The sequence below is a fragment of the Amia ocellicauda genome, chromosome 10 (genome assembly GCF_036373705.1).
Source record: "Amia ocellicauda isolate fAmiCal2 chromosome 10, fAmiCal2.hap1, whole genome shotgun sequence".
Classification (NCBI taxonomy): domain Eukaryota; kingdom Metazoa; phylum Chordata; class Actinopteri; order Amiiformes; family Amiidae; genus Amia; species Amia ocellicauda.
In genome coordinates, this window is record NC_089859.1 from 8,570,903 (window position 1) to 9,133,544 (window position 562,642).

Genomic DNA, 562,642 nt, shown 5'->3' on the forward strand with positions numbered 1-562,642 from the left:
GCCCACACTACCATCTTTTAGGATTCACAGAACTGCAAGCAGACTTGTCTGTGATCAAGGGTTACAGAAACAAGTACCATGAGGTTGGATGAAGGAACTTAAGAAAATTATTTTTCTCAGATATCTGCAGCTATATCCAGCCCTTTTGGAGAAAGCTCTTATTCTGCACTCTTTAACTTCACTGTTTAATCAGGTTATTAAATATTGTCCTGGGGACATACAATATACAAATGAGACATCAATAATGAGCTCTGCATGTTGTTAAAATGTATATATGTAAGTAGAGCAGACATTACGTTACAATGCAAGAATCATTATGTGCATTTATTGCAGCAAATCTGGATTTCAGTGCAACTTACTTGGTAGAAAGGAATTAAATCTACCTCAAGAATGTAAATCTGGTATCAAGGGCTTCCAACCCAGCATATGAGAAGGTCCAGTATAGGGTAACTGCTCACAAACAGACTGATAAAGTACCTTATCTTCACCTTGACCATTGGGGCCAAATCACACCAAGCACTAGCAGAAAAACATAAGCAGTGATTTTTTTTTTTTGGCATCACAGGGGGTGACAAAACAGACAGCATTAAGTGGACTTGGATTTTAGAAGCAAAATGCTGAATTTACATGTAGGGGGGCAAACACGTGAAGCAGACCAAGCATGAGATCAATTCAAGGATTTAGGGTCTGCAACTGGTGAGGTGAGCTGGCAGTGACATGTAGATTTTGGAATTATGAATGAATGAATGAATGGATGAATGAACGTACCAAGAACTATCAATAGCATACAAAGTCACCACTAAGCCATTAACTAGACAGGTAAGAAAGAACCACCAACCAACACGAAGATCTAGATTAACTGTAAACAATGCATGTATACATCCTGATGAAGATAAAGGAAAAGAAGGTTTCACATTAAAGTGTCTAACCTGGCTCACCTTGTAACTACAGGGTTATTTCCTCCAGGTGAAGACTACACAGGGCAAGAGAGATAATCTATCTATATATCCACAGATATACAAGTACATACATTATTGAACTGTGCAATCTATAAGCAAGAGGTCAGAAGCCAGACCTGCCTCACTGTGACAAGGAAACACCCCGACCCTGAGCTTCACAAGACAACATGCACACTCGCACACATTCACAGTATAGAGGTTCAAATTAGGTACATTACAAACATACATCTGTATTTGTATCTATTACAATGTAGCTTTCAGTTAGTTTTCCTGTATAAATCAGGCCCTAGGAGGCATTTTAACAAATTATGTATAATTCTGACTAGACACTCTTTTCACAAGTTCATGCTCCCATGCAGAATTACAAAGCCTTATATGGGTAAAATGTCTTTTACAAGAACAGTCAGGGAGAAGAGCAATTAGTAAACTAAACACGGAGCCCCTTTGAAAATCAGCACTGGTGCTCAGTTATCCAAAACGGCGTTTAATCTCCATTCACAGCCCAGTGTCATCTCTTAGCAGTCTCACGGTGCCGGGCGGAGAGAGAGGGCTGCCCGTTGTTTGCTCTCCAAGGCACACCTGCAGTACTGCCCAAGGACACCGCTATCTCAGCAAGAGCTCAACATAACAGCTGCAGGAGATGCCTGGCACCCATTACCCAGATTCAAAACCACATGCTTTCTTTTAACAGGGATTGCATTAGTGTACACTCAGTCATCCATATAACAGACTTAAAATCTATTTAATTTTAATTTATATACACACACACTATAAATACATATATACATACACAAGAGGATTGAATGTCACTAAACTTCTCAAAATGATTCAGCATTTCTTTCCTAAAGTTATATATTCAGATATGCATTTTGAAGCAGATTCCAGTATTGAAGTATATATATCAGTGGTGAATGGGTTGTCTTCCTAGTACTGCAAGCAGAGTCTTAACTATCATTAATATAATTACCCGTGTGGTAAGTGAATTACCAGTTGGACTGTAGACAAAGTAAAGTTAACCCTTAGGAAGCCAGAGTAACATGCAAGTCAGACTAATTGCAACTGACCAGTTAACAAAACGCATCATGAAGGAAATTAAGAAACTAGACCTTATCAAAACAAAAGTGAACAATTATTCTGGCAACAAAGGCTAGCATAGCACATTATTGCCTCAGTTCCACTGGCTTAAGTGTCCGTGCCATGCCATGCCGTGCGTCCCAGAGCTATTTGTTAAACCAGGCCATTGTCGGACGTCCGTCCCCTGTTGTGGGAGGAGCACAGCGATCGTGGGTTTGGTTTAAAAACAAAGACCGAAAACAACACTACGAGCGATAGAGCCTGATGTGGAAAGGACTTTTGTGTCTATTTTATTCTTTGTGCTTTACATGACTGGAGACAGCGTAATAACTACACTTTTCTGTTAAGAGATATTAAAAGCTAAACATGTACAGACAAACATTATACTCAGACAAGCATGACATTACCATGACGTTTCCATGTGCATCACTAAAATCAATTTGCTTTTATTATTGTTAATATTGTATTCATCATCAATATATGTGCTAGTAGATATGCATTTTAAATGGCACAACTTGACTCCCTTAATTTTACTCTTACTACAGATTTGTAACTGCAAACGACACTTTTTGCCGTATTATTTTTAATTTACTTAGCAGACGCCCTTAACCAAGGCAAGTTGAAACAAAATGCACACATTTCACGATTAATCATACAGTAACAGCAGCTACATTATAGCAGGTTATAATTTCACTAGTGTGTGCACGTCTCAGTCATAGCGTTTATGGATGTATGGATGCATTTATTAAACCAGTCCTTAATCTGTTAGAGGGAAACCCAGATCTGCTGTATTTATTCATTCATTCATTCATTCATTTAACTTGTAAATGGACACACGTTAACCGAATCGTGTTTGCCTTCACACTGATTGTCTCTGCGGGGCTGTTATACAACAGACCTGCACACCATTCACAGGACAACAGCCTGAAACACCATACAGCTGTTCATAAAATATGAATAAAATCGGCTGCTACCGCTCCGATAATTATCATTCAGTTTATTTTTAACCAGTCACGGCACTGCACTGGGTCCTGTGAAATGCAAGTTTTTAATACACTCGGATATTAACTGTAAGCAGTAAAACATTTAATTGTTTCTGTACGTGGTTTTCACTCCATGCTGCTAATAAAATTGTAATGTCTTGGTGATCCCACACAGCATTTGAGATTATATCTTCCGACATAAACTGATCTCTTCCCTGTCTGTCTGCAAGTCAAGCACACATCTCCGCTTCTGAAAGCAAAGTATTTCCTTAGTGGGTGTGACGGACGCTTACAGCACGTCTGGCATCAGATAGTTAACCATCCACAAAACCTGGACGCGTTCTGACGATAAAGCCAGTGGAAACACCAGTTTAAGTGTCCGGGGCCGAAACGGAGCATATGTTTTTGCTTGCTTTGTGTAAAAGATCTTTAAACAAATTGATAAAAGCAGCATAAATCAGTTTTCTAAGTGTATTTGTACTTCACAGCTCAAGCAACAGCAAACAAAACATTGCAAATACATAAATAAAGCTGGGGGTGGTGTAGTGAGATTTATTTCTATACAAAAATAGAATTGCAGTAGCTTCACTTGCTTTAATTAAAAGGATGTTAGTTTTAAGTGTCTGCTGTAAAGGCAGTAGGAAGATCTTGACCGCATTTCCACCGAGTTCTGAACACAGAAGTGGAAAGAAAAATGTTAAAGAGAAATGCAGGTGTTGTCTTGCTCACTATGGGAACACAGACATAGTCAAGTCAGTTTACCATTAAGCTCTGAACAATACAATGAAATTGCTCTAACACTTCTTAAGTTGTCCACCCTTTAAATCACTTCTATAAAGCAACGAACAATATGTCCCAATAGTTAATCCGTCAACTCCTTTAACATGCCTGGAAGTAGAATGGCATTGAAACCTCTGCTTGGATTATTTTTCTGAAAGATTTTGATTGCACCTCTGAAAAGATGCATACCAATGGAACGCAAAGATAAACCTGGTATTTGCATGCTTTTCTGGACAAACTCCATCTTGCTCAGATCACCCCCCAAATCCCCGCCTCACACTCAGGTTGTGATTCCTGTGTTGATAGCTTCTATGTGAATGCATGTTATGACTACAGCTCCAGAGACCTTGCTGACACAGAGAAGCATAGCCACTCTCAAGCAAAATGCTGTAGACAAATGTATGCCTCTCCTGCACAGCACTTCATCTCATTCCTGAAGGTCCCTTGATATGATCACCACAGTACGATGATAAAGGTTGCCAAGTTTAAGAACGAACACTAAGCAGTTACAAGGGGTCCTGCGAGCTAAATAACATACCCTTCAACAGGCAAGTTTAAATTAGAAGAAAAGAGCATACAAGATTTAAAGGGTTTGGAAACTGATTGTTCTCACACCCATCTCTGCACTGATCTTGGTATGAGGCAATAAAACTATATTCACAGACCAAACAGCCAAAAAAATTACTTTATATGAAATTGCACTTCTTCTGACATTATGGGGAATTACATAAAAAGAGTTCAGATGACTAAGACAAGTCGATGAAAATATGGGTTTCTAGAGGATTTCTTAAAACATGGGCTCCGCTATACCAGTTTCAAGTCAGGGATATTTACAGTAAATGGATTTAACGATGTTGGTTTGTAATTCCAGAACATGTGAATGTGATGTCCAAAATTACTTAAGGCTCATTCCAACCAAGACAAATAAATAAGATCTCCGGTCTCTCAGCATTGTCATAATCGGTATTTCCAATGTGCTGCCGCAAAGTCGGTCTGTATCTCACAACCATTTGTAATTTGTTTGGGATGGAATTTAATATAAGTCGCATCAATCTCTGTCACACATGCTTTGCTGCAACTCCTTTGGTACCGGATGTATTTTGTATTGCAACAACATTCATGTCTATCTTGCCAATTTCAATTAACAGGGAAGTATAACTCACAGAGCTATTGTTCCATAACGTTATTTTTCATTCCTGGATACTATTGCAATTCAGGTAAAGCATGGGTCTGATATTTAATAATGATGGCAGAAAATAAAATACATAAAAAGAAAACATTCTAAATACCAAGTGTAGTCAAAACTCTGAATAACTGCATGCATGGGAGTAGCGGTTAGGGCTCGGGAGTGGAGGGTCGTGTGTTCAATCCCAGGTGGGTGACGCTTTAGATTGCTCCAGCTGTATATATTGTAACAATTGTAAGTCACCCTGGATAAGGACGTCTTATATAAAGTATTCTAATGTATACTTGTGTAAGGTCACTCTGATGGTATCCACTAGGGGGACATCCAGACATCTCCACATAAAAAAGTAACCATGTTACCAGTGAATATTAAATCACCTTTTATCGATGGGATCAATAGATTGGCCTAAATGTAATTGATTGTCAGAACAAACTAGGTAAAAATTAAGAGAAACATTTCACCTAAGACACTGATATATTACAGCGCTGAGATAGATTGTCTAAACTCCATTAATAGATTAAAAGTTTGCATTAACAGTTTAACATGGATGAAGGGGCGTGGTCGAGTTACAGGTTATGATTGTTTAGAAAACCTATAGAAATGTGACAAATTTCCCCCATAAGGTTTTGTTTTTTTTTTACAGAGAAAACCTTAGGACAGTTCTCTGGTACACGTAATAGCTCCAAACAAAATTCAGAAACAAACGCAGCTATGAGAAACAGTCATGCGAGGTCCTATAAAGAAATTGTGGGTGCTTGTTATTTATTAACCTGCCATAGAGTACAAGTCAGCTTGGCATGTCCACAACAAGGATATTCAGCAGTTTATTTGGGAAATGTAAGGCTCTGGTGCAATTTCGAGCTTTACGGATGCCTTATTCCTCAAGCAACACAGTGGCCCTTACTCTAAACCGGTACAATAACTTTTAACTAAAAGGAACCCACTCATAACATATCTCCTATGCCGGCTTCTATTTACACTGGCCCTTTCACCACAAGAAATTAGGTGTTTTATAAGAATTCTTAAATTCTAAATTGAAGAACATATAAAAGCTTCAGATGAAGAATCAAAGATGGCTTGCTTGTCAGCTTATATCAAGTATCGCTAAGAGCAATGGCATGAGCCAGCTCCAGAAACTTCAGATACTTTCAGCTGCAACTGAACATGGCACTCACAATCTGTCTATAAAGCATGTTACTGTCACACCTATAGTAAGCCAAAACCCATAAATCCACACTTCCCTGATCTCTTCAGCACAAACAGGCACAATTACATTATCGGATCGATCAGCATCATGATTATTTACTAGGTCACGGACCCCTATGTTTTTCCCTGAAATTCCTACAAACTACATCACTGGGTAAATCACAGAAAGTGAAGGGTGATGTATTTGTCATTTGTCATCATGCATGGGGTTCCCATTTACTTGAGAAGCCTCATTATTTCAAAGGCACCCTTCCACCTTTCCATATCATTTGAATTTCAGGCCTTATCCAATAAGGTCATATTTTCATTGAGTCACTAGGTTTAAATTTGATATCTGCTGTTCCCAATATAGTTAGACAGTAAACGTATAGACCAGGTTTACTGATGAAAACAATGGCATTATGCAAAAAGTATGCCATCATTCCTCCATTTCTACTTACAGACTCAATGAAACTGCAAACTATAAAAGTCAGCTTCTTGACTCCTCCCTTCGTATTTAAGAGTAGTAAACCATTTTCTCATTTACCTAACAATTTATTCACAGCGGAGGGCAGATCAGCATTGCAAGACCAACTGACTGGAACAGAACAAAAACCTAATTAAAGCAACCAATACAAATGTTTAAAAATATAACGAAAACACTGTCCGTTTTATAGCAGCTTTTAATGCCATAATTGCATTTGCTTATCCCAACAACTTAATGTTTTATAATGAATAAGGAATTGCTCCAATACAGCAGTAAATTCAACAGTAGGAATAGGTGCACTTTATACATAGAATTAGCTTATTTGGTCACTGTCTGTGCCAAGGTGTAAATCGTTACACGATGTATGTAAATAACAATAGGCTGCAATATGACAGATTAGACTGAGCAAGTGGTCCTTACACATAATTTGATTAATGCAGGTGTTCAAGAAGACAACCCCTGGAATAAGAGTCCCATCCCATTGTTCCTGGTTTCCTTCTCTGTTTTAAAAACAAAAAATCACGTGTTTTGCCCTTCTAAGTATTTATTAATATAGGACGATTAAAAACACTTACCCATAGACTATTTTGGTTTCTATGCATTTAAATCGACCGATAGGTAATGAATGCAGACTGGGACTATGTGGGTTACAATGTTTACATGTACCTTTCAGTTATTTAAAGAAAGTTCGGCTTGAGGCTTGAACCATATTATAAAAATGCAATATAGCTGCATCAATCCAGGTGTAAGGTATGCGCAATTCTGTTGAAACTACTGAGATAATACATAAATCCGCCAACTATACATCTCAAAGCGCTTGCAGACCAGTCACAATTCACATCTTACTCAGTTTTGATTCGCCACAAAGTAAAAACATACCCACATATGCAATACTAAAATATACACAAGGGTTTATTCTCTTCTATTTTTTTCTAAAATTAGGCAAAAGCTGGTGAACACAATTAAAAATATATAAATGTTTCGCATAAGTAGATTACAAATGCAAAGCAAGGCGGCAATACACGTTTACTGACCTGGTACGGTTTTATTTCAGTTTGTACATAAAGAAAATGTTGAGATTTTAGTGCCAAAACACAATATATCTGGTCCATTTAGGTTACCCAACGGGGTTAAAACAAACCTTGTGTGTTTGGTGCGTTCATTGAAATGCGTTTGCATTATGAAATATGGAAACCGAACATTTTAAATACAGATAAAGTGACTGGAGGAATTCAAAAACATTGTATATGAACTCCAAGTGAATTTTTGAAGATGTCTCAGAAGCGGTTGGCAGAATCTTCTTTCAATAAAAAAAGAAAGAGAGACAGAAAAGAAACCGGCATGTTTCTACAAGTTATTAGTAACAGCACAGACCCTTAAAAAATGTGATGCGCGCTTTGGACGCCTGCAGATCTCCAGCCCGTCTGTGCTCAACTTCAGCAATACTTCCCAGAAAAATCCATTCATGTGGCTGCGGGGTATTGCATTGATTTCACAAGGTCCCAAGGAAAACATTTTAAAAATAAATGTGTATTCAACATCCCTTTCAATTGCAAAGTGATTCTTTATTAATAGCATCCAAGAAAAGCTACACTTGTGTTATAAAGTAGCCGCACTCTATTTTTAAACTAAAGCTGGGAGTCACACGTGGGACCCCAGTATGAGACCCTGCATTATTACAATCATTGCGACAGTAATCGCCGCTTCCGAGCAGGACAGCAGGTTTAAATCTTTACTCACCGCCGACTGCGATTTGTCAACCCCGAGGCACAGGACTACCAGCAGAAGACTCACTGCAACGTTGGGCAAACTCTGACACTTCTTCATCTTCATTTTCTCCGCAAACTGCTGCTCAACACTGACATAGACAACTGAGTGTGGAAGTGGGCCTTGTCATATTCTTCACTTCCCTAAGAGAAAAACACAACCGCTTTGAAAAGGGTCTAAATTGATACTTAAAAGACTTCCAAGCCGTCCAATACTGAGACCTTTCCTTTCTGCAAACCTGACTAACTTTTTCTCTCTCCACTTAACCTGCTGCCCGGGTCTACTTTCCCAAATAAGGAAACTGGGCGATCCTTGCGCCGACCAATATAGTCCGCTACATTTTTATAGTTATTTTAGTTTCTTCCAGCTATTAAGAAAATCTGTTTGGCTTGTTTTAATGTATAAACTATTGTGTTTTTTTCCTCGGTTTCTAATAAGAGATGCACTGAAGTATCGAGACTAGAGAATACGAATTACCGGTTAAAGCGGATTGTTTTGAGTTCGGATCAAATACCTCTATATTAATACGAACCGAAATTTGGAAACTGAGAGAGTTGTGCTGGTGCGACCCGGGTTATTGAGTCTGCGTTTTGGAAACTATAAACTATATTATATAAATATATATGTCTCACATTTAAAATGTATTCAGTGTCGACTATACCTTTTCAACTGTTAAGTGTGCTTTTATAAAACGAAACGTGAAGTAAAACCGAGTGATAAGACAAGTTAATGTGATTACAAACATGTATATATTATAACAGTAGAAAAATACATCAGTGTGCATATAACTGAATTGATTGGAATAGTGTCTGTCACGAAAAATACAAATTATCTTACACTTTGCGAATGAAATGAATGAATGAAACGGTAATAAAAAAGGTAAATTAAAGCAAAAAGTCCTCGTCACTATCAGTTATGTCCATATAAACAGCTTTATAAACTTTAGTGTGTAGCTCATTACATTCGTAATATGTCATTGATACACATCTTTATACAAGCAGCACTTTATATGTACCTACAGTAAATGCTAATGAGGTTTGTGAAGTGAACATTTGTTTCATCCGAGGCCTTTACAGTAAGGTGTAATTGAAATGACATAATATTATAGTTGTATCAGTTCATTTTCCTCTTAGAAACTTGCATTAGAAAAGGATGAAGACACCATCTCATAGACTAACTGTAGTAAGAGAATATATCAGATCCTGTTTTATATCACAGTTCTTGTGAGGCTGATGCGCCACAACAAGGCAGACATACAACGATTTATGACTTGGATAACATCATACACAGCTCTTGCAAATAATTCAAGTAAAAACACCAGGTATTATAAAGTGTTGTGGGATATATTTCTGCCCTGACCAGACGTGACACTAACTAGAAGGTAAAGACAAATAACTAATTTCAGTCAAGATGCAAAAAACGCATCATATATTTACAGCAAAATCGTCAGTGAGTTAGTGCTTATGCAGAAAAACGCAAAGAAAATACAGCACAGAAAATATACACCATCAACTTCATAGATTAACACTTTTGTAGAGTTATAAAATAGTTACATATTAACATTAAAATATCGATCAAAAGGCCGAAGAGAAAGGCGTTTGCTCTGAGATGCAAGCCTGGACCACAGGAGTATTTGCCTAACGTGTCCAAAAGCGTTGCATCCCTGACAGGCTGTTCTGTGCTTTCAATTAAATCGTTTAAAAATCTCATGTAAAGCTACTTCACTGGCTCTACCATATTTCTGGGGGGAAACAAGGCTTTAAATAGACAGGTGCGCTGCAGAAGGCAATAATTAAACCATTTGAAGCAGTAATCAATGGACCGGGAGTTTGGGCAGGGATGCGGAAGCAGTAATACCACACTGACAGGCTAAAAATAGCAAAAGTGATCAATATTTAAAGCTGAGTGACTAATGGTCGGAAACAATTAACAGTAAAAACGGAGTATGAAGACCCTGCTAATTGTAACTTATAATGTAAATCAGAATAGGCTGCAGTGTAGTTTTATCCTGTGTCATGCAAATCTGCTTTACAGTTTACAGTTCACGCAGCCAAAGCAAAGGCCTTTATCATTATGTCGTATATTTCGTGTTGTGATTTTCCTTGTGGTGCTTTCTCTTTTCTGTTTTTGTGTTGTTGTCTACTACACACCGCTGTTTGCTGCAACTACAAATACGACTAAGAATAAGACCAAGAACACACGTGATCCATGATAACGAAGGAGCAGCGCAGTTTAGGGGAAACGTCTCTTTTTTGAGATGTCCTCTGATTGACAGCCGACGCCCCGCCCCTTCCTCCAGTGCTTCCAGCGCTGGCCGCAGTCTGCATGGATTCGGGTCGGGCACGGAGGAGGCTTTTGAACCACAGCTGAAGTTTGTAAGTCTTAAGTTTCCTATCTTTTAAGGCGGTTATAACTACGTTTCTGGATCTTATGTTGAGCATTGCTGGAGTCTCAGTACCCGCCTTTCGATTTGAACAGTCATTTATTTGTCTGATCTTTTCCTTTCTTTTTTTGTTTTACTTCCCAAAGTGGATGAGCCGTGGACACTTCAATGAGCGCGTTTGAAGGTGCTGGTGCCTCTAGCTTTTGCTAAGGGAATGAGCTTTGCCGCTGCTTGGCATTTACTTCAAATAATCCGGGCAAAAATGAAATTCTGGTACGTATGGCCGATGCACTTATATAAATTATATGAGAGAGAGAGAGAGAGAGAATGTGGTTTAGTTTTTTTGTTAGGATTTAAAAGTGAAAAACAATCACTATTAGATGGATATGAAATGTCATCAGGTATGCAATATTATTTTATATAAAAAATAATAATGTATATCTGTTTTTTTTCAGCATCTTGTTAATACTCTGTGTGCACTTGGCAGCAGACCCGGTCTACGGGGTAAGTTGAATGCATTTATTAGGATTACATTTTTTTGATGTGCAATGTAATGGAAACATTTGTTTTTCTCCTACGACACACCTGGGCATTTATAATCACCTGCCAGTGTGGTTAAATATGTTCTATTGTTCTCTACTATATGTCTGTATAGTTCAATTAACCTGGAGGTTGCACACAAACGTCTTAGTTGAGGTGTACAGGACTGCAGATTTAAAAGAGCGCAAGTTAATGCATGCAATTTATTTGAATGTGCGGTTTATTATTAACTCGGAACACGTTCAGGCGTAGTTGTATTTATAGCAGCTGAACTCCTACTTGTTTTAAACTAAATGGTGGCCGCATGGGCTACATTACATCGAGTTATTTCAGCGAAACATAGTCAGCCTAGATCAGATGTTGGATTGATTCTGGTGGAACAAAACAACTTATTTATCGAGATAGTGTTTGATATGTAGGCGTTTATTGCACTGTGGATCATTGGATGTTTTACTTAAGAGCTGAATAAGAGAACTCAATTCATGTTCAATTCATGTTCTAGTATTACAAACAGGGCGAATGGATGCCTATAAAGTGCTACTGCCTTGAACACCTATGTTTGCCGTATGTTTCTAAAGAATACAACAGCAAATTAGATTAAATATGTCTTAACATGCAGTCAAGACATTCAATACGCACACTTACATGAATACTGCATACCAATTTTGAAGACGCATTACTGTACAGTACACTCATTCTGAAATTCCGATATAAAATGTATATGTCTTTATCATTGCACAGGAGACCCGTATACAAGTCCTTGTCGTTTGAATAACCTCTTAATATGTGAGCTGTTCAAATGTGGATCATCACAGTCATTTAGCTTTGCTCAAATTAATCGTAATCCACAGTGATAGTACCCATTTGTAATATTATGAAATGCATTGCTTTTAAAAATATTGCCAATGTAGAGAGACTCTCTAAATGGGACAGTCGTCCAAAACACTTGATCTGTTGAAGTGTGTGGGTAGATTGGAGTAATTTGGGTGAAGTTCCTGGTTCAGCAATATTAGTGTCCAGCCTGTTGGATTTGGACGCACAAGCCCACCACGCATCTCTGTCCCTTTAATGTCCTGCCAGCTGCCGCATTCTAATGCCCCGCCTACTTTATGAATATTAGAACACTATAATTAGATACGTTCATTTCCGTGGTGACTTACATTTCAAAACATTAGCTGTGTGTTGAATAAAAACTTAAAGCTACCAGAATTTCAAAGCAATTAGGCAATAATGGATCTTTTAGTAACTTATTTTCCATTTAATCCATTTGATATTAAACTGTTCAGTCAATCCATAGAAGTTCCAACTTGCAGATTTCAGGCTAAGATGGGGTTTTATTTGTTGCATGATTTGTTAATCATGTGTTAATGGTGTTAATCCTATCTCAGTTTCATTATGAGATTAATAATAAAGCAAGTCCAATAAATATGATGTCAGAGTGTCAAGTTTGCCTGCTTTAAGTCTCCTAATGAAGTTGCCTTGAAGAAAGATTGCTTACTGTAAGGCAACAGATGCTGCTGATTTTCTCTGAATGAAATACACACAGGGACAGTATTATTTGTAAACCTAATTTAAATACAATTTAAATAATTCCACATGCTAAGTTATTGTTTTGTAACTCAAGGGTTCTGAATACAGTCTGCTCACACAATCAAACAATTAAAGGTTTGTGTAGAGCATTATAGTGTAACTAGAGTATTTGTTTTATTTATAGTACAAATGCATGTGCATAACAGCCAGAAGAACACAGAGTAACACATTTGTCTTTTCAGGCTTTACATAAGTATGAACCTAAATAATAAATACAATAAAAAAGACTGATTAGAAATAGCTGTATGTAATTTAATACTATTTTATTTTGTAATGTAGTTAAAGTTTTCACTAACAATTTGTTCTGGTACTTGGTAATCCTAATCAGATCAATATATTTGGATTCAGTTCAGAGCTTTGCTTTGGCTGTATTGTTTGTAATGGTTATATAATACAATATATGTGTTAGAATGGTTTAATTTAAAACTTTTGTTTTTAAGAAGATTTTTGACATTTGTGGACATAGATGATGATTGCAAGGTTATTCATGTTCAACCATAGCAAGATATGACCAGAATGTGGTCCTTATGCTGTGCAGCAGCTACTAGACAACTGCTGAAGAAAATAGTTGGGACTTCATACCAATCAGAAAAGGATAAATATCAAAACCATTATTTGGGAATCTGCAGGGCAGAAAAAAAATACTATTCTTTAACTGTACAACCAAAGCCTATAAGAAGGTTTAGAGCTTGCCGTGTTTGTATGAAACTTGGTTCAAGGTGCACCAGGGCTGTCTCTGCCAACTGCACAGTGCCTCATCACTAGAGCGAAGAACTTCTAACATATTACAGTTTCAGAAAATGTTTTAGGGAGCATCATGGATGATCCCCATTGATCTCCAAGTGTTTAATCAGTGTAGCTGCTAAAAGAAGGCTAACATTTGTATATTGTTTATGCACCTGTTTCCACAACAAGCTTTCTATACTTTGTTTTAGTTGGTGATAACCCTTGTCCTCATGCAGTAAGGGATATGCATAGTTTACTCAAAGGGGGAGGAATCATCAGGAAAAGCCTATGTAGTTGTGTGATTTCCAACCCATTGACCATCCCCGAGATGCTTTGGAAGATCTTTTGCATCCTAGCAACACCCTGATGTAACAGCTCCACAAATGTGATCTTACAGTAATATTTGGGCAAACTTTCTTGATGATAATCTCTGCAGTTTTTTGTAAAGGCATTGTAAGTCCAATCAATTCATTTATGCATCTTAGACATTATAGAATGCTTGTGGAAACATCTTAACTCTTTACCACCTCAAGTTTTGATTACTGTGTGGTATGATGGATTTGCTGTTTTCTGTTGCTTTTGTCTAGGGAATTCCCTTCAAAGCTGTCCATGCTCATGTTCTAGAAAAGGGTTTGCCCATGTCAATATTCAGGCTGTGTGTCTTGTCTCATTCATGTATGAGCATATCCAGTTTCTGGTAATACAAAAAAAAGTGTAATCAAATAGAAAAGACTATAAACGTATAGTTAGGTCACTAAAACCTAAAAGATTGTACAATAAATACAATAAAAATGGCAAGCTACAGAGAGGAAATTATCCATTTGCCTGAAGAGAAATGTATTTGATTAATGCATACTACAAGGGCTCACCTTTGGCTCTGAAACCTACTCACTGAAAACAAAAATGATACAGAAATCAGAAAACACAAGAAAGCACAGAGATATGTATGCTTGGAATAACAAGAAGAGACAGAAAAACTTTCAAATGAATCAGAAGACCAAAACGTGAATGGGTTGGACATGATAGGCCGAACAGACCAAAGATGGACAGAAGAAGCTATATATTGGATCTGAAAGAGATTTAAAAGACCACATAAAATATGGGAAGATAAAAAATGTGACCTGGAAAAGAGATGTTTAACATTGAAGACATCTTGAGGAGCCTTTCACCCAGTAGTGGATTGATACAGGCTGCTGCTGATGAAATTTGAGTGTGTTTGGCTTTCCCTAAGTACCCAAATAACTATATTTTCTGGAAGAAATGGGCACAGCACATTAAAGGGCCTTACATTCAAATTGTAACTTGAACACCAAAAGATGTCCAATACAGAAAAGGAGGAAGGAGTGCATTCTGTTAATCTGTCCTGAGATGTTAATTTTTTGGTTATTTCACATTCAAAGGTAGTTAGTCACTGCTTCTGTTTTGTATGTTTGTGGATTATGTGTTACCAAGGAAGAGGATGTCTCTGCACCAAACTGATGAAGGTAACAGGAGAGTGGAAGGCACACACCTCTTTTTCTTCAGTGTGTTCATTCAGCTTGTGGGAAAGTGTCCAGCTCTATTTCTTGCAGTGCTGTATTGTTTTGGCATGTGCACTGTCTTGCTGTGTCTGGGGCAGACTGGCTGTGGAGATGTAGCCCTCTAAAGAGCCTTTCAGCTGACCAGCTGCTGTCTTAATTGCTGGTTGTAAATTCTCATATTTTTCTACCAACCTGTTTCCACATTCATTAACTACATGGTGTCTAATGACTCTGCAGGTGTGGATTGTTTATATCAACAGCACAGTGTCTTTTAATTCTCTTGCATTTGGATAAGCAATAGACTACATGACTGGACTAATATGTATGTGTGTATATGCATATATAATATATTAGATTGGAAAAGGGGAAATATAAAATCATTATAATCCAGAGCATTGATTACACCATATAAGTAAGATTGCAACTGAGAGAAGCCTTGGCCCATCATTTCGCATACATCATAATTTTAAACATAGGTTTATTAAACCTATATTTATCAAGAACAAAAACAAAAAGGTACATTGAAGGAAAGGTGATGCTGAATGTAAATTAATAAATTACCATTTTAAACCAATTCAGATGGAAAACTGAGATAAGTGTGGAATTTAGTTAAAACAAATGCAAAAGCAGGCCCTGTCTTTTTAGCATGGAGAGGGCACTGAGAGGAGTATGGTGATTTTAAAGAATGTAGTTTAAAAATACCTTTTTCAAAGTAGTGGGTTGTGAGTTGGACCCCTAGTGTGGTCATGGAGAGGTCATAATGGAGTTCAGAGGGCATTATGAAAAGGTTAAAATTGTATTGTCTTTCAATGCCCTACACAAAAAGAATAGAGAGAAGTTTGGTCTGCCAATTTAACGCTGTAGATTTTCTCAGTGCTTACAATCACCAGGTGTCTAATGTAGAAAAGATGAAGCATGTCATTAAAGTGCTATTCATTGAAACCAGTCCAGGCTCATAATTCGGCATTTTTCTGGCTGAATGAAACCCTAACCATTTAAAGGTCAGCACATTTGAGTAATTTTTGGCTTTAATTATTATAAATAAGTGTTGTGGTTGTGTGAAACTTTTTTCTTTTTGCTGTTTGCTAGAAATACAGCTGTAATTCAGTCATAGTCAAGGTCATGATTTCGTAGCACTAGAAAGGATGAAAACTTTACTTAAATGTTACCCATTTTCCCAGGCTTTTGTTAGCTTATGTTACAAGAAAATCACTCCATGTCCTTTCCAATCATTGTTTAGTATCTGGAAATGGGAAGACTATCTGCTTTAGAGACTTTATTGAGCTTAAAATGTCGACACCAGCTGTCATCTCGGATCGACTCCATCCTGTGGAAATTAAGCTTCAATAGAATTAGATCCGATTTGAAATGACACACTTTTATACATAGAATTATGTACAGAATAGTGTTTCGGTTTGTCTTTGTAAAACTAACAAATCAATCTGAATTCTTGCAAGAATTATGCTAATAAGGTCTAACTATATGTTGTACTTTTACCAAATGCATTTCAGAGGACTTGAGTAGTTATTATGTAGTAACATATTGTCCCAGGTAACATATTCTGAAATTAAGCCAACTCTGTGGAATCTGAGAGATTTTGCAAGAAAATCAGTTTGCTGTAATATTATATATTAACCAAGACATGTCATGGCAGATTGACTAAATAATGTTGAGTAACTCTACAAACTGAAGTACAAACTGCATACCTCTGGTCTGAAGTTCTTTATTCCTCAGAGCCTTTGTGATGCTAGGGGCTTTTTTTTAGAAAAAGCTGTTTTGTTCTTTAAGCATACCTCTGGAAAATTCCTGGTTGGCTTGGTGGAACTTGTTACAAACTTTTCCCAGCTGCCTATCTCACCTCTAGAAAATTCCTTCTTAGGTGAGGCAATATTATTTGCATTTGATTTGCAGTGTTTCATGCAGGTCTTGTAGCCTGAGGGAGGACATTTTAACAGGAGGCAACTTTTCTTTGTTGTCAACTATTAAAGCCAGAGGTTACATTTTTTCAAACCACGGTTGACGAATGCTGCACCTTTTCAAATTAAGACAAGTCGAATACTCTGTGCACTAAGATTGAGTAGATTATTTAACCTGCTTAATGAATAGCAAATTACACTAGTTTTGAAGTCAAATTATTTCTTGCATCAGTGTTCTTGTAATACACAATTTAAAGCCTTCATAATTATACAAATAAACCTGGCAAAGTTCTGGGTAACATAACAAAAGATTATTTGAGCAAGATCAATATGCATTTCAATTTTATGATTGCTTCTTAAGGCAATTCTAATTATAAGTGTAACTGTAAATAAATTCTATAAAATGTGATGTGTGCAGAAATAAATGGTTTCTGATATTGTTATAGTTGTTAACAACAACAATAGTTTGAGTCTTTTATTTTGACAAATAAAATACTGACAAGTTTAAATGAGTATTCCACCAAAACAGACTATGTGAAAAACCCTTTCACTATTAAAGTACTTGTACTGTTACTCAGATACGTAAACAGCTTTCGATGAATTAAAGGAATGTTAAAGCAACAACGCGATACCACTAAAAACCACAAACTCAGATTATGGTCTAGGATTACACAAAAAAGGAATGTGGCCAGTTCCCTGTCACAGGTGAGAAGGCAGTTTCTTCATCACATTTAGAAAAAATGTTCTCAGTGAAGCCTATTTATACAGTACAGGTACATAAACAAACAAACAAAAAATGAGATTTAGTTTCAAAGCAATTCTGCTAATACTAATTAGTAATTTTCAACAAGTCCAATCAGTAGGACTTAGTGTTCCGTGGGAGGGACTTAGTGAAGTGAATGTGAATGAACCTGGTCTCTATTATGTTAAAACCAACGCACATGTTTCCTTAGTGTAGAGACCTCTAGCGGTACGCATTGCCAGACTGAAAACATTATGCCCATGCTTTTGTTTGCATGTGACTTTTAGATAGTAGTATATAATCACACCACTAAAGCAGCAACATGAATCCCAAAAGGTGGAAAAATCACAGCTGGCTTATGCTTTCATTCTGTAAGATGATCCTGCTTCACTTCGTTTGTATAGCTGGAATCCTTTTTTTCTTCTTTCACCTCCCCACACCCCCTCCTCCCCAATGTAACAGATCTTGGAAGATGTCTGATACACTTATACTGTCATAGTCCATTTACCCGTTGAAATAAATCAGTCCCCTGAGGAGCATTAGAGAGACATCAGATCAGCCCTTTCTGAAGCTGATTTACCTGGCATTAAAGCGGTTCCATCTCTCCCTCCAGAGCTTTTTCACTGACCAATTTAGTAATGGTTACACCTGTCCCAATTTCAGTGATCATTTATTCATCCAGTAACAAGGAGGTGTCGATCGGCCAGTATCCATCCAAGGTACAGAGTAGTACAGAAACTTTTAAACTCTCCCCCTTCTGTGGGGCTTGTATGGTTCATTTTATAAAAGCTTCCACATCTGGCTTGACAAGTGTTTAGTCAGGAGTGGTCTGTTTAGTTTAACTTTGACGGTGAACTCTTCCAGGATTTATTCACTTTTTATGTGGTGAAGAAAGGAGGCAGACGATTAAAAATAAAATAAAAAAATTAACACTCACATTTAATGGCGATGCAGAGATCTGTGTAACCTTGGTGAACTGATGTAATTCACTGCTCCCAGGCGCTTTACTGTACAGGTTGTAATTAATTGCTATTCACAGCTAATTGTACTCCTGCACATTGCTTGATATACATGATTTTGTACTGTTTTGCTTAACTATTGTGCACTGTTGTACATTTTTATTTAAAGCACTCTGCATGGCTGGACTATGTCACGTACCTTTTCCCAGATCCTTGCATATAAAGTTTTTGAATGGGAGTTGCCTTGAATAACATGGACTAAATTTCCTCATTGCACTACCCCATCCCTTATAGCTTAAGATCTCGTCCCTGTATAACATTACATTACCCTTTGATTAATTTATATCCTTCAAAAATATAAAAGGCTCTGTATGATGTATGCCTGGTTAAAATACAGTAGGAACAATGTTCACAGATATTGTGAGAAATCCAAGCATTTTGTTGTAAACAAAAGGAAGTGACTGTAAAAAAAAAAAAAAAGCAGTCTTTCAATAGCAGTAAATAAGCGTTCTTTACACAGATTCATATGAAGGCCCTTCTGTCTAATGGGAGTTTAAGATAATGCCCTGGAGGTGTGTTTGTCTGCTTTTTATCCTGGGTTTGACAAGGGGGGATATTTTGCACTGTTGTTATAGTAGCCTGCTTAGTTTGAAGAAAAGCGAGTCCTTGAATCGTCTTCAAGATAGCAAGGATCCCTTGAAGCTATGCTTTTTTTTGTTTATTTTTTCTTCTGCTGAAGAGGATTACTGCTCCCTCCCTCTCTCCCTCCACCCTTGTCTCCAGGTGTTTTTCTTGAGTTATTATTCATTCAGCTCCACCCTGCCGTGTCTTGCATCTTCTTACCACAATGTGTGTGTGAGGCAGGGAGCTGGTGGGGTCCACGGCACACTTCTTAACATGATCCCAGAGGAAGCGCTGTGGCCTGTTCATTATCCTATTTGGTTAATAATAAGCCTTTTTCTTTGTTTCTTTTCTTCTGAATTCTTCAACGGTGATGTCAACATCAGTTGCTTTTTATAGCAGAGGAAGAGTCAAAGCATAATTGGACTTTGGTAAAGGTGCCAAATGTAATCCAATCCCAGTCATACCAGCCTGCTGTTTAAATACATACTCTTTCGAAATGGTGGATGGTTTAAGGACAGGTAGGAGACCTGGTTCCAGACGGTTATATATCAGTTTTGAAATTAAACAGGGCTTGACTAATATGTTTGGAAGTTTTACCTCCATCTGTACTCCACAACAACATTGTTACCCCTCTCCCCCCTTCCCCCAACAAAGAGTAGCTTTTGTTGGACTTGCACCGCTCCACACAATTTTTTTTTATTATTTGTCATCTTTCGAAAGCCAAGTTCACTTTTCTGTTCTTCTTCTACATATACATGATATGTCTCAGCGTCTTTCAAGTAGGGATCTTGCATCTCATACACCGGTGAAAAAGGAAAGGGAGGAAAAAGTATGAATGACTTTTCTTGGATCTTTTTTCTATTGGGTGAATGGTGTAGGAATTACACCAATTTTTATATGTGGTCCCCCCAATTTTAGGGGCTCAAAAGTATTTGGACAAACTAACATAATCATGAATTAAATTGTGAGTTTCAATACTTGGTTGCAAATCCTTTGTAGTCAATGACTGCCTGAAGTCTGGAACACATAGACATCACCAGATGCTGGGTCTCTTCCTTTCAAATCCATGTGGTGGCATATAGAGCCAAAATGATGACAATTGTGTCACTGTCCAAATATTTATTAACCTAACTGTATAAATGCTTTATTAGGCAGTGCTTGTGCTGTAGAGTTCCCAGAACTGTGTGGTCTGCCGGATGTATTAGACACCATGATACAGATCCCATTAGGCAGATTTTACAGAGCTTTTTCTAAACATTTCAAGACACTAAATCAAGATGCTAAGATGCAGAATTTTCATTAGCTGTCTCCTGAACTTTTTTTCCACCATTATAATTGCTGTAAAGACTGGCCTGTCCTACAGAAAGTTTCTGTAAGGAGCTTCCTCCACACAACACACCCTTTTCCCATTGTATTCATAATTTTGAAATGGCACTGTATTTAAGCTGCAGTTTATATTGAACCCAGTTGTGATTTTGTTCTTTGTGTACACATAATGAAGCACATGTGCATGGACTATAGCAAATGTAAATAGGAGAATAGTTTTTAGGTTTTCAAAATTCCTTTTTATTTTACACCACCCTGTCAATGATTTCACTTCAGTATTCAGCAGGAGCTGTGTTTGGAGTATACAACTGTCAGTTAGCACACACACACACACACACACACACACACAAATTTAAGGCAATCACATTTTGCATTTTGTACTGTACATTCCTTACTAACTGAGCTTCTGAAGGAACCTGAAACAACAAACCTAAGTAAAAATGTGTGTTCATGTCATTCCACAAAAAAATAGTTTTTGATGTACTTTTCTCTGCCACATACAGGTCTGTACTTAACACCCCCCTGGGGCTCCTGGAAAATGACAGCATGCAAATAACAGCCTGGCAGCTAATTTAAAGGTCACTTTCCCATGTTTGTATTATTTGCATGTATAAATTCCAAGGTTTAAATGAATACATAGATGGTGAAATAAAAATTAAAACTTTTACTGTCTGAGAAATGTTTTGCTTAATACAGTACAGTACCCCCCCCCCGACACAAACACACACGTACACACATACAAATACATCACAGTCCCTCAAATTAACAAGAATACATACACAGTCCCAGATCATTAGAGAGAGATAGCGATAGGTAGATAGAGATGGGTAGATGAATTGAGATAGAGATAGATATATAGTAACCATTTTGGAAAAGTATTTAAACTTCAGTTTGGTAACCCAAAAAAATGTTTTGGGAACCTGGCTGTGAATTGGGTGTAAAAGTAATTAAGAGTCATATGCATGATAAAATGCTACAAGCGTGAATTTCTGCAAGATAGTTACTCAGCAGGACACGGCCATCCCAAAATGTTAGCAAATCTTAAGCACGGCAATAACAGACATTAGTCTCAGCAGTTGAAAAATTAAGAATATTTGTAAGAGTTTTTATCTATTTAAAATAAATAAATATATAAAAACAATGTGGAAATAAATGGACAATAAAAAACAGAGATTAGTCATGGCTAAAGGGATTAAGAGCAGAACCTTGCTGGGATGCTTTAAGGCATTTTTAAAGCGGAGGAACAGTGAAGGAAGTAAAGGGGCTGCCAAAGAACTTGGGGCAACCTTTTCAAATTCAGAGAAAACGCTAGGAATTTTAAACAGAAATGCAATACAATGAGATTACAGGTGGGTGGTAGGACAGTTGAGAGAGTCATCCTCTTGTATTTTTGAAGGTGTTCAAATGGGTTCACATTGAGAATGAAGACCGTGTGGATAAGCTGTACAAACACCAAGATGTGGTCAAATGAGTTTGGATCAGACTGTATGTACAATTTTCTGGTTTGGCCATATTTGAAATGACTGTAATGACTTCTGCACATCAGGTTATAAAATAGGATTACGTACGACTTAGGGAAGATGCACGGAAAGGCAAAAAGAAGAGGTCAGAAGAAACTGAAAGAACTAAAGATGTTTATCCTCAACTATGCCTTACTGGAGACTAGCAGTTTTTGTATGCTTACTTCATATAGCAGAACACAGATGGAGCACAAATGGAATAAATATCACAGTTATTAGGTATGATGTTGTGGATTATTTTTTCTTCCTTTTCCTTGATTGTAATGCTCCAGGGTTTCCAAGGAATGTAATGATCTTTGACAGCTTCCAACACATTACATTACATGAGACCTCTGTGAAGATAAAAGACCACCACTATTCTTAAGTATTTATCCTGAAATAAGGGTGCATTATTTAGAGCTCTCTGTTGCTGTAGCTACAGAAGTCCACATCATGTATGTTAGGAGATGATGGAAAATCTTGAAATTTGACACTCATTTGTTTTAGAGCAGGACTTCATTATGGTTTATTCTGTCAGAGCTATGTTAGAAATAAGTTCTCCCTCAAAAATAATAATTCTTATTAGACCTAGTCCACTTGTATACTTAAACAAATTACCAAGTACTAATGTTGATTTTGGTCTATTTTAAAGTGAGTGGGATCTAATGTCATTACAGATTTGGCAAAAGTCCTTGTAAACTGATTGGTTCTGTTAAATGTATTCGATTGTCTGGAAAATTCTTCTCTCCTTTGATTCAGAATTGCTTGCTGAGTACAGTGCTGTGATTTATTTTATTTCTTCAAGCTTTTTCACTGGTGTTGGTCTTCTACCAAGTAATTCTTGTAGTAATAATAATAATAATGCCAATCCCTAAGCACTGAGCATGAATCTTTCATTTCTGTGATCTGTAAGGGCAGGGTTCAGGTGTTGACAATTAAGTTAAACACTGTAAAAGTGCAAAAGATCAGTCACTCGGAGCTCTGAACTGTGCTTTACAAGATGGCCACAGTGGGCTTGTGAGGACATGCTTGATGGATGGAACCATAAGTTCATGACCTACTCAACAGAATGTCAGAGAAACTAATGTAACAGACCAAGAAGAAATGGTCTTTGGTGAGATCCTCTTATTTTATTGGTCTGCGGTTTTTTGCACCGTTAACATTGTATTTCTGCACTGGCAACAATGTAAGAGTTTACAAAATGACAGGAGAACATATAGCCCCCTTCCTCACCTGTTTTCTTGTAGCAAATTGTTCCAAGAACCTTTGACACGAAATTGTGCTCTGATGTCAATTGTTGATGGATTGCAGAACATTCCTGAAGTCAGTATGAATGGGGGAAAGGAAATTGTCAGATTCAAAAAAGTTTGAAAGTTCTCCCATGCTTCAGTAGACAGATATGTCTGTCTAAGAAGTATACTATTTATAATCTAGATATCAGAGCTGCCTGTTTTAATAGATATGATGATTAAAATCAGGGGCTTATCATGAATGTATGTGTTCAGAATATTGTGTTACAGTTTAACACTCCTGAAAACCAATTAACAAGTATAAGTTTACCCAATAAATGTCTGTACCAGTGGTTCCTAGCTTTCAGTTTCACTGGCTGCCTAGTTGACTGCTAGGCCACACTTAAGCATAAGAGCTTGCCAGGTAATGGCTTCCACTTTACATGCTGGCTGTGAGCTGAGGCCTTCAAAACTAACCAGATTTTTATATAATGCGTGTTTCTCTTCAAGAGGCCAAAAACTCTACTGCTTACTTTTCTAATTAGGCTGGCATGTTCTGTGGTAAGCCATAATTTCCACAAATGTGTGGTTCTTGTAGTTCATTCCTTGTTTGAGTTCTGTAATGGGTTCCTGAATATATAATATTCCTGGAGAGCAATGAGAAGGAAATCCCAGACACAGCTGTTTTCAGGCAGCATTACATTTCTTTCATATGGTGCACAAACTACAACTTAATTCATAAACCATACTAATAGAAGACAGTTTATAAACTGTAATCGGCTTGAACACAACATTAGCTGGACGTCAGCAGAGCTTTGTAATATAGGAAGTGAATTCAGAGGTTTGTCTGGATTAGTTTGAACAAAAGTGGGTGAGGTGCAAGTGAATGACTCACAATTGCTGCTGGGAACAATTTAATAATTGAGTTCTAAGACTTACAAAGAGTGCATCTTTGTGTCGATGCTCAGGTGTTTCAAGTGATTATTCATGTGGTTTAAGGAAAATTGCTTCTGTTTAGAATGATAAAATACAGGCATATATTTTTGAGACATGTCTGATACAGAGGATGGCTTAGTCAGGACAGGCTTCTGGCCTAGTTTCACATTTGTACCTGTGGATGGATTTTCGTTTTCTTTACATATCTATGCAGCAGCTTTTTATCTGTCTAAATCGAGACGTTTTCTAGTTACTATAGCAAAGATAAAAAATAGCAGTATTCCTTAAATGCCAGATTTCTCGGAGCCAATCAAGTAAGGGCGCCATACATTTTAATATGCATAATGATTTTATTCTGACATTAAAATGTCATCTCAAACTGTTTACTTGATTTACTTCCTTTTTTACTGCCTTAATATATTTTAATTTAATTTACTATTGAGCCATGTAGCATCATGTTACTGAAAAATGTAAAAGGTGACCTGGTATTGCTTTTGCATTGTACCTGGCACCACTAGAACTAAAGTCTCCATAAATCACAGAAGACTCACAGGAAAATCAATCCTAACCAGATTGCGACATTCCAAGAAAATCTTAGTTAACCATCTGTTATTATGCAGGGTAACTACTTTTGCTTCTGTGGAAACTGCACATGCTAGAACAACCTGAATGGTATATGGCGTATGTTTTGATCATCATGAGTCAATGGCTCTGTCTGTGTTATTAACAAAAGAACATAATCAAGACTGCTGCAGATGCAAGAGGGGCATTTGGCCCAGGGTGCATGTATGATTGCTAAAGCTCTGATCCATGATTTTTGCGTGCTGTTTTCAAGCCAGCTCAAGTTTGTCAGAAACCAATGGATAATCTTAATGAACTATGGTGACCTTTTGCTGACTTGCTACAGTTTAAGGTAACTATTACACACAATAAAATTGCCTTTGAAGAAATGTCATTTGCTCAAAAGATACACAAACCAAACAACAACAACAAAAACACAACTGAACAAATAAATTGCATGCTTCCCATATTTGAGTACATTACTCGTACATTACATTACAAGTACATTGTGATGAACTTGGAGAGAAATCAACTCCTACATGATCAGTATTTGGAGATGTACAGTGAGGGGAAAAAAGTATTTGATCCCCTGCTGATTTTGTACATTTGCCCACTGACAAAGAAATGATCAGTCTATAATTTTAATGGTAGGTGTATTTTAACAGTAAGAGACAGAATAACAACAACAAAATCCAGAAAAACGCATTTCAAAAAAGTTATTTCCCTCATTAACATGCAAATCAATGTTTAAGTATTTGATCCCCTATCAATCAGCAAGATTTCTGGCTCCCAGGTGTCTTTTATACAGGTAACGAGCTGAGATTAGGAGCACTCTCTTAAAGGGAGTGCTCCTAATCTCAGCTCGTTACCTGTATAAAAGACACCTGTCCACAGAAGCAATCAATCAATCAGATTCCAAACTCTCCACCATGGCCAAGACCAAAGAGCTGTCCAAGGATGTCAGGGGCAAGATTGTAGACCTACACAAGGCTGGAATGGGCTACAAGACCATCGCCAAGCAGCTTTGTGAGAAGGTGACAACAGTTGGTGCAATTATTCGCAAATGGAAGAAACACAAAATAACTGTCAGTCTCCCTTGGTCTGGGTTTCCATGCAAGATCTCACCTCGTGGAGTTTCAATGATCATGAAAACGGTGAGGAATCAGCCCAGAACTACACGGGAGGATCTTGTTAATGATCTCAAGGCAGCTGGGACCATAGTCACCAAGAAAACAATTGGTAACACACTACGCCGTGAAAGACTGAAATCCTGCAGCGCCCGCAATGCCCCCCTGTTTAAGAAAGCACATGTACAGGCCCGTCTGAAGTTTGCCAACATCTGAATGATTCGGAGGAGAACTAGGTGAAAGTGTTGTGGTCAGATGAGACCAAAATCGAGCTCTTTGGCATCAACTCAACTCGCCGTGTTTGGAGGAAGAGGAATGACCCCAAGAACACCATCCCCACCGTCAAACATGGAGGTGGAAACATTATGCTTTGGGGGTGTTTTTCTGCTAAGGGGACAGGACAACTGCACCGCATCAAAGGGACGATGGACGGGGCCATGTACCGTCAAATCTTGGGTGAGAACCTCCTTCCCTCAGCCAGGGCATTGAAAATGGGTCGTGGATGGTATTCCAGCATGACAATGACCCAAAACACACAGCCAAGGCAACAAAGGAGTGACTCAAGAAGAAGCACATTAAGGTCCTGGAGTGGCCTAGCCAGCCTCCAGACCTTAATCCCATAGAAAATCTGTGGAGGGAGCTGAAGGTTCGAGTTGCCAAACGTCAGCCTCAAAACCTTAATGACTTGGAGAGGATCTGCAAAGAGGAGTGGGACAAAATCCCTCCTGAGATGTGTGCAAACCTGGTGGCCAACTACAAGAAACGTCTGACCTCTGTGATTGCCAACAAGGGTTTTGCCACCAAGTACTAAGTCGAAGGGGTCAAATACTTATTTCCCTCATTAACATGCAAATCAATTTATAACTTTTTTGAAATGCGTTTTTCTGGATTTTTTTGTTGTTATTCTGTCTCTCACTGTTAAAATACACCTACCATTAAAATTATAGACTGATAATTTCTTTGTCAGTGGGCAAACATACAAAATCAGCAGGGGATCACATACTTTTTCCCCCACTGTACATCCCTGTGGCACATTAGTATATGGTGATCTATGTCCACTTAATTCAATACTTGGAATAATATGTTCCTTATTATAATACATTTAATGTATTACTTAAAATGTGTTTCTTTATTAGCAAAATATGTTTTTTTTTTTTTTTTAAATCTGCAAGCCACTATGAAAGGAGTTCTCCATTCTCAGGCATGTCAATGTAGGGAAATGAAGTCTTGGTGCATGGTTGCACTGCTGAGCTGTGTGTATCCCTTTTCTTTGCCTGAAAAGCATTTAATTCCCTTGGATCTCCCCATCCATGCAGTTTATATACGTAGAAACAGGAAAGCACTATTAATTCTGAAACCTAAAACAACACTCTCCTTTTTGTTTTTTCTCTTCTTGACGTGCCCTTGCAATATTACTCCAGCTTTCATGTTCTTCCTTCACACACTTCAGCCAAGTTTTGCACATATTTCTGCAGAGAGGCAGGTTTTGAAAACAGAAAGAAGCTTACCCCCGTACCATCTACACTTCTCACAGGTTTCCCTTATGGCCTTTAAATCACTTGTACTTATAAGAATGCCATTTAATAAATTGCAGTGTTTGTTAGTAAGCTCCTATAAGAATTATTTGCATCCTACTTTCATGTATGTTGCTCACAATATATCAGTGTATTATAACATTAAGCTGGCCTAATTTTGAATAGTATTACAGGTATTATTGGGCTGGTGCTAAAAAGATTTCCAAATGCAGCCGATTCCATCAAGCTATTATTTTACTGTTGTGAAATGAATAGCATTAGGCAGATGCCTTGTCAATGCCCAATACATTTGATGAAAAAAATAAACTCTGTTTACTCCTAATGCTGGAACATTACAGATGCATTACAGTTGATCAGATGGATGTTAGCCATTGTTTTTAAATAATTTATAGGTTTTTCAAATGTATGTTTATAGCACTAAATAGTGGCAAGTTTTGAAGTGTAAAAAGGGAAAATCATCAGTCCTGAATTTATAATCGTTTCACAGTTTTCAGACTGTTGCACTCACTATTTTAACCAATAAATAACCTTTATTGCTTATATTGCAGACAGTAAATAATTAAAGATAATGGGAGTTTTGCCAGTTAAACTTATCCCAGGTTTAGGTGAATGCTTTGAAGACAAAAGACAAGACCTATTAATGTGGACTAATGCTGAGACACGTTACAAGAAGTTTGTTAGAATAGTCTTTGCTTAATTCCACTAATTAGTACCAAGAAATAACATGCTGTATATGCCGGCACAACACACTACCACATTCCTGTGATCTTCAGTTCTCAGTTCACCTTGTGTATCTGAATAGATAATAAGAGAAGAGAATACTTGAGTTGTAGGTGAAAGCAAACGCTGTGTAACATCTATTATAAGAAGTAGTGACTGAAAAAAAAAAAAATAGCATCTTAAAAGTGAACTTAATCATTTTAGTTTATTTTTTATGTTTAGTGATTATCATATTACAAAACAATTGTGTGCCAACAGCCTCCAGATCTAGCAGGCATTATCATTTGATACTGCCTGCTGGAATGGTGAAATGCCCAACTGTAAATTCAATAGCGATATATGACTGGGACTGTTCAGTAACTAACATTACTGGCCAGATCAACTATGAGAGACTAACATAGTTATAGTAATAATAGTAATTAAAATTAATTATATATTTTAGCCCCCCAAAAAATAATTTGCTGTATGTGTATGTCGTTTTTTTTCATTCGAATTATGTTGGGAACTGTTTGTCTAAGTGGAAGGTTACTGGACAAAATATCAAGGTAAATATAGGTTTTTAAGTTTAAAGTTAAAAAATAAACATAATTTTCTAATAGTGGTAGAGCCCTCTCGATCCAGGCTGTAATGTTTTATAGATGACCTCGACTTTTGTTAGAACCCTCGCCTTCGACTCCAGTTGCAGTAATTTATCAAACGTTCGAGCCCGCATCGACGAGCTCTATTGCTAAATTGTTTGGAACTTCAGTGTAGTGTTTTCAGTTGTGGTTACTCTTCACGTGTCATTAATCTCATGGTCACTGAAATGTATGTGGATACTCGTATGGAAGTTACGTCTAAAATCCATTGGTTGTAAACATTTATATTCATATGGTAAATTAAATTGCAGGAGAACTCATTAAGTGTCTATGTATGTTAAAAGAGTAGTTTTTATTAAGTGGATTTGGGGGAGCCGTTTTAATGTCCTCACCACTTTGAATTTGGCATCATGTAAATATTTAAAAAGAGGAGCATAAACAGTGAACAACTGGATGAGCTTCTACACTCAACATAACCATTTAGGAGACATTCACACCAGTAGTGAGTCGCCCTGCATAGTGGTAGGAAGTAATTCATGAAAATATAAGCCTCTGATTCAAAATGTACACACTTCTAAAAGCAAGCATCGCTAGAATGCAGTCTGAAAATAATATATTTATGTTTGTATATTAATTTGTGCAAAACTTTTATTTTATTTTAATTTCAACCTTTTGTGTGAATGTATACAAAAAGGTGCTAGGCAAAGCTCATTTAAGTCTGCATAAACAGGCTAGAATTCCCTATTTCCAAAAAATCACAGAGGGCACTAAAAGGATGATATTCAAAGCATTTTTATTGTATTGTAAAAACTGCTCTCTTCTCAGTCCAAACAAATTCCTGAATAACTTTCGGACCTGTATTCAAGAGGAGATGGCATCATCATTTAATTGATACATCTTCATGCCATAGTTTGTGTCTAGATTTGCATCTTTAAACCTCTGGATGCTTATCTTCACCTGACCCTAGGAGTGTAGCAGGAGAGTATTTCAAGATACTTTTTCAAGAGAGTTCATACCCATCTCTGAACTATATGATGTGGACATTGGGTAGTACTCTATATGTGCATCAGTGAGGAGAGAACCCCATTAGTTTTAATACTGTTCTCTACCTCACTTAAGCTTACAGTCCTTGAGCTAATTAGTTAGTCCATTGAATAGAATCCCAGTAACCATTCAGGCATGTGGTGAAATTCCGTAGACTTTCATATCCATGGGCAATTTAATTAAAATTGGTTCAGGGGGAATATTATTATACTCTTCCAGTAATACATCAACAATTTAAAAAGTGAAAAAAAGTGGAAGCTGTCACAAAATGTTGAAGATATGGACACATGCAACAATGCATGACTTGCATACCATTGATTTAAGCATTTTATGTGTTTGAATGTTATTTTGAATTATTATGTTATTCTATGAAGGGTATTATATCATTGATATTTTTAAGTGGATTCTGACATAGGAGTAGATGTAAGTACATGAATTCTATCATAATTAACAAACCACAAAAAAAAAGATAGTTAAATGCATCTGCTTATGCATGTCAGAAACTTTTGATAACCCTTAAAACCAAAAGCTTTGGTTCCCCATTTCACCCCCTGCCAGAAAAGCTCTTCAAATTGTGTGGGGTCTACTGTTCAGTGGACAGGGATATTTAAATCACCGTTCAGAGTTAAAAATGTTGTATTATTTGGTGTGTGTTTGTTTTAAAAAAAACAAGACACAAACAAGAATCTGCATGTTTTTTCGTTGTATAATGCCATCAATGGAGAGAACCACACACACCACCTCCTTCCATTCCTTTTCATGCTGCCAACCTGCTGCAGAAAAAAAAAAAAGTACTAAAGCTCTCAGATCCTCCCCTTTGTGAATCCTCATCGCACTCGGCTAATGACATAGCCCAGTTCCACTTCGGTGATGTGTGTGCTTAAGTAAGTGCAAACAGATTAAACATTAATCTCTAATGTAATACAAATGGAACCTGCATTTGCTATTGTGCCATGAATGGACAATCAAAGAGTAAATTGACATGCTCAAGGGTGTGCATGTTTCCTGAATAGGACATTGAAGAAAATTGTGATTTTTTTGTTTTTGTGTTGCTGTTGCATTTTCTCCCTAGCTCTAGATGTTTGGGAGGTCCTCAGCTCTCTGTTTTTGAGTTAAGAAGCGTGCTTGAGGATCAGTCAACCAAGCGTTCTAATTTTGCTTGAGGTATGCAGCACCAAGCAGACATTGGGCTAAATATATCTGGGTTATCTAGATTTATCCCATTGTTAGGGCTTCTCATTGCACATTATTTTTCACTGCTTAAGAAACCATTCTCATGCACCATTAATTTATACACAGTGTGTCCTTCAAAGTTTATGATTCGGTGCTTTGAATCTGATTGCACAGAAAACTAAAGTGTATTTAACAACCTGAAAATCTTCACCATTAAACAGCTGGAATCTTTGAAACTGTATAGTTGTTTACCTGAACTTTTCTGAGTAAAGACTCTCCAAAGGGTTTTATACACTGAAACTATGCTTTTGTTATTTTTAATACAACAACTTTCAATTTTCCAGATGAAGGTAAAGCAATGAACGGGGATGTACGATGTGAATGCTGTTTCAAACCTGTAATTCAAATGCTTTCTTGAATTTCTGAAAAAGCTGGCAATGGTTAACAGTAAAAAAAGTAGTAAAGTAAAAAATAAAAAAACACTATCAGAACCTTTTCAAATGTACATGAGTGAAGGTTGCTGAAAGAGTCTGCCTAATCTGACAGCTAGGCCGCCATGCAGAGACTTGCAGTGTTCTGCTTGCTTATATTAAAAATAATCAATGTAGAAATTGTACAGATACTTCAAACAAAAGTTTGACCCCCCCCCAATCCAGTGAGCACACATTGTCACGATTTGCTGTGATTTGATCAATGACTGGTGCATACTTCCAGATTTAAACCAACAGACTGAAACATGTTTGGTATGAATGATATAAAAGCAAAGCTGCCTTTTCAGGTCTATAGTCTCTTTAAAAACTGTAATGTTTAAGAATTTGTAACATTCAACTGTCAATTGACTACAACTGATACAATTTAAGCTTTGCAGAAACATGCCGTAAAAAAACAGATTCCTAATGACTGTAATTGAAAATAACAAGTTTATATGCCATTATTTAAAGGTTTGTTGGAATGCAGGTTTAAGGCACTATTAAGCTCTTCAGTGTAAATTTGTTCCCAATAATTCCTGTTATCATTTTGTGGTGTCTACAAATATGTAGATTAGACATAAGATACTAAAACATGATTACAGAACATTTAACATCTTTATTGTAAGAAAGCTACACACTGTGAAAAGATGAATTGCCATTCTAATTTTCATTGTGCACTGTTTGGAATAAGATGAATTTATAGGGATGTGGTAGCAAAAGCAGTATATCCTATCATGACCTAATGTATATGTCCAGACTGTTAAATGTGATGTATAGTTCATATACATATATACATACATACTCTTTATACCTCACTTTAAACAATGGTCTACATCTAACTAAGAAAACCATAATATAATAAGTATCATTTATTAATCGTATTGTAATGCCTCATTCTTGCTACTGCTACATTGTTACCCAACAAAAGCCTAACTGTGTTTTTCATGATTGTTCTTGACACTCTGATTTGATGTAGTTCTGAGAAAGAGTGGGAGAAGTTTTGATACCCAACTAGCTTATTCCATCAAGTGTCCAAAATGGCCTCCTTTTAGATTTCACTCATGCAGATTTAGTTAGAAGTCAGCCCATACTGCCAAAAAAAACATATCTTTAGGGAATTGCAAAGGAGGGAGTTGCAAGTCATCGACACCTGGAATCTGCTTGCAGAGATGAGATTAGATAAAGGTCACTAGGCTCTGATTGTAAATAACAGAGATGCTGGATTTCAGTCTGGTTTCAGCTGACTGTGCACTCGGGTTGTTTATTTGTTTTTAATTATTTGGGTTTGTCTGAAGAACACCCACAGTCCCTGCTCAGTCCCTCCTGTGTGGTCGGTCAGAGAGGTAGAAGCTACTCTCCCATCTTTTCCCTTCTAGGACTTCCTGTCTTTGGCAATCAGCCCATGGCGTCATTAAGGGCAACATGACCTGTTCAATTTGGTCACTCTTTCAACATACAGATAACACTGCTCTTAAAGAAGACCTAAAAAGAATCATGATCGTAAAAAAAGCCCACACAATTATAGAAAATACATGTCCATTGTATTGTAATTCAGATGACACTCTCTGTATCCAATGCACCACAATAAAGGGGTTTAGTTTTCCAAAGTTCAAGATCTTACAACAGTATTATTTTTTTTAGCTATGGCAAGGGAATCTGTTGGATGGCAAACTGAGTGGCATGGAGCCAGACTGTGAGTATTGCTTTGGAAGGGTATGTCTCACTGTGGTGCAAGGAGGATGAGTTTATTAGCTTTCTCGGTTAACACATTAAGGGCGTCTTCTGGAAAAAGCTCTACCTCGTACATGTTGCTGCTAAACAGAGCTGTTAGTGGTCTTTCCTTCTTCAAAGCATGAGTGGGGTGATCTAGTTGATGGGTGGATTGTGTTTATTCTGTTTTCATAGTGATTCAGGTGTTTTTGGTGAATAGAACACAGTAGTTTGCTCTCTCTCAGTAATTTTGCATTTTCAGAGCCAGAAAGTCAACACTCCCTTCTCTTCAAACTGAGTCCATCTGTCTATAATAGCTGTGTGGGGTGATATTTCTTGCAGTTGGCTTAGGAAGCCGTGGGGGAAGTCTAGTATTCAACTGATAATTGGGTTCCAGATTTCCAGCAGGTGTTTCAATATAACTCCTAAATGTATTTGTTTGATCAAGTAAACATTTTTTTTTTTAGAGATTACGCTGTTTCAAGATGTTTTAACTTTTTTTTTTTTTTTTTCATATACTTGTCTTAATTCTGTTATAACAGAAACATCCTGGAATGTATATTTAACAGTTGGGTTGATGTCAAATTTTAATGTGAGCTTCAGGTAATAATTTCAGCATTATTTTGTCCTCGTCCTATATATATGTATGTACAATTTTCCAGTCTGCTATTTAAACTGTGGCTGCTAACCCTGCTAGGTTGTCCTGTAGCCTAAATGTTAATCTAAATGCTTAATTAATAGGGATTTATATTTCAGCTGGAATTACCTCACACACCTAGGTTATATGCTTGTTATGTATCAACTGCTTATTTAGATGTCTAGAATGTTAAAAATGTTTTTGTATTACTTTTGTATTATAAGCAGTTTCCCCTAGCCAGGTCTGTAATGATAAATTTAAATATAAATAAATAAATAAATCTGAGAAAGAGACAGTCCCTACAGCTATTATGACATGTTATCACAACCTCTTGGACCACATCCTACTGGAATTGGCAACCCTAGATTAAATTACGGCTAATTTATGTGTTTATTTATTTATTTATTATTAGATATCTTGGAAGGTTGTTTGGCAATAAAATTCTCTTCATTTTAAGTGCTGCTGTATATGTACCATCATATGGTAATGCTTCAGTTAAACAATGAATGACAAGTAACCTGTATTTGGCACAAAATTCCTGCTTTATTAGTTTAGTATTTCCAGCTATCAACATCTAAAGAAGCTTTTGTGAAGTGATGCCAACATGCATTTCATTTCATTTTATGGTACATGTCTTCCCAATTTTGTCTGCACCTAGTTATAGGGTTTTATTTCCACCAGGAATGGTTTTGTATCAGATTGTTATTAAGATCCAAATACAATTATGAAAAATAAAATAGTACATTCCTGAAAACAATGCAGTTTTGCAAAATCTAGGCTATATTTCTAAAAGGAATTTACCGTTGTGTGACGGATGTCAGTTCCTGAAATTTGTGATCTTCAGCTGGCCAGCCTGGACATAGGATTGAAGCAGTGACTTCTGGGAGTGGGCTGGATGACCACCCTAATTGTGCGTACCAGCAGACAGCTGCTGTAAGGTTAAAAGGTCAGTCTGATGCCTTAGGTCATAAACTCTGCCCTGGCTCAGTAGCTTTGTTTGAGGAATCGAGATCCTGATCAGTAACTGTGCTTTAAAAAAACCTTTTTGTTTTGTAGTTAGCAAAGCATTGAGATTGGCATTATAATATGAATGCAGTCGCAGTAGTCTTTTGATTGTTACATGTCTGTGGTGGAAAAGGTATGCTAATGGATTCCTTATCTGATGTTGCACAGGCCATGAACTCGAACACTCGTGGAAAAGGAAGAGGATTGTTTTGAACTTCTTTGAAAGAAAGAATTTTAAAAAGTCTTGTGAAAAACCCTTAGTGGTTACACACCACATGGCTAGATTAGAGCTATCTATTACTTTTTGTATATCATGATAATGTTCATGTTTATTGATAAATTGTCTTTAATCTTGACATCTAATCCTTTCTGTTTACAGATAAATCTAAGATTTGCAGTATTGATCTTGCAATACCTGGAAGGCTGTTCCAGTAATTTCTTTCTGCAATCTCCCCTAAAATTAAGTTTAACATTTTGCAAACTGACACTCTGCTATTGCTTCTCTTCACAAGTTGCACCTTCCTCTTGGATGTTTAAGTTTTTGTTGGATGAAGACAGGATTTCTATAACTTTTTCCACCTTCTTTCAAAAGTTGCATTACAAAAGAATCTGCTTCAGGGTAGTAGGGGGGTGGGTTTCCCTCAGATTTCTGGGAGGCAACAGTCACTTATCTATTTAATAATATATTTGGACGGGCTGACTTGTAGTTGCCTTCAGGATAGCATATCTGATCTGTTAGGAATTTTGTGCATGCCTGTCAATTGTTAGTTATTGTAATGTGGAGATGATGTGGGCACATTTATATAGTGCATGCTTCTAAGAAGAAGAATTGGTTCTTAGGTTTGGAATTTTAAGATCTAAAGGTTACTGAAGGTTACTATAGACCACATATAATTTCCTTTTCTTTAATTCGTCCAAAATCAGTGTTTTAAGAAGGTGATGAAAAAGCCTTCTGAAAGTTGAATTGCAGAACATCCCAGAACTCAACCAGTCACATAAACGCACCCTCAAAAGTATGTAAAAAAACGTAGTTATTAAAAGTTACTATCATAAGCCGTCCAAAATCTGTTTTGGCATTCCCTTATCTGTTCAAGTATGTAGAGTGATAAGCTAAAAATATTATTTTATTGTAATTCATTACCATTTATTTACAAAAATGATTACATTCTGAGACAGTGTGGTTCTTTATTTAAGGAAGTCACAATATTGGACCTTACAGTCAAACAAGAATATCCCTGATTAAACCTATATAGAGCTCAATGAGAATACTTTTATAATCTCATTAGCATTGAACATATAGATCTGTATGTTGGTGGGTCAACATGGTTTTCTCTTAAGCTGGATAGTACCTTGCTTTTTGGAGAGCATTTATACATTGGTCACTTATCTTTTTAAGAATCAAATACTACCAAACCCTGAGGACTTATTTGTTTCAAGTGCCTGTCATCTTTTTAATGCATCAGTCTTCTGTAGATCACTTAGATCTTGCCCTAAAGCAGTAATTTCTCCAGAATTGCAGCCACAGCTTGGTGTCTTCACTAGTGAAAGCTGCTGGAAAGTACGTCATTAATCCATTAGTAATTATCTCTTCATATACACTATTTCTCATCCAATCTGTCACATTCCTCACCCCAGGATTACAGAAGGAATAAAAAAAGTGTAATAATATATACAGTGAGGGAAAAAAGTATTTGATCCCCTGCTGATTTTGTATGTTTGCCCACTGACAAAGAAATGATCAGTCTATAATTTTAATGGTAGGTGTATTTTAACAGTGAGAGACAGAATAGACAGAGAGACAGAAAAGTTATACATAGATTTGCATGTTAATGAGGGAAATAAGTATTTGATCCCCTATCAATCAGCAAGATTTCTGGCTCCCAGGTGTCTTTTATACAGGTAACGAGCTGAGATTAGGAGCACTCTCTTAAAGGGAGTGCTCCTAATCTCAGCTCGTTACCTATATAAAAGACACCTGTCCACAGAAGCAATCAATCAATCAGATTCCAAACTCTCCACCATGGCCAAGACCAAAGAGCTGTCCAAGGATGTCAGACCTACACAAGGCTTGGTGAGAAGGTGACAACAGTTGGTGTGATTATCCGCAAATGGAAGAAACACAAAATAACCGTCAGTCTCCCTCGGTCTGGGGCTCCATGCAAGATCTCACCTCGTGGAGTTTCAATGATCATGAGAACGGTGAGGAATCAGCCCAGAACTACACGGGAGGATCTTGTTAATGATCTCAAGGCAGCTGGGACCATAGTCACCAAGAAAACAATTGGTAACACACTACGCCGTGAAGGACTGAAATCCTGCAGCGCCTGCAAGGTCCCCCTGCTCAAGAAAGCACATGTACAGGCCCGTCTGCAGTTTGCCAATGAACATCTGAATGATTCAGAGAAGAACTGGGTGAAAGTGTTGTGGTCAGATGAGACCAAAATCGAGCTCTTTGGCATCAACTCAACTCGCCATGTTTGGAGGAGGAGGAATGACCCCAAGAACACCATCCCCACCGTCAAACATGGAGGTGGAAACATTATGCTTTGGGGGTGTTTTTCTGCTAAGGGGACAGGACAACTGCACCGCATCAAAGGGACGATGGACGGGGCCATGTACCATCACATCTTGGGTGAGAACCTCCTTCCCTCAGCCAGGGCATTGAAAATGGGTCGTGGATGGGTATTCCAGCATGACAATGACCCAAAACACACAGCCAAGGCAACAAAGGAGTGGCTCAAGAAGAAGCACATTAAGGTCCTGGAGTGGCCTAGCCCATCTCCAGACCTTGATCCCATAGAAAATCTGTGGAGGGAGCTGAAGGTTCGAGTTGCCAAACCTCAGCCTCGAAACCTTAATGACTTGGAGAGGATCTGCAAAGAGGAGTGGGACAAAATCCCTCCTGAGATGTGTGCAAACCTGGTGGCCAACTACAAGAAACGTCTGACCTCTGTGATTGCCAACAAGGGTTTTGCCACCAAGTACTAAGACGAAGGGGTCAAATACTTATTTCCCTCATTAACATGCAAATCAATGTATAACTTTTTTGAAATGCGTTTTTCTGGATTTTTTTTGTTGTTATTCTGTCTCTCACTGCTAAAATACACCTACCAATAAAATTATAGACTGATCATTTCTTTGTCAGTGGGCAAACATACAAAATCAGCAGGGGATCAAATACTTTTTTCCCTTACTGTGTATTTATATATATATATATATATATATATTACATTTGGAGGGAGAAAAAAGCTACGAAATGGTTGAAAAGGAAAGGACGGGTATATTCATACTACAATGCCTATTTAAGCTCCATATAGCCTTTAATTTGACTCTGTCGTCTAAATCTTTACATTCCCGAGACTTTTCTGCCATGCACAGCTGGCTGCTCTTCTCTGAGAGCCTGATCGCATCTGTTCAGATCACCCTCCCTTTAGGGCATCCTCCCAGCCAACTCCTTTAAACAACCATCCAAATTAGTCTTGAGTCTGATAGATGCCTGTGGAGACTATTTGTTCCATAAGGTTAAAACAAAACTGCATCTGTACTGATATTTAAGGTTTATCTTTTCTTAAGGATTAATTTAGAAAACTCTTAGCAGAAAATAGGAAAACCTTCTGTTTTGTGCTCATAATTATGAAAAACAAAGAAAAATATGATCCTGCTATCGTTTTTCTCAATGGTGCACTGAGCCCATAAAACATTCTCATTAAAACACTAGGCAGTCAGTTGTTGGATGTAATAAAGTGCTGGACTGAGGCATTACAGAAGCAAGTTTCTCACTATCCCATTCAGCAGTATTACAAACTGGTACTTTATAAATAGCTATCCCTCTAGCATGTAAAAGGGGATCATAAAAATGCCTTAAACTTTACAAAATTGTGAATTACTGCTTATAAAAAAAGTCTCTGTAGAGGACGAAATGTGAACTTGAAACCAGCCTTTTCAAGAAATCTCACATGAAAAACATAAGTGCCAGCAAAAGGAGAGGATGTGAATTTCACAATGGCACCAAATTGCTTTTCTGGCACCAGCAGAATTTTTGATTTGATTTATGTGGGTAAACTTGGGTATTTCTTGGGAATAGAAGATTTGAAATGCTCAAACTTGCAGAGCAAATATTTATCACAGAAAAAACAGGTTTTCAGTGACAAAAGCTAATAAAATAGTTGGAAGAGATGTTTTTATTATAAAAAAGGGACATGAAATTGAAGAAAAGCTAATTGGGAAAAGATGCCAACTGCAGCCTGACTTGTTTATGCACTTTCCAGGATTTATAATGGTCTAGCCTGGCAGTTACCTCGCTTTCAGAATGTCAAAAGGGAGTAAAGAAACATCTGCATGCAGTTCTTCATATTTGTTTAGCATTTATGGGTAGGATCTTATCTTGTTATGCTGATGATGGCAGTCTCTTCACTGATTATCTGAAGTTCTTGATGGATGGTTTTTGAGGTGAAGCGTGGGATACTACAAGTAAAGACTGACTTTCCTCCATATATCAGATACAGCATTTCATTTCAGAGTTTGCTATTTTCTACTAACTATGACATAAGTCATGAACCAAATTGTAAGATATGTGCGCTTGTGCAGTGGTAGGGAACTTTCCGCACCAACTACTTGCCGTCTGAAAACAATGCTTAATTACTTACGTTTAGGAAGTGCATGGTTCCATTGAGTAACTGAGAAGCTCGGATGAACAAAAGAAAATACAAAATAAAAAAAATACTGGATGCCCTTTGGTCTTCCATGACTAGGGTTCCCCACCTCTGGTCAAGTGTGCCTATGTGTCTACAAGACGAAGCAGAGATTTGAGTAGTTTCTGTTGGTGTTGAGTCCAAGGCACTTCCCAAGTAAACCTTGAACTGGGTTAATCCGGTGCGTTCTGTCAGTCACTGCACTGGAGAAGGTTTGTGTCTCTGCAAACAGCAGAATCCATTGTTAGTCTACATATATGAATCCCACCAGTCGTTTCACTACGCACTGACAATGCTTTTCTGGAATGTATGTTCTCGTATAAATTGTGGGGTTCTCATTTATCATCTAATAAAAATGAGCTGTACAGACTCCAGTACTTTTTAAATGAATTAACCACATCCCTAATGTTGCCCTCAACCATCTTATAACTAAACTTTTCTATGGTATCTTCTCAAAAACTGCTTGGAATTATGTCTATTTTATTGGCACTGTTTTTGTCCATTGCCATAGTTGCATTGCATATACAATTTAAGAGAATGAGTAGACTTTCTACAGCTGTGTTTTGTTTAAGTGTAAATAAGGAATGTGTACTTGGGCATCTCTGTAAATGCAGCTTGACAGATTGGTAGCATTCCTCAGAATATTTATTAGGTTTAGCAGAGTGGTCAGCAGAATGTCATTATTTAATACATCATTCAACTTCATCCGGGATTTGCGTTTCTGGGAATTCTTAGTGTTCATTAATTAAAGATGATAAGGTAATACAAGCCAAATTTATGAACATGCCCACCTGCAAAACATGGTAGGTAAATCACAATTTTTAAAGGTGTCACATGACATATACCAGTGTAGAACTATATTAACAGGTTTCTTTTTATTTTATTTTTTTTGTGGTTGGGTGAGTGACATCTATTCAGTAAAATTTTTAAAATGGTCATGTCTGTTTTTGATGTAAAACGTAGTTGCAGGATCCACACTGTTTTGACAGTCATGAGAGGAGGATATGGCAGGTTACCCTTACTACTGCACATGTCATTTATGTAGGGAAAATTATTTCATATGAAGTTTCTATCTTCGTTCATACTTCGTTTTTATGACATTACAAAAATATGATGTGATTTACAGTCAATGAGAAATTAAAAAGCAATCTAGTTAATGGGTATTTGGACATGGGGACATGGTAACTGTCTGAGCTGTAGGAGAAAAATGGGTTCAAGACGTGTAAATGTCAAGGATATTTAATTTCACTTTAGGGTCTAGTTGTACTAAATTACCAATGTTGGTATTACAGGCCCACACAGGTCTGTTAATCAGTAATTGCTGTGTAAAGCCCACACTTAACTAATTTCTTTGCCCTTCAAATTCTCTTGCAAGCCATGAAAGCTGCTTCTACTCAAGCAGAAATCCTCACTCCCCCCTTTCCAAATTCAGATATATTCCATTAATGTACTAGATAATGCACAAAAATAATACACAATGCATATACAATTAACAAAATATATCTAAACATATGAGGTGTTGTCCATCTTTGCGTAAGAAAAAAATGTAATTCTGGATCAGCGAAAGTATAGTCTTTTAGGATCAATGTAATATTTAAATGTGGGGAAGGGTGGTGTGCTTAAAACTTAAAACTTCAAGACAATTAGAAAAATAATTACCAAAAAATAATTACACTAGCTAAAAAGCCACATACTGGTACTGTGTCTAGGATTACTCTGTGTTGCTGTTCACCTTTTTAACAAAATAACAGGAATTAGATCTTATACCTAGTGCTTGTTATCATGTATTTGTTTAATTTTTTGAACCTCATATTTGTTGTGATTTTCTAAGATTATGGAGCTGTTACTATAAACACACGCCAGGAGTTTTGTTAATGAACGGGCCTCCTTATGAAATAAACCTGTAGTTCATGTGATATAGCCTACATAAAGAAATGTGTTTTTGTAGATCTTTTCAGATAATGTGCTTGGAAAGTATGCATTTCTTTATACATAATTTTCTTCCACAATTTCTTGTGTGCTCACCCATGGGGAAATGTTTTACATTATGGTGCTAGAGGGCTGATTTTGGCACTTATTATTACTAAGTAGTGTGGATTATTTTTCTTCTAAGTACATACTAATATCATGTTGTAGAAATAAGGGAGTGACGCAGGGAGTACATTGCTTCAATACGGTACTGACACCTGGAAAGCAAAATACCACACTTCCTCTGGCTCATGAAATGACTGGCTGTGTTACACCTGACTTGTAACACCCCACTTATGGTTGGCTTTGATTTGTGACCTTTCAGCAAATGGCACACCTGGGTGGATCTCTGAAAGCCTGAGCAGTCTGCTTTATGTAATAATGGACTACATGGGGCTTATCTGTACATTGTTTTGATATAAATAACATTGAAATAAATACATTTTGGTCTAGAGTAGACTATGCATATCTCCATATTTTCGCTTGAATTCAGTCAGAGAGATTTATAAAGTGAGTGTAATTAAATGCTAGAATAGAAATCTAGAAATCTGATCTAGAAATGCTTTGAATTTGTCTTAATTGTATATTCCCAAAATACACAATTTGTGAATTAACTCATGGATTTTAACATTGCATTGAATTACATTAAAAAATTAAAATCGTAGTATGCAGAAGTGCTTTATGCCTTCAAGAGCTTCACTTCTGTGGCAGGGGAATGTTGCCAGTGTGCATGGATTTTTTTTTTTTAAATTATAAAACCCTCTGTACAAAAGTGAGACTAAACACTGTATAAAGTAAAAGTACACTTCCAAACATAAGCAGGATAAATTCCCCTGTTACCTACTTCAGGAGGGTTACAAAGCAGGGTTACAAAGGCAGGCTGGTTGAATTTGCAGTTTCATATCAATATTTTTTTGTCATTTGTCAGCTTTCTGAAAATAAAAAAATAATTGGAATGATATGTGGCCAACAGTTTTGAGATAAAGTGTAATGATACAGTATTATTTTTAGCAACCACGTTTTGAAATTAGGTTTCCTGCATTCCACCCTGTGATGGATCCAGTTTTACATATGTACATGCATATACATACATGTAGGACCAGCACATCTGTGATTGTAAACTTTTAAAAACAATGTATTTATTATTAGATCTGATGTGTGGGCTGATTAGATGGAGGAAATGTCTGCTTGAACTTCTGATTTTCTGTAGAAGTGATAGACAAAAACATGGCATCAAGCTTATTAATAAATGTGGAACGTTGTTGTACAACCAGTACTTTAATAGCTTTCATTTCATTAAACCGAGACAGCATTTTAATCAATAAAATAACTTTTACAGTTTTTTTTTTTTGTGTGTAAAACAAAATTGTTAAAAACTCTTCTGGGGAGAAATATAATGAGACCAATATTTTAAATGGGTTCATCAAAGTATTCTTCTCAAGTGTGTATAACCTTTTCATGCTGTGCTTAAATCCACATTGAAATGTGTTTCTGCAAGTCCCTGGCTTATTCAACCTTGAAGCTCTTTTCCTAATATAATTTACTTCAAAATAGAATACGTATCAGTTATGCAATTTTGTGATGCAAGAAGCATTTGTGATTTTGACAACACCATCAAACATATCAATTAAAATTTGCTGTCAACCTGACAAAATGAAGCAACATGAAGCTGGTGTATACATGCTAAATGTTGTTATAGTTGTGCATTTGATATCCATGAATAGAACTGCACCAGAGTATGTGAACCGCAGAAAATATTTCACTTGCGAGGCAGAAAGATAAGGAGACTGACAAGTTGATTTGAACTGCGAACATAGTTAAAATGACTGAACTGTTATTTATTTATTTATTTATTTTCTGTTTCAGTTTTTTAAATGAATTTGCTTCCTCTGTGCATGTGAAACCCTGCGTTTCAGTATTTGGCTTATTTGAACACTGGAGATATTTCATATTTAAAATCTTGTCTTGGAGGCAGGTTTAGAAAGAAAGACAAACACTTATTGCACTTACAAAATATTTATGGTATATAGCTAGCAGTCATATATAATTGTTCTGTTTGTATACATGAGCAGTACACAATCCTGGCTAGCTGACTTGCTCATTTTAAATCCCTTCCAATATTTATTATTGTTATGCATGGCCTTCCTTCATATGAGTAAAAATGCATGCCAGTGATTTCTGATCATGAAACTGACATACATGTTAATGCAATTATAATGTAAACATGTTTTGCACCTTTGCATGCCTAGTAAATTATGGCTATCAGATGTGAATTTAGATAAGTGATCACACATTTTGGTTTGTAAACTGGGTGTGCAGACCTAGTAAGAATAACTAAAAAAAATTGATGGACAGGGTCGTCGCTAGACTTCAGCCCCCCCCCGATTTCATCTTAGCCCCCCTAACAATAATACGATTATGAAGTAACCGTGCAGACCAACAAAACACCATCAGCCACTCCATGTATTTTCTCTCAACCGCCCTATAAATAATACAACAAAAGAATCCAAGAATTAAGAAGTAACTCCGCAAATCACTATCAGCAATCCCCCCCCACCGGCTCTGACACCAGAAAAAAACACCATCAGCCCCCCCCTTAGCTCTTAGACCGTTAAACCGTTAAGGCATAACCTATTGGATATTGGCAGGCAGGTTACCTCAAAGGTTTGGTGATATTGTATGTTTTGTGGATTTCTGTTTTTGTTACTTTTTAGAGCCAAGGGCTTCTTTACTCGATTTTGAGGGCACTTTGAGTTAATGGCTTGTAGGTAGCTTTGCTGTAACTCATTCACTCTTTGAATAAATAGTGAAGGGAGAGGGGCGGGGGGGGGAGTTGGTGGATGGACAAAGAAAGGCCGAAATCTATATAAAATGGATCTTGGGGCCTTCTGAAAGGAAGCATTGTTTTAAGACGGGAGGTGGGTGAGGGAGAAACCTTTTGAAGGTAAGTTAATAAAACCTATAGTAATACTGTGTGTCTATTTCAAAGTGGAATTTCTAAAATTAACCCTTCATCCCCTTCCTAGTTTGTGTATTCTTTTGCTAGTTTACCATGGGATTTAATGAGTACTTATTGGGGCCTAGTCATTGGCATTGGTCGATTAATGAGGTGAGGAAAGATATATGAAGTTATTGGAGTCCTTGAGAAAGAAGTGTTAAGGTAAGATTCCAAAATAACAACAGAGAAATCAGGGATCCAAGTCTCCATGACCCTGTGATATTCTGATTAAATCTAATTTAATGAAGTTTGGGCTTGTTTAGTATTGTGAAGTGTTTGTTCCTGAGTAAAGTTCTCCATCCATGTAACAGGATACATTGGTTAAAGGTTAACTAGAATTAAAGAGGAGGTGTTTGAAACCCTTCTGTATTTGAAATTATCCTTTTATTCATGAAAAAATAAGCTCAGTACTATTTGTCAATACAGAACTTAAAATTTAAATTAAGCTGCAATAACTCCATTTGTATTGTCACAAACCAGACAGATATCAGGTAATACTGATAAATGCATGGCTGAACATATTTCTGAACTAGTGGAGTGGTTTGGGTCTTCTGGTCTTCGGAGCTGAGCAGAGGAGTTGCATCTGGTGGATAATTGGCATCAGTTGAACTAATTAGCAGTCCTGCCCGAAGAGAGTGAAGACTTGAGTATGTGTGTGTTCTTCAGATTAAAGAGAGAAGGTGACAGAAGCAAAGTGAGTCCTGGGCAAGTGTGGTAGAGCAAAGGTCACCCAATCTGTCTGCTTGTCTCTTGCATAGATCCTGCTGTTGTCCCATGCTCTGCATATCTTACACAAATCTTTTACACAGATATTTTAATCTCCTCCCACTCATCTTACTAATGCAACACATAGCCAAACTTGACAGTGTTTTGCTCCAATGCAAGACTTTCCTCTGGTTCTTTATCTGATTGCCAGCTGTTGAAAATGGACTCCGGTTTGCTGTGCTTCATTTCCGTTCTGGATGAAGTGGACCTCAAACTCTCGACAGTAGACTTCCTTACTTTTGTCCATCTCCCTTTGTCTGTGTTGCCTTAAAGACCTGAAGCTGAAGCACAGGAGATTTAAGTGTACTTGACCCAAGGACCTGCCCTTTGTACTGATTGATGATCAGAACGGGCCTGGCCAAGCTGGGATGTATGGTTGAGAAGAACACTGATAACCAACTTTCATTAGTAGTACTGCTGTTCAGAATCATTAATGACATGAAAAATGTTGTATTCCAAAAACACAGCATGTCCTATTGTTGTTAATATAATGGCACAATTGCTAATACACTGAAATAGTGAAATGAATCTGGTGTAACACTACACATTATTTAATGAAATATTTCCCACAGCTACTCTCTAATCATGAATGGCTGCTTATGGATGCTAGATTCTAGGCATGTCAATTGGGAAAACAAATGATTGTGCACCCTTTGTTCTATATAGCATTTGAAACACGTAGTGTGTAAATGCAGTTTATACTTCTCTAAACGCATTTTAAATTTGTCTTTATGGATTAAACCAGGACTATAAAACATGTAAGCTTCAAAGATATTTAAATTTGTATCTGAACTAATTCACCCTGGCTACTGCAAATGCTGTTGCTGTTTCTTTTCATTAGAAAACTAGAAGGTTCTCTTATTTCTTTCTCTGAGGAAAGAATTTATTTGACTGTCTTCACTTGTTAACCTGGCATCTGTGGCTGTGATTCATAGCTTGTCTGGTTTCTAGGAAATAATTATAGAAAAGAGACAGACACAAAGGAATTCATGGTTAATATTAGACTAATACATATGAGACTGGTCACCTGTAAATCTTGTCTGTCCCAGTACTTGTTTGCAGGGGGGTTTTAATAAAGCAGCTGAACTCAATACAAGAACAGAGTGAGTTTTGAGTTAATAAACCTAAATGTTTTTCTAAATGGTTTCAAAGGTGTGACTCATAAGGGCGTATAATAAGTTGAAACATAATCATAATGGAATAGGGCATGAATGTTGTGGTTGAAAATCAGAATGACTGATGAAAACGCATCCTTCGCCTTTAACCTGTGCCATTTTAGTCCGGTAATTTACCCTTATCTGTAATTTACGCTATCTAAAAAGATTCATTCTAAGGCCTTTGGGCTTGGGATTGCAACCCCTCTCTCTTCTTCTGTATGTCATTTTCTGTCTGCAATCTAAGTAGGCAATTCTAGAATTTATAAACCACCTCCCTCCACTTCTGTTGTGTGCACTGTTCTATGCTTACATGCCTCATTTTCTCTTAATTGATTTTTTCATATGACCCAGATGCTGAAACTTTATATTTAAATTCTAAATCTTTGTTTGTATGTACCGTTATGTACATTTGCAACTTAGTATATTTTACCAGGATTGTTTACAGATTGCTTAATGAGAATAACCGCTTGTTGAAATTACCAATAAAGTCAAATAAAAATCATGCCAAAATTCCCAATTCTGAATGTGTTTTGATTTGGAGAATGCTGAGCATTGAGCATGGTTCCACACAGGGGCGTCGCTATAATAATACTGTCATAAAGTAATGGTCCGGTCAAACAGTCCAACAAAACACCGTCAGCCGCCCCTTGTATTTTCTTTCAGCCCACCTAAAAATAATACAACAAAAGAATCTAAGAATGAAGAAGTAACTCTGCAAAACACCATCAGCACCTTCCTCCGAACTCTTACACCAGAAAAAAACAGTCAGACCCTAAATCCCCCCCAATCCTGGATGCCGTTTCGAAGCCCCCCTAAAATTTGAAGTCTAGAAATGCCCCTGGTTACGCACCAGATCTTTTAAACAGGTTCCGTTTTTTAGTTTAAAGGGAATGCAGTTCAGGGGGGAATTTATGCGAATAGCTTGTACACACACACGAATCTCTCCGGGGATTTGGAGGTAAATTTAAAAGTATGTGCTAGATTTATGTTAAGAAATCTGCATTTTAAAACCTGCTATGATAATTTGCATAATACATTCACACATTTTGGATGAAAGGAACTCCTTGGTCTACTTGCAGTTCCTGTATCTGTTGTCTGATCCTTATTTGTGGGTTCAATTTGAACTTAACATTTGTTTTAGACCAGAATTGCGATCAAGGAAATCTGAGCTCTTGTAATTTGTTTTATCCAAACATTCTCTTTTGATCTTGTAATCCTCTTTTTCGGAAAAGAGAAAATGAGAGAGAGAAAAAAACGTTTGGCAAATTCAGCCCTTGAGCTTATTGGTATAATACAGTAGTGTTTATTTTTATTTTTATTTGGCAACAAAATCTAGAAATTCGAAACAGATTTATTTTTCACTTAGCCACATTAATTGCTGTCCTTCTATTAACTGATGATGCAGCTTTATTTAATCAATCACATTCCACTACATTTTGAAAATGCATGTAAATTCATTCATAGCATTGATTTCATAGACTCCTATGGATCATTTTTAGATTTTAGATTTTAGATTTTAGTTTGCTAGTACATCACTCCTTAAAGCCAGTGTATTTCTTGTGTGGTCTACAGAGATCTTACCCCAACATTCACATGGACCACAATCAAAAAACTGAGAAGAACTACTTATTAATCTGCCCATATTTTGTCGACTTAATCTATTGCACAACCTGAATTGTCTTAAAAAATAGTCATGTTTGTGAGTGTGCTTTGTAGATCTGATTTCTGTAAAGCTAATGATTCCTTCCTTCCCTTTTCAATGCAACCCCCCTGGTCCCTCTAAGGTATCAATGAGAAGTAAAATGTCCTTGGTTAATTGTGAATGTGCTGCTTTACCTACCAGCCCTGCCAACACTATCCTTTCTTCCTATGAGCCTATTACATATTGCAAGGGTCACAGACCCCCCTCAGCCTTCAGCTAGGGTCTTCCTGTGGGCCAAGGTTCAACTAGACCCTGTTCAACGTATTGCTGTACAGGCCTTGGCAGACTTTCTCACAAGAGTTCCCAGAAGACTCTGCAATATGCCAGGCAATCCCCCGTTCATCTGGAATTCTTTCAGACCATCTGTGTATCCTATCAAACGAACTGCTGAAGTGAAATGAGACATTTTTTAAAAAGCAGCAAGCCTGGGCAAGTTCAGGCTTCAGGGTGTAATTTGCCACAACAGTCTTTCTTTTTGGGCCAGTTTTAATTGAGGTAAATTAAGTGTTCACAAGCCTTCTCATGAATGCTAAAGATAAGTCCTTTCAATAGAAAATGAAACTATTTAAAATGTTAGTACTCATTAAACGAGCCAATGGATGATTTAAACAGTTTAAACACATTGGGCCTTCTCTTTCACAGTTTGTAAATGTATCTTTTTTTTTCATTAACAAAAATGTTTCAGTAAATTGTCATTGTAATTCTGTTTACTTTATAATGACAGTATATGATAATCAGCCAAATTGAGGCTTTTTATATAGCTAAAAACTCTACAGAATATTAGTTTTGATGATTATGGAGATGACTGGAGCTCTTAATCTCTTCAATAGAGCTCTTTAAAAAATAAAAATAAAACACTGACATCTGCTTTGTGGTTCAAGTATCAGCTTTCAGTACACCTCGATGACTGCTGTTGAAATGGAGCATGGGGTTCTGGCTTTGGGGGATTTGGGTGGTCTATTAGTTGTGGAATTTCCCAACCGTCTGGCTCAAAGGGGTAAAATAAAATGCAGTTCCAGAGATGAACTGATTATTAAACATCTGAAAGCAGATGAGGCAGTGAAACAGAATACTCCAGCTATGTAGTTTTACAGTAATTCTTCTCTTTTATGTATTACCATTTCCAAATAAGAAATTAAGTCAAGATGACTCGATTAAATAAGTGTTTGGCTCTGTTTACCCTGAAAATAAAGATCTGAATCTAAAGCTTTAGACACAAGCCAAAGTGCCCTGAAAACCTCTGTTCTGTTGTTCTGGCTTTGCTCCAGATTGATCCAATGGGAATATACCGTTGTGCCGGGTGAAGTTCAACTCCCTGCCTCCGAGAACAGAGCAGCGCATGTGACATCTTGGAATGTGTTCAGTTTGAGGTCCAAGTCACCTGTCGGGAAAGCAGAGACGTCAGCTTCAGAACATTTGCTTGTTGGAGGAGGTTGGAGGAGAGGCCTCTTAGTGAAAAGATGTAGGATTTTATGTAAATGTTCTCACTTCACAAAGTTGATAGGTAGTTTTAAGTGTTCTCATGATGTGGTCACCTGGTGATGGGCTCTGCCAGCAAAGTACAGGTGGATTGGTCCTGTAAGGGTCTCCACTTTGTGCTGTTATGTCTTGTTAGACCATGAGTACTAAAACATCCTGGTGTTTGACAACTTTAAGGTTACTCCCTTCTAAGATAAACTTTAATACTTGTACCGTTAATAGATTTGCTTTTTCACAAAAAACAGCAGTAGTCTACAAAGTTTAAAATATTTATATGTATTCTCTCTTTTGGCTCAAGAAGGAGTGAAAATTCCCTTATGAAGGGATTTTATGATGTGGTGCTCCTTCATATTCTCCTGAGTTTAGTAGTTTTGGATAGCATGACATTTTCCAAAAGGAAGCTCTTAGTGTCATAAACTGCTTATGTCTGTCTTTCCTTTACAGCAGAGTTTCAGTGGATATAATTGCAGAAGTTCTGCTTGTAAGATAGATTTGTAAACTGCTCTGCATTTGTCTCAATATGGACCATGAAACCAGCATGATGTGTACACTCTTCAGATTTCCAACTTTTTTTTTTAATATGTGTTGAGCAAATGACAAGGGTTTGCTGTTGATAAGGGTATTTGATGTTCTTTTGAACAGAAGAAGAAAATGAAGAACATGAACTCTAAAACAATAAATAAACTCTCTGTATAATATGCATTTAGGCTACCAGCAAGTTAAATGGTAATTTACCTCTCCTGTCTGAAATCTGATACAATCATCCTTTGGGATCCTTTTGTGTGCAAGTAATCACTGACAAGTGAAGTATGTCCTGTGTTTATCAAGTACTGAAAGATTGGAGAAAAATGTTACACATGCAAACCGCATACCCACACAAATGCAGTAATAGACCGTCAATGTCAAAAGGTATCCTACGCAAAGACCTAGTGTTATTTTGGGCTTCTGTATTTCAATAGAAAACAAAACAAAAATGTTCATTCTTTAGTTTCTTTTTTCTTCAATTTTTGTAAATGAATCTGCTTCATGGCCCCAGGAAATAAATGTTCTTATTGACCAAGACAGGCCTATTGTCCAATTCCAAATACCTGTTCAGAGCCTAAACAAGCCCTGGCAGTTCCACAAGATCTGTTGTGGGAAGCTACATATATTTGTTTTCTTGGATTTCTAAATAATAGAAAAAATATCAGAGAAGATCCAATATGTATGAACACAGAGATCTAAACTATAATAAATAACATAGAGGAGCCTACTGTTTGTTGGCAGTAAATTCTACCTTTTCTCCAATTGCAAATTCCAAATGTCTAACTTGATTGCATCTTTCTATTGTCCTGAGGCTTCTTGCATCTACCAAAATGAATGTGGATGTCAAGTATTGTGTTTTTTTAATTCATTATTATTTGAATGATTTATACACCTGTGTAAGTCAGTGGCATATCTTCCATCACTCTTCTATTGTAGCGTTTCTATGCCTAACTTTATTTGCTATATACATGTTATAAGTTTATGTATAATGTGTGTGTGTTTGTGTGTGTGTGTGTGTGTGTATGTATCTATGTATATAAACAAAGGACAGAATATAATCATGTAAACCAGTTTCAGATAGCAACAATTGTTTAAAATGTTGTGCCAGTTTGAGGTTTTCATTTTGTAACCACCAATGAAATACAAGTGTTCCTAAACTTTTTAGACCAGTGGTGCGCAAAGTTGTGACCGCGAGAGGCGTCTGCTGTGCCCGTGATGTTTATTCTAAATTCTAAAAGTATATTGAGGGGACAAAGCACCAAAAGATTATAATTCTCTAAAACAATATTTTTAATTCCAATAATGCACTGCAAAAATGAAACAAAATAGTTGTGAGGCACACTCATGCACAAACATGAAATGTAGTGAGAGATTGAGCAGATAAAGTTTCAGAAAGATGTGTCTGTGGAACAGGAACAGTCTAGCAAAATAACGGACTTTTAATTACCAAAATAAAAATACAGCGGTTGGTGTCCACAGCTTCAAAGATCCTCCCATGTTCACAAGCACATATCTATGCTGGGACGCTGCCTTATTGGTCCCGACCACACCTCCCGCACCGCACCTCGTCAGCCTCCACACACTGCAGTTAACCCAATACCCCCCCCCACCAGATTGGTGCCCGTGGAAAACATATTGCGGAATTCTGCTTTAGACCATTTGCTGAGTTGTAATTTTAAATTTTGTTTTTCTCTTACTGCAGTGATTTAAAAGAAAACTGATTGATATTAAAGGTGTATTGTGTGTTATCCTGAGAAAACCATTCCTTTTGACATTGCATTGTTCTTTAAATTACAATTCACACAGTTTTCTTGCTCTTGTAATATTTGTCCCTATAATGGAAAAACAAGTTGTGGCCCCTTCTGTGATGTGGCATAGATGGTGTGTATTATTATAACATTGTGTAGACCGAGAGAGGGAAAGCCAGTTCATATTCAGGGAATTGTGATATGAATTAGCTGTGAACGAAGTGTCAGAGGCTATGCATTTTTTGGTATGGTCTTGGCGTGCTTGTGAGCGTGGCACTGACTGCCTGGTGCATTTCTCTCTTCCACTTCAGGCTCGACATTCTTTGCAGGCTTGGTGTGTTGTCAGTGAGACTCGGCTTCCTCTCCTCTCCTCTCCTCTCTCAGCAGAGTGCAGTAACCTTGTTCTGCTCCTGTCATATCAATTAGAAGAAGGGGGGAGATCAGAGGAGGGAACTCGCAGGACAAGAGGCTTTTATTAAAGTGGCAGCAGTCTCCTCTTTCCTCTTGTGAGATTGTCAAAGGCCGGGTCCGAGATTACGCGACCAATTGGAGCATGTGACATGCAACACCACCATGTGAGCTTGTTAAATCGCCTTCATTGGTATGCTTGCTGTGTGACCCCACACACAGTTCGTAGCAGGCCCAAACAGATTAGGACTTTTCCCCTTCGATGTAGCCAAGCCCGGAGCTTCACAATGATTTGCTTAGTTCTTTTCCACATGGTCCCACCCCTCCCCCTCTTCTCCGTATTCTAGGGTATTTGTATGTGAAGTTCCATTCTTTCACCTAATTGGATTGCAATGGCAACTATGAATCAATAGTTCACTGGGATTCCCTGTTGAGTGATAGTCCCCTGAAATCTAAGTTTGTGTCATGCTAGCAGGACAATAAAGACCAAGGGAACCTAACATTATGTGCAGCTAGACTACTTATCATTTTCCCCATATAAAAACTCTGCAGTTAATGAGTCAGCAGTTTTATTTGTTATGTACTACATAAGACAAACTGCTTTGCTAGGTGAGCGTGTGTGGATCAATTCTATCTAGCAGTCTGCCTTCAAGACCCTTTTACGCTTCTCAATACATCCCTGGCACACTGGCAAATGTTTGAAATTTGGAGATACTCATTGAGTATCTTTGGAGGAATTATCAAATATATTGTCGCTCATTCAGCACGGCATAGTAATGTAATGATATAAATGTGACGTAGTAAAAACATCATGTACCTTTTGAATATTTTTTGTAAAACTTTTCAATCCAGTTCAATTTGTGTTCATATTTAAAAAGTTTGTGTAACAGGATCTTTCATTGCTGTCTATTTCTGTTATGGAATATTGTGCAATAAGCTCTTTTCTTTGCCCTTAGTCATTTTCAGTTTGGTTAATCGGACACCTGGAGAACCTTTTTAATCGCCCACTGAAAGACAGGACTGCAAAATATCAGCCAATCTTTTCTCTGGGAATCTGATGCAGTTTCTAATCCCAGTTTAATGCAATCTAGTCTAGGATGTTAATGTGAAATGAAAGTGTCACCTAAAACCATGCGACTCCACAAGAGGAAATTAGGAAATGTAATTCTTTACAGTCGGGTCTTGGCTTGAGTATGTATCATGTGTTAGTAGAACAACCGTTAGTAAACAACAAAAATACTTGAACATGTCAGTGTGTCCTGGTGTCCATATATTCAATTACCCTAGTCGCTAGTGTATGTGTTAGTGACAATATAGAATATATTTGGGGTAAAGATTTTTTTTTTTTTTTTTTCACTGGCTTTCAAATCCAAAACTGCACCTTTACAAAAACTACAGTGATCCCCTGCTGATTTTGTATGTTTGCCCACTGACAAATCCAGAAAAACGCATTTCAAAAAAGTTATACATTGATTTGCATGTTAATGAGGGAAGTAAGTATTTGACCCCTTCGACTTAGTACTTGGTGGCAAAACCCTTGTTGGCAATCACAGAGGTCAGACGTTTCTTGTAGTTGGCCACCAGGTTTGCACACATCTCAGGAGGGATTTTGTCCCACTCCTCTTTGCAGATCCTCTCCAAGTCATTAAGGTTGCGAGGCTGACGTTTGGCTACTCGTACCGTCAGCTCCCTCCACAGATTTTCTATGGGATTAAGGTCTGGAGACTGGCTAGGCCACTCCAGGACCTTAATGTGCTTCTTCTTGAGCCACTCCTTTGTTGCCTTGGCTGTGTGTTTTGGGTCATTGTCATGCTGGAATACCCATCCACGACCCATTTTCAATGCCCTGGCTGAAGGAAGGAGGTTCTCACCCAAGATTTGATGGTACATGGCCCCGTCCATCGTCCCTTTGATGCGGTGCAGTTGTCCTGTCCCCTTAGCAGAAAAACACCCCCAAAGCATAATGTTTCCACCTCCATGTTTGACGGTGGGGATGGTGTTCTTGGGGTCATTCCTCCTCCTCCAAACACGGTTGATGCCAAAGAGCTCGTTTTTGGTCTCATCTGACCACAACACTTTCACCCAGTTCTCCTCTGAATCATTCAGATGTTCATTGGCAAACTGCAGACGGGCCTGTACATGTGCTTTCTTGAGCAGGGGGACCTTGCGGGCACTGCAGGATTTCAGTCCTTCACGGCGTAGTGTGTTACCAATTGTTTTCTTGGTGACTATGGTCCCAGCTGCCTTGAGATCATTAACAAGATCCTCCTGTGTAGTTCTGGGCTGATTCCTCACCGTTCTCATGATCATTGAAACTCCACGAGGTGAGATCTTGCATGGAGCCCCAGACCAAGGGAGACTGACAGTTATTTTGTGTTTCTTCCATTTGCGAATAATTGCACCAACTGTTGTCACCTTCTCACCAAGCTGCTTGGCGATGGTCTTGTAGCCCATTCCAGCCTTGTGTAGGTCTACAATCTTGTCCCTGACATCTTTGGACAGCTCTTTGGTCTTGGCCATGGTGGAGAGTTTGGAATCTGATTGATTGATTTGCTTCTGTGGACAGGTGTCTTTTATACAGGTAACGAGCTGAGATTAGGAGCACTCCCTTTAAGAGAGTGCTCCTAATCTCAGCTCGTTACCTGTATAAAAGACACCTGGGAGCCAGAAATCTTGCTGATTGATAGGGGATCAAATACTTATTTCCCTCATTAACATGCAAATCAATGTATAACTTTTTTGAAATGCGTTTTTCTGGATTTTTTTGTTGTTATTCTGTCTCTCACTGTTAAAATACACCTACCATTAAAATTATAGACTGATCATTTCTTTGTCAGTGGGCAAACGTAAAAAAACAGCAGGGGATCAAATACTTATTTCCCTCACTGTAGTTTCTTTCTTTTAAAGGGAATTTGAAACCAGTGAGGTATAATGATGCAGGTAAAATGTGGTATTTATCTCAGGGGGTCTTCAAGCTACAGCCTAATCTTACAATTGAATTCCAACTCGTTACCTGTACCCTGTACCTAGTGAATGTTTTCTGTAAAGTAATATTAACCTTTTACACTAGTTGCTCTCTTCTGTTTACAATTTTTTAGCATTCAAAACCTCTTCTATCTTTTAATTTCCCTTCACTCTGTCATGAATTACTATATATTAAATACATCCATACTAATATATAACCGTAGGAAATCAAATCCCTCAACATTGACAAGGAAAGGTCAGTATTACCAAAGAAGAGTGCAGTAAAGCACAACAAAAGCCTAAAAAAAGACATTGTTCCCATGATATCTATCTCCCTAAACGACCTCAGTTCCAGTAATCTTGTATTCCTATTTCATTCAAGGTTATGTACTCAACTTCAATACATTTTCAGCATCCAGGTCTGTTTTTGTTAGTGCCACCTTTAATGTGAAATTAACAAATTATTTTCTTGATTTGTCCACAGGGAACAAAGGTACAGGGACCTTGTGATGGCAGAGACTGCAGCCGTGGGTGTCAGTGCTTCCCGGAGAAAGGTAGTCGGGTAAGTGCCAGGGCAATACCGAAATGGTGTGCTGTTCATTGCGATACTGCATTTACCTATAGGATCATATTTTATTCCAGTAAGGAATTGAAAATAATGAAATGCACATTTTTTTTGATGTGCACAGCTATTGAATACCACACCCTTCCCTTTAAAAGATTTTGTGAAAGAAGGCGATCACTTAATTGTGTTACTGAAATCAGTTTTAAAAACACAGCTGTATCAATAGGTAATTGTATTTAAAAACAAATGATATTGAAACAACTATAAGTTGCCCTGGATAACAAGATACAATAATAACCTGTAGAGTTTGTGGACAGGTAAAGTTAATCCTGCACCTGCTTTTAGTTTGAATTCCATTTTAGTTTTCTGAAACTGTGAAACCAAATTTGAACATGATTACATTTAACATACCTTGAAAATGAATTATTTAAATAAAACTGTCACACATAATAACAGAATAAAAAAGTTAATCAAACTTTTCACATTGTACACTTTATGAAAAAAAAAGTCTTCCTGGAATATATTTATGCTATGTAAGTCCAAAAAATATAAAGCTAAAAATGACTAAATATGTGTGACATACTGGTCACAAGTTACTTCCCACCTCGACTTTTGGAGAAAGTATTTTGTGCAGAAGTGTGTTTGGGTGGCACAAGTCCCCCAGAGAGAACAACCATCGTAGCGTGTCTTTTGTAAATGCAGTCTCGGTTGTAATGAGAGAATGTACAGTGGGTTTTGGACAGACCGTGTCCAATATGGCTGCACATTCCAGCTGCTCAGAGTCTGGTTTGGTAAAGTCTGGTACACTGCTGACCTCCCCATATTCAGGCTCCAGTGATAACCTTTCTTGGCATGCCATGACCACTGTTTGTATTGGCAACCTGGGAACAGTGAGTGAGAGCAGTTCATGCTTAATTATTCACGACAGTGGCAGAATGGAATTCTTGAAAAACGCACACACATGCACACACACATGGACGATCGCATTGAATAACTTTGGGCCCAGTAAATCCCTTCACTGTATTGAGAAGCAAAACAGAATTTGAAACTTGCAGCCTATTTGATCTCTCATTTTCAGGTTCAACTGATTATAAGCGTAATATTACCATCACAGTATCTAAGGTCATCATACAGCAACCAAAATAAAAGAGGTGTAGGAATATAGCAAATGTAGATCTTGAAAATGAAATGGAAAGTATTTCTGGTCCCATCTTCTATACTTGACATCAGTCGCACTGCTAGTGCTAACAATTTGTAGCAGAAAGGTGGATGTGCAGACTAATTAATATGTATTTGGATGACGTGAAATTAGTATAAATGTATAACAAGACATTTGGAATCACAGAAATCAGGTGTTTCTCACTGGTTTGAATAGACCTCAGTCATTCTGGATAATGGCTTGGCCATCTCCCAGCAGTCATGTTAGCACTGTGTTTGACAGCGATCAGAAACATAATAATCTTAAATCAGTTTTCTTATTGAACTACATTTTTCCTTTCATACATCTTCAGATTAGCCTAGATCATCACTATCATTCCACTTTACAAAGATGGAGAGAGAGGTGGGTCTCAGTTAATCAAATAAAACATTTGAATAGCCCCATTCCTTATAATTAGTTAAAAGGTAACTAACTATTTTCTCACTTCTCTTTTCTGAAATGCTATCATTACCGTGTTTCTACTTCAGTCAGGGTATGTTGTTTTGTTGTAGAGAAAGAGTGTACATTATATCATTACTGTAGACTACTGTTTTTACTTTGTCAACTGGGGAGAAAATTGGGGGTTGTCAGTCAGCATAGGGGCATATTTGTTTTCCTTATCACTCTCAGCAGCGTGAACTATTTAGAATTTTTCAGACACCCACTTTTCTTGAATGCATCTAAAAATAGTCAAACTGGAGGTGACTGCTGTATCAGGCTTTCTCCACTTTTTCATTGTCTTATTACATCAGTTCAAGATACAAGCGTCACCCTTCCGTATTATACATAGATGAGGCAGAAATGGTAGATGGCTAAACGAGTAAGAGTAACAAACAAGTTATTTAGGAAAACGTGGTTTGTTATTAATGTTGATACAGAAATAATGCAGCATGCAGGCAATCTGCTAGTTACTGTAGAATCAAAATCATGTTGAGATGACATGAACGCTAGCTTAAACTAAAGCTAGCTAAAAGTGCTCATACTTCTAATTTAACATGTGCTCTTCAAATGAAAGTTAAGTAAGGAAATTTAAAAAAATGTTGCATCGAGTTCAATCCAAAACCACAAAAAAATGGAATGAAATTGAATTGTCTTAGCACAGCTGATTGACACAGGTAAGAGCTATGTGGCCTCTGTATGGTAAGTTTGAATTCTTGGATCTTGGAATTCAAAACCAGGGATCACTTAACATTGATTTCTGAACTTGGAGTGGTCTCTTAATTTTTTCCAGAGCTGTATGTGAAGATCATGTTAGTAACAGTATTCTGTTGGTTTTCATAGATTTTAGAAGTTGTGTTTTTTGGGGGGGATTCAATTTTTTTATGTTGAAACTATTTCTTGAACTTCAGTCTGTGTTGTTTTAGCCAGAGTAGTTGGTTTATGAGTATGTGGAAAAAATTAATAAATCTGTAATTATGACTTTTGCCTTGGGTTGTTTCTTTAAAAAATCTATATAAAATGAATAAATGTCTTGAGGAAAAGATTTTTCTGGTAATTGAAAGTTTTTATAGAAAAAAACGGGTCAAAGATTGTTTTGCTTGGGAAATGTGAGCAAACTCTCACAATTTGTTCTTACCCTCAGAAATGGAATGGTACAAAAAACACACATTGACAACAGGTTAGACTGCTAATATAGACATTTAAAAAAGAAATAAACATATTAAGAATATGCTTTTTTATTTTTGAATATTGGCAGTCAACCACTATTGTTCTTTCACAATGTGTAAAAAAAGTGCCACTTATTACTTAACGTTTGAATCGTCTTGTACTTTATTTCCTGTCATATTTAATGGTCCTCCTTAGCTTATAGACTTTGAAGTCATTGTCACTTTTTTAAACTGTCAGTCTCTTTAAGTATGTTGAATACCTAATCAAGGTCTCATTTTGTCTTTTGTTCATAGGCAAATAGATTCCATTATTTTTGTGTGGTATATGCCAGTTATTGTGGTTTACTCCTCTTTGAACTCTTTCAATAGGGCCCGTGTCATGTTCTACTATATTACGAGTTATATGGAATTTACACAATACCCCCCTTTATTTGAATTCAGCCCTTTCTGTTAAACTTTGTATGAAAGCATTTTGGTTTCCTTATTTTGTCTTCTCCACGTTGTTTGGCTTATGACATTGTTGAGTTTACATTATTATTATTATTATTATTATTATTATTATTATTTTTGTCATTTAGCTGACGCTCTTATCCAGGGCGACTTACATTTGTGTGGTTACATTTATTATAAATATAAATAAACATAAATTATCACCTAGAATTTCCACAACTTGTCCTTTCTGGTTCAGTACTACCAGATTAATATTAAATGTTTTCCCTTATTTTGCTATTATTTGGATCTGCTCCACATAACTTTTTCCTGTCACTTGAGTTCTGGCTACCTACGCTGCCTTTCTTTTGTCTAGAAATATGATACAGCTAGGTACTTAAGTGAATCAGATGTATTTATATTGCTGGAGGAGGGTTTCCATCAGCCCATATGGAACTATATATATATATATATATATATATATATATATATATATATATATATATATATATATATATATATATGGTATAAGTGATGTCAAAATTGACTCCCTGTTTTCTATATTATTTACTATATTTGTATTTGTAAATATATTTTAGCCTGTAATCCATAATAATTTTATATGTTGAAACATGGTGTGGAAAATTAACCTCACTATTTGCCATTCAACCTATAATATAATATATGGATTATAGACTCAAATATATTTTAAAACATCCCATAGTCTTTTTAAATATACAAAAAAGAGGCCAATAGGAAGATCATGCATTTCTACCATACATTCAATATATAGCCTATATTTGCTTCTAATGGGAGGGTTGAGCCAGCAATCATAAAAATATTCCTAAGATAAACAAATAAAAACTAAAATGTTCTGCTTTAATAGATCTTGTGCAACACGGACAAAACTCCAAGCACATAAGAGAGGAGATACCAACATAGCAGTATCTGGTAGCATTACCTCAAGTATCATGCACAGCCTATTTATGCCGTGAGTGTGGGAAGTAATGTAGGAAAATAAGACAGGTCAGCTAACTTTAATATTGGCTTAGAGCCAGCTGGCAGCAATTAATATTTTGTATATCAAGGTTGCTTGTTTGTGAAACTGGGCCCACAGTCATTTAAGATCTGACATATATGCACACTTAACTAAAAATGCATGGCAGATATTATTAAGGCCCGGAGTAACGCACCCCTATCACAAAAACAGAACAGTCATGAACAAACAAAACTACTGTGGAAATACATCTCTGTGAATTTGTTCTGCTGCACGTTCATTTTGCAATGACTTCAGATTTACATTCACTCCGAAGAATAGTCCTACTCTCAGTGTTTAACAAAGGGGAACCAAATTCCAATCATGTGTGAAAGATGCACATGCTTATTTAAATAGGACAAGCTACAATCTAGATTTATTTCTGTTGACTTTCTGGCGTTATTCATTAATCAAATAGCTTGTTGTAAACAGGGTAAATAAATCTTAATACAGCTTTAGATTTTCTGTGAAAGTGTTATTAACTATGTTTAGGATTTTAAACAGAGATCAGTTTGCTATCAATTCAGTTCCAAATACGTTTTCCAGATAAGCCTCTCAAATCACTCGCAGTCCACACAGTTAAGTGTGTGTCACTAAAGATAAGGTGAGTGAAAGGGCCTGATAAGAGACAAGCAAGTTTTCACTTTCACACTTTCTATTATCTTAACCTGACTCTTAAAACCACACAGACTGTCATGGTATTGTTACCATATTGGAACATTTCCTAGTCACTTCTTAGTATTTATTTTGCAACCTTGTGTATGCCTTTGGAGTTTTTTAATTGCATATTTAACAGGAACAAATAAAATATGCAAATGGTCACTGATACAAAAGTAACCGTGATGTACATTCCTGGGTGTTTTGGAGGGAAGATTGACACAGACCTATAAAAGTAACTTCAAGAAGCAGTGGATTTGAAAGTGTTCAGTTCTCAGCTATATGTTGTTTTCTCCCTCCAGGGATTACGCAAACTACTTCCTGGGCTCCTTGCTGATGTTAATTAGATTTTATGAATACGTTTGTGTCATGTTTCAGGTTATGTGTACTTAAGATTTTGTCTTTGTAGTCTTTTTTTTTTTTTTTTTTTTCTTTTTTTTTCTTGTGGAAAATCTTTTCTGTTGGGATAATTACTTCACTCTGTGCGGAAACCAGTTCCAGTCATAATTAGATCCCACATCTTCTCCTCCTCCTTTTGTATGAAAGACCAACAATGCAGGTTTAAATTTACAAATGTCAGGTTCTTTTCTTAACATTTAGCAGCTTGAAAAGCAAATCCTTTAAACCTCTGGGCAAAATAGTGTCACCATAGATGCCGCTGAACTGGGCTAATGAGATAATGTATTCAATAAGCCCACAGTTCTTCACATCCCAGAAATATAAAGGAATGGTTTGAATTGTCATTATGGATGATTGCACCTATAGATTGCAAAAGTGAAGCCTTCCAATTTCCTTTCAATCTTATCCTTAGATCGCCTGGATGATTGTATCACACACGTGTTCTGTGTTGAATCAAGCAAAAAAATAGTATTTTTGATGCAATGAAACAAGCATACAATGTAATTATTATTCAAATCTAGCAAATGTTTTTCTTTTAATTTCCATACTTTCTCCTTTTTCAATGGAATATTGGTAAATTACTATGTCAGTGAACATGTTGCACAAACATGAGCAGAGATGTTTAATCATATTACTAATTTTATGGGAAAACTAAATGGTAAATGCAATTTCAGTATATGGCATATTTTAGGTGTATAGTTATCATATTCATTTTAATCACAATTTAGTTTTTCAGATCTGCATATGCTCTGACCCTTAAGATAAGCAGTGTTTTGAAATTTGCTTTGCAGTCATCAATCAGTTTTATATATTAGCAATAAAATACCCTCAGATTAACACAAACCCAAACCCAAACTTTTTATTTATCACAGTTTGCCTTTAATGCTTCTTTATATAGATTTTATTGAATCTCCCCTTATGTCTATGAAGCTGACTTACCTGATAGTGCTCAGGTGTTGATTTAAGTAATACACAATACTTAAGGGCCAGGCTAAGTCTCACCAGAAGCTCAGGGATTTGCTGCTTTGTCGTGTGTCAGTTCCAGGATTTAGCAATTGTGGGTTGCTATCCGAATGACTGGTTTGGTGTTTGCTGGACAGACTGAAATGTTGTCTGCTGATTGTCATCCATTGGCGAGGAGTGTGATAATACACATTACAGCATAAAGAAGAGCCATTAAAGGCTTTGTGATTGGGGGTGCACAGCTAAAATACCAATTACATCAGCTGTACTTGTCCTGAGAAGGTGTATATTAACCAACACAAAGCTATTTTGTAAATGACAAGGTGGACTTTATGCACATGAGTGTCTTGGGTCAGGACTGTGCGTTAGTACTGCACCACATGTTTAGTGTTTGCACTATCCATTTGTAATTCTTTCATTTGTTCTTGTGCAAGTAGTCTTGGCACCGTAAAAACCTCTATTTGTATTTTAATCATTCTTATTTCGAACAGTAGAAGTATCCAATTCACAATCCTGCACAATAAGGTATTATTTTGTAAGTTGCTTCACTGGGACAAGTTAAATGTAGCCTTAAATACTTGTCTCTTCTGTGTATATGTCTTTAGGAAGTTAATGTTTTGAACTGCATGCTGGGAAAGAATGATACAGGTACATAATCTGCTATTTCACTCTGCTTTGTCCCAGTAACATAAATCCGTCATTTCCCCCCCCTGACAAGATTATGAGGGAGTGCATTCCTTTCTCACTTCTCTCGACGGTTCAGCATGGCCTTCAAATTCCCAGCCTAAAGGCTTATGTTACTCTAGCATGAATGTTGCCCTTCAGTGGCATCGGTGTAATTAGCAAGGTGATTTTATGGGAATGTTTAGCAGCAGGTGGCCATTACCTCCAGGCTGCACCATAGCCTGAAACAACTGAAGAGGGACAAGACTCCACATGAGAGAATACGGGTTAAAAGTCACCCTGCACATTCTGACAGAACATTATGCAAATAGCATTTTCGACATTTTGCCATGGGTTCAAGAGGGATGTGATGAAAGAACTGGGGGGAAAGGAACACCCCAAGAAAAGTCAGGTCCCGCAAAAATAACAAGTGATCATGTGGTTGAATAACAAACACGCTGAAGTAAAGATTAAACAGGTGTGATCTTCCTGAGTGGGCAGTGTGAAGGAGTACTGTACTGATGATGACCATTCATTTGCCGAACGCAGAGATGAGTTGTAGGGAAACAGGTGCAGCCTGAAAAGGTGATAATATAGTTGTAGTGCTTAGTTAGCTAGTTCCACTTAGGGGCAAGTTTTATCTTTTCTGTGCTGAACGTATTTAATTAATCGAAAGGCATGGGAAGGCATGCCGAATAAACAAGAAAAGTATAAAATATTATATCAATATTATGTATATCTTATATATATTACAGTCTCAAGCTGCTTTGATCTTACCTTGTTGTCCATCACTGTAAAATATTATAGCTGGCTTGAGAGATGTGTTTTGCACTGCTTACAACAGGGGCTTAAATAGTTGGATGATATTAGTAGTTCAGTGTGCACTGGTTGTAACCCATAGCTAAAGGGTTTGAAAACAAGAAACAGCACATCATAAAAGCCATGTCTCGATTACTGGGAATAGAAGCCCCTTTTCGTATTCCAGTGCACAAGTTGCTCATAAGAAAACATGACTGTGTTTCAAAGGAAATTAAGTATTGATGTGTTTTTTGTTTGTCTCCTCCCCCTATTCTAATCTGATACTCTGACCAATACTAGAAAGAAACAACAGGATTTCTTCAGAAGACCCCACCCCCCCTTGTCTGTTGTGGGTCCCTTACTACAGCTTTCAAAGCCTTTTCAAAGCCATGCAAGCCTCCTTCCTGAGCCCTTCTACCACCCACCACCAAGGGGACAGAGGTTCCCAGCATCCTGTTCAGACAACCCTTGTTCTCAATGTTTCACCTCCCTTAGGCTATTTAGATCCGTCTGTATCTTTTATGAGTTCCATGTGCGTATGAAACAGATCTTAAAAGGCACTAATTTGAAAGAAAAGACACAAACCAAAAAAGCATGTCCTAGTGCTCTACATGGGTATGAGAGTCTTCCATCTTGGAGACATTTCTTTCAATAACATCCGTATTGTGCTGGGAATTGGAGCAAGGGTCCCTGATACGGATGAAAGCAGTACAGGATGAAAAAGTGTCCACATCTCCTGTTTGGAAGCAGTGCACAGTAAAACAAATAGAAATGAAAACCTGAGGGGAAGAATACTTACATACTCACATACCCGTATCACTGATTTTCAAGAGCAAGGGTCTCATTAATACATTAAAACAGCAGTGTAATTTGCATCCTTTTATGCAAAACAAATGGTTGGAATACAGTAAATTCATACAGAATCTCAGTGGCTTACATTTGGATAGAGATACATTGTAAACACTAAATTGTAACTATGGTTTCTTAAATAGATTTTAAGGCTGATTGTTTCTTGGTAATTTAAGCATCATAATTAAGGTCTCACCAGTTAACCGCATATTCACATTTACTACCAATCTTTGTTGCCCAACACTGCTTTTACCACCTGGTGATAATGTGACCTAGATTACCAACAGTATAATCTTCCCTACTTGTGCAATCCTCACATCAGTTTCTAAGCACATCTCTTTTACTTTAACACATGGTCTTTCTCCCAAGGGCTCATTTTCATAAGTGTACCTTTTTAAATTGCTGAGGTTAATGGGGGTGTAATGCTTTTAGTACTTAAAGATGAAAAAGTCCAGAAGAACTGTACCCCTAGTGGTGGCTAATGAAAATCATGTCCTCGCACTTCTACCATTGCCACATTTGAAGTAAACTTTAGCAGATGCTGTGGAATTAAATGCTAGTGGTTACCCTACATTAAATTATTCATTTAACTTTTAGTTGGACTTAGGGGGAAAGGGTGATTTTTTTTATATATATATATATATATATATATATATTTATATATATATATATATATATATATATATATATATATATATATATATATAATTTTTTATTTATTTATAACTTTGAGTGATTCAACCAATACACAAACTGAAATCTGTTGTAGCTGCTGTTCTTTACATCATCGCAGGCCTGTCAAACCTCAACCTGCCAGGGCTGTAGAGTTCCCCTGGCTGAAACCTAACTCTCTGATTACTTAATTGTATATCATTTATAAGTTATTTGGCACATCATTCAATGTACAGCACCTAAAACTCATGTGGGTGCCTAGAGAAATATGTTAATATTATATAGTTGATCAAGGAACCAGACCTAACACACACACACACACACACACACACAAACGTGTTTCCTCATATTTCTTCTAAATCTAATATTTTCAAGTATAACCCTACAGTCAACTGGATGAGTGGGGTTTTAAATAACTTCTGGAGCCTAGCTTGTTTTTCCTTGTTTTTTCTAAATTTTGATGACCCCTGGAAGTCTCTCTTGGGTCGTGTGCTGAGGTTGAAAAGATTCTGCTCTTTCCAACTTTATTGCTTACAGAACTTACAGCCCAGGGATAGGGCAAATGAATCTTCTTTTGAACCTTTTCCAAAATATCTGTCCTTTCTATAACCAAATACAGTCTTCCAGATCTAAATATTGCCCTGTATAACTTCAAGATTGCCTACACCATAGCAGACACTGAAAACCACAGCTTTTTTTTCTTTTCTTTTTTAAACACTTCATAAAATGCATTTGTACATTTCCTTCAAAGTTCATTGATCTTTTTTTTTTTTTTTTCAGGTGTTTACTATAATTTACAAACAAATTGTTTGATATTTGAGAGTACTCAACATGGGTTATAATTTATATGGAATTGTTATTTTCTACATATAGTAAATTAGGTTTTAACAGAAAGAAAATTAATAAGGAATACATTTTTATGTATTCATACAGATTACCTTTATTGCAGCATTTTTTCTTACACTGTTGATCGGGACAGATTTAGTGTGGGTATTGGCCAGGCCCTGCATGGCACTATGTCAGTGTGAAGGAAGGATGTAGGTATTCTCAGAAAAAGAAAAAATGTTCATATTCTTAATGACATCCGATTTCTTGGTTGCTACTTTGCCCTTTTGATTAAAAAATATTTTAATGAGAGGTGAAATGTGGTCCCAGAAGGTATTTTTTTTTCAGCTTTGTGTGATTAAGGGGCCATTTCTGCTGACTGGTTCCCATTAGAGTGGAACTGAAGAATTGGGACTTCGGTTATCTGCGGTTTTCTGCTTTAACCCTGATATTCATCTCTAACATACAAAAAAAAAAAAAAGTTTACAAAAGCCAGATCCTACTGTCGGCACACAGATGAATTACATACACCTTCCCTTGAGCCTTTTCCCATCTCAATCTAAACACTAAGAGTTATTTATTTAGGTTAATGGACATTTGCCTAAACACTTGCTCTCTTGCACAAGATGTATAGGGCTGAAAAGTCTTACCTCCCACTTTGACTTTGTTAACATATGGGTGCTTTAAGACGCATCTGTAAGGAGTCAGCAGGGCAGTTTCAAGTCAGGTCTTCTGGGCTTGGAGAGGCATGGTTTGCACACAGGGCAGGTGTAATTTTCATTCCTAGGTGGGCTAGCTGCTGTCTCTCTATAGGACAACTCTTTATAGACTCTCAAGCTGCCTATTGATGACATACCTTTCAAGTCTTTCACTGGACTATTTCCAGAGCATCTACAGTTTGCTCTTTGTGAAACGTGTTGATCGAAGCTAAATGTGATCTAAATGGGATCACACTAGCAGGTTACACAATTTAAATTTGAACTTCCTTCATACGAGTTCCACAGATTTGTTTGGTTATTACATTATTAATAATGTACCTTTGTTAATCACTGCCCTGCGTTTTTATAATGCAAACATTGACTTTTCAACATTAGTTCCTAGGCCTTTCCAACCTGTTGGATATTGCCTATTTGATATTCTGTTGCCTGCAAATTATACTTTCCATGTATGGTATGTGCACTGAATTCACTCTTGTTGCTGTTGTTGTTGGGTTTCTTTAGCTTCCCTCATTGTTATCTTTTGTACGTCATTGTTACTGGTCTTGACAACCCTTTGAGACATGAAAGTGACCTACATAATGAATAGAAGCTTGTGAGTGTAATCAGTCTTTACTCTTTACTAAAATTCCTAACCTTATGAAATGATTTCTATTTTTTTTTAATGTGCTCTGACCCCTGAACTTCAGACCACGACCCTGGTTGACAGCTGGCGGATAGTCACTATTGTGGGGCCATCTCATTTGATTAACCGAACTTCACAAAGACAGCCACAGGGAACCTACAGCAATGTGGAAGACACCGGCTGCTTGTGGGTCTCAGTTCTGTCTTGTCTTCAGATGTGTTGAGGCTGTTGTCCATCAAGTTTGCTGTCTATATAATGATCTATGATTTCATAATTGGAAAACCATTTAGTTCCAGTGTAGCGGGAGATAGGTTGAGGTGGGGATGCAGCAGGGAAATATCAAAAGTATCTGTTTCAGAGGGAAATGCTATGTGTATTTCCAAATCTGAATAGACCATTTCATTGGGCTTAGTTTACGATGTCAAGGCAATGACACATGTTCAGATCAAAAGGTGATTATTTCACCATGATTTTTTTTGTTTTTTTGTTATTCTTTATTTCAATAAACACTACCAGACTAACGGATGTGTAATAAATCTTTCCCGACTGTGTTTTAGTACACAGTCTAAATGCATGTGTCCCACCACATAAATATTTGAGGTTTTTACAGACATTGCAGTACGATACACAAACACCAGCATTTTTTGTTTTGATGTCATGCAGACACATCATCCTACACATATTAGAGTGTAAACTATGGGTCTTTTTACATCTTCCTATTAACCATTCATAATAAACTTGAGGTGCAGCATAAGAGTACGACAACGAATCAAGGTGAAGCATGTCAATATGGAAAATTATTTGAAATTCAGATATTTAAAAAAAGTTAAAATGTATCCTATAATTTGTTATAACCATGCTGTACAAGACCCCAAAATAAAATTATGGAAAAACCAATTACCTTGAGATTAAACAGGCAATGTAACCACAAATAATTGGACTGCTACATCTAGGAAGTAGGTTTTTGGATTTTGTCTCACAACTAACTCATGTAGAACATGGTGCTGCCATCTACTGCCTGGTTATGTACATTTGCTGTTATGAATGAAGGAAAAAATACAGAGGTTATTAGGTTTGAAATATTCAAGACACTTGTGACTGGATCAGTATAGGAATTATTAGACTTCCAGAGTCATGTTTCTTTTTAAATCATACAACAATAAACAAACAATAACATTATTTTGTTTGTTTATATGCATGCATCAATGTGTATATTCTTTTTTAGATACCTTTTCTAATATCCTCAAGAAGTGATAAGCAGAAGGCTTGATCTTTCATCAGGCCATTGAATCCCTCCACACCATGTGTATGGCAAGAAATCTGAGTGCTACGCTTCAGATGTACGGGGAACATTTTCCCCACTTTTGCTTAATATAAGGTCATGCATTTTTGTTCAGTTTGTTGTACAAATGTGTTCCCTGAAAAACAAAACGTTGATATTCTCTTACAGCTGAGTCACCCAATTAAGGTCTTGTACAGATGAGCCGTCTCACCGTACCTGTGTTTTCTGTGGTTTGGCATCTCCCCAGTAGACATGTGTTGAGGCAACAGGTTTCCCCTCTGTTTTAGAATGGTGTCTACTTGAATCAAACCCCTGGAGTTACATTTAATTACATTTGAAAATGGCTTTTTTAAATATATATTTTTTAATCTCCACACCAGCTGAGCTCCAGCTGCAACACTTCCTTCATTATTATTATTTAATTTTAAAGCCCTTAAAATGAACCTTTTAAGCATCTGAGTTAGAAATATTCACTCTTTTAAACCCAAACTTCAAATTAGTCAGTGCTCCAGTCTTTTATATGTATCAGTTTCTCAAAACTGAAACTAGTATCATCTATTAACAACATGTTGTCTAGACCAACTGTCAAAGTGTAAAGTACTTTAGTGAAAGCAATGAAGTACTCTTGTTGCTGTCTGATTTTTTTTTTTTTTTCCTTTCATGGAGAAGTATAATTAAAATGTTCCTTCATTTGAGAAAAAAAAAAAAAGTTCTACAGCAAAACCATAAAAAGAACATTAGGGGTTTGGTCCTACTAGCTTTATAATTGACATAATTATTAAAAGTCCACACGTAAGCCAGTGTTCTCCAGAAACCTTTTCACCTTAAAAAATAAAGGGTATGAAGGGGTTACTATTGAAACGATTACTGCTGAGAGTAATTTCTTCCCTGTTTTGAAAAGCCTAACCGAGAAAAAGAAGGTAAAGGGGGAAGACTGTCTCAGTTTTTTCTCAAGCTTGCCGTACACTCCCCTCTTTGGTATGACAAACATATATTACTGTGTCTGAAGGATTATCAAAACATCCAGGAATTGGGATCTTAACCTAAACACAGCTGCAGGCGTCTCTGCAAAACATTGCATGGAAAGCCATTTGTCTCTTTTCGGCTCTAACTTCATCCAACAATTAAAGCAAGGTGGGACAGAATTCAAAGTGAATTCCTAAAAAGAGCAAACTGAACCGCTCAGATCCGTGCTGGGGGCAGGGGCTGGACTGATCTCTACGTATCAAGTATATGTGCCCTTGGCCATACTGACTGCAGGGATCCTGTTGATGGATGCTTGTGCAATACAGAAGTTGGTCACTGGTGTCTGATCATGTTTTCCCCTTCCACTTCATACTACAGGTGCTCTGTTTGATTGAGTTCTAGATGTTGCACTTCCAGCTTTGTGACGTGGTGCATATTTGACTTGTAGGTAGGCCCTCAAGAATAATTTGAACCAATTCTGTCAGTACTATGTTCAAAATATTACAATACATATGGAGGGTTTTGTAGTTTTTAAGTATTTTCAAGTCAGGAAGGAATTAGATAATTGAAACCACAGCTTAATTCCATCAGCTTTTTATTAGCGGGCTCTTCATTTCTTTCCCTTTTAGTGAATCGGTCTGTTTGCAACTTAATGCTCACCAGTCGTATGCAGACCTGGGTCTGTGGTGAAGTGTGTGCCCCTTTGGTTCCATCTTGAAATCATTGAATCATGCATCCAGTACCTAATCCTGCTACCAAGCACAACATACCTGAGATGCAACGCAGTCTCTCACATGTTACACAACCCTGGAATGCAGGCTGTCGTGCACAATCACCGGGCCCCAATCAAATTCTTCATGCTTTTCAGTACAGCTAAATGGTCTTTGCTGTCATATTAGGAGTTTTCAGATAACACCAAATATTTTACAGTAGTGGTTAGTGCTGGGCAGTATGACCAAAAATGTATATCACGGTATTTTTTCGAAATTATACCGGTTTCACGGTATATGACGGTATTTTTTTTTCATGCATGACTGGGTGTTAACCACATTTTCTACTGATTGAGAGGAAATACTGCAGTAGATTGACTTAGAATGCCCTATTTTACTGTCATGATGAGTGAATATTGTAGAAAAATTCCACACTAGTATTAATACAGGTTTGCAAGGCCCCACAAAATGATGCTGTTTACAAAGAGGTGGCACTCATGATTCTAATGAAGTGAAGGAATCAGAATGCATGACAGTTGCAGTCAAAATACAGAAACTTTTTATTGTGCAGATTTCGCAAACAACTTAAGAAAAACATATTTTGTAAACCAACTGGCAACTACGCAATGTAAACAATCCCCTTCCCCTATAACTGCAAAGTCTGGACTTCTGTAGGCGTCTTCGCGTCTTCGCGTCTTCAAGTGACATCTGACTCGACTTTTTTTTTTGCTTTTGCAGTGTTACCTGCTGATGTGGAGGACGCTGATCTTAGTTTCATGCATTCATTATATTCCAAGACATGTTTGCGGCTAAGGTGGTGGAGCAAATTGCTCGTGTTTAACAAAAATAAACACTGGTATTCGGTATGAACCGGTATACCGCCCAGCACTAGTAGTGGTTCTCAAATCAGGAGATAATGCAAGTGAGCTCCTTTGTAGAAATCAACAGAAAGTCAAATCAACATTCAGAATCACTGCCTGATCATTGGTAAAACTGCTTGTGCTAATTTTAATCAGGATGTTCCACCTGTGGTTCTGACTAATGTATTATTTTTATATGAATCTCCCTCACTACTATTGCATTCAGACAGCTGTGCCTTTTTAAATCCCATCCTGGGTTCGGGGGTACACAAAAACATGAGCTCTTTCTTAAACCTGCAGATGGTTTGGGTTATTTCTAAGTTATCTGTACTTGATCACAGCCAGAAAGCACAAATTCAGCTTTGATCATGGATATGCATTGTCCTCAGCATTGCTGGTACTTTTGTGACTCTCCTTTTGGTGTGTATTTGTGTGTGCTTTTGGAAAGATAGTAATCTCCTATTTATGTATTGAATGGAAAGCAGATAATATCTATCAACTAATTTGATTAGTTTTGATTAGATTTGATTAGTAAATACACATTTGTCATGTATAGTTATGAACTTAGAATTGTAAATCGTTATTGCTTATTCCTGAAAAAAATAAAAATTATATACATATATTATATGAGATTTAAACAGTCATAGTGGTGCCTCTATTCCACACAAACATGCAACCACAAAAGTTCTGTGGATTTATGCCAAAATAGATACAATAGCCCAATTGGGTTGTTCAAACAGAAAACCTACCCCAGGCCAGCTAATTAAATAGTATTTATAGTCCACTTCAGAACTGAATTGTTATCGTGACAGATTGCTTGTGATGTTACATTATTTTCAATGTGTTAACAGAGATAAGTTTAATGTCGTCTTCAAGCTATAGGCTAAGTACGATATACTCCAAATGTATTCAGACCCTTTATGAAGTGTAACTAAAAGTTACATTAGCAAGGTGTAAAAATAAAAAAAAATGAAATGTGTATCTATCAAAAATGAATGCATCAAATAGTCTATCCATAGGTACCTCTATTTCTAAAATAGCAGTGTTCAAATAGGTTTTTATTTTGCCGTTTTGCACCCTTTGGTGTTAGTACCCTTGTTAGAATTGAGGGTTACATGATTCTTGACTTTGTGATTTTATTTGAATATTAAAAAATACTGTGTGTAAAACCTGCTTTTTCCTGCTAAATCATCTTTTAGTAACACTTGATCACTGGTCTGAATACATCTGGAGGCTCCTGTATGTGTGTTAGTACTTTGGTATTGCAATTTTTTTCCAGTGATCATTGCTTTCCTTAGAACACAACATTAGAAAATAGTTTTGCTACACCCACAAGAAGTGCCTGCTAGTTCATCCCCTTCTGGTATTCCAGCTGACGGATTTGTATTTTAAGAACTGTGGCATGTATGTAACTTAAATGCACCTTGGGCCTTATGAAATCTATATAGCTTATATGCAGCACTTTTGAAGCAGCATGGGAATACCAGTCAGATCAGCCATTCTGATGAAGTGACAGGGAAGTTTTACTGTTTCCTGTGGCCAAAATGCATCACAAACTTAACTTTGTAATTGTAAGTACTTTAGTTAATCATAAAACTAACTGTATATACAGTGAGGGAAATAAGTATTTGATCCCCTGCTGATTTTGTACGTTTGCCCACTGACAAAGAAATGATCAGTCTATAATTTTAATGGTAGGTGTATTTTAACAGTAAGAGACAGAATAACAACCAAAAAATCCAGAAAAACACATTTCAAAAAAGTTATAAATTGATTTGCATGTTAATGAATCTCAGCTCGTTACCTGTATAAAAGACACCTGTCCACAGAAGCAATCAATCAATCCGATTCCAAACTCTCCACCATGGCCAAGACCAAAGAGCTGTCCAAGGATGTCAGGGACAAGATTGTAGACCTACACAAGGCTGGAATGGGCTACAAGACCATCGCCAAGCAGCTTGGTGAGAAGGTGACAACAGTTGGTGCAATTATTCGCAAATGGAAGAAACACAAAATAACTGTCAGTCTCCCTCGGTCTGGGGCTCCATGCAAGATCTCACCTCGTGGAGTTTCAATGATCATGAGAACGGTGAGGAATCAGCCCAGAAATACACGGGAGGATCTTGTTAATGATCTCAAGGCAGCTGGGACCATAGTCACCAAGAAAACAATTGGTAACACATTACGCCGCGAAGGACTGAAATCGTGCAGCACCTGCAAGGTCCCCCTGAAACATTATGCTTTGGGGGTGTTTTTCTGCTAAGGGGACAGGTCAACTGCACCGCATCAAAGGGACGATGGACGGGGCCATGTACCGTCAAATCTTGGGTGAGAACCTCCTTCCCTCAGCCAGGGCATTGAAAATGGGTCGTGGATGGGTATTCCAGCATGACAATGACCCAAAACACACAGCCAAGGCAACAAAGGAGTGGCTCAAGAAGGAGCACATTAAGGTCCTGGAGTGGCCTAGCCAGTCTCCAGACCTTAATCCCATAGAAAATCTGTGGAGGGAGCTGAAGGTTCGAGTTGCCAAACTTAGTTGCCTCGAAACTTTAATGACTTGGAGAGGATCTGCAAAGAGGAGTGGGACAAAATCCCTCCTGAGATGTGTGCAAACCTGGTGGCCAACTACAAGAAACGTCTGACCTCTGTGATTGCCAACAAGGGTTTTGCCACCATGTACTAAGTCAAAGGGGTCAAATACTTATTTCCCTCATTAACATGCAAATCAATGTATAACTTTTTTGAAATGCGTTTTTCTGGATTTTTTTGTTGTTATTCTGTCTCTCACTGTTAAAATACACCTACCATTAAAATTATAGACTGATCATTTCTTTGTCAGTGGGCAAACGTACAAAATCAGCAGGGGATCAAATACTTTTTTCCCTCACTGTACTTCGGACACAACTTTTCTTTTAACACGTGTGTGAATGCAGGGTTTTAGATGTTGGTGTTGCAGAGATGCTATACTTAATTACGAAATGGATCTGTCTGTGGGGGTTCCAGTCTGTCCTCTGTATGACAGGTGAAACCAAGCTCTTACTATAAGTGGCTCTACAGCACCATTGTTGATGCATTGTTCACCCCAAAAGCCTTTTCTTATCTGCTAAAAGACTTAACTGATCCAAAGTCTGATTCCTTGTGTCCATTCGTTTTGGAAATTAGCCATCCCAGCAGATCCCCTTCTCTAGTTAGGCCTTAATTACAGAGATAAGTTTGAAAAACTTGAGAGAGACCAGGATACAGGGCAGAGTGTCAAGGCAAGCTGGTCAACCAATTGCAGTTCTCTACAGCAATGTGTTTGTTCTCCGGAGTATGTGCAATACAGCTATTGTATTTCAGTGTTTAGTTTGGCCAAAGCAGAAAAACCTCAGTGAAGAAGCTGTATTAAAAGTAGTTGATAGAATACTTCATAATCTCACTTACAGATCTGAACAGACTTTAAATTATAATTTTTTCCTGCACACATTTTGGCAAGGGACATTGTAAAATAATAAAGGCAACACAGCAAGTTACTACAGAAATAACAGGAAATAATAATGGATAACATTTCCTTCACTGTTACATTTGTTTTTTCTCTTAATTTTCAAGACAGAATAGTATGCTACATTTCTCCACTTAAAGGCTTAAAGGCCAAAGTGGAATTGGCTTGAAGAAAAATGTGAGCCAAAGCTACAGCTTTGAAATGATTTCAGAAGGAGCAGCCTCCAGCCATCCTTGGGTGTTAACTATTTGTTTTTAATGAGATTCCTTTTGTTGATTGTTTTGGATTAAAATAATTGTATATTTTCATTTCACATACATTTTCTGAATAATTCTCTTTAAGTTACAGTGGTGTTTTTTGTTACCTTCTGATAATTACATGTTAGTCTTAAAGTGGTTAACCATCATTGAATTTGTAACCTTCAAACATTTATCCTTAGCATCGGAGAGAGTTGGTATGTAGGTGGGTGACAAGATGAGTGCTCTTCAGGTGAAAGTGTTGCACTCTGATAAAGTGATTGAATTGCTGGAGTGGAAAACTTTAATTATATTGCCTTTTATTCTGATGCACTTGCTTGGATTTCTCTCATTCTGTCCTCTGAAAGAAGCTTTCTTTGGTGCAGCTGCCTTCTCCTGAACATCTTCAGAAAGCAAAGAAACAAAAACACGTTGATGTGCATCCTGCTGTTATGGATCTATTCAACTGCAGTTCTAATTTACCAATTTACGTTTGTGATGCTTACAGAGTAAAGTGTATCTTGTGTCTCTCGGACAGTGAGTCACTGTGAAACTGCAGTCTTTGGATCCAAAACAAGATTCTTTTTAATCAACAGTACACGGGAGAGTCTCTTATTTAACACTTAGGACTAAAAGTGCTTGGCTTCAATAGTATCTTTTTTTTTTTTTTTCCCAGTTGGATGTTTGACATTTTTTCTAGTTGAGTCCCTGCACAGTCAGCTTAGTTTTTCTTATATTACTTTCCCAGGATAAGCTGGCAATGCATAGAAACCTTAGAAAGGGTGCATGTAGTGAAGTGACTGCAAGCTACTGCAGTTGACTGTGGTACAAGATTGAAATGCACAATCAAGTCAAATAAAAAAAGAAAGTGCTCAGCACAGAATCTTATCTTAGCACTGTATCATGACTTGTTTTCCACAAAAGTAACTTTTTATGTTTCTTGTTAAATTTGATTAATTTTGTATGTTTTGTAAGGATATAAAATTCTTTGGAAGCAGGATTCAAAAACAACAATATTGTATTAAATGGGCATTTCTACAGAATAAATACAAAGATGGAAGTGATTCTCTAAAAAGCCTCTTCTCAGTACACTTGTATACAATCCTAATCAAGGTCTCTGTGCATTTTCCCCAGGGAACCCATGGGATTTTCCTTCCCATGGGAACCAGGAAAGTAAACCATTAGACACCACATAATCACAATACCACCTTGGCCAAGAAGTGAAACTGAAAGACAAAGTTTACATTTCAGAAAAAGAAAAGGGAGAGGGCACATAGCAAGCAGATATGTCAATTTTAACTCCGTACAGTTTTGTTCTTATTTTCAATAACAAAACATCTGTCTGTTGTCAACCATCAGAAGATTCAATCAATATGAACTTGCTGCCCTTCACAACTCCCAGTGAAATTCCTCTCTGAGCTTCTGCCATGGACTAGACTGCCCCTTACTGATAACCCAATACAAGTGTCTGATAACACTTGGGACCTCGTTGCGGTGTCTGTCTGTCACGCTCGCCTTCCCAGAACTTAATTACAGATCTGTTTTAGTTTTTTTTTTTTTTTTCTGCTAACCCCACACTGGACCCTTGCCAAGGTTTCATAGTGCATTTGTATTTTCTTTCCCTCCCCCCCCCCCCCCCCCCCAAAAAAAAAAAAAAAAGCTGAGGCAGCCTGCCTGGTTGTGCGACAGTGTTTGGCTTGCTGTCTGTAGCCCTTCTCTGGGTCGGGAAAGGGGGAATTAGGTTATCAAGTCCAGATCAGTAATCATCACTGCCTGCGTGTCTCTGATCTTGGACAGAATGTTTCCTTGTGCTGTGCCTGTCAAAGCCAAATGAGCACGGAGTGTGACGGGTAAAACCATCCCCAGACTCTCGCTGCTCCCAAACAATAGGGCCCTCTAAATCCCAGGGCCTAATGGGCTGAGTTGGGGAATCTGTCTGCTCATGAATTCTCGGGCCATGTTGGCAGGAAATGTGGTGCATCTTGGGTAATTGTGCTGTAGGCCTGCAAAGCCTCGGACTCTTTGTTTCTTTGTGTGGACTGGGATTTGGGACACAAAACAAGTCAGTCTAGTGCAGATTAATGTGGCTGGAAGTCCACTTTGCACTAGCTTGAAAAAAACATAACAAATTCGGGCCTTATTAAACAGTACCGAGTTGCACCCTATTTTTTTCAGACGTGGGGGTGTTGAATTGCTAAATCAAATAAACACTTTAAATGATGACAAGGCCACATTGGAGTTAATCATTTATATGGCAGACAGGATCAGAGAAGGGGATGTTTGGGAGAGGTGAAGAGTTCCAGGAAGTTTACAAAGTGTGAGAGTCTTTGACTCATGGAAGACTTTGGAGTTTCATGACGTAGCAATAATACGCATACAAAAAGTGACGGACACACTTTATTTTCTGGAGAAATCCTTGTTAATAACCAGTTCTGCAAAAAACAAAAAGTATATAATATATGTATTTGTTTGTTTTCGTAAGAATTCAAAGATTTTCTCTTCTGCGTGGCAAGGCTCAAAATGCCTGAACCTCTGGATTTCCAATACACCCACTTTCATACATTTTTCAGTTTGACCATTTCCCAAATTTCTTAATGAGTTGCTCATTTAAATGGATATAAAAGGACTTAGATACCTGCAGAACTGGATGGCTCAACACTGGACAATGAAAGTCAGTTTCTTTTTGGGCCAGTATACGTTGTCATAACCTGTCAGTTCAGCAAGTCTAACACCTGACATGATGATAAAAGGCTATATTAGAACACAATGTTGATCCTTCAAATTTAGGAGAACTGTCTTGCTTTGTTTTGGGGGGTTGGAGGTGGGAGAGGGGCTAGGAGAAATATCAGAAAGGACAGAATTAAACGTGGAGGGGGTCTGCAATGCCCGAGAGGGAAAACTGAGGTGAACCATATTGTGTCTCTGTGTGTGGTGCATCTGTCTTTTGATGGCATCATACTGAACAAGATGATGGGTTCAAGAAGGCCCTCTCATCATTGCCCTGCTGAAATTGAAATGAGACAGTGTTATTTATCCAGGGGCCTGCCTCGGTATTCTTCAGCCTTTGATGAACCTAATCCCTCAATAGGAATTTCACCTGTGACTCTATTATTCTCCTGAAAGCCCGCAGACATAGCAAGAGGCCTCTCTTAGGAGTGAACTGTCATGCTGTGAAAAGGCCACTCGATGGGTATATTGAAAGGACGGCCGGAGCCTCCCTCCCACTCCCACCCTTTCTGTGTGTTCCTCATCAGTTTCCGCCCTGCCAGACCCCGATGCCCCCAGTGGGCCAGGCTTCTGTCTAGGCTGCCTCCCCCCTCCTTCCTCTGCTTGCCGAATGAAGATGTCGAGTCAGCCCAGGGACTTTTTTTTTGTCCCTGCTCAATGAGCCGTGCCAACTTCCTGTCAGTGAAAAGACATGAAACCCGCTCTCATGAGGATTCGGGCTGCAAAAATGGGGAATGGAAGCCATAAAAGCCCCCACACCAATTTCTGCCTCCCTGCTCAACCAATTTCAGTAATGCTCCATTTGTAATTGCAGCTTTTAATTAGCCCTGGAGTCTAATTGAAGTCTTTTTGCTCATTTGGTTCCTTGTAAATCCAAAAATCAAAATTGTTTTCAATTCTAAATGTAGTGTGAAGAACTGCATTTCTTTCCCTGTATGTTTGTGTAAACAAGGCCACTGTCTCACGGTCTTACTGTGATAATATACTGTGCCATAGTTCAACCCTGATACCTAGAAGAACAGTGTCTGATAAGAACCAGTTTTCACCAGCAATTTGGGCTTGATACATCATACAACCCCCCCTTAAACTGAGAAACCGAGCTTCCACTCATCACTGGGCAGACATGTGGGTCCTGTTATTTTTCTCTCCTGTCGGGTCTGCCTAAAAGTGCCTGTAGTTTGTAACTTTTTAAAGACTGTTTTTGAGATTGTCTCTTGAATCTCTTCCATGCAGCTGCTTGTAATAAAAACCTTTTGATTGGAGGTGCATCTCTCTCTGGATTTCTGCGACTCCTCACAGTGTTACTTCATTTTGTATGCATCTTCTCTGGTCCTAGATTCCTAGTTGCACTTAAAGTAGTTGTTTTGGTCAACTGACATGATTGTAAAGACCACTCTGACCACTCTGCATAATGAGGGTGACTGAATGTCTGTAGATGAGAATATAGGAAATGTATTTTACTCAAAAATGTAACATAAAACCAGTGTAGAGTGGTTTCTATGGTGACAGGGGGTTAAAATCCTAAAATGTTTCTTTCAATGGTAAACTTTCTGGTTCCCCCACAGTAAGGGCTGCTGTAAAGTGTTAGAAACTAAAACCACTACAGTGGTTGAAGGGACATGTCAATGGTGTTTAATGAGAGTGAAAATGTGATTTATTTCCTCACATAAAACCTTGCTGGGGAGCCTTTGGTCAGTTAGAGGGTCATCTGTGGTGTTTTATTGCCAATAAACATTTGGGATGGATGTCTTTTGTGCATGACTACGGAGAAAGACTTAATTGAGGGATGATGAGATTTTCATTGGCCAGCAGGAAGTTTATGACCTAAATGGCCCGTTACCTCCATCCAGCCCCTTTCTGTTTTGCAATTGAGGGTAGTTAAAGGATTGCCTTTTATTAAGAAGACATGCAGTGGGGGTTGGGGGTCTAGGCAAGACAGCTGCAATGAGCATTGCAATAAGAATAGGTTATTGTATAAAAATCTAGCGATTCTCATTGGACCTTTCTCTCCTATCAGTTTTCAAGTGGAGGAAGCTTCCGAAATGATCACCTGAGAAAAAAGGATTGCTACTTAATTTCCAGGTCCCAGTATGTCTTGAATGGGCTTATGGATTATGGGATAGGACTATAGCTACTATTCACAGGAGTGGATTTAATATTCTTAACAAATGTAAATGTAATTGCTTGCCATACTCTTTTAAAAATTATATACACTACATAGAGAAGGTACACAAAAGGGAGGTAAAACTTTGTCTAGGGCTTTAGGGCATGACCTGTGATCACAGAGCAAATGAAATGCAGACCTTACAAGATTTTCACTTCCAAAAAAAAAAAAAAAACTTGCCATTTCTGTCCCCTTAAATATTACTTTTACTTTTAGGATGAAGGAGCAAATATGATTCTCAAACAATAAAAGCTTTGGTCCATTCATAAGAGCCACATCCTGACTGAATTCATGTATAACCCTGAAGTTCAACTCAGCAGGCAAAAAGGCCAACCTTTTAAAGTAACTATGTTCATTCCTAACTTCTATTCAAGTTAATATCAGATTTAGACCTTCCTTTACTTGTGATCATACCTAGAAGATTTGATGCTGTTTTGAAGGCAAAGGGTGATCACACCAAATATGGCTTTGATGTAGATTTTTCTTCTGTTCACTCACTTTGCATTTAGTTAATTGATCAGTATAATCTATTAACATGTCTATTTTTGAAAGCATTCTTACTTTACAGCATTTTTTTCACACCTGCCTAAAACTTTTGCGCACTACTGTATATATCGCAAACATTCCCTCGCCATTAACAATAATTAATTTTATATACATACACACACACAACTTTATCTGCTTCTCCTCTTCTGTGATTCGTCTTTTTTGTCTGTAGTTTCTCATGTCTATAGGGCTGCACAGTGGTCTCCTAGCCTGAGGATTGATTTGCACTTTATTTGCCTTTAATGTTTAATCTCCTGCTGTTTTTACAGAAACTAAGGGCAGCTCAAAAGCTCATGTCATATCGAAACCTGCCCTGAGAATGTGTTTTTAAGGGTTTCACAGATGTTATGTACTTAACAGACACCACACGCAAGTTACCCTTCACTTTGACAAGCATACAGACAGTCCATGCTATACCCCCTTTCAGGACCAGAAGAGATTTTCCAATCGGCCAACAAGAAAAGAAGAAAAAAACTAAAGGCTGGCTAATGACAATTCAAAACTATTCTGCTGTGTGTGGTACAATGAATTGGGGATGTAATGCAAGATCAGTTTTTCAAAGGATCTGAATATCTTGCACACTTGGAGAGAAACTATCCCACAAGTCTGAGTGCTTTTGTCCTGAGAAGTATATAAACTAACACCAGGGTAGGGAATTAAAAAACAAACCAAAAGAACATGGCTATTAAAATCCCTTATGAATTAACACAAAATAATGTAGTTTATGCTTCTGTGGCTGGACAGAGAGAGGTACATACAAAGATATATAAATGCTTAATATCAAGAGATCTGGTTCCAAAGAACAGTTTCTCAGCATAGAAACCACTCCAGTGGTGGAATGGTATAAATATGTTACTAATGTTCAACAGCACATTCCTGTAGTTATTACATATTTGAAGTACAAAGAAAGGACAACGTGTACTGGATGCACGACCAGCCAAGGAGCAACGATGACTATCTTAGTTAAGTTCCCTTTGTCAGAGGCATTTTGTCTGTATTTTGCATTTGTATTTGGAATACGATTTGAGTCGGTTTGTTTTGTTTTTTAAACATTGTTAGGTGAAACCAATATTGTAGATCCATTTGTGAAGCCTTAGGATTTCAATGTTTATTTCAGATTTTGATTTTAATCTAAATAAATAGAGATGTTTTTGTGATTACTCACATGTTATCCTTGCTGCTGCTGCTTCATTTAAAGATGTAATTAAAGCATCTAATTTCTCTTCATAACACTGACTGGTGACCAATCCCTAGTAAAGGGAAGTTGGCTTGCTTTAACAGAGATTAAGACATTCATTTATTTATTATTTGTGTGAGTTCATCGTAGCATTACTTATTGGTTATGTAAGCCAGTGGTAAGCTCAGTACCCTATTATTGACCATTAAGATAAACAAACCTGAAAAAACAGGACTAACATCCCACTGACCACAGTTGGTGACCTTTAGCCCGGTTGTCTAGACTGTGAGAGGGCAGGCAGTCAAGTGCTAACCTGGCTTTAATTTTCCTTGGACGTTTAGCTATTTGCTGAAATGGTTTTAGCAGCAACTGTGGGGTTTTATTCAGATTACACACAGCATTTTGTAAAAACATTTAAGCAGACTTAATAAAGATAATACCAGCAACAACAAGGGTCTCTGCTGTGGGCTTTTGGCTTTGTCTCAAACTACCTTCATCTGAAAAAAACAATATATATTTCCAAGAACTGGTACACATTCATGTATAAATCATGTTAAGGAGTTAAATGGTGTATCAGCTCAGTGTCATTTCTTTCATAATTTTTGCTTGTGAATTGTCGAGTGAAATGGAAGGCATTAAGGATAATCATATGAGCTATTATTTGAATCATGCCAGTTTTAAAGTGTTGTGGAATTTGATTAGATTCTCTTCACTTCTTGTCTGACCCACTGTAAAATGTCCACGTCTGGTGAATATGTGCACATTTTCTAGCATTACACTCCTCGCATACATGCATTACAAATGTTGTGGTATTTAAATTGAGGTTTAATAACTTTGTAGCCAAATGTGTTTCCAGTGAATTGTTAGATAAAAAACAATGTTACTGCAATTTTCATATTTTATACATCCTTACTCTGTGCTGCCCCCAATTGATGAGCAGTAGGTATTACATGGACTTTTTCCACAGAGAAAACCCTTTGCCCTTCCTCTCTGCTATTGAAAAATCATTCTATAGCCCTAAATATTCAAAACTGGGAACATGTCAGTCTCGTACTGTTTGTAAAGTCTTCAGTCAAATCATCAGTTTTAATAATTTGCAGACTTGTAAACTTTAAATGTGCAGCTTTAATGGTGCCGGTGTTTGACATGGCTTACATACTGTTTATAATCTGTGACTTCACTAGGATCAACTACAGGCTTTTGAAATTATATTTAGATTCATAAATGAACAGCATATAAATGGACATTAACTCCACTTCAGAGAGGTTATCCCAAGACTGATAGGAAAATTCACTATTTATAGGTTGGTTATTTTAATGTATAGGTTACGGTGTGGCTTTTCTCACTTAAAAATAAAACAAAGTTTAGTCTTAATTTCTGGAGGCACCACAGTCAGTCAACGTTATATGGATTCATCTGCAAAAAAGATCTCTGCATTTGGGAAAATTGTCTGAAGTTGATAACCTAAAAAAAGTGCTTGGTACTTATGACATGTCATTCCAAAGAGAAGCTTTGAAGGTATTTTGGATACAGACTTTTTTTCTCACAACCTTCTTGTTTTATACAGGGTCGACCAGGACCTCTGGGGCTTGTAGGGCCCGATGGACCTGCAGGATTTGTGGGTAGCCAGGGGCCACAGGGACCCAGGGGGGAGAGGGGTAACGTGGGACTTGAAGGGTCATCTGGGCCAAAAGGAGACAAGGTGAGTTAATTTTTTACCGTTTGACATGTGTCTGTCAAAGTAATAATAAAGAGCAATAATAAGTCATACCATTGTGTTCAGAGTGCTGGAAAAATTATTGTTCACCAGTCATTGGCAATCACACCAGGCTATGATTCACTTCCATTATTTTTGGTCCAAATTCCTCTTTGGACTTTGTCTAATCTGGCCATTTTTGGTAGTTTAGGCATTTCAACAAAGCTTTTTTTTATTTTTAACCTTGCTGATTTTGCTCTTAAGTGTTGCCCCTACTTTGTAAGTTCCATGTCACCATGTTGTAACAACCATTCATTGAATAAAGCAGTTGTGTTCATGTGAATACGGGCTCACATCAAATCATCTAATGGTGTTTCAGCTCTGCTGCTCTTAATCCCTCTAACCCCGTATTTGCCTCCGATTGCAGGGACCAATGGGTGTACCTGGGTTCCCGGGATCCGATGGTGTTCCAGTAAGTACTGTTTCTGGCTTACCAGCTCCACCTCTACATCTCATACGCTGTTTAACTGGCCACTGTGTTTAAACTGACTGGTTTATCTGATGCAGCTGGTTTTCCTCGGTGTGATCAAGCTATAATTATTTATCACACAAAACCATAAGTGATTGTGGGATCTATCTCATAGCAAAGACAGTGGCAAAGTGAGTGATGGTTTCTTATCTGATCTGTATGTTATAGACATGGGTTAGAAGGTGGTATCTAATATATCCTGTCAATCGTTAACAGGGACATCCAGGTCTTGATGGCTCAAGGGGTTTGCCTGGTTCAGATGGCTGCAATGGCACCAGTGGGGATCCCGGGCTAAGAGCTCAAGATGGGTTACCAGGATCTTCAGGACTACGCGTAAGTGCCCGTGCCATAGATGCTCCAAGGCAAATCTGTAGTATCCAATCTTTTATTAAGCATTGATCTAGGTTTCTTATGACCCAGATATATTTTTGCAGTACTGTACATATTCTTCAACTCATCCTCTCTCTCTCTCTAATAATACAGGGTCCCTTTGGTCCGAAAGGACAGAAAGGAGAGCCATCCTATCCTGGAAGTGGCATCAGTACAAGGGTAAGGTTTAGCGTTTGTATGTGTAACACCCGTGGTCACATTTCATTGACACTGAAAGCTGAGAACATGAAATGCAACAATAAACTCTTGTCCATGGTGCCCTTGAAGCCATTTTAGCCACATTATTGCTACAGATGACCCATGCCATTTCCAATTACCAGTTACCATTTCCAAGCATCCTCCATACTTCTAATAGCAAATGGACCAAATGGAAAATTCTTTTGTTTTTTACTGATTTTTACAGAGGATTCTACGAAGTAGGAACTAGACTTATAAATTTAACTACAGTGCATCCTATCTATCTATCAATAATCTATTCTAAATATACAGCTGCATTTCTATCAATAATGGCATTTTCATATGAGAATTAATATCCAATATAACCTTAAAATTAATAATGTTTGATTCACAACTGTACTGTACCATTACAATTTTATAACATGAACTGGACCAACACTTGAGCTTTCACTGGAATTGTACTGTAAGATGAAAATGAGTATCCGTAAATACCAAATGAAATCTGGGTGGGGTAAAGAATGAGAATACTGTGCAAGGAGATATTTTTATCACAAACTGAGCCATGTCTTCACTTTTCCCCAATGAAATCAAAACCTGACTTCCAGACTCTTCGCAATGACTCGTCCGCTTGGTGTGACGCCAAATATTTTTAGCTGACAGACCAGAACTTGGCAGCCTAATTCTGTTACTGTCTAGCAGGAAGTCAAGTGGGAAACCACAGTGTGGTTAGTGTTTGGTGAGCTCATGACCGGCTTTTGAAAGTGAAAAAGGTCTATTAGGATAGAATCTGAGGGAAAAGGCTTCTCCTTTCTGGGATGCATTATTTAGCACAAAAATACAGAATCGAACACATTTCAACAGTGTTTTAGGGGGCGGTTTTGACAATATTTTCAATAGTCTTTACTAACTGATTATGTTAAACTAATTCAGTGTTCCAGCAGCTGTTGCTACCTGTTTGATATTATTTAACAACCTTTAAAAGAACCAGGCTGGGTAGAAAACTGACGCTAATATGGTCCCACCAGTTGTGATGGAGGGACATATTCATTGGTAAAGTTGTCTTAATTTGATCAGGGGAGGAATGTGCAATGTACAAAAAAGTATTATTTGAAATAATTGTGTTGCCATTGTATGCAGGTAGGTTGGCTGTGCTGTGTAATTGCATGTAGAATAAGGAGAGAAATTATACAATTGACAGACTATCCAATAAAAGAGAGCTAGGTATGATAATAAAGGGGTAATCTGAAGTACTGAAGCATGTAAATCCTACAGGTAAATACATTGTTGAAACCTTTAACAACTTGATATACCATTTTAATGTCACTGTTGATATAAAAGCCAAGTAGGGTTAGGATTGCTTTTGCTTATTTGTTTCTACACTTGGAAACTTCAAAGCTGTCTACTGTCTGATTATTGGTGTCATGTGTTTGGCCTTGAAATATTAGATACCAATTCCAGTTGCATAATATATATATTTTTGGTTTCAGGGAGATCCTGGTCTGCCTGGATTGGTTGGAATTGTTGTAAGTTTTTTCTTCTACTGCTCAGAATAGAGACATGAAAGTGAGATGGTTTCCATTTTTCATTGACTGCAGAGATGACTACATTAATATACAAAAGACAGACTTGATACGCAAACAATGTGGTCATATGAATCGGGTTTCAAAATGGTCAGCTGTTACACCTTATGATTTATCCCTGTAGTATTACAAATATGAGCAGCCACTTCATTTCTATTGGCACTTACATTTTAAAGGGATAAATGCACATTGACAAGACTTCAAGCAATAATCGTATTTCTCCAGTAGAAGCTTTGATATTGTGCTTTATTGAATGTTATGTTACTCAGCTATTTCCTTCACAAATGACATTACTACATAGACTTCATGTCCCTTTGGCAGGTCTCTCTGGTTGCCCCTCTTGCGTAGAGTGCATTTTTAGCTCATAAGCCAGCACCCCCCATCTTAGGACTGGTGGTCTGAGAAGTATCTGGACCAGTGTCACTTTCCGAACCAGGCCAAAACACCGAAAGGATTTGACTCTTTATTTAATTTTCTTTTTTGTCAGGGTCCCCGAGGTCTGCCTGGTCCAGTCGGTCCACCTGGTCCAATCGGTCCCCTTGGCAATACAGTATGTACTCCTGCTCTTTATGCACTCTGCCCCTGCATTGTGGAGTTTTGCTGTTCTTGACTGTCTTTAACAGATCCTTCCGTGATTTATCTGTATTTTCACTGAACTACAACATCTCTGTTTACAGAAAGTTTGTTCCAAAAACAAGTTGCTCAAATGAGCACGGTCCAGTTTCTAACTTCTTGAAATACAAATTGAACAGCTAGATATTTATATGCCCTTGGACATTATTTTAGGTACAGTCTGTTATTTCCTCCATCGTTAATTCGTGCCCCGTGAGAAAGTGAGACTGTTTGGCATGGGTTTCATATGTTGTCCTATGTTCTCCTCAGGGCCCCCCTGGTCCCCCAGGCCTGCCAGGACCAACAGTAAGTACTGATGATATTGTGTGTCGGACTCAGTGGTCACAATATTGAACAATAGCACAATGTTGGGTTTCAAGTCTACCGTATTACGGATACTGTAATATTGACATGATTTTGAAGCCTAATCAAGTGCCACATATCAGAATACCCTCTTTGGTCTCCCTGCCAGAAGGAAAAACTAAACAAAAACATATCATAACTTGCATCTGTTTTTTTGCTCATATTCTTTCACCTTTTTCACATTATGCTGCTGCAGCATCCTCTTAAAACTAAGACTTTGGTAAAGTATATGTATATGTCAGCGTTTTTTTTAGGGTAACAAAAAAAGACCTTTAAGCGTGTGCTCATCATCAACTGTAATCAGCAGTACATACATTAGTATATACTTACACATTTTTTTAATTAAGAAAACCCACTATATGATTCACTGCAGTTTGAATTGAGCCACAGGACAGTGAAGAAAATGAATGTCTGCTTAGGGCTTTTTATTAGGGGACATTTTGACTAAAATAACCATTTTTCTTTTGCAGGGAACACCTAGCCTTGGCTTCCAAGGGGAGAGAGGAGATAAGGTAAGAAATAAACAATCTGAAATCAGGATGATAAGTAAATTCTCTTAAAGAGTGTATTTTTTTCTATTTAAATTTCGTCTAAGGGCTAGTTTGCATCTGCACTCTATAGTTTTTTTCCCTTTTGTTTTATTATATGTATTACATCTAATTCTTTATTTTAGATTATTTATTTGCTATTTCTAGTAGAAATACGTTCTCGCATCAATTCCTCATAGCTCTCCTTGTAGTATAACAGTAAAATAAATGTGTATTGTATGAACATTAATCAATACATGTTTTCTATGTATCCCTGTACTTTTACATCATTCATGCACAGTATGTAATTTTAGCCTTTGGTTTATTTTCTTTTAAAAAACTAGATTCCAGCATCCCAATTCAGAACTTTTTAATAGGCCCGTAACACCTAGTTGTGGTTGTTTTACACTGTGGACAAAATTCCCAATCCACAGTGAGCAATTTAGTTGGGGAGTTAACCTACAATTTGTTTAGTCTTAAATCAATCATGCTGGGTATGGGTGCTTCCAGAGAACTATTTTTTGACCCCATTCACAAAGACAGCAGTGCTATGGACACCAAACAAGCATGATGGGTCGAATGGCCTCCTCTCGTTTGTAAACTTTCTTATGTTCTTATTGGGGCTGAGGTCCTACAATAGTTATCATTTCCATAGCATTGTGCATCAAAGTCAGATATTGCCTCACCTCAGCACAGCAGGCGCATATTCCTATAGCTAAATGCTGTCCATCTGTATTTTTCATTAATTGTTGTCATGCATGTATTTGCCAAGACATTTTAATCATATTTTGGCCCTAATCCTTCACACACCTATTTGGCAAGTCTTCCTCACACTTCTTGCATCAAACTTTACCGTATCCAGCATGAAAAAAAAAAAAGCTTCATGTAACATTGGGAGTTGTTTTAAAATATCTTCACACAATTTATTTTAGAATAATTTCTGTCATGTTATTTGTGTAATCCACCACTAGGTGGCATCTGAATACCACATCTGTATGATGTGAACAACATAGGTTAGGGTTTCAAGGCCTTTGTGGTACTGGCTGAAACGCCACTACATTATACCTTACATTACAACATGGGCAAATAATGGCTGCAGAGGCATTAAATAAACTTAATTTTACAATTTTTCCAAAATGCAGATTGATTGAGACAGTTGGGCAATGTTAATCTGAGGAAAACTAGATACAGTAGGGATAGTATTCCTGGAATACTGGAATTACTGAGGGAATGTCACTGTGTGAAATCCTTGATGGGGCAAAGGACTGTCAAGATGGGTCTAACCGTGTTGCCAAGCATCCTGCCATTTCTTTTTCTTTTTTCCCCCTCACTCATCTACCTCAGAATGTCATGCATTTCATCCACCTACTTAACATCCTTCTTCCAGAACACCCCCCACCCCCCACCCCCCTCTAAATGGTTGTTTTCTCATTTTTCTTTCACGGTGACAGTAGTGCCACTGTGATCAATGGAGCAATGTAAAAACAGGACTAATTTACTAACGTACTGCCCAGTTTAACTCCAATGCCAATGGCCGCCAGAGCGACGGAGGGTGAAGGTGGTTGAGCGGTATCATTGTAATAGAGTTTCAGCAGTGACAATATATTGTGTCCTCTTGTGGATTAAATACCCAGGTAAATACAAGTGGCAAATAAAGATCCTCTGGTCAGACTGCATTTGGAAATGCAGGCACTTCCTGTTTAGGCTTTTCCCCTGCAGTTTCACTGGCAAAGTTATTCCTCACTGCTAACTTTATTTTCTGTGTGTTGAGCTGCTGATACAAAAGGGCTGCCATGTGAAGCAAGATTAAGCTGGTATTTTTCAGGGAAACCCCAATCCACAGAGGTTGAAGATCTGCATTTTCCTCACATATGATTTCACCATTCTGAGACGAGGGCGAATCTTGCTTTTTATGTTGCACCTTTAAATCATGTGGCACCACTGCAATGTCTCCTGTTTTTTATTGTTTATGGCAGTTCAGAGATTTGTAACCTGGGGGGAAAAAAAGGGGATGACAATCAGGCTTTCATCAGATGGTATGGTGCAACTGGTTGACTTGTAAAAGCACAATCCAAAAGTTTCCAGTGGAATCCAACTTGATCTTAAAAGTCTACAAATAGCAGAAATCTGTGAGCTGCCATGCTGGATGATAATGTGACTGGATTGTGACTTGTGCTGGAATCACTTGCTCCTACCTGCTGTGTGGTTTTATTTCCTTTTGATCTTAATGCTCTGGGGAACACAAGCTTTGGGTATAGCATTCTGAAACTGGGTGGCATGAAGGGGAAGCATGGGGGAACGCTGAAATTTCTTCATTTGAATAATCTCTAACTTAACACACAATCTTTTCTTGCATGGATCTATTGTTCATCCAACACACTAACTGAAAGTGAAGGAAGGTTTTTAAATGGAAGCCTGAAGGGATAGCATTTAGCCTATTTTAGAGTAAAAGAAAGCAGCTTGAAATAATCCAGAGAGAGGACCATAGCCTACATCTTCACCCTGATGTGGGTCTCTTATCATTTCCTGAGGCTCCCTGTCATACAGTCCAAACCACTGTCTTTCTAACACATGCACTGCATTGTTTCACTAGTGCTGCACGCTATATCGAAAATTTTATCGAAACGGTTCGATACTAGCATTTGTGTTACGTTCGGTACTTCTGTGAAATGTTTTTCACATCTCATGACTGAGAGAATCAAGTTGATCTAATTTCTCTGAATCAGTGAGAGTGAGTTTTTTTCAGGCGCTTACATTTTATCTGTGTATTATTAATATTGCAGACATTTAGTGTATAGCATATAAGTGTAAATTAGAATATAATAACTGCTTTTATGTATTTAAATGATTACTGTAAAAAAATAGACAAAATGTATTGATGACAGTACAGTTTCTAGAAATAATAGATTGATAGAATACACTTTTTTTCTCCCAGACCCACACATCAATAAAAAACGACCACGGAACAAGTGTAACCAAAATTATAATACTTGTGTTTATGTGTAGCCTCAGTAGTTAGTTATTGAGTTTTTCCTACCAATTTATCAGCATATTGTTCAGTGTTTGAAAAATAAAGCCCAGTGGTTGTGACTGTTTATTTATTTTTGTCATGTTATCGTTTTTGGTATCTAGTATCATTTACAATATGAAGTATCATTTCGGTATTGAGTATTGTGATTCTAAACCCGGTATCGGTATCAAAGTCGATATTATTAACACTATTTTTCACACGGTAAACAAAAGGGCCGTGTATGACTGTTAGTCACGGAACTCTGAATATTTCATGAGGCAGTTACGTGAAGGACTCCCACAATTCATAGGATTTAGGCAAGTAAAGGGTAATGTGAGCTTTGTAGTAATTAAGCATCCTCGTATGTACTTTTGCCTTTGACACCATTGCAATATTCAGACATTCTTTTTAAAACCGACAAAAATAAAAAGAGCATCAATGCTATTGCTAAATGTAGATGTTTGAACCCAATATGACATGTCTGTTCACTGTGCAACCAATCTGTCTTTAAGATGCAATTCCAGACCTCATTCCTAAAAGACTTTTAAAATAGCCCAGCGACCTTACTTACAGTCGATACAGGTTTTCAGCATTCTCACTCACACACTCAATCACAGCCCTTATGCAACTGGAACGTGTTTTGGATGGATCCTAGCACAGCTCTAGTATGGAGCTCTCTCTCCCCCAGAGTCTGAAGAGGGGCCTGTATTCCTCTTCCCCTTCAAGAAACTAATGCCTAATTGTATTCCTCTGGATCTCAGGGTGATGTGGGTCTGCCTGGACCCCGAGGCCAGCAAGGGGGAGATACCCAAGTAGGCGGGCCAGGGATAAGCACTATCTTCAAAGGAGATAAGGTAACACAGATCGGAGCAGTGGTCCCAGCCCTGGGGATCGTGCGCAAGACTCTGGGCAAAAGGAACGCAGTGCAGGACCAAGGCATTGAGGATGGAGGTTTACCCAGCAGGCACTGCATTCTGTCTGTGGTTTACCAATCACACGCGAGAGGTTTAAACTACATGAGGGGGGATACCGTTCTCAGAAGGGATTCATTCACTTGATCGCAAGACAGGTCTTTTGATCGTCCTTTAGAAGGTGTTTTAGATCTTTTTCTTTCTCATGCTGTGGATATTTCAAATGATTGATCCTTAATACTTCATAATATGTCACCTGTTGGGTGGGTCTTGGTTGACCAATCAGGTTGCACCTATCAAAATTATCCTGTTTTGTCTGAAAAAGGTTTGAACAGACAAATCATATTTTACCTGATCCAGGCTTAAAAGAAAATCAGTTGTGCAAAGCTTTGACTTGGCCTGCTAAGTCAGAGTTACAGCCTTACTGCAGCATGAGAAGGTTATTAGTGGTCAAAGGTGTGGCCTTGGCTGTACTGAGACAGTACCTCTGCCTGCTGCCCTGCTGCTCTCCTTTCTTCCCCTCTGCCGCCATCCCCAGGGCCTTCAGCGTACCCTAACCCCCAGAGTAAACCTGTCTCTCCTTGGTTACTATATCCAGGGAGATGTGGGCCCACCCGGTGACCCAGGCCGCCCGCTGATCAATGGCATAGTGGAGTTTATGGGCTATCCTAAGGGGGACAAAGGAATTAAGGTTTGTAAAAGGTTTTAGAGGTGGGATCAATCCACCAAGAGGCCAAGTACCCAGAACCACTGCATTGCGTGAGGTTTGGGAGTAGGTATATACGAGTGACTGTATGCCAAATGTTTTTGGTCTCGCTCACAGGAAACCTACAATCAGCCATGGAGTTTCTACCGTGCATCTTTAATTTTATGATTTTTTGAATTCATATTATCAAACCCCTCACTGTGCTAAGTATTTTAAGCCTCTAAAAACATTAGTCTCCTATGAAACAAAGGGCAGTTCATGACAACTAAATAGTGACAGCATGATCGTCAGACCTATGAGTAGGTTTTCCTGCTCCTTTGAGCACTATGGAAGACTTCAGCTGAGTCTTTCAAAGAAAGACCCAGCAGCCTCCACTGATGACGACCGATTCTTGAAGTGGTCCTTTCCTTTGTGTTTCTGAGAACAAGCTCAAAGGTGAGATTTTATATCTGTTAGAATACTCAAAAGACATGTCCAGAGAATCCAAATTGTCTAGCTTTTTTTTTTTTACGTTGTCCATGCTATACATTTCAAACATGTAAGCTGCTTCAAACCAGTTTCAAATTGTTATACATTCTGTCGATGCACACACTGCAAGGCAAATTGATGCCATAACGAAAAGCTGTGCCTTTAAAGAGGTAGGCCAGTGTTGCTAAATTATTTAGTTCAGTTTTCCAGAAGTGTACAAATATCTTTGAGAAAATGAAAAATAGTGCAGTATAAACGTATGCCTATCTATACAATTTTGTCTAAACCTTAACAAAAGCATAGTTTCCAGCACAAAGCACATTTACAGAAGGCCCAAACAATGCCCGTCTATAAAGAGATCATTGTTGCCTTTTCCATCAGTGTTATCTTGTAAACAGCTGTATGAAACAAAAATCAAATTTGTCCCAGGAAGTGCTATGTCATGTGGCTAAAATGGGACTCTTATTTAATTTTCCACATTACTGCCTCAAATTGTCACTATTTTAATGGTGTTTGTGCACTTCAAACTCACTATTAACCACAAAAACAAAAAAAAAAAATTCAGTGTTGGTGTTTTTCGCAGGATTAATTTGAATGGTTTCACAGTCCGCTATGTAGAGTGGACGTAGTTTAAGTTGTTATACGAGAACAGCACAGGATTTTCCTTGTGCCTGCCCTCTGGTGGACAACAATGGTATTAATAATGATCCTTCTCTGGACCTTAAGAAAATTAGGAAAAAACCTAAACAAAACTTAACGTCATATTTTTGTTTCCTTAAGCACAACTTTTAGATGGCGGTCATGCAGCACGTGGAGATAATGGTGCCGAGTTAATAAGAACATTTCCACTTTTTCTGTTGACAACGGTCTTCTCTCGTTCTCTCTCAGGGTGATCCTGGATATAGAGGGTTTCCAGGTCAGCCAGGCTTCCCTGGACCTCCGGTAAGATTTTGTCTATATACAACTAACCGCTTCGCTAGGCCTAAGAAAAACCTGGGTTGTAGATTGGGGAGTATAATAATCAGGGGATTGGTAATTGCATACATTAAATATACGCTTTTTGTGGGAAAAGGTTATAAGGCACATTTACAGTGCCATTTCTGATCCGGTTCAAATGCAAAGGAACATTTGATCACAATCAGTGGTGTTGCGTTTACACTGCCATTTGATTAGGATCAGCTTTCAGCCGCAACAGGGGTCCTCACATGGGCACTAGCACACAAGTCCCAACTTCATTATATGCATATATTAAATTACTCCTTTAATATACAACACTTTGTATTGCGCTTATGTTTTGTAAGTCGCCCTGGATAAGGGTGTCTGCCAATAAATAAATAAATACATAAATACATAAAAATAATAATATAACACGGCGATCTCAAAAACTGTTGTTTTCTCTCGTTGCGGATAAAACCAACGCACTTGCATACTTTTCGATACCGATTTGATCCGGATCAGAAATGGCAGTGTAAATCCACATGTATTTTCCCTTATTTGCAGTGGTTGATTTTGGATGATATCAGAATTATTTTAAGATGGCCTGTTGTGAATGTGTTTTTTGCAGGGCCCATTTGGATTCAGTGGGGATAAGGGTGAGAAGGGAATCCTGGGGATGCCAGGACTGCGGGTAAGATGCAAAGATCAGGCTTTCTCTATTGGCAGAATAAGCACATCGGAGTGTCAACAGAGCATTGTTCAGTTACCTTGTGCAGTGTTACAATATGGTTTGCAGTAGTTTCTGTGACTTAAAGCACCCTCCTTCATATATATTATCTTTGCATTCTTCAAAGACAACAAATAAATAAAGCTTGAGATATAGTTGTAATTTTATCTTACAGTGCTAATTGTCCACTTTGTAGGCTAGAGAAGCACTAATTTTAAAGTGAACATCATATCTGATCATAGTATCTGATATTTTTGTTTTATTTCATAGGGTTTTCCAGGCCTAAACGGACCTCCAGGAGAGCCAGGCCCAAAGGTACATGAAAACTTTCCCATTGCTTGTATAACTATTTGCAGAAAATAAATTAGTGAAAACAAGCCTTTGTTTGTTTTCCCTATTGAATGAAGAATTCTGTCTCTTGGTACAGGGCTTTCCTGGAACCCCCGGACTCCCTGGAGAGTCAGGATTTACTGGACCTAAAGTAAGACCCGTATTTACTCTTTTGAAAAACTATTCAGAACAGCTTTCTATACATAATTTATGAAACTAATTTTCCAAAGGAAAGGAAATTTGTAAAAGCATTAAAGAGGTAGGATTATTTTATATTTATACAAGATCCATTTATATTGTAATTGTGAGAAAGTTAACAGTAAAGTTAGCGTTTTCGTGTCCTTTCAGGGGGATCGAGGGTATGTTGGCGCTCCAGGCCCACCTACTTATACTGATGGAGATGGAAATGCTGTAGCTGGTAAGCATGGGTCTAAGCCGTGTGTGAACACCCATGGCTTTCTGAAAAAAAGAGCTGATGTGAACCTACTCATCACCAAGCCAGCTGTTTCCCATCCATTGCAGATTCTATTGGTGTTGATCTATGGCATTGGTGCCAGTGATCTTGGGACTTTCTTTTGGTCTTTTGTTATAAATGTGCACAAGACCAAATTGTGAAATACTTTTTTTTTTTATATATATATATATATATATTTTTTTTTTAATCATTGCTTATAATGTAGGCAAAACCCATTCTTATTTCGACCCCTTAATTATAACATGCAAATGGCTTAATACTAGTAATCTGTTGACTTTAACCATTCACAGGTCCACCTGGAGATCCCGGGCAAGATGGCACCCCAGGCTTCCAAGGTGAAGAAGGGCCAGTGGGCCCCCCTGGACAACCAGGCCTTCCAGGCCCTCCAGCCTCTGACCTAGGTAACTCCGACACGAGGGAAACCACAGAAGAGCTTAAAGTTTACAATTACAAAGGGGCCCATTCAGCTGAAACTGTGCAATGGCTTCAGGCAAGGGAGCTGTGGCTGGAATAGGTCTTACTCTCACTGTGGGAGATGAGATGCTTTCTCTCTTTTCAGATCCTCTTTTTTTCTTCTTGCTCAGGTATACCAGGACGTCCAGGTTTTCCTGGAACACCAGGACCGAAGGGAGAGACAGGAAATCCTGGCAGTACTGTTTATGGATTTCCAGGCACCCCAGGAAGGCCCGGTTTTCCTGGGGCCCCAGGGCCTCCGGGTCCCCGAGGAATAACAAGTAAGTGTCTTAAACATTTGAAATTAGAAATTCAGTGTTTTTATCACACTGCAGTTGCTCATAGAGGGATTCTGATTTCCACCGGCTCTCCATCCACTTCTTATTCACAGGTGGAATAAAATACTACGCTTGTATCCTAGGCTGTATATTTGCATATACACTATTTGTACATTGATATTGTAATCTCTTAACATTTCTTGTGATAAAACAGGGACATTTTAATGTTTGGCATATTAGCCTTTTAGGGGAAAAACTGCCTGGTTTTGCCTGTTGAAAAGGAAATTGTAATACTGACTACACTGGAATATTTAGCATTTCATTGTTCATTGATCTCCTATTTTTATTTGAATATTAATTCTGATTGATGGTAAAAAAATGCTTTTCCTCTCCAATTGTATATAGGGGGCCTTAAGTAGTACTAAATGCTAGACCAAATCAAATTTTGACCTGCTCACGAATCATAAAGGACAAATCTGTACCCTGCTGTGGATTCATTTATTGTCAAGAAGCCAATTTATTCTATTTATAAATCAAAATGCAATATGGTACAACTTTGTAATTTGGGATTTATGGGTGCATCAAAGTCTTGATTTTGACTAGCTGTAAGTGTAAAGAAATTATACATAGTACATTTATATTAAGGCCCCCAGTAAAGAACTTCACTGTCCTTGTTGAGAAGGGCTGATACTAAAAGAGGAGCAGTCAAAAAAATTTTACTGACAGAGAAAGAGGGTGTCAGTGCTTACCTAATCCTTTCTCTTTGTCAATAAACTCAACAGCCTGCCAAATGGTCTTCCACATCCCAAAAGGGGGAATAATCGAAGGTATCCCAAATCAACAGAATATTGCTGCCTCTTCTGCAATATTCCTCCCAAATAAAGAACAAACAAACTGTAAACAGAAGACATGACTAACCCTGAGATCATGCTTTACAGGAAGTTTATCTGGCTTTGAGAAATCACTGGGTGTTTTTCTTCAGCTAAAGATACACAACTGTGGATGCTCCTAACTTCTGTCTAAAGCACGGTGCAAATTTTGTCATTCCATAAAATTACCAAAGGAACGCTTCAGCAATTAAATGTGCTTGCAGGCTGCATTTTTGAAATACATTTGGTGTTGCCACCATAAATGTTATCAAATGCGATTCGTAAACAAGTTTCCACATTAGGGGCTTTGCTGCTTTTAGAAACAATACTTAAAATAAAAGGTTAATGAACTATTCGCTGTAATGGCAAAATAACACCTTCCATTTGCATAACTGTGGGAAAAGAACAATGTACTTCATGCAAAGTGAAAATAAAATCTCTATATATATATATATACACTCACCTAAAGGATTGTTAGGAACACCTGTTCAATTTCTCATTATTGCAATTATCTAACCAACCAATCACATGGCAGTTGCTTCAATGCATTTAGGGGTGTGGTCCTGGTCAAGACAATCTCCTGAACTCCAAACTGAATGTCTGAATGGGAAAGAAAGGTGATTTAAGCAATTTTGAGCGTGGCATGGTTGTTGGTGCCAGACGGGCCGGTCTGAGTATTTCACAATCTGCTCAGTTACTGGGATTTTCACGCACAACCATTTCTAGGGTTTACAAAGAATGGTGTGAAAAGGGAAAAACATCCAGTATGCGGCAGTCCTGTGGGCGAAAATGCCTTGTTGATGCTAGAGGTCAGAGGAGAATGGGCCGACTGATTCAAGCTGATAGAAGAGCAACTTTGACTGAAATAACCACTCGTTACAACCGAGGTATGCAGCAAAGCATTTGTGAAGCCACAACACGTACAACCTTGAGGCGGATGGGCTACAACAGCAGAAGACCCCACCGGGTACCACTCATCTCCACTACAAATAGGAAAAAGAGGCTACAATTTGCACAAGCTCACCAAAATTGGACAGTTGAAGACTGGAAAAATGTTGCCTGGTCTGATGAGTCTCGATTTCTGTTGAGACATTCAGATGGTAGAGTCAGAATTTGGCGTAAACAGAATGAGAACATGGATCCATCATGCCTTGTTACCACTGTGCAGGCTGGTGGTGGTGGTGTAATGGTGTGGGGGATGTTTTCTTGGCACACTTTAGGCCCCTTAGTGCCAATTGGGCATCGTTTAAATGCCACGGCCTACCTGAGCATTGTTTCTGACCATGTCCATCCCTTTATGACCACCATGTACCCATCCTCTGATGGCTACTTCCAGCAGGATAATGCACCATGTCACAAAGGTCGAATCATTTCAAATTGGTTTCTTGAACATGACAATGAGTTCACTGTACTAAACTGGCCCCCACAGTCATCAGATCTCAACCCAATAGAGCATCTTTGGGATGTGGTGGAACTGGAGCTTCGTGCCCTGGATGTGCATCCCACAAATCTCCATCAACTGCAAGATGCTGTCCTATCAATATGGGCCAGCATTTCTAAAGAATGCTTTCAGCACCTTGTTGAATCAATGCCACGTAGAATTAAGGCAGTTCTGAAGGCGAAAGGGGGTCAAACACAGTATTAGTATGGTGTTCCTAATAATCCTTTAGGTGAGTGTATATATATAATTGCTCAAAATTGCTTAAATCACCTTTCTTTCCCATTCAGACATTCAGTTTGGAGTTAACCTACACTCAAAATCTGATATTTAAACATTTTAAGAGGAGGGACAACACTCAGAAACCGCCTCCAAAATGCTGCATAATGCTAGTAGAGCCTCTAAGATTGATAATTGTAATCTTTGCTCATTATGTCTTTCCCTTGTATTCTTTCTATCATTGCTTCTACTTCCAAACCCTTGAGCAGTAGGGATAGGGCTCACAGACAACATTTTGGTAGTGCTTTAACACTGGATATGCAAATGAGTTGTAACCCGTGAATAATTATATTTACGTGAATTACTTGTAATAGCTTACACAACTACCAGCTTACTGTATTATATTGTCTACAACCATAAAGGTGTGAATGTCACATAGCACTGTTCTTTGGAAGCCTTTAACAACACCAACAAGCAGAAGGAACTTTAGGTGTTGATAAGAGAATTTCTGCGCTCCAAAACCCCATAATACTCCCATTCCATGCTCTTTGTTTTCTTTTTACTGAAACTGGGGATGTAAATTAACTGAACCAATTTGAAGTTAACTTAGTAGCTTTAAATCCCATGTTTTCAATTTCTGAGTGGGGGATCATAAATGTCTCATCCAGGTATAAACAAACTCCCAGGGCAAGGGTGCATTATTGGAACAGTGTGTCCAGTGGTACTGTGTGCTTATATGGGCCCTGCAAATCTGGGTTTTATCAGTAGGGTCTGTTTCTAGACAACCAGTTCAAGAGTATTAGAAAAAAAAAAAATAGACGGTACCATTTAAGGGTTTATCATTTCAGCATTTTAACATTTACATCCCTAGTGTTTTCTTCGAGGATGTGCTGTACCTGTGTGTGTCTCTGGTTTGCTAATACCGGGTCTGTGTTGTGTAGTCCCGAATGGGAATGGAGGAGGCGAAGGTTTCAGACCGCCAGGTCAGCCTGGGCCACAGGGACCTCCTGGAAGTTTCGGGCCCAAAGGAATCAAAGGTATGTGGATACTCTCCATCAGGATACCCACAACCTGCACTGAAATGTGTGTCCTCTCCTATAGATAATATGACTAGTACAAAATTTGACTGGGGTGATGAAAGGGTATTCATATATATTTATAGTATATCTGTGTTCATCACTTATTTCAAGCATTAGTGGGAGAAGTGGTCATAACTTGCTTTACTGACCAAACAGCTTGGCCAGTATGTGGAGTATACATTCACATGCACAATGAAAGCATACACCATAGGGTGGCTCAATGTGACCACCATTCAGCCGGTGCACTTGAAACTATATGGACCCCAGCTGCACGAAGCTGGTCAGGGTTCAAGAAGCCATTACAATGCAGGATGGCATGTTCACCATGATGTTTATTGAGCTGTGCATACACTATGTATAACTCCATGGGTTTTTCTGTTTCAGGGGACATCGGAGACTGTCAGTGCCTAGGGGGAGGTGGAGTCAACAAGCCAGGCCCTCCTGGAGTCCAGGGCCCTCCTGGTCCCCCAGGATTTCCTGGAGCAGTAGGCCTGAGTGGTGACCCTGGATTGCCAGGTTTCCCAGGACCACCTGGCCCTCCAGTAAGTCAGATGCATGGTTTTTAAAAGTCACTACATTGGTTTTACATTTAATTTAACCCAAATGTGTTCAACTCAAACAATTGCAAGCAATTATTAAGGATTGGTGGGGCTACCATTAAACAGCTTTTTTGTGACAAATCCTGCTGCTCTAATATTATATATGCAAGTAATTTATTTATCTATTTATTTCCCAAATAGAACATTTCAGCAATCCATTTTTGTTTTCTGTTACTCAACTGATACATTTAAGCAGCAGTGATTGCACCTTCAGTCAGACAATATATTAAAAGGCCTGAATCTATACGCTGCTCCTTAGATTCAAATTGATTTTTAACCTCAAGAATTGTGTTTTCTTAGGGAATTGCTGGTGAACGGGGCTATTTTGGACGAAAAGGGGAGAAAGGTGATCCTTACATCCCTGTAAGCAGGGGGCTAAAAGGGGATCTAGGCAATGTTGGACCCAGGGGCCCACTGGGGGAATCGGGGACAATAGGCCGAGATGGACGTCCAGGTCTTCCCGGACAGCCAGGACCTCCTGTAAGTTGCTTGGTTTTAGTGAGTGGGAGATAACACGATAACACAATGCCTAGAATCTAAAAATCTAGAAATCTGAACATTTGAGCTCTTGAATCCAGTTGATACATATTTATCTTGACTGTGCCCTCCAAAAGCCACTGTACACTTTCCAGAACTGTGTAAGTGAAAATAAATATTACATTGCTCCATTTCATGGGATTTGCCATTGTACACTGTTGTGGTTACTTTCAGAAATATGGTCAACTGCTCTGGAGCAAGTGTTGAAGATCGACCTATTTGTGATTAAGGAACAACTAATACACATCACTGAATGGAAAATAATATATACTTCTGGTATTATCAGTCTTTTTAAAACCTACAAAATATCCATTAACATTTAGTTTACTGTTATTTGTTTTAGAATATGCGGGCCTTGTTAAAAAAAAAGAAGAAAAAAAAACTTTAGCCGTCACACTGTAACTTGTATTTTGTAGTGAGGAAAATAAACATAGAGAAGTGAGAAGTTGTCACATACAACTTTGAGCGACTCTTAAGTTCTAAAAAGTAATTTTAAATGCTCAGTTTTATAAAGTTTTGTACCATGAGTTAATGGCTTTTCATCTTTTTTAAATTTGGCCCATCATATTAAAACATTCTTTCCTGCAGGGAGATGCTGGATTTGGTACTATTGGAGATAAAGGTTTCCCTGGGAGCCCTGGGTTTAAAGGGCGTCCAGGAGAAGTGGGTCTTTCTGGCATTGGATACCCAGGTCCTGCTGGAATTAGAGGTCTGCCTGGTGACCCGGGCATCAGTGGACTTCCAGGGCAGCCTGGTCTGCCTGGACCCCCAGGTATGTCATGTTTGTGAGGCTTGAACAGAACATAGGTACACAGCCAACTTTGTTTCCAGTGTAGCCATTACCTCACTGTAGTCTTAAATTATTTTACCTTACCTCACATTGTTCCTGTAGGCTTGGAAATAAAAATGCATCAACTGTAAAGAAGGGCATTTATTAATCGTTCTTACCTGAACTTGGTTTGAGTAAACAGATTCATTTTTTTAAAGTGAGCATTTGATACCATAAAGTTAATCGCTAGAACAACCTAAGCCTTCTATGAAAATATCTGACCCCAGTGCCGGTGTAGTTTATCATCTTCGTATAAAAACAACTACTCTTTGACTTTTAGTGTACATCTCTGGATCTAATGCTTTGCTTCCTCATGGTGTGTCCCTACGAAGCTCAAACTGCTATCAACATGGTAGAAACCATATCCGTTTTCCCCATATCCACTAAAGTTGACAAAAGGCGGAGAGAAACTCTTGCTGATTTCTGTGAGGCAGCTTGGTAGAGTCCTGCTTTCATTTGATTGTATTTTTTTTGAAAACCATGAGTTTTCAATGAAAGGGAAGTAGATCAGGATTGCCGAAGTTCTCTACTACTAACAGCCTACTTTTCTGAAGGGCTTTTAAAATATTTTTAATGATTTCCCTTTCTTTTTGCTTACCCTCAAACTGCTATGACTGCTTTGTTGATTGAACTGGTAACTTAATATGATGTAATGATGTAATTACTAAGCTGTACCATTTCAAAAAAGAACAACTTTGTACTCACAACCGCTTAAAAATTACGAATGACCTTCTCTTAGCAGATGTCCCTAGCCCCTTCACCACATGTCCTGATGAAACCTCTGCTAGGGTGATTTTTGTGGAGATCTGCTAAGAAAAAATGTACTTGCATTTGCGAAGTGTGTAGTGGTTCTTTTCTGAAATAGTATTGCATTCAATTTTGCAGACTTTTGCACCTCTGTTTAAAACATTGGAGTGTGTGGATTATTAATTTGCAATAACTACTAAGCTAATGGTTTTATAAAATGAATACTATACATAAGATAATGGATGCTGGGTCAGAGATGGTTTCTGTTAGATTAAAGTTATTTATATAAATGTATGAAGGTTTCTCAGTTAGTTTATATTATTTTTGTCACCTATATCAGTGTAGTGTAGTAGTATCACATTTCAACTTTAAAATATACATCATATATTCTGGTTATATACATAATCAGCCTGTATGAAAAATATATGATGTGTACAACCATGTACATGGAATTTCAAATCTGCAGACCCATTTTGGACTGGAATCCGTGAAAGTAGCAACATCGATTGTATTTCCTCCCCCTCCCCTCTCAATCTTGGAAACTATATTTGGAACTGCAATATGTAGATGTTTTAGATCCTATTTTGCAAGTGATCTTCTACAATTCTATAATACAGGTATACCCCAGTTTGCACAGATTCTTATAGCAAGAATTGATTAAATTGCCCCTCCCCTTGAATAAAGTGTTGACAGCGGTAGATCCATTTAACTTCAATATGTGAGAGAGAGAGAGTGAGAGAAGAACCAAAGATAATGATAACAGGCCCAAAATGAGCTGGAAATGAGAGGGAGGGAGGGAGAATCTAATATGAAGGGGAGGAGCATCTATATGAAACTAACAATATCTGTCATCCTGTCATGGCTGCTCTGAGATGGAATGACCTTGTTTGTGTATAAAAATGGCTTTTGCTTTTTTAACAACATTTTCTGTAATGTCTTGCTGGGGTGATTTCCCCCCCTGTTTCTTCCAAATGAACTTGAGCCTTATGCATTTTTTCTTTCCATAACGCTGACTTTTTTTCTCAATCCTCCTCTGCATGTGTCTGAGCAGGTGACTGTTGCTGTGGGCAGGAGGTTGGTAATGGACTCTTACTCACAGAGGGAGGTGAGATGTCAGGTTGCCATAGCAATGATGACAGGGAGTCTAGAGCCTTTACGTTCCAAAAAACAATCCTAACCAATCAAATCGCATGCTCTTGAACTGGCTTCTTCAAATGGCTTCACTGCTGTGGGGTGTTTTAGCACGGGCAGGAGTGAGGGGTGGGTGGGTATGACTTGAAGTGGATCTTTCATATAAACACATAACATTTGGTTTTAGTCGGGGTGTGGTTGCAATACCAAAAGCACTGCGACCTTTAGTGATTCGTAAGTGACTTTCTTCTGCTTCAAATGCTGAAGTGATTTGGTTTTCCTAAGCAGGACACTACTAACCATTCCACACACAGTTGGAGAAGAAACATCATCATAATATAATCAAAATAGTGCCCTCTCTCCTCTGTATAAAATGTCAGTTTTCATCTTTCACTGGGTTTCAGATACTTTTAAATCAATTACAGCTAATGTTCAATTAAGTTAGTATTAAGTACAGGAAATGTATTCATGTGAAAGAAACTGCCATTTACATTCTAAAGGGCCTCTGGATGGATATTCTACCATTGTGGATTGTGTTTTTTTTAATGCACTTGAGAGCAATTTGTTTTCCATTTGCTGTACTTTTTATAAAGATTAATAATTTGTGATGGTGTTGAAATGTATTAAGTCTGTGAAAGTTGGGGACAACAGGGCATAATTGAAGAGAGAGACAGAAAATACATAGAGCTTCACTTAATTTACAGTACGTCTAAGGCACTTTGAAAACCTTGCACTGTGTGCCCTATGTTGCAACATCCTAGTATTCAATAACAGTGATTTAGTAGCCATCTGGGGGTGGAATCATGGTACATGTACCTTGTTGGCTCAACAGAAATAGTCAAATGAAAGGTAAGTATCTTAGAACGCAGCTGTTTCAAATTTACATGACTTTGAAAATGTCTATCACTTCTGTCAATCAGAATGATAAATCTTAAATAAATATATGGAATACTTGTTTAAACAGGGTTGAGAAGAAAAAACATGGTGAAAAAGCGGGCAGGATTGCAGGAAGTAGGTTACCAAATAACAGGCTCACAAATCAGCTTATAGTAAATTGTCAGTTTAGTTGTGTCACCTACTCTCCTGTTTTAAAAGTGCTCTGGTCTAATCTTCTCAGGCATCACACTACCCTGTAGGCTACCAGGAGATGATGGTGATCCAGGGTTGAAGGGCTATCCTGGAACGCCAGGTAACACAGAGTTAAAGGTTTTGTTTGCAACGATTATGGTATACAAATGTGCAAAGTTTGTGTTCATTGTTTTATTCTATCTTTGTACCTGAAACGTGCGCTGCCTAACGTGTCAGTGTACCATCTCGTATATCCTCAAGGTCTGTTAGGAGAGCCTGGCTTTCCTGGCTCTGTGGGGCGGCCTGGATTTGACGGACAGAAGGGCGAACGAGGAGATCCGGGCTTTGGGGGACAGCCAGGGCCACAAGGTAGGGTCGTCATCCTTCCACTGGGACACATGAAACAGACGAAGGTTGGATAGGTTAGGATGGAAAGCAGGATTGCTGCTCATTTCACTTGTTATGCTCCAAAGCCTTTAATTGCTTTTTTGGCTTATTATTGCTCTGTTAGTAAATTGGAAGAGATCCTTTACCAGGAATGTAGGAACTGTGATGGCAGGATTGGACTTTCCCCCCCCATATGATATAAATATATACATTTAAAACATTGCTCATAGTTAGATAATTGTGTTTACCTACCTGCCTTTTACAATGTAATTTCTTAATAAGACTTAATAAAATGAGAAATGCACTAAAACTTGTCTGGTTTTAACATTTTTCTCAGGGTGGAGCGTTCAGGGGCTTTTAAGTCTGATGTGCAGCAAAGCCTGCACATGTCTCAGTGCATGTTATTACTATTTTATTAATTTTCCTCCCTTTTATTTTAGATAAACATTGTCTGTCTTGAATAGGGGCTGATTAAGAATGCTGTGAAGAGACTGTGACAGAAGTAGTTTTAAAGCAGAATCTCTCACAGCTTGGACCACAAGACACAGCCAGGTTCAGTTTATCGGCCACGTACTGACCTTGAATTTCCTCTGCAGGGTTCCCAGGGCCCAGAGCCGACAATGGCTCCCCAGGCTTTCCGGGAGAGGAAGGTAAACCAGGAACTCCAGGGAAGAATGGCCTCCCAGGGTTACCAGGAGAGAAAGGAAGACGTGGAGAGGTGCTGGGGGCTCTGCCAGGACCCTCTGGACGGCAGGGCCCGTCTGGAGCCCCTGGGGACAAGGGGCCACCAGGAAGTCTGGGCCTCCCAGGTGGACCTGGTGAGTCAGACAACAGGGCCCAACAACCAGTCACACTATCTCTAATCTAATTCTTACTTATTTTTCACTCTTTTTGATGCTTTATTATGAATTGTACAATGTAAAAAATGATTGATTGTTGTATCAGCTTCTACTAGAAAATGGAACAGCTAGGACTCTCCTTGCTGTCTAGTCAGATATGTGTAATGATCACAGTCCCAACTATTCAATTGGTCTCAAAGGACACATGAATCCCTGTAGGCAGCATAGGAAAACATTTATAAATAAAAAGACAGTCAAACCAATGTGCATCAACACAAATGCCAATGCTTCTGAGCCCACTTACTCAGAAAAATGAAAGATGTTTTCTGATTAAGGTGTTAAAAATTAAGCATTAATCCTACTTCTGAGGTAGACTCAAGGTAGATTGCACTGACTCAAAAACACCAGTATTATGATTCTGTTCTTCTTCCTAAATGAATGGGTGAATGCCCACTTTACCTAGTATTGTTTACATCATACACATGCGCACTTGTTTTGTGCAGGATTTGATGGAAGACCGGGCATTCCTGGTGCCAAGGGGGAGTGTGGTGTTGATGGCTTTCCTGGAATGCCAGGTTTGCCAGGACTGCCGTCGAATGGTGATGGAGTTGGAATCCCTGGCGCTCCAGGTCCTGAAGGGATGAAAGGATTCACTGGAGCACCAGGTTAGAGAATTTGTACCTCTGCTCTCCGCACCGTGCACTGAATGGCTTTGGGATTGCCGCCTTGGCTCATTTGTTCGTACTGACTATTAACTTTGTCCTAACTAGGTACGAAGAAGGAATTAAAACCAAATAGAATATTACCATTACACATTTCCACTGTACACGAAGTATTCAGAATCCTTTATTCTGTTTTATTCTGTTTTATTTGTTTGTTAGGTTTACATTTGACTGGTCCCTACACTGTGGGCAATGCCATCTATACATTGCAGGGAACAGTGTTTGGATGCATCAAGGAATGCTTTTCAACGAGGCACAACATAGTTTCATCTAGTCCCACAATCTTGGAATTACTTATTTAGAGAAAACTGTAAATTATTTATAATAATTTTTACCTTTTACAACACAAATGTATAAATATGTGTGGGTCTGTGGAGGGGGAGGGGAATGCGGAAATAAGCTATATTTAACTTTTTTGTATTATTCATTTTCACCCTTATTAAAGGAGAGAACCTTTTATTTTCGGAAAGAAATTCTAAACTACAGTTTACTCTATTCAAATACCAAACACTAAATAGGGAATTTAATAGATGATCTTATATTCTTCATAATTCCACTACTTAAGGTTGAAGTAGAGGTTGTATTAACATAATTCAAAAACTGCTAGCACCCTGGTTTGTATGTCAAATCCCCCAATATGGCAAAAAACTCATGGTGTCAAAAGTTGTCTCATGAAAACAGGTACTGACTTGTTCTGTAACGTGCTCTCTGAGAGAGGAAGAAGTCATCGTCTTTTCGTGAATACAAATACACGCATGCACTTATATATTAATGTCTGTATGTTTTTCCTCATCATGCGTCTTTTTTAATTCCCATCATCCCTCCATTTCTGGTGTCACTCTGTTTTGGTGTTGGGTCTCTCCATAGGCTGCCAAGGTGAGAACTGCTGCTGCAGCATTAAAGCAAGTAGACCTAACAGCCCTGCTCTTAATGCTACAAGAATTGGATTAATGTAGATGTAACCTTGTAGACTGCCAACCTAACCCGACCAGTCTCTGTTGTGAGCATGCTCGGCCATAGGAGGTGGCCAACGTGTAAACACCCTCTTTTGAAGGTGTGGATGCTTTTCTATTTTATGTATTTAACTTTTTTGGCCCACCCATATCAGTTTATTCCCAAGATGCACCTTTAAAAAGTAGATCTTCCTTGTTGCGGTTCATAACAACTCATAAATGTTTGGATATAGTGAAGGAGAGAAAATACCCACATCTGGCAGGGCTTTATGCATCCTCGAACTCTTACCATTCCTTCTTCATTCTGCATTCTTAATGATTATGTGACAAGCCTAACTATGGGCCTTCTTTAGTGGTTTGCTGATGAAAAGCAGGTAAATAATATATTGAGGATAAAACCTAATGGAATTTTGATTAAAAAAAAAAAAAAAAGAACGGAGACACTTGTATTGCTTCCATTATTTGCTATTTAAAGGTGTATCACAACTCCAAACAAACACAAATGTTTCAATATTGAAACTTCTACACTTTCACGGAAGGGGGAATACAAAATAAAACAAATTTAGCACCCCTTTAAAAACAACAAGCCTTGGCATTCTCTTATTTGCTGTTCTGAGCATGTCTCATTGTTTTTCCTGTACGTTGTCATTCACGTGCCGTGTTGTAGAGTAGCTCTGTGTGCTTAGCCCAGTGTCAGCGTTTCTTTGATTGTAGTAGTGATTCACTGTGCACCTAGCTCCTCAGATTTGTTTTTTATGATTCCGTTATTAAAAATAAATCGTTGTGGTAGTGCTTGGAACCAGAAATATGTGTTGATTTAGATCTATTTATTGATTTTCTTTGAGTGTGTAAGTATCACAGATGAGAACTACAATTTTGGAGATTCACCTACTGCACAGTTGGTCTGATCAGTTCTGGTGTAATGCTTCTGTGGTGTTTTTAATATGTATGCACACACTGTAAGTAAGGAGACTTTCAGTATTATTCGTTATTGTGCTTCTTAACTAAAGTATTTATCTACGTTGCTCTTTTCTCTAGTAGCTGCAGTGGTCTTTGTCAATTCTGTCCTCCTGGTATGTTTTATTTGTTTTTGTTTTTTCATTTTTGTTAATGTTAAGAGGTGATAAGAATACAGAACCAGACAATTATAGGAAGCTGTATGTGGGCTTCCCTTTACAGGTAAAATACAATGTAAACACATCCTTCCCTAAAAATCACTTTTATTGCCCACTTTCAACAGTCTGATTCTTAAATGAGAGAAGTTAATTTGACTGCCAGACCCAGAAATAAATAAACTGATGTTTCACCAAATGCATTCTTTATGGGCCATGTCTAATTTGACTAAAATTAGACATTGGTTTTATATTGTGGTGTATCTATGTCCTAATTGGTGATTAGTAAAGGGTTTAAAGTTCAGATAGTCTAGTCCAGCTTTTACAGACCTTGATGAGCAATAATATTAAACAACCAAATGTTATTTTCATCCAAGACTGTAAAATCAGCCGTGAATGTTTTAATTCTGTCTAGCAGATTTGTAATCTGATGCTGACTAAGTAGAATATAAATTAAGATGCTGCAGAACAGGCATACCTGCAACTCAGATTCAGTGTGTAATGCTAGATTCCTGAAAGCTGTTAGTTTTAAATGTATAATCATAATAAGCCATTATTTGAACCTTCCAATATATAATAATAATAATAATAATAATAATTAAATAAATAATTAAATAAATAATAAAGTAGACCTCTATTTTATTGTATTTTTTACTTGATACTGCTTTTTATTAGTTACTATAGTTGCAGTAAACTAATCGTCTAAGTAGTTTAGCTTTCATGATGCAGTACATATTTATACAGCTATTTCTTAATATTATGGGATTCATATAATGCTAAACTACTTGAAAATCTGTTTTTGAAATTGAGCTCTTTTATTGAAGCTGTTTTGTTTCCTTTTTACATTTCATCTGTGTATTTGTTTTGTATGTGAAAGCTCTCTTCTTTCATTCCATAACACGTCCTTGTGTGTTTGATGGCATGTTCATGTTTCATCTCATTTGCATTGTGACATTTAATAACCTATTGATAAAATTAACCTATATATCCCCTGATTACATAGATTTCCAATTTTGTTAGGGAACTGTTCTGTTTTTTTAATGTTAACTACCAAATTTAGGATATTTTGATGTACATTTTTGGAAGAAGGATGCAAATCCTGCTAAAGCAGTGAAAAATTCCTACAAAGGAAGCAATGTTGATGTCCCAGATTGTCATTGACAAATGTCTTCTATTGTTTGCAGGGTTTCCAGGGCTGAAGGGATCCTCAGGTGACCCTGGTCCTCCTGGACCTTCAGGGATGAAGGGGCTGCCAGGACTGCCTGGATTCCCTGGTCAACCTGGGCAGAGAGGGCTACCAGGGCCCCCAGGTCCTAGATCACCTGACGGATTTCCTGGAGGGCCAGGCAGGAAAGGTACCAACTAATTACAGCTATGACTATTGTTCAGGCAATATACACCTTTTCTTTTATCACAGGATATTTTAATCATTAAATACAACTGTTAATGCTCAATAAAATAACCATAACATAATGAAAAAGACACAACACATCTTGTATTGGGGCTGCAAGTTCTTCTTACCCTGTACTTTACAATGGGGGGAATATATTGAAACTCAACAGCTACCCTGTCTTTAGCATGAACCTTTGTTCAGACTGTGCAGAAGAAAAAAATATTATGAAGCAGTGTGTCCTTATGTACCTATGCGAGTATTGAAAACTGTTTGTGTGGCAGGTGAGAAGGGACTGCCGGGCATGCTGGGTTTCCCAGGCATGCCAGGGATATCAGGACGACCAGGCGTCTCAGGAGAGAAGGGCCCACGTGGACGGGATGCCGAGGACGGATTACCTGGTGAATATGGAAGGACAGGACCAAAAGGTAAAAGCAATACAAACAATAGATGTTTCTTTTTGTTTCCTTGTTTAGTTAATTATAATATTAACATTATTAAAATATATATAAATATATAATTAAATATATATATATATATATAATTAAATATGAATAATGAAAAATTAAGAGACCACTGCAAAATTATCAGTTTCTCTGGTTTTACTATTTATAGGTATGTGTTTTGGGTAAATTTAAGATTTTTGTTTTATTCTATAAACTACTGACAACATTTCTCCCAAATTCCAAATAAAAATATGAATGGAATGGAATGGCTGCCATACATGTAGAGATGCTGATTTAAGAACAATTTGCAGTGTCTCTTAATTTTTTGTATATTATATTAATATTAAGATGAATGTCAACTCGCACAACCTCATTGTGGTTGTGTGGAAATTGCTATTCATCCTCAGCAATCACATAAGCACAAAGTTGAAATGTAATTTGAATTCAGTCTTAAAACATCTCTTGTAGATGCGAGTCCTAGCTAATACATCTATCATTAGGGTGAGAATCTCCTGACTTGTTCCCATTGGAACAAATCAGTTTAACATGTTATCAAATGCACTTCAACCCCTTTGGTGTATATACTCCAAATAACCTCTATTTATTCTATCCCATGACTTTAATAATTGTTTGCTAAATTGATGTTCAACCCACTTAAGATGAATTGACCTACTATCAATGACATCTGTTGTGGAGTTGGTTAAGGATACAAAATTAAAAATACCTATTGAGATGTTTTGAGTGAAAAGTTGATTATTAAGACCAATCACAATTACAATTGTCAATTAACACACCCATTTGTAAATGGTTTGCCAAAGTTGTTAAAGTTCGAAACAGCTCTGGATGTTTCTCTAATGAGGGCACAATTGTTTGAACCACCACTGAGATACGGGTCTGCTACTTTCCACTGCTTAATACTAAATACATTAAACACATTTTTATATGAAGGTCAAGACAAAAGTACAGCAAGTTTGAGTGTTATCAGTTTACAAAATACACGTTCTAAGTCTTTGTAGATCCAGGTGAACCGCTATCCAATCCTGTTCCAGTGGTATGCTGGGAAGAAAGAGAGAATGGCTTTTTCCTTTTCTTCAGTTCAACAGCCATGTCTCACTCACAAACATACATCAGTAGTTTCTTTCCTCAGTATTGTGTGGTTTGCCTGAGAAATACATAAGCATCAAATACACATTATATGAAGGTTAAAAAGAATGCAGTATAATTAAGAGTATTTGAATGTCAAACAATAAGGAAGGTCATGGTGTTATAAATAGCAATGGACCACAAATCTTAATGTATTGCAATGCCTGTTTCAGGGGATCGAGGGGACCCAGGACCACCAGGACCACAAATTATCCCTCCTGGATTGTTACAAAAGGGAGAGAGAGGGGATAGCGGGCCCAGCGGTCTGAGTGGTTTCCCCGGACCTAGAGGTACTGGTGTAAATATGGGCCTGTGGCAATCAGCTGGACAAGCGTCTTTTATAGACTTTTAAAATCAGTGCTAATGCTGGAGTTTACTTGAAATAAAAGACAGAGTGGGGATAGGATGTGCGTTATACAATGTGTTTTTTAAAATGTTTTTTGCTATTATATACACTCACCTAAAGGATTATTAGGAACACCATACTAATACTGTGTTTGACCCCCTTTCGCCTTCAGAACTGCCTTAATTCTACGTGGCATTGATTCAACAAGGTGCTGAAAGCATTCTTTAGAAATGTTGGCCCATATTGATAGGATAGCATCTTGCAGTTGATGGAGATTTGTGGGATGCACATCCAGGGCACGAAGCTCCCGTTCCACCACATCCCAAAGATACTCTATTGGGTTGAGATCTGGTGACTGTGGGGGCCAGTTTAGTACAGTGAACTCATTGTCATGTTCAAGAAACCAATTTGAAATGATTCGACCTTTGTGACATGGTGCATTATCCTGCTGGAAGTAGCCATCAGAGGATGGGTACATGGTGGTCATAAAGGGATGGACATGGTCAGAAACAATGCTCAGGTAGGCTGTGGCATTTAAACGATGCCCAATTGGCACTAAGGGGCCTAAAGTGTGCCAAGAAAACATCCCCCACACCATTACACCACCACCACCAGCCTGCACAGTGGTAACAAGGCATGATGGATCCATGTTCTCATTCTGTTTACGCCAAATTCTGACTCTACCATCTGAATGTCTCAAGAGAAATCGAGACTCATCAGACCAGGCAACATTTTCCCAGTCTTCAACTGTCCAATTTTGGTGAGCTTGTGCAAATTGTAGCCTCTTTTTCCTATTTGTAGTGGAGATGAGTGGTACCCGGTGGGGTCTTCTGCTGTTGTAGCCCATCCGCCTCAAGGTTGTACGTGTTGTGGCTTCACAAATGCTTTGCTGCATACCTCGGTTGTAATGAGTGGTTATTTCAGTCAAAGTTGCTCTTCTATCAGCTTGAATCAGTCGGCCCATTCTCCTCTGACCTCTAGCATCAACAAGGCATTTTCGCCCACAGGACTGCCGCATACTGGATGTTTTTCCCTTTTCACACCATTCTTTGTAAACCCTAGAAATGGTTGTGCGTGAAAATCCCAGTAACTGAGCAGATTGTGAAATAGTCAGACCGGCCCGTCTGGCACCAACAACCATGCCACGCTCAAAATTGCTTAAATCACCTTTCTTTCCCATTCAGACATTCAGTTTGGAGTTCAGGAGATTGTCTTGACCAGGACCACACCCCTAAATGCATTGAAGCAACTGCCATGTGATTGGTTGGTTAGATAATTGCATTAATGAGAAATTGAACAGGTGTTCCTAATAATCCTTTAGGTGAGTGTACATGTGGGGTTATAAAACAATTAAAATCAGGGTAGTGGGTGCCATCCCTTCTACTAAAATAAAGTAATTGTGCAGAGATATGAGGGCGTTGGGGGGCGTTGATTTTGAATATACCTGAATTCTAATACTGAAAATCACAGCACTTCTCCCTGTACTGTGATGTAGCAGTGTCACTGTATTATTTTCTTCTTGGTGTGAACATGGCGGTTGATGCTGTGTGTTTGACTGCAGGTGATAAAGGTTATCCTGGTGCATCTGGGCGCCAGGGACTGCCCGGCTTGCCAGGTTTCCCAGGGCAGGAGAAGGGAGCCCCTGGAGTTCCTGGACCGCCAGGGAGTCCTTCCAGCCCTGGTTTTCCAGGACCCAAAGGCTCTCCTGGCATCATAGGGTTCCCTGGCATGCCTGGACCAAGGGTATGCAAACCCCTCTCATCTTGTAGGCTGTCAGTTTTTAGTAATACAGTGTTTAATAAAGAATAATGTGTAGAGTACAATTGATATGCTCTGTATACTTTGAATGCTGTACATTTTTTCAGCTCATCATGTCTTGTTTCAAAGGGTGATGATGGCTTTCCAGGCAATCCAGGTTTCCCAGGAAACCCTGGTCCTGCTGGGCCGAAAGGTAAGGTTCTGGAGAATACAGCCAATGAAAAGCTCCTCAAAGTTCAAATAAACTTTTTTCACAACCAGTGGCTTTTAAAGTGGACTGATGTGACTTTGCATCATTACCAAAAACTGCTGAGGTGTTTCTTCCTTTAACACATTTTCATGTTCGTTTTCTCATTTATGAAATTCTGTGTATTTAGGATCCCATTTAGCACAAATTGTTGTAGAACCTTTCTGTCGTGCAGAGCGAGGTATGACGATATCGTTTTTTGTGCTAGTGCTTTTAAATAATCAATATTACTGTTTTAAGCAGTATGACTGAGTATTTCCTCATTCTTTGTAAACTGCACTTTAATTTGTGTGTGTGTGTTGGATTTATCTGCAGCGTAACAAATTGATGTTTTTAAAAATTAGGCCTGTAGAACAGCATTAATTTAGTAAAGGTTAAATGTTAATGAGGGCTGCTTACTTTTGACTTTTATTTGACTTTTATTTCTGCTGTCCCTCCCTGCCTTCAGCTGTAAAACTGTAAAATTAAAATAAGCTCCACTGTATATTAAACAAGTTGAGCATGTTATATTCTCTGAAATATAGTACATTTATAGAGATTGAAGCTGCATAATTTATATGATTATATACTGGTTACCGTGGTATCTTTGCTTCTGGTTATCATACCATGGAATTTGCATACCATTCCATCCCTAATAAGAATGTGATGTTGGTTGCTCATTAATCTTGCTTTTTCCAGGGGAACGTGGAGATTCCTTTAACACTCCTGGCCTTCCTGGAAATAAGGGATTTCCTGGAGACCCTGGACTGCCTGGTGAGTTTTCAGTAAGGCCAGATGGTTGGTCTTTATACGGTTGAATTCTGGAAATCAATTAATTAATCTGGAATTAAGTTCTTAATGTATCTTCATTTCATACTGAAAGTATGTATTTTCCATCGTATGGCTCTGCCTAGAGTCCATGCCTGTCGAGTTTAAAACTTGTGATTGGTTTACTGTAAGCATGTTTTGTATCCTTGATTGGATCTATTATGAAAATATCTGTAGTACAATCTAGTGTAGGCATTCAGTAAAAGTCCTTGAAGACCAACATTAGCACAATGCATCAGTCTGCTCAAAATGGTTCATAAGCAATTATTTGTGTTTCTTAGGTGGGAGGGGGAATGATGGGCAACCAGGAAATCCCGGCTTGCCTGGAAACTCTGGAATCAACGGTCAGAAAGGCTTACTTGGAGAACCAGGAAGGCCAGGACCAATGGGTAGGTGACAGATATAAAATCTAACTTCTTATCACTGAGAGGGGACTGTTCAAAGTAGCTTTGAAGAATGCACTGGGATAACTTTAAAAGATTTGAATGACACAATTTTTTATGTGAAATTGTTCAGGAATTTGATTTCCATACATTAAAAATTATATGCACAGGAGTTTGTTGCTGATGATGTTTTTAGGAATTCAGTGTGTTTATGTATTGGCTTTGCATTGTGCTCTTTTAATGTAAAGGCTGACTATAACCAAGATGTCTTCTGGGTTCTGTTGTTCAGGCACCCCAGGCTTTCAGGGCGAGAGAGGCTTTAATGGCCTACCAGGGCCGAGGGGACTGGAGGGCTCTCCTGGGATCCCAGGTTCTTCAGGAGTAATTGGGCAGAAAGGTCAGTTCACTGAAAATGTGAAGGACTTGATTGGACTTTTAACTAATTTATTTAAACAATTAAAAATAAAATGCTTACTTTAAGTGTGTTTGTACTGCAGTTTATACTGAATGATAATACAGGAATATTGACTTCAAATATTATTATATATATTATATTATATATTATTTCAAATATGTTTTGGTCTTGTTCCTTTTCTCACCCTCCTTCCTCTACAGGGTTACCTGGTTCTCCGGGTCTGGATGGTCTGAATGGATTGCAGGGACCTAGAGGGCCTCCAGGGACACCAGGTCAGTCAACACAGACCTGCGATAATATAGTTCCTTAATACACTAAGATGTGAACTCCCAGACCATTTAACTTCCACCACAACATGTACTTATTGGGACAATGTAGTCAAGATTCATTTCCATATCAACTCTCCATTGCAATGACTTTTCCAGCAGTTCCAAAAGCCAGTAACAAAAAATAGGTTTGATTGTTTTCCATTCTTTAAGTCCACCATTTAATGCGGTCTCTTTTCTTTTTAGTAATGCAGTGTTTTGTTATGGATATGTAGCTGATCACAAGGAAATTGAATGTCCTACATCCACCAAAGTGATGGATGTCCCAAAAGAACCCCTGTGAGAGCAACCCTTGCCACTTACTAAGTGTGCCCTTAGTGACAAGTGTGTTTCTGCCACTCTCTATCCAGGTCCATCTGAGCCAGGGGTCTCAGGAGTTCCAGGTCCTTCAGGTTTCAAGGGAGAGAGAGGAACGTCTCTATCAGGAAACCCAGGCTTCCCTGGAGAAAAAGGTCCAAGGGGCGAGAGAGGTGAGAGGCAAGGCAGGAAGGACACAAAAAGAATACCGGAAATTTGACCACTTATGTCTTTGCAATCATGTTTCATTATATTAATTTTTGAGATTATTAATTATTGTGTCGTGTTTGTCCTGGTTGCTAGGTTTGCCTGGTGTTGGGGGATTTCCTGGTACACCAGGTCCTCGGGGGATCTCTCTGCCCTCTAACATCCCAGGCCCGCCAGGAGACCCTGGACTCCCTGGATTGGACGGGGAACAAGGTATCAAAGCTTCTGCTACAAAATAGTATGAGCATAAAGTCCACTTCATTTAACATGGTCTTCCCCCGACAGGGCCATTTTCGGTCCTTCCATCTCATCCTGGAAGATTTTATCATGCAAGTTAGACAGTTAGCAAATGCACAAATACAGTAATGATAAAATGTTGCCTCTAGAGAGTTTTCACATGTTATTAAGGGTTCCTTATTTATTGTATTTGTGATATAACAGAATAAACATACCATATACTGTTAATAGATGATGAATGTCAAGTTGTAAAAGTATAAATATAGTTACTAACTGTTATTCATGTAATCATATTATAATCTGAAAAAGATGCAATTGAACTTCAAAAACTTGTTTGGTGTATAACAGTGTTCATAACATTATAGGTGGTTATAAATGTTCTATTAATAGCATGTAAATATTCTATGAACTTGTACCAATTTTTAAAGCTTCTGGACAATTTTGATGTTGGTCAGTTAGTATTGGTATCTGACTCTCCTTCTATTTGGCAGGGTTCCCTGGTCTCCCCGGCTCTCCTGGCCCAGCTGGCCCAGGAACCATCCAGGGAGATAGAGGAGACTCCGGTTTCCCAGGCATTCCTGGCCAACGTGGGCAACCTGGCAGTCCTGGATTCCCTGGCTCTACAGGAATACCTGGTAGAGCCGGATTTAAAGGTAAGAGAAAATTGGAAATTTCCTAGTTAAGAACTGATCAATCATGGTAAAATTAAAATAGTTATCTCACAAAGAAATGTTATTGATGGAGAACTGAAGTATTTTTTTTCCCATTTGTCCCCTCTAGGAGAGCGAGGAGACTCTGGCCCCATTGGAAATCCAGGTGCAATGGGCTTCCCTGGGGACCCTGGCTTCTTTGGCTTTAAAGGAGAGAAAGGGAGGACAGGTATGGAAAAACAAAATCTACTTTCTCACATGGACAACAACTGAAACATTATGTCAGCAGTATGTCAGAAACCGATGTAATATAATATTTTACTCTATTTGATTAAGGGGCAAGTACAATTGTTTTCGGCATGAATTTTACATTTGTACAACTAAGATAATATGATTAAATTCTTCCTGTGGAAAATATAGCATTGGCTGTGTGGTGAAAACCCTTGGTGTTGATGCCTACTCATTCTCCTGGTCATGATAAGATACATTCATTTCATTTTGCATGCCAGGTCGCAAAGGTCCCCCAGGATCCCCTGGAACTACCATTCCTGGTGAAGAATTAAGGACATACCCTGGGGACCCTGGCTTTCCTGGGTCAGTGGGCCCACCAGGGGATCTAGGACCCCAGGGAGAGAGTGCTCGTCCAGGGAGGGCAGGTAATGACTGCAGAGCTTATTGTACATGAGCAGAAATGATTAAAGCAAAATGTTAGTCCTGTGCTCGAGTTCAGTTCTCACATCACACCCTGCACATTTTGTACATAGTGTTATGTAATGTTTTATTAATCACCTGTATTATTCTAATATTGTTCACTTAAATGCTGTATTAAAAGCATTTGTTTAGCACAGTTCTTAGTTTATCTTCAGTTGTTGCGGTTGGAAGTGTTGTGCCCATAGTTACGAATCATAACTCATAATTTTTAGGTTTCGTTATTATTTTTTCGGGTTACATTTCTGGTACAGTGCATTAGTGGAAACATTCAAATACTTAACTTAAATTCAGATTCTTTTCTATTGTTTTAATCTTTACTTTTGTGTTTTGTTTCAGGCTCAAAAGGCAATGTCGGACCTCGGGGCAAGTTAGGGATTAACGGTCCAGCGGGTACACCAGGAGCTGTGGGAGATCCCGGACCCAATGGTCTTCCTGGTTCTCCCGGGGAACAAGGTGAGACAGTAGATGGTTGCAATGCAAACAATATTTACCATTACAAACTTACATAGTCATTTTTGCATTTTTACCAGTTATTGTCCTCCTTTGCAGTGATTTGCCTTCCTACTGTTTTGCTTTCTGATGGATTTGTGAAGTGTTTTTCAATGCTAGACTGGGTTAAAGCAAATAAATAGTTGGATTTAAAATTACATCACTTTGGGACTTTCCTTTCAAAATAAATTCCAGGACTATTCCCTTTGTGATGTGTGTGGCTCTTGTTAGCACCCTTCCCGCTCATCTTATCTGATCTTGTCACGTTTCAGGATCTCCAGGGAAACAGGGCGCCGTGGGGCGGCCGGGCAGTCCAGGGCGCAGTGTGAGCATCGGGTACACACTGGTGAAGCACAGCCAATCGGACCAGGTGCCCCCATGCCCAGTTGGCATGTCCAGGCTATGGGATGGCTACAGCTTACTGTATGTGGAGGGACAGGAGAAGGCACACAACCAGGACCTTGGTAAGAGTCATATTGTATCTTTCTGCCAAATGCAGTGTGACTTCCTCTCTTCTCAAAGTAGGAATGTGTAGTTGTCATTGACAGTGTCCACACCCTCTCTATTAAACAATGTTATTATTTTCCAACAGTTATATACTTTTAGAGTTTGTTGAAGACTGATAGAGAAAAACATTCAAGGACCTAAGTTAAGACAGGAACTGAATTAGTATTCAATAAACTGATACAATCAATATTAATATTTTTTATATTAAATGAGGGTGTCAAGACTCCAGTCGGCGGGGTGGGGGCACAGTGTCTGTTGGGTTTTGTTCCAGCCCAGCTCTCAGCTCCTTAATTGGTTTGAAAGATATGAAAGTTTTAGATAAGTCAATCTGATTAAATGATATTAATTAACTAATTGGGAGCTCCTGTTGAACAAAAACCAGCAGGCACTGTGGCCCCCCATGACAAGAGTCTGACACCCCTGTATTAAATTAAACACCTGGTTTTAAAGGAAGGATTTACAGTCATTTTCATTACCCAGATTGTGACAAAACCTGCATTACTGATATGATTGTTTAGAATGGTCCTGCAGTCCTATGTTTTCAGGTAGTTGCTGTCTGGAATAAAAAAGGTGGATCCAGCAGTAAAATATTGTTGATTGCCATTTTTATGTAGGATACAAAGTAGGAATGCAGCTCGACGTGTTTTTAAATAGTACTGTGAAGTTAATGTGTGAAATACTAGAAGCCTCAAGAGAAAATCTTTCCTTGCATGCCATGACAAAACCAGATGTACCCGACTTGCTTATTTGACCAGATTCCTGTTTTCTGAAGACTTACGCACTCCTGCAGACCTTAAACCCTTTAAACTATCTTCTCAACTCCAGGGTTGGCTGGTTCCTGCTTGCCCCGTTTCAGCACCATGCCCTTCATCTACTGCAACGCCAATGAGCTTTGTTACTTCGCCAGCCGCAATGACAAATCCTACTGGCTCTCCACCACGGCCCCCATCCCCATGATGCCAGTGGCGGACAGACAGATCCCCCGGTACATCAGCCGCTGCACGGTGTGCGAGGCCCCGTCTCAGGCCATCGCCGTGCACAGCCAGGACATCACCATCCCTCCGTGTCCTGCGGGCTGGCGCAGCCTGTGGATTGGCTACTCTTTCTTAATGGTAAACCTGAAGCATACACCTCCTGATTGTGTTTGCCACTGTCTGTTCATGGAGTGGATCTCTGAGCAGAAACTATTGAATGTTGTTGTTGTTGTTTTATGTGAGGACAGTTAACAGACGTACAGAAATCTGTAACCTGTCCAATTTAGGCTGCTATTGTCAATCTTGTCTTGCAGCATACGGCAGCCGGAGCTGAAGGTGGGGGTCAGTCCCTGGTGTCCCCTGGCTCCTGTCTGGAAGATTTCCGTGCCACTCCCTTCATTGAGTGCAACGGTGCCCGGGGGACCTGCCACTACTTTGCCAACAAGCACAGCTTCTGGTTGACAACCATAGAGCCCGCCCTTCAGTTTGTGGAGGCCCCCCAGTCGGAGACTCTGAAGGCAGGACAGCTCCGGACACGAGTCAGTCGCTGCCAGGTCTGCATGAAAACCTTGTAGCAAGACCTAGAGAAATTCCAGCAATGACTGAAACCAGAGCAGATGATTAAATTAAAGAAAAACAAACACTGACGGACTGCCAAATCGCAAACTGCACTCCACTCCACTCCTGTCCTGAAAGGATTAGTTTGGGTGGCCAGGTTGAAAGTGGGTCTGATATCATACAAAAGATGGAAACTGGGGCTTGTGAGATTTTTCTACATTAGTTCTTATTGAAAAATGGTGCTACACGTTTGTTTTATTCTTGTTGCGTTTATTTGAATTACTCACGGCTACCTCGGAAAGTGCAGTAAAAGAGTTGGAAATTCGCACTGAACCGTATTATTTTTTATTATAAAAAGCTTAAGATCAGTGATGCAAACCTTGAAACCATAAATAACACAGTGGTTAAGTGTTCTGCTAAAACTTAAACCAAATGTTACCTTTATATTCCCTCTGTAAATCTTGTGTTGAGTTTTAGGTTTTTAAATGAATGCTCTTCAGATAAGGGCATAATGTTTCTTTCTTGTACTTCTTGAGTTGAAAAATCTTTTACAGTATCACCTGCATTATAACATTAAAGTAAGTTAAAGTTTTACATAAATGTATTCAATATTGAAGATTGCAAAACTATTCACTTTAAGAACTTTATTAGGCATTAATTTGCATACCTATTAGTAATGTACTGATGTTCTATTTGGCTATACTAAATGTACCCAGTGCATTGCGATTGGAAATAATTGTTATTGGAGACTATAACTGTAATTCAGTTGACATTTCTCCCAAGGTTTTCTCTGAAGTATCACTCTACAATATTTTATATTTAAGATCAACCTGGTTATTTATTTGCTTTGTTGACCATAGACAAAATCTTTAATTTCTGAAGTATTTAGTGTGTCTGCCTGACCATTTTGTTACAATTGTATAGCAAAATTATTAATTGGATAAATCCTTATTAGCAAGAGATCATTGCACTGTGTTAAATAATGACCAAAAAAGTGGTATGAACAAAAACGGTTTGTTTTGTTTTTGAAACTTGTAGGTATATAGCACTACTAATGAAACACTGAATGGTACAACATAAAAAATAATAAGTCATTTTACACCCAGATTCTTTAGCTTTGCACCTGTTCTTTATATTTACTCTGTCATTTGATGATCTTAGTAGATGGGGCTGATGTGACCACTATATTTGTCTTTCACTGAGCATTTTCCTTTACAGGTAGCCATGGGTATGATTTCTGTGTTTCTTTGTAAGTATTTGATTGTGTATAATTATTTTACTATATTTTCACCCCCACTGACAGATTGATATCATAGAAAAGGAAAAAATGTATTCTGTGGGGTATATGTACATTTGATGACTAAACACTTTTTAAGTACTCGTGTAATGCAATTACTTTTAGGATATTTTTTGTTTCTTTTGTAATTGCAACTTATTTGTATGGAACACTAATAATATTATGTTTATATATATATATATATATATATATATATATATATATATATATATAAAGAAGACACTAATCAGGGTGGTATTAACACTGTCTGTACTAGTGATTTTACATTTCCCAAAAAAATAAAATATTTGAAGTCAAACTTTTTTTTTTTTACACACTATTGCAAGAAATGAGCCATGGATTTTAAATAATTAAAACCTGAAGGGCTCCTGAACAATGTTTCTATTGATTAATCTTAACTCTGAAGTTGTTTACTGTCAATGGAAACAAAAAAATTGTGACAATAAGGTCCTACCTGGGCACTGCAAAGACTGTCCTCCCCCTGACCTACTTGGGTCCCCTCTCTCTCTCATATACGAGATATGAGAGATTTTATATATATATATATCGATATAGATGTGTGTGTATATATGTATATACACACAATTATATATGACGCATAATTAAATCCTGAAATTACTAAACTCAGTGCAGCTGAAACTGCAGGCCTAATTGCATTTAAACTGAGAATTCTGCTCATCATGGAAATCAAAGTAATTTGACTGACCCAGTCTATACAAAGAACAGCTGCTGTCAAATACTGCTTTTTGTTAGTCATAGTAAGTCAAGGTTTAAATTTGTTTTGTTCTTTATTCTTATAACCTAAATTGGGCAGATTTGAAAATGTCCGAAGAACCCAAGAGTTTCAATGATTGACCCAACACAACCCTACACCAATGTCCCCAGCAAAGCCTGGATTCTGCATAGTCCAAGACCAAACATGGAATCTGTGAATTTACCCTCTTTTCCTTTCTTTCCCACCATATTTGTGAGTTTGGTATAATGGTGTCATAATAAGAATTTTAATTTACATTGTTGTAATATTTTATTTCCTGACTTATTTACAATGTTTGTAGGGACTGTGTTACCTTCTTAGACTAAAGGTACTCAGACTAACCACTCGGTAACATAAAAAGAGAATATATTTAGATGAGGCACTTTTTTTTTTTTTTTTTTTTACTTAACTCTTAAATTGTCTGCATATTTATTTTCTCCATTTTCAGGAGGTAGAGTCTGTCGATGGTACTTGGAGATATGGTTCCCATCTGCTTCCACAGTGTGTAGACCTCTTACATTTTATAGGAGACTTACATTGTGATTCATGCACTGAGAACTCCTTCAAAACATGCCCTTTTCATAACCAGTCTTCACATAGGCTGTCTGCATAGACTGTTCTCTATGGGGGCCAGCATGATACTGGTTTTCTCTCGTAAAACAGCAGAGAGAAACTAAAATACACAGTGCAAGCTTTCTTCCACCTTCTTGAAGTCCTTTCGCCTCTTACTTTTCCCCTCATACTTTTTTTGCAAACTGGTTACACATTGTGCTTTGTGTAAAGAGTGATCTGAGGCACTTCTAGAGTGGAAAGACTTGGAAACCCAGATGTCATCAAGTTGCTGGTAAAACAATTCATACGTTGAGAATTTCAAACTCTTCTTCCGATTCAAACAGCTTATCGGTTGATTCGATGAACTCTGTAGAAAAGGAACAAAAACGTTAGATTGTAGAACTGATTGTGTAGTGAAAGTATTTCATGGCCTTTAGGAGTGGAATATGAAGCTGGCACAGTGGTGGGGCTTGAGTAAGTAAATGTTTTTCATATTTTTCTTTCTTTTTTGTCAGTTGGTCTGGTTTGACAAATTGACAAATGTGCAATCTTTCTAAAGCTTATTGCCAATGTCACATTTCACCGATTTCATACTTTGAAGTCAAATCATCTCCAATAAACTCCCCTTAAGTTTTCTTCAAGCTTTCAGTATACCTGCTCCTGTTGTCTGGACATCTGGTTTGGTGGGAGGAACAAAAGGAGGCCAATGAGGAGGGTGTTTCTCCACCAACTCGAACATCCGTAAAGTTCTCTTCTTTAAAATCTCCTGGTGCCACAAGAAAGTGAGAGAGGTTAGACTGCCAGTTTTAAATTGCTGAACTAGATACAGCTCTGGAAAAAATTGAGACCACTGCACATTCTTCTTAAATCAGCATCTCTACATGTATGGCAGCCATTCCATTCCATTCATAATTTTATTTGGAATTTGGGAGTAATGTTGTCAGTAGTTTATAGAATTAAAAAAAAAGTTAATTTTATGCAAACCCATACCTATAAATAGTAAAACCAGAGAAACTGATAATTTTGCAGTGGTCTCAATTTTTTTCAGAGCTGTATATCACTTGGCCAAATACATTGAAAATATGCATTGAGAAATGTATACCAACTGCCCAAATCGTTAAAAGTGCAGTTGTATAGGAGATTGAAAGCAAGACGACAATGGATCTAAAACAAAACTACAGTGCATCCACCACAAGTGTGTGGAGAAAGAAGGTGGCAGAATACATCTAAAAAGAGAAAAAAATTATCTGTAAACCGTACAAGAAACAGCGGGTAGAATCTTCCTTCATACCTGCTGAACGAGTGTACACCAGCTGTCAAAGTCCACTTCGTTCTTGCAGAAAAATCCCTGAAATGCACAAGCACTGTTGGTATCAAATCATGTGGGACAGAGTCTGTTAGAGAGGTCCCATACCTCTCCTTGAGAAAAAAGAAAAGGAAAAAAAACAAAACAAACCTAGATCTGTTCTCTCATTTTGCCTTAACTATTACCTTTATTAAAACTGGTGAAATGTACTCCTGTGACTGCCTCTCTCATCAGTACCACATTCTTGGCTAGAATTCCAGGTTGCTCTGTTTTTTGTTGTAATTTTTTTAATGATGCATGACTGGTTTTTGAAGTGTTTAGATAGTGACTAGAGAACATCTCACCAATGCCACAGAGGGGTCAAGGTTCATGACTTTCATCCTGCGGGGGGTTCTCTGGCAGTGGTAACTCTGGTCATCCACACTGCCGTTCCCTTCTGGCTCCACCACTGTCTGAGTGGTGTGAGGGTCCAAATAGATCAGCTCGTCTCCTGGTGAGACAGTGAAGGTCACCAAAGGAGATGTGTATTTTTTTTCAACACGAAGCTGCTTCCACTAGAAGGTGGGTGTGACAACATCTATTCAAACTTTGAGAATGTTTATAGGGACTTACTTACCAATGTAGCCGATAAAGTAATACGCAAGGTTAGGTTTTCCTCCTAAAACGCCTAAGGACTGTGGCATCTTAAAGCACTCCTGTAAGAAATCATTCATGCAGATTAAATACGAACTGAAATCAACAATCTCTAAATGACTGGCAATATACTTTACTTCTATGTATGGTTAACTGCTACTGTATATTTGTTACATACAGTCCTGTACATGCCTGCATTAGAAGAACATAATATAAGATACCAGTGCAATAAAAAAAAATATATATATATATATATATTCTAGACAAGAATGTGTCCAATGTACTCACGAAACATTGAATGTGTTTGTGGTTGCGTTGTGGATCCTGTATCAATAAGTTAAAACTAAACGGATGAATAACTTCCTCTTGTTCATAACTTAGCCAGTGTTGAGATCACTGTGTTTGGCTGTGGCGGTGGAGTACCTTCAAGGCCTTGATGTAAACAGGGTTGATGTGGTTTATTCCCATTCGCAGAGGTATGATGAGCAGGAGTGGTTTCCAGCTGGAAGGGGGGTGTGGACACAACCCCAGACTACCCCCTGGTGACTGGGTGGCACACTGTGCCAGTGCTTCTCCAATGCCTTTTTGGTCACTGGGACCACAGGGGCTAGCCTTTAAACGGTTTCTACTGGAGAGCTTGCAAAGCATTTCTGAAAAGGTCAGAAATTAGTCATTCCTACTTGTTTATAAGAGAGCAAAAAGACATGCTGTTCTCTGGAGGGAGTTATAGTGCAGTAGTAATCAACTTCCTTAATATCTTATGACTAAAAATAATTCCATAAGAATTAATTATAGTTAGGCCTACTGCTATCTTAGTTTCCTTCTTGGATTTCATATCCTGTCACCTGTGAACTTTTAGTGTTCTGAAACTTAGTTTGGACAATAAACACAAATGTCTCTGTTATAATTTTTATCTTTTAGGGAACAAGGTTCTTGTCTTGTTCAGAGAGGCACAAAAGTGTGATTTCTAACCTTGCAAAAACTTGGCAGAAGGAAACACTTTTACTGGAGGATTTCTTCAAACAAAATTAATAGAGTAAAATGTACTGAAACAAAAAACATAGATTATATCCTAGAAAACCTATGGCTATTTAAACCTTTTTATATATACATATCAGAATACAACCCAATTTAACTGATGTGAAAAAGTGTAAAAACTTACTGATATCTTCAATAACCACAGTGTTGTCCATAGAAACATATACAGCCAAGGAATTCCAGTCGTCAAACAAGGCAAGTTTCCTAAGAAATAATAATTGTATCTAATAATTAGTTATTCTCCAAAACACATCAATCACATCACATCACAACTGATGCCAGCAGGGTTTACCACTACAATAACTATATCTGTTCTCAAGAAACTACGGAAACATGCATTATAAATAAAATGTAGGTAAAATTACATTTTAAAAATAATATAAATAATAGTGGTGCAGTACATAAAGAAAGGCAACCGAGAAGTCCATTAATTTGGAGGAAAAAATGAATTTGGTTAGAAGCAAAATATCAAACTCTGCTTACTTTAACACCTGAGCGACAGTGTTTGGTCCATACCACTCTCCCACTGATTTGCCTTCTCCCACTCCCATCTGAGCTGGAGAGACAAGAGCAAGGATAGCCTGTTGAGATCCAAAAGGTACAACAGAACCCAATACAGAATTCTCTGGATCCTTTTGGGAGCAGTCTGGGCTGCAGTCTGTCAAGTATCGAGTGCAGACGCCTATAGACGACTTCCCTCTGAAGAAGGAGAGAAGGCACTTCCAGAGTCCTATCTTTATGGAGGCCCTTACCCATCTGGTGGATGGAGTAGCAGCTATCTTTTCTATCCAAGAAGCAGTGCAGAATCTTCATGTACTCTTCTGGGGGGATTTCATCCTTCCCCCAGCGCCACGCTGAAACAGAGTCAGGACAGTGTGAGTTCACTGACAGGCTCCAGTCACTTAATCAAACCAAGAAACTTGTTGAGAATTATATATTTTTATATCACGTATTTAAATTGTTTACAGATATTACACAAAAACTTGTCGGACATTAAATAGGTATAGACACCCAAACTAACATCCACTGTGGGGGAATATGAACTTGTTTCTGCCTAGATTTATGTAGGTCCTCTTGTGAAGGTAGATATGTATGTGTTTTATTTAAATAATCTATAGTTTTAACTCTGCACATATTTTAACTGCACCCTGCAATTTATTTGGGAATATAGTATTTTACTCACCTCTGCCTAAATGCCTTAACACCAATGCTTGAGCTAGAATCATCTGTCCACAACGCAGCATGCACCCCCATCCGGCATCTGAGGAAGGACCAGTCCCACCTAGTAGGACATGGAGGAAAACAAAACGGATTGATATAGACTCATAACAACATAACAGGGTTTTGTTCAAGGTAATAAACATATATGACATAAATACAAATGTGTGTGTGTATATATATTTTGCAGGTGTGAATGACAATACAAAGATATACAAAACAATGTTTCCACTAGCATTCAACCAGGAAAATGCAGATTTATTTCTCTACTGCAATTTCCTGTTTTATAGAAAGATAACTTGTTTGCCCATCATACAATCTTATAGTTGTTGCTTTTAATACACAATGTACATCACCACTGCACCTTTGCTCTAAACTCACACATCTTCCCATGTATGCTGTCAGGACAGACACTTATTTTTCTACACTATGTAACTTTAATGTAACCAACACTGTCCAACTACATGCTCAAGAATCCCAGCTAGAACTTGTCTTGTTGAGACGACTCCAAGCCTGGCCCATCAGCTGGCATCAAGGCTAAGTGGCAAAACTTGTGATGTCCAAGCTGCGGGGCTCCTCCTGTATTCTAGAGGAAGACTTCTAACATATAGGTGGATTGCAGCATTTTCTCCCCCGTGTACTCACCAATAGGACAAAACTTTTTCCTGTATGTGAACCACAGTCGAGACCTGACATCAGATAGCAACTCTGACTTCTCTGTTGGCAGAAGAGGGAATATAATAGCTGGGTATGTTTGTAAACCAAATACATGAATTTTCTACATACCATGATGTTGTATCTTCTTAGCAAAGCAATGCCAAGCTTGGTGCCAAGTATATTAAGTGCATTCTGTTCCTCTATTCCATATAGGATAAAGAGAGATTGGCCCTGATGCAAACCTCTTAAATCCACACAGCATATAGTTGGTAGGAACTGACTGAGAAGACCAGTGAACATGGGCTCTTGGGGGAAAATGTCTTTATTTATCTTTTCCATCACCATTTGTATCAGTTAACTGTGGTTTCACCAAGCTTTACCAAGTTTGCTTAACTACACAATATTAATGTAGGTAATACTGAATAGTCCTAATATGCATACAGTCATCATCTGCATTATCCTCATATTCAAATGAAGAAATAATAATATAGAATGAGATTAAAAGGTAGGACACCATATTATAACTGAGGTGAATTGGAATACGATGTGGAGGAAATGTCAAAGCGAAGTTACCATAAAGAAATACCATGGTAAATAATCACGAGAGAGACTGTCAAAAAGGGAGAAGCCGATCACATCACCACATAATAACAAATCAAATCTAGGCAATGTCACACTTTTTAACCTAGCATGATATATCCATAAATACATCACAACAGACTCAAGATGTTGAAGACTTAAATACCTGTTTTGATGTCATAATGTTCTCCTAAAATCCATACAGGCTCTTCCGTATCAGGCAGGTCTTCTAGAAGGTCTGAGAACACGTTGATCTGATTTTCATACTTAGCTAAAACTACAACATTGATCAAATAAAAATATGATTACAAAATGATCACACAAAAACAGCATATGTAAAAAGCTCTACAGGTTCTGCACTGACAAACATACCACATACCGTCTTTATTTTCTAACAGTGATCAAAAATATTGACTTATTATCTACTGTTGCATCATCATCACTATTTGCTCCACCTCTGTCCATAATTGTAGGTGTACTTCAATCTGTACCTTTCTCTCTTTCTTATACACACACACACACACACATTTGACATGTATTAGTATTATATGAGTGTCACCTCTTTGGAGTTTAAATTTAGTTTAATTCAGCTGTAGAAAGAATCACTACTTTAGTTTTACACACTCAGTGATGGACTTGCATACACAATGCCAGGCAATCATCACATGGCAGCACTGAATTGGGTTCACACAGCTGACATCGGGCTGCTCCCTAAACAAACAACACTGTTGCAATCACGTCCTGCGAGGCTGGGGTTCAAAAGGTTTGGGTGAGGCAAGACATCTGCATCTGCATTGCATTGCACTGCACGGCGTAACCAATCTCCGGAGTGGTTACATATAATACACATGTCACATGGCGGGGAAAGATTGTTTGCTTTCCCTTTTGCTCTCCAGTCGTTGGTAAAACAACAATAGCACCATGATAAACATGTGAACAAGCCAGGACAGCCACTGCCAGTCACAGAAACTGCCGAGACCCCGCTAGTGTGTATATACTCCACATTCACACTGTATGAAAGGCAAATACATCAAACAAAGAAAACAGCTTTCTTTCCGTAATCAAAACTGGGCTATCCAATCTGCAAAGTTTACACTTACCAGGGCCAGAGAGAAACAATAGCAAAACTTACAACCCAGCCTCATTGTATTTCATTGAAGAGCAAGTTCAAACTGGGCGAGTGGTTTCGCTGTGCACGCACATTCATTACGGCCACGCGTCACGTCTGCGTTTAATCACATTATTATTATTATTTTCAACCTCATTAAGTGCTTTTTCTTACCTGCCTCCATCCTCCGGCTGTCATCGGGGTTTAAAAGGCAGTGAATAAAAATACGAGGCGTTGGTTGGTGGGGATTGTAGTTCTGAACCAACACATTTCCGTGCGACCTGCCAGGTGACAAACTACAAACCCCGAAATGCAGTCTTGTAATCCCAGCAGCGCACTGATTTTGAAAACAATGAAGTGCGTTATGGGTATTGGTGTTTTACAGGTGCTTGGACGTGTTTATTTGTTTAGCCTAGTTTCATTTATTTCATTTATTTTGTCGGCATTACTATTAAAATAGCATTTCACTCTCAGCCTTTATTAAATCAAACATTCTGGCAGCTTATATTGCTCGGTATTCATAAGAAAAGATGATCACAGCTGTTACTTAATTAGCAATGGCTAATAATTGGTGATGTAGGACGATACAGACGGTACTTGTGGAGACAGTACTAACTGTCGTAAAATGAACCGACACTGCCGTGAACGCGAGTCGCTTTACGGGTGGTCTGTTTTGCTCGTTCAACAATAACACAAGCGAGGAAAAGAGGCGGATATTTTCTGGTATTTTGTCAAACTTAAGCAGGTAATGTTTACACTTTTGCACCACCTGGGCCCAGTTTCTTCATGAATATAATGTACAGTATGTGTAGTGTACTTAACTGAATCGTTTATCTGACAAAGGTGCGTCAGTTATCAGGATGGCTGCCAAATACATACATTTTCTGCAGAGCTGGGATGGTTTAGTAATCTTGTCCATATTGTGTGTGTGTGTGTGTGTGTGTGTGTTTAATTTGCATGATCTTTACCAACTACAATATATATATATATATATATATGATTATTTTGATTAGCGATATTGTTCTGTAGTTCGCTCGTATTTCATGTGGTTATCAATAATGCATTTATATATAATTGGTAAACATTGAACATTTACTTAAATTCTGTCATTGCAGTGAGAACAGTTTCTACGTGTGTAGCAAAGTAACTAAAATGAGTTTTAGCTGTTGCAATATTACTATTGGAATTAGAGCTCAATATGAATACTGTGCTGGTGAGGTTCAGTTTATTTTCACAATTGCTTTTCCCGATTGTGCAGAAGATGGATGTTTGAAATTATAAACACTGCTGAAATTGTGCCTTTTGCACCCTGATACAGTCGTGATGACCGCATTGCAATGCAAGCATAGCATTCATTAAGATGTCAAATGTTGTATCTGATGTTTTTTTAACATACAATTCACTTAAACGCATCGTATAATTTCCAATGCTGTGACATAACCTAAGCCTACATCTGATCACGTAAAGCCCCAGGTCTCTGTGCTATATCTGTGGTAAAGAAGTGCTCACAGTCACATTGTGCATTTTCCCTTTGAATGTACTGGTAGTTATAATCAGCCCTGGAATGAACAGAGAGCATTTGGTTTTGAGTCTCAACAACAAACCACTTTGTACTTCAGAAAGGCAAATGTCCTTGCTGGTTTCCAACTATAGTTGAAGTGTTTGCTTCAGGCATTTAGAAGAAAAAAAAGGTTTATTTTAGGTACCTGTAATTGCTTCATGAATATTGATGAAAATAAGACTTCACGGAAAGTTAGAATGTAATTACCTTACTGATGTGTTGTGTGGTCTGTGGATATTAGTAACCACTAAGATTGTCTTTTTTTATTGTATGCATTTATTTTTGTGAGTTTGTCCGTGTATGTGCATTTGCTTTCCATGTAATTGAAAAATATTATGACAGAATCCTCCATTTACTGTCTGACCAGTGAACTCATCCTTTGGTGTTGCTTTCCTCTGTATTGTGTTTAAAGGTAATGTTGTAATTGTACTGTTTACATTCAAACATACGTAAAGCATTGAATACATTAAACTTGTGGGATATGCTAGTGTTCATTTGAACTGTTTTTATCTTTCAAAACTGCAGTATATCAAAAAGAATGGAGAATAATGTGTTTCCAGTACTAAGGTTAACATACCTATAGTGCCAGTAAAGATTCCTGTAATGAAATCTAGAATCCTGTGTTAGAAATATAGGCACTGTGTGTGTGTGTGTGTGTGTGTGTGTGTGTGTGTGTGTGTGTGTAATATATATATATATATATATATAAGATGAACCACTGGACCAGACATTACTGCATTAAGTTAAGAAAGAATTAAGGACCTGAAAACAAATTAGATTTTAAACATGTAATCATTTTACTTGAAATAAATTAATTTGGCTCTAATCTATGGATTGCAAGTTGTAGGTTTTGCACACTCCCTCAAAACGTGAGACATCTGTAGCATTGTGTGACAAAACGACACATTTTAGAGTGGCCTTTTATTGTCCCCAGCTCAAGATGCACCTGTGTAATGATCATGCTGTTTAATCGGCTTCTTTATATGACACATCTGTCAGGTGGGTGGATTATCTTGACAAAAGAGAAATACTAACTGGAGAAATACTGGGGTGTAAACAAATTTGTGCACCAGCTTTGAGAGAAATATGCTTTTTGTGCTTAAGATACATTTCTGGGATCTTTTATTTCAGCTAATCAAACATGGGACCAACACTTTACATGTTGCACTTTTTTTCTTCAGTATAAATATGGTACAGATATGGTTAAAATGGTAAAGTGTGATGTGCCATTGTAAAAACATGGTAATTAATGGTACAGTGTAGTAGAATTATAGGAAAGACACTATGATTTTTCTTTATATCATAATAAAGTGTACTTTAGTGTTGCATAGGAAAAATATGGTAACATAGTTACCATAGACCGCACTCCTGTCCCATACGAACGCCCAATTGTTTTGGATTTGCTGGATTTAAATTGTGCTTCATTCCTTTAAAAAAAAAAAAAAGCACATTAATGGGTCTTACTTGTTAGAAAGCAGACACCTAGAGCTATGACATAGCTGTATATAATATCATTATTATTAGTAATAATAAATATTACATAAAAATGTTACATTAAAAAGTGTTTATGGAATATAGAAAAAGCATACTTTTAAGGAAATGGACAATGGTACAGGGCTTATGTTTCTGATGAAGTTTCCACAACACGGTGAGAGGAGTGATAATTGAAATGGATTAATAATAACATACTCGTAAAACTTATATTATTACTATTTTAAGTAGTAGTAAATGATAATATGAAAAAATATATCTACGGAATACAGGATAAGGATAATTATAGGGAAATGGACAAAGGTATGTAACCTATGTTTCTGTCAATTTCATAGCACAAAAGTTGTGATTCTTGGAATGGAATAATAATACTTATCTGTACTTAAGCCGTCAATATAGTAATTTTATTTCACTATTAGTAGTAGTATAAGTATTAGAATTATATAGTATTATAATGTATGTTTTTTTCTCGCATGCAGACTAATAAATGCATATATATTTTAATTATTATAATCAGGTGGGGGTAAAAGGTCTATTCATTCTTAGGTCATCATTAAGATTGTCGTCTTGCCTTGCAGGTACGCTGGACTTTACAGAGACCCACTCAGACATGTCCTATGTCTTCATAAATGACTCATCCCAGACTAATGTCCCCTTGCTGCAAGCTTGCATCGATGGGGACCTGAACTACTCAAAGCGTCTCCTAGAAAGTGGCTTTGACCCTAATATCCGGGACAACCGTGGCCGCACTGGCTTACACCTGGCGGCGGCACGTGGCAATGTGGAGATCTGCCGGCTGCTGCACAAGTTTGGAGCTGACCTTTTAGCAACCGACTACCAAGGCAACACGGCCCTGCACCTCTGCGGCCATGTGGACACCATACAGTTCCTGGTCACTAACGGACTCAAAATCGACATCTGGTAGGCCTTGGTTTGCTCATTTTCCATGTACTCATGTACCAGCTTGTTTGTACCATATCCAGCTTGCACAAAACATTGTAGCCTTTAGGTGATGCTGCTTTGAAGCTGGAAGGCCCTGTGGAAACCCTGAATTGAATGGAAAATTACTGTTCATTAACAATAAATATGTTTGTACTTGCTGAAGGGTACTTTAGCCATTTGTAATATTCCCCATGTTATATTGCCACATGCATGTCAATTCCTGTGTTACCCATTTTGCCACTGCAACCACCGCCCCCCACCCCCAATGACCTGGAGGAACTGTAGACATACATGTGCATCCCACAAGATGTTTGATATGACCTATTCGTTTCATACTCTTGTAAGACTTTAATCCTTTTTGTTTTGTTGTATTCAGCAATCACAATGGTGCCACTCCTCTGGTGCTGGCAAAGCGCAGGGGGGTGAATAAAGATGCCATCCGGCTGCTGGAGGGACTGGAGGAGCAGGAAGTGAAAGGATTCAACCGTGGGACGCACTCTAAGCTGGAGACTATGCAGATGCAGATGGCCGAGAGTGAGAGGTGGGTATTTAATGACTTTTTAAAGGGATCCATAATTGCTTCAAGCAGAACGGTTATGAATTAAAAAATTTAATACAAAACCAATTATTTTCTCTCATCTTTCACAAATAAAATTGATTATTTTTGCATTAAATCATGGTTCACATTCAAAGGAAGGTCATTAAAATTCTTATGGGAGGGGGGTATCAGAAATGCATTTGTTTCTTCCCTGCAAGTCCCATATTTGTATTGTAATATAGTCTGTGTGTCCTCAGTGCGATGGAGAGCCACTCTCTGCTGAACCCTAACCTCCAGCACAGCGAGGGAGTGCTGTCTAGTTTCCGCACCACCTGGCAGGAGTTTGTGGAGGACCTGGGCTTCTGGAGGGTGCTGCTGCTCATCGTAGTGATCGCCCTGCTGTCTCTGGGCATAGCCTACTACGTTAGCGGGGTACTGCCATTCGTAGAGAACCAGCCCGAACTGGTGCATTAGAAGGACTTATTCACTCAGATTTTTTTTTCTTTACTTCTAAACATTCTGGCTGAATCTTTTGCTCTCCATTCTCTGTCCTTCACATTTAACAATGGCCACCACAAGGTGCTGCCTTCTCATTCCATGTAGAGTGGGTTTTTCATTGAAATACCTAATTACCTATGACAGCTTCAGGCCTTTCGAGACCAACTCTAGACCAGCTTTAGACCAGCTTGACTGGGTTTCTTTAAAAAGGAACGATAGAAGTAAAATGAAGAAAGTCAAGTGAGAGACCAGTTTTTGACCTTTTTGTTTGTCAGAATACTTGCCTCATAAACAGTTAAGGAGATAAACTGTGGTGATGAAATGAGTGTTTAAAGTTAAAATATATGTATGTATTCTTTTCGTTGAAGAACTGATTTCAAGATGTATAGTTTGTTCGTGAACCACCTCCCTCTCTATACTTAGCAATTTTGTGACTTGCCCTTAAGGAAACCAAACATTTAGAGGAAGGTGCACATATTTCATAGCAGTGTGAGCTACCACTGGAGAATCCTTACTGCATGTCTTTTATGTTTTATGCAGCCCTTCCAGTGAGTTCTGCTCCTTCATGATTAAATTGATCTTTATTCTGGCTCCGCTCAGATGATAAGGACGTGGCATAACTCTCTAGTCTGTAATGAACAAAACATGCACTCTTGCAGCTGTCAAAACAATGATAAAGGGATTGGAAAGCTAACTTTATACAGTGCTAGATAAGGAAACACTAAAATCATGTTTTTGTTTTTTCCATGTGTTATTTTTAGTTATTAAACCGTAGTCTAGTAATTGAGATTATATATCATTTCTCAGATACAGAGGACATTTGTAAAAGTCTATTATAAAAGAGGCTATCGGGACAGGGAAATACCACACTAGTCCTTGGTCTGGTCAGTTTGATAATCAAACATAAATTATACATACATTTCTGCACAGATGAAACAATGGTCTAAAGCCAATGATTAGAAAAATTGAATAATAAGCATAAAATAGTGTTTCTGAAAATACAAGTGTAAAAGCATTATCATGAAGTGTTAATACATCCAGTAATCCCTGATTTAAAGTTAGCATGACAAGCTATTGGAAACTGATTTCTTTTTGAAAGTAGAGAAGTAGAAGTATTGTAAAAAAAAAAACTTATTCTAGTCTAGTTCTCATTCAATGCTTAATTATGGGACTATGTAGTTAGTATAAAAAGGACCCATTCCACATTAGAGTTCTGAAATGCATCTAAAAGAATGAGAACCCATTTGACAGTGAATTTTACACTTCAAAAGAAGGTGCATGTTTTTATTAAATGCCCCAAAAGCTACTTCGAAAATAAAATGTAGCTGTGTATAGATGCAGCTGAACTGTATATATCCCTCATTTGGTACGGCTACTTATAAAACATTTTACAAGGTACTCAACAAATCGCTAACTGCTAAAAATATTTACTTTAGGTAAGCAGTACATCTTAAGAAATTAAAGGGGAAAGGGATAGAGTCAAAAATACTTACCAGATATCCAGCTGATGTTTGTAGCAGTCGGGTCCCACTTCCCTAAATGGTCCATCAATTAAAAAAAAAAAAAAAAAGCAGACCATATTTTGGGACAGAGCGCACGATAGCTGTAGCGTAGTTAACGTGAGACAATTACTATCCAAATGTCTACGAATCACAAAGAATTGAGATAGAAATACGTCTCTGTTCCGAGTCCTCTTCTAGGTGGTGACCTGTTCCTATGAAAAGGAAGGCAGTAAGAAAGGTAAAGGACTTAAAAGTTCACATTACTATTTATGGAAGCTTTTTTTTTTTTTTTTTTTTGTAGAACAGATTTACTGACAGTTTCTACTCTGATTATGTTGTGATGTGTTCCCATTAAAGACGAGATTTAATACATCAAACTTAGACTCAGAAAAACAACCCGATCGCTGTCAGGTTAAATCATCCTTAACCAAACGGAACTTCCTTTGAATGCTGTTTTTACCACAAATGTTTTTTGAAACAAGTCAAAAGTAGTACCAAAAAGAGCTCTGAAGATGAATGTTGGTTTTGTTTCCATTAAGTAGCCCATTCTAAGTTCTAATAGGTTGTCTAGCATGGCTACAGACGTTTTCACTTTTAAACCAATTTTGTGAAACATTTGTATAAATTCATGTCTTGTTTTGCACATACTTTCTGTAGTTAACCACAACTGCATTTAGTGCCAAGTGTTGTAGAGTTTATAAAGATATTAAACCTTAAACTTGTCTGCTTTTACTTTTTATGGTTTCTTTCATAGGTTGATTTATTTAACTAGATTTAGTCCCCAGGATGACTGTTGGAAAATTAGCACATTCTTAAAGCTGGTCATCTGTTTAAGCCCAAAGAAATGTGTATCTCATTGGGTAACACTTTTGTACATTAATACACTATAGCATACAGTTCTGTATGAAAAGTGTACATAAATGGGTATATAGTAATGCTTTGCTTTTCTGTTAAAATACTTGTAGATATTAATGTATACAACCTTGTATGATACAATATAAAGGATTAAAAAGCATTAAATCTCCACATTTTGTTTCATTACATTGTTGTAGGGTATTAGAGATTAGATTTCAATGAAGACAAAGAAACATGCTACTTTACCAGATTAATTTATTTTTTTCTGCTTCAGGACTGGTATTCCTCCACTATAAAAATGCTATTTTTCTTAAAAGTTACCCATGTGGTACATACTGATAATACAAGTAACTTGGTTTGAGGGAGGTAAAGGATTAAAGACAAAAACAAATTCAATCAAACTGGGGGTTTTGCTGCCACTGACATATATTGAATATTTATATGATTCGATATATCCCAATTTTATTATTCACATACACAGCTGCCTATTAATGTATACAGGTTTTGTTTAGTTTTGTTCTATATCTTGAAATTCTAGACAAATAAGTGCATATTTTACTTTGGCAGCTATTTAAAAAGATCCAGTATGCAAAACACTTGGTAAAAAGTCTCTGCCCCTCTTAACACAAGCAATTGAACAATCAGTGCATATGTATGTAAATAATTATATATACATATATAATTATTTTCTTAATACAAATGGGAGTTAATAATGTTAACCCATTTGAATGACCTCTTCAGTACACCTGCATCAATAAAGCTTTAGTTTCCATCATAGAGTTCTTTAGATTTCAAGGTAATAAAGCAAGCTAGGTTTTGAACTTTAAATTAATTTAATTAGAATTATTTACAGAGTCAAGGACTGTCTAACAGTAGCGCATATATATATATAAACTATATATATATATATATATATATATATATATAGTTTAATTTCACTATAAGAGAATAGAATCTCTTTAAACTGCAATACTAAGTAAATATACATTTTAAAACCAATAATGGACAATAGTTCGCTAAGTAACAAAGCTGGTGTTCCCCTCAAATACAAATCACTGGAGTCCAGCAATGCAATCAATTTCTAACCACTCGTGGTTGAGCGAGGGGGAGGGCTCATTAACATTTGCTATGATGTGTAATAATACAGATAATACACACCTTCCCCTTAAAAAACAGAAAACAAACGAACTTTCAAAGAAACCAAACCCGAAAAGTACTACTTTTCAATAACAACCTTTATCTCTTTCCATTTATAAAACTTGAGCTTTACACTACATAAAATAATTATATCTTACAACAATCTATAGAACTTCAAACAGTAAAATAGGCTTTCTGAGGTAATTACAGAATTACTGTACTTGTAAAAAACAAATAAAAATTCCACCAAAAACAGATCTGTAGAGATTCCTTCTGATGTTTAACTGCAGTTCCCCAATTTACAGTCTTCAAATGCTATCCATCTAAACTACTGAGAGTAAAAAAATTAAAATAAAAAGGGGGGAGGCAACAGTTAAACAGAGACAGCCTGTCTTGCTCATAATGCCACGTTCAAAAACAGTTCAATACAAACAATCCATTTAAATCGGATCCTACATAATCAAGGCACAGCATAAATCTAACCCAACTCCTAGACTTCTTTCAAATAAAAGCTGATGGCTCTTCGTATTAATAAAAATAGTTCCCAAGGATCAGTTTGCTGCAAGAAAAGATTCCACACTGTACTTTGGATTGAACTTTCTATGAGGAATAAGAAGCTTTGCTTGAATTTACATTGCTTTAACCTCAATGGACCAAAGGAAGATCATCCACACTAAAGCTAAATTTGAAGGACCCATTTTTAACTAAATCTATACAATAAATGAAAAATTAAATTGGACACTTTTTTCAAGTTATAAGAATGCTTGTAATTGAAATAAATTAAATGTCATTTGGAATAAACCAATCAGTGCTATTTTTTTTTTTTTTTTTTTTTTTTTTTTTTTTACACCTGGCGTATAACTGTATATTATTTTATGAGAGAAATTAGGAGAAATGTGTTCAAACTCTAGGAACTGTCCCTAAACTGATTTTCTGAATCCTACCCCAAGATCCCAACCACATCCATCCTGTGCAATTCAATCCAAATAAACTATTTCAAGCAGCACTAATTACATTATGTGTTGTATAAGACATAAGAAGAAAAAATAAAACCCATATATAGAAGCACCCTCCTTGTCACAAAGAAAACAGTAACTTGCCAAAAAAATATATATTTCTGGTCTCCCCCACCACTCCCCCCCATACGTTCTGCGATTACTGGAAGACATAATTCCACACTTCGAGGAGCGATGGAGGGACTGCAGCTGGGAACAGGCACTCTCTGCGCAATATGAAGAGCTATGAGCTTTCGCTTCAAGATGCCTCAGAGGAAATGGGTTTAAGGCTTTTAAAACTGTAAATGTGAAGGCTATGGTGTGATTTATTGCATTTTTAACGTATTATTTACAAACTCCCTGAGGATGGCCGGGGGTCTTCTTTCAGAATGGAGTCTGTACATGGTGGGCGATCTGCGTGGGGGAGGCCGGGGAATTGGTGGAGTTATTGGCGATGCGCGCCGAGTCCGAGAGCTGCAGCTCCTCCAGTTTCTTGAGGTACTGATCCCGCAGGGCCAGGAGCTCTCGGTAGCGCTGCTCCACCGGGTTCTGCTGCTGTGGAGGGCAAGACCACGCACAGGGGTTAGTGAGCACGAGCTGCTGGAACCAACAGAGAAGACGGAAGAGCACATCAAACACATTGTGTGACCAGGAGTGATGAACGCGAGAGTTCAAATGGTCATTATTTCAAGGATTTATTTACCATGGGGAATTTATACCTGTTTCAATATGAGACGCAGTATAGTGTACAGTAAAAGCTGTGAGAACATACACAATGCTGCTCTAAAATGTGCAGTAGTAAATGCAGAGGCTCACAAAGTACCTCCTCAACCATTTTGAGGGAGATCAAGACTACTACATTTCATGAGGAATTATCAGCCCCAAAAATGAATTGGGTGGCTTTTTAAATGAAGCCTTTGTTTAATTATTTAAATTGTTGTAATACTTCAGTACTTAATACACCCAAATTGAAATACATAGCTCATCAAAGCCTGGTAATTAGATCAGGATGAAAAAGGTTTTTGTTCTGTGAATAATATTTTGTTTTGTTCTATAATTAAACTGAGAAATGGAGGATTTTCTCATCCACTAAATCACTTTCTGGCAAGCGACAGCCTAGTAGGTTTAAATAGTAATTCAGACAAAATCCAGAGGAATTAAATTAGAGACTACTGTCTAGCAACAACAAAGAACAGTATAATGTAAAGATGGAACAAGTCTAATTAAATTATGAGCAACTCTGCAAGACTTGTCCCGAAATGTTTCTAATTATGTAACGGATGGTCTTTATGTAGAAGATAGCGCTATCCGTTTTCAATTGGTTAATTTAATCAAACAGCAGATCAGGTGTGTTGAGCTTGAAATGAAACATTTAACAGTACTCCGACAAATTAAGGAATTTACTCCAATATATTTTAAAATTATGCATTTCAGTCAAATTCATACAATTTAAGAACATTTCTATTCAAATCAATAGTGTCGAGTCCATCAAATAAACTGTGATTGCTCAATACATATGAAACCCAAGGCCTGTCCTCTGTACTTCTTGGGAAGGTAAACTGAAATATTAAAGGCTGACATTTAGTTTGTTTAGGGAGTTATGAACTCTCTCTGACATCTCAAAATAAGTTGTCACATCAACATATTCAGAACAAAGATAGAAATCTCATGACAGCAATGACTTCAACATCTCATCTGGTCTACACGTCACCTCCCAGCTGTAGTTAGAACAGACCATAGGAATAGAAATCAGTGGTGTTGCTAAATGAAACTGTACGTTTCATTTACTCCCAAATAAACTTTCATCCAAGATACCAGATTAGCATAGCAAAGCACTAACTGAAGGAGCGGGTGCTCTCTGAGGGTCCAAAATCACAATCAACACAAGTCAATAAGTTCTACAATGCTGAACTCACCTGCTGCCGGATTCGTGGATTCCACCGGATGTAGTAAGTTACCCAGAGCTCTAGGTGGCGCATACTGGCCACAGGATACAACACCCGACTGGATTCCATCGTATAGAACGGGTTTACATACTTCATCTTGTCACTGTTGATCAGGGACCAGAGAGAGATCGTCTTCGTTTTGACTTCCTGGAAACCAACAGATCAGGAAGTGAAGTTTGACAGAGAAACGGCTTCAGGCTTAAAGAAGAGTAATTACAGGTTTTTAACCGATTTCATAACATTTTGCAGCTTTCTGAAGCATATTTAAGTATGAAGTCCCTCAAAGTCTTTCTGTACTCACAAGAATGAAAAAGCTCATTGTTCATTGTCAGGAAACCAAAAGAAACAAGTTAATATAACCCGGTTTGACTTTTGCCTTCAGTCTATGATTGGCTCGTGTCTGTGAGCTGTGTGAACGACTGATGGACGTTTCTGGTGTGTATGAAATGCACTTACATTGTCATCTCTTGCACAGTCACAGCTGTACAAAAATGTTCCGAATCGACAGCTGTACAGATGGTCCAGGATAGTGATCAAGAACTGCTCGTTAAACTCGAAAGCTGTGGGAAACTGACAACAAAAAAAGAGGCATTGTTTTAAAGACAGACATACTGCAAGCAACTGTAAGACTGCTAAAAAAGAAATCCCATTTTGAAAATGCATCAACACCATGTTGGAATGTAGTGTGCAGAGTCACAAATGAAATGCATCTAGCTTTTTGCCATTTCTTTCAAGAAGCGTCTGGAGCAGAAAACCGCACACACACACGCACACACACGGGTTTGAAATTACCTGCTTAGTCATCTGCCAGACACAGTCAATAAACTGCAGGAAAATTGGAGACCTGTCAGCATCTGCATGGTTCTTGTCCCCATGACCTATTCTCTACAAACAAAACAAGGAAGGGTTTCAGCACAGTTGTTAGACAGGATCAAATGATGCAATCTTTGGTAGAGAAAAACTGAAAGTAACCCATTGATTGAAGATAGTTTGCACATAACACTTTACCAAAATCCTAGGGGATAAGAAAAAGTGATGTGGTGTGAGCTTCTCAACTGGGCCACTTCACTCATCTGATAAATCTAATATATTAACACCATCAATGTATCTATCTATCTTTCTATTTGGCAAATCCCTTCTTTCAGACAGACAACTGTCAGCCTTGACCAGGGATCTACGTAACCTTTAACAATACCAGGAGTGAATCGGATAATACTAAATGATAGTACGTCATTATAAATGATTTGTCAATACACAAACGTACGTCAGACAAAATATTTTGAGCAGCATCAGTAGTAACCGTCAGGGTTCAAACTCTCACAAACAATGAAGGTGAGAGCAGAAATTATGCATAGACTGACTGGTTGGCAATGCTGCTCATAATGGAATAAACTGGAGTTATAAAATGTACATATTTGAATTTCAGATTATTTTTCTTCTTCACACTTGTAGTTTAAATCAATCAAATATAACATCTTCCCATAAATTAATTTATCAAGTAAAACTGGATGTTTAAATGTTCTGGGAGTGTCTTACTGAAGCAAACTTGTGCCCGAAGCTGATCCATTCTTTCTGGACCAAGACCTCAAAGCCGCTCAGGGTCCTGAAGTAGCTGTCCAGCATTAGCATGGATAGGGAGGTGAGCTGAGCGGTACGGTCCCAGCCATCACTGCAGTGCACCACCACTGAGTTACCCGACGAAATCTTATCGGCCACCTGGATAGCACCCGACAGGACCAGCTGCGAGGAGTGGATGAGACAAAGCAATGCCATCAAAAACTGACACCATTTGAAAAAATATAAAGCGGTGTCACTTTAAAATGATATCTACACAACAGAATCAAGTGGAATAACTCCTTTACAAGGCTGTTTAAGATGCACAGGGCCAGGATACCATACACTACTGTGCTATTACTGCTTTTGGCGTTGGATCTCATGCATGTATTGTCTATATCAAGGCTGATTCTTACCTTGATGTGCTCCAGCCAGTGCGTAGACTCCAGGCTGGAGAGCCAGTGGGACTCCTCCACATTAGGATAGACAATGTCCTTCAGCTTCTTCAGCGACTCCCTCATGACGTGGATGTTGTGGATGTCCAGGAAGACCAGCTCAGCATTCTGATAGGCATCTTCTCCTTCATACCCTCCTCCCGTTGCCTGCGACACACCAACTCCAGTCATAAAAATGGCAAATTACAGAACAGAGTCCCTCTCTCGAAGGATGGCCTTAGAACAGGGGTAATCAGTCCAATCGATGTCAGTGAAGTGTCTTCGGTATAACCAGATTATGCATTGGCAATAAGTATAAACCAATGAGACCATTAACAAGCTGCTTCTGTTAAAACCCATCCAATCATGAATTGGACTGAGTCTCTCAAAACCGCTGGAAATTTCAGAAGGGAGACAGACGGTGTCTTTCAGATTACTAGCACAGACATGAGCAGATCTTTTGAGATTTTGAAGTACATATTCTGGAAAGAGGCAGAATACCTTGTTTGCCACAGCATTGACATTGGGCCTGGCGTCAAAGATGGTCAGCTTGCTAGTCTGCCCGTTGGCCTCTCGGATGGTGTCCAGGTATCTCTCGTCATCTTTGTTGCGCTTGCCACTCATTCCCACCAGGGGTTGGCTGCAGCGCATGATCACAGCCTGGTTTTCAGGGTGGATCCAGGAGAGTACCTGTAGATACCAAAGAGAAGGGCAAATAACCCATCAACAGGTAGCCATAGTAGAATACAATGTTTTACCCATCAACAGGTAGCCATTGATGCTTGGGACATCAATATTGGAGATTGAACACCCTTAGATACCAAAGAGAAGGGCAAATAACATCAAAATTATATGTATTTTTTTCACAATTCAGCATGTCAGAGCTAACATCTTTAAAGGGGAAAGGTTGTCATTAATTATTCCTGAACTGAATGGTGTTAAAGCCATGTAAGTAGCCACAAACATTTAAGCTGAAATTGTAACTGTGGAAGCAGTACAATAAGATCCTCCATTATGAAAGGAACCATGAACTTCCAGTGGACAAATAGGCAAGACGCTTACTGGTATTCGATTCCTTGACCGAAAAGCTGCCACTTTCCGCAAGTCTTCATCAGTGGCTTTGAAAGGCACCACCAGAATTGTGGGATAAGTATCGCACAGCTCATAGACCTTGTTCAAAAAGGTTATCCTCCAGGTTGTGTTGGGTAAACCCTGTTACGTTACAAAAAAAAAAAAAAAAAAAAAAAAATCAAGATTAAAAAAAACAAAAACACATTAATGGTGAAGAATTATTGGATCTATTTCTTAAAAAACATGGGTTTTATTGGAAGAATTGTATCCAAGTTTTAACCCCCACATAGTATTGCACAGTTTGGAGTAAATCAGATGGCAACATTTTTAACTTAACGCTATAATATCCATTAAGGTTGTTTTTTTCCCCCAAGGAAGAGAATGCCATAACTATAAATATCAATGTGTAAAGTAAGAACTGCATGAGTCCCTCTGCACATGCATTTCAGTAGAGGTCTTGTTTTACCCATCAACAGGTAGTCATAGTAGAATACAAAGGCAAAAACGTGCTTGGGACATCAATATTGGAGATTGAACACCCTGGAGGGCAAATAAGGCATGCAATCGGTTTTGAACACTATAAACACACCTGTCGTCTGTATTCTTGGATAGGACTGTAAACATTCCAGCCATTTTCTTCAAACTTTTCCTGGCTTAAATAGGAAAATAATGGCTGCAAAAGAAAATAGCAGATCAAAACCAATCAGGTGAGTGGATAATGGCAAGGGTTCTCTTCCATCATCTCTGGTGTTATGCATTTCAACTATTTACCTATATACACATGATCTCCACAAATCATCAAAAATGTTCTTGGGGAACTTTTTGAAGGTCAATGTCACAACAACTTTTCAGAAGAATTCAGATTTCACTTAATTCAAGTCCATAAAACACATCGAACAAATCATGACAACAAAAATGCTCAGTTTCTGTAGACATTAATTTATATAAAACATTTTGAGTAGTTTGTGAAGTAAACAGTTTTACTGCAGCATTTGTTTTGCTTGCTGCTTGCATTTGATTAAATACTTTAAAATCTCCATCTTTAATCTATTTAAAACAAGAAATATTACACTTTTTAGGCTATATAGCAGGACAACAGGATACAGATCTACTATGATGCAGTCCAGATGCTTTTGTCAGTGGGCACATTTATACTCGTTTTAATCAGAGCAACACATATAGATCTCATTAAGTTTATAATTTCATATCCCATTATAATCAGAGTTATTTGTATCCTACATTAAAAAATGAATAATGTTATTAAACCTGCATGAGTAAATAACTACCTTTGTAGATTCTGCATCAAAGTGCTCGGCAATAATGTCCATAACAGACAATTGCTTTTAGAGCATTGTTTTATGGGTATTTGCAGATATTGGTCTACAGTAATTTCAGCACAAAGAATGTTCTGAATCACACCTGTGTGCTTTAAAATAGTTTTAAATGTGAAACCATACAGGGAATGTGGAAATCAACAACCTGGGGCCTCCAGGTTCCTATTTAATAATGTAACCTTATTTGTACACAATCAGGTAGCATCTTCCTCCACTCCCATCCCTCCCTCCCTCCATCTCCAGAGGCTTTGAGAAGTGTGCATCTGATTTTAACTCATGTGTAATTAGAAAAGTTATCTTACAGGAAGCCCTGATTCACTAAATCCTCAGTAACTTAGTAAGCATCCCATACACCCCCCCACCCGCCACCAGGCTTTAACTATTTAAAATACAAACTCACCAAACCATGTGAGAGGGGAAAGGCGTATCTGAAAAGGATCTCAAAAATGTCTCTCCTGCTGTGTCCTTCTTGTTTCAGGGCAAATCTTAAGTTTCTCATATCCTAAAAGACACACAAATAATAAGCCACTGAGAGGCAAGAAAGCAAGATTACTAAGATAAAAACTAACAAGCATCTACCATAGAGTCCATTTCATATAGTGGTAGCATACAAAGCCTATAATTAGTTTGTGAGGGGATACTTCCTCTTCCTATTCACAGAAGAATGGTTAATGTTTTTCATTACCTATACAGTCCCCCTTAATCAGGCATGGTTTATAGAGAGGTCTTCCACTGTGGTTCATTTCTACCCAGATTAAATCTCTTGATCATTGGCGACTGTTTTATGAAACTTCCGTATACTTGCTATTCTTGAGAGCATTAAGATACATTTGATAGTGTATGCATTTCCACAGCACTTCCAATTTGTGGTAAATACATCAGCAAGACTGTATCAGACTCTACCATGAGGGATCGGCAACTTTTTGGGGGCAGACTGACAAAAAAAACCTGCATCCCCTCTTTTAAGATGCCAGCATCCCAAGTATATAATGGTCCTTATATATATAATATATAATGGTTTCTTAAAGTAAATGACAAATATAAGAAGAACCAAAACTAACTGTAAGGTCTTAGGTGTTACTTCACCACCAAATGACAACTGACCAGCTGCAAATAGAACTGGGAAATGACCTGAATGCAAATTCACTAATGAGGATCTAATCACTCAGCGTAATAAGGTTAATCAATCATAATAAACATTACAGGGACTACTTAAACCGATACAGAACATTAAGGGAGATTTCTTAAAAACGCTAAGAAAATGCAAACATTGCGAAATCTTGTCGCATGACGCATCTGGCACACATGCCAGGGATTGCCAACCCCTGCCCAACATAATACAAGCCCAAGCTGCCAGATGTGTTTATATTCAGCACAGTTCCATTAAACAGTTGTCCATGGCATCTGTAGGTCAAGGTTTATTATAGCAGGGCCTCAGACTATGGAGGTCCCTCAGGAGACTTGATGGAGATAAATCAAATTGGTATTAACACTGGACAATTTATCTCCAGAGCTTGACTAAGTTCATAGGTTGAAAAGAGGTCCTGGCTTTGTTCACATTTTAGTTACTGTAGTTAAGTGACAGTGACTTTCCAGCAGTGCTGGAAAAGGCAAGCACAAAAAAAGAAGGCAACAATACCTTGCAGGTGATGTCCAGGCCATAGGAGTTCTCTCCTCTACTTGATGCTCCACCCATCTTTTCAATGCGACTGATGACTCCAAGAGGCACATCAAGGTACACTGCAGGGTCCTGATGATAAACAAATTGAGAAAAACAAAATAAGTTTTAAAATGGGAGAGCACAACACACATGCCCAATAATGTACACTCTCTGAAGCAAACAAGTGTGAGAGGGTCACCTTCTGAACAAACGCTAAGCGGCTGCTTGTCATTAACCTCCGAGGTTCACTATAACTGTATACATTTTCACATCAAGCAACCAAAGGATCCCGCAACCTCTGGTGAAATGGTATGAATTGTCTAACGAGTGAGATTATCTCAAAAAAGCAAGTCCAATTATTATAGCTTTAAGGAAATCCTGGTATTCAATCAGGTTAACAGAAAATACTTCATGTTAGGTCTCTTCTGTAGAATCAGTTTAAATTACGATAACGGTGTGGAGAGCACTTGCTTATTCTGGGCAGCAGCAGATTCAACATTTCCTTTGGGATTTATACTGGATGTAGTATCAGATATTATTGCTTTTCATCAACTAGTACGAGCTCATCATTAAAGCTTATGTTTTGTTATGGCTCTCTGGTGATGTGGTGAAGGGATTTGGATCAGTAAAAACAAAATGATTCCTATTAGTTAGCAATAACTGCAGACAACCAGCTTCAATCACGTTGCAATGTTTTCAACATCCTTGTCAGTCAGTATTGAATACAGTATGAGTACATCTGAAAAGCAGTCAGTACCATGTGACCTACTCTCCACACAGATCTAATACCTGCCTGATCCAAAACAGCCTCTCCCTGGTTCTTCAGCTCATCAGCTCAATGATTCCCCCAAATAATACAAAGCTGTCATTAAAATGGTTTCTGATGGTCAGTCATGATCAAGGGGTTCTTCTCTTGGAAAATGGTCTTGGGCAGCAGTTATTCCATACCTAGAAGATTTTTAAGTTGGCCTGCTGTCCATCCCTATTAACTGGCCTACCAGATACAGAAAATTACAGTTCATTCCACACACAACAATTTAATCAAAACTATGGCTACAACTATGACTGCAGATTATTAATACTTTCCATCTCTGAGCACTTTATGCTCTGGCCCCTAACCGCATCACCTAAATATCTTCAGTGTTCTCGCAAGCCCTGAAATGTGCGGTCACTAACCATTAAGGGAGGGCTCCAACTACCTCCATTTGATATTCTGAATTCCCTGTTCTCACATAAAAAATGCAAAGAGATTCTACAGTGTTTTACCACAGTTACCTTTCTAGAAATTCCATACTAACACAAAACAAGAAAATAAACTACTTAATCCTAAAACAGTGCTATTAGTAATGGATTACAAATTGTCTGCAGGCCAGCTGTGCACCTAGGAACTCCCAGATGCCACAAGCTAGACAAGAGGCATGGTCTGATTTGGACCTAGATTCACTGTATACTACAAACAGAGGACCTTAATGGAACACCCATTTTAGAAGCATGCAATAGTTCATTTTATAAAAGATACACTTTGATCATTGTAAAGCAACACAATAGGTCACATATATGGGCCAACAGAATGAAAGAAAAAGTATGTAATTCTTTGCCTTAACACAAAATTAAAATGAACCTACTTTTCAAAGAGTATGTCCTTTTCAGAGTATTGATTACAGAAGGTTAGTCACTTTATGCCTAAAGCATGCTCTACCACACACAATGTCCAATCCCCTCAGCTCTTTTCACCCTTCCTTCAAATACCACATTGCAGGTCTCAGGTTTCCCTTTAGAACATACATTGTCATTCAAAAAACTCAGGAACTGGAAAACAAAAGAAAATGGCCACATGCTGAAGCACATTTTGCCAAACACTAAGCTGCCAAGTACTCAAGATGAAAGTGTATCCTTATGTGTGTTTGTAGCGATCTGACATTTGAGGCGGGGTTGTCCTTTATTTTATTTTTTTCTGTTTCTAGCAAGACAATTCACTAATGTTTCTATGCATTACAGGAAAGATGATAACCTAAAAATGAAATGGAATTACTCAAAGATGTCATTTTCCCCACACAACCAAATAACTGATTCATTAAATGAACACCATCTTTAAACTTGATACTTAGGAAGAGACTGGAAACCTCAAAGCCTCTAGCTATCCCATTTGGCTTTCATAACTAGCCAGATCAAGTAAAGGAAGAACAAAATAAAAATGCTGTGGCAAGTGTTTGCATTTCAACAGTCTCTTAACCTGTTCAGATGAACCTTTGTATATGACAAGTGATGTTTCCAACAGTAATTTGTGTGGACAAGATGTAACCTATAAAAACACAGAGCTATGTGCATTACTGCCATTTCTAATGAAAAGACTTTCCTTCAACCATAGCTCACAGCATGAACTTCTTTAGTAAAAAACTATACATTTATGACAAATCTAACCGCAAGCTGGTAATAGTATTCAAGCATTTTGCGGTCTAAGATTATATTAATATTTGCAGTTATGAAAGATGACATGTTTTGCATTATCCTCTTAATATGGAGCATCAAGCATGTTAGTCTATGGAGTTGTCCTTTTATTAGTTATATTCCACAAATGAATCAAAAGTCATTCTTGACACTGGATTTCAGGCTGATGCTTATGCACAATGCCAGGCAGTATAACAATAATATGATGTAGAAAGACATTACATTTTATACTGTGAAATCCTTGTTTAAGCACGTTTTTTTTATTTTATAGATGTACTTTGTGTAATTTTTGACTGTTTTGGTGAGTTTCTGATGCATGTTTTGGCATGTTATTTAGTCCAGTGCAACTTATGTGGTTTAAAAATAATTTACATATGATGTTAATCAATATCACAAGGGTAACACTGTAAAATTATTCAACATGTTCATAATAATTGAACAGCTGCATCTTAAGGAGGTGTGAAAAGGTGGCAAGACTGAAGTTGCTGATGTAGTTGATTTTCCTGAGCAGATCAATGAGACTAGATTTGAATGCTTAAATGTCTATTTTAACAAAACGCCACATTGCATTCAATTCTGAAGTGTGGTTACATGCTTGGCGAGTTCACATGCAATGAGTATTAGTCAAAGAGCAAAAGAAAACTATTCAAATGCATGTAGTAAGTTATACAATGTGTGTGAAGGTCGGTGTTTAGTTTACACTTCTGAAAAATCACCTTCAGAAAGAGAAACCTTTGTCAACAATGACTAGCGTTGCTGTAGCTGGTAATTGACATAGGGGTGGAAACATATTTGAAAGTATGGCCTCAGCAATTATAGCATGGCAGCAGATTACGGTGCAGAATGCTAAAAGTACTCTTATAAAACTAGTAACTTACCACTTCAATACTTCTGAAGAAAACCCTGTAATTTGTTATGAACACTTTTCCTTTTACAGCACCGCTGAATGGACAAATATAGATGATGTCTTTGTCTGTGGAGAGAAATGAGCCAAATGTACGATTTCAGGAACCCCAGTTTTCACACTCCTACTACTAGTAAATCTGCCCTTCCTTTAGAAATCAATCTTTGACCTAAATATGGAAATATTTAAATCATTTAAAAAACTAAATCTAATATACACCAGTCAATTAGTGTTACATCTCTATATTATTAAATGACCCTGTAGGCATCAATCCATTATGGAAACAATACAGCTTTTTGTTTTCTACCAAAAGGAGTGGATCAGCAAACAAAACATTGACGTCTCCCTAGACAGTGCAACGGTACTTGGACTTCGAGCAAAACCTGGCTCAGGATATGGACTAGAGTTTTACATGTGACTGTATCTTTCCATCATCCTTGCTTCCAGAAGGCTTAGTAAGAATACATTTATATTTTTTTATTTTCTGGCCTTTCAAAATAACCTGCCATAGCCTTAATTACATCTGGCAGCCTGAGAGCAGAAATAGCTGCACTGGAACATATTATAGAAAGGAGGAAAATATTCTCTCAAATATAGTGTCAAAATGTTAAAGAAGTATGGTATAGGGTTAAAAAGTTATTTTACACATTTACGGGGGATTACTTTAAGAAGTGGTTAATGTATAAATCTATGATTTACAGTAATTAAATGATTAACTATTCCAATACCACCATCACCCCTGCACACATACAAAATGGCAACATTGCTAGATTCATCAACATTTTTATCTCACTCAACAAAAAATAACTCCACCTAGATTCCACACTTGAGTCTTAATCTGCAGAAAGGGGAGAAAGGAAGAAACCAATCTGAAGACTTACCTATAATTCTTTCTTCTCCAGGCAAAAGGGCAACATCTGCCAGTAGTTCCATTTTAAGACTTTCCCTTGAGGCCTAAAGTTACAGAAAATAAACCAGACAATCACAAATGGGCTGAATACTAAAAATTAGACTTCATCAACTGTTGCCTTGTATGTTATTATTGGTTTGGCTACTAAACAACTTCAATCTACTTTCAAGCAAAAGACAATAGTGTACAGTACTCTAAAATCAAAAACTGTATAACATATATAGGAAGAATATATTTGTTTCACTTTTAAGTTCACTGAACCAGATTCTATGAGAGACTGGGGTTGGCAACATCATTTCTGCACTAACAGAACTTCCTTGGATTACTAATACTAATATTTGATCATTCATAATGGGTCCCATTATGTTGGTTTGTTGTTTTGTATGTTTAGCATTTCATATGGACTGCATGCACTGAAATATGCATTACCTTGGTCAAAATGCATGGCTGTGCACTTATGGGCGTGCTGCATTACCAAGTGTAAGTAGACTGTTCCACACTGTATGCAGATTACTGCAGTGAACAAACATGCACAAATTGCATACACATTGAAAGAATAAAGCTTGCTTATTTTGTATTTTAGGAGGAAAGATACTAAGCTGAACAAGAATTGCCTTCAGGAACAGAAATCCAGGTTGCAAGCAAATGCGTGTGGACTATTCTTTGGAGAAAACCCAACATCTTACATCACTTTTAGGACATTTTCTCCAAGAGAAAATAGTTGGTAACAAACATGAATGCATCTGGCTTCTTTATTGAATAATTTGTTCCCAATTAATTTATTTATTTTTTAAGTTTGCTGCTGCAACACTGGTTGAACGCTTTCACTTTTTGGAAAATGGTTACCGATTAATCATTCAGAACTGCATTAGACTACAGAGCTCCACACATGCCACGGTAAAGTGAGCAGGTATGATATTACCCAGTTTAATGCCTGATCTGACTATAGTTAACGGATACCCGGAGGTCTTGGAGTGGAAAAACTGCACACTGTAGCAGCAAGTATAGCATACTATTCCTGTCAGAACCCAAGGATATGAAACTTAAAGGGCAATTCACACAACACACACTACAGGTGCCATAGTGGCAATCACCCACAGCCAAGATAAAAATGGAAAATCAAAAATAAGCTATGATGGTGGAATAAATTTGTATAAACAAATAAAAATAATTATACTGCTACAAATCCATAAGTTTACAGCAACCGTTTGGAGATAGAGGCTCAACGTTGTGTCCAGAGAGATCAATCAAAATCTGTGAGAGCCCCTTAGTCCCAGTAAGAATTCAGATGGATCTTTGCTTGCCTTCATGAACATGTAGAGGGGGGGTGCAAAATATAAGAACGGAAGAAGATACTCTCAATTTTTGTCTCAATCTCCCCGCTCAATGTTGTTGTTAAAATATGCACACAGACCTTCGACCCTATCATTTACTCAGTACAAAGGCTACTTGTCATTTTTATTCCTTTCTGGCTATTTCCAAACACAAACAGGCTATTTACTGTATATATTAGGTGACCTATGCAGGCTCCCTACTAATGGGGCTTAGTTGGGAAAGTTTTTCATGTTATAACTAGAAGTACTGCAAACATGTACTGGACATGGCCACTGCAAACTTAAATTTACACCTAGAAAACTAAGAAAAGGAAGACTCACATTGTTGCTGGGATTGTTTTCCAAGGGGTTTGAATTATATGATGGTATAGAAGCCGAAGCCATTACTCAAGGTCTGCTAAGTTGACACTGCAATAAAAAAAAAAAATTATACAAAAAGGAAGACAAAATAACAGTTGATAAAGCTAGAGGCAGGTTCATTTGAAGTGACTGGGGAAAAATATAACACAAACAAAAGGGAAAGGGGCTCAGGGTACGCCGGTTTGACTTGCAAGCACACAATAGGACAGGCAATTCCCTGTTTCCTGTTCATTTCATGACTGCAAGCATGGCAAAAGTACTACAATAAATTTAATTCATCATCAAAAAACAAATGCCAATAAGATAAAATAACAGGATGCAATGGTACTGCAAACTGCATACTAATTATGTCAAAAGACAATTATAAATATGAGTAACTGAGGTAAATGCAGAGGAGGGGGTCTTGTAAATTTTGTTTAGGGTTAGGAACTCAATGGATTGAACTCAATTTATTGTTTTATATATATAAAAGACAAGGTATAAACTGCAGTAACACCACAAACACCAGAAACCTTCAGGGCATTACAGAAAGATTGAGAACGAATACTGTCTTCAAACTTCTTACTTTTTAAATTGTTAATATGATTGCCAATTGATTGTATTGATTTGAAGGAACTACTACATTTGGGTAATTTATGGCCATCTCAAAAACCACGTTACCCACAAAGTGAGGCTCAAAATGTACACTGTGCCATAACTATACAAGGTTAATGAACACTGCAAACCCCATACAAGAGACATCGACACAGTGTTGCCCAAATTTAGCCTCTCTGCTTGAGTTGCATACTGTGGAGTTACAACCTTTAACGCTTTCTAACCTCTGAAGTCCAAGAAAGCATTGTGGCTGAGAGATGCTCTATCAGATGCATTATCATAAGATGTGTCAGTCCTGGGAGTCCACAGCCCATTAGCTTGATACTAGTCTGCAGTGACAAGGGCTGAATTGATTTCTAAAGTGTAAGGTCCTTTTCCCATTCATTAAAAGGGGACAATTTGATTTAGGGGAGTGAAATTAAATATTTTTGGGAATAATAAACATCATGAGAAATTCTGACTCTAGTACCGAACAGGAAGGATTTATCAATACAAGGAGGGCATTACAGTTGATCCCCAACAATTATGTAGTCCCCGTGTGCACTGTGTCAATTCGCCATTTGACCTTCCACCTGTGTGCTTAGGTTGCAACTCTGAAAATGGAGTAAACCTTGAGAATAAATAAAATAAGCATACCATTGACACTGCTTTGGTCCTTTTGCTGGGAATAGCCCATTAGGTTTCTCCTTGTAGAAACTAACAATTGTATTACTTATGCATACAGCAAGACCACTGAGTCAGCAATCATAAATTAGTAGTTGCAATTTCTGCTGTGACACCTCTCTTCTACTAGAATAGCACCATTTTACATACAAGTGGAGCTCTTTTGTCATGTAAATAGAGAGTAACATGAAATACTTAGATTAAATGCACCTCAAATATTCACATAATGTGTGGAAGTAGCAGATTTAGAGTCTGCTTCATAAAATCTCAGCCTCCCAAGATACAGGCCTAGCAACTGCTATTAAATCAGCTATCATATTAAAAGAGCCAACAGGAACTATTTCAAGGCAGTCAGCTTTTCTTTTCCTCGAACACTCACTGATGAGGCTGTAGCTTCAGTAAAACACTCACTTAAGCTTATAGAATGCCGTTAACATTTTAAAAAGAAGAAGAGAGAAAAACAAAACAAAAAAATACTTTCAGTTCCCCCATAGTACAAACTATGATATTAGGAAAGTACCTAATTCCTTTACACTGCCATCCCATTACTGTGCTGTGCTAGCTAAGGTTTTATCTTGTGACTAACCTGATGTATACATATTAAGCTTTTGTCATACACCAAATACTAAACGTCTTGTTGACAATAAACATGTCACTGAAGCACACAAATCTGCTAGTGTGATTGTGTGATTCTCAAATGTGGAAAAACAGGAAATACTTATTTTTCTCTGAATGTTTATGTAAATATATTTTTGAAATGTAGGTAACCACAGAGACAAACTAATAATTATAAAAATGAAAGGTCTTACGTTTACTTTAAACAATAAATTTTAATTATACCTAATTTATCAGATTTCATATTGTGCTATTTTAATTCAGTACATTTTGGAAACAATGATAAAAATGCAAATACAAGTGATTCTGCACAAATCTCTCTCACTAACAATATTGAGTAATGTGCTACTTTACTAAAACATTTTCAGGGGCAATGCCTGGGTTACTGCCATAGCAGGTTTAACGATAATGTTGTTAGGGAACTCAAATTAGGTTGTATTTATGACAATAAAAGACTTTAATGTAATGTAGTTCGATAGAAATCTCACCCTAAAATCTCTGAAACCTGCAAAATATATGGAGATTAGTTCAGAATGAACTATCGTTGTGTGCAGTTCTAGATTTGCTTTCCTTTGTTTTACCATATCTATTCTGGCAAACTGTTGTTTTCTCCAAGTTATCAATGTGTCACACTTCCTGTACCCGTCCAAAATAATACTATACGATTTCCTTTTATTCTGCTACAGCATTTTACATTTCCGTTTATGTATTGTAACACATTTACATAAAGGTGCAAAACAAAAACAGTATTACAGTGATATGCTTCAATGCAGATCAGTTTAATCCTGTACGGTTGCCAACTTAAACTAATGGGATACTTTTCTTTTTACCGTATTAAATACATCAATACCCTAGTTTATAGAAGCAATTGCACATGTTTATTTTCTGTATTACTACATTTTGTTGACAAGTTAATTGTAATGTTACCACTTGTCATGGCATTCTGGATACAAAACTACCAATTTAATGCAACACTTACTATAAAGTCACCATCAGCAGAATACAAATAGTGTAAAGACATGGAAGCAACGTATGCTAAACCACTTAATGTATCTTCAGTCATAAATACTAAAGATAATAAATCACCTAATAATTCCAGTTTGCTAATAAGGTAACTACTGTCCATAGCATAATTAAAAATGTAGGGAAGTGACCCAATTAAGCCCACTTGCTCTTATTTTGAAATACAAAAAAAGACAGTAAATATTGGAAGGACGATCTGTTTCAGAGCAAATGCACAAAGTTGATCCTGTCGTGTTACTTTTTATTTGGAGCCAACCACATTTTTTGTTATTGAGTGATGTATGACTTTGTGCTGCCACTGTGCAGCAGCATTTTTAGAAGTCACCCCAAAACTTTACTTTATGAGGGGCCCTCCCAAGAAGCCATTTTTCTGGAATTTGGTGACCAAACGTGGTGAATATTGATAAGAATTATACAATTAAGAGATTCATAAATCAAATGAAACCTTATATAATGAATTTTCTTGGTATTTAAAAGCACTATTTTGTATTTGAAAATATAGATTTCATGAGTTTCCGGAGCGAGCGCGGGACACTGTCAGAATGATGGTCACACAGATAGATGGAGTCGAACAACAAAAATTGAGGAAAACTGTTGATGACCATAGTACAGGGGTGGCTAACCCTGGTCCTGGAGAGCCGCAGGGTCTGCAGGTTTTTGTTTTATCCTGATCGTTAACTGCTTAATTGAACCAATTATGGGTCTTAATTAGGCAAAATGTCCCTGTGTTCAAGATGTCTATTGATTGGTAATTAAGAGAGACCTGGAAATCCTGCAGGATTGTGGCTCTCCAGGACCAGGGTTAGCCACCCCTGCCATAGTAAATCAAAACATTTTAGAAGCTTCTTCAGGTAAAACAATATTTAAAGTTCTATCAATTATTATAATCTTAAAATGTAATTGTTTATGTCATATGGGCTTAAAAGGAACAGCGCCCTTGAAAAGCCTATTACCATATGGCTTTAAAGCAGATTATAGAATTTGTTCTACCAACAATAATAAACATGGTCTAAGTTGTAAAATATAATGTATTGTATGTATTATAAAGATATTACATCTTTACATTAACTCTATAAATAATTATTGAGGTTAATTTCCCATGGACCACTGTTGTTCTTAATAAGCCCACTAAGCCCAGAATCTCACATTAAAAAAAATAAATTAAATTAATTATTATTAGGCAGAATACATCCTTTTCATTCACAAACTTAATTACTTACGTTATTTTCATTTTTTGGGGGTAAAAAATGGGGGACAAAATGGGTAGGCAGAGAAAAAATTATAGGGACTGTAATAACGATGGAAGCTTGCAGTGAATTTCGTGCAGATCACAGATGGAGTATTTTGAGAAGCTGTTTTTGCCAAAGATCTCTGACATGGGACTGCCAAGAGTTTAAATTTTTGACAGTCATGCCTCAGATATTTCCCTGGCACTTGCGACCAAGGCCAGAGAAAATGGGGTTGTGCTTCTCCGGCTCCCATCTCACCTCACCCACATCCTCCAGCCACTGGACAAGACAGTGTTTGGTGATGTCAAAAGGATGCACCAATATGAAAACTCTGGGCCGATACCGATATTTTCCCAATTATTTACTGACCTATAAAACAAGAGCAGGTCGAGGGGGAACTGCATTGGATTTTGTTAAAAGTACAAGACTACAATAGAAAAAATCAGATGCTTAGTTAGATGCAATAAAAGCCGCACCATCAGACAGAAATATCGGTCAGAAATACCGGCCAATGGCCTAACACATTTTTTTTTTGCCATAACGTCCTGATATTGACTGATCGGTGCATCCCAAGTCAATTGGTAATGGAGGAAAGAACTGTGCATGTTATTCCTGTGTTAGCAGGGACAACATTTTGAAAGGAGGAATTCCCTGCGATACTTGATGTGCTTTCAAGTCAGGAAACATCATCGGTGGCTTTGAAAACACTGGAATATTCCCTGTGAGCCAGACAAGTGTCCACAAACTATGCTCCTTTTTCTGAAGCACCTGTGCAGACTTCCACAGCCCCAACAGCCTTGAAAAAGCTTTTTAAATTCATGAAAAGTGTAGAATGCCAAATGCAACATGCAAGACACAAAATACAACAAGCCATAGAAACTTTGCTTAACTAGGCTACAGTCTAATGTTACTACGTGCTGCGACACATTTAAAACCTGGTTAAAATAGCTTCTTAAAAATAGTTTTCAAGCAATTGGAAATCCTTGCATATGCATTTAAATTCAGCACTTGATGAAATGTTTTCTCTAAAAAGACCCTACTTTGCAGGGACGTACAGTACAGCACTCCATTTCCAGTCAGAAAGCTTCTGTAAAACCCCTTATGGAGGGAGAGAGAAATGTGGCACACAATAAAAACATGTTTCAAAAAATATTTCCAAGCAGTTCTTTAACCCTACCCCCTCCCCAACAAACAACAACTTCTGGTCACTCGCTGAAGGAATGACACATGGAAGAGAAGCCCAAAAAACCAAAGCAGAGATTTGAATTACCAGTTGATCTATATTTAGCACAACGGTGAGTCCACAAAACCTGAAGTCACAACCATGACAAAAGCACTACTATATTACACTCCTTCAAGCCTCTTTTCTCATCATATATGAAACTGTACCATATAAAACTAGAGATCATGAAACTGCAAACATACCGGCCGTGATGAAAGGAGCAGAAACATCAGCCTCGTTACAGTGGGACACTATTTATAACTTTGACAGCTCCTGCTGGGTAATGTGCATCAGGGTATTGCTTTGCGTGCAATAAGCACACGCCTGATTCAGACTGAACCTGCCCTGCGTCCATGGCTTCCCCAGAAGACATCCAGCCCAGCTCAACACTACACTTCATAACTGACACAAACTTAATCGGAGCCCATACATTCAAACCTGCACTGTCAGCTTTCATGCGACTGCTTTGCATCCAAAAGTGGCCTAATCCACAAAATACAAACATATTCTTCTGTCCTAAACACAGAAAGTCTAAACGAAAGCTCTAGATCAATAAGATTTAGGATGTAGCCAAGGCCATTACAATGATGCATTACTTTAAATCGAAAAGTTGCAAAGGCACAGAACAAAAGTATGTTGGTCATTTCCATCTTTACTTATTTTAATTAACGGTGCACCGACCAACCCCCCCCAAATTCATTTTTATGATGCAATGTTGCATTATATGGTATTTGGATGACGGACATGAAACGACCGATGATGGAGAGAGGTAAGTTTTGTAACTCCCATGAATAAGACGCATACATTTTAGATACAATTTTAAAAACAATAACATGCCTGGAGCCTCCTAAACTCACATCACTGCCACTGCAACTTCAAACCCTACACTTAGCTACAATAACAACGGAAAAGGAAAATACAAAAACAACACTTAACATGTATTATTACATGTTGGCGACGAACTCATTAGTAACGCGGGTGGGGGGGGCGGTTTAAAACGTCGGTTTAGAGATATAAAAAAGAGGCTGGCCTGGCCTCATCAGTTAAATGCACTGCCTTTACAACTCGTATTTTGTCAGAAATAAGCATGGAGTGTAGTGACTGAGTTTAAGGGAGATAAGGGCTCTTTTCTGCCCACTTGAATGCTCGTGAAACTTGTGCCACAAACACAACTTTAATAACTGCACCCATTTCGCCTGCCACCAGACTGCAGTGCTTGAACCAGGAAATACCATAGGCCCAACTAATGCACCTTGAGTTCTGGAGCACTTTGAAAACCGCTAAACAAGAGGGGAAATCACCAGTCGCAAATGAGAAAAAGAAAACCTGTCAATCATCTTCGGTCTCAAACGTTGCTACTTACCCAGAAACGTGCGATTCGGTGTTATGTCCCCGCTTCTGCTTCTGTTTCTGCACCGCTCCTGGGATTTCACTGTCCATCATGTGACTACAGCCATGACACCGTGATTGGGCGGCTCTGAGGTCGGCTTTGGCAAGGCACTCTGGGATATGTAGTTATCCTGAAATGTCTGCTGAATAAAATAAGGGTCGCGGTATACACTTTTCATGTGTTTGAGCACCGGGATAAGATTCGAAAAAGACGTCACAGTACCGTTTTAATGTCTTTAATCTTCTTCTTTCATGTTTTAACTACATTTTTTTAATCATGTGACTTGTCACTTGCCGGTAAAATAGTAAATGCTGCCACTTTCAAAACATTTATGTACATTTAGCCTTAGTTCCACATTTGTACTGTTGTGTTTACATCAGGCAATTTGGGCCTTAGAAGTTTAAAAGTGTGTTTAGGTTCACTATCTTTCAAGTCCATCTTCCTTGCTGGTTTTGTGTATGTGAATGGGCATTTGTTCTAGGAGAATTTATGTTTTATAGAATGTGCCTAAATTTACACATTTCCAGATTATGTAAAATATGGAGATTTACAAATTAGCAGCTACCATGAATCCCACTAGATATTTTTGGGCAATTCTCAACAGATCCCAAGAAAAACACCTCAGTAAATACATATCCCAGGTGACTCTCATTTTCAGGAATAGCCCACCTTCCCATACAAATAGGACTTCTGATTTTGTACACTGTAATGCATTTGTTGCCATGTGAAAGGCAAGGGACAGCAAAACAAAGTATCCAATCATGTTCTGCCAATGTTGTACACATTTCAAAACTTGGAGTTTACTTTCAAACTTTATTATTACTATTAAGTTACGTAAAGTCTCATATGCACATATGTGTAATCCCAAGAAGAAAATACAAGATACAAGTGGAAGGTCTCATATTTTACACTCTAGGACTATTTCTACACTTACTGTTTACTGATGAAAATGTATCAGCTCAAAGCAGCTTTCAGAGTGTGGGCTGTGTGACTGGGAACTTGGAGTAGCTGCATTCAGATCCACTCAAGTGGAAATGACAGAAAGCATAGTAAGCATATTTTCCAGCCTGAGGGGAAGTATGCAGTATGGCCATTACATTAATCTCATAATATTGTCAGAATGAAGCTGAGGTGCTAGCTGTAGGGGACAGAGGTAGCTGTTTACAAAATTCAGGTGGCTATATTCGAAGGATTTTCATATAGATGTACTACACTGTGTAAAGACATTTTCTTGCTTAATTTCAGCAGGCCCTAGTTTAATTTCTATTGATGTGGCAAGCCAGATGGGATTGGTTATCTCTGTCTTTCTATTGCATAGTCCCCCCTCCAAAATAAAATAATAAATACATACATACATACATACATACATACATACATACATACATACATACATACATGAATTAATTACAGCTGGGCTATCTCTATAGATCAGAATGACGAGATGCAGAAGGAGGGCAGACAGGTCGGGGTTGAAGTAAGTTTGCAGATAGAAACTGAGTCAAATCTCTGTCACTATGTGACTTTGTAGTTAGTGTTGTCCATGAAGATGAATTATGTTCTCCTTTTGGATTGGATAAAATCAAAAATCAAAAAGAGGAGGAGGTACCATTACATTTTTGTGATTATACTTGTTCCATTGAGGCAGTGTAAAATACACTATAAGATGTGGTATAACTACAGCAATGTCATAATACATATTACATTTAATACAAGCTCATCACACCTTGATTGGGCCACTCTGAAGTCACGTTTGGCAAGGAACTCTGGGATATGTAGTTATTTTGAAATGTCCACTGAATTATAATAAGGGTCGTAGTATAGGTTTCATGTGTTTGAGCACAGTGATAAGATTTGATAAGGAGGACACAATAATGTATTAAAGTCTTGAATTATCACGTATTTCATATCTTCTCACAATGTTAAACTAAATGATTATTGTTCTGATCATGTGGCTTTTTTATTTCCAACAAACAATGTAACAGTTACTTTAATCTCATTCTCACTTAATGGCTTGTTGGTCACGTTACTTCTAAACCAAATATTAAAAGATGAAGAACAATATTTAGGGCTACTGGAATCAATTTAAAAATAAAGCTCTCTAAATGCATTCCCTTAGAAACATTGCATATTATTATTATTCATTATCAACTACCACTTCATCCACTACAGGGGCTTAAAGAGCTAGAGCTCAACCCGGTGGGGAGAGGGCACAAGGCAGGGCACAAGGCAGGGTACACACAACACAACAGTCCGGTCCATTGCATGGCACGTTCACACAGCACTACAGGGTCATTTAGAGTAGCCAATCAACATGTACAGCATATCTTTGGGAAGAGGGATGAAACCACAGAACCTGGAGAAAACCCACACGGACACAAGGAGAACATGCAAACTCCATGCAGTCAGACACGCCAGGCCAGAATGGAATCAGGGTGCCACTCCCAGTAGCACTGCACCACCACCAATTAATACGTATGAGTAACTTAAGGTTTTTATTTAACATACCAAGTATGTTTACTGTATAATTATTATTACATCAGAGAACTAATGCACTCCACCGAGCACAACATCATATGAGAGAATTATGTAGAGGAAACTGTAGATGCAAAACCAAAAATATATTTGATAGTAAAATGTGTAACAGGTCTGTTAAGTGTAAGATATGTTAAATCCTGTGACACTGGATTTTCTCAATAAATGATTATTAAAATGCATTCAGATGCAAGTAGCTAAAGCATATATATTTCTTTCAAGATACTGGAACGGGATGAACCACAGTAAAACACCCATCTCCTCCTCATCTCCTCCTCAGCAATATCACTTCATTTCTGTGTGTGTGATAAGTGGGTTCAAAAAGTCAGTGTGGTTAACTTTATAGATATCCTTTAGGATTGTGAAACCCTAAATTTTTCAAACCCACTTGCACTCTAGCTGACATGGGTGCAGTTACTCCAGTGAGCATCACATGCTTTTTCCTTTTTGAGAATTATGTGGATGAAAAATTGACCACCAAGCCAAGTTCTTTTCGTAGTTGTTTTTCTATCTCTGCATTGAACATTTGTCTTGCTTAGTCTGTGTTTGTAAAAGCACAAAGCAGGACATTTTTAAAATTGAAATTAGTTTTACAGGTTGCTAGCTGGTTTTGTTTCTGGTCTAAATATCTTATTATATCCTGAGTTATGTTGAATATGTTGACTACACCCTTTGGCTTCAAAACACATTTTTCTCAGTTTGCTGAGTATAACAAAGTCTAAACATGTTTACTACACTAATGTCTGAGATGAAATAGATTTTTAAGAGGCAGTCTAAGGTAATCCCACAGATTAATATATGTACTGTGCTTGTAGATTTTTACTTTTGAGTTACAGATTTATTTCCTTTGTTTTTAATATCTGTTTGTGGATAGAGTAAAGATAAATAATAGGTGATGGAGTTGCTTCAACAAGCAACTGAGCAAGAGTTGTAGAAAAACACAGCATTCTGTTACTGTATAAAAATTAGCTTAAGGTAAGAGATTGATAATGTGATAAGAATTAACTTTGTACTGAAGTATGAATACACATTTTAGGCAAAATCAAACCTGAGATTTTGATTTTTATCCTATGTGGAAACAAGAATTATAATGGCCTAGTGAATACAAAATTCCAAATTCAACACATTCAACAGCATTTAAATTGTAAAAATACCATTCCTTTGTTCACATAAATTCACTACAAACATTTACAGCCTTGGATATATGCCTCCATAGCCCTCTGCACATACAGGACACATATTTGTAAAACGATGTGTAAATTTTTCCCTTATAATGCTCTCAGGGTATATAATAAACAACCTTTGGAAACATCCTTGTAGTACAATCATGTTCTTTAAAAAAATAATTGTACGACATTGGAATAGAGCAATGACATCCAATATGTTCTGCAATAGCACTCTAAAAAAGAAAGTGTGGGGGGGTCAGATTCTTGGAAGTTGTGTCCCCAGGAAAGTCACACAAGGGTGAGCTCTGACACTGGCAGTGGGGTTCAGAGCTGAGCAGTAATGTGTAGGTTTCCATTATTGCACAGAATTTGGCAAATATTCTGAATTCTGAAGATGTATGTATGTGCCTCCAATAGTTCTGTCCCTTCCCACGCAAGAATCGACCCGGTGGTGCTTTGTTCACTCTGTTAGTCTCTGCTGCAAATCTCTTGTAATGGAGAGAAATCAGCATAGAATGGTGCAAAGGATGGTATTCTTTTATCTTAATGTGGTGAAGGAGTGTAGCGGCTGGTCAAGTAGAAAAATCAAAACAAATGACTGGGAAAACAGGGAAAAGTAATCAGTGGTTCTAAATTTATCAAGCTACCAAACACACAGACAAAAAGGTACAAAGAAAGAACTGAAACAAAGAACCCTAGATGCAAAGAAGGGTGTGCGTTGGCTATTCACTGGAGTCATACTTCTTTATTCTGATTGAGGTGACTTGGCCAGGCTGCCGTTTTGAACTTCCTGTGGGCTATATTTATGTGCATTTATTTAACACAAGCTGTGCAGTGAAGCAGGAAATCAGGCAGGTCCCCCACCCCCCACAACAGCTTTGAAGAACCGTGCATGATTTCTTTTTTTGCAGCAAAAATGTTGTGGGGGGGATTCAAAAGTTGTCACATTGCAGAACAGCACATTTGAACCGGGAAGGGAGAGATGCAATGTGTGTGTCTATTACACATATATGTATATAACCAGGTCAATTTGCAAGTCTACATATACACACACACACTCAAAGTGTCTTGCAAAAGTATTCATCCCCAGCAGTTTCCACATTGTGTTGCATCTGAGTTTGCAATCAATCAGAATCTACACAATCTACACCAAATGGATAAAGCAAAAAATATATTATAAATGTAAATATTGTAATTATATAATATATATATATACACACACATATATATATATATATATATATATATATATATATATACACACACACACATACACAGACAGTACTGTGCAGAAGTTTTAGGCAGGTGTGAAAAAATGCTGTAAAGTAAGAATGCTTTCAAAAATAGACATTAATAGATTATATTTATCAATTAACTAAATGCAAAGTGAGTGAACAGAAGAAAAATCTACATCAAATCAATATTTGGTGTGACCACCCTTTGCCTTCAAAACAGCATCAGTTCTTCTAGGTTCACTTGCACACAGTTTTTGAAGGAACTTGGCAGGTAGGTTGGCCCAAACATCTTGGACATCTAACCACAGTTCTTCTGTGGATTTAGGCGCCTCAGTTGCTTCTCTCTCTTCATGTAATCCCAGACAGACTCGATGATGTTGAGATCAGGGCTCTGTGGGGGCCATACCATCACTTCCAGGACTCCTTGTTCTTCTTTACACTGAAGATAGTTCTTAATGACTTGTGCTGTATGTTTGGGGTCGTTGTCATGCTGCAGAATAAATTTGGGGCCAATCAGATCCCTGATGGTATTGCATGATGGATAAATATCTGCCTGCACTTCTCAGCATTGAGGAGACCATTGTTGCTGTGCTCAGTCTTGCCATGGTGTATGACTTTTGACAGTAAACTGTTTTCAGCAACCTCACCTTGTTAGCTGAGTTTGGCTGTTCCTCACCCAGTTTTATTCCTCCTACACAGCTGTTTCTGTTTCAGTTAATGATTGTGTTTCAACCTACATATTGAATTGATGCTCATTAGCACCTGTTTGGTATAATTGTTTAATCATACACCTGACTATATGCCTACAGAATCCCTGACTTTGTGCAAGTGAACCTAGAAGAATTGATGCTGTTTTGAAGGCAAAGGGTGGTCACACCAAATATGGATTTGAGATAGATTTTTCTTCTGTTCACTCACTTTGCATTTAGTTAATTGATAAATATAATCTATTAACGTCTATTTTTGAAAGCATTCTTACTTTATTCTTTACTTTTACCTGCCTAAAACTTTTGCACAGTACTGTACATTATATATATATATATATATATATATATATATATATATACACACACACACACACACACACACACATATGCTTTCTGTGACGGTTTTCACTATGAAATCGTTTGAAGTATTAATTTTCACATAGAGATGCAACAATTGCAAAATGTTCTATTTTCTAGTTTATACACACACACCTAAAGGATTATTAGGAACACCTGTTCAATTTCTCATTAATGCAATTATCTAACGAACCAATCACATGGCAGTTGCTTCAATGCATTTAGGGGTGTGGTCCTGGTCAAGACAATCTCCTGAACTCCAAACTGAATGTCTGAATGGGAAAGAAAGGTGATTTAAGCAATTTTGAGCGTGGCATGGTTGTTGGTGCCAGACGGGCCGGTCTGAGTATTTCACAATCTGCCCAGTTACTGGGATTTTCACGCACAACCATTTCTAGGGTTTACAAAGAATGGTGTGAAAAGGGAAAAACATCCAGTATGCGGCAGTCCTGTGGGCGAAAATGCCTTGTTGATGCTAGAGGTCAGAGGAGAATGGGCCGACTGATTCAAGCTGATAGAAGAGCAACTTTGACTGAAATAACCACTCGTTACAACCGAGGTATGCAGCAAAGCATTTGTGAAGCCACAACACGTACAACCTTGAGGCGGATGGGCTACAACAGCAGAAGACCCCACCGGGTACCACTCATCTCCACTACAAATAGGAAAAAGAGGCTACAATTTGCACAAGCTCACCAAAATTGGACAGTTGAGACATTCAGATGGTAGAGTCAGAATTTGGCGTAAACAGAATGAGAACATGGATCCATCATGCCTTGTTACCACTGTGCAGGCTGGTGGTGGTGGTGTAATGGTGTGGGGGATGTTTTCTTGGCACACTTTAGGCCCCTTAGTGCCAATTGGGCATCGTTTAAATGCCACGGCCTACCTGAGCATTGTTTCTGACCATGTCCATCCCTTTATGACCACCATGTACCCATCCTCTGATGGCTACTTCCAGCAGGATAATGCAGCATGTCACAAAGGTCGAATCATTTCAAATTGGTTTCGTGAACATGACAATGAGTTCACTGTACTAAACTGGCCCCCACAGTCACCAGATCTCAACCCAATAGAGCATCTTTGGGATGTGGTGGAACGGGAGCTTCGTGCCCTGGATGTGCATCCCACAAATCTCCATCAACTGCAAGATGCTGTCCTATCAATATGGGCCAACATTTCTAAAGAATGCTTTCAGCACCTTGTTGAATCAATGCCACGTAGAATTAAGGCAGTTCTGAAGGCGAAAGGGGGTCAAACACAGTATTAGTATGGTGTTCCTAATAATCCTTTAGGTGAGTGTATATAATAATAATAATAATAATAATAATAATAATAATAATAATAAAAAAGTAGTTTGTTAAATGTTCTATATATAGTACGCAGTGTAGAGAGTGTATGTGTGTATATATATATATATATATATATATATATATATATATATATGAAGGCAATATGTCATCTCAGTGTCATTTCCTCTTGAAAAGCCCATAACCACAAATACAGTGTTTTAAGTGTGCTATATTTCAGGGTGTCCGAAGATAAGAACATAAGACACATAAGAAAGTTTACAATGGAGAGGAGGCCATTCAACCCATCGTGCTTGTTTGGTGTCCATTAATAACTAAGAAAATAATTACAGAAATTGTAATAAGATCATCTGCAGCTCATGTTGGTCACTCAATCATACATTATAAGCATGTTCTTGTTTCAGAAATTCTGAATGAATAAGGATAATGTTATGCATTTTTACTTAAGTGAGCAGTTAATACAATCAGAGGGCAAAGCAGCACAACTCCAGAATTAAGCAGTAGGTGGCAGTAGCATTGAACCATCTCAGGACCTTCCATCGAAGAGGACAACATATGGAACGCGTTAGGGAACTGACAACCTCACAAAAAACTTGTGTACTGGCTTTTCCTCCCCCGCTCCCACCCGTGAGTCTATTTAGATGAGGCAATTATGTGCCAGAGAGACGGTCAGTGTAAGCATTTCTCATAATTTGACTCCCTTTTTAACTTCTGTTGATGTAATACAAAATATGCATGGACTCAGTATTGGCAAACTCCAAAAATAGCCGCAATGACGTCTGCAAACTGAAATGTATTGTTATTGATACAAGCAGTGATTGGTTGGCTTTGATTTCTGAGTTCGGAAAGTTATGTGCGTATCCTCTGTTGACCATTTCAAAAGGACATATAACTTGTACTTTGGGATTATTAAGAAAGGAAACCCTGTAGGAGCAACAGAAGAGCAACATGCAGGTGAGAGGCTGTGACACAAGTTACTGAGGTGACAAAAGGTTTTTGTTTTTTCAATTTATACAGTTTTATTTTGAAACTAAAAATATTAAGACAGAAAAACAAAACAAAAACAAAAAACAACAATATTGCAAACTGTAATGGCTTATAGTCATCTCCACAATAACAGAACCCACAAAATAGGGTGCCCACAGTCTGAGTATTTAGAACAAAAGAAATGAGTGCTTTTCTTGCAACCAGGCTGCAACAGTGCGTTCCAGATCCAGAAGGGACACAAAAGGACCCCCCAACCCCCATACACACACACCACCCCCCAACACCTCACATTTAACAAGCAGAAGATGACGAGACTGCAGAACACTTAGATTCAGGACTTTCTCTAACACTTCAACCAACTAGAAGCTGATACACTTTCCATAATGAGAGAAGACTCATGGAAAAGCGACAACCCTGCCTGGCCATTTTATTAGGAGGATGTGGGTCTCATACTGGTTGTGGCTCAAGGTAAGAAGCAAAGGTGAACTGCTCTGTTTTTGCTATTGATATTCCTGCTGACAGACAGGCTTCTCAATCAAACTTGAGATCTGCCATACAGAGTTTCTGTAGCTACAGCTTGGTCTGCCATGGCAGGATATCATCCTCTCAAGAGCAGCTCTGGCTTCCCAGTCTCCTGCTATATAGGCCTACTAACAACACCCTTGAAAACACCCAGCATTTTAAATTGAGGCCACTCTTATACGATGCTAAACAAAAGTGCAATTCAAACACATGATCAATCCGGTCCTTTAAAGTGGGCAAGGAGCATCTGTTTTTGTTTGTTTTATTCCTCGAAAAATACCAAAAATAAATATATAAATAAAAAAATACAGTAGACAAAACACTTTGTCTGAAACAACTTATTGGGTAGTAGAAATGTCTGTCGACCAAACTGAAATCGTTTCAGAGCAGGGAAGTGACGGGGCTGTTTGAAAGGACTTGTAGAACTATCGGCATAACCATCGGAACTAAGGCCGAGAAACTGCCGAGCTGTGCAGTATCTGCTTACACTCACAGCAGTTCAGCTGAGGAGCAGCTGGGTTGTTACGTACCGAGAGAACTCAGTCTGCTCATAGAGAGGCCAGTCAGGGTTGAGTGGCCCTTATTGGTTGGAAGAAAAGTCTGCTTCTGAGGTATTATGCAGCAGAGATAAGGCAGTTCAGAGTACTGTAAATAAAGGGAGACAATTTACTTGATAAATCCTACAAAAAAAGAGTATGCCTAAACATGAAAATAATAAGGAGATCAAAAAACAAACAGAAGTATGTTGGGGAGAAACAGAGGGGGTGGCGGCGGCACCAGGGTTTCAATTGTAGACAGCTTTTCCAGAATCTTCCACCCGTTCCATTACTCAAGCCTTTCAGCAGCGACCAGAGCACGTGTTATGTCAAAAACATAACAAATATATAAACATTGTAATACACAGTATTACCAAAACTAACAATATAGTCTGCATATTTAAAACAAATTAAAATAAACAAATTTCCTATTATAAAACAGATTTGTTTAAGCTATATTTTTTTTGTTGATTTTTCTTTTGTGTTTTTTTGTTTGTTTTCTTTAGATTTTTTTATTTACAAATCAATTTGGAAAAGAAGTATAAATATGAGTACTTCTTTTTTTTTTTTTCTTCCTTATAGCTTAAGAAAACAATTTACAAAATAGTTTACTATGTACAATCCCCTGTAAAATCCCCCACAGGAAAAAAAAAAAGCGTTCACCATGACAGCGCATGTTCCCTCCAACGAATTTCTGCCAACCGTGAAAGAACCTTGCCACAAATAAAACAGTGGTCGAACGTCAGAGAACCGAGCCAGAAGCCACTGTAAATACGCAACACCAAAACAAACAACTTTAACCCTTTCACCACTCAACATGTCCATTACCTCAGGGGTGTCAATTACTTAATGTAAAAGGATATATTAATTTGAAACCACAGGGAGGAGGAAAAGTGCATTCTGGGTTAATTTCCTGATGTGGGACAATTATTTTTTTTCAACCATTATGAATATGCTATTTAATATTAATAATCAACATGTCTAAAGAGCCAACTGGATCTATGACCAGCCTAAAAGGAAAAAGTTTGAGGAAAGTCTTAAATAAACAGGACAGGGTTTGGGTTTTTTGTGTGTTTTTCTGTTAACTGCCAACGGTAACCACCAAATGATCACCAAATATGAATTGTATTCCCATAGATGGCATCTCTTACTGACTACAGATTTCTATCATACTGAAAAATTGTTAAGAAATTTCTAAACCATAAGAAAAGGTGTGCCATCTTGAAGTGTGGACTTCAAACCTTCACCCCGTCTTGACAAAGATAGGGGCTGCAATGAGTTACAGTCGAATATATTTCATCACCATCTTTCTTTACAAGCACCTCTACTAGTTATTAAATGCTTATCCTCATAACCAAAAATAGCCCATCTCAGATTGCACTCTTAGTTCCCATTTTCCTGTGTGTTAAACGGTGCTGGCTACACTCTCTTAGACTGTAGGGTGTAGCAGTCCAAGACTAAACAAACCGAGTAACATATAGGCTTTCTTTAGTGTATAAACAGCTACACTTCATTGGTCTTTCCTTTCTTTAATGCAAACGCTTTACAACAAGATGATTCCTATTTACTAGAAGTGTGTGTGCAAGTGTGTGTGTGTTATTTGGATAAAGGGCTTATTTGGAGGGAGGCCCAGAGCAGTCTGTTTTGATTAAACAATGCCAGGCAGCCTGTACCAGAACAACTGGTGCCCGGCTAGATTCATTGTTGCTACGCAGACATAAGTCTAGGCTTTCTACCGAAGGACAGTCACACCACATGTTACGAAAAAAAAAGAAATATTAGGCAGTTTTTTAGATAACTACAGAAGTTCAGATTGAAACTTCAATTAAAAATGTTATTTTTAATAGAGGTTTTTCAGACATTCCTGGATAAATCAAGGAAGGTCAGATCTCAAAGATTTTACAAAATGATACAAAATAATGTATAATAAAAAGTGTATTTCCATTCGGTATTTCAGCAATACACCTTGATGTAAAGGTGGCCTTAAATAATCAGAAATTACTTGGTCGTGTCAATTATTTGGTTTGTTATTGGTCAAAGAACCAGTGCTGTTTTTATGTGTCGATAATTTGACAGGGTGGAATTAATATTATTAGACCAAATCTTTTCCCAATAAGAAATATTTGTGTTTCCAGATGCAGCTTCAAGTTACCTGGGATACAGACTGTGAAAGGGACAAACAGCAGTAAACATGTCAAAATCACTTTTCCTCCACTGGCAGGAAATCTACCTTGGGGCCCAACTAGACTCACCACTCCCAGTGAATAAACCATTCAGACTGTAGATGAAAGGGAAAGTTGCAGTGTTCTCATTTTGTGATACTGTGCCACATCAAACCTGTAAATTCACACAACGTTTAGTATCTGTATCTCTGAACATTCAACCCCCACCCCCCCCAAAACAAATGCTGTATATGGTTGTGTCTATGAGTTCTGTTCCAGGTACTCATCAATCATTGTCAGATTGTTCAGCCAGTCTTCATTGGAGCCCACCAGAGTTTCTATGAAGTCCACCTCACTACTGCTTTGTCCTGGCATTGCACCATTATTCTGGTGCTGGGCAAACTCATAGGGTGGCAGCTTCGGTCCAGGGTTACCCCCACTGTACCCCCCTGTCTGTTTGCTGGAAGAAGGATAGCTGGGTGGCGCAAGTCCTTGACTGGGGTGAACCTGATTCAAGCCTGCCATACTGGGGGGAATGGGTTTCATTCCAGCCATGGCAGACAGAGGTCCTCTGGTCCTCATGGACTGAGCAGCGGCCAGTGAGCTGAGGACAGGGCTGGTCTGGGCCGAGCCGAGTTTTTGCATTTGATGTCTGATTGGTAAGCCAGGGGCAATCTGGTTGGGTGGAGCCCCAGGCTGGTGGGGGTACGGGTTGGGCATGCCTGTTCTCATGGGCTGCTGGGAGAACATGGGGCTTCCAGGGAAGGGCTGCAAGCTGTGGTCCATCTGCGCATCAGAGCCCATACGAGGCACGCCCTGCTGTGCCGGCCACATCTGAGAGTTGACCAGGACCCGTGGCAAGTTAGCACTCTGCTGGCCAAGCGAGGGTCTCAAGTGCGGCTGCACCATGGCATTAGCATTGAAGGAAGAGGGGGGCATCCCTGCGCGGGCCGCTGTCTGGCTGTGTATTGGCTGCCGTGGGACTCCCATGCCCATCATGCCCTGCCCAGGCCGTAGGGGCATGTTAAACTCAGAGGGCTGGTGGTACATCCCTTGCTTGGTCGCTGGGTTGCCCGGAAAGGCTGGCATAGCACGGCTGGCTTGGTTGAGGGGCCCTGGCTGCATGCCCAGACGGTTTTGAAGCATGGTGTTGTGGGAGAGCATGGATGGGTTGGCAGGCGGATTGGACATGGGATACCCACAATCGGGAGGAATGGATCTGCCAACACCTAAAACAACAGAAAACAAAACATTAGATGAAGATCATAAACTATATTAATAATAATTATAATGAGTTTCTTGGGTATCTACATAATACTTATACTTAATTTCACAAATTCATGGACAAAGGTTTAATATTTTATTAAGACTTTTTAATACTTTTATAATACCAAGTCCATTTCATTTTTTAAATTCACTTTCCTTTCATGATTTGACATTCAGATGTTTAATACAGTATTTATTTGCATAACTAAACATTACAGTAGTGATATATGTTGAGGTATAGTAGAATACATAGACATGTACAATTCCTCTGTGAAAAAACATGAATTAAAGCATTTTTGTGCGAAAAGACAGGAGCCTGATTAGACTTGTTCCTAACATCCGTCTGGGCATGGAGATGACAGCAATTTAAAATCACTCAAATTAGTTTTTATGAACAAGGAAGTGAGACAGTGACAGGAAAGCTCCTTCTGCTAAAGGGGAGAAGTGACTAAGTAATTCCTTCCTTTCCTTTTCGGTCTGTGAAAGTGAACTATTCTGTGTGGAACTGGTGAGTTTTAATAATTAAAAAAAAATATGAAAAGTTTAATTTAAAACTAAGTTATTTAAAAGAATAGTTCAACAGAATTAATGATGACATACAAGGGTCAAACAATACCCAATCAATGTTTATTTATTCCTAAGATTTCCATTGTGACTGATTGTGGGTAAAAAGTTAAGTAGATACATACAATGTACATGATGTAAACCTCTTAAAACATTGGTTATATTTAGATGTTTATGCTGTTAGCAGTTGAATAAAAAAGCATAACATGTATAAGGGCAAGAAAGTGTAATTTTCCGAGCTAATAAAGAAAGGAGACATCACAAGTGTCTGTACACTGCCGGCACTGACTCTACCTTGAAATGGAGTAATCTGCTGGCAGTCTGACATCTGATCACTGTTCATCTGTTCCAACTGCCGTTGCTTCTCCTGAAATACACACATGGATTGTACAGTCACTTTGCACACTCCCAATCGTACAGTTTCATACACTGCTGTCACAGGCTGGTATTCTTTAATCTGTATTCGACAGGATGTACATGTCTGCTTTGACACCACGTGCTGCTTTCCCACAATTCTTGACCAGAGAAATAACTTGAACATAACTTGGTTTTGGCGAGACCTTTTCCAAATATGTTTTAACATCCAGTGTGAAACTGAAAGTGCAAGTATTAATATTTCAACTTTCAAAAGTGATTAGCTGTTTGAAATGTTCATTAGAATATTAATCAAAAGCCACACATTGTTTTCAATTAATAAGATGCTTGGCAGCTGTCACAACCCTAGTTCCTTTAAGGCGATCTGCAGTCATGACCAATTCCTCTTTTGGAAGGTACCAGTGGTTTTATGATCGAGCTCACAGAAACGCACACGCACACGTGTCCCAAACCACCTGGTACGGCTGGCACATGGGTATAACTGGCAAAATCTCAGGACCTCCTCAGGGCCCACACTACTGCCACTACCCACTCTTATCTTAAGTGCACAAAGGTTTGAGCATCTGAGTATGTTTTTTTTGTCATGGGTGTGAGTTATTTACCTAAATGGATTAAAATGTGAAAGTGTGAAACTTTTTTGTTTTAATCTAATCAGGACACTGAAAAAAACGAAACAGCCTGCCATGAAAAGTAGAGAAAAATAGACTGGCATCTTACACTGCATGGTCTGGCTTCATGCTTTAACGCATTGCCCAAATGTTTGTTAGCAGCTACTTTAGGGTTTCTAAGGATATAATTGGCTTAGAACTGGCATTTATCATGCCAACTATATGCCATGATCATTTTCCCTGTCGTTACAACAGAAAGAAAATCCCATGTAAGAGACAAAGAAATTAGAACACGGTTAGGCCAATTTTGACTATTTAGTTACAAAACTACAAAACTACAAAACTCAATACAGTCATTTCTACAGTAATGCAGGTTGTTATTCAGGTTCACACTCCCCAACCCCTCGACAATGACTGACCTGTAGGAGCTGCCTCCTCATGAGCTGGTTCTTTAAAAGGATGAAACTGCTGTTTCCCTGGACTTGCCGCTGGCCAGGGTGGGGAATGGATGAAGGGTCCTGCATTCGAGGTACCATGCCAGGTGTCTGTTCCTGTGAGAGAAAAAAAGGACAAAGTTGTTCAAATATGTAGAATAATTAACGGGTACATCAGACTGATGTTATCCAATCCCACCCCCCAAAAAATTATCTGCTTCTTAAACAAGCAAGTATTCATTTCTTATACTCTCATGGCCAACTGTTATTATTTTTCCATTTGTTTTTAAGATTCTTCGCGACACTACTTGCAACAAAGTAAGTGATAATAATTACATGAAAATAAAATACAAAATTGGCAAACTATAACCTGTGGAAGTGGTCTGTTGGGACCCATTTTTACCTCAAAATGAACATTCTAAAGATCTATAAATTAAGTTCTTCACAGGTATTAAGATTGTTGGCTAAAACACCAGCCCTGCACAGTAGAAGTGCTGACAGCCTGAAGATTAACAGGAAGACAGAACCTTAGGCATTTTTCTACTCTTTCTGGTTTGTTATTCTGGCTCAATTCCATCAAACAATATCTCGGTGCCACTGGCATCCTCTGTGTCATGGAATAAACCCTGCATCCTCTGCTTTTGGAATTTGTGAAGACGATAAATATATAACTCTGTCTCTTTGGCCTGTAACACTGAACTCTGATTGTAGCCTAAAAATGGAAACTGGGGAGGAAAAAAGAAAAGACAGGAAAACTAAGTTAAACGCAACAAACAGAAATGATTCAGGGCAGTTGCATTTTATTTAAACTGACACCTTACACTTGAATTACATTCTTCTGACAAATCTATTTTCTTAAGTCCTTAAGCAATAAAACTAGACATTTTGTTTGCATTTATAAAGGTTTAAATGCTGGGTATTCAGTCATGCATGATGATTTGAAAAGAAAAGTAAACGTTTTACATCTCAAATGTGAGTAAGCAAACGAATAATCCCATTTTATTTATGCATTTATTTTATTTTTGTCCAGTGAGTTTTCCTCCACAGATCCCAGAAAAGCACCCAACCACCCTCTGCGATCCCTAATCTCAAAATACTGATTCCCATCCCTGGAAGCTTTACTCTTATATTGGTAAAAGGATAAGCTATTCCAGTTTTTTTTTTTTTCTTCCCCCAGAGTTGGCTGACATCATAAGCTAAATGTGTCTGTTGGACTGACTGCACAACCAAAGAAAAATGGGTGTATGCAGTTAGACAATGTCCGCAATTGATCAAACATACCAGAAACTCTTTTCCACAAAATTGTCGACTCATCACATATGCTATATTTGATCTTGCCCTTTTTAATTTAACAATGAGAGGGGGCTGTTATCTTTGCACTCAAACTCAAGGGAGGTAAAGAAGGATGCCTTGAAAGCTTGACAAAGCAGTAGCAATCAGATCTATAAAAAGTCTACAATTAAAAAATAAAGAAGGAGAGTCCAATTCCAATGCTTCGGAGTCAGACAGTTGTTTTCTCATACTTCAGTCTGTCTGTAGTTCTATCTTTTGCCAGAAGCAAGAAGCTGGAGCTGGTGCTTCATGTGGACACAAGGGCAATATGAATCTGGAGAGAATAACATCTGACATAGAAACCTTGAGCCTCAAATGTGGGAATTTCAATGGCTGGAACTTCCTTCTAACAGCGAGAGAAGAAACCAGACAATGATAAATTTACCGCCCCAATTTTGAGAAAAGCAGGTGCAAGAGGAGTACAGGCACGTGACACCTGCAAATATTCAAACTGCGGCCTTTACATTTTTATTAATCAAAAGGAAAACCTCCTTCAGGTTCAGCCTAGCAGTTCTCCCCCTGTCGCCCCCTACATACTCCTGCATAGGATTACCATCCCTCATGGTGTGTAAAATAAAGCGCCTTGGGGACAGATCTGTTAAAGCAGAGGGAATGAGTGAGGTTGTTTGGCACACATAACGAGGCCTGGATCACTCCAACACCGCCCTGCTCTCCTCGGCGTGCTTTGTGTATGCGGCTCTGCCTGCTGAAGCGGAGGGGAGTTTAATATGACTCTAATTGTTCTGATGTTGGGCTCGGGGCTATTGCTCGAGAAGAGGCCCGCGAAGGAGGCTTCTCTTTCAATAATAAATCATTTCCTAGTGGGTCAGAGGAAAAATAAAAATAATAAATCCCCCAAAATAAAAGGCATACCTTTTTAGACTGAAATCAGCCATTTGCACACAAATAATCCCCACTCCTTCTAAGAATACAGTACAACACAGTGGCACAGAGTAGTCTGAAATCCATTACTAATGATTTCTACTGATTCTATTCCAAACTTGTACCGTCAAAGAAAACACAGCGTGTACGAACTTCTCCCTACACTTCCAGTTATAAGTCTTTTCGCTTGGCCGCATTACATAGATAGTCAATTGTAGAATACTGGGCAAAATGGCAACTCCTTTCCGTCCATATGATGAGTTGTCAGTGACCTGACTTGGATGACAACCATTAGAAAAGGGACTATTCCACTCCCTAGATGGCTTTCATGTCTAAGGTTTAAAAAAAAACTTTAAATAATAATAAAAAAAGATATTACTAGATAACTACTAGAATATAGCCTGTAGCTGAAACAAAATCCATTAAAAACAACTTCCCCCATAAAGAGACCTGTTTGTACAAAAGTGCTGGTAATGAGGTTTCCATGCAGTGCCAAAGTTACACTATGGAATCCAAAAGTTAGGCTGAGAAAGTGCTTCTTACAGGTAATGAACCATACATTTTTAGCATAAATTCACCACAACCACAGTTCATTATGACAGTCACTATCATGAATTCCTCTGCTATAGGTTACATCCTCAGAATGTGCTAATAGTATTTAGTATTTTAATGGCTTACTTTTTCCTCTCTTAACACCGGGCAGCTTCCTTAACACTTAATTATCACATTCGAAAAACCTTGTTAGGGTAATTAATGTGCAACAGTCTCTATCAGCTCTGATTTCACTGACCCTGATAACACCCCACCTGTTCCACTCTGCCTCGACATCACTTTAACCATTCTGCAAAATTAGAAAGTCAAAGGGGTGGTTTTTAATTTCACTGAACTACTGGCCCAAGTTAAATTGTCTGCCACACAGTAGCTAAGAAACACCTTGAAGCAGTCTGGAACACACAAGTGCATTCATCTTTGACTAAATGCTTATAAAGGACCAGGGAGGTGTGGCAGGTTTGCAACACATACACTCATATTTTCCAGTTGAAACCAGACTTCATTTGAAATGGAAGGGGTCCACAACCGAATGGCCTAGGCAACTTTCACATTCATTTTAAAGACGCTACTGATTAGAACTAGGGTTACGGTTCGTAGTTCTTGGAATTTGGAAAATCACAATGGAAACTCCAGTGGAACTACATTTTGGAAGTTATGGTTCAAATGATGTTCCAGTTACAATCAAGATAAGCTTTTCTTTGCACCATTTCAAACATGTTCCTGGTTTGGTGTACTTGTCACACTACAAAATAGACAGATCAAACTGCCGTTTCCTATCAAAGTTGAGTATAAAACTTCTGGTAAATGTGTGCAAATCATTATGAAATTAATGGTGCCTTAATATGATATTGTGCACATTTTGCTACTTGAATCCTAATGATCCAGACCAGGAAATCGCCACAAAAAAAAACTCCACTAGTCAGAGCAAAGGAGGCAATTCAATGCATGTACTATCACAATATACCAGAACCCAGGTAAAAGATGGATTAAAAATTCCTCCTCCTCCCCACCTCCCTTGTGTTTCTCCAGAAGTGACTGTTCGATGGCAGAGGGAGATGGAGGCCCATTAAAGACCAGATGAACCGGCAAGAGGCCTATAAACGCAACTGCTGCACAGAAATATTTACAGTCGCGGCTACCAGCAGTGCCCACGGTAAAATTATCTCCATAAATATTGTGAGCTTTGCATTTGAGCAACTGAGACTCGGCACAATAAACCTTGTCTGTGGCCTAAACAAATAAAAAGAAGCTGTATTATAAATGTCATTACACATCTTCCTGAGCTGATATTGACCATTTTCATATTGTTTTGGTCTTTTGGCTATTATTTCTTGCTTTGCTCTCATCTTATCAATACTTCAGAGTCAGAATGATTTGTGCGATCTTCAAATTTCCTATCTATTCACATTTACTGTCATGCTCGGTTTTAAAGGAAGAATAAGTAAAAATAATATCTCTATTTTGTATTTTTAAATGATATAGCCTATTTGTTGCTTGTGGAGTATCTTAGGAGAGAAAGGGGTTAACAATATAAAATCATAAAAAAAGAAGGCGATAGGGCCTACTTGTATAGCATCTCAGTAGACTGTCAAAGTGTTTCTTGTCGTTGTGCCGTGGATGCATTTTATCTACTGCACATTTTATGTACTTTGCATGCTGTATGCACTTTATGTGCTGTAAATACTGTGTGTGCAGGAGGAGGATGCTCATGAAAATACTAAAATAGAAGAACATTCAATTTGTTTTCTCTGTGTGTATAAAATGCTTTTCAATATGGAAGGAGTATGTAACTGCCACAGTGCCATCAGTAGCTGTCCAGGTTATTAGGTAAGTGGCTATATACTTTATTATATTTTATATATGCAACTTATATTTTACCTGCATGTCACCCCCCAACAAATTAAATATATCACAATGCACTTATATCTTTCAGGGGGTGGGTGGTAAATATTTGTGGTGAAATTGAATCCCTGGGTTTAGTGCTTCAGTTTATGATTGAATGGGGAAACTACTTTATTTTTATCAGCTTGGGCTCATTTAAATATTTGTCAGCAAACACAGCCCCCTTTAAGAGTTACTTCGATTCAGACAATGCAGAAAATCAACTTATCAAGTCGCACATTTGAAACAGAGCTGAAAGAAAATTAAAGTGTTGTTTAACCCTGGGATAATGAGGTAAACCACATGGAGCTAGAAGAGGTCAGGTCACCTCACAAGAGATAAGGGACCTCTTTTATTGAATAAAATTATATATTTTTTTGTCGAAATGAATGCCCTGACACGAGACGACTTTGTTGGCTTCTTCCAATTTTCTTCAGTGTTCCAGATTCAATTTTTTTTCTTCAGTGACGTTCTAAACATGTGCATGTGGGGAGCACGTCAATTCGTCCCCGTCATGGACCCGTGCGCATGCGCGAACTCGCAGTGTTGTGAATCAGTTACAGCAGCGACTGACACAGCGGAGGCTGCTTGAATAAGTGGAAACATAAAATTCTTCTCTGATTTAGGATTGTTTACACTTTAGTTACTATAACTATCGATTTTTTCACCTTCGTGCTGAACAGCAGCTCGTTTGTAATGTAGGCCCTTGCTGATTTTTCTTAATCTATCAGACAATTGTAGGTAGCTATGCTAACATTACTCAGTTACATGAAGCAAACTTCATCATTCTGAATTAAATTATTCAAGTTATTAATTTCTCCTCATTATGATTGAAGAGAAAAGAAAGCTTATTAGTCACTAATTTTTAATTTAATGTCAGCCTATTTGCATGTGTTCTGTTTGCGCTCTGCAAAGAAATGTTTTACCAACATTTTTTTTTTGTTATTGTCTCCTAAACCATATCTTCGTTATTTTATCACTGTGAGATCTAGGAACATTAAAAACAAATTAAAAATATATATAATTACTAATCAAACATTCAGGAAATGCAAAATTACACTATATTGCATAAGAAACACAGCTGTGATGTCTCTGCATGTTTGTTCAGCTAGGTCTAGCAGAGGTTAGACAATGGTAACTAGTTAAATATTGAATTAAAATGCAAATGTCCATTTCTGTGAAGACAAGGCAAAGGTAGAGAATAGGAGGGTAATAAAAAAATATATTGTCTTTTTTTATCATTTTATCATTGTAATGGTTGTTATTTTAAAGACAGATTATAATATTTATGCCCATAGTTATTTCTTGAAGGATAATGTCATTACAAAGAAGATCAAACGTTTTTTTTTTTTAGCCACACCCCCCACCAGGATTAGGGGACCCCCAATTCGAACACTGGGGTCAGTTATTACTTGTATTTAGTTGCAAAAACAAACAAAAAAACAGTTAAATGGCATACAAAAGTAGGTCTATACAGCAATGAGACTACAATGGCAATGGGCCAGAGAAACCACCCAAAAATAAACTATCACTGATGCAAAATGAAATGGAGATGTTACAAAACCAATATATATTCTGTCCTTCATTGAGGCCTCCACTAGTTTCTTTTACTCCCATCTCTAGCTACTCTCATTAAGCCAAACTTCCTCCAGTGAAATTCTGGATACAGTACATCTCTATGTACACCCCCACCCTACAGATTTATATTTAACACTGCTTCATCAAATTTCCCTGGGATTTTTTATTCAGCATTAAAGGTCAGATTTTATGACTGAGACTTACCTCACCACGCAAAGTAAATGCTTGTCTTTGTCTAATCTGCTTGGGTCATCTGTTACCATTTCAGTAAGCAACCTGTAATGCTCACCAGCCCACACTAGATGGAGCCCTTGACTCCTCTGCACACAAAGGCCAGTCCAAATACTGCTGCTCGTTATCCCCTTGAGCGTTGATCTGGGGTGGCAGGCATTGTGTGAGGCGAGGAGGGACAGCTTATCTGTGGCTGAGGTTAATGTATGCCAGTGTCTCCTTTCATCACCAAATGTGGTAGCCCCTACCCACCCTTCCGTCAACGCAGGTCCAAGCAAAACAAGGTGTAGTTCCCCAAACTTCCTCCCGCTGCACCGTTTCATTGTACTCACTGCTGTGCCAGCCGCAGACTACAGCTTTTTCTAAACAAATGCCGCACCATCACAGGGGAAAATCAGGTCATTTTTCATGAGTCTGTAGCATGAACCGTTTGTCACAAATGTCCTTTAAAGTAGACCGGCGGGGACTTTTTTCTTCTTAATTTCATATTTGAGAAAATAAGACATCTCTTGCCATTTTTACACTCCATTGCTCAATCACAAGAGGATTGTTTTGCAGTACGCACTGACCTGCCAAAACAAATAGAGTGTAAAAGTGCATTCACTTAGCCGGGTCTCTGTCTCGGTCTCTCGGTCTCTCTCTCTCTCTTCAGGAATGTGTTTCCGTAAACAGGAATTACATATTTAGGTGCTTCAGTTTGTACTTCAGAGTGTATACTGTACTTGCCATTCTGGACAATGAGGACTGACTCTATCTTACTCTATTATACATCAGTACTTTGTGGCTTAGAAAAAATATTCATCTATTTCAATTAAATGTATTATTGCAAGATAAGGTTACACAAGGGCTGGTGATATGATCAACACCTCTTTTTGTGCATTATGTACGTTCTTCTACTACCGTGATCAATCTGCAAACGACAGACATAACTGATCAATGGTACAGTGTAAAGAGAAATGACCGCCGTGATAAAGTACTGAGTGAACGGAGTGATGTTTCAGTTGCTAAGCGCTGCGACTGCTCACACCTAATTAAATGTGTCACACACACCTACTGGCATCGACTCCAGGGTGCCTTTTCCTCTTGTCCGCATATATCTTTCTCATGCAACTGTGCTTTCAATCACACAGCACACTTGGTTAGTTGCAATGGCATAACTAGGATGAATAACTTGAATTGCCAGCCCTACTTTTCTCGTCTTCTGCAGATCCAACTGAAATTGTTTTCTTCTTACTGTGGGTAGAAAGCCAGCCATGTAAAATACACCACTGGTTAAAGGCATCAACTGGAAGCTGAGCTATGGTTTCTCTTTAGGAAATCAGAGATGATTGTGGTAGATGGAGTTCACCTTACATAAAGACCACTTTTCTAACACGAACCACATGAACTTGCACTTCTACTGGTAAGATTAGAATAGCGTGTTCAGATTTCAGCCACCATGAAGTGCCGGTACAAGGAGGACACAAGAAGTGTTGCAAAGGACTCCACTTCTACTGCGTGTAAAAGAGTCCACTTATGTGGGGACTTGACTCAAGTCTCAACATCTTGAAAAAAAGTCAATCCTTCAGGCTGAGCAAATAACTATCCCATGCCTTGTCTATGCAAATTCATATTGCTATGAGCTACACGTTACACTAATTTACATTACATTGGGCATTCAAGGACGGGTTACTGCACTAGACAATGATAATACAATGATTTTAAATATTAAAGTGTTGAGCTTCAGAGCTGGGCCAATGATACAGTGTATCAGCAGTTTGGTATTAGGCCTATCCAGTAAAATCATAATCGAATTAATGCATAATCGAAGCAAGGTACATGCATGTCAAATAAAGACAAAGGTTAGACCAATCACATTGCTGTTAAGATTTATAATTGGTCAAGGTAGGATGAGAGGACACAAATGACAATTTAGCGAGGGTGTATATAAGACTGAATATGCTAAGAATATAGATAGGAGGCATGTTTCTACACAAAGAGTGACTGGAAACTACCTAACCATAGTGTAAGAGCTGATTCACTCAAGAAACACTTTAAATGAGCTCATGATAGATAGAATGGCCAGCTTTCATTTGTTACTTTTCTTAAGTTTGCAGGAACATTAAAGAAGCCTTGCAGGCGTGATGGCTCTAAAGCACAGGGAGTTTAGGTTAACAGACTTCTCCAAGGCCCACCTCAGTTTCAGACTCAAACAGCCTACTGACAATGTTGTTCCAGATGTTTGATTTTTCCTCCCCTCGCTTCACCTCCGAAGCCTGGAAAGCAAACATCATGCAGCCCACATCTGGCTCACCCAGCCGCATTCACTTTTTCCACAGCACTCTCCTCTCATAAGTACGCTCTCATAAGCCTCCTTGCTCCAAGAGGTGGATTGATTTTTATCTTGCGTTTCACGGCCTCTCATATCCCTGTCGCCAGAAGACTGGTGTGAACCTTGTGTGTGATGTAACCTGTTGAACTATGTTACTCTCCGGGGCACCTAAGAGACTCCGCACAGCTGGTGCAGAAACTAGAAATCAACCGCCAGGATGTACGGCTGACCCCTCTGTGCCTGGTGCTTGACTGGCACACCGTGTCATTAAATTGGAGAAACGCACACTTCCTAACAGCGACAGACGTCTTTAATATTTTCTGCTTTCAGCTTTGTTCAAATTCCCTACTTTTATCATATCACATTGTGAGTGATCATAAATCTCAAATAAATGACTGGCTCTGGAAAAAAAAAAAAAACATTATTTATTGGTCTCAGAAGGACTATAAGCCCTCTAAGCAACGGCCTTCCTCCTGGTTAAACTAAAAGGTGAAATCCAAGCCAAATAGACAGTGTGGTACTCTGGAGTGTGTACAACACCATTTGGTTGAGTAACTGTTTAGATTATTATTTCCTAAGCTGTGAAGATCCTATACTCCGTAAGGTCTACAGTACAGTACTATATGTATGTGCGTAAATAAAAAAATCTTACCAACGTCAATTTTACATTAATTTAGTATTCCTAACAGTGTTTTGAGGCATTTATTTAAGCTATTAATTAAAACCCAAGACACATGCATGACCAAACTGTGTTAGTGACTGCAATAAATATGACAAAGATCAGCCGCCGTCTTGAGGACAACATAACAAGGATGTCAAAGGGGTTTCTTAGAAAGGGCTCCATCAGGCCTTAATGAAGACGCAGTGTCTAAGGCGCGGTATGCATTTGCATTAAATGGGGGCTTGCGACAGAGGATCAGCACGCTGCCTACATGATTAAGATGCGAAAGCGTCTGGGACAGAAGGCGCTGCAAGTTAATGATGATTGTACAATATTTATCCGCATGAGCCCGGTGTGTCTCATCAGAGACTAACACGCGTCTGATGTGATGGGCTACAGAGATACGATGTGTCAGAAAACAAACAGGCAATACCTCAATGCCAAGGAGTAATTATGTCTACGATACTGCAGACTGGGGTAGCAGCATCAGTCAGTGACATTGGTGTTTTTGCAATGCAATGTCCTGTGTTACATGTAGTTGTGACATTCTGAAGTCTACCTTTAGCAGACTACAAGGTCATGTACATGGCGTTCAACTGTGACCTATAAGCACAGGAGCCAATTACAAGGGGGCAGGGAAAAAATAATCAACCCACACCTAAATTGACAACAGTACAATTTACCACTGGCATCCCACTAAATGAGAACTTGTTACAGTAAGTTTTAGTTAAGGAATGAAATGCTTTTATTGACATGCTACCGTGCGTTCTTGGTACCTTTGTTGAAACAGGACTGAGTAAACATCCTTATGATAAGATTGTACTACAGCCCACTGGTATAAATACGAGGTTTACGAAATGTACAATTTTCACAATCACATGTGTGGCCAGCCTCTGACAAAGCCTGTTATTGGTTATTCCTATGGGCAGGTGTCTGTGTTTATGTGTGTGTGGGTGTTGGGGGGAAGGTCACGTCTCTTTGATTACCTCATAGACCAAATTAAACTCAATGGTACACAGAGACACAGATGTGTTCCACTAAAATAGCAAGAGACCACCACTGCAGCCTTTTGTCAATATTCCAATGAATTTAACAGACAGAGCAGACTGGTTATGTTCGAGGTTCTCCTCTCATTTAGGAGTGTAATCCTCTTTTACCCGATTTTACTCTTCCAATATAAAGTTTTTCTTCCTCCATCTGCATTCCATTCACTCCCTCGTTCCCTTTCCCATATTGAAAAGTGTTGTTCAAGCTTTTTAAAAACAAACCCAAAAATACAATAAAGTGTTTGCAAAACTGTCATTAGCACTCCCAGGAGGTGCGGTACTGTAGCAGTAGTGGGGGGTTTTACTGATCTCCTCTGGTGGTCGGTGTTCAAAATCCAGTTAAGGTCAAAAATCTAATTAGGTTGTTCATGTCGCCCATTCCCCCAATGAAACCACTGCCTAATTTTGGACTACTTAAGGCTGTCAGGGGTATTCTCTAGTGGTTCACCATGTAAAAGCTTCCAAATTGGGATGCAAGTTGTGTCCCAGAGCTTACACGTTACTAGTTCAGATCCACACTGTGCCACTTCCCAACTGAGACCATAAACTCTGAGGGGTTAGTCTGGAATCCACCTTTGAATGGGTGGGGTCCTCGGCTGAATGAACACTGATGTTCCCTGCTGCAGATTGGGTGCCTGCAACTTCAGGACATTGTCCATGAAGGCTGTTTGGGTTCTTGACAAAAGTAGATTTGAATACTCAAGTGCCAGTAAATGGCAAGATCCCCTTCTCATCCATATTTTGTGTCCACTCAGCCCTCGCCCTGCACCATTCTGGGAGGCTAATACAATCACATGTCCCTTCCAACAATGGGATGAGAGAAGAAAGAAAAGCTTTAGCTGTAAACTAAGTGACACCAGAAAAGCTGGAATTTGTGTAAATAAGGTTTTCGTTGGAAAAAGGATAATGCAGGCCAATCCATCTCCCACACTGTCCACCTCAGCAGTCCCAGTGTCAGGTTACTGCTGCTCCTTAGTTCTGTCAGTCAGAAATCAGCCCAGCCTTTGAAGACTGTAAACGATCCTTGGGCATCACAGACGCTTTTGAAAGATGAGTTTGAATTCCCCTGCTGATGCTGGCATGCGCAATACTTCCCCTCCCAATTTACACACAACCCCACCACCCGCTCCTTTGATGGCGTCAAAGAGGTTTCTTTAAAATACACCTGGATTGTTGGATCTTGATTTTTAAAAAGGCAAGTTACACGAGAAGTATGTATTTATGTTCCCATTGGTGATCTAGTTGTTTTTTTATTCTCTTCAATATGGCAGAGTGAAACGGTTACATTTCTGTGTTGTTTACTGTTACTGCACTTGTCCAACGTTGGTGCTTTTTACAGATCCCGATATGAACAAATTTGGAGTACAGTTAGACAGTAATATCTGCCTAGCCTTGCAAGATAAATCTGTTCTAGGAGCTTCCTTGAGCCCACCTTAAAAAACTGTCTAGAGACCCTTCTTGTTTCTTCTCATCTCTCCTCTTTAGGGACATCCTTGCTGATTAAATCAGACATACAGATTCAATTACTTCCTTCACCAGTTTACTGAAAAACCCACTATTCACCATTATTCCCAACAGGGAGGGACTAGCCTATATTGGATTTTCTACAATACAGAGATACATGAAGGACACTACATTAATGCAAGATTGATTGATTGATTGATTAGAAGAGTCCAATATTTATATAAACAAAGATAAACATAAGTGAGTTAAGGATAAGGAACAGGAGGTGGATTTCAATAACTGAAGACATATGGGTGCATTGCACTAATAACATAAGCTGTATTGTGCAGATTAATAAGTATCTTTAATCAAACATCCTAATGGAGTCTTACCACCAAACCGATAAATGAGAAACTACAGAAACCCCTCCATATCTACAACTAATAATTCCCCAAAAAGGTAAGTGAAAGGAATAATTTTAACTGCTAATTAGAATTGATCACACCTCTTTTAATACATTGAGGATGTGGGAAGATAAAATTGTAAATCAAATGAATTGTAAGAACAACTAAAAAATGTTAATGAACATTTTTTTTTCTTCCTTTACTGTTTTTTTTCAGTTTAGTACCAGACAGATTTATGCATACATCTGCAGCACCATCCCATCAACCCTCCTAACCCCCCCCATACACACACACACACACACACACACACAACACCATGAACGGTGTCCTAGAGGCAAGGTTGTCTAGGACAAGATAAGGACAAGGCTCAAGCCACCACTGTCAGTCCCACATTGCTCAAACAAAAGCAGTATTCTTGTTACAACTTCGCCTGCCTTTTTGTAATATTATTTCTAGTTTTATATTCCAGTTTCAACTTGGCAATTGCTTCTCCACATCCCTCCTGTAAAGACCTCTGACACCAGAAAGGAGGAGTATCCCAAAACACGTGGTTTAAGGCTGATTTTGAACACAGAATGGAAATAGTGGAGATTAGATGCCAACGACATCTAGGGTATATCAAAGCTTGGCACAACACACAAAAAAGCATAATGTTTAACAGTTTGGCAGTGCAAGGTGGACAAAAAAAGATTTTACAGTGATCTTATTGTGATTTAGCTGTAAACATAAAAGCAGCGCTGATTGAGACATTATCTTTCAAATGCCATTGATGTTGGTTAACAAGGCTCAACAATATGCATTCTAGAAACCCTACTGCTGTTCAGCAGAACACGGCCTGAGCAGAAGTAATGTACTGATGTGAAAGGACTGTTTTGAAGGAGTTTAACTGAGGAAAACTCATTGTCTTATGTGTTTGTATACCTTGTTAATTGCAGCCTATTGATAAAACCTATTTTCAAAGCACCCACACTCTGTTTTGAATCCTATGGTCACTCCCGCATAAGAGTGGCATGATGGTCCTGCTCAAGCATGACAACTTTTAACTTTCAAGTAGGACTTTGTGGTCTTCAAGCTGAGTCACAAGCTGTTTTCTTGGTAATTGTAGCTCATGAGGAAAGTGTGATGTCCTGTTATGGATTTTTAACTGTGGGACTAACAGCCAAACTGTGCACTGATTTGAGAGGGGAAAAACTGTTCCAAAAGCTCCACCAAATACTAATTTTCTTCTCTGTGTGCTTTCTATGAAGACTGATTGTGATTGAATAAAGAAAACACTGAAACAAGACAGTGGAAAAGCATAGAAATCTGCAGTATTTTTCTGCTTAGCAACTTCAAAGCAACCGAAACACTGTAATTCACATCAAGTAATTTACTGAGTGACATTTCGTTATATTCTTTCTTCAGAAAATTGGTTCTAAAAATCAACAATACTGTAATCAAAATTTCTTTTACTTCTTCCTGCCCAAAAAAATCTGGACTGGAGAATAACATTTTTGGCTTGATCTAAGGTAGTGATAGAGATTTAATAGTGTACTTTGCTTTTATGGAGTGTGTAAAAATCTAAAATGTAACTAACTGCTGCCAGCCATCCACAGAGCAGTTTTTGCACCTTGCTTTGGTGTGGAACAAGCCAAAGTGAAAAGCAATTGCCAGGAAAGAATCTAACGCGTGTTGTATTTAACAAGTTGCTCAAACAATGCAATTCTGATTCCAAGTAGTTTGACATCCTCTTCAGTAAACAGCTCCTGCTACAAAACCAATCATGTTCTAGCTTCTTTAAGTGCTCCTTCTTTTTGGAAACATACTGTACATAGATGCATACATATACTGCCATATTCTCCCCATGATGTCTTTCAATTATAATTTAAATTCTAGTTAATGTTTGAAGACTGAAATGCTAAATCTTGTTTCTTTTTTCTACCCCAATAAACTCAACGGAAATTGTTAGTTGGTATTAAAAACAAATAATTGAACTGATTTGCAGGCAACTAATTCAGTTCTTTATTAAAGTTTACTACTTTTCAATTTATTTTTTATTTATTTTTGTCGACTGTTCAATAATTACCACCATAAAGCTGTAGAAAAATAAATAAATAAATACCCAGCTGGTGAAAAATATTATTTATTGTGAGCTGCACAGTATTTTTAATTGGCTGCAAAAAAAGTGCTAAATAGATACTGAACTGCCATTACCTGAGGCTTGCTAAATCTTATAAATCTAAGGTTTATAATGGCATTCACCAAATGCTCCAGACAGAAGAATTATACCCTGGTAAAGAAAGCTAAATTATCATGGATGAGGTTGAAAGCTGAAACCTTCCGAGTCACAGGGGAAAATGAGAAGCACAAAGAATGCTGTAAGTACATGGCAGAAAAAGCAGCTTTCAGGTATGATAGAGCTTACCCAAAGAGAGGCCAAGAGAAAGAGAGAGAAAGGGGGAGGGGGGAGGGAGAGAGAGAATTAAAGAAGAGCAAGAGGGAGAGAGCTGGTGCTTCTTGTTTCTGCCATTATCAACAGCTGTTGTTTCAAAGCGGAGAACCTCTTTGTTGTTTCTGGAGCTCCTCTGGGGTAAACAGCCATGTAAAACTGATCCGATTATACAATTCAGAAAACACCAAAGGAAAGATTTCAGCCGACTCCATACACGCATACACACAAACATGAAGTTATTGGCACTTAAGTCCGAGGTACCGAGAACTTTGCTATTGCAGACCATTAAGAGTTGCAGTCCAATGGAGTTTGCAAAGGTGATTATTTCTCTCGACAATTTCTGGATAAGCCTCACATTGACAACAGGGGGAAAGTGGAAAGGAAAAGCTATTTGCTGATGCACTGGGTATTAAAAAGAAACACAGTGACAGTGTATAAACTTCTGTACATCATTGTCATTTCTTCTCAAAAGTCTGTTTTCTTTGGAATAATAAGCTAAAAGGGCTGCCACAAAAACTACTGATTTAAGTTGGTATAACAGCATTTCCTAGAATTTGATCTTAGGCGTGTTTTAGACCACAAAGATGTTTCACTTTCACTAAAGGAGAAATGTATGTCAAGAGTGTAGCTGTGAATCCAAAATACTGGGGCAATTGTCAGTAACAGATCACAATCTGTGATGGAAGCAAGACAGACCTATACTCAAGTTTACAGTAAACCAGCAGAGCGATTTATTCCAGAACGTTTGGTAGCCTGATTATATATTCACCACCGTTACTTTAATTATTTCTCCTACCTGTAGTATATGTATTCCTTTGTTTTGTCCCTTTCTTTAAATTTACTTGAACTCATGTCAGAAATGCTTAGGAAAATCTCAGATCTGGATGGTGAAAAGTTGTATTTGAAGCATTTCTTCATTGGACCACATTTCCAGGACGTAAAAAAAGATATAAAGACACATGCTCCTAATTCAGATGTCCTGCTTGTTTTTATCATACACTGTGGGGACATCTGTTAAAATGTTATAAGTGGTTCTGAGAGCAAAAAGATGGCTATAATTTTATTATAGTAAATCTGGTGATTACACATTACTTCAGCCTGCACTCTTAATATTTTGATTTTGGAGGGCAGAACTGATGTTTAGCAATCTAAATTCTCTCTACTTTGAAACCAAATGTGATGCAAGTACTGTACTTATATTGGAATGTGTAAGAGGGAAGCCACAAGGCCTTTAAACACACACACCTAACACAAAAACATTCATACAGTCATGAAGCGTTTAACATTCAAATTATTATGGCTCTTATCATCGTCCATAGCAGTGGCTATATTCTTTTTATTTAATAGACAAAATATTGTAATTTCTTTATTGAGCTAGGAGGTTATCCCATTTCGACTGAATGCCAAATATGTAACAAGTTTAAAACAATGGCACTCACAAGGGTCATGACCGAGGGCAAATAAATCACAGCAGAGGAAAAGTCTAAAATACAAAAAGTCCAGAGGTGTGCAGCCCTATGTCTATGACTGGATCTGTCCCATCACAGCTGACGACTGAGGAATCGGGCTCTGGTTAAATTGGCCTTGATTGTGATCGTGATGATGAAACGCTGACGGAGACAGTCGTCGTGATATATCTGGACGTAATCCAGTTAGTATTAGTTCCCTGCCTGAAGCCTGGGGGGGGGGTTGTGTGTGTGTGTGCTTGCTCAGTCCCAGGGGAGTGAAACCTCCACACAAAGACAAAGTGACAGCAGACATTTCCAGCCTGTTACAATATTAATGCCTCACATTCCCGAGTTGACAGTGGGAGCCGAACCCATCTCTTCCAATTCCAGTTTAAGTGAGGAAATACTGCTACACCTAGCAATTGAGACCAACACAAAATCGAGACTCCAAAAATACATATTTTTCTAAACATTCTGGCTTCAGGCGATGGTAATGCAATCAACTTCCCTTTTCAACAGATAGGTTAGGATTGAGGAAAATTCACAGAGAAAATTAATTAAATATGTATATGTACATACACATGTGTGTATATATACGAGTATACAAAAAACTAAAAGGCCATGCTATAAGTAAAACATCTAATCCTTGAGTTTTATAGAAGCTGGCAGTGGGAAAAGGTTACCATGCCAGGATAACCTCTGCAAACAGACTGACGTGTGCAATTCACTGCTTCTTCCTCGCAAGACAGCAGACTCCTATGAAGGCAGGCAGCCATTGTGGAATGATGTCCTGATTATTTACAAAAACAGGACATTTTGACCATTCACATAACGAACACTAGGCAACAAACAAAACAAAAACCCAAGAACAAACACCAAACTCATCACAAACCACTGCAATGGACTATGTGACAAAGGAATCCAATCAAGCTCACAGAGATTGGCTTGAGGTTAGCCTGGGATCAAGAAACAGCCCTTCTATACCCAGCCCCCCCTCCGGTCAGCATTAACATAATTGTGTCGATCCCCTCTCTCCCTGCTCTGCCATGCAAAAGACAAATCGCAATCCGCACATGAAAATGAATGTCAACCAGATGCACATTATGCGCTGAAGGAGGTTACGGCACCATATGCACAGCTACAGGAACTTATTTAGCCCCTCCCACCCTTTTGTGGCCAGAGAACAGCGCCCACCCCAAGACTGAACTCCAGCGCAAATCAAGAGACCCCTTTACCCCCCGAAACAAGAGGAGCGAAGAAAAAGCCAAGCGCTCATCTGGAAACATTCCTCTTGTTCCAGTGATACAAGGCCCGGTGTATTAATTATTCATCTTCAATTTGGAGGTCGTTAAGCTGTACACACTCTCCAGGACTCGAACAGCAACGTCAAGAATGAAAGAGAGCAAGCGAGGGAGAGAGAGAGAGACCATTATTCCGTGCTCCTTCAAGGACCCATGGGGTGTAAAAAAACATGTTTAATTGACCTAAACCTCCCCCCCCCAACCCCAGTCACTTCTTCAAATACAGTCAACAGCAAGAGCTCAGCCTTCCACTAATATTTCCTGACACATAGCACAACAGAGAAAGGAGCCAAGTCAGACAATGCTACATCTAATTTGCCCGCTGCTCTCCTGTTGGGCCGTGGAGCAGTCTGCTGAGGTAGCCACAATTAACCTGCCGTTTTTTGTATTGACCATGGCTTAAGATAAAACGCGTCTTGATGGTTTCAAGCTAATTCTTCACCACGCTTAAGTTTGATGTCACAAATTTCAGGTGATGAGAAAACATTGGATGGGAGAAACATATAAAATGAAAGGTCAATTGTTTCTTGCTTTTCCACATTTTCAAATATACAGTCCATTAATGAAAAAGCCACTCCATACATAGATCTTAAACAAATGAAAGAGAAAAACATGAGTCATATAAAACCTTAACTGATTATTTCATCAGGGTGTATTTAATTAAAAATATGCTCACTAAGTGTTGGTGTGCTGGTTAATGAGCTAATGAACTTGTAACAGTTTCAAAATTTTTCACATTTTGTATTGCGTCCACTAATATTAGGTCTACTATTTAACTGTGTTTCCAGCCCAGCTATATAATTATGAGGTTAACGTAAAGTTGCACACACCCAGCACTGTCAAATAAACAAGACCATTCCAACACAAACCCACAATCTTATGACCGTCTTGGAGAGTTGCTGAAACTAGTTTCGTTTTGTGTCTAATTGACACCCATCTTTGCCAATTAACTGACCTATCTCAGTCAGTGGATTCAAATTGTCATTTAATGTACTTTACAAATGTAAAGTACATTAATGAATTTACCCAAGTGCTTAACTCAAGCTCAAGTCTCTGTCACACTTTAGGTGCACTAACTTCACAGCACCTGCAACAACTTTTATATCCACCTTCATAAAAAAAAAGAAAAAAAAAAAAAAAAAAAAAACCTCGCTTCATTTATGATTGACTACAAACACAAGCAATAGGCCATCCTTGGCATTAGATTTTAAAAGTAGGTTTGCTGACAAACAAGTAAATCACTTGCATACATTTTGCAAATCATGTGTTGAAGTCAGTCTGGGATGGCCAGCTGCTGACAAGGTTTCATCACTAGATTACTTAAATGCACGAATGACAAAATTAAATTGTTCCAAGTCTTCAGAAATGGGTGATTTGGGTTGACCTGGCTCTCAAAGGACCATAGGTACATATGGTCTTTAGACATTCCCACACAGGATTTCTATTCTTTAATAATAAAAAGCCCATAATATGCAAGAGTCAATGGTAATTAAACTCCGCCATGCTCCCTTAACTGCTTATAAAAGAAATAGGATTAGTGTGCCACACTTTGCTGACTCATGGCATCGTGCGCTGTAGTGCTGGGCTCCCTAATTGACTTCGGTGCATTCTTGAAAGCAAGCAAAGCTAAAGCTATCCGCGACCCGCCAGAACGGACTGCTCTCAACGCCAACTACACAAGAGGGGGTGGGGGGGGGGAGAAATCGTCACTTTGAAATAACTGTGTGCTTCAAAGTCATGTCACTGCTAGGTCTGTCAACACGTGTGTCACTGCAGAGGTCAAAGTAGAAAGCGAGCAACCCCAAAGGGCCAGCACAGTGTTGGTCACAGTTTAGTCGATGCTGTTGTTATTCCTCAGTGCTAGCAGCGTTACTCAACCACCTGCGTCCATGGACATACGCAGAATGACTCTTCAGGCTGCTATACATCAGAGGCTACAATCTCCATTTGCCAGTGATCCACTTGAAATTGTAATGTCGGCGTTTGTTTATTAAGAGCTTGATACAGTATAGAGCACAGTATTCTAAGCACATCAGAAAATTGAACAATAGTTACAAAGCATTACAAGCAACAAATCAGGTATTTGTGATACTGTGGAGTTTATCTCGTGCGTTTAATAGAGAAGCCATTTTTACTGAAACACACTGATGTGCATCAAATCTGCACAGGCACTTGACACTTTCCTTTGAATATGACCTTCAGAATGCGATTTATTCAGGGAAGAGCCAAACATTCATTCATTTTCATGCACACTGAATCAGGCTTTTGAAACAAGAAAGCCCTCGTGAAGTTTCTTTTTTCTTTTCTACTTTCATTGTTTCTTTTAAAACTGAAGCAGTCATGGAGAAAGTTGTGAGTACTACTAAGTATCTGCAGCTAATTTTGAACACTTGTTTCTTTTCTCTTAAAAAATAAATAAACAGTTTCTGTGTTTTGGAAAATGGGGGGGGGTGTTTTAGAATAGGACTTCATGCACTGCTTGCTTTGGATTGTCTTACATAAATGACTGCTGCAGAGTCTAAAAAATGCTTTTTGAATTTAACAGTTTGTTCTGTTTTTTTGGAGGCCTTTCAAATGGGTTTTACCAATATCTCAGAAGAGACTTTCTGACCACCCCCAGTCTCTCTCCCCCATTCTGTCTTGCTTGTCTCCTGTTTATCTACTAAAGAGCTATTAGTCACAGCTCCCTACCACAGACGCCCCAAACAAGAAGAAGCCGAGACAGGCAGAAACAGGAGCTTGCAAACATGGTTTGAATTTCCGAACATGCGTCCTCTGTCTTAGCCATGAGACTGTGGGTACTGCCACTGTCAGACACAAAAAAGTGTGAGGAAATGTGAGGAGTTCCCCAATATTAACATCATGCTAGTTTTTACCAAATATGAGGAAATCAATTTACATAAACAAGTCTGAGAGGTGATATTAAGAATTTGTGTGCCATCTTTTCTTGGAGCACCTCATTTCAACTTCAGTGCTAGTTTCCACCCAGCTTAAACAAAAGACTGATCCCTGCAGCACCGCAAGGTAATGATTCATATCAGCACCTGCCCTGTAACAAGATTTCACCTCCCATAAAAGTGACAGCTCCATCTCTGTTTCAATGGATTTGGTATCATATTGCTCTATTGGAATATTTTAAGCATTTGTCACAATGAAAGTTATACAATGTTGTATGTTGTAATGTTGTAAATTTAAACGGAAATACCCATTGTTTTTAATAACCATGTATTTAATCCTTAACTTATTATACCTTTTTATTTATGTTAGTTTTTAATCATTGTGCAGTAGTTATTCATAAAACACAGTGAATAGAGGTTATGGATTTTGTTTTTGATTGATCCACTCATAAAAAGTAGTATCTTTGGAAAGGTAAACATGCAAGTTTCATAAATACTTGTTCAGAAAATATATTTAGGAAGTCAGAGATATGAACAACATAAGGCACAGAAATAAATGTAATTATGAGGAAGCAGGCTAAACTGACATACATATTATGTGATATATTCATTGGTTTCAGATGCCAACATTTTTTTTTTAATTTCTGCTTGACGAGAGATAATTTCTGGTCTATCAATCAAAGTTATCCCCAATGGAAGCATTACTACAAACTACAAACTACTCAAAGTCAGTTTCAACCATTAGACAGTTTTATAATGAGAAAGAACCATTTAGCCCATCAGGCCTGACCATTTTCCTTCTGATGTGATCCCAGTGTCATGCTTAATTTTGAAAGATTTCATGTATTAGCCTCCAAAAACATGGCTTGGTAATTTATTCCATGCAATAACAATTCTCGGTGTGGAAATCGAGCATCAGTACAGAGTTTACAAAGTAAAACATTTTTATTTATTTATGTCCTACAAGTATAAACCATCATCATCATCATCATCATCTGGATGGATTGTCATAGCTTGGTCATACTGTTGTTTACATGTTGTGTACAAGTCAAATCAGATTTTATGCAGCAGACCCAAACTTGAGGAGGGCTTGGGGATTGCACTTAGATGGCTGTGTCACCCACAGAAAATCCAAGTTATGTTTGCTATGTGACCTTGTGGTATCTAACTCTTGCTCTTTTCTTTTTTTCTATCCCAGCAGCTCATGTAGACATTCAGTGCCCTTTGCTTGTACAACTACACTTTTAAGTGTATGCTCACGATTGCGTGTGTGTGTGTGTGTGTGTGTGTGTGTAATCAAAAGATGTCCACAAAATTAGGTCTGTTCTAGAGAAGGTCCCGTTGTGTCTCCTGTTAATTCAGTCTGGTGCCGGCCTTCCTTCAGTTGTTTGCAGCCAGAGCCGGAGAAAGAAGCCTGTCTGTCTGCTAACTTATCTGTTGCCGTCTGCCTTTCTGTCACTCACCCTCCCCCCTTTCAGTTGCTCTCCATCTCTCTCTCTCTCTTTTTTTTTGTCATCTCTATCCATCACATTGTTTTTTCTCTCTTGCTCACTTTTGTACTGAATCTCCATCTTCCTCAGCCTCAGTATGTCCCTTACTCAACTCCATCTCTTTCACCGGTAGAACAAGGTTGACATCCACCAATCTAATCCACTTCTACCTGTGGATTAGAACACACTCCTCCGCCTAGCAAATACTCATCTCCAACTAAAGCCAATCCTCTCCCTGCAAATGGTTCTCAGAAAATAAAAGGTTTAATTCAGCACTTTGTAGGAACAGATTAATGAGTTACTCACAGATTCCTTCTTTCCCACCCCCAAAATTGAAAATCAATGTATAATTAGCTTTCATTTTAATCCAGAAAAGTTGGATTGGAAAAGGCAATGGGAAAACAACCTGATGGCAAATATTAGAGCTACACTGTGCAATCAACAGAGAACAGAGTTGATTGTGGAGTAATAAAATAAAAGCGAAAGTAAATAGAAATGGGGACACACTACTTGTAGAGTTAATATTTCATATTGTTATCACAAGTGTAGCAATAGCGTATTTCTCTTAAAAACATGTAAACAGACCTTAGAGCAATTGAAACAGGGAGAAGAGCATGATTGTGTATGTGTGTGTGTGTGAGGTTAGTCAATGCCTAGCCCCAGCTATCACAGGAAAGAGTGCTCCGGCTGGCTCTGTCTTCAGGAAAACACTGGCTGGGATCGGTGGCAACAGCCAGCCCACCCCCCCTTTCCCCTTCCCTCCTCCCTTCCTCTGCAAATAAAAGAAATGAGAGCTAAAGAAAGGAGCTCACTCAGAGAGACAGGAGAACTCCACTGGAGATCTCTCGTCAGCCGTGCTCATAGCAACAAAATATACGAGCCACAGAGGTTTACTAAAAGAGGATTTTTAAAGAAATAATGACCCCATGAAATGATTTGTCCTGCATGTAAAATGTCACATTAGATACATACACTGTAACCTGTATTAATAGATAACATTCCAAAGAAGGGTAATGAAACAATGGCTTTTAAATAAGTAAATTCACACCTACTTAAAACGGTTTATAAAGCTATAACCGTACAAAAACATGCTCTCTTTAATTTCTCATGGGTGTGTCATCCAGAGAATGCCATTTCACAGATCAATGCATTCAAAATCATCTTAATGTTCGACAATCGTAGTGCCTCTTACAAACAATCACGAAACAGACGTACATATTTCAACTCATTCGATCTCCCTCAGAGTGCAGTATAAGAGATTTTCAAGATGTTGCAGATGAAAAAATGACTACTCAAAACGGAGTCTGGAGATACATTCTTTGACATCCTTCGTCTTCCCTTTAAAAGCAGCGTAGCAAGAAAGCAGACGCTGAGACACTTATTTCCAGAGACGTTATTTTTCGTTTTTACTGCCTTTATGGCAGACTATGAAAGTTATGGATCGGTCCTTTCAGTCACAGTACCTACTGGCCTCGAGTCTCCCTCATTTTTATCACTTTGGTTCCCCTGTTGCCAGCGCAGTTATAAAAGTGAGCAGGAGCAGTGTTTTATCACTTGAAAAGCAGCCTGTTAATCCTTGAGGCTTTAAAGGATTACTAGGCCTTTTAGAGAACAAGCCAAGAATAAGGGCCGAGTTCCCACACTCCACCTAGGCCAAGGTTTCAGGGGGGATTTGACCTCATTATTAGCACTTTGGTTCTGCCGTAGACCCCAAACTCCTTGTAGAGGTATTTGGTTAAGTGCCTCACAACCTTTCCCTGACATTTCTGAAGCAAGACAACTGCAGCTGCACTGGAAAGACATCTTTGCTCATTCAGGCCGGGAGGAAGGCTGCTGCCCTTCATTGGATTGGAGTGTTCAAGAAGAGAGCATCTCTTGCAGGTTCCCCTCAGTGTTCCAGCTCTATTCTTAATCACGTTGCATGTATGCGGCACAACTCTGTATTGCCCCAATCTGCGGATACAGTGTCCCGTTGAATGAAAATAAGCACTTCTGTTTCTGCCACACATGATTTTTGAAGCTGAACTAACAGATCAAATAAAACAACTCAATAACTCAAGAGTTTGTGTGTTTTTCTTGGTAATTCATGCTAATACTCTATAGAATGTAAGATGAGACACACAGATAAGCAGCCTACAAAGAAAAACTAAAGGTTCAAGAAGAGTGACATTGTGTATGTCCACATTTTTTTTTTCTTTGTTTGTTTTTCAAAAAAGGGGCTCATTAGGAGTTGTTCTCAGTAAAGGGCTGGGTCCATTCTTCGAAACTGGAGACCTGCTATGTGCGTCGCTGCCTCCGTGTGAAAAGAAGCTGTTGGGTTAAGGCAGAGACGGCATATATCTTTGTTTTTCCCAGGCCGGGGGCAAGGGTCGTGGCTTTGAGCTGGGCTAAATTGGCTATTCTTAATCTGTAGGTATAAAAGGGCACACATAATTGGCGATTCTAAATATGACTTTTTTTTTTTAGGAAGGGTGGAATAGGGTTTATGCACCTTTTGCAGAGGACACTGCTACAAACAAATGAAACAGGCCAAACTATCAAGACACTTTTGGGGTTTTTAAGGAATTACATTGTAGCGACTGGATCCCAGGTATTGAGTTACAAAGCAGGTGAAAGGATGGCATTCCTGCACAGCATGACTGAACTGACACTGTGTGTACACTCTTAACCGAATGACTAAAGCTGGTTCATGTAATTTTTCCTTTTCTGAAAATGACATGCTAAAACTATGATGCAGAGTGAGGGGGGGGAAAAATAGGGAGAATTAAGTCATCTTTCTTTTTACGTTAGGACACCCACCAAAAGCCACAAAAGACTGCAGAACCTTGAAAATCAAAGTGTTTAGTATCATTCACAGACTGCCAGGGCCCAGCTGGATTTCTCTGCACCTGGGCTGCATGTACGATGCCAGCAAAGGAACACAGTCTATGGAGAAAGGTCTCAGATTCGTCTTTGCAATTGATACAGCTGCATCCTCAAACAACCTTTAAGGGAGCATGGTTTACTACAACAGCAACTACTACTACTACTAACGTGTATTATATTGAATCATAAATATATTCTTAAATACCATGCAATGGAAAGTACATAAAAGATGTGCTACAAATGGAACAATGCTGATAAACTGCATCTCCAAGTCATAATATTTAACCTAAGCAGCAATAAAAAGCCCTGCATGTTAATCTAGTTTTGAGCTGTGATGTAAAGAAAGAAACAAACAAAGACAGACACTGAATCTCTAATAGCCTATGGAAAAGCATTCAATAACTTGTGTGCTTTACAACAAAATGCCTAATCAACCATCACACACAGCCTTCATTTAGGAACACGGAACACAATGAAATACATCTTTGACATACTACAAAAGAAATCTGTCGGGGCGTGACTTCAGTGGTGCCTTTTGGGGTGAACATGTGAGCAGATTCAAACACGGCCATCTCACACTGAAGGACTCCTACAGCCCTCAGGGCGAAGACCTTACCATAGGATACGTATTTACTTGTGTATGAATTTATTTCAGTTAAATGGGTTATCTTTTCCAAGCAAATCCAAGTGAAATTACTAATGTCATTTCTAATGGTGTCCTTGGGGGGAAAATAAACATGACATGTAGCCTCAGAAAAATGCATTCATTCATTTACATTTATATCATAAAAAAATATATCAGCTTCATTAAAAAACAATTGGCTTTGATTTGTTTTTGTTTAAGTATTAAGTCTTTCAAATATGGAGAAAGTACCGGTGGCGTCTTTAGAACAGAAGACCTTAAACATAAAAAAATGGAGGTGCAAAGCTGCTCCAGGCAGGGTACCAGGAAACCGTCTACGCATTGCTGTTTCTGGGCCTTGCGAGGACGCTCACTGCTTTCCAATAAGAGTGAGACGCTAAAGCAACAGGAGACCTTTTCATGAGGACACAAACAGAATCACTAATCTGTGTTGCAGGGGTTACCCATTTACATGAGAAAATAAGCAATGTGGTTTAGTTGAGGACAGAGTGAAAACAAGGTTACTGCCTCAATCCCTGTTGTTGATTTTGGTAAGGATTGAAGTGTATGTGTGTTTGTGTGTGTGCGTGGGTGTGGGTGTGCCTATTAAAACTTTAATCAGCTGTCTTCCCCCTTCCCCCTGCTATTTTTTCAGCCTTGGAGTAAGGACACCGTAGGGAGTAGCAGATAAGAGTCCGTTTCAAGGAGGTTTGACCGGTTAGGGCCATGGCTGCCATCTACCTCCCTGGTGCCACCTCTATCCTGAGGGCGATGGTAACCCAGGTGGCCTGACTGAGCTACTATAAATTCACATAGAGACACTGACTCACTGTGTATACAGGGAGGGGGGGTGGACCATGTTTGTTGCCAGGACAACAGAAAAATCCACGTCCTCCAGAAACCTAAGCACTGGGTAACTGGGGTCAGCTGGGTTTACACATTAATCTTTCAGTTTGCCTGCCTGCTTACTAAAGATGCGCAGCGCTGAAACGTCAACCATTCAGCTTACCCCAGACTGGTCGGGCAATGATAAAAGGATTTTGGTTTTAGGCTTATTTCATGCCACAAGGGCTTTTCGTTTACCGTCACAATATTGCTAGTCATTTTGGACCTGGTTGCCAAATCTTTGAAATGTAATCCAGCTGTAGAGAAGAAAGGTAACAGGTGTAGATAATGTGGTAAGCATTCGTGAAGGTTGACGAAGGATTGATTAGACTTTCCTTACTGAAGGCATTGGTACAATTTAAACAAGTTACCTCAATTGTTGCACCTGGCAAAAGAGATATTTAGCTTATAAATAGATCAGCACGAGGGAGTACAAATTAATCTGCAGTTTAGAAGCAACATACAAAAATGCTGATTCAGTAGGAACTTTTATATTTGCTCTATACATGTAAGCAACCCCACCCCCTGCCCAAGGCAATAATAATTACAAATTCAGCGGGGGCGACCTTAAAAATCTTGGAAATGGAAATGCTATAATTGAAGGAAGCGGGAGTTGTCCCTATAAAGCCTCTCGCTCTCTCATTCCAAACACAGATAAAGCTGGACAGCTTGAGTTACTCGGTTCCAGGGGAGAGCTAGAAACACTAACCTCAGCATTTACAAAGAAAAGCGCGCGAGAGAGAGAGAGAGAGAGACACACACACACACACATACATACAAAGACCGTCTATGTGAGCCTCTTCACAGCTGCACAGCCCGTCATTATTGTTTTTCCCCCAGCATTGCCACTCAGCCCCAGGGGATGGGGAGAGATCAGTCACAACAAGAAGGGGAAGGGAAACAGGCGGGAAGAGTCTAATTCCAGACCTAAACAGCCCCAGTGGGGTGTCAGGAGTGCTCAGCTGCAGCAGATCCTGAGCTAACCATGGAAGTAAAACTGCAACCTGTAAGAGAACCAGGCTGCGTTCAAATGTCTATTCGCCAACTCTTTGTGCTCTGGAGGTCCGGGCTCGGGTCACATGTGAAATTAGTTTGTCTGTGTCAGATCAGACTGCAGTGGATATTCATCTTCTTCAGAAAGGCATCACGTGACATGGCAAGTCTAGCTTAAGACACAATTCAGGGTGACAGCTAAAAGGAAGGCGGTGCTTTAAAACAGCCAGACTGGAAATTCAAATGCTTGAGAGAGGGGAGAGAGGAAAACAAACCAAAAAAATACAACAACCACCAAACCAAAAAATTATCCTTAGCCAAGCACGTACTGATAAACTATGTTAGGCTATATAACAATGAAGACTGTGTATTTTGCACCAAAATAATTAACCATGCGACTTATTACACAGAAGACAAAAGGTGGTGTGCAACAGCTATAAAGTCCTTAAACAAAAATAAGATGAACAACATAAGACTAGTCAGTATTCCATCAAGCCTTTTTTGGAAGGTAAAGTCCTGTCGATTAAATAATAAATAAATAAATAAATAAATAAATAAATAAATAAACAAACTTTACAACATGGACGGAAACAGCAAATGTCCACTGAATTTTGAATACATTGCCCAAAAGATTTTACATTCGAGGTGGATTTTTCATACGTCGATAACAAGTTATGAGACAAATGCCAGTGGAAATGGGTGTTACCGATTACTAATGCCTAATAAGTTTACAGCTATGTGATAAGTGCTTTTGCAGAAAATGTCAATATTTTTTATATTTGTACATGTTTTGTTTGCTACAAGTCAGTTGGATGGAAACGCACCTTGGCTTGGAAAACGCGCATATATTTTTTCCCCAAATTTTCAAACAAAACTTATTCGGTAAGTGGATGGAAACATAGCTACTGACAGACTTCGATAGTTTTTAAATATTATGTTAAACACTTGAAAGGAAGATAATTTTTTCACAATATGAGGTGAATACAAGTACTGTGGGACACACAGAAGGCCCATAATGGGATCCAGTCCTACTTTTCTCATTAATATTAAAATAATTTCCTTTACATTTTTTAGCAGCACACAGGGAAAGTGTGTATTACTTGCACATGCCCAAGTAACTTGAAATGGAACATGTCTTCAGTGTGGGTTTTAATAAACGAACAGGCTGCTGTTGATGGTCTGGGAGTTTCACAGTAGTGTTGCAATATGTCTGAGAGAGCTGCCTCCGTTTGGCAGAGGCTGTAATTGTGAGGCTTATTTGTGTTTTGTCTTGCTGTCTGATTATGGAATTGTCAGCTGTTAAAAAGAAACCACACAGTTCCCTTGACAAACACAGATAGTAAAGCCGTTCCACAGCTCCCCCGATTAATTAGCTCGGAGGAAAAAACTAAAAACTACAAAACTGGTAAAATAAAGTTGGTAGGCGTGATACAGCTCTAAATCGAGCAGTTTCCATGTGTGTCCCTCAAAATCTCTTATTAAGGAACATTTAAATGAGGTCAGTGATTTATCGGTATATTTTTGTCACAATGTGTTTAGGAAAAGAACAAATAAACCAAATACTGAACTGAACACAAAAGTAAACATAATCCAGAGACAATCTGGGACAAAGTTTGCAGATTGTAAAAACTACAAACTATTTATGAACTGGTTAATTAACTAAGGCTTAAACAAGCCTGTTTTGAATTTGCATTCATTTAAAAAATTATATGGCGTTGCAACTCAGTATCAAAACTATTTCTTATATTAACATTCATATGAAAGAAGCTCTGGATAATCTATTTACAATCCAGTATATATTTATCAATCTATTAATTCAGAGATATATGAAAGTTATCATCGTTGTAGCATACTATTGACAAAATGGTATCACAGTCTAGTCAACATTTTATTTGATTTTATTAGCCATACTTATTTAGATTTTAAATGAAAGCTAAATCCCTTAAGGGAACTGCTGCCCTAACACAGAGATAAATGTGCATTATTCTCCCAAACTAATTTTGGCTTTGCTCTCTTGGGTGCATTTCTGTTTTGGGGAAATGTACTTTCAGTTCTCTTTGTACTCGCACGATCTTTCCGATTTCACTCTTGCAACTTTTGTTTTTGCTGTTCTTTCAGTTTTTTTATTTCATAATGCGTTTTCTCTCTTTTTTTACACAAGGTTAAAAGGAGGCCCGTTTAGCTATACGAAATTGTCACAACCATGAAAGCAGTGACTCTGCACTTCTGACATAAAAGTACAAGTTCTCGTTAACACGACAGTTCACTTTTACTTCCTGCCCTGACTAAATTCTGGACTGGGAAATTCTCTATTACAAAGGCACACATGCATGCTGGCAACAGATTTCTATAAGGTTCCCTTCAGAAGGCTAGTAGGTTACAGTAGTTCCTGTTTACTTGAAATACAACCTCAACCACCCACACGCCTGTCTCTTTCCAAAATACCCTTCAACAACAACAACACACACACACACACACACACACACAAATCATCTGTTTTTGGTTACTGAAAACATCTTGCTAAAGAATACCATAAATATTTTAGAGTAACTACATAATTTATTCATAACAGCATGGCTGCAATTTCAAATGTGAATGTACATACAGATATAACCAACATATTCTTAAATTAAATAATTTCATGTGTAAGCCATGACCGGTAACAGACTATGCAAATACACAACTGCACAAACACAAGAGATCAAATGATATTTTAAAAAAATTGATTGAAATATTTGGAAAATTACATAGTTCTAACTAGCTTGTTTTGTGTAGGAGGCCCTGAAAGTATGCAAGGCAGTTTAGTGTATAAACAAGAATCAATTCTCATCTGATTTTTCAGGTTAAATTCAGGTTTGTTTTTGATTTGTAGCTGCCAGTTCATTTAAACACACATGCACAGTGAATAATTTAATTCTGAAGTATTCGGACTAGTTAATAAATTGAACAATTTCTTAAATCAATCGACTGTTTTGGTTTCCTCATTTATTTCATCACCTACTTCTGTAAGTCACAGAGACAAAAGACTCCTACATTCTTGACTCACTGATCTGTGATCGTGAAGCACTTACTCGCTACCATTTCATTATTCATCAAGGGATTCATAAAAACAACTCCATGGTTTTAAATTGCTTAGTTAATCCACATTTGACCGAGGAATTTCTGACTTTCATGGGGCTTTTAAGCCCTTCTAGAGGAAGACCGTGCTAATACCAAACAAAATAAATAGCTGAAGGGGGAGTAGAGCAGTTTGTCATGTGCACTCATTAAGGGTCTTATTCCTTGCACTGTATGATGTGTTTTTTGTGTTAGCAGCTTCTCTAGACATTCTCAACGTAAATAATCCAGACCCAACACTGAGAAATCCATTGGCAAAAACATCCAGTCTGCAGCCAAGCGGGCATTCCCAAGAGACTCATCTGGTACAAACCTCCACTTGCAGTGCAGAATGTGCCCTATAGCCTAGAGGTCAATGGTTCGAATCAGGGCTACACCACTCGCCATCTGTGGTTGGGAGTTTCCAGGCAGAGGCCATACAATTGGCCAAGAGGTTGGATGGGTTGAATATGGCTCACTACACTCTCACTAACAAACAGTACACCCCTCTCATGAACTGGCCCCTGCAAACACATAATTTTATAAGCTGAAGATGTAGCAGCCCTGTGTCCATCGAGAGTGCTCTGCGCTTTAACATCCCAGGCCTTGTATTGTGAAAGCAAGCAGATGGCTAGGCGATACCCATTTCAGAGAAGGTGTGTACGTCATCTGCATCTGTCCTGGTTTGGCTTGGTGCGGGGCAGAAGCCGCGAGACACACAAAGCAGCAATTAGTGAATGAAAATAGGTGGGTATAAAAAGGTAAGATTAAGAAAGAAAAAAAGAAAAAAAATATTTCACAAAGAAGTAAAACTATTACTGAAAATCTAGATAAAGATTTATGTCCAGCGCTGGAATGTCTTGTTTTGAAGTCATTCTTGATCAAAGACCCAGGGCATTGGAAACATAGGTTAGAAAAACTGGGACATTCGGATAATGCGACAACTATAACACTTAATAAACCTAACATCCATTAATCAAGACTGATTGACAGCATTAGATTTAAAGCATCTCCCCCTCCCACAAAGAATAAATATTTTAATATATGACAGAAATATGTGATCCTTATAAGTTCCATGAGTCAAATCAGGCCCTTTTTGTATATTTAAAACACATGGAACATTTTTAAAACATTACAATCTGTGATCCATATATTTATTTAAAAAGGTTTAACATTGATTGTAGCAAATTAACCTCACCATAGATCTGACGCCTATACCATAATTATATGTAGTTTACAGACTACAACACATCCCATATATGAAAACATAAGAATCACACATTTCTACCAGGTATTAAAACACAGATTTGTTCTGTATGGGCTCTTATACTACTATGAACATAACAGTCAATTTGGGAAAGTCAAATCAAATGTATTTGGACAATCAGAGCAGCAATGGAAGAAAAAGAGAAAACATGGGTTGGGGGGGGGGGGCAAAAGCATTTACTCTTCTGATGGAAAAGACAGAACTGGAGGGGAGGGGTTGGGTTGGGAGTTGGGTTGGGGGTTGGGTTGGGTTGGGGGGCAGACACGCATCTTAACTGGTACAAGGCTCCCCCCATCCTGAGCGATTTGCCACACTTCAAAGGAACACCGCCGACACTAAAGAGAGTGGGAGCAAACTTGAGTTTCTAAGAAGAAAAGCAGCCATTATACTAAAGGGGGGGGATGGGGAGGCCCCTGTGCCTGCAGCCGCCAAGAAGCCAACTTGAAAACCCAGAATTCATTATCCCTTTATTCACCTAATCAAAAGGCAGTTGATCAGCTGAAAGGGGGTTCGCCGGAACCCTTCAAAAAGTGCCGGCTTCCTCAAAGGCATGGGCGCTGGCACTGAGAAAGCCCCGGCTCTGTGAAACTAAATCTCCCTCTCCCTCGCTGGCCTGCAGTGTGCACAAAGTCTACCAAAGCCATCCCCCTTCTCCCCCCACCAAAGTAGAAGTAATTAGACAAGTAGGACTGAGAGATGTTTAAAAGCTGTTTACTATGCTGCAATGAAACAAATAAAAACTTAAAAGAGGGAAGTGGGTGGTGGTGGAAAAAAAGGAGTTCCTTAACTAATTGAAATGCTTATGAAAAAAACAAAACCGAAGAAAAAAAAAGTACCCCCGCCTCCACAAACTAGTAGAATTGTGGTTTCTCTCACTATCATTTACACATTTAATCAAATTCGGTGAAAAAGCAACGGGAAAGCACTTCTATGGAGACTATTTGTCGTGCTATGGGTATAGGCCTCTGTCTGATCCAAATGGCTTCATGCTATGTGACAGCCACAGGCATTGCGTTTCGGGTGTTTCTGTGGTTGTGAGTAAAGTAAGTGGTGTTGTTGCTACTTGGTTGACAAAATAAATAAATAAATAAAAACAACATTGAGGGTTATGAAGGAACACAAGCCCCGTTTCAGATTTCACAGTTATTTCTGTAGACATACCCTCCTCCATTTTCCTGTCAGACTGGGCAGACTGAGGGTTTAAGGAAGAAGTTTGTAAGTTTCCATATCATGTTTTTGAAGGGGGGGGGATACAACAACTGATATGTAACATTGTAAATTACTTTGCTGACATGCTCTCTTTTTGTTGGCGTTTGTTTGTTTTACTTATTCTTGCACTATCGTTTTATTGTTGTTGTCGTCGTCGTCTAGTCACTCGTTAAATCTTATTTGCTGTAGCGTCTCTATCTTCACATTGGCACTCAATCGCACTACTTCTGCTGGATCACAAGCAAAAAAAACTAAACTGAAACACACAGTATCGAATCTGCAATAGGAGCAGAAGGCACACAGGGTTAAAATATCCTATTTGCCTTCAGTATCCCAAATACATCTAGTGGAACTGAACCGTGCTGAAAGACTTTTGTATTCTTTGCTAACTGCTCTTGCTTCTCAAATTACCTAACAGGGATCATCCATTGAAATTAAGTATCAGTGTGAGATTACAGGGACTGGCAGTTTGCTTTTTAAAAGTGTCTGTTATGATTAAAACAACAAGACATGCAAATAGAGAAGCTGCATCCGTTTTTATCTTTATTTCGCTTACTTCAATAGCTCTAAGACTGACAATGAAAGTCTTCTCAATCTGGTCCAACAGCACAAAAAATATGATCAAATGCTTAAAAAAAAAAAAGCTATAATGAAAGCAAAACACAAAATAACAATAGGCACATTGTCCAAAATTGGAAAAGTCCGTCTTCTTATTTGTGAACGGGAAGTCCTTTTTGTTCCAGATATGATTTTGGTTTCAATAACTTCTAGGTTGATGTAAAGATTTTTGCAGTAATTAATTACACATAACAAGGCTGGCGTTTTTTATAAGGCCAAACATTAAAGCCATAAAATCCAGTCCCCAAATGTGTTCTTCATTAAACGAAACATACCTAAGCATGATGTCACACCAACACCACCACTAAAACCAGAGTTAAAATCATTTAGATGTTAAAGCTTGTTTTTGTGGTACTAACTAGGTTCTATGTAAATAAATCTGTAATTCCCCAAACAGTTATTTCTCTACTTCAACTTTTCCTAATTATGAGAGAGAAGTAACAGTAGGTGGAATTGCATGTTTAGGAATTTGTTTCATAGAACTGTTCTTCCACCACTTAATAACCATTAACAGTGTGGGTAGACATTTTATTTCTCTTCTCTAACAAGCTTCCAGACATAAAACACTGGATTTCACCATCTGACGTGACAGAGCTTCATAAGTCAGCCTAGCTTTCCCAGATTTATAGGTTGTGAAGGAAATTTTCAACTCAGTTCCTTGCTTAATATTAGGGGCTGGCAAAATTAACAGAACAACTTTGAAATCTAGTTGCTAAGGTCACTTGAATGCATTTGTAAAGGCTACAATTAGAAATGATTCACCTTTTAATTGTAGATTGTGTTTTTGTGTGTTTTTTTTTTTTGTAGCACTTTGGCAATATAAGGAAGTTAAATATTTTGCACTGCCAGGCTTTGCCATCTGCAAGGCAGTAAAATACATTTTTTGGGGCATGAGATAAACAATCCTGAACTTAGGGATCGAAGCCCATTCCTTGTGGACAAGGGAGTGCTGAGAAGTGGGTTTATGGACATATTTTCAAAGCATAGTTCACACAGGGATTAATGTCTGATGATTGATAGGCCATAGGAGAGTTGTGTGTACATATGTTTTCACCTACAATATACAGCTTGCAGATATAATGTATCGATGTTTCTATCTACAGAGATTCTTTTTTGAAATTAGAACTTGGTTGACAGAACGGAACGCAGCCTTCTTTTTCTCTCCACTCACAGAAAGCCTCCTTTCCGGTGCAGTACAACAGCAGCTGTGGTCTGTGTTTTGTGTGCAGCTACATGGATCAAATTTCACCCCTTTTTGTTCTCTTTCCAACTGGCCACCTTCCATCCTGCCCCCCCCCTCCCCCCTTCCAAAAGCAAAACAGCACAGGGTGAGAGAGCAGTGCCTTTAAACACCATTAGAGTGCTTTTCACTTTGGCCTTCTGGGTTGGACCCTGGGTCTTGCCTATCTGGGTCATCACCCTGTGCCCCTTTATTACTAAAATGAGCCGACTTTGATAGGGATATAGGTCAACATCAGGGGAGTGGGAGACACAGTGTCTCCACAACATACTGTACAGTTGATTTATGTTTATTATAATAAAGCTTGGTGGCTTTCACCTGCATAATCTTTGTTTACTGTGACATTGATGAAGGCCATTAATCTTTGATTTAACTTCTGAATAAAACCTGTTTGGTATTATGCAAAATAGTGTTGAGGGTGTCTCAAGTGTGGCAAAAACTTGATATAGGACCTCCGTTTGAATCCCTGAACTTTCAAAGGTTCCTCGAAACTTTCTAGAGCGGTTGTACATGAATTAACAGTGAATTTAACTCAGGAAGCAATCTATTAATAGAGATGGAATTATCTTTTGCACACCTGGTGCATAACTGAAAACAGAGAGAGGGGGAATACTCTGAACACCATCAGTACTCTGTACTTGACAAATCTGACCGAGAGAAACAGTCACTGTTGTGTAAGAACAAGTTGTGCTCATTCGCATGTGTGTGTTTTTGTTGTTTGTTTTTAAACCTGCCTTCAGTACGTCATTGAAATGTAGTTTAAACTATGTGCCCATAGAGAGCAAGCGAGAGAGAGAAAAATAAATTGTGTGCATCACCATGGTTGTTAAAGACAAGAAAGCCCAAATGAGAGAGAGCAGCAAAAAAAAAAAAAAAAGACAACAGCATTCTTATAGTGTGAATCAGGATAAATATTTTTCCTGACTTGAAACACTTTGGGCTCTGAAGCTCGTGTGAGGGGGGCAAGTTGGGGCTTGCTAGCTTCTATGTTGTGCACAATTTGAATGCCCGCCACCAAGCTGATTGGAAATCATAACTGAAGGAGAATTTTAAAAAGCTCACTTGATAGGAATGTGCTAAGTGAACAAATTTCACCGACCGCCACCGCCTACCCCACACCCCACACACCTCCGGCCCTCTCCTCCCTTCTCCAGTGACTTTACGAGAATCAAAAATCATTACAAATGAGGAGACAACAACTGTGAGGTCATCTGTTTGGCAACATCCCTCCATCCTTTCCCTCTGACTGTTGGCAAGAATGAAGGCTGTGCAAAATAATTAGAGCTGCTGCTAGTTAACAACATTCATGCAAAGAGGTGTTCAAATCTATAAAACAGCAGAGATGCATGACCTATTGGTTCATAAAAACAATTAGTTGACCTTCTGCAAAACAACCCCCTTGTTACACTGGTGCTTATTTTGGTTGACTCATAATGCCCTACGAATTTGGCAGCTTGCTCTCATAAAACCTGACAGTGAAAATGCAAATAGAAGAGGTTTTTTTGCGCACCATTATGTTTTTCGCAGACAGTGTTTGTAGACCGCTTTAAAATTGGATTATGTCTTAAAGGTATTTTCCCGTTACTTCAGATCTTACAAGCTGCAGATATGCGTTTGCACAGGGAAAGCTAATTAATGTGGAGCAAAATTAAGTAGTCTGCTGCTGGAGCACTGAAGTCGGTAATGTGTATCACTAATGTGTAACTCTAATGTGTAACCACTTTACATCCGTTCCCTCTGACTTGTAAATCTCAAAAAATTAAATCCAGGTAAGCAAGAAAGAAAGATTTATCTCTCGCTCCTCTGCAATTTTTGAGGAGATGTTGGAGAGGGCAGAGCTGGCCGGGAATGAATTTCTGGATTAAAAACCTTAAACACATTTAATCTAAACCTTGAAGAACTATTAGCATGTTTTGGAAATGACAATGTCGTATTCTGATATCTGTTGGAAAACATGCTTTCAGCCCTATCCATAATATACAGCTCAATTTCCATATAATGTGTAAAATCCTCTTAAATGATATTTATCCAATAAAGTTAAATATCTGCCTTAGAAATAATAGCTGGTTTATGTACAGTAAGTACTCCAGTAAACCAGTGGGGTGGAACCCAAAGTACTCACCGCCCTGTTGAGTGGCATCAGGCCTCCTGGCTGCAGGGCCCTTGGCATGCGTTGCTGTAGCTGTTGCTGCTGCTGTTGGATCAGTTGAGAGTGGCTGGCCGAGGGAGGCTGTGGCATTCCCGAGCTCGACTGCGGTGGCATGTAGTGAGTCAGAGAAGGCTGTCCTGGCCCACCAGGAATGGATGCCACCTTCTGAGCTGGGGGCGGGTCGGGGTCGAAGTGGCTGAGTGGCTTGGTGTTGTTGAAGGAGAAAGGGTCCTGGCCCAAGCCGCCCTTATTCATTAGGCCTTGCTGCATGGCGCTGGGTGGTGGGGGGGCTGCTTGCTGTGCCGGTTGCTGCTGTTGCTGTGGCGGCTGCTGCTGGGGCTGTGGAGCTGGTTGGCTTTGTTGTTGCTGCTGCTGCTGCTGTTGCATCAGCATGTTGAGGCTGGGCTGGCTGGAGGTCATGGCTTTAAACAACTGGCTGGTCATAGCACTCCCTGACCCGTTCTGAGGGCTGTAGGTGTGCTGCTGAACAGCCGGGCTGGAGAGCTTGTCCGGCCTGTAGGGTGGGGAAGGCCTGGTGCCTGAAGAGGGCATGTTGGGCATTAAGTTGGCTTGGGTGCTCTGCCCCCCTGTGGGAGCCATGTTGGGCAACAAGGAATTCTGTGGGCTGAATGGAGGCTGTGCCAGGGCTGGGCTTGCCAGCTTCTCGGGTCTGTAGGGAGGAGAAGGCCCAGTGGACGGGGCAGGAGCCATGCTGGAGATCATGGCGTTCTTGGGGCTCTGGATGCTGGTGGCAGGGCTAAACGGCTGCTGGTGCGGTGAGGAACTTGGAAGCTTTTCAGCACGGTATGGGGGAGATGGACCGGAAGATGGCATTGTCGGCCAGGAAGAGGCTTGGGCAGGTGGCGGCTGTGGTGGAGTGGAGATGTGTTTGCTGTTGGCCATCTGTTGCAGCTGCTGGGCCCGTGACACCTCATGCCAGTTTGTGCCCGAACGGTTCGACAGGGCAGCAGACAGCATGGGTGACCGCGCTTGCGTTTGACTTTGGCTGTTGGAGGACATGGGTGAGGGAACAGCCTTGGTAGGGTGTGGCAGGGAGTATGGAGCCCCAGCTGAAGGAGGTCCAACTTGTGGTGACCCCACCGGAGCTTGGCTGAAGCCTGGGGAGAAGTCCTTGTTGGTCAGGTGACTCTCCAAGTGCGAGGTCCTCGGAGGAGAGCGTTTAGGAGTGCCGTTAGTGTCAGGATGCATGAAGCCCACACTCACTTGCTCATCGCTCTTGTTCCCCAAGATCTTTTCGATATCCAACTCATTGAGAGAGGGATCAGGGTTTTTCGTGAGCTCATCGAGAATGTCTTGCAGCTCCTGCTCCACAGAGGGAGCGTTGCTGTTGCCATTGGGGTCAAAAGAAGGTAGCATGCCCCCATGTCCTGCTGTGCCAGGGCTGGGCTTGATCTCAGAGAAAGGGGAGCCCATACCATTACCATTCATCTGATTGCCATCCAGAAGCCCAGAGTGGCCTCCCACCCCAGTGCTTGAGGAGTAGGGTGAATTCTGGGACATGCTGGGCCCAGAGCCAGGTCCCATAGACAGGGTCACATCTTCCAGGCAGGGTCTCTTGCTGCTACCAGGGATCATCCCATCAGACACGCCGTTAACTACAGGTGAGCTATCATCCGCCAACTTCCTCTTTACCGATCCTTGCAACTGTAAAACAGGAAACAATGGAAGAAAGCAATTAAAACATTTGAATGAGGGTATGGAAATTCACATGAGCCCCAGAGGGGGAAAAATATTATACAGATATCTATATATAGATCTCACTACTGCAATCCTTCCAGGAAAGAATAAGACTATAAGCACTATTCTGCATTTTTATCACAAATCATGTTGTCAGTGCTAGTTGCCACAAGTGCCAAAGTACAAATACCATGACTCCTCACAATGACACACTGTCTTTGCAGGTAATTTTTGAGGCTGCAGTTTTAAAATGAAATGTCAGGATTCAGAAGAGGCCGCTGTTATATATATATATATATATATATATATATATATATATATATTGCCCACTTTACCTGGTAATAAATCTGAAGAGTGCCAATTCCAAAGAGTTTGTACTTATTATTCTAATTTAGTAAATAACTGCAGAATGTACTTAAGAAGGAATTGGATTCTACTACCAATCCAATCCAAGAGCAATAAAAGAAACAGGAAAAAAGTTCCTCATATGATCGCTTTAGTATTTGATCTTGCAACACTGCATCGTACAACATACATGCTCTATAAACAGTCTGTTGACTTATGCAATGGATTTTCAAATCATTTACAGCCTGTCAAAGCCTTGTTATGTAGCGCTAACAGCTCAGAATTATTGAATTCGTATGGGGGGGGCAGGGAGTTGTCAGCAGCAACTCAAAAGCAGGTAGTTATTTTTACAGATTAAACAAATTTTCATGGTTTATCCATTACACAGAAAATGAATTTGTGAGAAGAAAATTACTTTTTGCCAAGATGGAGCTGTATAAAATCCAATAGTTTCATTTTGTTTCATCACTTATTTTGTTGTTCTCATTTTGTTTTAAAAGCAAAAACCACAGGGACATATGCATGATTGTTTGAGGTTTACGTAGTCCAACAGAAGTTTACATTGTGGGAGTCAAAACTTAGAGAAGGTGATGAAGGCCTATTCCATCCTAAACCATCTATGACCTGCATGGGGTGTTGCAAAGAAGATCCACAGGTACAGAGACACTGCTTATTTTTTAAAGCATATACATTTCTGAGAGACTGCCTACAACAAGATGACTCTTGGCTTTTTGTTGTCTTTTCATGGCTGTTTCAACCTCTATCCAAATTCTTTCATCAAAGCATATTTGGAGCTGAATGGAAAGAAAATAATGTCTGTATTACCATTAGAGCTTGGTAGTTACTAGAATATAAAGACTCTCCATAAAGAAGTGTCTATACTGAAACAACAGAATGTCTCTGGGGTTTTTAAGGTTTTCTGTTTTTAATAAGCGATGCACAGATACCCCATCTTTATAGTGGTAGAGAAGAACAACTTTCAGTGAGTTACCACTAGTTACCAGAAGAGCAATAAGAAGAACAGTCTTTGCTCTTGTTCACAAACTCCACTTATACCCATAAGCCAAGTTAATATGCTCAATATAAGCTATACAAGGCAGACTATAAAAATGTTAGAGCAGCCAGTGCCTGGCAGCCAGTTATTACAAGAACTCTAAACAGCTGAAATGCTCCACATTCCACAGAGCTTAGCCTCACAAAAAAATCTTTGTTATTCTTACGGAATAGGCTACATACTTGACAGCATGAATAATTTACAGCACATTCTGCCATATAAAAATGCGCACTCTCCTGGGATATTCAATTCCTTTTCTATTTTATATCATTAGTCACGGCTCTTGTAAGACCTGGCTAGTTAGCTCTTATACCGGAAAAAAGACCTAGTCTGAGAGTGTGAAACTCTTTCCAAAGTGAACATGCCGTCCCTGTGCAGATAAACTGCCCAGGATCTAGATTTTTCTCCTGATAGATGGGCTTGGTACCTTTTGAAATTTCCTTCTGCGGTCCCTACCTGCCTGTAATTAACATTATTCTTCCATGTCCATTTCTCAATTCATTCACATGGGTCTGATGACAAATCAAGCATTTATGCATTATTTCTTGCCATTAAAAGGAGACTCGTTAAACTGCGACTAGGGGACACAGAGCTGTGCGCCGATTAGAGATATGAACTACTCGGTCAGTGGGTTTCTGTTGAATTGAAGAGAAAATTAAAAAGACTCATTGAACGCATATCATTATGTACATATCACGTAAAATAGTAGATTTAAATATATTTTAAAGGTCAGCGTATTCAAGGTAAGTAATGTTTTGAAAAAGAGGGAAAAGTACCACTTAGCAAGTCCTACTTACAGGTAAGGGTATGAATATACACAATGCATCTTGTAGGTTGTTATTGCTTTGTGTAGCTCCCTGTTTATCTATGTTGGATGTTCACCATTGTTCACTAGGGCAGACTTTGATTAGCCTCAGTTATTCATGGAAGTGGGTTCTTGTGTATGTAGGAGGTCAGTGGGTTTGGTTGGACCAGAGGGTTTGTACTTTGCTTAATTTCTTGTGAACTTTGATCTTTTTACTCCCTGGATATAGATAAACCATTGCCTCAACCCTCAGCTGGGAGCACATTTTTTAATTTGGTCTGTAAGCAATCCTTTTAACTTTTTATGGCCAATACAATAGTGTCCACCAAGCTTCATCTTATCATAGTGTACTATGGGTAGTCTTGAAGTCTGAGCCGTTCATCTTGCATGGATAGCCTCCACGGAAGGCAGAGGATACCACTGACTTTTCATTATCTGTTTATGGTAGCCTATTGGGTTTCATGAGCTGGCCACTACCAGCAGTGCATATAGCATATAATCGTATACATATACAGCACTGTACGCTTCCTATTACAAACATATCATACTACTCTTAGTCTAAAGTTGCTGTAGAAACAACTTTATAGCTTTTTGAGCTTTGCATTAGTTTGGATTACTTTGTTCTTGGAAGACTGAATTTCATTCTCTTTGGTAGTATATATTTTTTTTACATTCAATACCTAAAAGTAACTGCTACAGAACAATAACAATAATAACAAAGGTAACCACCAAAAAAACACACAAAAAAAACACAAAAACACAGGTAACCAACAAATTTGATTTGACTAAGTGATCTAGTTTGTATGAATTAAACTGTCAAACAAAACATCCGAGATCTTAATTAGTTGGCATCTGCAGAGGTTCAACACAAAATCACGTTTAAAAACAACCGAAAAGACAAATAAATGAAGCCACAGCAGTGTTGACTAAGGAAGGTGAAGTTCAAGGCAGCCTGTAAAAGTCAAATCTCATTTCAAGCAACAAGCAGATCTGTCTCACTCTTAACCTGCTTATCTGTGGATCAAATAAACAACTGTATTCCAACTAAAAGGTCTGGTTTAAGAGTGTAATACCTCTGAGAGGACTTGGACAAAACTGTAGCAGCCCAAGAGTTTTTTAAAAGGGTATGTGTGCCCTTTTCTTTGCCTTGTTTGTAGTTTCAGAGCTTGTATGTCCACAGTGAGCCCTCCCCCTGGGACCATGTTTCTGTGCCATACCGACAGCACTTGCATCATAACCACCCACTCCCTGGAACAGGATTCACTCTGGAGCAAATCTTCTCCTGACTGTTTACCAATTAAATCTGACCGTTGTGTCATAACCAAGGGGTAAAAAAAAAACACACAAAAAAAACTGACAGACAAAACTGCCTCTCAGACTCCCAGCAATAAACAAAAAGCTCTTGAAACACCAACTAAACAAACAAAACAATTTTCCCTGATCATACTTAAGAAATGACTTGGGCAAAAACAGTCAAGTAGGAAAGCAACATCCAGCAGAGAATAACGCAAGTCAAGATACTGAATTCAGCAAACTGGTTTCTTTAAACTTTGGATTTGCATGGCCAAGTGTTTGAACTTAAGGGCAATCCTGGTTTCAGTTTACATCAAATCCCTTTTCGTCATCTGGCCATCAAAAACAAAAACATTCTCTTCTAAATGGAAAGGGCTGTTGAGAAGAGTCTGTTCTGTATGAGGTCGAGAGTTTACAGTACATTATACATTATTGCACGCTTTTAACACTAAAGATTGTCCTTGTCTGACATACTTTCTATTAACCTGTCAAAACAACAGCATGTGAAATATCATATGGCATTTAGTGATAATGGAAGTATGCCCAGACTTGCTGAAAGGGGTTTAATCGAAAATATTGATTATTAATAAATAAATAAAGGCATACTTCCTGTGTTAAACTTAAAAAAAAGATGTTGCACATTAAGGTGTTATAAACAATTGTAAAATAAAATAAAATGGAGAATGGTCCCTATGTGTAGATATTTTGTTTTCACATTAACACTTACAACACTCAAAGGATGTTTTGTGAGGCAGTGTTTAAAAGGACACCGTTCTTTTGTTTCTCCGTTCTGTAGAAGAATGACAATGAAAAGGAGGGTGAGGCCTGGTTTCCGACCACTGCAGTAGCAGGGAAAGACCATGCCTTTGGGCTGGAAGAGCGTGGGGAAGGAAGGAAGAGTCAACATCCTAATCTTTGCAGCTCCAACACAATCCCATATTTCCACATTCACTCTGATTATTAACAATAGGGCTCCAGAGAAACCTCCTTCGGTTTGCTTGCCTGTCTGGCGTTTTCATTTAAATGATGTGTGGTGAGTGTTATGACAACTGTCTCTATATGCTCGTGACTAAGCCCTGATTAAAGCTGCTGCCTGAGGTTATACACAATTGCAGCATAGCAGCTAGCAGGAGTGAAAGGGAAACAGGAGGGGAAGGGGAGGGGAAGGGGAGGTGGTGGTGGTGGTGGGGGGGGGGGGAAATCGTCAGTGACCTATGCTGTTGTACAGACTGGACCAACACTGTACAGACAGAAGGAAGTGGTGCATTTAACGGCTGTCCTTAATACTGCACTAATTGTACAGTTGTGTATATGGGATATAAAACGTCTTGTATTACACTTTGAGGTTTTCCTGCTGAGATGTGTATTCTCTCCCCTCCAGGAATGTATTGAAGGTTATTTTTATGTAACTGATGGTACTTCTCATGCAAGTTACTGACAGAGAGAGAGAGAGAGAGACCGCCTGCATGGTAAAGCCACTCCCTTAAAGTTTATAATACTTCCTCACAGGTTTACCAGAAGTGTGTGTATACATTTCTTACCTTACCAGTAGCTTGTAGCTTGTTACAATTCTCTCAAGCTCAGTACAGTGAACTGCACTCCCGAGGGGGGGGAGGGGGTTGTGTAATAAGAAAAATAATGCATGTGCTTTGTAATCACCTGGTAGGACTATTACCAGGCACTTTATACTTTATCATACATTTGAAAGGATGTCAATTAAAAAAAGATAGATAATCTCTCACATTAAAGCTACAGCACAGTTAAGCAAGAGGTGGTTGCAGTCTGAGCTATTTTAGAAGTTCATAATTTCCACTTTCGTAACATTACCCTGCCATATTAACTTTGGCTTGTGTGGATGCCTTTCCTTAATCTTCTCCCAAGTTTTCTGACATCTGCCTCCTTCAAAGCAGTGCCCCCACAGCAGTCATCCTGCAGACATCACCGAGGGTGTGAATGCGTATGCGTGTGTACAGTCACGCTCTGAAAGGGTGTAAATTCAATTAACTCGTGAACTCAAATTCCACCCCCCCTCTCTGTCTTTCTTTATTTCCCTGCCACCCCTGAAGGCCCCCCTTCTAGACTGGATCGCGTGCCTGTTTGCTGGTGCGACGTACCAGAGAGCCAGGCAAGAGTGCTGTGCCAGTTCATCACAATGCCCAACAGGGAAACCAAGAGCCACACACAGGGCAGCCACCTGGCCTCACAATAACCAGAGCAACTCATGAGAAAGGTCAAGTCCTTTCAGCTTGTCTTTCTAAAAAAGATAAGGGCACAGAATTCAACCAGCACCATAAGATGTTTCAACTGCAGAAGTCTATTTTGGTCTTTTAAATCGGACTACAAAAGCACAATAAAAGGTCCTCATGCTTTTAGTTAAGTATTTTTGTTTTGTTTGACAAGTTAATGTTAAGTCAAATCCTATCTACATCCCTTCTTTCACATCGACTACTTTTACAAAAAATTGTGAGATTTGACTAGCCTACTTATGTAGCCCTTCCACAGTAAACACGAGCAAATCAAAATCCTAAAAAATGTAATAAAAAGACCAAGAAAAGTATGACTCTGGTAGCCTAGCCTTGGGCATAACATAAGGCCAAGCAGAAGGCTTAACATTTTAGTGGGAGCTCATTTAAATATGACAGGGCTCTGTATGGTAAAAAAACAGAAAGTCAAGTACAACAACAAAAACACAGGTAACAGACAAACCACAGAGACTCGATTCATTTCTTCATTTTGTAGTTGTGGGGTGGGATTTCAGTGAAGGCAGTCCCAAAGCATTCTGCAGTTCAGAACGTCTGTTTTAATTTGCTATGTCTGTGCGCCTGCTTGCAATGAAAACTGTTAAACAACAACACACCCAAAGCCACAACATTCCTCAGTCCCTAGTGAACAGCCAACAGTCTGCCTGGACAGTGTAGACTGCCAGCATCATTTGCTGGGTGCAATCTGCCTTGGCACACACTGACATGGCGACAGGCAGTCAGGCATTGACACGAGCACACAGGCAGTCAGATGCCAGGAATCGGGCAGTTGTAGAGAGAGACACTGTCACGCTTTCAGATGAACACTTGCTCGTACAGACGTATAACACAAAACTGTACATGCAGGAGACAGAAGATTTAAATGCAAGTAGCCCTATATACTTGAAGAAAAAGTATAGAGATCTGCTCACTCTTGCAGGCAGATCTATCCTCTGTGTACAAAACAAAACATGCTATATCCACCCATATCCTACAACTCTCTCAGTAGGAAGTCATATGCTAAAACAAAGGAATTCACCATCGTCGACAAATTCAGTCAACTGTAAACATTGGAGCTTTTTTTTTGAGAATTTTTTTGTCTTTTAAAATGAATGATGAATGCTCGTTGTTGGCTTGTTACTTTACAGTAGCTGGGGGCAAAACAATGAAACCATTAACGTCAAGTACTTAAAGTGCTTCCCAAACACTAAGTATAAAGTATTGCTATAAATAAAGGGAAAAAATTAAGGAAACTAGATAATATCCAGAATTGTGCCTTGGGCTGGACATTACATAAGACCCTAAGATGGACGGATACATAGGTGCATTGCACACATGGGAGAAATGGTTCAGACTCATTCCTTAACACATCAGACAATCTTTCATTTTTCCTTTTCAACTCGCACAGTTTAGATGACAAGATTTCACTCATTCTTATTTGTTCTTTCTATGCCGAGTGTGAAACCGAACAGCGTATAATTTAACACTCGAGGCTTGACATATTTACCAGTGGATTTGCTGCCTGCAACGTGGATTTGTAGTTTGTTTATTAATTAACTTTTTTTGCCGATATCTACCCCAGAGAATGTAGTGCATGCAGGAGCAGCGCTCTCATTAGAGCCGCTGAACAAAAACGCTGCTCTGCAAGACTGCTGAGCCAGTCCCTCTCCCCACACAACTCATTTAGCCTGTCTTTCATACACCAGGGAGTTCGGTTGTTGAGAAAAGCAAAGGTCTGTTATTATTTTTATTTTATTTTTTTCCTGCTGCTGGGTCACAATTCTTAAAACAGCCTCGGGCTTACAGTTTGAATTTCTCACCTGAGCCTACAAACTAATCTGAAAAACCGGTCTCCCAATTCCAGAGCAAGCCTGGAGCAGATTGCAGTGGCATTTTTACATTTTTGCTCTGGACAAGCTGCACATTGCTATTAGGGAACCTGCCACTAGTGTCACCAGAGGTTAAAAAGAGAATGGCAGATGTTTGTCATCAATTCACATATGCATATTAACTGAAGTGTGCTCCCTGACTGGTCCTGGAACGGCCCAGTTTTATAGGTGTCGTCAATCAAAAACTAAAGATCATGTTAAATCCTGACTAATTAAGCCAATAATTGGTTCAATTAAGAAGGTGGTTGTAATGAAAGCTATAAGATTATATAGTGCATTACAACTCGTCTTGGAGATTTCAGGTTTATGTAATGTATGTAATAAAAGCAGTAGAATCATGAATGGCATCCTTTAGAAAAACGAAATCTGGGCTAACTGAACTAGAAAGCAAAATTTGTCTTATTTGTTTAGCCAACATCATGGTATTGTTCTACTATGCCACATATTTGGTCTGTATATTAAACCCTAGAGTTTAGATAATTACATTTATAGGGCAGTCAACCCTAGATAAGGGAGTTGTGAACAGGTAATGTTTGGAAAATAATTTGCTTTAGAAAGTGATAGCAGCTGTACAAAAAGGACTGTAGCAAGAGCACTGTCCATTCCCAGCATTCTTCAAATGTCTGGAAAACAGTCCAAACCATTTGTCTAATCTACAGACAGCAGAATCAAGGCCAAATTGGGAGCTTTATTCAGAAGCAAGTGTATGTATGTATGTGTTTTTTTTTGCTTGTGTGCGAGTGTATTTTGTTTAACGTATCAGAGGCAGGTGATAGCTTTAGTAATTTCAACAAACAATACTTACAGGAACACCTTAGGGGGAAAGTTTCAGCACAAAACAAGCCGCATAGAGCTTAAAACAAACGCTATTGTGAAAAAGGCAGGAGGTCTATAAAAGATTCCAGAAAGGGCGACATAATAAACAACTCAAATGAGAACCTGATATATTTTCTTGATAATTACTTCCACCACCCTCCTCCTATTACAAAAACATGTATTCAGAATAATTATAAGAGTCACTAGAATGTTTGATGTATATATATTTTGTTCCCTGTGTGTTTGTCACTGCTGTATCAAAGCCATCATGGCCTAAATTTCCACCAACCCCCCGAGGGGCTTAGTGCAGCAAGGACACAGCTCACTGACACACAAATATTACAAAATACATCACCCAAATCCTGACGCAGAAATCTGTCCTAATTTACCACCACAATTTTATAATGCACCACTCGCAAGCAGATTGTGTGTGAAGCATGTCAAAAGTCGTTTATATTTTAAACGCCTTAAACCCCGAGTTGTTTCTAGGATATGTAAAACTGGAGATCTATAGAAGTCATTTGCAATTTAACCCAGCAGCACAAAGCTATAGCCCATTTCTTAATTTCTTAACTGTGAAGCGTCTGTCATCAGTTATGCTGCAGAACGGGAGGTGAACGGAAATACTTTATACTGTGCATCAATGCGTTTATCGCTGCAAAATGAGAATTATACGTTGTGCTCAGCCACGATCTGGAACAGAGGTTTACAATCACAAACAGCGAAGAGGCGTCATAGCAATCGGATTATTTACCCGATTATGACTGACATTACCATCTGTCATCAAGCCTGCTGCCATGTCTGTTACAAAAGGATCAGCTCGTCTCACACACAGTTGTACACAGGGGATACAAACTAAACACCTTGCAATCCATCTAAGACTGCTCCTGCTTTCATATGATCTTAAACATTTAATGCATTTCCACTCTTAAAGGTTATCATATTCAATTCCGACAATACAGCAATCTGAACAAAATTATACAAAACAAATGACATGCATATGGGGCAGATTCATTAAAGCTAGTTACTCATTCCTTTGTTCAAATACGATATAATACAATGTATACAGTTGCAATCTAAATTGGATTGTTAGTACGGGCACCCTGTGGGTAAAACAATGTTATATGCTTATTTATTATTTCATGTATGAATAGAGAAGACTAAAGAAAAGGAACCCAGATGACTAGCGGTTGTTCTTCTGCCAGTGGAATGAAAGCAGAAAGTCTCCAGAGACAAGTCTGCTGGGATTTCAGCTTACAAATCCGAAGTGACGTTAGTTTGCAAGAAAAATAGTCATACGAAAATATGCAAATATTGTATTATTTCGATATCTGTTTGTTTTATCTTGGCTTAGGCACAATGGCTTTCCACACCGGTGCCAAGTCAGAGAAATACGACGACCCTGCAGTGCAGTTCGCATCAAAAAGATATTAACGGGCACAATTTGATTCTGTGCCGAGAATTAACTCGGTGGACAGTCTTAGCTCACACACTGGCAGCGCAGACACGTCAACGCTGACCACACAGTCAGGCCCGGCCCAGTGTGACCTCTTTAAACACAAATTGAACGCGTCAAAGTAAATTATTGCTCATTTGGCACAGCTGGGTATTGGGTACGAGTGAAAGGGTCAAGATTAAAAGGAGCTATTAGGACAAGAAATGGGGAGGGAAGAAGAGCTGCCAACTTGTCCCCATTATCCTAGAAAATGTTCCCAAAAATATGTATTTATAAAAAACATAAGGTTAAAAAAGAAAAATGGGTTTGGGTGTTTATTTTAAAGACTATTGTTATGGCCCTGTAGCCATCTTACTGGTCAAGGGGAAGGTAGACAATACTGAAGTTGACAAAAATAAATAAAATGAAGTCATCCATAATGCAAAAACATGGCCTCAGTTACAGTCTAGAGGTGAATAAGGAAAATACGTGGAGGATATTATCATTCTGAAAAAGATAGTCTATTTTCCTGGCATTGACATTCTTTTGCCAATCTTCTTGTAGTACAAGTTCAATTGTATATGTCAGAATAGCATGCCCTCTCGCTTTCTGATGTTTCATAATATTGCCTTCACATCAGCCTTGCTACACTATGCATCCTTTCTTTAGGTGCGCCAAGGATACCACCAGGCTAGTCTCTCTTTCCACAGGAGGAAAAATATATGGGGATAATTAGATATTTTTTTTCTTCAATATTTTTATTTTTTTGGGGGGAGCCAGTTTGGAACAGACTGGGTCTTTATTCCAAGCATGGGATTGGCTTCAGAGTCCAGGCAGAATGACGTAGCTGGCGGGACTGGACTGAGGAATTCTGCCGAGATGGTGTATGAGATACTGGAAAAAAAAACAACGAAGGAAAATAAATACATTTAAAAAATAAACTGAACAGATGTACTGTCTATATTCACAACCTCCTCCAAAAAAAAAGGGGTCTCTGTGAGGGGGCGTACGTGCAAGCTGCTGCTCTCGGGTGGTTTTGGATCATGTTTAATATAGGAAGCTGTAGATTTTATAGTCGTACCTTTACTGTAAAAGCATACAAATTCAGTCAAGGCACATAATTCACTGTAGTACGCAACGATATCAGCAGAGAAAGGTGTGCTTTTCTTATCTGAAGATCTGGAATTAGCATAGCTTCGGCCATGCCCGGTATGTAGACTGATTTGAGAGCTTATGATACCAACTGTGAAATGAGCCAGCCTATTTTCCATGGACCGGCAATAAAATTCCTAGTAACCTAACTAAAAAAATAAAAACTATAATAATAATCATCATAATAAAGAGGAGCTTAAATACTTGACACACTACACAGAAAATAAGGAGGAGGGGGGAGAGGGAGGGAGAGAGAGAGAGAGAGAGAGAGAGAGAGAGAGAGAGACTGCTTATAAATCCCTGCATTACTAAGCTGAAAAGAATCCAACATGGATTGGAATCTATGTTGAAATCCAGCACTGACGAAAAATCTTTGTGACATCCTTGTAACCCTGAGTGGCCCGGCCTTTCTCAGAGCATAACTTGGAAAGACCTCTTACTACAATGATCAAAAACACACAAGAGGTCAGATTGATAGCTGACCTCTGCAAATTGAAAGAAGACTACTGCTCGGATACAGGCAGTCTGGATCCCTTCTGACAACAACTTACTATTCAAGATGGCTCATAACTAAGGGATTGCCCACATTGCATTTTCAGAATAATCCCCATTGATGTTATTAAGTCCCCCCCATTGGATTGTATTGGTGGGAAAATTAGAAAGGAGGAAAGATGCACTTGCAGCACAATTGATAGAACAGACTTGATTAAACAGGGTGGACTGGGACACACACACCTGGGAAAGTACCAATTTGATTTGGAATAAAAGTGTGATGAGCTCAATCATGTTCACTCTGTTAACAGTACACTGAGTTTACCAATCAAACCTGACAGCTCCTCTACATTTGTTGAGTCGCCCAACGCCAACACAGTCTTGAAATTAGTGTCATTAACAACGGGCTTCCCCAGCATGCACCATCAGAGCTCTACTAAAACCACACTGCTGCCAGCTGATATTCAAAATCTTCGACCCCTAAGATTAATTTTCTTTAAAGGCAACCTCAGAGTGATATTAAATGTTGTAGGTTCCATTTTCTTTCTTTGTTTTAATCCAATGTCATGTTATTTTGATTTGAGTGGATGCTGTTTTTACTGAACAATAATCAAAAAGGAAAATTGGACAAAGATTTTTAAGAAGACTTTAAATCTGAAATTAAGTGAAACATCAATAATTTAGAGTAAAATAAAAAAAAAAAAAAAAAAAAACATGGTGAAATTAAATTATTGATGTTTAAGGACAGATACAGTTTTAGATATTAGTTATTCATATTCTTCACTGGATATTATTTCTACCTCAACAAAAAAAATCCTCTCTGAACTACAATTTGAATATATTTTTCAAACGTTTCGGACATTAACACAATTTTTGTGTACCATTAACTCTGCATTTTATATCTATGTAGGACTGTGTATGTATGTATACACGTCCATTGCAAATCTAATACTTTAACAAGCCTCGGCCCAGCTCTTTCGTCTGGCGTTTTGTTCTACTGTAACAATTCAGAGCTGAGTATTTCTTGCACGGCAATATACAACTAAAGGACACTTGATGGGCTTTTATGTAGTGTGAATGAACCACAGCTAATGTATTTTTCATAAATCCATAAATCTCTGTGCACCAGAGAAGAAAACAATGTCAGGCGGCAAATAAAAGGAAACCCCCCACAGCAACATGTCTAGTGTGTCCGCAATTTTAATGGAAAAGCTGCTTTTTACAAAGAAAAGGAAAAAAAAGAAAGAAAGAAAAAAGGAAAACAGCTTTGTCCATGGAGACATTCTGCAGTAATTGAGATTTTGTTTTCCTATAGAGTGGAAAACCAGTGTTTCAACACTACACCGTCATCCTTTGGAAGATAATGTTACAAATATACAACAACAAAATGGTGACCTCAGTTATTTTCCTCCTGTTCGTTGTTCTTTCTTTCCTAAAAAAATTAGTTTGGTGGTGTCAATTTACAGAACAACTGTAGTTGAGTTACTATTTGTAAGTTAGGACCCTTATCAGGTAGAACGTCAGGGAAGAAAATGTGTCACAATCATTTAGTAGGTCATTATTGTGCAACTACTTGGGAGCTGTCAAAATTATCTACGGAAAAACAGTTTACACACACACACACACACACACACACACACACACACACACACTTTAATATCTCATACTTGGCTAATAGAAATTTTGAATAGGGCTATACTGCCACCTCACAATAAACTACCATTTACGTTGGGGTGTTTTCCTTTTTTCCAGATTCACATCCCTCAGGTTACGTTCCCAATGATCGAGAATTGCAAGAATGTTGTGGTTGGTCTCTGATGAACACATGAAAAAAGCAAGGGCTTATTAAAATATGATTTACTAAAAATAGATTAAACAACAACTTGGTAGATTTTAGCAAAAAGTCTTTGAAAAGGGAGTATTTATGGAGGTTTCTATTTATTTAGAATTTTCTTACAAATGGACAAACTATTCTTGGAAGGCGTACTGGTAAACCGGTATGTTCAACTGTTTCAGAGTAAAGAAGTGAAATCCCAAATGCATTTCAAATACAGAGCAACAACTCTGTGTAACGGACACTTAGAGGAAGTGAGACCTGTGCTTGATTCATAAATAAAATGACAACTTAAAGGTACATGCAGCTGGAGACATCACGAAGAGGCATTATAGAACAGGGAAGTCATTTTTAAATTATCGGAAAGTGTTTCAACTGAATATCACTACCTGACATTCCCAAAAGATCAAAATCACTAAAAATGTACTCAATAGTATACATATAGGGGTCAGATGGCCAGAACTGCAAGTTTAAAGCAGGTGCTGCTGCTAGTATGTGTTCCGAAGGAAGTAACAAAAGGACAACGGAGAACAAGAAAATCAAAAAGAAGCGTTGTCCCCCACTGGCTCTGAAGATGTAATTTGACAGGTGGGCATTGGTATCAGACAGTATAAAGGAGCTTAATAAGACTGTTCAACTTCTCTCCTCTCCTAATCCCAACCACACTAGCTCAGAAAAACCAGACAGACCTGTAACATAATTCAAACTGTACAATATCAAAACAGCATGGGTTTAAACCACTCCAAATAATTTATCACTAAACTACACACATCAATAATAAAACTAAAGTCTTCCAAAGTTTTGTAGGAACAAAATATTTGTAACAGCTGTATATTTACTAAAACGATGCCTGTAAAGCACACTGTTCTTCTTTACATAACCATCGTTAAAGTTGCATTATCTTTGAGTCTATTAGTCTTGGGTCACTAAGTCAGAGCAGGGTTTAAATTCACCTCTACACCAGTCCTCAAGTAATATTAAATATTGTGCGTTTTTAGAACTATAAACACATTAAAAAAAAAAAGCCAGTGAGCACAGTGCATGGTGTAGGCTGGAGGCTGATGGTTGCAGGTTCAAAGTCTTTGAGATCACAAGCTCCCAGGGATGCCAGATAGCTGCTGTTTTTTTTTTTTTTCTAAAGGTATAGTCTGCTGGGGAATCCTCATCTCACTGAACATCAGTGACCCTGCCTGTCTCTCCCAGAAAACAACAATCCTGCGGTTTGCGTTTGTGCATGTCTCTTACCACACGTCTCCACTGCAACGAAACTGGCGAGATAGTTAGCCCCAAATGTGTGCATATAAGGGAAGAATATAAATTGTTACTAATTTTGGCGTATATTATATTATGTAGTACTTCTTCCCCCGGGAATTCACAGATGTGAATACAGAAGACTAAAAGGTCCATTTCAAAGTGAAGACAGATGTTAGAAAATGCACACCAAACATCTGAGCATCAATTTTCTCCAATGCTGTGCAATGAAGTCCCATGCAGGGTAAAGCAGGAAATGCAAAGCTGCCATATTCATATCAACAAAATAAATTGCACACCCCTACTTGGACCATAAGACACAGTTAGAGGGGGAAAAAGAAAAAGAAAACTTACAGTGCTTAACAGAGACTACACTGCAGGATTTTGTAGATTTTACAGAGGATTTTACCCTCACATTTGCGGCAATACCACCTATGAACTGGAAAAAATTGCATGTGCTTTTTAGGCAACTAATCTGAACATGATGCAGGATGGCAGCGGCAAATGCTGCTTTTATCCACTATTTATGATAGAAGAATTTGACTGAGCAATGAGCTATTTATAGCACAGACCCACAAACGCTTTGGGTCGACTTGATTTTCCTGTGGCAGTAGAAGACCAAACAGGAATGAAGTGGATTGAGTAAGAGGCTCAATGGCATCACTGGCGAGATTGATTACAAAGGAATCCAGGCTGTGGTTTTTAACCTTTTAGCACTCAAGTAGCTCTCCTGCCTATTCTATCGGCATCTCCTGTCGATGCAAGAGGAAAATAAAAGGTTTTACCTTTCTCTAAATTGCAACATTGTTCTCCAGAAGCCTGTAACTTGTCTCTAAAACCCAGTTTATGCAGACAGAAATGCACAATTAGGTTCACAGCTTCTGGTTTGAAGTATTTACTTTAGATACCGCTTGGGGATTTTAAAAAGGAATACATTTATATCTTCTGCATTTCCGTTTCATTTCATCCACACTTCATACTCTGTAGTATGTGTTTTGTCTTAGACTCTTCTCTGTAGGTTCCTGTCTTCCTTACTAGCGTAGATTAATCCTGATGGTAGAATAGCCTCTGATAAGACATTGCACAGCTGAATGAAAGGAAATTATTTGGGAGAAGATATTAGTGGCGTCTTAAATCCATCTCTACAGATATTCAGATCTGTTTCAGATATTGTGATCCTTCTGTGAAATTACTTTAACATTGGTGGATAGGAGCACATACATAACCGAGCATCTCTTAACTGTTTCCCTATAGATGAGCTCTGGGCAAAGTCTGCTTTCTGACTCACATCAGAGTAGTCAGAGTGCGCCCCTGTTTTTCTTCATTTTTCCACCATGTATTAGTTTCCACCAACCACGGTCATTTTGCTGCCTGCCTAAAGACACATTTTCAGTGGGTTGCTTCGATCTTATGCAACCCAATAAGCAGTGGATAAAAGGAACCTGTGGTTACATCCATAGTCTGGTTACTAATCCCTCCTTCACCCCCACCATGCACCCCCCACCCCCTACTCTCCACTCTTCACTGTCCTTTTAACAATTTGATTAAGGCCAAATAGTCTCTTTGGCATAAAGAAAAGGACTATGGTCACTGTGTAAATGAGAAATGTGATCAGAATTAATCACAAGATTGATCTGTGTGGAAGGGAGAAGTGGCAGTCTGAAAGCAAAAGAGAGTAACGAGAGAGAGGGAGAGGGAGGGAGGGGGAGGGGGGCTGGAGAGAGAGGGAGAGAGAAAGAAGGATGCAGGGGGGAGATGGAAGGATGGAAGGAGAGAGAGCAAGAGAGAGAGAGCCTGCGAGAGAGAGAGTGGGATAGAGAGGATAAAAACTAAATTACAAAAAAGTAAGGAAATGGGCAAAGACAATGAAAAAGCAGAGCCAGACATGAAGGGAAGAGGACAGGCAAGGAGAGGAGCAGGACAGATTTAAATAGTGTGGAGAGAGAGAGACTAGAAGGGAATGAAGGCGTAAGCAATATTCTCTTTGATTTATTATAGAGGGGAGAGGGGTTCCCTCATGCATCATTTTAATGAGATACTATCAGGAATTAAGTAAAGTAATCTGTTTTGATTCAGTCACCATATTTACAAAGCAAAAACCATTACAGCAGTGGCTCAATGCTGTTCAAACTGCACTGTCTGAGGTCTGCAGAACAGACACTGCACCGCCTGCACGCCACCCAGCCCTCATACGCAGACTTAACCCCCGCAACACCAAGGTCACGCCGACTAGGATTCCAGAGTCTGCAGATCTTGCTGCTGAGAGTGCCGTTCATGCTTGGTGACGGTCCATGTTTTCGTTATTTTTTTTCCTTCTTCAATATATAAGCCAACAGTACTTTCAGATGTGTCAGAATGTCTGGATGTGCCTTTGTCGTTATTACCCTTAAATTTGAAAATAGTCTTTAAACAAGACCTTTGGTGTTCAGATCAGGTCTATTGATGATCTAACAAATGCATCTACACAGTGACATGCTCACATGCAATTTATGTTAAACATTTGGATTGTATGTTAAGTTCACCGTCAAATTGTATAATTGCAAGTTAGCAGGTAAATCTGGCACAGTGTTGCATGTAAACTGGGGATTACATAGTCTTGTATACATTTGTTATGCTCGCCTGAGTTTCTGTTGCCAAGAGTAAAAGTTGTGGAGCTTGAATGTGACCACACCCACGTCCAAAACACCACCCTGTGATCACAGAGCAGTGCTGACAGCGCTTTACAGTGAACTAAAATCGATTCGTAACGGGCAAGTGCTGAATAAAGTAACCCGTTATACAAACATCATGGTGCATCTTAAATAAACCGATTGGTGGAGACCAACATGACTGCTCTTTTAAATTTGAATTGTCCCCTATAACACCGACTATATAAAAGGCAAAATAAAGAGGAAAGAATGTAGGAACACAAAATCAATTTTGGATGAGATGTTTACAATCTAGGGAGCTACATTAGGTATTTGGATATACCAGTTGTAGAGCACAGAAACCTCATTGTTTTCTTGCCTATATTAGATGTGGGTTGCTGCCTTAATTGCAGGCCGACACTAGGGGAGTAAAAACTATCCACCCTCAGAGAAAGACAGCCTGTGGTTTACTAATCAACTCAAGACATCTACCACCTGAAAGGCAATGTGAGCCCCCACTACAGTACTGGAGAGAATCAAAGTTTTGGCCCCTGACTGAACCAGAATACAGCAAGGCAGCAACAGTGTACACACACACAATCCTAGCATTAAAACACTAAATGCCTGTGGGCTGAGGAAAAGTCTAAGAGCTAGAAGCACTGTTAATTCTGTGCAAATATTTGATGGATAGTTTTATGGACGTCAGTCCTCCAAATTGGCTCATGAAAAACAAAATCAATCTGGATGATCTTTATAATCTGGATGGTTACAATCAAGGCTGGCAATATTGAGATGCCATCATAAAACCAGATTGAAAACCCTCACATTCATGATGCTTCAGACAGGATAGGAGAACGCTGTGACTGGTCCGTTTAATACTCATCACTTTGCCTCACTGTCAAACCTCTTCATGTCTCGGTGGAACTGTTCCAGTTTATATGGTATGCCTTTTCACAACCACACTTCATAGAGGGGAACTAATTTTGTTATGAAATTCTCTTATAGGCCCTGCAATTAAATCTCTATTTTAAGAACAGGCTTATTCTCATTTAATATGCCGATTATTACAAATGTATTCTATGAGTTCAGGGGATAGATAAGAACCCTACAGTGCCCAGGGATAATTTGGGCATGAGAGCCACCCTATCCCATTCCCACATTTTCCTTCCCTCCTTCCTCAACCTTTTCTTTTACTTTGTGATAAAAATTATAATCTTGTCTTAAATCCCTGGGGAAGTGATCTGTGATTCTTTGCTACAAGTGAGTGTATTACGTTATTTGAACTTGGGGGGGGGATTAAAAACTATAGCTAAGCAGACATGAACCCAAATCCTTTGTCATAAAATCATCCTTCTGCAACAGGCCAAAAATTGCCTTCAGCAGTCACATCAAATTGTTTGCAGTATTACAGAATGAATACAGATACCTTTATTGAGGAAAAGCAAAGGCCTCTGTCTTAGTGCTTACATATTAAGTGAAATTAATGTGTGGGTGAAGTTCTAATTGTTAATTAGACGGTCCTTTTCTATTGCACTTAGGTGTGCTCAACAGCACTGGAAATTGAGTGGAATTGGTTCTCAGTGGAATTCCCTGCCATACACAGATTCAGTGTGAGAACGGGAAATATACACGGTAAGGTGTTCAGTCCTACGTAAATTGGTAGGGGGAAAAAAAAAACGTCAAAAGAGTGACTTTGAAGAGGCAAAATTTAATATTTACTGCCGATAATGGACCAGAAAGTGTACACTACAGCTCAGAAGGCTTCCCCCCCTCCTGACAGAAACAAACTAAATAAAAAGAGCAAGAACAAAAACACACAAAAAAAATCTCAGTTGTGGCTGCCCAAGTTTAGTTGCTCACAGAAACACTTGTCATCACTTTCCAAACCTGGCCCCTGTGATTTCAAACACCTGCTCAACACAAGTGTTTATCCCCCCCCTCCTTCCTAGCTGACCTGAATTTGAAAGCAACTTCTCCTTTGTTTCTTTTTTAGTTGTTGGTCTCCTTCATATACTGGCTGGCTGGATAACAGAAAAAGCCCCCAAAAATAAAAAATAACCATAATAAAAAGCGAGTGAAGTTCGCTTTCGGTTTGCTTTTGTGTTGAGTCAGTTATTGGATGGTCTCGGTTTTATGTCTTCACGTCAAAGCCGGGATGACCCTGTGCGCTTTATCTGTTGTCATTGCCCGTCTTTTTTTTTCCTTCTTTGAAATGTAAATCAGCAGTGTTACTTGAGAAGCTCTTTACAAGCAGCAAGTTACATCATGAAAGGAAACTTGCAGCAGGGGAAGTCCCCCCTCCCCCCTCATAATCCGAGCGTACACCATAAAAGGACCTTCCTCCCCAAAAACCACAAAGCTCATGAAAACCAGTTCACACTCTAAACCTGCTTCCTTCAAGATAAGACTTGGATAATTCCTAATATCAGAAAAATATATAGGTCTCACTTGAAAAATACATTGTTTTAATGAAAGCAAACTGTAAACTAAAAACAGGTGCATAATTTTGCTTCTTCCAAAGAAAACCTGGCACATTTTCATCCCCGTTTCTCTCGTCTGTTTAAACATAAAAGTTGTTCTATGTTGCTTACAAAATTATAATACCCACAAGAGTATAGTAAATGGTTAACATTTACAGAATAAGCAAAAACAGGATACTTAAAACATATTTAGCTCTTCCAGAGTATAGTTAAGCTTTTACGCAGAAAAAGACACATTTGCGTATCACAGTTTGTGTTTAGTGCAACACACTGGGTCAGAGTACTTCATTTGCTAATCGGTGCTGATTCTTGGTAATTTCATACTTGGATATATTGGAAAGGGATCTGATTAGGCCCTATTAGTATAGTGATTTTTCACTCGGGTGGTGTGAAGAGGAAGGCAGTGCAATCCAATTCTTGCTGGCAGTGCCTCTGCCGTGAGACAACACACTTTGACAATGATCAGCCAGCACCAAGGGTGTAGGAGACAGTGAGGCGGCAGCAATTGTACACCACCGATTTGGAAAACAAAAGCAATGTGCCATACTGCCTTAAGGGAGACTTAAAAAAAAAAAATGTATTCTGTTATACTGATTTAAAGCTGGCAAAGAAGGACAGTGTAATCAAGAAAGGAAAAACTGCATTCATACCAGTCCAAAAGGAATGGACATTGCAGAATTCTGCACAGAAGGGATTGGAGTGTTTGGTGCTGAAGAGAGAAATCATTTGAGGTGATTTTGGTCAATCGTGCTTCCCAGTCAAAACACCAAGGGAACAGATGTACTGCATACTCTGTCTCTTGTTAATGTGTCCATATCGTACCTCAGTTGTAATGCTTCAACACAGAAGTACAGCAAATAAATTGGAGAAAACAGCCCGGAGCAAAGTCCTCGAGCAGAGCACAGTTTTGAATTGTCACTCTGAGAGTATTGAAAATCCATTAAACTGTGTACAAAACAAAACAACACCAGACTGGTTGAAAAATACTATGATTCTAATAATTTCTTCAAGGTTTCCGTATGCCATTTTCCAGAGAATTAAGTAGAGATTTTTGTTTTCTTTTTTTTGTATCTAAAAACATAGAATAGAGGTGGAATCAAGTAAATACTTAATGCGGTGACTTCAACTTTGAATAGAGGTGTTTCATCATAACTCAGGAGAAGGATATGCACAATTAACCTTTTTCAGGAAGCAAATTAAAATCTGATGGAATTTGGTCAGCTTGTGATGCTGAATTTGAGCATAACACCTTGAAAATAATGAGACTGTTTATGAGCTCTGGATGACAATACTGTGATTCACATAAAATATCAATGCAGAGGCAATATAACAATGAAACTCATCTGCTCTACCTATGCCAATCTTTTCAGTCCGTTTTCATTAGGAACCAATGACAAAGCAGGCACTGATGTTCAGGCCAGCTTAGTTTGCCCTCATGTGCCAAAACCTTCTCCCAGATCATTCAATTCTGTTTGTGGATTGTGAAGACTCTGCTTTTCTTTCAGGGTTGGTAGCAGCTGCTGGGCTGTGTGATATACATCAAGGAAAAACCCCACATGACCACAAGGTGAAGGTCAAATAAAATCTGCAAGGTCTTGGGGGATCTCAATTAAAATGCATGCATGTTTTTCATGATATCTGCATCTGTAGTTTGTGCATGCATGTGCATATGTGTGCACACATTCAGTTCAGGCTCTGGGCTACAAACAAAGGGGGGCGCAATAGAAAAATTAAGCCTTTTCTCATTTATAAAGTACTATTCCAACTGCTTTATTAACCAACAGTTGTTCTTACACTTATTACATTATCTAAAGACATATCACAGTCTGTTTTGTGTGAGTGTGCATAAATGATAAGGATATTCTACAGATAATGGACACCCATCTGCTGAAAAACAAAAAAAGGAAATCTAAAAAGAAACAAAAATGTAAGATCCCATTTCAGTTCTTTGATGTACACAATGTGTAATTGTAAATATCAAAGAATTTGAGTCCGTAATTGATGTGGTTATTAGATTCCCAAAGAAAAATACATATGACGCTCAGATTGATCATAAAATTAAATAATGGCAGTTCAAATTCAGAGTTTTCCTTCAAATGGAAATGTGCATTGTTTGTGTGCATGCCTTATGTTCTTATTCATGTCAAGTGGCCACTTAATATACAATACATTTGTATGCACAGAAAAAGATCTTTGTCCATAAACTGCAAAATGAGACAGTTTTTTAAAATAAATGTATTTTCGGCATTGGCCGAATGGGAGACCATTTAGTTGGATCTGCTCATTAACTTCCCAGTCAAATGTGAGCATCAGTCAACCTTGACTCTAAGAGGAGATGGCCAAAAACCTGATTAGTTTATTTATAACATTATGCAGCACAGGCCTACAAACCACTTGTATCACATTCACTAACATAGCGTCTTTGCCCCGTCCTCTTTGAGTACTGTATTTAAATCCCATCAAATAATTTGGAGAAGGGAGAAGAGAGACAAGACACAAAAAAGCAAAACATGTTCAATTAAAATAAAATAAAATAGAAACCATCCCTTAACAAGAGCAACTGCATTGAACAGGGTAATTTACTGCCAACTCTCTCTCTCTCTCTCTCTCTCTCTCTCTCTCTCTATTATATATATATATATATATATATATATATATATATATATATATTTGTAAGATTCTGCATGCTTTTGAAAGGAACTCTTCCCAATTTACCAGAAGGGAAAAGTATTTGATTTCACTTACAGCTGTGAGACCTGGTCACTTAATTCAAAAATGTTACATGTACTTCTAATAACAAGAAGAAATAAAATAAATGAATGGATCCATGAACAAATCAAAATATTAAATGTGATGTAATTGAAAGGGCAAATGTTTAAATGGCAATAGGCCAGTCACACTGCAAGAAGAATAGATCAAAGATGGACAAAGGAAGCTATTGAATAGATCCCAAGAGATGAAAGATGACCAACATCTTGGGGAGGCCTTTAACCAACAGTGGATCAATATGTGATCGTGATAGTGATGGATATACACTCACCTAAAGGATTATAAGGAACACCATACTAATACTGTGTTTGACCCCCTTTCGCCTTCAGAACTGCCTTAATTCTACGTGGCATTGATTCAACAAGGTGCTGAAAGCATTCTTTAGAAATGTTGGCCCATATTGATAGGATAGCATCTTGCAGTTGATGGAGATTTGTGGGATGCACATCCAGGGCACGAAGCTCCCGTTCCACCACATCCCAAAGATGCTCTATTGGGTTGAGATCTGGTGACTGTGGGGGCCAGTTTAGTACAGTGAACTCATTGTCATGTTCAAGAAACCAATTTGAAATGATTCGACCTTTGTGACATGGTGCATTATCCTGCTGGAAGTAGCCATCAGAGGATGGGTACATGGTGGTCATAAAGGGATGGACATGGTCAGAAACAATGCTCAGGTAGGCCGTGGCATTTAAACGATGCCCAATTGGCACTAAGGGGCCTAAAGTGTGCCAAGAAAACATCCCCCACAACATTACACCACCACCACCAGCCTGCACAGTGGTAACAAGGCATGATGGATCCATGTTCTCATTCTGTTTACGCCAAATTCTGACTCTACCATCTGAATGTCTCAACAGAAATGGAGACTCATCAGACCAGGCAACATTTTTCCAGTCTTCAACTGTCCAATTGTGGTGAGCTTGTGCAAATTGTAGCCTCTTTTTCCTATTTGTAGTGGAGATGAGTGGTACCCGGTGGGGTCTTCTGCTGTTGTAGCCCATCCGCCTCAAGGTTGTACGTGTTGTGGCTTCACAAATGCTTTGCTGCATACCTCGGTTGTAACGAGTGGTTATTTCAGTCAAAGTTGCTCTTCTATCAGCTTGAATCAGTCGGCCCATTCTCCTCTGACCTCTAGCATCAACAAGGCATTTTCGCCCACAGGACTGCCGCATACTGAATGTTTTTCCCTTTTCACACCATTCTTTGTAAACCCTAGAAATGGTTGTGCGTGAAAATCCCAGTAACTGAGCAGATTGTGAAATACTCAGACCGGCCCGTCTGGCACCAACAACCATGCCACGCTCAAAATTGCTTAAATCACTTTTCTTTCCCATTCAGACATTCAGTTTGGAGTTCAGGAGATTGTCTTGACCAGGACCACACCCCTAAATGCATTGAAGCAACTGCCATGTGATTGGTTGGTTAGATAATTGCAATAATGAGAAATTGAACAGGTGTTCCTAATAATCCTTTAGGTGAGTGTATATAGACTATATACATAAACACACACATAAATATTAAATGTCTGATTATTTTTACATTTGTTGCTATTTATACACATTTGTTTGCTTGTGTGCTTGATTACCCTTGAGTGTGCCAGCCAGTTTCACAATATTTAAAGAAGGAAAACATGAAAATAACAAATAAATAAATAAATAAATCCCTAAAATTAGCCGCCAGCTTCCAGCTACGCACGTCTTCCCGGTTTAAGCAGCGTGACAGACCAACAGTGATTCATACCTCTGATGTCAGAAACCAAGCTCAACATTCAGCAGGCTGGGAATGGAGGGGGGGAAAAGGGGGAGAGAGAGTGTGAAAGTTAAATGGAAATTAAAGCTACAGAAAATGCAGAGAGGCCCAGTTCACTAAAGTTCACTACAGCCACCACAGGTTCAAACCATTGCAGGTGCCCTCTAAGTGCTGGTTTGTACAGTGAAGACTGGGGCTTCTGTCTCATGCAGGAAATTGCCTTGCGCTCTGGCTGTACAGTACTGTGGGATCCTGCTATTGCCAAGGACATGGGATTTGTTGATTTATCCATCAATACATACAGCATTGTGGATATGTACCTACTGCTCTTGAGCTTCACTTTTCAGGAATGTGCAAAAACAATGACCTAGAGGATAATATATGCTATACCTGACACTGATTATCACTGGAACATGTTAGTGGTGTTTGTTTTTAAAGCACACACTTAATTTAAATTCTAATGAATGCAACTCAGGAATAGACATGGATAGATGAGGTGACAAACCTAAGGAGTTCAAGCTAACAGTGTGCTCTTCATTCAAAGGTCAGAGAGTCAACGCCACATTTCCAATCTTTGGCCGAGTTTCCTGGATTCAGCTTGAAAACCAAGTTTTGGAGTTTAGACTACACAGTCATGAAAGGGCTTTATACACAGGGTGTGTGTGTGTTGGGGGGGGGAACCAACAACAACTTCACCAAAGATAAATGGGCTTGTAAGATTTATCTCATGAGATATGATCTTGAACTTGGCCTTAACCTGCGAGAGAACCAATACAAAGCCAATATGATACGGGAGTGAAAGCGACTGCATTAATTTTACACTTGGCAGCTCTGAAAAGGGAATAAAGGATGACAGAATATATGAAAAGAAGGACCGGGGAATCGGAGAGATTGATGGGCGAGCTAGTTATTGGAGCTGGGAGTTAACTGAGCCAAGTTGTGCACAGACAAGCTCCACTGCATACAATATTGTGTTGATTAATTGGAACTTTATCTCCATTCTCTTACACTAAACTTCCTGTGTTTCTTAATTAGAGTTGAGCTTTGATTTCCCCGACACACCTGGTTATAGCTCTGTCCCAAGTTGTGTACAATAAATACGCCTCATAATACAATATAATTTAATATGGCCTATGGGCCATATCCAGTCCTTTTATATCCAATGAGCATCTCCCCTGCTCCTTTTTAATATCAAAAACATAAATAAACACAAATCTTGTTGGATCTGCTCTAAAATTTGTGGCGAGATTACAGCACAGCAAGATAGTGCTCCTGCTAGTTGATGTATAGAGTGTCACTGAGTGGTCTCAATTATTTTTTAGATCTTACAAAATATCGCTCTTTAAGCATTTTTCGGTGAAGGAAATTGAAAAGACTAGGCAATATATTCTGTAGATATGCACACTTACAACACATATTTTCCGGGGGACATCAAGTTAGGCTCATTAATCAGTGTACCAGGAAGAAGCTGCTCAGTTTATGTTGAATTTTCAGAAGATTTTAAAGATTTTTCAGGTATTAGCAAGACCGCTGCAGTATTTTGATTGTGGTTAGCTTTGAATCGCAATATAATTAAAGGTGATTTTGATGGGAGAAGGCACATATAGGTGTGCAACTAAGAGGTACTTCTTTACTTTTAGATTCATAGGGGTCTGGTGGAGGGGACATTGTTCCTCTGGGATGAGAGGCAGGATTTGGCAGTATTCAAGATTCTGGCTTCATACGAGTACACTGGGCTGAATGGTTTTTGAAAAACACACTTCTCTCCTCTTGCTAAACCCACTAAAACTAACCCTTAAAGTCTCTATAACACAATATACTGTACTGATTTCATGTCATGTCCTAATTTCTTTGTGTGTCAACATCTTCAGATTGGTCAAGACTGCTGGCTCAGGTCTTTCTGGCTGCATCTTGATATAAATCAAAACTGCTAGAGAGCTGAACTGGCCACTATTACCTTAGTGATCTCTGTCAATTGAAGTGTGTGCTCTGTGAAGCGTGGAGTTCTGCGAGACTGACAGCGCTCACTAATGAAAGGTTCACAGTCCGTCATCTGTCAAGATAAAAACTGCCTTTCAAGAAAAAAAAAAAATGTTAGTTTTTCTTCTCTGGAATGACCAATATCACTGGAGCATTTACTTAATAAAGTGAGTTCTTGCTCCTCACCCTCCCACTTCTTGTCGGAAAGGTTTTCACAAGAAAGCAAAAAAGAAAGGACAAGACAAAAGTAAAAAGAAAATTACACAAATCTGGGGGTTTCGGTTGCAATTGATTCTAATGTATTTACAGTACCATTACATAACGACAAAAACTAAAACACCACCACACACCCAGCTGTTTACAGTAAAACTCCCCCGTGGGGAAAGCCCTCGAGCTGTGAAGAGAGGGAACTCAGCTGCTCAGGGCTTGAAGGTTGTTGTACAGGAAGCAAGGAGGCCAGTGTATCTTTAAGAAGCTCTTCCTCCCTGCTTTAATGGTTTAAAGGGAGATTACAGTTCAACAACAACCTCATTGTTACTGTAATACAATAAATGGTTTTTTAAACGCAAGCCCTCCCCCTCTCTCCCCCAGAGACATTAATGTCACAGATTAACTGATTTGAGGCACAACTGAATCGGAGATTAAGCGTTGCCTTCTGGGTTCAAATTTCTGAAGACTCGGAAAGGCCGTTCTCGGTGTCAAAGAGTGAAAACAACTCCCTCCAAACTAAAAAGTTCCCAGTCATGCTTACTCGACATGACACTACAACCTATTGTGCACAAGACACCAATTAAGGTTTGTACCCTGGATTTGCAGACATTTTCTTAAAATAATTAATGTGAAAACCATACCTAAAAAAAATTTGTGGTTATCCCTGTTTCTTGATTTCAACTCTGGTGCGATTTAAAATGAGCATCCCATTAATTCCGAATGGTTTTCACTCCCATCAAGAAAATCTGGATTAAACTACTTGAAATCAGACCCCCGTTAAAAAGGAAAAACATAAAACATAAAACTGCCAAGTTTATTTGAGAACTAAACCCCTGAAAACTAAACAAGTCTCCTATATATCTAATAAACTCAAAACCATTTAGACTTCCCAATAGGTTTATCCAATAAATAAAAACATGGTTGTGAAGTAATATACTCCCTGATACAGTGAAACTTAGTTAAGCTTACTTCCTGTGCTTGTTTCTGCAGAAACAACGCTAAACACTAGAATATCAGAAGAGGAAGCTCCCATCTTTGGACACTAACCAGTTTGCCATTTAAATTGTGTAGATACCAACACAAACACTTGAAGAGATTTCCAGTTTATAATACATTATAATCAGATTTTCTTTCCTTCACTGTAAACGTCTCCAACTTTACCACATGCAGCATTATTTTTAGGTTTTGTCAGGAGTTAATTTCTAGGGTGGCCAACGTCTAATGATGGTTTTCTTTACTGAAGGAGAAGAACTTGTTATTACCCTCAAGCAGGAGAGTGTAAACCTTGGGAAGGGACTGGAAAGCCTGTTTGGGTTCACAAATTCAAGAAGGTTTCCGCACAGATTTTAGTTGCCTAACCCATACAGTACTGGGTACTTTCTTCTCAGGAAAAAATTTAAACAACCAGTTCATGCTTCCTTCCTTTCTTTCCTTGTGTATTTATTTTGTAAATCATAAATAACTGCATAGATTAACAAGATGGAGCATTGAAAAGATCAACATTTATGGCCCAAAACATACAAACAGGTCTGAGGTAAAAAGTATCTCTGTACTTGACTTTGACTTCAGCCACCTCTTCTCAAGCCTCGCTGTAGGGGATAATGCAAGGGAACATCACATGTTTGCAGTCTAATTACCAGTCTGCGTGATTTAAACACCACCTTCCACCCCCATCCCCTTTAAAAAACAAAGCACAGTATAGCATTCCAATGGCAATGAGTTAATGCACTGGGACAAAGCATTAAAGAATCGCTCACTGACAGACACTGGGATGGCAACAATAAAGCCACTGTTACAATCAGCCTCCCTCCCCTTCATGGATCTACAGATAGAGCGCAAACAATCGGCACGTTCAGACGCATTGGGTTTCCCCTACAAAGAGCTCTCCGTTGGACCAACACCGCCCTTCTGCTAGTGTGTTACTTTCAGAAAAACTTGAGCCCCCGTCAGAATCAAATTAAATGAAGAATGAGGAATAAAATTGAAAACCAAGGTGTCTCTTAATACACTACCACCATCCTTTTGTTGAAGCTTCTGACCTTCACTCCTTGTGGAACACAGGGACAGGTTTAATCGTCCAACAAACTGCTTTCTTATCTATTGCCCTTTATTATAATTAATTACTTCTTTCCTGCCCAAGGGGGCGACTTACAGTTGTGACAAAATATACAGAATGTAATAACTGAATGTATTATAATTAGAGCAAATAAATAAAATTACAATATACAATAGAAGTCCTAATCAAAGTAAATTAGATGTAGTTATTTGGCTGTTTGCAGAACTTCCTGAAGTTATTTGTTAGAAGCAATTCACTGCCTTGAGCCACATTATTTCTAATTACAATACATGGTCTGATTTCAGATTGATTGTTTCTCCCATTCAGTCCTTAATTTTAAGAGAACCGCCTTATTGTTCACTGTAGATTGGCATACGGTGGAAATTGTCAATGACTGAAAGACAGGAGACAAGTTGCAGAAAAACATTCTTCCGAGACTAGGGAGCAAAATCAGATGGAAATGGCTCGACAGTAAATGCACTCCTTCCCATTTACTGGAACATGTATGCTTTATGAGCATTTTTTACCTGTTGTGGAATTGTCTGGAATAATGAGATTTTATTGTCGTTTCGCACTGCTTATAAATAAAAAGTGATCTTTCCATAATATATTGAGGGCCCTCAACAATCTATCTCGCATCACGGGCCTCATAAATTATCAGCGCAGAAGAATGAAGGGTCTTGTTCCAATTCAACGTCCTGTCAAAATGTTTTCTCCCCAGCACCTAGGTTCCCTAAACAGTGACGCAGGCAGATGGCTGTATCTGATCTCAGGGGCTGGGTTAAGTGAATCATGCTTCCTTCATTCAAATGAGAACAGATCCTCTGGAAACCTGGGCTGAAGGCCATCAGTTTTGTTTTGTTGGTTGTGTTTTGTTCTTTTCCTGGAATAAACCAAACAGACATTGAAAAACACTTTTTGGCCTTCACTTTGTCTTCTTACGGCAATATTTCTAAGTTAGGTGTCCATACAGTAGACTCACTGTAAGCTACGCAACTTACTGCTTATTATCTGCCCTATATTTATCAGCACAGCTGCAGCTGTAACAGCATGGCTTTGTGTGCGCATTATGCACTTACAGAGCATTTTAGACACCATTAATGGGGGAGGGTGATTGCAGATATAACAGTGCTAAAGCATCCACAATTATAGGGAGGGGTTGTCTCTGTTTCGAGGAAGGCTGAAGAAATGTGATTGTATAGAAGATAATGTTTACAGCGTAGCCTTCTGTGGTGTAAGCAGACATGGGTACGGTACACTCTTACGACTTAATTTAAAAATTATTAAGAAAAGAACAGTCCTTTTGGAATTTGTTTAGATGCAAAGGTTCACTTCTCACACCTTTTAAAAATGGTACAGTCCTTTGAAACTGCTGCGTTTAAGCAGAAGGAAGTTTAGCGAATTGTGAAATGTCTGAAGGAAGAATTTGGAGTTACTGGGTTTTGGAAAGTCTCTGGGGTTAATGTTAGTTATAATAAAGCACTTTTAAAGCCCCCCCATTTCATATTAGCTACTACACTAGAAACATCTCTGGTCCTTCATTCAGCTTACTTACTGATATCCTTTAACATGGGTATGTTTAGCATCGTCTGAAACAACATGTGGTCTCTGTTAAGTCTACTGCAGCCAAATTATAACAAATAAATACACCAAATATGACCTGACAGTACATGGCATGGTGACTAGGGATAGGAATAGAGGACTGTATGGGATTTCAAATCATGGTATGAGATTCTGCTTTTTGGTCCAGTGCCCTTGTAGATTTGCTCCGTTAAGAACTTCATACAAAATCTCGGAGGTAAAATGCACAAACACAGATTGACGTTGGATCCACACTTTGCTTGTGCTGCACTTGTAAACAGCAGGTGAAGGTTTAACGCAGCTATCTGCTTTCCCTGCTCCTGACTGTCTTGTAAAAGACAATTTTATTGCGGTGAGACTCAGCCTACCTAAATCAAAACAGACAGAGAAACATCTGTACACCTGCCTGACACCTTTACTGTGACTGGAGGACAAAACGGATTCCAGTCAGCACATTGTACCACAGGAGCAGAAATTAGTCTAATTCGAGACCATGCACACAACGCCCACATGGAGCTCCTGTGTGTTGTGATGCATGCAAGACGTCGAGCTTTATTGAGGATGTAACGAGCTGAAAGAGAAAGTGTCAGCATTTCACCGTGTTCAGGTTTCAGGTGTGTCGTTGGATTTGTTAAGACAGATTGAGTTTGCCAATTAACTCAAAGCAGATTAAATCTCTAGTTCTGTTATATTGGTGTATAAATCTAATGGCCCTCTGGCATCAACATCTAATGGGAAAGTTGCATTTTCAGCCCCAGATCCACTAGTGACTCATTACCACCTGCGAAAAGTATTGCGACTCGACAGAAGCAGCTGATGTGGAGTTTATAACTTATGGGAAAAAACTTGAGGGAATGCCTTTAAAGATTGCCAGTCAGACAATCTTTGCCACTGTTTTAATCTTGTATCCAGTCTAAAGAGGAAACCAATTCCTTGCAGCCAAGATTTTGTTCTCCTGTTGCTGTTTGTTTAGCTTGTTATCTGCCTAATGTTTTCAAAAAGGCAATGCAAAAGGCCCATCGATGCCTGCAGTAATGGTAGCTGGAATAGTGAAGCAGTCAGGGGGTCGGACAGTATAGGATACCGGTTTTCACTGCATGACTTAACATTTACAAGAGCCACTTAAAAGATGATCAATAATGGTGAAATAAAGAACTATGCTTATGCTGATTTATGGAACATTAAAAGAAAAGACAAATCATGCAAGTGAAGTTCAACCCTTCAAGAAAAAATTAGTTGTTTTTTTTCAAAAGTTGTAGGTTTGCTTAGATTTTGAAATGAAATAATCCAATGAAGGTATAACACTTGATTTGCCAAAGGCCACAAGCCAACAGCCAAAAGCAACCCACAGAACATGTTCCCAGAGTTAGCAAACCTAATAGAATCAGACACTTTTATATTCAAGTAAGGCCATGCCATACATCACCACTGTCTCCCTAGCAGATTTAAGAAAACAAGTAAAGAGCAACCAAAACAACTATTAAAATATTTCAGCAATTTCACATCCAGCACATGGTTGCCTAATGTTCCCAAATAGCCAAAAACTGTATCACAATGCCCCAGGGTCGAGTTCAGAATCTATGTCTATTTCCCATTCATTTGCACGCATTCACCCCCTGGACACTGAGCTTGAAGATGCATCAGAAATGACCTCAAATTAATTTACACAAAACCTAGTTTGTCTTTGTTCCAGTACGATTTAATTGAGTTTATAGATTATTTCCCATCTTGTTATAGGTTATGTCCAGTTATAAAAAAGTGCTAGGGGCCTACATTCTTTACTTTTATTTCCCCTCTCACAAACTTTAGAGCGCTGTATAAATATGCTTGCTACAATTCGTTTGAAGGGACATAATTAATTCAGTGTGTTTAAAGCCGATTAGTGGTCTTCCATCACAACATAGAGCCTGCATGTGCAGTCGTAAAATAATTCTGTCTGAAAATTATTAATATCACGTACATTAAGATAAGACCACGGCAATCGAAGAGGCCGATTTCCATCAGATTCAACAGCACGGATTTAAAACCAAAAACTAACACACATCCAGTCCTAAAGGCGATTCAAAGGTCTCAATTTATGAAGGCCTTTGTCCTAGATGCCCACATATTTGATTGTTGTTATACTTTCACTGTGTTTAGGGTTGCGTTGTGGGCAGCAGGTGAGTGAATGGAACAAATGCGCACACTCACAAATGTTGGTTCCCAGTGACACTGGTCCTGCTATAATTATATTTGAATTGGACGCGCAGCCCTGCTCCCTATGGTGGCTGTTTATTTCCGTCCCCAGTGCTCTAATAACTCCTGACAGGCAAGAGAGCTGAACGCATGGTGGTTGGTTGGCAGGGAGGAGTGGAAGTAGGTCAGGACAGAGAGGGATTAGTGGCAGAAGGCTCAACCAGACAGGTTTGTGCCGCTGGCTTGGAGGATACAGAGGGGATACACACTCAACTGTACTTACAGTGTCAGTGACACAGAACCAAAGAGACCCCCAAGCCCACTGCCCCAGCCTCACCAAGGAGCCTCTGCCACAAAACCGGCCCCGGGCCTCCACAACTACAGCACACATGGACACACAGACACACACAGCATACACACATTAACACAGACACACCACACATGCACCCCCCCACTCCGTACACATACAAAGATACACAGGTTCAGAGATGTTTCTGGAGTCATCCCACTCCATGCTACATGCCCACACATCAAACCCAAAACACGCTAAGAGACATGTTGTGCACATGGCAGCAACAGAAACAACAACAGAAAAAAGAGGGACAAACATAATTTCTCCTTTGCAGAATTAACAGAAAGGGACATTTTTCTCTGTGCTGAACCAGGACGCTTATTTATGTTATAATTCAGTTAGTAACATTTTTTTAAATTAGGAGGCGATACATTTTCACTAGAGACTGAATGCACAAAATTTAAAAACCCCAAAATGTATTTCTGTGATTCTAAAGCAACTTTATATATCATTGCCTTTTTCAGCTTTGTAATTTTACTGACAAATCAATTAATGCATACAGTAGGAAAGAAGTGTTCACAAACTAATGAGAAAAACAACAGTCCAAAAACATCTGTTCATAAAATGGCAATTTTGAATCTTACCTGTATTATACCTGCCTCACTTGTAAATTAAAAAAGGATACAAAAACACTTGCAATGTGATTTAGCACATTGTAGATTGAAAAATATTGTACCATCGCACATCAGTTAAAAGACTCCCATTCAAGAAAAGCCAAAGATGAAATGACAGGGCTTTTTTTTTTTTAATGAGTTCACAAATTAAAGGACATAGATCATATTTTTAAAAGAACATATGTATCCCCTTCAAAAATAAAGCATCTGTCTGTGATAGGTAAAAGCTGTAAATCAGTGAAATTGGTTTTTCCCTTTATGCAGAACATGCATTAAGGCTAGTTAAACAGGTTTATGATCTAAAAATAGGGCTGAAGAATGGCTTTCCAGATTTGTAACCTCTCCTCGAATAAATGGGACTTTCTTGAACTACAGTTGGAAGGTTATGCTCTCCCATCCATTGCACGCTGCAGATGATTTTGGTTTCCACTGGAAACAGGGGGGCGCTCAAATGTCTGACAGCTCATTGTCAGTCATACTACCCAGCGTCCCATTGTCACAGTTCATCAGGGTTTCAATTGAGTGACAGACTAGTAAACTGATGTCTGACATTTTGAAAATTGGTAAGTGGCACTTTCCACAAGATGTGAAAATAAAACAGTTAGGATTGCCAGAGGGATGCTCTGAGTGCCATTACATCGGATAGCTTTTTGCCATACTTGACGTTTGAAAACCATATATTAACCTAAACTGATAGTTTTCAACCACATTATATTGGGTATTGATCAATCCTGAAGTTGTGTTAATGTTATACAGTGCATTGCCATATTAAAGTAATCACTCCCAAATAAAAAGGTTCAGTTATAATAAAACCTTTCTTCATAAGTATCTGCCCTGGATGATACACAAGGCTAAGCTAATAGACACTTGCCTGCCTGAATCTGCTCCAATTTATGCTTGGCATACAGGTTTTTCATAGTGCGGGTCTCTTAAATGCTGTAGTACGGCAGATTTCTTCTCATAATTGATTCTCATTGTCGAGTAAAGGAGATATGCTGTTGGCTGAAATGCATGCGTTTCCGGTTAATTAAGATGTGAATTTGGTGCTTAAGATATTTACACACACATAGATTGTAAAATTCTGTGAGTATGTATCGATATGTTGGCTTCTCTCCCCAACATGGACCACACATGTTCATATATGACAGGACAAGCTTTAGAACAGAGCAGACACAGGGTATTGATCTGTTTCCATGTTTGCCAGAGTAGTGTGAACGACAGACTAGAATTAAGATGGTTGTAGACGGTCACAAGTGTTCCCCTTTGAGAATGCAATGGTGGAAACTGAAATAGCATTCAGTGATCACCAGCTTTGACCAACTAGATATACTAATTTTATCCACTCTTAAAGATCACCAAAGCTTTATCAGGGGATAGATATGTGCCTTCTTTCCAAGTCAAGGAATGGCCTTAGATAGCTGAGCTACCAACTTTCATCCAGCACATCACACGCAGCTTGAATAAAACCTTGTCTGTAACCAACACAATAACTTCACGGAACAGTGTATTTTGATTCACTTCGGTTTGAGCTTGTCTATATAACAGTATGAAGAAATACGAATGACTGCAAAAATAGGATTTGCATCCATCTAATGAAAAGCCCTGTAAAGTGCTGAATAGTGTAATAGAGGCATTCACCAACATGATCTCATCCATTTGGATTGTGCCTGTCAGGGTGCCTCTGTCTGTTTGAACGGGTCGTATTATCACAGACGTGGCTGCATTCTCATGGCACTGGGAATCACTAGATTAGGAGCCTAACAGAGGAAACCAGAGTGCATCAGTTTTGCCATGTCTGTTGTCACCACAATGACAGCAAGCGACCAAAAAAGCAAATATCCCTGAGGAAATTGGATCAGGGTCAATTGGAGGGCGAGAGAGGGAGAGAAAAAGGGAGAGAGAGGGAGGGAGGGAGGGAGAGAAGGGAGAGGAAATGCTCTCTTTCTTATGTGTTTCCTACTCTTTGAGGCATGCAGAGCAGCAATGTTTGCTTTCATTTTGTCTGAAGTCCAGGTCTGCATTTCAACCTCTTAACAGGCAGTCACATTACAGTGAAGACCTCTGTACATCTCGTGTTCACTGGAACAGAGTAGGAGTTTCAATTTGCACCCCCCACATTCTGAAATTCCTACCACTACCCTTTAATGCTTTCCCTCCAGAATAAATATCAATAAATAAGCCTCGTCTGCAAAACTCTCTTTCACTTCGAAGCTCGTCTTCTATTAGGATTCTCTCTGTCTGAAAGAGTCAAGAAAAGTTCATCTTCAGAAACTTAATGTAATAATTAAATACCAAAAACAATAAACAATTCAAAGGAAAATTATTCAACTGAAACATACTTAGTACATTTCTTCTTGTCATTCTCTTCAAGGATAAAAGTGTAAAAGAGCTTTTCTAGGAAATGAGATACAGCTTTCTGGTTTTCTACCATGCATGCAACAAGCTTGATTGGGCAAATGTAAAAAAAAGCTACTCAGAAGCAAATTTCTGAAGTTTTCATTTGGGTCTCTGGAAATGCACTACAATTACACAGTGATTCTAAACTGAATTTCATCCATTGTGTTGTATGTTTCATAAAATGCATCCTTTGATTCCAGAAAATGCTTGTACAGTAGTTTACATAGTTCTTGTGTGGTTTAGGATTAAAAACAACTGTGCAGATTTGTTGTTCTATACACACAAATCCCGTATCCCCATCAATTTTGATACTGTAATCTAAGAGGAAAATTGGTCTGTAAATAGGGGTACTACCATAACCTCAGCACTCTGGTACAGATCCCCCATTTCCCAATGATACATCACTAAAACTGCTCCTTTTCTTTCTGATAACTGACAAAATAATTTGACCGCAAGTGCTAAGAGACTGATGCCTCAGTACTGCATAAGATTCATTTCCTGACAGCCTCAAAAAATTTACCTGGAACATTAACCTTCAACTAGAAAGCATGCATCCAGATCCTACTTTAACTTTCTCATGGTTTCAGTTTCTCCAAGGCCTATGCCGCTATTACAGAGACCATATGCATCCTACTGCTCAAATTCCATTGCTAATTAATGGACATCTTGAGAGGAGAACATCAACTCCAATGAGATTCTGACCACGGATCGTACTTTGGCAGGAGGGTACGCAGCATTTGCAAAGTCTTAATTGTGCCTAAAGTTGGGCAAAAGAATTTGTACCGCAATTCAGTGTTATCAAGGTCCATACAACCTCTGTCTGCAGGACAGGGTGGGGGAAGGGAATGAAAAACTGCTTTCAAGGACTGAGCAGTGGTAAAAGCTTTTCTTTTCTTTTTTTTTCTTTTTTTTAAACAGAGCAGCACAAAGCACTGCCCGGCCCCCCCACTGCCACCACTGATCCTGCCCCCTCCCCCTGGTTAGAAGAATTGCATGCTGCGCTTAGCCATCGAGAAGTAGTGTAACAGTCATATCAAATATTCATGAAGATTTACTGTCAGGGTGTCAGTACTTAACATCAACACACCAGGCTAGAGCCAGAAAGCTTCCAACCGAGTTATTCAAAGGAATGTTGCTGGGGACCCGGATTTAGATAATTAAATAAAGCTTAAACCTGAGGTAAAGAAAAACTGACAGAGTCACTTCCGTTTTCATTTCATTCACAAAAATAAGAAATCAGATATGTACCAAAAGCAAAAATCCAGCAAATCCTTCTAAATACACCAGAAGCACTGCTTTTCCACGTACAGGTAACACATTTATGCCTGAAGCATGATCTCTGGTAAAACGGTTGGAATATGAACTTATGTTTATCTGAACTGATCTAAACTACATCTACATCCTAGATAGTTGTTGTAAGGTGATATGAGTCTATGCAACCTCTGCTTAAATAACTTTACTGTCCTCGTCGGCTTAATAATGGGATTCCATTAGTTGGATTTACTACTGAGAAGCGACCACGTTTTACTGGAGACGTGTATCCAAGCTAATTAATGTCGACTTAGGAAGACTGGTGGAAACTGACGGAGGGAGAGGGCTGGGTCACCGAGGTCAATGCCCACCTCTCTCCAAATGGAGGCCTCACTGTCGGGCAATAAATCACATGATACCGTGACACCGTCCTCTCCCCACACCCCTTACCCATCTCCTGGTGCAGGCTCTCTTTTAACATCACTGTAATTAAGGAAGGTCATAAAAAAAGAAAACAAAAGAAAAATACAAAGAGGCCACTTAAAACCACAAACCCTGCCTCATATCATGGCTCCAGTCCAGCTCATGTCCTTGGAAAGTGAATTGCACATTAATACAGCACCTCTACGTTTGATTTCCGGAGCTGCAGCAGCAGTTGAACACTACAAGACCAACCACCTCCAGCTAAAACACAGCGGCGGTTATTTTGTGTTCAACATATGCAACACAAAAGCCAGACCAAAGGAATCGCTGTGAATGGAAAAGAGTGGGGAAACTATAATTAATCAAGAGAAGAACATTTTGGTGGACTTAATTTGACCCATCTGTAGTGGAAAGAGCTGCCACCATGACTCAGCCCAAGCATCAGGACTTTTCCTTTTGTACAAAATCTCAGATGACTAACTCAATCCACAGAACTTCCCGTTGTCCGATATATACAGTGTGAAACCCACCTCATTATTTTAAACTACAAGATAACTTATAATTAGTATGTTAGTTCCCAGAAAATAAAATAAACACCAGTCAAACAAGCTATTTTTTTATGGTTTTCACAGACTTGAAATGTCACGCAAATGGGGCCCTCCTACAATCTTCTGACGAAAACACTCCTTTTTTCATTAACCATTAAATCAAATGAAGTGCTTATCAACATCCACCTCCCCGAAGCGGACTAGAAACAACCTTAGACTTAACAGCTAATGAAAAAAATGAGCAACTGGGAAATGCACTTATAAGAGCTTAATTTACAAAGCAATGCAGGGAAAATGCAGCAGCACATGAATAAAAGACAACCGAACAGGAGAGTGATAAAGACAGCAGGAGATCATCTTTGCCAGCTAAAGACAAAAGCAGAGAATGTTAGGATATTCCTAAGAGAAGGTGAAATAAAAATTAAAAAAAGCTCCCAAATTATTAAGTGCAAGGATTAATAAAAAAAGCAAATAAAATAAAAATCAAGCCAGCATCATTTTGGAATGTGGTCACAAATTGGTGCAGTTTCAGTAGCAATTGAGATTAGGTCTGCCAGTTGTCTCATTTATTTTTTAACGCTCTACTTGCCTAGTAACATAAAACCTAAAATCCTCAATTGAAGTTAGTCATTGTGGAAGGACATTAAAATGAAATGAAGAAATTAAACAAAATCATAAAGCTCAATTTAACCAGCAAGCCAACCCCACCGGAAAATAATTCTGTATCTATTAGTTATTGTTCAATTTATTTTAATTCAGTTATACATTAATATTAATAGAATAATACAACACTATCCAAGCAAATTTAATGTTTTCTGATATTCTCTGTAGATGTAATATGATCTCAAATAAAATGTGGGTTTCATATAGAACAAACAAACACCTGAATCTTATATATCTCAACTAATAACAGTCTTTCATTACTTTCACAAATAAAATTAAGATGAAAACTTCGGAGATCTAATTATGATAGGATGATTGGGGAGAAAAAAAACTGCCTAGTTACAGCATTGCTGTAATCCCCAAGAAAGGATTTTAACTTTACGTATTAATGCAAAGCATATAGGCACCCACTGACACTGACACGCTAAAACAGAACTTGGAGAGGAGCTGCCGATTTACATACTCAACTACATGTCAAATGTTAATAACCTTCTTGAGAAGATTGCTAGAAATTTCCATATCCACTCATTACAGAAAAGGGATATTTTAAGATTCTGCACCAAAGCTTCCAGATGCCACAATAATTTAGCATACTGTTAAAAAATATACTGTGAGACAGACACCCCCATGTTCCTAAAAGCCCATCTTCTGAGAGATGAATGTACTGCACACACACACACACACACACACACACACACTCTCTAGGCTTAATGTATTGTTTATGGAAAACTGGTTTGGTGCAAGTCTAAGGACACCCTTTAGTTTTGTGTGCTGAAGTCAGAAAGCAGCTGTGGCCAACTCTTGCCCTCCACTGTACTGAAGGTTTTACAGGTATCCTTAAATCACCAATGCCTAACGAAGTGGAGGACATGATTGAGTACATAAATAGTTCAAACAAGTAATGGAGAGTGTGAGCTGGGATGGAACTCAGGATAGTAAGGGTGGTGGGGGAGGGGGCAAGGTAAACCAAAATTTCTCTTCCCATTTAACAGTTAACTGCCTGAAGAGAAAGTGGCAGTGCCTTTTTTCTGGAAATAAATAAATACAAAACATATACACACTCTCGCACACACCAGTGATGTCATTTTCAGCAGCTGTGCAAACAAGCCAAGTGGAACTGATTTCTCTCTCTGTATTTATTAGATCCTGATGTTGGAGCGATTGCGTGTCGCAGCTGGGTTCAGCGCGAGAGTGAAGGGGTTATTACACTGTGTGCAAGTAGACATAACAGGCTCTTTAGCTGGCGTTTATCTCCCGTTTTGCGAATACACTGCCTTTAATAAAGCTCAAGTATTGGTACACAATAATAATGGAATAAAATGGATATCTAATAAAATCCTCGTCAGGCAGAGCACTTTTCCCTTTTCAAAGATTTTGAGGCTTGTTTATATAACAGGCATTAAAAGAAACAGGCCAGATACACTGAACAAAATATTTATTCTAGGAAGCAAAAAAGGCAGAGAAGTCTCTTCCATCCTAACAGAGAGAGAAAGAAAAAATAATACTATTTTTTGTAGACAGAAGCTCCAGTTTTGCACTTGTTTTGGACTCATCTGCAAAATATCAGTTCTTCACCAAAACTGAACTCTTATCTGTCGCAACTGCAAAGAACCCGTCCCTTTCCATGGTCAAAATAAAAATGTTTTCTGCTGGTTGAAGCTTACGATCCTGGCAGAGGAACAAGAGAATAAAACAACTCCTCTGTGGAGTGGGTTAGGATTAAATCAGGATGGTGCCTCATGCTGGACTGGCACACTTCAAAGCTACACAAAAACCTGCTCTGGGATGCTTTAAGCCCTTTCACAGATTGATACTCCACAAGTGAGCCTGGGTGTGGCAAGAAGTTATGAGGAGAGAAGTCTAGCACCTATCTTCAAATCTCCCTTTTGAACATGTCCAGGTTGCAGAAATGCTGAAATGGACACTGAAAATGGTTAACAGTTGGGTAATAGCACATTTTTTTTCTTTTGTAATGGAGTCAACAAAGCACTCTTTATAGATGTACACTGTGCAAACTGTCTTGAGATTCATCAGGGAAGACGACAAAGTTCCACAACTCCGCGGTCTAAGTTTAATGGCACATCCTCCCTCTTCATTGAGCCCTTCATTGGCTGTCAAGGGACACAAATATATAGTTGTCTGGAACACGGCCCATGTTTCATCACACCAAATGCTCTCCATATCCCACAAACGGACAGATTAACAACTACTGTTTAAAAAACACTGATTTACGAGACAATATTAGAATTTTGGAATTGGCGCCATAATTCTTGCAACTGACAGCCTCATATCCAGTGATTTACAGTGTATTGAACAATACTGTGATCATTACCATCATTAGTTAAACAACAGTAACAACACAAAGACAAAAGTACAGCCCCACCAAAATGTGTTTGTACAACCATAACTTCATATTTTCTGGTTTGAAAGATTAAAGGTATAAGGCACAACAAAACAAGACAGCCTAACATTTAAAGTAGGGGAAAATAATAAAACCATTTGCTGACATAATAACAGAAATGCATTAAAAACAGTAGCATCGGTATAAAGATAGTCAAAACTTAGGTCTGCTCTTTGTTAATCAGTAATGTAAACTTAATAAAAAAAGTTTATGCACACCATTTAGGTTAAGGATAGTGTGCAGATAACTATACAGTCTGGCCTGACTGAAGTACTAAGCAAACTCAGCCGAAATTCAAAACTGGAAAGGCAAGCCTAATTTGCCTAATTATCTTCCAGTCTTCATGTTACTGATACACAGTATTCTGTCATTAAATCTGCTGTTGAATGCAATTTAGTAGCAAACCCTTAATTTTAGATGGAAGACCTTAAATATATATATTATGTTAATCTGGCACCTTGAAAATATATTACATTTGCAAACTCTTTGGTACTATACCTTGACATAGTGAAGGTATTTTAGCGAAAAACTGCAAAGATTTTAAACCATAGGCTTACTCTTCTCAGCACTTATTTTTTAGGGGGAAAAAAAGACTATTCTTTTGTCTCAGGCTGCTTTGTTTAGGTTTTTTTTTTGCCAAAGGCATTTCATTCTGCTCTCTTAGGTGTTCGAATCTGGGTCTAGAATTGCATGAACCAATTACTGCTTCTTTCAAATTGAGGTTTCTGGGATGTTTTCTTTTTAAATGGAGCTGAGGGGGGCTGATTTAACACTTTGCTCTGACAGTTGTTTAAATTAGTGTCAATTGCCCCCTTGAAGGATGCCCATTTCCCAGAATTTCTTCACACCAATTCAGACAGTGAAATTGTGTTTACTCCATTCAGCACAGAACGGTTTTCAAGTGAAACAATGCTAATTTTCACATGTAGTAACATTAATGGCATTATTCAATTTTAAACGGCTCTTGCCTTTCACACTGTTTGTGCGTTAATCATAGTGTAATGATCCTTTTTAATGATTGGTTTGCTTTCCAGGCGCATCAATAGATCTGATACGGCATGGTGACATCACTCCCCATTACATAGTTAGCCAGTAAGATTGATATGCCATAGACAACGTAGAGCACCATAGGCATAATGTGAAGTTAATGCAGAGTAATCGGGGTCTTGGTAAAGTATATGGCTCTCACTCTGTATCTTAGAGATTCTAACAATGGATTAATAAAAGTGTTTTATAGGCAAATCTGAGGTTTTGGTCTATTGTTCTTTACCTTTGGTTTGGAAACCTCGTGAATATCAGACTTCCCATTATGAAAATGGGCTAGTGTGGACGCACAGCGGTTACATATCAATCACCATTTCTCACTCTCTAAAAACCAATCCTAAACCACCACTCTCAACTCTTTAATAGATTGGCTTTTCTCCCGTACTAATTCCCTTGTATATAATATTAAAATGACAGGCTATTCTTCCCTGCCTTCTCCTTGCACACTCCACACAGATTTAAAGTGCTTCACATTTTCAGAGAAAATAAGTTGTCTTTCCCTTCTTCGTCTTAATACATCTAATTTATCTGGAGAAGCCTAGTTTCTACCCATACTTACATCCTTGCACAACCACTATATTTAACAATCTTAATCCTCACTGAGAAACCCTACTTCCATAAAAAAGGAGGGCTGGATACAAGACACTCTCGAAACACTCTAATGCTCATATTTCCCTGAATGCGTATCACTCTTAAAATAATTCAGACTAATGACAACTCCTCTGCTCTAAATTCCCTTATGTATCATTTTCTGCATTGGCTCTCAAAATCCATTATATCAGGTTCTGTAGGTAAGCATTTCCAACACTTAAATCTACTCACACCGAAGGCCTACTGACAATGTCAATAAAGCGCAGCTCTGCTTAGCCATGGCGTCACTTCCCATTCGGTCAAATTTATTGCAGCCAAGACCTTCCCCATTGTCCTTCCTCCTGTTCCTATTTTATTTCTTTTTTTAACCATCTCATTTTATCAAGGCAAGTGCCTCTCAAACTCCTCTCCACTGGGGGGTTGCTGATCTCGAGAGTAGATGTGGATTAGCCCAAGTAACATCGTTCTGAAAGCTGACAAGGGTTGAAGTAAGGTGAACACGTTGATGAACCCCTTTCAGTCTGTCATACCCGCCACCGCCTACAGATAGTAGGAATGACTCCATCCTGACCACATCAATAACGACAATTTGCTACCTACACATGCACCGTTTTTCCTCCTTCTGCTTGCATTTAAGTTATAATAACACCCTTCCCTCCTGCAGATTAAAAAAAATGTATTGGAGGGTTCATTAAACAGCCCTTCAACTGGGTGTTAAGTGTCAGGCACAAAAGCCTGCGTTCTTGAGTCCTTCGGCCATCCACACGGATTAGTTTGTTATGGGAGATTTTCTCTCTCTTATTATAATTTTTTAAAGCAATAAGTCCACAGAGAAAATAGCCCATGTAAAAAAAATATAATAATTAGAACCATTACATTTTCAAGTAATATTTCTTATTGAGAAAGGTAAAATATCCACAGTTTTAAATGGATGACCTCTAGGAATCTTCCAGTGAACTTTTAATACTTTTTTGGCGATGTATCCCTTTCTCTAAAAACCAGTTCCAGGTTGTTAAGGAAACAAAGTAAAAATACACTTCAGGTCACTTGTGTAAAGAAAAATTAATTTTGCCTAAAAATACAGCAAATAGTCTAGTGCTAGATGTTTTACTGTTAACAAACTGGTTCATGTATCCCGATTCCTGACTAGTAATGTACATTTAATTATAAATTTAGAACATATGCCATTCTGTCCAAAAGTATTTCAGTCTGCTCCGTTCTTGTTTCTTGATTTGAAATACTGACAGAAATGCTTTCTTCTCTTCAGTTCTTAAATAACTACACAGCTGATGTAAAACTGCCAATATAAACTGTTCCCCAACCAACTAGACCTTACCTACAAATATTCAGCAATATGTCTGGGGGTTTTAATGTGTAAACAATTTAAAATATTGCATTCGATGCATCATCCCTTCAAATAAAAGTCAGCCACCAATGGTGTTTCAAAGTAGTTTAAGGGTCTGTTTACTTGGGTAAACAGACATAAAACACAGGGGAGCCAGACAAAATGTAAAGAGTGAATACTAATAATGAATGTAAGATACATTCCAGCATTCTGTCTGGCTGGGGAATTTAATCCTAAAAAAAACTGGTCTGACTATCACACTTAAATATGAGAATGAGGAATTATTCCCAATTATGGTTTACTGCATTTAGGAGCCTACATTTTATGGCTGGAAGTTTTGTTATTATTACTGGTGTTTAATTAAGAAAGAGTGGTTGCACTTTTAGTATTGTACTGGAGCATGAAGTTGTGGAAGGTGTCCTTTTGCGAATTCACATTGTGTTAATCAAATTTGAATTGAATATTTTAATAATTAAGAACACAACATGATTCAGCTGAAGGAACAGCTCTAAATGTGCTCAAGCTCAAAATGTACCTATTGCCGATGGTTTGCCTATATTTCCACCGAAGCAAAAGTCATGAGGAACAAGATGATGCCAGGACGCCATGTCTCCATTAAGTCCTAAGCAACTGTTTGTTAAACCCCTGTTTGGGAGCCACACTTATTTTCACGGATGCCTGTATTCATTGGTGTTGTTTCAGTAGCATTCTCCAGCAGAGACTTAACCGAATTGTGTAGCCTCTGTCTGGTAATGTAATCCTGTCCAGATCAATGGAACTTGCAAGTCTTCCCTAAGGCCCTTCTTCTCCACTGTATGTCATATCTGGGGATCTAACACTCAGCTAGAGGCATGAAGTATGGTACACAGGCTTGAAGCCCATATGCCATTTTCAGCAGCACGTTATCAAAGCCATGTTGTCACACTTCGCTAGAGGCATGCCTTTCGTCTGAAGGTGCCTTTTGTTTGGTTGAACCCAGAGCTCTTCCTGGAGCAGAGACAGTCTCCCATGCAGACAGTGTGGATAATCAAGGGAAGTGGATAAAGACTCCCATTGCACATCAGCATGTTCCACTTCATGTTTTACAAACTGTAGGGTCCAATATAAGCACACGCCAGACTGTGGATTTTTCTAACCTTTGCAGTAAATTGGCATAGACAGACATGAAGTTAAAATAATATTTAATATTTTACTTTTCTGCTTCACTAGTACGATTTGGTCAAGACTCGGCTGCTCATTAAAACCTCAAAATGCGTCAAGCTGCTTTAAAAGGTGAGTCTTATTTGTTTCCCTTGAGTTGGAGGAGGAATAGGGCAATGACTAGGAAAAAAACATATACTTTTTTTAGTGTGTCAATAACAAGAATTATTATTATTTTCCCCAGGATTACCCATCCAATGTTCCCATTCTTGTGGATTTATGCCTGATCTGATTCATATCTCGTTTTTTTAACAAGAATTTCTTGCAAAAACATCTCATCATATATCACCCAAGGAGCCAAGAACTACATAACAGGACTTCCAGTGTATGAGTACATGTCTTATTCCATCTAGGTATGATTTCACCCTTAAAATTCTCATTGGTCCTTAGGTGGTTTCAAAGGCATGGATGCAGAAGAAAAAAAAAAGAAGAAAACAGAAAAAAGGTCTCGTATCATCCCAAGAGACCTTGAACAGGTGAGGAACAAAGGAAAGAGGAGGGAAATCAGCAGTGGAAGGAGGCTGAAAGAAAAGGAGGAGAAGAGGGAGGGAGGGAGGTGAGGGGGGGATCTCATTAGAACGAGTTAGTTGATGGACTAGCAATGAAAGAGAGGGAAAGAACATGTGCTCCATCTTTATGGCCTCCCATTAAATGTGATCGGGTGTCTTATTTTATTCAAAACCTCTCCTTCCAAGCCCGGGGTAGGTTGTAGCTGCGTAGCCCACCTCATGCCATCCTCTCTCTGCTAGAGATGAATCCTGAAAGACTCTGCGGTGCTGCTCTCAAAAGAGGGAGGGGAGAGAGAGAAAAAAAAAAGTTGTTCCTAACAGGCATTAATCTAGCTGTCGGAGTCCTGAGAGGCCTTAGCGATGTGTGCAAAGAATAAAAATGCTTTTGCCTGGGTGACACTGTGTGTTGTGCTTTTGCAGCACTTTCAGGATTTTTGTGGCACCACCCAGGTTAAAGAAAAGCACCAAACAAACCACACACACCAACTCGACTGCACAGCTGGGACTGTTCACTCCAGACAGGCCTTCTAACACCCTAAACAGATAATGGACTTCCGCTGGAAGTAGCAGGCTGGGATTATTCTTTGGACAGTGCACAGACACACACACACACACACATACACACAAAGACACAATCTATTCACTCTCCATGGAAAAATATACAGAGCCTGACTGAGCTCTCCAGCATAAAATCTGGGGCAATCTTTTCAGAAAAAAAATAGAGGGGGATCCATGACGCATTAATCTCTACAAAAGAAAAAACAGCTAAATCGCAGTGACAGAATTCACTGTATGATGATCACAATGGTAATTATTAACACGATTATTATTGCTATGAATGTGGATGCTATTTTTGAGTAGCAACAGTAAACATTTAGTAAATAAATAAATCATAATGGATTGAAGTAGCCAGAGTCAGGCAGATTATACAAATTTAATTTCACAACAAAACTAAATTACCTGAAGCAGAAACCATGTAGGAAAACAAACAAACAAACAAATGAATGAGAGGAGCATTGCCATACCATGAAGGACAAGAGGTGTGACCCGATGTTTTAACCTGTCAGATTGATTTTAAAAAATAAAATAAAGTACCAACACCATATACACACACCATATATATATTATATATATATACACTCACCTAAAGGATTATTAGGAACACCTGTTCAATTTCTCATTAATGCAATTATCTAATCAACCAATCACATGGCAGTTGCTTCAATGCATTTAGGGGTGTGGTCCTGGTCAAGACAATCTCCTGAACTCCAAACTGAATGTCTGAATGGGAAAGAAAGAAAGAAAGAAAGAAAGAAAGAAAGAAAGAAAGAAAGAAAGAAAGAAAGAAAGTATGCGGCAGTCCTGTGGGCGAAAATGCCTTGTTGATGCTAGAGGTCAGAGGAGAATGGGCCGACTGATTCAAGCTGATAGAAGAGCAACTTTGACTGAAATAACCACTCGTTACAACCGAGGTATGCAGCAAAGCATTTGCGAAGCCACAACACGTACAACCTTGAGGCGGATGGGCTACAACAGCAGAAGACCCCACCGGGTACCACTCATCTCCACTACAAATAGGAAAAAGAGGCTACAATTTGCACAAGCTCACCAAAATTGGACAGTTGAAGACTGGAAAAATGTTGCCTGGTCTGATGAGTCTCGATTTCTGCTGAGACATTCAGATGGTAGAGTCAGAATTTGGCGTAAACAGAATGAGAACATGGATCCATCATGCCTTGTTACCACTGTGCAGGCTGGTGGTGGTGGTGTAATGGTGTGGGGGATGTTTTCTTGGCACACTTTAGGCCCCTTAGTGCCAATTGGGCATCGTTTAATTGCCACGGCCTACCTGAGCATTGTTTCTGGCCATGTCCATCCCTTTATGACCACCATGTATCCATCCTCTGATGGCTACTTCCAGCAGGATAATGCACCATGTCACAAAGGTCAAATCATTTTAAATTGGTTTCTTGAACATGACAATGAGTTCACTGTACTAAACTGGCCCCCACAGTCACCAGATCTCAACCCAATAGAGCATCTTTGGGATGTGGTGGAACGGGAGCTTCGTGCCCTGGATGTGCATCCCACAAATCTCCATCAACTGCAAGATGCTATCCTATCAATATGGGCCAACATTTCTAAAGAATGCTTTCAGCACCTTGTTGAATCAATGCCACGTAGAATTAAGGCAGTTCTGAAGGCGAAAGGGGGTCAAACACAGTATTAGTATGGTGTTCCTAATAATCCTTTAGGTGAGTGTATATACACACATACATGTATGTTAGTTTTTGTAAATCCAGTCATTTTGATTACAGGCACTAGATGACCTAATAATAATCAGAACAATCCTTGAATAAAAATAAATATCAGTCAGTAGTTAGAATTAGGCAAGATAGGATGTTCATCCCTTGCTGTAACTCAATACGCTCTGAATAACCATAAGGTTACACTGTAACATTGAATAGTCTGTTGGTCTAGTTCTTCATCCTGAACTTCACAAAAAAACGAATAGTGCGTTTCTGCCCTCGAAGGTTTTAAAATCTAACACCATCGTCCCCCATCTGTTTTATTTGAAAGAGAAGTTCTTTTGAGCAATAAAATTTCTAACAGAAGGCAAAACCATACATATAGCAGATGGAAAGGGACTAAATGGATCATAAAGTTGTATATTACTGTCAGGAGTTCCTCGTAAGACTTGGGGAGTAGGGACTTGTAAGTCACAAAGTCACAATCAAAGTATGTTGATGCAGGTAAGAGAGGAGGGTCTATGAATGTGCTGGGGTATAATATTAGCTTGCCTATTTGAGACTCATTTATCATGAGCTTAGTTAGTAAAACTAGAGAAACTGATCATTTTGCAGTGGTCTCTTAATTCTTTCCAGAGCTATATATATATATCACTAAATTGCAACATAAACGTGACTAACTTCATATATTCAGTACTCCTCAGGACAGGACCAGATACCCAGGGAAGTTTCTGTTGAAGAATAGGGACTCTTTTTGATAACATAAAAAGATGACGAGTAATCACTTTCTTTTCTTCTTGAATAATTGTTATCGGTGTCATAAGCATAATAAGACTCTGTGAGGAATGCGATCTTGTCTCGCGGAGCCCCCCAGCCGTGTGCTTGAACGGTCTAACCCATACCCCGTTGTGTCTCGCTGCTTACTTAGCATGACTGGTAGAGGAAAGTCACTTTGAAGTACTGACGGCGATACTTGATAAGAGAGAGAGAAGATTCATTATATCTGCAGAAACAACACTCCTAAACACAAGCACAAAATCTTCACGTCAACGTATTTTTAAAAATTAATAAAACTGGGTACCTTACTCATATGGTACACAGTGTAATGTGTATGCCAGTTCTGTGTCAGGGTAGCAATGTGTGTGTGTGTGTGGACATTCACTTTGCGGTGGCAAAACACATCTGCAGATTATTAGCCCTCACTATGCCATTAACTGAGCAAGCACCATGACAGACAGAGGCAGACAGACAGACAGACAGATCAATCAATCTGATGGGAGACTGAGATCACATCAGTATTGTCAGTATTCAATTCTCACCACTAATGTGTGAATTACAGAGGCAGAGGAAAAAACGGGAATTGTTTAATCAATCAGTCAATTGCTCTGGTTGGCTGGGCAACTTCAGAAATATCTCCCACAGTATTAAGTAATTAATAACCTCATACCCTAATGCAAGATCTTATGATACAACGACACAGGGAGTCTACAGCTAATGACACCTTGTTACAATAGTACAATGCTGCCAATTCTACATCCATTTACTGAACAGCAGGAAACAATGGTAATAGTGGAGTAAAAAAAGGTGGTTGCATGCAACATAATACAGACATCATCAGATTTACAAAAACACAAAATAAACAGTCACAGAAAATTACAACTGACTGCAAACTATTCGCCTCCTCCATCCCATTTTAATATTTAAACAAACATAATGAATTTGATGCATCATTATATTTGCATATCACACAAACATGCATGTATATACACACACACACACATTATATTATATATATATATATATATATATATATATATATATATATATATATATATATATATATATATATATATATATATATATATATATATATATATTACACACACATACATATACGCACACAAAATCCATCAAGCTTGATTAATAATTTACACATTCTTCCATTTGTATCCATGAGAAAGAAGGTTCACACTTGAGCGATGCTACCAAGGTTACTCAGCCAACTGCTCCTGGGAACAAGTGCATTATCTGGAGCAGGGCATGATGGGTAGTGGTATATTGTGATGGGCCACCATAGCTGGTGCTTGGCCATAGATCATTGTGTTCGCCTCAAAATTGGCTGACATATGGCATTGTCTGACACACTCTCCTTCACATTGTTTCTCTAGCTCTATGCATGCAGGCGGTCAGTTCGGCTCTAGCGTTTTATTTAGTTACAGTTTCCCTTAGTATAGTACGGCAACGTTTATAGCTTCAAGATAATTGCTGGAAAGCTCACAGGGGACTTGGTACTGTGAGCTGATTCCTAATGCACAATTCCACTGTCTGCCAGTGAGGCTCAAACCTTAGTGCAGACTAACATGCAATCGATTTGCTTAAAGGCGCAGTCACTAGTTTTGCAGAGTTCAAACAAAGGTTTCCATTCTGCTAAAATTGTGAGCAGATTTCACAGTGCTCCCTAGGAATTAGGACTCATGTCAAAGTTACCATTTTACAGCGACTCAATGGCATTACTTCTCTCTTGTTCGATATCCAGAACACTGATAAGGATGTCATGAGATGCAATCATATGTTGCCCCTGGAGAGCCAGATAAAAGTACCAATGTCTCACTATACTCTTCACTTTGAAATGAGATATATACATATAGGTCTTGTTTCGCTTCATTTATTGAAATATACAAATGACGTGGTTAAATAAACAAAACTTGTGATATTTTTTACATAACATACAGGGATTTGTGGATCCCACTGCTGCTCAACTTAAACCCATCCAAACCTTTCCGCTTCTGTAATAAAATCACATTTTTCCATTATCACCACCATAAGAAACAACTGGGATTGGTCAGACCTTGAGCTGAGTAGCCCTCTACGGACACATATTTAACACGGTCGTTGAATCTCAGCACGTCCCAGTAAGAAGATACCTTTAAATATTTCCAGGAGAAGAGTTTTCTGAATCCTAAAAGTATAGTAAGAAAAGAAAAAAAAAAACACTTGTCCTGGACCCAGTTGAGTTTTGCAAAAGACTGGTACTGCATTTTAGCCCAATTACCAGCCCATCCTTATGTTTGCATGAATAGCTCCTTGATATTAAAGCTAGAGTCTAGACTTTATTATGCTGAGTGCTGTCAGATCAGAGCAAGCTGAGCAAAAACTGATTTTCTAACATTTCTGGCTCTGCGCCACTGCAACACATAGCGTGATTTCTGGATACAGGGCTAGAGGGACATTGTAAAGTGAAAAAACAAATTACTACAGCAAACATCTACACATGTGTAAACACTGAGTTTGTGTGTATGGCTTCACGGGTTACAGCTGATGTCTGGAATGGCATAATTTGCCAATTAAAAACAGAAATGCCCATATCTGAAGCATTTAACTAGGTAATATGACCATTACCACATGTTGTAAATATACAATATTATTTATATTTATATAATGATTTATTTAACATTATTTATACATATATATAGATATTGAAATAGATATAATTATGGTAAAAGGTGGCATAGCTGACATGGTTACTAATTTGTGGAAAAAAATATTTAAAATATCATTACAGTAAGGGAGTGAAATAGAAGAACCACATGCTGTCACCATGTAGAAGACAGGCCTAGTACGAGGAAATCCTGAATTGCACAAAAAATACAATTACTCATTACAAATGACAGGCAGCGTGATTGATAATGCAACACAGTTCATAGTTGAAACAGCAGAAACAGCCAGAGTCGTGTGTTGAGAATTCATACAGCAATGTCAAAGCTATGCTTGCAGAGCCCAAATAAGAAATCTCAGTATTGCAGAAAATCTCATTTTGTTTTGCATGCATATGTTCTTATTAATTTTTGACACATGTAAAGAGGCCCTGGGAAGTAGAACAGATAAGACCATATCTACAGTTAAGGATTTAGTAGTTAATCTGCAAATGAAAATAAAAAATTAAACCCTTTTGATAGTTTGTTTTTCAAAACATGTTTGGGGTATGGATGCATAAAGAAAAAGAAAACATAAATGCATTGTGAATCTACAGTTAAATAAAATAAACTATATTAGTTAAACTATTATACTGAAACTCTATTTGCATGCATGTAATGTACAGTGGTCATGAGATTTAACTCCTGTAACCCTAGGATTAGTAATTAGAAAGAAAGAATTTGCAAAAAGAACAGAAAATAAACGAAAATATGAAACTAAATCTATAAATAAATTATATAAAACCATTTTCAGAATTTCATACTATAACAAACATGTATACAAACCAAAATCTAGAAAATACTCTTTTTCCAAACATTTGCCGTGTAAAAATCAGGATCATCCTAGAAGAGGCATACCCAAAGAACGATGTAAATTATGAAAATAAGATGCGGTAAATGTGACACTTGAACATTGAAATGCACCGTTTCAACTTTAATAAAGGGGTCTTTGTAAAATGGTCTTTTTGTGGGAATGCTTTGGGAAACAGAATACCATTTGAAGCACTTCTATTTGCGTTAACCACTGGAGTGTTGTTAGCAACCAAGGGAGAGCAAAGGAGGCCATTTGTGTTGCTGCAGTCAGAAAGACATCCTTCTGTGGCCAGGCCAGATGTCTTTGCCTTTTGGAGCTGTCTATTCCCGACTGACCGGGTACATGCAGTCTGTAAGAACACATACAGAAGAGCTGTGGAGCAGACCAGCCACCTGTCTAATGCACAGACAAATCCCTTTTAAAGACTGCAGGGGCCCGCACTGAGCCGATCAGTCCCAAGCCTCCTACTGGGTGGAAGGCAGAAACCTGGACAGAGGCCTGGACAACTGCAGCTCAGGCTGTAAAAAGCCACTAAGATCCCCTTTTCAACCTTATAACCGTGCCATTGGAACAATACCCAAGCAAACCAATCAAAAATGCTCCTTAGGCCAAATTAACAAAACTCTGACGATAAACCCCACAAAGCCCAACCAAAAGAGTAATTTCAGAGTAAATTTAGTCTTAAACGTGCTTAATATTAGTCACTCATATTTAAGTAGCCTACATCAAGCAAATGTTGAGGAATATGAGACAAGGTCTTAGCATTTGGTTTGAATTAAGTAATTTGGTAGTTAATGCAAATGCAGTTCATTTTGGTTGCACTATAACTAAATTCAGACAAATGTCATGTAAATGTACACTGCCTCTCCCACCATTTGACGAATTCCACGATTTACTATTCAGCACCATCTGCTTGACTGATGGCAACGCCACACCTTCACATAGGATAAAATTACACTGGATTCAGGAATTAGATTTGCGTATAGCTTTAACTGTTAAAATTAGCAATAAAATATAGATACAGCATTTGGGCAAAGCAGCTCTAAAGCAACAAATAGCTGCTGTTGTTCAAATAAAATGTTAATAGGTTACCATATTGTTTTGTTTTTTGTTTTTTTCCCCCTCACACAGTACAGACGTTACAAAGATTAGAGGAATGAATGAATTAACCAATCCCTGCATTCACAAGCAGCAGAGTTTACCCTATCCAGAAGAATTTGTAAGCTGTTTGGTACAAACAAAACAATTCTTTAGTTAAAGCTGACTTGACATTTTACTTTATTTTTCATTTTGCCTATCTGGCTAAAAATACACAATGCTCTGCCAAAAGTTGGAAGTGGCAAAACTCCACACATAGCAAAAGATCTTCAGGCCAAACAGTTTTCTAAATCGAACTTATACATTCTATATTAAAAACATACATCAACATATTGAACAGCTTCAACAATGCACAGGATTTTGAGAAAGGGAGCTATACTAATGCAATAGACAACTGTAGTTATTGGGCAGGGGTTGGGTTTCCTGTCTTCAATACTGAAAAAAGTAAACCCTTTTGATAGTTTGAGACCAGCAGAGGAATTAGCAGAAATGTAGGGACCTCCTCAGTAGCACAATGTACTACTGGATATCCCAGTCACTTCTGCATAAGAAATGGCTTGGTCTCTTCTAGTCCGGGCTTTTGCCGTAGTAGATGATGGTGCTGTCTATACACAAGGATTGTCACAAAGGGGTTCAGACAGGGCACGTCTGAGTAATAGGCCTGGCCAGAGTTATTCTGACCTGCATGCACATTGTTAAGTAGGAAGGTGTCTAGAAGGCAAGAGGCTCCCACAGATGGTAGGGTATCACATTCCCTCCATCACATATGGCTAGGAATGGTAACATTAGGCTCAAGTGCTGCCTGTCTGGTGGTAAGGTTTATAGCCTTCAAAAAGTAATTTGATGGCAGCGTAATCTTCCGACTTCACATGCAAGTAAGCGTCTGTCCCGGTGGCCTGTGACCAACTTCCAAAGTCACAATTATTTAAACTGCTTTATGTTTGCGGAAATCCGTACCTTTGCGTAGGCACAGTAGAAAATAGTTTGGAGTTTATTTATTCATGTATTTTTTATCTAATGGGATTGTCCATCCATATAATTACCAGAACATTTATTCGCTAATTGCAAATGGGGGAAAGAAAAAAAAAAAAGAAAGATCAGGAAAAAAGTGCTCCTGTACTGTAACATTACACAGCTGAGCAGTCAGCCTCAGAATACAACAGAGTAGATTGGGGAGAATTACATTTTCTCCAATTTCCTTTTCTTCTATTTTAAAGGTATCTTAGCGCTTGCTAGTGTATGACATCAGCCATAAAGTATCTATTGACTGTGCTTCTTGTATTCCTTCCAAAACAAAATAAAAGATTGGAACACACTGGTACTCTGCTTAGTTCAACTAAATTTTGACAAAATAGTATTTTATTGTACCCTCATATTGATAGCACACAAGCTTGACAAAAAGATAATTGAGGATTTGTGAAACAAACTTTAACTAAAACACAGTCGGATTTTATTCTCCTTTTTACTCACTACAGAGGATGTTAGATTTTCAGCAGTAGTATGACTAAGATCTGTCCTAGCCATCAGATAATCACAATACACTTTGCATAGTTTTCCAAAATAATGAAGCTTTTCTTTGTTCTGAAACAGTCAACAGATTGTTCAGTGTAACACAATAACTGATTGTAATTTGCATGCTCTGGTAGAGGTCTAATTGTTTCAAATGATTTATTTTTGGTGTCACTTTTTGCCCTTCAAAATAGCTTAAGATGTGTTTACACAATACTGTCTTTAGTAAGTGACCACTGATTGTGCAAGCAAGTATAATTAATTCAATACCAATTAATTGAATTCTTACCGTCTACTGTACAGCATGGAGCTCAACTCATCAAGGATCACTTGAGCCTATGGTTTTCTTTAATGGAGATCTTTGTTAGCTAAATGTAATGGTGAGGATTAAGTTACTAATTAAATGTCTGCTTCTCATAAATGCCTGACCTGGAGTGACAGAATTAAGTGTCACAGCACTTGAGCAGCAATTTTATTTAGACCTGATGAATGATGTTCTCAGCTCATCATAGATTATTCAGTAAAATACTAACTTTTCCTGTAGTGCTGCAACACTACCGAGAACAATTGTGATTTTCATCATATTATTTAAAAACTATTTAACGTTTAAGTAAGCATTTAGCTGGAAAGACAATGTAAAAATCACACAATGTCCTTGTAATCATGTGGATTTAAATGTCCTGCTGTCACTGATGCTATTAAATTAAACATATTGAATCAAGATACTGGAAAAAAAAAAAAAAAAAATTAGCTGGCTTTGAAAATTCTGTGAGACAGAGAAGAATTGGGCCAGAAAATGTCCCAAGTCTTCCCACAAAGACTGGAGAGAGCTAGTGTGGGCGAGAGAATCTAATTACTGTAGAGGTACATGGAATAAATGGAAAAGACAATTAGATAAAAGCTAATTGATGCAGAGAAATTAGATAATTTATTACTTAAAATCTGTAAAATTGAAACCTACGGAGAAACTTTCGGCAACTGTCTGAGGGCAAAAACCTTTGCCTCGAAGCACATGGTAATCTGCATAGTACTAGGTTATACCAGAACACTATAGCTGCTTTAAAACACTTCTCTAGTTGATTTCATTTAGTGAATTAGCTGAGCCAAAGAGCATCACTTCCCTGGTTTTGAATCCTCTTTAATGAACACCTCTGACAGCTGTGTTAATACCTTCACACAGGAGGGTCTTGGCTTACAGTACATGTACAATACCTAGAAGATGTTAGTACTTCCGAGTCTTGTCTGAATAGGTGTCAGAGTTAAAAAATCAAATGGCAAGTCCAGAAGAAACGGTTATTAATAAACACATTACTCAGACGCAGCTATCTGGTTGGTTTCAAACTAGGAGTTAGGAAATCGTTCAAACTGGTTTCAGCCAGACATTATAAAAAAAACGATGGCTTCAAACCTGGCATTAGCCATTACTCAGACAATTTATTTTTTAACATACCCTGATCTAGGTCTTTTATATAAATTAAATTACTGGGTATAGAGAAGCATAGGCAACCAGTTCTCACATTTCCTATATCGGATGACACCCCTCTGAGATGAACTTATGTTTTACCTGGAGACGTATCCAACTAAAGCAAACTGCATTCCAGCAGATTCCCAGTGGGCTCAATTGTAGGATTATTCTTTTGTGAGGTCATCCTGCTCAAACAATTTATGAAAATCTAAATACTATACATAATACATCACAAGCCCGAGGTGTATCAACTCTTTTGGTAGGTTCTGAAAACAAACAAAGGATGTTCGTCCTGGAAAAAATCTTCCTCACGAAATGAAACAAAACTAAACACCCCTCCCGCCCCGACAAAAGAAACATCTTTCAGACCCCTGAAAAAACAATAACAGTAGGTGTTGTTTCCCAAAGAGGCTTGTTGTTTTGCAAATGAGGAAAAATAAGAACTGATATTTTTCAAGCCGGCCAGTGGTGTATTTGTTTTCAATCCCTAGGCAACACTGTTATTTCCTGGTCAAGGCTTTCTGTAAGTCAATGACGTTAGTCCGCTATCCTGCCTGCCAACACAGAACTGTGTCATTCATAATGTCGCCAGCAGTGTCTGATTTCACAATTGTGTCTCCCCAAAAACATCCCATTTCCCCTGCCTAAAGAAGTCCCCTGCAGTGTCACTCCTTGCAGCAAAACTTCTGTTTAACTACGTGCAGGAGGACAATTTAGATATTCCTCCCACCCCCCCCCCATGGACCCCTCTCAGACAATTACAAGCCCTGGAGTGCTAGTAATAAGCAGCTACAGCAACTCATGAATGGGAAATGAGCACAAAAAGCAATTACAAGTACCAGAAAAAGTGTTTACATTCTCTGCCATTTTGTCCTGACAGAGAGAGGTTTTGTTTGCAATTGTTTTTTTTTTCCCACCAACTAAATAATTTTTTTTAATGATTCAAATATGCGAAGATGGCTTTGAGCTACCGTGTAGCGTAGCGACTGTGACTTGGTTGGCTGCTGAAACTGGCAGTGGTCAAGGGGGACGAATTAAACTGAAATAGTTTCACATTAATGCTGTTTGAAGTGTTACAGTAGGAGAGCCCGGGCTGGAGTCCGACAGTCCCTGATGTATAGCGCCAGGCATGAATTTATAGACTTCAAAACACTGAATGCCAATCTGCTATACCCCTTCACACTGATGAATGAAGATCACTCCTGTTGGAATTCTGCATGCGGTTTTGAGTCCCTGCCCTGGCTTCAGACTGACCTAGAGCTTGAAGTCCCTGCCAAATCAGGAATAAATGGATAATAGTCGTAAGTCTGTCCTATATCACTGCATAATGGCCACGGCTTAATAGAAGAATCATTCAAAGAAAATGTTATTTTCAGTGATGGCAAACCGACAAAAGGGTATCACAGCTGATATGAGGAGGTCAATTTGGTGTTGTTTTGTTGTAGCACCTATAAGGAATAATGAAACAAGTGATATCGAAATAAATTAATACATTAAATATATCATAAGATTTATCTTTTTTTTATTACATTATTTAACGGCTCTGAGGCACTTACATCTGGCACAGAGAGGTAAGAACATCCTTACCATCCTTACCTGGTCACATATTTTATCCTTGTTCTATGCTGAGGGCTTTGCCTTAAGCATTACTTTCAATTCCTGCCCATGTGTCCCATTCAGTTTAAACCAGGTGATGATGCTACCCATTCAAGTCTCCTTTACAAGTGCACTTAGGGTCATTATCTTCTTGAAATTGTTCTCCGTGACCACCAAGCTAGTCATTTTCTGCTCCAGTATTTCTCATTACAACCATTGATCCGCTATATAATGTATACAATATCTACTCCCCACACTTGTAACTATGCCATCTCCTGATACAATTGTACCGTCTCCAGATTTAATGGAGGGGATGGTTCAAGTAACATGATGTTCTCCTCCTGAGTTTATATACAGAGTCTATCATCTGAGAAGAAATCAACACAGTATCGTGCTTACAATGTCACTGTAAAAGCAACAGATTGCAGATTTTAAAATCATGTCTGGCAAAATGTAACAATTCCATTTAGTTTTAAAACTTATTTTCGCTAATAATTGTCCTCCACCAGTACTGCAATTTTCAGTCTTAACACAAATTGTAAAAATAATTATACATAAAAACTTCCTCTAGCAGTCATAGTAGGGACACCTAGAGCACTTTTTCTTTAATGTTTTGCTAAATGGATGTGACTTGAGGCATATTTTTCTTTAAGTCACTACAGATTGCATTCCTCAAAGATACTTTAACAAAATAAAAAAACAAGTAACCCGTACATCAAAAAAGGATTCACATCTTATCTATAAGGAGAAGGAACACTTCCTTCCTTAAACGGTCAAAAATGCGACAAAGCATAACGTTGTCACATCATACGAGGAATGAGATTGTTAAAGTGTGCCGTGTGCGTGTGTTGATGTTTCCTGAACACAAATGTACTGTTTAGCGCTAATAATGCACCACATTGTTTACTGAAGTATCGGTTATGACTCCAATTTCCAGCAATTACTTTAAGCCCATTTGGAAAATGAATGACGCAATTAACGTTGATGAACAGTGACACATCCCTTATGGAGCTCTTCTCGAAAGTAGAGGGGGAACTTTTTTAAAACCACTATTGAGTGCAACAGTCATTAGTGGCTCTAAATGCCAAGCAGCTCTGAACGAATAAGCATCTAATTGACTGCATGGGGACAGTTCTTCCAAGAACTATTTTAAGGTAGTGATAAAGGTGTTCAGATAGTGCCATGCGAGTCACTTCTGGTTTCTTGTGTTCACAGGTTTACAAGGAAATACGAGTCTAAATAAAAGGTCCTCTGTCAGTACAGTTGGCTTGATCACTGACTCATCAAAAAACATGACAAGTTATCCAGTTATTCTACTGGTCTAACCATTAAATTCCACTGGCATGTGAGACTGTGGCAAGAACAGTTTAATTTTGCAGACGAACACTAACACCAGTCAATATTGTGGTATCACAAATTTTGGATGTGTGGTGTGTAGTTTGTAGTGCACCATTACTTATATTATTTTAAAAATACCAACAAGTTTCTAAGTTTTTGAGAAAGCTTTAGATTTAGAGTGTGTATGTGTATGTGTGTGGGTACCATAAGACTACATTTTATGAGGAGGGATAAACAGGATGTGACCCAAATGCTGCATTAGTAAGATTGTGAAAAATTGTTGAACTGCAAAAACCTGCCTGGTAATGATGAACTGACAAACTATAAAAAAAAAAACATCCCGTCTGCAATACCATAGCACCGGACTTCTTTCCAGTTTGACATTGGAATAGCAGGAAATAAACTGACGGAAAACAATGACGCGATCCTCTGAAAAATCTCACAACATTCCTGGCAGAATTACGGCATTCCATTCACCATTTCTAATACAATATTGATGAGAACTTAATGTTTATAAGAACTTCATAACTTGATACTTTTTTTGGATGCTGGATTTAAAATTTGGTATCCATACTTTACTTTTTGGTTTTAGTAAGGAAAATAAGTGCTTTCCACCATGTCATATACAGATCCAATGTCTAGTTTCTTTAGGCCTACATTTAATAATTGTAAGTCCTGTGTATAGCAGTCGTGGTCCTGAGATTTATGGGAAAGCAGTGGTATATACAATATAGCAGAATAACTAACATACCAGCAATTTTATTTAAGATGAAGGTTATACATATTCTGCCGTAACCCACGTGGTGAGTGTCTTCTAGCTTTCTCAGGCTGATCATGAATAGTAATCCTGCCATCCTAGCTGCAGCGTCCCTTGGATGTCCTTGCCTGGCTGCAATAGGACCGCGTATGAGAAGCTTCTAATGAGCATTAGTGCACGGGTAGCTTGTTTCAGTGTGTGGTTGTGAACAGCTGGCCAGCCAAGCTCGTTCAAGGCCACTTCAACCTCTCTCTCTCTCTCTCTCTCTCTCTCTCTCTCAGGGAGGCACCATATGGCGCATCATCACAAATCAGCACATTTTCTTTTTTTTATCTTCACACAAAGCTGAGGTAAAAGGGGAGAGACTGATAAAACCAGAGCATTTGTCCAATTCTGTGCTTACAAAACCAAATGTTGCTCTGAGCAGAAACATCTAAGTGAGCAAATTAAGAAGTACACTCCACCAATTTCAGCCAGAATTAGACCAGACTGATTAAGTATATTAAAATGTTTATAATTGCTTATATTTTTCTTTAGATTTAAATTAAAACACCTTTTAGATTTGTAAAATCATGAAAGTAAATTGACAAATTGTTTTTGACTTTTCAGCACTCATGTTTACAAACTTCCTGAGAAACTACTCAATACATTTGAATATTTATCAGACTTAAACAAACAAAAGAAACCACAGCAATTGTAATAAATGATGTCACGATTTCAGTCATCTATTTTTTTCTTTACAGCACACATCCGGCTGTGTGGGTTGATGCAGAATATGAATGGGAAGTGAAAACTGTCAATGACTACAGTAGCATTCTTTACACAAGCAAAATTGTCATTTGCTTCAAGCTTGTATAAGTTTACATGATTACCCTGACTTTCCTTAAAAACAAGTTTCTAGTTGATAATCTTCAAAGGATTAAAATGGGAACCTTAGAGCATTTCACTTTTTCTTTTTACCATTACAAGTGTTAGTCCCAAAGAAAAGGGGACTTTTTAAAACTGCTCTTTTGGTTCCAACAGTGGAATCCAAAGTCAAAAACAAACCTCCCAGCTTGATTTCACAGGGCCGAACATGCAGGCATATGCAAAAGATACAATAAACTCATACCTCTTGGTATTCCACCTTATTTGGCTGACAATCAGAATAAACCAGGATAGACACTATGCAATTAACTGACAATCTGGCATGGGTCATTACCCACTTCTAGTCACCTAGGCAAAGATTCAACAGATATCCTTGTATAAAATCTTCTGTTACTCCCAACGGCTGAGGTTTGATATCTGCAAGGTTAAATACCAACTTCAATATTGTGTTCTTGAACACCCACATTGTTTGTCAAAGCCTTGATCCTGAATGTCTGCAAAGCAGTCAGCCCCCTAAATATATTATAAACAGTAAAAAACTACAAGACTACAAGACTAAAACTACAAGTTTTAGATGAAAGCTAAATCTCACAAACAGAAGAGTTGTAGCCGAATAAATATAAAATGTGTATACAGATGTACATGTGATATATGTACTATATGTATTATAACAGTATCTACAAGATGATTGATACTTTGAAAATTGCCCTTTCCACTTATAATAATAATAAAAAATCTATCATAATATGTAGGGTTTTTTTTTTTTAAATATATATCAGCTGCTGTGATCCTGCAGTTATTGAAATGTAGCAGAATCTGTCATTAAAAGAAGAAGCAACTCTTAATGATGCATCAAATCAATTAAAAGGAAACGAGTACTCTAGTATTTTAATCAAACAAAGGATCTGTGTGGCAGCTTGTAGTAGTTGTAAGATCACTTGAGTGCTCTTGAGTAAGGAAAGTGGTTATTGCATGTAATAAAACAGTGGGAGGAACAAAACATGTTGTTTCAACAAATATCTATTCAGCAGTACATGAAAAGCAATGTTACCAGTCACCAGCTAGAGGTTCTGGGGGAGAACATTAAAGTACAGCAATCGCTCTGTAGCACCACTGCTTTCTAACAACTATCTTAGGAGGGAAGTGAGGTTTTCAGGGCTTTAATATTTGTCTCAGTTAAGACCTCCTTGTGATACAAAGCAGAGGTAATGCAAGAAAAAAAAAAATTGCTTTCCTGAAAATGTTTCCTCAAAGACCAGTACAGACACAGGCTACTCCAGTAGAGCAGAGATTATTATTATTAATATCATCATCATTATCATCAGGTATAATTCTGTGCAGCAGTAAATGATATGATGCAGTCAGGGGATCAGTATGCATACAGGTAAATTAACAACCAATTTGTTTTTCAGGGAAGCAGTTATCACATACAAATATACAATAAACATGCTGTATCACAGTTCAAATGTATGGTTTGCAAATAATCTTTGGAAAAAGACCCTTAATGAAAATCCAGTCCAAACTGACTAAAAAACACTATGAACAGCACTATGTTGCAGCTTTACAACCTGCACAAAGCCTTGTCAATCAGGATTTACCCTGAGCAAATGCTAGTTCCAACCTTCTCCAATTTGCATAAATAGGATATTTTTCCCTCCCCCAAATGAAAAGGCTTGACCTTAATTAGCTAAATAACGTCTAAACAAGTAGCATCACTCCTGTAGTTCACATATTCTAAATGTACTGTACCCAATTCAAAAAAATACCACAATCACATACACACACACACACACATGCCAAATTGGGGGGACAGGACATGCTAATCTCTTGGCTGGCAGAAGCTCTGGGCATAGTATATATTTCTTGTCTTTACACATTTAATGGATTTCATCCCCGTTAAACAAAAGAGGGTAGTGTTTCTTCATTCTGCTGTTAATGTCACATTTTTAGGAAACCATATTTAAAACGCTACATAGAGGTAAGCAGAGAATAAGACCACAAAGCAGGTCGCACAAGAGAAGACATTTTCAATTAATTCATTTTAATTTGTCTGTGGCTAAACAGACCTCTCCTATTAGATGCAACAGATCTTACTAGAAATCTCTTTGCATAGAGTTTCTGTGAATATCTGAGAAAGTGATGCACATTAACCATCATTCATACAAGCATTACTCATGTCCTTCTCTCCCATGACTCAAAGGCGAGTGATGTTCATATGGGTGAGTGCAACATACAGAGTCAGCTTTCATTGGGATCCCAGCGTAAAGAAAGGCAGCCGCATCCCCATGCTCGCACAGATCACATGCGCATTCCTGGTCAGTGGAGCGCATTCCTGGTTAGTGAGCTGCCCAAACTTTGGGTCGTGTTCGTGTAGCGCACATTTGCGCACTTCTGCACTGATCCACCAGTGTGATCGCAGGAATTATGCAGATCTGCGCAAAACTGCGGAAATCTGCGCTACACGAACGCAAGCGTACGGTCTGTCGCCTTCCCAGATCTCAGGTCAATAGCGTGTGTCCGCACCAGAAACGAGAGAAAGGCTCAATCAAAATAATGTCAATATCTGCATTTAATTTCTACTTGCTTTTTTTTTTAATTAGCTACATGGAAAAAATCTCCTTGCGTTTGGACAGTCATTTGCTAAAAATCACAATGATGATACAGAGGAACCTACGCGCAATTACAGAAACTATCGCAATCTAGATCTGTGTGAACGTGATTGAATGAATCGCGACTCAGGTCACCAATGCAGGTTCAGTGTGGGTTAGGGTCGCTGATCGGGAAGATCGATATAGAACATAAAAAGGTTTGTCGGAAATGAATACACATGGAAATACACAGCAGCCACTCGTATGTTTACGTTGAATGCATCGTGCAAAGAAAACAACACTATATGTGGGGTTACCACTCTGTGTGCAAAGGGATGGAGCCGCTAAAGCCAGAGTTTATTGCCAGATCTCTAATCCTATTAGCCTCTCTGGCAGTCAGCATTAATCCTGGATCAATCACTCTGCGGCCACTTCCTGGTGTCAGTGTGATTTCAGCCATCATCTCTCTGAATCCTCAAATTGTTTAATAATTATACTACAGTCTCCGACATCCCGGTCCACACATGCTTGTCCATTACAATATAGATCCGTTGACTCTTCTTGCTGTGCGCCGTCTTTGTTCCTGCTCAATGTCCAAATAACTGGCTTTAAATGCCCAACACTACACTTTTATTTAGGTGTAGTTTCTTTTCACCGATCACGTTCAAAATGCAAACAATGCATTCGTTCGGCGGTGCAAATGCACAAGCGAGCACCGCCTCCTTATTCAAATAACAGCAATGTTACACCAGCGACTCAAACGAATGCATTTGAATGGAGTCCGCTAAAGCACATTCAAAGTGCCAATACAGCCAATTAAACAATTACAGACTCGTTTCACAGCCAGCTCCCCGTGCACACTGAATAAAGGAAGCAGCTTTTTAAGATTGCAAGGTATGAACACAAAACAAACACGGGTCACCGAAGAAACTTCCTCATGGGCAGAAAATCGGGTTAATCAGTTATTGACTGTACTTGTCTATCTTAAACCAGCGATCTGATCTAGGTAGCCTTTCACTGACACAGAATAGCCATTCCCCACTGTGTTTCAATAAGGCGAGGGGAAAGGGTCATTTATTTTAATGATCTCATCTAAAAAGTTTAAATGCCGGAGGATTACCAATTGGTAACGTCCCAGCCTTGTGTTTCCCAAAAGCAAACGCCAAGCGGTGCATGTAGCAATGCTGGATCTTGCCCTGCAACATTGAATATCAATTGAGGAGAAACATAAGCAACAATTAAAAACCATTAACTTACTAGTGGCTCCATGCGAGGTGCTTCTACCCGCTGGGACACCAGCAGCATCTTGAGGTGATAGTCAACGAGGTTTCTGTTAAATCCACTTTTGTTTCGGTAGGTGAAATGCCAGAGTACCAAAGAAAAATATAGGATAAAGAAAAAAAAATCAAATCAATCACACGGTGCGGGGGGGAATATTCTCTTTAGATGGCAGACAAGTTCATCCTAGTGTTGCAGTTTCAATGCCTGTCTCAATCTGCTCTCCACATTAGCAGCTGCCTGCAGCTTCCTGGCTTCAGAGGCGGAGCTGCCTCATAGAGGAGGAGACAGACTCACTCCATGGCTGTCTTGCAGGGGAATTCCGCCCCTAGCTGCTATGGCTGAGAAGAGACCTACAAAAAGTTACTGGAAAGACCAGAATTCAGTCGAATCAGGGTAACTGATCTGCCGTTTTGTGTCGTTGATGTTCTTTTCAGTATCAGAACCATCCTCCAAACAAACACTTCTCTTCATAAGTGAATGCTGGAGTGGAAAAAAGCTCTGATCTTGAAATAAGTAGGAGAAAAAGAGAGCTGTCTTTCTTCTGATCCTTTGATGTATGTACTCTTCATACGTTTGATGTGATTGTTAGTTTCTTATAGTTGATGTATGTTTTCAGCCATGAATGTCATAGGGGTTACAGGCCCCCAAAACAGCAATCTTGTTGTTATACATGCAATTCAGCCACACAGGATTCAGACATCTGTGTGAGTGTAGTACTGTTAGTCATCTAATCATCAGAAGAGGTTACATCAGTTCTCATTAACCATATGTGCCCAAAGTAGACCTGTGACCTAAGGGTGGTGGCTGAAGATCCTCATGACGTGTTCTTTCGCAATAGTTTCACTTCATCAAAATCACCACAAGTAACCTCCCTCCACCAACAACCTTGCCAGGTGTGATGGGCACTGAAATGTCATTGCAAAACCATTCATAATAAATGTAGCTAACCTGCACAGTGAAAGACACGAGCAGTGTTCTTCAAATCCGCTCCTCCACTGCCAGACAGTTTCTGTTTTTAATTCCACCTGAGCAGTTAATTAATTAAACTAATTATTCACTTAAATTACACAGTCTAACCCCTTTCCTAGGTCTAGTAAAGGAGATGATACCACAAAACACGCTATATTGTGGCTCTTGGGGACTGGAGTTGAAAAACATTGCCCTAGACCCAAGGCAGGCCAGACTGAAATAGTGTTAAGACAGGCAGCTTTACACAAGGAGACTGCTGAAACAAGCTGTTCGGTACACTAAACAGCAGTAACACAACACTAGAAGTGTTCGGAAAGTGTTGTCTGCATTGGTGGGGCTGGAATGCTTTAAGCCACACTCATTACAACAGGGCAGGAAGGCAGAGAGAAATGTTTATCGACATTCCTCAACACAGCATGGGAATGTTGTAAGGTCATGTATACCGGTAGAATGGGCTGACTTAACTAAACAACAAAAAACAACAGTAAATAACGACTAGGGGTCATCAGTGCACTCTTCTGTCAGAAAACTCTTATTTGCATCCCTAGCAACCAATCCCAACATGTTTACTGTAAATTTAAATGAAATGTATGAACAACTCATGTATAACTGAAGTCAAATAATTAGTTATTAATGTGCCTGGGGGAAACCTCCAAGGAATGGTAACATGTTTCAAATGTTAGGCTGTAACGTGATACATTTTGTTTCTGATCGGCGTCCACTGTTATTTTATGTGAATATGGGTTACAAATTGCTGCTCAAGTGTTCACTCTGTGGTACACTTGGGTGCTGTCAGAGGTTGGAAGTGCGGCACACAAACCCTAATGCTCTGTACTTCAAGGGACAAGTTTAAAGCGAAAGTTGGGAGAAAGACTACCAGAGCTTCACTTTGTTAAACATGTGCATGAGTGAGTGACTAGGGGTAAGTAATCAAACAGGGAAACTGAAACAGAGGTAATTATATTAACTTTTGTGTCAGATATCCATTTGACCTTTTAGTAACCATTTTAGAAAGGCAAACATTAAGTCATATTACATGATCAGCTTTACAGTAATCATTGTTTCGGATATTCAACTAAAAGTATAGATTTAGTAAATCCATTTTAAAATTAAAATCTATTTAAAAATCAGCTAAAGCCAATTATTTTATTGCATTATATAAAGCGGTATTTAAACAGACACATCCTAATGAAAATCCAGCAAGATTTTCATTTTAAAGTAAAATTTTCACGTACAAATGAAATTGTACTTGCAAGTGAAATATGACTCTGTACCGTAAGGCATACATATGCATGTCATGATTTCTACAAAAATAAAAGGAAAATTACCAGAATATTTGCACAGCCCTTTTTTCTAGATTTCAGCCTTGGAGAAATATACAAAAGAGAAAGCTCAGTAGTAATTCCTCATTTCTTTTCCAAGAGGACAGGTTTGGTAGCTACCGAAATCCTGGAGGGCACTAGCATTCTCTGTGCATAGATTTACGTAGTGATGTGGCATTAACACATCGATTCATACATTATGCATTCCTTTAGTAGCTGCTTATCAGTCTAGCCTGGACTTACAATATGTATTTTTAATGCAAAAGGACCTTCAGTCTCTTGGAATGCTTGTTTTAGCAAGAGTGACATGCCTGGCTGTTATAAACAAAAGGCCATCATGCTGGGAGAGAAAAAGACTAAAGGAGCAGAGCACACAGTTGACATGACCCACGAAAAGGCTTGACAATTATTATTAAGTCCAGTATCACATTTTTTTTCAAAGTCTTTGAAATCCCGGTACTTTGGGTGCTACCCAAGCTAGGACTACTTTGTTCTTCTGAATATGGTGGAGATTTACTATATTAAGTTATAACATTTTATTGCAATGAATAGCTCATAATATTATTTCATTATAACAGTAATCAGAAGTTTGCAGTGTTTTGTTACCAATTATCTTTTCACAATTCTCTACATATGCAGTAATTAGTATTATTAAAATGGACCATTGTCAGGTATTCATTTCCAAAATTCTTCATAAATTGTATTATGAGGTAATATTTGGGAATATCCTAGTAATGTTAACTGCAAACATATGCTTTTTGATTCTTTTAACTTTGACTTGGAGGGAGCACTAAGGTAAAAGACTGTACCCAGAAAGCAGGATGAATCCTTGAATCCAGACAACTCTGACTACCTGTTGGTATAGATAAATTGACTGAGTGCTACCATAATTAAGAGGATTAAAGTAATGATTCCTTAAAGAAGAGTCTTCACAGATAGGCAAGCATGTCTCTAAGACAGCCTGGAAATATTTCTAGATGAGTAGTGTATCAAATCAAATGTGCCAAAACATGTTCATAAAATCATAATACATTCTGAAGCTGATCTAATATGAATAATTATTGTTTCTCTTTTATGTTCTTCTTTATAGCCTTCTATGAGATTCTCTCCCTTCAATTGATTTACAAATATGCTACCTGGGAGGATGTTGTAAGGAAGTGGTGCGAAGGATATCCACTTTCTACTGTCTGTGTCCTACATCACACTGTGGGCCTGTGCAAGGGAAATTGTCATGTGTTACTCTGTTATGGTTCAATAAAAATAAAATAATAAGATGTTTGCAGATGAAGATGAGAGTGATATTGTACAATCTTTTTTGGGTGTAGCCACTGTGAATCCACAGAAACTGTGAATTCAATCCTTGTTTGACTGTCACACATGCCCTTTCATTGACCTCAAACAGGAAGGCATACAAAAAAAAAAAAAAAATCATTCAGTGGATTCTTGTGGGTGAAACCAAACGGGCCTGGGACAACTTCAGCTTTTCAGTGTACCCTGTGCATAAAAGACAAAAAGGCCAATATAACCAACCATATAATATAACCATAAATAAAAAAGAAATTGAAAACAAAGGGGAGAAAAAGGTTAGATATTATTTATTTTCCTAGGGTTTCTGAACTTATTCAAATGAAAGAAATCCAAGAACTATAAAAATGCCAAACAAGAGAGAAAAGAGATAAATACATATTGGTGTATGCAAAAAATTAACAAAATAAACGGCTCAAGATTACGGGCCTGTGCCACTGTCCCCTGGCTGTGAGGATAGAGATAATTCTATAAGGGTCCCTGGCAATTCTGTTTTCCCTAACAACCAAACTGGTGTGTAAACAACAGTAATTTCTGTAATTATAACACCAAAGTAAGCAAAGTGAACATACCATTTGCATATTCACACCATTAAGGGAAACATCAAAAGTATATAAATGAATGCAGCTGAATTTTAATTATGTTTTTCAACCGAAACAAGCCTCAATAAAGCAACATATAATATCTATAGACATGTTCCAGGTGTGTGAATGCAAACTGCTTATGGACAGAAGAAATTCAAGAAAAATAGGTTTTCCTCTTTATTGTTATTGGTGAACCATACCAGAAACTAACCCATTCTCCAAATAGCCATTCTGAGGATTGTACAGATTGAATAACAGAAAAGCCACAGTACTTATGGTGTCAGTTTAGCCCCTTTCACAGCACCTATTTGCCAGACCGGTTGAATTTACAATGTGCATCCACAGATCCAGTCTGAATCTGCTGAAGCTGATAGTAACTGGACAGGTGATGTGTTTTAAACTATATATAGGCCTATATACACCGATCAGCCATAACATTATGACCACCTGCCTAATATTGTGTAGGTCCCCCTTTTGCCGCCAAAACAGCCTTGACCCGTCAAGGCATGGACTCCACTAGACCTCTGAAGGTGTGCTGTGGTATCTGGCACCAAGACGTTAGCAGCAGATCCTTTAAGTCCTGTAAGTTGCGAGGTGGGGCCTCCATGGATCGGATTTGTTTGTCCAGCACATCCCACAGATGCTCGATTGGATTGAGAGCTGGGGAATTTGGAGGCCAAGTCAACACCTTGAACTCGTGATTCATCAGACCAGGCCACCTTCTTCCATTGCTCTGTGGTCCAGTTCTGATGCTCACGTGCCCTGATGTTCACTTCACCTGTCAGTGGTCATAATGCTATGGCTGATCGGTGTATATTTACTGTATGGAATGAATTGCCCACTGTTGTAGGCAGTGCTGCAAGTCTATGGAGATTGTGTGCTATTTTGATTTGTTGATGTTATCTTTAATTAACCTGTTTGAAATGTAAATCAATGATGGACTATAAATGCTCCTTCTCAAATGTCTCTCTCTGCAAGACATTTCTTCATCGAGTCCACATCATCTAGTTACACTACTTTAACCCCTCTGCAGTGGTTGTTTGTTAATGAATTATCCTTGCTACGTGCTTAACATGGGCTAGTTCTAAATAAAACATTTAAATAAAATACATACTAACCGGTACATGTTCAGATATTATTCTTGTTTACAAACAGAAGAACACTACTGATCTGGAGAAAATAAAGGATACATTAATTACTGGCATCAGGGATTTTTTCAAGCATCCAAGCAGCCAGAAAATAGACATCTGTTTCATAGACACATGGTTTCATTCACAGTACAAGACATACCTACAACAGATACATAACAATGATATGACCAATAACTTCTAAGACAGGTAAATACAGAACACAAATCATACATGTGACCATGATAAAGGCTACAAATACAACATTGCTGTCGACATAGATATACTTGACTCTTAAGAGTCTCATAGCTGTAACATTAAGTAGAGCTCTGAACACAAATCTATATTTTTTTCATTTTGAGGATCCTCTATAAAAATGATTATCATTGCCTTAGGTACTGGTCTTGCAACTCATAAAGCAAACCCTGAAACGTGCTGTTTGAGTGCACAGGTTTTGTCTCTCTTCACAGAAGAGGCACACAGGGGAGCTGAGAGTTGGAGGGTCAGCTGTTCGGGGTGCCAAATGGAAAACAGAACACATATTTTTGCACATCTTTTTTCAAACATCTAACTTAAATATTTTGTGTTTTGCCAGATTAAAAATATATGTTTTTTTCACTACATTATTTTAGAAATAAATACCTAAATGTATGATAAAAGAAAAAATATATGTGGCTGCAATCTGTCAATGTCTATTCAGCTGTATTAGGCACTGTATGGTTAAGAGAAAACACAAAAAGCACTTGTATATCATGAGTCTGTCCATTTCTGAATGCACAGCACAGTTACATAACACAATCAAAGAAGTTATTAAAAACTAGACTCAGGCAAGTTTATGTTCACATTTGCATGCAATAAGCAATTCCCTTCCACATGTACTTATTTCCAATTGACTCCAAATAGTCCAGTCTTATATAACATTTATTTTTATATCTTTTGTCTGTATTATGTATCAAGAGTGTGGAAAGGCAAATGATTGAATTTTTTCCACCTCTTACCTCCTCAACTGTAATCAGTTCAAGGGAGGAAAAATTTGCAGAGGAAAATGTAAATATAAAAAAACAAAATAACTTTTTACCCAGTGCCCTCACTTAATTTGATGTTCCTTTAATATTTGAGTACAATGTAATGTACTGCCGATGCCATTCAATCTTTATTGAGCTAAAAGTATTCACTCCCAGCTGGTGAGAATAAACAAAGCACCGCACGGTCCTAGTCATCTTCTGGCAGCCGCACAAAAGCTGCATTTTATACAGCACTGGGAGTTTGTGCCAGCTCTTTTGTGCCAATTGCGTTTCTGCACCTGGGTGTACAATAGTTCACATGACTGAGGCAGCCCCTGTCTGACAACGCAGGGGGGGAGGGCAATTCAAGAAAGCACAATTTAAAAAATGGACAAGTTCCTGCAATGCAAATACTTCTAGTGAGCAAATTGTAAATGTGGAAAGGGTAGAGTGTGCAGTTTCTACTGCTCAGTAGGGGTAAAAGTGTTGCAAATAAGATGCCCTACAAGCTGTAAATATACCACATAAAATCAAAAAAGATATATAAATATATTAAATAAGATGAACTGACTTATTGATTGAAATTACCAAAGGTTAATTAATTCCTCACTGTAGGAATACTTTATTTAAACAAACAACAAAAACACAGTAATTAACACTTAAAATAATGATGGGTATGACATTGCATGACATTGTATGCCAAGTCCAGTTTTGTCTAGTATAATGGTGGTATAAATATGGTCTATGTTGGATATACAGTAGCATGTGTATGTACAGTGTCAGCAAGAAACACGGAAGGACAGTGACTCCAATCCCAAGTGAAACCACCTGAAAGTAGTTGCTGAAAGGCACACCTATAAATTCCCATTCTGTTGTCGTTCTCTTGGCTGAAAGCTCTCAAATTCCCATAGCCATGCCTCAGTGCAGCTAGCACATAGTCCGAAGGTCAGCAGTATATTTTCTTTTATTAAAATATATCGTAACTCCTCCAGCATGAAAGCAGTTCCTAACACCCTTCTTTCTGTGTTGCGTTGCAGCTGCAGTGAGCTCGACACGGTGTGTGGGAAAACTAGGGGTGGGGGTTGTCATATGTCTCTTTTTAAATGAACAACTTTCTTCCATCCCCACGTTCAATTATTATTTCAGCAAGATTCTTTCCCCCAGATTGATCCCAGGAAACAAACAGTTCCTGGCATAGAATATTATTTTGTTCTAACAAGGTTTAAATGCAACAGATAATCTAATTTTTCCACCCCGTGTCCGAAATCTGAGAACATCTTCTCTCAGGGCAAGTTGAGAAAATGTCTTTGCTGGTTTGGTCGGTATTTCATTTGAATTATCCCGGAACAAGCTTTTTCTTAATTTTTATTTATGGCCATCTTTTAGTAGTCTTGACATACTTTCTTTATTAAAGTGCTGATTATTCTGTAAAGCTATAATCAGAGATGTAGTCTATATAAAGTTTGCCTGGCATCAGTTCATTGTCATTAAGAAAGAAACAGTAATGTGAAAGGGCATCAGACGAAGATTGAATGATAGAGGTAACTATGCTATAAATGGGTATGAGTCTGGAACTGGATATAGTACTGCGATAGGACAACTGTGAAGAAATAAACAGATAAAGCCCTTTTTCAAGTGATTAGTTATAGGATATAAACAACAATATTTGGCTGTGGTACTATGGCAGATGAGAGCCCAATCACTCTAGTAACTTATCCTAGAAAAGAAAACAACACTCTGACTTAATTTGAAATAACATGCAGTGTAAAGTACCAAGTAGGGGTCTATATCAGCGTGGGCAGGGATTGCCATGACAGGACAAATCCATCTGCACATCGTAGGTGGGAAAATGTACAGAAATTTCTAGAAGAATCCCCTTTGGGTACCAGGATAACACCTGACTGGATTAGAAAAATGTGGTGGTGTTAGTGGGGTAAATAGGAAGCACATCTGATGCAAGGCAGTAGAGAAAAATGCAGTAAAATATACTGTTGCCTTGCACCCAGCACTTTTTAATCAATATAATATCTATTCAGATTCTAAAAATACCAAAGGATTTAGCTGTCCCAAAACTATGTAGACTTTTCCTAGCCTTTGAAGGTTTTCTGCAAGGTTTTCTGTTGTTTATAATCTCTCAATGTATGGTGAGAACTCATTGGCATGTATTTTGCCAACCATAAAACACACTGTAAGGGACGGTGAGAGAGTGAAGTTTTTTTTTTCCAGACTGCTCTCAGCAATTAACTGTCCTTTCTCAGTGGAGCAACTGTAAACAAGCTGGCATCACATCATTTAAGCTGTCGATTCCAGTGGTTTCAACCTGTGAACTGTGCACGCTCTTAATCAAATTAAACAAACCAGACTGACTCCCCTGCTCCTTTTCTCTTTGTTTTTCGCATCCGTATCTGGCGGCAAGTAGACATTACTCCTCCGTATTAAGCAAATGTTTCCCAATAAAAAAACTCTAACTCAAACACACCTCAGTCGACGAGAGATCTACCCTGATATGGAGACGTGAGTTGTGTTGTTTGGTCAAACATGTACAGCAGGATATAGCATTTTGCATTGGACAGAAAAACATCGAATGCATCGGGCCGCAGGGGACAGAAGGCAACAAAAAAAAATGTTCAATGAAAGACAATGAGTACAGTTGCTGACATGGATTTCAATGATGACGATTGGAGCTCATATTTGCTCAGTTGAGCCAAAGATCAGCCACACCCCCACCCTTCCCACCCAACACAAACACCTCAAGGCTGTTTAATTATGAGAGTCTTGTTGTTGCTTCAGACACAAATAAGTGAATAAATAAATAATGGAAAGCTTAACACTGCGCTGAAGGATTTATGAACAGGACCCCTGCAAAAGATAAACGAACCTTGGCCCCTCCCCTTTGAGACACCCAGAGAATGCTACACATCAGCAACTATTTGACATTTGATTACAGTTTCCATTGACTCTCCCCACCCGCCTTGGCAGACAGTCACACAGCATTGTTCCAGAGTGTGCAGCCGCCCTCACGTTGTCTGCAAAGGGGCTAACCTTTTGGGCCCGGCTGCTCTGGTTGGGAAGATTTCATTGCGAGAGAAAAACAAAAACAAATTTGATTTAATTGTATGGAAATAATGGTCTGGCCGAGGTCCAGGAAGCAACTGGACGCTTGATACGCTGACCCCAGATCCCACCTCGAGAACGAGGGGAAATTGCCAAGATTAAGAAGGAGCTGGCCTGGTACGTCCCTGGGATTTGCAATGAATGAGACGGGAGCCGCGAGGAACAGAAGCACCATTCTGCAACTCCTGATACTGAAATAAAGGGAGTCTGATACAGAAATCCCCCAAACAGACCGCCCTCTCCTTTAATATATATGAGCTTATTAAATCCTGTGTTGGCATTTTGAAAACTAAATACTGTAGGGCCTAAGCAAACCTGACGAGACTGTCAAGCCTTCACTCTTGTGAAAGAAACTACAGTATGCATGTTTAAAATTAAATGTAAATACAATGAAAACATACAACACGTTTAAGGTATGTATATTTGATCAAACTCCAATGTTTTCTTCTCTTTTTAAAAAAAAGATCTATATACTCAGATTTACATCTAAAAAAAAAGTTTGGAGGTCTTTAGAAATGAATGAAGAAGAAAGATCCCATGGCAAAGGATCATCATTATAAGCAATTAAGCTATCATGTGTGACACTTATTACAATACCTTAAACATGTTTTAAGTTACACAAGATTAACAAACGCAGCTCCATTTATCATCCGTGTCTGGAGGGTGAAGTACCCTACAGTAATTCCAGGAGTCTTTCAGAGTCTTGTTCACCTTGGCATCACGGCAGTTTCTCTTGGGATCCCACAAACCGATGAGTCCCCATGACACACTGACCCCATTACTCTTGTCTAAGCAAGCGTACTTCACTCTCTTCTATGAAACAACCGCAATCCTGCAAAGTGGCACAGACTGACAAAGCAGAAAACCAAGGAAAGGATATTGCAGTTCGCTGGTAGCTCTGAGCTACTGTGAAGTCTCTAAAAGGAAAAACAGTTTTTTGCTACCAAACACAAAGTGAAAGTGACAAAACAGCTCTTGTAGTTCTCTCCTTTGCTTCCCCCCTCTCCTATATACATTACAAAAACACAAGTGTGACATCACAGGTCAACCTTTACTGTAATGTGGGCCCAGCTGAGTCGCAGGACTTTCCCTTGATGTCACCCTTGCAAAGCAATTCCCTGGCAGATGCTTTTTATCTCTGAGTGTATACAGTATGTTGCCCAACTCAAAGTGTCTCGGCTCTTAGTTACGTTGACAGCATCCTTTGGATCCCAGTCTTTGATTTGAAAATATAATTAAGTATCCTGACCTGTGACTGCAGCTCTCCACACTGTAACAATGTTTTGACAGGTCATGATAAATATATTATTTTCAGTAATATGTTTCACATAAGACACTATCATAATAGGACAATAACAGTGAAAAAATATGTATTGAGACTACATTGATTCATGAGGGGAAGATTACAAGGCAATAGCAAATGTATTTAAGATTTTTGTATTTTTTTATTTCGGGTATCTTTACTATGATTTGAATGTGGGACCCACTACCATAGACTACCAAAATCTGGAAGACAGTCTAACAGCTTCTCCAAATAAAATGGCTGAATATAATGAAAGTTCATTGGTGAATAACCCCAGAGAAACTAGACATAATATATATGCCAGGTTGCCTCCTTTCATTTGTAACCTTTCTCATGTTCTGAAATAACCCTTCACAAAGCCTTTCAGTGCGGACTAAGACACTACACAAAGGCTAACTTATTCATTAACACAGTTTTGTACAAGACGTAAAACCTGCAGTTGCTATTCCAAAACTGGCAGTCCTCGGTGGGCTTAGAACAAGTTCAAAACCAAGAACCTGCGCACACATTTTTGAAAAGTATCACAAAGGTCAGCTGATCTAACAATATTGGACAAGTGTTAAGACAGTGCTTCGACTAATTATAATAATGGTCAACAGTGATTGTTTGCCAATGCTACCTTACTGAACCAACCTGGAGCAAGAACTTTGCATGTAGTACTGTAGTACTGTGGCTGGTATTGTTTTAACTGAATTTGGGTCTGTAGAATATTTGCATATATAGCATCAGACAAATCAATTACTAATTGAAGAACAAAACTAGATAGGGCGTTCCTAATAGGAGACAAAACGTAGATTAGATTTATCTTATTGTGTCTATCTGTTAAATAGTGCCATTGATCAGGAAAGATTTTTCAGCTGTGGGGTTTCATAGATCAAAAACATGTTATCCATATCAAACATAAAATGCAAACAATTTATTAAAACTGTATTTAAAATCGAACCTGAGGATCCAAACTGATGTCCATTTAGAACCTTTAAATCAATTTTAGGTTTCAAATTAATTAAACGGAATTGCAGTTTGGCATTCCAGTCAAGGTGGAAATAAGCAAGGGAAAATAATCAGCATCCAGATTCAATTAAACAAAGCGGAAGATTTCCTACAATCAATTATGAGAAATAAAAAAATAATAAAACACAAATAATATGCATGGGGTTTCATTTCTTTCTGTTGCTAACAACAACCCCACCAATTGTAAATATTCTGTAATGTGCACCATAATGCTCTTTGTGAAGGAAGGAGAAAGCAAGGGAGAGAAAGAGAGAGACAGAGAGAGAGACAGAGAAAAAAAATGTTTCATGAATTTCCTTCTTGCCAGTTTGGCAGGAGCTTTCGGGAACATTGTGTTAATGATTAATATGAAGTCAGTGGAATTCCAGGCACTGGCAGTCTCCAGGCCCAAGACTGAACTGCATTGCTAAATCAGCAAAGACAGTTGTCAAGGTAACCTCTGTGTAATCTATTTAACGGGCTCCCACAACACCAATCAAGGTCAGATAATGCACACTTGAGTGCCGTATGAACATGCTCACACCGTATCACAGCTTTTTGTTCGCAAGACAGCAGGGAAGGAAAAACCTCATTAGCAAGAAAAAGAGAATTTTAAAAAAATGTACTTTTTATGTGTTAATTGTAAATTCAGGAGACATCTTGCTGAAGAAACAATCCCGAATCTTATTTTCAAAGCCCATCAGATATGGGGGTTTAAAAATAAGAAGACCTCCCACTGTGTATTAGCCTTCAAACCCAAATAAACAGTGTCTGCACACAGAAAGGGTCTGAGCATTTTAATGACTGCATATGTAGGTAAAAAGTACACAACGCCTGATTCTTTGTTTGCAGTATGCCTATGTATTTAACTATGTTGTATGCAACACTTTGAAAAATCCTATCGTAGGTATCAGAGGTTTGGACATTTTTGATTGCTGCCTGTGCTAGTCTTTCTCATTATTGTTAATTGAACACTATCATTTACAAATCTTGGTAGACCTTGGAGTAAAGATCAATTCAATATTTGTCCATTGAGAGGACAATGCACCTGTGAGGAAAGTGAGACATATGCAACTTGTTACCACATGGAGTAGGTATTGTGCCTTATCCAACCCAATCTCGGAAATTTAACAACACTAATTTAGAGCTTGCATTGTCAGTCCTCGTTATATTTGATATTTATATTGAGTTAAGGGAATGCACTTTACATTAAGTTTTAAGAAATAAATGTATTGATAATGATAATAATCATCAGCATCATCATTATTTAGTGTAGAAACATATTTAAATATATTTTACAAAATTAATATTATTTATTAAAATTAATATGACCTTATGCTACAGGGCAATAAAGTGTGAGATGTAAATACACATCAGTCAAACGTGATACGTATTTTTTTTTTTTTTATGATACGATATGATTTTGATAATTGAATTTAATATGTGCAGTATACAATTATGATGTTTTGCAGATATTTTTGCAGGTATTGTCATGTGTAGATGAGTTCATTCATGTATTTTCTTGCATGCATTAGAGGGTATAAATTGGCTCGTTTTTGTATTTCGATTTTTGCAAGTGTTGACACCAAAGCAAAACTTCATATGAGAGGGAAAAGGAGCTGAAAAGAATACCGAGTACTGGACTGTCTGACTGGACAAAAAGATTACAATGCCATCTAGAAATTAAATTATTCTTTGATAATATCATATATTGGCAATACAAAAAGTTCCATTCATTACATGTAAACATTTGTAAAAAAAAAAAAAGCTGATGATTGAGTAATTAAATTCGACAGGCATATTACAAATGAAGTAGAGAACATGATTTGACATGGTGGTAAAATAATTGATGAATATATTTAGGATATAGAGAAAAGCATAAACACCACTTGAAATGGCCTGCTTCCAGTCAGTAGAGTATGTGGCAAAAGCCCAACCCAGCATATACAGCTACTTGGAGTCCATGTTGAGTTTACTAAGACAGCCAAGTCACAACAATCTTAATTGCTTTGTTCTGCATTTACCCTTTGCAGGGAGACTGTAATGGATGCTGAAAATAACAAAATCAGTCATTAGAGTTGCCAATAGAGGAAATTAATATTTTTTATTTTCTATACGACTGTAAACAGTAATGGTAGCTGGCTTTTCCAAGTACCTACCTACCCTCATATAGTTTCCATGTAGGTTGATTTCTAATCTAATTATTAGTATTAATTCTATAGCTATGTATATGGTTACCTTACATTAGGCAGATTGGAAATAATTACCTAGTTTGATTCTTGACTAGCTTCACACTCTATGGATGTTATAATTTGGCTGGTATTCATTAAGTACATTGCTCATTTCTCATTCATCTTCAGAAAATATTCCCTTATTTCCCTTATTCCCTTATTGATTTTCTCTGTTGTTCTGTGTTTAACTTTCATGTAACACAACCATGGCAACTGTTTTTTCTTTGTGTTTGTATTTGGAATTGCAAAAAATGTGTGTTTCAGCTTTTTCCAACTGCACCTCTCTCATTATTCTTTTCTGAAGTCTTGTATTAAAGTTTTTTGGCAGCTCAAACCCACTTTATTGCTATTGTAATTCATATGTAATTGAGTGTTAAATCGTTTGCCACAGATATAGTTTAGCTATATTTAATTCCAGTGCTTGTTAAGGACCTGTCTCTTGTTCACACATGACTGCAGCAAAACCACTCAAAAAGGTTACAAAAATTTCAAATTCACCCTTATGAAAATAGTATAGATGCTTGAGAATTTCCATTGGTGGGAAACAGAAAGGTGTGCAACACATCCTTGAGTTTATGCCTTGCATCTTGGTTGTACATTTGTTGCTGAGCTTGGCTGGAGACCCCCAGGTAAATCATGCAAGCCCGATTCCCATGATTGCTTACAAGCAAACAATCAATGAGGACAAGTGCGGATTAACTGGGCCATGCTTAGTTTTCCAAGGCTCAGCACTTTGATCATTTTCACTCATAAGCAGTTGGGGGACAAAGTCTCACCAGACAATTCATTCCACCATTATGTATACGTCTTGTAATTCTCTACTCACTGCACTGTGGTGAAGTAGTTTGCTTGTTTTATGTCTGAGATCAATGTTCTTCATGGTACAAACCTGCTTTTCTATCACCTGCTTTTCAGTTACTGGGAACACTACATACAAGGAACACTACAGTTCTTAAGCACATCGATGAATAACTAAGTGAATACATTTTCATGTTTGAAAGACTGACTGAAAGCTGAGTATCTTTTTAAAGACAGAGCAGATGGCAAAATGTCCTTGTAGAACTGATAGACGCTGGCACTGACACAAACACACACGCTTTCTCCCCAACCACACTGACGCACACCCTCACATGAGCACTCATCTATCATGTTTTTTCTCAAAGTGAACCAGCCAATAAAGGAAGACTTTAAAGTAACTTCATTCGTTCATTTGCATATAGCTCCCTAAACATAACATGCACATCCACATTCAAACGAGGTCATGCCAAATTCATTTCCAAGATTCAAAGATAGCATCATTGGGGAGCAACTTTTGCTATGCAAAGTCATTCTGGTCTTTCAAGTTGTGTATTTAATTAGTGTACCATTTCCAAAGAAGTGGTTCAATGTAGTCTGAGAGTTCACTGCACGTGTGAAAGACAATTATTTTGACAGCATTTATAGACTCACTGCAAAAGTGCTTTAAGTCCTGGTCATAAGGTACACTTATACTGAAGTGAAACTCACTCTACCTACTTTCACATGTACCCATCTCACATGTAACCTTGGCCCATTCTTTCAGGGTCATATGTCTAGACTGAGTTGAGATATCTACTAGTGCTGCAATATGAATTTGTCTACATCACTGTGAAGAATCCATTTACAAATAATAATATTAATAATGTAACATTAAACGCAAACGTTTCCTAGGTTACATTCCATTCAACATAATGCTCATATTTGATAGTGGCATGATTACAGTAGTATGTAGGAATAGCCAGGAATAGACAGGTCAGCAGGAGGAGTAGAGCTACAAAAATAATTGACATGGACAAGTTAGGTTTATTGGAATTTTCTACCTACATTTATTCCAAACTATACACCATCACAAAGTGAAGAAATCTGATAGTTATCCTAACAAGAGGGAATGATTTTGATCTATTAGCCAGAGTAACTTCATTCTCTCTGATTCACATTCAATCCAACCCATGTGTAACATAGTGTTACCACATAATGAATCTTCAAGTTTAGTTCATATACGTAATTCCATCATTGTTAAGGGTATGGATTTAAGGTTTGCTAAGTAGGTCATATCTGCTTCAGTTCTGTATTACTTTTTATGGATGGGTATTGGACAGAAGATAGAAGAATGGATACAAAGACTACGTCATTGAGCCAGTCATGTGGAGAGTCAGTAAGCATAACACATTTAACTAATTTCTTCCATGCAGCCGCCACATGTGGAGCAAAGAAATGCCCCCTTTCTGCAGGCCTGCACTGCTTAATGTGTTCCCCCATTTGAAGGTAGGCCCCTGGGACCCGTTTTGCTGTTCCCGGGGTAAAATCAGAGGTTAAGGAACTTTGAGAGTTTCCTTTGGGATTTTAAAGATGTCAATGTAATATACCCAAATTCCTGTTAACAGGTTTCACTGATTTCAGACATGTCAGTTGAGAAAAAACTTTTGGGGTCCTTTGATTACCTTCCTTGGCGTTTGTGTTTTAAGATAGTGTTTCAAACTAGGTCAGGCTGGCTCAAGTCATATGTTCAGAATAAATACAAACAGCAGAAAGCCTGACGCCTTTTCCCTATTATTTTTTTTGTCTCTCTCTGCCTTTTGCCACTCTCCACTCTCTCCTCTCCTCGTCTGAACCCTGAACATATTCAGCCGAGCTTCTATTAGGGCCTTTAGCCGAATGAAGAAGCAGCATGCTCATGAGACCTAAATCAATGAAGCTTTCTTTATTCTCCTGACGTATAATGTATTTCCTGGCTACTTTTAAGAGATTCGAGCCCACACAGTGCAGCTTAATCTCTGGGTGGTACAGTCTGAGGGGGCTATGATAATTGGACCTTGCAATTTTTCACTGTACCACTCATTCAGCCAGCTCTTAAACAACAAATAACCCCCCTGCTGTGAAAATGAGAAGATTGTGAGGTGCGCTGATAAACATGCTAGCAAGAATCAATATAGACATACACAAACCTCATCAGATATGATAGCGTCCCTGACAGCCTCACCAGAATCCAAAATTAAGCATTAATGCTCCTAACATTGTAGTTTTTCAACAAATAGTTGTGACATGATGATTCTTTTAGATTGCTGAAGCTGCTTTCTGTAGGAACACGCATTTAATGTGACAGCTCAAAACTCCTTCAATACCAAGGATATTTTAAAGCCCTTTGTGGTGCTGACCCTTTCACATTGCACAATGATTAATGTAAATTAAAATAACAGAGAGATTGGTGAATACACAACTGCACTCTCCCAAATTGTATTACAAAATGCAGTGGTGTGGTGGTGCTAAACCCTCAATGATAACAAGCTAGGGAGATTTATGGTACATATGCAATTATGTTGTGCAACTATAAAGATCAATTATAAAGCTAGGATTCAAAATAAGAAATAATAAGATACATGTATGTATGTCCAGGCTCATAGGGTGACTAAAAAAGAGGGGCAGGGGGGTATTTTAGGACAAAGTGAATAATACTCCACCAGATTTTTCTGTGCTAACACGGTGGCCAGAATTGAAGCCTGGATTGCTCAACAGCAACCGCAGTTTTTAAAGAATTCTTTGAAGTGGGGAGGTCCAAATATATGTTGCTGTTGAATTCAACACTTATTGCATATGACACTAAATCAAAAGACAGCCCCTCTGCGCCCCCCACCCACGCAGTATATCATTTCAGATTGGTCATTCTGAATTTGCCTCATTTAAACTCGGGCTGACACCAGGTCAAACGCAAGGCTCACTGTTTTCACAAAGTTTCACAACCTCGATTGGATGGATTTTACTGCAGGCTGATTTAATGTTGTAGTTTGACACTGACATCAGCTCCTCGTTATGCTTTAACCTCAACAAAGAGAAAAGTGGAAAGCTTTGTTTTACTACAGTCAGCTGTCAATTAAAAAGACCAGTTTTGTCTTGAACTAAAAACACTTACCACAAGAAGCATTTAAAAGTGTTATTGATCGGCTTTGTCCACTCAAAAGTGTTTTTGTCCCTGGTATTTAGGACATGTTGGAACCGCACTGAAGTATTCCAGGGTACAAATAGAGAATTATTGCATCTCAGCTCCAGCTATCGATTAAACATAAACACATACCTTTTATTTGGCAACTGTCAAACAGTTTACTTGTTATTAGAGACAAGTACCCAATAATCTATGCCCAGATTCATATATAAAATGTTCAAGGTCACTAATGAGTGCTTAAATAATTGTGCATGCTAATGAGGAGCCAGATAACATAAACAAACACATCTGTGTATCAACAAACAAACTTAAAATTGTAATATAAAATAAAAGCCCAACAAAATAAGAACAATTTTCACAAGCCATAAGGAAGTTACCCATATATTTATATTGCACACAACTATGCTCGACTTTTAACTAGGATTATGGTTCATTACCATTGTGAGGGTAAATGTGTGTGCTGGGAATATATATATATATATATATATATATATATATTGTTTATCCTAAAACCCTCTCAGATTTCAGTTGGGGAAATCTCATTCTAAAAAGAGAAAGAAAATAATTGTACAGATTGATTTTGAACACCCCTCAGATAAAGTCATATGAAGTGCACCACTGCTCATATGTTACAGCTATGGTAATGCCTAGGTGCAGTCCAATCAGACCAGAGTGTGTAAAAACATCATGTACTCTAACACCAACCATGGATGCTTTTAAGAGGTTAAGAGGTTAAAGCACACCCTCCAATACTGAAAAAGCTACAACAACAACCTGCCACAATAATCGAGTGGTTACTTACTAAAACATTCTGCTTGAAAAACTAAAACAAACTATATTTTCACTGTATTTCTTTTGGCAAACACAGCAGTCTTTCAAGTTGTCCTAGCACCAATCTGAGTCTATCCTCATGTTAGCAATCAGACTTACTACTCTGCCATGTCTGGGGCGGATCAAATGCATGGGTAGCATTTGATCCTGGCAGTGTAAACGCTCGACCGGCTCAAGTCCCGGCATGCACTGCGGCAGACAAACATCCTTCACACCAGACGAGCAGATAAGAGAACATTTCACTTATTTTAAAAACATTATTGTTAACAATTATTAACAATTGAATGACTTGTTAGTTTAGGGAAAAAATATATAATTGTATTTTTATATAAAATGTTTGGTTGCGTTAGAATAATTTGTAAGGAGATACAACGACAGTATGTATCGGTATTCTAAAATACAATTTTAATCTATATGTTTCGGTAAATGTATACATTTCCTGGTACATTTATACATTTACCGTTTTCACACATTTACCGTCACATTTGATTATAGGCCTGTAACCTTAACGGAAATTCAGCCTAGCAATAATGAGCAAACAGTTCACCTGACCTACCGCTGTTCAGATGTGCGTCTCTGTCTACATGAACCGGGAGGCGCAGATTACCGTGTGTTGTGGTTTTCACACATTTATCCTATTATATTAGTATTATTACACACTTATAATGAAGTTTGGATTTACGTGCTAGTGCGCATGCGAAGAGCATCGGGGCCGCTGACAGCTGATCGTGAGCACGTGGCAGTGTAAAAGCGAGTCTGTTGATCGTGCTATATTATATAGTCAGCACCCTGCTAGCTAAATAGAAAGCACAGTTTCTATTGAACAGACAGCTGAGTTACTGAATTCAGTAACAACAATATATTGTGTTTTTTATGATAATTCATTTTTTAAGGTTTTCTTTTGGGTAACAGACCCCAAAAGGTTTCTCTTGAATTCTGCCAAATAGGTGAAAACAAACCACAATTTACTATTCTCAATCAGTTCATTGGATAAGATTATTATTAATAACACTTTCATAAATTAGCCTATGTTATAAAATTAAAAAAATGTTTCCCCGATTTAGACTGATTAGCGGTTCCAAACTTAATGTTTGGTAGATATTCCTAATTGCAAAGGTTGCTAAAAACATGTACATTTCACTGTCTGACATGTTGCATGTACCCTTCATTTTACTACAGCCAGTAACTATTGTATAATATAAAACTAAAGCGGTTTAGTGTTTTAGGTTTGCAGGATTCCAATATATATTAAAACTATGTCAATAAAGACAAAAGAAGGAAGAAAGAAAATGAAAAATGCTTCATTTTTGGCTGAATCATATATTAATAAACGTGAATTTTTCAAATAATCTTAATAGGAAATACATTCTACTTAGAGAAGATACTGAATTTTGGGGGGAAAGCTTATTGTCTTGTTTCATTAATAATTTTCTTACAATAATCCTCAAATATTAAACAATGTCAGTCTTAGATCTTTGAAGGAATTAACTATTCAAATCTATTATTTCTGAGAAAGGCTCCTGCTGTAAGATTGCTGAATAATTTCCTATGACAATGTGTGTGTTTATGTGATTGTGAATTTGCACTATTGCCATCTTCTTTGCCTAGTCTCTCTTGAAGCATATTTTGATTCTCAAGTGTCTTGTTGACTAAATAAAAATATAACAAATACCCCCCAAAAAAACAGATTTTCTATCGGTTGTTAAACATTAGGATTAAAACAAAAAAAGGTTTTCGATATATTTCGTTTAGACTCATGCTTTTCTGATATTTCCCAAAGGTGTCTACTGGCCTTGTGCATGAAATTAAACAGGCTTAACCTTGGTCAGAATGATGCAACCAGAATCTTAACCCAAATCCACCGCTTACAAACACATCACTTCTCTGCTTAAATATTTGCGTTAGTGCCCGGTGCAGTGTAGAATTAATTCAAAAGTTGTGCTGATGACAAGGATCCTTTTGTTGCCTTGGGTATTAACATGTTTGGGTAATGTGGATTTTTTGGTATTTAGAAAAAAAAATCAGTTAAAGGGCCGAGAGGGGAAAATTAAGACTTGAGAAGATAGTGCCAGATTCATTGTAGATTAGGAATAATAGAAAGCAAAGCAAAGCAAATGTGTTGAATGTATGTTGTAGTAAGACTTGGATCAACAAAAGCCAACCAATCATTAATTAGAAATATATGAGGAAAAAGTTTTTTTTTCTTTCATTGTGCCACAATCTTCCTGACAATTCTATTGCAGTGACCGCGGTCACCTCTTGTGACAATCAATAATCCCTCAGGGGCGTGTGGAATAGAAATGACTTTTATACATCATACAAGATTGTTACAGGGGGTGGGGGTCACCTCGCATGTCCACCGTCAGTGGGAAGAGGAACATTAATCCACTGTCCACATCTTAACTCTGGAGAAGGGGAGTTCCACCTTCATTCTCTGTCTGAAAGGGAAAGAGGTCTGGGGCTTCTGGGATGATGACTCTGCCATAATGGAAGATTGTTGTCTGTGGCCAAGTCCTAAGGGAAGAATACCTTTGATGCTGCCTGATATACAGCAGTGAAAATGCCACAAAGCAAAGAGATGACCTTGATCAATACAAAAAAAAAAACTAAAGTAATTATGTATTTCAAATTGTATAATTGGATTTAAGCTTTAATTTATAGATTAAAATATTTTGGTTTTCTGTACACAAGTTGTTACTTGAGTCTGAACATTTTTTTTTATCTCAAAATGGTGCTTTACATTTTTTTGTGCAAAACTGGTAAATGGAAAGCAAAACATAAAAAGTATTTTCTGACAAAGTAATGTAACATCCTTTGTTGGTAGACAAAAATCACCAAAATGTTTATGTTCAACTTTTCAGAATACTTAGAATGCAAAGTGGCGGCCTTTTAAATAGTTTTGCACTGATGTTCTTGAAATTCACTGAATTATAGGCTACATCATAGAAAACAATCAAAGCATCTTACTGTCATCACTCACCTTCAATTGAAATTCTCTTTAGACTGTCTTCATTTAGAAGATAATAAAACACTTTGTATGCCTTGACTACGTGCTAAAACATGAGCAAGCATGATCTTGGAAATGAATGCCAAATGTCATCATTTCAACCAACAGGAGCACTTGTGAGAGCAGTGTGTTGGGGTTGAGATTCAAAATGGAGATAGCAACATACCATGAAGTAAATAAAACATCTTTATCTTGATTTTTAAAGGCCTACATAAGCTGGGGGGAACAACATTACATAATTTAGGCCAGGCAAATATTATCTGAATAGAAATTCACCTTGGGCAACAAGACTGGGGTTTATGTCATTCTTGCAATTTCCCATTGTATAACAGGATTTGTTTCTAATCTTCAAAGATCATATTTGTCTGTTTTTATTTCTATGTCAGATTCGACAATGATGCAATTGGTAATCTCACTTGTAAAAAATTCAGTTTGGAACTTCATGTGGAAGCTGGCTTGAACTTAAACACTCAGCGCCAGCTTGATGAGTAATCAGAGTCATTGTGGCATTGTAGTGTGGACATTTGGGGGGGGGGGAGGGTGGCGACAGAGAGAGAGAGAGAGAGATAGAGAGAGAGAGAGAGAGAGAGAGAGAGAGAGAGAGAGAGAGACCGACTCTGATTGTCTCATGTGATAAATATCAATGGAAAAAAAATGACTTACAAATGACTGTGGGTCTGGCTACAGCATTTGATGTTTCGCTGTGAACCAGTTTGGTAATAGTGTTCAACATATTTTGAAATAGTATACAAGTTATGTCATGATTAAAAAATCCAGTCTATGTATACTTGTGTGTGTCTGAGTGTGTGTGTGTGTGTGTGTGTGTGTGTGTGTGTGTGTGTGTGTGTGTGTGTGTGTAATATTGTACATTGCATCTGCAGCCAGTTTTAAGAAGCCTGCCTTCTTTCTCCCCTTTCAATCTATAATCCTAACAGACACGCGATTCCTCCTGATTTCAAGACATTTCTATATCGGTAGTAAGCGCAGGAAATATCTGAGTGCTAACACAGAGAGACAAGCTTCTTTCAAAAGCATTGATCAAAGTCAAATTATGCAAACTATAATGTCACCCTCCAGCTATGTTTTCTATATTGATTTTTTATTTCTCTTCCTAAGCTATTATTCTATTGCAGCTATTACATCAGCAGACAGTCTTGTTCAATTCTGCAAGGAGCTTTGTGCCAAGCTTCCTCAAGCCGTGATTACAAGTTGCATCTGCTATTTATATGGCACTTTACCTTTTACACACAATAATTTAGTGAAATCAGTGACGGTGAAATCCATTTGCTCTTACAATCATATACAAAGCTGTTGATAGAAATATGTATGCCATTTTATAATGCAATGGAACTTTTATCAAGCAAAACAGAATTGTATGATGTGGCTTTGTTACAAAGCAGCCTGTTGACGGATATTTGCTGCCCCAATATCAAGACTAAGGTGCCCATGCCAATTCAACATCTCTTTGCTTGTTTTCACTAGTTGATTTAGAAACTTTGGAATCCAGCTAGAGACTCTTTTAAACCATGGGGGCGTAGGTCCAGCACTGCCAGGGCTCCCAGGCGTGGTTTAAGGAACACGTAAATGAGGATGTGGGGAAATAAGCATACATTTATTGTACAGTGCTCAAACCACAAAGACATACAAAAACCCAAATAAAAACCTAGCTCTGGAGCCTAACTAATCTGGTGAACAGATCCCTCTCTACACATACAACTAATAATAACACAACAAACACAACCAGTCCAAAATCCGTGATCTGTAATCTATTGTAAAAGTTGTAAATGGTGTCCTGTTACTGTATACTTCTATTTTCCTCAATACTCTCCTCTCTCAAGCTCTCCACAACGGGAAGCCAGGAACTTCCCTGTTTTATCGAGGTGGGGAGCCAATCACGTTGGAAACAGCGGGTCAGCTGTTCCACCGGTAATTCCCCTCCCCTGGGGTCTGGGGAGGTATAGGGCAGTTCGGGGCAGATCCGTACCGTGCCACCCAGCACAGCGTCACACAGCTTTACTTATTTTAATTACTACATCACCAAGCAAATCAAAACGAAAAAGAATGTTGTACTTTTTGAGCCTCCCTCCCCCACCGATTTTAAAGCCCTCATTAATTTGTCCCTTCTTTCACCTCTATCTAATCCAGAACTGCATTTGGAAGATTATTGGATGGGCTGTAATGTTTAAAGACACCTAGATCATCAAAGCAGATCTTATGGAAGAACAAGGAGGATGTCTAAGGTTATCTGTAATATTGGCATTTTTAAACGAGTCTAGTTGAATCATTGTACCTTATAATATAAATTCACTTCCCTGCTAATCCAAAAAAAAAAAAAAAAGCCTTGCAAAACAGGGGCTTAAAATGATTCACTATTAATAATCCAGTACTGGAAAATGAAGAAAGCTTCCCCTGATGCTCAAGTGATTTCCATAACCACCTACGGGGTGATGCATTGCACTGTCAGAGACAACAGATGCCTAGCAGAGCGTCCTGGCTGTCTTGACTGGGAAATGGTATAAGCTGGCAGGTTAGGGGGTCTGATTGCAGACCCAAATCATGCCTCCACCTTCAAGTGAGACCGAACAACCCACTTTCACCTTGGCACAGAGCCATGATCATTTCCGTCAATGTGTTGTAAGTCCCTTTGCTGCTTGGTGTTAACAACAAAGGTCATCTAATGTTGATTTAAAATATATATAAATATATAACCGATGCTGCTGCTGAATTTAATTAGCCTAGTTGCATACATCTCATTTTTATGTAGAAGGACTGTTTTTTACATACAGATTCAGCTACTAAACATGGTAGGGTGCCACTGCATTTGTTGATAATTCTCACACTGTTTCCTTTAGGATTCATAGGAAAAGAAAGTTATTCAAAATATTGAGTGTGCACCAGCTCAGATCCCTGCCTTTCTCGCAAGATGACATCATCCTGCCTATGAACCAGCCTGTGCAAAACAGATCTGGAGGAACCCAAGTGAGCTTCATTCCTTTAAACTGATACATCTTTTTCAGGAGAGGGGTCTAGAGTTACAGCTTGTCTTAAGTATGCTATCCACTTTTTCTCCAGCCCCCATGCCCCTCTCCTGGAGCACATCCACTGCGGGCCTCATTCACAATAGATGTTCACATAACGTTCAGACATCCCTGCCTCCTTGAGTCCTTCCTCAGGTATCAGAGCAAGTTTGTCTCACCACTCATCAAAGCAGTTGTTAGGCATCAGCCAGTGTCTGCTGCTGGAGTCTTTTGTCACTAAGTAAACATGTGTCCCAGCATCACAATAGGGCTGTCTATAAAGGAAGAAAGAGGGAGCTGCAAGAATTGATAGTTCTATCAAGCAGATGGATCTATGATCTTCTGAGTGCTTTGCAGATGCAGCATAAGCCACAAGAGCCACAGTTACTGTAAAAGCATTGTAAATAAGTTTATTGTGTTTTGTGTGTTACATAAACCCTGGTCCCTTTATGGTTATTGCTTTTTACAACGTCCACCTTGAATAGTCGTGTATGGTGAACAGATTCCCAGCGACAACCTTATCAGTGTGCGGCAAAGTGGTCAATTTACACAATTCTTAATTATTCACCACATTCTGAATAAAAACAAATCTCTCTGGAGCCCTTAAAATCCTGCCCACCGTATCTGTCAGTGAGTAGGGTCCCACTGTCTGTTCTGGTTTCAGGTTTAGCTTAGTGGGGCAGAAAAATGCCCCCAGGCCCAACACAGGTTGAAAATGGTTTGATTAGCTTGGCCTGGGGGCATGGCTTGGGTTAATTTATTTTTCTGACCAGAGGATAATTTAAAGCAATACTGTTTTTTCACTTCCTCAGTCTACTTGAGTCATACTGACAGACGGAAAGGCTGGGAAGCTCTGTGATGTTAGGAATTCATGCTTGGCAGGTGACCAGACAACTCTGCAAAGCCATAGTCCAAGGGCAGTTCAGTGAACAAGTACTGTAAATGGCTTCTGTTTAACCGCTTCAATGTTATCTGCTTTCAGATTCTAATTATTTGAATGAATTAAAAACAATAATAGGCCTGCCAGAGTTCAATTCCAACGTAGATAAATTGCGCACTAGAATTCAGATTAGTGTTATGTTTTAATTGGAGCAACATTCACCTAGTAGACTTCTGTTAGGGTTAGGGTTGCATTTCTACAAGGAACGCATGTGAAATGCATGTAATTGTCAATTGGGCATTATTAGCTAAATGGAGGGGTTGTGCATCCAGCTACAATTCTCTGGAGATCGACCTATGGTGTCTTCATCTTTGGTAAAGTCAATCAACTTGATTGAATCAAAACTATAAGAAATAAACCTGTTCCCCTTACTGGAAAAAAATAATAAAAATAAAATTGTATACCTTAGGTGAGGTGTAAGCACATCCTTATTAGCTTTGTCATCTTACAGTTATTAGTCTTTATTTTTCCCCTATACTTCAGAGGGAAAGTCAAAGTGATTGTGTTGACAGCAAAAATAGATTGACAGCCGTTTCCACTGCGTCGCCCTTTCAGCGCGGCTGGCCACAGGGGGAGACCAATCTATAGTCATCAAGGTGGTGATGTTCTGGCAACAAACAAATGCATGTCGATACCAACAGCAGTGTAAGTCAGACAAACAATGCACATTCCTTTTCACAACTGTCTGTGTGTGTTGTTGCTTTATTTTTTGTTGTAACCAGCAATATTTGAAGGGGGCAAATGTAACTATATAAATATATCACCTTTATTTAAATGTGTGACTTGCATGTTCCCAAACTATATGACATGTCACATGTGACTTCATCTAGAATAGTGCAGGGACACCATTGTAAAGTTACTAACAATATAATATAAGGAAGGATTCAGTAATTAAACATTTTGCCAAGTCATGTTATTTGATGCCATACACTGGAATCATTTAACAATCAATTAAATATACTAAAATCAGGGAATACAAAATCCAAGTATGGTCTTGTTTATTGAAAGGCCATGTTACTGTTTCTGTACTTGATAAGTTCTAATATCTGCATTCAATAAATGCAAAGTATCATACAGTCTAGTGACACACTGAATATTAATGCGTTAGGAGTTGGGATGAATTTCCCTGTCATGACAGATGCAAATAAATGTATGTTTTCAGAGCATAATTATGGGATTAATAAAATGATAATCAGAAGCCCTTTCGGGTTGGAAGCAAGGTCCCAGTACCCAGCAATGAAAGCTATACTATGCAGTCACCCTCACATGCTATGGAAGCAAGGGGCACAGTCTTTAAAGCATCTGATTGATTATTCCCGATGCACAAACTGCAAGCTAGATGGCTGGTTCACTTAAGCGTGGCGCCATTCCACCAAAACAGGACAGTTATTCATTGTCACTTTGTAAATCCAGAAAAGCAACGTTTCAGTTTTTACAGGTATCAGCAGGAACAGTTTGCAATATTGACTTAGGCCAACTCACTTGACCTTCCAGTGCCTCAGCTCTACCAGCTGTGAAATTGGGTGGAAGCTGAACCACTTTACAAAGTGAAAAAAGAAAGAAAAAGAATACTTGGTATATTTATTTATAAGTATCGGTATTAAAGAACTATGAGTTCTGTTCAGTTTTTAAGCTAATTCACATTCATGCCATTGCAGTTTGAGGATCGCAACTTCAGATAGATATAGATATCCAACATAATCTACACTTCCAGATTTGTCATAACGAGTTCTAATAATGGAGTTTTTGCGGGTGGTAATCTGTAATTATGTCATCCATTACTGTAATAGCTGGTATTTAACTTCAACCAAAATGGAAAAATTAATAACACAATAAATGTTTGTCAATAGCGTTTAGATGTAGCAATGTGGTACAAGGCTGCCTCACTGGCGTATTGAGTGTCTGATTAAATTCCTGCATCAGTCTATCCCAATCCTGGACCAGAGGAGTTTCCAGAATGCCAGAGATTGTGTGGCAGCAGATAACATTGCAGTAGGTGTCCAAGTGCATCTGAATGGTATTTAATCAGTGCCATTTTGGATGACAAGATTTTCCTGCGAAGCGCTGAGATATTTTGATTCTACCCTGGCCCTCTCTAACCACAGAAATACATGTATTGCCATGCAGGATGACAAAATTATATGTGTGTGTGTGTGGAGAGAGAGAGAGAGAGAGAGAGAGAGAGAGAGAGAGAGAGGGGGGGGGGGGAGAGAGAGATGGCCATTAAATACATTCTGACAGAATTTATAGGCACTGAAAAACATGCTCCATTAAAAAAAAAAAAGTTTTAAGAAAATGAAAAGTCAGCACCTATGTGCCAGAATAATAAGCATTAATTAAGTAAGTATGTGTTCTAAACGTATTATCATATTTCAGCGGTATTAAATGTACATGCTTCCTTTCATATAAGGCATACACTGGATTTTATTTCCGGGAGCAATAGAGTAATACATTCTCAGAAATAAAAGGAAGTATGTTTGATTTTTGTTTGTTTTTTGTTCATTATGTCACATTCAGGGTTCTGTAGTTCTGTATTCGTCATGATAAAATAACAAGGAAAGAGCACATTTTAAACTTGCACAAGTTTCAGGAAGATTAGGAATGAGGAAACTATCTAATTTTAAGTTATTTGGATTTTAAGCCACTGAAAGGAGCGCTTCAGAAAATACACTTCCCATAGTTGTGCTACAGAGTTTTCCTATACTCCCAGAATTATCTTTAAAAAAGAAAGGTAAAATAAGAAAAGATACACAGTTGAGTGTTATTACAACATTTACAATACAATTAAAGGCATGGAAGGAACAGTGATTGTCAAAGCTTGCTAATCTGTAGGCTGCTTGCAATGTTTCTTTGCACTGTCGACCTAATGATCCCTCTGCTCTCCTTTAGACCCAGAGTTACGGTCATTTTCTATTAAAGGAATGCCCATTGTTCCTCCACAAAGGGATTCCATTCGGGACTCATCAGGAAGTCTAACAAGAATTCAAATGGACAGTCTTTTTGAACAGGGCTCTACAGAAACGGCAATTAACCAAAACGACACGGCAACTTTAATTATAGTTTCTTTACCGTCCTTAAAATAATCAGAGCACTAAAAGTAGGATATTTTAGTTAGCAAATAAGTACATTTATTATATATACAATGCCTTTGTAAAGTATTCATACCCCCTCACAGTAGTCACGTTTGTTGCTTTCAAGCTTGCAGTCACTGTACTTCAAAGTAGAAATTAACGTGTTATATACACAAGCTACTCCACACATTAAAAACAAAAATTCAAAGAAAGGTAAATAGATAATGAATATGAAATACAAATGGAAGTCATGATTGCATAAGTACTCAAACCCTTTGCTGTGGCAAACCTAAATTAATTCAGTTGCACAAAATGACCTTAACTACCCACACACTGAGTTGAATGGCCTCTGTCTGTGTGCAGTAATAGTGGTTCTTATGATTTCAGAATAAAAACACCTGTCTTTGTGAGGTTTCTTGGTCAGGTAATGGATTTCAATTAAGAACTGAACCACGAAGACCAAGGAGCTTTCAAAACAAATCAGAGACAAAATCATTGAAAAGCACAGGTCATGAGAAGGGTACAAAAAAATATCAAAGTCTCTGAATATCCCTGTGAGCGCAATCTACTCAATCATCAAGAAATGGATGGTGTATTTTACCATCCAAACACTACCTAGATCAGATCATACCCCCAAACTGAGCAGCCGGGCAAGGAGGAAACTGGTGAGGAAAGCCACTGTGAGGCCAATGACAACTTTGAAAGAGCTGTGGTGATTTCCTGTGATTTTCAGTGCTTGGAAATCAAAACTAGATAACCTGACAGTGGTCAGATTGAGACTGAAGAAATTAAGACTATGGTAGAATTAAATACATAGCTTCATAATTGTGTGGGAGTCCAGATAGATTATAGAAAGGGATTCCATTGAAATTATTTTTTATTTAGAAAAAAAGAGATGAATATCAGGACATTTGTTTTAATGAGCTGGTTTATATTTTTGACTAGTTTCTTTAAAAATAAGAATAATACAAAACAAATAAACTGCAGCAAATTTGAACTTTGCACCATAAAGCATTATCCAGAAATATACCTTGAGGTATTAAAAATATAAGCAGCATGACATTTTTTTGCTCCACTGGTTTCCAACCCCAAATAATTCCAACTGATCTGTGCTCCAATTTCATTTCACAGTTTTACAATATTTTTCAGAAAGTGGAGGGAAAATGCTTTGCAACGAGAATGCTTTGAAACCCCCCCAGTTAATGTTCAGACATTTTTGACGAGGGCAGAAGAGCAACAAACAACTTGCTGCAGTCCATTTTGAGTGATTGCAAAGCCAGATCCCAGAGGCTCAGAGTTAATTGTTTGTGGCACAAAGAAATATTAGCATGGATGACACATTAATGTTCTTTTCCATTGTTGCTAGCTGCTGATCTAATCAGAGTCAGCCAGGGCGAAGAAGAGACTAAAATATCAATGGCAGTTTTTAGTATGAGCTTCACAAAAATAGAGCACGTTGAGCTATGTTTAATTGACATGCCACACTTTTATGAAGAACTCTGCATCATTCTGTTGAACGAACCTGTTTTTAAACATCTTCTGGACTGACTCATAACAAGTTAATTTGTTTCAAGTTGTGTTCAATCGTATTGGAGTCTTGATTGGACAGAGATTTCTATACATTTTCCAGAACAGGAAGGATATTGTTCTATATCCCTGATCATATAAACAACATATGTTAACAAAAACCCATAATTAAGCCTCACCGTCTTTCTTTCTTTCTTTATCTTATGCTGTATTCTACCTTGGTATTATTATCCAGGCAAGGTAAAGTGTAGTAACTACATTATCTGTGCACTGATGGGAGGGTAAATTTCAGACATTGCACTTATTTTGCTCTTTTTTGGAGAGGAGAAACTTGTGAAAACCTGCTTAAGAGGATTTTTCCCCCCATGAAAAGTGCTTGATGGAAAATGTAATAAGCAGTAGAGGCAACAACAATGACTGGGGATACACTATACCTCCATGAAAAAAATAAAAGATAACACCATTAGGAGTTTTCTAAATGGAAAAATTTAAAATGTATACAGGGGGAAGGAGACAGTATTCAATTGTATCAATTGTATCCAAGCTGAAATCAGTGTCGACTCATAGTCATTCAATATTCAGCAATTATTTAATTCACTAACTCCCTGTGCTTTAGCCCTTCTGTAGCTTAATTCCTGTGTAAATATCCTTGGCTAATATACATGAGTGGGCAAATATCAGTTGCAAAGTAGTCTTAATTAGAATTCGGAGCACATAATCCTGAAAACCCTTCAAAGTTTATACTTTTCCCATACCCCTGGATGAATGTCTTATGATAGTTAACTCTGCAGATCATTAAGGTGGCTGTAATTTTGATTACCTCTTAGTTAGCGTAATGAATGTATCACTCCAGCACTGGGCTGTCAAAGCCAACCTTTTAAATGTAGCTAATCTCAGAAACAATTCACGAGGCACATCCAGGGCTTTGTTCGCTGTGTGTCCTTCGCAATGTATTAATGGAAATTGAGACTTGGTCGGTTTGAGGGCAAGGTTCCAGGCCGGAGATGACTTTGGGTCCTCCTGTCTGTTCCATTGGTTTGGAGGGATGCGCTTGTTTGATAGACGGTCAATTACAGTTGACTCAGGTGTCGTTTCAGAGTAAACAGGCTTGGTCTCTCTGTCAGTTGGAGTGCTCCCTCTTTTCTCCAGGATGTCATTAAGGAAACTATTGGTGTAGTCCCCAGGTGCTGGCTGTGAGTCTTCCTTTCTTTCCTTCCATCTCTGACTATTTCTAACAAACGTAGAACTGTTCTTTTCTGGCTATGGTACCACTGCTTCCATTAACATCTTCTCAGATCTCCCAATATTACTAATATAATTTAATATTCTTGCAGAGACACTCTACATTGTTGAACATGTGTAAGGCCTCATCTGACCTTTCATGTGCCCATCTTTCTTAACAATAGCAGCATGGAACCACATTGAACTGCTGACTTTGCCTTTGCCACCCTGTATGTAGCAAGCAGGGGTAAGAGTGGGACTGGCTCCAGGAATAGTACTCAGCATCCTTAATTTAATACTGAAGGTAGTGAGTGTGAATTTAAAAGGGCAATGAATCAAAAATGGACAGCTGAACAATAAGTAACAACCTGCTGCCAAGTGTAAGACAAGGCTTGTGCATTAAACAATAGTTTAAGTATAGTTGTGCCTTAAGTATAGGTGGCCCAATCATTTTGATGACTTTTTGTTATATGTTTTTTGGTGTCTCTGCTGCATCTGAAAGATTTGCCATCTGAATTAAAAGTACCTGATAAATTGTAAGATTTATTTTGTGCAATGCATTATTGTGTTGAACTGGGAATGCAGAAGAAACCTTTCGAATGATTTTAATGTGTCACAATTCCAAAAGCATTTTTTAACACCCTGGTCTCTGGGGGTTCGACTTCTATATATAAAGTGAGACTCATTAATCGTGCTTCACAGCTGCAAAAATTGAAGGGGACATTTCAATTAAAATCTGCAAGCGGTGATAAAAACAAATTCTTCAGACGTAGATCTTGACAAATCAAAAATCGTTTTTTTTTTTATTATTCGCTGCATTAGCTGATAATTATCACATTCAATCCCAACGCTCACTGTAAACAGTAATGTGCTGAGGTCTTTAGGGATCCGCATTGTTGCCAAGAATCCAGTGCCTGCGAGACAGGGCAAGTTTCCTTCAGTCTAAAGTACACAACTGAAGTGTAAGGAAACAATTGTAAAAGGAGGAACACTACTGTTGTAGCAAGAAATGTAAGGAACTTTCCTTTTTTCCTTCCACATTGTTGCATCATTTCATGTGAGAGTTCCTTACATCAGTATGACCTCAACACCCTGCTTATTTGTGTTAAGTGAAGCAAGAAAAATCACGCAGTTTGACTGAATTAGTCATCATTTACGTTGTTTTGGCTGCAGCCCTCCTCAGTGAGGGAAGACCAGAGATCACAGGCCTGCCTTCTTGCTTAACAAGTCAGCCTGTTTTATTTGGATATTTCACAGTTTATTCGATTAAAACAACTTCTAAAAGAAAACCACAGGGTTGGAGGTACTTGTGAACCTAGCCTAGACTTCCAAATACACACCTACATAGATGCCAGTGCTTAGAGTAGCCTTAAATACATTTTCTGCGTAACCAGAGCATAAGAAAAGTAGGCAGGCTGGTCTCAGTTTAATGGCATCTTGTACAATTGCAATAACGGTAATTACTTTGACCTGAGTTTTCATAATAATACTAATAATATCTTACTACACAGCAGATAAGTTGGAGGAATAAGGAATTACTTAGTCAATTAAACTAGAGCGGGACATTTACATTCTCCTGAGAGATTTTGAATTGAAATTCAGCCACGACATCGATGCTAACACCTCTGTTCTCACAGTTAGTGTCATGGGGTCTGTATTGGCCTCAGTTTGTAAGGATCTTGGCTTGACATTTCATCCAAAAGCTAGCACCACCAACAGCAAATGGTATCAGTCAGTGGGGCACTGGGTCAAAATACAGGAGCTGCCTGGTTCACTAACATCCTATCCAGCATTCACTTGACTTTCCTTACTGTCTACTGTCTAATTACTGACCAGGCGCAAACTGTCTTAGCTTCTGAGATCTGAGGAAGATTATGCTCAGTCCAAATAGCATCTGGATAGAAGAAAAACTAAGAAATGGAAGTCTTGCGTGTTCTCCATAGACAGATGCTTAAAAGCAAATCGAACATCTAATTTTTCAATCACAGTTGTGACAAAGACACTGATTTCTTTCATAGTTATACAACAATGATTGACATGTTATTGTTTTTGTCAGCTATATTTATACCTAGTCCAAATATTACAATTCAAGCAGCCGAGCTTGCGTTTCCTCATGTTAATCCTGATAAATGTGGGTTTGACTGACTAAACCACTAACAAGCTTTTCTAATGAATAGTAGAGTGATTTTATTTATTTTAGTATTAAAATATTTACTTTCAATAGCAATCCAAACTTTATTTGACGTTTTGAATAAACATCTGTCAACAGTACCTTTAATCTTTTGTGTACAAGACTATAATTTATTGGCGTTTAATAGTCTCATTACTTTTGTTCTATTAGTAGTATAAATTAACGATGATATCATCTGCTCCCTCAGACAGCTTTATAACGACAGATTTCTCTCCTTTCAATTCTTGGATTGCTTGTTTTTCGATGGCAGATATATCGCTATGCATCTTGTGCAGACTTGATAATTGCTTTCATCCCTATTTTTTCATTTGTAAATATCAAGATTCGCAGTCATTTACGTAAAAATGTATTTTTAACAGTGGATTTGTTTTATTTATTTTTAAGAAGTGAACTTCATAATGCACTCACAATGCTCAATTACAATGTAATGAGTTTCCCTTTTCCTGGTCATAATATATTTTATTTGTTGTTTTAGGTTTGTTAATAAAATATGCCTTTGTATAGAATAAGAAATGAAGGAATAAAATAGTGGAGTTGGGCATCACAATTGGATATCATAGCTTCAGGAACGGAAGGAGGATTTATCATCGTCTTTATGATACCAGTATATGAGAGCAATTAAACAGGTAACAGAACGCTTGGAAACATTAAATGGCCATAAAAATCATGTGTCGGCTTTGCAGTGGAATAGCTGGGAAAGGGCGCAGCTTATAAAGTCAAACATCGGATCATAACACTCAATGGTGTATTCCTTTGAACCTTCAACTAAAATGAATTCTGCCTTCCAGTGTCACAGATGTCTATTGGAAATATCAGTCAAACCAGCCCACCAACCATATTGTATTATACACACTATGAGCTTCTTAGAGGAGGATTTTCTACCGCAATCCTGTTTCATGTCAACAAATTACTGATTATGTCAACACCTCAAGGCTTGTGTGTAGCACAAATCCCTATAAATTTGGGGGTGATGTCTATTGGATCGCTTAAGCTATTCATCACTATGCTGTGTTTGAGAAGGGGGGACAAAATAATATGAATATAAAAAAAACTATACATATTTTCAATTCAGGTCATTTTAGGTACCAGGACATGACAGAGTTTCGGAATCAAATGTGAAGCAGTGAAGATAAGGTGCCGGATGGGTCAAAAACTTGTGTCATTAGTCAGTCTTCAGGGCTGGAGCTCAGAAATACTGGTGCAGAAATACGCCCTCTGGTGTCAACCTTTATTTATTCCCTATTGGTTTGCCATGTCTTCCATGTGTTGGAAATCAAGGTCATACGTCCTTCCTTTATAAATTGTACCTGTTTCAAACTATGACAATGGAGTAGGGGAATTTAATGGACAACCTATATAGTAACGGAAAAAAGAGAAAAATACACTGAATAAATTCAAAGGCTGGTAATGCTGAAACTGTGAATTGATCAAGAACACCATCAACCACTATTTCATGTACAATTCAAAAATCATATTGCTTAGCTGCAGCTTTTTACATTTTGGTTTTGGGTTTCCGACAGGTTCCCCTGAAAAGCATTTCTTTGTCCATTGCTGAGTAATTTGTTGCTAGATCTGTGTACTCTGCATTTTAGATTATTCTGGGTATTGTTACTCACCCCCTTCGGGACTCTGGTGAAAGTATTCTTTGTTAGAAAAATCTGATTCCTATTTCATTTTTGTGGATTAGCAATATATATTTTGGGACAGTCATTCCTCATATGGATATCATATGGGTATATGGGTATCAGGTGGCTCTTTGAAATAACTGAACATCTTATGAATATAAATGATTCCCAAGCTATAATGGTAAAATTATGTTTTTCATCAATTAATAAAAAGCCATAGATAAACAAAATATGTAATATTAAACAAAGCAAAACACAAATATCACATTTTAGTGGGCATTAAAATCATTTAAATGCTTCAGATTATTTTATATGTATAATTGTTTTTATCCACAAATGTACACTACAGCAAATAATAGCTGTAATGTTAGGAGAAGATGCATCAAATTCTGAAGATCTTCCACCTATTCTGTTATTACTAAGAAAAACAAACTGATTAATGTCACTGTGAGGAAAACTAAATGAGTAAAAGATGATGGAAAAAATGTAAGTGACAGCTATACAGTGTTGTGAGAGACGTGGATATGTAAGAAAATAGTAAAACAAATACAAATTGGAATAATAACCACTGTAATGGGATCAGGAAGATAAATATAAACTAGGTTAATTTCATTCACATAATCTCTTAAAGGTTTGCCAAAAAAAAAAAGAAGTAATTTTTACACACAATCCAATTACCAATGCTTTTCAATACATTGAATTCTGATATTACACTATGAATTAGGATAAAAATTAAGGAGAGGCCCGACCTTATATATACCCCAGAGGGTTGGTTAATGGCTATATACAAAGCAGCAATGTGACTTCCAAGATTACATTTCTCTCAGAAGTTAAATGCCCATGTTCATGGCTACATTGTTTTTTCTTCCAAAGAGACAATTAAGAAGAGAGTTTAGGTTTATCTGGAAGAACAAATGCTAGCCGGTACGAAATAACTGCTTTGCTAATCAAATTTGGAGAAAGCAGTAATCACTGGGGGACACTTCCCAATTTAACTGCAGGGCTAAATCAAACTGCAGAGTACAGCTATACATTTAGCAACCTGCCCTCTGCCTTAATGCTCATGTTAAATAACTGTTATTAGGCAGGGGAAGGAAACCTATAACTTAGACCCAACACAGAGGTAGTAATTTGCTGATCATTTCAAATTCAGAGATCCTTTGTTGGAATCATGGGTTCTAAAAAGGACTTACTGCTAGGTTTAAACCGCATGTTTCTAAAGCATTTCTTTCTTGTGTCTTTTTCTGCTTCATTTTTGAACTGTTACCAGGTAACTATCGGACCAAAGTGGCTTCTAAAAAGATGACAGCATAGCTCCTTTTCCGGCTGTGCAGAACATCACTCATGGGACCGATGTGTATTACTAGTGTGCTTTTCTTGCAACCAGTTATGGACTATTCTACTCTCCTTTATGAACAGCAATGAAACATGCCCTCCCACTAATTTCCAGGGTGGACTGTGAGGAGGTCAGTTGTAACTCCACCCCCAGGGATTAATGCGGTCTGAGAATCTGTTGCTATTAGAAGCACATGAATGGTCAGTATGATAATCCTCTCTGTCCTACATCTTAAATATTTAATATTTTCCTCTGCTGCCCTGGACGGCATCCCATCCAGTGCGTACCTTGGCATGTGCCCCATGTCCGCTGGGAGAGGCCCCGGCTCACTGTGACCCTGTAGGGGTTGAAGCGGTTATTGAAGATGGATGGATGGATGGGCGGATATTCTCTTCATCTCTACTGCATTCGTCTGCAATGCATGGTTTCATAGACACATTGATCACATGATTTTTGCTGATCCAATACTGACAGCTTCTTTCTCACGTTTCTATTTTATGACCAGTCTGTCATTTCCTCTGTTTCTGCTGTTGAAGAGGGAATATGTTGAATTTGTTAAAAAAAAGTAAAAAAAAAAAAAGTAATTTGACATGTTGGGGATTATAGTTCACTTTAGGGCTGTAACCTGTTGGTCAAGCAGCTATATACTTCAAAGACTTGCTCTCCAGTTATATATAGACTAATGTCTTGCTACTAAATAATCTATTTTGTGGCATCAATTTACATAATGTAGAATTCCTCCCATAGTAGTTTTTACACAGATTCTCCAAAAAGCAAAGTAAGTATGTGCTAATGGATAAGATTTGTAGCTGATGACAGTAAACCAGTTAGTCTTTATCACTTAATTAAGTACCAATTATATTTCTTTATATGATTTATATCATTCCGATAAATTTCACTGTTCTTTCACTGCAGGTTCCAACAATAAAAGGTTCTGCATATATAGTGTGGCTTTGTCGGTTTGTAATAGCATTGGTTTATTGTCCATCCTGAAAACCAGAAATAATATTAAGTATCTTAGCAAAACTAAGTTAGCATACTGAACACTTAAAGTGAGTAATGATAAAGTACCTTCCTTTTCTACCCACTTCTTATGAAAGGAAATTTTGTATCCTTTGACCCAAAGGCTGCACTAATGAGAACAGGATTTACATGTAGTTACTAACTTAATAAGATTAATCAATATTAAAACCAAGTATTGTTCTTATGCACATATAGATACAATTCATTAATTGCCTTTTGCAACATGTTGTGGTTCAGCAGTAATGTGTTGAGGTAACCAGACTTCCAACCAAAAGTTCCATTCTATTAAATATAAGCGAAAATGTAACTTCACATGAAAATGAAATTTAATTTCGGCCACCAAGTCCAAGTCTTAAAATGAAATCTTTTTTTTTTCAAACTGACTTAAAGCATCTTCAAAATAGACCTTTTGTGCTCACAGAATAATGTTTCTCTTTCTCACAGCCTGCAGAAAAGAGTTGATGCAGAATATGCTACTGCTGTTTAAAGGGTGCCTTGTCTTAGTTATTAGCAGCTATCCTTGCTAAACATAGACAAAAACTAGGCAACAAATAGGCCTCCAGGGGGTCGATCTGAGGTTAAGAGCAATGAGTCAATACTGAGCACTTATCTGAGGCTCCCTTCATAGTCTTCCCAGAGTGCTTCATCATATGCGTTATTTCACAAACCAAACATTGTCAAAGCCTCCGATGCTTATCTTACGTGAGGCCATGCAAAGTGTAATTAGACTTTCATAAAGGTTTACCCAACCATACAGTTGTGCTAATGTTGTCTCAAGTCGAAAAAAGGAGTTGTTGAATCCTTTGGACTGTAGTGCTTTGAAGAGATGGTGCAGTACTTACCCATACTGGTTTAATATGGCAGGAAACCAACATATCTCAAACAGTGACATACCCTGAATTGTGGTAACTGTTGCCACACAGTTTAGTGGAGGATTGTGACCACATGGTAACCTTAACGCATTCAATAGTCAATATTTTCTTTCATGATGGAGGTCCAATAACCTGATTTCAATCTGTCGATGACTGCAAGGTCGGCAGCAAAGGTGGTCTGACTGACAGACTGACGGATGCTTAGTCCCTGCAAACTTAGTGGAAAGAGCAGCAAATGGATTCTTAGCTTTCATGATACACTCATTTGGAATTAGCTAGCATTGTTTTTCTCAAAGTGGTCAGGTTCTGTTTGTATACACAGATTCTTAGTGAACAAAGATGCAAAGCCCCAAGACTACTTTCTTCCTGGCGCATGTGTATATTCTTCTTGTTACAGAGAGATGTGTTAATAATTGCATTTTTTTCTAATGCAGTGAAGAGTTAACCCCGATTCTGCTTTGCATCAGGAAGTATAAATGCCTCCCGGCCACCTTTTTAGTAACAGCCGAGTGTTTTGTGCCAAGTGCTGCTCACGGAGTAATGAACAAAAACAGCTACTGCTGACTGATGGATTTTCTTCTGCCATTTCTTCCTCCTGCGTGTTTTACACACAACTGGCACACATCCGACTGGCGGATAATTAATTACTCCATTGTTTCCCTGATGGCCTCCTCTCGTTGCACTTCCTGCTTAGACAACACAAAGACTCTTTGACTGCAAAATCCAGTTTCTGTACCTTTTTTCCTTCTGTTTTTGACTTTCTTAGAACAGGGGAAAATAAATATTCTCAGGAAGCAGGCCTTACACCACAGGCAATTATGTTCAAATTGGCAGGACCTGGCCGTGATTCCACTCATACAAAGCATGTAACAGCATCTCAAAGATATATAATTTTTTGCATCAGATTTACATTTAGCAGATGCTATGAATTATTAAATGAAATAGGAAGGACCGTTTGTGTTTCTAACCTGGGCTATACAGAAGATGCCTAACTAGTTTTCCACACTACAATTAACACTAATCAGGCAGTGCTGTGCTTGAGCTATCAATCCGAAGAGGTTCATTATGAAACCTGTTACACAAATTACAAGGGAATTAAATGCTTGGCAGTGTAATATTAATGATAATGTAAAGGTAAATCATTATGTCAGTTCAGAAGGACCACTCCCTACTCCTACACTTAATCTTTCATTAGCATCATTCAAAAGCTTTCTATTAGACTGAACACACAAGCAACCCTATTATTTGATTAATGGTGTGCAGTATTTTCATTCGGTTAAGGCATACAGAGCTTCAGTTTGGCAGAGCTGGGTTTTGGTAAAAATGTCAAGATCAAGTTAAGACCGACAACACACAAAAAACGAACATTATTCAATGGGCTACCTATTGATTCTAGTTTCCAAGAAGCCGCTTCTGCAAAGCTGTGCAATATTAAAAATTAGTATCTCTGATGTTTGTGGAGACGTTGGGTTTTCCCACAGCAGTGGAATAAATATTAGCTTTTTGCATGAGTATCAGCATAAGGCCAGACTACAAGATATCAATGTACTCATGTCTTGTCCAATGTATTATTTGTTTTAAATGAAGTACCTAAAATATTACACCAGTGCTTGGGTTTATCATAACAGCTGATCACAAATGGCATTGAATCTGCCCCTGCATGAGTGCCGCAGCCATAAACCCAGAATGAGGGGAGCAGTTGTTAGCCAGGGTCTGAGTCCCATCGCAGTCACCAGGAACCAGGTTTCACCCCCGTGAATGTAGGGCCTTCATCGAGCCAGGCTGCTATATCAAGTTGTGCCAGATGAGAGCTTGACATTCGTATTTGCAAAACTGAATTCTCCACCCACTTCCACCCCTTCCCATGGTCTGGTCTCAAGTAGCTCAGTTTATCAATGTGGGGTTTCCATTGCATGCGTCAGATGATTTAGAGTTAAGGTGAGTCTTCCAATATTGTGGCAAGACAAGTAGAACAACACCAGTGAAAGACAGTGTAAAGAAAACTGTAGCCTGTAAATAAGCATATGCAACAAACAGAACAAAAATCAGAGCTATCAGAACTGCTAGAGATGTTCTTTCCCCCCCAGAAATCTTTAACTGGAGTGCAGCCCAGCCAGACAATGCCGAGTTAGGAACAGTTTGTGGAAATGAGATATTACAGTCAATCCCCAAACTGGCACCCAACCAATAAAGTCTTTGTGTAATACGCCAGTTTCTATGGGAAAAAAATAACAGGCTAATTAATTTTCATCGGGCTAAATGAGTTCAAAGCAAAAATGCCATGACATTATTATTATTATTATTTTACAAATTCAAGTTCATGTTCAGACTGGCAATACAATGGCTAGAATAAAATCCAATCCTAAACCCCTTTCCCAGAAAACGTTCCAACAACCAGAACTTCTATACACAACCATTCATTTTTTTCCTATAACAATTGCTGTGATGTTAAATCCAGAGGGAATGTTAGAATTGAAAAATGTTCGAGTGAAACTTCTACTTACTGGTTCTACTTTTGGTAACCAAAACACAAAAAGGACAATGGATTTGTGGAGCTAAGAAACAACAACTACCAAGACAAATTAATGTTACTGATAAGCTAAAAGAATGTAATCTGTTTGGAGCCACTGTATAAAGAAAATGATCAAATCTTGTGATGGGTGATGTTTTTCTAGGATCCTTGAAGGAATGGCTTGAAGGGATTAGGTATCAGGAAACCAGATGGACAAGATGGGCCCAAAGGCCTATTCTCACGTGTAGCACTTATTTTAATATATTCTTTCCACGGCCAGGATTGGTTAGAATCTTTTCATAAAACAGTTACATTTCAAATTCTGAACAGAGTCCAGTCAAAAGATAAAAGTTTAGTCAAGGCCGTTACTAAACAATAACAAAACCTTCAAGAGGAATCCTACCCTCAGGAGAGCTTTTCCAAGATTTGTTATTATTATTTAATTAATTGTATTTGCACCAATGCCAGTAAACCTTTGGCAAGCGAACATGGTTTATATTACATATGGACGTATTAATATTGTGACAGATGTCCAATGATATTGTGAACTGTAGTCTGGTAGAAGATGGAAGTCACAGTGAGGAGGAAAAGAAAATATTCTTTAATTTTGCTAATCAAGATAAGAGAAGCCTCTGTGGTGCACTATAAAAAATCTAAATGATTCATTACTGAATTCTTGTGTAAGCTCTAGAGTACACACAAAGAGTAAAGCAGTGTACGCTCACAGATCTGTATTCAATAGCCCACAGCAAATTGGGCCCTGCTTTCTAAAAGGCAAAAATTGTGCAATGCAAACAAAAGGGGATCATAAAAGTATTTAGTCACATTGAATTAATGTCAAATTTAAACATTAAATACATAAAGAAGCTTAAGAGATAATGGGTAAGGGTTTGTTGAAAATGAAAATCAGTAGCAAATGCACCAAGAGGAATGCTTTAAACATCTGTTCGCTGAAGCCATCCTTCACTTATCCAGGTAGGAGAAGGTACCTTTTCTGTGCTGGTATGCTCTTCAGATAAAAGGAAGCTTTAAAGGCATCAGAAGCACTTAAACCACTTAATTAGCAGGTATAGCAACAATAGGGTGGAAAACATTCCCATGTTTTTCTGCAAACCTTCAAGTAGTATACCTGCCATTTGTCTCGTCATTGTTAACCTTTTAACTTGGTATTAGCCTTCAATAATAACTAGAATTTAAAGTTTCTGAAGATACCTTGTCTGTATGTGACATTACTTTTTGGGTAATATAATATTGAATATGTAATTTTGTTATAGAATGCAGGTTAGTTTCAATGATAGTTTGTGGGCTAGTTTAAGCACCAGGAATATGGTGCACATGGTGTCCATAATATCAGAAGCAGTGATAATATAGTACATACATAAACTCCCCCACCACCACCGCAAGTCTGATAAAGAAAACAGAGACAAACAGATGTACTAGGTACTATTCATTTTGGATGAACAGGTATTGGAGTTATCTGATTGATTTGTAACTGCTTTTTAAAAAAATGTAATAGGTTATAAATCAATAAATATCTATTATGTCTACTAGGAATCATGTAGAATCACTATGACATTTCATAAGTACAGCGCCAAAACTGTTTGGTGGAGTTGCCAGAACGGAATAGTAATAATAATAAAGATCCTACTAGAATCTAATAATAATAAAATTAATATTAATAGTACAAGAAATAATATGGCTGTATTAATCAATTATAGATCTCATATACAGCATGAAAAATATAATCAATTCTCAGAACATGACTGCTTTGTAGAAGATGCACATTATTCTATGATTATAATGGTTCTCAAGTCTTCATAGAAATGATTGATAAAGTGAATAGCATTTTCTATATAAATAAGTATTATCTCATGATCATTTGAAGGAGGTACCTATGTATGCATCATTAATTAACATATTCATTAATATTTAAGCTATTAGCAGTTTGATGAAGCCTATTAAGAACACAAATGCTTCATCATTGGTGAAAAATGTATGCAGGGATATAAAGTCTCTTTTTTTCTGTCCTTATCTTTTCAAAAAGGAATCAATAATTATTAAGGTTGTATGTAGTCTGAAGGCCTACAAGGACAAAGACATTGACATCTGCTGTGTTGTACACAGTGATGTGTTTTTTCTTTCTGCTTGTGTGGATGCTGTCTCCTGTTTGCATGACAGGCCACATAATGCCACCTCATCAATCTTATGCACTGTTCATGTTTGTGACAAGTCACAATGGAGGAGGTCATTATTTTTCTGGAGATGCCACAAGCTCCTGCAGAATGTCAGGGGCAGATCGAAGACGAGGGCTGCAGTGTACCCAGATGCCTGGGTCAACACGCCAGGCCACACAGCTCTGTTGTTAATTAAGAAATGGGCCCAGATCTAGTTCACACCGATTACTAGAGTCCCAGGGATCCCCTTCTCTCAGCAATAGCATACTGGAAGCTCAAGCAAGGCAAATTGTCACATTTCAACAATGCTAAAGAGCAGCAATTTGAGAGGAGCAGTTTTAATGGGGTTCACAGATGGGAGCTTGAATGGCCACAAGCAGAAAAGCGAAGCCCCACATAATTACAGTGTCTTGCGAAAGTATTCACCCCCCTTGGCATTTTTCCTATTTTGTTGCATTACAACCTGTAATTTAAATTGATTTTATTTGGATTTCATGTAATGGACATACACAAAATAGGTTGGTGAAGTGAAATGAAAAAAATAACTTTAAAAAATTATAAAAAATAAAAAACAGAAAAGTGGTGAGTGCGTATGTATTCACCCCTTTGCTATGAAGCCTCTAAATAAGATCTGGTGCAACCAATTACCTTCAGATGTCACATAATTAATTAACTAAAGTCCCCCTGTGTTCAACATGATCTGTCACATGATCTCACACCTGTTCTGAAAGGCCCCAGAGTCTGCAACACCACTGAGCAAGCGGCACCACCAAGCAAGCGGCACCATGAAGACCAAGGAGCTCTCCAAATAGGTCAGGGACAAAGTTGTGGAGAAGTACAGATCATGGTTGGGTTAAAAAAAAAATCCAAAACTTTGAACATCCCACGGAGCACCATTAAATCCATTATTAATCAGAGAGGCAACAAAGAGACCAAAGATAAACCTGAAGGAGCTTTAAGCCGTACACTCCACAGACCTGGACTTTACAGAAGAGTGGCCAGAAAAAAGCCATTGCTTAAAGAAAAAAATAAGCAAACACGTTTGCTGTTTGCCAAAAGGCACGTGGAAGACTCCCCAAACATATGGAAGAAGGTACTCTGGTCAGATGAGACTAAAATTTTGCTTTTTGGCTATGTCTGGTGCAAACCCAACACCTCTCATCACCCCGAGAACACTATCCCCACAGTGAAGCATGGTGGTGGCAGCATCATGCTGTGGGGATGTTTTTGATCGGCAGGGACTGGAACTGGGACTGGGAAACTGGTCAGAATTGAAGGAATGATGGATGCCACTAAATACAGGGAAAGTCTTGATGGAAACCTTTTTCAGTCTTCCAGAGACTTGAGACTGGGACGGAGGTTCACCTTCCAGCAGGACAATGACCCTAAGCATACTGCTAAAGCAACACTCGAGTGGTTTAAGGGGAAACCTTTAAATGTCTTGGAATGGCCTAGTCAAAGCCCAGATCTCAATCCAATTGATAATCTGTGGTATGACTTAAAGATTGCTGTACACCAGTGGAACCCAGCGGATGTGCCAAGCTTATAGAGACGTACCCCAAGAGACTTGTAACTGTAATTGCTGCAAAAGGTGGCTCTACAAAGTATTGACTTTGGGGGGGTGAATAGTTATCCATCCTCAGGTTTTCTGTTTTTTTGTCTTATTTCTTGTTTGTTTCACAATAAAAAATATTTTGCATCTTTAAAGTGGTAAGCATGTTGTGTAAATCAAATGATACAAACCCCCCAAAAAATCAATTTTAATTCCAGGTTGGAAGGCAACAAAATAGGACAAATGCCAAGGGGGTGAATATGCAAGGCACTGTATTATTATTATTATTATTATTATTATTATTATTATTATTATTATTATTATTATTATTATTAGTAGTAGTAGTAGTAGTATTATGGTCACACTTTACAATAATGGGAACCAATTCTTAATTAATTAATGTGTGAATCCCACAGGAATAACATATGAATGTATCATGCACTTCCACTGAATTCTGATCACTTGTATAAGCCCTAACCACAGTCTGTGACCCTCACTTTGAGTGCATATGATATTCATGTGATTTTCTGTGGTATTCATACATCAATTCATTAATAATGTGACCAGTATGATATAATATATAGTAATAATTATTATTATTGGTATTATTTTAAAATATAATACACATTTGTATAGGTGATGTAAGCATTTACTTGACATAATACCAAGGCAGGGTACACCCTGGATGGGATGCCAGTCCATTGCAGGCTAGATGTACATGCATTAACATAAAATAATGCATTCTTTTGTTAATTTCTTGGTAATAGTAATGTCCAGAAACATAATGTGCTACCACAACCTTATTGCATTATTCATTATTAATATTTCCAGAACTACTATATAATATATTTTATTCTTCATTGGAATTACCTCCTGCTATCTTTGATTAGCCAGAAGCCAGAAATCCCTGACTTGGACCAGGCATCGGAATATTTGGAAGCACTTCACTCAAAATGAAGAAAAATAAATCATATACTTGTCAAAATGTTCCCTCAGAAATATCGTTAGTAGTTTCTTTATGGGGATGATTATTGTTTTCAAAGTTCTTAAAAATTTTAGATAACAAAACTATGTAGCTATGATTTTTGTATATTACAGAAAGATGCTCTTTCACCACCTTAAAAATCAGAGCAATCTTGAATCTCTTATTCCGGTGTGTTTTTTGTCATTTCATGTCTTTCCTCTCACCCATTTCTATCTTAATTATTAAACATCCACCTGTAGTGGCAAAACTATTCTGATTACACAAAACCTCCTGTTATAATACAAAGAGGTTGAACTGAAACATACCATTTAATATTACTAACTATAATTACAGTAAAATGTTCAAAAGTCATACTATTCCTTGCAAACAATGGTCAAACCGTGTTAATGTGTACAGATGATGTAGGCCTAAACTGAACTTTTATTCAGTTTAATTGCAGGCATGTTTTAAAAATACTCAGGTAAACTCATTTCAAACATGAATATCTAGCTTTGTACATTGGCATGACAGCATGAGTGTAAATAGGATGTCACTTCGCTTGATGGCAGTGATGGACTGGTGGGTAATTCTTGGAAGATGTTAACTGAATACATGGAGTATATCGGTAGGTAAACTCTGAACTGAAAGTAAGTACAGAGAGAGGGACATGCTTAGGCAAGTCTGTATGCTGGCAAGTCTTATTTGTTTTTAATTAGTTTTCATTCACAAATTTGATCTCTGATTTGCACATTTGCCATTTTATTAAAATAGATCCACATTTCCTCACTTAAACAAGACCAATCCCGGTGCAGGACACTGCCAACAGGGAGAGGATATCCGCTTTCTTTGTTCTTGAATACTTGAGGCAGGAGATAGGGGTTGGGGAAGGGGAGGGGAGGAGAGGGGAGGGGAGGGGAGGGGGGTCAAATATTGAGTTTTTTAAGCTTCATTTAGAGATACAGCGTTTTTTTATTATTCATTACAAGGGATATGCTTGCCTTTTTCAAATGTACAGTATCCAGGGCAGTGTTTTTCTAGACAAATCAATAACAGACAGTCATTCCCCAAGGCGAAACGGAACAATAAAAGACAAGGAGGAGCCTGATGAGCTATGTTTTTTGTTTTTTTAGGTGCCTTTTGATTGAAACTTATATGAGGAGGTGCATGTTTAAAGCTGGAAAATGCAAGATTCTTAATTTGGTGGTACAGGGTAAATATCCAAGGGAAATATCACTGAAGTGTAGCATACCAACTTCCCTTGCCTATTGGTATTGCTACATACGAAACAAATCTACTTTCAATTTTTTATTTACCAGTGCCAATTCCTTTCCTTGATTTGGTAATCAGTAAGCAGACTCTTTAAAGTAGTACCTACACAAGATCTGGGAAATAAGGAAAACCTGTTTAGTAATGTTCAATTGCCTGATCGGCTGGAATGAAAACCTGCAGACTCTGTGGCCCTTAAAGAAAGTGAGATGGACTAAATGGGAGACCTTCACCACTGAACAACATGAAATTCCTAGCACACTAACTTGAAATTATCATAGATTCAGGACCACATTCAGATTGTTATAGCTTACGCCCATACCTAAATCAACTGCCTCCCCTTCCCTACAGATCCCCACTAATTGTGAATAATTTTCCAAGCACCTTTTTCATATTGCTGACATGAATTAGCAAGAGGTTAGATCTGATGTCTGATGCCTTCTGGAATTAAGCTGGGAGCTACAAATATTCTGGAGCCTATAATCAATAAACAGCTGCCTGAGTTACATTTATGGGGCAAAGGGAGTAGATTGGGCTTTGCGGACACCACTCACATCTGGGGTTACCCTTTATTAGGGCAAAATTGTGATTTTGCACTGGCTCTCTTTTCCCTTAAGCAGTATACTCAGCAGGGTTTGAATGGTTGATTCTTCAGAGTATGTGCTATACCGGAGGCTCAATTGTAACCAAATTAAATGTATTCAACAGTGGGAGAGCGACAGACCCACCTTAATTCCCAATTAAATGCCTGCTTTGGAGTGCAATGATCCTAACCTCCTGTCATTAAAATCAGGTAAGAATGTTCCCATGTGTATTTTTAGCTTGATGCAACGTCTACTTGTTGCTTTTTCAATAGTGGCTGTTGTGCATCAGTAGAAGTCCATTTCTGAGCAAGATTGTGCTTGTTTGTTTATTTATTTATTTTACCTTGTTGTTTTGCAGAGCTTTGGATAGAATATAAACTCGAGACCAGGAGAGACTGAAGCATCCCAACTTCCTCATCAAGCTTCTTGTCACATCCAGATTTTAAAATGGAAAGAGCGTCTCAATCTTGTGAGACACAAGGTAGACGTGGTCCTTCCAGATAACAGCCAAGTTCATATTGTACAACTAGCAACAGGGATCATTGGATCAAACAAAGCTTGCCTAGCCAGCTTTATTTTTTTGCTCATAAAAATGAATCACCTTATCAGAGCTTCTTGCCACAAACCGGTCAATCAAATAGCCTGGACTTAAGTTACATAGAGGCACAGAAGGCCCCTAAGAGGTACTTGAATTGGAGCAGGAGTGAAATTAGTTCCCAGGTCACGAACTTGGAGGGCCTGTGCATTTTATTCCCAGCGAGCCAGTATTAAGTTCACCATACTTTAGGTCAATGCAAGGCCTTTCTTTGTAAACCTAGATTTAGGTAGCTACTGGAATTATGTGATTTTTTTTGGTGCGTTTGTTTGTTTTGGGCGGTGAAGTCTATCCACCTTAAACCAATGTATTCCCAAACTTTGGATACATATCTGAAATGATTTTGTTTCTACTGTATAAATACTGTGAATTGAGTTACAAATGTAATAGGTGCTACTCTCCGAAAGTTGTGTTCCAATTCACCAAGTTAAACTCTCCAGTGTAACCGTGTAATTTAGACATTTGACAAAATATATCATTCTTTGATATCGTATTCTTTGGGTGTCTCATATTATGCATAATAGAGAACAATTTGTCATAGCCCTGTGCATTACTCCAGAAACTTTATGATTCAATGTCTATTTTGGTGAGTATGAGATCTAAAAATCAGGATATGCATTGGTATTTTATCATTAGTTGTGCTAATCCTAGCTTGACAGAAAACTCAGAATGATTCAGACTATAATTTCCTATTTGAGATTAGCGTGTCGTAAATTCTTTAAGATCTGTAAATTAAACTGAGCCGCTATGATAGAAAGACAGGAGGAAGATGCGTTTGGGAGTAAACAAGTCTCCCACTGTGATTGATTGTGCTGTAAAGAGATGGGAACTTATGTAAGGAGGTTTGGTTTATGAGCTCATAAGGAGAACTGAACATTTAATTTGTGTTGATACGTAAATGGTAACGTTACCACATGATGTGCGCAGGCGGGTAGGCAATGCTTTTCGGTTTTAGTTAGTTCAATATTCACAGAGGAATCAGGGAAGCGAGTCTGCCTCTTCTGTAAAGGGTATGTTGTACGTTTGTATATCTGTACCTTTAATCTCCCGTTTGTGCGATAGGCTTTGGATAGCAAGAGACTTAAACCTTCCATATAGAAAGCAGGCATTATTTGTTTATCAGTTACACAATCAATGCAGTTGTGAATACCATTTCTTGTGCATATGAAAATAGAGTTTTTGACGAGTAGACCTTTTTCTTGAGTATGCTCAGAAAGAGTACACAGTAAAGGTCTAGAATAAATCAAAGGTGTATTTGCACAGGTCTGATCAATTTTCAACATCCTTTTTTTTATGTATTCACTTATAACTTGGAGCATAAAGTATTCAGTACTTAAGGCTTGTCATATCATGACCCTTGTGGCTTGGAACTGTATGAAGGGTGCACGTATAGATGGCAGCTAGGAAAGGTTATGCAAAGACCTGGGTTCTACAGATAAACTAAAAGTTGCATTGACAGAATGATATCAGGAGAATAATAGAAAGCCAGATAAAATTGAAGAAATAGAAAGATCATAGGTTATAACAGCCAAAAAGCCAAAATGCATATTTTGAAACTGTACTTTAAAACTCAATTCACTGCTGAATCATGAATCATCTACATCTTGGAGCAAAATTTTTCTTCAAAAAGATTTACCATTCCATATCCCAGTACCATACAATCATTGCTGATGTGTCGAATCTGTTTAAGATGTTCGATTTGCAAAGTTTTTTTTGTATGCTAGAATCTGAAACAAACTGAACCAGACATGTAGTTATGGTGGACTCCAGAAGTCAGATGTTTCATATTGATTGCTTTCTACAAATCTGACAATCTTGAAAGTCATCCATGATCACAATCCTGGCAGATTAAACAAATGCAATGGCAGGCTGGCAGATCTGTTGCTGCAATCAACAGTGGTCTGCAGAAATGTTCCTGAAGCAAGTATGAAAATGCCACATGCTGTGGGAAAGGGATTTATTCTTACGAGTATTATTTGTGACCAGAGCTGATCAATGACAGAAAAACTGGAATATTTATCTAAAAGCTTAAAATAAAAAACAAACAGCCTCATCAGTTTCCTTTGTATCTTAAAGCTTTTTTGCCATTAAATGCAGATGCATGGCTTTCCAAAGGTACAACACTGTGAAGTCAAATGTCTGAACAGATATATTAATCTTCAATAACTTTGCCGAATGTGCTGGATAAGCTGGAAAGCAAATTATACAGAAATAATGACGGAGCCGAGGGAGCAGCTGTATAGAGCCATTCATCAGGTGCTTAATAATAAAACAGGGGCTGACCAACACAATCAGGTTTAAATGGACAAATGCAATTAAGCTCACTCAGTCAGTGTGCCGTCCCGGTTTCCACAGTTCACTTAAGACAGATCGGCATTTCAAACCGAGATTTGCAGGGTTTGTAACTGTAATCCTGTGCAATTTAAAAATAAATAAAGAAAAGGGGGCTTTAGGGATGTGGTCCTAAGACGACAAAACGGTTTTGTGAAACTGAGCAGGAATCCAATTGGCTGCACACCCTGAAATTGCCGTCCATGGTTTCATGTCTTGTACGGATGAATACAGATGATTGCAAAGAGCAGCAGAACCTGTTTATGACCTCACATCCCTGGTGTTGTGCCCAGACCTGTAGCATCACACATCTCCACCTCTTCCACAAACTAACGAGTCACTTTGCCAAACTAAAGCTGTTCCTGGCTTTCGAATCCACCACAATGTACATCAACACATATTCAAGGTTTTCTTCACAAACATATGGTCACTGTTCACCACTTGAGTTGCCCTACCACGACACATTTGCACATCTAGCCTAACAGTTACATTTGGGTCGTTTTTTCAATATTATCTTGACTAGTTAGTGTCACAGAGGGTGCCAAGGCTCTGTGTAATTCTTTACTAGCAAGAACCGTGACCGCAGGACGGGCTGTGGAGGACTGTATACTGCCTGTGAGGTTGCCAGCCGGTGGGAACTGAGTCTCCGTGGGTCAGAGCGGGTCCTTGCAGACAGGTGGCTGGTTGAAGAAACATTGGCTGCTGAATGCCGTGCGCCTAGTGCAGTCAAAAAATATAGTGGATTATAATTGGCAAAAGACATTTCAATCAATGGTGTATTTTGGTTGAATGCACTATCGGACTTACCTTACAGGCTTTGTAGCTTCCAGGTCCTCAGTGGTAGATGGCACCTTGATCACCAGATCAAGCAGTACAGAGGGAGAGAAGCATAGTAAAGGGTGAGAAAGGGACGTGTTTAATACCAGCCGTGAGTGTGTGTGATTGCAGCACTTACCTTTGAGCGAGTGTGTCCTTTCCCTGAGCCTGTTCCATTCTCTCTCTCCCTCCTTTCCGAATCGGTGCTCGTGGCGTGGACGAGTGGGTCTGCTTGGAGGAGAGTGCCATTGAGAGGATCTTCATCCCCAGCCTGGGATGGGAGCCGTGTTCTGAGCCAGATTGTGACTGGTGGTGATCACCGTATATAGGACTGTGCATTGGGACTATTCATGCTTTCCTTTCTTCTCCATTATACACCGATCAGCCATAACATTATGACAGGTGAAGTGAATAACACTGATAATCTCGTTATCATGGCACCTGTCAGTGGGTGGGATACATTAGGCAGCAAGTGAACATTATGTCCTCAAAGTTGATGTGTTAGAATCAGGAAAAATGGGCAAGCGTAAGGATCTGAGCGACTTTGTGGGGTGTTCCCGGTCTGCAGTGGTCAGTACCTATCAAAAGTGGTCCAAGGAAGGAAAAGAGGTGAACCGGCAACAGGGTCATGGGCGGCCAATGCTCAATGATGCACGTGGGGAGCGAAGGCTGGCCCGTGTGGTCCAATCCAACAGACGAGCTACTGTAGCTCAAATTGCTGAAAAAGTGAATGCTGGTTCTGATAGAAAGGTGTCAGAACACACAGTGCGTCGCAGTTTGTTGCGTATGGGGCTGCGTAGCCGCAGACCAGTCAGGGTGCCCATGCTGACCCCTGTCCAATGCCGAAAGCGCCTACAATGGGCACGTGAGCATCAGAACTGGACCACAGAGCAATGGAAGAAGGTGGCCTGGTCTGATGAATCACGAGTTCAAGGTGTTGACTTGGCCTCCAAATTCCCCAGATCTCAATCCAATCGAGCATCTGTGGGATGTGCTGGACAAACAAGTCCGATCCATGGAGGCCACACCTCGCAACTTACAGAACTTAAAGGATCTGCTGCTATCGTCTTGGTGCCAGATACCACAGCACACCTTCAGAGCTCTAGTGGCCTCGATGGGCCAGGGCTGTTTTGGCGGCAAAAAGGAGGACCTACACAATATTAAGCAGGTGGTCATAATGTTATGGCTGATCAGTGTATATTGCTGTTAGTGAACTCAGGAATCATTTTGGGCTTAGTTTTAATTAGGGTTTTAGTATAGTTTATTCTATTTTTAGGTTTTGTATTGCTTTTAATATTTTTATTGCCTAGATCGATTAAAGACAATTTTAACTGTCGGAAAATACTGAGGGACAGACTTCGTGCCCTGCTAGTTGCCCCTGTGGTTGTTATTTGTATTGTGGATAATATTTTATTACATAAATCTCTTCTATTCGACCTTCTTGTGCCTATGGTGTATGTCCTGAGATTTTGCCGAACCTGCACGGGGAACACTGGGTGGTAGCGAGTCCCCATCTCCCATTAATAAAATTGGGTGGCGTAGTGGGACTAGGTTTGGGTTCAGTGTTCACTGCCACCCATCATATTGTGTTCAGTTGAGCTTTAGATTCTATGCATCTTACCATGATAATTGAGCAACGGTTCTGTGACCTACTACAAAGTCAGTACAGCTACCAAATGTGGTGCTCTTTAAAGATATTCGTGATGAATAAAGTACATTCTCTTTGTAGTTACAGCTATTTTATATGGATTATATACAAAGAGTGTGACAACGATTGCTTCTCAACCACACTTAACTGCTTTCTAAAATTCCACCTCCTTTCATTTTGATTTTTTCTTGTAGAATGATTTACTTGCAGCTTCGTTTAAAAAAAAAATTCCCATGGATCTCACGCAGTGCAAGACTCTCTGCACTGTGAGAGCAGGTGTCTGTTCTTGGGCTCATCTTTCCTCACACATGGAGTGCCATTGCCTCGAGCGCTTCAATTACAAACTCTCTTCATTAATGAAGCTCCTTCATATCGGGCTGACTGAAAATACTCTGGCCCCCGACAGAGTGCAAAGTATGGTATGTTTTGATATGGAACAAGAAACCATTGGATTTCATAATTCCATTTTCTGAAGCTCAATTCACAGAGAAGACAAATGTAAGGCCTGGCGTACATTAATGGATGGAGTCCTGCATCTTTCACATTGTCATTTCTAGTTGTTTTCCAAGGGCTGTTAATTTTGAATCCCTTCCTTTAGGCAACTGTCGTAGGGAATTACAGCTGATACAACTGGTGTGCATCAGAACAAATAGCAGCAGTATGTCCTTCAAGCTCTTCAGTGACAGTGTGGTAGAGGGTGGATCATTTTGCAAACACTTCTCTATCCCCATACAGAAAGATTGATGTATCTCTGCTTAAAACTCACCTACATCACCCATTGGATGTCATTGTGTTATTGATGTTATTGTAAAGCAGAACAATTTCCTGTGTCAACTCAGCCTTTATAAAAGGAAACCAATTTTCAAAACAAAGTAACATTTTCCCTTTGAAAACACATATTCTATTACTTCTGATACCGAACAAACGAAATTTCACTAAGTCTGAAGGAAATGCCAATAAAAGTGTGTTTAGCAGTTGTAAATCATGGGATTTCTCTCCGGCAGTCCTATCTGCTCACATTTCAATGCAAAATCAGCAGGTTCTTGACAAGCACTTGTCGAATGCGGAAAATTAACTGCAGTAAAATTCCTTTGAAAGAATTTCTGTTTAAACTATAGAGTGGTATCTTGTTATGTGAAAACCATCAGCTGCCAGGAACTGTAAATACTCTACTTAGGAGCTTTATTCAGTGTAATCAATGCCAAAAATCTATTTACCTACATACAGTTAGGTCCACAAATATTTAGACACTGAAACAACTGTCATCATTTTGGCTCTGTACGGGACCACAATGGATTTGAAATGAAACAATCAAGATGTGCTTTAAGTGTAGACTTTCATCTTTAATTTGATGGTAGTTACATCCAAATTGATAGGAACTACACCCATTTTTATGTGGGTCCCCCCAGTTTTAGGGGCTCAAAAGTATTTGGACAAACTAACAATCATTAATTAAATTATGAGTTTCAATACTTGGTTGCAAATCCTTTGCATTCAATGACTGCCTGAAGTCTGGAACCAGCTGCTGAGTTTCTTCCCTGGTGATGCTCTGCTAGGCCTGTACTGCAGCTGTCTTTAGTTCTTGCTAAAGTTCCAGTTTGGGGCATTTTGAAAGAACGCACTGGTGAGCTCAGGAACACCAAAAAGCCCGGAAGACCATGGAAAACAACTGTGGTGGATGACAGAAGAATTCTTTCCCTGGTGAAGAGAAACCCCTTCACAACAGTTGACCAGATCAAGAACACCCTCCAAGAGGTAGGTGTATCTGTGTCAAAGTCAATAATCAAGAGAAGACTTCACCAGAGTAAATACATAGGGTTTACCACAAGATGGAAACAGGAAACGGGAAGACCAGATTAGAGTTTGCCAAAAAACATCTAAAGAACCCTGTACAGTTCTGGAACAACATCCTATGGACAGATGAAACAAAGATCAACTTGAATTATGGGAAGAGAAGAGTATGGAGAAGGGAAGGAACTGCTCATGATCCGAACATACACACCTCATCTGTGAAGCATGCTATGGCATGGGCATGTATGGCTGCCAAGGTAACTGGTTTCTTTGTATTTACTGATGTTGTGAATGCTGACAAAAGCAGCAGGATGAATTCTGAAGTGTTTAGGGCTATATTATCTGCTCAGATTCAGCCAAATGCTTCAAAACTCATTGGACGGCACTTCACAGTGCAGATGGACAATGACCCGAAGCATACTGCGAAAGCAACCCAAGACTTTAAGGCGAAGTGGAATGTTCTGCAATGGCCAATTCAATCACCTGACCTGAATCCAATTGAGCAGCATTTCACTTGCTGAAGGCAAAACGCCCCAAGAACAAGCAGGAACTAAAGACAGCTGCAGTGCAGGCCTGGCAGAGCATCACCAGGGAAGAAACCCAGCATCTGGTGATGTCTATGGGTTCTAGACTTCAGGCAGTCATTGACTGCAAAAAAGTATTGAAACCCACAATTTAATTCATGATTATGTTAGTTTGTCCAAATACTTTTGAGCCCTTAAAATTGGTGGGATCACATATAAAAATGGGTGTAATTCCTACATCGGTCACCCAATTTGGATGTAACTACCCTCAAATTAAAGATGAAAGTCTACACCTCTCAAATCTGTTGTGGTGGTGTACAGAGCCAAAATGATGACAATTGTGTCACTGTCCAAATATTTATGGACCTAACTGTATATATTTTCTTCAGCCTACATGCCATTAAGAAATAAGATATTAAATTCCATTAACTTCAAATTAGCTTTATTGACATGACTGGACTGCTCCACTATTGAGAAATCATAGCTAAACTATTCTGTCTCTGACAAATCCAGAGCTCCAGAACAGCATCTATCTAATGCTTTAACTTATCCATGATTTTGTCCTTTTTCCTTTTCAATTTTCTTTGCCAGCACACAGCTCTTGAGCATATTAGTGGAAATGAAATGGAAGTGCGCCGCTACAGTGGATTAGAGCCCGCTGGAGCACAGTAGTCATCCATCATTACCCGTGGCATGTATAGCACTGACCTGCAGTCATTTGGGCCCCATGGCTACACAAGTCTCCAGCAGTAAAGACTGTAAAGGCTGTTGCTGTGTTAAGACTAAAGTGCAATCAGATTGAACAAGCCAATGCTACCACCATCATTGCAACCATATTATGGACAGCTAGAACTCTGTATGCTTAAATTGACAATTAAATTGAGAACCTACAGTACCTTTAAAAAAACTACAGCATGAATATCTTTGTTAGGTAGTGGCATTAGAAGAGTACCTCCACATGTGTGTACCACGTGCATGGCCAGGGAGACAGGCAGAGATTAGAAAGTTTAACACATGGTTGAAATCTTGGTGTAGGGAAGAGGGGTTTAGATTTATGGAGCATTGGTCTTTCTTCTGGGATAGATGGGACCTGTACAAACCGGATGGTCTACATCTAAACAGAAGGGGGGCTAATGCATTGGGAGAGCATATGTGCAGAGTAATTGAGCATGGGGGCAGGGAGCTCTGACAATGGGAGATGTTCCACTAAGGAAAGAAAACCAAGGGAAACTACTTGTAGGAAAGTCCTGAAATGTTTGTACCTCAATGCCAGGAGTATAAGGAACAAGATGTTAGACCTAGAAGCCACAGTGCTGGCATGTGACTATGATGTTGTAGGGGTGACAGAAACATGGCTTACAGAAAATTATGGGGATGAATACAAGTTGAAAGGATACACGCAGTTTAGGAGAGACAGGCAAAATCAAAGAGGTGGTGGGGTAGCATTATATGTCAAAAACGACATTGAGGAAGAAAAACTCAAATTAGATCCTAGTAACGAAACAGAATCTTTGTGGGTTAAACTTTTGAATAAAAGATCCGGAGGATTAGTGGTAGGAGTGTGTTGCAGACCACCCAATTTAGATATTCAGAAAGATGATGCATTGTACAGTGTAATCAGGACTGCATGTAGCAAGGATATAGCTTTTATAATGGAGGATTTCAATTTCCCAAACATAGACTGGGAAAGCCCAGTTGGGAGAAATAGAAATGACTGAGATGGTAAATGACTGCTTTCTAACTCAATTTGTCAGGGAACCAACCAGTGAGAGGGCATGCATTGACCTGATTTTTTAAAATGACCAAGATAGAGTCAGAGGGACAGAAGTTAGAGAACCAATGGCAAACTGTGATCACAATATGGTTAGCTTTGAGGCATTCTTTCAAAAAACAAGGACCAAGTCTAAAACAATGGTCTAAAATTTTAGAAAAGCAAACCTTGAATGTATGAGGTGGCACTTAGAAGAGTTAGACTGGAGCACACTGGATACAGATTCAGTTGAAAATGGTTATATTTTAAGAATATACTACTTGAGGCTCAGGAGAAATAAAATATTCCAAATGACACTTAGAACAGGGGATGTGCCAACTGACTGGAAAACAGCAAATGTCATACCAATCCACAAGAAAGGGGACAAAACTGAGCCAGGAAATTACAGACCAATCAGTCTCACCTGCATCACTTATAAAATGTTGGAAAAAATGATTAGACAGAAAATATAGGAGCATCTTAATGAAAACCACATTCTTGGAGATAGTCAACATGGGTTTAGATGAGGCAGATCATGTCTTACTAATTTATTAGAATTTATTGAACATGCAACTGCAGCTGTAGATCATGTGAAAGCATATGATATGATATACTTAGATTTTCAAGAAGCTTTTGATAAGGTTCCACACCAAAGACTGATCCTCAAATTGGAAGCTGTAGGCATTCAGGGTAATGTAAGTAGATGGATTATGAACTGGTTGATGTATAGGAAACAGAGGGTGTCGATTAGAGGAGTTGCTTCTCACTGGAGTGAGGTTGTTAGTGGAGTTCCACAGGGATCAGTACTAGGGCCTTTGCTTTTTCTAATCGATATTAATGATCTGGACTCTGGGATAGTTAGCAAACTTGTTAAATTTGCAGATGATACTAAAATAGTTGGCTCAGCAGATACAATCTCAGCAGCACAGGTTATTCTCAGGGACTTAGTGCAAGGTATACCATGCAGGTAACAAAAATGTCCACTATAATTACACTATGGGAGGAATAGAACTAGATGAAGTAACGCATGAGAAAGACCTAGGAGTCTATGGGGACTCCTCACTTTCTCCATCCAAACAATAAGAAAGGCAAACAGACTGTTAGGGTATATTGTCAAAAGTGTAGAATTGAGAGCAAGGGCAGTGATGTTCAGACTGTACAATGCACTAGTTAGAGCTCATCTGGATACTGTGGACAGTTCTGGGCTCCACACTTCAAGAAATATATCGCTGCTCTAGAGGCAGTTCAGAGGAGAGCAACCAGACTTATTCCAGGTCTGAAGGGAATGTTCTACTGAGAGACTGAGGGAACTGAACCTTTTCACCCTGGAACAGAGGAGACTACATGGGGACTTGATCCAGGTCTTCAAAATCATGAAAGGCATCGACCACATCAAACCAGAGGAGCTTTTCCAGATCAGCAGGGACACACGCACCCGGGGACACAAATGGAAATTGGGCTTCAAGGCATCCAAGACAGAAAACAGGAGACACTTCTTCACACAGAGGCGTCACAATCTGAACAAACTCCCCAGCGATGTGGTTGAAGCGACAATTTGGGAACATTTAAAAACAGACTGGATAGGATCCTTGGATCACTCAGTTATTGATGGACACCAAACAAGCACGATGGGTCGACTGGCCTCCTCTCGATTGTAAACTTTCTTATGGTCTTATGGTCTAGGCAGTGCTTGTTATTCAATCAAACCTAGTACTCATTCGTTGGTTTCTTATTTAGAAATGTTCTTGCAATGAAGGGAAATTAAGCCCAATTCCTCTTAACAGGGCTTAGAGGAGCCTGGCTCTCTATACAGACAAATATACAGAATCACAAAAGACTCAACAGCTCAGTGTTCACATGCTGCACAAGGCCACGTTACAAGATCCTAATATTTGTGTCCTGTCTTCTAACACATGCGTTTCCTCTTTCTTAAGGCAGCAGGGCTGTGTTCAGGTATTCGTTTAATCACAACACCACAAATCCCAATGTCAAACAGGCAAACTCATTTAGAAGTCTACTGCTACGGCTCCGATCCAGAAACAACACTCGCAAGTCCTGCCCCCACTGTCCTCCTGTAGGTTTGCCAACTGGCCCCAGATCAACTGGACACCTTGAGACAGAACAGGTTTTTCAAGTTGCCTCAAAACTCAATAGCCAAACAGCAGCAATTATTCATCAGATTGAAGCAAAATAATTTTAAAAAGTGTCTTATATTCTTTGTTTTTTGATATTATTAATTTATGTGCAGTTTTGTGTCATTTTAGGATTAATGTAAATTAAGATGTTTATCAATGGTATACATTATTATTATTAAATAAATATAAAATGTTAAGAAAAATCAAATACAATGGGGATTTGTTTTGGTATTGGTGGGGGGCAGTTTGAACTGACCAGGATTCAGGGTATGGACATATAAATGTTCTAATTTCAAGAAGAAAATAGCAAGAAACAGACTCACTAGGAGAAATGTAAATTTCGACAGGACAAAAGAAAGATCACTCTTTTCGGTCAGGTATAACCCTCTATTTAATATTACAAAAGAAGCTCATTTTCAGAGAGGTAATACATAATTGTTTCGATCCGCCTTTATCAGAACCAATATTCATTTGATTAAGTGTTTTTTTTTTAAGTGATGTGACTAGGGTATTATTAATAAAGCCTGCATCTATAAAATGGATTGCTTGGCTGTGTCTTCCCAGCAGAGCCCTTTCTGATGAAAATAAAGACTAACAAAGAGTAATGTATTCACTAATGTTTGTTATTGCACAACTGAAATAAATTACATAAATACTGCATTTAAAAATACAAATATATATCCACAGAATGATGTGGTAGATCATAAATCTTATATCTCTTATCTCTTGAGATGATAGATCAATTTAGCTCTACATTTCATGACTTGTGATTGAGCATTAGATGTTTTTAAGGAACACAAACACTTGAGTTGAAGGTGTCTGGACAGGGCCCACATGGCTGATATTTTAAAAGTCTCCATTCTATGTACAGTCAAGCTTTGAAACTGAGCTTTGTGCTACTGATCCACTCTGGCTTGAAGTCCCGTGTGGTCTATTAAAATTGTAGGGCATTCAAAACCTCCAAGAACCTCATAACCAGCGGCGGCCCGTCATCAGGGGCCAGTGGGGCTGGGCCGGGCAGCCGCTGGTTATGAGCAAATTTTATAAACCGAATATTATTGTAGGTTTCGTGGATAATGATGCACAGTTCACTATGGCAATAATAACAGGAAGTAAACAGACCAGTAATGTCACATATTTGGCAAGTAGTCAAGATTTGTTATATGTTTTTTTGGGAAATGTATCGACTGGGGTGCAAATATACATTATGTTAACTGTGTTCATAGGTCTTTTCGTGCCCCACCAGTTCATAAACCCACCAGCTGCCACTGCTCACAACTAACCCTTAGCTTTTTCTGGTAGCATTATAAAATATGAAATGGATAGAAGAGAGGTGTTAAACTGACCTACACACAGAAGCAAACATGTCTCTGTACTTCAACACTGCAGCGTGGCCCAGTACACAGAAAAATCCTTTGCCCAGACCCATATTGCATACCGAGTCCGAGTTAATGCAGCGGTCAAGTGTTACCAGTTGTCATATAAATAATGCATTTCATTTTTCACATGCATTCCTTGAAAGGCAGTTGCTACTGCAGTGGTCGAGAACTGCATGTGAAACCACACGATTGCATCAGGATGTAACATACAGACAAATTCATACTGTGGTAAAGCCAGTGGGGGGGGACGGGGGACACATAACTGCAAGAGTTAAAATGACCAGTGGTATGACGGGCTTGGGACTAGTAACATAAAACACCTGAAGTATTAAAAATAACACACATGTGACAAGAAAACCACAATGATAAAATCCATACGTAAAAACGGGGACAAAACAGAATAGTAGCATAGCAATCTCCTTAGATGTTATGCATTCAACATCATTATCGCAGTAATAATCAACAGCTAAACTGAATACCTGTGACAGGGTGGAGCATGTGTGGGTCAAAATGGATCTGGCTTCTCACACTGGAGCAAAATAAGGAAGTTCTACAAAAAAAATGCATTGGCCTTTTGGACCTTAGGCACCCAAAATATTAAAAAATAAAGCATAATGACTTACAATAATCAGAAAATAAACAAAATGGTTGGAATACTAAGCAACTCAATGGCTTCTCAACCAAATGCAGGACCAAATACATGTGAAGTCTAGCAGCCCTTTCTTTCTTGGCTGGAAGTGTCCATGTGTCCGATTGGCTGACGAGAATTGGCATTCCTGTGGGTGTCAATCGGTCGCGCAGACAGCCCCAGTGAGGGAGCACGGCAGCCTCAATACACAAAGGAAGATCTTTTTTTAGTCAGCATATTTGACTTTATTTGATTAAGGGAAAGCTAATTGTTAAACACAAATCAGGGGCAATGTATACTAACACCTGAATGGGAGAGAAGATGATTAAAACACACAAACAGAAAATACCATTAGAGTGACAGTATTAGGGAGACAAGTACTTTAAAGGAGAGAGTACGAGCCAAAGAGAAGCCACCTGAAAATGACAGAATTTCAGCGTAATGGTGTGCTGAACAAACTGCTTTCCTATGCAGTAGAGGTACATTCTCCAAGACCCTTCTAACACCTTACTGAGGTTCTCGGATCAATAAGCTAGTTAGAAAGCAGAAACCGAAGTGCCCTCCTCTCATGTCCTACTTTTCTTATCTTCCTATTTGCTAATTAATCACAACCGTCTGCAACACAAAATAATAATCCTGAAATAGTTCTGCTTCCATCTTTACAAATGGAGCCCACGACATGTAGGCACCAAACTTCTGATGAAAAATGCATGAAGGCCAGAGGACCAAGACAAATGTGTTGTGATCAGTATTGTCCATGTCAATTGATCAATAAAAAGCATAATTCCTTTGAAGATCCCCTGAAATTTCCCCTGAAATATAATCTTCCTGTTGTTCTTGTCGTTGGCTTTTTGTAGGTGATTAGCAAAACTAAATGGCTTCATTGTGAATATTCCTCGTGTAAATCAATGATGTATTTGGTTGAATAATGGCAGCGCCACTGTTGTTGCTGGCTAAGCCATGTTTCTGGAAAATGTGTTTAATTATATTTCTCCTTTTATTGCTAAGTCAATCTTGTCTGATTTTTAATGGCACACTACAATGTATATTATGCACTATTGATTGTCCTGTCAAGCTGAGCACACTCCAATAAAGTGCATGATGCATCATATTGACCTTTTACCAATAATAATATGCTTCAGAATCTGGAGGTGGAAATGATAACAAAGAACAGAAGGTTGACAACTTTCAATAAATCAGTTGCTTTGGGTATTTTAATATTTGAACTGTCCTTTTAACATTAAATAATTTACATGTATGCCTACACTTAAAATGTAACAATTGAAATATAAATGAAAGTATACATATTATTATTACATATTGTTGTATTTATTTTTTAAATGAGTAAAAAAGGATATTGGCCTTCAGTAATTTTTTCATTTTCTGGAATCAATCAAGATTTAAATTACAATTTGCTTTCCTTTTTTTTTCCTCGCTTGTTTTCACATTATTTAAAGGAACAATTTTCATATTATCTTGATGCCATCACATCTCGTGTCTGTGACATCAATCTGGTCTGATTGGACCCAGCTTAAAATCATAATATCATTTAGCATAGTAATACAACTATTATTCATAATAATATTGGCAGTAATAGTAGTAGTGGTAGAATATTTGTATTCAAACACCAATAAAATGTAAAAGTGATACAGGTTTTTGATCTAACATCAAAAAGCAGAGACAGCTACATTTTCTTCTAACGTAAAAAAAGGTTTCAATGGATTCATTATTTGTTGTTAATATTACAGAAAAGGCCCATTAAAGGATGTTTACAGACCGATTATGTCATGTGTCATCAGTGATGACTTTAATTGACATACCAACCATTGTTTTTTATGGATACACAATTGTGATGTCCTTTAATGAAATTGCTAAATGAAATAATACTGTTATATTATAATTATTATTATTATTACATAATAATGAAACACAGTAACAGAAGGATAACTTGAAAAAATGACACTTAAGACATACTGACAATAAACCTACTACTACTATTGAATATTATGGTAATCAAAGCCATCCATAGATGTTTAATACACTAAAACTACTAATCGACTAACATGTTTCCCAAAGATACTAGTTTAGAAAATATAGGCTGGCTTTTTTACAGCTAGAACTCGTTTGACACTTCAAAATAACTCCAGTATTAACAAGATAGAGATGTGTTTTACAGCATATGATTGGGTGGTGTGTTGGTGGAGGCTCTTAATTTTCATGTTCTCAAAACAATAAACAGAGCAATTAATGGAATTGTTACAGGTTTTTATTGAAATACATAAAGTAATATTTTACCCGCAGTAAATTAATAGACAATTCAATATCGTTAATAATAATAATAATAATAATAATAATAATAATAATAATAATAATAATAATAATAATAATACCAACATTATACAAATCCAGTTTGGAGATTTTAATGTAATGTGTATGAACCTAAAAAAAAAAAAAAAACTAAATGCGTAGGGTGTCAACTTTCTGTAACATATGAAGGTTGCAATTCTCTTTTATTGTTTCTATTTCAATGGATATTGGCAAGCTAATTGCATTTTGTAAGACTGATTGATAGGACACATTATTACGGCTAAGTCAGTCAAGTGAGTCTTGCACAGGAAAAGAAAAAGGCATACCATCATGTACAGAAGGGGAATTTAAAATTAAAAATATGTTCTCTCTCTTTCGCTATATATATATAAACAATACAATGTTTTATTTTGTGTGTTTTATGTGCAATGAGAGGAACATTCTGCATCTTCTGCGGGGAAACGGCTTGGCAAAAGTATACAAGGCTGGTGTAGCTAATACTGAGCAGATTGCTCTTCTCATGCATCTTAAATGAGCAAATGTTTAAAAAAGAATAATCTCGAAGGCATGCATCTGCACACCCTCCAACAAAAGTATAACAAAAACGAAAGAATGAACATAAAAACGTGGTTACAAATGAGAGAGAGCCCCTCGGCCCGAGCAATTCATCTGGTTGCATGCAATTAACAAACTGATCCGACAGTTTCATCTAGCTGTGTCTGGTAGGATTGTAGGGCGTCTGCTTCACCAACATGGATGGGTGTCTGGAATGCTGTGCGATTATATACTGCGTGCCCCACTGTGACGGGTCAAGGGAGGAGGCTGACGGGGATTTCGACCATCCACACATCCTTCCGTCCTCTCGAGTACAGGGGCTCCTTCAGCCAGCGGGGGTTGGACAGGACCGTGAGGTACTTGTCCTGCAGCCCACTCAGCACGGCCCTCCTCTCCAGGTCCCTGAGCTCCTCGGCGGACAGATTCTCAGGACACTGCCAGGTCTCGCCCACCTCCACGAGGCCTGGACAGAAACCAGATGTTTGTCGGCGTTACGCAAGCGTGTTATATAATTCAATGGACAGGTGTCGTGTGTGCCCAGGTGAGAAATAGTGCATTCCTCCTATGTGTCTATTACGTTGACCTTGATTCATTAGTTAGGCAAAACAAATGCATTGCCTTCATGACACTGACTTGTGCTTTAAACATCACCTAAAGGGACTTCTCTCCATAAAGTTCAATGTGGTAATGATTTGAAATAATAATCTACCTGCAATAATTCCTCTGCCGAATCTCTCGCCTTCATCAAGCAGCTCTTCCACCTGGGCCGGGCTCATGCCAAGCGGGCCTGTGAGCATCTCTCTCCACTCGCTGTCCTCCCAGTCCTTCTGCGCAATCTGAACGGCCATGGTGCAGTTCCGCAGTTCAGACAGCAGGGGTCTCCAGCGGGTCTCTATGGTCTTTAACCCATTGAGTATGAAGCCAGCATAGGGCTGTCTGAAAGAAAGGCAGCCGACCTGCATTGTCGTCTCACTGATCTCCCACCAAGCACTTCTACAATGAAATCGTTGATCGTCCCCAAATATGTTTGCTCATAGTGGGAGGGGGGGGGAGAAGAAGAAGAAGAAGAAGAAACAGAAGAAGAAAACAAAAAAACAAAGCTGGAACAAATCCAAAATAAAGTCTTTACATGAAATAATACATAGACACGTTTGCAAATAAGATACTTCCGTGCATTATCTGGACATTTCAATATTAGGTATATTTCTAACAATGCCGACGGTCTCCTCTATGGCCCGGGCATGAAATCGTACATTTAAATCACATCAGTATTGCAATGCGCCGATTAAGCAGCGGGTGTGTCAGAGTATCTCAATCGTCTCTAAAGTTTTGTGTCCCACTTCTTCAAAAGCTACTGAAGCGACAGAAAAGCTCAGACAGAGACGTATCTTTCTTACATGTTGTATGTGTGCAGTGAACTCACCAGGACCATAGAGATCAGCTCGGCCGCTATCAGTCAGCATTAGGCAACGCCGCAGAGAAAGATTCAAGCAGGTTTCAGCTCACAAATCGCATGTAACCCTTTGCCTGTATCGCCCTCTTGTGGACGAAGGCAAGGACGACGTGTGGGGGTTATAAACGTGTTGTCATTCATAATTGAGCTTGTCTATTCTTTTATGTATGATATAGATGCAATTTGAATGCATCGGAGTTCATTAGCTTTCCTGCGTGAAATAGATGGGATGCTTATTTTATTCGTTAAGACAAGCGACACCATTTTGACAGTCATGAGGACAGCATGCATTATGGCTATGACATAAAACATCCAATAATCAAATGTAGCTGAATGGTAAAATAGCTTTTTATCTTAAATATTAGTAGCTTATGATACAATAAAGATTATATTTAGAAGGTATTCACTGACTCTGTGCTGTTCAAGTACTGTTTAGTGTTTTAAATTGCTATTATTTTATCACTGCCATGGCATATCAGACTTAAGTGGGCTATGGGGTAACTGTCTGTCCCCTTCAATTTTTAGAAAGCCTCCAAATGACTGTTTCTTGTCATGTAAGTGGTTATTTAAGTGCTCATTAACCTGTAATTATAGCCCATCTCAGTGCTGTGATCTGATTTAAATTGGGGTCCTAATAACAAAGCAAACAACAGTATTCTAAATAGAGTTCCAATACACAAATATTAAGATGCCAATATTATATTTTTATTTGTTACAAGGGGTTCAAAAATTACAAACAGATTAAAGACATATTTACAATACTTTAATGTTTGTCATTCAAACACAGACCTATACTTACAGAGTGTACACAATGAATGAATTTGCAGATTAGGAATCCACACGGTAAAATTGGTCCATGTAAAAGCAGCGGTGCACACACTGCACATTTCTCAGTCCCGCTGAGAGTCATCTTAATGTGCACCGTTCACAAAAGAGCCATCCTGGCCATTTGCAATAGAAATTATGATTTAATTATATTTTACTCACTAAGAATCTTTATTGTGAAAACTGGACTTGTATAGGACAGAGGTTTCAAATCTGTCCTACAGAATAAAATAACTAACAAGACTCTGAAGTATTCAGGAACATGTACATGGCACACCATTGCATTAACTTATATTTACAATTGTCCAAATTGAGAGTTAGAGAACAGTGGAATTATTCCTGAAATAAATGTGTGTAACTGCAGGTAGCCTATATGCATGTAAAAAATCATGCAGGATATCAAGACGATTGTTTCAGAGTCATATGGAAAACCAGAATATTAAAAGGATCTTATGGCATACAGGGGGGTTGAATATAATTAAAGATGACAAAATTGTGTATTAAAATAATATTATTAATAATAAACACTGAATAGAATTCTATAGGTTGTGAACCGGGGGGTAGTTAAGAAAGAGCATTTAGGGGAAAAAAATAATCTTTGAAAGACTGCTTACTGTGTAACACCAAGTAAAGAAAATAAGGTGTAAACAAAAAACAACTGCAGTGCTTCTATTAAAAGGAATTATAAATCACACACAACAAAAATATAACCATACATTTTACAAAAAAAATATGTCTCACTGCCCACTGGGCAGATAATTATGTGACAAAAGGGGTTATAGACACTCTTTGTATACAATACATTTGCAAATGCACTGTTGTAATAAAGAACCATGTCTACTTTCTAAGTTTATTTTTCTGACACTGACATGCAATACTTATCTTTAATATAAACATAAATCCATAAAGCAAGAAAATGCCTAATCAGTCTACAAAACCTCAATATCCATCTCCTCTCTGCCTGAGAAGGTGTGAGAGAAGCGGACCCTTCCCAATGCAAGAGCAGCTCATTGTCCTTGCTCTGCACACACATTAGGTGATGCGATAACTGGTCCACTGAGAATAAATTGATATAAATAATACCAGAGTTATTGCTGTCCAGAGTGGAGAAGTGAACTCTATCTTGGTCAGTAATAGAATGAAATTATGGAGAGAGAGAGAAAAAAAATAACATCACGTATAAATAATGTGAATTTGATATTACAAAATTATGTATAAAATATGTTTTAAAATGACAGCAATACACTTAAACCTTTCCAACACATCATTCTTCATGCAATGCTGGAGATGTTTACCCATTTACTCCATGCACACAATTCAATTTCACATTCTCCAAATTACAGCCAAATCCTACTGGAGCCCTTTGACCAAGTAATTTGCTCCCAGGAACTGTTAAAACAGTGCCCAAGCTTGTGTCCCAACTCAAGGACACCAAGTAAATTAGCAATACATACATACATACATATATATATATATATAAGCTTTCTGATCTTGCTTTTAGCTGTACATTTCTTTAAAAAAAAAGTTATGAGAGTAACAAACCAGAGAGACCAATCAGGATCAGTATTTTACCAGACACTAACATTACAGGGTTGTATTGCATTGTATGATCAAAAGCACTAGGCTGCACAAGGCAGTTCATGAAAATAGTTTCTCAATGACAGACACATTATGTCCTAAGAAGGCAAACCAAATATCTCAGCGTCTAAATAAAAGGATTTCATTTGAACATGTTAGCTTTCTGAAATACATTATTAATTATATATATATATATAAATATATATATAATATATATATATATATATATATATATATATATATATATATATATATATATATATATATATATATATATATATATATATATATATATATATATCCCACACACGCCTAAAGGAACCTCTGAATGTGAGCCCATCAATGAGCTACGATAAATGCTGCATCACTATTGATACCCATTACGGAGATTACAAAGCTACGAAGATAAAAGATGCTGAAAAAAGATGGCTCTATTTATAGAAGCAGAGCAATTTACATAGATGCACTGCATACCATTGTTCCAGGTAATACTTAGTCAGCTATCAGCATTGAAAGAAATAGTTTCCTTTGCTTTGATCTATCTACATGCTACAGTAGAAGACATAAAGGACTGTGTATGGGTGGCCACAAGCAACACTGTCCTTGAATCAAGTTCTCTGTGGTATCAGACACAGACACGGCTTGAGAAGCCTCTATTTACCCTGGAGTCCTTGAGATAAAAGCTTTGTGTTGTCTGTGTATACCTGCTCATGCACAAATATGGTGAAAGTGTATGCCCAGGAATGACTATTTAAAATTCTACTGAGTAACCGATGTTTATTATTTTTTGTCGTTTTAGGATTCGCTGAGTTTAATCTTGCTGCGTAATCAAATGGAAACAAAAAGACCTGGATTATTAACCACTGCAGCCTCACACATAGCTATTGCAGCCCAAGCATATTCATATAACATACTATTTACAACAACCCTCGCTATAAAGTATACATGTTGCTCATCACAGCTTATATCAGTCTTATCATTGAGGTTATCTATTAATGCTACTGATCTACACAATGGAACAGACCTTGATTAAACTCAGATTAAGAAATGTTAGAATATGTAAAATGTTGCTTTCACATAGTACTGAAGTATTTCAGTTAGAACCCTCTTTTTATATTATATAAAGAGGGTTCAAACTGACATACAGTTAAGTCTTTAATAGCCTACAACAAATTTATCCTGAACAGATTTTAGGCTGTCCATCAATGTAGTCAATGAACACATTGGTGCAGATTAGAAGTATGAAGCCAGTCTGAACCGGTAGGTCAGTATGTGGCACAATTTCCAGATTATAAACCAGGAACAAAGCTCAGTTAACCTGGATGTCAGTTTGTAACTACCATTGAAACCTTCAACCTCATGTGTGATAATTCAGGCAAGCTTGCATGAATACTATGTACCAACCTGTACATAGTATTGTAATAGACCTTTTCAGCATTGCCCCCTGCCCCCCTCGATTTCTTGTCTATATGCATGTTAAAGAAAACAGAGCCAACAAAACATTTAAGAATCCTTCTCCCCCCAAAAAGTACTGGTGACAATATACGATGCATTTGCCATGTGTGCCACTCATTGATCAGAATCTGTCACGGGTCACATGTTTATGTGCAATTGGCCCGGCCTGGAGAGCACAGCACTGTATGATTTTTAAACCATGGTCATAACAATCCATGTAAAGTTATGAGCCTATTTGTTTCCTTCAATTGCTTTTCAAAACATACAGGCAGATCGTTATGTTGGGGGTGTTTTATAATCCTGCTGTTAATAGTGTCCACATTTTAGTTAGTTTTTTCCTTTATTTTAAGAAATACATAATCCTTTCAACTAATAATGTACACAAGACATTTTCTATTGTTTCTCAAGCTTAAGGTTTCAAATAACCAAGTGAGAGCTCCACAGGGACAAAAATCAACAGCTAGAGATGTATTCCAAGAACAAGAATGAAAATAATCTAGTCTGTGGATTAAATGTTAAAAGCAAAGTTTACTTTCTTTTGTTGTTAAGAACCAATAGTCAAAATTGCTTCTGTGAAGGTTAAGATGTTGCAGAATAATATGCCTACACAAAATTGTAAAGAAATAACTGTATGCAACAGATTATATATGGCAACAGAAAGTCTATTTATTCCATTTAGTGGCCTTGTCATCACCTCTACAAGGAGAATAATGTCTCGTATCTGAAAATGTTTAAGACACATTTAAGAATATTTTGCAATAGTAGTATGAACTACAAGATATTTGAGTGGATTCCCATGGTAAACTATTTAAATAATATATACTCTCCATACCCCAAGGCATTTTGGAACATGTATATTCTTTACTGCCTTTTAAGATATAGGATAAAACTTATATTGTATATTTGTCTATTCTGTTAATATTGTTTCCCCATGTAAAGGCTACATATAATCTTGCTGTGTACACATACTCCAGCTATTTCACATTACACTGCAGTTTGGCTTGAAATATATTGACATCCCACTTTTGGAAGTAATTAAACAAATAAAATGGTAGGTTTGAAGTTTAAAATATAACCTTATGTGGTCAAACCCTAGAAACAATGAGTTCTGGGCCAAAGTTTTGAAACTATGAAACTATAATACCCATATCTCTATAAAAGATATCGTCTTGTAGGGAACATGGCAAAACACCTTTTACCAAATTATAATCTGGCAAATATATAAAGTTAGCAACTCACCTTTGTACAAATAAGAATTTATTTAAATTTTGTTTTATAATAATCTAGATGACGTTTACTTGTTCGAAGGGACTGATTCTTCAACAAACTGTAAGAAGTGGTCACAGTGATGCACAAAATTTGAAAGGACTACACTGATTTGGGACTTCAATAGATAATGAGTCTCAATCTTGACAGCACAAAATTCTCCCATGTGTATATATGGGTATAAATATATAAATAATAAGAAAACTGTGTGTGTACACCCATACATACCCATGTATGTTTTTCATGCTAACCTCTTTTTTTTTGTTTGGGGTGGGGGGGTCGTTCTGCAATTTAAAAAAAAAAATGAACTTCTCTCTTCTCTGGTGAGCATTACACAAGTCTGCCTATCATTTGAGTCTTAAAGTCTTTCGTTTATAAGAAATAATGAACAAACCTGTTCTAATGACAGGTTCTTAATGTTCGTACATAAATATTGGCTAAATGAGTAGCTGGCACACACATGCCACTCCCCGACTGTCCACCTGGAGGTTAAGGAGTTTTTGTCACGCTCTTCTTAAAATAAAAACTAAATTAAAATACCCTAGTTTTAGGCTTCTTCCTTTCAAACCAAAATATGGTGAAGCTTTAAGCTACCTGTCGGTCTTCCAACATCTCTCAGTTAAACGAAAATCCCCAAACTCAATAACTTGTGTGGACGCTGACAATCCCATTTGCAGATTTTCCCTGTGCATCTTATCACTTGATTGCAAACACACTTCAGCTCTAGTCAGGCATATCGATGCAAAGTTTGGGAGGAGGCACAAAGTATTTGCCTGGGCTCTGGGTGATCACCACGCCAGTCTTTTTGCGGAACATGGGTGCAATTTTGGGGGGTTCTGGCGTGGGGGTCTCTTCTGATTCTTCAATGTCTTCGTGGTGGAGGTCATATGAGATGTTTCCATACTCTCTGAGGAAAGGAAAGATTTCAAGCAGGAACTGGCAGAAATCTTTGCGGATACCAAACCACCCTGAGAATAAACAAAATAGTATAATTAGGATAAATAGGATAATTAGTTTCAGTATTTAAGGGGCTTTGTATACCTTCAAATTCAGTTTCTTAAACTTTAATTTTGATATAATTCCAAACATCTTCTTTAACTTCTTCCCACTTTAACCTTGTAAGCACTTTTATTCCAATTTGCAGTGGGGTTATTCCCGAACTGAAGGTCTTAACACTTTCCCAGGTCATAAAATCTACATAATGCAAACATCAGCAACTCTGCTAGAATAGAAAAGAAATGTAATAGGCCTGCTTGGTGTTCTAAAGTTAAACAGCTTTCGTTAAGTAGTAACTCTTCAATATGTTTCATTATAGAGTTTTTTTCCTTAGCTGTAAATCATAAATAACAAATGCAGTACAGGTATTGGCAAACTTCATAGGTGTTATCAGATATAATCTCAGTATTACATAAGTGTAAAAGTAAAGTTTTATTTTAAGGAAAAGGTAACACTTACACAATATACTCTAACATTAAAATGCAACATATACATTTTATTTTGGATAAAGTACTTACAGTGATTTCCCCCTTTTTGGCCAAATGTTGTTGCCATTAAAGTTATAAGGGACAGCCACAAAGGAACGAACACAGGGACATAATTAAAACTGTTGTGGCCATCCAATTTATGAACCAAAAGAATCTGAAAAAAAGTTGTTTTTGAAAATTGTGACACATTACCATCAAGTTAAAAAAGACCTTCAAATCTGCTTTAACACCTCCAAGTTCAAAAAGTAACCAATATCAATGTTCAAGATGATGATGTATACAATGTCTTACTAATTGCTTCCTGTACATCTAAAATATAGCAGAACATATTATATAAATGTCAATGAAATGTATGAATGTTTGGTAAACTATCTTGGTTCTTGCAGTTCAGAATGCTGTTTTTATGGAATCTTCAGGACACACGCCTAATTGTCTTAAGACTATGAAAGGACTAACTCAATTTTAGGACTAAAATACATAGCAATTGTACATGTACATTATTATGTTTCTCACATAGTCACACTTATGTCAGCTTCCAATAATTAAAGATGTTGTCCACATATTAAATCCTAGAGGAATGCTATCTGTAGCTTCCAGCAAGTTTCCAAACATCTGCTCTTTAATGTAACAAGATTTGGTATGCATACCTCAAATGTCAGTAATGGCACAACAATAGTCATCCAACTTATTGCCATGGTAATATGTGTTCTTCTCTGTTCTGCTATTACATCCATGGAGCGTAGAAATAGCACAGACCAAACAATATAATACAGCACCACAAGACAAAGGAATGACATCAGAATCCAGAGAGGGACACAGACAACCTAGGAATAGATGCACACAATGCAGTTACTTTAGGGTGACTCCTCGATGTTAAGCAAATCATTGATTTAATCTATCTACCTAATTAGTTCATATGAATGTATCTTATTGTAATTGTTTAATGGAAAGTCAGCCAACGATCTCGTTTGGTTTAATTAAATAAGAGAACGACAGATAGACCTGGAATAATCTGTGTAATATGAATCAGTTCACAATGCTTTTTATATTCCTCTCCCTTTGTTGCCATCAGAACACAAATAATATTGGGTATTTCGCTGAGCTTTTCAGAGAGTCTGACACCGATTATATAGAAAACTATTTCTGAAATATTTTTCTCATTATAAATATAATAAAATATCTGATATATATATATATATATATATATATATATATATATATATATATATATATATATGATATCTGAAAGTACATCAAAAACAGGGTAAATGTATTGTTGTGGCATAGATAACACTACAGTACAGCAAAACATCACACACAAAATGGGGCAGACACAAATTAATGGTAGCTCTGGCTTGGGCATCATACAGGGGCTGACAGAGAAGACACCACACATGCAGATTTGAATTTGACTGCATTTCATTATTGTAATTGCAGTATAAGAGCCACCAACAACTGGGCATTAATGTTATTTCTATAATGTATGATGGCAATATACTATTGTTACAAATCAAAACCTATATTAAATAAAGCATACAAAGTGGGAGGAAGTAAATATTAACAAATCTTATTGCTTTTCTGGTTAAAACAGTGTATGCCCAAGTCAGAAATGTTGCAAGCATGAATACCCCGCTAAGGCAACCTGAAGTCTATTCTGACAGAGGTCAATAAATAACCAATTTTTGTTATTCTTTTCAAGTTGTCTTCCTACAGCTCTCACCATCTACTCGGAAATATACAAAAATAGGACCTTTCAAATTAAGCTTTATTCAGCATCCTCAAGTTAAACAAAGAAATGCTGTCAGGAAAGCAAACCAATGATTTCTTTGTTAATAACTGAAAGACACAGCTGCATAAGAACAATCTTACCAGCCAGGGCCAATTGATGATCTTGTCCAACCTCAGGGCAATAAATATAAATTGAAGAATGTTAACAGAACACAGGATTTCCAGCTGCAGACAAAGAAAAATGTATACATCAGCATATGAAAACAGCATCTGTTAAAATATTAGAATATTTATTTTTATGTTCATTAGAATATATTTATTTGTAAATTATATGTTTTCATAATCTGTTGCACTGCATTTCACCCTTTGCACTACCACTCCACTTATATCTTGAATGAATTAAGCATAGGATCAAGTTTACACACGAGGAACTACACCAGAAAGACAACCTGTATTAATGCTACTGACCTCTAGTGAGCGGTCATGCCGGAAACCCCAGACACAGGCAGCCACCGACACCGGCGACACAAAGAAGAGAGGCATGAAGACCAGCAGCCAGAAATGGGTCCCTCTTTCAATACGGTCACACACCAGCACCTCGAACATTAGCAGGAGGAGGTGAATCCCCACTGCGATTAGCATGGCCTTGAACTCCACACACGTCTCCCCTTCAGCCCTGCCGGCAGAATGGAGCAAACACAGGCTCAACAACAGGCAGTGTAAGGACGACAGGAGAATTTACCAGAAAAGAAAAAGAAAAAAATAAGCAACTAGTAAAGTAAAATTTCTGTACCACCACAACAGACTAATAAAGTATTTTTAACACCTCCCAGTCCAGTATGTGACAGGGGTTTCCTTCCAGTGTAAACGCTTCAGTGTTGAACTCTAATTGCTAATGACAAGGGAGTACTCAGACAGTGCACAACAGATCCATGCAATTTGTCCAGTAACGGGCATTGCAGGATTTACAGAGGTGGGCCAAATGGAGCCTTTGACAGTATCAATAGCTTATACAGCTTTTCAGTTATCAAGTTCTCATCATTGTTTACCTTCTGTTGGTCTCAAACAGAGTAGGTAAGATATTGATATATGAGCCGATCTTCCATATTGCATCATATCAATCGCCAATACAGACACAAATACAAAGAAAGAAGAATGCGATTGATAGAAACAGAAGCCAATGCTGTGCACTTGCCTGTACTGCGGGTTCCGCGCCCACACACCCGTCCCCACTGATGCCCCAATGATGACCATGAGTTTCCACAGCCAGATGGGGGCAAAGACCGCCCAGTAACTCCACTGAATGATGCCATCGAGCCGGAGAGACAGCAACACGGAGAACAGCAGCAAGCATGCATAGATGAGGAACTTACTGAAAAACAAGGGAAACATGAAATCTAAGTGGTTCAGATGCACTACCAAGAAAAGGTCCTAGAGTTGGCTTCTCTGCTTCTCCACCTAAGCCTCGCCTGATCCTCTGCTGGCCAACTAGTCTTGCCTTTTTCTCTAATTTCTTCTCCTTCCTTGGCGACTTGTTGGAACCAAGTACCTCCGTATCACACCTTTTTTATGTCTCTCCTCAAAACGCAGATGCACTGCACTTATAGAATGGAGGTGTCCCTGTACTTGCAAATTCTGACAACTGTACTGCTTAGCATTTATGCTACCTCATTGATTGTTTATTATATTGTGTAATTGTTGCTTTTCACTTGCAATATTGCACATGGTTTCTTGGAATATGTAATTACTGCATTACACAGTGTAAGTATATTTCTGTAAATTACAATGTGTATCTTGTATAGAGAACACACATTGAATTCTATTAATTAAAACTTGCAAAGTAAGTATGTATACACGAGTCAGACAAATGTGTAAGTTTACAATATATAATACCACTTCCAGGTGCAATTTTCAATCATCTTAAACTAAACATCGCAGAATACACGAAGTCATAAAATTACATACAATTGTTACATACAATTCAGTACTGACTTAAAACAATATCAGTTCACAAAGTCAGCCTGATAAAAAGATGGATAGTAGATAACACACACGTACACAAACGAACTAGACAGGCTTCAGAAACTATAATTAATAATAATAATAATAATAATAATAATAATAATAATAGGCTATTATGAATTACAGTTAACCGCTGTATTGCAAACACTAACTTTGTATAGACTACAGAATACAATAACGTGCCACAAGTCTACTTACATGCATTGTGAGTGTGTTATTTAAAATAACTGGTCAAAAAAAGCATCCTTTCCCTCTGGTACTAACATGGTAATTGGCACTACGAAATGTTTAAAACCAGGAAGCTACAGACAACATCAAAGATACAAATATACCGCTTCGTTTAATACCATATTTTGTACTGAATATGCAATGCATACGTATATAATTATTTCTTGTTTTGTAATGTTCCACAGGAAGTAAGTGATCGTTAGCTTTTATTTCTTACTAATTTCATGGCTTCAGTGATACACCAAACCCACGTTGCGATCCTGAGTCCTCCCCGTTTCAATCGCATTCCTCGGTATCCACCTTCAACTTTAGCCCGGGGCTTTCGGGCACAAATCCTGTGCGGAGTCATTTTACCATCTTTCAATGAAAACATACTATCTTGGTGACACCGTTAGAAAAGGTAAATAAAGAAACACAACATATATGTCCCCGTATATATGTCACTTAAAAATTAATACTTTATTTAGCTGTAGCTACCGGTGTATCCAGCATGAGGCCTGCAACCGCATAAGTCAAACACAAGTTTAGAGGATTGCATTGTTTACATATTATTTTTTTTACCTTGGATTGAAATCTTGGAAGAGTCCCCTAAGATTCATAGTTGAGTTTGGCTAGCTCTATATCATAATGGTATTGTTATCATCATTACAGGACTTATGCCTTTGCAGCAGTCTTGTGTCCGCCTGTGCCCTCCAGCTCCCTCAGCGCACTCCTCCCCGACTCGCAGCTGTGTTTGCGGCAGGGAGGGAGCGACACCTCTGCTCCTTCCACGGCTGCGGTTTATCCTAATGTGTGAGAGCTACATTCACCTCACTTTTTTCACAAAAATAAAGTAATCATTGAAGTTACTACTACTAATCATAATCATAATAATGATGATAATAATAACAATTAGAATTCAAAGTATACTTTAAGTGACTACATTTTGTATTATATATTACTGGATATGTTTTTTTTTTTGTATTGTAGTATGTTAGGTTAATATTAGTGATACTTGTCTGTAATCGAAGTAGTAGTAAGCATTTAAGTTACTGTATAAGAATAAGAATTGTTGTTTGTTGCTGTTATTATTATTGATGTTGATGGTAACATTATTATGTTGATTATTATTATTACTATTCCTATTATTATTGAACATACAGTGGAAATAGCCCCAAGTGTATTTAAGATGTTTTTACATCATAATCCCATTTTAACCAAAGACAAAGTGTGGTAGAAGCCAAATTAAAATGATCATTAGGGAACAAAAAATGTCCCAAATATGACTGGCTGTGACATTTGTCTCCTACAATTGTGCTGTACTGTGGTAAAACAATTCGTAAAAATAAGAAAAAAGCATACTGTGGTGTATCATGATAAGAATGTAATAATGTATAGTTTTCCATGGTCAAACATAGTAATACAGTATATGGTAAGGTATAATAAAGTAGAAACATGGTAAAAGTGTAGTACAAATGTGGTGACAAAGTGGTAAAATCATGGTCACTTCATGGTAACAATGTTAAAATATGGTAAACTGTGGTAAGTTCCACATCAACACAACTGAGGCAGAAGACAACAACAATGCAGATGGACTCAGAGAGGCCACAGCCAAACATCTGGAGTTCAGAGGTATTGCAAGTACAGAAACAACTTTACACTTCCCTTGATTGTGCAGACTGGGGTGCCATGTGTGTAGACGTGTTTAGACAACTGCAGCAGTTTATTACATTAAATCATTTTATAACAAAGACACTATATATATTTTAAGGGGGTGTATCTTCTGTAACTATATTGATTCAGGCTCATCTGTCTCATTAATCTGAGTGAGTAGTGAGTAGTAGATGGATTAAGAATAGGTTAATGCATTTTTTCTCAATCCTGGTCCTGGAGGACCCCTACCCTGCTGGTTTTTGTTCCAACTGAGCTCTCAATTACATAATTGAACCCTTAATTGAAGTAATTTGATTTCATTTGAATATTTAAATTGTGTAACTGATAAAAAGTTGGTTCCTTAATAAGATCATTTCCTTATACAGTTTTAGAATTTACTTTAAAACCCCTACTGTAAAAAAAGAATTAAAAGTCTCTGATTTAGGAAATTATTAGTTCATGAAGGGTAATTAAGTAATTGAGCTTGGTTGGAACAAAAACAAGCAGGGTAGGTGTTCCTCTAGGACCAGGATTGAGAACCACTGGGTTAATGCATAGAGAGATTCTCGGATTAGCAATGTAAATGACCAAATCAAATTTTGGAAGGGAGAAGGCAAACAAGTATGTAAGTGTATTCATCTTTGTTAAGCGTTAGTTGTGCTTTTGAAAGTATAAATATGAATGTGTGAGACGAGTGGGTGCAAGCTGTGACACATGTATAGAGGGCACGCCAACAACAACAGTACAGCTATGACAATTTCTCTTAAATTAGGATACTTTCTATTGTTTTTTTTTTTTCCCCAGTAGGCAGATGAAGTACAAAGTGAGAGCCTGATTTGTCTATTGTACATAACACCTACAATCTGTGTAGAAAATGTAACTGTGTTTCTTACATTAGAGCCACACGTTTGAATGGCCAAGGACTTCTCCCAGTGTTAATCTATACTCCCCACATCTAACGCTGTCCTTTCTTCTCAGGCTTACAGGACGTGAGCAGCCTGAAAGCAGACATCTCTCTGGCCGACCTGGGCCTGGACTCTATCATGGAGAGCGGGAACTGTCCAGCCAGCAGGCCGGCAGCGAGGGTGAGGGGGATACACTGGAGAGCAGACAGAGCCAGGACATGCCAGGAAGAGAGAACAGCACTGTAGCTAGATGCTCACCATGTATTCCTCTGCCAGGTTTAATGCAGCTACCTTATTAATTTCTTCAGCTAGTAGATGCGTTAATTAACAACCAGAATGAAGGTGGTTGTATGATACATCTGCACTGGAATGACTGATAGGCTGCTGTTTTAGTACCCCTACTTAAGCAGAGGACTATACAGTGGCCTCCATGTTTTCAGAATAAGAGCAGCAAATTCTGCCTACCCAAGGTTTTTACCGGTTTCAGGATGAAGAGAGAGAACTGCTTTGATCAGTTAACAGCGCACCTGCTCTTCCTGGTTCACCCCATCAATGGCTCCATCGCTGCCTTCCACACCCTCACCAGGAAGCTCAGCATGTCCTGCTATGTCCTGCAGGGCACCAAAGGTAGGCGCCCTCCACCCCCAGCACCAGTTCAACACAGTCAGAAACTCTGCAGTCACACCTCTACCCAATATAATGCGAATTCAGATATAAAGCGATTTCAGACATAATGTGATGAAGCAAAAATGGTTTTCAGAGTCGAATTGTTAAGCCGAGCACATTTTCGGCATTTTTAAACTTTCACTCTGGTCTTCATTGCATAAAAACACTCATCTGCAAGTCTTCATGTTATAAAGTTGACAATTTAAATCCATTGATTAGTTTACCTATTTAAGCTTAATTTGAACCTTTTCTTTCCCATCTCTATTTAATAGTTCATAACAGTCCATATTACTTCACAATCTACGTATAACATAGATGGCTAAGTCACCTAAGTCACCTATGGCCTGCATACACAGTGTTAGTATAACAAAAATGATTTTCTGACTATTAATAATGGAAATGCCCGAGACCAAAGCAAGTTCGATATTATGCAGTTTCTGGTATAACACAGTAACATTTTTTGGCTTTCCAGGACTGTGTAATATTGGGATAGAGGTGTATTATCTTCCTGCAAATGTGTTTATGCTTTCTTGCATGACCCGTGTAGTGAAATTATGCACTGTGAACAGATCCAGTCACAGCTGGCTGGAGAGACTGACTCATTGTATCCATTATTAATTTTGGAGCATTAGTTAATACTCAGATTACATGAAAATCATTCCTCTTGTCCTTACAATAACATCGGCACCTTCTTCATCCAATCACGCCTTTATTTTTCCCTTTGTGCTGTTGTTTTAAATTGCCTTTTTTGTGGTCCAATTCCATGGAAAGTAAAGAAGACAGAAGGCTAACATATATTTTGTCTGCTGGGGAGTACATGATCTCCCAAGAATTGGTGGTTGATGTTCCACTGCTCATTTTCTCCCAAAGCTGCCCCCATGGGCAGTATCCAGAACCTGGCCTCCTATTACATGGAGTGTGTGTGGCAGGTGCAGCCAGAGGGGCTGTACCGCATCGGGCGCTATTCATTCAGTGCCTGCATGGCCTTTGAGATGTGCTCTCAGCTGCAGATGGCCTTGCGGCCAGTGGAGTACCTCTTCCTGTTCAATGGCTTACACTACTATGTGGCACAATACACCCAGGTGCGTGTGACCCCAGGCTGTGTGCCTGACTATCCCTGGCTGCCCCCACTATCAACCCCCGGCCCAGCACTCGGTGTCTGCCCACTTGTAGGATGAATCGCTCACTGTGTGTGCTTGTGCATGTGAAACCAATGTCATATATCACTGTTAACAAAACAGGCAAACAAAAAGACACAATAAGATAAACTGCTGGAATGACACAGAGGGATTATATATATATTTCAGTGCAATTTCAAGTCCCAATCTAACCCCAGTAATATTGTATTGTAGTGGGGCTTACGCCACAGCGTGCTGTCTCTGTCTGAGAGTTCATACTTCCCTCCTGTGTGCTGTGCAGATTTACTGTGCCAAGCTGACCCCAGGACCCCTGGGCTTTGACTGGGCCACTCCAGGACATTGACCTTTTTGATTTCAAGCCACTCCAGTGTGTCTTTGGCTGTATGTTTGGGGTCATTGTCCTGCTGGAAGATAAATCTTCTCCCAAGTCCCAGGTCTCTTGCAGACCTCAGCAGGTTTTCTTCCAGGATTTCTCTGTACTTTGCTGCATCCATTTTGCCCTCTATCTTTACAAGGATTCCAGGCCCTGTCACAGAGAGGTATCCCCATAGCATGATGCTGCCACCACCATGCTTCATGGTAGGGATGGTGTTCTCAGGATGATGTGTTGTGTTAGGCTTGCTTCAAACGTAGCACTTAGCGTTGAGGCAAAACAGCTCTAAGAATCTTCTAACTTGCCTTCTGGCAAACTCAAGCCGAGATTTGATGTGAGTTTTTTTCAACAATGACCTTCGTTTTGCAACTTTCCTATAAAGGCCACTTTTGTGAAGCACCCAGGCTATTGTTGCAGTATTGTTGCAGCTCAGCTGTTGAAGACTGTAACTCCTTTAGAGTTGCCATAGTTGTCATTGGTGGCCTCCCTGACTAGTGCCCTTCTTGCTCGGATACTCAGGTTTTGAGGATGGCCTGATCTAGTCAGATTCAAAGTTGTGCCATATTCTCTACATTTCTTAATAATGGTCTTTACTGTGCTCTGCGGGGACATTCAATTGCTTGGAAATGTTCTTATATCCTACCCCTGATTTGTACTTTTGAAGAACCTTATTATTATTTGATTTGCATGTTCCATTGCCCTCAATTATGTTGTTTTTGTTAGGAATTGCACTAACCAACTGTGGGACCTCCCAGAGACAGGTGTATTTAACCTGAACTCATGTGACACACCTTAACTGCACAGAGGTGGACTACATTCAACTAATTACGTGACTTCTAAAGACAATTGGTTTTACCACAGCTCAATCAGGTGTGTCATAGCAAAGGGGGTGATTACTTATGCATTCAATTATTTTCTGTTTTGTATTTGTAACTAATTTAGAACAATTTGCAGATTATATTTTTCACTTTGACATTATGGAAATGTTGATCAGTGGCACAAACTCCTAATTAAATCCGTTCTGATTTCATGTTGTAACACAATGAAATGTGGAAAAGTCCAAGAGGGGTGGATACTTTTTAGAGCCACTGTAGTTATTAATGGACACCAAACAAGCATGATGAGTCGAATGGCCTCCTCTCGTTTGTAAACTTTCTTATGTTTCCTATTGCTGGATTAGGGCCACAAGAGCCACTGGTTTTGATGTGCTTCTCTTTTCCAGGTCACAAAAGCAAAGCTTCTGATTTCTTCTTCCCTTTTTCCCCAGTTGTTTTAGGTCTATGTTAAGTTACTGTCTAACATATCTAAAAATATATGTGACAAATTTAATGGTGCATACCTAACACTATTGTTTCTGATGTATTACCTGCTATATTTAAACTGGATAATACATAAATGCGTTTAAATCCTGTTTAAATCCCAGTTCCCCTACTGTACAGGTGGGGAACCTTTTACTTATATATATAAACAGGAATTTATATATATAATGTTATTTTTCAACCCATGCCTATGCTCGTTGTAGAAACTGAACCATTCAATTGGGTGAGAATAGATGCTTCTGTGGCAGACAAACAGCGAGAGTTACGCTGCAGATGCATCTTGGGTAATTCAAGTGACAGAGATATGGCTGCTTCCTGGATTCAGGCGGTAGGATTTGTCTGTCACTGAAGCAAAACAAACACAGGAAGCAGCCCCGCTTGCCAAAAAACACACCCGTCTCCTTCTGCTGTGGTGGGGCAACTGAACCTGTATTAGAACAAAAAGAAAAAGGGGAAGGAAACTGAAAGAGAATGGAAAAGCTTACAAGCGGAGGCGGCTACGGGACAGAGGACCCAACTCCTCCCATCGTCCCTACGAGGAAGCCGCCGCGGACGCTCGGGGGTCCCGTCGCTGCTCCTAGACAGCCCAGCGTGGAGGCTCTGGACAGGTACACATGCACTTTAATACACCACTGCATATCTGCACTTGTATTTTTCATAAAGAAACCAGCTACGCCTGGATAGATACGTGCTGTGTGCGCCCAGATCCTGTCAGGTGTACAGGAATGCAGCGTCTGTGGTGAATGTGTCATTTGTAGACAGAAATGTCATTTTCATAGAGATTTAAATCGGAGTATGGTATTTTATAATGTGTAATTGTAGCTTTAGTGGGTTATGTCTGTCTCTGTCGGTCTAGTTTCTGTCATTTTACATTTATCCATTCATATTATGTCTGGAACAAGTAAAGTGAGATGTCCTATGTGGGAAGTACTATACGTTGTTCCTCTGCAAAAAAGCAATGGTATTCCCATTCTTCCACACCCAACCAAGAGCTCAGATATTGACTCTAACCGCTGCTCTTAAACTCACTGATCACTCACTCAATACTGCGCCTTTCTTGCATGAAGTAGGGTTAATGCAGTTTATCCTACAACTTAATCCATGTATCTTGCAGTAGTATTATGAAAATGTCCTCTCAATCCTTACATGGTGTAAGTTTGAAATGCAGTAGCACTTCACCAGATAGGTACTTTATTACTATAGTAAACTCTTTTTGGTAAATTGGCCAAGGATGCATTGTCTTTTGTGTATTGACTGCTTGTTCCTGGGTGGGTGGCTGTTGGACTGGGAGGAACTGGTGGATGCTGCCCTCGTTCTCCACTTGACCCTTCAGGTTTGTGAAATCCAAGTGGGAAGATGAAAGACTAATTTCATTACATGCCTAGGGGGAGGTGTGTGTGTCTGTTTCACTCTGCTCAGAGATATGTGTGGGATTGCATTGGTAAGTCAGTGAACAGCAGAGGACGATTGTATGTTGGTGCACTTTACTTGTGGAAAATAATGTATAAATGCCTTTAATGAATCACACTGTTGGGCTGTGTGTTTTCCCCCCTAGAGCTGTGGATTGCTTTGTCTTAATCCCCTAAATACTAGGTACTCTTTACCTTGAAACCTCTTCTAATACACTTAAACAACTCTCTTTACAGCCCAACTGGATCACATGTGGAATGGTGTAAACAGTTGATTGCTGCCACAATCTCCAGTCAGATCTCGGGGAGTGTGCCTTCAGACTCCATCTCCAGGGATTACAAGGTATGAGCGATCTACTGGAATGCCTTCAAATGAACAAAGGCCCTTGTCTGATATCCTGATTTCTTACCCCCAGTGAATTCAGATGCAGTTTAAAGACTGTTTATTTATTGCTGTGATTACTTCTAGTCATCCTTTTTGTTGTCCTCTTGTTTCAGACCGTTAGAAGTTTAATCAGACTTGCCTAGAATCCTTATGATTCGTCTGGCCATGTGTGCATATATTGTTTGTTGTAAACGGACTAAAACTGTAAATGCTATATTTGATGTCTCTTGTTTTATTAAGTGTTAGAACACAAACAAAAGGACTATTTGTTTACCCTGAAATTAAGTGACAGTTTTAATTTGGCATTTTTGTACTTTAGCTGTTTTCTGGTAACGTAACCTATTGGAATTTCAAAGTTTTATGAATCGTATAGAAAATATGTTTCTCAGTCTTTCCATTTTTATTAACAAGACATTGCCATGTGCAGTGAAGTCTAGGCTAAATGTGATATTTTTAGTTTTAGTCTTAAATTTGCAGTGAAAGAGAGAGAGAACTTAAAGAAACACTTCCCTGTCCTTCTGTCTATGTGACATAAAGAGAAGAAACTATATATGTCAAGTAAATTTAAATATTATTATTGCTGTTTCATAGTAATCTAATTCATAACAGCCCTCGTTATTAATCATTTTAAATGTATGTTTGTAAGATGTTTTAACTCTAGGTCTTTCCACCCCCAAGTCAAACCAGTTATGCTACTTTTCATGTTATCGAGTCATAGTAGTAAAAAGAAACTCAACGCTATGCACAAGTTTACTGAACATTTGTGCAACATGTATTTAATAATCAAGCAACAATGTCTCTTGATTTGAAATATTTTCATCACTCAATCACATTATATTACATTTTTCATTTTGATAGTGAATATTTGGCAGTTTACCCCCCAAAAATTCCTCAGTTATGTTTGTTGCCGCTAGTAAAATAAAGCAACCCTCTTATAATTAGAGAGTTTTATGAAAATAATATTTTTGAGCTGTAATTTTAATGCAGAAAGCTTGGTTTGAAATGACCTTTGGTGACACTGTTCCAACTTCAGCAATTACTTTTATAGATTTGTTATTTACAGAGCATGTATCTTTGCTATCTGTTGATTGATATTGACACCTTTCTCTGACTTGATTATTACCTTTTTCTTTGGCTAATTTGTGTCAGACTTGTCTCGGGCTGTTGGTATGTTTTATCCTGTCCAATCTGCTTGTTTTCCAAGATGTGATTTACATTCTTACGTGATCATTTTGCTATGCATTACATTTTAAGATCCCGTAACAGCTGGGTTTGACAACTGTTGGTGAAAGTTGCGGGCTTGTGGATTGAACTAAAAGCTGAGACAAAAATATTGTGTGACTCCAATTATATTTTCCAGTACTAAATATGAGCATTAGACTTGGGTTATTTTTTGTGGTGTATGACAGTCTTTAAAATGTATTAAAAATCACAAAGATATTACCAAGTAGAAGATGCTGTTTGGCCTATTAAAGGGTGTCTATTTCCTTGCCTCTAACTGAATGTGATTTCTTGAATAATCTGAATTCATATAAACCTACATGTAAGGTCCATCATTCAATTAAGGCGCTTCCCTCACTATGCTTTAACTGCTTCCTTTCTATGGTTTTATTAATTTACAAAGGCTACATTTACATGCTGATAACATTATGTGACAGTAGAGGCATGATTTCCTTCAAGGTGTTACAGCTGTATTACAATTTCAGTGTTTTGTTTACTACTGTATTAAAAATAATTCCTGTTTTGAACCTTAATGTGTTACTGTATTGAGTTTTGGTTGATATGTATTCATACATAAAACAAAACTGTTTAAATATTTTACCAGCCATAAGCACTTGAAATAAGTCATGACAATACCTCTACGGCCATGACTTATTTACCAGCATGTAAACCCAGTTCACGAGTGCCAGAGGATGACTGTTTTCGTATGGATTTTAAGTCTTTTTGGTACCTTTGTTACCTGAAGTTTTAATAGGAAGGCTTGCAGTCATAACTTTTGTGTATGTTTCTAACTGACAGGTCGGAAGGAGGCCGGATCTGAGGGTAAGATTGACGCAGCAATGTGTACTGCTCCTTCCTGTCTTGTGCTAAAGCTAATGTACTGACTCGTGTGTGTTGTGGTCAGCTCTTTTCCTGTGAAAGAGCAGCTCTCTGACAAGCTGAAGGAACATACTTAATTTGGAGACTGGGGCACTTCACCACTTCTCCTGCTTTCCTGTCACAGTGTAGGCCATCAGCTCAGCATTACCTTGAGATTAGCTGCAACTAAATTGAACAGATACAGAAGGTTTATTTTCAAAGACTTGTGTGATAAGGATAATGTGTGATTCATGGCCTGCATTGTCCAGACAGTGTGTTTTTTTTCATGCTGCCAAAATGCGAGGTGCCAAAATAAAAGTTGTGAAGTTACAATATATTATTCTGTTTGTTGTTACATGGATTCTATTAACTGTTGAATCATGCTGAAACATGCATACAATGCCTAGCCAGTGTAGTGATTTATGTATCGGGGTGCACATAGTTTGGGTTAATGGACATTTCCCATGCAAGACATACACTAACCATTAATTTTAAATTCTGGTATACCATTTTAAAAAAGGTCAGATTATAGATTAAACATTAAAATATATTATCTATAATTAACATATTGTCTACCGTTAAGAATAAAATCCCCAAGCAGCTTCCTGTTTTGTGTGTCACAGTACGCTACTTGGTCACTTGTTCACGTTCAAGATATTCTTTACACCACGCTGAGCAGCTTTGGTTTCTGGCTCGTGCTTTTCTGGGTTATGACTTTAATGGAGCTGAAGCCTTTGATGACAACACTACTGGTACTCCAAATCTTAAATGAACAGACTTTTTACTTATGTGTTTTCTTTTGTATTTATAACTAACAGGTTTCCAAGAGGCCTGATATAAGGGTAAGATTGAGGATGAACTTCATCAGGCTGCTTGTCTGTCTCAGAAATAGTCTAAAACAGTATCACGTTTTAGGTATTGTAGTAATTTACACGTTTAGTGCATAATGCTAGTATGCTTTTGCTGGTAACACTTTACAATAATTGTAGCCAATTCTTAATTAATTAGTGTATGAATCCCACTGGAATAGCATAAATGGCTCATGAACTTCCACTGCGTTTTGATGCTGATCACATGTATAAGCCCCAACCCCAAATCTAGTCTAACTCTATCCTTAACCCTGGCCATCACCTTGTTATACATGTGATTAACAGCAGAAATCATATGAAGTGCATAAGGTATTCATGAGTTATTCCTGTGGTGTTCATGCATCAATTCGTTAAGAATTGGCATACATTATTGTAAGTGTGACCCTTTTGCTGCATAATTATTCTGCTATACTTTAACTGTATTACTAAAAGAGTTTAAAAATCAAAAATATTGAATAACCAAAATAATTACATTACTTATATGGCAGTTTTGGTTCAATAATCATGAAACCATCTGCTTACACTCTACATAGTTATGTTTGTACAATATAGTTCTAGTATTATGTTACCGGCAGTAGAGATTTAGTGTATAGACCTACAGTATTGAGTCAATAGTTGTAACACAACATAACTATTTAACAGGGTTAAACATTAATACTGAAACTTGCAAATGTGAATATTGCACATCCTATTGTAATTAGGATTTTAAGAAGCCATGTTACTGTGAAAACAACATGATTTCTGTTTTAAAAGGATAAGGAAATGTCAGTCAGTCCAATGATCTTCAATGCTGCTCTTATTTGAAATGGGTATTAGATGGACTGGAAGATTGATTTGAAAACCTATACCTACATTATGTACATGTGTATTTATAGCAACAGTAACGCATTTGGTTCCTTTTTCTAAATTTACATTTTACAATATCTTTTTCCTCTCATGTGACACTTAATGTGTTCCATTTTGGGAACAAGACGAGGACAATTTTGTTAGTTGTTATTCTCACCTCTCTGTACAGCTTTTATTCTTGAAATGTAGCTCTGGGTAAGTTTGAATGATAAACCTACAGGAGAGGTAAGATCTTTTCATGGTTTGTATATTGTGATTGACACTAGTAAAGTAAACCAAGTTTCTCTCCTGTTACTTCAGTGATCATTAAGGGTTAAGTTCAGTGAGGCAAGGCTGGAGTTTTGGCTTGTGTTTTGAAGAAGTGAATATTTGACAGCTGTGCTAGAGGAAGTGGCTGTAATAGCTAACCATTTCTTTCTCATCATTCCTTGACATTGCAAATGCACAGCTGTGTAAGTGAAAATCACACTATATATTTTTTCGTTTAAAACTAAATCAGATTTTAAAATATTTTAGTTTTCCACAATTACAGATTTAAATGTGGCGGACTCTGTTCCCAAAGTATTCTCTGGTAGACGAGAGCAGGAGGCAATATGGAAGTGTTTAAGGTTTAATCTGCATATGAAACAAAATACTACTGTCTTTGCTACTGGATATCACTTCAGTGTTTTGCAAGAAATCATCCTTTTTATACATCTATTTTATTTATCTCACCAGGCATAGTACAGTAAATCTAACCGTAAACTGAAAGTACTCAGAAAGAAGTGTCCCACATTTTTTTGAAAGTGCATGCAACTCCTATAGAAATATTTTGCATAGTCAGCCATCATGTGTTTGCTGTAAGTTAGAAAGCTGTTGTATTATTAAAGAAACAATGACTGCTGTGATCACGATCATCACCTGGCATGCCATCCAGTACAGTAGGTGTAATTGCTTAAGGAACCTGGACTTAAGTTTTGAAAAATTTAGATTTAAGCCTGTTCATTCAGAGAGAGAAGTCTTACTTACTAAAAATAAGTCAATTCCATGCAATCATTCAGTTTTGAGCAGGCATGGCATTCAGGTAAGCAAAGAAGCAGTGTAAAATGGCTAATTCTAAAAAAATTAAACGGTGAGATGAGGATTAATTGAGGGGCTAATTTGGCAGGTCATACTATAGTAAGATTATATCTTTACTGCTGAGAGCTCAAATCCATAAAGATGGTTTGGAGCCAAGTAAAAAGCTACAGGTTGTAGCCTTTTCCCCAGCATCATCTGTTAATAAAAGAAACACATAAGTGGGATATGGGTACTAGAAAACACACACACGGCTGTCAAGAGTATTCCAGTGTTGGTGATGGAAAAAGTAAAAGAAGTCAATGCTAACTACTTTGACATTTAAGCTACATTATGTTCAGAGCTGCTACAGTTTAATCTGATGTGGTTTACAGTGACAGTAAATATTGTCCTGAAAATATCTAATTTAGTTTAAATTATTTACAGTATTTTCTGTTAGTTATATTTGTTTCCCAAGGCAATTTACAAAGGTTATGTTATTGTACAGTTAGTAGAGCATTACAATACGCACAATAGGGTGTCAAAGGTATTGTTTATGTAATTGCAACAAATGTTTTAGTGCTTTTTAGTGTATAAATGTATAGATCAAGTCTACTGCATTTTAAATATAACTAAGGTTTTTCCTTCCTTCTTGAATACATGTTGTTTCTTTCCCCAATATTTCTATAATTTCTCCTCCACACTGCACGGAGAAACAATCATTAGAAATCTGGACAGCTGCAGATGTGTGAACACTACATTTACCTAACCAGCCTACTAGTTTATTATCCTGCTTCAAATGGTGTCACAATTGATATGAATATGTTCAGTTACTCCTGGGATGTGAAGCACAGTTTCATGTAATTGAGTTTGACATATAATGTCCCTTAATAACGGATGTACATTTTGTTAAAGAAAAACTGCATGTGAAACCTCCCAAAATGATGTTATAAGTGATAAATCAGTCTGCTTTCTGTGTTGGCTGCCAAACTGTGGAATGACATTCTAACCCTAACCTCTCTTTCAGTGCACGGTGCAACCTATTGTGGTCTGCTGGCTTTCTTGTGGCTTGATGTTGGGGTAGCCTTTGTCCTGACCTTTCTTCTCACTTGCTCCCTGTCTCTCCCTTCTTCTCTCCCTTGCTTTCCCTCCTCTGTGCTCTGTGCCCAGGAGCCAGCTGATGGAGCCAATGGCTATCACTCGGACACAGACTCTGAGCTCGCTCCTCACACCTCGGCAAGTTTCTGCTTCTTTCCTTGCTTGTCCTCCAGAGCTGTACAAACTGATTATCTTTTGTCAGCGAATGGCTTATACAATCCGAAACAATTTCCTGTATCATAATATTCTTCTTTGCATAGCAATAAACAAACTAACAAAATGGACATGCCTTGTCCACTACTAAATCCAGCAATGATCAGGCTCCAATTAATTTGCAGTTGAGTTGCATTTTACTGTGATTTTCCTTGTCTAATTTGGCACATACATCCTAGAATTGTGGGATGGATGTTCATTGTGGTGATTTACTTTTCTTGAATAACTAAATTGTTCTCAAGTCAACCACTCTTCACCTGTCCTTTAAAGCTCATTCCTGATTATGAGGTAATCGTTTTGTGCAACTCTAGTGATCTTGTTTCAAATTGAGATTCAGGCCAAGCGTGCAAAAATGTTTCCCCAGAAAGCAGTGTGTTTTGACACCCTCAGGCAATCCTTTGCCCTAAATTTATTTGCAAATCTTTTTTTTTTTTCTTCTAAGACCTGCTTAGTTGAAAAAAACATTAAAAAAAAAAAACAAAACATTTCCCTTCTGGCACATTATAAACATTCAAATAGAAAAGTGATTTAACATTCTACATCCATTTCCTTTTCAATGTTGAGCAGAATATGTTCTGAAAAACAATAAACTCATGACTGACGAATAACTGTTTAAGGTGTAGTAGAAATAAATATCAGAGAAAGAAAAGGGTAATATTAAAAAAAATTGCTTTATGCTCCAAGAAAAATGCTTTGTCACCAAATTTCAGTAAGTTCATAAAACATTTTTAAAAGGCTATGTGTATCATTCTGACACTTGGGAACAATAAACCAGAATTGTTTCAGAATAAAAAACACTTGTAAACATATACTTTTTAGCCTTTAGCAGTGACATGAACAGGATCAGCAAAATCTTTGTAGGCCTGGCCTTGAGTTTTAGAAAAGATTTATGGTCTCTTCCACTGACCCAGGATTTAATACTAATGCTGTACTAAAGTGAATGCTGGCATACTGTATTGTGCAGCCTGAAAGAAATCTAGAGAAGGGAACTAATCATTAAATTAACCCTTTTCCAACAGAGTTTTATAATTGTAGTGATTATATGCACCCAAGTGGTGTGTATGCTAACAGTCTTCCACTACAGAACCCAGATGAAAGTATAGACCGACTGAAGCAAGCAGTGCCCTGTCAAAACACAACTTATCACAGTGAATGGCCGTGGTTTAGTGGGTTAGGTGATATTCTGTTTGATCGTTGGATGAGATCCTGTATATCTGAACACACTTGGACATTTCTGTCTTCAGTGCACTTTGGCATTGCTGGGATGCAGTGGCTACCATGTGAGGCAAAAGGTTTTATAGTGTATTTGGAGAGATCACACTGACCATACCTGATAGAGAATCGTGTGAATTTGGCAGTATCTCTGTGCTTTATAAACATTTTGTGGTTCAGGGATTCCACAGCAATGCTCTCAATCAGTGGTCACAGAAGTTATCAAGTGTCAGTTTTCTGCATGCCAATTGTTAGTTCCTCTGTTTACAAACCTGTTATTTTAAGCAGAGTAGGCCTATGTATTCAACTGCTGTCTATGTTTTCCAGTCCATTTTTTCAGTATTCACAGATTCTATGCGCTGATTTAAATGTATATGTGTGTGTATATGTATATATGTGGATATGTGTGTATATATATATAATTACTCACCTAAAGGATTATTAGGAACACCTGTTCAATTTCTCATTAATGCAATTATCTAACCAACCAATCACATGGCAGTTGCTTCAATGCATTTAGGGGTGTGGTCCTGGTCAAGACAATCTCCTGAACTCCAAACTGAATGTCTGAATGGGAAAGAAAGGTGATTTAAGCAATTTTGAGCGTGGCATGGTTGTTGGTGCCAGACGGGCCGGTCTGAGTATTTCACAATCTGCTCAGTTACTGGGATTTTCACGCACAACCGTTTCTAGGGTTTACAAAGAATGGTGTGAAAAGGGAAAAACATCCAGTATGCGGCAGTCCTGTGGGCGAAAATGCCTTGTTGATGCTAGAGGTCAGAGGAGAATGGGCCGACTGATTCAAGCTGATAGAAGAGCAACTTTGACTGAAATAACCACTCGTTACAACCGAGGTATACAGCAAAGCATTTGTGAAGCCACAACACGTACAACCTTGAGGCGGATGGGCTACAACAGCAGAAGACCCCACCGGGTACCACTCATCTCCACTACAAATAGGAAAAAGAGGCTACAATTTGCACAAGCTCACCAAAATTGGACAGTTGAAGACTGGAAAAATGTTGCCTGGTCTGATGAGTCTCCATTTCTGTTGAGACATTCAGATGGTAGAGTCAGAATTTGGCGTAAACAGAATGAGAACATGGATCCATCATGCCTTGTTACCACTGTGCAGGCTGGTGGTGGTGGTGTAATGGTGTGGGGGATGTTTTCTTGGCACACTTTAGGCCCCTTAGTGCCAATTGGGCATCGTTTAAATGCCACGGCCTACCTGAGCATTGTTTCTGACCATGTCCATCCCTTTATGACCACCATGTACCCATCCTCTGATGGCTACTTCCAGCACGATAATGCACCATGTCACAAAGGTCGAATCATTTCAAATTGGTTTCTTGAACATGACAATGAGTTGACTGTACTAAACTGGCCCCCACAGTCACCAGATCTCAACCCAATAGAGCATCTTTGGGATGTGGTGGAACGGGAGCTTCGTGCCCTGGATGTGCATCCCACAAATCTCCATCAACTGCGAGATGCTATCCTATCAATATGGGCCAACATTTCTAAAGAATGCTTTCAGCACCTTGTTGAATCAATGCCACGTAGAATTAAGGCAGTTCTGAAGGCGAAAGGGGGTCAAACACAGTATTAGTATGGTGTTCCTAATAATCCTTTAGGTGAGTGTATATGTATATGTATATGTATATATATGTATATATATATATATATATATATATATGCGCTTTTGGCATATACAACTCTGGAAAAAATGAAGAGACCACTTAACATTGATTTCTGAACTTGGATTGTGTCACTGTCCAAATATTTATGGACCTAACTGTATCCTGTAATGCTAAAATAATTTGGTCCCCCTCTACCTGTAGTGGTTTGTACCAGAGGACGTGCTATGTAGAGGGCATGTGTCCTAGTTAAAAGGTAAATAAAAAGTAATCTGAAATCTGATCTAGTTTGCTCTTCCCAGTGTGGAATGTGAATAGGAGCTGACAGTGTTTTTAGTCATGGAATGTGTTTGGTTTTTAGTTGCTTTATTGCATGTATGACTGTCTGAGAGATTTAATGGTTCCTGAAGACCACTGTGGGAATTATTGCACTGAAATGGGGCATAACAGGGTGGACGCCAGACTAGGCCAACCCAAAATCAATATGGACCTTACAGATGTGTGCTCACTGTACAGAGCAGATGGCATATGCAATGATTTCATGGCAGGGCACAACATATGATCACATGTGGGAAAGCACATATTATATCCATACTTTTGTGAAAAGCATTAGGGCCCTTGTGGTAGAGTTGCTTAAACATTATGGAAGTACAGCATTGCCCAATATGGTATAAACACCAATAGATTCCTTCACTATGAAAACATAGACCAAAACCATTATGCTGTGTCAAGCAGAACTCACTCTAGGGAAACTGACTTCTTATTCAGTGTTTTCCTATTTGCTACTACTCTCTTGCAGTTAACGCAATCATTGTAAACTGTTATTACTTTCTCACTGTTTCACTGCACAACACAGCAATTTCAATATTGTATGCTCACCTTTACTCTTCAGTTTACAGCAATAGCTTGTTTGGCACAACTCTTCCATGAAATCCCTCAGTTTGCCATTTCTAGTCTGGCCCTAACCTTATAGTGTTGGTGTAGCTCTTCTTTACTGGACACTTCTATTGGCCAAGTTTATTTTCTTTAATCTGGTAATGCTGCTGTGAATATTGGCGCTACCTTTAGTTTTCCATTTCCTGTTGCCCTTTCCCACAGTGGACATGGGTGTGTGTAAATTATCCAGACATATTGTGTGCACTCAAACTCCCTAGCGCCCAAGGATTGTTTGTGTTTGAAGTTCTGTGGACTGTGAGTGTCTTTGACCTGCTACAAAGCTTGATGGTTAGGCTGCTTTGCATTGTGGGAACGTTGTAAGAAATCCCACTTCTGGCTCATACATTTGGTCACATTTTGGTCCTCGAAAACCTGCACACCATCATACATGTGTACGTACATATCCGGTGCCACCAGTGTACAGTGCATGTGAAAACTGTTCCACTTACTTCTGGTTTGGATCAATGCCAGGCTCTGAGGGACGGCAACAAGCTGGCACAGATGGAGGAGGCGCCACGCTTTCCGGGAGAGTCCATCAAAGCCATCGGTGAGTGCCTCTTAATACAGAATTCATCATAGTGCTCTTAGGAAGCTTCTCCTGGCATAATCCGCTTCAGGATGGCATGGTTATTAATCTTACTGTGGGTCCAAGGTTTAAAAATATTGCTGAATAAATTGTATGTAATAAGCATCATTATAAGGTTGCACTGTTTTCATAAGATTATGTTAAGTGATCCGTTTCCCTGCCCTTCTTAAATTATAGATAAATGTGTGTTTTTAAACTTGCAATGTTTCTCTTTTACAGACTAAAGCAGCATCTATTTTGGTTTCTTTACTTAAACCTGTTTAAATACATTGAGGGAAAAACGTATTTGTTCCCCTGCTGATTTTGTACGTTTGCCCACTGACAAAGAAATGATCAGTCTATAATTTTAATGGTAGGTGTATTTTAACAGTGAGAGACAGAATAACAAAAAAAATCCAGAAAAACACATTTCAAAAAAGTTATGAATTGATTTGCATGTTAATGAGGGAAATAAGTATTTGACCCCTTCGACTTAGTACTTGGTGGCAAAACCCTTGTTGGCAATCACAGAGGTCAGACGTTTCTTGTAGTTGGCCACCAGGTTTGCACACATCTCGGGAGGGATTTTGTCCCACTCCTCTTTGCAGATCCTCTCCAAGTCATTAAGGTTTCAAGGCTGACGTTTGGCAACTCGAACCTTCAGCTCCCTCCACAGATTTTCTATGGGATTAAGGTCTGGAGACTGGCTAGACCACTCCAGGACCTTAATGTGCTTCTTCTTGAGCCACTCCTTTGTTGCCTTGGCTGTGTGTTTTGGGTCATTGTCATGCTGGAATACCCATCCACGACCCATTTTCAATGCCCTGGCTGAGGGAAGTAGGTTCTCACCCAAGATTTGATGGTACATGGCCCTGTCCATCATCCCTTTGATGCGGTGCAGTTGTCCTGTCCCCTTAGCAGAAAAACACCCCCAAAGCATAATGTTTCCACCTCCATGTTTGACGGTGGGGATGGTGTTCTTGGGGTCATTCCTCCTCCTCCAAACACGGCGAGTTGAGTTGATGCCAAATAGCTCGATTTTGGTCTCATCTGACCACAACACTTTCACCCAGTTCTCTGAATCATTCAGATGTTCATTGGCAAACTTCAGACGGGCCTGTACATGTGCTTTCTTGAGCAGGGGGGCCTTGCGGGCGCTGCAGGAATTCAGTCCTTCACGGCGTAGTGTGTTACCAATTGTTTTCTTGGTGACTGTGGTCCCAGCTGCCTTGAGATTATTAACAAGATCCTCCCGTGTAGTTCTGGGCTGATTCCTCACCGTTCTCATGATCATTGAAACTCCACGAGGTGAGATCTTGCATGGAGCCCCAGACCGAAGGGAGACTGACAGTTATTTTGTGTTTCTTCCATTTGCGAATAATCGCACCAACTGTTGTCACCTTCTCACCAAGCTGCTTGGCGATGGTCTTGTAGCCCATTCCAGCCTTGTGTAGGTCTACAATCTTGTCCCTGACATCCTTGGACAGCTCTTTGGTCTTGGCTATGGTGGAGAGTTTGAAATCTGATTGATTGATTGCTTCTGTGGACAGGTGTCTTTTATACAGGTAACGAGCTGAGATTAGGAGCAGTCCCTTTAAGAGAGTGCTCCTAATCTCAGCTCGTTACCTGTATAAAAGACACCTGGGAGCCAGAAATCTTGCTGATTGATAGGGGATCAAATACTTATTTCCCTCATTAACATGCAAATCAATGTATAACTTTTTTGAAATGCGCTTTTCTGGATTTTTTGGTTGTTATTCTGTCTCTCACTGTTAAAATACACCTACTATTAAAATTATAGACTGATCATTTCCTTGTCAGTGGGCAAATGTACAAAATCAGCAGGGGATCAAATACTTTTTCCCTCACTGTAATATTTAAAGTTTTGTGATGTGCATTAGTGACCTCCGGGAGATGTATTCTGGATTTTATGTTAAACTAATTTCACATCACTTTAGTTACTTTTACAGTATATTAAAGTGTAATTACAACTTGAGATAAAATAAATAGAAAAATACTCCGACATACAAACTGGAGATCTAAACCTCACAACAGTTAAATGGATAGTTTTAAAATGCCATATTAATTTACTTTCCTACATGTGTTCCCCCCTATGTGGGCAACTTGAATGGGAAATACTTCTCTAATACAGATGAACAGAACATATTGTGTCTGACAGAAACAGTCCCAGCCTGAGAGCATAGTGGTTTCTCTCGGTTCAAGCTAGAAATGCTCTAATAAGAGATTAAAGGGAAGTGTAGACTACTGCTAAAAAACTACAGCTGGAGGAACAACTTCTACAGAAAAAAAAAGGCCTTGGGGTTAGAAAGACGGTTATCTCTGCAGTTATATCCTGTAATCTGGATGTAATCATTAAAGGAGAACTGAATCCGTTTGCATGAAACGTGAATGTGTAGTATCTGATCTAGGCTAACTACACTTTGTTTGTTGTGGCAGTATTGTTAACCATATGCCCCAAGCCTATGTAAATACATAAGGAAGTAAGTTTAAGGCCATTAAATATAATCTACTCTGCAACCAAACCTGCCTGCATAAGATGCTGCAAATAAGATTTAAATACAAGTATTTGTGTCAGCTGCCCTATGTCAATGTTAATGGAGTCATTTTGTTTTGTAGCTAAAGACGTGATGTATATCTGTCCTTTCACTGGAGCGGTGAGCGGTACCTTGACTGTCACAGACTACAAGCTGTACTTCAAGAGCATGGAGCGGGTGAGTCTGATAATTTGGCACACACTGCATGGCCATGCTTTTACCAGCACCCTACACACACACCTTTTCAGAAATATATTTATAAAAAAAGAAAATGCTGTAACTAGGGCCAAAATGTATCATTATAGATAGTTTTTTGTGACAGTCACATGTCTGTAGCCAACTAAATAATTCAGTATAGTCTGGTCAGGCTTCCACAAAGTACTGTTGCTGTTTGCTAAGAGTTCCCTGTGTGCCGTGCGCTGACTGTTTGAATAATAACAGGAGCCACCCTTCATCCTCGACGTTAACCTGGGAGTCATCAGCCGACTGGAAACGATCGGGGTGCAGAGTCATGGCGAGAACTCCTGTGGGATGGAAATAGTCTGCAAGGTAAAGTCCTCTTCACAAAGGTCTCAAACAGAATCACATTACAATTATATTTTAATGGTATATCTTTTTAATTTTGGCACAATGGAATATTTATAGGTAAGAGCTAAGACTTAATGGACTGTTTTTATTACTTTCGTTTACTACATTAAAACATAAATGAGTCTGTTCACTATAGAGGTTTACTTTCGATAACAGGATATGAGAAACCCCAGGTTTGCTTACAAAAAGGAAGAGCAGAGCAAGCTGGAGATCTTTGAGACGCTGACGAAGCATGCATTTCCTCTGTCCAATGACCTGGTGAGTCTTCTGCTATCTAGTTTATAATCAACGCAAGGTATTCTTTAGATTCTTGCAGTGAACCCTTAAAAGATCCAATTAGATTTCTTCTGAAAAGGTAATTTCATAGCAAAGTCACACGCCTGAATGTTTGTTTTTTTCCTTCCAGCCACTCTTTGCTTTCCTCTACAAAGAGAAGTTTCCTGTTGATGGTTGGAAAGTGTACGATCCTGTAGCTGAGTACAAGAGACAGGTAATCATCCCTTCCCGTGCCCTTTCCTGGACTCTGAGTAAAACTAATTATGAGCCACCTAATGTCACATTAACTAAAGTAGATTAATAACGGTCTTTCTGGAACGAATGGTCTGCCTGTGATTGATCACTGTTCATTTCAGCTTGTGATTTACCCGGCCCCTGTTGTGCCTCACATTGCGTTGTCTGCAGTCTTTTCAACAGTGTACTTCAGCTTTGGCTTGTATGTTTTTATTTGCATCTCCCATCTGTTTCAGGGTCTGCCCAACGAAAGCTGGACCATAAGCAAAATAAACAGCAATTATGAAGTGTGTGACACGTACCCTGCCCTGCTTGTCATTCCCACCAGCATTATGGATGAGGACCTGAGGAGAGTGGTGGCCTTCAGAGCCAAGCATCGCATCCCTGTGAGTTTTGAGAGAACGATTGTGTTGTGTGTCATCTTCATATGGATTGTCATCCAAAAGCCAAGTTGTAAGCCAACCAAAACTAACTGAAACAGCATGATTACAGACTCTTGAGTGAAGGGACAGGTTGAAATCTGAAATCTGATTTTTCAGTTCTCTATTCTAATTGAATGTTTTTGTTTTTAAGTCAGTTTGTTTAAATGAATCCCATACTGTGTCTGCAAACAACTTGGTAAGACATTTGTTTACTGCACATAAGTATCAGCTGTTCAATAACAATAACTGCGTTTTTGATCTTGAACAGGTTTTATCTTGGATACATCCTGAAAGCCAGGCTACGATTGTGCGATGTAGTCAGCCCATGGTGGGGCCAAACGACAAGCGCAGCAAAGAGGATGAGAAATACCTACAAACAATAATGGATGCCAACGCTCAGTCACATAAACTCACCATCTTCGATGCCAGACAAAGCGGCGTAGCAGAAACGAACAAAGTGAGGGCATGAAATATAAATGAACACATTGCGCCACACGGTACTATTCTACCTTCATAATGGTATGCAGTAGCAGGTGGAATAGTGTTGTGTGGTGCAATGCGTTCATTTTTTCTGGTGGTTGATGGTCAATGTATAGCTGCCATCATAGCAGCTGACATTATGCAGTGTCTCCAGATATGAAAAAGCCATTGAGAATATACATTTTTTGCTCTCCAAGTGTGTTTGAGGTTGTGGTTTGGCTTGCCTTGGTGGTGCAAATGAAAGGTTTGTGCTGAGAACTGCTTTCTTAAAATAGATGTTTTTTTGAGGTTCCAAAAATCTAGTGCGGTCATACTCTGTCTAGAAAGGCTTATCCTCCTGTATCTTATCCTTCGATATCTGCTTGTATTCACGGCAGATCACAGCGCTCTGCCATGTTTTCATGTCTAAATGTGCTGTTTCCCTACAGGCTAAGGACGGCGGTTACGAGAGTGAGAGTTTCTACCCGAATGCAGAATTGACCTTTTTAGAAATTCCCAACATTCACGTGATGAGAGAGTCTCTCCGCAAGCTTAAGGAGGTCGTGTACCCGGTGATTGATGAGGCCAAATGGTTGTCCAATGTGGATTCTACACACTGGCTGGAATATATTCGGGTAAGCCAGGCAAACTTCAGACATCACTGTTGCCTTTGTACAGAAGATCAAATTGTTTTCTATTCAGTCTGTTTACCTCATACAGCCTGGGCTTGCAATTCTAGTAGCAATAAGATTGATCAGTGGTGGGTTCACTTTACACACACCACATCACAAAAGCACCACCTCCAGCGAGGAGAGATTTGTTTTGCTGCAGATTGAAGGAAAGCCGACATGTTCTTACTTTTGCCGTTTTATAAACCTTTTAGTGTCCGTGTTTTAAATATGAAGCTGCAGGTTTCATTAGTCATTCTGTCTGCCGTGTGGCTCGCCTTTTGGTAGTCTTCTTTTATTGTTAAAGACTAAGTGTCGATTTGAAGGGATGTTTGTGACCTTTCAGTCATGTTGAAAGACATCTAAGAGGAACTAAAATCTCTCTAAAGAAATGTTCTGCACTAAAGGACATGTTTGGGGAAAATGTATCTATTTTAATTGAGACAAAGAAAATATTGCATTAAAAAAAATGGATATCCCTTGCAAAATTTGAGATGTAAGAATATAAAGAAAAGGTAAAATGTATGTCAAAATATATTGTGTGACAAAATTATCCACTTTGATTAAAAGCATTCCCAATGAAATTCCTGGCATGTGCTAAAATAAACTTTTGTAAAGGTCTTCCTCACCTCTCATTCTGCCCCAGTTGCTCCTGGCGGGAGCGGTGCGCGTCGCAGACAAGATCGAGTCGGGGAAGACGTCGGTGGTGGTGCACTGCAGTGACGGCTGGGACCGCACTGCCCAGCTCACCTCCCTGCCCATGCTCATGCTGGACAGCTACTACAGGACCATCAAGGGCTTCCAGGTGCTCATCGAGAAGGAGTGGGTCAGCTTCGGACACCGGTTTGCAGCGGTGAGCACTGGGTGGATAGGGCTAAATTCTGTAGCGTGGCAGAATGCGAAGTGTTGCTTCTGGTGTTCGGTATCACCAGAGAAACATCACTTCAGTGTCTGGTGCATGAACCGGTAACATGGAAGTTAATAAGAATTAATGCTTCTTGTCTAATATGTGTACATTACAAAGAAGTGTAGAGACTTTAAAACCTTAATATTTAATAATAATATAAAAACACATGGAAGGATTGATCTGAAGAAAACAAACCGCATTTGCAGGGGGAAATGGTGGCCTCTGTCAGAAAAGGTAAAAATGAAAGTTTAGGATGAAATATTAAAAGACTCATGCTCTATTGACAGCGCATCGGCCATGGAGATGTGAATCATGCAAACTCGGAAAGATCCCCCCTGTTTGTGCAGTTCATAGACTGTGTCTGGCAGATGATGAGACAGGCAAGTGATCACTCTTATTCTCGCTTGTCTTTTCTGACTAGCAAATGTGTCCCCCAAATGACCCGCTTCCTGTTTCCTTTCCAGTTTCCTGCTGCCTTTGAGTTCAATGAACTGTTCCTCATCACCATCCTGGACCATCTTTACAGCTGTCTCTTTGGCACGTTCCTCTACAACAGCGAACAGGAGCGGGTGCACCAGGTACCGGCATCGCTGCCATCTGAGCGCTCAGCATGGAGATAGGAACACTGGGTTGACCAATTGCTTTCATTCCTTTCAGGAGGTGCAGACAAAGACAGTATCGCTGTGGTCGTACGTCAACAGCCAGCTGGAAGAATTCACAAACCCGTTCTATGTGAACTATGAAAACCACGTCCTGTACCCGGTGGCCAGCCTGAGGCATCTGGAGCTGTGGGTCAATTACTATGTGAGGTGGAACCCCCGCATGAGACCGCAGGTAAATCTAGTGGTAATTAGAAAGCTGCTACTTTTACAATAAGAAATCAAGAGGGTTCAAAATTGGGCATGTGCAGATCAGCCATTCAGCAGCTATAACTCCTGTCTTGTTGAAATCTAGAGATTAGAAAAGCTTAAGAAAATTAGAAGGTCTTTTCATCACCTAATATAAATGCAGAGCCATTTGTCCGAGACATGGTCAGTCAATGTGCGTCACGTCAAACTGATTGCTGTGGCTGGATAACCGTGGGGAATACAAAATTGCCTTTGACATTTCCATTGCTGAGGGAGGGGAAATTGCTTGGGGTTGATTAGTCTCACTGTGCCGAATCAGCCTCTACAGACCATGAGGCCAATAATAAACTGCATCATCCTGGACTAAACTCTCTGTCTTGGCAGTATGCGCAAATTATTGCTTCTGGTGTCCTGTACAGAGAAACAGCACTTCATTGTTTATTGCTCACATGAGGGTAAAGCTAAAAATGTTACAAGCAACAAAATGTTAATTTGTAGATCCTGCAGCTCAGCTGAGGTATGGGCTATTTTATTTTCGTGCAAATTATACAGAATTCGAAAACCATTTAATGGATTAAAGTATGACGCCTTCTATTAATGAAAGCTGACTGTGTCAGTAGAGGAGTGTCCTCGGAGCAGTGGAAGGATGCTGCTCTAAATTGATTCATTTCTCCCTGTGATTCAAGATGCCAGTGCACCAGAACCTGAAGGAGCTGATGGCGATCCGCTATGAGCTGCAGAGGAAGGTGGAGGAGCTGCAGAGAGAGGCGGCCACACGCTCCATCTCCTCCGCCTCGGACCGCGGCTCCTCACCCTCCCACTCCAGCACCCCGCTTCACACCACCGTCTGAGCACAGCCAGGCCCAGCGCTGCGGCACCGCGCTCCAACCACAGACACGCATGCTTCTCATGAGGGGATCCGGTGGCACAGCTGCACGGGAGCCTTGACGGACGCCAGAGCACATGGGAGGGGTGCATCAGAAGAACAGCTGGAATAGGTCTTGCCTATTTTTTCATAAACGTAGCCAGTTAAGTGGTTAATCCCATTTGATTTAATGCATTTTCAATATACTGCTTTGGATTGGTCATGGCATGTGAACGACTTGGCAGTGAAGGACATAATCATTTTAATCAACCACAGCCCTGGGAAAATTGTGTAAGGGCAGGAACCTGACAGATCCTGACAGGGACAGTGACCAGACTCTCCAAAATATATTTACAGAGAATGAGTGCTATCGTGGGTTACCAATAACACAACTTCATATTGTATATGTATATATTTATAGATATAAATTAATCTATTTATAATGTTATTGAACTGCTTACCTTGAAACCACAAGACCAGTGCTTCCCAGTGAAATATTCACTCACTGCTCATGATATGCATCAAGCACTGGAGAATTTTAAATGGTTTGCTGTTACTATTAGGTAAAATATTCTACTGCACTATACAATAAGCTAAGCCCTGGTTACAGATGTATGATACGCAACCGTCTTTTTAATTCTGATTTAATCTACCACTTTAAGAATGCCACTCCCAGTTGTCTAGGGATTATGTCCTGCAGGTATTTTGTGGTACATTGCTAAGAGAAAAAATGGTGGGGATCTCTTGGGTGTCCCATAAGGATCTTGTTTTGTGAATATCAATTTTAATGATCTTGTCAGCTTGTTACAAATGCTTTACATTCACAGCTGGTATGAGCTTTAAATTCCTATTTTCCATTTCAATTCCTGAGGGTACTTTTTCATGATACTTTAGAGGTAAATTTTGAAATAGTGTTCGATGAATGACAAATGTGGAGACAGTTTCCTATTAATCTGTTCATTTCATTTAGAATTAAGATGAGTGCATGTGCATCACAAGTCTTACATTACAAACTGAAGTGAGCACCTCATTTGTACATCTAATTTCTTTTTAATTGGGTTACATTACATGGGAACCTAGAAACTGAGTAACTCATACTAAATAAAGCAATAGTTTTTTAAAGAAACCATCTGAGAAGCTGTCTGTGTGGGATCTTTGTCTGGACCCTATGCATTGTTTGGTGGAAATCCATCAAATTTAAGTTTTCGAATGAAGATTCCTCGAATTGTCTTGTCTATATCTCCACCACAGAATAAAAATACACAAACGGCATTGAACTGCATTGTGATCATATTAAAGATGAGCAAATGACATTTAATCAGTATTGGCTTAAAAATAAAGTACTCTGATGTGTTAATATGTATCAGCACACCTCCACAATACACAGTAATTCATGGCATTTATCAGCTGTGCCACATACAGGATGTCTGCCTGGCCTGTAATCGGCTACATTTTCAGTCTGGAGAACAGATCTGCTAATCAGCTTATTGTCAGTATTGGACTTGTGCCTCTGTCAGCATGATGTCCCTCTCCTGGGAGGAGTGGCGGCCCCCCGTCTCTGTCAGCCTGGTGGCCCCTCCACCCCACACTGTCGGAGACAGTTGTTTTGTGTCACATATTCTCCAAATACCTTTGAGTGTTTGTGCTGCTCAAACCATGCTGGTGAATGTTAAATGTTCAATTTACCCACCTAAACAAAGGAACACAAACATAGGTATACATTCTTTAAAAAATATTATGCTGTGGTGGGAATGTATTAACAGGCTCAGGATGCTACAGGTGTGTGATGGAAATGTTATGCTGAGCTTCAGGATATATTCATTCTTAAGTGAGCATGAAGATCTGGTTCATCTTTGCCAAATTAAGAAGGCAATAAAAAGGTACAATTTCATACATCTGTTTTGGAGAAGCTGGTGTTCTTGTATTGAAATGGGAACCAGCACAGTGCAGATTGATGTTTGATAGAGGATATTCCATGTTAACATGATGGTATGGAAATTGTGGCATTTTCATTTTCAGTGCCAGCTTTTACCGAGACAGAAATGAACCTGTATTGAGCATTCAACATTGATCATGTCTCTGTACAAATCGTGACTAAATCAACCATGAATGAAGCACACAAGTATATTTACACGTTCTTTCTGAAAGGTTATAAAGTGTGAAGTATTTTTTATTTTATTTTTTATTTAAACTTATGTATGTGAAACACTTATTTTGCACCTAAAATGTCATGCCTTCATTGGAGTTTGTCATGTGTATTGTCTTTTTCACGTCATAGATGTGCCATATGTTTTGGATATTTTGAAGAAACTTAATACATTCCATGAAAATAAACATTGAAACAAATGTCTTCTTTCTTCAGTTCCTCCCCCCATACACATTTATGCCGGAACATTCTAAGAATTTAGTAAGGAACATTTTTACACATTTCCGACAGCAGTACACCTCACTATAGACATCTGCTGTTGTAAACTGGAACATCTTGGATATTAAAAGTTGTATCATTTTACTTCTTTGTAATAAAGTTCTGGGTATTTTGAGGCTATAATTTACAGATTGAACCATACAAATATACACAGTAGTGACTGGAAATATAAACATACATTTAAACCTTTCCTACCCCTCATACTTTAAAATTATACGATCTATTACTTTTTTAAACTTTGAGATTTTAATCTTTGGAACATGCTGAACCCACATTTAGGTTCTGATGATTCGTCACCGACTCAGTCAGACTGGATCACTGATCACGTAGCCAGCGTAGATTAGCAAAGACACACACGAGCCCGGATGTCAGTTTTACCAGGATTAATTTTATTCACTGCATTCCCAAATACATTTGTAAGAGAGAGACTGTCAGGAAAACCAACATTCAAAGTGGTAGAAAATGTACAAATCAATCTATGCAGCCTGAAAGTGAACCTGAAGTGAAACTGAATGCCAAGATCACAGTAACACCTGTCAGTACTTCCCCCCAATTGAGCAACTCATGAATTAGTCACACCTGGTATTTAGGGATCAATTCATAGTTTCATATCATGCGTTTAGTTTTTCTAACACTCTCTACATCCCATTTCCATATCTTCTAACAAAAAGAAAAAGGTCCGTCTTCCCCCTCATTTTGATGAGCATACAAACATTGGCAATTGATAATTTTAAAGGAGGAAATAGAAAAGTAACATTATAAACTATTGTTTCTGGTATCAGTTGTGTAAAACCCTGGATTGCTAAATCCTTTTAATTTACAAGTAACACATTTAAGAAATCAGTTTTGAGCCATCTTGGAACTATTTTAAATATACAGTTACTTGTCATGTCTGCCATCAGAATGGAGGTTCTTATTAAATCAACTCTGATAACATAAATTATATATTTTTTTTTACATATCCAGAAAAAAAAGTTGAACAGTTCAGGCAAGAGTTAAAAAGTGTAAATGAAAAGCACTGGAGCCTTACTCAAACCTTGGCCTTCCTTTTACAGTGCAACAGATACAGTACCATATAGTGGATTGCTTTAACCTATACACAGGAATTCAATGGTTCTGGAGGAGTGGCCTTAAGCTTCAGTCTGTTATCTGTATAAACTGCAAAATTAGAGTGAATTACAACACCAAATAGGACAATTAAGGAAGACGTTACAAAGTTGTGAAATAAAGCAACACCATTTGGAAAATCAATTAACTTGCTGGGTTAGACAGTTAAGAAAGTTATTGCAGTGGAGGAGGAAAAAAAACATAACTAGCAACCTCGTACCCAGTGTTGTAGCACCTGGTGGCTGTAGGAAGCATGAGAGCTGAAGACCACAATAACCACAATCAGCAAGAGTATTTGATAATGGCTGAATTCAGTATTAAATGACAACTAGGTCTAGAGATAACCCTGCAGTTTTACATTTGATAAAGCTCTCCACACGTAATTTAGGCACTATGTGGATTGTTCAAGAGAACGGTTTGCTACGAGTGTTAGAAGTAAAATGTAAGTTTTTTTTTTTTTAAACCAACAACAACTTTCAAGAACTGTGGGAAGTACATTCCTCCCAATATCGATTTGTGGTCAGAAAGAGCACTGCCTTTTGGTGATCGCAGTAGGAGTGCCAACACTCTGCATGGAGAGTGTCTCCCATAGCGGTTCAAAGTGAGACTTGCATGCGTCTTTAAATATTAGAAGCTTTTACATGTGGTAATGGAAAAAACAAAACCCAGAAATGACAGTGGAGTAAATGTCTCATGCATCCTCTTGGGGAAAATAGAAACAAGATTGAAGCCTCATCGTTTGCTCATTGGAAAGCGGTCGTTTCATTATTCCTGCAGCCTAGCTTCACATACAAGAAAAAAAAAAAAAAAAATGGGCAGAGGAGCAGGTGGTGCTTTTTTCTCTTCTAAATCTGACTTCAGTCACGACACTCCAGTCGGCAGGATGACTCACACCAAATGTTATTCCACTAGCCCCCTTTAAGGAGCTGATGCTAATTGCCGATTTGACTCGGCTCCTCTGAAACACTTGCCTACAGGTCACTAAAGCCCAGCGGATACCTTTACATTGCAAAAACGCACAAATTGGCCATCTCTGATGGGCGAGGGGAAGCGTGCCACTCATTAGGTGAGCTGGCAGGCGGTTTCTGGAACACGGGGATGGGTATGCAAAGCAGACAGAAGCAATGATGCGCAACATCTCAGACGCCAGAGCTTGCTTTGTAGTAATCACTGACTGCATTTCCATTTCTCCCGAGCCCGGTAGTGAAAAACACACACGTTGGATTTTGCCTGCCACAACTAGAGGAGATTCAGCAAATAATAGCATTAATCCTGTGACAGGGAAAGACGGGCAGACAGCTGCTGCCTAACAAGAGGATATTGACGACTTCAGCTGTGTGGATTCTCTAAAAAGCACATCATCTGCACACATTTTAATTTTAGAAGGGTGTTTTGCTTCATGTTTGCACAGTAAGAGACATTCACACAATTCTCTCATCGTTTTGTCCACCGTTTCCCCCCGTATGGGTAAGGGTATGGTGTCTTTTAATAAGAAGAAATAATAAGACGGTGTCTCATTTGAAAGCTGGGCTGCTTCAATTAGGAGCCATTGTCACAATCTGCCTTTCAAAATGCCAGGTTTGTCAAAGCTTCCATACGAAACCAATGACAGCCTGCTAAACAAAAACAAAAAAAACAATATGAACATATGCAAACTTCTCTTAAAGCCCCAGGAGACCTTAAAATGTATATCTTGTATTTTACAAACTACTTCAATATGCAGAGAATCGATTTATTTACCACTACCAAAACAACACATTACACTTTTAAAACTACAACATTATCTGGCAGTGCTAGTATATTCTAAGAGACCAGCAACTTTCAAATACATTTTCAACCTAAATTGTTATCTAAAGCCTAATTTAGATGAAACTAATTACATCGTTCAGTGCATCTGGAGACTCCAATTAAAAAGTAGTGCGCATTTGCTGTAACAGTCACTAATATGCCCAACTCTAAATCCCAATGCAAGTAATAAAAGGCACGTTCAAATTTCTCCATGATGCACAGGAACACATTTAAACAGGTGCATTGCATGAAAGACTGCTCCCACTTGGAAAAGCATGAGACATACTAACAAGATGCCTAAATTAGCTATAGTATCTTTTTTTTAATATTGAGGTGCAGGGAAAAGATGCTTCTGCCATTGCATGAATTACTGCCGATTTACCTCAGGGTGAAAGGATTAAACACAAAATCACGTTGCCACATCTTTGGTATTCAGTGATGTCTTTGCAAATGCCAACAAGGATAGCTATTCACTTACTCAAAAAAACAAATGTTAGTGTGAAAAAGGATTCAAAAGCCTGATATATATTGTTCAAATCTATGACATCTCTATACCTCCCTCCTGCATAACATAGTAAAGGAATTTCCTAGCACATAAAGTAATAAGGCAGTAGCTGAGGGCCCTGGATGAAGAGACACAGTGCACTGATAAAGCTGTATACAATCTACAACGGATCATAAACTGGAAAATATTTACATTCTTCATTGATCATCTTGGTAGGCAACGTAGTATTTTTAGGCAGGGGAAACGGGAACTCTAATAACTAGCTAATACTCCATGATACAATCGTACCACTAAAACGGCAAGTCAACACCAAACGGCAACAGTTATACAGCATTGCTATGCTTTGAGTCTCAAATCACAAAAAACACCAAATGCCACAGACCACATCATTCAAGGAACACAATAGCAACAAACTGACAGCAGAACTGAAGGAGTGCTAAAGTCTGCTGCTTTACTCAGTCGCATCCTAGACTGTGTTCATTTTTCACATTATAAGAACAGATGAGGTCTTTCTTCCCTAACCACATTTTTATCAACAGAAGTTCCTGCTCTCAAATGTAGTCACACTGATACTTCTCAACTCAAATAACATGACTTGAATTAATGAAAGCCAGGCTATAATTTGTCTACTACTAGAAACTTCAACTTGTGTAATCATTTCTGGGAGCACCTTTCTGGGAAAGTATAAAACATTTAATGGTTTTGGACAGTATTGTGTTTTTCCTGAAACCTAAATGCAGAGGTGAATGCATCTATCACACACACACACACACACACACACACACACACATTACAGGGATTACAACGACCTCTAGGAACTTGAACATGTACATTTCAACACAGACACAAAGTGATAACTAATTACACAAAGGTAAAGCAAATTTACAGGTGGGCTCTATGGAAGAAATAGAGAACTTTGAAAGAGCCTTGTTTCTGTCACACAGGATGGTCAAACCACATCCTTCAGGTTTGCTCCACAATTTCTCACTCAACTCCCTAACAATAATTGTACTTGGACTCTGTTAGTATCTTCATACCCTGAAGAATTTACTGCGGAAGCCCTAATAATTTATTTGACCGTAAAATCTTTACTATACAGTTAGTTATATATTTTTCCAATATGTTGAATAATAAAAAGTAGCCCCACAGTTTAAATGTCCACTACACAATACTAAAAAAAAGAGAATCATGGGAGAATGGATTAGTACATTAGAAGAAGAAACTGTACAGACAGCCGACACTTAATGGCGCTACAGAAAGTACCTGACAGGCGTCTTGTGCTGCTGCCAATAAAACAGGCTCCCCGCAACTGAAGCACCAGAGTTGACCACACCAGCATCTCCAAAGAGCTTTGTTCAAAGACATTTATAGAAATGTGTTGATGTTATAGCTGTGAACAACCTGACAGACACCTATTCCAAGGTCTCACACCAGAAATTGCATTAGTTTCTATCACAGCTGATAAAAAACACCGGTATTGATGGTATACCGTTTACCGGCACAGCCCTAACCACAGAGCAAGTGTATGTCAGACAAATACAGCATGCTGGTAGGACATTCCATTTCCAGATGGAAAATTTTGAGTTTTTTAGGAAATGTCTCACAAAAGGTGACAGAAAAAGCTTGTGCGAGTCTTGAGGTATTATTATTTTTTCCCAACTTCTCTGCTATGGAACAACAACAAAATTTAAAAATTCTCCAGTTTCTTAGGTTGTCCTGCATTAAAGAAAATTTTCCATCCAAGCTTGTATAAAGCATAAAACTACTTTAAACATGTAGGCCCTAAGCAATGGTCTCGTTAGTTCTTCCACTTATTCCTACAAGGGGAAGACATCAGCAAATTAGTCCAGACACTCATCTTCAGTTCAAACAATTTTCCCAAAACTGAAAATGTACTGGAAGTGGAGACTTGCCTTTCACTTACTGCCATATTATGATTATGATTCCCAATCATTTCGGAATTGCACAATTGAAAAAATGTAAACAGGCTTTAGTTTCGAGTGAAACAAAAATTCAAAATAAATTAAAAGTAATTACAGTTGATTAAACAAGCTCAACCAAAAGAGTAGATAGCTTTTCTGACTATTAATCCACAGAGGGAGCTGTCCCTTTTTCTCCGCTGCAGTTTCTCACGGTTAAACCTTGTTCTCAATGGGCGGCTCCGAGGATGGATGCTGGAGGAGGGTTTGTTCAGCTGTAAACAAAACAAACACAGGTTAAACATGCATCTTAGTTTTAGCTAGGAGATCAGTTTCTCTTGAAGACTGGACACGAATGCGAAGTTACAGATCAAATTTCAAATCACTTTCTTAACAAAAGGAAATGAAAGAACATCCTATTTGAACTACAGAACTGAGTGACAGTTGAGAAGAGATTTTGCAAACTGAAGAAGCTAAGCAAACATCAAGCCCAACGTCAATACATAGGGACAATCTCTCAGTTTCAGATCTACATGCTACCACTTTAAAAGGGAAGGGTCACAGACAATAAGGGTTAATTTCTCATTTGGAAAAGTTGGTAATACGTTTGCTTAAGTCTGTATAAAACCTATAGGTTTTCTATGGACTGTACATTGCATGCATTTCTCATGGATGGTCAACTGATCTTTAGGTGACTTGGAAAAGATGTCCAAATGGAAATAAGCATTGCTGCAAATTAAGCAGGAACTCACATGGAACCTATAGCACTTGGAAAAGTGAGCATTTCCCTACACATTTATTTTCCCCTAACGTTTTCTTTCTGTAGTTTAGTTTATTCCATTCCATTCCATTCCATCGTTTCTTGGATCTTCTCTGCAGCACTTACTGTAAGGGTTTGTTTAAATATGATTATAGGAGGTATTGTACATAAAGAAGTGCAGATACAATACTTTCCACCAAGACAACAATTAAGTAATTCACTGAAAAACAAAGATGCACAATGTAATATTACCTTGAGGCTCCTGAGCGACAACAGCTTCTAAATTGTCTCCTTTCACATACTCTGCATTCAGACCCTCTGGGGTAGAAGAAATGGAAAAAGTTTAACCATGCATCCTAGTTAAAAATGCCTGTTGGTATCAGATTGATTCAAAGAGTCCCAAAAGATGCAGTTTAACTCCACAGCAAGGAAACCAGACCCCAAAATCCACCAGCTTACACCAAAGCAAAAAACATTAGTAGGTAGTGAAGTTCACGTTTCCCTGGACACTTACATTTTAATAACTCCAAAGTAGGTCCAAAAGAAAATTGTTTTCTTTAGTGATCCAATTAATTAATTAGAAAAGCAGTTTTCTCAGGATAAGCCAAGAATGTAAACACTTTTACTCTTGGTATAAATCTAAAAAAACTAACACACAACATAAAAGAAAACTGAATCCCAGGAGCATAAACAGACATGTTGATACATAAAAGATAATTGATTATCTTAATAATGCGTCTTATCTGGAATCCTTTACATAAGTCTGGTGTTCATGATTTAAATAAATGCTTTCTACCGGGACTAAGGGAAATAATTTGAAATTACAGCTAATAAGGACAGATATCACCCCTTCAATCCATTAAAAATAAATGGCCACACTTATTTCCAGAGTATAATTTAAGCAAGCTATAGCTAGAAACATGGTGCTATATCTGAATTGCCATATATCTCTTCAATTTGTCTTGTCAATTAACGAGTATTGTGCATGACTTTTCCTGTGATATGGACATGCATTGAAACTTATAACACAAATAAGAAGATATTAAAAGCCTCTCCCTGAATTCGATTAATACATATTTGCCCAGCAAGAAATCCAGCAAGAACTCAAAAGCACAGGTCAGTGAGTCACCTCAGAGAAGGAACCAGTTCAGAGAACAGAGCAAGATAAGTGGGGGGGATGTACACGTAAATTGAGACAGCTGGAGGCTTTTGAAAAACTGACCTATACTGGGTCACTTTCAGTGAGGGGCCACTCCTTCAAAATCTGAGGAAGAAACTTTGGTTATCTAGAAGTAGTTTCTGTTCACCTCTTTCCATTGCCAATGACCCAGGAAATGTCTTGACCATACCTTGTATCCTGAAGCAGAATTTCTTCTGTTGGTAGGAGACGTAGCTGCTCACGGCACCGATCAGAGCCATGGCCAGTGCACTGGCAATCCCCGCAATGGTGCCGGTCTCGGCTGTGGTGTCTGGTGGACAAAGCAACAGGAAATCAAGAACTACCAGATAGATATGGCTTTTCCACTTAAACAATTACAAAGTTATACAATTACGATAATTATGATTACCGTAGTTCGTATCGTCAGAAGGTGCTGGGCCACTGCCTCCTACAGGAATAATATAAAAATAAAAACACGAGAGAGTGTTTAACATTTTGTCATGCATTAACTTCACCATGCAAGAATTTTCAGTACCAGTGTTAGAGAACTCTCTGGTCTCCTGAATTTTACTCCACTCTGACTCTTAATTGCCTTGAATTATTGAGGCCCTATGATAACCATTTTCTGCATTAGCTAATTTTTTATATGCATTTTATATTGCCGTCAGTTGTGGGTTTCAGAAATACTCTCTGAACTCTTATGCGTATGCTAAACCTGCCTAAATCCTGTCTACAGTTACTTAATAATGCTCTGATACTGATGGAAATTATACTGAATCAAGTATAAGAATTCATCGATATCAGACAGTCATCGAAACCGCTCACATAAATGAAAGTGGTCCTGAAATCCAACCCAGGGGTTCCCTGGGTGCAGGATTGGGAAACCCTTCTCCACCATATCAATGAGAAGACGGATATGGATGAAAGCTTGTTAATGACCACTGCCATTTAGAAATACTGCAGTATCACAGGCCTGACGCAGGGTCTAATAGTTTTTCATCCAAGCACTTACAACACTCCCTTTAAGGTTTGCACAGCAACCAACATAAACAGACTAGGAAACCAAAAGCTTATATTGGATATTGATTTTTGTGGGTGTACAAATTTGACATTTCACCCCATTAATACACTGCACAAAATGTCTTTCTAGTGGTTGTCTGTTAAAGACATTACAAGGCAGCAACAACGGAGTGAAAAGAAGCTCTTCCTCCCAATTAATCTCCTGTGTGCCATCACTGTCTGTCAAACCCTGTGCAGCACATCCTGCCAATCCCTACCGAAAAATAAATCTGCATCTGAACCGAGTGCCCAGGTCAGACTGGTAAATCAGTCTGCCCGGGCAATCTCAATCTAGATAAATCAATAACCTTTTGAACCTAGAACACATCGCAATTCATATTCACAGTGCTGTTGAGTGGGATAGCTGTTTTCATCTCCCCCTGATATTCAGCTATGTACATATACTGTTTATATACAAATGCAAGCACACAAAGAAACAAAACAAAAATGATGAGAAGCAAATTACCTTTCTTTTTATCAGGGCTATAGCCATCATCCCTAGAAAGGTCAAACAGGTCATCATCCGATAACTTCCCATCTGGAGGCAGGGAGGGAGTTAGTGAGCACCAGGACACACACATTAATACTGAATACGGTTACCCATCACCTTAGCATGCAGGGCACGTGCCAATTTGGGCAGCTGTGGCACATACTGCAACAAAAGCGAAAGGGACACTTAGGAAGGAAGATTAGAAATTGAATAGTCCAGGTATTCGGCAAGCTTCGATTGAAATATTCATGCGATTATGAGAAATACTAGCAAGTCACACACACAGAGAACGTATTCATCCAAATTGGTTTTCACTCTTCTGTCCCACCAAGTGTCCTGTCGTAATGAGCAAAATGTAGGCATCAAAATATAGTTCCAATAAATCAAAAGGTAAATATTGAGGTTTTTTTCTAATTTATAGAAATTATGATGGGGGATATTATAATACCTTTCCCTTAAAAAAATATGCCATGTGTGATTATACAAATTTCTTGGTTTAAAAACAAAAAAGGATTAAGCAACCAGATCCTTTAATCAGCTATGCAACATCATAAAGGCCAACAGACTGGGAACCGGCTTCTAAAGAGATGCAAAAATCAAATCCCATCAGTCACAATAAATGCAAACCATCCAGCACAAAGCATTACGATTAAACACTGCCGATTTCTCTTGATTTCGCTGCAGACAAATTAGTGTCAATCTGTTAAGTGCTTCATCACTTGGATCTTTCTCGATGTAGATTTGTCACATTAGATGTTATTTGTTTACAAAAGAGATGCATTCAGGTCCCTGCGAGTAGAGTCAGGAGAGACAAAGGAAGTTGGAAAAAGTGCCAGCGCATGAGTCGGCAAGACCAGGGCAGCTCCTTACCACTCTTACCCCCTCCGGAAGGATTGCCATCACCCTTGGAGCCGGGAATGACTCCTTTATCTAACAGGCAGAATACACAGTTTTTACACAGCCGCGTTTCCCACTGAATAATAATAATAATTTTATAGCTTTCCAGACTGGCGAAAGATATATTTATTTCATACATTACAAGAATATACCAATTGAATCTATTGGATTTTTTTTTTTTTTTTTTACGATGGCTGATGCCTCTGTTGATCATAACACAGGTAGTAAGTTTGCAATTGTAACAGGAATCGGACAGCACTTTTAGTTTATGGACATGAATGATAGTTACCAGAATGATGTCAAGATAAACATTTTCTTTTGTTCATCAGTGGCCTGGTTAAGTGAACATTGCATTCACCAGCAGGTGGCGATGTATGACATCACTTGCCCATTTCTGGGTGTAGCAACATTTTTCTTCTCTTACAAAAGCTCAAAGCCAGTCCGACACACACACACCAGGGCTCTTTGGGACAGGTCCCTCTGGTTTTCAAATTAAATATTTAAAATGGTTGCTTTCCACAGAACAAGCCCTGCACTGATTGTATGAATCAACTTTGATGTTTGAACGCCTTGTCAAGTGTGGTTTCGCACACGCCGAACTCCCGAGTGTTCATCACATACGATAGAAGTCTCAGCAGGGCTGTCACTTAAATCCTATTTACTCAGCGAATTGACGTGAGGCTAATGTAATCACCTTCAACACACCATAGCACATGATCTATCCTTTATAAAGTACAACTCAAAAAAAGGAGCAAGCTTAATGGTCTTATGGCTACCCACAAAACAAAAGAGTACTGTTAAATTTCCTCCTTTGGTTTCATAGACAACATGCCGTGTGTGCTTTATCACATTCTGAAATACAGATTAAAAAAATAAGACCAGCAATGGTTGTATGTAAATAAATGAATTACTAAACTAAACCTAGAACTGTAGAGTTATACATTTGTATAGATAACTATGTAAATTAATTAAAAACACACGCAAGCAAAGTTTTTCCACTCAGTTCTGCAGTGGGAAAACACAAGCATTATAGGTTCTGTGTTCAAAGGAAGGAACCAGAATGTAATTTAGCAATATGCTCGACATAACAGTGAGGTCGTTAATCAGAACAACCCTCCCCAGGGCCTTGACCCGACTGCAGCTCTGGTGGACGGTCCTGCACTCAGCACACCGACGGCACACTCCCTCAAAACCTGAGACTTGAAATCTATAGATTAGGTCTTACTGAATGCATTTAAATTGACCAATAACTTTATATGAACTGTAACTCCTTAAAATCTTTAAAATGGTTGCATGTTGCGTTTATATTTTTGTTCAGTGTATTGGGAGATGCAAAACCCTCAAACGAATGTCCCACAGTTTTGATTGACACATATTCTACTGAATGACAAGCCTTTCTATTCCATGTTGCAGTTCATGAAGAGAAAAATACACAATACCCACCTCCTTTATTATTTTTGTCTTTTCCTCCCATATCGTTTTTGTCATCCAAGGCATCACTCAGGTCAAAGTCTTCACCAGCTGCAAAGGAAGACAATATTAATCTAATACATGGAGCACCAAGTTAATAATAACTGATAAATAATCTGTACAGTAGTTTTCAGAACTACTGGGACAGTAGAAGAAACATCTTACATTTGTGGGCCATCCTACAAACCTATAGTTAACTACTAGTGAGGGAATACAAGACTGCTCATAAGCATCTTCTATAAATAATCTGGGATTGAGTCGGGGTAGTAAATTTACACATACAAAGTGAACATTAGTGAAGGATTACAGAACTGGAACAGATTTTAAGTGACTTATCTGTATATAATAATTAACAGTTTACATCTAAAATAACATTACAGTAATTGTGTATTTTCATGAAAATGTTAACTCAAATCAACAGATAGATCAGCTAATAAGCTAAAAATAGGAACATCTAATTATTTAAAAAAAAAAAAAAAAAAAAGGGATTTATTGGAATCTAATGAGTAGAGGTTGTTTTTTTTTTTTCCCCATGCGAGAAGACCGTTTATAACATAGCATCTTCTTGGCCACCACTGATACAAAATAAAAACAAAACAGGATGCATGTAGACTGACGAAAGAAATGATCTTACAATAAACTTAAAATAAAAACCAGTAGCATCACCGGCAAGCAATGGAAAATAGGTAAAGTGGACTAAGAACCAAGACAGGAAATGCATCAATCTAAATGGACAAAAACAAAAGGGAAGTTGTTCATACACACAAAAATACAGAGATAAGGCCACAAAAGGGAGTTAACGTGCTCTTTATATTGAAATTCCAATTCTGATTCAAAGACACAAGGGTTTATAAACTGGCAACACCAAATTCATCTGACATTATACACACCAGGTTTCCCCTTATGTGCTGTGTTTGAGATTTTACGTGGTTTGATTGTGGTGGGAGCGCCTGGCTTCAGACCTGAGTGAACAGACTGTTAGCAACATGGCTTGATACACCGATAAAAAATAGCAACATCCATAAGCGCATCAAAGACGCATGTGAAACACTGATTTTCAGAGGTGCAATTGGAAGTATTGTTTATAAAGAGAATAAGGAATTGAATTCTACTTCTTACATTAAACTATTATGAAAGCCAACGTCTTATTAAACTTCACAGGTTAAACAATATATTTTTTTGTAATCGGTTTGGTGGTTTTTGTTATAGTATACAGAATAATGAAGTGAAACTGAATAATGAACTCTGCATGCAGTGCACTTAGCACAACAGAAATCTCTTTCCTCCCAGCAAGAACACAGAACACAGACTGAATGAGATGTATTTTACAACAGACAATGTCTTAATCTGTAATGATCCAAATGCTCGTTATCAGTAATAAGGGTGACAAGTTATCTATAAAGGGTCATTGGTGTGGTTTCACATGAAAGCACTTCAGAAAGACACAAACAGCAGAATTTACAGAGGTTTGATATGAATGTGCTGCTATGGTTCTGGAAATTGGAACACTATTATAACCAGAACCTGTTGTCCACTTCTAACTTGGCTCAAATAAACATTAGATTTGTAATACATTTTTGGTTACATTTTGTTTTACATTTTAGTTTACTTCAGATTTAAGAAAAACACATCAGAAACTAAAAGGAAGATGGGTCAAATGGCCTTCTCTTGTTCATGAAATTATTTCCTGGATTCTTAGTAAAATAAAAGAAGGAAACCAAGGAGTTTTGTGAGCAGTTAAGAGTTAGCAATCACACACAGGCCAACATTATTATTTTTTTCAACATATTTGTCTGGTTCTACTTGCCTTTCAGTCACTAAACATAACCACTGGGCATTGACCACATTCATTTGAAACTGGAGCTCTCAGCAGTGATGCAATGAACTGTTGGAAAATCTTTACCTGGTTTTGGGTTGGGCTTGGGCTTGGGCTTCATAGGTGCTTTAGTGGTAGAGGTCACTTTTGGAGCTCTGGTTGTTGTCTTTTTAGCCGGTGTATCAAAGTCCAAGAGACCAAAATCTACAGAAATAATGGGAGTGAAATAATGATATACTATTTAGTTTACAATGCTACCAATATATACAAATCATAAACTAGGGAACCAAAGATTGAATGCTTTTAAGACTAAATGAAATGAAAGCGGAGTGTTACCGACAATAGATTACTGTAAGTACACAGATTACTATGCATCTACTATATTCATCAGACATTCCTCACTGTAATTCCTTTGCAATAAAAAAAAAGAATGCAAACAACTCCAAAATTATTAATCATTAGTACATCAGTTTTATTGATATTCAGGAGATTATCTCCCCAGAGGATTAAATGTTATATATTATACATATACACTCACCTAAAGGATTATTAGGAACACCATACTAATACTGTGTTTGACCCCCTTTCGCCTTCAGAACTGCCTTAATTCTACGTGGCATTGATTCAACAAGGTGCTGAAAGCATTCTTTAGAAATGTTGGCCCATATTGATAGGATAGCATCTTGCAGTTGATGGAGATTTGTGGGATGCACATCCAGGGCACGAAGCTCCCGTTCCACCACATCCCAAAGATGCTCTATTGGGTTGAGATCTGGTGACTGTGGGGGCCAGTTTAGTACAGTGAACTCATTGTCATGTTCAAGAAACCAATTTGAAATGATTCAACCTTTGTGACATGGTGCATTATCCTGCTGGAAGTAGCCATCAGAGGATGGGTACATGGTGGTCATAAAGGGATGGACATGGTCAGAAACAATGCTCAGGTAGGCCGTGGCATTTAAACGATGCCCAATTGGCACTAAGGGGCCTAAAGTGTGCCAAGAAAACATCCCCCACACCATTACACCACCACCACCAGCCTGCACAGTGGTAACAAGGCATCATGGATCCATGTTCTCATTCTGTTTACGCCAAATTCGGACTCTACCATCTGAATGTCTCAACAGAAATCGAGACTCATCAGACCAGGCAACATTTTTCCAGTCTTCAACTGTCCAATTTTGGTGAGCTTGTGCAAATTGTAGCCTCTTTTTCCTATTTGTAGTGGAGATTAGTGGTACCCGGTGGGGTCTTCTGCTGTTGTAGCCCATCCGCCTCAAGGTTGTACGTGTTGTGGCTTCACAAATGCTTTGCTGCATACCTCGGTTGTAACGAGTGGTTATTTCAGTCAAAGTTGCTCTTCTATCAGCTTGAATCAGTCGGCCCATTCTCCTCTGACCTATAGCATCAACAAGGCATTTTCGCCCACAAGACTGCCGCATACTGGATGTTTTTCCCTTTTCACACCATTCTTTGTAAACCCTAGAAATGGTTGTGCGTGAAAATCCCAGTAACTGAGCAGATTGTGAAATACTCAGACCGGCCTGTCTGGCACCAACAACCATGCCACGCTCAAAATTGCTTAAATCACCTTTCTTTCCCATTCAGACATTCAGTTTGGAGTTCAGGAGATTGTCTTGACCAGGACCACACCCCTAAATGCATTGAAGCAACTGCCATGTGATTGGTTCGTTAGATAATTGCATTAATGAGAAATTGAACAGGTGTTCCTAATAATCCTTTAGGTGAGTGTACATGCATACATAGTGCCTTGCAAAAGTATTCAGACCCTTCCTATGGTGTCCCATTTTGTGAAATTACAGAATGATGCATACAGCTGCAAGTATTTTGGGTAAGTCTCTACCAATATTGCACACCCTCTTGGTGCATGTTTTGCCCACTATTCTTTGCAGATTTGCTCCAGCTCTCTCAAGTTGATTTGTGATCACTTAGGGATCCCTTAGGGACAGCAGTTTTCAAGGCTTTCCACCAACAGGTGGAATCAATAGGATTCAAGTCAGGACTTTAACTGGGCCACTCAAGGACATTCACTTTCTTAATGCCACGTTTGCAGTGTGCTTTGGATTATTGTCCTGCCGTTTGTTGAATTTTCACCACAGTTTAAAATATTTCCTCTAGCATTTGCCTGTACTTTGCTCCATCCATTTTTCTTTTAATCCTAAAAAGTTTCCTCCTCCCTGCCGAGAAGCATCCCAATAGAATGATGCTGCTGCCACCACGCTTGACTGTAGGGATGGTATCGAATGGGAGATTTGAGCCCGACCATATCACCTTTTGCCACATTTTAGCAGGACCACTCGGGTGCTTTGATATGGCTTATTTTCAGTAATGGTTTCTGCCTTGCCACCCTATCATACAGGCTAGTTTTGTAAAGTGTTCTTGCTATAGTTGACTGGTGTACATTCTCTGTAGCTCTTTCAAAGTTGTCGATGACCTCACAACAGCATCCCTCACTAGTTCCTTGCCTGACTGCTCAATTTTGAGGGATGGCCTGATCTAGGCAGTGTCTGGGTGGTAAAATGCAACATCCATTTCTTGATGATTGAGTAGACCGTGTTCACAGGGATATTCAGAGACTGTTGTTTTTGTACCCTTCTCCTGATCTGTTCTTTTCCATGACATTATCCCTGCCTTGCTTTGAAAGCTCCTTGGTCTTCATGGTTGAGTTTTTGTTTGAAATTCACTGCCTGACCAAGGAACCTCACGGAGACGGGTGTTTTCAACTCATTGTAAGGCACGTTAAGGTCATTTTGTGCAACTGAATTAATTTAGGAGTGCACATAGCAAAGGGTTTGAATACTAAAGCAATCATGACTTTTCCATTTGTAGTTAATATTAATCATCTATTTACTTTACATTTGTGGATTTGGTTGTGCATATAACACCTTAATTCCTAATGAAAGGTCATGAATGCAAGTTTTAAAGTAAAAAAAATATGAAAACCGTGAGAGGGTCTGTATACTTTTGCAAGGCATTGGATGAGTAGAGATTTACTTTTTACAAATTGAGCAGAAAGGTTACATGCTAGACTGGGTGTTTAATTGTTTATTTGACAGATGCATATAAAATATAAAGTGTCTGATTAACTTTCATTGCCAGCAGTCTGTTGGACAAGAAAAATGAATCAAGGTGTTTGTGTATCTCCATTAAAGAAGGAGAAAATAATGAAACTGTGCTTTCATGTATTTCCTTTAGTCCCAAAGCTGTTCACTCAACTGAGAAAGATACAAAAATGTGTATGAAAGCTGCTGGAGACACCAATTACATTGCCATTCAGAGACTACATAAAGTGTAGGGTGGTGTGGGGAATTTCAGGGATATCGGTGCATGCTGAGGATCATTAAACCTGTATGTTCTGAATAAGCAATGGGAAACTTGTTTCTTAGTGGAATTCAGCTATTACTGCAGAAGAAAACCTTAAAAAAATACAATTCTCTAGCAATATCTGAATTTACCTGTGTCCCCTCCTGCCGGTTTCACAGGAGGTTTAGGAGTAGCTGCAAAATATATTAAAAAAAAGCAATCAAAATCCAATTCAAAATTACTTGTAACTTCATCCAGCATTTTTAGAATGTTCTTTCATTCAAATATTCATTTTAAAATATTATTTTTCACATGCTCTGTAATTATCTGGTGTTGGTCCTCCTATTGTTCCAAACCAACTCTAGCTCCCGGAAAGCAAAATGCAGTCATCAAGGTCACCCTGCTGGTTGTGACTCTGGTCACTGTATTGAGCTCAGGCTTCCCTGGAAGAAAGGTGGGGCTTTCATCGGGACAACAGGACCATACAGGCAGACTATCAGCAGAGAACTGGCCAGTCACATCATCACTGAGCATTTCAAGAAAGACAATACTGCTTTACACCTCAGCAACTCTTTTTGGGAACCATTCCAGAGCCAGACCGTTAAAGTACAATGATACATACATAGCAGTAGGCCATCTTAAATGTTTACCACTTATCTGCATACATACATGGCTTTGAAGGTTTGTCGGTCACCAAAGCATCTGCAAGGTCAAAGTCTTGGGCTGAACCTTAAACAAAATCATAGAAAAACACATCATGAATTGAACCACATTTTCTCAAGTTTGTGTGGATGGAGTTGCAAATTTGTAAACTGAAGTGCCAAGTAAATTAGCAGTGTTGCAAAAATAGCTATAAGTAATAATAATAAAGCTGGCGAGATATGCGACAGGTAACATATGAACCAGGGTAATGCGTCAGATCTATTTAGTGTGAATTAATATTTTTATAGTGCATTCTTATAACAGTTCACGCCATTTAGAATTAGGAAGGCAACTATCTTAGGGGCTGTGGCGAGCTGATGCCAAGGGACTCATAACTCAGTATAGGGGGATATCCCAGTGTAATCTGCATACAAATGGAAACTAATATCTGTGTAGCAGAGAATAATTCTTAAAGGCCACAGAGAAATCTGAAAAAAATTACTCTGAACAGAGCCACAGCTTGACACAGGATCCAAACCCAAAAGACCCCCCCCCCCCCCCCCTTATAAAAACATTTAGTTCAAATTAAGCGATAACCCCACCATTGATTATCTTTTGTAGAAGGAAAGAACAGCATATATACTTTAGATAAGATACAAGAGGCTATCAATTTCAAATCTAATCAGACTGCATCCCCTAACCTGCGGTGTCTGTAGTTTCCAGGCTGAAGAACAACACTAAACTTGCTGGAGTGGGATAGCCAGGCTGATCCAGCAGCCCATTGGGTGACAATATATTTTAATGCATACTTAGCAGCTTATTTGAAGCTTATTATTATGTTATGGTGTAAACACACTGGTATTTTTTTACATGACTTATGCAGGGCTGGGTATTAAATGTAAGTGTTTTTAATTATAAACTGCATATCTGGAATTTTACTGTTCTTCACATTTAAGATTATTCATGGTGTAACAGCAATCATCACTGTTTAGTTGAAGACATACATACATTTTATAGCAGGAACACTTTTCTGCTTGATTGATATGCATTTACTTATTTATAATACACATATCTAGAAACAAAAGTAACATCTAGCAGCCAAATCTAGCACAAAAAAAGGCAATTTCTCAAATCATACCATATCTAGCAATAACAGTATAATGTTCAATATTTTAGAAGGCTAATGTGACATTTACAAAGTTAGTTCAAAGTACCGAGTATAGCTGCTGGTTCAAGATTGGCTCTTACATGAGCTAAGAACAAAAGCTGAATAAAATCAGCTTTTTTTTTTTTTTTTTCTCATGTTCACAAACACAAAGTACACTCACCTAAAGGATTATTAGGAACACCATACTAATACTGTGTTTGACCCCCTTTCGCCTTCAGAACTGCCTTAATTCTACGTGGCATTGATTCAACAAGGTGCTGAAAGCATTCTTTAGAAATGTTGGCCCATATTGATAGGACAGCATCTTGCAGTTGATGGAGATTTGTGGGATGCACATCCAGGGCACGAAGCTCCCGTTCCACCACATCCCAAAGATGCTCTATTGGGTTGAGATCTGGTGACTGTGGGGGCCAGTTTAGTACAGTGAACTCATTGTCATGTTCAAGAAACCAATTTGAAATGATTCGACCTTTGTGACATGGTGCATTATCCTGCTGGAAGTAGCCATCAGAGGATGGGTACATGGTGGTCATAAAGGGATGGACATGGTCAGAAACAATGCTCAGGTAGGCCGTGGCATTTAAACGATGCCCAATTGGCACTAAGGGGCCTAAAGTGTGCCAAGAAAACATCCCCCACACCATTACACCACCACCACCAGCCTGCACAGTGGTAACAAGGCATGATGGATCCATGTTCTCATTCTGTTTACGCCAAATTCTGACTCTACCATCTGAATGTCTCAACAGAAATGGAGACTCATCAGACCAGGCAACATTTTTCCAGTCTTCAACTGTCCAATTTTGGTGAGCTTGTGCAAATTGTAGCCTCTTTTTCCTATTTGTAGTGGAGATGAGTGGTACCCGGTGGGGTCGTCTGCTGTTGTAGCCCATCCGCCTCAAGGTTGTACGTGTTGTGGCTTCACAAATGCTTTGCTGCATACCTCGGTTGTAACTTTATTTCAGTCAAAGTTGCTCTTCTATCAGCTTGAATCAGTCGGCCCATTCTCCTCTGACCTCTAGCATCAACAAGGCATTTTCGCCCACAGGACTGCCGCATACTGGATGTTTTTCCCTTTTCACACCATTCTTTGTAAACCCTAGAAATGGTTGTGCGTGAAAATCCCAGTAACTGAGCAGATTGTGAAATACTCAGACCGGCCCGTCTGGCACCAACAACCATGCCACGCTCAAAATTGCTTAAATCACCTTTCTTTCCCATTCAGACATTCAGTTTGGAGTTCAGGAGATTGTCTTGACCAGGACCACACCCCTAAATGCATTGAATCAACTGCCATGTGATTGGTTGGTTAGATAATTGCATTCATGAGAAATTGAACAGGTGTTCCTAATAATCCTTTAGGCGAGTGTATATACAGTGCAGGGGCTGAACTAACAATAATGAAATGGTAGTAATTACAGTTGAACTGGAGAATTACTGGTGCTTGTATTGCAACAGATGTCTGCAAAAAGTTACTAAAATCTCAGACTGTATGTTCTACATTCTAACATTATAAACATAATTTGCACTTCGCTTCTGGAAGTGTTGGGAATATGGGTATCCTGTAGTAAATAAGGAACAGACTAGGTGTAAAGGAAGATAGTTGTAACATCCTTATATCTTTACAAACCACATGAAGAGAATTCAACAACTTGTTTAAAGAAAAGCTAAGTCGAATGTTCTTTTCTTCTGTCCAACTAAGACTGTCCTTAATACACGAGATCAAACCTTTGCTCAAGTTATTTAACCCCCCAGTTATGTTCAACTGTAAGGAACAACAATAAATGTTCCCGGGTCAAACTGACCCGGTGCATGTTTAACCATCTGAAAGTAGATAAAAATATTTTTCTCCATAAACATTATCTTTTGCTCAATTAATATCAATTTAATCAAGTTTTCACCCCTTACAGATCATGGTTTACTTATGACAAGTCACTCGTTTTTCATTAAAAAAACAATTTTCAAACTGTTATTTCTGTACATTGTCAAAAACTAGACATTCAACACATTTGTTTTATTTATCATTTTATTTTGACTTGGACATGGCTTTTAAGGCATGTATTGCCTAAAGGGGCAGCAACCTCTGAATGCCACCAGCCTTTCATCCACGGTGACATTAGGACCTGGTTGTAGAGTAGTGGTAGCCGCTCTACCCACTTGTCCCACACTGTCCTAATAGCTGCCAGCTTCTCTCTCTCCTTTCTGCCAGCTCTCATCTCCCGATTATCAAACCCGATGACCCTTGAGAAAATACGAAAGGTCTCCAAAGACATGGTGGCTCGGAATATGGCCCTGCCTGTCTCTGCATCCCACAGGCTGGCTGTCGATTCGTCTTTGGACTTATAAACTCCAGCCAGGATGAGAAGCCCCAAATAAGCATGCAAATTGGTTTTGTCCAGTTCTCTGCACTCCTGCCCCAAAATACGCCTCCCTTCTAAATTAATTAGTCATTTCTAGAACAATTTTTAGAACTGAATCAGGAATGAGCAGCTCAAAAGCAGACTTTATATACTAGTGGGCCCAGGCACTGCCTTTATTATGTTTGCAGTGGATATTGTTCCCCGATACATTTTATTTGGCCATTTTTTGATATGAATGTCTCTCTTGGAGTTGATGGCTGTGGGACAATACCCTCATCATCTGACAATTTATCATCATGATCAGAATTGGTCTCAAGATCTTCTTCAATTTCAGACACTTCCTCCTCTACTTCACTATCTTGATCAAGGATGTGTTCCAGAGCATCCTGGACCGTCATTATTCTGCTCATATTGCTCATCTTTTCAATCTCTGAGAGAGTACAGATGCATTATGTTGGTAGGACTACATACAAGGACCCTTTTATATTGGTTGCCTATCCTCCCTGAGTGTGGGCAGAGTTTTCCCGTGCAAAATAAAAGGTTCCCGTCTTAGGTAGAATGAGATTTGATACTTCTCTGACTTTTCCTGCAGAAAGTGCGGGAAGGGGTGTAGTTGGGGTCCAGGAACAAATTCTCCGTGCATGTGCGTGTGGGGTTGGGAGGGATTAGGCAATCACATTGTGTCTCATATTTGGTCTGAATTTAATATTTTTACCCTTTGCAGGCTCCATTCTCACTGCCGGGTCAAATTGACCCCAACAGTATGTGTGTAATATAAACATGCAGAGGGGGGTTCCAAAAACATTAAATTAGTAATTTTCCATTTACATGTTCATTACACTAATTAAGCCCAGCAGAAAAGGTTACATGCTCCAAAAATTATTAAAAATATTTTTCCTGTATTTTTAAACTTTGAAATGGGTCAATTTGACCCGCAACATAACAGGAGGGTTAATTCAATTTTAAATTTTAAAAGGAATTCAAGTGAGAGAACAAGGCAGAGGGCTCTATCAATGTGATTGAATCAGAGAATCCTAGGAGACTAGTGCCTTCAAGTTAGAGGAACTATGCATGACAGTTTCCCCAGAAGTGTAGAGGAAGAAAGAGAAGAAAAAAAAAGGCCTCACTCGTCAAGTGTGCCCCTTGCTGCCAAGCTGGCATATGTCCAAGTGATCAGCAGTGCTCGCTGCAGGAGGATGCATTTGTCTGTGTGGGACTGAGGCTCCAGCTATTTATGTCTCAGTGCTATGAAACGCTCCAGAACATGGCAGGTACAGCGCGAGATCAAGGCACTGAACCTCTAGTAAAACACAGAAATTCTCAAACAAAAGTGTGGTGTAGTAAAGAACTGGCTTGAAAAAGCTTGCGTTCACTTCACTTATACTGTGCACTATGAGGTCTGACTTGTCCAAATTACACCCCTGTCTAGGACACAGTTCCCTATATTTTGAAACAGCCTCAAAAACACCAATAAGATAAACCCTTTTAAATCTATGGGGATTTGGAAGCAAGATGTAGTGTCCGACTGTCTGGGTGTCATGTTCCGAGGGAACATAACTGGATTTAATTTTTGTAGAAACGGCATTCTCCAAACCCCATGACGTTAATGAAGACGAACTCTGAGGCCATGTTTTCTTTATCAATCTGTGCATTTAGAACAAAATGTTTCTACTGTGGAAACTAGACTGTACAAGAAGCAGCTCCCTGAATACCCATATTGATGAGGCCCTTACAAAGGCTGCTGCCCACACGTACAATCCCTGAGTCACACCCAGTAATTGACTGAATTACAGCTAATTCATTTGAATAATTAATTAAAATAACATCTAAATGATACTGCCGAAATTATGTACATAGCATATATTGTTTTTTCTATACAGAGATCTTAAAGGTGCAAAATAAATAAATAAAGCTGTTTTGAGACATCACTCCCGAAAACAAGCTAATGATTCTCACTATAATGTAGAAAGCCATCATGCACCGGACGACCATCTGCAGCGAGATGAGAATACCAATGAAACCAAAACATAAGCTAAGCAAACAATGACTTAACGCCTCATCTCTATTTCCATCCTATTAATTTTAATGACATGATGCTCTCTGAACGTTATCCTCGGGGTGTGTCGAGCATGCCTGCTTTGCTGGAAAACAATTCCTGCCGAGTCTCTGCTTTCAATCTCTCCCTTTAATTGATTGGGCAAGCGGCACCTGAGCCTTCAGCTTATATCACAGATAGCAGCGCAGGACGGATCTGGTCGGGGCTCCACACCCAGGATTCTCACACAAAGCAGATGGAATTCCTCTCCACGATTCCCCTTGTCGCAGAGTCCAGACATCCCTTGCATATTAAATACACAGCACTTAATCACAAGCCAGCCTGTCTTCATAAACTGACAGTGTTTTTGGAAGCATCTCAGTCTTCTCTTTCCTACCCCCCAAACCCTAATTAAATCATATTACATCTGTTATTAATCTGTGGTATGTTGTTTTTAGAGGATTATTTTGGGTAGTGCTGCTTCTTTATCAAAACAAAGGTCAGTTTCTGATTTCCTTTATGTTTTTAATGACCACTGCAAAGTGTGTTCACATTCTGTAACCAATTCTTCCTATGTGTAAGCCAATCATGTTTCATGACATACATATGCACACATATACATAAATATGTTTGACTAGAGGAAGGTAGAAGACGAACAACAAAAACATGTTTAGACATTTTGTCATTTTCCTATACAGATATTTGAATCGGTCTTTTAATGGTCATTTTATTTGCTTGTTGGATTTCTTCCTGGGTTGTTTGTTTGCTTGACTGTTACCCTCTACTAACAATGTTTCAAAGGTCTTTGAATCCATTCTTTGCTGCTGGGTGACTGCCCTCGAGTGAAGAACGGACATGTTTGGAACTGGACTTGCTCCTCATTAATACATCCATTTCCTGTAAGTGCCTGGAGTTCAGATCCCACTTGCATTTATAAAGGAGGCATGATGGATTTCCCCAGTGGCAATGTCTGTCTTCTGTATGGAGGGGGTGAAAGGGTCATTTCCTTTGCGGTGATGGATTATTACTGGGCCACTGCTACCAAACCAGCAGGGATTGCTGACAGAAAGCAAAGTGAAAAAGAGCAAGAGTCTTTGTGTGAATCTCCCTCCCTCCCAGTTTCCTAGATTGTGTGCAACAGATAAGATTTCCATAAAACAACAAAAAAGTTATGAGAACTGGTGAACCCATATACAGTACTGTGCAAAAGTTTTAGGCAGATGTGGAATAAATGCTGTAAAGTAAGAATGATTTCAAAAATAGACATGTTAATAGATTATTATTTATCAATTAACTAAATGCAAAGTGAGTGAACAGAAGAATGTGCGCACCCTTTGCCTTCAAAACCTCATGAATTCTTCTAGGTACACTTCTGTAGGCATAAAGTCAGGTGTATGATTAAACAATTATACCAAACAGGTGCTAATGATCATCAATTCAATGTGTAGGTTGAAACACAATCATTAACTGAACCAGAAACAGCTGTGTAGGAGGAATAAAACTGGATCAGGAACAGCCAAACTCAGCTAACAAGGTGAGGTTGCTGAAGACAGTTTACTGTCAAAAGTCATACACCATGGCAAGACTGAGCACAGCAACAAGACACAAGGTAGTTATACTGCATCAGCAAGGTCTCTCCCAGGCACATTTCAAGGCAGACGGGTTTCCAGATGTGCTGTCCAAGCTCTTTTGACGAAGCACAAAGAAACGGGCAACATTGAGGACCGTAGACGCAGTGGTCGGCCAAGGAAACTTACTGCAGCAGATGAAAGACGCATCATGCTTACTTCCCTTCACAATCGGAAGATGTCCAGCAGTGCCGTCAGCTCAGAATTGACAGAAGACAGTGGGACCCTGGTACACCTATCTGCTGTCTGGAGGAGTCTGGCGAGTAGTGGCCTTCATGGAAGACTTGCAGCCAAAAAGCCATACCTCCGACGTGGCAACAAGGCCAAGCGACTCAACTATGCACGAAAACAGAGGAACTGGGGTGCAGAAAAATGAAATATTTGACTGTAGCAGAAGGCAGATTGTTCGCCGAAGGGCTGGAGAGCGGTACATGAATGAGTGTCTGCAGACAACAGGGTAGCATGGTGGAGGTTCCTTACAAGTTTGGGGCTGCATTTCAGCACGACCCCAAACATACAGCGCAAGTCATTAAGAACCATCTTCAGTGTAAAGAAGAACAAGGAGTCCTGGAAGTGACGGTATGGCCCCCACAGAGCCCTGATCTCAACATCGAGTCTGTCTGGGATTACATGAAGAGAGAGAAGCAACTGAGGCTGCCTAAATCCACAGAAGAACTGTGGTTAGATCTCCAAGATGTTTGGGCCAACCTACTTGCCGAGTTCCTTCAAAAACTGTGTGCAAGTGTACCTAGAAGAATTGATGCTGTTTTGAAGGCAAAGGGTGCGCACACCAAATATGGATTTGATGTAGATTTTTCTTCTGTTCACTCACTTTGCATTTAGTAAATTGATAAATATAATCTATTAATGTCTATTTTTGAAAGCATTGTTACTTTACAGCATTTTTTCACACCTGCCTAAAACTTCTGCACAGTACTGTATCTTTGGCAAATTTTACTAATATTGAATTGATAATGATAACTATAATTGTAATACATTTTCATTAGTTAACAATCATTAGTACCTTATCATGCACCATCTTATTTTCATGAACTCAGACGAGGATAAATTTGAAGACACTGATGACATCGGTCTGCTTCGGTATGTGCCTGCAAAAATGGTACTCATTCCTTTGGTCTACACGGTGCTTCACCATGCAGTGAATCAAATGCACAATAAGTCTTTTGTCATGGAAAGATCTAAGACTTCTGTGCGCAGCTGCTGATAAATACTAAGGTGAAGTGGATAATAAGTGTGGTTGGAAGTGTGTGTACAGTGTGTGTGACAGACGTCTTCTAGCACTGTACTCGAGGATATGGCAGAAAGTCTTCTGCATATAGGTCAGGAGGATTAACTTTACTAAGAACATCAGCATCTCTGCTAAGAACAAGGCAGGCTGTCACATGACTATTTCCTGCTAATTCCAAATCAGCTCTACTCTATATATATTGTTATGACCCAGGCATATCTTGCAATTTCAATCCTTAAAATGAGACAGACCTTGATACATTTAGATTTGATTTTAACAATTGATTTGTTAGAAAAACAAGTCACCATCATTGATCCTGATGTGCAAATGTTCTGGCTTAGACATAAGGCTTAAAGTTAAGTAAATTAATGGAATGACAGAGTCCATGAAACACACAAACCGGCATTACAAACACACAAAACAAACTACCTGTGCTATGATTTTATCATTTCAGAAACAAAAAATTAGGCAGAAAACTTTAAACTCATAAAACGTATTTTTGTAGTATAAACTTACTGGTGATACCAGTTATGGGAATACATGCCCAATCTTAAAGAAACATAACTATGAATGGCAAGGAATGGAATGAAGAATAAATATGACAAACCTTTTAAATCAATTGCTGGTGGTTTAAATGTTTTATATACAATATTCTCATTCTAATAATCTAGCTGCACATAAGTGAAAATTGTGTGCAGCGATATGCCAGAAAATAGCACATTATTTGCATGTTCTTTTGAGAAGTTTAAAAAATAAATCTTAATCTGGATTCATGCAGGGTCTAACCCTAACCCTTAGATAGATGTCTGTATGTCCAGAAACAGGTGATTCAACCATATACCTAGACTAAGACTGGTATCTAAAACTGGATTAAAAATGATTTAACAAAAGGGTTTTGTCTAAAAGGTCGATGTGAGAATTACAGGATATATTGGGAAACTGTCTACTTCTATTTTCCTGTTATAAAACCACATTTTTAATATGATGATCATAGGATCTTTTATTTTACTACTAGCAAGTATAGCACTGCAATCACTTGTAAAATCAAATTACTACGGTCAGCCACTTTCATACAGTGGTTGCACAAACATAATGCAAAATTTTATTTAAAATATTGTAACCTACAACAAGATAGATCTCAATTATATAGCCTAGGTTGTGTAAAAAGGAATATTTTGTAGCTATAAAGTAAACTGTTTTGTTGAACTATACTTTTTTTTTTTTCCATCCTGGAAAGGAAATACATTTGCCCACACAGGTTTTAGACTTCTACGAATCTTCATAAAAACGTGGTGTAAGCACAGATTGCATGGCTAGCAGTACATATTCCACAGCTTAAGAGGCAGAAACACATATAGGGAATATGCTTCTCAGGAAGCCAGTATAGATTGTCCCTTGCAGGCCACCTTAACCATTCACTGCAGCCAGCTACAGCCTGGAGTAAACATACACCTGCTATCACTTCACACTTTAGACCTCTTTGAACAATCTGAAGCAGCACTGGTTTGGAAGGAAGGTATATGAATGATGCTCTGTTTAAAGCTCAAACCACAGTGGATTAGCAGTGATTAGACTGATATAAAGTTCTTTAGAGATCAGCTGATACCAGCGTTCTGGCATGTGGGCACATTACCTCAGCAGACAGCCTTAACCTGATAGTCATATGAATACAGTCCTGAAATCAGAAAACACCCACATCGGCTTTCCGAGAGAGTCGATGACAGTACAATGACAGTCACACTACACATACTGTGTATTGGATTGTGAGCTTGTATTGCAGTATTCTGTTTTTATTTCCCTTAAAGTTTCAGGTTTTCACTGATTAACTGTTCTGTGAACTCAAAGTAAATAATTTTATGAAGAAACAAAATATTACAGTTCCAGTCAGCCAGTCATTAGGACTGCGTTCTGCAGACAGAAGGCAAAGCTGGGTTTACATTAGTGAGGTATGTGACATACACATGGGAAGCATCATGCCACGCAGAACATCCCTGTGCTGCTAGCTATAATCATGAGATGTGGGGGAAACAGTACAAGTTTTACTTAGGAGAGTGGAAATGTTTCTCTTATTTAACTTGAAGGCAGAGAAAGTGGGTGCAGTGAAAGACTCACTGTCCAACACAGCAATGGAAAGGAGGGGGATGTGCCTACAAGAATTTTCAAACACCAACTGCATTTTAATCAGTTCTCCGATAGGACTGTAGAGAACAAGTGCTCACATCCAAACTATCTGGCCAGTTCTTAGAGGAAAAAAATAAATAAAAAGTACTCCATGAATATGATTAAATTGTTCAAACACATTATTTCCCAATACTTCAAACAGAAAAAATGCAGGCTATACAGATGTTTTAATGCGACTACTGTTGAGTAGTGTGGGGATGTGGATGGGTGCCTGGTGGGCATTCATTTTCTTTTGAATTCAGCTTAAAACCACTAAATTACTGATATAAGAAACCAGCATTAGTGTTTTTACATTGTCTAGATTGGTTAGTTAAATATTCTTCTCCCCTTTACTTTAAAACTGAAATCAGAAGTGCTTCACTGGCAGCATAAACTGCTAACAGTTTCGGTGCTTTTTACAGGGAACAGCCACAGTTGTGAACAACTATAAATCAAAGTTTGAGGTGGGAGCTGTCTGTATGGGGGGGGACTATATTAAAAGTTTAAGAATTTAAGCAAATTCATATTTTTTTTAATATTTATTTCATTTTAAGTTAGTTTTCTTCAGTACATATTTAAGATCTAACGACTTAAATTAGAAAAAAAAATACAGTATTTATGCATCAGCAGAACCAAAAACAACGCATGCGCAGTTCTGCTCGACAAGCCTTGCAAGCACACATACTCCCAAATGAAAACACCACTTAACCGATTTACAAAGGAACGGAATAAAGCCCGTTATATCCCCCATAAAGACCAACACATATGCTGACAAAAACACTGATTTGAGTTTGATTCGGGTTCTAAAGGTTTTATAGACATTAACTTCAATACTACATGTAGCCTACCTTATAGGCTATACAACGTGTGAACAAAGACAATGAATATGCAACATGCACTAAATAACAAAAGACCACGGGATGCAGATGTAAAGTGAATGCTTTTGATTAAAAACGTGTTCATCTCAATATCGCCTATAGAACAATACAAGTGGAGAATTAAACGCGTATTGCGTTTTGATGAGGAAATCAATATATTCATCAAACGGATACCTAGAAGTATGAAACCTTCATGCATGTGTCGAATACAACCAAGATAATAGAGGACTGGAGATAAAGAAAATGCAATAGTTTAGTGAGCATGCAGAGAAAGGTGTGGGGGGGAAACGCTTACCTTTCAAAGCGAGGAAAGCAAAGACCGCTAACAAGGACCATGCCGTCAATTTAGCCATCATCGAAAATTGAGAATAATGTGATTTGATCAGACAAGTTTAGTAGTTAAGTAAAGTTATCGTGGTTTTCCTTTCTTCTTCAAAGCGCAGGAAAAGCCCAAAAGCGCTGCGACAGCTGCATTGGACGGACCGTCTGCTGCAAGGAAGTAGCAGCTCGCCAGCCAGCCGCGTCACCAGCGCAGGGCGGGTCCTGGGCTTGGATTTATACTCAGCGCAATTGCGTGCGAATTAAATACGGTGCTTGTGCTGTACTGTTATGTCTGGACTCCAGTTTGTAAATGTGCATAATATCCCATGACATGTGTTTATTGTGTTGTTGCAAAACGGAGATGCACATGCATTGATAGGTCCGCACAAAGAAAGCAAATATCGTTCAAGTAGAGGCTTACCTCTCACTGTCACCCAGATCTTTTTTTTTTTTTTACTTTTGTACTGTGTGCTTATATTAAGATAGTTATTCGTTTTAATCTAGTGAGAGGGTTGCAAAAGGGCACAAATATAGTAGTAGGACTAACACATTAATTATTAGCAATTTGTACCAGGCCCAAATAATTTTCATGTATAATGGAATCAAATCAGTTTAATACAGAAAGAATTGGGGTCAAAATATCTATTCATTGTGAAACTGTGCTTGATTATAAATACCGAACAGTTTTTAAGCAGGTGTTTTGAAAATTAGAACTATAATCTGAAGTACAGATATGTTAAAAGAAACACATATATCTGGTGTTCAATTCCCTCATGCTACTCCATCATGTTTCCTACACTGGCTCCAGATCTTGGCTCACATCCAGTTCAAAACTGTGTCTCTTATCTCCCATTGTCTCGACCAGACTGTACCCATCTACATTCAGACTCTCATCTCTCTTTACACTCAATCCCGATCACTCTGGTCTTCATGGGCCAGAAGACTCACTGTACCCACTCTTTGCCCTCCTTCCTCCAGTACCCTCTCCTTTTCCACCCTTGCCCTCAAGTGGTGGAATGACCTTCCTGACCACCTTTTGGCGATTACTCAAGACATCTCTGTTCAAAATTGTACCTTTAATACAGCAGTCTAATCCCTTTTGCACATACCTGGGATTTAACTGAATGTGTAAACTTGTTAGCTCATTGTACTGGGATGTATACTTATTGTATTTTGTACTGATTCTATAAATGCACTTTGTCATGAACGGACTAGTTTACAATTTAAATTCAAGTATTCCTACTATGCTTAAACATATGACTTTGTATTAGAATCAACATAAGGTGAAAACAGCATTTTGCAAATATGTTTCACTGAAGAGGGATGGCCGGACTGGGATCACATGGAATGGCCTAGAATCCTGTGAAACATTTAGCATCTATCAGTGTGAGCATTTGCAGATCACTGTAATTGTACGCTGTTTATGACAGTGAATTACCCAGATTTCCCCTGAGGACAGAAACACAGCCTCTGTAACCCATCAGGTAATGTTTAAGCTTACGAAGAATACTGTTTAACATGCACACCCCTTCACTAAGGCTGAATGCATGTAGCAGATCATTACTGCCTTGCTATGTGTCCTGGGCCTTTGTGGAATATGGTAACAAGTATTCCTGCTGGGCCAGTGTACTGCATTTCCTCCCTCCCCAACCTTATAGTATGTTAGGATTGAGTTATATTATATATTGATTTTATATTCACAGATCATTATGAAAGGGTAATAGGAATTGGACTCTAAGAGTCACTAAGTGTATATTATTACACTGTGAACCTTAAACTATAATCTATTCTATATTTGTATTAATTTTAAGCATTAAATATAACTGTATTGTTGTTGTTACTATTATTATTATTATTATTATTATTATTATTATTATTATTATTATTATTATTATAACAGGAATTAACATTTATGAAGCCTACATTTGAAATATCTAGAGAATTGTCTTACTGAAATGGGCCAGAATGGAAATGTCATCATGTATTTTATTTATGATTTTATCAGGAATTTATTATACAGCCCTGTGGAGAAGGAATCACCAGTAACTACTAGATCCCTTATTTGTTTAATTATTTAAAAAGTATTCTCTCTCTGCAGCAATATTTAAAGTGCTGAATTAAATGATTAAAACAAGTTGTTTTATACGTGTAGTACAGCGTTACAGTTAAGATTCACTTGAAATCAGAATACAAGGTGTCAAAATATCCCTGCTTTGGAAAGATGCAGCTGAAAAGAAAAAGTCCATAATTGAGGAAGGCAGTCTATCACTGTGCTGGGTTGTCTATTTAAAGACAAGTGAGTCAGAGTTACTGTCAGGGGCAAGAGCCCTTCAAAATGCTGTGACGAACTGCAAATGTTTCAGAAGTCGAATTTCAGTTAGCAGGGAAGCCAAGTGAGTAATCAGTTGGTGTCTAAAGCATTACTTCCACTTTTGCTTGCATTGCCTACTGCTGCCAGACAGGAAGTGCCCCTTTAATGCTTTCAGGATATCTCTCGGTAGCTGCCCTACTTGCTTATATATCCTCCGACAGAAAAGTTTGCATATTGGTCAATAATTCCAATGTGAGCACCAGAATGTGCACAAGTGCCACTGAATAGGAAAACAAGCAAGGAAACAGGTGATTCAAAATTCAAAGGTTTCTATTAGGGTCCCCATGAGACCTTAACATGATTCCCATATCAGAACATTTGTACCAGGAATGAAAATAAGACTCATATTGCGTAGCAATCGGATCCATTCCAGAATATACAACCTGCAATGTCCTTTGTGTCAGCCCATGCCGTGTGCTGTATTTGTAGTGCTTGTGGCCTTACTTGGAGATAAACTGCACACAACTACATGTTGGGTTAAAGCAATACTATTTGAAAAGGCTTTTCTGTTCTGTAATTTTAAGGAAGACCGACAGCTCATTAAACTTGTCATGGATCAAACTGCCACCCAATGGGAATCTTATTTCTATCCCTGCAGTGTAGTCCTCCTGTCACAATGAAGGCCACTCTGAAGTCTCCACAGGAAGAAGGTAATAAGCAATCACTGAGCAATCAACCGTTTACTTTATATTAAAAACGTAATCCCTCTCCCTTCCCGAGTCTCTGGGCCATATCCAGAGATATCCTAGGTACGGCCATGTCACGAAGCTGGGAATGTCACTCTGTAGTTTGAGCAGGATAATGCTGAAAACATTGAATTGCCTGCTGAAAGTTCTAACCTCAATCCAATAGAACACCCGCGGGATGAACCAGAACAGATAATCAGGAAAATAATGTAGAGACCAAAAAGTAAATCAAAGATATCAAATATTGAAGCTGTACAAAACTGCTGTGGTCACAATGGCAGAGTATTTATCCCTTTAGGACCAAAACCGGGCATACATCATACTGAGTACATGGTGAATAATGGTCTTTTAGAGTATGCTGTCCAAAAACATTGTATGATATAGTGTAGGCCTACATACAGTTATACATAAAATGCAAGAAAAGTCATGTTGTGTAAGTTATCATTTCAAATTCTGCAAAACTGTTAGAACAAGTCAAACATATCTGATAATTTCAAAGATGGATAGATGTAGGTTTCCAAATGGACAATACTGAAATTATTCTCTTTATTATGAATACTGCAGGGAAGTGTAAATCACAAAAAGCAACGTGTTCCTTTTTCATATTAAAGCAGCTCATGTATAAACCAGTATTATGGGACCACTCACTGCAGCAGAGTACCATATATCTAAAATATTAAAACCATTAATTACAGTACATATCCCACAAAACCAAAAAGTGTAATGCAGTGTTTCCTTACAAAGAAAATACCTGATCTGAAGACATCAGACAGACAGGTACCAGGATATGTACAGTGTATTCTGTTATATTGCATGGCAGCAAGACCTTTGAGCTGTGATACTTTTGAAACATCAAAGCTTGGTTAACATATGCAGATTTATACATAGTGATTCACACTTTTATATCGTAACTGATCACTCTTGGCAGGACTTCAGTGAATTATCCTTTTAAATAAACACAACAATAATTTCTGTGTTCTCTCTTGTACTTGCAGTACTACTAAGGAAGTTCAATAGGGTCATTTAAAATGGGTCATCTTCCATTTTATCAATGTTCTCATCTTCTTTAAGATCCTTTCCCTGCCTAATATATTTAACTTGGCAGTATAAGGGACACTACAGTCTCTGTTTATATTTTGCCCTTATCTCAAAAACATAGAACGTCAGAGAACAAAATTCAACCTCTAGGTTTAAATGCACTATCCCTGTATAAAACAAAGATTCCCCTTAGTCCTTAACAAAGTCCTTTCTCATCCCTTGGAACCATGAGAATGAATGATGTTCAGGTAAAACACATGCTTTTCACACCAGCTGCGTAGTTTAATTTTGCCCAGTTAATTTTCAAGAAAATGCCTGCATGTTTTCAGTATTTGTAATAATAATAATAATAATAATAATAATAATAATAATAATAATAAGGAGAAAAAGAAGAAGACATAGACGATAAAGAAGAAGAAGATAAAAAATGCTTCGCCTGATCAGTGTAAAGATAAGTTCAAATGAGAGTGATAGGTATTGTGATTACAGCACATACATCTTTGTGGTATGTATCCATGTTCATAAACAACAGATCTGAACCTCAATCAACAGGCACAACATGCACTAAAATGTAAATTGTCTCTGTTGTTGGCCTAGATGAAACAACTTATCCAATTAAACTTGCAGACACAGAACTGTAGAAACATATTACTGTTGCATATTACTGTAAAGGTATCAGGTTTGAAGTCTCTTCAGAAAAAATACAGGTGTGAGAATAATGAGAGAAAGGATCGTTCTTGAGGTGATTGCCTGAGAGACATTATGTTGCCCATTACTGCATTGTTATTGTTTTTTTCACTTATTTAATATGTTAGACAGCAATGCTGAATTTGGTTTTATTCGTGAATATAAGAGACGTGAATAAATTGGTATGACTGTATGAACTTGTGTGTATAAGAAATTAAAATATTTTATTAAACTCTTTAGCAATATAGGTTACTACCTGGACAGTGCAGTAGCACACACACACACACACAGAGAGAGAGAGAGAGAGAGAGAGAGAGAAATCAATATTGTTTATACATATTGTCCAATTAATCATAAAACTGACTCAGGGAAGAATAAATAAATCATTCAAAATCTCAAATTGTGTTACAACAAATCTCTTTATTGGTGAGCAATTAGGGACTTTTCATTAGGTTTGAATACTCATCTACTCTTCTCGCAGAAATATAAACTGGCCCTACATCAAAACGCAACTCTGCAGATGTCACTTCTATGGGTTCTTTCTATCAGATCTTTATGAGAAATTGAAACTTTGCATAACACAATATCCCCAATTATGGTATTTAATTGCAAATTACACGTAATAGTATGTTACATATTTTGAAGTGTGTGTTTCTTGATGTTCTTTTTTATTTTTTACTATATCCTAATTTTTACCTTTACAAAATCATCCAAACTCCACCTCTACTAAATGGCTTTTTTAACAAAACATTCAGAAGAAGTCTAGACTAATAAAACGGCGAGGCTTTTTGCAGATTAAACGCCATTTCGGCTGTTGTCCTGCACAGTGTGGCCCGTCAGACAGCAGCGCAATGTCACCGCGGCGGCCGCCCGTCGCGCCGACACAACCCAACTTCTCCCGGACCTTTAAACTTGTGTTTATGTTGTGCAGGAACTTTTTACGCGGCTCTTTTTCGAAAGGCGGGGGCGGACACTTGTTTCTCGCTCCGGCCAATCGGCGGCGCGACCTCATGAATATGCATTAGGCGCTGTCCAATGGGAGGCGGCGGAGGTTGTTTGAAACCGGAGAGCCCGGCAGCCAATCAGGCGGCTCTCGCATGCAGCTAGCGCGAGGCTGCACGCTCGCCTTAAGAGCGCGGCGCGGGGCTCGCGGCGGCACAGCGCGCACAGGCAGGTACGTCCAGCGGCCGGTCCGGCTCCCAGTGCGGCTCCCAGTGCGGGTGTCGGGCTTCAAAATGTGGTCTTTCGGGCTGTAGTGGGTGTCATCTTTTTCTTTCTACTCGGGAAAGATGCGGTTTTAGTTGGCCTCATCTTTGTGTTGAAAATTGTACTGCTTTTGAAATATCATTTAATATGCTTTAAACGACGTGTAATACTGTGGTAAAATAGTATTTATTTATTTTGCCTGCGACTGTCTTAACCTTTAAAACGATTTAAACTGAGTGGTTTAGGATTTAAATGTGTTCTCCGCTGTCGGTTGATGTAAATGTAAAAATACTAAAATCGTGTCTAAATGTCTTGAGTGAGGCGTTTGACTTGGGCAGTTTTTGAGTTCGGTATAAATCTATATCTGTATTTTTCGGCTGTAGTTTTTTTTTTCTTTTTTTTTTCCTCTAGGTATTTTTCCCCCAGCCTTTTTCTGTCATAAATGTGAAAAGGAAATAAAAGCTTTAATGTCGAGCCCGTATTCTCCACACGCATTGCTGCTGTTGTAATACGTGAATATGGCTGGCACTGTAGTCCATAAGGACGAGGCGGCCCTTTTAATAGTTACACTTGCGTGTTGTTTTTCTCATTTTAATGCTCATTCTGAGTTGAAACCCTTCGTTTTCGACTGGGTTCTTTTGTCCTCATCGTTAGCCGAGAGGAAATGTTGAGAAAAACACGAGAAAATGCCGATTATTGTTTTTTAATCTCTGCACTTCGAGGTTGTACTGAGTGCATTAAAATGGCTGGCGATTAGAGCCATTGACAAGAAGCGATTCTCACACGGCACAGACCTTCAAACTGTTCAGGAGAAAAAGCACGCCGAGCCGTCGAAAAACCGTAATTGTTTTCGTTTTTCTCTTTAAATTACTTTCTCTAACATCGTGCGTTAAATAAATGCCCGTCCTCGACGTTTTTCGGTTATTTTCGACTTCGTCTGTTTTCCCACGAATGACTAAGTATAGAAATGGCTGGCGCATAGTCTTTGTTACAGACAGCATTGCACCAAGCGGTAGACGAGGATACAACTTTAGAAAATAGTTAAATTCTCCAAATCCTAGCTTCACATTCACGAAACCTCTATCTAAATGAAAAGAACAGACTCTCTTTTAACCGATCCTTTTGTTTTTAGCATTTTTGCGTTGATGGATGTATATAGGATTGCCTTTGTAAGCCGAGGGGGTGTGTGTCGCTTTGTTACAGCCATAGCAGCCTTAAGCCTTCCTCTATAGCTCGCTGAGCAGAAGCCATTTTAGCGAATGGGAGCTATGGCAGAGAATAGCGAAGCCTTCTCTACACCGCCAGCACCGATACTATATACATGTACTGGGAGAAAAGTCAGCTTTGCAAGTATAGGTTTTAAACTTTAAAAAACGGTGATTTTTTTTGCAAAGTAAGAATAAGGTAGGGAAGAAGGTTGCATTTAAGGGGGAGTTTCTTTCATGAGCAAGCATTTCACAAAATGGAAGATGAATTATTGGTGTTGATGACCCGCTTTTCTCTGCACGGACTCCAGTTGCAGTGCCAGCCTCGCCACGGGCTCCGGTACCGGCGGGGCACTTAATGACTATTACGCCCGTGTTAATACCGGGGCTTGGGCGGGGGCACGGCAGAAATATGGCGGGGAACATAATGGATTTGATTTGATTTTTATTTATTTTTTCACTTTCGTTAAAACCACAAACCAAACAATTCTGCACATTTTAAATTTAATTTTAAAGTGTCATCTATTTCGATGTATATTAATCAACTACAATATGCAATTATACATACACTTGTTTTTTCCCTAGTTAAAAATAAAAGGACATATTTTGATCCCAATACAATTTTGTGGATCTGTTGTGCTTTTAATAATTCTGGAAAGTAGGTCAGACTTAAGTTTTTATTTATTTATTTTTTATTTTTTATTTTATATATACATGGGTGAAAACCTTGATTTCAGGAAAAAATGTATTATTTTTGTATGAACCTAGCAAGACAATTTAAGACTGGTCAAAATTCAGTGGAATCTCTTGAGGTGCATGACTTCATGTATGAAGGACATGCCAGACACCAAATGCACAAAGTCCTCCTGGGAAATCTGTTGTAATTAACACATTGATAATGTCAAATGGTTAAGAATGCTCAAATAGTGGTTGAATATGTGGGTAAAATTATCTCTTGCATTTCCCTTTTTAGAGTACTGACAAAACGAGAAAAACAAACTACAGCAAAACAAAACTGATCACAATGGCTAAAGGTGACCCCAGAAAACCCAAGGGCAAGATGTCTGCCTATGCCTACTTCGTGCAGACTTGTCGTGAGGAGCACAAGAAGAAGAATCCAGAAATCCCAGTCAACTTTGCAGAGTTCTCCAAGAAATGCTCAGGAAGATGGAAGGTATTGATAAGTAGTCAAGGTTAAGAAATGTAGTCCAAGTGCGTAAATGGGGCTCGGGGGTGGGCCTAAGGTTGGTGCTTAATGTTTAATTGATCTGACTCATGATCTTGATCTTATTTGGTACCTTAAATGTGTACCTTCGGTGCATTGATTATCTATAGGGGCTGGAGGTACAACGCATTCATCCCTAAACATGATCTAATGTCCATGTCTGCTTGTTTTGTAGACCATGTCAGCCAAGGAGAAGTCCAAGTTCGAGGATCTGGCAAAGCAGGACAAGGCCCGGTATGACACCGAAATGAAAACTTACATGCCTGGAAAGGGAGGGAAGAAGAAGGACCCCAATGCTCCCAAGAGGCCCCCGTATGTTTATTTTGACTACTGTAAACTATTAATATAAAATACTCTGGATGGCATGCATTCTGTAGATGTTGTACCATGCTTTTAAAAAAAAAAAAACTTTTCTTTTCCCAACAGGTCTGGCTTCTTTCTGTTCTGCTCAGAGCAGCGCCCTAAAATTAAGGGTACCAATCCCAGTCTGAGCATTGGAGAGGTAGCCAAGAAGCTTGGGGAAATGTGGAATAAACTCAATGACACTACTAAACAGCCCTACTTGCACAAAGCCAATGAGCTGAAGGAAAAATATAAGAAGGTACTTTAAATATGTATATTGCTGTAAACTTGAAGCCTTTGTATTGTTTGGGATTCCTTAATCACCCATTTGATACTTTTAACTCTGCAAGGTTCACATTGTTAAAATCCATTCATATGATCTGAAATTGGGATGGTGTAGGGCAGTTCATGTTATCTGTTGGTTTTGTGGTGACTGACTTAACCCCTGCTAAACTGAGATCTGAATTTCTGTATCTCCTCTAGGATGTTGCAAAATACAAGTCCAAGGGTAAAGTGGATGGGGCTAAAGCTGCCCCCAAGGCAGCCCCCAAGAAGCTTGACGACGATGATGACGATGATGATGATGAGGATGACGAGGAAGACGAAGAGGAGGATGAGGATGAAGATGATGATGAATAGGTTTCCCCCCCCATGTTTTTTTTTTGTTTTTTTTGTTTTGTTTTCTTCCCCCAGCATGATTGCAATAGGGTAGGGAAAACACTGGAAACTGCATCACCAGCCCCATCCCTCTTTATAACCCTGTTGCTTATGAAGTTAAAGCTCTTCAGTTTAGCTCCACATGCTGTGCTGCAAGATTTGCAACAATGAAATTGTAAAGAAAATAAAATCACACCTATCCTCCCCACTCTATGAAACTTGCCCCAGCCCACTGTATGTGTGTGTGTATATATGTCTTAACACTTCCATCTCTCTGGTGTTCTCCTGGCTCATTGTACTTTGCTGGCTGAGTAACAGGAAGTATTTAAACAAGTTGTAGCATTGCAAAATATATACATTTTTTCCCTTCCCTTTTTTTAATTTAATTTTTTAAAGAGAAATGTAAAGTGGTGTGTAACTGTATATGGTTATTGACTTAGTTTTTTTTTTTCTCCTTCCCTCCTGGGTTTTAAATTGTACAGACATAGTTTGTAAGACATGTACCAATATTGTGGCATATACTTGAAGCTGTGGAACGTGCTAAGCTACGTTAGAATAGTTTAGAAACTGCCACTTTCGATGTATGCTACAAAAGAGGCTGGTGTTTATTTACACTGTTGGATTTCTCTTTAGCTTCAAGTGTCTTTCTGTATATAGCAAACTAGCATTCTGCTGCAATTTGGTACAGGACGAGTGTGAATAGCATGGACATTTGGATTTTATTTTGGTTTTCAAGTGCGTTTTTTGTTTGGTTTTAACTGTTGTAGGAAACTCCCATTTGTTTCAAAGTGGAGAGAGTACAACTGTTGATGTTAATCCTGTACTTAAAAACTTTGCAACTAAAAATATAATTTCATTTTTGTATGTTTAGAATGCTACAATGTTTTTTGAAGTTAATAAAACCGTATTACATTTTTAGATCTGTTTGGGTCATTTATTTGCCATTCTTATGTATTGTAACTGTCAATTAGGTTTTTAAAGGTATCTAATGCTTATTACCAGAACGCTGAAGTCCAATTAATTTTTTTTTTTTTTTCTCTGCTGAACAGTGTGGTGTTTGGGTGTGGCTTTTTGTAGTCCAAGCATACTTAAATAATGGAAATTAGTCTTAAAGGAAAGTTATTAAAGTTTTAATTGCATTGCACTAGTAAATATCTTTTGGATTTTTTTAAATTTTTTTTGGTTTTTAAGGTGTAACACATGCAGTAACTGTATAGTAGAATTGATTGCAATTTCTTTGAGTACTTTTGCTTTACGTAATGCTATAAACCTTAGTTGTGGCATTTGATGCTGCAGAGTGGTATACATGGAGTTCTCTGGTGTCCTCTTGGATTCAAATGATGTGCATTGGTGTATTCACGAAGTTATACATTTCCTGTTGCTTACAACACCAGATTTAAACACTGGGAAAGCTGCATTACAATGACTTCTGTTATCTCATTACTAGTTCTATGAAGTCTAATTATTAAGAAAATGCTTTTTTTTTTTTTTTTTTTTTTACTTCCTTCTATCTCGGCAACAGTTGGAAAGGATAATGTGGAGAAGTAATTGAAATGCAAATGTTTAGTTTTAGTCATTTACTATGAACAAAACCTTGGTGTGTGTACATATATTGCAGTTTGTGTATTCTGTAGTTTGTACTCCTCTGAATGATGCATTTTGCATAACTGAAAAGTGTGCAGTTCGTACTCTGAAATCTCCGTCGGTGACTATTTGCCTGTGGAGTGGTGTTGCCAGCAGTGCTTTGGAGCGTGGTCGGCGCTCTGCACAGTTCCTTTGTATTAATCTAATTGGTCTGATGAGGTCATCACAGGGCCTATTAGCTTGCTCTTTTCTTTTCCTTTTTTCAGCTTTCAAGGTGAAACGTGAGATGCCTGTGTGTGAACGGGCCTCGGCCGCCGATACTATAAGCGGTGTCACGAGAGCTCCAAATGCTTCGGTAATTGTAAAGCCAGCAGACAAAGCGGGGGATTAAAACGTTTGAGCTATGGATGTTAAGAATGACATCTGCAAGACACAAGTCATTGTTCAGTGTTTGGCTGCTTTAGCCACTTTCTTCCAGTTAAAAATGCAACAAAAGTATGGAATTAGGATGTCCTTGGATTCAGACACAAACTGCTTGTGTTCCTTTCACACCTATGTAGTGTGGCATTAGCAAAACATGACTTTCAAGTTCGACTTTTACCATAATGTAAATGTAATTAAATTTAGCATGATCATTTCCTTTTGCAGCAAATTAGCCAGATTGAATGATCAAAAATCCATGCTCTCCTGGATTTTGTTGTAGCACGCTAGTAGCATACTTGACACAATTTTAGAAGAAATTTTGAAAATTATGATTTTTGTTTTGTTTTCTTAAGTGTTCTGTTCTGGTTTTTATTACTTTAAATTTCCAATCTATTACAAATATTTGCACAAGACTGATATCCTAATTTATACTCTTCACAACTGGTAGGTGTCTACAACAATAACTATTTCAATTACATTTTTCTTATATGTTATTGTTTTTTGTTGACGTTTTAGTGTAAGGATCAAGGAATTCACATGGACATCAATCAGAAATCACTAATGGGATCTTCAACTTACATGAAAATCCTCTTCTAATACAGATGTTGCAGGATATAAGGTAACCTTTATTTTATGTGTATCTGTTTCCTACCCCAATGTGATCTGTGTTGACCCCTTTAAGAAAAAAAAAAATTGAATCCATATTGGTAAAATACAGGAACACAATGCATATTTTTTTTTACCTTTGATGTGTTGGAAATGTTTGGAAATGACTACAGTGATTCTGAATAACTAAATGTCTAAACACAGTAATTTATCAGGTGAAACTTGATTAATTGCTCTTCTCATTACAGTCTGTCTATTGCTGTGTTGTTTGCATATGTTTGCTCTCTAACACCCAGCAGCTGCTCTGCCGTGCTGTTAGGCTCCCCAGACAGGACATGTTTGAACCCCCCTTGTCACCATAAGGAAGACTCACACAGAAAACAAATATGATCTTTGTTTCCTGACTACATATATATTCCAAGCACACTAGGTCACAGTTCTTTGTTTAAAGCACGGATTCATTTTGAACAGGTGATCAGAGAAGGAAAGAAACATTACAAAAGTCTTTAATGTGTTCCTCTTTACTGCTCTACATTATATCTTTCCAAAAGTCTCCAGTCAAATCATTTAACTTAACAATAAAAAATTAAATAACATAGTTACTTACAAATGACTTCCACTGTAATATACAATTATTTAAAAATAATTCATATTTATAGCAGGTCTTAATGAATCTGTGCTTTAAAATGAATAACGTGTTATACCAAAATAATAAGTAGTTCTAGCCTCCTATTTAGGCCTGAAAAAGCCTGGCGTTTACCTCAAGATTACCTCACATTACCTCAAGATATGGATAAAAGCTCTTTTACATATATGGACCCATTTATTTCAACCAAATGAAATAATTCAAATTACGTAAAAAGTGGAATGAAGTAAGACTTTTCTTGATCAATAGTACCGCCTTGTGGCTAAATGTAGGAAAATGAATTGTGGTGTAGTAGCCCCAGAATAGCATAGACTCAAAGTGATTTACAATGTGAATAACAGTTATGCTGGTGCAAAAAAACATGTGACCAGATAGGAATCATACCTTGCACAATAAATAAATTAATACATAAATAATTAGGAGTTTAGGATTTTAGATGTAAGTGTCCACTGATTTTCATGATTGAATTTTAATTCAGTTATTGTTATTTACTTGGCTGTTATTTATTTCTCTGCTGTCTATATATAAGGCAGTCTTCGAGAGTTGCAATTGTTTTATATATATATATATATATATATATATATATATATATATATAATGACATTTGTATATTTTAAAGTTACATGGTCATTTTTCAATTCAGAATGTTATTTTGTGTGATGCAATGGAGTACAATAGATGAACTGAAAAAATTACATTTCCTTAAAAACTTGTTTACAGCTTGAAAACCATTTATAGATCCTACTATTGGAATACAATTAATATGTTGTTCAAATGTTTCAGAATCTTTTGTTTTGAAGGATTATTTATTTCTTAGCAGACACCCTTATCCAGGGCGATACAAAAGTGCAATAATGCAATAAGGATAAATGTTAACTAATGAAAATGTATTACAATTATAGTTATCATTATCAATTCAATATTAGTAAAATTTGCCAAAGATACAGTACTGTGCAAATGTTTTAGGCAGGTGTGAAAAAATGCTGTAACGTAAGAATGCTTTCAAAAATAGACGTTAATAGATTATATTTATCAATTAACTAAATGCAAAGTGAGTGAACAGAAGAAAAATCTACATCAAATCAGTATTTGGTGTGACCACCCTTTGCCTTCAAAACAGCATCAATTCTTCTAGGTTCACTTGCACACAGTTTTTGAAGGAACTCGGCAAGTAGGTTGGCCCAAACATCTTGGAGAACTAACCACAGTTCTTCTGTGGATTTAGGCGCCTCAGTTGCTTCTCTCTCTCTTCATGTAATCCCAGACAGACACGATGATGTTGAGATCAGGGCTCTGTGGGGGCCATACCATCACTTCCAGGACTCCTTGTTCTTCTTTATGCTGAAGATAGTTCTTAATGACTTGCGCTGTATGTTTGGGGTCATTGTCATGCTGCAGAATAAATTTGGGGCCAATCATATGCCTCCCTGCTGGTATTGCATGATGGATAATTATCTGCCTGCACTTCTCAGCATTGAGGAGACCATTAATTCTGACCAAATCCCCAACTCCATTTGCAGAAATGCAGCCCCAAACTTGCAAGGAACCTCCACCATGCTTCACTGTTGTCTGCAGACACTCATTCGTGTACTGCTCTCCAGCCCTTCGGTGAACACACTGCCTTCTGCTACAGCCAGATATTTCAAATTTTGACTCATCAATCCAGAGCACCTGCTGCCATTTTCCTGCTCCCCAGTTCTCGTGTTTTCGTGCATAGTTGAGTCGCTTGGCCTTGTTGCCACGTCGGAGGCATAGCTTTTTGGCCGCAAGTCTTCCATGTAGGCCACTTCTGATCAGACTTCTCCGGACAGTAGATGAGTATACCAGGTCCCACTGTTTTCTGCCAATTCTGAGCTGATGGCACTGCTGGACATCTTCTGATTGCAAAAGGAAGGAAGCATGATGCGTCTTTCATCTGCTGCAGTAAGTTTCCCTGGCCGACCACTGCGTCTACGGTCCTCAGTGTTGCCTGTTTCTTTGTGCTTCTTCAAAAGAGCTTGGACAGCACATCTGGAAATCCCTGTCTGCCTTGAAATGTCTGCCTGGGAGAGACCTTGCTGATGCAGTAGAACTACCTTGTGTCTTGTTGCTGTGCTCAGTCATGCCATGGTGTATGACTTTTTACAGTAAACTGTCTTCAGCAGCCTCACCTTGTTAGCTGAGTTTGGCTGCTCCTCACTCACTTGGCTGTTTCAGTTAATGAGTGTGTTTCAACCTACACATTGAATTGATGATCATTAGCACTGTTTGGTATAATTGTTTAATCATACACTTGACTATATGCCTACAAAATCCCTGACTTTGTGCAAGTGAACCTAGAAGAATTTATGCTGTTTTGAAGATCATCGAGTCTGTCTGGGATTACATGGAGAGAGAAGGAACTGAGGTGCCTAAATCCACAGAAGAACTGTGGTTAGATCTCCAAGATGTTTGGGCCAACCTACCTGCCGAGTTCCTTCAAAAACTGTGTGCAAGTGTATCTAGAAGAACTGATGCTGCTTTGAAGGCAAAGGGTGGTCACACCAAATATGGATTTGATGTAGATTTTTTCTTCTGTTCACTCACTTTGCATTTAGTTAATTGATAAATATAATCTATTAACGTGTATTTTTAAAAGCATTCTTACTTTACAGCATTTTTTCACACCTGCCTAAACTTTTGCACAGTACTGTATAAGAGATTATTAAGGTTAGAAACAGCTCTGGATTTTTCTCATATAAAGGCACAATTGTTTGAACCAGACCTGAAATAAGGGTCTGCTACTTGCAACTGTTCAATGCTTAATACATTAAACACATTTATATGAAAGACAGGACAAAAGCATACAGATTTTATGAATGGTATCAGTTCACAAAATAAATACCAAGTTTTAAGGATCAAGGTGAACCACTGTCCAGACCTGTACCAGTACTGTGCTAGGAGATAATGGCTTTTCTCCTTTCTTCAGTTCAACAGCCATGTCTCTCACACCTAAAAATACAACAACACATTGGCTTTTCTTTTTGTTCATGACATACTTATCATGTCATTTTAATGCTGCTTGATTTGAATTGGTAATGATTCCTGTAAGGAGATAAAGGCACACTGTGTGCGTGTGTGTTAGTTCTTGTTTTTCCACCCATAACATCAAAACACCTTCCATATGGAAATATTTCCATTCTTTGAAATTAAACTCTAAAAAAGGAACATTGTTGGGGTACTCAGCCATGATGAACAGATGCAGGGGATTGACCTGAAGTAAGCCTTTGAATACTACCTAATTCTGGGTGTGTTTTTATGTAAGTTGGCCTGGAAAAATTGCTCTTTTTCCCCTTTCCTCAAATCAAGAGCCATGTTTCTCACACCTATCAATACATCAGAAGTAGTCTCTTTCCTCAGTATTGTGTGTTTTTTCTGTGTCGAATGGGTTATGTTGAAATTCTACTGTTTACATAAAAAATACATAAAGCATCAAATATGTAAAATACATCTAATACATTCAATCCATCAGCTTGTGGGATATGTACATTTAGTGTTAATTTAGTTGTTTTTATCTTTCAATACTACAGTATATCAAAAAGTATTGGAAACACTGGAGAATGATTCTGCATTCTATGGTTGGCATTTCATTTTGTTCATGACATACTTATCGTGTCATTTTAAATGTCAATTGATTTGAATCAGTAATGATTCCTGTAATGAAATATAGGCACTCTATGTATGTGTATGTAAGCAAAGATGAACCACTGGCAGAGACAATACTGCATTTGTAAGAAAATAAAGAATGAAGGACACGAAAACAAATTAAAAATCATAAGTACATAAGTAAATATACATTTAAATAGGACTAATAAATCTAGTAATTTGTTTCATAGCTATTTGTGGTCACAAGAGGGTCTGTGAAGAGGTCAGAGAGAGACCAATTAGACGGTCAGAGCCCTCCTACTCTTTGGCACTGACTGGCACTACTGGTCTTCTGCCCTGTGCTTCCTGCCAGCCCTGCCCTGTGCCATATGTTTTCCAGCCCTGGAGCTGTGGGTGCTGTGCTCCCTGTCCTGCTGGCTTCTCCTATAAACAGAGATACCATAACTTGCATGTTGACCCTGCTAGATTCACATTGTAAGTCAAGATTCACCCTTGACTTAGAGTCACATGATAAACAGGATACCTCAGGGATTGTCGCAAATAGCATAGTCATTTTCAGCCAGCAGGGGTCATCATTTCACAATCCTTTAAAATCACTTTTTTAATGTTCTTGCATTCCTGATCCATTACTGTTTATTCTGCACATTAGCAGATTGCATCACATTCTGCATTCCCATTCAAAGCAGGTTTATTTGTTTCAAGGGGATCTAGAAGATCTAGAGGCAACATGGTTTGTATCAGCTGTCATGCTCAGTTCTTACTATTGGTGTATCTTGTAGGGGTTTGACTGGAATCTCAAAGCCAAATAATAATTAAACAAGTGGAATATAGCTGACATGCCAGTTAAAAATGCAGGCAGCTATAATAGCAGAGGACCATGCAAGAATGTATTAAGTAATGTTCAAATAAATGTTGCCGTTCACAATAGGTTAAAACGTGTGTTTATATTTTGTTGTTGTTGTTAAAGTAGGCATTATTTATTTAGCATGTCAATTATGATGACTTTACATAGTGACTTTTTGTTCCAACACTTTTGTTAACTTGTAAAGAACTACCAGCTATTGACTGCCATGGATCTTAATAATGTTTTCTGTGCCCCATTATTTTGGAATACAGAATGTATTATACTTCATATTTTAATTAAATTTTACGTAATGGATATCTTTGTGATTCTAATTACAATAATCTAGCTAGAAGATATATTAAAGACTGCATTATCCCTGTATATTATTATAGGCACCTATATTACAGAAAGACATGTCTGTGTGAACTCATTGTCTTCATAAATGTAAATTATTAATGTGCACCAGGAGGGAGGGTCCTAGATTAGGTGGTGTAAATAACATTTTTTTATTTAAAATTTTGTGCAGGGCAACGGTGAGCGAAGTAAACATATGAGACAGAAGTCAACATTAGTCAGATTAAGATGTTATCAAATGCACTTTAACCCCTTTGGTGTATATACTGTACCCCTACAAATTGTATCTGTGATGGAGCTGGTTAAGGGATATAAAGTGAAAAAGAACAAACAAAAAAATGATTTTCACTTTGATACAAGCCATCTTTTTTAAATGTGCCAAGTGAAAAGTTGATTCTTAAGAACTATGTAAAATGAACACACCCATTTCTAAATGGATTACCTTATTTTCTTCTGATCTAATTATGTGTCGATATGAATATTAAATATTAGATTTGTTGTAACAAAATTAATTGATTTGTTGTTAATAATTATAATTAATCAACCCAAATGATACCTATGAATCTAAATACAGCCTGGTGATCCACATTGGCATTCATGTATGTATTCATTTTTAATGTGTAATCCCAGGTTGTTTAAACACATCATTCTCCATTAGCATTACACAGCACCCATACTCCTGCTTCACTCTCTATGCTAATATTTATTTTATTGTTATCTCTTTGAAAACTGGAGTGAATGCAAGATGAATGTGTTCTGTGCGTTTCCTAATAACGACACATTTTGATCATGTGTGTTCTGCAGTCCTTCAGTTGCTGCTTTATTTGCTGCACATCACACCACAGAGGCATGGAGCGAGAAAACAAAGCTGCCTGTGGATCTTGTATCTTTATTTTGATGTCTAGTGTATGCATAATAAAGTATTTGGCAATGACAGACCTAGTTCTGTCACTGCTTTCTGTTTGTTTAAAACTGACTTTTCAATGCTATCTGTTCACAGCAGTGTGGACACTGATTCAGATCATCTATGTGTAAACTAACCTAAAAGTTAGGCCTTGATTCATCAGTTGACTTAATGATTATTGAGCTTACTGCTAACTAGATTTATTTACTGTCAGTATTTTTACTGTTATTATTATTATTATTATTATTATATGTTGCAAAACATTGTGGACAAAATTCCGTCCCCAACAGTCAGAAACTAAACCTGATCTGAAACAATCTGAGGGGTAAAACAGGTGATAAGTAATTTCCCATGCAGATTATATTAAATCCCTGCTAATTATAATCCCTCTTAATTGTCATTTAAATTAGTACTGCATACCTCACACAGAAGAAAAACCTGCAGATTCCAGTTCCTAACGATTCCAATAACAAAAGGTACAGCAGACAAACCAATTGTAGTAACATTGACATAATGGTTAGCAAACAAATCTTGAGAGAAAACTATTTTCCTTGAAATTAATTAGTTTTCTGAATAACGGGCTACTACCTGAACGAGGAATAAAGTGAAATGTACACAGATAGCCTGTAGTATGTAATTAAGACCAGAGGTAATTTAAATCGTGGACAGAGTACAATGCTATGCAATGCCCGTGTGCGTTTTAATCTGTATTGATCAACTTCAATAATCATTTACTTAATTGTTCTCAGGTACCCTGTTTTTAATGAATTGCAATTAGTTAAAAACGTGTAAAACGCACAGGCTCTCTTCAGAAGATTGAAGTTATTTGTAGCACAACATCAATGGCAGGCGCTTTCCGAGAGTAAAATATATGGTTTATACAAATAAACAAACCTTTGCATATTTCTTCCTTTAATTTTAATGTGTTTGTTTTTACTGTGTCAGGTATATCCAAAAGTTGTTTTACACGATGTAACTAAGTTCTGTAACATTTACTAAGATTTTCCAATGCGTTGATGACAATATATGTATTGAAATAATGCTACAACTTATTTTAAATGGTACAAATAAATGCACGTTCATACAGTAAGTAGTGTGTATGTGAACTAAAGGTCAACAATTAAAGTAACGTAATATGTCACAAGAAAGGTCGCGTTCTGATTGCGCAGATTTCCGCAGTTCTGCAGAATTCCACCGATCCTATTGGTGGAGCAGCGCAGATCTACGCAGATCTGCGGAAATCTGCGCTGCATGAACACGACATAATCTCTGCACTCCTGAACCTTGTTCCTGTGACAGAGCAGGCTGGTCCAAACTCGCAAACACTGGCGCAGCGCACATGCATGCCTGTGTTTTTGTTGCGTTTTGTTTTAATTGGCTACTCTTGCAGATGCCTCTTTACCTTCCTAGATTACTTTTTTGTTATTTATCTCCGTTTTGTTTGCAAGTTCTGCATTAAAGTCTACGGCGCACAGGATGATTCTCTGGTTAAGGAACAGCCACTTTATCAAGTAAGTATAACGTTTTGGAGTCTTTGTATTAAAGTGGGTATATCTTAAATTATTTAAATCATTCAAATAAGCAACTTTATAACTATATTTTTACTTGCGTTTAAAAAAAAAAGATGCATACCATTAACATTTTAGACTTTAAATAAAGACAATATAATATTCATATCTATGACTGTAAAATATTGTAAAATGCATTTTATGTTTTCAAAATCCACTTAAACTGATAGAAAAGCATTTGATTTAATCTCACTAATGTACACAGCAAAGGCTCCAACTCTAGTCTGTTAACAAGTGTTTTTGAAATATGTTATACTATTGGAGTTCCAATGGCTTCTCCATTTGTTTAATTACAGGTGACTGAGACTAACATTGGCACAAGATCCTGGGGCTTGTCAAAAGACAAACAAGTGCAATGTCACTGGAGAGAGGGTCTATCCATCCCCTCATAGAGACTGTAATCAACCTCACTGCTGGGGCAGCAGGCAAGTGCAGCACTGCTCAACAGATGAGTGTTGGAGCGCTGGCCCTTCCCCTTATTCTACGTATTTGAGAGACTATGTTGTGAGATCATTATGCTTCAGCTTTATACAGAGACCCAGGCGTTTAATGGCAAGCTAATGCTCCATAATTTGGTGCTTCAATGCAATGCACTATAGTGGATGAACCTTTTAATTCATACATTTATATTGGTACATTTCACAAGTGGTAGTACTGTTAAAGAGACTGGTTAGGGAGACAAGGTGCACAGTGCAGTAAAGCTGAAGGAGTTGCGCATGTAATCCTTCTAACACGGTCAAGTAAGCATCATGCTTGTTTGACTGGTGGTTTCATGAGGATCCGCCAGCAGGTTAATTGAACCATTCAATGAAAGATCATGGTCTAGAAAATCACTTGTTCCATACACGCTCTGACACATAATTTCCATTTGCCATTTTATCCGTAGTCTTGTTTAACAAAGCCTTGTTATATGAAACAAAGTCATATGTAGTCTTTTGTTTTTGGCCTAATTTCCCACCCTTATGTCACTGATCCCTGTTTTTACACTGTCCCCTCCATCAGCTCGCTAGTGAAAATGCATGTTTTTCAGGGGGAGTGGCATGTGTCGCGTGTGGCCAGCCGTTCGACACAGTGAAGGTGAAGATGCAGACCTTTCCCACCATGTACAGGGGCTTCATGGACTGTTCAATGAAGACCTACAGGCAGGATGGTCTGTACGGACTGTATCAGGGCACAACCCCTGCTCTCCTGGCGAACGTGGCGGAGAATGCAGTTCTGTTTGCCTGCTATGGATTCTGTCAGCAACTCACAAGGCGTCTGTTTGGGATGGAGAGTGTATCAGAACTCAGGTCAGAGGTGCTGCTGAATGTATAAGATCTCTGCTGTTCATAAATGCCTGCTACAGATCTACCAATGGAGAGTGCTTATTTTGGTATATATGGGTTATGAATATTGCCCTTTAACTGTGTCTAGGGCACTTGACTGGCTGGAATACAATTTCAAATCCCTTCTACTTGGAAAACCAAAGAGTGACTGTTGTATTTCAGTGTCTAAATAATTAAGGTATTTTATACAAATCCGAATGTCCCCCTTTTTGTTTCAGTGATCTGCAGAATGCAACGGCAGGATCATTTGCATCTGTTTTCTCCTCATTGGTGCTGTGCCCTACAGAACTGGTAAAGTGCCGCATGCAGGCTATGCACGAAATGAAGGTGTCTGGCAAGACTTCCCTGGCTCGTCGGGTGTAAGTAATTCTAATCTATATCATAATCATTAGTCTTTGTTGATCCACTTATTCATGTTTGCACTTATTCATTTTACCAGTAAATATATATAACATAACATTTTCTCCTGCAACAAGCACAATTAATTGTTTTCAAGTTAGTTTTGAGTGATTTTCAAAATCTTAACAGATCTACTAATGACAATTAAATACGTTCTTAACTTTTACTTTTGTATTCTAGACCAAATTAATTTGTTACTGCCTTTGCTTTGTATATGCGTATGTATCTTTTGATGTTCTAGGTAATTTTTAATTTCTTATCTGTGGAAACAGTCACACTTATCTATTTCTATTTACAACTTCAAACTGTTTTATTTTATATTTTTTAAATACTTAGGACACAAGTGAATGCCTATGCTCATCTTTATTCTAGCTCCACCTGGTCTATAGTAAAGGACATCCTGAAAACCGATGGGCCCCAGGGCTTATTTCAGGGGCTGACCAGCACTTGGCTGAGGGAAGTACCTGGGTATTTCTTCTTCTTTGGAGGTTATGAAATCAGCAGAACTTTCTTTACCAAACCAGGACACACAAAAGAAGATTTGGGTAAGACCAGTCTGATGAATTTGGAAATAAGATTAAGCCTTTTTGATTTAGGACGTGTTTTATAGGTAACCTTTAATTATCAATTTCTTAACAACTGGAACCATTTCAATGTGATAAATTAACAGGTGATATGTGAAATTGTTTTGTAGAGATTTTTTTTAAAGAAAACAAACTCAATGACCAGAATTCCCTTAATTGATCAATAATTTCCACGTGTTCCCAAACTGTGGAAATTAGCGATTTAGGGTAACTGACAAAATGTACTAGATAGGGGCCCTCCAGGACTGTGTTTGGGCACCACTAATTTAGGCTTTATTCACAAGAGTAAATGCAAACGTACTTTGTTATTCTCACTTATCTTGTTGAGTACAACATACTTGTGTCCAGTTGGGACTTTTGGAGAAAAAAAAGGTTTTGTCACAGCAAGGTTTGCGGTAACTGTTCCTAGTGGAGTACAGGGATTATAAAGTATGGCGTATAAAGGGATTAATTACATTTAACAGTGAGAGTGATTGTCAATTCAGTATTTTATTAATTATTCTACTGTAGTTCTCATTGCATCTGAAGTGTCTAGCTAAAAATGGCCTTGCAAATGGGATGTAGTATTTATTTTTTATTTTTAAGACACTTGGTTAGAAATGTGGTATTTGAATGAACACTACATATGAATGAGTACCTATTAACAATTTAATCAAGTCAGTCTTTTGCTAACTAGTGCTAATTTGGGAAACTACATTTTCCCATTAGGTCACTGTTCTTGCGTTAACAATATTATGTGACCTGCTTACCTAGAAAACTAAATTGTAAACGTGAGTTGGAATTGAGTGAGGTCTTTTCTGTTATAACTGAGCCATAAACTTCTTGATGTAGTCTCGCTGATAATGGGCACAGTTCACAGGTGTCAGTTCACCTACATTCGCTTCTATTCATTATATTCTTTAGCAATTTCAGTGGAACAGTACTGGTTATAAAACTTTATTTCCACCGTACTTATGTAATGGGGTTCATTTTGGTTATAATGAGCATGTTACAAAGTAACGTAACCCCTCAGTAAAAAGTAGTACAGTGTTAAGCCTCCCGCTGTGGGCGACTCAGTCTTTTTGCGTAGATGACTTAACACTGTACTGCTCTGGAGCCGCTGCGGTGCAGAGCGCTCAGAGGGGTGCAGGTGGTGCATGGTTCGAATCCCGGGCGGGGAGCTCCGACCTGCATCGGGTACACTTACAATCAATAGTTTGATTCACACAAGTGAACTTCTGATACCATATGAATGTCTTTGTTAAATTGATTTTGCTGCTAACCCCCCCCAGTAAGAGATTACACTGAACTAGAGGTTCTGTCAGGGGTATCAATGGTTAGTCTTCTGGATCAGTTTGTCTTAATGTCGCTCTGTCCTTCACCCAGGTGCTGCTCCTCTTGTTGTGTGTGGAGGTATTGGAGGAGCTTTCTTCTGGCTTGCGGTCTACCCCATAGACTCAGTCAAGTCCAGAATCCAGGTTCTCTCGATGGCTGGTAAACAGGCAGGATTCCTCGTATCTTTTATCAACATCATCAGGACTGAAGGCGAGTCGGTTCACAATTAGTGAACCTTTGTTAATAAAATACAAATACCCCCCTCCCCCACTGTAAAGATGTCTAATCCTTAACTGTGTGATTAATAGTAAGTTATTAAGTTGTGTGAAGGGTGTCTCATTGTGTGCATTTCACATCACAGTTCTGTCACCCAAACTGCACAAAATGACATTTCTTCTACAATATCAGACACCCTTCACATGGCATATTAACTTATAGTATCAATCTCTATTAATTGTAAGGCACCTCTCATATATGCTTTCCACACTTAGGTTACTCTAGGGGCATATCTTAAATCAAATCCCCTATTGATAAAGACACATGGTACACTCCATCACTCTGAGCTATTAATGTAAAACTTGTAATCTAATTAACAGAACCAAAACCATGAAGATATTCTTAAAATAGCACAACCTTAAATCCTCTGAATTGCTCTGCGGCAGGCAATGCAAGTGATGAGATGGGCCATTTTAATGTTTACTGGTATGCAAATGTGAAATGTCTGACTGTGCTGAAATGCACCTTTTTACCTTGCAATGTTCTTGCTAAAGATGGCTTCTGCGTGTGTTTTTCAGGGATTTCTGCTTTGTACTGTGGATTGACTCCTACTGTGGTGCGTGCCTTTCCTTCCAATGGAGCACTTTTTCTTGCTTACGAGTTAACAAGAAGATCTTTGACAAGCCAAGCTGCAATTAATTGAGAATATATTATTTGGATTGGATTTTAATTAAATTGTACAGCAGAGCAAGTAAAAGAAAACATAGTAAATATATTTAGGGTTTTCAATATGTTTTTATATTTTATTGTTATGCTGGTTAATGTTTGTAACTATTTTATATTAGAATGCTTTGTTTTTTGTTTTGGCATAATTTCTTTTTTTAACCAATTTCCGATTTTGCAATAATAAAAAAAAAAAAAAAAAAAAAAAATTATATACATATATATATATATATATATAATGTGTATAGCAATGTATGCAATTTCCCCCATCAATCCATTTGAATATATATATTGTGGTTTGAATACCAGATTTCTCATTTGTCTTATGCAAATTTAATACAAGCAGCTACATGGAAGAGGTTCGAGATGCAATCTCAAGAAGAGTCTTAGAAAAGTTATGAAGTACAGGCACTTTTATGCAGACCAGACCGGAGAGAGAGAGCAGGGCCCACATGTCTGTCCTGTTATGAGTGGAAATCCGGTTTCTGCCTGATAACTGTTCAGGAAGACCCATATATGGTCAAACCTGGGTAAAATTAAGGCATATGTAATGTTTAATATACAGGAGGCTTGTATGATGCATCAAGTCAAATTGCTTGTGAAAACTGGTTCTTATCAGATCCTGTTCTTCTGGGTATCAGGGGTGATCTATAGCACAGTAAGACCGTGACCTTGTTTACACAGACACACAGGGAAAGACGTGCAGTTCTTCAAAAGATGTGTCAACAAATAAATAATTTCTAATTGTCCCTTTTTTAATGAAAAAAAAAATGCTTCAATTAGCAGTACGATACCATCCTTTAAAAATGATCACTATTACCGACTATGGAGAAGCTGAAAACCACATTTATCAATAAACATCCAAGAAAAATGTACTGTATATGGTATAATGTATGTTGTTTTTTTATTATTTTAATGCCTCTTCTGTCCCGCAGCTTTGCCTAGAGCCTTTTACAAACATGACTGGCTTTGAACGGTATGAGATTCTCTTCATCTGGGAAAGTATTAGGTGACGCATGGTGCATTATAGGTGAACATCTCTAGTGCAGGCAGCAGGTTGTTTGGGTGGCGGACAAGGATTTTCATGCAGAGACTGAGTTCACAACGCGAAGATCAATAATGACGCTTCAGAGTCGCAGACACCCAGTTGGCACTAGTCACTAGTAGCTTCAAGAGTCAATTTCACACACCTGGTTAAAGTTCAGTGCTGCTGCTGAACTGATTGCAGTGGTGAGGGTTGTCCTACTTAAAGTGTGAACAAGACCTCTATTGAGCAGCACAAATCCTTCAAACACACTACCTTTTCACAAGATGTGCATTTGTTATTAACAAATCGTTTTAGTTATGTTAAACTAGCCTTAAAAGAACACAGAGTGGTTACTGTAGGTCAGTAACAGTGGATCCTGGAACAAACCATTTTTAGATGGGTTGGCAGGGATTGATTGTTATATTTAATGATGAAACCATTACATGTAAATATATTTGTGTCTAATCCTTAACTGTATAATATATAATAAATAAATTACAGTGTGATGTAGGAAAATGTAGGATTTTAACACGTTTGCATTGCATTACTTCCTACTGCTACAAATTTACTTTTCAAATATGTTTTTCGTAATATACTCACACACAAAAGTTTCTATAAGGTGTTCCTCCCAGAACAATTATTTAAACCTAAAAAGTATAAACCTAAAATCTTGGTTTATTTAGTAAAAGGTAGCTGTTCAGCCCTATGAAAACAACCCTTTTCTCTTTTGGACATTACACATATGCTGTCACATTTCCATAATACTGCTCTATACCTGTCTAAATATAGTTAGGTAAAGTACGATATCAGCTTCTAAGATAATAGTTCGACCTTTGTTTCTTCATGCGAGGAGGATTAACCCCTCATTACAGACGTTTATTGCAGAAGATTTCAAATAGCCTTCAAGAGTGCCAGAAATTTCCCATCATGCCTTTACAGGAAAATAGTAAATAACTTTTGACATTTGATTGGCTGTTGCTTGTGAGTCCAATCTTCAATCTGAAGTTGGCTGGTCATAATGTATAACAATTAAGATGGTGACAGATGCATCTTAGTGTTTGAATGACAATTTAATTCAAGGAAGAACATTTCAATTTAAGTTAATCACTGACTGTGATGAGCATGCCTTTAAAGTAGGCTATGGTTTTGAACATGAACTATGTCTTTCTCTCACCCGGGATCTCTGTGGCAGGATAGGCTTGGACTTTCTTGTAGGTGGGGGAGCAGCCGAAACCGACTTTACTGCAGCTCTGGTTAATACTTAAAAATGTATATTGTACATATCAATGTATAACTGATTGCTTCCACAAGAGGGAGTTAGTAAGCTAGGAAATAGGCTCTCTAGCCACACAGTATACAATGCAGGAAATAATACATCTATACTTTTATTTATGTGAGCATTTATTCACTTAAATTGTTTGAGCTTGGTTGAGCAAAGAAGTCCCAGTGTTTGAAAACATCAAGTGAAACATTATTGTAATGGCCATCATAGCAGCTAACAGACACGATGTCACAGCTTGTTAAAATAATATTTGTTTTACTTGTTCGTGATTTCATGTTTTGATCTCATTTAAAAGATAATTGTGTTATTTCTTTTTCTAAACATAAGCATTGTAAGGCTTTTATTTTATAATTTCAGAAACTCACAGGCATGAAAATTGCATTATTGTGGTAAAGAAATGATTTTATTACCAAAAGTTCAGTAATTATGTTTTTAATTATGCATAACCTGTTAAATAAGCCTTTTTTGTTTGAACTGTAGTTTACCATTTAAAGTAATACCTCTCAAGACAGACACTATTGCATACTCAGCAATATAATATTTCTACAGGGATGCTATGAACAGGAAAGGACACATTTCCCTTCCCCAACTTGAGGAAACTGAAGTCAGTGTTACATCCCAAATTAAGAAAATATTTTTCAAAAACGACAATGGAGCCAGGCAGCTAGGAGCCCATTCCCTGATGACCTAGGATGTGAGACTATAATTCTCCATTTTCTTCTCTTGTAGCCCTTGTTGTTTTAGATGGGTCGACTAACAATCACTACACGCTGCCCTTATTCTTAGCTGTCCTTGAAAGAGGTCCATCAAATTGATCTCTACAGTAAAAACATTGGTGGGGGTGGGGGGAGCATGAGCTCATCAGAAATTAGCATCCTGCATTCTGCGTCTCAAACAGCTGCCCATTTATTCTCATTACACCATCACAATAAATTACCGGAGGCAATAATTACAGCACAAATGCATGGTGGGTTGGTTAGAGTACAAATGGCTACTGCGCCCAGTAAATATGCTTTTGATGCAAATGAGCCTGATCCTTTTGAACTTTTCTAGAGGAACCAGGAGTCTCTGAGGGCTGCTTATCAGATTACCTTTTTATCAAGGAGGCCCTGGGAGAGTGACGTGGCCCTGTTTATGGGAAAAGCATGAGATAAGAGAGGTTACAGATGAAAGGAGGCTGGGGGTCTGATATGCATGTCAGGTTAGTAGTCTTTTTCATTGCTAATGAGCAATTAAAGACAGTTGCAACGCATTTTTTGGCGCCATAAAATAACGCAATGTTGTTGCCCTTGTAATATTGTGTATAGGTAGAAATTTGGCTGCTGTATGTTAGTGTTTGTTCAATCATGTAGGAAAGGTGTTTACTAATAATTAAAAACAGTTACCATATCTGCTATTAGACTCTCTGCTCTGATGTGTGATATAGTACGTGTTGCCAAGCTGTTTTGTACCAATGCCTGGCATTAATTATGTATCAAGCTGCAACTCTGAAAATCCTGAATGATGAATAAAGATTGGCATTTATAGAAAGGGGTGCTTGTAATTCATGAATTTTTTGATTACATGTTAGCCCAAAAGGATGTACTTATGGAATAAGCCCACACTATGGTTTTCTGCCTCTAATATCAAATAATATTAATATTTGTACAGTTCCCTCATATATCTGGCTGTATTTTAATCTTGAATAATAATAATAATAATAATAATAATAATAATAATAATAATAATAATAATAATAATGATGATGATGTCATGAATGTGTCTTCTGAAAGACAGCGCCTCCTATAGAACAGTTTGCTGTTACATACTGGAGATAGAAAAGTGCCCCCTACTGGGGCAACATCACCACTTCATAACTGTATTATACAACACTGCCAAGTTGTTTCCTATATTAATTTTGCAGTTTTTTATTTTATAATCCAGCATGATATATGATATTTGCACTGGATATATTTACACTATACTTGACTTTAAAACTTGTATAAATATAGATGTAAAATACAATTTTTCCAATATGTAATTCCAATGACTAATATGAATTATTCCAGTGTTTATATTCTGTCTGTTTTGTGTAACAGACATAAGAAATACATATTGGCTTTGTCACTTTGATCTGCATTATGAATTTAATATGAAATTTAATTTGAGCATTTTGTTTAGAGTGGAAACAGCCACCCAAAACTCATAAAGGATGCAAAACTGCTAGACTTGTCTTTAGTCTTAAATAAAATGTGTATGCTGGCACTAAATAGAACAAAACATAATTGTTCAAGTAGAAATTATGTTTAAATGTTATGTATAGTCTATTGTGGAATTGTACTTTTTGAAAACCTACAATAATTACATATTTATGGATTTAGACATTTTCCGTTAATGTCGCAATCATTTCCATAAAGCGTATTGTCAAAGTCTTTTTCAACATCCATCCCCTTTTTTGTATATCTGCCTTTGAAATTGAATTATTTACTGATTGTAATGTATTACTGAAGCATCATTACTTGAGCTGAATTATTGTATAGTTTTTAAAGACTGCTATTGGGAGACATCTAAAATCATCTAAAAATGCTTTAAAGTATTCATGTACTCTACAGTACACAAGTATTCTGCAAACGAAATGCTAAACTGAATTGAAGTGAGTCTTCTCAAGATACACTTAAAACGATGTATCTACTATTAACCTAATTTATCTTTTTGGGAAAAGATATGCATTTGAAAGGTGAGATATTGAATCAACATAAGACTTCAAAGATTCAAGGAGAATCTTTCAATAATGAGTGACCTTAAGGTTATTCAATGTATTGCTCAATATTTCCTGTCCCAGTTGCCTGTTGGATCAGGATGCACCAGAGAAAGGTGAATAGGTTAGGCTTGTCTTCCTGAAAAACTGCAATATTAAATACATTTAGTCTTCCAATATTAATAGCTGCCATTTCCAGTTTCACGTATCAATGGTTTTCTGCTGTGGGAAACAATTCTGCTCTTCTTTCACAGATGGAGGAGATCTTCAGGCAGAGATACAAACAGTCCTGCTGAATCTCAAAATAGAATCTAATTGGTACATATATATGTTGATGCTGTTGGTAAAGAATTAATCCCCTGCAAAGGCTGTCAATTGTTATTTGAAAAGGTCTGGTTTGATGCAAATCAGATGGACAGAATCACTTAATTTTCATCATGGGGTGATCTCTGCTTTCCTATATTATAGCAATCTGGTATCATCTTTCAAAAAAGGCACAAGGTTTAGCCTGTGGAGTATCAGTCCTTAACACAATCTGAAGGCTCAGTGCATAATATTTTTGTGAGTTTGTATTACAATAAGAGACATTTTTCCTTTGTAGGGCATTTTTGATCCACATTTGTTGAAATATGCAGTTTGCAGTGTTGGAAATGAACAAGGGTACTGTTCATGAATTTGCTTGGCTAAAGTGGTCCTCTCATCCTACTGCAGAGAGCAAACAATCAGGACCTGAGAATAGAAACCCCAACATTAATATGGATGTTTAGGACAAGGCTAATGAGACACAATCCTATGGAAAAGACAGGTGAAAATGGTGTGTCCCTGTTCACACAATGTCGCTGGCATTTGACTAAGAAATTGAAGAATCATCATGAATATTGTGGAGTAGAGCAAAATGTTATGATGTTATGAAAAATCCTCTTAATACATCCCAATTGTTAGATATTACACCTGAGGTTAGGCAATGGTTTACAGGTAATAGGGGACTCATTTAATGCACCAGATAAGTGGTATGTGGCAGCCCTTTTGTGCCAACAATTTATCACACAGTTAAGGAGTAGCTTTAGCTATTAATCTACAGGAGAGCAGACTGCATTTTAATTGATCTTGTTCATAAATTAGCATTATGGCAGTGAGAATCTTAGTTTAATACCTGTACACTCCAGTTTAACTGTACAGTGTTCGCTGCACACAAGTAGGGCTTTATGTTTTTTAGATGCATACCAAGTACTGTCCAGACCCATCCTTGCACTGTTTAGATCAAATATTATCTGGCTATGAGGTTGCAGATCTTTGGGACAGTGATAGTTTGGTGGACTGATACCAGAATATGAATATCACAGAACCAAATCGCCCTCCTGGGTTAAAAAGACTTTGTATCCATGGCCGTCCCCTGATGCCAGAGAACGGAGACTTAAAGGTTTAAGTAGAGAGTGGAATTAAAAGATGTAAATTGAGAGCTGATATCCTTTGTAAAACTGCACGGCTCTGGACTCTCCTCTACTTAAGGAGCTCCACGGGGAGGCTTGGGTCAAGGGCAGCCTCCTGACACTTCAGAACAGGGAAATAAAGATATAGGCTGAGAGGGGAATTCAAATGAACAGCTGAGAGCTCAATCCCAGCGTCGTAAGTATTTTGACAGAGTTCCTTTCTTATAGTTGTTTACTTCTCTAACCTTCACAGTGGGTGTCTTCAAGAAGTAATTACTCCCTACTGGGACTGTTATCTCTTTCTCAGTCCTTATTTTTTTCCCCCTTCTTCCTTTGAATCACGTCCACACAAGGAAACATTCATTTCCTTTCTCGCCTTCTTTCTGTTTGAACAGTAAATCATTATGATGCAAAACATTTTCTTTAGCTGTAATTAAGGAGCTTTGCAGATCAAGGTCATGGGTATATTTTTGTTCCTGACCTCACACATCCTTGTTGGTAATAAAATAGTAATAATAATAGTAATAATAATAATAATAATAATAATAATAATAATAATAATAATAATAATAGATAGGACAAATACAATCTCGCATTTAACTTTTCTGTGTCAGCAAACTGGGAATGAACTGTAAGGGAAAATGAACACAGAAAAGGTCTAATCTTTTTTATATGATTGTCCTTGGGTTTACCCCACATGCTCTGGTATTCAGATAATCACAGCCTTGACAATAAAGTTTCCTTCAGGAAAACGTAATCATTGTTAATATTTATGGAAATGGAAAGAAATAAAAATGTAAACAAAAAATGTAAGGGTTGTGTTGCTGTCAATGTCCTCAGTGTACCTCAGTGCAGTATAATGTTCTCCGGGATGCATATTAGATAGTGACAGGGAAATAAAACTCTCTTCCTTCATCCTTTAAAGCTATTTTTATTCCATTACTGCTCCTGTCTTACCATATCAGTTATTTTCTTATCTAGATCAGTTTTATGAATATGTTTCTATTTTATCAGAAGTCCTTTCCTATCATATTACTAAAAAAATAGATCCTGTTCTGTCCTGACAACATTTCCCTCCGATTTAATTATGAGTTTGGCATGGGAATGTCTTCCTCTCATGGTCTTGCATGCTTTCTACCCATTTTTCAAATTACATCATAAATATCCCAGGTCGGCCACCAACCAACATGCCACACTTACCTCCCACACACACCTTGTTGCTCTCCAAACCCCAACAAATGCAACTGAATTATTTGAATAATTTCCCTTCCAGCAACACAACATTTAGACCAGTTATCTAATATCAGTTTTCCACGTGTCATACAGGTTGTGGGAGAGCAAGGCATCGCTGTTGCCACTGCAAATGTAATACAATACTAAAAATAAAGTTAATGTACTTTATAGGGTGTTGTGCAATATTGAAATGCAATAAAGCATCAATGGGATGGAAAAGGAAATAAGAAAAACTTCCATTTAAACCCTATAAAACATTAATATAAATTATTTAAATACGGTAATGATCATTTTAATACTACCTTGCATTTCTATGCTGTAAGTCATCCCTAAGATATTTTTATAATATATTTAGCAAAATGTATTGAATAATGAAACATTTAGTCGAGGGGACCATGGAGAAAGAATCCCCAAAAGCAGCTATATAGTGAATACTCAAATTAAATAGATTAATTACCAACATACATTTGAATGCATACATGTATAAAATAATATAGTTACACACCTATGAGCATTGTGACATCCTCTGAATGTACATGTTAGGCTATACTCCTTATGCCTTTATGCCATTTGGTTTTTGATTAGTAAGGCTGAGAAGCTTTTGTAGTGAGGAGGACTGTAGTGTGCAGGACTGGCAGGAAATGCACTGATCATCACTTATCAGCATTCCCGAGGTTAACAGCAAGGAAGATATATATATATATATATATTGTCCTAACTTGCTCTGGAAAAAGGGTCCTCAATTAAGACACCAAATGTGCACAACATTCTCAGTGATACCAATTTAAAACCCGGTTGTTAAACAGTGTTCAAAAGCATTAACCAAATAATATCAGCAGCGTATGAGAACAAGGATTTTTTATATATCACAGGGAGCCTTCTTTGGAGTCAGTATTAAAAGTATACATCAAGGTCTACCTCTGGGATATTTTACAGACTGACAGTGTGTCAAGTGTGAGCAAAACCTGGAAGTTGTATTTTAAAAATTAAGGCAATTCAGGGGTTGCATGCCTGCACTGTAGGGCTAAATGGTGGCGAGAGATCAAACTTCAGTGGCCTTAATTTACCCACTGTCTGGCACACAGCTGCTTGCTGCCACAAGCAGATATTCTTGTGGATTCTCTTTTGCTGGCATTAGCTAAATAAAAACAAGCATAGCACTCTTATTTATGCAATAGCAGTGCTGAGATGGAAGCACTTTTTTTTACATTGAATAGTGTGAATAGTTTTAGCACTTCAATCCCTTTTTGATACAGACAAGTAGGGTCATTCCCCAAAGGCACTGCAGCAAAAAAGGTCTAGATGGTTACTGGGGAGGAAAAGTCAATACCAGGAAGTAATGTAAAGCTTTTGTTTTGCTGCAATATTTACTAAACTTGCAGATTAAGAAGCTGAGGGGGAAAGAGAGTTAAAGGAGATTTGTTTTACATCGTTTCTGAAAAATGAACTGGGTATCAATTGACTGTAGAGGCCTTGTGAATTAAGTTCAAGAAACAAAGTAAGGATTTGTTAATTTATTCTTTTTCAGCAGCAATTCAGAAATGCTAGCTGTGGTGTAATATGCATTTTTAAACTCCAGAGAAAACCAAGCAACAAAAACAACTCCAGGGTACAGTTTCTAATAATATGAATGGGTTTCAATTTCTGTAAGCAAAACTGTTTTTATATTATATTTAACTGTTTCAAAAATAGTAGTGCTGTGAGAAAAGGGGAAATTAAAGCACCCACAAAATATAAGGTGATATTGGTGTTATATTCGTACCCCTTTTTGTTGTATTTCTTTCTGTCAATAGCAATATAACAGAAATAATGAATATTTATTTTAGTTTTAATGCAGCACAACAATATAATGGAGCTGCTGTAATTCTCTAATTCACACCCACAATGACACCTTGAGACTTTGACTATTATTGACTATTATTTTTATTGCAGTCCCTGACCTGGAACACATGAATTACCACAGGTCAGTTGCTGCCACAAAACTGGCCACCACATTCAGTAGAGTACTTAATGTGGATGTGACACTGTGCATAAGCTACCAAACCTGACACAGAGAGCCCTGCATATACATTTCCCCCAAAAAGAGGCAAGGGTAATAACCTCCCTTAGCTCCTTGATAGTACTGGTCATACAATAGTGCACATTGCATTTAAGCATTATTAGTGTTTGTGTTTGACCTCCTTCTGATCTCTTATAGTATAACACATCCAAAATCCCAATTGCATGGTTATATATCTGATTGTATTTGATCCTTATTTAAGAGTTGTATGGTCCAAAACACCTGCATAATGCCATGCTGTTTTTATAAATCAGCTTCATAAGGTCCAGACAAAATGGCTTTGAAGGCTCTGCTGCAGTGCATTTGTTATATCAGGTAAGATGCAATGCTCTTGTCTTGACAATGTTGTTTATTTAGTGTAAACAGCGAAAAACTCGGCTCCTCGTTTTCCTCCTCTCTCTAATCTACACAGTCTCATTACAACAGCAGCAACACGGTTTACGGCAGTCCCAGACTACGCTGATTTGGTAGCATTGAACATGCCAGACTAAACATAACAGTATTGACTGTCATGGAGTAGACATTCTGTCTGAAAGCACACTCGTTATTGGGCCTATAGGTAAAGCTTTTTGAAATCCAGAAATAAAGTTTGAAGCCTGCATAAAACTAGAAAATACATTGGAAGGGTCATGGCTATAAATGTACCCTACAGCTGGGAATTTGTTGTTGAATTTGAGGAACAATATGGACGTTTTCACCTCTTAGTCTCAGAATAGGAGGTTCATTAATCAAGTTTACAGAGAACTGTTTACCATTATAAAGATCTTGCTGCTTCTACTTTAACCCCAGGAACCCAGTGTGGCATATACAGGGCTGGTAAATTGGCATAATATATTATATTATATACCTATGTTTCTTAATGTTTTAAAAGCACAAATACCTCAAATAAAAATATAACAATTAATTTCAGTCCCAGCTGAGAACTTCCATATGCTTAAGAAAATATTACAAAAATTGAGCACCTGCCAAGATCACTTGAAATGTATTATGTCAATGTCAATTATAACAGTATATTTCCTAATTCATCAAAATCCATGATCATGAATGTGTTTTATTTCAGTTATTTAAAAATATAAACATTAAGCAATACAATTAATCAAAATAAAGTAATTACACAATATTTTTTAACAACAGTTAATTACTTCATGAAGCAACTTTGTGTTTTAAACAGAACAGAAATGGGATGCAATGGAAAGATCAGTACTAGGGATTTTGTGTTTCAGTATTATAGCAGATAGAAGAGCAAAACCCAAACTGTAGACAGTTTGATTCAGGGTTATTGTACTGTTCAATACATTATAAAGATTTTTTGTTCCAGTGGATTACTAGCTCACAAAAAGAATCTGAAATAGCTAAACATGGCTTACAGATGATGAGCTGATTATATGCAAAGTCAAGGTCAGATGTGCAATCATCTGACACTGAAGAATGGGAACAGTAAAGATGTGAATAACATAATTATTAGAGCGAGACTGCATGATACAATTAAGGACGAATTCCATATTCCAAATATTTACCTACAACCTAATGGCTTAAAATGTTTCCTGGTGAGAGAGAGAAAAAGGCTTCCATCATTCTTCATGCACTAATGCTCACCATTAAACTTGGAGGTGGAAAGCATTTGTTATGAGGTGTATCTACATCACATCCACAAGTTAATATCTTGTTAAGCTGTATTTGCATTGATAATGTTGGCTGAAATACACAGCAATATCACACTGTAGGTTAGCCTGTAGCAGAAATACTCCACCCTGTACTGTGGTCCATGGGCAGCCCATATATAATTACTAATTAGTGGGTTGAATCAAAGATTACTTGAGCAGGAAATGATCTCCAGTGTTAGAAAACTCTGTGGCCTTTGATGGATTTTTCACAGCAGATAATGATAATCTTTGTACACTTGTAAAGGGATTTATTAATTAGAAAAAAAAATCTATCTATTTTATTTCATACAAGAGTTCTTAATGAAGATATATGTCTCAAAGTGTTTCACAAAGAGATTTTTGTATATATATGTAATTAATGTACAATAGAAATATAGAGAAGGTACAGTAAAGAAATCACAATAACAATGAAAACAGATACAGGACCAAGTTTGATTTTTAAAGTTCAAGCTTATATCGACAAGAACATCTATTTTTGTTTTAAAGTAACAACCCAAAATTGAGCATGGCTTATGTGTGGGGTAACTGGTTACCCTTTCATTTAACAGTTGGAGATATTATTTATAACGAATATATTTACATATGTATAACATATTTATAAACGGCTAATGTATGGTAACAAGGCTGCTATTTGTTAATAACATTCATTAATGGTTGCCAGTTAGTAACAGGTTAATAACACTCACTTCAGACTTCATAAATATGTTCCACATTATAAAGCTTTCATACTTATAATTAGCATGCCCTGATCGAATGTTAAATCAGTGCTAATTAGAGGCGTGACATGAGAACAAATGTCCATTATATTAGTAAGACAAGTTACAGATTAAGGCAAAGCCAAAGACAATAAATATGTCTTCAGTGTAGATTAAACCTAGAAAAGGCAGGGGAGAGTTCTGGACCAAAAGTGTTACATTATCCAAGATGTGTTGCCAGATTGAGTTCTTTTCAGAATAGCAGCTGGTAGCAGGGAGGTCCAAAGGATCTCAGGTGCTGTGTTGAATCACAGATTGAGAATGGATGAGATAGGCAAACAGCCCATGCTTGGATGACTCAGAAGGCCCGTCATGAACATGATGTGAAAGCTGATGAATTAGAAGGGTAATTAAAACAGATATTGTGATCATTTGTACAGGTTAGCATTCTGGCTGCTGCCTTTTCAGCTCTACTATGGAAAGTGTTGTTGTAGTCCAGACAGTTAGAGACAAAGGCATAATGGAGAATTCAGTTGACTAGTCAATTAATATAATCGAAACTATACATATATAAACAAAAAAACAAGATGAATACAATGCATGACTGAGAAAGTATACAATACAATTCCCATCTTGTTATTCAAGGAAAGAATTGAAAAATGACATATGCAAATTATGATAGAAAATATAGGCAGTCCAACTATTTTTCTTTTATCATGTCAAAAGAAATAAAGAAAGCAGTCGGCTGATACATTTGTGATTCTATTTATTTATTTTAGAAGTGGCAATCAGAACTGATGATCACATTTGACTTTGAGAGAAATTGAGAGTACCATTTGCTGATTGCTGAAGCAGAAAACTCCTGTCTAAAGTAACCAAATTGTTCTGTGAGCCTCTGTAAGTTTAATTTTCTTTTCATAATATTTAATAACACTGGGGTATTTTAAAATGTGTATGTTCCTTTTGAACTCCATGGACTAAAAATTAAAATGCCTTGCAGGGGAAAATGTATATTGTGTGGTAAAATTAAATATAACTTTCTAAAACTAGATACCAGTTGATCACGTGCTCATGGCTTTCATCAGATTAGCTGTGCATATATGTCAAGAAAATGCCATAGTTGCTAGGGCTATTATGTTGTGCAATTCCTCAAAGTCAGAAAAAGAAAAATCTAATTAAAGAATGAGATAAAATGGCAATGTGAAATTTTGCCATTTACATCTTGGTGCCAGTTGCAAGAAATATTAGTTAACAGAATGAATTGATATTTGTGATAAACATATCAGTACCTATGTGTGTACAAAGACTTTGATTATGCAGACTGTTGACCTGCGTGATTTCAAGATAATAAAGTGACTAGGCAGTATACAACAAAGAGAATATAATGTGTCTATCAATGTGCTTTTTCTCATCCATAGATTATTGAATACTTGCTTACCCAAGGCAAGCTGAAAAACAGAATTTTGCATATTGACTATTGCACCACACTTCTTCACCTTTGAGTCAATCCTTAAAGGAGAATTAACTTTGATAAAGAAATCAAAAAGCCTCTTTTTGAATTGTTCCTGTTCTTACATCCCGAGAGCTTTTCGAGAGAAAACACTAGAAAGCTGGAGATCTTCTTTGATCTGATGTTTACCTACTTTGACATGATTTTTTTTTATGATTTTCCTGGAACACAAGAACCCATTGGCATAATGTCACATCACTTTCAAGAGTAGCCTTGATAGCCCAGCTGGTAAACAAATAAACACAATCGAATCTCATAAGAACCTGTGTTCTGTCAACACTTGAAATTCATCAATCAGTGGTGCAGCTGTCACGAAAAAACTAATTTGATAGGTAGAACAACATTATTATTATTATTATTTAAGCAAAAAAATCTCTATACAAGAAAAGTAATAGTTCTTTAATGAGGTGGACAGATTTATTGTCACATAAGTTCCCTCTTTTCAGAAAATAACCCATTTATAGTTATATATGTATATGGAGTTAATGGGTATGGAAATTTAGAGGTTAGATAGCTTGGTAACTGTCATCTCACAGGTAGTCCAAGTTAAAGTGAGTCACTATTGATGAATATTTGTTTGGACATTTATTTTCTAAAAGGACTTAAAGTAATTACAAGCAATTACATAAATGCAAGTCACATTCATAAGCCCTCTCTTTGATTTTTGACCACATTACAGGGTTATGTCATGTCGCCTAGCAAATATTAACAATTCAAAATGTTCCAAGTCAGTCTGATGTTACCTTACTCTTTTGAAAATGGTACACAAATCAAAAACAATTAAAGTGCCTAAAGAGATGTTAGCAGTCAGTATCCAGAAAAATATATGTGACACTTAACAGCTTAACCTTGTTGTTTTCTTATTAAAAAAACAAAACAAGAAAGTGTAAACTCCTGTGGCTACGAAGTCTTACCAAAGCAGATTTAACAATAGTTTTAACCACTTAGGAGCTCAAGTATTGTGGTTCTTCTTCTTAAAAAAACATACATTATAATTCAAACACCAATCTAATGTAAATTCATTTGTGAAATAAATTATTGTTTAATTCTTTATCTTCTGGTGAAATTAGGGAAAGGTGGTGAGTCATTAAATTTGCAAAACTATAGATGGAAAAGACTAATGAACTCAATCCATTTTAAAATACTCTTCCTGTTCCTGTGATAAATGGGAAATCTGCTGTGCTTCACTGCTATGTCACGATAATTTTTTGTTCAAACATTGAACACAGGAGGCCAATTCAGGCATGACTAGATGTGCAGACAGACAACAGAAGCAGCATTTACATTCCCAGGAAAGCTTGGTTAAAAAAATAAGGAAAAAATAAGGAAAATAATCTGAATAGAAAAATAGATCTCTTGTATGAACACATCAATGACCTTTCAAGCACCACCAAGTGAAATGAAACCAGTCTGGAAATGAGAAAGCATCCTCTTTATAATTCATGAGGTTATGCACTGACAGAAATTCCAAGTCATTATCTTAATCCATAAGCCATTTTTCACCACACACACACACACACACACACACACACACACACACTCCTACTCTCTCTCTCTCTCTCTCTCTCTCTCTCTCTCTCTCTCTCTCTCTCTCACACACACACACACACACACACAGTGTTCTGCAACAAATAAGCTTCACTTTGGGAGGAGACGAATAGAAGAGACAATTGTTAACTAAATTAGCTTAAATAATTAATTCAGACCAAAATCTGTCTGATGATTACTCCTTCAGTATCTGCTGTCTTTCAAAACAGGGTCCTGAAAAGAGTAAAAATGACCAAGATAATGATGAGTTTACCCTTGAGCACAAACCCATCACATTACTGTATCTAACGAGGAGGATACAGACAGTTATGGTGTCCATTTCATGAATGTTAAAGTACTTTTACCATTATTAGAGGACAGTCTATAATTTTTAAGATCAGGCTGCCGAGCGCACATTTTGTATTGTACCCAAGTTCCATTTTTACTATGTTTCCACTTGCTTTTCCTGGTCATTGAAAAGCAAAGCATGGTGCAGGGATTTTCAGCCCTGTTCCCGAAGGATCCCAGTATTGTTGTTTGCTCCAGTAGAATTCTCAGATACATTATGTAAAAGCCTATTCAATCCTTTAATTAAACAATTGCCATAATTACAGTCTTTTGACCAGGCGGCATCCCTGGTTTCTCCTCAATTTAAGTTTAGTTCTTGAATGAATTTCAGTCACCAAAAGCACCCAAGCAAAGCTAAGGTTTATTATGTTAGATGCAGAGTTATTCCCACCTGTGTTTTTAAATCATTAATTGGTAACTGATTAATAGTTTTTGTAGACAGAGAGGAAATAAAAGTGTATTCAAGATGAGAGCAGGCTAAAGAGAGATCTTAATTTCTTGGTAAGAATTCACCTAAAGCATGGTATTTCTGAAGCCTAGGAAGGAATGCAAAAAGCTGAAAATATATCTAATTAAGGAAATACATCAATGCAGGGTTCATTGAGTCTACTTAATAAGATGATAAGTTGGAACACAAATGAGAAGTCACAGGAAACTGGGAACTGGGCTGAAAACCTGAAAAATCATGACAAAGCACATTGTTGATGAGGAGTGTCACTGTGTCTACTGGGATTCATTCCACCTGACCTCTCATCTACTTAATTAGCCTAACTGTTTAATTAATTTGATAAAGTTCAGCACTGTCCTCCAGGCATCAGAAGGTTTTAAATATCATTGTGCCTTATGTTCCTTTAACATTTCCATCTGATAAATACTTTAAGCATCCTTAATTTTGATGAAGGGCTCAGAAGAATTAAAATAGTCTTCTTTATTTTGTCCTTTTGAAGGTTTACCAGGTTAATGTTGAAGTTTTGCCATTGTTTTTCCCATGAGTTTACTATGCATTTTCTTTGTTTTGCCATGGTTTCCTAAATCTGGTATCATGGTCTCCCTCAGCTCTCTTTGCTCAACTATCATTGAACTGTTCACTGCTAGACACTCCAGTGCTTTGGTATAAACAATTGCAAAGAATTGTAACATTTTCTTCTCCTTTACCTCAAACTTCCCTTGATGCATTTCACTTCTCCTCCACTACTGTCCAGCCGTGGCACTCTTACTCGGTGGCTTGGTTGACCTCTAACTGATCTTGTCTGAAGGAAGAGCACAGAGATTGGGTGGCAGAAAGGATGGGCCATATTGTATAATCTTGCACTACAGTAATCATTCTATAAAGCTGCACTGTGACCTTTGAATCTGATTTGGCTATCAATTTGCTTCCGTAAACACTGTATTTCTGCTGCCTGATCTGATTGTGTGAAATCCGTTTACAGAAATCTCATTGCTTGAACCAACATAATAGCACCAGAGGTAAGGGTGTGAAAAACACAAGCCCTTGACTTACAACTTTCCAGCTCATTTTCAAAACGGTATTGCGAGAACACCTAGGGCACCTCCTCAGAGCAGCTTTTCATTGTCCCATGCTGTTAATCAATAGGTCTTGTAATAAGAGAATGCTGATAAATGATTGCAAGGCTTTCCTCCTACCACCTTAGTGTTTGAATTAAGTTTCAGTGATAGGAAACAGTCTGAACACCCACCCTGTGAATCAATAATAAAATATCCAGCTGTGGCTAACTCCGTCTGCCACCACACAGTAGAAACCCACTGATTGCCTATTCGTCATAAATCTGCTCTTTCCTTCCCACTGGCTTGGCCCCTAGAACTATGTTACCCATATTCATTTCAAGCACCTCGTTTGATTGTGCTTCTTAAATGACAGCATGCAAAGGAGGAAAATCTGTACTTCTATAAATTGAAGAAATGCTTGCATCTGCAGCTTAATTTACCCACCGGTGTTACTTCACTGAGAAAGGATGAAAGAAGTATGAATTCTTACCTCCTCCAGCTCCCGGGAGATATAATATTTCAAGGGCAACACCTCATAACCTGGAATAATTATTTCTGTTCAGAAACATAACATACAATTGGTAAAGCCCTCAACCCCCACCAAAATAGAGTAACCAATTCCAAGACAATCTACCTGGTGAACACAGAGGCTTTAAGTGACAATCAATTAAAAGGCTTTTGAATTTTGAAGAAATGTCAGTGATACACAGTGGAGTTGGTTTGTTTCTCACAGTCTGACTATACTTAAGCCACTGTGTTGTGGGTAGACAAAAGAAAGATCAGCATTAGGGATGGGGGTTATGACCAAGAGATTATTGCATGGCCTAGTAAGCACACCAAACTACATGAAGTGGGACCACAATCACATCAAATAACTTCCCAGAACTTGTAGAAAAATAGATCCAATGCAGATTAAACCATTATGTGGTGGTGGTGTCCATTAATCAATTTCCTGGGTTCCTGTCCCATCAAAATAGTGAACTGCTCCCACCAGAAACACTCTGCATATATCATAGGAGTGCTGCCTTTTTGCCAGCTTGCTGAGTAAAGCATGGGCTCGAGCACTACCAACGTAGCGTGCCACTCTTCCTCTCATCTTATTCTGTGAGATTTAGCAGCAGCATGTAAAGCCATTAAATGGATGTAGTTGACCGCACACAGAACTGAGTATGTTTTTTTCATTTCACTTGTGTTGCTTAGCTCACAAGGGTATTCCAGCCCTTTCACACCTCCTGCTTTCAGAGATTTTGTTTTATATAGAGTTGGAGTACACATCATAATTCATAAATTCAACCATGAATTCCGACCATAAATCTATAGTGCCTTTCATACACTCTCCCCACACTATTTATCTGTCTCAATATCTACACTCCAGATCAGACATTTCAAAGCTGCAAATGATGTACATACTCAGTGGTTCGCCTTCACTCTAATCTTTGGCTTATGAATATCTTGGTGTTCCTGAGCAGATAACACTCTCCTTTTCAGAAAAACTCTACACTTACTGATATAGATGTCATTTTACAAGTATGATGGCAGCAAGACATTTTATTTAGGAAAGATATACCTTAATCTAAACACAAAATGGTAGGGCTGCTCAGTCATTTCTTTTTGCTCATGTAGTGTGTGGGTTTACAAAGACAAGTGTTCTGGTGCAACGATTTTTATATTCTTCTAATATTTTTTTATTGGATTTGAATGTTAAATGCAGCTGGCTTAAAAACCGTAAAGCTGGTAGCTGGCTTAAAAATGACTTGACGGAAGAATCATTTGAAGACAGGCATAAGACCAAGCTACCACATACTGCTGATGTTTGCATCTGGTCTGTACCTGTATGGGTACAGATCTGTATGTAGGGCAATAGAGAAGGGGTAATTTGTGTGTGGTTTGCTAAATCACCTAGGGTAACATAGCTATTACATCTTATATTTTGTGGTAATACAAAGGAAACAATTAGGTAGGTCCTCTGTCATTTGCAGAGTTAATTGTTTAAAAGCTGCTTCTTCCCCATAATTAAGACCTATCCAAAGCCGTACACATGTTCCTTTTCTGTTCTGATTGATTGTCCAGTAGAGCTTCTCAATACTCTGCTGATGGATATATTTCCCTTTCATGTCCATTCATCAAGCCCTGCCAGACAGTTTTGTCATCTCTTATGAGCTTCTTGGCAAAACTACAAAATCTGTAATCAGTAATCTGCCTAGTAGATTTTGTAGTGCAAAACCTAGAGCTGATACTAGTCTTGTCAAGTTGGGTACAAGATGGTATATCTTACAAAGCTGTGAAATTATCAGTACACTGTTACACCATTTTTATTTAATTCTCCCACAAGTATATTTGTAATGTACACCCTTCATAGTTGATGGAAAACATATATGTGATTTTGTTTTTATCGTTAAGAGGATTGTGAACAAAGTTAATGGCATCACAGGTAGAAAATGTTCAACAAATAAGTGTTGATGCCAATAACAAGTAAATACACAAGGTAAAGCCATCCAATGTAGAGACCCATTTGGTTTAAAATCAGTCCCTACTTGCCAGTTATACCTTATTCTGTTCAACTGATTTCAATAACACTGTTTGAGTCATCAGCAACAAAGCAAATTAATCAGGCTCAGGTATCCAAAAGAGCATACTGAAGTCCAGATAATTCAGAACTCGTGTCATCTGTGAACACTTACTGCATATTTTATAGCGAGGCGCATTGGTAATTGATCTTTCAAGATTTCTTTTCATCTGTTCTCAATTGATTTATCTCATTCCTTTCACAGGAACATTAATGAAATGGCAAGCTCTTCTGACAAAACATAAATTGTGATTTAAAGGACCACTTCCCGGCTCTGGAATGCAGCCAAAGGTTTGTCCTCCAGCATCGGAGACGAGGTACAGGTCTTTGTCAGAGTCCTTGACTGCGTTAAACAAAGAGGTGGCAGAAGAAAAGATGGCTTCTGAGTTGAAATATATACAAATGTAGGAGTATATATTGCATTGTATATTGTATTTTGTTTTGTAATCAAATAACTGTGAATACATACAGAGGTCATTTTAAGTCTAGTAATAATCATACCAAATATAATTATTAAAATTATAATTTGGGGCAAAAAATAAAATCTACGGCATTAAAAAAGTATTAACTTCATTCTTGTGGTAGATTAAAATGGAAAGAGTTGCTATAAAAGCATTTACAACAGGCATAAGAAATATTTAAGCACAATAAGGGTTTGCTCAAAAGGGGAATGTTAGTATCAAGCAAGTAACAATCTGGTTAACAGCTCCTGAAGTTCTAGCTCAGTTTTGTGTTGGTATTGTGTCACACATACAATCACGAACGCCAAAGCCACTCATTTTAATATGGCAGGACCCTGCACATTACAGGTTGTGTTCCTTTAGTATTAGACCAAATGGGATTTTGTTGTGAGATTGGAAAATGCTTCTTTGTCCCCACCGCTATGAGAAGTAATCTTATCAAAACCTCAGTTTAATCTTCAGTCATAGAAGGACAATTAGTGCCCACAATTCCCCAGTGTTCTCCTCACAAGCTGCCACTACGGTCTTTACTGAATGAGTGACTTCTCGGGGGCCTACAACAGTTTGGCGTGGGCACAGCGAACAGCATGTGTGAAGTGCTGTCAGAAGGGTTTAGACGGCAGTGTTGCACTGAAAGTGGTTTTGATTAATGCCAGGTCCCTAGCAAATCCAATCACTTAGAGTTATATATGAGTTTCAGACCATTGCCTTTGGGTGGAACTGTCACGCATTTTGTCTGGCTTGTGCAGAGGAGCAACAACAAAGGCAGTCCAAGTCAACAAATTAGGATATCTGTCATTTTGCCTTGAGGAGCAGGGTGTGAATGAGGGATACAGATGATGTATTTTTGTGTTTCTTCCTTGTGTGATCAAGAATGACTTACAAGGCTCAAACTTAAGTAATAATCTGTAGGATGTATCTTTTAAGCCATTTTGAAATAGATCTTGTTTGTTATGAAAGAGAATGCAATTTTTGTGCAATTGTGTAACACATTTTGAAATGCTCTGAAGCGGGAACATGAAACATTTGCGCCTACGCATAACTTGCCTTGCCTTTGTTAAATTGAGACAGGGAGTCCAGCGTGTTGGCTATTTGTGTCATATGCATAATGGGAGAACTATTTAAAAACATTCTGCATTGCCAGAAATGTGCGTACAAAACATTAGCGTATTGGAAGCATGCTCCAAACTGACAGTCACCACTGCACTGTTGATTGTTAAATATTATTCACCTTTACATCAACTACAATCCAAGCCTTTTTGATATATAACAGGAAATATTTATGCACCAGGTGTCTGAATACACCTGATAAGTTCTATGAAGGTTATAGTAAAAATATGAAGGAAAGGAAATCATTAGAAAAATAACAGACAGAAATAGACTAGACTAGATTATTTTGTCACTTCGAAATACATTTTGTAAAACTTTTGCAGGTCTTTTGACGCAATTAGTGTATCATATAATTGTCCTCAAAATATCTTTAAAAGCTTTGAAATTTCAGTTATAAATCATGACTACAACTGACGGAAAGCTAGAAAACCTGAAATCACTTTGCTGTTTTTTGATAAGGTTTAATGACACAACATTTTTTACAACATTATCCCAATGAACTAACAGCATTGAGCTACCATTCTCCACATAAACAAGCTTATATTGACAGCCAAGTTCACAAACAGTAATGAATGTAGAAACATAGGATTAGCAGAAAGCTATGATTGCTAGCCAGTATATGCAGAAGACTACACATACAACTGAAAGCACCTATCACCTTGGGACATGGACACCCACAAGCCTTTATTTGTCAACCAAACTAACAACATAAATCACTGCCATGTTGCTTTCACCTTGATAGCAAAACAAGAAACTCAGATCTATTCCTTTGGCATTGTCACAGAAGAGGCCATTATTCTTTCTACATTTTCCAATGACAATTTTATGACTCCAACTTTGTTGATGCTAATAGGGTGTTTGGATTGAATATGTGTGATATTTACCTCTCCTATACAGATGAAACAACTGAATCATGGTACCATGGTTATGTTGGTTTCATGTATGTCTTCTTTTGTCATCTTACATGTATTCTTTCAGCAGGTTTCATTCCCAGTTTCACTACGAACAAAAATAAAGTATATATCCATGCATGTTTAATTATGCAGGAACCGCTGCAGCAACCACCTCATTATCGAATATGAGGAGGCCTTCTATACCAGGAATCTTCATCACAGGGAAAACCTTGATAGCACGTTAATACAAAATACATAATATATATACACCGATCAACCATAACATTATGACCACCTGCCTAATATTGTGTAGGTCCCAAAACAGCCCTGACCCGTCGAGGCATGGACTCCACTAGACCTCTGAAGGTGTGCTGTGGTATTTGGCACCAAGACGTTAGCAGCAGATCCTATAAGTCAAGGTGGGGCCTCCATGGATCGGACTTGTTTGTCCAGCACATCCCACAGATGCTCGATTGGATTGAGAGCTGGGGAATTTGGAGGCCAAGTCGACACCTTGAACTCATGATTCATCAGACCAGGCCACCTTCTTCCATTGCTCCATGGTCCAGTTCTCATGCTCACGTGCCCATTGTAGGCGCTTTCGGCATTGGACAGGGGTCAGCATGGGCACCCTGACTGGTCTGCAGCTACGCAGCCCCATACGCAACAAACTGCGATGCACTGTGTGTTCTGACACCTTACTATCAGAACCAGCATTCACTTTTTCAGCAATTTGAGCTACAGTAGCTCGTCTGTTGGATTGGACCACACGGGCCAGCCTTCGCTCCAAACGTGCATCAATGAGCCTTGGCCGCCCATGATCCTGTTGCCGGTTCACCGCTTTTCCTTCCTTGGACCACTTTTGATAGGTACTGACCACTGCAGACCGGGAACACCCCACAAGAGCTGCAGTTTTGGAGATGCTCTGACCCAGTCTTCTAGCACAGTGGTTTTCAAACCGGTCCTGGAGTACCCCCTGCCCTGCTGGTTTTTGCTCCAGCCAAAGTCTTAATTACTTAATTTAACAGTATATCGCATTGTTAGTTCAATTAAGGATTCAATTAAGCAATTAAGACCTAGGTTGGAGCAAAAAACAGCAGGGCAGGGGGTACTCCAGGACCGGTTTGAAAACCACTGGTCTAGCATCACAATTTGGCCCAGATCCTTATGCTGCCCATTTTTCCTGCTTCTAACACATCAAATTTGAGGACAGAATGTTCACTTGCTGCCTAATATATCCCACCCACTGACAGGTGCCATGATAAGGAGATTATCAGTGTTATTCACTTCACCTGTCAGTGGTCATAATGCTATGGCTGATCGGTGTATATACAAAAAAAGTTTGAATGCTTGAAAATGCAAAGATGCTTGAATTATTCAAAATGTTAAAACAAGAGTGCCTTCTGGGAGTTGAAAGCTTATGAAATACCTTGGGGAACTTTCCTGCCATCTAAAGGGATTTTAAAAAAACCAACAAGGAACAGAATAGACGGTAAGAGTATGTATGTTTTCATTGCCCGTAAGATGTCTGTGGTGTTGATTTGTGGTCCCATTCTTGTGGAATTAAGCGTTTACTGAAATATAACCTTGAGCTGTCACCTTGATATTCCCGTACATTACTTGCGTAAAGTGTGGTGTAGTTCTGTTGTCCATCGTGTGCAGAGACTATGTATGACTCAGAGGGCGTACCGTTATGGCCTTACATCAGCCTCTGCTTCTGGATCGGTATTTACTGCATCACAGCACACGAAGAGCAGGAGCTGTGGAGGTGATATTTTGTTCACAGCAAAACACCCTGTTTAATAATGCAGTACATTATTTCAGGGCTCAAAATGAAGATTAAGTAGAAATGTATATGGGTCATATTACATGACTTTTCTTTTCTTTCAAAAAATCTGACTTTGATTAAAAATCATCGTTACATCTTGCCCCGGGCGTATGTGAAGTATAAAATAATGGAACAGCTGGCCACTATCGATTTCTGTATTATTTTTTCATTTAGGAAAAAAAACATTGCTTTAATCTTACAATCACAATTCAGTATAGACCCCCCCAGTTTGATTTAGCTATGACATTTATATGTTTGTGAAGTCTGGTGTTTATGTAACATACCGTGATATACTTACTTTGAACTAAGTGTCAAAATAGACCCAAAAATATGTAAATGTCTGCCTCACAATGAATTGCAGTGACTGTATGAATGTAGGTGTGCAATTGTGCTAGTGCTTCAGTAAACCTTGATAATGGTAGTAATCCATATTTAGGAGAACTGGTGCTGGTTCTGTCACTGAAGGCACTCCACAAACCAAAAATCAATTGATGGATTGATGGATTGATTGATTTATTGATCAATCCAGCAAGAAGCCATGAAGGTGGTGTGCAAACGACAAATAGATGCAATCAGATTTCATTAAAAAGGAATACCTTATTGCAGTCAGTTTTGTAATACATTTTTTTCCAAGAAGGTGTTTTTGTGACTTTAAACAGCCTGGATCACAGATTTTCAGGGAAGGCATGGTGTTCCTGGTTTCTTGTTTATTGGTTTCTTCAGATCTGGTTTGTATGGGATTGCACGTGGTGTGGAACACACACAGGAGGAGCCATTGAGCACTTAAGTAGATTAAACTGGTATGGCAACTGCCAAATGTATATGGAAAGCTCATTTTCACTTTGAACAATGTCCTTCAGACATGAGATCCTGCTGAGCAGCTCGGAAACTGGCTGGTAGGGAGTTGTTTGGATTAGGATGTAGTAAAGCCATAAGAAAATGTAATAAGGAAATAATAGTCATTATTAATAATAATGACATTGTATTCTACAGCCTTTGGTGCTTGAGCACATTATTTAAAATCACCTTGTACAGCTGACCACTTTTCAGACATGATAAAGCCTTCTCTTTCTCCTGACCTGGTTGCAAATGAGGAAATCTGCTGTAGACGTTAACCGTGTTAATCCTGTAGCCTTCCAGTCCCTATCTTTTGCAGTTTCACATAGCAGTATGTTAATGACTCCTGGATCTCAACATTTTCTAGCAGCTGAAAGAGTATAGCAATAGATCACAGGGCTGTGGAGCCGGAGACTATAAATTCTGAAGCTCTAATCTGATTCATCAACATTTGCAGCCGTCTGCAGTTGACAAGCCCGGTAGATGTGCATTGCGGCATTGCCCTTCACTAAATTTTAATGTGCCACAGAACTCAAGCTGCTACAAAGGTTATAGGTTTATTCAGTTTCTTATTGCTCTGTCATTGGCAATAAGACGGCTGCGGCAGCACTCCATGTAACATTTCAGATACTGGAACCCAGGGCAAAAACACAGAACATGGAATACATTCATTTTTAAACTCACGACTGCAGTGCAGGGGCAAACTGACAAAATCTGTCCCCTATCAGTACATTTGCACATGAATTGTGAAGTAGTTGAGACGTACACAGATTGATTGTGTTGTATTGTGATTTGGGGTGTTTGAAGGGGACTAATGGAGCATGCTGATAATGCCTCCTTACGCATTAGGACTCCATCTGTACACGAACTACAAGTGTTAGACCGAAAGTGTAGACTTTTTGGATAATTAGTCTGAGTGTAAACCAATGATACTGTAACGATGCATCAGCGCTAATAGACAATCAACAAGGATGTGATGGGGAAAAAATAAGATTGATCATTTTAAATTGGTTATAATTACTACTTTTTCAATGCAAAACTGAGTGCTTTTGAAAGTGCAATGGTTCCTTGAGGGAAATAAGGATTAATAAGGATATGGGAAAAATATAATAAAGTGGTCATATATATATATATATATATATATATATATATATATATATATATATACTGTACACATTCATGAATGTTAAGATAATATATTGAAATCCACTGATTCCATGCATTAAATTAAAATGAATATTAATATGTTTAGTAACGTATAAAAATATAGCTGAAATATAAAAATATTTGCAAAATATACATGTTATATTAAAATGTAGAATGTCATTAATGTGAAATAATAAAACAGCATAGCTATTATCCCAAACTGAAAAAATGATTTAAATTGCAACATGAAAAAATAATAGTGTAATACATTATAATTTATTGTGGCTACTGTTACTGCAACATGTTAATAGCAATGACAATGAAATGCAGTGCAATAATAAATCATAACACTGGTTACATCACTACTTCAATAGAACCATATATCATGTCTCTTATATTATGCATCATTTTAAAATCATAAAATACTGGTGTTATAGTGAGGAAAGCTCTCATTGAAAGGGACTATGGAGAGAGATTTTGAAAGATTTGTCTAAATTGCATAGCATAGGTGAGAGGGGAGGTGAGAGTCAATTATTTATTTTCCCGTCTCAAACCTTAAAATGTGAACTTGCATGGGCAGAAACTGCACTCACTTTCTCACGATAAATCCATTCAGTTTGTAGTGTATTAGATAATTTATTAGACGGTGAGAATGCATGTAAGGTCATGTGGTCCTCTTACCCTTTCAGCTACAGTTCATGTATTGCTGGCAGACTGGCTTTGTTTTCTTTTGTACATCTTGCACATCTTCTGTCAAGTATTGAAAATTGAAGGGCACAACTGATTATTATTTCTTGAGCCCTGCAGTATGTACTAAACAGAATCATCCAGCTTTTGGTATATAAAATGAGGATTATTCAGCATGAATAAAGGTCAAAATCCTTTCCAAAATAGGCAATTCGACCACAGTAAAATATATACATTATATATTTAAATTAAGTAACATTTATGTATAAATGTTTTTTTAAACAAAATAATACAATAATACAACAACAACAACAACAACAACAACAACAATAATAATAATAATAATAATAATAATAATAATAATAATAATAATAATAATGAAATAACATGTAAAATGTAAAATGTATAAGCTTTTCAGGGAACAGTGATGTTTGCTGTTTCAATAAACTGAATTCTCTTTCTGAATTGACAGTTTACATGTCAGCTGTATTAGCTTAATCAGCATGATGGTATGTACCAACAAAGACTTTCAGAGGGGATTAAAATGAAGCTGAATATTTTGTTTTAATGAAATAAATATTGCTTAAGAAATCCCCTGAGATATAAGTTGTGAAAAAAGGGTATTTATTTATGAACTGGCAAGTGTTCTGTACACAAGTCTAAGCTTTCAAATAAACCTTTTATCACCTGTCGTAAAGTTGGAGTTTTTAATGCATCAGGCTGAGTGCCTCATGGCACCGATCATTGTTTTCAGTTAAAAGGTTTTATTTTGCAATCTATCAGGTGCTGGGATTACATCACGCTATTCCTGCACTGCTGTCTGCGCATTATACAGTTTAATATTAGAGTTTAATATTAGCAACAGCTTGCCTGAAATACATCATCATATGTATCTCTGAAATAGTCTCTTACCTAGTTCATCGATTGATGAACAAGGTTTAGTATATATAATCACAGACAAAAGTGTTGGCACCCCTCATTAGAAGCAATATTATTAGCAAATTAATTAACTGTAATTAACATCATTTCAAACAGTAAACATATTAATCATTTCATATCTGAGACCACAAATGCAACCCATACAATACTGCTGGCCCCTGATATCTGCTGTTTTGAAATGATGATGGCCTACATTACTGTTAAAGCTTTACTGACAATTGAAGAATTATTTCTTAATTTAAGTAATGAAGTAATACAGCGCTCCAGATCAGTGCTGACAGGTTCTTGTGATGTTGTAGCTGCTAATAAGCCTTTGGGTGAGGAGTATGGGTCCTATTATTGCTGAAGGCTTAAGAAAAAACCCTTAGGCAGGAGTTGTGCTGTTTATATGGCTGTCTGTGTGCTGGTAAAAGCCGCTGTGGTTGTTATAGAAACGGAAGGAGCATATTTGCTTCTTTGCAACGTGTTCAATCTTAGTTACTGTACGGTTCATGACTGTAGTATGAAAATAAGCACATGAGGCCGTGACAGAATAGACAATAGTTTTACTGGGTTAGTGATATAAGCTTTTCATTATTATTAACCTGTTTTACATCATTACAAATATTTTATTTGCATGCATGTTCTTGATTCTAAACTCTGTCTTTGTTTTGTCTTAAATTTATTAATTGCCCCCTTGACAGCTGGTTGCAAAGTGCATTATAGCAATTCAAATTTGGTTAACTGATGGATTTGTTTAAGATGCTGAGCTATTTAGTTATTTTGGCATCCCCAAAACATGTGTACAATGCTATAAAAATGTATTAAAAGAAAAAGAAAGTTGTCTTAATATGACTATGGTATGAATATTATGCTATAGTTTATTAATGTTAGTGTGTTGCAAATGTTTATACCTTTATAAAGGACTTCATGATCTTTAAATATTACATTAAAAATACATCCTGCAAATGTCCTATAAACAAACCAATGAACATTAAGCCAAAGCACAAAATGCAAATCATAAGCATTTTTATTTTCTAATTATGGTGGGAAATTGGAATATGTGACCTTATATAACAATTGACTCTCATTACCCAGAATTAATTTCCTCTGCTTATTTTAGCCAGAAAGCTTATATTATTCACCTATCCTGTGTCAGATAAATGACTTTTTCATTTTAAAATAATGACTGCAAAAACAAGTAATTAAATGCAGAATATATTTTTTCTGTATAAACATGAAGAAAATAACTGAATATCCACCCCCAATAAATATAACATCTCTCTTTGTTCTTGTTATTTAAAGCCTTTTTGGAGGTTACAAATCAACAAACACGTTTTGACCACAGGCCGTTTGTCCTCAAATGAACAATATATTATAATAGCCAGCAGGTTATCGGTGAGTTTATCCAAGAAAACTAAAAGTCATCTGGATTAAGACTTAGGTGCTGGCAACAAACTGGCCATTTAACAACAGGGTCAGACCCCCTTGCTAGGTGAATATCTTTCTAGTGGCTCTTCATAACACTTTGATGCTTCTTACGAATATACACTGAACATTTTTAAAGTTTTCATACATGACTACATCATTTGGGGTGAGTCAACTAACTAAAAGTATATGACATACCAAAACGGAATAGTGTTCAGAAAATTAACATGTTTTAATTTATGTTTTTTGATGTGGAAGGCTGATAGAAATGATTATCAGTGCAATACTAAATTGAAATATGTTTCAACCAGGCACAAGATACCATGTCAACAATATACACTCACCTAAAGGATTATTAGGAACACCATACTAATACTGTGTTTGACCCCCTTTGGCCTTCAGAACTGCCTTAATTCTACGTGGCATTGATTCAACAAGGTGCTGAAAGCATTCTTTAGAAATGTTGGCCCATATTGATAGGATAGCATCTTGCAGTTGATGGAGATTTGTGGGATGCACATCCAGGGCACGAAGCTCCCGTTCCACCACATCCCAAAGATGCTCTATTGGGTTGAGATCTGGTGACTGTGGGGGCCAGTTTAGTACAGTGAACTCATTGTCATGTTCAAGAAACCAATTTGAAATGATTCGACCTTTGTGACATGGTGCATTATCCTGCTGGAAGTAGCCATCAGAGGATGGGTACATGGTGGTCATAAAGGGATGGACATGGTCAGAAACAATGCTCAGGTAGGCCGTGGCATTTAAACGATGCCCAATTGGCACTAAGGGGCCTAAAGTGTGCCAAGAAAACATCCCCCACACCATTACACCACCACCACCAGCCTGCACAGTGGTAACAAGGCATGATGGATCCATGTTCTCATTCTGTTTACGCCAAATTCTGACTCTACCATCTGAATGTCTCAAGAGAAATGGAGACTCATCAGACCAGGCAACATTTTTCCAGTCTTCAACTGTCCAATTTTGGTGAGCTTGTGCAAATTGTAGCCTCTTTTTCCTATTTGTAGTGGAGATGAGTGGTACCCGGTGTGGTCTTCTGCTGTTGTAGCCCATCCGCCTCAAGGTTGTACGTGTTGTGGCTTCACAAATGCTTTGCTGGATACCTCGGTTGTAACGAGTGGTTATTTCAGTCAAAGTTGCTCTTCTATCAGCTTGAATCAATCGGCCCATTCTCCTCTGACCTCTAGCATCAACAAGGCATTTTCGCCCACAGGACTGCCGCATACTGGATGTTTTTCCCTTTTCACACCATTCTTTGTAAATCCTAGAAATGGTTGTGCGTGAAAATCCCAGTAACTGAGCAGATTGTGAAATACTCAGACCGGCCCGTCTGGCACCAACAACCATGCCACGCTCAAAATTGCTTAAATCACCTTTCTTTCCCATTCAGACATTCAGTTTGGAGTTCAGGAGATTGTCTTGACCAGGACCACACCCCTAAATGCATTGAAGCAACTGCCATGTGATTGGTTGGTTAGATAATTGCATTAATGAGAAATTGAACAGGTGTTCCTAATAATCCTTTAGGTGAGTGTATAGCTGAAAAGGCCATAGAAATGTATTATACCAAATCTCTTTATCTAAACTGTTGAAATATCTAAGTTTATCCTCTGCCGACCCTAAATGAACCCTGTGACTCCTTTTGCAAATATGATTTGGCCACAGGAAGGCAACGTCTTACTGATAACAGTCATAATGTTAATTGGGGATTAAAAGAACATTTGATTAATACTTGCAATCTATTTAATCTGCCATAGAATATCCTCTTCGGATATTAAGGTCCTTTATGGTGTTGATTCTCATTACTTTATTTTCCTGCGCTGGGATGGCGCTGTCTTGAATTCTTTGATTGCAGAAACACCAGAGCTGTCTGTCGTATTTGATTTGCCTTTCTGCAGCTGTGCCTTTTGTTTGAATATCTCGAAGGCAGTTTGGTGACTCCAGTTCACTTCCTTGTGAGCTCCTTCACAAGAGAGAGAGATCCTTTGTGACCCCTGTCCAGGGTGCTGAAAGCAGAGTTGAAAAGTACTTGCTAAATTGCCTTAGAAAGCTGCTCTTTCTACTTAATCTGCCTGGTGTCCCTGATCCTAAAGTAACAAATACTGTTCTCCAGTACTTCATGAAAAGCCTTTGTTAATCTGAATTACAGTTATATCAGTTTATACTAACATAAGTATATAAGGATGTATCAATGGGCTATTGAATATGATATGGTCAGTTTGTTCCCACTGTATACTGTCTGACTCCTAGCAATCAGATTTGAAAAGATCTGTTTAAAGGAAATGCTGAAAAGGTTAGTATCATGGCAAACAGCAGAGTCTAAGCAGAAAGAAACATGCATAAAGCAAATTTACGTTTCTTTAAATGTAATGTTGCATACCTTCATTGATGGTCTTATTTGTTTTGGATTAATGCTGTGTTTCCTGATTCTTAAAAACCATTTCTGCCAATCTAGCTGTAATCATGTTATATATACAAATTTTAAACATATTCTGTAAAGGTTCTGCATAGTCGCTGTCCAGATCATGGGTCGGATTAAATCAAAACTTTGACCCACCCGCTAATAGCAAACTACAACCCTGTACATAGCAGTGACATTTATGATTAGAATAAAGTGGCATCTTACTGAAAATGAAGCCACAAGGAGAGACAGAATAGGCTTCCTTTGGACTAGCTAAAAAATCCACATTGTCTTTTTAAAACGTAAAGCACAAATGGGGCCATTGTTGACTGAAATATAGAGATGCCACAGCCCTTGGCTTTAGACCAATAGCATGGTCACTTCTAATACATAAATTCAACAGCATACTCAGCATGATCCACGCCTATCAAATTACACGGTGAACTATTTTTTCCCTCTCTCTCTCCTCAAAAATGACTTCCAAACATCTGTTAGGGCAGTGAAACTGTGCCAGTTCATGTTTGCTCAGGGGTTATTTGATTAAGTCTCTGCTATGCTGTATAATAAGCTTGATCAAGCATCAATATGTGCTGTCCAAAGCAAGCAGTTCAATTGACTGCTGACTACAAGTTCATTTTATTGGTCCCTTACATTACCTGACCAATGCATGAATTTTCTGAGTACCATGGCATGCCTGGGGATTTGGTAATGAAGAGGATGTCAGTGAAGGAGTTATGGAGGTGTTGCACTCCAGAGGGTTGATCCCTGGAGCCATGTCTCCTTGGGACTTCAGAATTTAAAGGACCAACCTCCTATTAAGAAGACAGCCCAAAGCTTGCTTAAATCCATCTGTGTGAGAGGGTAGCAATAATTAGAGGACCACAGAATGCTTTAAGTGTTCATTTAGAAGAGAAAAAATTAGTCCAGTCGCCTTTACATCAAACTCTCTGGAGATCGTTTTGGAGACAATGTTGTCAAAAAGCAGAAGACCCCATTACCTTTCAGAACCAGGATAAGCCAAAACTGCTTTTAGGCTTATGATATATGTTTATATGAAGTCAAATGTACTTCCAGTTGTTTTGTGTTGTGGGTATAAGTCATGTGTGTAATACTTTACCCAATATAGCCTCCCAATCTATTAAAAAATTATCAATTGAAACAGGAATGAGTCTATTTTATACCTATTAAATGATGTAGAAAATTTACCTTTCTTGCGTAATCCTTTTAAATATCCATCTATCTATATGATATACACTCACCTAAAGGATTATTAGGAACACCATACTAATACTGTGTTTGACCCCCTTTGGCCTTCAGAACTGCTTTAATTCTACGTGGCATTGATTCAACAAGGTGCTGAAAGCATTCTTTAGAAATGTTGGCCCATATTGATAGGATAGCATCTTGCAGTTGATGGAGATTTGTGGGATGCACATCCAGGGCACGAAGCTCCCGTTCCACCACATCCCAAAGATGCTCTATTGGGTTGAGATCTGGTGACTGTGGGGGCCAGTTTAGTACAGTGAACTCATTGTCATGTTCAAGAAACCAATTTGAAATGATTCGACCTTTGTGACATGGTGCATTATCCTGCTGGAAGTAGCCATCAGAGGATGGGTACATGGTGGTCATAAAGGGATGGACATGGTCAGAAACAATGCTCAGGTAGGCCGTGGCATTTAAACGATGCCCAATTGGCACTAAGGGGCCTAAAGTGTGCCAAGAAAACCTCCCCCACACCATTACACCACCACCACCAGCCTGCACAGTGGTAACAAGGCATGATGGATCCATGTTCTCATTCTGTTTACGCCAAATTCTGACTCTACCATCTGAATGTCTCAAGAGAAATGGAGACTCATCAGACCAGGCAACATTTTTCCAGTCTTCAACTGTCCAATTTTGGTGAGCTTGTGCAAATTGTAGCCTCTTTTTCCTATTTGTAGTGGAGATGAGTGGTACCCGGTGGGGTCTTCTGCTGTTGTAGCCCATCCGCCTCAAGGTTGTACGTGTTGTGGCTTCACAAATGCTTTGCTGCATACCTCGGTTGTAACGAGTGGTTATTTCAGTCAAAGTTGCTCTTCTATCAGCTTGAATCAATCGGCCCATTCTCCTCTGACCTCTAGCATCAACAAGGCATTTTCGCCCACAGGACTGCCGCATACTGGATGTTTATCCCTTTTCACACCATTCTTTGTAAATCCTAGAAATGGTTGTGCGTGAAAATCCCAGTAACTGAGCAGATTGTGAAATACTCAGACCGGCCCGTCTGGCACCAACAACCATGCCACGCTCAAAATTGCTTAAATCACCTTTCTTTCCCATTCAGACATTCAGTTTGGAGTTCAGGAGATTGTCTTGACCAGGACCACACCCCTAAATGCATTGAAGCAACTGCCATGTGATTGGTTGGTTAGATAATTGCATTAATGAGAAATTGAACAGGTGTTCCTAATAATCTTTTAGGTGAGTGTGTAATGTATAATATCCTTTTTCTTTAAGGCTAGAAGGGAAACGGTCCACAAAAAATAAAGACTATCAGCACTGAATGAGTAGACACGGACATTAAACAGGTTACTGTGACATTACCTGTGAAAGTCAAGTATTTATTTATATGTTATAATGTAAAAATTGGTTACTTTCTAGGTTTACAAAGTTCTGCAATTGAAAATATAATGTAACATGGAATACATAAATTAAAAAGTTAACAAATTCATCAGAGAATGACGTACTGGTAGATCTGTTTCCATATAATGTACAATCTAATCCCATTTTCCAATGTACCAAAAAAAGAAATCTTACTGTATCAGCAGTTCTGGTTCAGTCATGCTTCAGACTGAATTAAGCTGATAGTGAGTTCTTTGCAGTGTGAAAGTATCATAGAGCAGAGTGTTCAATCTGTTACATTACAAGATTTTGGTACACACAGTTATTTAATAGTTTATTAGTTGTTGATTAAACTCTACTCATAATGAGGGCTGGCTGTATCTTACACCTGTTGGAAATCCTGGCATTCTAGGCCTACTGCACAGGGCAGTGCCAACGTAATCAGAAACAGAAAGTGACTCAAAGAACATTCACTAACCTTCAACATGTTTAAAGTTAATTTAATGAACTTGTGCAAATAAACACCTATATACTATCTGAAAAAACCTAAAGAGATTCTATTAACCTGCATTGTCACCGAAGACAGGAGAAACAGGACAATTGATTAAAATACCTACCAAATGAACATCCTGTCACAGTAGATAATGCAAACAGACAGCCATCAAATTCAACTGCAGTCAAACCATCCAGCATCTGAACATATCTTGCCAGGGAATCGATTCACAACAACCTCCAAAAGTCTTTGACTGATGAGAAATTGGTTGGAAATACACAGAGAATAAACAAGGTGTGATCAGAGCTCAGACTTTCAGGTTAATTCTCATTATGCTTGCAATGAAACATGTATTTTTGAAATAGTGTTGAAATTGTATTCCGTTCATTTTCCTTCATCTGCATTTAAAATGTTCTTTGGCTTCACAGCAAATCAAATCAGATTAAAGAGTAGCTTCCAATAAAGCAACAACTTTCCAACAAGGTCAATTTAAATGTATAGTTGAATTAAAGGATTCAATAGTCATTAAGAGCTGAGTTGTGATGAGACAACAGTGATCCACAGGAGGCAAGAAGTCCCATCGCTACACATTATTTTGGAGTTTATTATTGCCGTTCGAGCAGCCTTTGAATTCCAAGGTGACTTAAAACAGAGTGCCCATAGCAGAGAACCCATCTTATTGGATGTACAAACACATCTGTTTACATTGCAGTAGTGGGAGAGCTTGTAGGAACACACTGCATGGGAGTAATTTTGCTCCCTCAGCCCTGCGCTGTGAATACAAATGGCCTCAGTGGAGAGGGGGAGGTGGGGGGTGAGCAGAACACAGATGTGCTCAGGGGTCCGCAGTTTATAAAAGGCTCCAAAAAACCATCTGCAAGAAACACATCAGTTTAGTCTGTGATACCACACAGAACCAGGGCAAAAACATCAGCAGGCATTATTTTTCACGATGTGTAACAGGGGCCGTATTTCACGAGCACTGACCAATGTATGCATACTGTTCCGAATCACATAACACATGCAGAGACGCAAATCTCATCAGTTTGTTTCCTGAAGCATTCCAGTAAATCACCATACACAACGTTCATAACTCCTCGCGCACTGACGTCTCTTCCAAGTCTCATTTAATTCAATTTGCATTTGATGAGTTTAGCGATCTGCCTTGACTTGTATTCACAGAACTTCAAGCTAAAAATAAGCAGAGGCCTTTCATTTCATCTTAATGGTCCAGTTGCTGTTGAATTCAGCATGTTTTACTATACTCTTTTCCTTTTGTATCTAGACAAATACATTACTGATCCCACATACAATTCTTAAGGTGTTTTGCATCTGATAGGATCAATTCAAGAGCTCAGTTATTTACAGTAAATGTATTATCATGAGGGGGGTTCTCTTTTATTAACGCAAATGCAAACACCAATGCTAAATGTCTGACCCAGCTTCTAGCAGGTGGTATAAAATATAAAATAAGTATAAAACATATTTATCACATCGAAACATCCTGGCAAATGCACACAGATGCAAGGCGAGCACACAATGCTATAACTTCAATTCCCTGACTAAATCTGAAGAGCTAATATTGAATGAGGCTATAGTTAATAATACTTGTACATATTGTTCTATGTGGGAGTGCCAAATTTGCAGGTCAAATTTCCAATCTCTTTGCTTCATTAATTTTAGATCTACATATAATGCACTTTTCCAAATCAGGCTAAATGTTCCCCTTTAAACATCTACATGTATATTTATAAAATCACAAACATATTCTTATGGTTATGAGTAATGTATTATTTTAGAAGGATAGGATTTTTCTTAAGTTAGGTTTTCTATTATGATCAAGCTGTTGCTAAACTTGATTTGGAAAAAGATGTTTGATCTATAGAGAAAGGAAAGGTGTCTTGTATCAAGGATTGGAGATCCATCAAATATAATATTGACTGCATTGCTGCCTTTTGAATCGCAGGAAGATATTGATTACTAACCATTACTAATCGGGGGGTGGAGGGGGGCTCTACAAAGTTTGATACATAATTAAAAAAACTACAATGATATTAATGGAAGTACCCCGCTTAGAGGAGGTTTCATGTTGAACTTCCTGTCCAACTAATACATTCTCAATTACATTTGAAATCGCTGTGCATTAAGCAGCGTACGAGTTCAAATGAAGAGATATCTGAAGCCGATTGCTCAGCTGGCGGAACAATTAGACAGCAAACATTTATCCTTAGTGTGGGTCACTGCTTCTAAATACGTACTTACATGAAAAAAGACTTTAGATGGGAAAAGCAGTTTGGCCAATTGATACAAATCAACTTTCTCTGGCTGTATGCAAATGTATTAGTTCTGCTACTTGAGGACTAATTTACATTTTCAAGGTTTTATTCTTAAAGAGAGGATGTACATTTACAATAAGTGGGGTCTACCCTTGTGTGGATAATGGGATCTAGTTGTTATTGATTCTTGTACATTATTATATATTTTTTAGCTGACTGGAGGATAAAATACAGCAACAACAAGATTTCTGTGAGGCAGAGTATAGGAAAGATTTACAGGTCATGAGAATTTCTAAATATTAGGGCAGTCAAACTATATGCTTTTACATTTATGTTTGCATTATGTATATATTAAATAAATTAATAAACATTATTATTACATTTACCCCACAAATTGATCAAATAATTAAACATTGTTGAAACACCAAAAGCATCGTTGACAGTTTGCATTTTCTCTGAAACAGAGCCAATGCAAAATGTTGTCTTCAAGTGCCCATTTAGTATACATTGAACATATAGAAACAGAGAGAAAAAGTATAGTATATATCGTAGATGAAATATAATGTTAATTCAAAACAAAACAGACTGACCCGAAAGTGTCCACATTATGCAGCGTCCAAAGTGGAACAGAAAACAAGATTAAAAAGTTTATTTATATGCTGTTTCTCAGTGTAATTTTAAAATACTATGCACAGACATTCAGTGTTTGGCAACATGTGTACAGAAATCATTCAGGGGCAATAAAAAGTCTGCAAACAACATGAGCAATGCCTTACATTTCCACTGTCTCCATTGTATTACAAGAGCACAATTATAATAACTTATACTACTAAGTTAAACCCCACCAGGCTTTGACACAAAATTAAACTGATCTCTTTTCCTCTGTTTAGAAGGCAGAAGGCCGGGAGTGGGTTCTGCAGCCTTCAGCTCAGTTTAACAGCTCGGTGGGAGAGAACAGAAGTGACCTGGCAAACGACACCGCCGTGCTGCAGGAGGGCAGAGCCACTGATCAGCCACGTGTGACCTGGGCAACGGAGAAGAAGGGAGATGCTCCAAAGACACAGCTTGAGAATGAATGCCTGGGCACTAACAAGAACCTCCCCCACCACACTGAGGGCCAGACCAGTGATTGTAAGGCTGATCCCTTGCAATTTTTCTGTTCTATAATCTTCAACCTTCAGGTGAAGTATAATCGCAGCTTTTTAACTTCTTGAAGGATGTAACGAGATATAAAACAAACTTGCCAGCTACTGTAAAAGTGCAGCCTGTGTTGTCTTCAAAGCAGTCATGTTGCACCCTGGCATGCCAGAATATTTTACCCTTGTTAAGTGCACATGGGCATGAAAGCTACATCCCGGATTAATTCTCTATCTGCAAAGCTGAGTAATTCTACAGCTCATTAGCAGAGGAAATAGTGCTAAAACATCATTATATTCATACAAACGCCACAGGAAATATACAGGTAGAGTAATACCATGATTAATACATGAATCATTCTTTTTTTGGATGATGTGATGCCTTTTTTAACTGGAGCTGTTCAGCACATAACTTGTATAGCATTTCACAAATATCCAGTTAGTCATCCATTGAAAACAATGCAAAAATGCCAAAAAAGGGGCATATTTGTAAATTGAATTTGTATTTTTAACTACACTAAAGGTTTGAGAAAAAAAATGAATGAATTGAGACCACATAAGGCTTTAGCAGTTCCGCCCTGAAACGTTTCCTCTGGAGTGTTTATCTCCCTGAAACAGTGCAGCTTAAAGTGCCTTATGCTCAGACTTGCTTTTGTTTGCTCGTTTTCTTGATTTTTCTCGAAGAATGCAGCGACTGACATTGATGGTGCTGCGCTGCATTGGTTGATCCTGCTTTTACAATAATACATACTGTAATGTCTTTCAGGAAACATATAGAGTTCTCTCTCAGCATTGCCCGAAAGGCTGAAGCAATAAATAACAAGCTGTGTGTGTGAGTTTCATGTTTATGGATCATTTCTATGATGGCAGATAGTCTGAGCTGTCACAGGCAAAGACTCATGTTACAGTTGCTTTAAATGCCCTCTGGTGTATATATGAGGTCCTGTTGAAATATGATTGAGTTTGTCTTAAGCTGCACAGGCTCCACGCTGTCATTAAATCAGATTTTTTTTAAGTATTCTTCGCCTCCTGATCCAACTGACTGTGGCTCTGATAGCCGAACCTGCACTGTGTTTTGCTGAAGGTTTCTGATGAACATATATATATATGCTAAGGATACTTATTATTATTTTTTAATGATTTTAAATAAATATTTCAGTTGCAACCATATATGTGATATATTTGTTCCACCAAAGGTGCCCTTGGCTGACATGAATAATCATTGTGTTTCATCCCTCAGAATCTCAATGGGTCCTGAATTCTGCTATGGAAATTGGGGGGAAAGAAGCATTGACTGAAACATGCTTTTCTTTTTCGTGTATAGTGTGTTAGCAATTTTTTTTTATCAAGCCTCTCTTTTCTCCTTAGCGAGTAATGACTTATTGATCAGCCCACATCACGGGTTGCTCCTGGCTGGCAGCCTGTTTTAGCATCATTATAGCCTCCTAATCTTTTTTTTTCTACATCTTATTTGAGGGCACTTAAGATTTACTCCACCTGTCCTCATCTTTGAGTAGAGAATAATTAAAAGGTCCATTTATACATATGCCACTTGCTTGAGGTTGCTGTACCTAACCTTTCAACTTGAAGATAAGAAAACTGAAGACAATGACAAGAATCACTAACTTTTCTTTTTTTTTTTCTTGAATGCAATATAGATCTTGGATTTCAGCCAACCATTTTGACAAGTAGAGGATACAAATAATATGAAGTGCCATAAAATCCCCAGGCATATTACCTTTAGCTTAGCTTTCTGCTTTTAGAGCACTTTTTTAACAAAGTTATGAACTGAGTACTGGTCAGATACCTGGCACCGTTTCCTGCATTTGTATTCCTTGGCATCGAACATCTTTCCAAAATGTTTAATGGGAGATTAGACCTCTTAAACTGAATGAAGAGAAATCATGACCCTGCTTTCCGTGGCTAAAATCTTCTGATTATTATGTCAAAGTAATTATAGTCAGAACAGAATAAACATATGCTTACCGACCACAAGAGCATCAGAAAGATTAAAATTCACAGGATAACTTAAGATTAGGTTCCCCTTTTTATGTCTTAGATGCATTACCAAATCAGTGATGGGACTGAATTTTGCTGCAGTATTTCATGCTCAGTCAAGGGTCTATACAAATTATGAAGAAGCTTGCTGTTAGAATAGGAGATCAAGAGACGAGAGACAAGTAGAAAAGGAAAATCCTCAATAATGTTTGTATCATCCATCTAAACAATATAAAATAGGGCATCAATTCTGAATTAATTTCAAAACTGAGAACAAGCCATTTAATCTATTTTTATCATTTAGTCTACATTAAAATAAAGCTTATTTTAGATTTTTTTTTTAATCATACGTATTCCCTGCACTGCTTTGTACTACATGCAAAGGACAAGTAATGCAAAGTATTTTGCTATTGTTTTCCACAATACAAGACAAAAATATCTGCTTTGGAGACTTTAATTACAAAGCTCTTGGTGGGGTTTTCCATGCCTGTATCATATTGTATGGGCTCAAATTAAAATAAAATATATCGTAAATAAGAAAAATAAAGTTTAGAAACAATTGATGTTGAGATCAAAAATAAAACAATTGAAAGCAAAATGTATAGAATTGGAAACAAAAATAATTATATCAAATGTTAAAGCGAGAGCACTAGAGTTGCTGACTTTGGTTGCGATACTGGGATCTTTGGTTTCGCCCCCAGTTTCCTTGCTTTCACTTTTCTTTCGTTTACAGTTTTGGCACTGTTTTGTTGTGAGGGCGGGGCTTACAGGGAGGCATAGGTCATGGCTCTCCATTGGTCCACTAAGTTTGAATGACGGTTCTTCCTAACCCAATTATAATTAGTTTTGTTTACAGTTCTATACATTTTGCTTTCAATTGTTTTACTTTTGACCTCAACATACATTTTTTCTCAACTTTATTTTTCTTGTTTATGAATTAATTACTTATGGCGCTAATTTGAGCCCATAATATTATCACCTGTTTTAAATTCATTCAAGCACACAAGACAGCTATGGTACACCCAAGTCCCCCCTGCCTTTCCTAGCCAAAGACACAGAGCATGACAAGAAGTGGAGAGACTTTAACTCTTTACTGTAAAAAAATAAATCTGCCTTGGTAATCTATGGAAAAAAGAATCACCGGTACAGTATATTAGATGAACAATTGTTACAACCACTGTACTGAAACCCTGCAACTTGCCCTTTGGGGAAGGCATTTACAATTGTACACGATACACAATATACTTTAAAATGGAAAAGAAAATGTCCACATTATTTGAGGAGTAACATTTAAATGGAAGGCTATAGTAGAAGAGGAAAATATGCAGAAGGTTTAAGGAGGCAAATTCTAATTTTGAAGACAAACATTTCACAGATTCCTCAAGAGGGATATCTATCTTCCTTTGTGTTTGTTTATTTTTCATGTTTAAATTAATTAACACTCTGTGGCAATATAACAATTCAGCATCTCAAATAAGTTAGTAATCAACAGATCCTGACAAGTGACCCGGCTGAGTCTTACTGTGATGTAACCTGTCACTTTGCATGTTAATTAAACATCTAGAGCTATTGCTGAAACCCTCCATCATGGCTTACAAATAGAAAACTCATAGAGGCAACCTGACAAGCCATTTTTCAGCTTTCTTCTCTGTCCAAACACTAAGAGAAGAGAAAAATAACTTCCATTGGCAAAAGCAAAGGAGTGAAGTCAAGGGAATATGAATATATTAAAATACAAAATGCAACAAACATGCTTAGTTCTCTTCTTAAAACATCTAGAGTTCATGGGGATTTCTCTGTTAATGTATCTGAAATCCTCACAATCTTAATGAGCCTCACATTCGAAAGGATGAGGCCGATTGTCAAGTTACATAGAAGTGTACAAGTCAGTCTGAATGGTATCAGTTGTATTAGTACATGGGGAAAAATGAAATCCACACAGAAAATGATGGTAAAAAACAATTAAGTGTTTTCACTTTTGCACAAAATCCAGCACATAACCTGTGACTTCTGCTGACACCTGCTCTGGTACATTGGAGAATTCTCACCTTATTTCTATCTTAAAAGTGTACCCAAGTACGGCAGATGTTCATTTTTATATGTACGACACCCACATGAACAACCTGTGGAGCTAAATAATACCCCTTTGTATATCTGTAACCGGAAATAACATATTAAATTCAACCTCATGCTGATTGTATAAACATTGACTGTATTATTGTATCGGGTACTTTTTCTGCAATGTCTCTGTAATGTTCATAGGGAGAAACAGATTGAAATCGCAAGAGGATGTTAATTTGATGGCATTCAAGACATTCTACACCTGTATGTTTACATTTGAATGTGTTTATATGCAATTATCCTCACTTGTTAGATTAATTGACCTCCTCTTTCAATAACTTGCTATTGATTTTGCGTGTATTATTTTCCCATTGAATGCTTCACAATTGCGGAAATAAATGTATACATCATGATACTGACATAAAAATTGCTAGTGTTCAAAATGTGTAGTTATTAAGTAGTAATTACACCACAATTTAAATTATTGTGTTACAGGTGTCGAGTTTTATCCAAAAGTGGTTGCAAATATTATGGTTTTTAAGAAATTTGTAAAATTTTCGAAATACATACACTTTTAATGCAGGCATGGGATGTCTATGCATATAGTCAATTTATGCATACATTTCAGCTTTCTACAGAAATGTTTACACATGTGGAATTAAATTCTGTAAATAGTTAGAACTAGGGAAAAATACTCCATGAAATACATCTTAAATCAGTTGTAGCACTGCCTTGCTTTTACATTTGCATCATTAATCTAGATGTTTCATAGATTTTCAGATGCAGGGAAGTAAAGCAGTCAGCGAATATAACACTAACAGTAAATTATATTCAAACATACACATGTAACTAAATGCAAACCATTACATTGCAATAATGAGAATGATCATTTTGTGTCAAATGGCTGCATGCTGGCACCATGTCTTAATGCTGACTTGTCATTCTGGACATAAAGGACACTTCTGCTATGGAAAGGGTTAAAAAATAAAACAACAGAATAATCCCAAACCCAAAATTGTCCAACATGAAAGGTTAAACAACATCCAGTGTTGTAAAATTGGCTAACTGGAAAAATAAACCAATTTAACTCCTGTAGAATTATTTTAAGTAAAGCAGAATAACTAAAATAAATACATCTGATGTTTTCTCAGAACAATGGAAAGAAGTAGCATAGTTATTTGTTAAATGGAGTTTACTTACTGAGGTTCGGGAGGAAGACAACCCCAAAAGAGTTACCCTTTGCTTCTATTATTCTAATAAGAGTATAATATTTCAGTAACATGAAATAAAACTGAGACAATGTGGTCTGCTTTGTATGCAGGTGATCTTGGCATGTTTTGCCAATCATACAGGCAAACAGGACTAACATATGGCCCGCTCTGTGAGGGCAGCAGTGCAACTATTGTTTCATCCTCTGCTCTATTAAGGAGCAGTCGGCCTGCTGTCAGCTGAGTGATGACTTTGCTCTGCATAACCCTTTGACGAAGCTGTCACCAACTAATTCTGGGCCTGTAATGCGTCCTCATTAGGGTGACAAAAAGCCATTCATTATTAAGAATGATAATATATATATATATATATATATATATATATATATATATATATATATATATATAAGATACGTTTAGTGTTTTTCTCCTATTTTGGTTTGGGACACTTACTCAATTTACTTGCAGTGTAATAATTCAAAACATTTTGTGGGGTCATGTATTCTTGCATGCGTGTACACAATTATTTTGTGGTAAAGTTCATAATCTCTTGTGCCTGAGGAAAAGGAATGCAGTGCTGACTGAAGTGGTTTTATCGAGGTTGCCCATAGGAGATATTGTTAGTTTGATTATTTATTCCATTAGAAATGCATTACTAGGTATTATAAACATCTGAGTAAAACGATGTATTATGTGAGGGCTTTTTTGTGCAATGTGGCAATAGCTGGTAACAAGTGAAAATCCTTTCATTTTTGGACAATCGATTTGATGAAAAGGAGTTTTCACAACTGCAATCTGTGTCCATAAATTCATGTTATTTGAATGTATCCAATGTTTATTACAATACAAAGTGTAGAGGAACATGCACTGTATTGTACCCATGGAGTGGTAACCTTTACAGCTGGTGATCCCTAACGGGTAAGGAATTCAATACATTTAGAACAACAATTTCAGCATCAGTCTGATCTCTGTAAATAACTCTGAATAACGCCATTAGCTATAGAGTTCAAACAATATCTCAACATGGATAGACACTGTAAGTCTGTCCTTAACTCTTTAAAAGCAACGATCAATGCTTTCCTCAAAGAGGGCATTTTCTCAAACTATTGGCATCACAAGTCCTATTTATCATTCTAATTACTTCCTCGGAGCTGACATAAACATCCTGTGGGAATCTCTGAAGACATGATAAAATGTTCACCTGAAACTGAGTTATGGGTGCAATTAATAGGATGGTATCCTGCTTCAAAATCAATACCAAGTGTCACTGAACTCCACACCTGGCCTTGTACCTACTGATGCTCATCAGCAGAAATTGTGATACAATACTTGAGCCTGGGTTGTACATGCCAATATATATAGGTTTTGAAGCATCATTCGAGTTACATGTTATACAAATATAAATTGAATGTAATTATTTAATAAAAGCAATTTCCTGACACAAGGAGCTAAGTTTGTGAATTTTCTGAAGACGTCATAAACAGGTAGCTCCTTTCCTTCCTTCTCTTTGTTGTAGAGCTATTTGTTCAGCTGTGGCTCAGCTGCTTAGTGGCTTGGGATTAAATGAGCTACTGTACATTCTATATATAGCTTTGCCAGTGAGGGAAATAATATTCAAATGACTGGCTTTTTTTAAATAATTAGATGTCAGTGTGATTAACAGTTCTCATTCAGCTTGAAGGGCTACACACTGATCCCAATGTATAATTTACAATTTAATTTTCAATTTATTATTATTGCAAAAATGTGTACCAAATCATACCAAATAAGACTACTGTGTGACTACTTAATGATGTTACCACTGATGGGTTACAATTTGCCACTGTGCAATAATCAAAAAAAGACCTATGCAGATTTAAAGTAGAAGGTCTAATAATGGAAACACAGTTTACGACCACTACGTCATGTTGTAGACTAAAATCAGATTACATGTCAGTGGAAGCTTTATATAAATCAGATTATAATTTCAATTAATCTGCTATAGTTTTGAAACCAGAGTGAATTTGATATAAAAAAGACAAAGAACATAAACACAATGCATCCCAAACATGTAATCATAGCGTACTGTTGTGAGAAAACTATAAATGATTTCTGTCTCTGACGCAACTTCTCTTAACCCCTCATACAACAAAGGAATATCATCTGCTTGGGAACCTACTTGGTTTCTTCTCTATCTGTCTTTTTTAAATGGCCGCTTGTCAAAGAACGTGCTTCAATATATGAATGTTTTATTCCCCAGAGGGTTGTAGCAAATTCTTCTAATTAATTTTTACCTAATTAGCCATAAACATATGGTGTGGAGTGGGGTGGCATTAGGGAAAGGATTTATCTGGCGCTGGAATAGAATGGCAATATTTGTTATCTTTAGACCCTATCTGTGGTATTTCAAAAATCACCTAGCCTCCTCACTCAACCATAGACACAATCAAGACTATTACCTTGTTAAATGGATTAGTGGATTGAAGCAAAAAAAATAATAATGACAACAACAATAATAATCATGACAACAACAATAATGATAATGTGTCCCTTAATTATTTATGTAAGCTTTACATTTAATCATAAATTGCAACTTAAATTAATTACTGTACATTAAGCCAATAAGCTGTAAGAATCACCATTTTCTAATCCAGCAAACACATTTCTCTCCTTGAAACAAATTAAACAGTCTATAATTACATTTGGTGCAGTGGTTTTCTTTCAGACATACAGAATAGAATGCAGAAACCCCACCCCCTTCTTCGGCAGGACATAAATTATGCAGATGCTAGTCATTTACTGCTCAGTTAATGGTTTTTAATTTATAAGAAGGATCTAAAGAAGGATGCTAAACAGTGCCATAAACGTAAGAAAACAACGGGAACACAGTACTAGGTGCTAATTTTCTTTGTGTCTAATGTTTTCATATGTATCCTGTTTCTGATCAAATTGAATGGCATACACATAGCATTTCAATGCAGTTGAATGGAAAAAGAATAACATAAATAAATATATACTGTGCATATCATTAAATTAATTCATTTTTTCACCCCAAGGGCAGTCCCCACCCAACTACCCCCCCACCAGGCTTTATTAGTGAACCTAAAAAATAAATGAAGGAAATTATGCAGTAGGATTTAAACTGTAGTCTCCAATCCATTTCGATAAGATATGAATTGAAGAAGCTTAGTCGTTTTGCATGTAAATGATTAGCTATGCACTGCTAACCTGTTTAGAAGCTACCATTCTGTTAGCAGTAGTGCTAGAAACAGAGGGGTTTTGTAGAAAATTGTTAAATTGCTTTTACATAACAAATTGACACAAATATGTGATCCAGACATTTTAGATGGGTTGTGTTAATAAAATATATATTTAAAGTATATTTGTTAGTATTATAAAATACTATAAAGTATTATAAATAAATATATATATATATATATATATATATATATATATATATATATATATATATTTAACATGAAGAAATACAATAAATAGAATAATTTTCTTCTCAGAACATAGTGTTAAAAAACTTCTGAAAATATATTTGAATTCCATACATTCATCTTTAAATTCGTATGATTTTTTAAATCCATTTTTTTCAGTGTAAATGGAAGCTGATTTCTATGTGGTAGCTGCAGTATTTCATATTGACAATAGAAAATAGGGTGCAAACATTTGTGTATGACTAGATTTTGAAATTTGAGGCCAAATAGTAGTAGTAATAATAATAATAATAATAATAATAATAATAATAATAATAATAATACTACTACTACTACTACTACTACTACTACTACTACTACTACTAATAATAATAATAATAATAACTGACATACTTCTTGATACATAAATATAGAATAGCTTTCAAACATTGCTTTGTGCTGAGCAGGTGAATTCAATGAATTACCAACAGTTGAAAGCAGGTTCATGGACATGCAAGTACACAAGGACAGGCATTCATTTAGCATGAGAAGCATGACTTGAAATTCCCACAGCCCACTTTCCTTTTCACCTCATCAGCCTCTTAGGCAGAAGATTCATCGTGAAGCTGTTGTAGTCTATCTATACATCCATCTACTGGGTTCACTACCGCACTGAAGATGCATGCCAGCACAGCCGTCACAAATTGGGCATCTGTAAACCCCACTATAAATATGCATTTCAGTGCAGAGGTGTCCAAGGTTACAAAGAAACGGGTCAAGGTGCTCCCCAATGAGAGGATTAGTCAGTTTTCACCTTTGCTGAGCACAGTACTAATTTGGAGACACACGCCAGTCACATCGGCCTAAGAAGCTTTATCTGGAAGAGATGTGCTAATCTGTCCCCCCAGAGGGATTCCTGTGGGGAAGGCACTCGGAACGCCTGCAGAAGTCAAACGAAATGAAAGGAACTGACAGAGGCAGGTTTTAATGTTTTATTTACAAAATGAAATGGTACTTCTGTGCAAGCCGAGATCCGCAGAACGTGTCAGGATAATGTGATCTGTACGGCAGGCTGTCGGGCCGTGGAGCCGTCACACAGGAAGACACAGGAAGGGAAAGAACAAACTGGAGCAGTCAATCCTCGGTCAGAAATAAAATCAATATATACAAAATTTAAATCTATTTTAGACAGCTTTGGTCTGAATGGGTTAACTTCTTGTTTAAAGAAAAATGAAGTAATGAATAACAAAGAATTTGCAGTCTTAGTACGAACACATGCAGATTTCCAAAGCTGATCAAAGACCGGGGAGCTGTATTGTTGCCTGAACAGAAAAGACAGCAAAGTCTCAAATTAAAAGAAAGACAGGGGTAAAACACATGAACTTTGTATTACAGAAAATTTCCCAGTACAAATTGATTTAAAATTTATTCAGGCACCTTCTTATCCTGAATTATTGATTACTTATATCACTCACTTTCTTTTAATCCCCCCCACCCCCAGCATGCAGCAGCCTGGGAAAGGTGTACAGCAATGTAACACACTTGATATTGAATTTTCACTTTATTTAACCTTGGATGGATATAATGAGAGTGATTACAATACAAACCATTAAGACAGAAAGGGCTCACAAATGTGGCATAAAGATTGCCGAGGAGCCTTTTTTGGTTGACTGTTCCAGCCTCACCAATTGGAGTAAAGAGATTAGATTGTATTAATGAATATTGTATGACTGTCACAAGACTGAAAATAATATGAAAAAGGGGATATGTAGCAAATGAAAATTTTATGCTGATTGCTTTCTTCTCTGTGGCCTTCTTGCTGCACATTTACATAGAACAGTCTGCCACATTCCCCCCTTTTTTGCATTTAATAACACCTTTGATATTGGTACGTCTAGTTTACGGATCATAATTAAACGTCAGGGATTAAAGAAGATTACAATATATACAATTATCTTGATGCGCTTGAAAGAATGCTATTTCCACCGCTGTATGAAAATTCAACATAGACATCTCCATTTTCTTCTGTGTCAAAAGGGTAAACATCACAATGTCATCAACACTGATAGCAAGAGTTGTATTGTGAAAAGTATTCCTTAATAATGAAAGTCTGGATTAATTATATGTCACGGGCGGGGTGTGATGGGCAATTTAGCACTTAATTGATTCCACCTCATTGATTTATTTCAATTTATTTAACTTATTTATTTAGATGTGTGCACTTATTCTTTTCTAAATCACGATTGTCTTTTTCAATTGTGAAGTGTGTTCTTACTTCCTTAAATTGGTGTTTACTTTTCTTTTGGTATTATTGGTTTATTGTTCATATTGCCAAGTACACACCGCCGGCTACATTCTCACCTGGACTTACCTGCACATCTTCTCGTGGTTGTCTTCACCTGCACCCCTGCCTCTTTGTTTCTAGTAGTTTTGGGGCATTTAACCCTCTCTCTGTGTTTACCTGGACAGAGAAGGGTCTCTGTGCTGGGTTGTGGAAACTGTCGCTGGCTTTCCCTCTCCATAGAATCCGTGCCTGTAAATAAAACAGGGAGAAAGATAGTGATCAATTACATTTGGGCTTGTGCAATCTGAGACTTGACATTAATAATTATTTCTTACCTGTAGTCCGGTTAGGGTCCCAGTTGGCCAATGGGGTCCTGGCTACTGCCGAAAGAAACTTGTTCAACATCCTCCAAGAGGAAGGGGTATTTATTCTGCACTATTGCACTTTCCTGTGAATGAATTAAGAGATTGTGAATTTATGGTTGCTGCTATTTTTTATTTTAGAAAAAGGACATTTATTAGTTTTATCGCCCTGTTTATTTTTTTTTACAGATTTAGCTTCCCATTTCCTTATGTACTGTGTTCCCCACTATGGTACAGTCTTCATGCCCTGTCCTAGTTGTTTAAATAATACATTGTGAAATTAGCCTTTCTGTGTGGTGGTGTTCTGGGGTCCGGTCGAGCTTGCCCGGGGAGAGAGTTAGAATGAGGTCCTCTCTCCTTAAAAAAAAAGGGGTGGCATAGTCTTGCACCATAGTCACCCCTAATCACTCACTAGAATGTGACATATGTATAGTAGCTACAGCCTTGGTAATAATAATAGTCACACATTTTTAATTTGCACAATGGATTTGGTTTATTAAGGCTGGCTTTCCATAATTTGTTCTCAGAACTGCACTTCTGCTCGAAATTATGCATTCTCAATCAATTTGGTCTTTGTAAAAAGACAGAATATAAACACACAGAACTTCTACAGAGACAGGATGTAAAAATAAAAAGGTTACTTATTCAAATTCATAAAATTTCCTGAGCCCTGGTCAATACAGAATCTCTTATGATTTTCAAAGCTATTGTCCCAGAATAGATCATCTCCCGATTTTCTAAAACAATTACAAAAGTCATTCATGTGCAAGTTGGCTAATATTTTCATTGCTGTTATGAGAACAGACAAGGCAAGAATTTAGTTTTTAAATCCAACTAACTGTTTGCCTCCAGCCTGTATAGTACAAGGCTAGCCTGAAAAAATATCAGATTAGCTCAAAAAGGCAACATCCATCTGGAGAGCACTGCACATTTCAATAATCTGGGTAGCTTCGGTTGAGCTGAACGGTGTGCATTGCTTTCTCCTAGCTCTGTTCTGAGTAATGATTCAATGATTATACTTTGCAGGTGAGAGCAACAACACTGGACAAAGGCAACATAACCCTATTATTGAATAACTGTTAACAGCTCTCCAGACAGGGGTAGAGGCATTCTGTTTTGGGCCTAAAGCAATCGTTTTTAGGGCCCCAATTGTGACTTCAATTCACATATGGTTGATAGAAAAGAGCCCTTCAAAGTAAAAGAGAGGTTTCAAATAAGCCATGACAGAGAAGGCAATGAGATTTTTTTGTTGGAAGCAAATAAAGTACAAAGTAAGTACTGGATTAGTCAATGAGAAGCTATTTTTTGTTAAATATGACATATACTGTCATATGATTAAACTACTAATTCAACTCAGTGGAGTGCACGTTGCACTGTACATATTTTTGTAAATAACATGTAGGTACATTCGTAATATCTCTAAATATCTCTATGGAAAATGCATTTGGGGAACTTTTTTATAATTTTTATCAGGAGTTAGATGTAAACTATTGATATGCACTTTTTTGCTCTCATTGCAATTGCTGTATTATCTATAACTTAATTGATTGTAATACTAAGTCCTTGCAATCCTTTTGGGGGGATTTTGCAAACTGAAACAAGATTAGATGACTGACAGATGACTCCTGTGCAGCAACTTGTTTGAAATGCAAGTATTCTTTATTTTCATTTTATCAAATGTTTGTCTCTATTGCTATTTCTCAAACTTATGTTTTATTATGGTTAGCTGCTGTTTTCATACAATTTTGTAGCTTTAATTTACATTCAGATATAAATTGTGTTTCCTGGCTTCAAGACAGACAGTGTCATTTGATTATACGTGGTTCAAATGCAGTTTCTACCTTACTGAATGATGCATGAGATATTTTGGTGCGGGGAACTGGCATAAAATCAACTGTTCAAATGCAGAACGGCAGCCTGTTCTTTTAATTTTGTTTCATATGCTGTTCCTGTTTAACAATGCATTCATTATATTAAGTTTAGCAAAAATAAAGTACCTGAAAATAGTTCTGCCAATATCAGTTCCTCTCCTGAACAGAGTCCTTTGCCCTTTCTATTTGCTTCAGTCAGGTTCAAAGGCAATACAAAATAAGCCAATACGTCAATATTTTTTTGGCTTATGCTATCTAAACACCTGGGGACCTTTGCTCATGCTTATGTTCCCAGTTGGCATGCTGGGTTGTATGTAAACGTTTCCTTTTTGTGTGATCTTCATACCCTTTATCTCCTCCTAGTGGTGGATTTATCATCTACAAAAGACCCTGACCCATCCTTTAATTTAGATTGGGGTTTAAGTGTTGTTAATCAACAATCAGCTAATTCTTGTAGGAATTAAAACTTTCAAGCAAGGGACACTTTTATTTCCCCCAGTTCATAGTGTATTATTTTGCCCAGCTTTGCATCTTTATGAGTCCTGCGTGTATGCTCGTCTATAGACTAAATTCCTCCTGTTTGCTTCTGTGTTATAAATCTGTATTTTGATATCTGAATTGATGCACGATTTTGTAAGCCCAGTCAAGTTACATTTTCAGATTTTCTTGTATTTCATCTCAACTTTATTTCTGACAATATCGGGTATTGAGCAATCTTACAGGAGACCTTATTACATTTACTGAAAAATCAAAACACCACACCAGATGGCTTTATGATCTCCAACACCTCATCCACCAGCTTTATCACAATTTGTAATCTCATCAGCTTTTGATCTAATTAAAGAGCTATAGGCTTTACGGGAAGATTTCAAGCTTTTCTCCGATAAACAGTCAGAACAGCCACTGTTAAATTCTTGCTACACAGTGACATCATCAGTCAAATCTAGATCTGGAGTTTTTATTTTAATTCATCCTGCGTGTGGCTGGCATTATATAATATTATTACATAAATATTTCATTATAAATACTGAGACATTCCTAAAGTTCAATGCACCAAAGCTAGCAAGCAACCCTTCATTTCTGATTAAATTACAGTAGCAATAAGGTAAAAGCAAACAGCTGAATTGCTAGGTGCAGATGGCATTACTGTAGAGCTCTCAATGTTCATCGACCCTTTTGTAAAATCAAGGACCATCTCAACTGAAGCTCGCACTGCCCTATAATTCACCTCACTTATTCACTTATGATGTACATATCTTGTTCTTTCTGGTAGATGATATGCCTCTGTGCTGTTGTGTATGTTTTTTAAAATATGTTTTCGTCATCTTGATGGGGACCCACATCATATGAGGGGTGGTTATGTTTTCTTTGCAGAATCCTTTTCCCCACATTTACAACCTTTGAAAGAGGATTAGTGCTCCTCTGTTAATGGACTCATCAACTCTGTCTGGGCAGAAAACAAACACACAAAGAAAGGCAACAAAACACAATGTGCATACACATGGATATTTCTGGTCCTCATACAGACTGTCTTCCCGAGTTCAATCAAATTCAGAAGCAATGTGCCAGAATGCTCAATGCATATAATGCAGGGAAACACTAACATGCTGAGATGGACTATGGCAGCCAGCAGTTAAAGTAGCCCATGATAATCATCAATTTTTCATGCAGTGCATATGACATAAAAGGTTACATGATCAAATCAGCAGTACCTGATTTAGACATTTAACAGCTGCTGAAAATCTCACATACATTTAAATTACATGCATTTTCAATAATTTGCTGTATTAGGCTGTATCCTCTTTAATTTTGTCGGCATGTTTTTGCATCAAACCCTTATTATCGATGTTTATACATTATGTTTTTGCAAATGTATTTATTCAGACTCTGTCTAACAAATTAAAATATACTTTCTGAGTCATTTTTGTCTGCGGGTCTTCGGTAGGAAAATTGTTAAAACAAAAGTAAAGATGACTACCAAAAGAAATATGTCATAAAAACAGCCCTAATATACATCTAAGTTTATTTGAAATGGCATGAGGCTTAAAAAAATAGGAGGAAAGTCAAACTTAATAAAAACTTCCCCCTAACAAGAACAAAATTTTCATATTGTACCTATAAGCTCGGTGCTGGACTATGCAATGGATTTTAAAGCAATGCATTTTGACAAGAGTTACAGAAACCTGGATAACCATGTGTGTATATTCTCTTAGTGCATGTAAACATGTTTAGCAAAGACACAAGACAGAAGAGGTGGGGAAGTTATAATGAATATTAACAGAAATTAATAATACAAAAAAAAACAATGAGTCAAATCAGAATTTGTGGGGCTCGATTATTTACAATGGACATTTATTAAGTTATATATATATATATATATATATATATATATAATTATGTCTTGAGTATTATCTGGGGAAAAGTTACTTCAAATGAAACTATCAAAGCTGCAAATGAAAATTATGGGCAATTAAAATTTATGCTGATAATAAATTAATGGACGTTTATGGCAAATTAATATAATGAAACAATATTTTCAAAGAGCTTCAAAGAGCACTTCTTCAAAAGGAAAATAATATATAATACATTCACTGATGGAGAATCGTTTCCATTAAAAGGTTACCATTTTACACGTGCACAATATCTCACTGAGTATTGTGAAACAATCTTAATCTTATTCCCATGTGCTTTAGATTGCTATTGTTCACCTGCTGATGAGGTTAAACCTTATACTGCATGTCTAGTGCAATCACCATCAAAACACCAGCTTGCATTCAAGCAGATGATGTGCTTTTGTTGACTTTCTGAAACTCCCTTTTAAAACAACCTACGACCTAGTAACTACTAAAAGGAGATCAATCTTTTTAAGCAATTAAAAAGCAACAGAAAAAACATTTCTCAAATGAAGAAAGTGGAGGTGCATGCAAAAAGTAAAAGTATGTATACATTGACATCAGAATTCATGAGGATTGAAACTGACCTCCCTTGGAAAAGCGGACAGTAATTTAATAAAATAACTAATTGCTGACTTCTGTGCTGATTCACAATGGTTGTGTTGTATGCATTGCAAGCCCATAAAACCATCAGTCACACCAATCTGAGACCATGATGCTGATGGAACATCAAACACCATGAACTTGCAGGTGCCTGGGCTGTAATGTGCCTTAATATCCTGTCATAAGTGTGCAACCCAGGCTTTTAATGTGCACTTATTTTCCACTTTTTGCTCTCAATCTTCCTTTATCTACTGTGTCTGGCTCTGCCACCATTAACCCTACAAACAGCCTTCTTTGTAAAGGCTGTTTAAGCATTGCTAATAAGCTAATAAAATAAAATCTACTGAAAAAACTAACTGAAACCTTCAGCAGGCTCCTAAAATACCCTCAACTGTAACTGATAGGAAAGCAGTTAACCTTACATTAACTGAACTCTTGTTTGCACACAATTTTTAACTTCCAGCTTGTACATTTTAAAAGTATGGCTTGGGAGACAGGCTCTAGAAGACAATTTTGTTGTTACTCAGTGTGAACACTATCAGCATGTTTAATACGTGCATCTGAGAGACATACATATTAAACAGATATCAACTTAATTCCTTAGGGAGACCCAGGGAGGAAATAGCTAAAATAAGGATTCCAAAAATATATGAATACAAGTCTTGATACAATATATCATTCCTTTTTGAATTAGCGCAGAAAAAAATGCCATAGATACCAAAACCCCAAATTTCCCAAAAGACTTTGACCTTTCCTTGGGGTTGTAACATTTTGTGCATGATTTAGATAAGACCAGCCAGGTTTGTGTACTGAAATTGGAGGGAATGTTTGTAAATGTTTCCCTTAAGGAAAAAAAATAGATTTTCAGAAAAAATTTAAGATGAAAAAACTCTGCTTTTATGAGTATGTAGGTTAATCAAGAATACATTTTAAAATACATTCAGGTAGAAAAGCACGGAACAAGGCAACAGAGACTGTGAATAAAAAGCACTACTGTGTTTTAGGGATAGAGGGAAATGAGATGAAGAGACCAAAGAGGTAAAATAAGGAGCAGAAAAAAACACACACACACAGAAAACAGTGATGTAGAGATGAGTACACTGTTGCTAGTGGCTGGAGCTGTAAGCCCATTGTGTGGAAGATATGAGACAGAGGCTGATCATTCAGAGGTGATCCTGCTACAGTGACTAACTGCTCCATCAAAAACCATGACAACTGCAGAAAGCACCGTGGACCTACAGCAGGGCTCATGAAAGAAACCATAATAAGCTGCTCTCAAGCACAGGGGGAAAAGAAGAACACAGGAGGATTGCAAGCTTTCTGTTCTCTCTAGAATTCACCACAGAGGAGAGCTTTGTTTGGCCAGTGGGCTTCATAGAAGAAAACGTTGTTGTGTGTTCTTTTTCCCCATTTTATTTTTGAAGCTGCCTTTTGGTTTTGGGGGAAAGCACTCATCTCAGAAGCATCAGGTCTTTTTTTTTCTTCTTTAAAAATGAGAAAGAAAATGGTATTGGCATCACGCTTGCTCTCTCCAGCACTCCAGAGTGGTTGATTTTTTATTTATTTAATTCTTTATTTTGCATGTGTGCGTGTGTGAGAGAGAGCTCTCCTCAAACATGGCAAAGAAATTAAATATCATCTTGAGGATCTGCAATTATTTTGTCTTCTGTCACACAATGAGGATCTCTTGAGCTACGCTGAGGAAAAATATAATTTGCATTCAAAGCACAATACAAATAAATATTTAAGGAATTATAGAATGTAAAGCAATCAGGTAAGTCATTTATGTCTGATTTATATAAATATATATAATGTATTATTATACAATCTATAAAATCTGTTGTGTGATGTTCTTTTCATTGCATGCTCAATATTTGATTGAACTGTAATAATCTAAAACATGTTATAAAGCAAATTCATAATTGAGCTTTTAGTGAAATAACTAATTTGGATTGTGGAAATGTAGATATTAGCAATGATTACAATGGTGGATATGTAATATTAAAAAGAGGCTCTTCGTTACAATGATGATGTATGTTGTATAAATTCACACTATATCCTTAGGGTGTTTGTTTCTAAAGTTAAAGTCCTGTAAAACAACAGTTTTAATTCTTCAAATGAGGAACAATGTATCATAATCAATCTGGTAAACTAGAAACATGCTTCTGTTGTTATGGTGTACAAACTAAGATACAGGTTTTGATACCAGCGGGCTACTATTCAGCACTTTAACAGGCTTTGTCCTTAACCTACAGAAGGACAGAAATACAATTAGACATCTTGCTCAGTGACAGTTCTAACTGTATTGAATGAGATTAACATATTGCAGTGCATGGAAAGTAAATTAACAGAACGTACATAATAAAAACATGTAAAATGATATACATAAACATAGAATATATATATATATATATATATATATATATATATATATATGTATATTATATTTATAATTGCAATATTTCTAAGAACAATAATATAATTATACTATATTATATACTAATAGGCTGATGCCTTTAGTGTCTTCCCATATCTAGGCTTTTGTTCTCCGCATGTCACATTACACAACTTGTATGACCTTACCAACAGCTGCTTCTGTCCTTAGTTTTGCACCACTGATTTCTCTATTTACCTGCTAAGTTGTGACAATATCATGGTGAAAACGGCAGCTGTCAATAAAATGTTTAATCATCTCTCCTTAAGCAATCTATCTCTACAGCTATCTTAAGCAAAAATTAGTTGTATTCTTTCAATAATGGATTCATAATTAAAGGCTTAAAAACGGACTTTAGTAGTCTATACTCAACATATTAATTACCTGTATTACTTTATTGTTCAGTGCTGATCTAAAATAATTGTTGAATTAAAAATTAAAATTAAAATTTGAAATTGATCTAACTTGAAGCTCAACGTGCTTCAGGTATTTATTTATATTTAGTGGAAGGAAAATTATCTTGTGCGTTTCAGAAGAAAATGGTGCTAAAGCCACACTGAACATGGAGGCAATAAACCCCACAGAGACAGGGGAACCATAGTGTGCTTCTATTGCACTAGATTAAAATATGAAAAAAGTGTTGTCAGTCTTAGAATTTCTTCATTGCATCATTTTTTTTAATGGTTATGCTGCATGAGTGAATCGGCACTTACATAATAAACAGTTCAACCCCCCCTGGAATATTGTGGAAACCCACCAGTCCCTGTTTTTTGATATTAGAAATTTTGTTTTGTTTTGGAAATTGTTGGTTAAAGCAAAATGTATTTTTTTCCTAAATGTCTTGTTTATCCTACTATTGTTTTATACCTGACTGTTGATTCTTAATTGAAACATAATTGAACTGAAATGTTCTTTAGCAGGATGTCACACAAAATGTTCAGTAATTACAGAAAGAGCTTGTGGAAGTTTATTTCACCACTTGTGTTTAATCTGTCATTAAGTAATTTATAGGTGTTCAAACATACACACACCAAATAAAACAATCAAATGTCCCATCTCATCTTTGAACGACAAAGCTCTTCTATAATCTAATTGAAAAACACAGTAGGAGAAGACTACATAGAGAGGAAATTGGGCACACACACACAACAAAAGCTGTTCAAGATGATCAACCATTATCAAGGATTATCTGTGATTACAAATGCAACTTTAACTCACTGCTGCTTTCCCACACAGTTTGACTTTACAAAACAACTACTTGTAGTGTTAAAAGACCAATGTGTGAATCTCATTAAAATTAACAATTACAATATAGTACTCCCCCTCTCTTAAACCCAATAGAGAATAGTGCCTTGAATGTTCTACCTTTATAAAAATGAAAAGCTCTAGGCCTCCAATGTCAATCAGGATAAAAAATACTATACATAAAATGATGCTATATAGACTTTCATTTCTTTACTTTCTGCTACTGCTGTCCATATTTTAATCTCAGGGTAAAAGTATATACTGGATATCTATGGCCATCTCTAATGGTAATAAAACATCTGAAAACGGCACGATACTATATGTTTTATGTTATTTTTTAGTTTTTACTCTATATTTTACTTTACTGCAAGGTCAGCTATTACAACCCTTGGTCAGTGAGTAAAAAGTGGCTGAAAGGGGTTCACTTGGATGGAAAGTCGAATGTAGCCTTTTAAAAGACCAGCAAACCACAAATATTGACTAATGTTTCCTTTAATTTACATATACAATGCGGTCACGATCGATTGAAATAATAGGGCAGTCAGGCCATTCGAAACTCGTGACTTTCATATCCAGTCACATCCGGTCACTATAATAAGTATGGATGGTCATAAACAAGTTCACAAAACACCTTTAAAATACTTAAATAACCCATAAATAATGAACACAGCTAATACAAGCTATAGTAATGAGCTGGTAACCATCATTTGACATAAATAACCTTTGCAAATTGTAGAGAACATGAGATGTAGTGTGTACCAAATTCTACTACACTTTTTCCTTCCTTTATTAGATCCAAAGTGGGATCCTTGGTGCTTCTCCTTTGCCATAGTTATTATAGAAGAGAGATAAGAAATGTGTGGAGAATCAGTGAGGAAAATTATTAAAGACTCTATAGTGATCGAATGCAATACACTGCACTCAAGAGCTGTACAGAATTGAAACGGCTGGTCACGAAGTGTGAGTTACGCCACATCAGGCTGTGTTTCACGTGATCATACAGCCAGGGGAGTCTTACCGTACGGTCCGGAATATCGTAGTGTGGTGTAAAGCTTTGGTTTCTATTAGGAAGTTTGAAACTTTGAGATTTTGAAACATTGTGTATAGTTTTAAACATTTCTAAGAAAGCATTTGGTGTGTTGTTTGTGTTTTATTTTTAAGAAACATTATAATTGTATATTGTAACAGAAACGTGATAGGAAAGGGGGATATGGCAGTGATTTTGTAAGGAAGAGACTGTAGGAAGTGGTTGATACTATTTATATGACTGAGTGCTTGCATAAAAAATTCTACTTGGACCTTGTTCTTTAGGACATGGTTGGTGGGAATTGGTGGAGTTTGCAGTTCTATGCTGCTTTTTTTGTGTGTACTCACTGGTCGGGTTGCAATGGAGTGAGTTGTTCATTTACAAAGGATCTGTAAGATAAAAATACAGGTATGCAGGTGCAAAGGCTACCTAAATCTGCCCTTGGATGCTGTTTATTTGGCCAGTGTTGAGTCAAGCATAAAATTCCTCATCATGGTGTTATTAGTTTGACTAGCTTAATAAAGCATTATTTGAAATTTTATTTTATTTATTTATTTTTATTATTTTACTGTTAACCCTGTGTTTTTTTTTATAATTCCTCTTCATGATGTGTATACTATATACAGCAGATAATCATATCCCTACCCTTCATCTGAAGCAATGTAATTTGGTGATTTGATGAGTGTCATAAATATTTAAGTCTACTCATTCATCAGTAAGATCCTTTCAGAGATTGTTGTCCACTGATTTTGCCTAGAGGAAACTGTTAAGACTCTAGTTGATTGAAGCGAGACAGGAAACCATTGGATTGGCCAATCCAAAGTTCACACATCCCATTGTCTCTACTTGGCAAAGTCAACTTGGATAAATCATCATGGGCATATCATTATGAAATGCAAACATAAAATAAGTCTTGATATATTTATTTTTAATGCATAATATAGAGTTTTCATATTGTAGGTTGTGTGTAACTACAGAGTCTTCAAAATTCAGGGTGTGAAATAATCGCAGCAGGATTCAAATTGGAATTTAACAAGCAACCAGGCAACAGGACAGGTGCTATAAGATTTCTCAAAAACTTCAAGCAAGCTATTTAGTGTAGGAAGTCACCATTCACACTAGTAACTCCTCTATTAAACAGATATAGAGTGATGCTGGCCAAAAGACTGATGTTGAATGCAGAACTGAATGCAGAATACGTAGCAAGAATTTCAGAATTGTGGCTTCAACATGTATAGGTCTTATGGGTCCCAAAGAATGATCAGCAATTCCAATTCAATTTGAATGGATTGCTTTTTGTCTGCAATGACAAACCTATAACCGCAGAACCGCAAAACCCCACAGAGCCAGATCTTTGAAGCTAACGATTAAGCTTGGTAATTGAATGTAAACACATAAAATGATCAAAACAAAACAAGAAAACTCCACCATTTGTTTTCTAGAGTAGAAACAAGAAATAAGAAGGTGCGACAATGCTTACCACAAACAGCAGACTCTGATCTGTTTGTGATCGTACCATTGAGGTAAATGAATGAACCATCCAGCTTAGTGGATGTAACAATTAATTCAAGACAAAACAGTGACTGTACACAGAGATTGAAAGATAAATTATTTGCAGAGTTAATATGCAATATCATGGCAGGACATTAAACATTATGAGCACTGAGTTATGTAATTATGCTTCACAGTATTTGTAAAGAGATACTGAAGTCACATCATCAGCTCACATAAAGATTGAAGGATCGCCATTGCATAATTTGATCTTGTGCTAATTACCCTTTTAGAAAATGTCAATCATTTTGTCCCTCAATCACTATTTAAATTACATCATTTATCATTTATCTGGTCTGATAATTAGATGGCCGCCAGAACCCTCACCACTGACCTATTCCAGTGTCTAGAATCATTAAAACCTAAAGGCCACAATATTTTGAATGTATTATTTTTTACTTTGCTATTACAAGGAGGAGTAACAACATAAATAAGTAATACATGTAGAAGCAAGCTATTTCTGAGCAAGACGCCTGAATATCATTATTTCTTCTTAAACCATGACATCAAAGCTCTGACTTCGAAGTGCAAAGATGCCGAGCCACACATTTTACCTTACATGAGAACTGTTTTTTTTTTTTTATCTTATATATAAAACCCAGCAAGTAACAAACAGGCAGAACACAAAGGGCAATTCCTCTGAGTATGAAAGTTCACTGGATGAAATATACAAGAAAGGATGAACAACTTTTAAATGCATTTTCAGAAAAGGGAGCAGGTCGGTCTTGCATAAAGCATTATGTAATCGCAATACACAGCTATCCCTTAATTCTGCATAAGCCAGGTGAAAATGCACCTTAAAACCTTTTAAATAAAAACATCACAGCAATGAATTGCGCTTGATTTCTAGAACGTTCTAAGCTCCTTTTTATTCCCTACCATATATAAGGTACTGGTATTAAAACCAAACAAAACAAACAAGCATAACATAAACAAAACAAAACATCTAAATCATGTAAAAAATAAATTAATGACCTTCTCAATTAAATCAATGTTTTGGTTAAATCATGATTTTTCAAAGATGCAAGACATCCTGGAAATACACAATTAATTATAGTCTGCACGTCAATAATCATAAATAAATTCAAAGACAGTGCGTATAAATAAATATCCACCACACACATAATTGTGCTTTGACAAATACAATTGTTGTAGATTCAATTCCTTATACAAAGTGCTATTCAGGAAGAAGTAATGCTCACAACATTTCAGGTTATTGGTACATCATTCTCTGTGTTGGAAAACACTAACTGAAATGACTTTTTAAAATGGGTTTGCTAAGGCTACACAAAACATAGATGTGTCATTTCTTTGTAAGCTGTCTGTGACCCTTTCACCTATCTTCTGAGTGCCTCATCCACACCGAGAAAACATCACGTATACCTCAATAGTGAATATATTTGTGTGTGAGTGTGAGTCTAGGATCAAATATAAATAGTGGGTGAATGAGTTTCATCTCCTGGTCTGCCTCCTCATTTTCCTGTATTTAAGTATGTGAGTAACACTATACATTATGTCACTAATTAGGCATAGGTGTTTTCACATCCTCCTGCTGGGTTTGATACATTTATTACATAACATTTTGAAAAGATGTTAACTTTGACACCTTTAGTGCACCAGCAGTAAAATGTGTCAAGAACCGATACGACTTTGCCAAGCCTTGTGAATTCCCTATGATTTGCTTTGATTTCCTGCAGCATTACAAAACATCCTCTTTACACGAGAAATTACAGTTTGAAACAGTGGGATGCATTGCTCTCTGTTTTACAATACCTACATTAGGCTGCTGTAATACAATTAAAATAATACCAGTCCTTTTAGAAATAAACCTGCTTCTATAGTACCTCACCATGATGCCAAATACATGGTGCTAAAGATGATTTCCCTGTGAGGTTAAGAGGTCAAGAACCATAGGTCATTCTCTAGAATGGAGTGATTTTCATGATGGGATTTTAGGTTAGAAGGTCACCTCTGTGCATAATCAAGGAGTCACCAAATTTCACCCACCATTTAAAGTGTTAATATACGATAGATTACAGTTGGGAAATGTGGTAAAGGAACAGTTGAGAGGTTATTATTACTAAATCTTTACTGACTGGGGTATATGCGTATACACAGTTAGTGCTTAATCAGTTCAATGCAGTTCTTTACGAAACATGCTGTATAAATATGCAATACTGACTTAACTCAAGCAAACCCCTTGATAGCTATGCCATAGTGTTTGCAAAGTGTTGATTTTCAAACTGTAGCTGAGCACTGAAGCCTCTAGCAGTCATTAAACCCATCCAGGATTTTCCTGGACATATTTAATATTTCTTTTCACAACAGATGTCGTATAATTCCTGTGACTCAGCGTCCACCAACCAGAGGGACTGATCACGTGATGCCCTTTGTTAAACATTCTGCATTATTGAAATGCCATGCAATTAAGTATTTAGTTCTTCAGAAGGAAAAGCAAAAACAAAATGGGGAAACAATATGCATGGCTCTTCAAATCACTGTCATCCTACAGCTAAATGGCTACCTTATACTTCCATTTGTTGTAGCATACATCTCCTAAATGGTATTATAAGAATATGGGCTATTGTGAACATCAAGCTGGTTTGGTTGATATTAGTTCATTGATCCAAAACCTCATCAAGTTGCTTCTTTGCAGCTCCCAGTAAATTAGCTTTCACAGTATGGCCAGACTTTCTTTTTGTTCTTTTGAACTATACAGCTGTGACAATTCTGTATTATGTACATATCCTCTGGCACCCAAAGTCAGAACTTTGAATACATATTGACATGGCAAATTTCAGGGGAAGCAGGACCAGTTGCACATGATACATGTCTCTCCAATTTCTGACTCTTTGTCCTCCCCCAAGTATCAGATTATTTCCAATTATGAAATGGTTTTGTTTTTCCTATTTTTTTCCATGTATATGTCCAAATAACACATATAATGCTAATAAACAAATTTTGCTAATGGGCAGACAAATTGTAAAATTAAAACATATCAGCAAATCAGTAATATTTAAGACAGGATATCAGGAGGCTAAGCCCTATAGATAGTAAGGAATCACTTCTTTAGCTATCTAGACTGGAGCCTTTCAAGTATAGATAATCAAGGTCTGCTAGTAATAGTGTAAACATAAAATAAAAAGTTTAAAAAATAAATAAAAAATACCTGTTTAATTCCATTGTTCTATGGCTCTATGGTTCTATGATAACATTCAGTATGGTGTTTATTGAGATATTTTCCAATAGCTTATGTAACTGTTCCATTAATGTCTACATGTTGTAAAGGGAACAGGTATGAAATGGATAAATTAAACATAAGCATGCAGAGTTCCCTTTTTCAGCTGACTACTGTGTCGGTAAAGGACTTGTTAGTTTTTCTTGGCAGAGATGAAAAATTAAAACTAATAGTGTTTTCCACTGAATTGTGTTCAGTTGCACAAGGAATCTGCATGTGGTTTTTGGTTTCTTTGGTTCAGTTTGATTGTTTTTCTTTGTATTTTTGTTTTTCTAATGCAATATATTGCAAATTACACTTGGAGAAATCAGTTCACATTAGTTTGAATGGGGCATTTTTTTTGCCATGGTACCTTTCCTGTGTATGTGCCTGTTTGAAAGTGCAAGATATATGAGTGCAGAGAACAGCATGGCTAATATAGAAACCTTACGGACACAAAGTTATTCAGCCTCTTATTATGCTGTGTTTTTTGTATTGTATATGAATGTTTGAAAAAGATGAAAATGCAAGGATTCAGCCAAATGGTTTTTAATAAGATTCTGGTAGGTGATCAGATTTTAGGACAATATTGTGCCATTAGGTTAAAGCCTCCACATAAAATATATATATATAAGAAAGTGTAGTGAGAAATACAATGTTAGTTGCAGTAAAAATGCCTCCTGCCTATATTTTTTATGTATATTTCAACCTAGCAACAGTAACTAGGGTTTCGGCAAACGGGTGATCAATTGGATGTGAAGATATCCTCCCATACCTTTCTCTCAGACCTTGCTTGAGCAACTGTTTTTACTACCTCTGCCTTTCTCATGCTGTCAAAACTGTCACCGATTCTTCACTTTTTATTTGGTTTAGCACCCATCACAACAAGTTGTCACAGCGCTTTCACATATTTAAGACAAATACATTTACAATACAGTCACTACGACCATCGAAATCAGCATAAACATTGGGCACAGACTCAAAAATACTAAAACTAAAGTTTACAGTAGAAAACCTATAACCATCACTAGTCTTCTTGACACTGTGCTATAATGTGTCAACATTGTGTCCTTAACTTCCATTACTGTTTCAAACCATAATTTCTATGACTCTCTAAATTCATGCCAAAACAAAACAATACAGATATACTGCTGCAGCACAAATACATTGATTAAAATGTGCTAATGGATCTCATACTTAAACATGACTAAGAGATAGAACATTGTTCTGTCCTGTTTCATAACTTTGGGAAGTGTGTTATGGAACAAGTTGACTAAATGAAGAACTGAGAAGTACGTCTGAATGTTCAATGATTGAGTCATTACAAAACTGTTGTGTCAAGTATCACATAACTAAAAATGGCCAAGTTAAAACATATTTCAGAGAAATATAGTGCAACTACCATGCATATCCAAATCCTTCTACATGGCATTTAAATTAATAATTTATTGCACCCAAAATGTTTTGGTCAGATTCCATTGTTTTCAGGATGTGATGATCTGACACCAGATTTTTTTGTTCCTGATAACCACTTTTTTTATATAGTTTTGGTTAAACTAAAATGTTGGCACTTACTTTAAGGTAAATCCTTTGTATAAATCGCTTTATATCAGTTATCTTTAAAACTCAGGCCAGAAGAGTTCAAATCTGATTTAGAAGAGTTGATCCTATTTCATGGCAGACACACTGTATCGTTCAGTCTGAATGCCTAGTTGCCTTTCAGAAATGTTTGAAATGCATGCTTGACTGGGAAATGGGTGGAAGCTTTCAGTCAGACAGGTTTAAAATGGTTTTGAGCATTATTTGTCTGGCTAGAAAATAAATTATAACTCTTAACAGCCATACACAGAAAAGGGAGATTTCTTATTATACTTGAACAAAAGTACTCCACATACTGAACCAGCATAAATAAATTAAACAAAATGTCTCTGTTGCAAGATTTATGGATCTCATGCACCAATTAATCTTGAAAACTAAAATAAAAACATGCAGCTGTTGTGTTTGCAACGGCTTTTCCTTAATTCAAGTCCAAATGAAATCCTTTGTGAAGGATAAAGGGAATTGGTTCCAGGACACTGTGAAAAGGATAGTGTGAAAGAATTTACTGTCACAAAGTATATTACATTTTAATGTCACACTGTACATTATTAAAAACTAGTTTCCGTGTGAACAAAAACACATTTTACACCATTGTACCTTGATAACAAGAGCTCAGCGTAGGGAGACTGGGTGTAATAGATTTCATTACATCCGAGTTCTTAATTATGTAATCAAATTATTATTAACTTAATTATTGAAGGCATCTTTCCAAGTTCACTGACCTATGGAGGATTTAGAGGACATACTATAATACCAGCCTGATTGCAGATATTAGGTGCAGATTTAAACCTCAGTAAACTTTGTTTTTATTCCCAATGTTTCATAATAAAATGAATGCTTTTATTCTGTGTGTTACTATGTTGGTGTATTTTAACATTTGTAATGATAAAACTACTACAAAAGAGTAATGTAGGAATGTAGTTTTTGTATATAAATTATACTTAATGGTTATGGGTGGAAAGGTTAAAATTAACAACAAATTTATATACTGAGATTTGGCTCATTTGGAAAAACATTTTCAGTGAAGTTGGTCAATTAGGTGATGGTGTGACACATGACAGCAGGATAGCTTCCATGCTTACTTTTAGAGTGTATATGTTATGGTGAGAAATATATACACTCACCTAAAGGATTATTAGGAACACCATACTAATACTGTGTTTGACCCCCTTTCGCCTTCAGAACTGCCTTAATTCTACGTGGCATTGATTCAACAAGGTGCTGAAAGCATTCTTTAGAAATGTTGGCCCATATTGATAGGATAGCATCTTGCAGTTGATGGAGATTTGTGGGATGCACATCCAGGGCACGAAGCTCCCGTTCCACCACATCCCAAAGATGCTCTATTGGGTTGAGATCTGGTGACTGTGGGGGCCAGTTTAGTACAGTGAACTCATTGTCATGTTCAAGAAACCAATTTGAAATGATTCGACCTTTGTGACATGGTGCATTATCCTGCTGGAAGTAGCCATCAGAGGATGGGTACATGGTGGTCATAAAGGGATGGACATGGTCAGAAACAATGCTCAGGTAGGCCGTGGGATTTAAACGATGCCCAATTGGCACTAAGGGGCCTAAAGTGTGCCAAGAAAACATCCCCCACACCATTACACCACCACCACCAGCCTGCACAGTGGTAACAAGGCATGATGGATCCATGTTCTCATTCTGTTTACGCCAAATTCTGACTCTACCATCTGAATGTCTCAAGAGAAATGGAGACTCATCAGACCAGGCAACATTTTTCCAGTCTTCAACTGTCCAATTTTGGTGAGCTTGTGCAAATTGCAGCCTCTTTTTCCTATTTGTAGTGGAGATGAGTGGTACCCGGTGGGGTCTTCTGCTGTTGTAGCCCATCCGCCTCAAGGTTGTACGTGTTGTGGCTTCACAAATGCTTTGCTGCATACCTCGGTTGTAACGAGTGGTTATTTCAGTCAAAGTTGCTCTTCTATCAGCTTGAATCAGTCGGCCCATTCTCCTCTGACCTCTAGCATCAACAAGGCATTTTCGCCCACAGGACTGCCGCATACTGGATGTTTTTCCCTTTTCACACCATTCTTTGTAAACCCTAGAAATGGTTGTGCGTGAAAATCCCAGTAACTGAGCAGATTGTGAAATACTCAGACCGGCCCGTCTGGCACCAACAACCATGCCACGCTCAAAATTGCTTAAATCACCTTTCTTTCCCATTCAGACATTCAGTTTGGAGTTCAGGAGATTGTCTTGACCAGGACCACACCCCTAAATGCATTGAAGCAACTGCCATGTGATTGGTTGGTTAGATAATTGCATTCATGAGAAATTGAACAGGTGTTCCTAATAATCCTTTAGGTGAGTGTATATGGATGTTATATAAAAACAAAGCAAAGTGTTGTTTTACATTCCTGTAGATTCTGACCGATTCAACAAACAAAAGTACAGTTAGGATTTGAACTGTATGTCTTACATTGGATTGTCTTAATTAAAACAGTGGCTTTGTCAAGAGCATTCGTATGCCATGTTGTTTCAGAAAACTAATAAATAATCACGTGTTTTGCTGATGGTTAGTTGTTTTGCAATCATACTACATGGGTTCTGACCTTCCTTCTCAAAGGACTCTGTGTTCTCAAAGTAAAATCATAGTTGTCAACCCACTGTACTACAGTACAAAATTGTGTTGGTTTTCAGTAGTTTAGCAAAGGTTTAACTAATTCATTGACACAGCTTTGTTTCAGACTGCTTTTGTCTCAAAGTATCTAGGGATAATATATATACAGACAGGTGACAAATTAAAGTATAAACCTGAATAAATGAGTAGAGGAACATAACGAATGCAGATGCCTCCAAAGAGGTCCGGATTCTCTGTTATGCTGTGGGGGGCATTTTCCTTTCTTGGTTTGGGTCCACTTGTCCCCTTAGAGGGAAGGGTCACTGCAAATCATTACAAAGTTATTCTGAGTGATCACCTTTATCCTATGGTGACACATTTCCATCCTGATGGGAGTGTCTCTTCCAGGATGACAATCCCCCCATCCACAGGGCACGAGGGCTCACTGAATGGTTTGACGAGTATGAAAATGATGTGAATCATATGTTATGGCCCAAATGAGGGAATATCTTTTGGAAGAATGGTGTTCATCCCTCCAGTAGAGTCCAGAGACTCGTAGAATCTGTGCCAAGAGCATTGAAGCTGTTCTGGTGGCTTGTGGTGCCCAACACCTTACTGAGACACTTTATGTTGGTTTTTCCTTTAATTTGTCACCTGTCTGTATATAAACACATATAGATTGTTTTGAAAAAAACGCTGGTAGCATTGAAAAGTTACATATTCTTGTATAGAATGTATTAATTAAAAATATAACTGTCAATTTATCAAGTGTGCTCTCACATTTGAGTCCATTTGCAGGAAGTCATCGGTGTTTAGCAGTTTGCTTAGATTAAATGTCCTATTGTGATTGAACACCTACTACTATGGCAAACCAAATTATCATTTAGAGATATCTCTAAATCATTTAAAGATATCTGCAAATGATTTAGAGATATCTGTAAATCATTTAGAGATATCTTCAAATAACTTCCTGTATGTAGCCCAAGATTATCGCTTCCTGTTAACTTGTTCATTCATTTCTATGTAACTGAATAAGGAAACAGGAAGTGATAATCTCAGCCAAAATACAGGAAGTCATTTGAAGATATCTCTACATGATTTGCATATATCTCTAAATGAACAGGACGTCATTTAAAGATATCTTGAAATGATTTGCAGATATCTCTATAAGAACAGGATGTCATTTGAAGATATCTCTAAATGATTTGCAGATATCTTTAAATGATTTAGAGATATCTTCAAATCATTTAGAGATATCTTTAAAAAGCACCTTATTTAGATATCTCTAAATCATTTAGAGATATCTTGAAATATTTGAAGATATCTTTAAATACATTTAGAGATATCTCTAAATGATAATTTGGCTTGCCATATTGCTACTGTTTGCAAGTTACCTGCTGAAGTGCGGAAGTACGCATTGATATTCTTAAACAAAAAACTACAATATTTTGAGCACTGTAATGCTTGTTGGTTCACAAAGGTGCTGACCAATATAAGGTAATGTCTATTGAAAAAGGTGTAATAGTGTAAACATCTAAGAAAAAGGCTCACTTCAGTCTCACTTCATCCCAGAAGAGATTGTGGAGAGACTTGGCCACACACTTCACACTTGTTCCCAATGATCCTACTTAGAAATTCAAAAAACACAACGCATTCTGTCAGGTGGGGCGTATATATATATATATATATATATATATATATATATATATATATATATATATATATATATATATATATATATATATATATACGCACCACCTGACAAAATGCGTTGTTTTTTTAATTTCTAAATAGGATCATATAAATATATATATATAGATAGATAGATAGATAGATAGATAGAGAGATAGACAGATAGATCGATAGAGAGATATAAAGATGGAATAATATAAAAACTGATTTATTTACTACCACCAATGTTTTACAATATAAATTGATCTTTATAATCTGTGCCGGTTGTGTTCCCCAAATATTTTAAATGGCATGACAGCTATTGTTGCTCAAATAGCTTCTAAAAGATGGCTCTAAATTATGGACAATAAATAGGGAAAAGATGCATTCACATAAATATAGCTCTTTAATCATTTTGACAAGAAACAAGTTTAAGATTCTTGCTGTAGTTAGAAAGAAAAATGTTGAAATTAGAAAAGCAAAGTATGCACAATATGATATAATACAAAAGAGATACTAAGAACCACAAAGACCACATTTGAAATACAATGTAATTCCATACAGACAGTAAATCAATAGTATCAGTGAGCAGGCTGTAGAGAAGTCACTTCTGAAGAGAATGCCCGACAAGTCAAATTAAGATGTTATTTATTTATTTATTTATTTATTTATTTAGTAGTTTAGCTTATGTCAGTTTTCTCTGAAGTAGAAATAAGCCAGCTATATAATTACACACAGATATACAGTTTATACATATATATATTTTAAACATCAGTCAAATACTGAATCCTTTGCCCACAGAATTTGTCTGCCAAAACTCCATTGTAAAACCAACATTTTAAATACTGGATGTACAGGAATATATAAATATTGTGACTGCTGATGAAACAATTAGAAGGCTCATTCTCATTCTTCTCCCAAACTATGTCCTCTCTTTAGGCTCCAAATATAACATGCAGAAGAAAGAAATAGAACCACCATTTAAATATACGTCATTCTTCACTGATGGCAGCCAAAGTCTTAAGCATAAAACAGTTTCTCATCTTTAGACTTCACCTTCAGCAGTATAGATTTAAGAATAAATCATGAGATATTGACTGTGATGGATTAGATTACACTCAAAATGTTCTGAAACTAATCAAGCTAGAAATTATTTTCCTTATTTGAATTGTACTAAATTTTACAGATCCCTTCTTGATAGTTGATCCAACATTACAGTGTCTTAGTGTTAGTATGGCTGTCGTTCTTGTCCTCTCATGCCCTAATGGTCTCTTCTTTGGTTTCTATTCCAGACAGTGCTATTTTACTCAGCTCTTCTTTTGCAGAATGATTCATGCTAAAGAATTGGATTGGTTCTCTGGGAGCTAAAGTTTAAGTTTTTATTTTAAAAACACTTTTAAAATGCCCAAAACCTCTGTTCAGTTTACAATCATTCAATGCGCTCAGGCATTTATTTTAAGTATTTACAGCTGTCGGCTCAGTGCTTTCAATTAGCAGAGAACATGCTTTGCATTAGTCTTCAAGAAGCTATCTCTCCCTCACCTTTCCTCCCTCCTGACTGGAAATGAAAACTGTTTTCTAATGCAGTAACCATGCCAATTCAATATCCCACTAGGCCACCAAACAGAGAGGGTCTGTTTCATGCATATTAATTTCTTTCTCTTTGAGCATAAGCGGGAGGTGTACAGAAGGAGGTTCGATTCCATCACCGCCAGTGCTGCTGGGTAACACTAGGGCCCAGGACAGAGCACCTAATGAGGACATATGGAAACCGAAAAGAGTCGGAAACAAACCAAGCATTCAAAGGGCTGCCACCTGGCTTGCGTTGGATGGAACTGCCCATATCCAGATCAAAAGGCTTATATCAAAGATGTTTTTTTCTCCTCAGTATCATCTGTTGATGGAACAAGATGACATTTTTTGTTTTATGAACTAATTTCTTATACAGGATTGCTTTAGCATCATGAACAACAACTGTGTAACTTTTCAGTTGCTGTTCCATTGCAGTACACTTGGATCAATGGCTTAACTGGCCACTGTAGATCCAGTATGTTGCCAAGAAACAGTGCATAACAAAGTCCTGAGGAGTGAGGCAGATACATTTTTAGTAGCCATTTAAAGTGATTAGTCATATTTATAACTGTGACCACAAACAGAAATCCAGCTTCAAATGTTTAACCCAGCTCAAAGCTCAAAAATTCAACCTAGCACCAATGCCAAAGACCATGTGTATGGTCTAGGTACAGACATAACCTTTTGCTGGGGTTTCTTAAAGACAATGTGTGTTGAGACAAGTTAGTTTAGTAGTTAGGTACCTGCTGTGCTTTTGTAACAAACAATAATCAACCCGTGAACAATTATCACCTTATACAAGCAACAAAAAATCAGTCTAGGAGGTCAGTGTCATCTGTCTGATGAATTTTTCAAATAGTATTAAAAGTTATCCAAGCAATTCCTAATGGAGCCTGACCTGAGGATATCTACAACGAGGCCATTGGGGGGGTGTTGGCACTATGGCCAATCCATTTAATCCAGTATTGACTGGCCAAGATAAGATACTTCATTAGCTTGAATCATGTAACTTCAGTTGCATTCTCATGATAAACACAGACAGAAGCCAAATCAATAGCCACCGGCTGTACGTTTCTATGGCAATTGGTTTATTAGCCTTTTCTGTAAATAGGCTCCATGTTCTCTTTCTGGTTTAAATAGGGTTTTCTCCTTTAATTCAAGCCATCGAAGTGTGCTAAATTGATTGACGGCAGACATGAATATCTGAAATCAATAGGTACTATTTGCTCTAAACCTTCCATCAGCATTTTTTTCTTTTGCATCTCAGCAAATATTTCCATTAGTCTAGACTGAGCATGTGCAGACCTGCAAATGGGGGTACGTACTGCTTTTACCTGTTAAGGGACATCAGATATCCCATAGGATATGTACATTACCAATCACCCTTCTTTGCAGAAGACCAAATTCAGCAAAAGTAGTCAATGTTTTAGAAAGCATGTTCTTTGACAAATCAGCTGGGGTTGACTTTGTACAATTACTTCACTTTTCTCAGTGGAACATTGCATTACCTAAGATCCTCATAGATTAATGCTTAAAAAATTAAAGTACTTCCAGAAATTAAGGATCTCTTTTTATGTTACTCCCAGAAGTACTCTTGGTAAACTCTCTGATTAAATGATTGTATTGCTCAAAAATACAGAAAGGAAAGAAAAGGCACTGTTGTTGCAGCATTGCACATTTGTCTTACACACCAAGAGCCCGTTCCATCAGCATGGTTGGAATAATTATGCAGTTTCTCCAAAGAGCTTGCAGACATTGGGGAGATTTTTTCCAGATACATTAACATCATTATTTATTTTTCATTTGAATGTACATGTGTATGTGGCTTTAATTACATTTCTACTATGATTTATGATCAAAGGTTTTATGTACTTTTAAGCCGAGAACAATACATATATATCATGTAACTATGCACTGTACTTTAAGATCTTAGTCAGTGCAGAGCAATTGAATTAGTCCTATAAACAAAGTTTTTTTCATAGCTGGCTAAACAGCTATGTGATTGCTCATCATTTATGCATGTTTTCCATACACTGCGACAGAATAAATATGATGGAGTTTGATGTACGTGTTAGCCAAATAATTTTATGCCCACTACCACCATTGAAACTGACTGCTTCTTTGTATGAATATGTCACTTTCAGATATATGTTGTATTTCTAAAATGGGGGGATTTATCTTGCACTGACAAATACTCAATGTGACTGACATCTGGAATAGTCAGCAGAGTCTATATCTGACACATAACAAGTCTTTCTCTGTTAACGTTTGTGTTTAGTTCTAGAGGTATACTGAATATTATATACTGTAGTGTATAATATTACTGTATATTATATACATACACACACACAATATTTAAATGTGTATGTAACAAATTTAAGTTTGATTTACATAGATTGTTTACTTATGGTAAATAGTCACCTTGAGACACATAAAGCATTAAATGAGGAAGTCTGAATATTTAAGTCTGAAGGGTGTATGTCACTTTTTTCATATCGAATTTCATAAATCCATTTTGAACTGAGTCATTTCTGACTTTATTACTCAATAGCATTCTGTTGTTCTTAACTAATTAGAGAGAACTGAAAAATGCGTAGATTCAGCCTCTCTTTATAACAGAGTGCAAGATCTGATCCTCTGTTTAAATTGGTATATATTACATTGTTTCTGATTTTCTCCCTCTAGTGTTATTACAGGCAAAGTAGTTTACTCACCTTTGGGGGAATAACAATGGGGGCAGTCATAGATCTATAGGAATCCTTCTGAGGGAAAAAGGAAATTAAAAATACATAAATAGTGGAGAACATTATTTATTTGGGACTATATGAAGCAAAGTTCTATTTTAGTTTTATTAATAGAACTACATAAATAGATGTAAAAAAGTTGCAGAAGTATTTGTATATTTTAAATCAATAGCATAGTGTCCTTATTAGAAGATATAATATATATCATCATCACCATCATCATCAGCCTATATCTATCCACTGCTGGATGAAGGCCTCCCCAAGATGTGTCCACTTGCTTTGATCTACAGCTTCTTTTTCCATTTCATGCCTGCAAAGTGTATAATTTCATCCTCATCTTCATCTTCATCTCCGGGGACCCATTCCATAGCTTCCTTTGTCCATCTTTCATCTGTTCTTGCAATGTATCGGGACAATTGTCATTTTAACATTTTCACCCGTATATATCAAGCATTCTGTCCTCATTTCAAGGGATATGAATAGGCTCTTGATACAGCAAAAAGTAGGTATACATTTACATTTGTATTTCTATTTTGGGTAAAGAGAACACTGTGCTAAACAATTGAAGCCACTCATATATTAATTTCAATGTCAGCAACAAGTTAGTCATCGTTTTCAAAATTAACTTATGTAGTATTATGTATGTGGTTTGATATAAGTACTTAATCAAAGATAATCATTTAAGTGTTATAAAAGGGGTTAACAAATCGCTTTCATCCATATTATTTTCCTGTGATAGCAATTCAGTGTTTTTTCTCTCTGAAATACTTGTTTGAAATTGGCACACTGACTCATTAAGAATCTATATAGGAAGAAAAAAAGGCAGCGACTGCATGTTTTTCGTTATTACTTCTACATAATTTCAATAGATCAGTCTCAATCTTTAAAAATTGTGTCATTCATACTATATTATGCCTGATAAAACTAGGTATTGACTAGATTCTTCTGAAATACAATTTCTTACCACAATGGCAGAATGGCTAATGAATGAGATTAAAGATAACCATCAATGACTAATGTGTGAGGCTGAGGTTTCAGTGGAACTACAGTGGCATTGATAGTTTTGATGATGGTACTTGAGCCAGTTCCATAATCTTTCAAAGGACCGGTGCCTTAATATATACCCTTGAGGAACCAGAGATATGCTTAGTAATAGAAAACAAGAAAGTCTTCTAATCTGCACTGCTTGTAACTCGAGATATGGCAGCAAGAAGTTGTGAGCTTGGTGTTGGTTTCCTCATAAATATATAGTTAACAGGCCCTTTATTTAAAAAACAAACAAACATAATAAATCCCCAACTTTTTTAATAACCGTCTATGGATTTATTGATACAGTTATGGAGTGGAATGTGTTTGCCGGATTAGAAAATATCTGAAGTGATTTGTTTGGTTGATCAGTTGGATTGGATTTGATAGCAATTTATGAATGTATTATTATTGTTGTTTTGATTATTATTAGTAGTAGCAGTAGTATTGGATTTAAGAATAGATTAGAGTTTGAAATATCCCCACTGAATTACAAAGTACATTAGAAACATTAAGATGGACAGAACAGCTGAACTTCAATTAGCTCAATGTCAAAATATAGCCAAACATCCTGTTCAATCATCATTTTTCATTAAGCAAATGAAGACAGAAACAGACAATGCAGCACTAGCACAAAGCATCTTAAAATTCAGAGCATTTGAGCAGCACAGTAATTATAATTAAAATCTGAAACATGGCTTGCAAGATAGAGAGGCCATCAGTATCTCATATGTTTGATGGCTTTTTAAATCTGTGTTCGAGCAGGAAATAAATAATTGGACATAAAGCACCAGGCGAATCTAAATTAATATGATAAGAAATAGAGTCTAAGGTTTAATGATCTATTTAGTATTTGTTTGAGGAAAGCCTGGATTACAGTTGGTCTGTTAAGTGGTTTGTCTCAAAATGCAATGCTTTTGTTTTAAACCATGTGGGTTTTCTACCTAAACACAGCATCTGTTAAATACACTAAATTATGAAAGGAAAAATAAAATATGAACAAGAATTAAAATAAATACTACTAATAATAAAATAATAATAACGTCTACTTTGAAAGAATATTTTTTGTTTTTAATTGTTGGCAACAACTTTTTTTGTATCTTCTCAGTGTCACCCATCATCATACAGAGAAAATAAAACATTAAAATCTACACATTTGGTTTCTAGATTTCAAATGATATAGCCTGCCTGAAGGTGTGGGTGAGTATTTATTTGTCCATTATCACTTATAACTCTCAACTGCCAAAGTGCAGTCTGCAGTGTTCTGGTACCCACTCGAGTTGCTGCTCTTGGCTACTGTCTGGAAAAGAGGGATAAGAACTTGCCCTACACATTTCACAAGCTTCTTTATAGCTGAATGCATGTACAATAATAAGTGCAAGAATATATTTTCATAACATCCTCCTTTGAATCAAGGACCTTTACAACTGTACACCAGCAAGTAAAATCATCCACACATAAAGTGACATTAAATTCACCCTTTCTGTATATTTTAACAGCTATAGTGGCTCCAATAATGCATTGTGAATATTTTAAATCTTCATTGTTTTTCTTAGTTTTATACATTATTTTATAATTATTTAAAATGTACATATTGCCTACAGTTCCCCATGAAATGTATATCGATAGGTTGCGAATGCAACCCTGGTTATCTGAAAAAGGAAGCGTTGCCCAAGGGGGAGGGGTTTCTGCACACTTCCGTAGGAACCCGATCAAAAACATCACTCTATCAAAGCTGCCATTGGCCCCTGCACATGTCAATCAGAACAGGTCCATTCTCACTTCATGTTCTATAAAACGTGACATCTGCGCAGGTTTGTCCTCTTTTCCAGGGGGCAGGACTCCCGCGTGACTTTGCAACCCTTCGGCAGTGCTTCCTTTTTCAGATAACCGGGGCTACATTTGCAACCTAGCAACCTTAGCAGAGAGCTGATAAGGGAGCCTGCCCTGAGGCGTACCGCTAGGGGGCCTAGGTAACACAACTCCAGACAGGAGCCACAGAGGCCCCTTGGGGCCACACCTGGGCTGCCCAGGAGCGAGGACCGCAGTCACACTTTCCCGGGAACTGTCTGTAATCAGCATATACAAAGCAGGGCTACAGAGGTAAACTCTTATGCCCTCCACTCACAATAGTAAGGCCGGCTGCTCTACTAGTACAACTAGGAGCGAGGCCGTATATCTACTTGCACAATATATGGTGTGGGTGCTCGACTGGAAGGCATAGTATGGTGGAAAGGAAAGACATGGTTCAAATAGCTCCATCAGGATATGCTTAACAGGGGCAGACTGGGAGAGGAAATCAGGAGCCAGAGCCTGTGGGTTACTGGGGCTCGACTGCAGCCAACACCGGGTTCCCAATGGAAGGGACCGGTCCCGTCACATCCAACCTGTAGAACCAGACAAATGTAAGCGGCAAAGCCCAAGCTGCAGCCGCACAAATGTCTGCCAAGGGTGCGCCTTGAAAAAGGGCCCATGATGTGGCAACGCCTCGAGTCGAGTGGGCCACCAGGTGTTCAGGCACCGGGGTCCCGGTGGACACGTAGGCCATGGTAATAGTGTCCACAATCCAATGTGAGAGGTGCTGCTTTGAAAGCACCTGGCCCTGTGTCCGCGCTCAATAAGACACAAACAGTTGGTCCAAGCGACTAATGTCTTTAGTGCATTTCAAACAGGGATCGGCATCATGTCCATGGTAAAAAAATTTGAGGTCTGTGGTAATTTATTCAAAATAACGCGAGTTGCAAACTGTTGAGAAAATGATGTCTAATCTATGAAACCTAATATTATGATTGTGAGGCAAAGGGGGTAAATTTGGCTTCTACTTCTCACCGTAGACCTATGGACGCTAAGTTTGATGACACTGAAGCTAAAAAACATGGCGCTGAATTCAAAGAAAAGATCGTTCAACCCAGCTTGGGAAAGGGAATATTTAATTTTTGGAGGAGGAACGCAGAGTTAAGCCGTAGCATGACCCTGGAACTATCTCCCGCAAAACAGACACACAATGGGTGTACGGTATAACTTGCTCACTCATTTTGCAGTGGTGATTGCCAGCAAAAACGCAGTCTTAAGTGACACTAACTTCAGCTCAGCTGAGTTCAGTGGCTCAAATGGGGCTTGGGAAAGTGCGTCCAACATTACATCAAGGTGCCATGCAGGCAGTGAAGGGGTGCAAGGAGGCTCCCGTCGAGCTCCCTTCAGAAACTGTGCAGTCAGGAAATGAGACCCAGGGGGCTCGCCATCAATCCAGACATGACATACGCCAGCCAGCTGAAATACGCAGTTTTTATGGTCTAATGCAACACACAGACACAGAGAGCTCACGTTCTCAGGTCCAGTGAAATGGCAAAAGAGGACAAACCTGCGCAGACATCACGCTTTATAGAACAGGAAGTGGGAAGGGACCTGTTCTGAGTGACGTGTGCAGGGGCCAATGGCAGCTTTCATAGAGTGACGTTTTTGATCAGGTTCCTACAGAAGTGCGCAGAAACCCCTCCCCCTTCGGCAATGCTTCTGACTTGAAAGATAACATATAATAATATAATATCATACCAGAATATTTAATAAACAGTACACTTTAAGCAAAGGATTCATTCTCAATTAATTTCACTGTAGAGCCAATTCTAAACCCCTTTCCAGTCTCAAAATGTCCAGATATAGTGGCATGGTGACAAACCTAGGTCTACTACATAATGTTATAACTGGGATACAAATATAATCTGAAAATGCAACATAAAATGGCACATGCTTCAGAGGTTACCTTTGTTCCCTGGGCGATACAGTACAAGCGCTTTATGAAAAAATAACCATCATCAGACAGAATATATCAAATGCTTATGAAATGTTTTCTAAAGCAAACTGGATAAGCTACCCTTTTCTATTATAATCAGAGAGAAAGGAATGTACTATAAAAATAGCTTGTGTAAGAGAAACTTCAATTGGCCACTCAAGGCTCAAAGGTTGTAATCAATATAAGTGATCCTTCCAAGCACTTAGCAAAAGACAAGATCATCATCCTATTTATTTATAAGATATTATCAAGTTATCAGAGCAAATGCATTGTGGTTATAAAATCTTCTTCTTGGGTCTTGAAGTTTTCTCTGTATTCCTTTTCAATGAATGATCATAACTTGGCAAAATGATTCTTGCCTGAGTGATTATGAACACATTTTTGCATTAGTGCTCAGCAATTTTAAATTAATCCTACTTATAAGAATACAGTCTATTTGTAGATGTCAAGAACACAAAACTAATCAAATGTTCCAAAACTAATCAGGTACATACTTTATTTTTAATTAACATGTCTGACAAGCCAGTGAAAGTATTAAGCACATTTATATAATCATAATTGTATTTTTAATTGTGTTGGATTTATTTATTTTGATTTATTTATTAATTTTTAATGATATCACTGTGGGGTTTATTCAGCCACACTGCACACTTTCTAACTTTCCGCTCTGGCACGAGAAAGTCATTAGAGCCATTACAATCTGTCATGTCATCATTTATAATAAGAAAAAGTATGGTTGTCTGTATCCAGGTGGGCATCAGAAACAAGCGTGAATTGTGACAATAGGCCGTCTTTGCTTTACAAAAGTATTTGAGAATGGTTCTATGGCTTATGATATTTTTTGTCTCAATACATACAAAAGTACATAGAGAGCACAGACATTTATTCCTGGGATGATTACATGTGCTATTTCCAAGCGGAAATTAGAGATCCACTCCCCACTCCTCCACTTTTACAGGTCAAGTAAGAACTTTTTTAAGTCACAAATGGGCATGATATATCTGTACATATCATTAAGGTAATAGGCAAGGAATTGGTAGAAAGTAAGCAGAAAATGCACCTATAATGTTGCATCACTATACAAAGCCTTTCATATTTAGCAATAATACAAATAACACACCAATAACAACATAAGCATTGCTGAATGGTTATGAGTTTCCATTTACAAAACAAAAGCAGAACAAAGACATTCTGTAATTAATATCTAAGTCACATTGACAGACAGCTAATCAAAGGCTGGGATCTAAAATCCTGTGTCAGTTGTATTTTTCCAGTACTGCTAAAGAGTATTTATGGAGATTGGAGTTTGGAGGCCTTACGCAGGATCTGAAGTTTTCAATTACTAATGCCTTATTCATTTAACTCACTATTGCATGAATTATGAAAACATGATGGTAAAGAAATTAAATAATAATCTTTTGGATTTTTTATTGAAGGGATGCACGTCATGGATTATACAAATTGGAAAATGGGAATTGCATTAAGGCAGTACTATTTGTCAGGGATGTAGGTTTCATTACAGAATTGGGGTGACGCTGTCAGTATTGGAGTTGAGCATGCATTATTGAGTGGGACAATTTAATGTTCCCTCAACATTGCATCCCCCCCGTGCCCACACCTATGCTCTCTGTGTCTACATCATGTGTAATTTTCCAAATGCTTAAACTGCATCGATTGCTGTTAATTTAATATGATGTTTGATGGGTATGGTTTGTAGATGAGTGACTGTGAAATGAAGATTACATACGGTTGTTTGTTTCAAAGCATTAGAGGTAATTGGGGCTTCTGGCCATTGCTTTAATGCATTGCAGGGCTATTTTGTTGCATCCTGTTTCTGAACTCTACAGCATGCCTTATAGAATCTACCAGTCCTTTGGAAAATTAAAAATTTTTATTCCCACAAATCCCATACTAACTGTCTCAAAGAGATTAGAATAAGTGTGTATGAGGTCCAGTACCCAAAGGTGTGTGGGGTGGGGGAAGGGATGAAACGATAGTTTATGCTTAGTCATACATTTGACAACCTAATTTAAAGTAGTAAGCATTTTTAAATTGTTTATTATTCTGTTATTATTTTCTTTATTTCCTTACAATGTCATCTGGAAATTTCAGATAAGAAGTATAATTTCCAGTGGTTTGACTTTCTTCTTACCCACTATATTTCATTTGAATGTAAATAGCTAGGAGCTAGAGATATTGTTTTAATGCTTCATATTGCTCCAGCAGTGAGAATTCTTCACAGCTCTACAACCATCTCCTAATCAAACATTCTTCTGCTTTTGTATTTTTTTTTTTAAGATTTCCTGTGTGTATCTAGGAACCAAGCTCTCACAGTTAGATTCTGTGTAGGGACGTCTCTGGGTCGACAGCAGGAGAAATGTCAGGGGTCTGTGTAGTTTCATTGTTACCATGGAGACCACTATGCCTTCAGTCATGACTAAGTTTTGCTGTTTAACTCTTTGCTTTGAAAAAAGATAGAGATATATAAAGAAATGGGTCTTATCTAGTTATTAGAGTAGCCATAACCAGCTACCAGTATATATGAGTTTTCCTAAAGTAGGTCTCAATCTTTAATCTTTAAACTATTTGCATTTTAATCAATGTGATTTCATACATGTTGGACCTTCACTTTCACATTGTATTTGTTTGAGGACAGTTTTACATCTAGAACATGTAGCACAGACTAAAAAAAGGACTAAGCAGCATCCTTTTTTTTTCTTGGGAATCAGATAGAGGTTTTAAATAGGGCCCACACAAAAATAGGCAAACAAAGTTATGATAAAATAAAAAAGATTACAATCAGTCTACACTTGGCTGTATTTGTGTCTTTCGTAGTAAAACCAACACAATTAGGAGGATCATGTTGTGTAACAAATTCAATTAATGTTAATTTGTAAATTACATACACTTTAATTAAGAATGAAAGCCATCTTAGGTGGGCACATCGTTACAAATATCAAAACGAAAAATTGAACATTTGTCTAGGTGGCAGAGATAAGCAAGTAGAAACACAAACACAGTGTGCTTCCATTTTAAATGAATATATGAGTTAGTCTACAGGGGTACAGAGCTGGTTGCATACAAAAACAACAACCAAATGTATGACTCTCTCACCCTTGTATTGCACTCAAGAGACAAAATAATATAATATAAACAATATTAAATAATATGGTGCTATTTGAAAACATAATGCTGTAAAGATGCTGTAATGGGGGACTATACAGTTTTCTTTAAATCAAAAGTGTAGAACATATGTAGCAAAGGGATAGGACTGTGATCTAATACAGCAGTCCTTCTAGCGTGTAGCGGCCTATAATCCCTAAATCCTTCTCCCTCCAGTTAACAAAGGAATCAGAAACACAGCATCTGTTGTTTCTTTAAAAGGTGAAGGAATCTCCTGGTGGCTTAAATAGTCCTTGTTGTGCTATTACAAAGAGTAATAGGTTTTCTCTTATTTTCCACATGATGGCTTTGAGGTTTATTTCTTTTGTGAAAGTGTTAAAGTTTGCTCAACTTTTTCTCTCTTAAAAAACACAACCACCTACCGATGCTAACTGCATGTTATCCCTTCTATGCATAGTAGCAATTACTTCCAACAATTGGCCTTGACTTGCTCTCTCCTCTGCTTCTTGCCCCTCTCCAGCGTTCCCTCTTGGTGGCGTGAACTATGGCGCAGCTCTACTACAAGAAGGTGAACTATTCACCCTACAGGGACCGCATCCCACTGCAGATTGTGCGTGCGGAGGCAGAGCTCTCCCTGGAGGAGAAGGCTTACCTGATAGCGGTGGAGAAGGGGGACTATGCCAGCGTGAAGCATGCCCTGGAAGAAGCCGAGATCTACTACAACATCAACATCAACTGCATGGACCCACTGGGGCGCAGCGCCTTGCTCATTGCCATCGAGAATGAAAACCTAGAGATCATGGAGCTGCTGTTGAGTCACAGCGTGTACGTGGGAGATGCGCTCCTCTATGCCATCCGGAAAGAGGTGGTGGGAGCGGTGGAGCTTCTGCTGAGCCACAGGAAGCCCAGTGGGGAAAAGCAGGTAAACATTTAAACACATTTTAAATGGGTTCTGACAATCTCCAAAAAGAAATACCAAGACTTAAATCTCAATTTTCTTGTTTGTTTTCATGTTGAAGGTGGCACTTTGTATCTTTCCTGCACGGCCAAATCATCAGTGTCCAATCTGTCTTGATTCTATCAACAGAATAATTACAGGGGATGTAAATCGATCAGTACTTGAACAGGCCCTTTGCAACTGTCAGTCTTGAGAGAAAAAAAAAAAACACATTTACTGAATAAATCTTTAGAAACACATCTCCCAAACATGGTGCAAGGGTATGAAGACAAACAAGGAATCTGAGCTGTACATAAGGCTGTACATCGGACCATGAGATAAAAGATTTCATATGGATATGTCAGTAGTTAGGTTGATTAGATCAGTGATTTTCTGCGTGTCTTTGGACTATGCCAAAGGGAGATCCTTAGAAAAGTTTTGAAAGATACCTAGAATATTCAATCACCCTTTCATCTTTCACATGTATCGTTATTGTTATTCAATTTAATTCTTAGCAGCATCATAATAATGTTATGTGTGTAGTTTTACTATATTACCAATTGAGGCGAGGGTGAAATACAAACAAAATATTGACGGTAATAAACTGTTTTTTTAAAGATGACAGGATGGCATCTGAAATACCTATTTTGTGCAGCATGTTCTCTAGTTCCCGTGCAAAATCTGGGTATGCCATCCGAGCCGTGAGCTAGCGAGCGACCAACTAACTAACCGAGGAACACTATATCTGTATATTATATAACATTGGTTATATAATGTAATATTGTTTAAATAGCGTAACCTGACGATGGACAGTAACCATGAAGTACTGTCCCTTGGCTCCACATAGTAATGTGGGTGAAACAAACCCCTGTAACAATAATTATACTGAAATTGAACATTTGAAAAGGGATTCCCAGTCAAGAGGTCACCTATAAAATATAGTATCGAAATTATTCCTCTGCACAAGTATGCAACAGAGACCCACAAGGAAGCCATGCCACAAGTATATTAGCCCTATATCATTTCCCACAAGTGCTAGAGGTTCAGGTGTCAAAAAAGAGCAACATGATTCTCCTCTCAAGTCTGTCTGAGCATCATCTGTTGGTGCTAAAAAGGGAGAAAATAGGTACAGAGGGAGAGAGAGAGAGGAGGAAGGACTGAATGAGATATAGAGAGTCTGAGAGAGAAAATCTTAGCTGGCCCTGGATCAAAGTTCCCTTCTGTGGTGCACACTCTGATGCAAAACTAATATTTCTGATGTTTCACACATGCCAAAACAAACCAAATTGCAATGTAAATTATTTGAATTATCCTCTGCAATGATTCTTGAACAAAGCCAAATTCAGTCATTATGGCATAGTTTAGATGACCTTATCATGCTAATAAAAAAATCTAAAAACTGCAAATTATAAGGTAAAGCAGAAAACTGTTTCAAAAAAGCACACAGCCATTAGCCCCCAATTCCTTCTTTCGTGACTCACTGAAACCTTCTCCGTGGGTCCCTCACATTTTGCAAAGCCGTTTTGAAAAATACAAATGTAAAGTCCTTTGGCTCTGTCAAATTTATTCCCATTTCAAAACATAAGACTAAAACCTGAGATCAATAGACACTGCAAAAGAAGGTCTGCCTTTGAAGCTTGCAAAATCGGCAGCGACTTTGTCTGCTTCATGCTTTAATGTGCAACAAAGGACTAGACTGACTACTGGATTGCTTTATTGTTACATTCCTAATCAGGTGTCTTATTTGCTTAACAGGCCCCAGAGAAATATATGCTAAAGAAACATAAAAAAGTGATAAAAAAACATAAGTATGCTGGTCTGTGTGTGGAGGGCTAAAGCAGATTGCAGGAGCATTCATCACCTATACCTTCTATCTTATCAAGCCTATGTATGCAACTCCAACTCCAACTGTCAAATACTTAAACACAACACTAAAGTGTAAAAATATCCAATCAATGTGAGCCAGGCTAGAATTAACAACGAACAATAATACAGGGAAATGACAAATGGAGTGACTGAAGATAAATACAGCTAATCAGCACATATCCTACTCTTTCAGGTCCCATCTCTGATGATGGACAACCAGTTCTCCGAGTTCACCCCTGACATCACGCCCATAATGCTGGCCGCCCACGCCAACAACTACGAGATCATCAAACTGCTGGTGCAGCGCAAGGTCACCATCCCACGGCCACACCAGATCCGCTGCAACTGTGTGGAGTGCGTGTCTAGCTCGGAGGTGGACAGCTTACGGCACTCCCGCTCCCGGCTGAACATCTACAAGGCCCTGGCCAGCCCCTCTCTCATCGCCCTCTCCAGCGAGGACCCCATCCTCACCTCCTTCCGGCTGGGCTGGGAACTGAAGGAATTGAGCAAGGTAGAGAACGAGTTCAAGGCAGAGTATGAGGAGCTGTCCCAGCAGTGCAAACGCTTCGCCAAAGACCTGCTGGACCAGGCGCGCAGCTCCCGGGAGCTGGAGATCATCCTCAACCACCGGGATGACCAGAGCGAGGAGCTGGACCCACAGAAGTGCCACGACCTCGCCAAGCTCAAACTCGCTATCAAGTACCACCAGAAAGAGGTAAGGTGCCCTGGTGATGGATGGCCTGAATTCTTATTAGAATCATCACCATCATTTTTGTTCTCCTGTGACTGAGATCAACACAAAGATCAACATCTTAAGCAGTGGACAACCTAAGTATTAAGGGGATACTTCCCTATTTTGGCATTTTAACCTGATGTCTTACTCACTCAGAGTCATACGAATCCATGGAAACCTATTTTTAATTCTGTGCATCCAGTTTGAAGATTTTGAATTTATAATTAGCTTAGCACAATTGCTGGAAGCAAATGGTCGCAAATTGTTGATTCTCAAAAGTCGGCTAGTAGATCTTTTAAATACTCAAAAGCTTGGCCATTTGTCATTTGTAGTGCTGCAATTACTGTAAATAGTAAATAAATAGTTTAATAAATTAGTTAATTTACTGTTAATCATAAGAAATGAGTTTCCACATACTTATTTACGGACTACTTTTGGCTCTGCCTGCCTACCTCATGACAGCTGATGAAATGCGTAGTTTGGTGAGATAATTCCAAAAGAAAAATATTTTTAAACATATTAATCAAAATACTTTTGATTTTGAATAGACTTGTAGAAAATACTTAATGTACAAATGTGCTCCTCCCAACTTTTAAGTATTTAAATGATCTATTAGCTGGCTTTTGCTAAGCTAACAAAATGATAAAGTCAAATTCTGGACGCACAGAATTAAAAAGGTTTACATGGATTCGTATGAGTAAGCAATTGGGCTATAATGCCAACATACTGAAGTATCCCTTTAAACATATCACCTTTACCTGTATACAGCCTTTTAACTTCAGAGTGCTAAGGTACTTTGTGCCAGTTCTTTAAACTCAGACACTTCAGGGTAAAGCTAAAGGGAAACTAACTATTTATAGTTATGCAAAGTATTAACTGCAGTCAATATCTTTATAAAGATATATACATTTCCTTTTTCTTTCTTTTAGGAAACCATATAGGTTTGAATATGCATACATAAAAACATTTTTAATTACTATTCAGTGCTGTTTTTTTATATAGTTAATTCAACTTTGCTGTGCAGTAATAGGCGTTGCTTTATTAAGCTATGTATCTGCATTCCACGCTGTAGATGTTTTCAGAAAATGGAATCCCAGCAGACCGACTGACTCCATTACACAGAAATTAAAACATGCTTGTGTCTCTTTATGCATTTAATAAATCAGGAGGCTTTTTATTGTGATACACTATAATTGTTTGTTTACACTTGTAACAGGTGTTGCAGTTGGGTAGCATGGAAGGAACAGCTTTATTCAATAGGATTTTAGCATTTAACAATGATCTGTTTGTCAAACCACAGTGCAGGTGCAAGTGGCCAGTGGAGTGCTCGTTGTCACAGCGTATTTTACTGGATTGGTTCAATATGAAACTGATCTACACAAAGGTGAATCATTCCTAGATATCCTGCTGCATATTAAAATGTTCACACTTTACAATAATGGGCAGCAATTCTTAATGAATTGATATATGAATACCACAGGAAAAAGATCTTATGCATTTCATTTGAGTTCTGCTCTTAATCACATGTATAACAAGGTTAGGGTCAAGGTTAGGGTTAGGGCAGATACAGGTGATCTGCATCAGAACTCAGTGGAAGTGCATGACCATTCACATATTATTCCTATGGGATTCATACATTAATTAATTATGAATTGGTGCCCATTATTGTGAACTGTGACCATAAATACAATTTCAACCCCCACCCCCACCCCCCCAAAGAAATACACAGTTCCTCTGTCAAAACTCACTTAATAATATACATATTCATATTTTAACAAAGCAAAATAATATCAAAATGTTTTACCAAATTATGGAATAAAGTCTCAACTGAAGAAAACTGATTATGACAGAAGGCCTATCATAAACTAACTTGTATGTATTATGTACTTAGCAAATAAATAAACAAATCCCCATTTTATTTTATTTTTCTGTCTTTTAATTATCTAGAATGTCATTCAGGAAAAATGTGCTGCATACATTTGTTTCTTCAACCTTTCATACACTTTTTGCAATCAGAGTAAGTCACAGGTTTTACGCATTTATGCATCTGGAATCACATTACATGCTTTAAACATCTTGAGCTTCTTATTAAGTCTGAATATATCTGCAAAGAATACAAGCAGAGTTTATAATTAGAAAGCATAAAGGAGAGGCTAAACCGAATGACATCAGCAACAGTCTATGGAGAAATCCTCAGAATGTGTCGTCCTTAATTGACATGCTTAGAACCACACGTTTGTATCACATGGGCAAAAAGCTAAAGTTTGTTGCTTGCAAGAAATCTGTCTTTGAATTGCTCACCATGCCTGTAAATTACATCCATAATGGTAATCTGTAAATGAAGGAAATTAACAAAAGGAACAAATAAAAAGAACTAGAAGGAAAAATAACTTATCTACTTATAGCCCGAAGCAGTTCTACAGATATTTGTTGCACTCTAAATAAATCAAAGAGTTTACAAAATCTAAAATTGAAGGTGTGTGTTTGAACTAGCAGGTTTCCCCAAAGCCCAAATCAGACACATTGTGAGCTAGGTTGGGAGGCTCGTTGGGAGGCTGCTTTGTAAAACATTTGTATAGAAGAGTTAATCTAACAATTGTAAGTTGCTCTGGATAAGAAATACCTGTCTGCTAAGAAATATAAGAATAAGAATAATGAAATATGCTACACACTGGATGCCATAGACAGACAAGACCAATAGATTGAGTGGACAAACAAGTATTCGTCATTCTGCCCAAATGGGGTAAAATAAAGAATACTGGAAGTCGTGGTTGCATCACTATGTCGAATTATTCTTGAGGGTGACTAGATTTTGCAACAGAATGGAGTGCAGCAACAGTCTGCCTTATTAGTACTGGAGACACAGCAGGAGGGTGAATAGTGCAGTGCCATAATTGGTCAGAAACACTCATCTCTGTGTTTTCTTTGTGTTAAAAGGAAGATGGCAGGGTTTGGCAGTTCTGTGAAGACCTTCATCTCCAGTGCAGAACTGGATAGTGTACGATGGCCTGTGAATATGATACACACAACACAGGTTCTCCGAAGAAAATATTCATATCCTATTTAATTGAACAATAACACGATGGAAATTAAAGGACCCCTGTTCACATATAGATGAAGGGATATTGAGTTGCTATAGGAATTTAAATACAGAAAACCACATGCTCTACAAAAGCTCATGTGCATGTGTCTCACATTGATAGTTTATGTGTCTACCCAGCACATAAGAGAAAACGTGCCTTCTCACATTCTTTTGAAATATTTCCAGTGTCTTTTTTTTTGCTGCTGCGGATACATATATAATCTCGGTGCTTTCATCTTTCTTGGAATTGGTATGCCAGGGCTGCCAGCGATTTCTTTGTTCGGTGCTGAATGTAACACTTGGTCTTGTAATAACAAATCACTTTCAATCCAAGTAATAGCATTTACTTCATACTGTATCCTTCTGAAAATAACCTGATAGACTGCAGGGAAGAGCTGCAGAATACAAAAGTATGGAAACAGCCACAATGGCTTTGTCTTGCAAAAGTATGGCCAAAAAACAGATACTGAATAACAATGACTGAAATCGAAGGTGATTTTGTCCTTCAATGACAGGCCCATTTCAGGTCCATAGTTATACTAAAAAAACAGCATTTATAGCAGTATATATAAGAACTGAAGGAGTACATTCAGACAGGTGTAACAATGTATACAAAAAGAACACAAAATTACTTTGACAAAAGAGCTGCGGTAATTCTTGATTCTCTGTTTTTCTTTCCCACACCAAATATAACACCTCTGATGATAATCAAAAGTAATTGTGAAATATTTTGAAATGGAAGCTCACACCTGGTAAGATCTGTATTTGAATACAACATGAACTCCTTCTGGATCTTGTTCAGGCTTAGGCATACATGCTTAGATATATTTGTGCTTCTCATCTCACTAATTAAACACCTGCTTTTCAAAACAGCTGCTTTGTGGCCTAAACTATCAGTTGTGAGAGGAGGTGAGCCCCAGGGCTATGTTCTTAGGTCTGCCTTATACAATGTTTAAATGTTTGATGTAATATATACATCATGATAATTTAAGATTACACAGGAACTCAGATGATAAATGGATATATTTCCCCTCCCTATGAAGTTGTAATTACAGTCGTATTCTCAATATCTGTATTATATTCAACATTGTTTGGAAACATGAAACATATAATCTCATAAAAAACCATAACATATTATGTAGATAGATAGATATAGTGCCTATAGAGTCTACACCCCTTTAATTTTCCCTTCTATCCTGACAAGTGCCCCAGTACCTGCCGATGAGAAACATCCCCATAATATGATACTGCAAGAGGGCACCACCATGCTTCGCAGTAAGAATGGTGTTCTTTGGGTGATGTGCCATGTTGGGTTTGTGCCAAACATAAGGCTTTGCATTTATGCCAAAAAGTTCAATTTTAATTTCTTCAGACTACAAAATATTTTCCACACAATGCTTCAGAATCTCCTGTTTTTGTTTTTGCATACTTCAAACAGGTTTCAAGGTGGGCATTCAAATTTGGGATATTGTTGTCACCTGAACACTTTGATCAGTCTTGGCCATAAAATCCTGTAGATCCTGAAGCTCCTGAGCCCTCTTGGTAGCCTCTCTGGTCAGTCTCTCAGTTTTGAAGGACAGACTGATCTAAGCATGGTCTTGGTGGTGCCATACACCTTCCACTGAATAATTGTCCAAGGGATATTCAATCATTTTGAGTTCTTTTGAAAGCTCCTTGCTGCTCAAGGTTGAGTCTTTGCTTTGTACAGGAACTGCTGAATTTATCCTGAAATCACATGAATAGCTGCAATTTAACACAGGTTAAATTTTGAAGGTGGTTGCTTATACATGAGCTAATTTAGGATTGCTATTATTATTATTATTATTATTATTATTATTATTATTATTATTATCTGATTTCTTAGCAGACACCCTTATCCAGGATCACTTACAATTGTTACAACATATCACATTATTTTATCATTTATATCTATTTGTACAGCTGGGCTGGAGCAATCTAGGTAAAATACCTTGCTCAAGGGTACAACAGCAGTGCCCCATGCACCAGGGGATTGAAGCCACAATTCTCCACTCCAGGGTCCAGAGCCCTAACCAGTACTCCACACTGCTGCCCCGTAGAGTTCATATTGGTAGACATTGGTTGAGAAAGAATAGCAGGCGGTAAACAAGGTTGGCGGTATAGAGCGGGAGCAATGTACTTTAAGTCACAGTTGTCCACCACTACATGTAGTGTAAAATGGGACAAGCGCCTTCTATTATTGACGCTAACATAGAATTTCTATCCATAAATAATTTGAACAAAACTTTTTCTCTAAGCTTCTGTTCAGTACTGCTAGATATGTCTAGTTTATGATTAGATGTTCACAAGTATAGTATGCCTTACTTCAGTGAGCAATCAGATCCGGTTCAATCAGGTGGATAACTGCATTAAAGTAATATGATACAAATGCAAATTGCATCAATATACATATTAAAGTGTGCTATAATAAAAAAGGAGAGATAAAAATAAAACTAAACATAATACTTAATTATATATAAAAAACACAAAAATAAATATAACTGACATAAAAACAATAAATAAATACATCCCTGAACAAATTTTTCTTTAAAAGGGCTGATCAGAAGGACTGAATTAAAGATTAATTACTTCAGGGCAAAGCAAATTATGTCTATGGGATATTTATATTACTGAAAGAAAAAAACGAATATCTGAAACCCACTATGGATTCTAGGAAGAAAATAAATGGCTAGCATAAAAATAAAATAATTGTGCAGCATTAGTCCCCCTCTGTAGCAGGAACATATTTTTAATGCAGGACCCAAAGGAGACAGCTATACATCATCCCAATAAAGCTCAGGTTTTGTGAATACTAACTCAAGTGGCCTACATTTATGAGGTCATCGTCTAACAGAAATGAAGGATACAACACTTATATATTGCAAATGGTTCTAAGGACTCCTCTGTTACATTACAGTAAAAACCCACCTGAGAATTTTTGAAAAGGATCTTTAGTGCCTTAGAAAATGATCACACGAAAGAACAAGACATTTGACCCTTGCAAGAGTATATGTGATTTTCCAGTAGTAAAAGGATTTCGATACTGTTTTTTCTGCTATATGTGCCTCTGAGAACAAATAAAAAAAATTAAAATAGATATCTTTATCCACAAAATAAAGAGTATAACTTGTGTAATAGGCGCAATTATTGTTTATTTCATTAATAAAACTCATTTATATATTTTTTCCTGCCTTTATGTCTCAGAGAACATTTGTGTGCACAAATGCATGTGGAATGTGTTTTAAAACAGCATCCTTAATTATGTCAGAGAGTATAGGCAAAGTATTAAGCAGCGATGTATCGGAAGCATAAAATATTGAATTAAATCACTGTTGTGCATGCCAGAGACCAGTTGCCTAATGTTATGCTTAGCTCTGTAAAATATTTAAAAGGTTGTATGTATCGTAAACATACCTGAGAAATCTTAACTTATTTTTATTTTGAATTCCAAATGATCTCTTGGTGTCTCTTAGAATAGAAAATAATTATTTCAACACACATACATGTCATTTTCAACATATTATTTGTATACTGGAATCCAGGAATGCAAGCAGTGTGGCTACAATATACAGGTGACAAGAGACACTAACCAGACTGGTAGCACCACAAGCTCACATCTTTCCCAGATGATTGCATCCTTGATTTCAGGAGTGGTAAACTGAGTGGATGATGTCTTCCTGAACACAGTACACTAGAAATACATCCCAAATTTCTATGTCCCAAATTCTAGGCCATATATATCATTTCAAAGATCTACCACAGTGTAGTATCACAATCTTTTTTTGACAATATTATTATTATTATTATTATTATTATTATTATTATTATTATTATTATTATTATTTCTTGGCAGACGCCCTTATCCAGGGCGACTTACAACATAAGTGCAAAAATACAGAGAAGTACAAGGCATCAATCATTACAAATTCAACTTAGCTAAAACATAGCAATTCAAAATAATACATTTTACAAATTACAATTACAATTTACACAAGTACAGTAAGAGACTTCCTACATCCTGGATGGTGAAAGCTAAGTGCTGTCAAGATGTAGGGTTAAAGACGAGGGCTGCGGGAAAGGGAGCAAGGAGGAAAACAATCAAGAATAAGTTGAAGTGCTATCTAGCAGGGATAGAGGACTAATATTACAAGTTCTGTCAGAAGAGATGCGTCTTGAGTAAGCGCCGGAATGAGGTCAAGGACTCTGCTGTTTTGACTTCGGTGGGCAGGTCGTTCCACCACTTAGGGTTCAGGGATGAGAAGGAGCGGCTCTGGAGGAAGGAGAGTGGAGAGGAGGCAGAGTTAGTCTTCTGGCACTGGAGGAGCGCAGTGGTCTGGAGGGGATGTATGGAGAGATGAGGGACTGAAGGTAGCTTGGTGCAGTGTGGTCAAGACAGCGGTAGGTGAGGGTCAAAGTCTTGAACTGAATATTGATCCTCTGTCTCCATGTATGGATTTTTTGTGTGCATTTTTATTGAGGCAAAATAACAATGTTGTAATTTTTCCAATCCTATAGATGGCACAATGTTCTTTTTGACTGAATGAAGGCAGAATTTGTGTAACCGTGTTAGATAGTGATCCCAGTTCAAACACATGGCTGATGCCAACGTTATTCGAGCTGTGCCTGCGACTTTTATATCTGAAGTATGGGCTCACTTTCAATTTTACAGCATTGAAGGGAAGAAAGAACTAGATATGTGTGTGTATCCAATGTGGTTATGGTTAAATTGTATTACTGTTATATTAACTTATAACAGTCCAAGGGCTGGTGTTGATGCTCTGTTGAGGCATATCTTATACTAAAGATGGTTCACATCTTTACACTCTGCCCCATTATTTTTGGATCATTGTTGATCTGAGAAATAAATTGTATTTTTATCAGAATGGTTTGGCTTGTTAGAAAGTAGAGACCGGGAGCTTTCAAACGATGTCTTATTAGCTGAGCTACAAGATTGCTCAATCGGCCATTTGTCAGAGTGTACAGGGCTAATTTACATATGTTCGCGGTTTTGTTTTTTTCACTTGGTCAGCTGAAAATGTTTAATTTCTAATTAAATCTTTGAAAGTTCAAAGTAAATTTAATTGACAGACTCATGGTTTTTATTATATTATCCAATGTATTTTTTCAGTTTTGTCCTTGGAAGTTTGATTTAACTACTGATGTTGAAAAGAAGCAATATATCACAAAATCAAATCGCAATACACATAGAATCATGAGAATTGTGAAAAATCACAATACATATCATACCGGCACCCAGGTATCGTGATAATATTGCATCGTGAGATCCCTTGCAATTTCCAGCCCTAGTTAAATCACTGTAATGTCACGTCTATCTCATCAATTACATGACTGTAATGAATAGGAGAGTTGGGAACAAATAGAAAGTTAAAGGTCTCAGTGCTCACGGGGAAAGAAGGCAAATGCCATGCTGCATCCAAAACATTCGACAGCAAGAGTTTTAAAATTGGGTGAATTAGCTGCACAGATTTTGGCAACAGCTGTGGCATTTAGTGAAGGAAGCTGCTTAGGTTACCGATGTATGTAAAAGACTTACAATAGGGTATATCGGAATTTATCTCATTACCCTGCATATTTATTTCAATTAAGTCATAACAGAGTAGATATGTTAGAAGAGACAAACCAAACAAAACCCATACTCTTCTCTGCTTCTGTTGCTTTCACAGTCATTGTCTATGACACGTATATTAAGTTAACCACAGTTAGAGCAAAGGCTAATATTATTTCTTGAAACAATGCCCTCAGTGTCTGTATAATTTAACCATGAAAATCACATTTATTGATGAAAAGAGTTCTTGAAAGACAGATTTCATATGCAGAGACTGAATAGAGTAGCATTATGAAATGTCTACAGTAAATGTGAAGTGGAGTGCAGCCTATTGACAAGGGAAAGAAAACATTTTTAAGAACTAAAGATGAAAGCAGCTTGAACAATTTTATAAATGAACCCAGCGAGCTCATTTTCTTTGTGTGCTTCAGTGAAGTAAAACTAATTCAAAATTCAAACACTATTAGGAAAGTCAAGAGAGGGGAGCAGGGCAGCAGTAAAAGTGCCAAATTATTATAATTATGCAAAAGTAAGATTACAAAGATGACATAGTCATAAAAGAAAGGTAATCAAAATGTATCACAATCTACAGGAACAATTAAGTTTCTATGAAATGCATATTATGTCCCCTTGAAGTGGTTTGGTGGGATGTTTGCCTTATTAAATACAATTAAAACACATCTGAATGTAAATGTCGAAAATATGTGAAAAACATGTTTGAAAAAGAGGATGCATTAATATAACGTAAAACAGAGGCCAGGACAGATGATATTTGTTATGGTACATCTTAGACATTATAATGAGCCAGGGGGTATGGATTTACTCCGATGAGCTGAGGCAAGCTGATAAAAGCCAAGCTGGTTTTAAGTTAATCTTCTTGGAGCTCATTTCGGCCTGTGCAGGGTGCAACTCACTCTGAATGAGTGAGAAAGGTTCCCTGCTTTACTTTGTACTTGTGGTTGTGAACTGTGCCAATCAACCCTGTCATTATGTTGGATGGTTTTTGACAATTGATGGAATCTGAAATGTTATGCTAGTGTTAGCCTTGGAAATAGGAAGGGTTGGTTTTAGTGTGTCGACAGCTTAAAGATAAGGGGCTATTTGCACAGCACAGAACCTCATCTTATATGCTTTCATTATTCCCTACTCAAACAAATAATTTCAATAGGACTTTGAGAATGTGGTCACCATGAAAAGACCATCTTTGACATGAAATTGATTAATTGTTTAAAATATGTTTTTAAAAATGTGCCTAGACTAACAGGTATCAGGATTCTTTAACATACAGTATGTTGCCAATTATTTGGAGCTGGGAGAAATAAATTGAGTCGTCGTTTTTGACCAACCATCTCTCACAGCTATTTAGTGCAGATATGTGTAATGTGGCGAATGAACCCAAGCACACTTTCCCACCCAAATCCAGCATCTGATGTATTCATACTCTCTTGGGTTCTCAGAAATCAATCTTTTTGTTGTTCAAAATTTCTCCACTTCCCTATGCCTTAGGGCTGTGTTAGGTTATAACACAGCTGGGTTTAAAAAATCTAATTTTGAAGTGCTGCAGCCTGCAGACTCATGTGTGTGTGTGTATATATATATAACCTACATACATACATACATACATACATACATACATACATACATACATACATACATACATACATACATACATACATACATACATATCTTATATATACATCCATCAAATGTATTGAGCCAAATTAAATCAAATTTACATTTTTTATTTGAAGTGTGTGATAACAGTAAGCTTTTGTATTGGGATACAACAAACCTAGTTGAATTACTGGAAGTACTGGAGCATAAAGATGACTCTGGTATGGGCCAGAATTGTACCTTGTGGTTAGATTGGAATAGGGACAAAAAATAGGGAAAAATATTTGAACACCTGTGGTTCTCTACAGTATTGCTGGTTCCTTTCAATCCATTTCAACATGTAGGTCTACATTATTTAAATGAACAATAAAGAGTAATATACATATTACTAGGAAGTGGTGTATTAAGAAACATAAATGGATAAACTGATGAAAATGACAAGTGTCATGGTGGTATTAACATGTGTCACTTGTTAATAGCATGAACAGTTATTTAGCTAGCAGGCTCAGGGACCTCAAATCATTTTAATTTGGTGAGGGAGAAGGGGACACATAAAATAATGATGGGATATCATAAGGACTGAAATAAAAGGACAGAAAACAGCTTAGTGCTTTTGGGAGATCTTCCATTCAAGAAAAAAAATTATGTTGAGATGGTGGTATTTGGCAGTATTTATAGAGCTGATTCCCATGCTTGTATGTGTTTTTAGAAATCTGCTAACTTCTGATCCATGAAGAAATTATATTAATAATTGTCTTATTGATGTACTATAAATCACATCTCCTTAGAATAAATATCCCGTATCCGGATTCTAACAGAAATTTTGACTGTGTATTGATGTTTTTATTATCAATCATACCGGTTGACAATGATGATTATGAATACAGAGGTATGGAGTTCTCTTCGAGTCTACTGGGAGCATTTCCACACTCCTGCCATCCTTACACTATTATCTTCAATAAATACAGAACGTGCAAATTCATTTAACGCTATTAAAAACTAAAGCCTCCCTGAAGAGCCTCCTTATGTAAGCCAAGCTGTGTCTGCAAAATAATTTCCAAAAGTTATCTACCTTTCTCCGTGTCTATGACTTACAACATACCAGATGAGGAAGGTACATCACAACTAAGAGACATTAATATCACTTACTTTTCCATCCTGGAAAACCGTACAACCCCACTACACAAGAATACCAGATAGTTTAATGATTGAAAACAGATATAATGCTGATAGCTGATTTCTTGAAAATGCTAAAATTCAGTTACACAATAAAATGAAGGCAGTACATTAGGTTTCTAAAACTTTATAACACCCATTAAGTTAAAATCCACTATTCTCTTCAATACCGTATTCCATATCGGTCTTCATCTCATGCATACCAACCATGTCTAACTTCACAGCTGAGTAATAGTGAGGAGATAAAGCAGATACTATCCACAGGATGGCCAACTATTCCAATCAGAAATGAGGGAACATATAATGGTGTATGTGAAAACCCACTGCATATGCCGTCTCTCTTGATCAGTCTTGCAAAATCGTGATATACCCTGGTTTGTACTACAGTTGCGTTTTGATAGCAATGGCACGATTCCATTTTCTTTAATGCTCTTGCAAAACCACAGCTGAAATTAGCTATACTATGCTGGATTGAAGCAGTGCTGCAGACTAAAGCTACCCCTCCATACACACACAAAAGGAATCGCTTATATAAAATCTACAAGAAGATATATTCTGTTCATGGTTTTGATGCGATTTTGAATTGAGAAGTGTTTTAGCTGTGGTACTTTACTTTTTGCAGATTCTCAAGAAGTCCAGAATACAATTTTCTTATTAAAAGCAAACAACTACAGGATGAGATCCCAAGTGACTTATCCAGAGAAAAAAGACCTCCATGGTTCAATGAGGCCCAAAATGAAACTTATATTCTGGAGGTTGCTGGTTCCAATTCAGCCATAGTCACGGTTAAACAAACACTTAATACATCTTCTTTTTTCCTCCCACTTCCATGATGACTGATTTCACTGAAGATAATAGAGTATTTTCTCTAGTTATTTTGTTATTAAATTCAGCTATTAAATGCCAATTAAATATGTGCAGTAAGGTGTATGTACTACAATGGCAATTTAAAATACATAGGTACGTGAAAAGGTTTTACACCATGCTCTGTGGGATCAAACACACATAAGACTATTGTAGAATTGTATTGTAGAATTCTGCTAGAACACTCCCCTCCCCCACACTCCTCTATTCAACCTCCGGTTAAGGTGATTGTGACGGTGGGCTTCCAAAACATTTCATGTAACTGTCTCATTGTTCCTTTTCACCATTTCAAAAAAGAGCAGGCTGAAAAGTCAGAACTGTAGAAGTATCTGAGAAGCCATCAGATTAATTACCATATGGTTACCTAGCAACAGAGATCTACAGGACGTTTGGGGTTGCATCACAGTTGAATTATAGAGCTGCTGGTACTATAATACTCCCAGAGAGTAATTTTAGTCACATATGGCCACACATTTTTTTTTCTTTTCCTCATCAGGTTAAAAACAAAAGAACCTGAAGGTACTTGACCAGTACAAAAAAGAGAAATCATCTGCCTCGATGTCTAATTAATTAGTTCTCTCTAAAAATCTATCTTTTTCCATTTCCTTTGTCAATCATTATGACTTTTTTATTTTATTTAACCCTGTCTATTACATGTTCTTGGCCTGTGGGCAAAGATAATGACATTAACATTTCATTATCTGCTCAATATTTAATCTGTGGCACAGAATGCATTTTGGTTTAAATGTGATTGTTCTTGAAACTATCCTGAAGGTTAACACTGATTACAAGCGACTGGTTCAATGGCCTGTAGAGAGCAAGTAGTAATACAATTTGAATACCTAGACTCTTCCTGTAAGTTAAACAGAAACCAAGTGGACCATCTTTGAATTAAGCTTTTCTGAAACCGGAGGCAAGATGCAAAACACATTTATATTATTATTAGTACTGGTATTATTTTCCATGTGAACACCCGTTTGTGATAGAGATTATATTACTCTTGCAAATGATTCTATGTCTCGGTTTAGAATGACTATGAGCAATCTCAGAAAGTATTTGCATTTCTAAGACAAGTATTATAAATTATCATTTGAAGCCATGATCTTTCACCTACGTGTATTTATAACATCAACTCTCTACCATCTAGACCAGTGGTCTCCAACCCTGGTCCTGAGAGCCCCAATCCAGCCAGTTTTGGAGGTGACCCTTCTGTCACCAATTTATAAACACCTGGAAGTATTTCATCATGATCAGTGAAGCTGGTTTTTGCTAAATTTGGAAATTTGGAAACCATTGGAGCAATCATCTGCATAATTCCAGCCTTGTGAGGCAAGCATTCTATTGATTCACTTGCTTAATTGATTAATAACTCACATGTGTTCCCAGCATTTAGAGATCGGTGATTTAGGGTGACATATAAGATTAAGTGGATTAGGGCTCTCTAGCACCAGGGTTGGAGACCACTGATCTAGAACATCTAAAAACTGTGGAATAAAGTCAACCTTAATGTGACATAACTGCTTCTCTAAACCAACCCTTTCCTGGGACAACAATGATAAAGCTGTTTAATTACATTAGAGTTGCCACTCGCAGCTAATTGCAGGGTACAGTCAGTATTACACACTGACCACCAACAGCTGCTAATCTGCAACCAAAGCAGTGTTTATTCTTGACACTCCTATTTTCCTTTTCCAGTTTGTTGCACAGCCAAACTGTCAGCAGCTGCTGGCGACACTATGGTACGACGGGTTCCCTGGCTGGCGGCGGCGGCACTGGGCTGTGAAGCTGCTAACCTGCTTCACCATCGGACTGCTCTTCCCTGTCTTCTCTGTTGTCTACCTGATTGCCCCCAAGAGCAGCCTGGGCCTCTTCATCAAGAAGCCCTTCATCAAATTCATTTGTCACACCGCCTCCTACCTGACCTTCCTCTTCCTGCTCCTGCTGGCTTCCCAACACATTGTGCGTACCAACCTACACATGCAGGGCCCGCCACCCACAATCGTGGAGTGGATGATACTGCCCTGGGTACTCGGTAAGCCTTTGATTGACATCGGGATTCAAAATGTGTTATTTGTAGGAAGCAGTGTGGAGTATCGGCTGGGGCTTGGTACCCGTAACAGAAGGTTGTGAGTTGAAGCCTTCCTTCTGGTGAGGTATACTTGAGCAAGGGTCATTATTACACTTGCCACTTTCAACACAGCTGTATAAATGGGTGCCACCATCAACAGCAACGAGCTATCAACCTATGCATGGAAATGGTGTAGTTATAACTAGAATTATATAAGCAGCCTATATCAGTCCAGATCTCATCCAATACACTAACTCAAATTGGTGCAACCTTTGTAGCATATATGCCTTTGTTGGCAGTGAATGCCCATCATAAAATGTTTTTTACCCTTCACTAATGGAGTCATCTTCTTTCAGGTTTTATTTGGGCAGAAATTAAGGAAATGTGGGATGGAGGGTTTACAGAATACGTCCACGACTGGTGGAACCTCATGGATTTTGCAATGAACTCCCTGTACCTTGCTACCATCTCATTGAAGATAGTTGCCTATGTCAAGGTAAACAGCTACATTATAATGACTGATTCTCCATACTTTACAGATATTACAGAAATGTCTTTCGTATTGTGTACTAATGAAAGCTGAAGGCCAACTATATGAAGTCTCCTCAAAAACTATAACTGTAATTCAATCTACTATATCAGCATCCACGGAGAATACTTAGACAACATGGGTGATGAGCTGAAACCACAAAAAAGTCTTGCATAGTACTATGTCCTTGTATGCTTGTTTTAAATGAAATGTTATATTAGATGGTATGCACAAGACACGTTAGCAGCCCTCATCAACAAAAGAAACTACCTACCATTCTTGTCAAACCATCCACTTGAATTTTGGGCCACTGCCATGTCATTAGTCTCATTCTGTCAGTTTTCACAAAGTATAGGTCTGTGTGTGTGGAGAAGGAATGTTCCCTACACATCTGCAGGCTGCACTGAAGCGATATAGATCTTTTTTTTTTTTTGCAAGTCTCTGTCTTATCTATGACAGTCATATTACAGAATGCTAAAAAAACAAAAGACTAAAACTATTTTAGCTTCATTGCATATGGATATTTTTAGAAGAGTACAGTAAAAATTATACATTTAAAAACCTGCCAGCTTTTTGACCCTTGTGTGATCAGAGAGCAACATAGATGAGGACAAGGTGGAACAGTGTAGTCATTTCTTTATATATAACAAAAATAAGTGGATGCTGTTGATCGGCTGAACCCAGGCATGCTATATGTTAACAAAAGCTACATCCAGCTGGTTGCAAGGGCACCTGCACTGTTGAGGTTGCTGTAAACCTGTGAGAAAAATGACTGGTCACCACTATTACTCAATATGGTATTTATACTTTTGGTCAGTCTTTAGCTAAGCTTGTCAAAATGCCACAGCTTTGACTAGAAATGGCAAAGTTCTAGGTATGTGGAGACCTGACACCATTTGAGGAACAGCTTAGTGCCATGAACCCCTTGGGATCTCTTGCACTAATGCATCATCATCCAATATAATGTATTTTGACAAAGTGACAATTGTACAGTGGCAAGAGAGACTCTGATAATAGTCAAATGTCTGTGGTATCCTTAAGACTTGAAAAATGGGTTTAGAGAGCGAGATTTACCTAAAATTTAAATGTGAGGTCATTCACACTTGCAAACACTTTGAAATGAGGAAGTGCATTAGTTAATGTTAAATGCCTTAAAACATACAAGGAAATATGCTGAACAAGTCAAATAAATGTATGAAAGAAACTGTTTTGTCCAGTGTGCAAACACTTTGCACACCAATACTCACATTAGGCACATAATGTTTTAAATTAGACTATCTTGCTGTCATTCACTGCACAGAATATCATATTTCTTCTGAAGTATGCTGACATGCCACCCAATCAGTATTTATGAATGGCTGTAAAATGGCAGATGGAAAGTAATAGCTGGACTTTCAATTCTAAATATGGAGGGGCCCCAACTAAGGGCGTTTGACTTGCTACAATAAGCAGTTATGTAGTACACTACCATTACAAGTTAGCTCCCATAGTGGCATGAAGTATACAGTGAGGGAAAAAAGTATTTGATCCCCTGCTGATTTTGTACGTTTGCCCACTGACAAAGAAATGATCAGTCTATAATTTTAATGGTAGGTGTATTTTAACAGTGAGAGACAGAATAACAGCAAAAAAAATCCAGAAAAACGCATTTCAAAAAAGTTATAAAATGTATGCATGTTAATGAGGGAAATTTGATCCCCTATCAGTCAGCAAGATTCCTGGCTCCCAGGTGTCTTTTATACAGGTAACGAGCTGAGATTAGGAGCACTCTCTTAAAGGCAGTGCTCCTAATCTCAGATCGTTACCTGTATAAAAGACACCTGTCCACAGAAGCAATCAGTCAGTCAGATTCCAAACTCTCCACCATGGCCAAGACCAAAGAGCTGTCCAAGGATGTCAGGGACAAGATTGTAGACCTACACAAGGCTGGAATGGGCTACAAGACCATCGCCAAGCAGCTTGGTGAGAAGCTGACAATAGTTGGTGCGATTATTCGCAAATGGAAGAAACACAAAATAACTGTCAGTCTCCCTCGGTCTGGGGCTCCATGCAAGATCTCACCTCATGGAGTTTCAATGATCATGAGAACGGTGAGGAATCAGCCCACAACTACACGGGAGGATCTTGTTAATGATCTCAAGGCAGCTGGGACCATAGTCACCAAGAAAACAATTGGTAAAACACTACGCCGTGAAGGAATGAAATCCTGCAGCGCCCGCAAGGTCCTTCTGCTCAAGAAAGCACATGTACAGGCCCGTCTGAATTTTGCCAATGAACATCTGAATGATTCAGAGGAGAACTGGGTGAAAGTGTTGTGGTCAGATGAGACCAAAATCAAGCTCTTTGGCATCAACTCAACTCGCCGTGTTTGGAGGAGGAGGAATGACCCCAAGAACACCATCCCCACCGTCAAACATGGAGGTGGAAACATTATGTTTTGGGGGTGTTTTTATGCTAAGGGGACAGGACAACTGCACCGCATCAAAGGGACGATGGACGGGGCCATGGTATTCCAGCATGACAATGACCCAAAACACACAGCCAAGGCAACAAAGGAGTGGCTCAAGAAGAAGCACATTAAGGTCCTGGAGTGGCCTAGCCAGTCTCCAGACCTTAATCCCATAGAAAATCTGTGGAGGGGGCTGAAGGTTCGAGTTGCCAAACGTCAGCCTCGAAACCTTAATGACTTGGAGAGGATCTGCAAAGAGGAGTGGGACAAAATCCCTCCTGAGATGTGTGCAAACCTGGTGGCCAATTACAAGAAATGTCTGACCTCTGTGATTGCCAACAAGGGTTTTGCCACCAAGTACTAAGTCGAAGGGGTCAAATACTTATTTCCCTCATTAACATGCAAATCAATTTATAACTTTTTTGAAATGCGTTTTTCTGGATTTTTTTGCTGTTATTCTGTCTCTCACTGTTAAAATACACCTACCATTAAAATTATAGACTGATTATTTCTTTGTCAGTGGGCAAACGTACAAAATCAGCAGGGGATCAAATACTTTTTCCCCCCACTGTATATGTGTGTTTTGACCTTACTCGAGGCAATATGCTCGAGTCACAGATTAAATTACCCTCTCCATCTCAGGGTTTACATGGTCTTAGTTTGTTGTGCATGCAAATTAAGGGCAAAGGAGTGCGTTCATTTGCAGCTTAGCTCTACATACAGCTCTCATACTGTTTTTGCAGGAAAATGCCAGAAAGGGTGCTTTACATGGCTGTCATGTGACATGTTCAAACAGTGTGCATCTGTGGCTTCTGCCTCGCGTCAAGTTGTTTAATACCTTGTTTTGCTGATGGATTTTTTGCTAACAATCCGTGAATGTAAGTGTTTTAAAAAGTTAGGATTACAACATGATGTACAGTACTGAACAGTGCACAACAGAACAACAATATAGAGAGCATAATAATAATAAGGAAAAATTAAAACAAAATAACAGCTTTCCCCATTGCCATTCAACTGCAAGACACCATTGCTAACCATTAAATGTCCATCAGCAACTTACTTTACCTTGAAACACACAATAAACTGACCAGATAGCTTCCACTTTAATAATGTGGTGATTTAAGGATAAATATGATTATCTCAGTAGCATTTGCATGTGAAATGCAGGTTTAATTTTTTTCTCATGACTTTCCCAAATGTGCATGTGCATTATCACTTCATGAGTTAGAAACACTGCATGTAAACTTCCTAGATGACGTGGCAATCCAACTATTTATACAAATATTTTAAACTAACAGAAATGTTCCACTCTAGACTTCTTAACCATCCATGATATTTAAAGCCTTATCAGGCCAATACAACAGGCCACTGAACCACCTGTTGCAATGTGAGTCACCATCACTATGTCCATATGGCTGGGAGCTAGTAAATTGAAAATGGATGATTCTCTGACAAGAGTGACCATGCGTTGAAGATAAAACAAATAGTGTTATATGAAGCATGGGTCACTGCTTATATTTTCCTCTTGCACTGCTCTGTTGACTCCTTTCTTCCACACCCAGGGCACACTCAGTGACAGAAAATAAATCAGATGCAACATGTTTCTATCATTGCCCATAGGCAGCACACTATCTGCCACATCTCAGTTGTCTCAGCTTGTATGTTCTGATATAAGTTAAAATACTGTTGTTGATGCATCATAGTACAACATAGGACTACCAGAGAATGAGATTTATTAAAATAAATCATTCTATATCACCATTTACTCATACCCATGTATTAATGCATCACTATTACAAGTCAAGCCTACATTATCAATGTATGGTTTTCTTCCTAATATGAGTAAAAATAGTTATTCAGGTAAGTTATTAGTACCTATTAATTATCACATTATATTAATAGTATAAATATAACATAGATAATTGAAACAAAATTATCACTGGCCAAAATTTATTTTAATTCATATTTCAATAATATAGGCTAGTTGGACCTAAAAAGTATGTAAATGTTTAATCCCCCCACCAATCATTAATTTAACAGAAATATGATCATACAACAGTTTTTATTTAATGATATATCTATCATGTATTGAATGTATACTAAAACTGTAATTCAAAATAGCCATATATTGCTGAAAGTAATTAAGTTTTCTTTGAATTGCAATGTAGAGAAGCCTTTATGATAACACTAGAGATTAAGGTGTCATTGATAAATTACACATGTACCCATAGTTAATAAAACAGGAACATTCCATTTATAAATAATCAATAAACCGTTTATAACATATGATTTATTGTTTATCATTGGGTGCTGCCAAATACTGCCTCCCTGGTTTTCTTATTCACATTATAAATAACATATTAATATAATAATATACAAAATGTATTTTACATTGATAAGGTGACCATAGACTGAGGATTACATTTAGGGGTACTGCTAGTATTACTGTAAATTAATATTACAGTCACGCAAGTATTTTATGGGATGGGCTAAACTTTTAATCAAACTGTAGATTACCACAACATCAATTTATGAGAGCTGTAGTCATAATGAGGTCAGAATAGGGCTGATTTGTACAAACTGTTGGGCCCGGGACTTTTGGCATAGCAGACACAACACGCCTATGGTAGTGTAGTACAACTATTTATTCATAATTTATTAATGACATCTTAATCTAAGGTTTTACAGTCTTAACAGCTAACAGTGAAAGGGAAAAGGGAAGATCTGGAATGCTTAAGCTGTATTAAAAAATACATATATTACTATTAGAATTCAGATTTTTCAAATCTTTTTTGTTATAAACAAAATAAAGCAATATATAATGATCAGCATGAAAGACTATTAGCAGGTGGAGCAATTGAAATATATTAATTAATTTTACTTTGTACTTTTAGTTTTTCCCTAAATTAATGATATACACAATTATGTATTTATTTAAGCAAACAAAGGAGAGAAGAAGAAAAAACACCCATTGGGGACACAAATAATCCAGGAGAAAAATAAAAGGAAAACAAGAGATGGAAGTTGTTTAGTTTAGCCGGGGTTTTCTGTGACTTCATTGTGCCTTCTGGTTCTTGTTACGTTCTCTGTGCATTTGAAAGTACAACAGCTCCCGGCCCCGTGAGGAATGGGAGATGTGGCACCCCACCCTCATCGCTGAGGCCCTCTTTGCCATCGCAAACATCTTCAGCTCCCTGCGGCTCATCTCCCTCTTCACCGCCAACTCCCACCTCGGCCCTCTGCAGATCTCCCTGGGCCGCATGCTGCTGGACATCCTCAAATTCCTCTTCATCTACTGCCTCGTCCTGCTGGCTTTTGCTAACGGCCTCAACCAGCTCTATTTCTACTACGAGACCAAAGCCTCTGATGAGCCCAACCACTGCAAGGGCATCCGCTGTGAGAAACAAAACAATGCCTTCTCCACGTGAGTCCTTGATCTAGCTCAGACAAACTGTATTTTGATGCATTAGCCAAAAGTAAGGGATGTAAGGAAGTATTACTGCCATATTATTAGAAGTATATTAATGAATTGCATTTACAGGTTTGCATGCCTCAAATCCAAAAGTAGAGCAGAGCATACACCTATGTAATTATTAATCAAAGTTATTAAAAATAGCACACACATGGAGGAAAATCTGAATATAACCTCCCAGGTTGGGAAGGGTAAATGCCCAAACATGCACACTGACTTGGTAAAATCAAATATATTTTACGGATACAAATAATCAAACGGACTTCTAGGCGCTTACAGAAGAGGCGATAGAGGTTATGGATTCATTATCTTTATAGGTTTGCACTTAGACTGACGAGCCCTGCCAGATAGTGAGTTATGAAATTATTATTACGATTATATAATTATTATATAAGCAAAGTTGAGGCAACTGGGTTCAATCAAACACACACACAAATATAAAATTGCTAACAATAATAAGACAAAGTGAAGACAGTACACCCAAACAACACTATTGATCAAATCAGATATCCCCCCAAAAAAACCACTCCTGCTCAGACTGTTCACCATCATCCACTCACTCAGATCCAAGTGCTTTCCAAACTAAACATGGACTAAAACAATATAATTTTCTCCTTATTTTTATCGGAGAGTATGGGTTTTTAGAATGATCTGTAAGTCAAGTCCAATGATCAACAATTCAATATGTACTGCCCCTTTTACAGCAACACCATATATAATTTAAATAGAAATCCAATACATGCACAGTTTGTAACAGGTGCATCAAGTTATTCCTCACAGCTGTTCTGCATAAAATTACATTTTAAAAAAACTTCAATCAGCCCTGTCATAACCATGGCTGCTGCAAAATTACAATTCGAGGAAAAGGTTTGAGATCATAATGCATGTTCAGGATAGAAGGCTCATTAAGGAGCAATTAGTGCTTTTGCATAGCTATAACTAAACAATATTAAGAAAATGCACAGTGCGTAATAAAAAGACTGCAAGAATAGATGTAATTTACATGGGATAATGGGACTTTGAATATTCAATGATCATTGCCGAATATTAAATCTTAATTTAGTATTAAGTCTTTTAGCAGATGCCTATAGCCAAGTCACTTACATACATATATATATATATATATATATATATATATATATATATATATATATATATATTATACACAATGTAGTATATACACAAGGATATACAGACGTGGCCGAAAGTATTGGTACCATTGCATTTTATTCAAATAATGCACCATTCACCATGAAAAGTGTTGAAATTAAAAGATCTTTTGTCATCCATACATGCATGTCTTTGGTTTGCAGCGGAACAAAGCAAAAAAACTGTGAAAAGAACTGAATTCTTGATTATTCTATGAAGACATTCTAAAATGGCCTGGACAATATTATTGATACCCTTTAGAAGTTATATGAAATAATTGTATTGTAGTGATATCTCAAGCAGACCATTCTCTTTTAATTAGTATCACAGTTGTCTTCAACCACATTATCACTCATTCAGCCAGTTTAAATGGAGAATAGTACCCACTCTGCTGTTTTGTGTCACTGTGTGTACCACACTGGACATGGAAAAGAGATGGAAAACCAGAGAGTTATCTGAGGAGGTTTGAAAGAAGGTAATAGTCAAGCATGGTCCTACAAGACCATCTCTTAAGAGCTTAATGTTCCTGTGAGCACTGTTGTCAATATTATTAAGAAGTTTAAGGCCCATGGGACTGTAGCCAACATCCCTGGAAGTGGCCGCAACAGGAAAATTGACCCAAGAATGAAGAGAAGGATTGTTCAAATGGTGGAGAAAGAACCAAGGAAAACCTCAAAACAGATCTAAACTGACATTCAAGCTCAAGGTGCAATAATTTCTGTCTGTCGCTGCCTGAATGAAAATGGGCTCCATGGTAGAAGGAAGACCTCTCTCTAAGAGAGAAACACAAAAAAGCCCAACTGGAGTTTGCCAAAATGCATGTGGACAAGTCACAGTCCTTCTGGGAGAATGTCCTTTGGACAGACTAAACAAAAGTAGAGCTTTTTGGTAAATCACAACTCCTCCATGTTTACAGGAAAAAAATGAAGCTTTCAAAGAAAAGAACACCATCCCTACCATGAAACACGGAGGCTCAGTGATGTTTTGGGGTTGCTTTGCTGCCTCTGGCACTGGTGTCCTTTGAATCTGTGCAGAGCACGATGAAATCAGGACTATCAAGGCATTTGGGAGCAAGGCGTACATCCCAGTGTCAGAAAGCTGTGTCTCAGTTGCAGGTCATGGGTCCTCCAGCAGGATAATAACCCGAAACATACCTCAAAAAGCACCCAAGAATGGATGACCGGACCTTTCCGAAGTGGTCTTCTGTGAGTCCTGATCTAAATCCCATTGAACATCTTTGGAAAGAGCTGTAACTCACAGTTGGGAAAAGTCACCCATCAAACCTGAGAGAACTGGAGCAGTTTGCTAAGAAGAGTGGGCCAAACTACCAGTCGAGAAGTGTAGAAATCTCATTCAGAGCTACAGACAGCACTTGATTGAAGTTATTGTCTCTAAAGGCTGTGAAACTAAATATTTTTATATATTTCTGTCCTTTCCATTTTCATTTGTTTTACTATTTAAAGTAATATGTTACATCATAAATTAAAAGCAAAGTTTCTGTTCTATTCTGTCAACTTTTGTCAAGTATTTGTCAATACTTACAGTGTACTTAAGTGGAAGGGTACCAATACTTTTGGCCACGTCTATACCAGAGTAACAATGTTATAAAAAAAAAAAAAAACACTCAGTCTACATGGTCTGCAGGTGTATACGATATGATTGGAAGCATAATGTATTAGAAGATGCTATTATGGAGAAAAATGAACATTGTGTTTGGATCTTTCTCATGTTCCTTTTGGGTTTGTTCAAAAATAGAACATGTTAAAGTATTGAACTGTAAACCCTCAAGACAGAGTGTCAAGTGTGCGTGAAAACGGATCTGTAGAGCATGGTGCAGCATGAAGAATGAAACAAGGGATTATAATTTGACAGACATAAGATTAAACAGTTCAAGTATCATAACAGAATATCCATTAAGCCAGTAGGGGAACAGTCTATGTACTGAAAACATTTGAAGATATTTTTAATTATTTATTTTATGAAAACAGGGAACACATTTTGCACCAAAGAAATAGTATGATATAGTACACTGAAATGAAGAAAAAAAAAACAGTTACACTGGGGAATTTGAGTTTGTTTCTTTTACATCTCATGGGACCTGACACAATTACTCTTGTAAGCCTTCACATTGGGTTATGGAAATGGCATATGAAAATTAAAATGTTATCACCATAATCATTCAGCTGGGGAATGACTGAAAAATGGTAGGTTAATTTCCTTCCCTCAAACTGTAAAGCCAAAAAATACCTCAGTGAGCTGAAAGTCTAATTACAACCCTTAAAGAAGAAAAAAGAAGTAGCACAAAAAAGAAACATTTCCCTTCCAACTTAAACTAAGCTTACTTAGCACTATTTTTGGTTTCCTAGCCTATTCCGCGCACATACTAAATTGCATTCCACTAAATTAAGCCTGTCTGTAAAATATCCAAATCCCAAAGCTCTGGGAGCCAAAAGCCAGTGTCATAAGCCAAGGAAAAAAGAAAAAGGAAAAAAATATATACTTTATTTTCATACAGCATTGTCCAGGATATGTGATATGTATTACAGTCTCACTTCAATACTGATTTTATACATTTTTCATGTAACAAAGGAAATATTCCCTAATGGGGGTGGGGGGACAAGTACTGTTTGGCAGAAGCAACCAAATAATTGATCACTACATTTTCATTCCTGGTGTTTTATTGAAAATTTCATTGTGATACAATGAGGTGCTGTAATTCTCTGCACTACAGAGGCTGTTTGGCATTCTTCTCTATGAAATATTAACAGAGATCTGTAGTCATTAAATTGAATGTGCTGATTACAAAGAGCTGATTTTGACATGAAATTTCAGATATTGTTTTCTTGTTGCCTTCAAAGCATAATCAAGTGGGCGGTGTTTTGTTTTTTTCTCCCAAATTAATACAGTTAAGTCCTAGGCATTTAATTTCCCTGTTGCGAAGGTCATTTTGTACCACTTTGTGCAGATGATAATGTGTTGTAGATAAAACTACTGTACTGTAAAAACATTGTACAAAACTTACCCTACGCCTGGCAAATAAGAAAACAAAATCAAAGCTGTGATGATAAATGAACTAGTACATTTGCATCATACTGTTACTAACGTTAGGTAGAAGTTACATTAACTTAGTTACATTAACTTAGTTACATTTTAAAGTCCAAATCAGGGGGCATAAAAAGAAAATGACTGGTCTTTAAAGTGTTTTTTGTTTTGTTCTCTAAACACATATGTTTTGTATTCCTTTTCTCCAGGTTATTTGAGACCCTGCAGTCTCTCTTCTGGTCAGTGTTTGGTCTCCTGAATCTCTATGTGACCAACGTGAAAGCACGACACGAGTTCACCGAGTTTGTTGGTGCCACAATGTTTGGGACCTACAATGTAATTTCCCTGGTGGTGTTACTCAATATGCTGATCGCCATGATGAATAATTCATACCAGCTCATTGCCGTGAGTTTTTTTTTTTTTTTGCCATTTAAAGACTTAGAGACACTTTGAAAATGAAAAAGGTCCACAAAGCATAGACAACCTGCATGATTCAGCTACTGAATAGATCATTTTCTTTCCTTTTTCAAAGAGTTAAGAAAAAAACAGTATTCATATAAACCCACACATATCTGAGGACAGTAGATGGACTCCTTTTCGGACCTTTAGATTGTAGCCCATCATATCTTCATGTACAATATTTTTATCCCAGTGTTTGAATGCTCCTCCAAGTCTAGGGGATTATGGTCACCATAACAGGCAGATATACACAAATACAAAGATCCATTTAGAAATATTTTGACTTTGAAATGTAACCTTCAACTGATGAAAAAACATAGACCCAACCCAGCAGGGTTAGCTGTAACATTGAACAGTGCTTTCTCTCTCAAGTTCACAGTTCCAACTCCACCCAGAAGAATCATCACCAATGATTTATGAATATGCAAATGTGCAAATCTCAATTGAATAATTTTAAACTTGCTTGCAGCATGCACAGGATTACATCATCAGCTCTGACCTCCAGCATTGTGACTCCCACAGGTGACTGATGTTTCTGATTCATGCTGCAACTTTGAAGCTCGGTAGTTCAGAGTTGTCCATTTGCATATTATACATAATCTGAAACTGAGCTTTAAAATGTCTTCAGTCTTCTAAGAATGCAGGCTGGTTATTCATCATATTCAATGTTTATTGGTAAAATGGATTAAGCTTCTAAATGTAACTCCTAGCTCACAAATATTAATCTTTCAGGTGTGTACTTAAAAGATTCGATTTTTATTTTTAAAGCCTTGACTTCTGTCCATAGAGAAAGTAACTTTGGTCAAACATTAATACCAATCACATTAATGACAACTAAGATTGATGGCAGATTGTATGTGAGAAATATTTTAAATAAATAAGGGGAAGTATGCCCAAATAATTTAGAAATGAACACAAATATCCCTTGAATTTCTAACAAAATAATGTAAATAAGCCAGCTCAGTAAATTGCATGTCATTGTTTGCACATGTACAGGACCATGCGGATATAGAGTGGAAATTTGCTCGGACAAAGTTGTGGATGAGCTATTTCGACGAAGGCGGGACTCTGCCGCCCCCCTTCAACATTGTCCCGAGCCCTAAGTCCATTTGGTACCTTTTTGTGTGGATGCACCGACGGTTCTGTTCAGGGAGACGGCAAGAGGAGGAGCAGAAGAAACACGAGAATTTCAGGGCCTTCACTGTAAGATATCCCTTTTATCTGAAATGTGTATATATATATATAAACATGTTGTGTGGCATTTAAAATAGTAACATCAATATTTTTCTACAGGTTTAATCTTGTAAAAGTTCTACATTTCATTTTCAACATTTCTTAATCATGTGTATTATTATATTTTGGTTTGTTGGTTATTACTACATACCATCTTCAACAAAAACACTGCAATTGTGGCACCAGGCTAAATCTGAAAATGAGTTGTTATACATTAAAGAATACAAACACAGAAAAAAAAAAAACTTTATCCAACAATAAGTATAGTTTGGTCTCAGAAAGACCACAGTTTTTCTTATTAGCATAGATCATTATAGGGAACTAATTTCAACATATTATCAGATTTAGTATGAAGTATTATAGTTTGGTTTTAATATAAAGATCTATGAAAATGTTTCTTCTTTACTAAGCAATTGGTTTTAGTTTTTCCTGATGTCCTGTCCAGATCCACCATTGCTTCAGTTTGAGATATGACAAGACTAAGGAATAAGTTTGTAGGATACTATAATTCCTGCCCAAGCTCTCAAACAATGTCAATATTGTGGTCTTACACATGGATATAATTACAGAACTCCTGGTTCAGTCTTGTACTCTGTGTTCCATCTCAATAAGAGGTTGCACAAGGTATAGTTATAGCTATACTCTTCAACCCATCACATGCTTGTCGGCATTGTTTTCAACAGTGTGTCTGTGTATAAATAAACTTTGTAGGCGTGACATGGACATGGACAATTGTATCCCATTTCTAACGATGTGAAGCATTCTCTGATGTGAGAAATTAGTTTTTTTTAGTAATTTTTTTTTTAAATTAGGTGTTCTAAAACTTTTGACTGGTAGTGTGTATGTATATGTATGTGTATATATATTATGTATACACACACACACACACACACACACACACACACTCACCCCTTCATGCACTGGTATCTTTCTAAAACTTACTGCATTTTTTTATTCTTCCTCAGGGACCTGCAAATATTTTGATGTGGTAACATCCATTTTTGTGGATTGTAGTGGGTGGCTATTTGTTGCTAGGCAACTCTCACATTTTGTACTTTTATCAAAGCTTTTCAACCTTTATCCATACTTTGAACATTCAAACACTGATCCTGATAACCTTACAAAAATGACTATCATACATAACGTGTTTGAATATACAATTTATTGAAAATGTTTAACACTTTTTGTATTATGAAACAGCTTAGTTGTAATTCTAAATACTTCATTAGATGCACATGGAAAAACACGACCATCTAAAAGCAAGGGGGGGTTCATTATAAAGTTAGAGAATTAATTTGTTTCACCATGAAGATCCATTTGTGACTTGAAATGATCAATCGCATCTCAGGCTTTTGTTGAAATGAGTTGCAATGCCGCATATCTTCAAGGAATATTACATTAAAATTAAATATTGTTATATGGTTTCTTCTGTGCAATTCCAGAATAGCAAAGTACATGAGCAGCCCATGGCAAAAGCTGACAGTTTAAATGTTTATGCTTATTTGATCATATATCTACATAAATAACCCTTTTCTTTCACTATTCTATTGAGATTTTGATAAGACTAGATGCCAGTAACTCTCACAGCCTGCAGGATTTGGAGGGTTTTGGTAAACAAAATAATCATCTTTTTTGACAGTTAAGTAATGGAGCATTGCCTTTACTGTAGTCTGAAATGAACCTGAAAGTGAAAAATGCTAAAATGATGCATTAGAATAAACCAATCATACTTACAAGAATGCAAAACAATACATACATATATTCTAAATGGAGACCTGCCACCAAGTCTTATTTTAAGCATTATAAAAGTCTCCAATATTATTTATCCTAAAATATAAACCTCTCTCACCAGTTTCAGCAAACAGAAAATTATGCATTCATAATATAGATTACATATATATATATATTTTTTTATAATAACACTTTTCACTTCTTTGATTCAAGGAACGTCATGCTGACAACCTTATTCAAAATCAGCATTACCAGGTAAGAAAGTTTTCTTTTTCATTCTCACATTCAGGTAAAAATAACAATGGTAATGTCAAACAAAATCTTCAGACTACCTAATAGTTTTTAAAATACCATTTACTTGTTTCAGTTTTCCTTTTACCCTTGGTTGTTTTGCCTACAATGTATTATTAGCAAATAGAGTAGAGTATCTTTATTGAAAGGCAGTGTCTTGGTCCAGTCAATGATAAAATCCTGGAAGAAATTCAATGAAATGAAAAGGGACTTGTGCAAGGTATTACATTCAGGTAACAAAAATGTCCACTATAATTACACTATGGGAGGAATAGAACTAGATGAAGTAACGCATGAGAAAGACCTAGGAGTCTATGTGGACAATGCTAGGGTATATTGTGAAAAGTGTAGAATTGAGAACAAGAGCAGTGATGTTCAGACTGTACAATGCACTAGTTAGAGCTCATCTGGATACTGTGGACAGTTCTGGGCTCCACACTTCAAGAAAGATATCGCTGCTCTAGAGGCAGTTCAGAGGAGAGCAACCAGACTTATTCCAGGTCTGAAGGGAATGTCCTACTGAGAGACTGAGGAACTGAACCTTTTCACCCTGGAACAGAGGAGACTACGTGGGGACTTGATTCATATGTTCAAAATCATGAAATGCATCAACCACATCAAACCAGAGGAGCTTTTCCAGATCAGCAGGGACACACGCACCCGGGGACACAAATGGAAATTGGGCTTCAAGGCATTCAAGACAAAAAACAGGAGACACTTCTTCACAGAGAGACATCACAATCTGGAACAAACTCACCAGCGATGTGGTTGAAGCTGAGTCCAGTCTATTTTCCAGTCATCCAGTCTATTTTCAGAACATTTAAATAGACTGGATAGGATCCTTGGATCACTTAGTTATTAATGGACACCAAACGAGCACGATGGGGCGAATGGCCTCCTCTCGATTGTAAACTTTCTTATGTTCTTATCTTAAAGTGTTTGCATATCTATAAATCATTTAAATAGTGCAGTCCAGATAGCAAATGAGACGTTGAATAAAATGCGTAAACAGACGGATATCATTTTTGGTATTTAACACTTAGTTTGGAGGCAGCCATTAAGTCTTTGAAGACAAGCTGAGCACAACAATATGGATTTTCCCATTTGCAAATTCAGGCTCTACCAACTGCCTTCTCTGTCTGGCTCCTGGTCCCTTATTGTAGCTGTAGTATGCCAAGAAATTATGGCAGGTTGGCTTCTTTGGCAACACTGAGCTTGCACAATTAGATGTTTTTTCAGTGGTGTTGGACTCCTTGTGGTAATTACAACTCCACCATTTCACCATTAGGTTCACATTGCAAACAGAGGGCACTGACCTGAGAGCATCGTGTCTTAGTTGTACTTCATAGCACGTCTCTCTTGGTTGCTCTAGCTTAGGTAGTCAGAGGTCAGCTGGACACTACAGAGAGGAGTTATATATACAAATTATTTTAGCATACATCATACATATAATGTTACTGAATTCTAATTTTTTGAATCATGGCAAAATTAGATAAGTAACTGGATGTTCTAGAATGATGTGGTATTATTTATTAGAAATGTGAAATATTTACTATTACAAGGACAGGATGTGAAGTGTGAATCTGAACCACATGCAGACTGAAAACTAACTAAATCTAAGATGTTCCAATAAAATCCAGATCAGCAGGGACACACGCACCCGGGGACACAAATGGAAATTGGGCTTCAAGGCATTCAAAACGGAAAACAGGAGACACTTCTTCACACAGAGGCGTCACAATCTGGAATAAACTACCCAGCGATGTGGTAGAAGCTGAAAGTTTGGGAACATTTAAAAATACACTGGATAGGATCCTTGGATCACTTAGATATTAATGGACACCAAACGAGCACGATGGGTTGAATGGCCTCCTTTCGTTTGTAAACTTTCTTATGTTCTTATGTTCTTAAAATCAACAGGGGTTTCAGATTTAATTATGGATAATAAACACATTTTGTTCTACAGCATTTTTTAAACTGGTCATATACACTCACCTAAAGGATTATTAGGAACACCTGTTCAATTTCTCATGAATGCAATTATCTAACCAACCAATCACATGGCAGTTGCTTCAATGCATTTAGGGGTGTGGTCCTGGTCAAGACAATCTCCTGAACTCCAAACTGAATGTCTGAATGGGAAAGAAAGGTGATTTAAGCAATTTTGAGCGTGGCATGGTTGTTGGTGCCAGACGGGCCGGTCTGAGTATTTCACAATCTGCTCAGTTACTGGGATTTTCACGCACAACCATTTCTAGGGTTTACAAAGAATGGTGTGAAAAGGGAAAAACATCCAGTATGCGGCAGTCTTGTGGGCGAAAATGCCTTGTTGATGCTAGAGGTCAGAGGAGAATGGGCCGACTGATTCAAGCTGATAGAAGAGCAACTTTGACTGAAATAACCACTCGTTACAACCGAGGTATGCAGCAAAGCATTTGTGAAGCCACAACACGTACAACCTTGAGGCGGATGGGCTACAACAGCAGAAGACCCCACCGGGTACCACTCATCTCCACTACAAATAGGAAAAAGAGGCTACAATTTGCACAAGCTCACCAAAATTGGACAGTTGAAGACTGGAAAAATGTTGCCTGGTCTGATGAGTCTCCATTTCTCTTGAGACATTCAGATGGTAGAGTCAGAATTTGGCATAAACAGAATGAGAACATGGATCCATCATGCCTTGTTACCACTGTGCAGGCTGGTGGTGGTGGTGTAATGGTGTGGGGGATGTTTTCTTGGCACACTTTAGGCCCCTTAGTGCCAATTGGGCATCGTTTAAATGCCACGGCCTACCTGAGCATTGTTTCTGACCATGTCCATCCCTTTATGACCACCATGTACCCATCCTCTGATGGCTACTTCCAGCAGGATAATGCACCATGTCACAAAGGTCGAATCATTTCAAATTGGTTTCTTGAACATGACAATGAGTTCTCTGTACTAAACTGGCCCCCACAGTCACCAGATCTCAACCCAATAGAGCATCTTTGGGATGTGGTGGAACGGGAGCTTCGTGCCCTGGATGTGCATCCCACAAATCTCCATCAACTGCAAGATGCTATCCTATCAATATGGGCCAACATTTCTAAAGAATGCTTTCAGCACCTTGTTGAATCAATGCCACGTAGAATTAAGGCAGTTCTGAAGGCGAAAGGGGGTCAAACACAGTATTAGTATGGTGTTCCTAATAATCCTTTAGGTGAGTGTAAGTTTGAAGTCACCTTAGAATAAAAACTACAATACTAGTTTGCAGTGTAGTCGTAATTGCTGCAGTTTATACGTTGTGATTTATAGGATGGAATAAAGATATGCAAAGCCCATACTTAACATATGCTCATTTATGCATCAATTATAATTTTCACAGGAGGTTCACCGCCTTGTTTATCATTTTTATGAGCTCAATAGAGTTTACTCGCCAGGAGACACTGTTTTCCCCCAAACCCTTGCCTGGCTCGAAGTCCCCAAGGGCAAAATTTGAAAACTTAGCCAGAATAAAATAATCAGGCCTCGCACTGCATAATAAATGAGCATCATCAAAAGATACAGCTGTTCTGTTTTGGACTAAAACTTGAGGCACTAAAATATGAAACAAATATATTACCATTGTGAAAGAGTTGAGAAGACAGTGGATGGGTTCAGACTAAATATTTTCAATTAAAAATGTTTTGCAATACTATATGCAAAATTATTACATTACTACTCATTTGGCCAGTTGGTACTTGTTAACTCTGTCTGTCCACTGACCTACAGCCTTCCTTTACTCTTTATATCGTGCTGGTGCTCATCCAGATTGATTCATTAAGTGATTCATCATGCAATCAGATGAAGGCAGATCAGTGAGCCACAGGCACTCACACCACTTACCTAACTAAGGACACAAGGAAACATGTTCAAAATTTAATGTTTTCACATGCATCTTATGTCCATAGCCTGTATTCATAAAACTAACATCATGCTATATTTACATTTTAAAAGATGAAATCCAAACACCCAGTACTACCCTACCTAAAATAACGGTTGTTATTGACTAGTGCTAATGTAGGTGTAAAGCCAGCCAGTGTTTTATGTGACACTTATGTGAATATGTCCAAATGTCTTGTGATAAATCAAAAGATCTGCAAAATAGATCTCTCTTGAGGGATTGAATATGTTATTGTAGCTACTCCAAAATCAATTTGAAAACTCGCTAGTAGCTAAAGGAGGAACCTGAACACCTTCCTTCCAAACTATTACCAACATTGACAATCTCCCACAATGTGCATTTTAACAAAGGTATTTTCTTGCATTGCAGGAAGTCATACGGAATTTAGTGAAAAGATATGTGGCTGCCATGATCAGGAGCGCTAAAACAGATGAAGGCCTGACAGAGGAGAATTTCAAGGTCAGTTTTCCTGTGATTGTACTTACTCCCATTTGTGCTGAGGGCACCATTGGAGCAGGGAGTCAATGGGGTGTGCCACCCTGCAAGATCACCTGATATTATTTTGCAGAATAGTAGGTTCTTCTAAGAGGAAAGGGATAGCCCTCCCTCTACTCAGATATTTACCCTCTTTACAAAAATTCATTGAAACCAATGGAAAATACTAAACTTATAAAATAAATGAAAAGGGCAGGGTAGAGTTCAGAAAACCTAAATGTAATTAAACTGAGTGAAGTATATAACTAGGTATGTCTCAATGAAAACATTTCAAAGGACAACATACAAAGCACTTAGATCAAGTGTTTTTGTTACCTATATAATCTACAATAGGGGTTATTAGTATCTTGTGACACGAATGGAAATAATTGGATTTCAACCTTTGTTGCAGTAATTATTCCTTATTTTGTGTAGTTCATTTAGGAGACTGATACATATCTTACATACAGTGGAAGTATTCCACGTTACATTTTTTAGCACTCTTGGTATACTCAAAATATATTACAAGGGATTGTCTTTGCTTATGCTCAGGTTATGTTTAAATGATTTGGCTTTAACAATCAAACTCTTTTCAACTTATCTCACCAAGGTTATCTATTTGGGAATCCACCTATGGGATCCAGTTTTTATTTTTGGAATATATTGCCTGCACTCCCAGAGGTTTTCATTAAAAGTACATTAGCCCCCGCCCCCCACCCTTTGCCATTATCAAACAAGTCTTGATGTGCCGAATGGCTACATTTCACGCTTAACCTTTCTTTCTTTCATGCAGAGATTATATCTATTTATAGCTTTTTTCCCCTTCCTTCAATTCTGCATTTCGACAAGATTCTGAATTTGGTATTTAACTATAATATACAGCATAAGAGAACACAACACAGTGAATTTGTAATTGGGTTTATATATAAAGTACACTTAATTGTTATATACTTTGTTAAAATATTTCAGCAGCTAAGGCTCTTACTCAACCAGCAAATGCCTCTGCTTAGAGTCTGAGTATTATAACTTAGACACATCATCGATTCAAATTGGCTATAGCCACAGTTGAAGGGCATCCCACCCAAGGGAAGGTTATGTGTGTTCTAAGCACTAGGATATTGACAGTTGATGTTAAAAACAGTTTTCTAGAAGCTAATGTCATTCTCTGCTTTCTTCCAGGAGCTTAAGCAAGACATCTCCAGTTTTCGCTATGAGGTCCTGGACCTTCTGGGCAACAGAAAGCCCCCAAGACGGACCTATTCGTCCAGCAGTGAGGCCACTCTGAAGGACGAGATGAATGACGACGACGAGGGGGGGGGGAGCCGAGAGAAGGCCAAGTCCAAGAGCGTTTCCTTTAGCCTGGATGAAAAGAAGAAAGACCCCTTCACCGTGTCGGCCCTTTTCAGATCCATGTCGGGAATTGACGTGGCTGAAGAAAAACCAAAGAGCAATGGCCTAAAGAGGTCCTTTATCAAGAATGGCAATAGGCTGCAGCGCCTCTCCAGCTCAAAGAAGGACTCGTTCAAAAGGCTGGGCCTGCTGTTCTCCAAGATGAACGGCCACCTCTCAGAGCCCAATGCAGAGCCCATGTACACCATCTCAGATGGGCTTCTCCAGCCCCAGTACATGTGGCAGGACTTTAAGTACTCTCTTGCTAATGATGGCGAGGTGACCCGGAGCGAAATCCATCTAAACGAGGTAGGGATCAGTCAGCCGCCCCAGGTCAACGGCAAAGACACGCTTCTGCCTCCTGTCAGCAGCAACTCCCTTCACTGTGCTTCCAACTTCACTGCTTCCAACTCTAGACTCATAGACTCCACAGAGGACGTGTTTGACACCTGGGAGGGGGGCTGTGAGGGGCTGATTAACAAGTGGAGACCTGGACAGGAGGACACTGTTACCACTCAGCTATAAATAAAGAAGAGAAGAATTAATATATATTTCTAATATCTGGTCAACGTCTCTGCTTGCTAGGGGCTTGCCTGGAACATTTATTTAAACAGGGCCTGTTATAGCAAGATCTTAGAGTAGACTATTGAATTTAAAAAGAGCTTAGTTTATTGCAATAGTAGTAATTATTAACATACTTAGCAACCCATGTATAGACTTTCATCACTTGCTGATTGCTGACTTTTTCCATGAAAACCAGGCACAGCTCAGGTTAGCTCTTCATGGGTTACTACTGAAAAGTCCCTTCCTCTCTCAGGGGAGGCTTTGAAAGAGTAACAATGTCCAATGAGCAACGTTAAAATAATTGCAGTGTAATTTATTTTTTAATCACTTTTTTAGTTGCTGGTAACCACAAAGTGTTTTACCGGTGGGGAACTATTTCACATGCAGTGAACTGTGCCAAAAATGCCATTTCTGTCTGATTTATAATTTTGTAAGCATTATAAGACTGTCATGGGAACCTCTACTGACAAGTTAAGGGAGGTGTATTTTTAAATAGGGAGGAGGTTTATATATTAAAGACAAAACAAAAAATGCACTGAATATAAAAAAAAGTGCATACTTTTTATTTCACATTATACATAGTATTTCTTGCGAATAGAACCTTGTTTAAAACTTAATTTCTGTCAGCACAGTTCATTGACTACACTTTTAAAGCAATTGTATTTTTGGTTATCTATTAAGCGACCAATAAATAAATTTGATTTTATATATTAAAGGGAAGGGAAGGGGTTCTGTTTTCATATTGTATCATTAAGCCATTAGCAATTAAACAAGCCAGGTGGGGCACATGGCCTCTTCTGATTTTATAACCTCTTGTGTTTTTATGATTTTATTTTTTTGGTTCCTAAATGTAGGACCAAAATTCTAAAGCATTGGGTGCGATCTGGTGAAACCAATTGCTTTAGTTACATAAAACATGGGCCAAGTGGCCTTCATGTTCTTTCATTATTTTGCCTCAAATCCAAAATGAAGGAAGGAAGTGTCATATACCATTTATCTGGCGAGATCAAAATGTGTCAATACATTTGACATACTTCGTGTTACACCAAGTACTTTGCAGTTTTCAACAGTTTTAAGATTTCAAGTCACTTTATCATCATGAAAGGAACTTGCACTTTGACTGTTTAAGAGCTAACTAAATATATAAAAAGTTCAAACTGAGCAAATCAGAAGTTGATTTAGGGAACTCAAACTTCACTGGTTACAAAGATTAAGGGGGTGAATACAGCACCAGGATTTGGAACTGAATTCTCCCTATTAAGAGGTTTTGCATTGGCTCCAGGAGAGCACCGTTCTCATGTCCAGAAGCACAACTATCATCTCGGGTGCTTTATTTGTGTGACCTTATTAGATTTCTTGTTTGTTTATATTATCTGCATGAAGTTTCTATGTTTCAAAACACGAGAACCCTGAAACAAAGAGTAGGCTAAGAAGGAGTTTAGTTCAGCCGATGTAGCAAATATAAATTCTGTGAGAATATGTATGTATTTACTGGGGGTGAGGGGGGGAAAATGCAAACCTGGTTGCAAATTCTAAAATGGTTATACTTTAAGGGTTTATAAAGCAATTAATGGTAAACGAGTAGTCTTTTTCCCTGATGTCAAATTAAATGTATATGTTGTGCAATAAGAGTATTCACAGTTCAGGTGGGTCTGATTTAATGGCATTAACCATACAAACTATGACAAAATAGAGTATTAATGTCCATCTTTGTAAATACTACATTTCAAACCATGAGTTTTTCTAGAACATCTATAACTGCTGATTGCATGTTAAGTTGCTAAATCCAGGTTGCTATACCCATTCCTCTTAGCCAGATCTTTTACCAAACAAAAAGCTTGGATTAATAAATGGCACAATTTTACTCACCAGTTAAAGAGACAGATATCAGCAAAGAAAGTCAGTACCCAAATTTATTTATATAGTCATTTTGTTTATTGTTGGCAGGTAATGCATTTTGTAAACATTATTTTGCCTAAGAGATTTTATGTTAAAAAGTAGTAATGTTTGTTAATGGGGCGATTATGAGGCAGTCTCTGGTTTTCTTTAACAAAGTTATTTTTCTAATTCTTCTTGCAAAAGGGGTCACATAAGGTTCTATTTTTTCTTTACTGATGTGGTTACAATTTGGATGAATGCTCTGGTGGGATTAAATACATTTTTTGCCCTTTTCAAATGTGTGCTATTTTGTTTCCTTATCATTCTGTAGGATGAAACATCTGAATTCCACGATTTCATTGAATAAACTAAAAATGTTATAATGTTGATACCTGAAAAACAAGAATGTTAGTGTTACCTTGGCTATAACTCAGTATCAAAACTAATGAGAACAAATGTCAGTGTAAAGAATAAAAATAGATGTTTAAAGTATAAAAATATATAGAAATCACCAGAAAGTGGGGCAAAGTATCCGCGTAGTCTTAGCAGCACTGTACAAGTTATGAAAGAAGGAATTAAGTATCAGCAACATCCCTAGGAATAAAATATATGATTTATATTATTTTAAAGCCTTCTTGAAACGGCTCACACTACACAGAATACAAAAGTTAATCTCCAGTGGCTACCAATCATGTTAACGTATAGTACTGGTAGTCATAATGATAGTATAAATATAAGAAACAAGGTACAGACAAAAAGTTTAATGTAAAACTTCCACTCAAAGTAAGGTAGGCTCTTCTTTGTCCAAGCATCTGCCATATTAAAATGGGATAAAGCTAGCAATGTAACGAGAGAGGATTTTTTCCCCCCTATGTATTAGCAGGGGAGGACCGGGATATGTTTTATAATATGAAGCTGAATTACATTTTGCTCCTTTGCAAGTGGTTACCCAGTGAATTATAATGTTCAGTTTCTGAGATTGCCATGGAAAGTTAAACCAAAGATGATAAAAGCATACGATCACCAAAAAGAGACTGAAGTTCACAAACCTTACCATGGCTTTAATTAAAAAAAAAAAAAAAAAAGCCAAAGATTAAGCTAGACTCCATGCAGCATTACAATGACACTGCTCCAAAAGAAATCCCATTTGCGCCATAAAGAAAGGTACATTTCCCCTCACTGCACATTATCATTGTAGTTTAAAGCTAGCATTATGAATTTGTTTGTCAACATGTTTGGCTCAAACTTGCACTGCATGTGATTCAATATTAGAGTAGCCAGTGTTTGTGAGAAGCATCTATAGTTATTTTTCAAAAGTGCAGTAAATGTTCCTGGAACTCCCACACTTCTCCGAGACATTGCCTTGGTGAGAACACAGATAAACACATGAATCATCTAAAGCTGAAAGATCTGTAGAAGTTTAGCATGTAACTTCGCTTTTTATCTCTGTTATACTTTGCCTCTGTAAGTGGGGGCTTCAGTCGTTTCCCAAGGTGGTTATTGATTGCAGGATAAAAAGTTGGTCTCTGAAGTACTTTGTAGGGTCAAAGCTGCTTCGAAGCAAAAATAAAACATGCTTTGAATATGTGTTACTTTGTTTTAAAATAGAAGTGATGGTGGCAGAGTAAATTATGTTTTGTAGGAGGTTTAACTGGAGATTTATTAGAAAAATGATGTATTGTAATAGATTTTTAGTTTGTGGTTTTACTAAACATTTGCCATTACATGTTAAAACATCATTTTGAACCTCCAAATGGTTATACATCGTCTGCTGGTTAATTTGGATAAGGCGGTCGGCCGCCCATCAAATGTCATTAAACAGAATATCGATCTTCGAGAAACCAACAAGTAACAATTACGTAAGATGTCATACCAATACAAAAACTTGTAGGGCATAGGTTTTGAAATATTAGTAGTACTACTTCACTGGTAAAGTCCTAGCATAACACCTGTAATTCTGGTGTCTGATGAAAATGTTTCAAAATCATACCTGAAGTGTCATCTTTGGTGTAGAGCTACAAATAATCTAATTACTATTTGTGAGGAAATTAAGAAAACTTGACAATTATTCATGGACGATTTACACTCCACGATTACAGGACTCCTCCCCTTTAATGCAAATTATGTTAGTAAGTTTTACTGAATATAGTATTTCGATACTGTATCCATGGAAGATGGGTTTTTCACACTTGCATAAATACTGCATCAAAATAGACTGTAGAAATGCAACCTAATACAGAGCAATGGGGTAAAGTCTACCTCAATTTACAGATTATACATTTTCTAATACTAATGAACATTAAGGTCCTTAAATACTGCTATAAGGACAGAGCAGTGCTCCTTCAGTTGTTCTCACATAGTATCGCATTATCAGAATTTAAATCACTTGAGTTTCCAATTCTAGAAGAGGAGTATGATAGCAATCTGCTTTAATGAATGAAAGCCAGAAATGTGTAACATATCATCCCATCTGCTGGGCCAAAATCCAGGACTGGTTGCTTTAAATGTTACACGAATGCAATACATAAAGGGTCTATAGTGTGCATTTGTATAAAATGCACACACATTGTGGTATATAGTAAAGCCTTATCAGTTACATATATTATGGACTAGGAGTAGTATCCCCACCATTTTAAAATGTTCTCAAATTTAAACAAAAGGTGAAACAACCCTAATAATCATTCAGTTCAAATGGCATCTGAGTAAAAGTACAGGGTACAGCTCGGATTCATGGCTGGTTCTGCTCATTTGAAAATCAGCAGGTGTCTTTCTGGTTCAGGGAGAACAAAATAAAATCCTGTGCTCCCTAATAGTCTTTCAAAATTGATTTTGTACCATCTGATCTCTCCTTGAAAACTATTAATCCAGGACAAACATTAAGAAAGATAATAAATAAATCAACATTCAATGCTTATGCTTGTGTTTTAATGGAATGTCTTTAATTGTCCAAACACCAACCTTTTATCCAAATGTGAATAGTGAAGACTTGTGAAAATGTACACTTTTTACCCAAGCAGAAAAAAAAAAAAAAAAACTCTGAAGGCCAACGGACAGTAGGGACCTTTTACACTGGTAGCAAAACTAGTCAGAATATTTTTTTTTCATTTTTTTTTGGTTGGGGGGGGGGGGGGTTGACTGTAAAAAATCTTTAAAAATAATATTAAAAAGAAAAATAATGGTTTTAATACAGTTTAGATTAATCTGAAAGTATTCTGAAGATTGTATATTGGGGAAAAAACATTTTTTGCATGTACTGTGACTAATTTGTTTTAAATATTGTGAATATTTCACTCTCAGTTAAAGCTACCGAACAAGTCACATTTGAGAAAGAAGACATTGGCGGGCACTCCTGGTTGTGGAGGTTTGTGCACCCCATTAAGCTCTCGGTTACAATTAACCGTGCAATTAAGCATCATATTCAGGTTTTAGAAAAGTGGCAGTTTAACATATACCTAAAAAATCTGCAGGTCTGAAGTCCGCCAGAACTAGGAATGCCCACCAAAGATGTGACATCATACCAACAACACAAATGAGAAAAGACAAGAACATTGTTCATTGTGATTGAAGAGTTCACGTAATGACAGATGGGGTCCAGTGAGGGAAAGTAGCAGCACATGTATGAGGCTTCATGAAGAACAGACATTTGATCACCATTGGGGGTCTGCTGGTATCCAGTCCCCCCCGCTGGATAACAAAGAGGGATTGGATTTGAACAAGAATCACCCCTTGCTGCCACAGGCATGCGATTTGACTGAAAATGTAAATTTGGAATATTTAAGCTGGCCAGCTTTAAATACAAACTTTGTATGTTCCCAATGTTATCTGAATATAAATGGACCTGTTAATAGAAAAGCCTCTTCTATTTATTGAACATCAGTTCCTGTCAAGTGCTGGAGCAAGCAGGAAGTGGAGTATAGAGGGCCCATAAATGCAGCTGACACATTCCCCACAGGCTAATGAATCGTGTAGCGGATTTCAGGACAACCTGACATCTCTGCACTGGACTTAATAGCAAATTACTAATAATTACAGTTTGCAGTTTACAGTCCAATAGATTTCAGTTATTTTCCCAGGAGCAGAGGCCACAGCAAGTCATAAACAGCAGAAAAAGTATTGGATGTACTGGACATTTCACATACGGGGGGCATTAGAAGTCTGTTATACTGTGCATCAAAACCCACATTGAACGTTTCATACACAATGGAGTGAATGTTTTATCAATCCAAATCATCCTATTGCGGTCTACTCAGTTTACCAAATGGGTCTAGGGGTTTTGTTGTAGTATTTTGTACAGCATCTTAAAAGACTGAAATACAAGTGGAATGGGACAAATAAAAAGTCCCATTTATGGGACTAAGAATTAGGGGGTACATACTTTTAAAACCATAAAAAAAATACTTATTCCCCTGACAAAAATACTGCAGGTATCAGTTGTCACATGTCATTTTAGGAAATCTTTTAAGGAAGATGAAAGCAACTTTAACAATAAAACAAAGTGGCATCCATCCCATTTGCTTTAGAAACATGAAAACCAACAGCCATTATATAATTTTCATGTTAATAAAGTTGTGCCATAGTTTTGTTTTCCCTACCAACCATGACAACAAAAAACAGCATTAAAAGCAGCTAAACAGACAACAAATTGACAATAGACCGATACTTCAGGCATGAAATACTTTGCAATACACACTGACTCAAATGTCAAGTGCTGCAAGACTAAGTTTACCATTGGCCTTATAGAAGCCACATTGCCCTTGGACAGGCCTTGTATATTTAGATTTACAGAATTAACTGTGCTTCAGTGTTAACAAATGATGTTGATCAAGCCATGGGTAAAAATCAAACCTCAGAACTGTAAATGAACAAAAAGTGCACATTAAACAATGTGTCGTGATCTTTACACACAAACATTTAAACTTAACACAAAATACACAAAGTATATACAATAGTATTTAAAGTGTCATTTTTAACATTTCAATTACATTGTCTCTTTTTAAAGCTACGCTTAACCATTACTCACAGAACTGTCTATTACTACGTATTACCATCTGGGGGGACAGGTAGTCACAATCTAGCTTGGAATCAAAGACTGAAGGAACTCCACTCGTATTGTTAGTGTGCCCCTAGTCCTTCACACTTCGATTTATGAAGATGGACGATAGTGTGCAAGCAATGAGATTAGGAGACTAAAATGGCATTTTATAGACTCTTTAAA

The 562,642-nt window shown here is 38.0% G+C and overlaps 13 protein-coding genes across 30 annotated transcripts in view; 6 read left to right on the forward strand and 7 right to left on the reverse strand.

Annotated features, from left to right (window-relative positions):
• The window catches only part of col4a5 (collagen, type IV, alpha 5 (Alport syndrome)), a 67,084-nt gene extending 58,416 nt beyond the window's left edge, over nucleotides 1–8,668 (reverse strand). The window contains exon 1 of the mRNA XM_066714882.1: nucleotides 8,395–8,668. Within this exon, the coding sequence (XP_066570979.1) occupies nucleotides 8,395–8,487 (93 nt within the window). The 5' untranslated portion in view covers nucleotides 8,488–8,668. The remainder of the gene's footprint in view (nucleotides 1–8,394) is intronic.
• A 2,037-nt stretch (nucleotides 8,669–10,705) lies between these two features.
• Nucleotides 10,706–121,713, forward strand: col4a6 (collagen, type IV, alpha 6). Of its 3 annotated transcripts, XM_066714883.1 has the most exons (48): nucleotides 10,706–10,796; nucleotides 10,951–11,077; nucleotides 11,260–11,308; nucleotides 55,861–55,938; nucleotides 83,098–83,232; nucleotides 83,654–83,698; nucleotides 83,972–84,088; nucleotides 84,239–84,304; nucleotides 85,810–85,845; nucleotides 86,390–86,452; nucleotides 86,785–86,820; nucleotides 87,348–87,389; nucleotides 91,176–91,268; nucleotides 91,924–92,016; nucleotides 93,388–93,441; nucleotides 94,064–94,126; nucleotides 94,433–94,477; nucleotides 94,590–94,643; nucleotides 94,841–94,910; nucleotides 95,258–95,368; nucleotides 95,552–95,701; nucleotides 99,166–99,261; nucleotides 99,688–99,845; nucleotides 100,203–100,382; nucleotides 101,028–101,211; nucleotides 103,067–103,120; nucleotides 104,264–104,335; nucleotides 104,476–104,583; nucleotides 105,198–105,419; nucleotides 105,944–106,105; nucleotides 109,412–109,582; nucleotides 109,902–110,045; nucleotides 111,380–111,496; nucleotides 113,114–113,295; nucleotides 113,440–113,503; nucleotides 114,236–114,310; nucleotides 114,646–114,753; nucleotides 115,037–115,144; nucleotides 115,363–115,434; nucleotides 115,839–115,958; nucleotides 116,089–116,205; nucleotides 116,721–116,882; nucleotides 117,010–117,108; nucleotides 117,389–117,535; nucleotides 117,927–118,043; nucleotides 118,352–118,543; nucleotides 119,412–119,698; nucleotides 119,875–121,713. In XM_066714883.1, the coding sequence occupies exons 2-48, from the start codon at nucleotides 11,019–11,021 to the stop codon at nucleotides 120,133–120,135; spliced, it is 5,238 nt and encodes a 1,745-aa protein (XP_066570980.1). In that variant the 5' UTR covers nucleotides 10,706–10,796; nucleotides 10,951–11,018; the 3' UTR covers nucleotides 120,136–121,713. The 3 variants fall into 3 exon arrangements, with proteins under 3 accessions (XP_066570980.1, XP_066570981.1, XP_066570982.1); XM_066714884.1 differs by lacking the exon at nucleotides 103,067–103,120; XM_066714885.1 differs by lacking the exon at nucleotides 91,924–92,016.
• Nucleotides 121,714–122,207: 494 nt separating this feature from the next.
• Nucleotides 122,208–129,528, reverse strand: atg4a (autophagy related 4A, cysteine peptidase). 2 transcript variants are annotated; one of them, XM_066714886.1, is made up of 13 exons: nucleotides 129,435–129,528; nucleotides 128,319–128,429; nucleotides 127,562–127,633; nucleotides 126,882–126,980; nucleotides 126,451–126,552; nucleotides 126,182–126,254; nucleotides 125,823–125,902; nucleotides 125,084–125,310; nucleotides 124,644–124,722; nucleotides 124,372–124,517; nucleotides 124,013–124,069; nucleotides 123,376–123,487; nucleotides 122,208–123,088 (listed from the first exon to the last, which is right to left on the reverse strand). In XM_066714886.1, exons 1-13 carry the CDS (start codon nucleotides 129,442–129,444, stop codon nucleotides 123,024–123,026), a joined length of 1,233 nt encoding a protein of 410 aa, XP_066570983.1. In that variant the 5' UTR covers nucleotides 129,445–129,528; the 3' UTR covers nucleotides 122,208–123,023. The 2 variants fall into 2 exon arrangements, with proteins under 2 accessions (XP_066570983.1, XP_066570984.1); XM_066714887.1 differs by lacking the exon at nucleotides 129,435–129,528 and adding an exon at nucleotides 129,253–129,361.
• A 361-nt stretch (nucleotides 129,529–129,889) lies between these two features.
• On the forward strand, nucleotides 129,890–136,510 carry ankrd46a (ankyrin repeat domain 46a). The gene is made up of 4 exons (XM_066714893.1): nucleotides 129,890–130,005; nucleotides 132,891–133,233; nucleotides 133,631–133,795; nucleotides 134,050–136,510. Exons 2-4 carry the CDS (start codon nucleotides 132,923–132,925, stop codon nucleotides 134,264–134,266), a joined length of 693 nt encoding a protein of 230 aa, XP_066570990.1. The 5' UTR covers nucleotides 129,890–130,005; nucleotides 132,891–132,922; the 3' UTR covers nucleotides 134,267–136,510.
• Nucleotides 136,511–136,885: 375 nt separating this feature from the next.
• mtm1 (myotubularin 1) lies at nucleotides 136,886–159,532 on the reverse strand. 4 transcript variants are annotated; one of them, XM_066714890.1, is made up of 15 exons: nucleotides 159,444–159,532; nucleotides 152,696–152,782; nucleotides 151,012–151,084; nucleotides 150,105–150,199; nucleotides 146,758–146,868; nucleotides 145,519–145,620; nucleotides 144,374–144,457; nucleotides 143,776–143,925; nucleotides 143,215–143,403; nucleotides 142,696–142,881; nucleotides 142,262–142,465; nucleotides 141,518–141,610; nucleotides 141,182–141,295; nucleotides 140,696–140,872; nucleotides 136,886–139,331 (listed from the first exon to the last, which is right to left on the reverse strand). In XM_066714890.1, the coding sequence occupies exons 2-15, from the start codon at nucleotides 152,756–152,758 to the stop codon at nucleotides 139,164–139,166; spliced, it is 1,809 nt and encodes a 602-aa protein (XP_066570987.1). In that variant the 5' UTR covers nucleotides 152,759–152,782; nucleotides 159,444–159,532; the 3' UTR covers nucleotides 136,886–139,163. The 4 variants fall into 4 exon arrangements, with proteins under 4 accessions (XP_066570987.1, XP_066570986.1, XP_066570988.1 ...); XM_066714889.1 differs by having other exon boundaries at nucleotides 136,886–139,334; XM_066714891.1 differs by lacking the exon at nucleotides 152,696–152,782 and having other exon boundaries at nucleotides 136,886–139,334.
• An 8,238-nt stretch (nucleotides 159,533–167,770) lies between these two features.
• LOC136759828 (mastermind-like domain-containing protein 1) lies at nucleotides 167,771–277,614 on the reverse strand. Its single transcript, XM_066714894.1, has 5 exons — nucleotides 277,347–277,614; nucleotides 211,037–212,728; nucleotides 174,217–174,348; nucleotides 173,109–173,181; nucleotides 167,771–172,213 (listed from the first exon to the last, which is right to left on the reverse strand). Exons 1-5 carry the CDS (start codon nucleotides 277,392–277,394, stop codon nucleotides 171,246–171,248), a joined length of 2,913 nt encoding a protein of 970 aa, XP_066570991.1. The 5' UTR covers nucleotides 277,395–277,614; the 3' UTR covers nucleotides 167,771–171,245.
• A 63,218-nt stretch (nucleotides 277,615–340,832) lies between these two features.
• Nucleotides 340,833–342,927, reverse strand: LOC136759834 (protein EOLA1). Of its 4 annotated transcripts, none has more exons than XM_066714910.1 (3): nucleotides 342,870–342,927; nucleotides 342,156–342,546; nucleotides 340,833–341,909 (listed from the first exon to the last, which is right to left on the reverse strand). In XM_066714910.1, exons 2-3 carry the CDS (start codon nucleotides 342,406–342,408, stop codon nucleotides 341,701–341,703), a joined length of 462 nt encoding a protein of 153 aa, XP_066571007.1. In that variant the 5' UTR covers nucleotides 342,409–342,546; nucleotides 342,870–342,927; the 3' UTR covers nucleotides 340,833–341,700. The 4 variants fall into 4 exon arrangements, with proteins under 4 accessions (XP_066571007.1, XP_066571006.1, XP_066571005.1 ...); XM_066714909.1 differs by having other exon boundaries at nucleotides 342,844–342,920; XM_066714908.1 differs by having other exon boundaries at nucleotides 342,156–342,439; nucleotides 342,844–342,909.
• A 4,471-nt stretch (nucleotides 342,928–347,398) lies between these two features.
• Nucleotides 347,399–354,223, reverse strand: tmem185 (transmembrane protein 185). The gene is made up of 7 exons (XM_066714900.1): nucleotides 354,047–354,223; nucleotides 352,431–352,607; nucleotides 351,704–351,911; nucleotides 351,377–351,460; nucleotides 350,155–350,331; nucleotides 349,538–349,661; nucleotides 347,399–348,991 (listed from the first exon to the last, which is right to left on the reverse strand). Exons 1-7 carry the CDS (start codon nucleotides 354,082–354,084, stop codon nucleotides 348,747–348,749), a joined length of 1,053 nt encoding a protein of 350 aa, XP_066570997.1. The 5' UTR covers nucleotides 354,085–354,223; the 3' UTR covers nucleotides 347,399–348,746.
• Nucleotides 354,224–359,799: 5,576 nt separating this feature from the next.
• Nucleotides 359,800–381,974, forward strand: mtmr1a (myotubularin related protein 1a). 5 transcript variants are annotated; one of them, XM_066714895.1, is made up of 18 exons: nucleotides 359,800–360,127; nucleotides 361,166–361,271; nucleotides 363,333–363,356; nucleotides 364,211–364,234; nucleotides 367,313–367,378; nucleotides 371,713–371,788; nucleotides 374,444–374,538; nucleotides 374,803–374,910; nucleotides 375,106–375,207; nucleotides 375,356–375,439; nucleotides 375,696–375,845; nucleotides 376,150–376,338; nucleotides 376,790–376,975; nucleotides 377,655–377,861; nucleotides 378,203–378,295; nucleotides 378,380–378,493; nucleotides 378,573–378,749; nucleotides 379,450–381,974. In XM_066714895.1, exons 1-18 carry the CDS (start codon nucleotides 359,991–359,993, stop codon nucleotides 379,612–379,614), a joined length of 2,103 nt encoding a protein of 700 aa, XP_066570992.1. In that variant the 5' UTR covers nucleotides 359,800–359,990; the 3' UTR covers nucleotides 379,615–381,974. The 5 variants fall into 5 exon arrangements, with proteins under 5 accessions (XP_066570992.1, XP_066570994.1, XP_066570995.1 ...); XM_066714897.1 differs by lacking the exon at nucleotides 367,313–367,378; XM_066714898.1 differs by lacking the exons at nucleotides 364,211–364,234; nucleotides 367,313–367,378.
• Nucleotides 381,975–382,421: 447 nt separating this feature from the next.
• Nucleotides 382,422–410,986, reverse strand: cd99l2 (CD99 molecule-like 2). 5 transcript variants are annotated; one of them, XM_066714902.1, is made up of 12 exons: nucleotides 410,763–410,986; nucleotides 399,017–399,076; nucleotides 398,500–398,541; nucleotides 395,111–395,227; nucleotides 394,098–394,169; nucleotides 393,181–393,258; nucleotides 391,711–391,770; nucleotides 390,817–390,888; nucleotides 389,701–389,739; nucleotides 389,482–389,601; nucleotides 388,385–388,450; nucleotides 382,422–387,647 (listed from the first exon to the last, which is right to left on the reverse strand). In XM_066714902.1, the coding sequence occupies exons 1-12, from the start codon at nucleotides 410,821–410,823 to the stop codon at nucleotides 387,589–387,591; spliced, it is 846 nt and encodes a 281-aa protein (XP_066570999.1). In that variant the 5' UTR covers nucleotides 410,824–410,986; the 3' UTR covers nucleotides 382,422–387,588. The 5 variants fall into 5 exon arrangements, with proteins under 5 accessions (XP_066570999.1, XP_066571001.1, XP_066571000.1 ...); XM_066714905.1 differs by lacking the exon at nucleotides 382,422–387,647 and adding an exon at nucleotides 389,355–389,396; XM_066714904.1 differs by lacking the exon at nucleotides 394,098–394,169.
• A 5,738-nt stretch (nucleotides 410,987–416,724) lies between these two features.
• On the forward strand, nucleotides 416,725–421,123 carry LOC136759833 (high mobility group protein B3). Its single transcript, XM_066714907.1, has 5 exons — nucleotides 416,725–416,744; nucleotides 418,955–419,155; nucleotides 419,382–419,518; nucleotides 419,633–419,807; nucleotides 420,032–421,123. The coding sequence occupies exons 2-5, from the start codon at nucleotides 419,006–419,008 to the stop codon at nucleotides 420,185–420,187; spliced, it is 618 nt and encodes a 205-aa protein (XP_066571004.1). The 5' UTR covers nucleotides 416,725–416,744; nucleotides 418,955–419,005; the 3' UTR covers nucleotides 420,188–421,123.
• A 9,376-nt stretch (nucleotides 421,124–430,499) lies between these two features.
• Nucleotides 430,500–435,475, forward strand: LOC136759602 (mitochondrial ornithine transporter 1). The gene is made up of 7 exons (XM_066714591.1): nucleotides 430,500–430,701; nucleotides 431,055–431,183; nucleotides 431,789–432,047; nucleotides 432,302–432,442; nucleotides 432,855–433,027; nucleotides 434,432–434,590; nucleotides 435,175–435,475. The coding sequence occupies exons 2-7, from the start codon at nucleotides 431,114–431,116 to the stop codon at nucleotides 435,297–435,299; spliced, it is 927 nt and encodes a 308-aa protein (XP_066570688.1). The 5' UTR covers nucleotides 430,500–430,701; nucleotides 431,055–431,113; the 3' UTR covers nucleotides 435,300–435,475.
• Nucleotides 435,476–517,445: 81,970 nt separating this feature from the next.
• Nucleotides 517,446–557,701, forward strand: LOC136759836 (short transient receptor potential channel 5). Its single transcript, XM_066714912.1, has 10 exons — nucleotides 517,446–517,840; nucleotides 519,915–520,436; nucleotides 534,470–534,806; nucleotides 535,199–535,338; nucleotides 540,922–541,244; nucleotides 545,693–545,888; nucleotides 546,939–547,145; nucleotides 549,120–549,161; nucleotides 553,492–553,581; nucleotides 554,776–557,701. The coding sequence occupies exons 1-10, from the start codon at nucleotides 517,463–517,465 to the stop codon at nucleotides 555,508–555,510; spliced, it is 2,970 nt and encodes a 989-aa protein (XP_066571009.1). The 5' UTR covers nucleotides 517,446–517,462; the 3' UTR covers nucleotides 555,511–557,701.
• The last annotated feature ends 4,941 nt before the right edge of the window (nucleotides 557,702–562,642 follow it).

Coding starts and splice junctions, on each gene's coding strand:
- col4a6 (XM_066714883.1), top strand. CDS start 11,019: ATGAGCTTTGCCGCTGCTTGGCATTTACTTCAAATAATCCGGGCAAAA. Junction 84,305..85,809: donor GAAGTGGCATCAGTACAAGG/GTAAGGTTTAGC, acceptor TTTTGGTTTCAG/GGAGATCCTGGTCTGCCTGG. Junction 104,584..105,197: donor GGGACAGCCAGGGCCACAAG/GTAGGGTCGTCA, acceptor TTTCCTCTGCAG/GGTTCCCAGGGCCCAGAGCC.
- atg4a (XM_066714886.1), bottom strand. Junction 126,553..126,881: donor GTTAAGGCATTTAGGCAGAG/GTGAGTAAAATA, acceptor ACTCTGTTTCAG/CGTGGCGCTGGGGGAAGGAT. Junction 125,903..126,181: donor ACTGTCGCTCAGGTGTTAAA/GTAAGCAGAGTT, acceptor ATTATTTCTTAG/GAAACTTGCCTTGTTTGACG.
- ankrd46a (XM_066714893.1), top strand. CDS start 132,923: ATGTCCTATGTCTTCATAAATGACTCATCCCAGACTAATGTCCCCTTG. Junction 133,234..133,630: donor GGACTCAAAATCGACATCTG/GTAGGCCTTGGT, acceptor TGTTGTATTCAG/CAATCACAATGGTGCCACTC. Junction 133,796..134,049: donor CAGATGGCCGAGAGTGAGAG/GTGGGTATTTAA, acceptor GTGTGTCCTCAG/TGCGATGGAGAGCCACTCTC.
- mtm1 (XM_066714889.1), bottom strand. CDS start 152,758: ATGGCTTCGGCTTCTATACCATCATATAATTCAAACCCCTTGGAAAAC. Junction 142,882..143,214: donor TCAATGCTGTGGCAAACAAG/GTATTCTGCCTC, acceptor GGTGTGTCGCAG/GCAACGGGAGGAGGGTATGA. Junction 140,873..141,181: donor ACTGTGCAAGAGATGACAAT/GTAAGTGCATTT, acceptor GTTGGTTTCCAG/GAAGTCAAAACGAAGACGAT.
- LOC136759828 (XM_066714894.1), bottom strand. CDS start 277,394: ATGCTGCTGGTGTCCCAGCGGGTAGAAGCACCTCGCATGGAGCCACTA. Junction 212,729..277,346: donor CACCTCGCATGGAGCCACTA/GTAAGTTAATGG, acceptor CCTGTTTTACAG/TTGCAAGGATCGGTAAAGAG. Junction 173,182..174,216: donor TGAGGAGGCAGCTCCTACAG/GTCAGTCATTGT, acceptor TGTGTATTTCAG/GAGAAGCAACGGCAGTTGGA.
- LOC136759834 (XM_066714908.1), bottom strand. CDS start 342,878: ATGGTCCTGGTGAGTTCACTGCACACATACAACAT. Junction 342,440..342,843: donor TCACTGCACACATACAACAT/GTAAGAAAGATA, acceptor ATTTCATTGTAG/AAGTGCTTGGTGGGAGATCA. Junction 341,910..342,155: donor CGGCAGAGGAATTATTGCAG/GTAGATTATTAT, acceptor GTTTCTGTCCAG/GCCTCGTGGAGGTGGGCGAG.
- tmem185 (XM_066714900.1), bottom strand. CDS start 354,084: ATGAATCTTAGGGGACTCTTCCAAGATTTCAATCCAAG. Junction 351,461..351,703: donor GGCATGACCGCTCACTAGAG/GTCAGTAGCATT, acceptor CTTTGTCTGCAG/CTGGAAATCCTGTGTTCTGT. Junction 350,332..351,376: donor TCATCAATTGGCCCTGGCTG/GTAAGATTGTTC, acceptor ATCTATTCCTAG/GTTGTCTGTGTCCCTCTCTG.
- mtmr1a (XM_066714895.1), top strand. CDS start 359,991: ATGGAAAAGCTTACAAGCGGAGGCGGCTACGGGACAGAGGACCCAACT. Junction 363,357..364,210: donor GAAGGAGGCCGGATCTGAGG/GTAAGATTGACG, acceptor TATAACTAACAG/GTTTCCAAGAGGCCTGATAT. Junction 375,846..376,149: donor GAGCCAAGCATCGCATCCCT/GTGAGTTTTGAG, acceptor GATCTTGAACAG/GTTTTATCTTGGATACATCC.
- cd99l2 (XM_066714902.1), bottom strand. CDS start 410,823: ATGATGGCTAAATTGACGGCATGGTCCTTGTTAGCGGTCTTTGCTTTC. Junction 394,170..395,110: donor CAAGCCCAACCCAAAACCAG/GTAAAGATTTTC, acceptor CTGTTCACTCAG/GTCTGAAGCCAGGCGCTCCC. Junction 388,451..389,481: donor ATTCTGCTTCAGGATACAAG/GTATGGTCAAGA, acceptor CTTCTACCCCAG/AGGGTCTGAATGCAGAGTAT.
- LOC136759833 (XM_066714907.1), top strand. CDS start 419,006: ATGGCTAAAGGTGACCCCAGAAAACCCAAGGGCAAGATGTCTGCCTAT. Junction 419,519..419,632: donor AATGCTCCCAAGAGGCCCCC/GTATGTTTATTT, acceptor TTTTCCCAACAG/GTCTGGCTTCTTTCTGTTCT. Junction 419,808..420,031: donor TGAAGGAAAAATATAAGAAG/GTACTTTAAATA, acceptor TATCTCCTCTAG/GATGTTGCAAAATACAAGTC.
- LOC136759602 (XM_066714591.1), top strand. CDS start 431,114: ATGTCACTGGAGAGAGGGTCTATCCATCCCCTCATAGAGACTGTAATC. Junction 432,048..432,301: donor GAGAGTGTATCAGAACTCAG/GTCAGAGGTGCT, acceptor TTTTTGTTTCAG/TGATCTGCAGAATGCAACGG. Junction 433,028..434,431: donor ACACACAAAAGAAGATTTGG/GTAAGACCAGTC, acceptor TCCTTCACCCAG/GTGCTGCTCCTCTTGTTGTG.
- LOC136759836 (XM_066714912.1), top strand. CDS start 517,463: ATGGCGCAGCTCTACTACAAGAAGGTGAACTATTCACCCTACAGGGAC. Junction 517,841..519,914: donor AGCCCAGTGGGGAAAAGCAG/GTAAACATTTAA, acceptor CTACTCTTTCAG/GTCCCATCTCTGATGATGGA. Junction 520,437..534,469: donor TCAAGTACCACCAGAAAGAG/GTAAGGTGCCCT, acceptor TTCCTTTTCCAG/TTTGTTGCACAGCCAAACTG.